The sequence below is a fragment of the Lissotriton helveticus genome, chromosome 10 (genome assembly GCF_964261635.1).
Source record: "Lissotriton helveticus chromosome 10, aLisHel1.1, whole genome shotgun sequence".
NCBI lineage: Eukaryota > Metazoa > Chordata > Amphibia > Caudata > Salamandridae > Lissotriton > Lissotriton helveticus.
This window is the reverse complement of record NC_136071.1, coordinates 190,278,736-190,843,499: the sequence shown is the minus strand read 5'-3', so window position 1 is coordinate 190,843,499 and position 564,764 is coordinate 190,278,736. Positions and strand designations below refer to the sequence as shown.

The 564,764-nt window shown below is 43.3% G+C and overlaps 1 protein-coding gene across 1 annotated transcript; it reads right to left on the bottom strand.

The window, feature by feature from the left end:
- Positions 1 to 258,340: 258,340 nt before the first annotated feature.
- On the bottom strand, positions 258,341 to 562,285 carry PDILT (protein disulfide isomerase like, testis expressed). The gene is made up of 11 exons (XM_078665093.1): positions 562,028 to 562,285; positions 461,593 to 461,799; positions 448,698 to 448,831; positions 436,057 to 436,194; positions 431,550 to 431,660; positions 413,892 to 414,017; positions 404,097 to 404,294; positions 394,368 to 394,488; positions 339,623 to 339,804; positions 305,367 to 305,450; positions 258,341 to 258,509 (listed from the first exon to the last, which is right to left on the bottom strand). The coding sequence occupies exons 1-11, from the start codon at positions 562,224 to 562,226 to the stop codon at positions 258,444 to 258,446; spliced, it is 1,566 nt and encodes a 521-aa protein (XP_078521219.1). The 5' UTR covers positions 562,227 to 562,285; the 3' UTR covers positions 258,341 to 258,443.
- Between the last annotated feature and the right edge of the window lie 2,479 nt (positions 562,286 to 564,764).

Below are 564,764 nucleotides of genomic sequence, written 5' to 3'. Positions count from 1 at the left end.
TGTCAGTGATAAATATTTTTTTAAACATGATTTCAACACATTATCCTTTGTGCGCTATATAGTTTTACTATTGGCATGTCACTGTATCTTTTGTAGTCATTTCAATGGAAAAGCTATGTCTGTAAATGACAGTGTGCTTCCACACTATGCTTTAGTAATATATTCGTGACAGTGTGCTCCAAACTTCACCACCGACAACATACCCATGCCCTTATCATTCTTCTGCCGAACAAACATGACTCATTTTCTATGGTGAACAGTCACAATATCGAAAAAAAATATCGACTGGACAGAATATCGTCTTTTTTTAAATAGAATGGACAGAATATCGAATTGCAAAAATATAGTGGTACAGAATATTGAAATTCAGGTAGGAAATATCGATTTTCATAATATTGAAGTTAGTAATATCGGCATTCACAATATAGTTGTTAAAAATATCGAATTTTTTATGAAGTTTTAAGTGTTATTGTATGTGTTAAAAGTATGTATTATTTTTGTAATGTATGTTTGAAATTTTTTAAAGTAATGAATTTTCTTTTTTTTACATTTTTGCGTAATTTAATTCCGTAGCGGGTTGTGGGTTTATAAGGGAATAGGGTGCGAAGTAATTTAATTATAGTAAATTAAATATTAATTTTTAGGAATTAATAATTCTTTTTAAATTCATTTAGAGTTTTAGTTCTGTAGCGGGTTGTGGGTTTATAGGGGAATAGGGTGGTATGTAATTTAATGGTTATTAAGTAATTATTTATTTTTATTCATTGGTATTGACAATTAATTTATTGTTAATTAATTAATAATTGGTAATGAATTTTTATTAATTGGTAATTATTTTTTATTAATTGATTAATTGATAATTATATTAATTGGATTAATTTATTATTCGAAGCGGGTTGTGGGTTTATAGGGGAATAGGGTGGGAAGTAATTTAATTGTAATTAAGTAATTATTGATATTATTTTTGTGTATTGATAATTAATTTACTGTTAATTATATATTGGTTGGTAATTTGTTTATTACTTATTAATTTCTGGTATTGAAAATTAATTGGATGTTACTTAATTATTAATAGGAAATTAATGTTTAATGAATAATATTTACTGGTATTTATAATTAATTAATTATTACATATTTTGTAATTGGTAATTAATTTTAATTATTTTTTATTGACATTGATAATTGATTAATTTTTATTTAAATATTAAATCATTACTTTCCCTACTGTTGCACTCACTGGAGTGGCTATAGTAATTTTTACCCCTACGCTATCCAACACTTTCCCTATTGTTGCAATCACTGGAGTGGGAATAGTAATTTTTACCCCTACGCTATCCAATGCTTTCCCTACTGTTGCACTTACTGGAGTGGGAATAGTAATTTTTACCCCTATGCTATCCAACGCTTTCCCTACTGTTGCACTCACTGGAGTACGAATAGTATTTTTTACCCCTACATTATCCAACGCTTTCCCTACTTTTGTACTAACTTTAGTGGGAATAGTCATGTTTACCCTCATGCTATCCAACGCTTTCCCTACTGTTTCACTCACTGGAGTGGGAATAGTAATGTTTACCCTCCCGCTTTCAACACTTTCCCTACTGTTGCACTCACTGGAGTGGGAATAGTAATTTTTACCCCTATGCTATCCAACGCTTTCCCTACTGTTGCACTCACTGGAGTACGAATAGTATTTTTTACCCCTACATTATCCAACGCTTTCCCTACTGTTTTACTAACTTTAGTGGGAATAGTCATGTTTACCCTCATGCTATCCAACGCTTTCCCTACTGTTTCACTCACTGGAGTGGGAATAGTAATTTTTACCCTCCCGCTTTCAACACTTTCCCTACTGTTGCACTCACGGGAGTGGGAATAGTAATTTTTACCCTCCCTCTATCCAACGCTTTCTTTACTGTTGCACTCACTGGAGTGGAAATAGTCATTTTTACCCTTCCGCTATCCAACGCTTTCTCCCTACTGTTGCACTCACTGGAGTGGGAATAGTAATTTTTACCCTCCCGCTATCCAACGCTTTCCCTACTGTTACACTCGCTGGAATAGGAATAGTAATTTTTACCCTCCCGCTACCCAACACTTTCCCTACTGTTGCACTCACTGGAGTGGGAATAGTAAATGTTACCCTACCGCTATCCTACTCTAAAAATATTGAATATTTTTTATTAATATTAAGTTAATATATATATGTATTCAAAAATAGAAATGCATTTTTTTTAATTTACTTTAATTATGTATTAATTTTAAGGTTATTTACTAATTTTTAATTAATTATATTTATTATTTTATTAATGTTACATTACTTTTAAGACATTTAAAGAATTCGATATTTGAATAAACTCTATTGTTTACAACAATATTTTTGATTCGATATTTTTGTACTTACCTGTTTGTAGATAGGAATTCAATATTCTGGCATTTTATATTTTTTTCTCAATGTTTTGGCAGGTCGATATTTTGCTTCTCAATATTCTGTCAGTGATCAATTTTCTATACTTTTTCACAATGCTATGATTCAAGTGATGTAACATTCATGGCAGCACCCCCACTCTGAAAACTGTTCCAGCACCATTGCGGTAATTAAGAAATTGAAAGCATGACCTACATTTTTGAACAATTAATCCTGAGCATGCTATTCACGCATTTTTGTTTTTTTGTGAAATGGAGTTCTGTTTTCAGTTATATGAAAATGTGCAGACCATATGCAATGAAGCCACATCCCCCATCCCCGGACCAGGTCATTAAAAGATCTGGAAGGTAATATCACATATTGTGGTTCATGAATGGAGCTTCCGTTCAGAATATGGTCTTTGCATTCTGCTAATTAGTGTGTACAAAGGAACAATTCAACTTTCGCATTTAGAGCATTCCAAGGGAGCAATTGGATGATCTTACAATGAAAAGCCAATCAGCTAAGGAAATTTTCAAATCTGCCTGAGACCATCTCTTCTAAGGATATAAATATACCACAGTAGTAAATTAAGTATTTATAACTTTCAAACAAATTGCCAATGTGAACAAGAGAATGATTTCTAATGCAAAAACTATCTGGTTCAAAGTTAATCAAATTCTTGCAAGGTATTCATGAACTCATTGGCTGTCGATATGATTGGCCTTGAAGGATCGTCCTTATTTCTCCACACCAGAAATTATTGTTACCATGTGTTGGACATGGCCCATTCTGCAGGGTCACCACAGAGTTTTACCTTCATTTCTGACCCTGTATTTGTTGGTTTTCATCACTCTGCTTCCACGGGCAAAATGGTTGTGGTATCACCTTTAAACATGGTAAAATTGTCCTACACCTTATTGGTACATTCAATTGAGTTGTAAGTCCCTAGTAAATGGTACTACATGTGCTCAGGGCCTGTAAATTCTCCTAATGGGCAGCAGCACCCATTGTGCCACCCACTAAAATAGCCCTTTCAAAAGATTTCTCAGGCCTGTCAGTGCAGCCTACAATACAATTTTAAACTGCCTAAACACTTCTTTGTAATATGTATACCCCTTAGGTAAGCCCCAACTACTCACATAGCAGGGTAAATGGTATTTAAAAAGTAGAACATGCAGGTTTAAGACTTAAATGTCCTTGCAGCTAAAAACTCCAAAGTCGTTTTTCACTGCTGTAAGGTTATCTCTCCCATCAGGGTAACACTGGGTTGTCTTATTACACATCAGTATGAGAGCAGATAGAGACATGCTGTTTACACTCAAACTAATTATAATTTAAAATCTACTGTAATGGTAAAGTTGGATTTTAAGTTACAATTTTGAAATTGTTTCAAGAAAAAGGTGGGGTAGGGGGTTACCCAGGGACCATGGTAGACAATAATTAATAACAAAAATGGTCCTTATGGGGGAAATGTAGCCCTTGACTTCCATGGCAATACTGTCTGAAGGAATCCTTCTTACAAGTGTTACATGGTAAAAGCTGAATATTCTTAACACAACATTAAAAATGATTTTCAGGATAAAAAACTTTGCATATGTTTAGAAAGACAACATTGAAACTGAGAAAAGTTGAAGTACCAACACCGTAAAAGTATGATTGGATATGTAGAAATAGCAGGATTAACAAATAATTAATTTTACATGTTTATTAACTGATTATTATGTAAATTTAACACATTTGTTATGAAAAATTAATGATGAAACTTAGCATCTCTATTGCCTTTGTTGTAATGCACCATAACCAAATGAAAAGGGGTGCAAAAGATTCATGCAATGTGGTATATGACTGAAATTTTCACTGTACTATACATTAATAAGGTCTTATATTTCTTAAAATAAAATTTTTATGTGGTTTTTATGAATAGTTTGCACCTAGGTCCTTTTGAACATTTTGGTAGGAGGCCATGATTAGTGTTGAACATTTTTGTATAATAATCACTGACAACATTACAGATATTTCCATATATGACATGTTTGATTGATTTCCTTATGCTTGAACTTAATTATGAATTTATTTTACTAAATAAGAAATCCTAACTTTAAAATGCATTGAAGTATCTTAGGCTGCATTATTTCATAGCCTAGTGTAATGGACTTTTGTTACGTTTCCTCAAAAGTTGCTTTATCTGTTCTGTTTATGCAACATTCTTTAATCAATAAGACACCTTTGTCAGTATTTCCTTGTGTGTGAATTGGTGGTAACTTAACCGCTCAACTCAATTTGTGAAGTTCAACAAAGTAAATAAGTTCTTTGTCAACTAACTTGTGAGGACAGAATGGACAGTCATTTCTCATGAGCATAATGGGACAATATGTTGGAATATGTATTTTGTACCTGGTGAACAGAAGAATATTTGCATGGTGACAACTACTGTCGCAAACAGACAATTTGCAGTATAAAAAGTGACTTTCCAAAGCTGGGGCTGGCTTCTTCTTAGCAGATTGATTTTAATCCTTCTTGATTGCGTGCCTGCTGGACTATCTTTACCTGCCCCTTGCCTTTTTCCCTATGCTGAGGCACTTGCCTGCTAGACAATTAGGAGCTGACTAGTGAGAGACCAGACTTGAACTGTCCTGATTATCGCTCCATTCCCCTTGCCCATGACTTTTCCTTAGTGGACTCTAATTTAATCCCTTTGCCCATGCTAAGAGAACTATTTTGAAACATTCTTCTGCCTTTGTGGGTGGAAGGAAATCCTAACCTGAGCATCCAATTTATAGATTCTTTTATATTGAAAAAGATTTACTTTGTCTAAAAGTGTGTTTTTATACTACGTGCTGTAAGACACATAACTGAATTGCTTAAAATGGTACTTCTATGCATTGATTTTGAATCTTTAATACAATAACCAAATTATCTAAATGCGTCTGAATCTTTTATTGTGTTTTAATGTTCCTTCTTCAAAAACTGTGCTTACTAGATATTGATTTCTAATACATAATAGGGAGAGTCATAGATTATTTTCAGAACATCAGTTTCTTTTGTTCATGTTCTGTGTAGCCACAGCAGAGATTCTGGTGTATATATAAGTCTTGTTAGACTGAACTTCTTTAGAAGGTTGGATCTTCCAATTGCACTACTCTATTTCTATAGCATAGTCCGGAGAATAGTGTACTTGAGCCTAATCTAATTTGTGAGTTAACTACCAATTATTGGTCCTCATTGGGTGGCCAACAGTTCAACACCCTGATTTCTCACCCCTCACTACAATGAAGAAAGGTACATTTAAGGACCAATGCCTTAGTGGGTGAAGTACAGAATCTGAGTGAAGTGACTCAGAGTACAACAACTGAATGGGCACAGTAATTGAAAAACAAAAAGAGTTTTTCTCTGCAGCACAAATAAAGTTTGTTTAGGCATTTAATGTTTTTATTTTAATTTCAAATAAATTATTGTTAATAAAGACATTTCAGTAATATCAAATACCATGCTAAGGTGCTCCTATTTAGTACACAAGAAACAAGAGGGGGTTGTGGTGGTATATAGGGTAGCACTTCAATTCAAGCGATTAATTGTTTTGATCTTATTTATATCCAAATAACAGTGTTGTTGCCACTCAAGGTAACAATATACAAATCACCCCACTACCACGGATGTCACCACACAGAAGATCCAAGAAACATCTGTGCAAACCTTAACAAAACAACTGTACCTTGGCACTCTCCAAATATTTTGTGTCACTATTAAAAATAGTGTAACCAGTTTGCAATTCGACCACAATGGGACAACTCACAGGAAAACAATCCCACAGATACATTTCTACAAAATTCTGTTTAATATCACAATATTATATTCCAAATGTGGAAACCTAATGTTCTAGGTGCAATCCAAAGTCAAAAGTCAAAACATATAACATTTTACAGAAATATAGTTTTTGATAGTTGTCCCACGGAGGTCCAGTTCATACGACTTTCTTGTTGGCAACGATGGAAACAGCTGTCGCGTGTTTTGTTACAAATGTAACTTTTTCAAGGCTTATGCATCCGAAACAGTTGTCCCTAATGATTTGGATTGTCCAAAATCCCGTTATTTATGCACCAGAAAAAGGGAGAGCATTGAATGTTTCTCCCAATTCATATATTTGGAGAATATATCGCAAAATGAATAAATTTGTGTGAGGGTCTTCCCAGTCTTGAAGGTAAGGGCTATGATATGCCCCTATTCCTGGCCGTAATCACCGTATTAAGGCGGTAGAGTTCCCAGTCCTGCAGTGATTGGACAGGGATCTCTACCGCCTTAATACGGCGATTGCTGTAATGGGAAAAAGTATGTTGTTATGATATTTTGCAGTGTTACTGAATAGTGGAAAAACAGAGAAACTGTCCTGAACCTCATGTACCAAAAGGGTAAGGGTCTGTCTGAACATGTTCAAGGGCTTGATAGTGAGTTGAGTTTACAACATGTTAGACTATTGATGTATCGGCTGTTATAAATTAAAAGAATAAATAAGAGAACAAAGCAAGTATGAATAACCCTTAGGATGTATTTTGTAAACTACTAGAAGGGTCAACATTGTGGGAGAAAGGCAACGTTCAGACCTCTCCTAAAAATTAAATATGCCTACGCAGGACGAGAAATGCTCATCTTATATATGAAATCGTGCAGCTATCCTCATGTGGTAACTAACCATTGACACCATTGTGGTCCTCATGCTCCAGTTCGCAAATCTACTGATTAAAAAAGAAAAACTAATAAGAAAGCAGCTCAGACTATCAATTACTATGTATAGAAAGGTAGGTCAAATACAATGTCTCGTTTTGGACCGGAATAGCTTAAAAAATGTGAAGTAAATTGTAATTTCCAAATTGGAAATCCCTGGAAATGTCCACAGTGAGAGGGAAAAGCATTAGGCCTCTCTTGCTTAGTAGAGAAACTAGTAATTCCATCAGTTTATGAGGTTGTGCAAAAACCCCTAGTGACTACAACTAACCATATAAAATTGGCACCACCATGGCGCTCATTCATTGAATAGAAACAGCAAAAGAAATGTAACCAAGTGGTACAATTACTGTATACAACATGCTTAATTAGATTCTGCATCTTCTTTTGAACCGCAACGTGATAAGTCTCCTTCACTGTTGCCCACCCATTAAAGCCCTCAGAAAAAGAATTGCTATGAATCTGGGTGTATAAAACAATTTTGGAGTTATAAAATGAAAAGTGGACACATTATCGTGATTTTAGAAATCGGGTCCCCTCACCCAATTTCAAATGATGCCGTAGGGAGGATCAGAGTCTCATCGATTGCTGTGAGCGTGTGCGTTGTGCACTGTGAGACCTTCGTGAGGATTTGCCTTGTTATTGTGTGCACCGGAATCCACGTGAGTCTCATCGCTGCTGTGTGTGGATGCGTTGTGCATGGGTGACTTTCGTGAGGATTCACTGTGTTATCGTGGGCACCGGAGTAAAGGGAGTCTCAGCGTGCATGTGATCTTCGTACAGCCTGAGACCTGTGTGCGGAGTACCGAGTGATCGTGCACCCGGAGTGAAGGAAGAATCAGCGAGGCTGTGTGCGTGTGCTTTGTGGCAGCCTGAGATCTTCATAAGTGAAGCGGCCCAGACCGACAGTCCCGGAGGAGCTGTGTTGCCGCACCGAGCTGCCGTTGCCATTTCACAAAGCTGCTTGGAGGCCCAGCCACTGGACGAGGAGAGGAAAATGTGTTCATGCCCCCCAGGTAATGTGTGTCGACTCCTGGGACGGGGAGGGATACACACTCGGCCTCTCTCTCGTGTTGGCGGCACGAGCCTCTGCTTCGGCTCGTATCGCGGCCCGTATTGCCAAGGGAGTGGCTGTACAGGGGCCGGAGTGTGAAACTGCACTTTGGACTTACATCGTACTGTGTTGGGGGCAACGGTGAGAGGCTGACTGAAGGTCAGAAGAGGAGGTGGGAAGACCGCCTAAGGCCCGGTGATCGGGCCTGAGTGTACTACGTAGTATTCCATATCTGGGAGCGAAATACCTGACTGACTTATTACACATTGCAACATTTCTGTATCACAAACTACTTGATTGTCGTATGACGCTTTGCCTTGTTCCTGCATAACGAACTACCTGATTAGCGTATTGCACATTGCATTATTCCTGCATTAGGAATTACCCTATTCGTTTATACGCATTGCCCTATTATTGCAGAATGACATATCTGGTGAGTTACGCATTGCATTGTTTTACCTTGCAAAGCGCCTGATTGTTGTGTTACGCTTTGCATTTTTTTCATTGCAGAGTGTCTGATTGCTACGTTACGCATTACAGTATTTTTACATTTTTACATTGCAAAAGTACCTGATTCTAGCATTACGAACTGTATGACATGTGGTTAGGAGTATAGGAGAATGTTTAGAAGTGCTCATTGACATTGCCAGTTCTTACAAGGGCTGGCTGGCCTAACAATCGGCCAGGAGAAATATTACACAACCTCATATGTTGGTTTTATATTGTGTGGTCTTATCATATATGTTTTTACATAAAGTTTATACTCGTTTTATAATACTCGTGTGGAGTCTATTTGTGGTGTCATCATTGAATTATTGTAAGCTTGGTTGGAAATACTTTACACAGGTGCCTTGAAGATTAGCCTGGCTGCTCGTGCCAAGCTACAGAAGGGGTGAGTGGTGCTATCTAAGAAGGTGACCTTCCTTTCCCTGACATTAGAACCCGCTGGACTTGGTCTAAGGTACCTACCTCAGCCAACCAGGGATCCTGGGTCTAACACGCACAAGAAGTAATTATTCTGCCATAATTTCAGCATGTCCTCTCCCGTGTTTTATACATAGATTTTGGTTCCTTTCACCAAATAAAATCCCTATTTGAAACACCACAATTTATCATTTTGATGGACCCGGTAACGTCTGTTACCGGTCCCATTGAAATTCACGAGCAACTTGTTAAGAGGACCTTTATTGGACTAGGGACCAGATTCACAAAAGCGATTTGGAGTTATATTCACATGCCCAAATATCTTGTTGTTCAAGTGTAACTCTACATTGTCTGTTCTTAATGGGATTACTCAGGTGTAATATACACCAGTTTGGTGTCATTTTACATGTGAGAAAATCTGCTCACCACAAAAGGTGTTTTAGGCTGCATGCCTTGGAAAGTTGGTGGATAACCACAAACCTGAAAAAATGTGTGATTGTTTTAAATTGAGACCCACATCTCGGCCACTATGTGGGCAACCATTGCCTTTTCACATTTTTCTATACTACCATTGCTTCATATCCTTTTCCATTTTCATGCATACACCCATTTAATTTCTCCTTCTAATTTCATTTTCCTGTTTCTCTTTCTCTTTTCATTACTATTTATTATAACATGCCCCTTCCTTTTTTGTTTTCACCTTCCCTGTCTCTTTATTCTGTGCTTTCCATTTCAGTTTTCTTTTAATTTCATTTTCCCTTACCCTTTCTTAAAAAAAACATTTTTTTTATTTTTAGGTGTCAACTAAACAAGTTATTGAGCACAATTTTCTGCTGCATTCCCACATTACAATCGAAAAGAACTTTCTCTCATGATTGATATGCATCATAAGTAGCATCAAATTAGAAAACCCATTCTTATATTTTCAGTTACGTTCGGATTGATTTTTAGATAATAAACCGATTAAACCATTAAATATGTAACTCCAGTGGATGATACACTGCACACACAAAAAAAATTCAGTGTATTACTTACATTCATTTTCATTTCTATGTGCTCGTGTGCTGTGAGGTGAATGTATTCAAAAGCCTGAACCGTCAAATCAAGATGGCGCGCGTACTGCTGCCTCCAGGCCCCGGAAATGGCAGGCTATCCTGCGATGCACATGTGAGCACTTCAGGGGGAATGGGCCTGCCCAAGCAGGGCTTAGCTGATACCGGACCCAAAACTTAGAAGTGATCATTTTGAAACTGTTGACTCTGTTCATCAGTTCCCTAAAACCTCAGGGTCTGCGCTGCTGTGTTCACCTGCTCCTTAAAGGATTAAATTACTTCTTATAATCCTTGGAAAAATTCTCTTTTGACACTGCGTTTGCAGCTTTCCCTCCAGGTCCGCTCAGAAGAGCACCATTATTTTCCACTGCCTATCACAGGCCCCAGACACCGAAATCCACTTCAGTCTATGCATCTTTTAGCCAATAGTAGTGCACTGTCCAACATTTTGCTACCTACTTTTTCTTCCAGGGTCTTGAGAATAACCTTAGATGGCAGCTGGGGTTCTGTAATTCTGTTGGCCTTGTGGCCCAATAAATTGTTACAACCAATCGTTCCCAGTATCTGCTACTAACGGGTACCCCCATATCATGGAAAGAAGTCAGTGTTCTCAGTATTGTACCTCTTGCAATTAGACCCATCTTTTGAGTATATTTGTCCTTGCCTTGTAGTCGTCAGGTACCCTCTATGAAGATAGTAACTTTGCTGCAACTTGAACCTTGCTTCCTTGCTTTGCAAGACCCCTCGGGCATATTCCACCACCCCACCCCCGTTCCTCATCTGTCAATTCCTAAGCCAGGTACTGTCCCTATTTCTTCTTTAGTTGTGTTAGTGCACCATGGGGGTCTAATGGTAGTGCCCTATATATTTGTGTGATAGCCTTCCTTCCATTGGCAAGTGTGTATATTAGTTGCAATGCGCTGCTACTGGCAGGGTCTTGCACTGTTACATCTTCACATCTATCCATCAAGATTCCTACTAGATTGCCATGATGAATTAAGCATTACCAAGGCCAATATGTCTCGAATTTGTGAGATCTATTAGTTTTGGTGAAGTGGATTAGAGTGGCATGGCATGGAGTGGCATTGTGTGGAGTGGCATTGTGTGTCATGGATTGGAGTGGCATTGTATGGCATGGAGTGGCATTGTGTGGCATGGAGTGGAGGGGCATTGTGTGGCATGGAGTGGTAGTGAGTGAAATAGAGTGTGTGTTGAGTGGAGTGGAATTGTGAAGTATGGTTTGGATTGACATTGTGTGTAATGGAGTACACTGATATTATGTGGCATGAAGTAGCATTGTGTGGAGTGGAGTGGAGCAGAGTGGCATTATGTGTGGTGGAGTGTAATTGTGTGGCATTGTGTGGCGTGGTGTTCAAGTGTGTGCCATTGTGCAGCATGGAGTGTAATTATGTGGCATTGTGTGATGTGGAGTGGGATCGGGTGGCCTGAAGTGGAATTGTGTGACATTGTGTAGAGTGCAGTGCAATGGAGTGGAAATGTGTGTATTGTGTAGTATGGAGTGGAACTGTGGGCACTGTGTAGAATAGAGTGGAATTGTGTGGCATTTTGTGGAATTGTACACGTGGACTGGAGTGGAATTGTTTGGAGTAGAATGGAATTGTGTAGCGTAGAGTGGAAATGTGTAGCACTGTGTGGAGTGGAGTGGAATTATGTGGCAGAGAGTGGAGAGGCATTGTGTGGCATTGTATGGAGAGGAGTGGAATTGTGAGGAGTGGAGTGGAATTATGTGAAGTGGAGTGGAGTAGAGTGGACCAGCATTGTGTGGAGTGGAGTGAAATTGTATGGCATTGTGAGTAGATCAATGGAGCTAAATTGCGTAGCACTGTATGACTTCGAGTGGAATTGTGTGTAATGTGTGGCATGGAGTGGAGTGTAATTATGGGTCAATGTGTGGCGTGGAGTGGACTCATGTGGCTTTTGGTGGAGTGGAGTGGAATTATGTGGCATAGTGTGAGGAGGAGGTGAATTGTGTGCGTGGAGTGAACTGTGTGGCATTGAGGGTAGTGGGCGAGGAGTGAAATTCTCGTGGCACTGTGTGGCATGGCAAGGAATTGTTTGAAGTGGAGTGGAATGTATGGCATTGTGTTAGGTGGAGTGGAATTGTCTGGCATGGAATGGTGTGTATTGGAGTATAGTAAGTGGCATGGCCTTGTGTGGAGTGGATTGAAACTGCATCGCATTGTGTGAAATGGAATTGAATTGTGTGGCATAAGAGAAAAAGATGGCAGTAGCGGCACTGCCGGGCACACATATCCAACTATATTCCAACAGTAGAATATATCAAATGCAAAGCTCCCATGGATAAAGGCAGTGTTGGCAGATGTGCCTCAGAACCCTGCAAGTCATTCTCCAGTACCTGCAGCTGGACTTCGGATAAACAGCAGATCCAAACCGGTCCAGTCACCTCCATTGTCCTGTGTACCAAGCTATGCCATTAGTAGAGAATTGACTGTCGTGGCAGATGGTGTTCTCCTAAAATATGTGCACCAAATACACATAGTTCCTTGTTAGCGTTGCAAAGGAGGCACAAAACACTATGATAAATAAAGTACATGAATAAGTGCATGTGATTGAACAAACATGTATAGTGCAAAGAAGGTCCTGGTAGTGCTTAATGTTTGCAGATGATTGGCATACACACATATTTTTGTAGCCTGTCACTCTTGCATCATCACACTATGACCCATAGGAAACAAGAGTGGGTGAGAGGTAGAAAAGGTAGAAGAAAGAAGAAAGAGAAAATGAGTGAATCATTGACAAAAGAAGAAAGAAGAGGTGAAGGTCATGGAAGATGGAATCAACACCTGGCAGCAGCCCTGTGGTATGGCAGCCCTGGCATTGGGCACAGCTGGCGTGAGCTCCAGGAAAACCACCTGGACCCAGCATTTCTCCTTCATTTATACCCAAAATGGAGAGTGAATGGGGCAAAATGGATGTGGTGCTATGGCCAGAGCTTCCGACTTCAGAACCAGGGAACAAAGTTTGAGTTTCTGTGTCCGCTCAACATCGTATGATTCTTAGCAAATCACGTAATATATCTCCGGTGTCTAAAAATTGGATGTAAATTTTTGTAATGTAACTGGTGCCCAATTAGTGTTTGGGGGCGGGGCACTGCTTCTGACTGGCAGCAGGGGAGTGGTGCTCACTCCAGTTTACACTGCGCATGTCACTTTGTCCGGCTGTCTTGCGGCAGCCAGCCTGACCTGCGCAGTGTATACCTCTCCAGACAGCTGGGTGGAGAGAAGGCACAGACCTCCTGTGCCTGCTGTAGCATCGAGGTAGCCCTCTCCAAGCCAATGCTGGGGCTGCTCTCATTCTGCTCATAGGCAGCATGAGAGCAGTGACGGGATTTGCAGAAGGGGGTTGCCTGAGGCTCCATGAGGTGCAGTCGAACTGATGGCATCCCAGAACGAAAAAGAAAACAAAGGAGAGAGTGAAACACAGAGGAGAGCGTGGGTAAGTACCATTTTGTTTTGTAATTATCTTTTTGCCCCCCACTGGGTTTGCATCACAGTCCCCTTGACGTCTCTCCAGTGATGCAGTTCACCGCCCGCCGCTGTCAATCTGTGGTTGGTCTGTGCACCAAAGACAGAAAAGGAAGTGATGCAGGGCACCCTCTGGCCTATTAGGAGGTAGCAAAGAAGAGTGACAATGATGCCAACAAATGGAAAGCATCGGGCGGACTGCAAGCCATTTATTGCAAACAATTCCTCCACCTGTGGACAGTGTATGTGCTGTCAGCACAAGACCTAAATATGACCTGACTGTATACCATACAGTTCCATCAATACAGCAAAGGGCTGAAACCTGCCATCGGCATATAGGTTGCCAACCATGCAGACTCTGGAATAATCCCAATTTGACACACAGCCAGTGTCTCTCCATTATATCCATTAAGGGAATGGATGGAGCATATGCTGCTTTAAATCTCCATTTATCTTACAACATTGCATTGCAAGTTTAATGATCCAAGCTAAGCTTGGATGTGCACTTCTTTTGCATTTCCTTTAGGTGCAGCAGTCGCATCATTGCCACATACAGTTTCATCACCTGCCAAACCCAACTTATTTTAAATGACAGAGTGTCTGACAACCATCGCGCAGCACACTACAGCTGAGCTGTTATAGAGTAAAGCTCAAAATTGAGCACCCTAAGACCTCCTTCCGACCACTACATTCACAGGGTCTTCTTAGAGCAACTCTTCACCTATTGATCTTCCATATCAAGATTGTCCGCAGTGAGTCCAATTCCCTGAAAATGTTCCTGGGTAGTAGGAGATGCATATTAGTGAATTAATAAAGGAACCTGGGCTTCCACCACCACCAGGGCACCATTTTTCCATAGTGGAATTCAGATATTCTATTCTAGAAGGGAACACTACCACTCAGGGACCTAATCTCCTTTCCCAGTGTTTCCCTCAATCATGTCTTGTGGTTTGCAATATACATTCATATACCTAGATACCTAAATGTGTGTAGCTTCCATCTGATCCACTGGGCTAATTGGAAAGATGCATGACTCACCCCTATTGACCTGAAGTCATAACCTCTAGTCAGATTTATTAAGTATAAGTATGGTGCCATTGTTAGCATCATTAAGATAAATTAGAATGGCATCCGCGTACAGAGAAATTGTATGCATACAACAGCCCTCATGATTCCAAGGACATAGTTTTCATTCACGACTCTGCTAAAACAGTGGCTTCTTGACTAATGCAAATATTGAAGGCGAGAGGAATCCCTGCTGTATACCTTTTTGGACATTCAAGGCCTCAGAAAATATTCTTTATTGTATTTACCCTGACTGTTGGCTTTGAGTAAAGCAGCTTAATCTATAGTTTTATGTAATCCCCACCCACTACCCTTATTAAGAACTCCCACCTAACTGTGTTAAACTTTTTTTCAAGAATGATCAACATAACCAGTTGGTTATGTGATATATCAAGGACCGCCTGGTAAGGATAAAGTTCCTGGGTCAGGGAAATTAGTTCAATGCGAAGGTATCAACCCAGGCCAAATTACAAGACAAACACTGGCTATTTAAAGACAAAAATTATGCAAAAAAATATATGAACTATAACGCAGGAAAATATACTGTTATAAAAAGTTTTTTTTCAATTATATTGATAAAAATAGATTAAACACATAAATCACATCTGCAATATATTCGTGTAGAATATATTATATTAGAATATATTATATCTAAACTTATTAAATAAGTTTAGATATAATATATTCTACACAAATATAATTCAGATTAAAGACGAAAATTCTATATGTGTCTGAATCAATATTCTTGTTTGTAAACCATGAGTATGAGTAATCCATGTATTGGTTTGTAAACAATAAGTATAAGCATTCTATAAATCCAAACACGATGTGAGGGAATAGGTCAACCATACAAACGCTTTACCTTTAAATAGGGGCGGGGCTTTGAAATTATGACATCACAACACTTCTGTATAAATACCAATGGAGAAGTGGCTTGCAAATCCCTTCGTTTTTCGAACCAGCCAGCAGACACCAGAAGTACTAGAGCAGGAGAATCCTTAGAGGTAAGCGCACTTAGACCGGGGAAACGCTATATAAATAACAAACAGAAAGAGAGAATAACTCTTTTTCTCTTTCCCTAAAACTTTAGAATACTAAGACAATGTCAATTTGTTGTTGTCTTACTCTCATAGATTTCTCAAACCCTACGCTTTGGGAAGGTCTTCACATCTTAACGTCTTCGCATCTTGACGCTTGAAAATTTGTGTCCCCTGCCAGCCATACGCCAAAAGAAAGACTCAGCTAATCTGCTGTAGTCTCACATTTTAAAATCAACAATAGGAAATCATCATTCGTATATTTATAGCGTAATCCCAAAAGGTAAGAAGACCCCCTGCTTTTTCCACGCAAAACTATTTAAAGAAATATCTTCAAACTAAAAGACTGTTAACATGGGTTTTTATGGTCTAGGTGTAAGGGGTAACATCCAGACTTATCATGGCGTCCTGAGCGTTTTCTCCAGTATCAGCATTTTATACGACCTCCCTTCTAATATATCGTCCGTGGCGGTAAGAAATCAGTAATTTACTCTTTAAAACTCGACTTGAAAACGTTTTTCTAGATCTTGATTCCATGTTCCAATATTTCTTCTATTGTAGAACATTGGTTTTAAAGAAAAAAGTGGTTATGTATCTCTGAAACGAAGAATGAGAAGTGAGCAGTGAAATCTTCAGAAAAAGGTTTCGCGTGAATATGCAAATATTATATCGCATTTATGCAAATTAAGAATTCCACTTTAGAGTAGTATATAGCGATATGATGGAATAGCTACAGATACAATTTTGTCTTTGTAGATTTCACATACCGAAACAAAGAGTTTTTTGAGGTGCCTCATTCTTCGTGGTTACTGTTGAAGACTGAATGGCATATAAGAAGCCACTCCAGGTAAAAAATGCTTCCAATCTCATTAGGTGATAAAATAAAAAGTGATAGAACAAAGGATAACTGGTTGTAACAAAAAAAGAATATGGAAACAAATCAGTCAATGAAAGTTAGGATTATGGTACTAATATGTATTAATAAGCGATTGGAAAAAAAAGAACAATCATGAGTAAACAAATAATATCCAACTGTTTTTTCACTATAACCTTTCAGGCCCGATGAATATCGACTGTTTTTTTAACTGATATCACAGAAATTACAGCTATCTAAGTGATTTTGAGTTCATCCTATATATAATGGTGAGTTACTTTTTAAATTTATACTGAACAGAATAAGTATCTACAGGAAACAGATACAAAATACAACAGATACAAAATAGGTCGTTTCTATTAATAATATTTTACAAATTAATGAATGTGGAATCATTTTACAATAGATATTAGGGAATATGTAAACCCGTAAGCAGACTATCCTTAGGAGATACACCAGTTACAAGAACAGAAATATGGTTTTATACCTCTAACAACTTTACCTCTGTCTATTATTTTTCTCTCTCTTTTTTTAAGTACGATGTAAAATCCAAAGATATGACTATTTGCATTTGAACATGATGGAAAGCCCTGATATGATGGAAAGCCTTAAAATGTTACTATCTGCATCTATACGTTATTTACTAACTATACATGTGTTTAACTGCCTTTATCAGATGTATTGAATAATTCTAGATATATGTATAATTTCTTTCTGATGCCAAGATTCACTATAGGAATTGTGTTCTTAGACTCCTGTCAGGACTGCACTTTTGGCTATCTTCAGTGGAAAAATCATTGATCAGACTCTTGTACCTGGCTAAAAAAAGAATACTTGAAATCAAAGAAAAAGTTCATTTTTTATATAAAATATAAGAGAATAATGCACTATAACACAATATACTATATGTTGAGAAAAGCTAAAGATGTTTTGTTCTTTCTAGAAAATTTGGCTGCAAAAAATATTGTCCTGAGGAAGACACCACGACGTGTCGAAACGCGTTGACAGACTACAGCCACACCAATAACATATAGAACTACAATATTGTCCCTCGAGCCTTTTTAAAACAAATGTCTCATTTTTATCATTAACAAAAATCTTTTTATTGTATCAATTTATCATATATATGTGATTTATGTGTTTAATCTATTTTTATCAATATAATTAAAAAAAAACTTTTTATAACAGTATATTTTCCTGTGTTATAGTTCATATATTTTTTTGCATAATTTTTGTCTTTAAATAGCCAGTGTTTGTCTTGTAATTTGGCCTGGGTTGATACCTTCGCATTCAACATAACCAGTTGGGCCAGACTTGACCCTCGTTAATGGCCATCTTGATCGGGGCAGCCCCAGATTCTTACCCCACCCGAATGGTCACATGCAGGCACTTTGTTTGTTCCTTTTGAATGTGGTGTCTCTGAGTCTCATGCCCCTAAGTTCGTCTGGAGCAGAAGCTGATTACTGGACTCAGGAGCACTAGGGTAAGATTTTTAACTTCCTCCCTTTTTCCAGTTTTGATCAGGGTTGTCCCAGCTGCTCCCCCCCCCCTCACTTCCCGGGCCTCTGTCTCAGTTGCACTCCACTGACTTCTCCAAGTCAAATCCTCACTTTTTGGGGGAATGGGCGACAGGACGAGTCTCCCATGTAGCTAAGTTTCAGAACTAGTCTGCTGTACAGATCCAGGTCTCACCCGCACTACACAGCCACTGTCTTTCAGGTCCATGGTGTTTCTCTGCTCATGCCGGTTTCAACCCAGTGCTCACCCCACCCATAGCTCTCTCCTTCCGTGACAGTGCCATGTGTCCATTAGACCCTGAACAGTGAAGAAGTGTGGCTCAATGGTTAGAGCGGCAGACCCTGATGCAGAGGTCTGGCCCGGGACCAGGGTTCAATTCCTGACGCGGCAGGGTCTTGGGCTCAATGTCCGTGGACTCGATAATTCTCGCCTCGGTGCCTACTCTAATCATGGGTCCCACTCTGCAACTCTGGGCAATAGCTTGCTTAATCTCCACAACGGCCCCAATAGCGCTGGGATGCCTGGCTTCACCTTGGGGGTGCCCAGTAGGGAGCATCTCACAGGGAAAGCCAGGAAGGGTTCCACAGCGGTATACAGCGCCAGGATGCCCCGAGATGGGGCGGCAGTGCGCTTTACAAGTATACCTACATTTACATTTCCATTTCCATACACAACACCCAGTCAGCAATGTTGTAGACCCCCCAGGAATTTCAGGGTGTGGCCAATCGTCCCCACGCACCCCCGCAGTCTACACGTCTCCAAGCTTCTGGATCCCAGGTGCTCACCATTCCACACTCACCACCAGGTTCCTTTTTCTCCCCTCAAGAAAGAAACTGGAAGCAGTACCTGGGAACATGGCACTTGGGGAGCCCTAATGAGCACAAAAATCTACAGAACTGATAGCGTGATGTCCCCAACCCTTGCTGTCACATAAATGACGCCACTATAGGTGGCGGGGATGCAGCCCCTATAAATAATACACTATATAAAAAAAAAGATTATTTGTAATTTCTTTTGCATGCGGAGTGTATATATGGTCCTCTGGTGGAAAGGAAATCATGGTATGCCATCATCAACAAACAAGTGTCTCTAGCACAGCATGAATTATCACTCTAATATCAATTTAAAACATATTTCGGGAATGTAAACTTTTTTGCCCAAACATCAACCTTCCAAAACTTTGAAATAAACTCATGCTGCCATTAAGTACCTGCTTGTCTTTTCAACTAAATAAGCACATTTTCAACAAACACCTGTATTCTGTGAAAATAGCATACATTTACCCTCAAAGCATGTTTCCCTACTGTAACTCTACTACACAGAACAACTTATTATTTTCCAGAAAATTGTATTCCTTTATTTCGAAGGTCCACCTTTCTAGTTTCAGCATGCCAACTAATTTTCCTAAATCTTTAGCATGTTATTTTCTGAAAACGAAACAATACAATTTATCCCTCAAATTTCCAGATTTTTGTTTTGGGAAATTACACTCCTTTTATCTTTAAATATCATTTTGGGATTTTTCATGAAAAGTCTAATTTAGTTCCCAAGTGTTAGCTTTACATTATCATCAAGTACACTCATGTGCTATTGGCAACCATGGATAGATACTTTGGCATCTTCCCATGTCCAGCCTACCAAGCTCAGGTTCGGTATCATATGCCCATCCATCCCCGCCATATATTAGGGGCAGTAGCGGCTCCTGGAGGGAGTGCTGCCAGGTGGTGACGCAGGGCAGGGGAGTTGCAGGGTGGGGGGTAGTAAAGTCCGGATTATGGCCGAACGGAGGTAAATATACAAATAAATAAATAAAACGAATTTCATTGCACACGCTGCATCGCCAAATGCGATGCAGTGCGTGCAATGAAATTCATTTTATTTAATTATTTGTATATTTACCTCCGTTCGGCCATAATGCGGACTTTACTACCCCCCACCCTACCCCACCCCCGTCCTGAGTCACCGCCCCGTAGCACTCCCTCCAGGAGCCGCTCCTGATCAGGGGTATCCACTGCCAAGGCCTATGATTGCTGCCACTGGTGTGGCACAGAACCTAAATTCACTTTGGAGACAGGACCACACAGGGCCTGATCTGTACACCAATGTGTTCCTCAGATGTCATGCGCACAAATATGTGTTTAAATGTTTAGGATTCAGCAAAGAAAAGGAAAGTAGAGAAAAATTCTCATCATCTGTTCAAGCAAAATATATGACGTTACAACAAATGCAATTACAACGCATGCTTTTACAACACAGTCTTTACATCGCAACTACCATTACATTGCATGATTTTACAGCCCATGCCATTACAACGCATGATTTTACAGCAACTACCATTACAACGCATACCCTTACAACGCATAACATTACAATGCATAATACTTTTAGGGCAACAGTAGGTTAAGTGTTGGCTAGTGTAGGGGTGGAAATGACTGATCCCACTCCAGTGAGTGCAACAGTAGGGTAAGTGCTGGATAGAGTAGGGAAGTGGTTCCCAAACTGGGGTCCGCGAACCCCCCAGGGGTCTATGACACATTCCCATGGGGTCCGCAGGTAGCAGTTTTAAAAGCACTGCAAGGTTCCTTTTATAATCAGCAGTTTTTGGCCAGCAATAAAAGTGTCAAGATAACACTGGTGATTAACGTACATTCTGGAGAGAGATTGGGGTTTTGTCCAGTGGCAGCCTTGACTCATCTAAGGAAGCGCAGATGGTTAATATGCCTGCTGCAAAGAATGTCTACTATGCATTAAAAAAAAAAGTATTTTGTTTTGTGCATAGCTCAGTGGGTTCCTGCTTTTGCCACAGAGATTATTTTGTTATTGTGTAGTTCACAAGTTACAATCATAATCTAGCACAGTGAGCTATAAACTGCCATCAAAGAGCTGCATGCAAATTGCATGGTACAAGTTAATAAGTAATGCTTTTTCCCAGTCTTTCATTATCCTGATGCTGCTGAAAAGGTTTGTTTGTGTACAAATAAATCCTTATTATTAAATTCAACACTAACCCCTGTGTTATGTTCTGAATCCTGAGTTTGTGCTTCTCCAGACCAAGCACTCTTAAAAAAGGCCTACCAGTATGAATGACGTGTGAATCCTACACCTTTTAGTCCCCTTTGTCTTATGTAACATTTTCTATTCACTGATCTACACATGTATGATTCATTATCTCTGTATGTGTATGATGTAAAGTCCTTTGACACCCTACAGTGGTATGAAAGGTTCTATAAAATAAATTAAATACATGTGACAGTGGAGCTATGGCGAGATTAGAGGCTCTGTTGGAGGACAGTAGTGAGGGAATCATTGAAGATTTTCAACCATTGAAGACTGACCTTCTCATTAAGATTTTCGATTTTTGCAAATAATTTTAATAATAAAATAGTAAAATGTTTAGTAACTCAAGTCTAGTTTTTGTTTGATGTGCACACGTGTGTGTTTATTTATTTTTTATTACAGTTTTAATGTTTGACATTTAAATCTTACAAATTGCTTGGGGGTCCCCGGCTTCCCATAGTGACTCAATGGGGGTCCTCATGATTGAAAAGTTTGGGAAGAAGGGGTACAAATTACTAAGTGATGGATAGTGTAGGGGTAAAAATGACTATTCCCACTCCAGTGAGTGCAACAGTAGGGAAAGTGTTTGATAGTGTAGGGGTAAACATTACTATTCCCATGTACCCCAAAACCCTTGCCCAGCCTAATACTAAAAAATTCTCCATTAATTACCTTATAATGCATTGAAATTGCATGTGCTGTAATGGTATGCATTGTAATGGCATGCGTTGTTGTGACATGTGTTGTAATGACATGCATTGTATTGGCATGCGATGTAAAGGCAGTTGCGTTGTAACAGTTGCGCTGTGAAGGTAGGTCATTGTAATGTCTGCGTTGTAATGGATGTTTCCCGTTCATGCATCCTTTCTACCTAGGCGGCAGCCTTCTAACATATTACTTGCCATTTTACTATTCTACCTTATTGTACTTTAATACACGTTTTTGCTCTTTCTAGTCCCTTCTTACTATGTTTCTCTTGGCGAGGCGTTCTTCACAGGACTAAGATTTTGCCTGCAAAAGGGAAATTAGGTTATTCTTCAGTTATACATCAAACCCCACATCTCGATCAATAAGGTACAGTATATACTTGTATCTTTTTACTTTTTAGGTATCTCATGAAACAAACGGGCCACAGAAGATATCTCCATGATCATTAATTTTGAAAGATCAAATATATGGACCTTTTTGCTGGCTTAGGTAGAATGTCTTATAGCCTGGTACCCAAATACTTTAGGACAATGTCCAAATTGTTCTAAAGAGGAAAGTAACCAAGTGTCAAACTATACTCAAAACATATCCACAAGTCATTTTTGCGGAAATCAAATAAGATCACTATTATTCAGGAAGTCACATTTATTCCCCATCAATTTCCTCGGAAATTTATTTGCCAATCTTTTCCGTAGATGGTTCAATAATTTCCCAATAACCAGCTCACCAGCATTGCCAGCCGTCTCTAAATCCCAAATCAAGAGCATTCTCAGGAGCCTGTGGTATGTGCTGGTATCTAGACACGTGTTCAGGAGTGCATTCACTATTATCCCAGTAAAACATTTTTACCTATGGGTAACTGAGTTGATCAGGGAAATGGGGAATATTGGTCTCCAAGGGTTTATGCAGAGCAACGCTTTGTACAAATAATATAATAAGTGGGTGCAGTCCTGAAATGTAATTGGAAATTAACATGATACAATCAGTTAATTATTTCCTAAGAAAAGTAAAGTAAAATGATAGACCTAACAAGGGTCAATACATTTTCATATAATTCCTTCTATTTCAATGTTCAACTAATTTTATTCATGCAGGGACATAAATGTATGTTAGTGCTAACAATGTAGTGCACAGTGATCTGTAAATTGTTCTATATCTACAGCGTAATTGATCAAAGTGCAATGTGAGAGAGGATTGTAAAAAAGAAGCAGGGTTCTCTCTCAGTCAGTCTTTTCTTGGACAATATATCTCAAATATGCATTTCTGTAAGTCATGTCGAAGTTTCGACTGTGCTAGAGCAACAGTTCATGGATTTCACCAGGACAACAACAAACATCTATCAGTCAGTGACAACTGCAGGAAGTCACTTGTGGAACCTCAGTCCAAGAATATAGACTCAGGTCCTTTTTGAGAGTTTGGTGGACCGGATACTCCATCACAAATGTGGCAGATTATAACCTACCTGTAATATGTGGACGGGATATATGTCACGTTTTGACAAAGTATCTTCTCATCCTCTAAATAATACCCTTAATGCCCAATCCAAAGAAATAAAAGTGCTTTCTTTATTGAACTAAAGATAAGTTCTTACTGGGAAGAGCAAGTAATAAAGCTCTGCTGGTAGAACTATCAATCAAATGACTTCCATGTGAAAATACCACATGAAGGATGAGTAATCATGATGAAGGAAACACATCCTAAATCAAAAAAGAAACAGAACTTGGCAGCAACTGTCACTGTGCCCGTGGAGCGTCATAAGTCACAAAACTCGGTGTTAGTCTATCATTTTACTTTTTGGGTCATATGTGCTAAATAACTGATGGCATCAGGTTATTGTCCCCCTAAATTCCATGGATGCTCCTACCAAGTGACATTATAATGGACATACAAAAAGTTGTACTAAATAAATTCTGGGGTATTATTTTTCTCTTTCTTTTTCTATCACCCCAGCACCAAAAATGGCCATTGGTGTTCTTGAAAACGCTGAGATTCTAGCTCAATCGTGCAAGCTTTCACGCATATTTCTTCAGATAGCTGCACAATGTTTAAAATGTCTGAACAATGACAATATAATACATCAATATTGTGTACTGTAATTACAAAATACTCACAACATTATCTGCAGGTTCTGATCCATTTGCCTCATTTTGCTACACAAGAACGAACTGCAGATGCTCTGCATTCTATCACAAATAGTGTAACCTAAGGGTTAAACCAATTCACTCCAAGTCAGGGGGCTTGCAACACAAGGCTTGCTGAGAGTTCGGTTGGACGTATTTGCTGGGATAGAAGCATCTTGTGCTGCTGAGTCATAAATTCCCTCAGATGCCAGATATGCTCCCAGATGCTTGAGTTCTGCTGAGTGGCCAGTGATGACCACAATAACACTAGCGTTCCAACATAATATGCCAAGGATGGCCGCCATTAGATCGGAGATGTGCATAAAAGATGGCCACCAGGAAGAATCTTCAAAATGATAGGAAGCTGAAAGAGGGCCTGCATATTCATTCCCATACACACATAACCACACTGTGGACATAGACACACATGCTCAGACATGATATTTTTCACCACACATTACATGCACACACACAAACACACACACACACACACTGTGATACACTGTAGGAATTCTGTCTACCTGGTATGTGTTATATTTATTTTCATTTTGGCACCTTTCAGTTTTTGACCTGTGCTATAGATACTGGCCTACTGACAAGAATACAGTCACACATGCTGTTGGGACAAAACATGCCCATGGCTCCTACTGTCTGGAAGGTTGTACCTGTGAAGTATCCAAGATTCTGATATTCTGATATTTTCACCGAGTGTTAAATGTACTAAGACCCAAGAGCACTCAACTTCTTCAAGAGAGTGGTCCTGCCTTTTCTACCATGCTCCATCAGTAGCATGATATCTGGAGAATGCACAAGACTTTTTCTCTGTCACCATTGGGGAGACATGCCTGCTGATATCCCTTTTGTAAAAGGTTCTGTCGGTGTCACTTAACTGGCAACCTTTACTTCCATGTGTATGGGTCAAATATGGAAAGTGTATGTACAGGTTTGAGCATATCAGGTTTGAGTGCTAGTTGTGTGTGCGCTTTTGGTACTGTGCATGGTGGAATTCCTTTTAGGCTCAATGTCTTTTAGGAACAACTTAATTTGGTAGAGTGCTTTGTGTTTACCTAATGACCTCCAGTAGAGTACCCTGTTGATGAGCCTGTCAGATCTCTTTCTTTCATAAAATGCAGCAGTGCCTCTGACATGGTGACCTCACTCTACTCCCTCTTCCTGCCTGATCTGCATTTCTGTGAAATGTGGCCCGGTGTCTGGGATCCATAAACACATCACCTGAGCCGACTGGAACCAGCCAAGGAGAAGCTCCTGTTGTCCAAGGCCTTGGCATGAGCGGGTCATGTAGTGCCTCTGTCACTTCCGATTGGAGGAGACCCAGAGAATTTGGATATTGCAGTAGAGGTGAATGACCAGTTATCTCCAAAACACTGACCACCTTGACCGGTGATGTGTTCCCGAATATCTGTACTTTTGAAGTCCGAGTTGCATGCCAGTGTAACAGAGAGATTTCTGTTTGTCCCTTACTCAGTCTGTACAGCAAGGTTGGTCCATAGTGTTGAATGTGCTTTCGATTCTGATGAAATTATAGATGATGACTCCGTCTGTGTTTGTGCGGCCAGCACATTTTCTGAGGATAGATGGTGTGAGGGGTCAGCTAAGGACGTTGTGTTCGTTGAGGTAATGAGGTGCATTACTGAGGGTTTGGTGCAAGAAAAAACAAGCCCATGATGTGTGTCATAATTACTGGGCTGTGCATGATGAATTGTCAGTTAACAATGGTTTGTTATTCAGGGACACTACGTTCATTCCTCCATGTAACCTCAGATGTGAGATAATGGATCTCGCCCATGAGACTCATCAAGGTATGACCAAATACAAAGAGCATGTGCGAGTGTCGTATTGGTGGCTTGGCATGGACAAACACATGGGGCGTTTGGTGCGTGACTATTCCATGTGTGCCTGGAGTGACAAGTCAAAGCAACCAAGGGTTCAACCCATGGTGGCGAGGAACTTGCCTTCCAGTCTTTGGCAAGACATCACTCTAGACATTGTGGGCCCTATTGATCAAGAAAGGTCCTCTTTCCTTATTGTGGTACTAGACATGTTCTCTAGATGGTGTGAAGACGTCGAAGAAGATGGCTGATTTTCTTGAAGTAAGAGGAATAACTCACAAAAAGTGTGCATTGTACCAGCCAGAATCCAATGGAATGGTTGAATGCTTCAACAGGGTTATTAAGGAGACTGTTTCTTTGGTGACATCAAATGCTATTGATTGGAAGGCAGAAATTTGTAAACTAATTGAAATGTTCAGAGTTACTCCACATTGTACTACAGGTAAGTCCCCATTTGAGCTGTTCCCTGGTAGGCTTCCCAGCACCTTCATTGGACCATCATGGGTGAATGTGTATACATTACAATCTGGTCGGTGTGTGGGTGATCTCGATTGGCGGAACAGAGAATTTGCTCAAGGAAGATTAATTGTGATTCCAGAAAGGATGTGAAGGTAACTAAGATGTGTGGGGGATTTAGTCATGATTAAAAATCCCGGCAAGTGCAGCCATCCGAACAGCTGTGTTGGGATTCTCTCACTCCATCTTTATTGCCAACTACGCCAGTGTGACAAGGAAGGTTCTTCGTGAAAAGGATGAGATGAAGATCCAGGATAAGGTAAAAGCGAGAAGCTTTTTTAGGAGGAAAGAATCCCATCCAACGGCCCAGTCAAGGGACAGCCAGAAACTGCCAGTCCCTTCAAATGACAATATTCCATCGCCTGACCCCAGCTCCGCTATGACATCACGGAGTTCCATGCTCAGGCAAAGTAACCAAGGGTAACAGCTGGAATGCCACACTTTTCTAAGACCATCACCCCTTGTTGCCTCATAGAGGGTTGAGGATTAACTGAGCTCCAGTCCCTGGGATTCAGAGAGGCAGCTATATGAGGTTACCTCAATTGCATGGGGAGTTTAGTAACCTGGCACCAGAACCATTTCTTGTCCCACCCTTTTATAGCATCTTGGCTTGTGGACTCACATAGATTATCCCCAAGCACCAGGGATTATTATTATTATTATTCAGAAATTTGTAATGCGCACAGATACCCCAAAGGGTTTCCCAGTGCCACGTGAGGGTAGGAAGAAAGAGGGAAAACATGGAAAGCTTGATTAAAGCAGCCATGTCTTTCAACCCTTGCGGAAAGCGATGAGAGAGGTCTTGTCTCTCAGGGAAGCATGCAGGGAATTCCATAAAGTCTGCCTAAAATAGGAGAAAGACCGGCCTTTCATACAGGTCAGTCTGATTTTCGAAACCACAAACCGGATCTCTCGAGCGGAACTCAAGGGACAAGAGGGGTGATATAGCTGGACTAAATCCTTCAAGTATTTAAGGACTGAACCTGCTTTGATCTTGAACATATAACACAGTGCTTTGAACTTGATCCAATTCGGCACGACACACAAGATTAAAACTCGCATCATGGAGTATAAAAGCACCATTCGCTGCAGGAAACAATCAACTAAATTTACTAATCACAATTTGTAGAAGAATCACCGACCAGACGATTTGAGCTGGAGCCACAAAAGCTACAAAGAGATTAAAGTAGAAGAGAGCCCATAGCCGAAGAGCACCAAAGGGAATCCAATAGCAAGTAGTGGAAGATATGCAGAGATGAAGTATAATGCATCAGCAGCTAAGAACCACCAGGATAATCCTTGATATAAAGCAACAAGGGCCTCATTTATGAGGCCTTGCGTCAGTTTTGCGCTTCCGATGCGTCACTTTTTGTGACGCATCGGTGGCATAAAACATGCCTCTTGTTGTGCGCTATTTACAAAGTGACGCATCTAAACAGATGCGTCACTTTGTAAACCCCTGCGCTACATTATACCTGCGTCAGGTATAATATATGCAGGGGGGGCGTACCCCCGCAAAAGGCCTCATAGAAGTGACACAGTGAAATCTATGAGATTTCACTGCGGCACTTCTAGGACGCCGTTGAGTCAAAATCTTGCGCCTGCCTCACAGCAGGCGTAAGACTGACGCAGGCCCTTTCACAAGGGGCTTGCCCCATGTGAAAGGACGCATTGCCGGAGTTGCGTAACTTTTGTGACACACTCCAGCAATGCGTCACTTTTGCGCTTACAGATATGTCAGAAATACTGACGTATCTGTAACTCCTTGCGACATGATGCGTCATACATTAAATATGACGCATCAGGTATGTCGCAAAGAGTGCGCACTGAGAAGTGACGCATCGCTGCTTTCACGCAGCGATGCGTCATTTCTCATAAATGAGGCCCCAAGAGTTCTGCTAAAAAATGTAAATGTCTTGTGAGAAGAATTTTCACAGAAGTGAGGCCACTTAAAAATAAAGCATACTGATAAATTCAGTGAGTCAGGCAGGCTGTAGACGACTGTAACTGAAACCAGAAGTAAAAGCTAGTCAAAAAGCGTGCACTGCCATAAAGAACGGGTTAAACTGCCTTAAAATGCACTTCAGCCATGCTTAATAAATGTATTACATCTTGTGGCAGCGCAGGAAAGAGCTGCTCACCACCGCGCACCTCAATTAAGAAAATGTCAACCACGACCGCTGAGTCTGAGGAGACACGACACGGGGGAAAACTATATGAAAGACGGCTTAACAAGAAGCCAAAACAGAAACATGCATTTGCAATGCAATTGATCCGCAATGACGTGAGTTTGAGCTATTGGCATTGATAGAGCAAGGTTTCGCATCGCGACTTGCTCGATTCATGAACCTCGAATGTGTTGTAACCCCATAAAATTTGTACGTTTTACTAATCTCTTTTATTTTTGATATACATGTATCTTAGAGAAGCTTGCCTATGTGTTTTACTAATACGAATAACTCTCGTACTCTAAAATGGCCGCTGCTTGCATTTCTGTTTCTGCGCATGCGTTAGGTATAATCACGTGTCGTGACGCAGTCACCGTTTGGAGGGAAAGGGTGCGCATGCGTAATAGCCATAAAATGGCCGTGCTTGTAATAACGTGGTGAAGCTCGTGCTGTTGCTCATCGTGTCGTTATGTGTTGCACTTATCATTAACAGCATAGTATATTTTTATACTGATAAACCTGAAGTACAAAATCATGACATGTAATACATTCATTTATTCCTATGTGCTAATTTGTTTTTGCTTACTTTTCATGTATCTCGGGAAATGGGGGTCCGAATGGGTCGTGAGCCATCCTGAAGGTCCTTTCCACGCATGCTCGAGATGCGAGGCAAGAAACAACCTTGGGCAGTGGAACTCAGCCACCTGGCAGCCACAGTCAAGATGCTCATGTGAACGCCACCTCTGACCCAGCAAGATGGAGTTTGAATGTTCTTAAACTGTTACAATGAAATTATTCCTATTGTATTCCGCATACTCCCTCATGGGAACCCCAATCTTGCTAGGCGGTACCTTAGAATGTAAATTAGGACTTGCAGAAGTCGGTTCTGATTGGTGTGTTAACCAAATCCTACCTTAGGACCAATCGAAATTGGGGATTCTGACACTTTGCAACATTGGGAGGGTGGTACACTGTCCCAAAACAGTATATCTAGCCTAGGTTCACCTAGGGAATTTGTCCGACTTGTCCGAATAGCAGACCTGTCACTGACCCAACGCACTCAATAGGTGACTTGATACAGAGGTGCTGCGGAGCACTCTGTCCGAAATTTGACCATAGACTCTGAAGGTTTTACTGAACCTTAAGTGTTGGCGGAGCACTTTGCTGGGGAATTCGCTGACCCAATCGGGGTCCTGACTGATAGCTGCAGAGAGGGTGGAGCGCAGGCGTTGCTTCCAAACTGCGGGTGCTGGTCGTATCCTGGTGGTCCTGTCTTGATCCTAATCTGGTTTTCCTGTCCTGTCCTGGGGTGTCCATTCTGCACCTGCTGTCCCATTGAGGCTTATCCGTCCTTGAGGGTTTTCCTGTCCTTAACTGACCCGTGGCCAGGGTTGGTTTTCACACCAGTCTAGGTAAATATCGTACTGAAACCCTTTAAACTGCACCTTTCTATTTTTCCTGTCTTTGCTTCAATAAAGACATACCTTTGCATATGATAATTTTCCATGCTTTTCCGCAACTATTTCATATCACAAAAGTCAATTTGCATTTATTTTTCTTAGCGTGTTCCTATATTACCCTACCTTCTAGAAATCATTTTCTCCATTGCAGTCTCTCTCAAAGCTGAACTTTGATTTATAGCGTGTTTCACTTTTGCTCATTCCATAGCTGTTTAAGATTTCCAGAGTTCTTATTTAGGTTTGTGAAGTATATCCAATAGCTTAAGTCTAATTATGCATAAGTTTGTCCATTTATAAAAGTTTATTCTTGCATTACCATATTTACTCCACTTAGCGTGTTCCCTGTTTTACTATTACCTAGAGAAAACTTAAATGATTGCCCTTACACTGTTCTTTTATAGTTATATGCTTTTCGTTATCCTGATTATTGATTGTCTCCTAACTGTAAGTCTAATGCTTTATGAAAATGAAATTTAGGTAAATCTTTTAAAACTTCCAGTTGTCCGTGGTCATTTTATAGAAAATTAAATTTATATGTTGGGTTTGTATTTCTTCTGCCTTTCCTTTTACAGCTAGCTCCCTGACCCATCGTGGTCATAGGTACCCGTATCGGTGGATGGTAAGTCGGGTACACTAGAAATAGTAGAAAGGAACTCATGATTATTGGTAGTAGATTGTAGGGTCATCTGATCAATGTATATGGTGAATTGAAGTATATGGGCCCGAGACCGAAGTGGTGAAAATATTGGTCGGGTGACCCGCGATCTCTATCAGTAATTTTCTGGTAGCATAGAGGATGGTTAGGGAATAGTTAAAGGTTAAGTAGGATTAGTTAGGCTAACTAAGTTGGATACTGCTAGATAGGAAATCTTATTTGCTGCTACGAGAATAGGTAGTTCAGGTGATCTGATCACTCACTTGAAATGCTTGTTTTGTAAAAAAAAATGAAATGTTTTAAAATCGTTATTCTTGTTATTATACTGTTATATGTACTAATCCATTCGTATGTAAAACGTTGTGTGTATTGTCGGAAATCCCCGGGGAATTGAATAGCGAGTGGTGAATAGAATCCATTCGTTTTGAGGTCACTGGCTTTCAAGGAAAGTTGGTGCAGGTTAGGCAGAACTGGAAGCACTAACTAGGGTTTTTTCTGAATGCATGTTTGAATAAATGTTAGCAACGAGGTTCATTGGCAAAATTCCTATCGTGACGTAACCTAGTGAGGGTCATACCGGAAGAGTAGCAGGTTCATCGGAGCTTGGGTGAAAGCAAAGGGGTTCGCGGGTGAAACTTTAGACTTAGCAAATATCCCAGAAAGTGGATGAGTCTGAGGAAGTAACAGGTTCCTTAATGCTAGAGTGAAGGATAGGCGGAAGAGATCTATCTGTAGCGTGTGAAAAGTAAATGGAAGTAGTTTACTTGCAGTGAAATTCTTTCTGTCTAGACACTTGAGCACAGTGGCGAATGTGTATTCGTTGTGAAATAACCAAGCACTAAGCACTTTAGAAAGAAGGAAAGTTTCCGTTACCTTGTAAAGGAGGGAGTCAGTCGCGAAGCAGCTCTGACGTCACTCGGTGCCGCGCTGGGATTGGTAGACGCAGAGGGCTGGTAGCGGAGCTGGAATTGTAAAGGAGGGGTGAGTGCCGGAGCGTGAGAACTGTCTCGCGAAAAAGGCCGCGCACCCATTGGTCGAGATTATCTAAATTCGTGCATTTCATTGGACGCACGGAAATAAGAGACGCATTTAGATTGGAAGTGATTTTGTAAACAGAGAGTCGCTTGAAGGAAATTATATGTGGCATACGTACAGACCGCATACTAGACCAGATCCTAGGCATTTAGGGTTTGAGAACGATCAGTGGAAAGGTGTAAAAAACGACATTATGTACAGAAATAAGAGAAAATTGTCTCTTGTAAATAAGGTAAAGAATTTTTTCAAAAAGGACAAACCAATTAGGACTCGAGAAGGTGTTGTCATTCCACCACCAAATACTCCCGCATCTTTCATGTTGTTTGACAAAGGGTACCATACCTGCGTATGGTTGGGAAATTGGGTGGAGTACACCAAGGATGACAGAGTATTGGCTTTTCCGTTAGACGGTACATTTAATGGCAGAATTTTATTTAATTTAAGAACCAGAATGAATGACTTACATCCCAGACCTAGATTAGCGCAGTATGAAGCACTAGAATTATGGGAGATTGAAGCTTTTGAAAGAGATAAGCCACGAATGGATAAAGGATTAACAAAATTTTATCCCAAACTGAAACAAGAAACCCGAGATAAAAAGATGAAACAGTGGAGACAGAATATGATTGTTGAGGGATTGTTTCCAATGATGCCAGCAGGTGGTCCTCCCGGGGGGGGAGAAGAGGACAGAAAAATGCAAGCATTGGGTGCCCATTGGAGAGTCGGATGATGAGTTGTTAGATGACATGTGTATGAGAAGTCCGCCTCCTTATAATGAAGGACACCGACCTTCCAGTGCAGGAGATATTTCCCGAAGACTTCCTCCTCAGGAGGAGGCCAGGTCCGCAAGTGTAGGAGGGGGTTACCAAATACCTCCCTATACTGAAAGTCTAGGACCCATAGAGCCCAGAGAGATCTACCAAAAAAGACTCACTAGTGGGGAGACAAGATACTCACGAGAAAGGGGGTCTTGCGCTAGACTTCCCAATGAAGGTGAGGAGAGACCACTAAATTCCGGAATGCTGATTTTAAATCCTCTTTATGAGGAAGAACCAAGATCCCTAGGCACGGGAAGTTTATTTCCAAACCCTAATTATGGTGAAGGACCAAGAGAGACACATCCCACTGCCCCGAATTATGCTCCAATTTTAACTCCTCAGATATTACATGACAATTCAGTCGAAAGAATTTTGGAGGACAGGGAACGAGATGCTCTAGCTAAACAGAGAGCCGAAATAATTCAGAAAATCTCCCAGTTGAATACAAGTCCTGAAGCCTTGACAATCCCAGTAACTATTGGACCAGTGGTTCCGTTGTATGGGGACCGTCAAGGGAGTCCGAAAACTCCAGTCATTACTCCAGTTATAGCACCACCCAGACCAGAACCCTTAATTGTAGATGACCAGACAAGTGAATGCGAGTCCGAGGTCTCGCTACTGGATCTACCTATTAAAACCACAGGAAAGAGAATGCAGAAAAGGCATAACCCTTTCAACACGAGCGAGATTCCGATGGAATCTCCTTCGGGTACCAGGAGTGTCACGTTGGGGACTCCTGAAGAAATCGAAAGATGGAGTCAAGAATTTGATAAACAAACTCCACCAACGAAACCTTTAGATCTCTACAAATTGAGAGTAGAAATAGAAGAATTAATGTCAGGAAACGTAGGATTAGACAGATTAAATACCTACTCTGAAGAAGAGATGCTGTTTATTTGCAAAAGTCTCACCCGAAATACCCGAGTACTTCATGAAAAATTGACGGACACCGCTGCTAGCATGGGAATAGATATCTCAAAATCGAAACCTTTACAGAAGCCGTACAGAGCAGATTTCTCAGACAAAGATTTGGAAAACCTGAATGTGTCCGGGAAAAAGGCACAGGTCAAAGAATTATTATCCGTGTTGCAGAAATGGGGAGATGTGGAAAAGTGGAAAGCTAGATGGGCCATAAAGAAAGATGAGGCCAGATCAAAACAAGTAACTTCTGAATTTGTTGTAAGGGAAGCTGACAAACCAGAACCGTTACTCCCCATGCGTGAAGTGCCAGGTGGAAAATACGTGCATGTTCCTTGGTCCAGACAGGATATTGTGTCCTTTACTAATGATTTCCCAAAATTACGAGAGAAGCCTGTGGATTGGTACAGGCAAGTGGAAAGATTTGTAAAGGTTCAAAAATGCCTGTGGAAAGATTTGGATGGGTTCTTTGACATTGTGGTCCCGGTAGATTTGTGGACCGAGTGTAAAATAGCCATAGCTTGGCCTAGTGAGGAATACCCGAGGGACTCAGCAACAGGAGAACCCTCTATAGAAGTGATGAAAAAATATGAACAAGTAATTCAACACCTGAAACAAAAGGTGCCTGCAAAGGAAACTGATTGGACCAAGATAGATAGAACGACACAAGAAAGGGAAGAGACTGTGCACTCCTTTTATGAAAGGTTGTTGCAGGTATTCAAAACATACAGTGGTATAGATAACATCGAGATGAAGGACATGACCCACTTCATTTACAGGTTTGTAAACGGTTTAAGGCCCGAAATCTGTCAGTGGATAAAAGATAATAAAATGTGTTGGCAGTCCAAGAAAATGGATGAGGTCCTGCGGTATGCAAAGTACTGTGAGGATGAGATGGCAGAAAAGAAAAAGGCTTTGAAGGAGAAGGTGATGTGGGCACAAGTTAAGCTCGCAGAACAGCAAGAAAAGCAACTGAGTAAATTAAACAAAAATACTCAGAACTCAAGCCCTGGGGGTGGGGGTGGAGGAAAGCCCCGAGCAAAAATGAGCAGAGAGGAAGCGAAAAAGAAATTTCCCTGCCACCAGTGCGGAGAAATTGGACATTGGCGAGACGAATGTCCCTATTTGCAGAATGATAATGCCCAAACCCCTGATTTAATTTCACAGACGCAGAATGAAAAGCCAAGAAAGAACCAGCAACAGGTAAAAACAATTCAAGTACCCCGAGCACCAAAGCCTAGTTTTAAGGGAAAATCACCGCAGGGTGATGACGAAGAGATCTGGGGAGGCAATGAAAACAGAAATGCAGCAACTTCGCAGTATTTACTAAGTGATACTTTTTTCTGTGACGACCAGTACTGACGGGGCCTGAGAGGGGAGGACAAGGAGTGCGTACTTGGCGCCTCCTTGCCGGTAGACCAGTCAGGGCCATACATTGAAGGAAAGGTTGACGGCAACGATGTCACTTTTCTGTTGGACACTGGTGCTACCCGTTCTACTGTGAGAACAGCAGACGTCCCAAACCTACCCCTCTCGGGAGAAGCAATCCAAGTAGTGGGAGTATCTAATCAATTGATTAGTACCCCCATTACAGAACCAATGGAGATCTCAATAGGGAACTTTAAAGAAATGCACAGATTTGTCGTTTGCGATACCAGTCCAGTGAACTTACTGGGACGTGATTTGCTGTGCAAAATGAACTGCACTATCTTTTGCACACCAAAGGGCGTCGAAATTCATACACCAGATGAAGATGGTATTTACAAATTAATGTTAGTCAGACCTGACTCGGAAATAAAGCGAATGACTATACAGGACATACCTACAGAACTTCAACAGACAGTGAAACCAGAAGTATGGGACTTTACTGGAAAGGATGTAGGATTAATGAAAAACGTAGACCCCGTACAAATAACGATGAAAGAAAATGCAGTTTACCCCAACACTAAGCCTTACAAAATGAGTGCCGAAGTGAGAGCAGGTGTTGCCATTGAAATACAGAAATTGTTAGAAGCAAATATCATACAGGAAGTGATGAGTAGCCCGTGTAATTCGCCCATTATGGGCATCAAAAAGCCTAGTGGCAAATACAGAGTAGTGCAGGACCTGAGAAAGGTAAATAAAATTGTGGTTCCTTGTTGTCCTATTGTCCCGAACCCAGCAGTAATCCTGTATCAGATTCCCTGGGATGCTGAATGGTTCACCGTGATAGATCTATGTCACGCATTCTTTTCGATCCCATTGCATCCAGACAGCAAATTTATATTCTCATTTGCTTTCAACAGTCACGTGTATGTCTGGAATAGGGTCTCCCAGGGGTACACAGAAAGCCCCTCTATCTTTAATCAGATCTTGAAAAAATGTCTTGAATCTTTAGTCTTACCTGGAAAGTCTGTTTTGGTGCAATACATTGACGACCTATTGGTGGCGTCCAAAAGTCATAGGGATTGCGTGATTGACACCATTGCCCTACTGAATCACCTAAGTGAAAAGGGACACAAATTGGCCCCTGAAAAATTACAGTTCTGTAAAAAGTCAGTGAAATATCTGGGGCACCAGATAGAAAAAGGCATCAGAAAGGTCACCTCCGAGAGAGTCAGAATTATTCAAAAGATGCAGTTACCCCGTACTCAGAAAGAAGTCAGAATGTTCCTTGGAGTTGTAGGTTACTGCAGGCAATGGATTGTGGAATTTGCAGTCCTGGCAAAGCCTTTGATAAATATGACCAAGAAAGGAGCAAAGGACCCAGTGGAATGGGATGATGAGAGCTTAACAGCCTTCACACAGCTGCGAGATTGTCTGTGTACAGCCCCTGCTCTAGGGATGCCTGACTATTCCAAGGAGTTTGGCCTATTCTGTGACACTCGTGATAATTGTGCATTATCAGTCCTGACTCAGGAGCATGGCTTGACCAGAAGGCCTGTGGCATATTTTTCTAGCCACTTTGGATCCAGTGGCTGCTGGATTACCTGGGTGTCTGAAAGCAGTAGCTGCAACTTGCACAAGTTTAGAACAGAGTGAGTCTATTATCATGGGACATCCTGTAACTGTGTATGTTCCACATGCAGTTGTGATTCTTTTGACTCGCACAAAAACTCAGTATCTCACCCCTAGTCGGCTGACTAAATATGAAGGAATTCTCATGGGTGCTGCAAATATAGTCATTACCAGGTGTAATATTTTGAATCCAGCCACTCTGCTCCCTGACTCAATGATAATGGAAGAGAAGGGAGAGAATGAGCATGACTGCATTGACCTGACAGAATTCAGTACTAAACCACGCCCAGACATTAAAGAAACACCTTTGCCTAAACATGATGAGGAATGGTTTGTGGATGGTTCATGCATGAGGCACGAACTTGTAGGCCTAAGTGCTGCTTACGCTGTGGTTACGTTACACAAAATTGAAGAAGCATCCTGTTTATTTGGAGTAAAGTCTGCACAAGTAGCCGAATTGATTGCCCTGATAAGAGCTTGCAAATTGGGAAAAGACAAAAAAATAACAGTGTATACTGATAGTCAGTACTGTTATGGGGTTGTGCATGACTTTGGCCAATTATGGCTACAAAGAGAATTCCTGACTTCATCAGGTACCCCCATTCGAAATGGAAAAGTTGTACAAGACCTTCTAGAGGCAATCCAATTACCAAAAGAATTGGCAGTGGTCAAATGTGTTGCTCATAAAAAGGGCCTTGACCATGTATCTTTGGGAAATGATTTTGCTGATCGAGTGGCAAAACAATGTGCTATGGATCGCATGTCAATAAATATCAGACTGGGAGGGACTGGAAACAGCTGCCAACTTATGGTGTTTGAAGAAGTGCCTACTTGGGATGAAGTGAGAGAATGGCAGCATGTTGTGCCCTGGGAAGAGAAAGAGAAATGGAAGGAACTTGGTTGTCGACCAAGGCGTGAGGATGGTGTCATTGTGGGCCCAGATGGTATGCCTGTGTTACCCAGACACCTGCTTGCCCCTATGGCCAGATTAATACATGAAGGATCACACATTGGTAGGGATGCCATGGTTCTAGTATTTCAACAGACCTGGTACAACAAGAAGTTCAGGAAGGTAGCAGAATCCCTTTGTCAGAGGTGCTTGACATGTCAGCAGTTCAACGCTGGTAAAAGAACAGTAGTTGAACTGGGAAAAATTGGGAAATCAGGGGGTCCCTTCGTGAGAATACAGATTGACTTCATCACCATGCCCCGTTGTGAAGGGAAAAGATATGTCCTTGTCGTTGTTTGCCTATTTTCAAAATGGGTGGAAGCTTACCCCACCCCGCAGAATGATGCCATGACAGTAGCTAAACTACTACTAAAGGAGTTGATACCTAGGTTCGGGGTTCCAGTCACTATTGAATCAGATAGAGGCAAACATTTTCAGAATGAAGTAATTGATCAGCTCTGTAAAGCATTTGGAATCACACAAAAGCTGCACTGTGCATATCGTCCAGAGGCTTCTGGAGTTGTAGAGCAAATAAATGGCACCATAAAAAACAGATTGGCAAAGATGTGTGACTCTACTGGCATAAACTGGGTAAATGCCTTACCTCTTGTTCTGATGGGACTCAGAAGCATTCCAGATCGAAAAACAGGCCTGAGTCCCCATGAGATCTTGATGGGAAGAGTGATGAGACAAGCATGGGTACCAGGATACAAACTGTTAAACATTTCTGATGATTTGGTACTTGAGTACTGCAAGCAACTGGGTGACCAAGTGCGTTCTATCTCTCGCCAGATTGGGGCAGACGCCGTCGCCAACCCGACAACTCCAGTTCACAAATTGGTTCCTGGTGACTGGGTTAAAATAAAGAAACACACTCGTTCGAGTTGCCTTGAACCGAGGTGGGGGCAAAAACGCCAAGTAATCCTGGTAACAACGACAGCGGTGAAGTGTGCAGGCGTTCCCAAGTGGATCCATGCCAGCCATACCCAGAAGGTGACACCAGACGAGGAGCCTGGAGCTGAAGGTTGTCCAGCTGAAGGTCCTGTAGACGTTGGTCCGGAAGTAGCTGATGACGAACAGCCGAGCACCAGTCCAGTTGAAGGTCCTGTAGACGTTGGTCTGGAAGTAGCTGATGACGAGCAACCGAGCACCAGCCAAGACGATTGGATACCCTTAATAGATCTCATTGGAGACCCAATCAGAACAAGAGAGCGAATATATGAAGACAGAGAGTGGAATAGAGAGGTCGAGTCAGGCACAGGCGAAGACCCTCAGATCATTGAGATTCACATCAAATCTGAGGACGAAGAGGAAGGTCAGATAGGGACAGAACAAGTAATTGACACACCTCCATTAACTCCTGAAATCGAAAAGGGACAGATTAGTACTAGTGTAAAGGTTCGAGCAGAAGAAAATCAAGGGATCGAAGTGCTCGAACAGGATCAGATAGAATTAGAAGAACGTGTTCAGGACACAGAAACAGAGACATTTGAAAGCCAAAATCAAAATTCACTTGAACCAGGCCAGCTTAGTAACCAGGCAGAAGAAGTAGATACAAGACCTGGAACTAGTCAGACAGGAAGGGAAGAGACAGAAGAAGTGCCACAAACAAATGAAAACAAAAGAACATTAGAAGAAAGCCAAATTACAGTACCAACCAAGAGACTCAAGAAAAAGAAAAATATCGAACCAAGATATATTAAGAGACTAAGGCTGAGAATAAAAACAGTAGAAGAGAAACTTGCAGACAAAAGGAGAAGTCCACGGATTGCAGAGCAAATTGGAGAAAGCTCCAAGAGAAGAAGTAATCGAATAAAAAGACTGAACGAAAAATACCAGGATCCTGAGGGGACCTACTTAATCTTGGAAAACTTTGAGGATCTTGATATAGCTGACGAAAGTGACGAAGAACAGATTGCTGATTTGTCTACTGAAGAAGACGAGCTCACCTGAAATTGCACAGAGTAAGATACCTGTGTAAAGTTACAAAGAGGGGCTGGAAAACTTCTTCTGAGCCAAGATGTCTGATTCAGGAGTGAATGGAAGGCCTAGTCGCAGTTGTTGCAAAACATGCTGCAAAGTGTGTATATGTAGTATAGCTATAGTGATAATAGTTTGGATAGGATTAACAGTTTTCATTCCTTTTATGGTAAGCAAAAATACTAACATTGACCCTACTCAGACTACTGACACTGAAGAATTGACAACACGAAGTGTAGAAAGACGTGAGAAAGCACTCAGACAGACAAAACGAGACTTAGAAGCATCAGATGAGGAAGGACTACATTACCACGGAGTTAAGAACCAGACTAATTTAAACATTTTCGCAAATTTGTTAGTGCATTACGTAGAAACTATGGAAATAGAAGACTGCTATGTCTGCATGAAGCTACCTACTTCTGTAGCTGAAGGCGTGACTTATCATCACTTACCTTTGACCTATGGCATTTCCTGTAGCATATTAGCAAGCTTATTTTACAAAAGAGGACCGTTACAGTACTACTACTCTAACGCAGACGTAATATTTTCTGACCTTCCTATATGTGGAAATCTAAATCCTGTACATACTAAAAGTGACGTTACACGTTATATGGGAGAATACTTCCTGACTATAGGTACTATAGACTTAAATGAAGCACACAGAGATAACTTGACCTGTTCATTACATGAACAAGAGAAAATATTTTTAAACATGGCAGAGAAAAGAAGGGAGAGTTTCCAAAGAAAGGCTAATGACAAGAGACAGAAAACTCCTAAATGGGATGAGAACATGGAGAGCACCTCAAGTAGTGGGGCGGGTCCTGCCTTGTTGCTGGATTTCGAAAGGAAAGGGAAACTCTGTCTTCACCGCGAAAGAACTAGTTATTATAATAACATTTTCATTGGTTCCAGTCAATGTGAGCACAATTACAAGGTAATTGGAGGTTGGGGATTCAAAAATGGGTCAGAGCCTGTGTTTCCTGGAATTTATTATATATGTGGAAACAAGGCTTATTTCAAATTGCCGGATCACTGGTATGGAAGCTGCTATTTTGGCATTGTCTTCCCGAAAATATACCATGTGAATAAAAAATTCTGGTAGCAATGAAAACACTAATGGCTTAGTGCGTAGTAAAAGAGAAAGCGTAGGTGAAATAATGGGTAGCATTTTTAGTGCACTGATACCTGGAGTGGGAGTGGTTCTGAACACTCACAGAATTTGCAAATTGTCCACTATAGTGGATGTGCTGTCTACTGACACAGCTCATGGATTTCTGTTGGTCAATACCGAAATGGTTGCGATCAGATCAATGGTTTTGCAGAACAGACTTGCTCTTGACACCTTATTAGCAAAAGAGGGCGGAGTCTGCCGGATGTTGAAGGCGCAACATTGTTGCACTTACATTCCGGACAAAAGTGTGCAGCTCAAAAGATATGTAAAAAACATTACTAATTTGGAAAAGGAACTTAAACCACTCGAGGTTGACAGTGCCTGGAAGAGACTGGTTGATGGTCTCTCCAATGTAGGTCATTGGTTTGCTAGCTTAGGTAAAAGCTTATTGTTTAAGGTACTGATGCCAATTGGAGTGATAGGGCTCATCCTATTTCTCATATTCGTCTGTTGCAAATGTCGCAAAAACACAAAGAAGTACCAATTGAATAGAAGAGGTGTGAAACAAGGTGTGGATGAGCTTGAATTGGAAGAATTGAATAATAAGATTTACAAAAAGGTGAAAAATTCTCACCCTACCAAAAACGAGAAAGAGAAACTGAATCGCCTGTTGGAGGAGATTGAGATGTACAAGGTGTGAAAGTTGGCATCTGTTTCCATTATTAGTGATGATAGTAAATATCATCAAAGAGGGGATTGATAGAGCAAGGTTTCGCATCGCGACTTGCTCGATTCATGAACCTCGAATGTGTTGTAACCCCATAAAATTTGTACGTTTTACTAATCTCTTTTATTTTTGATATACATGTATCTTAGAGAAGCTTGCCTATGTGTTTTACTAATACGAATAACTCTCGTACTCAAAAATGGCCGCTGCTTGCATTTCTGTTTCTGCGCATGCGTTAGGTATAATCACGTGTCGTGACGCAGTCACCGTTTGGAGGGAAAGGGTGCGCATGCGTAATAGCCATAAAATGGCCGTGCTTGGTGAAGCTCGTGCTGTTGCTCATCGTGTCGTTATGTGTTGCACTTATCATTAACAGCATAGTATATTTTTATACTGATAAACCTGAAGTACAAAATCATGACATGTAATACATTCATTTATTCCTATGTGCTAATTTGTTTTCGCTTACTTTTCATGTATCGCGGGAAATGGGGGTCCGAATGGGTCGTGAGCCATCTTGAAGGTCCTTTCCACGCATGCTCGAGATGCGAGGCAAGAAACAACCTTGGGCAGTGGAACTCAGCCAGCTGGCAGCCACAGTCAAGATGCTCATGTGAACGCCACCTCTGACCCAGCAAGATGGAGTTTGAATGTTCTTAAACTGTTACAATGAAATTATTCCTATTGTATTCCGCATACTCTCTCATGGGAACACCAATCTTGCTAGGCGGTACCTTAGAATGTAAATTAGGACTTGCAGAAGTCGGTTCTGATTGGTGTGTTAACCAAATCCTACCTTAGGACCAATCGAAATTGGGGATTCTGACACTTTGCAACATTGGGAGGGTGGTACACTGTCCCAAAACAGTATATCTAGCCTAGGTTCACCTAGGGAATTTGTCCGACTTGTCCGAATAGCAGACCTGTCACTGACCCAACAAACTCAATAGGTGACTTGATACAGAGGTGCTGCGGAGCACTCTGTCCAAAATTTGACCATAGACTCTGAAAGTTTTACTGAACCTTAAGTGTTGGCGGAGCACTTTGCTGGGGAATTCGCTGACCCAATCGGGGTCCTGACTGATAGCTGCAGAGAGGGTGGAGCGCAGGCGTTGCTTCCAAACTGCGGGTGCTGGTCGTATCCTGGTGGTCCTGTCTTGATCCTAATCTGGTTTTCCTATGCTGTCCTGGGGTGTCCATTCTGCACCTGCTGTCCCATTGAGGGTTATCCGTCCTTGAGGGTTTTCCTGTCCTTAACTGACCCGTGGCCAGGGTTGGTTTTCACACCAGTCTAGGTAAATATCGTACTGAAACCCTTTAAACTGCACCTTTCTACTTTTCCTGTCTTTGCTTCAATAAAGACATACCTTTGCATATGATAATTTTCCATGCTTTTCCGCAACTATTTCATATCACAAAAGTCAATTTGCATTTATTTTTCTTAGCGTGTTCCTATATTACCCTACCTTCTAGAAATCATTTTCTCCATTGCAGTCTCTCTCAAAGCTGAACTTTGATTTATAGCGTGTTTCACTTTTGCTCATTCCATAGCTGTTTAAGATTTCCAGAGTTCTTATTTAGGTTTGTGAAGTATATCCAATAGCTTAATTCTAATTATGCATAAGTTTGTCCATTTATAAAAGTTTATTCTTGCATTACCATTTTTACTCCACTTAGCGTGTTCCCTGTTTTACTATTACCTAGAGAAAACTTAAATGATTGCCCTTACACTGTTCTTTTATAGTTATATGCTTTTCGTTATCCTGATTATTGATTGTCTCCTAACTGTAAGTCTAATGCTTTATGAAAATGAAATTTAGGTAAATCTTTTAAAACTTCCAGTTGTCCGTGGTCATTTTATAGAAAATTAAATTTATATGTTGGGTTTGTATTTCTTCTGCCTTTCCTTTTACAGCTAGCTCCCTGACCCATCGTGGTCATAGGTACCCGTATCGGTGGATGGTAAGTCGGGTACACTAGAAATAGTAGAAAGGAACTCATGATTATTGGTAGTAGATTGTAGGGTCATCTGATCAATGTATATGGTGAATTGAAGTATATGGGCCCGAGACCGAAGTGGTGAAAATATTGGTCGGGTGACCCGCGATCTCTATCAGTAATTTTCTGGTAGCATAGAGGATGGTTAGGGAATAGTTAAAGGTTAAGTAGGATTAGTTAGGCTAACTAAGTTGGATACTGCTAGATAGGAAATCTTATTTGCTGCTACGAGAATAGGTAGTTCAGGTGATCTGATCACTCACTTGAAATGCTTGTTTTGTAAAAAAAAATGAAATGTTTTAAAATCGTTATTCTTGTTATTATACTGTTATATGTACTAATCCATTCGTATGTAAAACGTTGTGTGTATTGTCGGAAATCCCCGGGGAATTGAATAGCGAGTGGTGAATAGAATCCATTCGTTTTGAGGTCACTGGCTTTCAAGGAAAGTTGGTGCAGGTTAGGCAGAACTGGAAGCACTAACTAGGGTTTTTTCTGAATGCATGTTTGAATAAATGTTAGCAACGAGGTTCATTGGCAAAATTCCTATCGTGACGTAACCTAGTGAGGGTCATACCGGAAGAGTAGCAGGTTCATCGGAGCTTGGGTGAAAGCAAAGGGGTTCGCGGGTGAAACTTTAGACTTAGCAAATATCCCAGAAAGTGGATGAGTCTGAGGAAGTAACAGGTTCCCTAATGCTAGAGTGAAGGATAGGCGGAAGAGATCTATCCGTAGCGTGTGAAAAGTAAATGGAAGTAGTTTACTTGCAGTGAAATTCTTTCTGTCTAGACACTTGAGCACAGTGGCGAATGTGTATTCGTTGTGAAATAACCAAGCACTAAGCACTTTAGAAAGAAGGAAAGTTTCCGTTACCTTGTAAAGGAGGGAGTCAGTCGTGAAGCAGCTCTGACGTCACTCGGTGCCGCGCTGGGATTGGTAGACGCAGAGGGCTGGTAGCGGAGCTGGAATTGTAAAGGAGGGGTGAGTGCCGGAGCGTGAGAACTGTCTCGCGAAAAAGGCCGCGCACCCATTGGTCGAGATTATCTAAATTCGTGCATTTCATTGGACGCACGGAAATAAGAGACGCATTTAGATTGGAAGTGATTTTGTAAACAGAGAGTCGCTTGAAGGAAATTATATGTGGCATACGTACAGACCGCATACTAGACCAGATCCTAGGCATTTAGGGTTTGAGAACGATCAGTGGAAAGGTGTAAAAAACGACATTATGTACAGAAATAAGAGAAAATTGTCTCTTGTAAATAAGGTAAAGAATTTTTTCAAAAAGGACAAACCAATTAGGACTCGAGAAGGTGTTGTCATTCCACCACCAAATACTCCCGCATCTTTCATGTTGTTTGACAAAGGGTACCATACCTGCGTATGGTTGGAAAATTGGGTGGAGTACACCAAGGATGACAGAGTATTGGCTTTTCCGTTAGACGGTACATTTAATGGCAGAATTTTATTTAATTTAAGAACCAGAATGAATGACTTACATCCCAGACCTAGATTAGCGCAGTATGAAGCACTAGAATTATGGGAGATTGAAGCTTTTGAAAGAGATAAGCCACGAATGGATAAAGGATTAACAAAATTTTATCCCAAACTGAAACAAGAAACCCGAGATAAAAAGATGAAACAGTGGAGACAGAATATGATTGTTGAGGGATTGTTTCCAATGATGCCAGCAGGTGGTCCTCCCGGGGGGGGAGAAGAGGACAGAAAAATGCAAGCATTGGGTGCCCATTGGAGAGTCGGATGATGAGTTGTTAGATGACATGTGTATGAGAAGTCCGCCTCCTTATAATGAAGGACACCGACCTTCCAGTGCAGGAGATATTTCCCGAAGACTTCCTCCTCAGGAGGAGGCCAGGTCCGCAAGTGTAGGAGGGGGTTACCAAATACCTCCCTATACTGAAAGTCTAGGACCCATAGAGCCCAGAGAGATCTACCAAAAAAGACTCACTAGTGGGGAGACAAGATACTCACGAGAAAGGGGGTCTTGTGCTAGACTTCCCAATGAAGGTGAGGAGAGACCACTAAATTCCGGAATGCCGATTTTAAATCCTCTTTATGAGGAAGAACCAAGATCCCTAGGCACGGGAAGTTTATTTCCAAACCCTAATTATGGTGAAGGACCAAGAGAGACACATCCCACTGCCCCGAATTATGCTCCAATTTTAACTCCTCAGATATTACATGACAATTCAGTCGAAAGAATTTTGGAGGACAGGGAACGAGATGCTCTAGCTAAACAGAGAGCCGAAATAATTCAGAAAATCTCCCAGTTGAATACAAGTCCTGAAGCCTTGACAATCCCAGTAACTATTGGACCAGTGGTTCCGTTGTATGGGGACCGTCAAGGGAGTCCGAAAACTCCAGTCATTACTCCAGTTATAGCACCACCCAGACCAGAACCCTTAATTGTAGATGACCAGACAAGTGAATGCGAGTCCGAGGTCTCGCTACTGGATCTACCTATTAAAACCACAGGAAAGAGAATGCAGAAAAGGCATAACCCTTTCAACACGAGCGAGATTCCGATGGAATCTCCTTCGGGTACCAGGAGTGTCACGTTGGTGACTCCTGAAGAAATCGAAAGATGGAGTCAAGAATTTGATAAACAAACTCCACCAACGAAACCTTTAGATCTCTACAAATTGAGAGTAGAAATAGAAGAATTAATGTCAGGAAACGTAGGATTAGACAGATTAAATACCTACTCTGAAGAAGAGATGCTGTTTATTTGCAAAAGTCTCACCCGAAATACCCGAGTACTTCATGAAAAATTGACGGACACCGCTGCTAGCATGGGAATAGATATCTCAAAATCGAAACCTTTACAGAAGCCGTACAGAGCAGATTTCTCAGACAAAGATTTGGAAAACCTGAATGTGTCCGGGAAAAAGGCACAGGTCAAAGAATTATTATCCGTGTTGCAGAAATGGGGAGATGTGGAAAAGTGGAAAGCTAGATGGGCCATAAAGAAAGATGAGGCCAGATCAAAACAAGTAACTTCTGAATTTGTTGTAAGGGAAGCTGACAAACCAGAACCGTTACTCCCCATGCGTGAAGTGCCAGGTGGAAAATACGTGCATGTTCCTTGGTCCAGACAGGATATTGTGTCCTTTACTAATGATTTCCCAAAATTACGAGAGAAGCCTGTGGATTGGTACAGGCAAGTGGAAAGATTTGTAAAGGTTCAAAAATGCCTGTGGAAAGATTTGGATGGGTTCTTTGACATTGTGGTCCCGGTAGATTTGTGGACCGAGTGTAAAATAGCCATAGCTTGGCCTAGTGAGGAATACCCGAGGGACTCAGCAACAGGAGAACCCTCTATAGAAGTGATGAAAAAATATGAACAAGTAATTCAACACCTGAAACAAAAGGTGCCTGCAAAGGAAACTGATTGGACCAAGATAGATAGAACGACACAAGAAAGGGAAGAGACTGTGCACTCCTTTTATGAAAGGTTGTTGCAGGTATTCAAAACATACAGTGGTATAGATAACATCGAGATGAAGGACATGACCCACTTCATTTACAGGTTTGTAAACGGTTTAAGGCCCGAAATCTGTCAGTGGATAAAAGATAATAAAATGTGTTGGCAGTCCAAGAAAATGGATGAGGTCCTGCGGTATGCAAAGTACTGTGAGGATGAGATGGCAGAAAAGAAAAAGGCTTTGAAGGAGAAGGTGATGTGGGCACAAGTTAAGCTCGCAGAACAGCAAGAAAAGCAACTGAGTAAATTAAACAAAAATACTCAGAACTCAAGCCCTGGGGGTGGGGGTGGAGGAAAGCCCCGAGCAAAAATGAGCAGAGAGGAAGCGAAAAAGAAATTTCCCTGCCACCAGTGCGGAGAAATTGGACATTGGCGAGACGAATGTCCCTATTTGCAGAATGATAATGCCCAAACCCCTGATTTAATTTCACAGACGCAGAATGAAAAGCCAAGAAAGAACCAGCAACAGGTAAAAACAATTCAAGTACCCCGAGCACCAAAGCCTAGTTTTAAGGGAAAATCACCGCAGGGTGATGACGAAGAGATCTGGGGAGGCAATGAAAACAGAAATGCAGCAACTTCGCAGTATTTACTAAGTGATACTTTTTTCTGTGACGACCAGTACTGACGGGGCCTGAGAGGGGAGGACAAGGAGTGCGTACTTGGCGCCTCCTTGCCGGTAGACCAGTCAGGGCCATACATTGAAGGAAAGGTTGACGGCAACAATGTCACTTTTCTGTTGGACACTGGTGCTACCCGTTCTACTGTGAGAACAGCAGACGTCCCAAACCTACCCCTCTCGGGAGAAGCAATCCAAGTAGTGGGAGTATCTAATCAATTGATTAGTACCCCCATTACAGAACCAATGGAGATCTCAATAGGGAACTTTAAAGAAATGCACAGATTTGTCGTTTGCGATACCAGTCCAGTGAACTTACTGGGACGTGATTTGCTGTGCAAAATGAACTGCACTATCTTTTGCACACCAAAGGGCGTCGAAATTCATACACCAGATGAAGATGGTATTTACAAATTAATGTTAGTCAGACCTGACTCGGAAATAAAGCGAATGACTATACAGGACATACCTACAGAACTTCAACAGACAGTGAAACCAGAAGTATGGGACTTTACTGGAAAGGATGTAGGATTAATGAAAAACGTAGACCCCGTACAAATAACGATGAAAGAAAATGCAGTTTACCCCAACACTAAGCCTTACAAAATGAGTGCCGAAGTGAGAGCAGGTGTTGCCATTGAAATACAGAAATTGTTAGAAGCAAATATCATACAGGAAGTGATGAGTAGCCCGTGTAATTCGCCCATTATGGGCATCAAAAAGCCTAGTGGCAAATACAGAGTAGTGCAGGACCTGAGAAAGGTAAATAAAATTGTGGTTCCTTGTTGTCCTATTGTCCCGAACCCAGCAGTAATCCTGTATCAGATTCCCTGGGATGCTGAATGGTTCACCGTGATAGATCTATGTCACGCATTCTTTTCGATCCCATTGCATCCAGACAGCAAATTTATATTCTCATTTGCTTTCAACAGTCACGTGTATGTCTGGAATAGGGTCTCCCAGGGGTACACAGAAAGCCCCTCTATCTTTAATCAGATCTTGAAAAAATGTCTTGAATCTTTAGTCTTACCTGGAAAGTCTGTTTTGGTGCAATACATTGACGACCTATTGGTGGCGTCCAAAAGTCATAGGGATTGCGTGATTGACACCATTGCCCTACTGAATCACCTAAGTGAAAAGGGACACAAATTGGCCCCTGAAAAATTACAGTTCTGTAAAAAGTCAGTGAAATATCTGGGGCACCAGATAGAAAAAGGCATCAGAAAGGTCACCTCCGAGAGAGTCAGAATTATTCAAAAGATGCAGTTACCCCGTACTCAGAAAGAAGTCAGAATGTTCCTTGGAGTTGTAGGTTACTGCAGGCAATGGATTGTGGGATTTGCAGTCCTGGCAAAGCCTTTGATAAATATGACCAAGAAAGGAGCAAAGGACCCAGTGGAATGGGATGATGAGAGCTTAACAGCCTTCACACAGCTGTGAGATTGTCTGTGTACAGCCCCTGCTCTAGGGATGCCTGACTATTCCAAGGAGTTTGGCCTATTCTGTGACACTCGTGATAATTGTGCATTATCAGTCCTGACTCAGGAGCATGGCTTGACCAGAAGGCCTGTGGCATATTTTTCTAGCCACTTTGGATCCAGTGGCTGCTGGATTACCTGGGTGTCTGAAAGCAGTAGCTGCAACTTGCACAAGTTTATAACAGAGTGAGTCTATTATCATGGGACATCCTGTAACTGTGTATGTTCCACATGCAGTTGTGATTCTTTTGACTCGCACAAAAACTCAGTATCTCACCCCTAGTCGGCTGACTAAATATGAAGGAATTCTCATGGGTGCTGCAAATATAGTCATTACCAGGTGTAATATTTTGAATCCAGCCACTCTGCTCCCTGACTCAATGATAATGGAAGAGAAGGGAGAGAATGAGCATGACTGCATTGACCTAACAGAATTCAGTACTAAACCACGCCCAGACATTAAAGAAACACCTTTGCCTAAACATGATGAGGAATGGTTTGTGGATGGTTCATGCATGAGGCACGAACTTGTAGGCCTAAGTGCTGCTTACGCTGTGGTTACGTTACACAAAATTGAAGAAGCATCCTGTTTATTTGGAGTAAAGTCTGCACAAGTAGCCGAATTGATTGCCCTGATAAGAGCTTGCAAATTGGGAAAAGACAAAAAAATAACAGTGTATACTGATAGTCAGTACTGTTATGGGGTTGTGCATGACTTTGGCCAATTATGGCTACAAAGAGAATTCCTGACTTCATCAGGTACCCCCATTCGAAATGGAAAAGTTGTACAAGACCTTCTAGAGGCAATCCAATTACCAAAAGAATTGGCAGTGGTCAAATGTGTTGCTCATAAAAAGGGCCTTGACCATGTATCTTTGGGAAATGATTTTGCTGATCGAGTGGCAAAACAATGTGCTATGGATCGCATGTCAATAAATATCAGACTGGGAGGGACTGGAAACAGCTGCCAACTTATGGTGTTTGAAGAAGTGCCTACTTGGGATGAAGTGAGAGAATGGCAGCATGTTGTGCCCTGGGAAGAGAAAGAGAAATGGAAGGAACTTGGTTGTCGACCAAGGCGTGAGGATGGTGTCATTGTGGGCCCAGATGGTATGCCTGTGTTACCCAGACACCTGCTTGCCCCTATGGCCAGATTAATACATGAAGGATCACACATTGGTAGGGATGCCATGGTTCTGGTATTTCAACAGACCTGGTACAACAAGAAGTTCAGGAAGGTAGCAGAATCCCTTTGTCAGAGGTGCTTGACATGTCAGCAGTTCAACGCTGGTAAAAGAACAGTAGTTGAACTGGGAAAAATTGGGAAATCAGGGGGTCCCTTCGTGAGAATACAGATTGACTTCATCACCATGCCCCGTTGTGAAGGGAAAAGATATGTCCTTGTCGTTGTTTGCCTATTTTCAAAATGGGTGGAAGCTTACCCTACCCCGCAGAATGATGCCATGACAGTAGCTAAACTACTACTAAAGGAGTTGATACCTAGGTTCGGGGTTCCAGTCACTATTGAATCAGATAGAGGCAAACATTTTCAGAATGAAGTAATTGATCAGCTCTGTAAAGCATTTGGAATCACACAAAAGCTGCACTGTGCATATCGTCCAGAGGCTTCTGGAGTTGTAGAGCAAATAAATGGCACCATAAAAAACAGATTGGCAAAGATGTGTGACTCTACTGGCATAAACTGGGTAAATGCCTTACCTCTTGTTCTGATGGGTCTCAGAAGCATTCCAGATCGAAAAACAGGCCTGAGTCCCCATGAGATCTTGATGGGAAGAGTGATGAGACAAGCATGGGTACCAGGATACAAACTGTTAAACATTTCTGATGATTTGGTACTTGAGTACTGCAAGCAACTGGGTGACCAAGTGCGTTCTATCTCTCGCCAGATTGGGGCAGACGCCGTCGCCAATCCGACAACTCCAGTTCACAAATTGGTTCCTGGTGACTGGGTTAAAATAAAGAAACACACTCGTTCGAGTTGCCTTGAACCGAGGTGGGGGCAAAAACGCCAAGTAATCCTGGTAACAACGACAGCGGTGAAGTGTGCAGGCGTTCCCAAGTGGATCCATGCCAGCCATACCCAGAAGGTGACACCAGACGAGGAGCCTGGAGCTGAAGGTTGTCCAGCTGAAGGTCCTGTAGACGTTGGTCCGGAAGTAGCTGATGACGAACAGCCGAGCACCAGTCCAGTTGAAGGTCCTGTAGACGTTGGTCTGGAAGTAGCTGATGACGAGCAACCGAGCACCAGCCAAGACGATTGGATACCCTTAATAGATCTCATTGGAGACCCAATCAGAACAAGAGAGCGAATATATGAAGACAGAGAGTGGAATAGAGAGGTCGAGTCAGGCACAGGCGAAGACCCTCAGATCATTGAGATTCACATCAAATCTGAGGACGAAGAGGAAGGTCAGATAGGGACAGAACAAGTAATTGACACACCTCCATTAACTCCTGAAATCGAAAAGGGACAGATTAGTACTAGTGTAAAGGTTCGAGCAGAAGAAAATCAAGGGATCGAAGTGCTCGAACAGGATCAGATAGAATTAGAAGAACGTGTTCAGGACACAGAAACAGAGACATTTGAAAGCCAAAATCAAAATTCACTTGAACCAGGCCAGCTTAGTAACCAGGCAGAAGAAGTAGATACAAGACCTGGAACTAGTCAGACAGGAAGGGAAGAGACAGAAGAAGTGCCACAAACAAATGAAAACAAAAGAACATTAGAAGAAAGCCAAATTACAGTACCAACCAAGAGACTCAAGAAAAAGAAAAATATCGAACCAAGATATATTAAGAGACTAAGGCTGAGAATAAAAACAGTAGAAGAGAAACTTGCAGACAAAAGGAGAAGTCCACGGATTGCAGAGCAAATTAGAGAAAGCTCCAAGAGAAGAAGTAATCGAATAAAAAGACTGAACGAAAAATACCAGGATCCTGAGGGGACCTACTTAATCTTGGAAAACTTTGAGGATCTTGATATAGCTGACGAAAGTGACGAAGAACAGATTGCTGATTTGTCTACTGAAGAAGACAAGCTCACCTGAAATTGCACAGAGTAAGATACCTGTGTAAAGTTACAAAGAGGGGTTGGAAAACTTCTTCTGAGCCAAGATGTCTGATTCAGGAGTGAATGGAAGGCCTAGTCGCAGTTGTTGCAAAACATGCTGCAAAGTGTGTATATGTAGTATAGCTATAGTGATAATAGTTTGGATAGGATTAACAGTTTTCATTCCTTTTATGGTAAGCAAAAATACTAACATTGACCCTACTCAGACTACTGACACTGAAGAATTGACAACACGAAGTGTAGAAAGACGTGAGAAAGCACTCAGACAGACAAAACGAGACTTAGAAGCATCAGATGAGGAAGGACTACATTACCACGGAGTTAAGAACCAGACTAATTTAAACGTTTTCGCAAATTTGTTAGTGCATTACGTAGAAACTATGGAAATAGAAGACTGCTATGTCTGCATGAAGCTACCTACTTCTGTAGCTGAAGGCGTGACTTATCATCACTTACCTTTGACCTATGGCATTTCCTGTAGCATATTAGCAAGCTTATTTTACAAAAGAGGACCGTTACAGTACTACTACTCTAACGCAGACGTAATATTTTCGGACCTTCCTATATGTGGAAATCTAAATCCTGTACATACTAAAAGTGACGTTACACGTTATATGGGAGAATACTTCCTGACTATAGGTACTATAGACTTAAATGAAGCACACAGAGATAACTTGACCTGTTCATTACATGAACAAGAGAAAATATTTTTAAACATGGCAGAGAAAAGAAGGGAGAGTTTCCAAAGAAAGGCTAATGACAAGAGACAGAAAACTCCTAAATGGGATGAGAACATGGAGAGCACCTCAAGTAGTGGGGCGGGTCCTGCCTTGTTGCTGGATTTCGAAAGGAAAGGGAAACTCTGTCTTCAGCGCGAAAGAACTAGTTATTATAATAACATTTTCATTGGTTCCAGTCAATGTGAGCACAATTACAAGGTAATTGGAGGTTGGGGATTCAAAAATGGGTCAGAGCCTGTGTTTCCTGGAATTTATTATATATGTGGAAACAAGGCTTATTTCAAATTGCCGGATCACCTGTATGGAAGCTGCTATTTTGGCATTGTCTTCCCGAAAATATACCATGTGAATAAAAAATTCTGGTAGCAATGAAAACACTAATGGCTTAGTGCGTAGTAAAAGAGAAAGCGTAGGTGAAATAATGGGTAGCATTTTTAGTGCACTGATACCTGGAGTGGGAGTGGTTCTGAACACTCACAGAATTTGCAAATTGTCCACTATAGTGGATGTGCTGTCTACTGACACAGCTCATGGATTTCTGTTGGTCAATACCGAAATGGTTGCGATCAGATCAATGGTTTTGCAGAACAGACTTGCTCTTGACACCTTATTAGCAAAAGAGGGCGGAGTCTGCCGGATGTTGAAGGCGCAACATTGTTGCACTTACATTCCGGACAAAAGTGTGCAGCTCAAAAGATATGTAAAAAACATTACTAATTTGGAAAAGGAACTTAAACCACTCGAGGTTGACAGTGCCTGGAAGAGACTGGTTGATGGTCTCTCCAATGTAGGTCATTGGTTTGCTAGCTTAGGTAAAAGCTTATTGTTTAAGGTACTGAAGCCAATTGGAGTGATAGGGCTCATCCTATTTCTCATATTCGTCTGTTGCAAATGTCGCAAAAACACAAAGAAGTACCAATTGAATAGAAGAGGTGTGAAACAAGGTGTGGATGAGCTTGAATTGGAAGAATTGAATAATAAGATTTACAAAAAGGTGAAAAATTCTCACCCTACCAAAAACGAGAAAGAGAAACTGAATCGCCTGTTGGAGGAGATTGAGATGTACAAGGTGTGAAAGTTGGCATCTGTTCCATTATTAGTGATGATAGTAAATATCATCAAAGAGGGGATTGATAGAGCAAGGTTTCGCATCGCGACTTGCTCCATTCATGAACGTCGAATGTGTTGTAACCCCATAAAATTTGTACGTTTTACTAATCTCTTTTATTTTTGATATACATGTATCTTAGAGAAGCTTGCCTATGTGTTTTACTAATACGAATAACTCTCGTACTCAAAAATGGCCGCTGCTTGCATTTCTGTTTCTGCGCATGCGTTAGGTATAATCACGTGTCGTGACGCAGTCACCGTTTGGAGGGAAAGGGTGCGCATGCGTAATAGCCATAAAATGGCCGTGCTTGTAATAACGTGGTGAAGCTCGTGCTGTTGCTCATCGTGTCGTTATGTGTTGCACTTATCATTAACAGCATAGTATATTTTTATACTGATAAACCTGAAGTACAAAATCATGACATGTAATACATTCATTTATTCCTATGTGCTAATTTGTTTTCGCTTACTTTTCATGTATCGCGGGAAATGGGGGTCCGAATGGGTCGTGAGCCATCTTGAAGGTCCTTTCCACGCATGCTCGAGATGCGAGGCAAGAAACAACCTTGGGCAGTGGAACTCAGCCAGCTGGCAGCCACAGTCAAGATGCTCATGTGAACGCCACCTCTGACCCAGCAAGATGGAGTTTGAATGTTCTTAAACTGTTACAATGAAATTATTCCTATTGTATTCCGCATACTCTCTCATGGGAACACCAATCTTGCTAGGCGGTACCTTAGAATGTAAATTAGGACTTGCAGAAGTCGGTTCTGATTGGTGTGTTAACCAAATCCTACCTTAGGACCAATCGAAATTGGGGATTCTGACACTTTGCAACATTGGGAGGGTGGTACACTGTCCCAAAAAAGTATATCTAGCCTAGGTTCACCTAGGGAATTTGTCCGACTTGTCCGAATAGCAGACCTGTCACTGACCCAACGAACTCAATAGGTGACTTGATACAGAGGTGCTGCGGAGCACTCTGTCCAAAATTTGACCATAGACTCTGAAGGTTTTACTGAACCTTAAGTGTTGGCGGAGCACTTTGCTGGGGAATTCGCTGACCCAATCGGGGTCCTGACTGATAGCTGCAGAGAGGGTGGAGCGCAGGCGTTGCTTCCAAACTGCGGGTGCTGGTCGTATCCTGGTGGTCCTGTCTTGATCCTAATCTGGTTTTCCTATGCTGTCCTGGGGTGTCCATTCTGCACCTGCTGTCCCATTGAGGGTTATCCGTCCTTGAGGGTTTTCCTGTCCTTAACTGACCCGTGGCCAGGGTTGGTTTTCACACCAGTCTAGGTAAATATCGTACTGAAACCCTTTAAACTGCACCTTTCTATTTTTCCTGTCTTTGCTTCAATAAAGACATACCTTTGCATATGATAATTTTCCATGCTTTTCCGCAACTATTTCATATCACAAAAGTCAATTTGCATTTATTTTTCTTAGCGTGTTCCTATATTACCCTACCTTCTAGAAATCATTTTCTCCATTGCAGTCTCTCTCAAAGCTGAACTTTGATTTATAGCGTGTTTCACTTTTGCTCATTCCATAGCTGTTTAAGATTTCCAGAGTTCTTATTTAGGTTTGTGAAGTATATCCAATAGCTTAATTCTAATTATGCATAAGTTTGTCCATTTATAAAAGTTTATTCTTGCATTACCATTTTTACTCCACTTAGCGTGTTCCCTGTTTTACTATTACCTAGAGAAAACTTAAATGATTGCCCTTACACTGTTCTTTTATAGTTATATGCTTTTCGTTATCCTGATTATTGATTGTCTCCTAACTGTAAGTCTAATGCTTTATGAAAATGAAATTTAGGTAAATCTTTTAAAACTTCCAGTTGTCCGTGGTCATTTTATAGAAAATTAAATTTATATGTTGGGTTTGTATTTCTTCTGCCTTTCCTTTTACAGCTAGCTCCCTGACCCATCGTGGTCATAGGTACCCGTATCGGTGGATGGTAAGTCAGGTACACTAGAAATAGTAGAAAGGAACTCATGATTATTGGTAGTAGATTGTAGGGTCATCTGATCAATGTATATGGTGAATTGAAGTATATGGGCCCGAGACCGAAGTGGTGAAAATATTGGTCGGGTGACCCGCGATCTCTATCAGCATTGTAATGATAATGCCTTTTATTTTTGTTCTGGTTTTTAAAACATAAATAAAAGGCTTTGTCATTTACAATGCCAATAGCTTAAACTCACGTAAATGCGAGACCTATTGCATTGCAAATGCTTGTTACACTTGTTAAGACTGTCTGGGGATAATAGACTGCACCTCGTTTTAACACCCAAACACAGCAACAAGCAACAGATAGGAGAGAAGTCAACCTTTGTAAGGGGCCTTCCACTACCCGCCAACATGTGTCGCTGCCGTTTTAGTAACTTTTAAACTGTGTGAAATAAAAACTAATTTGTTGTTTGTTAAAATCTGAAGATTATGCCGCAGATGATGAATTATGCGGCAACTGCAGTTCATCCATAATTGTGCGGAAAATGTCACAGCCGCACCATTGCATAACTCCAGTGGCACCGCATGACCTGTGTTTGTGTGCGTGATCTCCCATTTGTGCAGATGTGTAGATGTCTTGCAATCTTCGCCTGTGTGAATCTGTCAGGGGTGTCTGTGTGTTTCTGTCCTCGGTGACTTTGTGTGCACCTGTATGTCTTTGAGTGGCTAGACTCGTCAGCCCGCTTGTGGCTGTCTGCTTGCGTATCTGACTCTGTTGTTTGAGTAGTTGAATATGGCTATCTATGTGGTTGTTTGTGTGCCTGGTTGTGTGTGGGTGCCTCTTTGTAGTGTTTTGTTTGTGTGTGTCGGTATTTCAGTAGTCGAACGTGTGTATCCTATGTGTAAGTTTGTGTGTGTGTGCCTATTTGTGCATTTATGTTTGTGTCTATCTTTGTGCATGGTTGTGTGTCTATGTGTGTGTCTGCCTTTGAGTAGTTGAATGCGTGTCTTGGTATCTGTTTGTGTGTACTTTATGCTTGTGTTTGTGTCTCCTTGCTGTCTGTGTGTACTGTGTGTCTATGTGTGTGCGTGTGTGTGTCTGTCTGTGGCTATCGCAGGCAGCACGTCATTGAAGTGTGGCACGGCCAGGGCAATGCCTGCAGGGCAGAGCCCTGGTATTTCCACCACCCTGGGGGTCCCTCCATGTGTTTACCCAGTGCTGCCGCTTTCACGTGCCCCTCCCACACACAGCCCAGCATTGTGTTGTGTTGTTTGCAGGTGGCTGGCCAATACCTCAACGGTGCCTGGGGAGGGGGCAGCGGGGCAGTTCTCTTCCCACGCTTTCCCAGTGCAGGCAGACTTTGCTCATTGCCCTCCCTACTACGAGACCCCCGCCCCTGCCAGCCTGCGTGGTCGGCCATGGAGCAGGGTACATGCCTCCCTGGGAATGCACAAAAAGGGGGACTGTAAGGCCGGCTCGGGCTCGTGGGGGGCATTTGTTCCATGCTTGGCCTGTGCTGAGCCCCCGAAGGGGAGGGGGTGATTAGCACCCTTGACACCGGCCCGGGATTAATAGCCCACCCTTGTGTGGCTGTCAGGGCCTGAATGGCGAGGGCGGGACCACCTCCCCCCCCCCTGCTGCACGGCCAGGCCCTACACATGCTCACTTATGTCTTTTTAAATGAGATTACATCGAAATGACTTCCAGCCCCCACATGTGCCCCTCAAATTGGTCCCCTCACCTTCTCATCATGGTACATCAGAATTCCAAGCTAAAGTCAGCCCAGGCACACCCTCTCCAAGCAGCAAGTCACACTTCACTGATTGAGCCCGGGAGAGAGAGACGGAGAGACAGAGTCTGTGAGACAGAGCCAGAGAGACAGAGACTAGGACAGCGCCAGAGAGCTAGAGCCTGAGAGATAGAGCCAGAGAAACAGAGCAGGAGAGACTGAGACAGAGTCTAAGATACAGAGCCAGAGAGACAGAGCCTGAGAGACAGAGTCTGAGAGATAGAGCCAAAGAAACAGAGACTGAGACAGAGCCGCAGTGCTAGATCCGGAGAGATAGAGCCGAAGAGATAGAGACTGAGACTATGCTAGAGACCTAGAGACCGAGACTGAGACAGAGTCGGAGAGACAGACAAGGAAGAAGAAATAGGACCCAGAAGGATACAGGGAAAGAGACAGGAGAGAGATACTTTATGTCAGTGGAAGCAAAGGGACAGTACACAGAGAAGAACTCTCAAGTGTCCTTGGACGCTTGTTTATATTTGCATTGCGCTTTCACTTTCACTTTAGGTGAAAGCACAATGCAAAAATAAACACGTGCTGAGTGAAAACAGATGGTTCACTAAAGATAAGAAATTGTGTAGTGACAGCCGCAAAGCAGACGACCCCTCCAGATGGGCCGGACGGAAAGGGGAAAGGGCGGCAACAAAAAAATCTCATTTCCAATGGCAGGCCACCGTTTAGCATAAATGGTGACGCCAGCCAATGAAAATAAGGGGTCTGGCTTCAAGTCCACTTCTCAAATCTCCATGATCACAAGAGGTCTCGCAGAGCGAGCAGCACATTGCACTGCAACGCTACACCAGATTGCTCTGCTCGCTCTGCGAGACCTACAAACCTGCCTTCCACGTGTTTGCGCATGATGAAAATCTCCACTTCATGCCTGGAGATAAAGCAGACTGATGCCCGAGCACGTTCGGGTCTCCGTCAGAGCTCGGAGCTTAACAATGCTGCGGCCATCTTGCAGGCAGCTCGTCCACGTCCCTCAGTATGGTCAAATTTTAATCCTTCCAAGTTCGACAAAATGAGCACTAATGGCAGGGGTAATATAAAATCTGCATTCAAGATGGAGACAATTCATTTTATTTTTCTGTCCCATGCAAACAATAATGTTCTAATCATTTTTCGGTCTGCCTTTTCGTTAAAGCATATTTCACCCCCTGCACTGCCTTAAATACTTCTCTTATGTTCACGAAGACCCTCTAAAATCATGTGCTGCTTTTCACTATGTAGGAGCGCTGAGGATGTTCATGCAAACCATAGTTAACTTCTTGAGCTAAATCAAGGGCAACATAATGTATTTGTTTTCTGCAACATTGCGCTTAAGAAAGCAAAGTACTGTCCAAATAGTTTTTCAGGTGGAGGTTGTATTTATTCTGTCATGTAGTTAATTGCATTTTGTGCAGTTCCCTGTGCATTATAGTAGACGTCTTTGTAGGCCACCAGGAAGAAACGTGTTTTTTAAAACATGGACAGGTGCATTAAACATCACATAAATGTTCAACAAAGGAAAGAAAAACACTTCTGGAGTACTTTAGCAATTTTACAGTCCATGACTCCAAATACAGTTTTAGAGGGCTCTAACCGCATTAACAGTCCTGCGTGATTGTCAGGCACACGCGCAACAGCTCTTAAAGACACGTCATATCCTTCAAGAGGTGCTCTTCAGGAGAGATAAGCTGGCTCCTTGTAAATGTGATTTTTTTTCTATGAGGTGGAGTTAATGATTTTGCAGGAATAGCAACTTCTGTTCTGTGTCATGACCACCTGTTGGGAACAAATCCCAAGATGGTTTTACTGAAGGACTAACCCGCCATCTTCAGAAATATGTGGCACCTACAGAAGATGTGCGCTGACGTTCAACGCAGACTTGGGTGCGGAGTTTCGCTCCGCATCCTGCGCTTGAGAGACCTCCGTCTGCTGCTCGTAGTTACTCTTTGAATAAATATTTATAAATTCGGAAGTTCAGGGTACAATATCACTATGCTCCTTCAGCTGTTTCCACTCTGGTAATCCTACTCCGCCTGCTCACTTAACTCTGCTGAATTTCTAGAGTTTTTGGGTAACTTTGCGGAATTCCACGGAGTGTAACTACGTAAGATCTGCCCAGGCCTAAAATAATCAAAATCCTTTTCAGGGTGAATCAGAAGAGTCACTACATAACCACCTTTAGACACCTCTTTGTTGTTGCCACCATCTCTACTGGACTCCAAAACCTGTCTCGCCTTCAAGTCCAGCTTTTTCTGACTCACTGAATGAGCTAACATTTTCTTCTCCTTCAGGGCCAGGGCTATGACTGCCTCAGCCTTATTTTCCTCCACAGCCATCTTTTTCCCTGCCAGGCCCAGCGAAGGTAATTGCAACTTTAGGGCCCGCTCAGCTTTCTTGTCAGATCCCAGCCTAGTATTCAAATACTAGGAGTCAAGAGGGGCAGAAAGGACTGGATCGCCCTCCACTCAATCCAACAATAGTCAAAAAATGACCCAGTCCTCAAGGCAACACAGAAGTATGTGGGGCTGTAAACAGTTCTAGATCGTCCAAAGAGCACTCTAATTATATCTCTATTTATAGAGATTATAACACTGTTTCAGTCTATTGCCAACGTTAAAAATAAGCCCATCTCTGATAAACAGAAAACCGTCCAACACAGTACAGACATTCACTAGAAGGACAACATTTAGAAAAAAGTGTGAATAGCTAGATGACACCTCACGGGCGCACCACCAATGGGGCCCCTGGTTGGTACTCACCAGGTCGGCCCTGTTCTCATCATCGGTGTCAAATAGCTTAACGAAAACGTGTCCAAAACCCAAAGTAAAGAAAGTAACAGTGAATGGTGCAGTGTACAAACAACATATATGTGACACGGACTAACAACGTTCAACATATAACACACACAAAACTGCGCAACAAGATACTACTCTTACTTTATTTATATCTTCTTGTTGCATTGCAGTTTAACATGTAATATAAAAAGGGTGAGTTATGAATACTACCTATCGCATCATACTCAGCCCACAGCCGACATGTTTCATTGCCTTAGGTATTATATCAGGCAATTTCTTCAGGGCCAACGTATATTTACGATGTCACTGCCAGCGATACTGTGCTTTTAAAATGCTGGAATTCAAAAACAGAGAACACATATACATATATATGTGGGCATCTGCCTGTAGCAATACTGCGTATTTAATCTTAATATCCACATTGCACCCTGTCATAGACAGAAAATTACTCTTTACCTAGATAAATTCTTTACTTTCATACCGTTACCGCTCTGGCTCTGTGCAAAATCATAGACCCCCTTCCGATCGGTAAGTAGGGTCCCGCCTCCCTTCTATGAGCACCTGGACAGAAGACACGGAGGCAAACGCCATACGGGCGAAAATTACAATCAGCATGTCTACTCTCACCGTCTTTTAGTCATCAGGTCCCGCATCTGCATGCTTACTAGTGGAGGTACTGCAAACGGCGTTTCCTCAACACCGGAGCGCCATGAGCAGGGCTTGTAGTGTATTTATCAGAGTTTCCGCGTTGCCTGGCTATGATTGGGCGGTCACACCACGTGAGAAGCAGGTCGATGATTGGACCCTGCAACCACGTGACCGCTAGCAAACTTCCGATGTCGTGTGTGATATATAATTAATCTCCTGTTACATTTAGTGTGTCATACTGACTCTCACCTACACGGGGGAAATGCAAATGCGGGAAAACTTCTTCGTACACATGTGTCACTACAAATGACTCAAAGGTGCGGCGGCCATCTTGGAACAGTATATCTTAATGAAGATATAGCTGGTTTCTCATGAGTGTCACTTCGAAAACCTCAAGAAATGTCAGAAAAATGCGGCGGCCATCTTGGGACATTACTTCTACATAAAAATGTAACTGGTTCCTAGTAAGAAAACCATACTTCAAACAGTTCCTTGCCACCTTATTTAATTACTCCACTAGTAAGCATGCAGATGCGGGACCTGATGACTAAAAGACGGTGAGAGTAGACATGCTGATTGTAATTTTCGCCCGTATGGCGTTTGCCTCCGTGTCTTCTGTCCAGGTGCTCATAGAAGGGAGGCGGGACCCTACTTACCGATCGGAAGGGGGTCTATGATTTTGCACAGAGCCAGAGCGGTAACGGTATGAAAGTAAAGAATTTATCTAGGTAAAGAGTAATTTTCTGTCTATGACAGGGTGCAATGTGGATATTAAGATTAAATACGCAGTATTGCTACAGGCAGATGCCCACATATATATGTATATGTGTTCTCTGTTTTTGAATTCCAGCATTTTAAAAGCACAGTATCGCTGGCAGTGACATCGTAAATATACGTTGGCCCTGAAGAAATTGCCTGATATAATACCTAAGGCAATGAAACATGTCGGCTGTGGGCTGAGTATGATGCGATAGGTAGTATTCATAACTCACCCTTTTTATATTACATGTTAAACTGCAATGCAACAAGAAGATATAAATAAAGTAAGAGTAGTATCTTGTTGCGCAGTTTTGTGTGTGTTATATGTTGAACGTTGTTAGTCCGTGTCACATATATGTTGTTTGTACACTGCACCATTCACTGTTACTTTCTTTACTTTGGGTTTTGGACACGTTTTCGTTAAGCTATTTGACACCGATGATGAGAACAGGGCCGACCTGGTGAGTACCAACCAGGGGCCCCATTGGTGGTGCGCCCGTGAGGTGTCATCTAGCTATTCACACTTTTTTCTAAATGTTGTCCTTCTAGTGAATGTCTGTACTGTGTTGGACGGTTTTCTGTTTATCAGAGATGGGCTTATTTTTAACGTTGGCAATAGACTGAAACAGTGTTATAATCTCTATAAATAGAGATATAATTAGAGTGCTCTTTGGACGATCTAGAACTATTTACAGCCCCACATACTTCTGTGTTGCCTTGAGGACTGGGTCATTTTTTGACTATTGTTGGATTGAGTGGAGGGCGATCCAGTCCTTTCTGCCCCTCTTGACTCCTAGTATTTGAATATATTGAGTACGGCAATTTAGCCGTGAGAGTCTTCATGACTAGCCCCTTTTGTTTGCTCTGATTTTAATTGGTAAACCTGTGCTGTTTTTCACTAACACTGCCTTTCTTCTGCATTGCACCCAGTCTCCGTAATGGAGAAAAATTGCTTGGCATTTACAGATGCACAAATAGCGGCAATCCTATCAGGCCCCTCCTGGTTTAGTGATAATCCCCTGGCTGGGTCGAATAAAGTTAGGGAAGAGTGGGAAAAATTGAGTGCTTTGAAAAAGAAACACATAAGGATTGCTTTACATGGAGCTCTTATGTCAGAGTATTATCAAGCAGGCGCTTCCCCTGCCAGTCTCATAGTTCGAATTGAACCACGTATCTTTTTGGACGATAAGCAATTCCGTTGCGATTGGAGTTTTATCGCCAATAAATGTACAAGAGACTGGTTGATCCTCATAATCAGTACAGCACAACGTCTCAGTGAAGAAGTTTTAAAAGAAATCGCTGAACTAGAGGAAGCCATAAATCGTGACAGTAGCTTTGTTGATGCCAAGGAACAACTAAAAAAGATCAAAATAGATCTAGAGGAATACAAACAATACATGGTAACACAAAAAATCAGAGGTTTACAACGTAACCTCCAACGCTACACGCACGAGTGGGCGTTCCCATATACCAACGACTCCTACTACCAGCCCGCCCAAGAACAACAACCACCAGCTGGTGGCAGTAGAGGTGGTAAGGGGAATAGATTTCAACAGAAAAGAACCCCCACTAACTGGTCCTTCGCAAATACATCTAGCGAAGAGGAACTTGAGCCGGCCCCGAGTACCAGCAGAGTGAGATTTAATCAACCTGCACCAACAAACACAGATCTAAACACCCTACTGAGGAATTTTTTAGAACAGGGCCAAGCTTCCAACAAAGGCCCGGGATTCCAACATCAGCAGGGAAGAGGAAGAGGACGGGGAAATCGACCCCCCCAACAACAACAATGGCAAACCTCCTCACCAATGATGACACGGAGCCGGGGAAAGAAACCGCTATGATGAGCATCGTTGTGAACCTCTCGGACCATAATCTTACTAACGGAGAAGAGGAGGTATTAAATAAAGGGTTAGGCTTTGTGCCTACACCGAACCATGATGCCTTCAAATGTCGGATGGAGTTTCATGAAACAATGCGCCGCATCAAGCTTAAAAAATTCTTTTGTAAACAACCAACAGAAGTAAGCAGGGGCTTCAATTCCAACTTAAGAAAACCCTCCTCTTTCTGCCCGCCTACTGCCACGCTTGGCCCAGAAATCGTAGTGTTTGAAGCCAAAGTATTAGAGGAAATTAAAGGCATAGAGAATAAGAACCAGTCGATGGGCTTCAGAAATATGACGAAAGAAAATTGGGACTCCATTAAATCTTTGCAGAACAACGACAAAATAACCATCAAGAATGCGGACAAGGGCGGTGCCATCGTGATTTTAAATACATCCGACTACGAGGCAGAAGTTCGTAGACTTTTAAACGTCAGAACTAACTACCAACCCCTTGCCAGAGACCCTACACCTGAACTAAGAGAGATGATTAGGAATCTCGTTGCCAATGCAAAGGAAAAGAAATGGATAAGTACAAGGGAGGCGGAGTTCCTCGTTAACACAAACCCGAGGACTCCTGCCTTTTATGTCCTCCCAAAAATACATAAGCCTGCCAGGCCCCCCCCTGGCAGGCCTATTGTGGCTGGTATTCAGTCAATTTTGGAACCCCTGTCCCAATTCGCAGACTACTACCTACGCGAATCGGTAATAACACAACGTTCCTATGTCAAAGACACAGCAGATATTTTAAATGTCCTTGATTCAATGACCTACAATCCTGCTACAGAGTATATTGTGACCATAGACATCGAGTCGCTGTACTCGTGTATCCCCCAGGAAGCAGCCCTAGTAGCAACTGCTAAAGCACTCAGCAAACAAGAGTGGTTTTATGACGCTCCACAGAGTTTTATCCTACAATGTGTAGAGCTAGCCTTGACAAAGAATTTTTTTGGCTACAAAAACGAGCTCTTTCTCCAAGTGACGGGAACATCAATGGGAGCTACAATGGCACCGAGTGTGGCTTGTATTTATGTGGGACAGTTCGAGGAGCATGTCATCGATACCGATCAGAACCCTTTTAAGGAACACCTACGCCTGTGGAGGCGGTATATCGATGACGTGCTCCTCGTCTGGTCGGGAGAGGAAGATTGTCTCCTCCAGTTTCTCAATTGGTTAAATACGCAAGACAGGAGTCTACGTTTCACTTGGAACTACCACCGGACGAATGCAGTGTACCTGGACTTGGACATTGAGGCATCAGATGGAAAATTCGAGACCAGGGTCCATCAAAAACCGACAGACAGAAATTCTCTCCTTACGTACCAATCTTACCACCCCCGGGCCCTCAGGGATAACCTCCCGGTGGGTCAATTTATGAGGTACAGGAGGAACTGTTCAAAAACTGAGGCCTATAGAGAACAAGCCATTGACTTGAGCAGCAGGTTACAAGCCCGGGACTACCCGCGCAAAATAATCCGTCAAGCCAACAAAAGGGCGCTCAATACACCGAGGACAGCACTCCTAGAGTCAAATAAAAAAGAAAAGTCTGAATGTATACCAGTGGTCATGACTTACGATCCACTAGCCACAAAAATCCGACAAGCCATCAGGAAACATTGGTCCCTCCTTAACACACAGGACCATAAGATGCCACCTCCTCGTTTCGCGTTTCGAAGGGCCTCCAATTTAAAGGACAAACTCGTCCATACCAGGATGATAGAGAGGAAACAACCAGAAGCCTCGACTGTTCTTAATGGCCATTACCCCTGTGGCAATTGTTCTGTGTGCCATATCACCAGTAAATGCAATACCATCCAGCTAAAATCCGGAAAAACCTGGACGTTAAATCATTTTAGCAATTGCAATACTACAAATGTAGTCTACAGGTTGAGCTGTGAATGCGGCCTTGAATACATCGGGCTAACGTCGCGCAAAATCAAGCTGCGCATTCAAGAACATCTAAGCACGATACGACAGGGCAAGCTAACGACAAAATTAGTGCAACACTGTCATCGCAACAAACACACCTTCACATGGGTAGTACTGGAAAGAGTGATGGGTGAGGCGCAGTCGATGGAAAAGCGGCTGGCGACTAAAGAAGCGCGCTGGATTTTTCAAGAATCTAGTGAACAACAGGGACTTAATGAGTTACTGGAATGGAATAAACTACGATAATCTAGTTGTTTCTTGGCTCTATAAGTCAAATCCACCGACATATAGAATACACTGTAAATATAGGAACTGCCCAGGTATTAGTTATACAGTGGTTTTATAACAGCATTAAACATCCAGGGTAGCTGACTCTTGCTTGTCTATCTAAACCCTGTGAACATACCTGTCTACCTATACACACTGTGAATATGTCTCCATCTTATAGCCACTGCCATAATACACCATTACCACACTACTAAAATAGGACCTTAATGGGCCTGGGGAATTAAATAAGGTGGCAAGGAACTGTTTGAAGTATGGTTTTCTTACTAGGAACCAGTTACATTTTTATGTAGAAGTAATGTCCCAAGATGGCCGCCGCATTTTTCTGACATTTCTTGAGGTTTTCGAAGTGACACTCATGAGAAACCAGCTATATCTTCATTAAGATATACTGTTCCAAGATGGCCGCCGCACCTTTGAGTCATTTGTAGTGACACATGTGTACGAAGAAGTTTTCCCGCATTTGCATTTCCCCCGTGTAGGTGAGAGTCAGTATGACACACTAAATGTAACAGGAGATTAATTATATATCACACACGACATCGGAAGTTTGCTAGCGGTCACGTGGTTGCAGGGTCCAATCATCGACCTGCTTCTCACGTGGTGTGACCGCCCAATCATAGCCAGGCAACGCGGAAACTCTGATAAATACACTACAAGCCCTGCTCATGGCGCTCCGGTGTTGAGGAAACGCCGTTTGCAGTACCTCCACTAGTAAGCATGCAGATGCGGGACCTGATGACTAAAAGACGGTGAGAGTAGACATGCTGATTGTAATTTTCGCCCGTATGGCGTTTACCTCCGTGTCTTCTGTCCAGGTGCTCATAGAAGGGAGGCGGGACCCTACTTACCGATCGGAAGGGGGTCTATGATTTTGCACAGAGCCAGAGCGGTAACGGTATGAAAGTAAAGAATTTATCTAGGTAAAGAGTAATTTTCTGTCTATGACAGGGTGCAATGTGGATATTAAGATTAAATACGCAGTATTGCTACAGGCAGATGCCCACATATATATGTATATGTGTTCTCTGTTTTTGAATTCCAGCATTTTAAAAGCACAGTATCGCTTGCAGTGACATCGTAAATATACGTTGGCCCTGAAGAAATTGCCTGATATAATACCTAAGGCAATGAAACATGTCGGCTGTGGGCTGAGTATGATGCGATAGGTAGTATTCATAACTCACCCTTTTTATATTACATGTTAAACTGCAATGCAACAAGAAGATATAAATAAAGTAAGAGTAGTATCTTGTTGCGCAGTTTTGTGTGTGTTATATGTTGAACGTTGTTAGTCCGTGTCACATATGTGTTGTTTGTACACTGCACCATTCACTGTTACTTTCTTTACTTTGGGTTTTGGACACGTTTTCGTTAAGCTATTTGACACCGATGATGAGAACAGGGCCGACCTGGTGAGTACCAACCAGGGGCCCCATTGGTGGTGCGCCCGTGAGGTGTCATCTAGCTATTCACACTTTTTTCTAAATGTTGTCCTTCTAGTGAATGTCTGTACTGTGTTGGACGGTTTTCTGTTTATCAGAGATGGGCTTATTTTTAACGTTGGCAATAGACTGAAACAGTGTTATAATCTCTATAAATAGAGATATAATTAGAGTGCTCTTTGGACGATCTAGAACTGTTTACAGCCCCACATACTTCTGTGTTGCCTTGAGGACTGGGTCATTTTTTTACTATTGTTAGATCCCAGCCTAGGACAATGCAGGTGACCTCAACCCTGTTAACAACTCTTCCTCCTCATCTGTCTCTGGGGCTATGGCCGAGCAATTCTCCTCTTCTTTCTCCACCTGATTCCCATTCTTTTCAGCAACATCCTCTTGGTCCTTTGTGGTAGATTGCAGCAGGTGGGTCTCCACCCAGGGCCTCAGGACTATATCAGGACTACTACTTTGTGGACCCCTTCCTGAATGTCAGCCCCCCCTCTTTATATCTCACCCTCAGCTCCACTATCGTGAAGCTCTCAATGCTGCTGAGCCCTACCCCCATCCTTGCACAATAACACAAGTTTAACATTCTGAGAGGAGTGGCATTTAGGAAAAATCAGAAAAATGACAAGTTAAAAACAAAGGAGAAGGTAAAAATCAAAAAACTATTTTTATGTCAGACTATACAAAGGGATTTTTGATTTTACATAATTTGCATAGAAGAACTGCACAGACACAAGTACTAAACCTCACTGCTGAACAGTGGTGTAAAACATTGGAGTATTAGTTGAGGGGGTTGAGAACCCACCTCAAATAATAATCATAATTGTTGTCCGGGTGAATCACAAAAGTCACTAAATAAACCTACGCTCAAGCTCCTGTTAACTATGGCATAGATAAGACAGGCTTTGTGGCATTGTGTAAGGTATTTATGCATTGCTCAAACATTTTAAAAAAGTTAAAACACAACCCAAGAAAAATCAGAAACCAATATAGAAAAATTGAGAATATTTGAATAAATAAAATGAGACAAAAACAACAAACATCCAATTAGTAGAGCCAGAGTTATGAATGTATAAGTTTGCATTTCAAATAACAGTAAAATAAAGGACTGAGTGCCAACTGCAGGCAACTTTCTCACAGGACTGGGACATGGGTAAGATTGAACCCTTTCAGTGCGTCGGATGGCCCCTGGCTCTCTGACGTCACAGAGGGTGTGTGCGGAGGGCAGCCGGGGTCCGTCCAAACCACGCCCACCCTTTATTTCACCCACACTGTGGCGAAATTCACGCAGCGGTAAACAGGTTAAGGCTGACCACAATGGAGTGCAAGGGCCATGTTCAGACCAGCCAGAAAGTGACCATCTCACTTGAAAACCTTTATGGAGGTAGAAAGTCTTCAGCAGGATCAGGAAACCGCCTGGTCTTAGATTCGATTAAAGGCTACTTGGCATTGGGCCTGGTGAAGCTGTCAACAAAGACTGCTAGAGTTGCTTGGATACTTCTTGAACTCGAGTCCAGTGAAGCCATAGATCTGATGTTGCTCGGTGTCGAGTCAGGGGAAGCCATCAATCGGGTGCTGCTGAGTGTTGAATCTGGTGAAGCTTATTGGGGTTTATGCTTAGTGTCGAATCTGGCTAAGATTTCAATTAGGCAGTGAGGAGTATACTCTGACAACAGCCAAGAGTGCAGGGACCTTGGGTCAGTATGTGGGGGGTCAGGACTCACTCTCAAGAGAAGTCAGCAGAGGAGACCAAGTTAGATCCAATAGCGACTGGTCAGCTGGAAAGCAGGAAACACCCCTGGAAGCTTGCTGTAGCCATGTAGCTCAAACAGGCCCTTGGAGTTATTTCTGGTGTCCTAGGTTCATGGCAAGCAGGTCCAGTCTTCCTTCAGGTTCTTTAGACAGTCTTTCTTCTGATTCTTCTCAGGCCCATAAGTATTCTGAGGAGGGTACTGTGGATGCCACATGTATGCCCAGTGCCAACCTGTGGGTGGGGCATCCACTGTCCACACCCTAGTTAATGAGGTAAGAGTTCCATGAGTCAACCCTACCCACTTTTACATCACTTCCTGTGTGTTTTGCTGGAAGCTATCCCACAGTGCCCCTCTGTAACTAAATCCAAGATGGCAAGACCTGTCTTCCCTTAGTCAGAACTCCCTGGGCTCATGCAGAAGTGTGGCTTAGGATTTAGAGTCAAGCTGACTAGAGGGCCAAAGGAAGGGGGCAGGCCTAGTATTTGGTTTGTATGCTTGTGACAGGATATGCCTCTTTGAAGTGTAACTAAGCTTAAGCACAGCCACAGGCCATACTGTCTGGGAAAGCCATCACTTCATCCCACCCAAGCCCTTCGTCCTATGGTCTGGGAGCAATCCACATCTCATCAGAGGGGAGCCACCAGCAGTCAGGTGAGAGTTGAATACTAGCAGAAAGGCCTCCAGAGGTTTAGGCAGGGAATGGTAACTTTTCTAAAAGTACCCTTTCCAACATATTTATTAAAATTCACTATTAAATTGGATTTTGAATAACTATGATGTGAATAATTGAATTGTATTTTAGCTGCTTCCAAACAGAAACTATCATTATAGTGGAGAAGTGTGGCTCACTGGTTAGAGCAGGCAGACCCTGAAGCAGAGGTCAGACCCGGGACCAGGGTTCAATTCCCGACGCGGCAGGGTCTCGAGCTCAAATGTCCACGGACTCGATAATTCTCGCTTCGGTGCCTGACCTAATCATGAGTTCACACTCTGCAACTCTGGGCATTAAGCTTGCTTAATCTCCACAACGGCCCCCCGCGGCGGGATGCCTGGCTTTCACCTTGGGGATGCCCTGTAGGGGCTATCTCACAGGGAAAAGCCAGGACGGGTTCCCAAGGCAAAGCGCTTAGAGACCCCTGGGTTATAAGCGCTATATAAATCCAAACATACATACATACATACATAGTGTGTTATAATTTAATCCAGTGTCACCTATGGGGCAGCTAACCTTGAGACTGTGAAAACTGCATCAGAATTGAATCATGATAAAATTGACCTTACCCTTTTCAGTTTTCTGAATCCTCAAACATCTAGCTAGTATAAAACCAGACCTCCATCAAGCCTTTCATCCTGCCAAAGACCATAGAACTTGTTTTTCTGATGCTTTCAGGCAGCCAGGTTTGACTTCAGTATTACCACTGAATGCATCCTATGGTAGTTCAGTTTATGAAGGTCTATTTTTCCCATATCTAAGAAACAGTCCCTCTAAAATATCAAAGGCAGATGAGCTTTTGCAACCCAAAAGCAGAAATAGCATATGCCCATCTCAAGTGAACTTTACTTCCTCTCTTTTCTGGTCAAAGAAGTGTTAACAATTTCTTTTTATCTGAGCATCACAAGTTGATATTGTAATCTTAAAAAATAAACCAATGACTGTGTTTTTAGAAAAAAACAGGGGCTTATTTACAAGAGGCCTGCACTTCCGGAGTGTCACTTTTTTTGACGCTCCAGTGGAGCAGACCTCTCAATTATATCTAAGAGGCGACGCAAAGCCAACCTGAATGCTTTGCATAGCCTCATAGAATTGGAGTAAGACAAGGCAGTGCATAGTGCCTTACTCTGCATCAAGAAGACATTCCATGGGCTTTGCTGTGGGTGTTCCAATGCAACACCAATGTATTTTGATGCTGCCCCAGATTTACCAAAACCCCGTGAATCTGAGGCAGTGCCAAAACCTTACAGCTCCCCAAAGCAGGCATAACAAGGAGAAATGTTTTAATTTCTCTTCTGCTATTCCTCTTTCCATGCAGCACATATAGAATGAGGAAAACGCCTCTCAGGATTGTGTGTTTTGTGGAGGAAGGTGCCCCTTCCGTACAGAAAAAATCCTGCTAACAACGCAGACACCCTTGTACCATGGTGCAAGGGTGTCTGCGTTGGCACTAGGCACCGAATTGTGTGTTGTGCTGGCTGGAAGGACAGGAATGCACCTTATCTTTCTGGCCGGGCTCCTATAGTTCTGGGGTGACAAAAGTCTAGTGTGAAGTTCTTTGCGAGTGTGGTGAGGCAGCCTCTTTCAAATGTAAGTGGAACAGTGAACAGCTCCACCCCTCCCAGCCTGCTTACCTGTTCCCAATCAAAGGTTATTGCTTATTAAATGTGAAAAGGTAACCCATTGATATCTTTTGGGAGAGGTAGGTCTCGCGTTAGTGAAAAACGAATTAACTTGAAAGTGCATGTCAAACGTTTTAAATACATGTGCTGTTTAGGGTCTACTTTAGGAGTGACATATGTAAAATAGAAAGGGAGGGTTAGGTCTGACAAAGGGGTTATTTTCCAGGTTGAAGTGGCAGTTTAAAACTGCACACAGGCTGCAATGGCAGGATTGAGACATGTTTTAAAGTGCTACTTAAGTGGGTGGTACAATAAGTGCTGCAGGCCCACTTGTAACAATTAACTTGCAGGCCCTGGGTACATGAAGTACCACTTTAATGGTAAATTAGGTGTGAGCCAATTGTACCATGTTTTAAGGAGTGAGTACAAGCACTTTATCACTGGTTAGCAGGGGTACTGTGCACAAAGTCCTTAAGCCAACAAAAACGAATTTCAGGAAAAACAAGAGAGAAGTAGGCAAAATGTCTGGGGGAGGGCCACCCTAAGGCTGACAGGTCTAACTTCCTATATTTATCTTTTTATACAGAGTGTTGTGGAATTCAGTGTGGAATAGAGAACTGTTCAACATTTAAAAACAGACACCGCAACATTTAATTTTGATGAATTTCACCAATATTGTTGTATTTATCTGGGTCAATTATTTGTATCCCTCAATACTCACCTCAAATACATTATTCTTTGTTACACCGTGATTGCATGTATTTGAATGATAATGTTAACTCCTCCTTAGGATTGTTATTAATGGCTGTGTTTACTGCGCAGTTGGCAGTGGTACAGAAAGCCCAATCACTTGCAATGTTCAACTGCTTTTGAATACACTTCATTTATCTCAATGATGTTGATTGCCTTTTGGGCTAAATTCCATTGCAAGTTTTTGCTTTTGTTTATGCGCTGTTCTTCTTGTTTCAGTGCTGATGTCTTTACAGAGTAAACTGATGTTAAACTACTAAAAGTAAATTAGCGACTGACCTGTTTGCTTCCGTGAAGTCAGCCCCTCTGTTACTACAAATTAATTTTAACTTTTAACAGTAACAGGAACACTCTATGAAGAACAACTATACAAATATCATTTATAAATCAGTAATAAAAGCAGCTATGTATATCCTCTCGCTGCTTCAATAGCAGGTGTTAATACTATACTTTATAAAAGCGCTCATTTCACCAACTTTTTAAGGATAAAAGGCTGAGTGGCCATACATGAATTTGCTCTCTGAAATATTATCTTATTCCATCATTTTCTTACATGTGATCAAACTATGGGCCTGAATTTGAGTGTGGCAGGAAAAGGACATTTGCCAACAGTTAATGTGCTTTGTTACACTGCGAGGAGAGTGCAACACAGATCCACATTTACTAAATACCGCCTGCTGCGGCCCTTCCCTTGCACTCCTCACACTTTTAGGAATATTTACCTCCTGTTTTTGACTGGAGGTATTTTAAGGTGGTATTCCCCACTGGTTTTTAATGACCTCTCATACATATAATTGGGTGCTATTTACCACATGCCTTATTTTTTCACGTGTGGTAAACATCCCATGTGTTAAATAGCGCACATGGACTACAGACATGCAGTATTTAGCACATGTGCTAAATAGCAAATGCATAGTTTTCACTGGTGATCAGGTGATTTGTTACGGTAATGCACTATTTACCCCAGCAAGCGGTAATTACCACTACGCCTAACTCCTAATCAGGCCCATAATCATTGTTATTTACGGAACCCCATTAACCACTTCATTGCGGGGCAAATTCCGCCGCGGTGCGAAGGGGGGGCGGGGTTGGGCCCACTGATTAATTCGCCCGCACAGGCGGGAAATTAGTGCTGCGTGGGCAGAGGGGCAATGTTCGGACGGCTCCCGGCCGTCATGAGCACACGCCTACCGTGACTCATGACAGCCGGGAGCCGTCATGAGCACGGAAGGAGTTAAATCGTTATTTACCCCATGTGCACGTTTGGTGATTTTTACCATTAAAGTTGTAAACAAGCCACAGTTTGTCAAACTCCCTAGCAAATGATTATTGCACCACAGTGCCATTACTGAGTAACATATAACATCGAAATGTTACATAAAATATCCTCTTGTTGTCACATCACTTGCAATGCAATGGCAATGTACAGTTCACAATAGAGGGGTCTAATAGCATAACCACTGGTCAGTGCAAAATGGGTTTACAATAACCTTTGCTCCTATACAAAATGATGTCCTGACTAGCCTGTGAGTTCAGTTGCCAATATGAGCCAATTGCTTCAGGGGTATGTTTTAATTTAGTATTTATTTATTTATTTATTTATGTATTTATGTATTTGTTTGTTTGTTTAGCATTCTGTTGAGCTCTTTTTTCCTCTTTTTGACCCCAGAGCCTTACAAGACATGCAAAAAAGGAGCTAGTGTCCAATCAGTGAAAAGAAGTTCCCAGTCCAATATTTTTCAGTCACTGTCCACCAGATGAGGTGTTTACTTAAAATCACACTTAAAAATCTTAGGGGCTAATTTATGAGAAAGTCATGCAGTGCAGCACAGCAAGTCATCTTGCTGCACTGGGTGACAGAGAAAGGGCAATACAGTGCAGTCCTGTCCTTTATCATGTTCTGGCGCCCTTTTGACAGCCTAGCGCCAATGCAGGCACCTTCATTAATAATTACTTGTTAATTAATATTAATTAATTAATTGAAATTAAATATGGACATTGTGTAATTAAGCTTAGGTGTGGGTTTTGGGGTTTATAGGGCTAAAGGGCGGGAAGTAATTTTTGTTTAATTAATTAACAATTAGTTGATCATTACTATTAATTAATTGATATTTAATTCAAGTAATTGTTTATTTTTTTGGTTTGTGGGTTTTACTTTTATAGAGGTAAAGGGTGGGGAGTAAATGAATTTTACTTTATAATTAGTTGTTAGGTACTATTAGTTTTGTAATTGAAAATACGTTTTAATATGTTTTTTAATTAATAATATTTCTTTAATTGGTATTTAAATTAGTAACATATTTTTATATATATATATATATATATATTTTTTAATATTGTTTGGTTGTTAATATTTTGTTGAAGTGCCTGGAGTGGGAATATTAATTGTCACCCCTCCGTAATCCAACACTTTCCCTACTGTTGCACTCATTGGAGTGGGAATAGTACATTTTATCCCGCCACTATCCAACACTTTCCCTACTGTTGCACTCATTGGAGTGGGAATAGTACATTTTATCCCGCCACTATCCAACACTTTCCCTACTGTTGCACTCACTGGAGTGGGAATAGTAACTTTTATCCTTCCGCTATCCAACAGTTTGTCTACTGTTGCACTGACTGGAGTGGGAAATTTAAGTTTATAGACTTTTTAAATAGTTTAATGTATTAATTTATAATAGAATTTTTTTATGCGATTTTATGTTATTGGTATATATATATTTTTGTTTATATATATATATATATATATATATTCACTGAAAAAAACATAGGTTTCACACCAGTTATAGTTAGCTGGAATTTTTACTCGCATAAAACCATTGAAATTCCCACGTTATAGTTAGTTGGACTCACTATAACTTGCGCGTGCAATGCACTGCTGATGACGTCACATATTACATCACTCATGACATGGTCAGTGACATCACTCATGACATCACTGATGACACCATCCAGTGAATGTCTGTCTTTTTAAAAAATAAATATGTGTTATATATTTATATGTAAAAGTTGATGGAAGAATACATGTTTAAATAAGTGTTTACATGGATGTTTTTTTTTTAATTGATTGGTTAACTGGTTTATTAAGTGTATCTTAGTGAATACGTATATTAGAGAGTAATGTTTAAATATTTAAATATATGTATTAGTGTTTCACTTTGTGTATAAGTGGCTGCATGGGTTGGTGAGTAGCTACATTTGTATGTATATGGGTTATTAGATTTTTTATTAGTATCAGTATGAGTGTTTGTATGGTTTGGTGGGGGTATTACTTAGCACATAGATGCATGAATGACTGACTCTCTCTTTGTATGTGTTTTGAAGACAGCATATGTGCAGGACTGTATGGGTGGATGAGTGTGTATATGTGTGTGTTAGTGAGTGAATGACTGTCTCACTAGTGTCTTTATCAGTAACTACATATGTTTTAATCTAGTATATGTGAATATTGATGTATATAAGTGAGTATATGTGAGAGTGAGGGATTGTAAGAGTTCCTGTTTAAATTAGTTTGTGTTTCTATAAGTGATTGTTTAAGAGAGTAAGTATGTGTAAGTTTCCTTAGAAGTAAAGTGGTAGTGTGTGTATAGCTGTATATGCAAATAAATGGATGTTTAATAGTTTATTTCCATGTGTGAGTATGTGTGAGAGTATCTTTTGGATGACTGTCGGTGTGTAACAGGATGTATAGGTGTATCACTACATATGATGAGTGAGTATATGTATGAGTGACTATATAGAACTGTTGGTGAATGAGTGGATGTGTATATAGATGGTGGAATTATTGAATTGGTTGTTGTAACTGGTATGGGTATCTCCATTTTTTTAAAACTTTTAGTTTCTATTTTTGAATATGTGTTTCAAGGGTTACATTACAATGAAAGGAGGTCTGTCACTCTGTCACAAGGATGGTGTCATCAGTGATGTCATGAGTGATGTCACTGACCATGTCATGAGTGATGTAATATGTGACGTCATCAGCAGTGCATTGCACGCGCAAGTTATAGTGAGTCCAACTAACTATAACGTGGGAATTTCAATGGTTTTATGCGAGTAAAAATTCCAGCTAACTATAACTGGTGTGAAACCCATGGTTTTTTCAGTGAATTTAATAGGTTTTTTAAATGCTAATTCCTAACTATAACTGGTGTGAAACCTATGGTTTTTTCAGTGAATTTCATAGGTTTTTTAATAGCAAATCTCTATAGGTATGAAAAGTAATACTTTTTATAACGAATTTTATATTGTGTAAATATGTATTTTTTTTAATTTTTTTTTTATTGTTTGCCCCGGGGCGCTCCCGGGGCGCGTACCGGTGAACGTACGGGTAAGCGCAATGTTATGAAGCGCCCCGGGGCGCGTACCGGGGAGCGTCCCGTTAGCGCTATTGCCGCGTACGAAAACAACATCGTGACGTTTCGCGTAGTCGCGTGATGCGTCATATGATGCACTGCGTAAGCGCACCCGGAAGCACGCGATCGCGTACCATCGCGCAACGTCTCGACTCGCTTACGCGATGCGCCCCGGGGCGCGTAGCGTAAGCGCGTCGGGTCATGTGATCTGAAAATAACACTTTTCATTGGTGCAGATCAGTTTTGGTTTCCAAATGATGAAAGCCTGGATCATGTGACTTGAAAATAACACTTTTCATTGGTCCAGAACACTTTTGTTTTCCAAATGATGAAAGCCCCCTCCTTTTTTCTTTATTCTGACTTTGTCCTTTGACTGAGGAAGACCTGTTTCGAGTTCTATCTCAGAAAATGGCTACAGTAGTATCAGCAGCTGGAGCATCTGGCCCACCACCACCACCACCACCACCATCTAAAAGACCACCACAAGATTACGTTGGTGGTGAAGAGGAAGAGGAGGAGGATGATGAAGAGGAGGCACAGAGAAGGGAGTTCCTGCCTGAAGATAAACAGCCCTACAAACCCAAAGAGCACTTTGTATGGCAGTTCTACAAACTCCCAAGGGGTTTTTAAAAAAGTCAACGCAGCAAAGGTGACTTGTTTAATTTGTGGTGCTCAGCTATCCAGGGGGAACCCTAACAAAAAGTATTCCTTCGGGAATCACACGATGATTCGCCACATGATGCGTGCGCATCCAAACAACTACTCTAATGCAGAGTTAAGGGACATCTGCAGTAAACTACCCCCATCAACGTCTAGACGCTCAACATCAAAACAACCCACTCCATCGGGTTCGGGGGCAAGAGACACATTGGCTACTATTCAACCTAAGTTTGCCGATTACAAAATCTCGTGCAAATTTTGTAACAAGACACTTTACTATGGTGAGCAAAGCATCGAACTTATAATGGTTGCTGGTGATAACCATAAGTGTCCAAAAAAACTAATTTTTCCTGTTTTTTTTATGCTCCAGTTGAGCTATTTACAATTCCCTGTTTTTTGTTTCTCCCCATAAAAAATACAAAAAAAATATAAAAGTGTTCAGAAAAGCTAAAAAAAGTACAAAATGTTCATAAAAACAAAACAATATATATAAAACAACAAAAAGATGAAAAAAAACAGTTCTTTTTAGAACTACCTTTACTTTATAAAAATAAACCTATATTTTAAAAGAATCTGTATCAACCTTTTTTCTGCAGGGTACGCGTACCGGTACGTGCACCGGGGCGCGCACCGGGGAGCGCACCCAAAAAAAAAAGAAAAAAAATTAATGAAGGAGTTAGCTTGAGGGAACAAACACAAACAGAGTAATGTTAAGAGAAAGAGAGCTAGAGGGAGAAACACAGAGGGATTGTTTATTACATATTTAAAAATAGAAAAGGTGTAATAGGGTGAAAGTGAGAAAAGTAAAATCACTAAAGGAGCGAAAGAAGGGAATAGAGAGGAAGAAGACTAAAGTAGAGATAGTGGGAGAATGTGAGTGGGTGTTGAAAGAAAAAGATAGGACAGAAAAAAATTGAGAATGAAGGGTAGTGGCGTAACTGGGATAAATGAAGAACGGTGAGGGAGGGTAAGAAAAGACCAGTTAGTATAACTAAAGAGGGGTGAAAGAGAGTGAAAAATTGAATTAGGATAAGAGATGGGGAGTGACAAAGAGAAAGGACAGAGAGAATAAAGGAAACAGTACCTGGATGGGTTTGAGTGAAATAGCAAAGAAAGATAAGTAATGCAGTGTGTGTGACTTATAGGGAGTCAGTGGGTGTAGGTCGGGGTGTGGGTGTGTAAGGTGTGTCTGTGGGTGTTGCTGTGTGGGGTGTTTTGGTGTGCGTGAAGGTGAGGGTGTGTGAAGTATGTGTGAGCAGTGTATGGGTGTGGGGTGTATATGTGTGCGATGTATGTGTGTGTATGGAATGTGTGTGTGTATGTGAACAGTGTGTGTGGGAGGATTTCTTGTGTGTATGAGGTGTGTGTGTGGTGAGTGTATGGGGTGTATGTTAGAGGTGTGTGTATGTGTTGAGAGGGGGATGAGGTGTGTGTGTAGGAGTAAGGTAAATAATTAAGAAAAACAGAATGAGTGAAGAAGCAAAGGAAGGGAACAGAGAGTAAGTGAAGTAAAGAATAGGGATTGAAAGAAGTTGAATATGAGAGGGGAAATAGGGAAATTTGAGTAAACTTGGAGAATAAGAATAAGTGAGGGAAGCAGAATAAAGACACAGGAGTGAGGTTCGTTGAGAAAATATTAGTGAGCTTAAACCAAAGGGTGATCACAAAATACATGTTTATAGTCATACTTACCATATAATTAATCTAACTTTGTATCTGTGAAAGAGAGAAGAAAAAATAAGTTATAATTAGTGAAATTTGTATTTTAAATTAAAAGATACAAATGAAGAGGTTAAAAATCATAACACTGTATTTAGAAATAAAGTAAGAGTGAAGGACATAGAAAGGGCAATAAAGTAAGGTAGAAAGATAAAAAGAGAAAAAAAGAAATAGAATGAGAGCAAATTACTAAGAGTAAGGCATATAGATTCACTGACACAGATGAAGATAAGAACAGAGAAATGAACTGAAGACAAGAAAGATACTAAAACAATGTGAGTTAGCAAAACTAAATCAGGAAACAGTAGTAAGTAAAAAGATAATAACAGAGACGGAAAAGAGTCTAATAAGGATGCATTTAGAAGATAAACACAAGTGAACATAACACAAGGAAAGTGAGGCACTCAGGACATAGAGGTAGTGAACGAAAAATAGAGAGAAGAGGTCAAAAGAAAGGAGCAAACAAAGATGAGCGAGGGAGAGTGGGTGAGTTATAGTGATAGAGTGTGACAATACTACTCAGTGAGTAAAGAGGAATTACTAAAAGAACAAAGGAGGAAACGACGGAAAAGGGAAGTAAAGCAGAGACACTGAAAGCTGAAAAGTGGTGCAAGGGAGAGAGGGGATGCAGACAGTTGAAATGGAAATGAGGGGTTGTGAAAGAAGTGGAGTAAACGAATGGGTGTGAAACAGAGTGAGAGAAAGGCAGTGTGAGTGAGTAAAGAGAGCTGAAAGAGAGAGGAAAAAGGAAAGTGAGTGTCAGAGAATGGGAATACAATTTAATTTACACAATCCAAAGTATACAATAACTTGTACAACATGTTACATAGTTTATTTTTGCTGTTCTCAGAATATATTGAATTTCACTTAAAACAGTGAGTTCAAATTACTCATCATATGACAGCGGGAAAAAAACACAGTCTAAAAGATTGTGTTTTAAAAAAAAACCTTAGATACTGACAAATGACAAATGTACACTAATCTTCGATTGACTTACTTTTCCTTGAGGCCAAATAGTATATCATGGAGGTCCTTTTCTTGTTGCAAAGTACTTTGCTGTTCAGTAAAAAATCAATTTCATCGACTTTCTAGAAGAAAAGCTCCAAGAACATCTGAAATATTTTTTTTATTTTCATATACTCCTTTGTTTCAGTCATGACTCTTTACTCATTCCTGTACCTTTCCTTTTGGCCAAATAGTGTCAGATGGATGAGTATATTTTCAAATTAATTCAAAGAAACTCTGAAATGAACTTTTTTCCGACGTTCTGAAACAAAGGATCTACAACATTTTCACAATATTTAAGTATTTGTAAAAGCATCTCTGACTCACTCATGTTCATCATTTTGTATAATACTAATATCACTTACTATGAGATCCACTTACAGTACCTATATGACAAGTCAATTTTTTATATTACCTGGATCACTTTTACTCAGAATATATTTTTAAACAGCAAAATAACCTTTATTAACTGCTCCCGTCTTCATAGGCCAATTACCTTTACCTAAATTTTGGTTGTAAAAACACTAGGTATGAATTTTTAAAACCAAAAGGCAAACATTGTTTGAAAGTCAAATGAGTGTCATTACATTGGTTCCAACCTTTACAACTTTTTAAATAGCATGTGTAATGCCCTGATGTTGTAGAAGGACCATCATGAAAAATAATAGCTGCAGTTGCAAAGGTTCTTCCTGATATCGATAACTGTGAAGCCACGAAATTTTTAATAGAAGTTGTCAATTTAGTTCCATCAGGTCTACATCGTTGGAACATTAAAATGACATACTGACCATAATTTTGTAGAAATATTGTGGACAGCATTGTAGACTTACATTGGGGACACACCATATTGTGATCCGCTGCTTTAACTAGATTATTAAAAGGCACTGATTTGCAGTCTGGTAAAGTCAAATATATAAATCTTTCAGTGTCTATTCTAGTAGTACTTGATAAAGTACAGTTGTCGCAGTCATGCTGCCACTGATAAGAAAGGCTAAAAAGATTTTTAATATCTACACCTTCATCTTCCAATACATCAAACATATACATTAAAAATTCCTGACAATCCTGCTGAATATTCTGTGAAAATTGATTTTGACCAGTAGATATGTCTAGAAGATTTCGAATTTCTGAAACACTTTCTATTTTTGCTCTATCACTGGTACATTTCTCAAACACGGAATTCAACAAACAACAGAATCTTTGATCCCGATTTTCAACAATCTGTTCTTGTATATTTTGAAGAAAAAAAACAACATTAACCACTACATTAGCATAGCAGTTGACACCAGAACTGTTTTCAAACTGAAATCCAACAACATCTTCAACAGAATCTTTTTTCTTTCTGCTTACAATTACAGTTTCGTCTACTTTTTGTCTTTTTGCTACTACCTCACTGCAATTACTCTCATTTCTTCTTTTTCGGCCTACCACACGTTTTTCAATCAGAGGATATTGGGGTAAATGTGGAGCATACTCTCTTCTTAACCTATTGTATTCTTTAACACAATGTAGATCTGCACAAATCTTTGTTTCATCACACTCAATCAAGTAAAATCCTGATAAAGTTCTGACTCGTGATAATGCCACATATGCCATACCCTCTTTAAACATAGAACTTCCAATGTTCACCAAAGCGCTATCTACACTTAAACCTTGAGACTTATGAATTGTCACCGCATATGCCAAAGAAATAGGAAAATGTTTTCGCCGAACATATAAGTCTTTCACAAGCAAAAATCTAGCTGAACAACGACAAATTTGTTCTATTTCATCAATGCTATCAAATTTAATTTTAAAAATTTCAATTGCATCTCTATTTTTGTAATTCACAAAGCCAACAACATGACCCATTGCTCCATTTACCAGACCTCTTTCAACATTTAAATTTCTTCTCAAAATGATACGAAAATTTAAACACACATTCAGAGTCTTTTCAAAACCAGCAGTTTTAGATATAGTCTTCTCTAATGAATCCAATTTTGATTTCAAATGTTCAGACAAAATAATTGTTGCTCCCATATGCTCTATTTTATCTGTAGCTTCCAGTTTCACTATCTCTTCATTTTCTAACTGTAACATTTTGTTGTTGAACATGGAACATTCTTTCAGAGTTGGCATCAAACATATGCCAGATTTCTTCTCGTTAATTTTCTTAAAAATATTCTCTGGAAGAATGTTTTCATTTGGGTACAAATTTGAAATTAATCGTCCATGTAAAGCTTCTTTCCCTTGCTGACTTAGTTTTCCCATTCTTACAGCAGTTCTGCATATTTGAAGTTTAACCATATATTAACGTTTCCAATACCTCCTAAGCACTTCCTGGTATCTTCATGCGTGAGCATTTTGAACACAGGTTGTCCTTTCACTGAAGTCAACTGCAGTAGATCTCCAAAAACAATAACGTGTTTTCCTCCAAATAAGACATCATAGTCTGTTCTAAGAATTTCTTGCATTCTCAAATGCACAAAATGCACAAAAGCCAGCATTATATTTGACACCATGCTTACTTCATCAATGATAAGAAGTTTCATTTTCTTCAGGACTCTCGAAACTTCGGAACACGCATCTCCAGATAGCTTGTGATACTCTAATTTGTTATCATGCTCCACTGGCAGCATCAGTAAACGATGTAAAGTAATCCCTTTAATGTTATGTGCAGCCAGCCCAGTTGGAGCGGTAACAACACAAGACAGCGGTGATTCAGTCCTTTTCTGCAGATAAGTTGCAATTGCTTTAATCAGAAAACTTTTTCCAGTTCCCGCTTCTCCACTCACGTACAGTTGGACAGGCTTAAATGATGTACATGAGCACTCTTTCTTCTCATGACTGGATCCATGTTCAATCTGTTCTGTGACTTCGTCATATATCTGTTTCTGCTCAAGGTTTAGTTGTTTCACCAAATCTTCTAAGTTAACTACATTATCTTGAGCTTGTTCCATAGCTCTTTCCACCTCATCCATGGCAGTGGCAGCTTCATTCTGTATAATTGGTCCTCCAAGTGGATCCTGACTCAATGAAGCAGAACTCTGACTATCTTGAGAACTGTCTCTAGCAATCTCTGCAGCAATTGTGGCTTCTTGCTCTATTCTTCGTTCAACATTTGCAGATAATTTGGAAAAACAGGGCATTCTATGGTATCCTTGATTGCATTAAAAGAATCTTCGTAACACAGAAAATCTCCAAGTAGTTCCTCTTCTGTATGCCATGGCTTAAAGAGTTGCAAAAGAGCTAAATAGTAAAATTCCCTTTTCCCTGGATTTTCGCAACTCAATTTTCGATGATTAATCAAATGGCCTTTTTTCTGTCTCACTAGACATCCTTCACACCCAATGATAGCATATATTCCATTGTTGATATCTTCTCTGATGGTTCTCTTATAAATATAGTTTTGCAGAACTTCATACAAACAACTGTTCTCAAGATGACTACTTCTATTTGGATAGTATGTATCCAACATGTTTGTCTTCAAAATATCTGTACTTTCTGGTTCTTTCTCCGCCAAATACTCTATTTCTTGTACAGATTTCAAAACTCGGTTTCGTGTTGCAGCAAGACCTAGACTCACCCAAATGATGGTTCTAGATTTGGAATAGAGACTTGCTGACGACAATCGATCAGAACATTCATATGCTCCAATTTCTCGATGCGACAACATCTTCAGACTGTAACTGTATAATTTCTTGCTTAGACTCTTTTCATGTGAAATGTCCTCCCACATTTCCTTCAGTTCTGTCTTTTCTTTTTTTGTGATGTAAGACGTCACATATCGAGCCACAGCAATAGAGTTGTCAGCAACGAACTGAATATCCATGTTAGCATTCCACATGGACAAAATCACTGGGTTGTAGTCGTTGATGTACTTGGACTCTTCGTTTCTTTTTAAATTGTATGTATTTTTTGGTGATTTCCTCGTCACAGTATGTCGCAGAGAAGACATCAAATTATTTACTCTTCCTTTAGAAATCACTGGTCGTGGAAAGCCGAAACGACATTTTGTGTAGAACTTGTCCTTGTTTCTGAATTTTCAACGACAGTACTTTCCACAACGAAGGGATTGAAAGCGTAAAACTTGTTGCCTTAAACTGTTTTCCTATGTAGTTTTCGGAACAGCACATGTTGAATACTCTTCAATGAAACTCATCACTGTTTCATCCGAATCTGTTCCAAATTTGGGTGCATCTTTAATCCACAACAACATATGTATGTGAGGAGCACCTCTCGCTTGATACTCCTTTCTCCAAAAGAAATCCAAAACCTCTCCAAGGGGAGGATTTTTTTTATTGGTAATAAAAGACATCATAGCTTCAAATCTATGATAGAAATATCTGCATATATTCACTGGATCCAGAGAACACAGCTCTTTGAATTCTATATTTTGTATATTTGCATTTGCCTCTTGTAGAAATTGAATTCCCCATGACGACGGTACCAATACTCATTTGTACCACGCTGACATACCATGAGATTGATTAGATGAGATTCCAAAATATTATCTTGCAGATTCACTTTCTCCATAAAGTCCCTCGCCAAAACATTTTGCAGATGTGCTCCACTTTTCAGTATATGGTTTACTGCATAAGAAAGCCCAAACAAGTCACTTTCATAGAGTAGATGAAACAAATAGGGAATGCATTGACGAAACCTTGGATCTTCAGCATATAATCTTACAGTCCGATATTCAGATGCAGGAATTTGAAGTGGACGATCATCATATCGTCCACCTCGACCTGTTGGAAATAGCTGTGGAAAACAACGAGCTTCCAAACTTTCTTCCCATACACTAATGGGACTTCCTTTTGCTGCTTTCATTTGAAACAATTCAATTGCATTCCCCATTACTTCTTTGGAATGCAAAGGATGAACAGTATAATGTTCATATATTTCTTCACTTCTAGACACATCAACTTTTTCAATTTGGCCGCCTGAACAATCACTGTCTTCATCTGCAGCTGTTTCCTCTGCTGCAACACATACATCTTTGTAATACTCATTGTTTTTGACTAAATACAACGTTGCCTTTTTGACTTTCCTAACATCCACTAAATCTTGCCAGATTTTCTTACTCTTTGTCGGAACCCCATTAACTAGAATAACTAAAGGTTCCTCTTCTACTTTTTCTATACCAATTGTATCAATATTTTTTTTCAAATCAAGAGGCAAATAAACAACTCTTCCCTTTAATCCTCTCTGCAAATCTGTAGGAGGCAATTTCCCTATCTTAGGCTCCATGCGAACAATTGCCTGAAAAGGATGGACACATTGAATCAAAATAGACTCATATGTATTTAAATCCATCAATTCACGGGGAATGTCTACCAACTTCAGATTATTATGAACACCTCTAGCAGGCATTCTGTTTTGATTTCATTTATCATAACAATATTTACAAATACGCTGATCAGAACTCAAATCAAAACAATTCTCCACCCACAAATAAGTTGCAAAATCCTTCCACTCATAATTATTCATCTTTTCACTTTTTACGTATAAATCAACTAATCTAGTTTGATGCTTACAATGACTTCGTCGACAACACACACAAGTAAAATTCGGCCTTTCACTTGATTTCACCTTAAACCTGGTAATTTCCTGCTCAAACTTTTCTGTACTTGAAATCTGTACATTGTCTTCCACATTACCTTGAATTGCTGTGTCAATTTCTACACTATCCTCTTTTTCACCAAAATAACAAATCTCAATTTCTTCACAAATCTTCTTCACATCTAATTCAGTTCCATGCAAAAGAGCACTGTTTAATTGTTTAAGCTTAAGTGCTGGACTTTTTGCATAATACAACATTCTCACTAATTTCCTCATTGTGGTATGATGCACTGCTAACATCCTAAAATGATGAAAAACACTCTGACAGACTTTTCTAGAAAGACAAGCCAGTGAATGCCCTTGCAAACCTGTGTTTTCTCTCACTCTGCAAGGATCTAAGTCTTGCAACAACTTCACTTTCTGCTTTAGACTTTTTTTACTATATGTACGTAAGAAATTACAAAATAAATCAATTGATTCCTGTCGCACACTACAAATACGACTACACTTCCAAGTGTACACTGGACCCTTAGTACGTCTCCCTAAAACTTCATCAGTTAACACCTCTTCTGGTTCTCTAGGCACAAGTTTCTCTTTTTCAATCGGACAACCGTCTTTCACTTCATACGCTCGACCACTGGTGTCAACTGCATGCACTAAATCATTCTCCTGGAAGTAACTCTCCTCATTAAAAAATGGCTCAGAACTTGAACTGTGCATCCATTCTCCAGAAAAAACTTTACAAAAATTAGTCCGATTAATTACTCTTTTCCATCTACTGTTTGATTTGAAAACATCAATTGTCTTGTTAAGTGTCCTAATTCTATTGATTATTAAAATAAATAATTTTTTCTTAACTTCAAAAGCCTGATCAACAATCTTCTCTACACTTTTCTTTTTCTTATAAAAAGCAGCTCTCTGTTTACCTTTCCTAATGTTTTTTAACAAATTTAAAACCACCCTATTGCGAAACATTCGTTTACAAATGTCTCTAAACTGATTCTGCCTTCTATTCCTATACATATTATTCTCTCCTGCTCCAGTTGTAGGATTCTTTGAGGTTCTCTCCTTCCTTTTCAAATTTACTCTCTCATTCTCTTTTTCTACATGCTGTCCAACAATATTTTTTGAAGTACATTTGTTCCGTATAAAAGACTTAGGGCCAGATGTAGGTAGGCATTTACCGGTCGGTAACGGCCGAATTCGGCCGTTACCGACCGGTAAATGCAATTTGAGATGTAGGGCCCTGTATTTTACAGACTCGGTAAATTTACCGATAGGTAAATTTACCGATTATGTAAAATACCGAGTCGGTATTTTTACGGAATAGGGAAAATTGATATGTAGGTGGGACTCTTCTGAGTCCCACAAGCATTAAAAAATCTGTATTTTACCATCAAATACTATTTGATGGTAAAATACCGATTCTGGTGTGCTTGCACATGTGTGCATGCACACCTATGCCATATGACAGGCAGACCTGCCCTTAGGGCAGGTATGCCTGCCACATGGCACCTGAGCCTCTTTTGGGGGTGCCAGAGGGTGTCAAAGTGACACCCCCTGCACCCTTGTGTCAATCGGTATTTACCGATGCGGTAAATACCGACCGGTAAATGCCCAATCATTCCTATGGGCTTCAAAGCCCATAGGAATGCATGGGCATTTACCGGTCGGTATTTACCGCATCGGTAAATACCGATTGTTTCCGAATCGGTAAATGCACATCTGTATTTACCTACATCTCGGTACTTTTATTTTACCACTTCTTAAATACCGAGTCGGTATGATGCGGTATTTAAGAGGTGGTAAAATAAAATTTACCTACATCTGGCCCAAGGGGCCAGATGTAGGTAGGCATTTACCGGTCGGTAACGGCCGAATTCGGCCGTTACCGACCGGTAAATGCAATTTGAGATGTAGGGCCCTGTATTTTACAGGGACTTCCTTTTGCTGCTTTCATTTGAAACAATTCAATTGCATTCCCCATTACTTCTTTGGAATGCAAAGGATGAACAGTATAATGTTCATATATTTCTTCACTTCTAGACACATCAACTTTTTCAATTTGGCCGCCTGAACAATCACTGTCTTCATCTGCAGCTGTTTCCTCTGCTGCAACACATACATCTTTGTAATACTCATTGTTTTTGACTAAATACAACGTTGCCTTTTTGACTTTCCTAACATCCACTAAATCTTGCCAGATTTTCTTACTCTTTGTCGGAACCCCATTAACTAGAATAACTAAAGGTTCCTCTTCTACTTTTTCTATACCAATTGTATCAATATTTTTTTTCAAATCAAGAGGCAAATAAACAACTCTTCCCTTTAATCCTCTCTGCAAATCTGTAGGAGGCAATTTCCCTATCTTAGGCTCCATGCGAACAATTGCCTGAAAAGGATGGACACATTGAATCAAAATAGACTCATATGTATTTAAATCCATCAATTCACGGGGAATGTCTACCAACTTCAGATTATTATGAACACCTCTAGCAGGCATTCTGTTTTGATTTCATTTATCATAACAATATTTACAAATACGCTGATCAGAACTCAAATCAAAACAATTCTCCACCCACAAATAAGTTGCAAAATCCTTCCACTCATAATTATTCATCTTTTCACTTTTTACGTATAAATCAACTAATCTAGTTTGATGCTTACAATGACTTCGTCGACAACACACACAAGTAAAATTCGGCCTTTCACTTGATTTCACCTTAAACCTGGTAATTTCCTGCTCAAACTTTTCTGTACTTGAAATCTGTACATTGTCTTCCACATTACCTTGAATTGCTGTGTCAATTTCTACACTATCCTCTTTTTCACCAAAATAACAAATCTCAATTTCTTCACAAATCTTCTTCACATCTAATTCAGTTCCATGCAAAAGAGCACTGTTTAATTGTTTAAGCTTAAGTGCTGGACTTTTTGCATAATACAACATTCTCACTAATTTCCTCATTGTGGTATGATGCACTGCTAACATCCTAAAATGATGAAAAACACTCTGACAGACTTTTCTAGAAAGACAAGCCAGTGAATGCCCTTGCAAACCTGTGTTTTCTCTCACTCTGCAAGGATCTAAGTCTTGCAACAACTTCACTTTCTGCTTTAGACTTTTTTTACTATATGTACGTAAGAAATTACAAAATAAATCAATTGATTCCTGTCGCACACTACAAATACGACTACACTTCCAAGTGTACACTGGACCCTTAGTACGTCTCCCTAAAACTTCATCAGTTAACACCTCTTCTGGTTCTCTAGGCACAAGTTTCTCTTTTTCAATCGGACAACCGTCTTTCACTTCATACGCTCGACCACTGGTGTCAACTGCATGCACTAAATCATTCTCCTGGAAGTAACTCTCCTCATTAAAAAATGGCTCAGAACTTGAACTGTGCATCCATTCTCCAGAAAAAACTTTACAAAAATTAGTCCGATTAATTACTCTTTTCCATCTACTGTTTGATTTGAAAACATCAGTTGTCTTGTTAAGTGTCCTAATTCTATTGATTATTAAAATAAATAATTTTTTCTTAACTTCAAAAGCCTGATCAACAATCTTCTTTACACTTTTCTTTTTCTTATAAAAAGCAGCTCTCTGTTTACCTTTCCTAATGTTTTTTAACAAATTTAAAACCACCCTATTGCGAAACATTCGTTTACAAATGTCTCTAAACTGATTCTGCCTTCTATTCCTATACATATTATTCTCTCCTGCTCCAGTTGTAGGATTCTTTGAGGTTCTCTCCTTCCTTTTCAAATTTACTCTCTCATTCTCTTTTTCGACATGCTGTCCAACAATATTTTTTGAAGTACATTTGTTCCGTATAAAAGACTTAGGGCCAGATGTAGGTAGGCATTTACCGGTCGGTAACGGCCGAATTCGGCCGTTACTGACCGGTAAATGCAATTTGAGATGTAGGGCCCTGTATTTTACAGACTCGGTAAATTTACCGATAGGTAAATTTACCGATTATGTAAAATACCAAGTCGGTATTTTTACGGAATAGGGAAAATTGATATGTAGGTGGGACTCTTCTGAGTCCCACAAGCATTAAAAAATCGGTATTTTACCATCAAATACTATTTGATGGTAAAATACCGATTCTGGTGTGCTTGCACATGTGTGCATGCACACCTATGCCATATGACAGGCAGACCTGCCCTTAGGGCAGGTATGCCTGCCACATGGCACCTGAGCCTCTTTTGGGGGTGCCAGAGGGTGTCAAAGTGACACCCCCTGCACCCTTGTGTCAATCGGTATTTACCGATGCGGTAAATACCGACCGGTAAATGCCCAATCATTCCTATGGGCTTCAAAGCCCATAGGAATGCATGGGCATTTACCGGTCGGTATTTACCGCATCGGTAAATACCGATTGTTTCCGAATCGGTAAATGCACATCTGTATTTACCTACATCTCGGTACTTTTATTTTACCACTTCTTAAATACCGAGTCGGTATGATGCGGTATTTAAGAGGTGGTAAAATAAAATTTACCTACATCTGGCCCTTAGTTCTCTTACCAGGAGCTTGGTTCCTGTTTTTTGAAGTATTTGTTGTGGAAGAGTGCTGTAATTCCATTGCTGTTTTTTTTTTTGGGCGGTTATGTTGTTTTCTTCTCCTTTCCCTTGAGGGCATTTTTGCTTACTCTTAAAATCTTGATTTCAATCTGTGTTAAAAAAAAATAGCACATTATAGACCACTATTACCAAACAACAAAGCAATGACAAAATGCAAACGATCTATTCAGGGTTACAGATCAGGTGAGGATTCTCCAGGGGTACACAAAAGGTGAGGCCTGTATTGAAGAGTATAGTGGAAGACAGCTCTGTCCACAGGTACAAAGAAGATGAGACCTGTGTCTAAGAGTCCAGTAGGGGATAGACTTCATAAAGTCTAGTCCACTGCACTCTTATACACAGGCTTCACCACCTATGCTTCCCGGGAAAGGCCTCTCTCCCACTACAGTCTTGATCATAAACCTCACCTCCTCTGTCCCTCTGCACATGTCTCACCTCATCTGCACAATCTACTTCCTAATCTCAGGTAACAGAGGTGACATAATTGTGAAAAGGTAAAAAAAATTATGTAATGATGCACACACTATTTATTCTGTATCAAAAATGTAGAATTCATTGATTAGTCCCAAAATCGATTTTTCAATAACATTTTAGAAACACAGTGCAGGTCCTACTATTTAAACTTTCTCAAACATGTAAAACTCATTAATTTGCAGCAAAAATATTTTAGTAGTGTAATGAAAAGCTTATACATATGACCTTTTCATTGTTTTTCAAATGTTATTCAAAAATAAATTATAAGGCCTAAGCAGTAATACTCATGTGATGAAGCCTGTCCAGGGAAGCACAAAACGTGAGGCTTGTGTCCAAGAGTGCAGTGGACAGGACTAAACTGGAGTAGTGTGCAAGAAAAAAATAAGCCTCATTTATAAAGCCCTGCGTCAGTTTTGCGCTACTGATGCGTCACTTTTTGTGATGCATTGGCGGCATAAAACATGTGCCTTGTTGCGCCATATTTAAAAAGTGACGCATGTAGGTAGATGCGTCATTTTTTAAACCTTTTGCGCCACATTATACCTCTGTCAAGTGTAATGTACAGAGAGGGGTCATTTCTCCGCAAAAAGCCTCGTAATGATGACACAGTGAAATCTATGAGATTTCACTGCGTCACTTTTAGGACACTGTTACGTCAAAATCTTGCACCTGCCTCACAGCAGGGATAAGACTGAGGCAAACGCTTTCACATGGGGCTTTCCCCATGTGATACGATTCTCACACCTAAGCAGGAGTGCAGATGAGATGAAGTCTGTCCAGGGGAGCACAAACGTGAGGCTTGTGTCCAAGAGTGCACTGGACAGGACTAAACTGGAGTAGTGTGTGAGAAAAAGATGAGCCTAATTTATAAAGTCATGTGTCAGTTTTGCACTACTGATGCGTCACTTTTTGTGACGCATTGGCGGCATAAAACATGTGCCTTGTTGCACCATATTTAAAAAGTGACGCATGTAGGTAGATGCGTCATTTTTTAAACCTCTGCACCACATTATACCTCTGTCAAGTGTAATGTACACAGAGGGGTCATTTCTCCGCAAAAAGCCTCGTAATAATGACGCAGTGAAATCTATGAGATTTCACTGCGTCACTTTTAGGACACTGTTACATCAAAATCTTGCACCTGCCTCACAGCAGGGATAAGACTGAGTCAAACACTTTCACATGGAGCTTTCCCCATGTGATAGGATTCTGACACCTAAGCAGGAGTGCAGATGAGATGAAGACTGTCCAGGGGAGCACAAAAGGTGAGGTTTGTGTCCAAGAGTGCAGTGGACAGGACTAAACTGGAGTAGTGTGCAAAAAAAAAGAATCTCGTTTATGAGGCCCTGCGTCAGTTTTGCACTGCTGATGCGTCACTTTTTGTGACGCATCGGCGGCATAAAACATGTACCTTTTTGCGCCATATTTAAAAAGTGATGCATGTAGGTAGATGCGTCACTTTTTAAACCTCTGCGCCACATTATACTCAAAAATGTAAAAGCCATTCATTTTCCCCAAAATCGTTTTTGACATCACATTTAGGAAACACAGCACAGGTCCTATGTACAAGCATTCCATGTCATTACTGAAACCTCACTATTTTACAAAATACAATTCCTCTATGCAAACAAACTCAATATGCTTCCTACACTGAGTTAACACAGGTAACATCATTGTAAAGAGTCAAATTAACGCCTGTGTCTAAGAGTGCAGTCGGGGATAGGCTTCATGAAGCCTAGTCCACTGCACTCTTAGACACAAGCCTCACCACCTACGCTCCCCAGGAAAGCCCAAACATGTACCTTTTTGCGCCATATTTAAAAAGTGACGCATGTAGGTAGATGCGTCACTTTTTAAACCTCTGCGCCACATTATACTCAAAAATGTAAAAGCCATTAATTTTCCCCAAAATCGTTTTTGACATCACATTTAGGAAACACAGCACAGGTCCTATGTACAAGCATCTGCCTCACAGCAGGGATAAGACTGAGGCAAACGCTTTCACATGGAGCTTTCCCCATGTGATAGGATTCTGACACCTAAGCAGGAGTGCAGAAGAGATGAAGACTGTCCAGGGGAGCACAAAAGGTGAGGCTTGTGTCCAAGAGTGCAGTGGACAGGACTAAACTGGAGTAGTGTGCAAAAAAAAATAAGAACCTCATTTATGAGGCCCTGCGTCAGTTTTGCACTGCTGATGCGTCACTTTTTGTGACGCATCAGCGGCATAAAACATGTACCTTTTTGCGCCATATTTAAAAAGTGACGCATGTAGGTAGATACGTCATTTTTTAAACCTCTGCGCCACATTATACTCAAAAATGTAAAAGCCATCATTTTCCCCAAAATCGTTTTTGACATCACATTTAGGAAACACAGCACAGGTCCTATGTACAAGCATTCCATGTCATTACTGAAACCTCACTATTTTACAAAATACAATTCCTCTATGCAAACAAACTCAATATGCTTCCTACACTGAGTTAACACAGGTAACATCATTGTAAAGAGTCAAATGTATTTCTTTAAACATGCACACATTCTTTATTCCTTCTAAAAAATGTAAAGCCATTCATTTTTCCCAAAATCGTTTTTGACATCATATTTAAGAAACACAGCACAGGTCCTATGTACAAGCATTCCATGTCACTACTAAAACTTCACAATTTTACAAAATACAATTCCTCTATGCAGTAAAAACTTTTTACCAAGCATTATCAAAAAGCATGACACAAAGCAACATTAAAAAACCACAATTTGCTTCCAAATCTTCTCCATAGAGTATACTAGTCTCTATGTATATTAAATGAATCATAACTCACCTTTACAAATGCTCTAGGAGATTCAGAACAGTGTCAGATACACACACCAATATTTCTTTAGCAAAGCAAAAGGTATGTTCTCCAGGCACTGCAACCATTATTGGCACAGAAAACCTCTGTTTCTACACACATATTGCTCATGGTAATCAATCAAAACTCTTCCCTCTGTATTTTCAAACCAACACCCTTCCCCCCCCTCAGCCCTTTCTACCTGTTACCATAGCAACTCCCTCCTCACTGAGCTCTCAGGTTTAAAAGTTTATTCTACAATGTTGCAAATCACCTCAGCAAGGATGTTTGACCTGCGAATACACCAGCTTATCCGGTGCAATGTTTCTTTAAATGACTTTTTTTTAACCATTCAAATTACTTCTTACACAGAACACAACCATGCACCCTAACTTTCAGTTTTCAACTATCTCAATCTACCAATCATTGCTTGTGATTCAAGAGCACTGAAACTCCACAGGTTTTTTTTGCAAACTTCTACTGTTCCAACTGCCATTTTATTCCTACACTTCATCTGACTGCACCAGAACTTCCTCTACCATGTATTTTGTCTGGATTATTGGACATAGCTATATCCACTGGGCTCAAAGGTATGCAGCTACCAGAAATTTTCGCAACCTTGATTTACCAAATGTGAACATTAAATGGACTGGCCAGAGAGGATTGAGATGTCACCAATTGATACCATTGGTGAAAACCTTTTTGCATTTGCCACACCCTAACCTCATAATTCTGCACTGTGGTGGAAATGACTTAGGCACTTTGACTGGGGTAGGTCTGGAAATGCTTTTAAAGGACACCTTTGAACAATTGATGGCACTTTTTCCTCAAACTGCCTTGGTATTTTCCAATATATGCCAAAGACAGAAATGGAACTGGTCCAACCAATTTTGTCCACAATTTGAGAAAGCACGGAAACATGTGAATAAATCTGTTTCTGCTTACATGAGATACTATGGAATGGGTTCAATATACAACAACAACTTGCGTTACAACATGCAAGATATCTACAGAGAAGATGGTGTGCACTTCTCAGATGAGGGGAATAGAATATTCCTCCTGAATTTAAGACTGTGCATTGGTACCTACTTGTAGGTACCTAAATCAGCCACAGAACCCAAAAGCTCTTTTCAGAGCTTCCCTACCTCTGATCACTCCAAATGATTATCTTTTTCTAACTTTTTTCACTATTTTTCACCAAAGTACGTTCCCCGGTACGCTTCCCGGTTCGCGTACCGGGCGCTCCCCCCGCGAAAATGTAAATTTCTTTATTTTTTTTTTGGTCTATATGGGCCTCCTAACACCCCCTCAGAAAACCTAGGGGGTCAGGGAGTGCCTACCGTGCCCCCTTATACCCATTCCCAACGTTGTTTGTCCTCCATTTTCTGTCTCAAATCTACCGAAACACAAAATGGAGGACTCCCGTAGCGCTGCCGGGGCACGCACCGGGAAGCGCTCCCAAAAAATGTGAAAAGTTAATTTACATAAAAACCACTGGAGACACTTTCACCAAATATAGAATAGCTCATACTACATACCAATCCTTACCATTTTCCCAAATTTGGTGGAATTCCATTGAGCCATTTAGCCTGTAGACCTCTCTAAATATCCTGAGGTAAATTACTTCACAAAAACACATCTGAAGTGTTAGAATTGACAACCAATTAAAATGTTACTTTCATTTTCTACTATTATTTCATGACATTTGATTGGTTATGTACCTGAATATATATAAAGAAAGAGAGGGAAACACAGCCATTTTGACTACTACTTCCTGAAGTACATTTCAAGAGCATTTTCACTGACAACTTACACTGCTTTCTCAAAGGTAAGTTAATATTTTGAAAACTGAAGTATGTTGTGCACTTTAAGTTAATTTGGAAAACTTTTTCTGATAGTTATATACTATCCCTCTGTAATAGTTATAGATTGAGATAGACTTCTCTGTTATAGTTATGGATGGAGTTAGGCTTGTCTTGTATAATTATGAATTTACTTAGGCTTCATCACATACACTTTTTTATATTTCTACTTCCACTCTGATACCATACACTGCCCAAAGATAAATTCACTGTTAAAAAATCCAAACTACCTGTCTGAACTTAAACCCAACAGTGCCCTATCCCTACTGATATATTTATTTTCTATGCAAATTACAGCACGAAAATGGAAGGAGAGCAAAATATTTCCTTTGAAATTGTTCTGGAGAGCAACAATGAAGAAATTATTGTACCCAATGATAACTTGGAATTCATGGATGAATCACGGGACTATGAACTACTTCAATGTGTAGAATCAGTAGATTTGCTGATTCAAAATGAGGACATTTCTGACAGTCAAATATTAGAAGTTCTGTTTAATTTGGAAAAAGAATCTGAAATTTTTTTTATACTTAACAATTCTAAAATTGTTTGAGACATTATTCATTTTTATATGTAATTCTTAAACTAGTACCAAATTGATTATAATGTAACGTCAGACTTATAGTATACTGTGCAACTTTTTTATGTTACATAGTAATTTTGCTCATAGATACTTTCTTTCTCCCACTATATTATCTCCAATGTGTATTTGACATCTCTTTTTCATCTCCTGCCTCCATATTCTTTCTGCTTTCCTGACAGACTATAGTATAGATTCCATATACCACAATAACTTCTGTAACAACATGACTCTGCATTGGTACCTACATGTTGGTACTTAAGTCACCCACACAACACAACAATTCTATTCAGAGCTACCCTACCTCTAAGCACTTTAAATTATCATTTTACTGTTTCACTGAGTTTTCCCCATGTGTGTGGGGGCGGGGGAGGTGTGTGTGGAGGATGGTGGGGTGTGTTTGTGAGGTGTGTGTGTGTATGTGTCTGGGGGGTGAGGTGTATAGGTGTATGTAGGTGTATGGAGTATGTGGGTGTGGGTGGGGGTCAGAGCTACCCTAACTCGAAGAACTTTAAATTATCATTTAACTGTTTCACTGAGTTTTCCCCATGTGTGTGGGGGCGGGGGAGGTGTGTGTGGAGGATGGTGGGGTGTGTCTGTGAGGTGTGTGTGTGTATGTGTCTGGGGGGTGAGGTGTATAGGTGTATGTAGGTGTATGGAGTATGTGGGTGTGGGTGGGGGTGTGGGTGTGTAAGGTGTGTGTGCGGGTGTGGGTGTGTGGGGTGTTTGAGTGTAGGTGGAAATGTGGGTGTGTGAGGTGTGTGTGGGGGGTGTGTGGGTGTGGGGGGTATGTGTGTAAGATATGTGTGTATGTGTGGGATGTGTGGGTGTGTCTGTGAGGTGTGGGTGTGTGTGTATGTGTGGAGGGCGGAGGTGTGTCTGTGGGATGTGTGGGGTGTGTCTGTGAGGTATCTGTGTGTGCGTGTGTGTGTTTGTTACCCGAGGGACCCTTTTATGGCCCCCACATCAAACCTAGGGGGTCAGGGGGGGTCCACCCTGCCCCCTTTTGGTTATTTCCCCCTTTGTTTTTTGCCACCTCTTGTGTCTCGATCCTACCGAGACACAAGATGGCGGCCGCTGCGGACTGTTTCGAATGTTTACAGACACCCGAGAGCCAATCAGCTTTCCGTGCGCAAGTCGCATGGCGCGCCCGGAGCGCTCCCCGGTGCGCGTACCGGGGCGCGCTTATAGATATATACATTTTTTTTAACCTAAATTACTCAAAATCCTCTGGAGCACATATTTTGAGACTTAGCAAAGGCACATCGGGCTACCAGTCCCTACAATTTTGCCAAGTTTGGTGAAAATCCATTCAGCCGTTCGAGCTAAAAGTGCGACCGACCGCCCTATGGAAATTAACATGGGGAAAACACGTTTTCTGACCCCCTTTTATCTCGGCCCCCGCTTGAGGAATCCCCCCCAAACTTTCAGGGAAGGAGCGGAGAGCCGCGAGGCAAAGTTGCTGAAAGATTCAGGCAGATTCCTCAACCGGCGCCAAAGTTATTCCCAATAGAATCTTGCGATTTCCTTATGGAAATCAATCCTAACTATAACTACCTACTGGCGACCGCCAGTAGGTAATATATATATATATATATATATATATATATATATATATATATATATATATATATATATATATATATATATATATATATATATATATATATATATATATATATATATATATATATATATATATATATACACAGCCAAACGAAGCGCCAGGCCGCCCGCACCTGAACCACATTTTTGGAACCGCCACACGGACTAAAGGGATTGCGGTGCTCCCGGGGACTGGACTCAGGTAATTGGCCCTCGGTCAGTCCTGAAAGTTGGCTGACAGCGAGGGAACTTGCAAAACAATATCGTAGCTACTTACATTTCTTTGCTGTTTCAATTAATCTTTAATATGCACCACCCACTGGAGGGTTAAAATTAGATCAGTCGTTTGGCAAACCACAGGTCCCATAATGCAATAAACTAAAAAGGAAGTGATTCCAAAATGGGCGGGACCATCGGAAGATAAAAAGACATTAAAAACCTTACCTGTGGCAAACTAACGGCGTGATTTGGGGCAGGCACACCTTGGAAGAAGTTTCAAGCCGAAACAAAACATGTTGGTAATGATGCTGTGTCCCGTTGCTCTGCACGCAATAAATTGATGAAGGCAAGTTTGTGTTGCGACTCTTTCATCCCTTGAGGGTGAGTGTTGGAATATATATATATATATATATATATATATATATTACCTACTGGCGGTCACCAGTAGATATATATAGTTAGGATTTTTTCCCTATGGGATTTTTGAAAATTCTATGTCTAATAACTTTGGCGTTTGTGGACGGAATTGGCTGAAATTTTCTGGAAAATGGAACATTTTGTTTCTGAGCAGCCCCTGGAAATTTGGGGGGGGTTCGTCAAGGGGGGGCCGAGAAAAAAGGGGGGTCCCAAAACTTGTTTTTAACATTGAGTTTTCCATAGGGCGGTTGGCCTCACTTTTAGCCCGAACGGCTGAATGGATTTCCACGAAACTTGGCAAAATTGTAGGGACTGGTAGCCCGATGTGCCTTTGCTAGGTCTCAATATATGTGCTTCAGTGGATTTTGAGAAATTAATGTTAAAAAAAAGATATATATCTGTAACAGCGGACCGGGCAGCGGTCCGGTTCGCGGACTTTACGCGTACCGGAACTTCGCGTAGCGAAGCTGATTGGCTCTCCGGTGTCTGTCAACTTTCTAAACAGTCCGGAGCGGCCGCTATCTTGTCTCTCGGTAGGATTGAGAGACAAGAGGAGGCCAAAACAAAGGGGGAAATGACCATAAGGGGGCATAGTATATCCTCCCTGACCCCCTAGGTTTAATGTGGAGGCTTTAAAAGGGCCCAGTGGGGCAAAAAAAAAAGTACTTTTTTTTTTGTTTTTTTGCGTGGGTAGCGCCCGGTCCGCAAACCGGGAAGCGTTCTGGGCAGCGTACTATAATGAAAAATGAATGATAGACTTTTCAAATACTGTATGTTAATTGATTGTTGGTTTTGTTGATTATTTTTTAATTTTTTTATTTTGTAAGCAATTATTTATTATTGTGATTGTGTTTCAAAATTTAATAACATTTCTAACATTTAACTAGTTTATGAATTACATATAAAAATGATTAAAGACTCAAACAATTTTTTTATTTTACATACAATTTTATTTTTCAGATTGTTTTTCAAAATTTAATAGAACGTCTAGCATTTGACTGTCCGATATGTCCTCTTGTTGAGTAAACATAAGTTCCCACATTTGACCGTCATCATAATGGAGTAAATGATCGACAGATTCTACACATTGAAGTAATTCATAGTCCCGTGACTCATCCATGAATTCTAAGTCATCAATGGGTTCCATAACTTGTTCATTGTTGCTGTCCAGAACAATTTCGAAGGAAACATTCTGCTCACCTTCCATTTTATTGCTGTAATTTGCATAAAAAATAAATATATCAGTAGTGATAGGACACTGTTGGGTTTAAGTTCAGACAGGTACTTGTGAGTTTATAACAGAGAAGTAATCTATTGGCACTGTATGGTTTCAGGCGTGAAGTAGTACTATTAAAAAGTGCCTGTGAAGAAGCCTAAGTAAATTCATAATTATACCACAGAAACCTAAATCAATCCATAATTATAATAAAGAAGCCTTTCTCAATGTCTAACTCTTACAGAGGGACAGTATATAACTATCTGAAAATAAATAATTTACAGAAAACTGTTGCAAAAGTGGTTTTAGCGGCAGTTTTCCGCCGCAAAAGCGGCTTTAGCGACACATTTCTGCCAATAAAAGCTGCAAAACTTTTATTGCCTATGTTGATGATATGGCTCTATGTTACTTACATTTCTTTGCTGTTTCAATTAATCTTTTTCTATTATTTTTTGTTTTCTGTTTTCTATTTTTTCTCTCTGTTATTCCCCATGTTTTAATCTTATTTTGAACATTCACTCACATTCTCCAAGAAACTCTTCTTTGTTAATGTTATACTCTCTTTTTTTTTCTATCACTTCCTTATCTATTTTGTTTTTCACAATTATACCCTCTTCCGTCTTTTCTTCGGTAAATAGATCTATTAAACAGTATCTCTTCTTTACTCCCTATAGCTGTCTTTCTTTTAACATCACTCTCTGTTTACTTTCCTTATACTTACTCTTTTTTTTTTAACATTTTTTTGGTTAGCTCCCGGTCCGCGTACCGGGAAGCTAACCGGGAAGCGAACCAAAAGAAATAGAGCTTGCCAGAGTGCTAAACATTCTAGCAATTTTTTTTGAAAGGGGAGGTAGTTCTGAAAATAACTTTTTTTTTATATTTTTGTTGTTTTATATTTTTTTTTATTTTTTGAACATTTTTTGTTTTTTTTGTATTTTTTGAACGATTTTATATTTTTTTTGTTTTTTTTGGGGGGGGAAACAACAAAAAACAGGCATTGAAAAGGGCTCAACAGGAGCAAAAAAAAAATTACTGGGGGCGGTTAGGGCAATTATGATGTTCATAAGCCAGGTTGATAGCATTTATACTCATATTACCACATGCTATCAACGCACCACAGTGCATACAAGTATGTTTCATGTGGCCAAAATTCTCTTGTATGTTTGGCACAGTTTCCCGTGCCTCTGCTGGTGTCAATGAAATTGACGATCTTGATCTGGCCACAGGAGTTGATGTTGGATTTTCCTCCAAATCCCGTATTTCCGCCCGGCTGTAATTAAGTGGATGCTTCCTGGTCATGTGCCTATGCATAGTATAGTTCCCATAACTATACTTCTTATCCGTCCCTCTTGATAATTTATCTTTGCAGATGAGGCAGGTGACATACCTCGCATTCACTTTTTTTTGGCCAGGAGGGATTGAATAAAACTGCCAGATGAAACTGGGTTTCTTATGGGAAACCCGGGGCAACTCTTCTAAGAACTGTGGTTCTTCTCCCTCCTCTTCCTCCATTTCTTCCTCTTCCTCCTCTGTGTTGGTCATGACCTGGGGAGGTGGTCCTCTCTTCCCATGAGGAGGTGGAGGTGGTGGTGGGGGTGCACCAGCTGAAGCAACTACTGAAGCCATTTCTGAAGTATTAATAAAGGTCTTCCTCTCACAATGATGAAAGTCAGAGTGAGGAAAGAAGGAGGGGTTTTCATCATTTGGGAAAAACAATAGTTCTCAACCAATGAAAAGTGTTATTTTTAGGTCACCTGACCTAGCCTTACATGATTATGAAACCAAAAGTGAAATGAACCAATGAAAAGTTTTATTAACAAGTCACATGACCTCTCATGCTCATGTTACGCACTGCGGAACGCGCCCCGGTTAGCTTCCGGGTCGCTGCGCTTCGCGCCTCGGTCCACGCCCCGGAGCACTTCCGGGTGCGCTAACGCGGTACGTCACAAGACGCATTACGCGGCAACGCGATACGTCGCGCTTTCGCGCCGCGCCGCGGATCGCTTCCGGGGAGCTGCGTTTCGCGCCTCGGTCCGCGCCCCGGGGCACTTCCGGGTGCGCTAACGCGGTACGTCATAAGACTCATTACGCGGCAACGCGATACGTCGCGCTTTCGCGACGCGTCACGATGTTGATTTCTTACCGGTTCGCGGACCGGGTCGCGGCATCAATTTGAGCTAACGGAAAGCTTTCCGGTTCGCGGACCGGGAGCGAAACAAAAAAAATATAAAAAAAAAAATGATTAATAAACATATAAAATATATTTTTGGATTTAAAGAAGAATACATTTTACAGCTATAGATATTAGCTTTTAAAAAACCAATGAAATTCACTGAAAAAACCATAGGTTATAGACCATATATAGTTAGGAATTAGCATTTACAAAACCTTGAAAATTCACTGAAAAAACCATAGGTTATACACCATATATAGTTAGGAATTAGCATTTAAAAAACCTTATTTTACTCACAAAAAACCATTGAAATTCCATATATAGTTAGTTGTACTAACTATATATCGCGCACCCGCAATCCACTGCTGATCATGTCACATATTACATCATTCATGACATGGTCAGTGACATCACTGATGACATCACTGATGACATCTCAAATGACATCACTGATGACATCACTGATGACATCTCAAATGACATCACTGATGACATCACTGATGACATCTCATTTGACATTACTGATCACATCACTGATGACATCATTCATGTGATAATACGATGAAGCTCTTCAGACTCTAATATAACCTTAGATACACTCAGTGTAAACAGACACTCACAGACTGTCACTCATCCATGGAGTTACTCACACACCTAGTCAGTCATGCAAAGAATCAATCACACCTCCATTTCCTCAACTATACAGTTATACACACCTTACTTATTCAAACATATACTAACACATATTTACTCTCTTATACAATCCCTGATACAAGTTCACAATGATCCATACAGCCACTCACACATTCACTGGCTCTTTTGCACAGTTATTTATATATGTCAACTCTCACATGTACTGTGTTTTACATATGTACTTACTTTGACATGTAGCACTGAGATATCCATTCACTCACCAATACACTCATGCACACAGTCAACCGCCCATACAGCTGTTTCCACATGCACTTTTGAACCCATACATCTAGTGAATCAACTGCCCACACATCTATGCACAGAGTCATACACCTCCCAGCCACCCATACACACTCTCAGTCTCCCATACAAATACTTGAGCAACCAATCAATAACCCATATAGTTAATCATATAGCTAATGATCAACACATGCAGCAGTTTATAGAACAACAGACATAATGATGCACAAATTGAGACAGTTTAGTCACTAACCCATGCACTCAGTGAGACACATTTAATCACTCACTCATACAGTCAGTCATGCACCTACTAAATCCTTCATCCAGACATTTATACATCCACTCATTCTTAAATATGTAAGACATATTTTAACTTTACAGAAAAATACAGTCACTGGATGTTGTCATCAGTGATGTCATCAGTGATGTCATTTGAGATGTCATCAGTGATGTCATCAGTGATGTCATTTGAGATGTCATCAGTGATGTCATCAGTGATGTCACTGACCATGTCATGAATGATGTAATATGTGACATGATCAGCAGTGGATTGCGGGTGCGCGATATATAGTTAGTACAACTAACTATATATGGAATTTCAATGGTTTTGTGTGAGTAAAATAAGGTTTTTTAAATGCTAATTCCTAACTATATATGGTGTATAACCTATGGTTTTTTCAGTGAATATATATATATATATATATATTACCTACTGGCGGTCGCCAGTAGGTATATATAGTTAGGATTTTTTCTCTATGGGATTTTTGAAAATTCTATGTCTAATAACTTTGGCGTTTGTGGACGGAATTGGCTGAAATTTTCAGGAAAATGAAACATTTTGTTTTTGAGCAGCCACTGAAAATTTGGGGGGTTTGTCAAGGGGGGGGCTGAGAAAAAAGGGGGGTCCCAAAACGTGTTTTTCCCATGTTAATTTCCATAGGGCGGTTGGCCTCACTTTTAGCCCGAACGGCTGAATGGATTTGCACGAAACTTGGCAAAATTGTAGGGACTGTTAGCCCGATGTGCCTTTGCTAGGTCTCAAGATATGTGCTCCAGTGGATTTTGAGAAATTAACGTTCAAAAAAAGATATATATCTGTAAGCGCGCTCCGGGCAGCGCCCCGGTTCGCGTACCTGGCGCGTAACGGAACTTCGCGAAGCGAAGCTGATTGGCTCTCCGGTGTCTGTCAACATTCTAAACAGTCCGGAGCGGCCGCCATCTTGTCTCTCGGTAGGATCGAGAGACAAGATGTGGTGAAAAACGAAGGGGAGAATGAAGGAAAGGGGGCAAGGTAGAACCCTCCTGACCCCCTAGGATTGATGAGGGGGATATTAAAGTGCCCCGCGGGGGAAAAAATAAAAAAATAAAAATTTTCGCAGTAGAGGCACGTCCCGGTACGCGAACCGAGCAGCTCACCGGGCAGCTAACCGGGCAGCTAACCGGCAGCGTAGCTGTCAACATTGTAAACAGTCCGGAGCGGTCGCCATCTTGTTTCTCGGTAGGTTCGAGAGACAAGATGTGGTGAAAAACAAAGGGGGAAATGAAGGAAAGGGGGCAAGGTAAACCCCTCCTGACCCCCTAGGATTGATGAGGGGGATATTAAAGTCCCCCGCGGGGCAAAAAAAGAAAATTGCGATTTTTCGCGGTAGAGGCGCTTCCCGGTACGCGAACCGGGCAGCTAACCGGCAGCGTAACGGGAGTCCGCCATCTTGTGTTTTTGGAGCGTCCGGTTCGCGTACCGGGTAGCGTCCCGGTAAGCGTAACAAGAGAAACAGTAAAAAAAAAAATAATGGAATAGATTATCAAGAAAACTTTGAAAAATTGTAGGGACTGTTTGTTTGATGTGCCTTTGCAAGGCCTCAAGATATGTGCACGTGTGGATTTTGGCTAATTAAGGTTAAAAAAGATATATATATCTGTAAGCGTGCTCCGGCGCGCTTACGTTACGGGTTTTGTTTGCGCTGCAGAGCCGATACGTCACGGTTATGCGACGTGTCATGAGGCGTCTCACGTGGCTACGTGATACGTCACGTAATAAAGAATATATTTTACAGATATAGATATTAGCTTTTAAAAAACCAATTAAATTCACTGAAAAAAACCATAGGTTATAGACCATATATAGTTAGGAATTAACATTTACAAAACCTTGAAAATTCACTGAAAAAACCATAGGTTATAGACCATATATAGTTAGGAATTAGCATTTAAAAAACCTTTTTTTACTCACACAAAACCATTGAAATTCCATATATAGTTAGTTAGTTGCACTAACTATATATCGCGCACCCGCAATCCACTGCTGATCATGTCACATATTACATCATTCATGACATGGTCAGTGACATCACTGATGACATCTCAAATGACATCACTGATGACATCACTGATGACATCTCATTTGACATCAATGACCACATTACTGATGATATCATTCATGTGACAATACAATGCATCTCCTCACATTTTAATATAACCTCTGTTACACCCAGTGTTAAATACAGAGTATAATTTTTGAAACCATTGACACACCAATACTAGTTACTACATACGCACTCACTGATTCCTACGTCTACACACACATTCACTCATTCACCCATTCAATCATTCATACATACCATCACTCATCTTTACAACACTATCATATGCACTCATACACCTATACAGACACTCACACTCTGCCACTCATCCATGGAGTTACTCACACACCTAGTCAGTCCTGTAAAGAATCAATCACACTTCCATTTTCTTGTCTATACAGTTAAACATAGAGCACCTTACATTTTCAAACATATACTAACACATACTTACTCTCTTATACAATCATTGATACAAGTACACATTGATCTGCACAGAGTCACACACCTCCCAGCCAGCCACACACACACTCAGTCTCCCATACAAATACTTGGACAATCAATCAATAACCCATATAGTTAATCATATAGCTACTGATCAACACATGCAGCAGTTTACAGAACAACAGACATAATGATGCACAAATTAAGACAGTTTAGTCACTAACCCATGCACTCAGTGAGACACATTTAATCACTCACTCATACATTCAATCATGCACCTACTAAATCCTTCGTCCAGACACGTATACTTCCACTGTCATTTGAGATGTCATCAGTGATGTCATCAGTGATGTCACTGACCATGTCATGAATGATGTAATATGTGACATGATCAGCAGTGGATTGCGGGTGCGCGATATATAGTTAGTGCAACTAACTAACTATATATGGAATTTCAATGGTTTTGTGTGAGTAAAAAAAGGTTTTTTAAATGCTAATTCCTAACTATATATGGTCTATAACCTATGGTTTTTTCAGTGAATATATATATATATACATATATATCTATATATCTATCTATATATATATATAAATATATATTAGCAGAACAACTCAGCAGAACCCCACAGAGTATCCACAGCACAGAGAGTGTCCACAGCACGGCAATTTCCTTCACTGTAACTTTATTTTTCCTCTTTAACACCATGTGCAATACAATTATATATATATATATATATATATATATATTCAGCTCCAACTTCGATCCCCAGGGACGGGTAAAGAACGGGCAGCACTCGCAAGGGTATTTCTTCCTCCAGATGGTTTATTGGTGCATCAAATTAAATCAAACACAGGACGCGTTTCGGCATTGCACGCCTTCTTCTACTGTGTACACAGTGCAAATTCATTCATCGCCATTTTAAACAAAATGCCAGCACATATATTCTTCCTCCTTTGCTTGAGTTGCAGCCACCGCACGCCAAACCAGAGGGCGCGTCGTCGTCTCCGGATCACCCAAGCTCGATCCGGTAATTTATTGCACAAAGACCTTGGTTTTCCCAAGGAAGGACTACGCCATGTAGTGACTCATTTTGCTTTATTAGTCGGTTGCGAAACGCGTTTCGCCTGAACCAGCAGGCTTGCTCACGAATAAAGTTTTCAACAATTTTCACCAAGGGCCATCTCCAACACACTCAAGAAACACAACTGGCTACCGATCAAGGCAAAATGTATACTGCTTGCATAACGTACAAAGCTCTCTAAACGGAAAAACCACTCTATATTATAGGCAAGCTATCAAAGGCTGGTCAAAAGAGACAGCTTAAACACTCTACTCCTGATTCTGCCTAAATTTAAGAAGGAGAAATCTTGCCCCTGATCTTTCTCCGGGAATGCTCCCAGAATGTGGAACATGCTGCCTCAGGATCTACGTGACATTCAATCATTCCATCAATTCAAGAAGAAACGTAACCTCTACTTCTCAATAAATACCTCAACCCTTCCCCCTAAGCCATCTGACTGGCATGCTGCTTCTACCCCACACTCTCCAAATAAATCTGTCCATCACTACCTATTACCTCAGGGAAAAACTGTGCCTCTACCCTCCCCACTTTGGCAAAACCCTCCGTACCTACCTCAAAACTTTATCGTTCACATATCCTACTATCTACTTTGCAAACTTGTATATACTGTGAATGTGTATTTGTATTAAGTCCATGTAGTTGTATCTACTCCATATGTAACTTGTGTAACTTCTACTTTGCCAACTCTGTAAAGCACTCTGATACTTTTAGGTCAAGTTCACACCATGTAAAACTCGAATAGAAAATACAATAATAATTTACTTGGAAAGATTGTGCTGTATTAAGTATTTTTGATGGGCACTAGAATCCGTTGCTAGGCCACCGCTCCAGCCAGGTCAGTTGATCAGCTCAAAAGTTGAAAGTGAAAAATATTAGTTGGATGCATATGTGGAAAAATATCAAGAGCTTTAGGCCATGCTCAGAGGAAGCAGTAACTTCCAGATCATAGCAGCGTGAGAAAATCCTTGGGAAATAATTTACAAATTGAAATGGTAATCTGCAAATGCTGCAGTGGTTGTCTTCTGGTGCTCATCATCGGGATTGGCTCAAAGTATTAATCTACAAAGTATAGTGGAATACATTTGAATGCCACTCGTTTGCATTGGCACAAGCTGGAAGGTGAGGACGGCTTACCAGACAGTGGAAATGTATTGTCTGCGTTCCAGTGGCTGGAGGGCAGCAGATGCAAAAACAGATGTGAGTGTGCGGATGGTGCAAGGATTCCCTTTCCAAATTCAAGGAAGACTCTTCAGCAAATGGCTCCTGATTAGACTTCCCAAAGCACTTCTCTTTTATAGATGCTATGGGTGAGGAGGGGTGGAGCTGCAGGTTGAAGGGGATACTTTAGGTGAGTCCAGTTCTTTTGTCTACCTTGATCACACTTCAGTGCAGAACCCTCACACCTCTGTGCCTCTGTTGTGGGTGCTACAGGCTGGAGACTGCCCTGCCATGAAAGGCATCACTACACAAAGGATGTGTCTGGAGAGCAGCATGCAAAAGACATTTGGAAGGAGGAACACCCCAAACTGGTTCTGAAGCATGAGGCAAATTGTTGCATTTGCAGTTTGGGTCATGTAGAAATTTCTTTTTTAAACTGAATGATTCTCTTTATGCTGACATACAAGAAAACTGACACTATGGAATAATGCTTCAGCTGTGCAGTAAGCCTACCACATTACCCCACACTCCTCCCCTCCCCCAGGTTTGACAGGGCACCTGCCGAAGAGGATGAAACAGGGATTGAATGAAGCAGAGGAAGAGTAAAGGGGGGACTTTGAAGGAAACTGTACTTTCTTTCAGAGACCTGCTGCAATGTGGCTGCATTTCTAATTCATCCAGACCCTTTTAGATTGGTTTCAATTAACGCACACCGGAGACTCGTATTGTGTCGTGGCTGATAGCATTTTCCCATATATCCTTGTCAGGTGCAACTTTAAAAAGGGACAACTGGGTTGGCAAGCTGAACACTGGCAATGCTCACGGAACGAACCTTGCTCTCTCACCAATAGGTACGGAGCTATAACTGTATAGGACACTGGAATTCACATAGTAGGGCAGACAGTAAGCAGCCTGAGCTCTCCGCTATGGCCTGCTTGCCAGTGTGGGCATTGATATCACCAGTCAGTAATCACCCCCAACTTACAGATATCCATTGAGCTTAGTGGGAAATTGAGGTCTGCAGTTCCTATCTCCTCGCTTTGACCACTTGCCTTGCTCTGCAGTGGGAGGCAGGGCTGTTGTGTAGTTTCCACTAATCAATAGTAACTGCGTGTTTGCTGATGACATAAACTTAGGATGGTACCAGAAAGGTGCGGCTGGAACCGATCGGAGGTAGAGGTATGGGGGAGGGGGAGGAGGAGTGAGTTAGGGGAGAGTACATGGGAGGGGAGGGAGTGGGTGAAGCGGCTCTGAACAAATTAAATTAAAAATTAAACACATACCTTTTCACCTCCCTCGCTCAGCCACAGGAAGCACACCCAGGCACCTTAGCAGGGTTGTGATTGGTCTGAGAGCCGTTTTTTGGTGCTCAGACTCCTGGGCATGTCCTCCACGTAGGGTGTTATGCAGCCTGCATAGAGAACATCTGAAGTGCGCAAGACTGTTTTGGGCGGCCCAAGGGACCGTCCAAGCAGTAATTGCGCACTTCAGGAGGGTGCTACCACTCCTCCCCTGTCCCCGCCCCCTCACGCAAAGCTATGGGCGGAAATAGGAGAAAATAAATGATAATAATGCAAGTTATTATCATTTTTTTTCTCTGTCTTTTACTGCAAAAAGGCAGTGGGGCGACGCTCCTACGCCTTAGCAGAGAAGCCACCACTGGTGCCAGACTGATTCCATGCACCCCATAGGATATGTTGTCCATTCGACCAGCTAGCTCGCAGTGCCACCGTTAGCCCCCATAAACCTAAACAGGGAGCAAACAGATCTGGCAACCACTGAACATGACAACTCTGTTCCCTAAAGAACCGTAGTGACAGACTTCAAACTTTACGTCAGTCACTTATGCTTTTTTTTGCTCAGAGAAATATACAAAGAATACACGGAGAGGCGTTTTCAATATTTATTGAACCAGAGTGGTTCTTGTATAGAATGTATGGGCTGCGATGATTAACCCGTTCTGTGCTCGGGTCGGCCAACGGCTGACGGGAGCACTACCTTCTGGGTGCTGCGCACAACCGTTGGCCGACGCAGCTCCGCCCACTCCATGGAACGCCCGCACCGCGGGGAAATGTCCGCTGCGGTAAACGGGTTAATAGACAGAAGCAGATAAAAGTTATAATGAGTGTCAACACAGACAATAAAACAAAGAGTTCCACCATTTTTGTTGAGACATGTTATATGTACATACATATAAAAGATCATAACAATTGAGCATACCCCTATGATGCAAACCCTAATCTACGTGTGTAGGGTGTGAATGTATGGTCTGTCAAGTAAACCCCCGTCTGGATGATCTAACCCCTTTACCTGGTGGGTAAGAGTGTGTGACCCTGTCTTGGTCACGAACTGGACACTCTTCACGAAGATGTCAGTCAGATGCTAGGCGAAAGCTTCAGCATGCAAGGACCCCTCAAGATTTGCAGAAGTGTCTCCTCTGATTATGTTAGGAAACAAAAGGCTATTTATGGAAAATTGCATCTTTGCCTTGAGCCGAGATTGTGATCGGGCAACCATTGTTTGTGTTCTACAGATAGCTGTGTTGCCATATGGATGCAATAATAAACACAATTGTATCACACATATGAGAGGCCTTGCACTAAAGCCAAGGCAGTGTGATAGTATTCTCACGGAGTGTTCTGTGTCAGCAATGTCGATGTCCAAGTGTTACAAATGCAAAATGTGTGTCAAATATTAATGTGGCTGGGGCGTGGCTAGCAGCCGATGATGGTGGCAGCCTAGAAGGAGAGCTCCGTGATTGAAGCGGCTCCCAATTCAATCCGCACATTTATCCGTCGACAAAACTTCCCAGGCGGGAAGGCAGCGAAGCCCAGGACCAGGCGGCGGCAGTTCGGATTAACTAGACCTCAATCCGAGGTCGGGATCCCCAGTTATTGTCAGCGCCCCGAGCGGGCCTGTATGCGGCATCAGGACCGGGAGGCACAGTGAGCGGCGCACTGACAGGAAGTGGCCCGTGTCGGGCAGCGATCCACCGGAAACGCCCGGCCACGGAGAGCGACGGGGTGAACAGTGACCGAGCCTTCCAGTCTCCATCACCGGACTGCGGGGAGCCGATCTACCTGGCGAGAGGTCCATGTGAGGTGAGGGGGACGCCCGGCGAGGACGGTGCCCAGCGCCGAGAGCGACGACGTGGGGACCCGGCGCCGCCATCTTAAGCAGCGGCGGCCAGAGCGCAGAGTCTGGCAGCGAAGGAACCGCGCTACCTCATTGTCTGCACGGCGGCTTCCCCTCGCCGATCGGAGTGCCTGACAAGGCGACACGGACCTGAGGGCACCCCCGCCCAGGAAACAGCGGAGCTTCTGCGCAGGGCACCCGTCCTCATGGCGGAAGGACTTGTCTGGGACTGACCCGGGCCCCCATCGCCATCGGGGGCTACGCGCGGTGCCGGAGGGGGACAGAAGGAATCCTCCAGGGCGGCGACAATCGGTTGCGCGCCCCTCTAACTAATCCGAGACCCGGCCTGCCACCGCACACCGGAGGCCCGCTCGGATCTGCAAACATCCCGGGACGCAGGTACCGGTGCGCCTCGCGGGGGCCATTCTCACCCCACTAAGTACAGCGTGGGCCCAAGGACGACCCTTGGTAACCGTCTGAAGGAGGTGGCCTGGCCCAGGCGACATCAAGATGGCTGGCAAGGGCTCTAAACACGGGGCGACACAATCACGCCTGGAACGCTTTGCATATGACAAACCCGGCTCTCCCTCTCCCTCACAGGACGCCAAAGCACAAGCGAGCAAGACAACCGAAGTGACCGGAGGCAAGAAAGCGACCATTGATGACGTCATGCGGGCCCTCACGCAAGTACAGGCCACGGTGGGGTCGATCTCGGCCGAGATCACACTTATAAGGGCTGACTTCCATAAAATGACAGAGAAGGTGAACAATATGGAGGTCGTGACCAAGTCCCTGGTCGAGGACGTCTCGGAACTCCAGATTAGCATGGAACGCATCTCGAAGGAGAACAGAGACCTACGCGACAAGCTCGATGACCAGGAAGGACGCTCGAGGCGGAACAACATCCGCATTCTTGGTGTGCCAGAATCGGAAGATACGAGGGCGATGGACCTATATGTGGAAAGCCTAATCAAAGACACCCTGAAGCCCAAAGGACTCTCCGCCTTTTTCACAGTGGAAAGGGCGCACCGGGTACCGGGGGGACGCCGCAAGACAGGAGCTAACCCCAGACCGATCATAGCGAGGCTCTTCAATTTCAGGGATCGGGACGCCATCCTACAAGCGGCAAGGAACTCGCCCCCCATTAAGATCCAGAATGCGACGCTGGCATTCTTTCCTGACTATACGGCCGAGGTGGCGCGGAGGAGACGCACCTTTTTTGAGGTCAAAAAAGAACTCAGAGCCAGAGACATCCCATACTCAATGCTTTTCCCGGCCAAGCTTCGGGTCGTAGCGGACAACAAGACTTGGTTTTTTGACTCCCCAGAGGTAGCGCAGGATTGGCTGGAAGGATGGAGAGCGGCGGGCCCTCGTCGCTCCAATAGACAGAACAAACACCGTACAGCTGGCTCCCGACGGGGCTCACAAGCCAACGACGAGGATGCAGAGCTACATTCCCCCTTATCCGACCGGCAGGATGACAATGCAGACGAGGATCAATAAGTCACAGCCATGGTCCGGCTGAACGGAAGATGATACAAGCAGGCAACGCCGCCTTGGACACTGGGCGGAGAGGCCTCCGCAGCTGAAGATGGGGGCCGCTGACCACGGAGTAACCTTCACCCCAGCGAGCAAGTACTATGTTATGGGGTGGGATCAGGCACTCTGCTGAGTTGGGGGGGCGGGCAGTTCTGAGTCCGTTGAGCAGGGGGGCAGGGAGGGGGGGAGTTGGGGGTAGAAAGGGGTTTTTGTTTTTAGTTTCTACACAGGGGCAGGGTAGCTACGATGGGGCACACGAGTATAGGATGGTAATGCCACAATGCAACATACAGGGTCACTGCACAGACCTCCTGGTCATCCACGAGCGCAAATTCACAGACCGCACACCCACATAGGATGGGGGAGGACACTAATGTAGGGCAGACGTCCCCACTTCACCTCATGTCCTGGAATGTCAGGGGCCTAGGCGATAAGATTAAGCGTGGGCTGGTTCTGCAAAATATAAAGAGGCTGCACCCCGCACTGGTCCTACTACAAGAGACACACCTCACCGGCACAGCTACGAAGGCCCTGGACAGGAAAGGGTATAGCATGGTGGTTCACTCGGGCTTTACAAAGGGGTCCCGGGGCTCCGGGATATTAATTCATCGCTCATCCAGGTTCATAGCCCAATCAACTGCAACAGACACACAGGGGCGCTTTGCAGCGGTACATGGCCAGTGGGAAGGGAAACCGCTGAATGTGGTCTCGGTCTACATCCCGCCAGCCCTACACACCATAGCTTTCCCGGAACTAGGGAAATTCTTGTTAGATCTTCCTGAAGGTGACCTTGTCGTGGGGGGAGATTTCAATGTAGTGGCACAAGACTCCCTAGACCGCCACCCGACGCGCACACGAACACCAGGACCCTCCAAATTGCACGACTTTATGGAAGCGCAGGGCTTAGTGGATGTGTGGAGGCGACTACACCCAGATGTCCGGCAGTATACATACCACTCGGCAGTCCACGACAGCCTGTCGCGGATAGACTATTTCCTGACGTTGGGGGGGGGGTCTCCTCACTTTCACTGATTCCCAAATTAGGCCGAGAGGGATCTCTGACCACTCCCCGCTTACACTGACTCTGTCCAGTCAGGGGAGAACCCGCAGAAGGATTTACCCTATTTACCCGGGCTACCTTAGAGAACCGGGCGTAGCCAAGGCCTTGAAGAAAAGCACACGGTCCTACCTGGCAGAGAACGTGGGGTCGGTGGAGTCGCCCACTGTTCTGTGGGAGGCTTACAAGACAGTTCTCCGCGGACAGGCGATTTCGGTGATCGCACAGCACAGGCGCACACAACGTCAGGAGCTATCAGACCTAGAGGAACGACTTGATAAGGCAACACAGGAACACGAAGGGAACCCGACTGGAGACACCCAGCACACACTCAGATTGGCCCAGCAGAGTCATACCGACTTTCTGCGCCGCAAAGTGCGAGACACTATGTCCGCAACGGCGAGCAGGGTGTACGACGTTGGCGATAAGGCAGGGAAGCTCCTGGCGTGGTTGGAAAGGGCGCGGGGAGGCCAGCGGGCGATACTGCAGTTGCGGGACTCTAGGGGTGAGATGCAGACCAGTCCGGCTCACATAGTGGAACTCCTAGCAGACCATTTCCACTTCGTATACTCCCCTGATTATGAGGTCACACGGGAAATGGCAGAAAGCTCCCTTGTGGGAGTACCGACCCGCACTCTCTCCCCAGACCAACGGGATGAGCTTGACTCCGATCTGACGGAGGAAGAACTACAGACAGCCATAACGGCACTACACCCCGGGAAAGCACTGGGCCCCAATGGTGTGCCAATAGAATGGTACAAACTCATGTCCGAGACACTGTCCGCACCATTGCTCGATATGTTTCAGGAGTGTCGGGAACAGGGGCGACTGCCTCCTGATCAGCGCACGGCCACAATAGTCGCAATACCTAAGCCCGGCAAACCCCCTGAGGAGTGCGAATCCTACCGCCCGATCTCCCTCCTTAACGCCGAGAGTAAAATCCTGGCGAAACTGTTGGCCACCAGGCTACTGCCCCATCTGGCGCGCCTTATACACCCGGACCAATCGGGCTTTATGCCACACCGGAGTACGGCGCTGAACTTGCGACGGCTACACGGGGTATTAGCCCGAGCCCCGCAGTTGGAGGAACCGGCTGCGGTACTGTCGCTAGATGCCAAAATGGCATTTGATATGGTGGAGTGGCGCTATCTCTTTGCGGTCCTGGAACATATCGGTATCGGCCCGACGTTCATATCGTGGGTCAGACTACTATACACCGAACCCATGGCAAGAGTAACCGCAAATGGACACATATCGAGGGAGTTTCCGTTGGCAAGGGGCACGAGACAGGGGTGCCCACTCTCGCCACTACTGTTCGCCTTAGTGCTAGAACCCTTGGCCACAATCCTCAGAACCACCCAGCTGCTGAAAGGTATACAATGGGAAGGTGGAGGCGAAGATAGGGTATCCCTATATGCCGACGACATGCTCGTCTACCTCATGGACCTCACGAACAGTATCCCGGTCTTACTGGCACTATGTGAAAGCCACGGTACGGCCTCGGGCTATAAGCTCAATTGGTCCAAATCCGTTCTCTATATGATAAAGGGCGACCTTCCAGCCTTGCCTGAAGATTGCCAACTACTCGTAGAACACATCACCTTTAAATACCTAGGGATACGGATCACGAGGGAGCACTCGACCTTCCTTGACTTGAATCTTAAGCCCCAGCTGGACAAATTGAAGACTGACGTGCGCCTTTGGAAAAGTCTCCCCTTAACACTGCTAGGTAGAGCGGCGCTCTTTAAGATGCTGGCGCTCCCTCGCTTCCTTTATGTTCTGGAGAACACACCGGCAATGGTTCCCGTGTCGTTCTTCCGCCACGTCTCGGCGCAATTGTCCAGTCTTCTGTGGGGAGACAAACCGGCCCGGGTCGCCCAGTTGAAACTAACCAGAGACTGGTATAGTGGGGGAATAGCCCTCCCCAACCTTGAACTATATTACTGGGCAGCTCACCTTAAGGTGATTAACCAATGGCTCCACGCAGCGCAAGACGACCCGGCGTTCAGAGCAGATAGACAACAACTGGGCATGTCCACCCTGCTAGCCCCGCTATATAACAAAGGGATGGTGAGGAAGTTAGAGGGGCCTACCAAACACACTGTAGCCTTATGGCACAAAGCTCAGAGACGGCTGGGATGGGAGGGTGTGATCACCAGACTCACGCCACTATGGGACGCCAAGGCCCTCGGTAACCTGCGCGGCTCCAGGGGGTTCGACCAATGGGACAACATTGGGATCTCAACGGTGGGCGACCTATGGACCAGAGAGGGTGTGCTCTCCTTTGGGACCCTGAGGGAACAATACAGCCTTGCAGAAACCGAAACATACAGATACATACAAATCAGACACGCACTCCTGTCGGTGTTGGAGGTTGGTGTGACGCTTCCGGAGTCGGCTCCGTTAGAGGACCGATTGCTTACAGACTACATGGAGGGCGGGGCAACCTCCCTCACTTACCGTAAACTCATGAATAACCTGCCGGACCCCCTGGGGAAGCTAAAGGAGTACTGGGTGGACGAGCTAGGGGACCTAGATGAAGCGGACTGGAACGCAGCCCTAGCATCACCCAGGGAGGCAGGTATTTCCACTCGATTCAGACTGATCCAGTTCAAAGTGCTACACAGGGTCTACTACACCCGCACGACACTGTATAAAATACATAGAGCAGAACACCCACATTGCCTGAGGAATTGCGGGGAGGAGGGTACGCTGTACCACACTATATGGACATGTCCACATATACAGGACTACTGGCGGCGTGTCACACGCACGATCGGTCAGACCCTCCAGCACCCATTTGCACCGGACCCCAGGGTTTGTCTCCTGAATGTGTGGGGCCCAACGGATCTATCACAGCATGCGAAGAGGTGGGTGATCATAGGTGTAATGCTGGCAAAGCGTGATATCGCGAAAAACTGGGGGGCACAGGAAACACCGACACTGGCGCAATGGTGCAGAAATATGGATGTGATCATGTTGACTGAGCGGGCAGTATACCAGCAGAGACATAATCCACGAAAATGGAACGGGACTTGGTCACCCTGGAACACTTATAGGGGAGACATCTGTGAGCCTCTGCCCGAGGAGGAGGATGGGGACAGCTCAGGGGATGACGAAGATCTGGGTTGATGGATGGGAAGGGGGTATGGAACGTGGAGACATTGAATGATACAGGGGCCTGGGAACCTACAGGTAGAGGAACATACTGAACTGTGTATTTGAACCAAAACCTGATAGTTGCATTTGGACACACCGATGATGATGTACACGATTGATATGAATAGTGGATCATACCCTAATAAGTAGCAGGTTGAAGTTGGGGGGGTAAAATATGAAAAGGTTGCTCTACTGATTATGGCAGCTGAATGTTGATGCTGCACTAAAGGCCTACTGTCCGTTATTGTATACCATGTGACGGCAACGACAAAAATAAAAATATTTAAAAAAAAAAATATTAATGTGGCAAAGAGAAGGCAACTTTAGGAAAAAATGATTTGTGCACATACACTAATTATACTATTTCATACCTGGCCAAACTCGGGCACATGACAGGGCCCTCAGAGGAAACACTTAACTCATAGGAACTGGACAAGTCTGCCGATTATTCTCATCTTCACCTTCCTGTGCAGCTGACAACACTTGAGCAGCCCTGTCTCCATGTGGGAGCCTTGGCCTCAAGAGACCTACGTTTCTGCGGAAAACGTTTGCTGGATGGCCATCAGAACTGATAGCAGCTGTCCATCAAAGTTTTGTACATTGAAAGGAACCTCCTTGACGGTGGTTGTTTACAGAATGGTAAAAAGGTAGCAGTAAGTTTCACTGGAGGATTTAAGACAATGGATATTCTCTCATCCATCTTCAAAGGCTTCCTCTGACTAACAGTCTGTGCATCCATAAGGTTTTTTTTATAAGGGTTTAACATATTTGCACAAGCCATACAACATTACAGTATCATTAGTTTAACAATAACACATTATGCTTTCTGGGAGAGTATATTATAGTTGAAAAGACCCCTTCTTATCGAGAGTTGCGCATGGGGAGTTACATAAATTGTACCCAGTAGATGCTATTGTTGGTAAGATATATGATCCAGGGCTGCCAGAGACCTATATGTATAGGCCATTTGCAATGTCATGTTTCTGTTGTTGAAAGGTCAAGTTGCAGATCCATTGAAATTGATTGTGATGCAATATTTATAAGACAATGTTGAGGATGTGCTGTATGACCTATTATTACCAGTGCCGTACTTATATCTGCAATGTAATGACTGTCATTCTTCTGTGGATGGGAATTTTAGAGGATTGTTATGCTCATGTTGAAAACAGTAGAAGACATTTAAAAAAAAGTTGTGTTCTTCATTTTTTTATTATTACATAATGTGTCAGTTACTAATACAATGAGACACCTAGTCACATATAGTTTGCTCTTACAGATGATTAGTACGGTCACTGTCCTTCAAACGCCTTCACTCTGTGTGAGGGAATTCTGGTGTATGGCAGCCTAAGCAGTGTGTTTTAGAACAAGAAGTATAGTTTGTTGCACAAACTACTGTCAATGCACACAGAAAGTGGACCTCGACTAAACCTTGCTCCAACTTCCCTTATTACCTCTGGCATGAAGGATGTCTTAGGTAGCCTTCCGTAAACAGCAATGCAGTGACAGATTGTCCAAAACCCATAACCATTACTGTCATGAAGGAAAAACAGAGAAAGAAGCAAGCTCATAAGAGCCTTGATACCTGCTCATAAAGCATAATTGGAACAGGAGAAAAAAGTTTCGGCGGCCAAGGACTCCAGAGTTCTATGAGCAACAAAGGCACTCAGATTTTATTATGCGCATCTAATATCTTTATTTTGTATTGTAGGGGGTACTTCATGTCATACATGAATGTGAGACAATAAGTACTGTATAAACTCCTGTTATTTATGTTCTTGTTAGAAGCATGTTCTGATGTCATACATGCCTGTAATAAGAAAGTGACATCTGTACTCACTTGTAATAAGACACAAAGCTTCAAATAATAGTGATCCGATTGGCCGAGACGGAATATTCCACCGTCGGCCGTCTCGCTCCTGCTCTGATAGGTTGATCGCAACATGACGAGAAATGTTGCAACCGTTTCAGGAAATGGGGACATGGTCCCATTTCCTGAAAATTAAAAAATCTATGGACCTTGGGAGGTGTCCCAGATGCTCCCCCCAAGTGTCAAATAAAAAAAAATGTTGGGGGGATCTATGAACCCCGGTAATATTGAGTCAGCGGTGCTCTCCTGCTCCTGTGAGAGTCCCTTGAAAGCTCAGGGGCTGCGCTGGCTCCTGCAAGGAATAGAAAATCATTTTAAAAGAGGGAGGGGGGCTTGTGTGTGTGGTGGGATGGCCACGGATGGGAGTTTGGTCTTGCGCAGGGGCGTAGCTAGAGCTTGTGGCGCCCGGGGCTATCCTTCAGATTGCCGCCCCCCTGGGGGGGTGCTAGGGAAAAAGGACGGCAAGCACCTGAAAGAGGTCCGAGAGACATTTAGTATTGCCGCTAATAGTTACCTCGATCATGCAAGTTACATGCAGACTCAGGCTGTCCATCTCTCTGGCTATACTGCCCCAACCCGCTTGGTTCCTTGCGGGGTCGCCCAAGGTTCCTCCCTGTCCCCTCTTCTTTCCAATCTTTATATCCGTCCCCTTATTCTTTCTCTCCTTGACATGGGGGTCTCCGTATATAACTATGCGGATGACCTCCAGTTCGTTTTTGATCTTTCTTCTCCTCTGCACTCCCTTCCTAAATTCCACTCCACTTTAGTTTTCATCTCGGAGTGGATGAATCGTAACCAACTCAAGCTTAATCTGGACAAGACTGAGTTGGTCCTGACTGGCCCTACCATCTCCCCGTGGTCGGCCACTTTTTGGCCTTCCATCTTCGGCCCCCGCCCATACCGGCTGCCTCCGCAAAGACCTTGGGTATTAAAGTCAGTCGGGACCTCTCCATGCATGCCCAGTTTAGCTCAGTTGTTTCTTCCTGTTTCCTCTCTCTCCGGATTATCCGGAAAGTGTCCCGTTTCTTTTCCTCTGATGCCCTCAAACTTATTATTTTTGCAATGATTCTTTCCCGTCTTGATTACGGGAATAGCCTGTATGTGGGCATCCCGGCCTACGAACTACGTCGACTGCAGGCTATCCAGAATCAGGCCGCCCGTCTCATTTATCACCTTCCCAAGTCCTCTCACATCACTCCTGTTTTGAAATCCCTCCACTGGCTTCCCATCTGCCAGAGATCCCTCTTTAAGATGGGCTGCCTGGCCTTCATGGCTCGTACCTGCACTGCCCCGGCCTTCATCAACTCTCGTATTGTCCCCTACACTCCTAAACGTGCCCTTCGTTCCTCCAATCAATCTCTCCTCACTGTTCCACGGTTCCGTAGATCTAAAACTGGAGGCACTAGATTCTCTGTACTAGCTCCCCGTTTCTGGAACACCCTCACTCTGTCGATCAGATCTATACCAGTCTACTCCCAATTCCGCAAAGCTCTCAAGACTCATTTGTTTCTCATAGCGTGCTCTAGCTGATCTCCTTCGGCAATTCCCACTCTTTAGCTCTTTACCTTAGCGCCAGGAAGCCGCTTGGTCGCAGTGCGCTTTATCAAGAACTTTCTTCATTTCTTCATTTCATGACATGGTCCAAGGCTAGACAGCCCCCATCCGCAAAATAGTGCTTCCTGGGGCAGAACACCCCCCACCTAGCTACGCCGCTGAAGGAAAAGCAGCAGAAGGAAACCCACAACTTACATCAGTTCTACCTACCCTGTTTGTGACATCTCACTTAAAACATCACAGCTTGTGCAGAGTCCTTGTCCCCTGTCCCCTATCTGCTTAGTTTGGCGTGCATGCAAATCCTGCGTTGCAGACCCCTGGTATGTTGCAGCTACTACTGCTGAAACAAGCCCAATGGAGTAACCAATGGGTGAGGCAGACTGGCCTCAAGGGCAAGGACGGCTTTATCGCTAGTGGATCCCTGTGCCCCCCAGCGACTCCCTACACCACAGATTCCCTCACTACCACTTTAACAGTGCCCCTCAAGTCTCCGTAAGCACACTCTGGCTCAGATGCATTTAATTTGATTTGCAGCGCCACTGATACTAGTGTAGGGTGTCAGAGCACTTTACATCACACACATTACACAGAGACAATCAATCGTACATGTGTAAATTACTGTTTGGAAATGTTACATAAGAGAAAGGACTACAAGGTGTAGAAGTCAGATAACATTCATACTAGTAGTCAGTATAGTTTAATAGTGATTGGTCTGGAGAAACACGAACTCAGAATTTAGAATGTAACACCATGGTTGGGGGTTCTCTTTAATAACCAGAATTGATTGCTATCCAAATGAACCCTTTTTGGAATATTAGGATAATCAAAGACTGGGGAAAAACCAAAACGCTCTAATTTAGTTTGCATGCAGCTCTTAGATTACAGTTAATAGCTCACTATTTTATGTTAAGATTTTGATTTATAAGCTGCAAGTAATAAAAGGATCTCACTGACAAAAAGCCCACTGACCAATTTACTTTATGTGCACTTTGTGATCTGCATGGTACATGTTCTTTGCAGCAGGCACATTAAAGTCTCTGCACTACCTTTCCACAAGTCAAAACTTTCACTTGACAAAACTCCATCTCCCTCTAGGAAGAACATTAATCACCAGTTATCATGACATTTTTATGTTTGCTGAAAATTGCTGGAGGCCAGGAAGGAGGCAGGAAGTGCTTTTAGAAACATAATATACTTGCAAAAATGACGCCCCCACCTGAAGTCAGCACCTGGATCGCACTAATCGCACCGCTCTAGAGCCACCCTACTCAAGGGTCCTGTGACTTCAGTGTCAGAGTCACTGTTGCTCTAGGGTGTGATGCGTCATTGGCCTGTCGGCAAGACTGGAGCTGAACTTCAGCAGGAATTGCGGATTTCAAGCCTTCAAGATTAACCCACCCTGGCCACCGCTAGGGTCCACCTGCTGGTTCCAATGACACCAGGGCTTCTAAGGTCTAGTGGGGCCTTCTAAGGTCTAGCATGTAAATGTGCTCCCTTAGGAGAGTGGTCTGGGGGACTGGTCATGAAGGCTGAACCGGGCTCTCCAGTTCCAAATTCGGCAGCTCTGGCCATAGTGACACATTCTCTCCCCCACTGAACACTAAACTGCCCCACTAAGAGAAACTCGCACTGCCTTCAACTACAACCCAAATGTGCCCCTCTATAAACACTTGGACACAGTTCAAATTGTGCACACGAGTAAAATGCTGCCTGAAAAAAAAAAGCAATAGCATCCTGGAAAAAGCAAACACTCATAGGGAATTCAAGTTTAAGTAAAGCATGTGAAATGTAAGCAGAAACATGACTACCTTATTGGTTGCACATTAATTATTCAGAAATTAATGTGTTTTTGCCTTAAAAGGTTACGGACATATCGACAGGGCCTGGAAGGAACCCGTTTCAATGTCCATTGCTTATATCCTTACAAAACGTAAGCAGTATAGTTTAACAAGACCACATCCTTGAACACAGAGCAGGGGTACACAATTTGTTTTCTAATCCACCCATCAAGAATATATTGCACAATACCTCCAGCAATGGTGCACTTCCTCACCCAGGGAAAACAATGTTGAAAGAAAGACAAGAAAACAAAAGTAGCGCTTCACTGGCAAACTCTGTAAAGTGGCGCTAATGTGTTTGGGTGTGAATAACATCAATCTGGCCACTTTGCGACCACTCTTTCTTGCTCTATGTTGTTATTTTTCACATTTTGAACTTTTTATTTTTCTCCATCTCCAGGCTGCACTTTCGAATAGAAACATGTCCGAAAAAGACGACATGTCCAGTAAAAGTGTTTTACTTTTTTGGGTCCATTTCACAGGAAAACAAATAAACAAAAGGAGAGGAAAGAGGGTGCAATAACCTTTTCTTGAAGTAACGGTTTTCAGTAAATGAGGAGGAACAAGATAGAAACAGAGGGAGGAAGAGTAAGAAAGAGGGAGGGGGAGGGCAGCTGACCACGGCAGAGCAAGAGAAATGGACACCGCACTTGTCTTCACTGAGCAAGAAGCAAGAGACATGCCTAATCCTTCTCTGCCCGAACGGCCAGGAACACCTGGCCTTATCTATTGGCTTTTTCTGCCGTCCTGGGATGAGAGTTTAAAACAAAAAAGCAGGGGAACGGAATCCATTAAATTATAGAAGTAGGGGCACACCGTGCCCTGCCAATCCCGCCCACTTCTACCACTGACCTCACCTCACTTTATGGGCACTCATCACGCATGAGGGACCTCGGACCACACATTGCGGGAACATGCTGCTGCTGCTGCCCAGCCCTTCCGTCTTCAAGTTGGCAGCAAACACTGGGGGGGGGGGGGCAAGGTCGAGGTCAGTCAGCAGCAAAGTAATCAGGGCACTGCCACTGCAGGCAGCGGAGGAGAGAAATAATTCCCTGAGCCTCAGGGGTGCTGCGTCACACAAGAGTTCAAAGGGGCAGAGGAAGGGGACCTGTCTCGAAATGCATTGGGTTTTTATGTACATTAATTTATTTGGATTGTCATATTCTGAGGAATCATGCAGCAAGCAATTTTATCTGGGTTCTTCGCATATTGCAATGTTTAAAATGACATAAAAAATCAGAATGTGAAAACTCGTGGACACCACTGTTTGTTCATGTTTAAAAACTTTGGAGTAATATGGATAACATAAAGATTAAAAAGTGGATACAAATGTTTACTATAAAGGAATGCTGTTGAACTTCAAAGGGACAACGGGCTCATCCAATTTGCAGTGCATCCTGGTGGTCCACCGGTCACCAGCTTGGGTGATCTCAATGAATTAATCTCAGAAGAATTAAAAACAAGTTGGCATTTGTGAGATTCAGACTTATAACCGACATGTCACACTATTTGAGGGATAACCACAAAGTTAATTTGAACTTGAGTAAATTCACACAGATTGTAAATTTACTACAGACTGTAGACTTAGCTGTCCCCACCCCCGGAAACAGGGGATGGAGTCTGAAAAAGTGACATACAATGGAAAAGTCATAGTAGTAGTAACTTTTTTTATATTCTGCACACTTGGCACAGAGCTCTGGAATCGGGATTAAGATCTCACTATGTCAGAGGATGGGGACATTTTTTAAAAAGTCTGTTAAAGTGTAACAAAAAAATAGAAAAATATGTTTATGTAAATTCATTTCATATATGTATTTTAAAATAAATGTTAAAAAAGCTTCCACATTATTAACTTGATTTTAAATTAGATATTTAATTAATTTAGAGATAGCAAATTAAGGTAAATTTTTTAAGACATATTAAAAACATTACCAACTAAAGAATAAACGTTATATTTATTTATTATACATAAAACGTTGCTCAAAGGTATGTATAGAAGTAATTTAAAAAATAAATTGATATATACATTCTTTTCTATGGGAGGGTGATGCTGTGCAAGTTGTTGGCCATGTGTGGCATACAGGGAACCACCCTCGAATCGCTCCACTCCTTCCTCACGGACAGGACCCAAAGAATCAGACTGCCACTGTTGGACCTGGTCCTTTTTGGCAGGTTCACCCCGAAACTTTTTGCTTTTTCCTAGCCTGTTGCTGGAACCTGGTGTTGGTGATTTTAGGCCTTTGCGCACTTTTTCACTGTGGTACAGTGTAAAGTGTGTGAGCTCTCTGTGTATGTGTGGTGAGTGACCTGCCCTCCCATAGGAATGAATGGGGAATATGTATGACCATGGTAGTTCCTGATGTGTGGGGAGTGCAGGGTCAAGTTTGGTATGTGCGAACTCGTGAGATTAAATGCTGCGTAATGATGTATGTGGCATGAGTGTGTCTAGTGTGGAAGTGCCACTTCTAGACATGGGTGTGCGTGTGTAGTGAATCTGCGGGCACGTGATTGGCTGGCGCCTGGCTCCAGGAGTGCCTGGGCCTGCTTGTGGATTGACTGTCTGGTTTGAGGGTGACAGGGGCCGGGGAGCCCCCAGGAGGTTGTCTGAGTCAGCCCTTGGTTGAATGACTGCATCTGCAACTAGGGAAGTGGGAGGAGGTAGCACCTGGGAGTGAATAGGGCTGTGCCTGCCTGCCACAATGCTGGCTCCACCTCCCGCTGGGCGGCTGTCGCCTCTGCCCCTCACACTGAAAGGAGTACCCTATAACCAGTTCTAGCTGGTTCTCACACTGCCTGCACCCTTTAGACAAAGGATTTTATAGTATAAAAAGGGGCTATGTCCCCTTACAAAATGTTCTTGTTCTTAACTTGAATCCTGCCAGGGGCGTGCTGCTACTTGGGCTCAGGGGAAGGCTTGCCTCCCTGGGCCCTGCCCAGCCCCTGGATGCCCTAGAGGACTCTTTGGGACCCTGCTGCCTTTCATAGGAGGAGGGGGGACTTTGCTTTGCCCTGGAACTCCCCCTTTTTCTGGCTTTTCCCCTTGGAGTCTCTGGGACCTTTGGCAGCATGGAGAAGCTGCATTTTACTTCAGGGATATTGCCCCCCAACGCTTAATAGCGCTTTAGTCTGTCCAATGGCGCTTGGGAGGCGCTGTAATTGTCCATAGCGCTTAGGAGCGCTTGAAGTTGTCTCTAGCGCTTGAGAGCACTTTACTTTCACTTTCGCGGCTGCCCACGCCGCATTTTGCCCGTATTTTAATTATTAATTTAAATTCGGGTGCTACCCCGCGTATGGCGCCTTAGCGAGTGCCCACCTCGCTTCTATTTTTATTTTTTACTTCGAGGGTGCCCACCCCTCGTTATTGCCTCCGTTAAAGTCACCACCGCAGCCCGGGGGAAAACACCGGAAGGAGATGTCCGGCCCGCCACCTGGTTGTGGGCGGGGCCGGGAGGACGTTGTTTCCGCTTCCCCCTGCCTGGGGGAAGCCATGGTGTGCCGGTCCGGTCTCCCGTGAGGAGAGGGAGACCGGAGATGCTGCGGCCGAGGGAGAAGTAAGGCAGGAGCAAGCAGGTGAAGTCCGCGGGGCTCCCGTGCTATGGTAGAGCCCCACCTGCTGCCAAGCACCGCCGCCCAGAAGAGAGAGGCCGCCCGCGGACCGGAGCCAGAGGAACCCTGCAGATCCCGGTGAGTGACGGGCCAGGGGAAGCGCCGGGGGCCATCTAAGTCAAGAGGGGGCACCGGGACACATTGTCGGTGGCCGCCCCCCCCAGTAGCGCGATCTCGTGCTCATTGTTGTTGAAGAGCCACGAGGCTCTGGGGCATTACTTGGTCTTGAGCCCAGAGAGGCTCCATCTGGGGGCCATTCTCAGTTTGAGTCCCCAGGAGGGGGACTCCGCCGATTTGCCCGCATCTTGTGCCAGGGCCCCGGGGCCCCAACGACCGGCCCATTTTCTTTGTTATTGAGAGCTAGAGAGGCTCAGGGCATTCCTGTTTTCGAGCCCACGGGGCTCCAACGACGCCGCATGTTTCTTCAGAGCCTGCGAGGCTCAAGGGGCATTAGTAGTTCGAGCCCTGAGCGGCTCCATGGCGCCACAGTTGTTTAGAGCCACGAGGGCTCTAGGGGGCATTTAGCAGTTTCAGAGCCCACGAGGCTCCCTGCCCACATTGTTGTTAATTGGAGCCCAGAGAGGCTCAGGGGCGACCAATTGTTTAGAGCCTGCGTGGCTCCCACGTGACCCCATCATTATTGATTCCCAGCTGCCCAGCAATTAGTGGGCAGCTGCACCGTTTAGGACCCTGACTATTGGGACACAGGGCGTCCTAGCCCCAACAAGGCCAGTTGGCCTAGGGACTGCCACAAGTGGTGGCTTATGTGATTTTTGCGCAATGTGATGTAGTGCTAGGAAATGTAATGCATTTAATATGATTACGCACCTTGATCTTACACCTCTGAATGTTTTTAGGCATCATGTGTGTTTGCGCTATTGAGTTGTGTTCTGGCACCTCTGAATGTTTTTATGCATCATGTGTCTTCCTTGTTCTTACACCTCTGAATGTTTTATGCATCATGTGTTTTTCCTTGTTCTTACACTGCTGAATGTATGTTTATGCATCATGTTGTAGTGTAGTTCCTATTATCCCAATAGGCTCTGCGCATTGGAATAATACCTTCAATAGTATAGGCCTAGACCAGACGTTAACTAGGTCTTCTATTGTCGATATTAGACTTAAAGTTTTGGGTTTGCCAGCTAGCTCAGAGTTCACTAGAAACTTTCTCAAATAGGCAAGGAGGAGTTGAACCTCCCTGGATAGACAAGAAGGGATTTAGTTTCTGACAACCATAGAACATGACAACTTTGCTCTTCCCTAATCAAGAGTGTATCTCTAGAGTCGTGTGAAAACAAAAGACAACTTATTTTACTCAGTCAGTACGTGCATTCTTAGTTTCACCAGTTTGTAGAGAAAAGGAAGAGACGGGCGTGTTCAATAAAAGATGTTATTTATTGATCAGTCTCTTTTCTCGTACAAGAGAAATGAATCGATATTATTGCAATACTTATGGTTAAGTAAAGTGCATACAATAAAAGCAGAAGTATAAAATAATACTGTAAAAACATTTATATGGTTTCTAAGCCATATGGTGGTTTAAAATGGATAAAATAGATACATACATATAAACATTTGACTAATCGTACTCAACTGGTGCTTCTAACTACGCCTACCCCAGTGTACCTGACCTAAGCCTAATATGTGGGCGGGGATAGAAAGTAGCAGTTTAAGTTAAGTTTGTTTTGCCAAGTGACTGATTCAAGAATTCTCTGCAAGGGGTTATTCAGTTCTGTACCTTGAATCTAGGATGGTTGAGGGATGGTATCTCTCATCTTTGGTCTCGATATTCCAGGCTGCCTGCAAGGGCTGCTCGGAAGCTCCGGAGCTGGATTTCTCGGCAGGAGAAAGGCAGCGTCTCGTTCTCAGCGCGTCAGGAAGGCGGGGCAGCGCCGGCGGGCTTCGCTCTCTGCTGGGCTTCGGCAAGTCTCGCTGCTCCGATCTCGTCACCACCGCGTGTGTTTGTTTAAGGCAATATCGGTAATATTTATACCTGTAAGGTGCCGAGATTGACGTAAGGATGGACATAGATACGTCAATAAGGATGTCATACGAACTGGTCGTTAGCACATTCTTTTGCTGAAGTTCTCGGTGAAATCAAAACAATGGCCGCAGGGTTTTTCCCAGGTTGTCATAGGTTTGATTTGTTTTGAGAACTCCGTATGCCTTATCAGGGGCTGGAGGAATATTGCTTGTCTAATTAGATGGCAAGCGTTATGACCTAATCAGATAACGCGTTCCTGTGCCGTGGTGTGGCTTAATCAGATAACGGTTTCTGCATCATGGGATGGCTGCTAGTTAACTTGTTAACCAGAACAGGGTCAGGAATAGGGGGATCGATACAGAACCTATAGGAATACATCACACCCACTCCACGCTGACTATGGCCATATTTACGAATCTAGGCATAGTAAAACACACTGTAGAGTATCGTGTATACCTTACCACCCCAAAATACACATAATGCATTTCGAAATTATGTAATATACGGGAGAAAAAAATTAGTCACATGTACTATATGCACTCAAGCTGTAGAATAATGCTAAAGTAATCACGCATATGTATACATTATTACTAATTTGTATATGAGAATTACACATGAAATGGCTCTTAATACAGAAGAAAGGTTCGAGACCACTTCATCACAGTTCAAAAAACATTTACGAACATACCAGCGGGCAGCTAATGTCTATGAAGTTTCTAAAAACAGAAATTAGTTCTTTAAGAATAGTTCTTACTTTAAGCAGAAGATAAGTGTCCCGAAAAATCGTAAAAAAAAATATTTTGGGGCTGCTAAAAAAATTGCTGTCCGTGGACTGGAGGAAATGTTGATCTTGCTTACTTTATTATTAAAGTTGAAGGCCAAATTCAAGGTGTCGGGAACGCCGTGTGCTAGCCTGTTCAAGAGTCATTATTTCTGCTCTGGTGAGAACATCATATCATTGAGACTGCTGAAAAAGCTGTCAACAGCTTCCTGTGAGAGTTCCACTAACTCGGAAAAAGATGTAACCATGCATTCGTGTGCATGATTGTCTCCATGTTTTGATTAGTATTGCTGACAGAAGGTCGTACCTGATCGATGCTGCTTTATTTATTTATTTATTTAGCGTGTTTGTAAAGCGCTAGAATAAACTCCCTGGGGAGTATCTCCGCGCTGTATGACTGCCGAGACCTGCAGGAGATCGAATTACATGACTGCAATCTAATTCTAAACTATACGGTTTATCTAATTCTAAACTATACGGTTTATCTTCATCTTGAACTTCACTACCCCTCAATCGTAGTGGTGAAGTTTCCACGAATGCCGTCATCAGGATTGGCAGCCGTTGAGGGCAGCACAATGCATGAGCCGTTACCGGACCCAACAATGTTTCTGCATCCATTGGCGCATCCGATTGTAGCGTCAGACAGGTGTCCAACACGCATTCTTCTCCGCACAGCATGCACCTTAGTACAGGTAAAACACATCTTTGCCATATCGGCCGAAATGAAAGAAACCAAGTCATGTTCAGGTCTCTAAGCCGGGTTAGTCCCAGGATTTTTGATATCCGGTCCCGGTATCCAATGGCTCGGAATGTTTCTTCCCTTGTCGCAGGTGTTTTGTCTGTGACATGGTTTGCCATAACGAAATATAAGGACTAAGAATAGGATTCCTGCAATTAGTCCCAAAATGAGGGGAAGTCCGCCAAAAATCGAATGGACGAAGTCTGGAAAAATACCCAGTATGGCTTTGAATGGTGTTAATGCCATCGAAAATACTGTCTTAAATACATTTGAGACTCCACTGGTATCAGAAATATTTAAGATTTCATTCAGGATTTCTGCGAAATGTATGGGGGAATTAGATGATAGCAATGAGTGAATCTCTGCAGTCGTCCTTGCGACTAGGAGATCATACGTTTCTTTTGATGACGTGAGCCTGGTCGGCGTCTGAAGAAGCACTGTTTTCATTCTGCTTAAAGTATCAACTCGAATAGAAGTAATTTTCAAGTTAGGCCATGCCCTTGCCTCCCTGTCTGGAAAGGAGCTGGGGAACAATAAGCGTCCACAGCACATGACCTTCGCAATCGTACTTACGAGATAAGGAACCCCGGGCAGTAGACTACAACATCTGCGATCCACAATTAGAACGTAACTCCCGTTATAGAGTCTTTTAAAGAATGGTTCTATCTCTGTTGCAGGTGCGCCTAGCTGGTGACATGAAAGGTTATTTGAGTTCCCTTCACAGGCTCCATGCAAACTAATTCCATTACACAGAAGTGTACCGCTTAGTGACATCGCACAATTATTGCCACTAAGAAACACTTTCTGTCCTTTATTACTGACACATGCATGTGAATAGGGCAAGTTCCATGTTGTCTTAATGTACCCTTTTCCCAATTTTTCGTACATGCCAGCCTGTATATATTTTTGGCAGTATTGAAACCTGAAAGTAGATATCGGAATATTAATTATCCCATGTATTATCCATTCAATGACAGGTCGTTCTGACATTGTCAATGGTAATCTCTCGAGTTTCTCAATGCTCAGGATTGTATAATCAGCACCCTTTTGTGCCATACTGATTTGTTTATCAGTAAGGTTAAAGATATTGAATAGTGACGTTGTGTTGATTAAACGCCAAGGCACATAGCCTGAACGCAGGTTTTGTAACGTCCAGCCAAGCTGTACAATAGAACGCAATTGAGACTGACCGTGTTGTAACAACAGTAAGTCTTGCGATATTATGTCGATTGCTGAAGACACAATACTGTCCAATGAAAAAATTCTGGAGGACAGAGTCATTAACCCATTGTCCACTACAGAAAGCGATTTTTCCAAATTAATACGGTCAATTTCCCGTATACTTTCTGCTGTCTCAATTTGAGTTATCTTCCAGGCCTCGTTGTAAGCTGCATATATAGAGGCTGCTATGAAGCGTTTTTGACGCTGTTTGCGCGGTCCCATAATGAAATCACGCAAGTCAGCACCATCAGTAAGTAAAGTTAGGTGTTGCTTAATTTCTATCAGTGTGGAAGTTTGTAGCCATTGAAGGCAGAGTTTTCCCACACTGTAGGTGGTGATTATCCCTGGGTGTTGTCTTTGGGAATATCTAGGGTCTGGCCTGGTCAATGTGAACCCCTGTGTTTTGTTCAGGAATCTGTCTTGACAGTTATTAGTATCTGTGGGCCAGATTAACCATTGTTTCCAATCAGGATTTGTTCTGTTTTGGTTTAATACATAGTTTACGTCTATCTCTTCATCTGTAGAGTTATTGCTGTTCATAGTTGGCTTTGGAATAGACGGTTTATTTAAGTCTTTGATTTTGGCTAATCCAAGACAGGTAGTTTGTTGAATAGTGTCATTCAAGAATATAATTTGTTCTGGGATCATGCAGGCTCTAAACAATGATTCTATACCCTGAACTTGCCATTCTCTTGTACCCCAAACACTTTTTACTTCCACATTTTTGTCCCAATAATCAAAACCAAATGTATTCATCTGTTCAAAAAATGAGTCCGAATATATCAATTTTGTGTTTGTAAGCATGGTTTTTGTTCCTGTCTTATTTGACAATTTAAAATAAAATGTTTCAGCTTTACTTGTATTGAACCCTGAAAAATATGAATATTTGTCATAAACGGTTCTTGAGCTTCCTTTTGGAGGGGTTGCACAATGTTCCCATTGATTATAATTTAAAACATTTCTAGGTTGTGCAGATTTATGTAGAAAATGGTTACCATAGTGGTTGTAGCAGTACATACTATCATAATTAGACGAACCCTGCAAATAATCATGTTTGGTAAATTTAGCAGACATCACTAGGTCAGACATCATGTCATTAATACTTTCAAAGTCCCAATCATCAGCAAATGAGTTTGGTTTTACAAAGTCACTCAACGAGATCTTGATTTGGTGTGGATATTTGAGGATTTCAACCGGACCATAAATTTCATAGTCAGTATTGTCCCATGCTACACCACCCGGTATAGGATTGGCTGTGAAGTTGACTGAAGAAAGTTCTCTTTTCTCGACGTGTGAAGACGTGTGTGGCTTGAGGATCAAGTTGATTTTCTGGCTTGCTGTGTCCGTTTTTGCATATTTTCCCTCAATGAAGCGTCCCAAACATAGTACCATGATGAGCCAAAGTATGAGGATAAATACACCAAAGGACACCCAAAATTCAATCCATGGAGAAATCAGATATGTTTCTTTCAGTTGTTTCAAAAGTTCCTTAGCTTTGTCTTTAAGGGTTTTTGTTGATGGCTGTGTCTTTGATTCACTGAGGTCTTCAGAGGAATCATTGAAGTTTATGAAGTAGCCGGATGCCGTTCTGTCTATTTTTCCAATTGCTTCAGGATTACTGTTTCTTGCAGCTTCAGCATATTAATTTGTTACTTCATTGTAGGTTGGTGTGTCTCTACTAAATGTTTTTATTTGGGTTTTCAGAGGTGTGAGGTCCATTGCATTGTTGCATAGTCCTTGTTGTTGTTCTGTAGGCGTTTCGAATGTGATTAGCCTTTTAGTTAGCACCTCTGTACTTGTAGCAAACCTTTGTGTTCTACTACTTATCGGGAGTCCACTTGGCCTACTGTTTGTTATCGGCCACATGATTGTGGTTTTACCAGGTCGATGGATACAACTCGGTTCTCCTTTTTACCAGCAAGCGGCGGTAGTACAACTGATCTTGTCCCGTTGATGGACAAGATAGGAACTGCTTTTCTGTAAGAAGGCCCAAATTCCTTCTTTACCGCGATCTTTTCTCTGACTAGATCCCCGACTTTTGGAATCCAGACAGGTCTTGCTGGGACAGGTGGTGGTTCTTCAGTGGTTGTTGGCTGCTGTTTCAACTTTATGTTGCTCAGGTCTTTTCTTGTTTCGTTTAAGTCCTGCAAAATAGCCAAACGGTCTTTGATATCAAAGCCTTTTTCTTTCACCACTGAAGTCTGACTGTCAAGATCTAAGACTAACATCCTAGTTCCAAACAACAATTCGTACGGATTGAATCCCTTCAGAGAATTTCTTGGCAAGTTGTTTAGACTACGTTGGACACTTATTAATGTTTGACCCACCCAGCTCCCGAACCTAATATCCTTTCTGTTATAGACAGCTTTATGCCTTGGTTTTTTCTTTACACCATCCCGTATCCCTCAGGAAGGAAGTGAGAAGAATCCCGCTTCGCTATGCTCATTTGGCCGTGCTTCCCCACAAGCTTGAGGGCTAAAGTGAAAACATTGGTCAAACGTAGCATGCTCCTAGCGTATATGCCATTTAGACTCGCAAATCTTTGTATAACAGTCCCGACGTCAGCCGAGTGCTGGGGTCACATCCATATGAATCTCGTGCATGAATCCACTGCGACCAAGATATATTTATAGTTACCATCCCTTTGTAAGGGACCACAGTGGTCCAGGTAAACACAGGCTAATGGTTTATCCGAGATTAGAAGGGGCGTCTGCGTTGGTCGTCTCACTGTTGATACTTTCATTCTTTGACATATTTCACATTCTAGAACATAGTTCCTGGTTTGTCTTCTCATTTGTGGCCACCAGTATCTCTGTTTTAATAACGAAACTGTGGCTGAGACGCCAGCATGTACAGAAGCAAGTCCTTCGTGTGCCGCTATGATGAGTCCTGACCTTTGTTCCATGTTTGAAATTACTCTATCCCCCACTCCAGGGATTCGAGCAAATGGAACATTATTCGCATCAGTTATGTATGAGTACTTTACTGGAAAGCCTTTCGGGAGTGTTTCTATCGCATCTTTTACTGTAGCGCTGACAGCTTGTAATATATCGCTGTCTATTTTTGTTTTTGACCGGGTGATGGCAGCTACGGAAGCCGTTTGCACAGCTGCCTTTGCGGCCTCATCAGCCAATGAATTCCCTGCAACGTGAACGCCATCACGTTGATGACTCAGTGTATGTATCACGTGAGTCTTTGGTAGTTCTTTCTGTAAAAGAACTACTTGTTCCCAGAGCATTTTATGCTTTATTGTGCCTCCTTTTGCATCCTTAAAACCATTCTGAAGCCAGATCTGTAAGTATTCATTGTAAGACTGAACGCAATAATACGAATCACACACTATGAGTGTGGGGAATTCCCGATCGGTATTTTCAAGCGCCATCTTGAATGCCAGTAGTTCTGCTCGCTGAGCTGTACAATCTCCTAGAGATTGTGTTTTAGTGACCGCTGGTTTGAATTTCCCATCGTGCCAGCGACCTTTTACAATCGCACACGCAGCACTGTAAGCTTGTTTACCCCCTACTGCGGGTTGTGCTGATCCGTCTGTATATATTATACAGCCGTAATGTTCTAGAGGCAGAATTTCGGTCGGCGGTGGACATTCGAATTCATATTGGAGAAACTCTTGTGTTTTTAAGTTAGGATCAAATTCGTATGCCACGTCTGTTGCAGCAAGAGAATTAGCCCATTGTATCCATCTCGGATGGAGCGCTTTAGCATTCGGTATGCTTGCTTTCGTTACAGCCTCTAGGGCTGGTATCGGTGTAACGATTATTATTCGTTTACCTTGTGACAGGGGTCGTTCTTTTGCTATAGCTGTCTGTGTTGCAGTAAGAATTTTTTCCGTTGGGCTAAATTTCATTTCAGCTTTAGTGTACAAGTGTGATTTGAATGCAATTGGTACCTTTTCTCCCTCATTAGAGGTCAGGTATGTGAATCCGCATCTTCCTGGGATGAGTCGAATCACAAGGTTGCGTGTGTTATCACGTGTTTCTAATTTTGTTTTAATTAACATATCTGTTTGTAAGGATCTCAGAATATCTGTGTGTTTTTGAGTCCAATTGGTTTTTTAAAAACTGGTTTTATTAGATCATAAAGGGGTTTGACCCTTTCTGCGTAATTTGCAATGTATGTTCTTCCGAAATTTAGGAAACCTAGAATTGACTGTAGGTTTTTTAGTGTTCTAGGTGCTTGGAGTACGGCACATTTCTCTAGGAAATTGTCAGCCAGGCTTTTGCCTTCACTTGATAACTCATATCCTAAGAACAGGACTGTTAGATGGGCAATTCTAGATTTTTTAAAGTTGAATTTGTAACCCTCTGCTGCGAACCCAAGTATTATGGTGTTCACTCTCTTCAAGTGAGTATCCAAGTCATCATCTGTTAGGTATATGTCGTCGACATAAGATAATGCTTCGTCATCATATGTTTGTAGTAACTCTGTTACCCTCGCTGAGAATAATCCTGGGCTGTTCTTGTACCCCTGGGGTAACCGACAGAATTGTTTTTGAGCGCCATTTATTGAGAACGCAGACAAGTATCTGCTCTCTGGTGCTATATTTTGACAAAAGAATCCATTAGAGATGTCTAATGTTGTTTTATATTTTTTGCGCACTATGTTATTCATTAGTGCAGCACTATGCGAGTTTTGTACTGCAAAAGTTTTGCAACATGAGTTAAGGTGTCTGTAATCCAAAACTAGACGATATGAGTTGTCTGGTTTGGAGACAGGAAACAAAGGGTTGTTCATTTGTGAGGTGCAAGTTTCAATCACCCCCTGGTATTCTAGTTGATCTAGAATTTCTTTTACCTGTTTTTTAGCTTCTTGCTTGATTGGATACTGCCTTTGTGCAGTAGGTTGTGATTTTAACTGGATTTTGTGTGGAGGAGATTCCTCATCCCATCCCACATGATTTTTATATAAAGCAGGAGCTTGAGCTACTGCCCACTTTCTTGCAAGTGTATATTTTTTATGAATTGGAATATGGTTTGAGAAGGCAGGCATAATTATTTCTTCGCCATGTGGGCACTCCCTGACAAACTCTGGTGGCCAATCTTTTTCAGCTAGAAGGATGTCATAGCCCTTGGAGAGATTATCCCAAAAAAGGCCCCTTATTTTTCTAGTCTTATCCCCTTCTATACGTAAAGTTATTTCATATATTTTGTGAGGTTTGCTAACTCTGGTGTCTGCAGTTTCCACTTGAATGTATTCATTCGTGTCCACTGTCTCCAGATGATTCATAAGGACTTTGCGTGCTCACTTCTGCTGCGCTGTCTAGCATTGTCTGAGCCCACTCTCCGTTTTTCAGCTGTGTCCTCAGTATTCTCGGCATTGTTGAATACTTTAATGCTGGCTACCGTCTTCTTGGGAAACTGTAATTTTTTATTTGGATGAGCAGGTTCCTTGTCTTTGGACTTGACGTGCCCTTCCCTGGGTTCCGATTGTCCTCTTCTTTCCGATTTCTGCGAGGAAGTCTGAAAAGATTGAGAGGGACGTGTATCAAAATCTTGATATCTATCCGGTTTCTTTATGTTATCCCTATTTCTAAGGTTGTATCTTTTCACAGAGGGCTCCCTTTGGGGAGACTTGGGTCCTTGGTCCGGAGATCTTTCTCTCCGCCGAGGAGACCTTCCGCTGGACTGGAATCTATTTTCTTTTGGATTGGATTGTTTGTTTCCATCCCAGTTCTTCTTTTGACTGTTTAGATTATTTTTAATAAATATTTTTTCAGGACTTTCAATTAGTTGGGGCTTCACTGGTATTCCACCCAAACTATCTCTACCTAGTTCTTCATAGCATTTTTCTATAATTCTGGCAATTTTAGCTGGTTGGTCTGCTATATCTGTCTCTTTTAACCTCTGGCGGATCGCCACATTCGCTGCTTCTCCTTTTATGTTGGCTAGTAATATTGCCGAGACCTGCTTGAAGTCTTTTAGTAATTTCATACCAAGAGTTAAAGCGGGTTCTGGACCGTATTCGTCTTGAATTTGTTTTAGCACATCTGGTATTACTGACATGGATGGAACTCCATGTGTTTTTGTGTAAATGGAAGCAAAGACTGTACCCCAAGTGTCACAGTCCTCTACGTGTGGTGCGATTCCCATTGGAAGACAGATAGTCAGAATCCTGTGTTTATCCACAGGGGTGGTGTATGGAAACACCGCCTCTATTTGGGTGATTTTTTGTGCTAACCAGAATGGTATTTGTTCCCGTTTAGCTGGTACTTTACCTAGGCAGGACTGTATGTTCTGTGGTGTAATTTTATTTGTGTTCCCCTGATGAGGGGTCAGCTGTGAATTTTTAATTGCTGGTTGGATTGTTGAAGTCCGCATTACATATTGGACTAGTTGTCTATATATTTTAATTAATTGTTTTAGTTGTACTAAAACATCTGCTGCAGACATTCTTTCGATTTCTGGATGTGGTGTGTATCCGGCTAGGACCGGCCACGTTGCTCCTGGTCTACCTAGTGGACCGAGCCTGGTGATGTGATTATTATGTTTTAGGGCGCCATTAAACAAGAGCAGGTGCTCTTGGAATTTAAGTGGTACTTCTACTTCCTCGAAAGGAGTGTACTCATTAGGAGGTTCCTCTATTTTATAATAGTGGAACTCCTTCGTTACAGCATTTGCTGCTGGAAAGTTTATCCATGAATAGAATACCTCTGTCTGCCGATATTCGTGTGCCTCAATTACGAATATGACTGTACCACCCCTTGGTGTCAGTCCATTGTCTATAAGTTTTAACGTTATAGATCTTCTTATGTTGACCGGGATGAGTTTTATATCCGGGTCTGCTTCTTGCATAGTATTATCAGCTTCTATTAGTTCAGCTGCTAATCTAACTCTCTCTCTTTCATCATCACTGTCTACCATTTTACCGACAGGAAGGTTTTTTTGTTTGTTTGCAGATCAGGTTTCTTACGGAAACAAAGATTAGATGCACAATATTTTGGAACAGTGTATCCTTCAACGTTGACTAAACCAAGAAACATACATAGGAGTTTCCTCCTGCGAGGTTTGGCAGATATTACCTTTCACCCACTCCAGACGTCTTTGGAGTATTATGGGAAAAAAGGGTCTGAGTGAAAGAGCACGACTGAGTTACTCTAATGTCTTGCGTTAGTTTTATCGCCTTTCCAAACGTTGGGCGCCATGTAGTGTAGTTCCTATTATCCCAATAGGCTCTGCGCATTGGAATAATACCTTCAATAGTATAGGCCTAGACCAGACGTTAACTAGGTCTTCTATTGTCGATATTAGACTTAAAGTTTTGAGTTTGCCAGCTAGCTCAGAGTTCACTAGAAACTTTCTCGAATAGGCAAGGAGGAGTTGAACCTCCCTGGATAGACAAGAAGGGATTTCGTTTCTGACAACCATAGAACATGACAACTTTGCTCTCCCCTAATCAAGAGTGTATCTCTAGAGTCGTGTGAAAACAAAAGACAACTTATTTTACTCAGTCAGTACGTGCATTCTTAGTTTCACCAGTTTGTAGAGAAAAGGAAGAGACGGGCGTGTTCAATAAAAGATGTTATTTATTGATCAGTCTCTTTTCTCGTACAAGAGAAATGAATCGATATTATTGCAATACTTATGGTTAAGTAAAGTGCATACAATAAAAGCAGAAGTATAAAATAATACTGTAAAAACATTTATATGGTTTCTAAGCCATATGGTGGTTTAAAATGGATAAAATAGATACATACATATAAACATTTGACTAATCGTACTCAACTGGTGCTTCTAACTACGCCTACCCCAGTGTACCTGACCTAAGCCTAATACGTGGGCGGGGATAGAAAGTAGCAGTTTAAGTTAAGTTTGTTTTGCCAAGTGACTGATTCAAGAATTCTCTGCAAGGGGTTATTCAGTTCTGTACCTTGAATCTAGGATGGTTGAGGGATGGTATCTCTCATCTTTGGTCTCGATATTCCAGGCTGCCTGCAAGGGCTGCTCGGAAGCGCCGGAGCTGGATTTCTCGGCAGGAGAAAGGCAGCGTCTCGTTCTCAGCGCGTCAGGAAGGCGGGGCAGCGCCGGCGGGCTTCGCTCTCTGCTGGGCTTCGGCAAGTCTCGCTGCTCCGATCTCGTCACCACCGCGTGTGTTTGCTTAAGGCAATATCGGTAATATTTATACCTGTAAGGTGCCGAGATTGACGTAAGGATGGACATAGATACATCAATAAGGATGTCATACGAACTGGTCGTTAGCACATTCTTTTGCTGAAGTTCTCGGTGAAATCAAAACAATGGCCGCAGGGTTTTTCCCAGGTTGTCATAGGTTTGATTTGTTTTGAGAACTCCGTATGCCTTATCAGGGGCTGGAGGAATATTGCTTGTCTAATTAGATGGCAAGCGTTATGACCTAATCAGATAACGCGTTCCTGTGCCGTGGTGTGGCTTAATCAGATAACGGTTTCTGCATCATGGGATGGCTGCTAGTTAACTTGTTAACCAGAACAGGGTCAGGAATAGGGGGATCGATACAGAACCTATAGGAATACATCACAATGTGTTTTCTTTCCTTACACCTCTGAATGTTTTAGGCATCATGGGTTTTCCTTCCTTACACCTCTGAATGTTGTGATGCATCATGTGTAATGTGTTCTTGCTTATACCCCTAAATGTATTTTATTCTTAGGTGGTTGTGTTTTGCCTAGTATAGTTTATACTAGAGAGGTTATGTGTCCATGCGTGATCTAGGCCTATGGTTATTAGTATTTAGTAGTGTGTACCTACCTTCATCAGTAGTTACTGGTTGTGACCTATAATTGTTCTTTTGTGCTACACTTATTCTAAGTTCTAAAAGTGCTATTTCTAAAAGTGTTGATTCTGACAGTGGCCCATGTGGCCCTGTCCTGTAAATAATCCCTTGTGAATATTGCCTGTGCCAGTTGGCACACTCTACATGTGTGATTTCTATCTGATGTGTTTTGACAATACAGAAGTTATTTTTATATAACCTTGTGTTGAGTTCCTTTTGTGGTGTGCATAGGATGTTGTTGCTGTTGTGTGCTGGCGCAAATGCTTTACACATTGCCTCCGGGATAAGCCTGTCTGCTCGTGCCAAGCTACCAAGGGGGTGAGCAGGGGTTATCTTGGCTTGTGACTCCCTTGCCCTGACTAGAATGGTGGTTTCTGCCTGGCTTTGGCGTCAGTCTTAGCCTACCAGAAATAGCCAGTTCTAACAGCCACCCTTCCTCTCTGAACCCACAGAGATCAACTGCGGAGTACCTTAACGATCGTCACTCAGCCCAACACTCTTCCACATTTACATGGCCCCTCTGGCCGCCATGGGCATACAGAACGGTCTCAACATAGTCTCCTACGCCTATGACACCCATCTCATCCTGTCCCTCACCAAAGGCCCCGTCACCAGCAGACTCAACTTTCAGGAAGGAATGAAGGACGTCGCATCCTGGATGAGCAGCTGTGCCTGAAGCTCAACTCGGAGAAGACAGAAGTCCTCATCCTCGGGCCCTCCCCTACTGCCTGGGACAACACCAGGTGGCCCACCACCCTCAGAAACCCCCCCACCCCCACAGACCAGGCCCAGAACCACGGCATTGTACTCAACTCCACCCTCTCCATGAACTGACAGGTCAACACCATCGCCTCCACCTGCTGTAACACCCTTCGCATCCTTCACAAGACCTTCAAATGGATCCCCCAAAATCAAGAAAGACCATCACCCATGCACTCATGCCAGCCGACCAGACTATGGAAACGCCCTCAACGCTGGAATCACCAAGTCTCTGCTCCGGAAATTACAAACCATACAGAACACCGCAGCCAGACTCGTCCTCGGCGTTCCTCAACAAGAACATATCACCCAACACCTGCTAGACCTCCACTGGCTCCCCGTTGAAAAGAGAGTAACCTTCAAGATACTCACCCATGCCTACAAATGCCTCCACAACAGCAGACCCCAAAACCTCAACAAGAGAATCCCCCTCCATGTATCAAAGCGAAACCTCCGATCCCCAGACCTCACCCTCGCCAAAACCCCACGCATCTGCAGAGTGAGAAATGGTAGAAGAGCCTTCTCCTACATCTACATATTTTGTGAATAGCATTTTGTAGTGCATTCATTTACAATTGTAGTACTACTAGGCACACTACAAACTGCAGTTTGTGAATAGGGTCCTGTTAGAAATTGGGTTTCTGGTTGGCAGAGGTGGGCAACCTGTCCATGCAGGAACCACAATTCTAGTCAACGTAAGTCAGATACACACCCTAAATTAACCTGTGCGCATCCTCTGGTAGCTTGGCACAGAGAAATAAGGTTTAACTCAAGCGGCAATGTGTAAAGTATTTGTGCAACATTTCAAACAGTAAAACAGCGACAATACCACACAAAAAGATACCACAGGTTAGACAAATAGAGCTTAATTTAATGAGCAAAACCAGACCAAATGATAAAAATCCAATAAGTAGAACCGGAGTTATGCATTTTTAAAGAATATCTTGAATTATAGTGCTTAAAAGCATAAAGCACCAACAGGAGCTAACTGGTCACGCTAGACCATGTCAGATCCAAACGTTCAGCCTGACCACGATGGAGTGCTAGTCGGATACAGGAACCACCCTTAGCCTGCTAAAACAGTACCATGGTTTGGGATTGCGTCGAGGTTGAGGACGAGATGCGAGGAGCAAGGGACACGATGCATCGGCATTGATCCTGAGGATTTAGGTGATGCATCTGTTCTAAGCCAGAAATATAGATGATGCGCTGTACCGTCAGTGATGCAATGTACTTCATCCTAGCAGCAGCAGCTATATGCGGGTGTTGATGGAGATGCGCCTGGTCTGAGCGGCAATTGCAAAAAACAACAAGTGATGGACTGAATGTGGATCAATGTCACACACTCCCCCAGTCAAAAGATCTGGGCCCAAATCCATCGTTTTTTTGCACTCCACACCACCCTGGGTCAGATAATGGCTTTATGCAAATCAGCTCTGACCCTGTTGCCCCATGGGAACAGTCCAGTCCGAACTACAACAGCCATATCTTTCCCAGACCGGAATCAAGCATCCGAGGACCGGACCGGTTTCGAGGTAACACCTCTCTTCAGCCCGGCTAGCTTGACTCCAAGTGGTGTGGAGTGCCTGGGACCCACGTCTGGGCATCCCCAGCGCACTTAGGGCGGCAATTGCAAAAAACAACAAGTGATGGACTGAATGTGGATCAATGTCACACACTCCCCCAGTCAAAAGATCTGGGCCCAAATCCATCGTTTTTTTGCACTCCACACCACCCTGGGTCAGATAATGGCTTTATGCAAATCAGCTCTGACCCTGTTGCCCCATGGGAACAGTCCAGTCCGAACTACAACAGCCATATCTTTCCCAGACCGGAATCAAGCATCCGAGGACCGGACCGGTTTCGAGGTAACACCTCTCTTCAGCCCGGCTAGCTTGACTCCAAGTGGTGTGGAGTGCCTGGGACCCACGTCTGGGCATCCCCAGCGCACTTAGGGCGGCAATTGCAAAAAACAACAAGTGATGGACTGAATGTGGATCAATGTCACACACTCCCCCAGTCAAAAGATCTGGGCCCAAATCCATCGTTTTTTTGCACTCCACACCACCCTGGGTCAGATAATGGCTTTATGCAAATCAGCTCTGACCCTGTTGCCCCATGGGAACAGTCCAGTCCGAACTACAACAGCCATATCTTTCCCAGACCGGAATCAAGCATCCGAGGACCGGACCGGTTTCGAGGTAACACCTCTCTTCAGCCCGGCTAGCTTGACTCCAAGTGGTGTGGAGTGCCTGGGACCCACGTCTGGGCATCCCCAGCGCACTTAGGGCGGCAATTGCAAAAAACAACAAGTGATGGACTGAATGTGGATCAATGTCACACACTTCCCCAGTCAAAAGATCTGGGCCCAAATCCATCGTTTTTTTGCACTCCACACCACCCTGGGTCAGATAATGGCTTTATGCAAATCAGCTCTGACCCTGTTGCCCCATGGGAACAGTCCAGTCCGAACTACAACAGCCATATCTTTCCCAGACCGGAATCAAGCATCCGAGGACCGGACCGGTTTCGAGGTAACACCTCTCTTCAGCCCGGCTAGCTTGACTCCAAGTGGTGTGGAGTGCCTGGGACCCACGTCTGGGCATCCCCAGCGCACTTAGGGCGGCAATTGCAAAAAACAACAAGTGATGGACTGAATGTGGATCAATGTCACACACTCCCCCAGTCAAAAGATCTGGGCCCAAATCCATCGTTTTTTTGCACTCCACACCACCCTGGGTCAGATAATGGCTTTATGCAAATCAGCTCTGACCCTGTTGCCCCATGGGAACAGTCCAGTCCGAACTACAACAGCCATATCTTTCCCAGACCGGAATCAAGCATCCGAGGACCGGACCGGTTTCGAGGTAACACCTCTCTTCAGCCCGGCTAGCTTGACTCCAAGTGGTGTGGAGTGCCTGGGACCCACGTCTGGGCATCCCCAGCGCACTTAGGGCGGCAATTGCAAAAAACAACAAGTGATGGACTGAATGTGGATCAATGTCACACACTCCCCCAGTCAAAAGATCTGGGCCCAAATCCATCGTTTTTTTGCACTCCACACCACCCTGGGTCAGATAATGGCTTTATGCAAATCAGCTCTGACCCTGTTGCCCCATGGGAACAGTCCAGTCCGAACTACAACAGCCATATCTTTCCCAGACCGGAATCAAGCATCCGAGGACCGGACCGGTTTCGAGGTAACACCTCTCTTCAGCCCGGCTAGCTTGACTCCAAGTGGTGTGGAGTGCCTGGGACCCACGTCTGGGCATCCCCAGCGCACTTAGGGCGGCAATTGCAAAAAACAACAAGTGATGGACTGAATGTGGATCAATGTCACACACTCCCCCAGTCAAAAGATCTGGGCCCAAATCCATCGTTTTTTTGCACTCCACACCACCCTGGGTCAGATAATGGCTTTATGCAAATCAGCTCTGACCCTGTTGCCCCATGGGAACAGTCCAGTCCGAACTACAACAGCCATATCTTTCCCAGACCGGAATCAAGCATCCGAGGACCGGACCGGTTTCGAGGTAACACCTCTCTTCAGCCCGGCTAGCTTGACTCCAAGTGGTGTGGAGTGCCTGGGACCCACGTCTGGGCATCCCCAGCGCACTTAGGGCGGCAATTGCAAAAAACAACAAGTGATGGACTGAATGTGGATCAATGTCACACACTCCCCCAGTCAAAAGATCTGGGCCCAAATCCATCGTTTTTTTGCACTCCACACCACCCTGGGTCAGATAATGGCTTTATGCAAATCAGCTCTGACCCTGTTGCCCCATGGGAACAGTCCAGTCCGAACTACAACAGCCATATCTTTCCCAGACCGGAATCAAGCATCCGAGGACCGGACCGGTTTCGAGGTAACACCTCTCTTCAGCCCGGCTAGCTTGACTCCAAGTGGTGTGGAGTACCTGGGACCCACGTCTGGGCATCCCCAGCGCACTTAGGGCGGCAATTGCAAAAAACAACAAGTGATGGACTGAATGTGGATCAATGTCACACACTCCCCCAGTCAAAAGATCTGGGCCCAAATCCATCGTTTTTTTGCACTCCACACCACCCTGGGTCAGATAATGGCTTTATGCAAATCAGCTCTGACCCTGTTGCCCCATGGGAACAGTCCAGTCCGAACTACAACAGCCATATCTTTCCCAGACCGGAATCAAGCATCCGAGGACCGGACCGGTTTCGAGGTAACACCTCTCTTCAGCCCGGCTAGCTTGACTCCAAGTGGTGTGGAGTGCCTGGGACCCACGTCTGGGCATCCCCAGCGCACTTAGGGCGGCAATTGCAAAAAACAACAAGTGATGGACTGAATGTGGATCAATGTCACACACTCCCCCAGTCAAAAGATCTGGGCCCAAATCCATCGTTTTTTTGCACTCCACACCACCCTGGGTCAGATAATGGCTTTATGCAAATCAGCTCTGACCCTGTTGCCCCATGGGAACAGTCCAGTCCGAACTACAACAGCCATATCTTTCCCAGACCGGAATCAAGCATCCGAGGACCGGACCGGTTTCGAGGTAACACCTCTCTTCAGCCCGGCTAGCTTGACTCCAAGTGGTGTGGAGTGCCTGGGACCCACGTCTGGGCATCCCCAGCGCACTTAGGGCGGCAATTGCAAAAAACAACAAGTGATGGACTGAATGTGGATCAATGTCACACACTCCCCCAGTCAAAAGATCTGGGCCCAAATCCATCGTTTTTTTGCACTCCACACCACCCTGGGTCAGATAATGGCTTTATGCAAATCAGCTCTGACCCTGTTGCCCCATGGGAACAGTCCAGTCCGAACTACAACAGCCATATCTTTCCCAGACCGGAATCAAGCATCCGAGGACCGGACCGGTTTCGAGGTAACACCTCTCTTCAGCCCGGCTAGCTTGACTCCAAGTGGTGTGGAGTGCCTGGGACCCACGTCTGGGCATCCCCAGCGCACTTAGGGCGGCAATTGCAAAAAACAACAAGTGATGGACTGAATGTGGATCAATGTCACACACTCCCCCAGTCAAAAGATCTGGGCCCAAATCCATCGTTTTTTTGCACTCCACACCACCCTGGGTCAGATAATGGCTTTATGCAAATCAGCTCTGACCCTGTTGCCCCATGGGAACAGTCCAGTCCGAACTACAACAGCCATATCTTTCCCAGACCGGAATCAAGCATCCGAGGACCGGACCGGTTTCGAGGTAACACCTCTCTTCAGCCCGGCTAGCTTGACTCCAAGTGGTGTGGAGTGCCTGGGACCCACGTCTGGGCATCCCCAGCGCACTTAGGGCGGCAATTGCAAAAAACAACAAGTGATGGACTGAATGTGGATCAATGTCACACACTCCCCCAGTCAAAAGATCTGGGCCCAAATCCATCGTTTTTTTGCACTCCACACCACCCTGGGTCAGATAATGGCTTTATGCAAATCAGCTCTGACCCTGTTGCCCCATGGGAACAGTCCAGTCCGAACTACAACAGCCATATCTTTCCCAGACCGGAATCAAGCATCCGAGGACCGGACCGGTTTCGAGGTAACACCTCTCTTCAGCCCGGCTAGCTTGACTCCAAGTGGTGTGGAGTGCCTGGGACCCACGTCTGGGCATCCCCAGCGCACTTAGGGGTCTGAGCAGCACAATGGCATCAATACGTGGATTTGTGCTGCAGCAGCACTTTATACCCACTGCCAAGGGCCCAGCACTGGATTGCCACCACTTGGCAGGGCAATACTCACATATGACAGAGTCCAGGTGCTGTAATAGGCAAGCCCTTGGAGTAACTCCGGGTTCAAGTGGTGCAGGACAAGTCCTTCTCACCCAGACATGGAGGGCAGCAGGCTGCAGGCAGGTCAGCACAGCAGAAAAACAGCCCTTACTGAGCAGCAGTCCAGCAGAATGGCAGTCCTTCAGCAGCACAGCAGTCCTTCTTCCTGGCAGAGTATCCACAGGTCCAGAAGTGTACTCAGTTGGTGGTGTCAGAGGTCCAGTACTTCTACCCATTTGTGCCTTTGAAGTGGGGGAGACTTTAAAGAGGGGCTTTGAAGTCCATATATGACCTTGATTCCTGCCCTGCCTTCAGACTTACTACAGGGATTAACCAGTCTTTTCTGTGGGGACAGGACACAGCCTATTCAAGTGTAAGTGTGAGACTGCGTCCAGCTCCTCCCTCTCATTTGGCTGAGAATGACCCATCAGGATGTGGAAGTTCCATCAGTCTCACCTAAGCTCCCTTTGCGTGTGGTTGTCTAGAGGGAATGCACAAGGCCCAGCTGTCCCCCACCCTAGATGTGTATTGCAGGCAGGCAGCAGGCCCACAGGACTTAGGGCAGAAAAATGCCATCTTTTTAAAAGCGGCATTTTTAAAATTGTAATTATAAATTCGACTTTACCATTAAAGAGGAATTATCATTACAATTACATAGTTACTAAACATGACAGGTCAATCTCCTTCCAATGGGGAATTACACGTACTAGATGTTACAAGGAGTCCCAATGTTAACCTTTAGGAGGGGTAGGCATCACAGTAGTGAAAAGCGAATTTCAGATTTTTACACTACCAGGTATTTGTCCTGCCTTTTACTTACACAGCTCCCTGCCCTATGGGCTACCTAGGGCCTACGTTAGGGTGATCTATATGTAATAAATTGGAAGTTTAAGGCTTGGCAGGGGTTTTTGAATGCCACGACAAAATGCAGTGTAACCTACGCACACACAGGTTCTACAGAGGCAGGCCTGAGATATGTTTTAAACTGCTAGCCTGGCTGAGGAGGGGTGATATCCCGAAACCAGTACAAATAATTTGTTGTGGGTCCCGCACTCTTGGGTAGTTATTTTAAGAGGTTTGTTTGATATGTGTAGTACTGTCGTTGGTGCAATGGATGGTGATCTTGCTGGGCTTCCAAGATCGTGATATAACGTTATTAGACTATGTATCCTGTGAACACAAGATGCATTCCGTCCATGCACTCCTTTTCAAACTTTCATAAATTTTCATGCAAATTTTATCATGTAGAATAAATCATTTATTTTTCTTTTTGTTAGAGATGTGTCATTATATTCATGACTGTTCAACATATTCCATGTCTCACAAACATTTTTTTTCACATTATTGTAGTTGCCCAATGCATTTCAAGCGAAAACGCCCTTCCTCAGGGGACTTCATAAACTCTAGAAACAATGATCATAAGTCACAATCAGTATTCAAAAAAAGAATGGTCCCTAGATAGAAACACGTTCTTATAACAACACAGTACAATAGTGGTGTCCCACACATTATAGTGAAGCTAATGGAGTTTGAAAAAAACATTAATGGTGCTATTTACAGAAAAGTGCTCAAAAAAATACCGAAGACCCAATGACTGGGTACTGACCTTAATACATGGAATTGTTCATTCGGAATGTTTAGCTGTAATGAAGAAAATAAGATCTTGGTGTCAGTATGTGATGTGACACGAATGTCTCGTGTCCGTATTAAAAAATGTGTCCATAGCGTCTTACCGGGGTATTGGGAACATGGAGTTTCCCTCGCTAGTCTCGGCGTGCAGCGCTCTGTACGGGAGCGCTCTATGGTTTATGTGACAGGCATTGGGTGTTACCAAGGTTACCATGCGTCGACAAGTGACGTGCTACGTTCTCTATGGTGGTAGACGGCGCTGTAAGAACAGCGTGTGTTTGCGGGGGTAAACAAAGAAGAAGGACTGTGTAACTAAGGAAACAGCGTGTGTAAACAAAAAAGCGGACTGTGTCGCTATGTGGGAACTCGAGTGCGTGTGAGTGCACGCGTGGGAGTGTGACTATTTACAAATAATATTCATACAAAGAATGGTATTTGCAAGTAAATAACCGTGTTGTATGTACATGGCAGAACGTACGTAAAAAAATCATGTTACCATTGTCCAATGACTGTTTCAGTCTGTAGTTCGAGCTGAAATGCAAAATGTCTCGAAAATTACCCAAGTTATGGATTAGAGATAACAATGAAGATCCAATCTTTCGTTGAGCCCTTTCGGCTGGAGGGTGCATAAGTAGTCTATCCAGAAGGTTTCTCTGCGCAGTAAGTAGCTGTTGTTGTCTCGGCCCGGCAGGGTTGCCACTTTTTCGAGTATGCAGAATTTGAGTTGGCTTACATTGTGTCTTGCCTCATTAAAGTGTACTGCTATGGTAGATTTGTCGTTTTTTAATCGGATGTTGCTTTTATGTTCTACTATTCTGGTCTTTATTTTCCTTTGTGTTTTGCCTACGTATGAGAGTCCACAAGGGCATCTTAATAAGTAGATTACATTTGAGGTGTCGCATGTTCCAGATACTTTCAATTTTATGGACGAACCTTTTGTTGGGTGGTTTAGGATATTTCCTTTTATAATTGCTGAACAGTTACCGCAATTATGGCATGGTTGGGTTCCTTTGTAAATGCCGTGTTCTGTTGTTTTCATTTCCTTTACCAATTCTTTCAAATTCTTGGTTCTTTCGTACGCAAAGGTTGGTTGGTGTCTGAATAGATTGTTGAAGTCATCTTCCAGTGCAAGCATAGACCAGTGTGTTTTGATTGATTTTTTGATCATAGGGCTGTTTGTAGAATATTTTGATACGAACACAGATCTGCTTTCATCAATCTTTTCTTTGGGTTTTAATAGGTGTTCTCTTTGTAATGTTTCAGCTCTCTGGGAGGCAGAATCCAAGATGGCTTGGGGGTATCCTCGTTTTCTGAATTTTTCCAACATGTCTTCTCTATGTTTTTGGTACAATTCCTTCGTAGATGCTATTCTTTTGATCCTTAGTAATTGTGAGAACGGTAAATGATGTTTGAGTGGAGTTTGGTGAAAGCTTTTGAAGTGGAGTAAGTTGTTTCTATCCGTTTTTTTGGTGAATATGGATGTTGTGATGATGCCGTTTTTGTTAGTTAATTGTACATCCAGGAATGATAAGGACTCTTTGTCGATGGTGAAGGTGAATTGGATTCTTTCATCAGTTTGGTTTAATAGGTTCAGTTCTTTGGTCAGGTTTTCTTTGCTCCCTTTCCATAATACAAAGATATCGTCAATATACCTCTTGTAGAGGATTAGATTGTTGGCCCATTTTTCTTTGTTCAGTATGTGGTCTAGTTCGTAGCGGTGCATGAACATGTTGGCATAAGTGGGCGCGGCACAATTGCCCATGGAAGTACCTGACATTTGTATATAAAAGTAGTTCTCCCATTCAAAATAACTGTGGTACAGCGTGAAGTGTAATAACTCCATTAGTAGTATTTTGCATTTCAGCTCGAACTACAGACTGAAACAGTCATTGGACAATGGTAACATGATTTTTTTACGTACGTTCTGCCATGTACATACAACACGGTTATTTACTTGCAAATACCATTCTTTGTATGAATATTATTTGTAAATAGTCACACTCCCACGCGTGCACTCACACGCACTCGAGTTCCCACATAGCGACACAGTCCGCTTTTTTGTTTACACACGCTGTTTCCTTAGTTACACAGTCCTTCTTCTTTGTTTACCCCCGCAAACACACGCTGTTCTTACAGCGCCGTCTACCACCATAGAGAACGTAGCACGTCACTTGTCGACGCATGGTAACCTTGGTAACACCCAATGCCTGTCACATAAACCATAGAGCGCTCCCGTACAGAGCGCTGCACGCCGAGACTAGCGAGGGAAACTCCATGTTCCCAATACCCCGGTAAGACGCTATGGACACATTTTTTAATACGGACACGAGACATTCGTGTCACATCACATACTGACACCAAGATCTTATTTTCTTCATTACAGCTAAACATTCCGAATGAACAATTCCATGTATTAAGGTCAGTACCCAGTCATTGGGTCTTCGGTATTTTTTTGAGCACTTTTCTGTAAATAGCACCATTAATGTTTTTTTCAAACTCCATTAGCTTCACTATAATGTGTGGGACACCACTATTGTACTGTGTTGTTATAAGAACGTGTTTCTATCTAGGGACCATTCTTTTTTTGAATACTGATTGTGACTTATGATCATTGTTTCTAGAGTTTATGAAGTCCCCTGAGGAAGGGCGTTATCGCTTGAAATGCATTGGGCAACTACAATAATGTGAAAAAAATGTTTGTGAGACATGGAATATGTTGAACAGTCATGAATATAATGACACATCTCTAACAAAAAGAAAAATAAATGATTTATTCTACATGATAAAATTTGCATGAAAATTTATGAAAGTTTGAAAAGGAGTGCATGGACGGAATGCATCTTGTGTTCACAGGATACATAGTCTAATAACGTTATATCACGATCTTGGAAGCCCAGCAAGATCACCATCCATTGCACCAACGACAGTACTACACATATCAAACAAACCTCTTAAAATAACTACCCAAGAGTGCGGGACCCACAACAAATTATTTGTACATATAACCCTCTGAGCCAACAGGTTCCCGGCACCACCAGAAATGCAATTTGCAGAAATAGCACATACTACAGAACAAAGGGCAGAAACCCTAGCATTCTCAGAAGATGACACCAGCCGGATTTACTCTCTCATAGAAGAAACAGAAGATATAAGTCCAAGTATCGGCTCTAAAGAAACTAACTTGAAACAACTATTGTACATATCAAAACGTATCGTAAATCAAAAACTCCATGCGAGCACTTTGATAAAATATCACAAGGCACAAAGAATACCTCGAGGCTTGAGAATATCCTTGAAATCTACACTATGCAAGAATAATGCAAGGTTCACAGAACGATGGCATGCCATCCTAAACAAATGTTCCCTGGACTTAATCTTACTGATCATTGAAGAGCTAGCGAAACTAATAGAGGAATTGACAAAAGAAGCTGCACAAACAAAAGACGAACTTAACAAATTAGTAACAAAGGATGAATGGGATCAAATTCTGATAGATACCAATAAAAAATTGGACGATTACACCAAAGAAATAAACGACAGAAAATTAAGAAAATTCAAAAGAGATACAACAGATTACCGATTAGGAGAAGTATACTCATGGGCAGAGATATATGCAAAAAGGCGACAACAGAGACCCAATACTGACAAATCCACTGATGATACATCTTCTGACGATTCGCATCAAAGACGTCCCCCTTGGGACAACAGGAGACCCAAACCAGGGCAACCAAGAGACCCACGTGCTGCTCATTCAAGTCTAACAACGGACAAACAAACAGCTAGTACATCCAGTGTTCAACAAACACCAGCACCTTTTTTAGAGGTAAGCATTGGACAGGAAACAGAACCAGGAGGAGCAAACGTACAAACAGAAGGTGCTCCGGTGGCCAAAAACACACGGAGTCGGACAGCCTTGTCATAAATATTTCTCAGTACCAAATGAATAATCAAGAATTACAGACATTACAAAAAGGATCATCATATGTTCCTACATATCATTCCAACCTACTGGAGACAAAAGTTTGTGTATACAAATTCCTCAGATCATTAAGGCTAAGACACTTTTTCACTAACGTGATAGAACCTACGGTAACCACAACACAAAATCAAGAGAACACCCTAATGGGTTTAAGATCCAAAAGCAAGTTTATAGCTCCAGTGAGCCATAAAGTATTGGACGCGTTTGAAAAAGTCATACTAACGGAAATTGAAGAAATATTCAAAAAACCAAGACCAAAACACTCCAACATGTCGTTAAAGGAAAAACAGATCCTAAGAAAACTAGCAAACAACCAGCAAATTACGATAAGACAAGCCGACAAAGGCGGAGCATTGGTGATAATGGACACAAGTTACTACAAAGAAAATGTACAGAAACATGTTCAAGATTCTAACATGTACACACGCATCATATCAGACCCTACAAAAGAATTCATCAAAATTCTCACTAACATAATACAGAACGCTGTGGACCAAGGCACTATAGGCCTCAAAGAGAAAGAATACCTCACAAAAAATAATCCAGCAACTCCCTATATATATATGATCCCCAAGATCCACAAACATGAAACATTACCACCACTAAGACCCATTGTATCCACAGTTGGATCCATTCATGAGCCAGTTGGAAAATACTTGGATAAACACTTTCAAAATATGGTACAAAATAGCTCAACCTATATTAAGGACACCACACACTTCTTGAATATTTTGGAATCAGAAAAAAACAATTTTACCACAGACATGATTATGGCAAGTATAGACGTAAAATCACTATACACATCCATACCGCATGATTCAGGCTTATCAGCCGTGGAAAGTTTTCTTGTACATGAGAACAAACCAGAAGATCTCAAAATACTACTAATGGAGTTATTACACTTCACGCTGTACCACAGTTATTTTGAATGGGAGAACTACTTTTATATACAAATGTCAGGTACTTCCATGGGCAATTGTGCCGCGCCCACTTATGCCAACATGTTCATGCACCGCTACGAACTAGACCACATACTGAACAAAGAAGAATGGGCCAACAATCTAATCCTCTACAAGAGGTATATTGACGATATCTTTGTATTATGGAAAGGGAGCAAAGAAAACCTGACCAAAGAACTGAACCTATTAAACCAAACTGATGAAAGAATCCAATTCACCTTCACCATCGACAAAGAGTCCTTATCATTCCTGGATGTACAATTAACTAACAAAAACGGCATCATCACAACATCCATATTCACCAAAAAAACGGATAGAAACAACTTACTCCACTTCAAAAGCTTTCACCAAACTCCACTCAAACATCATTTACCGTTCTCACAATTACTAAGGATCAAAAGAATAGCATCTACGAAGGAATTGTACCAAAAACATAGAGAAGACATGTTGGAAAAATTCAGAAAACGAGGATACCCCCAAGCCATCTTGGATTCTGCCTCCCAGAGAGCTGAAACATTACAAAGAGAACACCTATTAAAACCCAAAGAAAAGATTGATGAAAGCAGATCTGTGTTCGTATCAAAATATTCTACAAACAGCCCTATGATCAAAAAATCAATCAAAACACACTGGTCTATGCTTGCACTGGAAGATGACTTCAACAATCTATTCAGACACCAACCAATCTTTGCGTACGAAAGAACCAAGAATTTGAAAGAATTGGTAAAGGAAATGAAAACAACAGAACACGGCATTTACAAAGGAACCCAACCATGCCATAATTGCGGTAACTGTTCAGCAATTATAAAAGGAAATATCCTAAACCACCCAACAAAAGGTTCGTCCATAAAATTGAAAGTATCTGGAACATGCGACACCTCAAATGTAATCTACTTATTAAGATGCCCTTGTGGACTCTCATACGTAGGCAAAACACAAAGGAAAATAAAGACCAGAATAGTAGAACATAAAAGCAACATCCGATTAAAAAACGACAAATCTACCATAGCAGTACACTTTAATGAGGCAAGACACAATGTAAGCCAACTCAAATTCTGCATACTCGAAAAAGTGGCAACCCTGCCGGGCCGAGACAACAACAGCTACTTACTGCGCAGAGAAACCTTCTGGATAGACTACTTATGCACCCTCCAGCCGAAAGGGCTCAACGAAAGATTGGATCTTCATTGTTATCTCTAATCCATAACTTGGGTAATTTTCGAGACATTTTGCATTTCAGCTCGAACTACAGACTGAAACAGTCATTGGACAATGGTAACATGATTTTTTTACGTACGTTCTGCCATGTACATACAACACGGTTATTTACTTGCAAATACCATTCTTTGTATGAATATTATTTGTAAATAGTCACACTCCCACGCGTGCACTCACACGCACTCGAGTTCCCACATAGCGACACAGTCCGCTTTTTTGTTTACACACGCTGTTTCCTTAGTTACACAGTCCTTCTTCTTTGTTTACCCCCGCAAACACACGCTGTTCTTACAGCGCCGTCTACCACCATAGAGAACGTAGCACGTCACTTGTCGACGCATGGTAACCTTGGTAACACCCAATGCCTGTCACATAAACCATAGAGCGCTCCCGTACAGAGCGCTGCACGCCGAGACTAGCGAGGGAAACTCCATGTTCCCAATACCCCGGTAAGACGCTATGGACACATTTTTTAATACGGACACGAGACATTCGTGTCACATCACATACTGACACCAAGATCTTATTTTCTTCATTACAGCTAAACATTCCGAATGAACAATTCCATGTATTAAGGTCAGTACCCAGTCATTGGGTCTTCGGTATTTTTTTGAGCACTTTTCTGTAAATAGCACCATTAATGTTTTTTTCAAACTCCATTAGCTTCACTATAATGTGTGGGACACCACTATTGTACTGTGTTGTTATAAGAACGTGTTTCTATCTAGGGACCATTCTTTTTTTGAATACTGATTGTGACTTATGATCATTGTTTCTAGAGTTTATGAAGTCCCCTGAGGAAGGGCGTTTTCGCTTGAAATGCATTGGGCAACTACAATAATGTGAAAAAAATGTTTGTGAGACATGGAATATGTTGAACAGTCATGAATATAATGACACATCTCTAACAAAAAGAAAAATAAATGATTTATTCTACATGATAAAATTTGCATGAAAATTTATGAAAGTTTGAAAAGGAGTGCATGGACGGAATGCATCTTGTGTTCACAGGATACATAGTCTAATCCCGAAACCAGTCCCAGGATGCTTGGTTCTGGGCCATGGAGGACCTGGCTTGGCAGTTCAGGGTGGACTGTTCCCATGAGGAGCAGGGTCAAGACTTATTTGCATATGACTGGGTCCAAACTGGGGTGGCATGGTGAGCAAAGGAGCGATGGATGTAACCCAGATCTCTTGACTGGGGTTGAATGTCTGATTAATTCAGCATTCCATCCATCATTTTTTCCACATCACCTTTCTAAAAGTTGCATTTTAAAAACTGTAATGATAACTTCGACCTTGCCATTAAATAAAATGTATCATTACAGTTCCATAGGTGCTAAACATGATAGGTCAATCTCCTTCCAATTGGGAATTACACTTATTAGATGTAAGAAGGAATCCCAATGTTAACCTATGGGAGGGGTGGGCCTCACAATAATGAAAAACGACTTTGTAATTTGTACACTACCAGGTATATGTCCTGCCATTTACTTACACAGTACTCTGTCCTATTGGCTACCCAGGTCCTAGTTTTGGGGTGACTTACATGCAATAAAATGGGAGTTTAAGGATTGGCAAGGGGTTTTAGATACCACATCGAAATGGCAGTGTAAACTGCACACAAGGGTTCTGCAGTGGCAGGCCTGAGATATGTTTTAATGGCTAATTAAGTGGGTGTCACAATCAGTGCTGCAGGTCAACTAGTAGCATTCAATTTACAGGCCCTGGGCACATGTAGTGCACTTTACTGGGGACATATAAGTACATAAAATATGCCAATTGTGGATGGGTCAATTAAACCATGTTTAGGGGGAGAGTACATGCACTATAGCACTGGTTTGCAGTGATAAAGTGCCCAGACTCCTAAAACCAACAACAAGGTCAGAAAAAAGGGAGAAGAAAGGCAAAAGGTTTGGGGGTGGCCCTGAGAAAGGGCCATTCCCAACATGTCCTATATCAGTAATAAATACCTACGTCACTGAGCCAGATTTTAATCAGGTTTCATCAATTGCTATGTGGAATGTCTGATAGAAACTGTGATGTAGCTCAATGCAGTTCCAGGAAACAAAAACTGAGCAAAGTCACCAGTGTGCAATGTATAATCTTCCAGTTTGTCTAGAATATTGATTTCGGTTCTCATAAAGCAAAGCCCTATTTTGTTTATGAGAATTAAAAAAAAAAAATACAACAGCTCCACAATGTTACCATGACATGGCAAACGAAAGGTGCTCTCTCTGTGCTGTTGGAAGCACTTTAGGTGAATAATCCCTACTAAACCAACAGGGATTTTAAATAGAGTCTGTGAATTAATGTAGGGCCTGCGAAGGAGAGGCCTACCCACCCAAGTAACTTTAAGGTCCACTCCCTTACCATCTAAATAAGGGTATTATCTTTTCTCGTATACCTTTTTTCTTCATATTGTATCTACTCCATGATAGGCTTTGAATTGCCAGGAAGTGGGAATGGAGGGTAGGACATGAATTCTGTGACTGCTTCTCTGTTGGTAACTAATACAGCCACATCACTCTCGCACATAGCTTGATAAAAACGAAACCAAGAAACGAATAATGATTCAACAGCAGTTATTGGCTGTGAAAGTGGCATCCCAACCATATGCTTTCTAATCCGTTTAAACATCTGAAGATCTCTCATATGATGGACCCAGGCCGGTTCTAGGGCGAGGAGTGGGTGGTGACTTCAGGGGCCACTGAGTTTGCAAGTTTATTTTGGTTTTAAAAGCACCTGCTGATGCATTACTGCACTCCATCAATTTTCATGCAACCATAAAAATGTCAAGATAACTCCAGTGATTAATGTTCTTCCTGGAGAGAGATCGAGTTTTGTTTAGTGGAAATTTTGACTCATCATGAGGTAGCCCAGTGGGTTAATATGCCTGCTGCAAAAAAATTGTACCATTGCAGATCATAAAGTGCATATTATGTAAATAGGTCAGTGTGTTACTGCTTCTGTAAGAGACCTCCATTTGGTACTTGCAGTTTATAAATTAAAATCCTTATATAAAACAATGAATTATTAGCTGTCATTAAAGAACTACATGCAAACTGCAAGGTATGGATTAGAGTATAGATACATGTTGCCTAAAGGGTTAATTTGGGTAAAGGGTTAATATGGGTAGAAATTGATTCTTATTATTAAAGAGAACACCCAACCACGGAGTTACATTTTAAATTCTGAGTTTGTGCTTCTCCAGACAAGCACTTTAAATTATACACCCTACCAGTATGTATTACATGCCACTCCTACACCTTGCAGTCCTCAGGCTTATGTAATGTTTCCTATACACTGATTTACACACGCATGATTGACTGTCTCTGTGTAATGTGTGGGATGCAAAGTGCTCTGACACCCTACACAACTATGAGTGATGCGATATATTACGTATTAAATGCATCTGAAAGAGAGTGGTTATGGAGATTTGAGGGGCACTATTAAAAGGTGGTGTGAGGTAATCCGCAGTGGAGGTGGACTCTGTTGGACCTGATATTACCGGTCCACCTAGGGTAGCCTGGCTCAGGTGGTAAGGCCTATCTCGAAGGCGAACTGTTGCACTTGCGTCACACTCAACCCAGTTGCACAGCGTACTTCCACTCCAAAAATGACACCACACCTTGTTAGAAAAATATGGAAGGCTTTATAAAAATCTTTAAATGTACTTTCTTTTAGTAGTATAAAACTTTAGCTCATCAAACACTTCCACATCTGATTATTTGCATCAATAAGAGCTTGACATTACATCAGTTAAAGAACTTTTTCTTCCAGGAAAAATGAGCTCAGCAATTTTCACTTAGTACTCTAGTTTCCAGGAAGTCACCTTGCAATTTGACAATATACATTAGCATGTCAGGCGCTTCTATACAGTGGAACAGGGTGGCGCCTTATCCCAGTATTGTAACATTCTCACATGTTCCTTTCAATAGGATTGGTACAGGCATTAATATAATAGAAACCAGAATCATTTACCCCCTGTGGAGCAAAAACATGCGTTAATCTCAGCCAGTACTCAGATATTTGTGCAGGTAACCCACAATTCCCTGGCTTCTGTTCAGTGGTATCCAAGGTCAAACAGAAGTTTTAAGCTTATCAAGACTCTCGCTCCTGACGTATGGTTTTTATTAATTTTAAGATCCCCTGGTTCACGTTACCTAACCACCAGGGATCAGGGAGGTAGGTCAACATTCGGCCCGTTAGTAATCTCACCACGATTGTGTCCCGCACCAGCCCCAAATCCCGGCTTACTTGTAGCTTGAAGATTTGTTCATTGTTTTTTACTGTCACAGGTAGTCTCCATTCTCGCCGTCAGACTCCCGGCGAAAATACCTGCTCCCTGGTATACGAGGCAAGCCCACACACCAGATCTGATCGGAAGCGAGGGCGCCCCCGTTGTCCCACCTTGGCGTGTCGGCTGAGGCTTGGGATCCTCTACTGGCAGCAAGGCTTCGCTCCGTCGTTGATCTGCCTCTCCCCAATGAAGCCAAGCCCAACACTGGGCCTGCGCGGGAGGGAGGACACTTCAGCACGACGCCGCCTTCTCTGAGAAGTTCAAGTTCAAGTTCAGGAATTTGTATAGTGCACTACTCACCCAGAGGGTCTCAAGGCGCTTGGGGGAGGGGGTGCATTATTTATCGAATAGCCAGGTTTTAAGTTCCTTCCTGAAGGAGATGTGGTTCTGGGTAAGGCTGAGGTGAGTGGGGAGAGAATGCCAGGTTTCGGCCGCCAAGTAGGAGAAGGATCTTCCTCCCATGGTGGATCTATGGATGCGTGGAACTGCGGCGAGGGCTTGATTGGAGGATCTTAGTTGGCGGGTCGGTGTGTAGAAGGACAGTCGTTTGTTGAGGCATTCGGGTCCTAGGTCGTAGAGGGCTTTGTGTGCGTGGGTGAGGAGACGGAACGTTATTCTCTTGTTGACGGGAAGCCAGTGGAGGTCTTTCAGGTGACCGGTAATGTGAGCTTGGCATGGGATGTCCAATATGAGTCTGGCTGATGCGTTTTGGATGCGTTGGAGTTTTTTCTGTAATTTGGCTGTGGTTCCGGCGTAGAGGGTGTTTCCATAGTCCAGTCGGCTAGTGACCAGTGCGTGGGTGACAGTCTTTCTTGTTTCGGTGGGGATCCAACGAAAGATTTTTTTGAGCATACGAAGTACGTTGAAGCAGGAGGATGAGACGGCGTTGACTTGTGTGGTCATCGAGAGGGAGGAGTCTAGGATGAAGCCTAGGTTACGTGCGTGGTCTGTGGGTATGGGTGCCGTGCCCAGGGCCGATGGCCACCATGAGTCGTCCCAGGCAGAGGGGGATGATCCTAGGATGAGGACTTCCGTTTTGTCCAGAAGAAGGCCAGCCCTCCACTGAGATCGCGCAGGAAGGAGAACACTACGGTGCGGCACCGCCTACTCTGTGAGGTATTTACAACAAGGGGTGGTGATGGACAGAGTCTCGGAATTAAGCAGAGTACTCTCACCCAGTCAAGAGATCAGGGCTAGATCCAACACCGTTTTTTAGCTCATTGCACCATCCCAGTTTCAGAACCTGGCTGTATGCAAATTAGTCTGTCCCTGGCCCAGTGCATCATGGGAACAGGGCAGACCAGACTACAAAAGCCAATTCTTACACTGGGAAGGAAACAAGCTTCCGGGGACCGGTTTCTGCCATTTCAGCCGTCTTCGGCCCGGCTTGCTTGAATCCTGATGGTGCAATGAGCAAGGGACTCACATCTGAGTATACCCTTCCACGCTTAGGGTGGACAAAATTATTTACAACAAGGGGTGGTGATGGACAGAGTCTCTGAATTAAGCAGAGTACTCTCACCCAGTCAAGAGATCAGGGCTAGATCCAACACCGTTTTTTAGCTCATTGCACCATCCCAGTTTCAGAACCTGGCTGTATGCAAATTAGTCTGTCCCTGGCCCAGTGCATCATGGGAACAGGGCAGACCAGACTACAAAAGCCAATTCTTACACTGGGAAGGAAACAAGCTTCCGGGGACCGGTTTCTGGCATTTCAGCCGTCTTCGGCCCGGCTTGCTTGAATCCTGATGGTGCAATGAGCAAGGGACTCACATCTGAGTATACCCTTCCACGCTTAGGGTGGACAAAATTATTTACAACAAGGGGTGGTGATGAACAGAGTCTCTGAATTAAGCAGAGTACTCTCACCCAGTCAAGAGATCAGGGCTAGATCCAACACCGTTTTTTAGCTCATTGCACCATCCCAGTTTCAGAACCTGGCTGTATGCAAATTAGTCTGTCCCTGGCCCAGTGCATCATGGGAACAGGGCAGACCAGACTACAAAAGCCAATTCTTACACTGGGAAGGAAACAAGCTTCCGGGGACCGGTTTCTGGCATTTCAGCCGTCTTCGGCCCGGCTTGCTTGAATCCTGATGGTGCAATGAGCAAGGGACTCACATCTGAGTATACCCTTCCACGCTTAGGGTGGACAAAATTATTTACAACAAGGGGTGGTGATGGACAGAGTCTCTGAATTAAGCAGAGTACTCTCACCCAGTCAAGAGATCAGGGCTAGATCCAACACCGTTTTTTAGCTCATTGCACCATCCCAGTTTCAGAACCTGGCTGTATGCAAATTAGTCTGTCCCTGGCCCAGTGCATCATGGGAACAGGGCAGACCAGACTACAAAAGCCAATTCTTACACTGGGAAGGAAACAAGCTTCCGGGGACCGGTTTCTGGCATTTCAGCCGTCTTCGGCCCGGCTTGCTTGAATCCTGATGGTGCAATGAGCAAGGGACTCACATCTGAGTATACCCTTCCATGCTTAGGGTGGACAAAATTATTTACAACAAGGGGTGGTGATGGACAGAGTCTCTGAATTAAGCAGAGTACTCTCACCCAGTCAAGAGATCAGGGCTAGATCCAACACCGTTTTTTAGCTCATTGCACCATCCCAGTTTCAGAACCTGGCTGTAGGCAAATTAGTCTGTCCCTGGCCCAGTGCATCATGGGAACAGGGCAGACCAGACTACAAAAGCCAATTCTTACACTGGGAAGGAAACAAGCTTCCGGGGACCGGTTTCTGGCATTTCAGCCGTCTTCGGCCCGGCTTGCTTGAATCCTGATGGTGCAATGAGCAAGGGACTCACATCTGAGTATACCCTTCCACGCTTAGGGTGGACAAAATTATTTACAACAAGGGGTGGTGATGGACAGAGTCTCTGAATTAAGCAGAGTACTCTCACCCAGTCAAGAGATCAGGGCTAGATCCAACACCGTTTTTTAGCTCATTGCACCATCCCAGTTTCAGAACCTGGCTGTATGCAAATTAGTCTGTCCCTGGCCCAGTGCCTCATGGGAACAGGGCAGACCAGACTACAAAAGCCAATTCTTACACTGGGAAGGAAACAAGCTTCCGGGGACCGGTTTCTGGCATTTCAGCTGTCTTCGGCCCGGCTTGCTTGAATCCTGATGGTGCAATGAGCAAGGGACTCAGATCTGAGTATACCCTTCCACGCTTAGGGTGGACAAAATTATTTACAACAAGGGGTGGTGATGGACAGAGTCTCTGAATTAAGCAGAGTACTCTCACCCAGTCAAGAGATCAGGGCTAGATCCAACACCGTTTTTTAGCTCATTGCACCATCCCAGTTTCAGAACCTGGCTGTATGCAAATTAGTCTGTCCCTGGCCCAGTGCATCATGGAAACAGGGCAGACCAGACTACAAAAGCCAATTCTTACACTGGGAAGGAAACAAGCTTCCGGGGACCGGTTTCTGGCATTTCAGCCGTCTTCGGCCCGGCTTGCTTGAATCCTGATGGTGCAATGAGCAAGGGACTCACATCTGAGTATACCCTTCCACGCTTAGGGTGGACAAAATTATTTACAACAAGGGGTGGTGATGGACAGAGTCTCTGAATTAAGCAGAGTACTCTCACCCAGTCAAGAGATCAGGGCTAGATCCAACACCGTTTTTTAGCTCATTGCACCATCCCAGTTTCAGAACCTGGCTGTATGCAAATTAGTCTGTCCCTGGCCCAGTGCATCATGGGAACAGGGCAGACCAGACTACAAAAGCCAATTCTTACACTGGGAAGGAAACAAGCTTCCGGGGACCGGTTTCTGGCATTTCAGCCGTCTTCGGCCCGGCTTGCTTGAATCCTGATGGTGCAATGAGCAAGGGACTCACATCTGAGTATACCCTTCCACGCTTAGGGTGGACAAAATTATTTACAACAAGGGGTGGTGATGGACAGAGTCTCTGAATTAAGCAGAGTACTCTCACCCAGTCAAGAGATCAGGGCTAGATCCAACACCGTTTTTTAGCTCATTGCACCATCCCAGTTTCAGAACCTGGCTGTATGCAAATTAGTCTGTCCCTGGCCCAGTGCATCATGGGAACAGGGCAGACCAGACTACAAAAGCCAATTCTTACACTGGGAAGGAAACAAGCTTCCGGGGACCGGTTTCTGGCATTTCAGCCGTCTTCGGCCCGGCTTGCTTGAATCCTGATGGTGCAATGAGCAAGGGACTCACATCTGAGTATACCCTTCCACGCTTAGGGTGGACAAAATTATTTACAACAAGGGGTGGTGATGGACAGAGTCTCTGAATTAAGCAGAGTACTCTCACCCAGTCAAGAGATCAGGGCTAGATCCAACACCGTTTTTTAGCTCATTGCACCATCCCAGTTTCAGAACCTGGCTGTATGCAAATTAGTCTGTCCCTGGCCCAGTGCATCATGGGAACAGGGCAGACCAGACTACAAAAGCCAATTCTTACACTGGGAAGGAAACAAGCTTCCGGGGACCGGTTTCTGGCATTTCAGCCGTCTTCGGCCCGGCTTGCTTGAATCCTGATGGTGCAATGAGCAAGGGACTCACATCTGAGTATACCCTTCCACGCTTAGGGTGGACAAAATTATTTACAACAAGGGGTGGTGATGGACAGAGTCTCTGAATTAAGCAGAGTACTCTCACCCAGTCAAGAGATCAGGGCTAGATCCAACACCGTTTTTTAGCTCATTGCACCATCCCAGTTTCAGAACCTGGCTGTATGCAAATTAGTCTGTCCCTGGCCCAGTGCATCATGGGAACAGGGCAGACCAGACTACAAAAGCCAATTCTTACACTGGGAAGGAAACAAGCTTCCGGGGACCGGTTTCTGGCATTTCAGCCGTCTTCGGCCCGGCTTGCTTGAATCCTGATGGTGCAATGAGCAAGGGACTCACATCTGAGTATACCCTTCCACGCTTAGGGTGGACAAAATTATTTACAACAAGGGGTGGTGATGGACAGAGTCTCTGAATTAAGCAGAGTACTCTCACCCAGTCAAGAGATCAGGGCTAGATCCAACACCGTTTTTTAGCTCATTGCACCATCCCAGTTTCAGAACCTGGCTGTATGCAAATTAGTCTGTCCCTGGCCCAGTGCCTCATGGGAACAGGGCAGACCAGACTACAAAAGCCAATTCTTACACTGGGAAGGAAACAAGCTTCCGGGGACCGGTTTCTGGCATTTCAGCTGTCTTCGGCCCGGCTTGCTTGAATCCTGATGGTGCAATGAGCAAGGGACTCACATCTGAGTATACCCTTCCACGCTTAGGGTGGACAAAATTATTTACAACAAGGGGTGGTGATGGACAGAGTCTCTGAATTAAGCAGAGTACTCTCACCCAGTCAAGAGATCAGGGCTAGATCCAACACCGTTTTTTAGCTCATTGCACCATCCCAGTTTCAGAACCTGGCTGTATGCAAATTAGTCTGTCCCTGGCCCAGTGCATCATGGGAACAGGGCAGACCAGACTACAAAAGCCAATTCTTACACTGGGAAGGAAACAAGCTTCCGGGGACCGGTTTCTGGCATTTCAGCCGTCTTCGGCCCGGCTTGCTTGAATCCTGATGGTGCAATGAGCAAGGGACTCACATCTGAGTATACCCTTCCACGCTTAGGGTGGACAAAATTATTTACAACAAGGGGTGGTGATGGACAGAGTCTCTGAATTAAGCAGAGTACTCTCACCCAGTCAAGAGATCAGGGCTAGATCCAACACCGTTTTTTAGCTCATTGCACCATCCCAGTTTCAGAACCTGGCTGTATGCAAATTAGTCTGTCCCTGGCCCAGTGCATCATGGGAACAGGGCAGACCAGACTACAAAAGCCAATTCTTACACTGGGAAGGAAACAAGCTTCCGGGGACCGGTTTCTGGCATTTCAGCCGTCTTCGGCCCGGCTTGCTTGAATCCTGATGGTGCAATGAGCAAGGGACTCACATCTGAGTATACCCTTCCACGCTTAGGGTGGACAAAATTATTTACAACAAGGGGTGGTGATGGACAGAGTCTCTGAATTAAGCAGAGTACTCTCACCCAGTCAAGAGATCAGGGCTAGATCCAACACCGTTTTTTAGCTCATTGCACCATCCCAGTTTCAGAACCTGGCTGTATGCAAATTAGTCTGTCCCTGGCCCAGTGCATCATGGGAACAGGGCAGACCAGACTACAAAAGCCAATTCTTACACTGGGAAGGAAACAAGCTTCCGGGGACCGGTTTCTGGCATTTCAGCCGTCTTGGGCCCGGCTTGCTTGAATCCTGATGGTGCAATGAGCAAGGGACTCACATCTGAGTATACCCTTCCACGCTTAGGGTGGACAAAATTATTTACAACAAGGGGTGGTGATGGACAGAGTCTCTGAATTAAGCAGAGTACTCTCACCCAGTCAAGAGATCAGGGCTAGATCCAACACCGTTTTTTAGCTCATTGCACCATCCCAGTTTCAGAACCTGGCTGTATGCAAATTAGTCTGTCCCTGGCCCAGTGCATCATGGGAACAGGGCAGACCAGACTACAAAAGCCAATTCTTACACTGGGAAGGAAACAAGCTTTCGGGGACCGGTTTCTGGCATTTCAGCCGTCTTCGGCCCGGCTTGCTTGAATGCTGATGGTGCAATGAGCAAGGGACTCACATCTGAGTATACCCTTCCACGCTTAGGGTGGACAAAATTATTTACAACAAGGGGTGGTGATGGACAGAGTCTCTGAATTAAGCAGAGTACTCTCACCCAGTCAAGAGATCAGGGCTAGATCCAACACCGTTTTTTAGCTCATTGCACCATCCCAGTTTCAGAACCTGGCTGTATGCAAATTAGTCTGTCCCTGGCCCAGTGCATCATGGGAACAGGGCAGACCAGACCAGACTACAAAAGCCAATTCTTACACTGGGAAGGAAACAAGCTTCCGGGGACCGGTTTCTGGCATTTCAGCCGTCTTCGGCCCGGCTTGCTTGAATCCTGATGGTGCAATGAGCAAGGGACTCACATCTGAGTATACCCTTCCACGCTTAGGGTGGACAAAATTATTTACAACAAGGGGTGGTGATGGACAGAGTCTCTGAATTAAGCAGAGTACTCTCACCCAGTCAAGAGATCAGGGCTAGATCCAACACCGTTTTTTAGCTCATTGCACCATCCCAGTTTCAGAACCTGGCTGTATGCAAATTAGTCTGTCCCTGGCCCAGTGCATCATGGGAACAGGGCAGACCAGACTACAAAAGCCAATTCTTACACTGGGAAGGAAACAAGCTTCCGGGGACCGGTTTCTGGCATTTCAGCCGTCTTCGGCCCCGCTTGCTTGAATCCTGATGGTGCAATGAGCAAGGGACTCACATCTGAGTATACCTCTGTGAGGTAGGCCATCCCTTCACTTGACTTGTGCAGGTTGAAGAACACTACCCTCTGCGTCGCCCCCACAGCGAGGTTCTCCTCAGCAAGGCGGTTGCCCGATTACCAATTCCCCCTCACTCTGAGCGGAAGTTGCAGGGCCTCACAGGAGGGTGCCCCAGCCCGATGTCACAGGCGCACACTTACTCTCCACAGCTGGGCCCCTACGAAAGTGTTCCCAGGGATCAGCGACAGGTTGTCCTCCCAGCGCTCCCCAGCACAGGCAATCCTGGGCAAGTAATCGTGGTTTACAACTTTATAGAATCCCTGTCAGTAGAGATTTCGCTGGATAGGGAGGGGGGGGGGGGAATCTCCTCGGTCTCTACGTGACAGATGCAGCCAGGCAGTGTCCCCAGGCCACACTCACCACTACAGTTCAGGGAGGTCGGACTCCCCAATCAGCACCACCTCCAATATTCACTCAGGGATAACTCAGTGATGGATATGACGGCCCCTCTCTCTCCTAATGTGGTGACACCTGAGCCGGTTTCAGAAGAAGGTTATCTAAAGCGGGGCCAGATCTATAGGTAGGAGGGGAAACGACAGCAGCGAGACAGCAACCCTTAAGAGAAGTCAATCCCCCTCAGCGCCCTATCCCCCTAACACAACAGTCTGTCCTCCAGCCAGCCCAACAGTGCCCCCCAAAATGCCCGCCCAGGTTCTGACCTTATATACCCTAGGCCCAGGTCACTAGAATGGGCCAGAAGGTTCTAGATCCCTCCAACACTAACTTATGGGCCAAGCTCTGAGGTAAAACATTAACAGTTTGTCAGGCCACCATTTTGTAGGTGACCTTCTACTCTTCCTCCATTTTAAAGGAGCACCTGCACCTCACTACTTATAGATGATAATGAGGCGCCCAGAGACCTAGGTTTAACACCAGAAAAAAAAAATGTAGTGGACACACAAGAAAAATATAGAAGGCAAAAAAAGGGATAAAAATAAAAACAATTAGGAGGGACCACCCAAAGGGCTGACAGGTCTAACAGACTCCACCTCCACAATGGATGGGGGCGCCAACCAGTTGCGGCCCATAGAGGGAGTTCGTGGGGCTGAGAGGCGGGGGGGGAGGGGCAGGGTGGGGGTAGTAAACACCGGAATATGGATGATTGGAGGTAAGTAAAAAATTAAATACATAAAAAGAATTTCATAGAGCGCTGCATCGCATTTTGCGATGCGGGGCGCACAATGAAATTTGTTTTATTTATTTAATTGTTTACTTACCTCCATTAAGCCATATTCCAGTGTTTACTACCCCCACCCTGCCCCTCCCCGACCCCGCCTTTCCACCCCATGGAACTCCCTCCACGGGCCGCAACTAGCGCCAACAAACATTGTTGCACGGGCGCCACCAGCGTTAAATTCGGATCTGTATGGACCCTAAACAGCGGCGCAGATGCAAACAATCAAAATTAGCAATTAGCAATAACACTGCCTATTGTGTCATAACCTTGTGTGCCCTTGCATCCAGTTTTTGAGTTTCTGATTAAATCTGGTTCTACCAAATGACTGAAAGATTTCTCCCCAGGTTGCAAAAACATTGTGACTTCTGAACTAACCATTCGGTAGAATGGGAGTTGTGCCGTTTTGGAATGGTACCAAAACATTCCAGTCAGAATATCGTCTACTATAAATATTGTGTTATAAATATCGTCTACAACTATAACTATATCGCCCCGTAGGACTTAATGGTACATTTACAGCCATTAACATGATTTTTTTGCAGATGGTATTTAATAATGATATTTATGTCTGATGCAATTTCTTTTAATGATATGTTACCAGACAACCAAATGTGAGGTGTTCACATGAGGTAAAAGCACACTTGATATTGCATGCTGGTGCATCAACATGGTCTGTAGATGCTATCTACCCCCATTAAGAAATAGGGCAGAGCATTGGTTATTTCCCTAACATCCTTCCCCAGTCAAGAGGACCTCTCAGTGAAAGAGGGGGGGGGGGGTGGCAAGAGGGGTCATTCGTGATAGCTGCAATTGCAGCAGTGTGCTGTGAAAATGGAGGATCTCCTACAAGCAGGGGCATGGTTTTAGGGGGGTTGTTTGGGGTGGTACACCCCCACCCCCCCAAAGATTCTAGAGTAAATAGTTGGGCTTTCAGTTGGGCATGATGGATCGTCTGTCGGATTTCATCTGAGATTTTTATATGCCTACACACACACCCATGCACACAAACACACACACAGACTTTCATGTTGATTCGTTTAAAAGATGGCCTCATTTATGAAAAATGACGCATCGCTGCGTGAAAGCAGCGATGCGTCACTTCTCAGTGCGCACTCCTTGCGTCATGATTGAAGCGTCATATTTAAAATATGACGCATCATGTCACAAGGAGTTACAGATATGTCAGTATTTCTGACATATCTGTAGGCGCAAAAGTGACACATTGCTGGAGTGTGTCACAAAAGTGACGCAACTCCAGCAATGTGTACATGCAAGTCCCATGTTGTTAGTGCCTGCGTCAGTCTTACGCCTGCCATGAAGCAGGCGTAAGATTTTGACGCATTAGCGGCCAAGAAATGGCGCCGTGAAATCTTATAGATTTCACTGCGTCACTTCCATGACCCTTTCTTGCGTCAAAACGTCCCCCTTGCATACATTATACCTGGAGCAGGTATAATGAGGCGTAGGGGTTTACAAAGTGACGCACCTACTTAGATGCGTCACTTTGTAAATATGGCACAACAAGACGCATTTTTACACCACTGATGCGTCACAAAAAGTGACGCACCGGCGGCGTAAAAGTGACGCACAGCCTCATAAAGGAGGCCCGTTGTGTTTTAAGGGCCCTAACAATACGCCCTCCTCTCTTATACCACTACCCCTTAAGTCCTCTCATGTCCTGCTTCCCCTGGAATGTGTTTTGTTTAACAAGATATCCCAGCGTGCTAGTTCGAAAATCTGAAGGTCACCACCCTCTCCCCCAATCTTATTGACCAAGCTACGACTCTACCTACAAGTGAACGATTGACTAATTTTTTATATCACAAATATTATCTTTGACGATTAGGTCATTTTCATAATGAACTTCATCAATATTTACCAGAGAAATTATCATTGATTTGAGAAGCAACTCTTTGTGCCAAAATGATGAAGGTATGTAATCTAACATCAACACGGATTGCGATATCATGACCGGGTTGCTATTTTTTAGGCTTCTAGATATATCAACCAGGTCACACTTACAGGTAGATTCATCAAGCATTTTTGCGAGCGCAAACGGTGCGAATTGCAAAATTCGTCCGTTTGCGCCCGCAAAAATGGCATTTGAGATTCATCAATGGTTCATGAACTCGCAATTTGAAAAATCGCAAATAATTGCGATTTCTCAAATTGCGATAGCATTTAAGGAATCTCAATTAGAGATTCCTTAAATGCTATTCATGAACCTTTTAAAAATTGCGAATTCGCTATTTTTTGCCGATATTTACCGCGAAGTCTGACTTCGTGGTAAATAGCGAAAACTTAGAAAAATGCACTTTAGTGCATTTTTCTAAGTTGTATATTACACACACACATGTCCTTTAGACATGTATGTGCGCAACATCAGTCTACATTGACATTTCAGGGGTGCTACAGGGTGTCCTTTGGACACCCCTGGCACCCTTGAAATCGCATCCTTATTTGCGATTAGCAAATTGCTAATCGCAAATAAGGAAGCTGTAGAAATCGCAAATAATATTGCAATTTCTACATGAATCCCGTTTTGCGAGTCCTTAATAGCGATTCCTTAATAATCGCTATTAAGGACTCGCAAATCGGGACATTGATGAATCTGGGGGATAGACACCAAAATACGTATGCCCAATGCCTGTTGTCGTGCTTTTTTTTTTATAAAACTTTTTTTCTAACTTTGCAAGTTTTCGCTGGACAAAATAAAATCTTTAGAAAAATTAAGAGGTTTGTAGGTCTCACGTTTGCATATTCTTTCTCCCACTCAGGATCCACGGATTCGCTCTCTCGGGACGGCTATTATATTTTGCCAAAATCACAAGAATATCAGGTTTTGATAAAAAAAATAGCTCTCTTTCCTTTCAAGTTCAATAATAACGGAATGCGGATGGAGTGGCAGTAGAACAAGAGTTTAAGTGCAGCAGTGCACGCAATTTACGATCTTGTGCTTTCCCACCTCTGTTCACAATGCCAGCCGGAAGAGAGCAGGGTGCCCGTAATGTGTGGGAGTGCCCCGGCGTGTCACGTTACCTTTGTTGGTGCTATTGTTTGTCAAGTGTCCTGCCCCAATATAACTACTCCATGATTTCTCTTCCTTCAGCACACCAACAAGCACACCGTTGTCTGTGAAAGAATTACACGTTCACCATTACACGTTGTATTGTAAAGCACATTGCTTTACAATACAAAGCTCCATTAGTCCTTTTGTTGGCATGCCATGCGCTGTTTTTATTTCATCTGTGTACCCGTATGTGGTGTGGGTGTTTTTATAGATTTAATATGAATGTTACATTGTTACATTGTTACAAAGTTACATTGATACGAGTTTCGTATATCACTTTTCAAAGTATAGTCCACTTTTTCCATGTTTAACTATGGGTTAATATATCCTGGATGTGTGCAAAGGAAAGGAACTCCTTAAGACCACCGAATCCATGGATGTCATTTAACTACACCTGGCACTGCCATTGCGACCCCTGGCCTCAGAGGTGGCGAAATCGGTACCTGCAACACTGGAGCAGCACACCCCAAATGGACGTCGTTCGGAGCTCCATTTTTATTGTTTTCTATCAAATTTGTATTACACAAATAGTGAATAATATTATTTATTATTAGTGTAATAAAAAGTGGAGTATAATTAACTGGAATCTGACAGCTAAGGTAAGATAAAAAATGCATTTAAATGTATGTTGTATGCATGCCTGTAGGTGAGTGTTTTTATCTGAGAGTGTGTAGCATGTTTGTGTGTGACTCAAAGTAAAGGTCAAATGGTGTGTGATGTCACTTCCGCTACCCTTGGCATTTTGGTGAATTGATGCATTTTTTGTGAATTGACGCCCATGACCCCATCCACACGTATTCCCACATTCATAAGCAGTACTTACTTTGTAAAAAAGAAAAAAAAATGAGTTAAACATTTATCTTAGAAGCCTGCTACTGGAGATGCCAAATACCAAAGTTGCCTGTTCTTGATTCCACCTTTCTTTATCGCTATCTTGCAGGTTCTTTTTCTTTCCAGCTTTCTCAAATTAATTGTTTTCCTATATCTCACTATTTTCTCCTGCTCCTTTATCTGCTTTTCAATCTAGCTCTGGGTCAAAGTCTAATAATGAGTAATCAATCCTGGTCCCTGAAAATGACACAAATTAAACAACAATTTTATATACATTCTCGTTCTCTAACTATTGCTCAATGTCCCCATTCCCTTCGTTCTCTAAATAGTAGAATCCTTTTTTTCAACCATCCATCTCACTTTTCACAATTTACCAAATTCTCTCCAGTAGTGCTTGCATTTTCATCACCCACATGCACGGCCCTCCCTATATGTACAGTTTATGGCCTCATTTAAAGTGACAGATGTCCACCCTTATTGAGGACGGGTGATCATAACTGATTTTCTTTCATCGTGTCTGGACAAACAAATTGTTACACTGCACATCAGCACGGAGGACATTTTTCCTGTGCCTTGCGACAACTTTCAATTTATAGATTCTTTGGGAGTTTGCTTTCTATAAACAAAACATTTGTGGAGCGGTAACAGAGAATCTCTAAAAAGGGTGGATGTACCTCTGCCAGAGTGGACTTCTTGAGTTCTGCCCAACTGGTAGACCTTCAGACCGGCCACGGGGGTCTGGATTTCCCCTTAAAAAGCTTCTGCCTGCTTTAATCTGAGCTGATCCATCTTAACTCTCCTCGACCTAGAGGAAGTCTATACATTCCTTGATCATCTACGCCCAGCTTCGTACTAACCTAAGCTACTTTCCACTCTTACACCTGTTCACTTCGTCATCGAAAAGCCTTGGTGTTATATTACATCCCTCTATGTAACTAGAATCATGTTATCAGTACAGACACTGTAGAGTGGTATATGATAAAACATATACACAAACTTCCCCATATATACCTTTCCTCAAAGCTGAGGCCTTAATCATTTCTCTAGTACTTGGAAAATCAATTGGTGAAATAATCTACAATTGGGTTTTCCTCAGTAATCCTTCTTTTATGGGCAGAGTCCAATACACTTCACCTCCAGAAAATTATGCAATCTTCCAGGCACACTTTTGCCTAATTCTGTCACCACGAGACTGGCTAGTTTCCTGCAAGGCTTTTGCAAGTTATTGACTCTAATATTAAAACCTATCTATGGTATATCCCCAAACTACCTCTCCGAAACTGTTAGCCTCTATCATGCACCTGTGACCTAAGATTTACTTACCACAACCTATTGGGATTGTACGAAATTGGATTGTTGATTGACTGGGGTGTGAGCCCTGGTCAAGCAGCAACCACAATCCTTGCCAGGGTGAGTAAGAAGTAATCCCTAAAGTAACCTGTGCTTAACCCTCTGGTAGCATGACACAGAGCAGTCAGCCTTTATTTAGAGGCAATGTGTAAAGTATTTGTGCAACCCTTCAAACGATAATAAAGTGAAAAACACTACACAAAAAAGATCCCACACCATGTTAGAAAAATAGAACTTCTATTAAATAAAACTAGACCAAAATGACAAAGGCCAATCACTAAGAACTCATTTAATTAATAGTTTGTCCCCCAACATTAAATACAAAAAGCCATATCATATATATATTAAGTAACAAATAGTATTGGCATATATGAACAATGTTGTACATTTAATGTTGAGCCACTGAAATAAAACAGAAAGAAAGAGAAGAAGAAAACAATTGAATATATTTTTTTAAAAACGGCTGCAATGAAGGGAGTAGGCGTACTGTCCTCATAAGATGTCCAGAACTCGGCCCACTATTCAGAAAGTACCATCCCATCGTTAGTCTGGTGACAATTTATTTAGAACCAGTTTAGTGGTGAGGCAGAACCTCTATATCTAATGGTGTAAGCTGTGGTGGTTGTGTCAAGATAATTCCTCTATAGTCTGCCCAACGTTGCCATATGCATGTGTGTTTTTGTGGGCAGCCTCAAACTTTGAAGACCGGCTCTTCCAACCCCATGCAGAAATCTAATCCACGTCTCCACCCCCCCAAAAGGGGTGGGGATGGTGCCTTCCAGAAACGGGCTATGTCACGTTTAGCCACGGTCAAACCTAGGAACAAAAGGTGTAGCTTATTTCTGTTACCCCCAATGTCTTCTGTAATGTGCAGTAGTGCTAACCGCGGTGTGCTTGGTATGTCCCATCCCAGCACTTCGGCCAAACATGGATGCACACCCCTCCAGAATTTATCAAGACCCAGGCACGTCCACACTGTTTATATAAAGGTGGACTCTTCCGGGCCGCAGCGGAGACACACTGGGGAGGTAATAAGTCAAGCCTTGTGAAGCCTCCAGCAAGTAAAATATGTTCTGTGTAGGTATTTCTACTGAATTAACCATCGTCATAAGGAGACAGCAGCCCCTCGAGGGGACTCTAGTGCCTCTCTCCATTCATCATTGTCGAGAGGGCCTAGGTCTGTTTGCCAAGCTTCCCTGGGGGGTTCCAGTGTTGATGCTCTGTGGGTGATTAATGTTTGATATATTTTAGATACTTTGTGATCGACTAAGTCTCCCATAAGTAGCTTTCCTTCTAGTGGGCTAAATTCGGGAAGAGGGGTAAAATCCCTGAGATATGGAGTAATCGCATGATGGAACTGCAAATATTTATAAAATTGGGTGCACGGCATGCAGTATTCAGCCTGAAGGCCAGAATAATACTTAAGGGAGAGACCTTGGAGAATGCCTGCTAGTGTGTAGATACCAGTTTGGTCCCAACCTTGGAACCCCTGTAGTTGTTGCAATTGTGGAAGAAGACGATTACACCATAACAGGGCTTCACCTGTAAGACGATTCAGCCAACCCAAACGTCGAAGAGATTAAACGCTATAATTTGAAGAGCAGGGGAGCTGGTACGACCATACAAGAACTAATACAATGATGGGTCACCCAGCAACCACGTGCCACTGCATAGGCTGGTTCATATCTGGGGCGGTGCCACCAGTCATTAAGAACCTGTAAAGGGGGAGCAGCACAGTATGACTGAATGTCGGCGGCCGCAATGCCCCCACAGTAAGTAGAGAGGAAACATGTGCGGAGCGCCATTCTGATTGCTCCTCCTCCCCACAGGAATACATTAAGCATCATGTTAAATTGTCCAAATTATGGGGCCGATTAGGATTGCGGTGAATCCGCATCCTCCAGGCCGGCGGAAGCCACCGCCGGCCCGGAGGATGCGGATTCACCGCTGCGGTGCCTACAAAGACCCCCCGCCAGATTAGGATGGCTGGTGGTCATCGGCGGACGGGAAGACCGTCCGCCGCTTTTCCGCCGCAGTCGCCTTCCGACTGTGACGGAAAAGCTCTAATATAGTGGCGGTGTCTATCAGACACCGCCAGCCATATTAGGATGGGGCAGAAAACATGCTTTTCCACGGTGGCTTTTCCGCCGTGGAAAAGCATGTGGTGTTTGGTGTTTGGGGGCCCGTTGTAGGCCCCCAGGGTGTCAGGGGGTGGGGGGTGCACATGGGGGGTACCTATGGTGTCCCCCATCATTTACATGCACAAAGCGGCAGGCACCGCGCGGTCCCTGCCGCTTTGTGCATGTAAATGTAAAACATGCATTTTTAACCTTGCGGCGGGTGCTCCTTCAAGCAGCACCCGCCGCAAGGTTAGAGATACGGGATGTGACCGCCAGGGTGGCGGTCACATCTTAATTGCACCGGAGGGACCGCCGCTGCCCCAATGGACGGTCCCTCCACCTCGGGGGTGGCAGACGGACGCAGGTCCGTCCACCATCCTAATAGGCCCCTATGTCTGTGGGATAGGATATGGGTGGTTGTGTAGTTGGTATAAAAGCCGAGGAAGGGATATCATTTTAAAAATTCCTGAGAGACCATACAAGGATAAGGGCAACCCTGCCCATGACTTAAGCTCCACCTTGACCTTAGAGAGGATTTTGTCAACCTTGCATGCCCTGGATAACACCTGATTGTTGGTTATGAAAACCCCCAGGTATTTCATACCCATCGCGAGTCTGAGAAAGGTCCGAGGCCCATGTGTAATAGGCTGAGGACCCGCGCAAGGGCCACAGTGTGAACTTATTGATATTCATAAATAGCCCCGATGTCCCGCCAAATAATTTGAAGAATGCGAGGGCCTGATCCCTGGGGGCCGGTAAGGAAGAAGACAACATCATCCGTGTGTAACGCAAGTCTATTGGAGACCTTGGTAGACCATTCAAAGCCCGCAATATGTGCATCTATGCATAGCCATGCCACCAGCGGCTCAATGGCCAGAGCAAACAATAAAGGAGAGAGTGGGCGCACTTGTCTGGTACCTCGACTTATTGGGAATGGGGAGTGGATACTCTGCCGGCTATACTTACAGAGGCGGTCAGCCCATGATAAAACATACGGATGTATGAGATAAATGTTGGGCTAAAATTGAGATTCTCCAAAAGGATAAATAAATACGTCCAACTGACTGAATCGAAGGCACGGTCAATGTCGGCCAAAAGGAGAGCTGCGGGGCGACCAAGATGGTCCACGGCAGCAATCGCGTTATGAACCCTACGAATGTAGCTATGTGTAGCATGACGGGGCATAAATCCAGCCTGATCTGGATGGACCAGGTTGGGGAGATATGGCAAGAGTCTGGTGGCAAGTGCTTTGGCCAAGAGTTTTGCTTCTATGTTTAATAGGGAGATTGGTCGATTAGAAGAATGGAGTTCCGGTGGACGACCCGGTTTCTGGAACACAACAATCTCTGCATGCCTCCTATCGGGGGGTATTAATGTAGTCTGAGCCACTTCTTGTATAGCTGCAAGACAGTGTGGGCCAACAAGGCACTATACGCTTTGCAGAATTTGCAAGGTAAGCAGTTAGGGCCTGGTGCTTGTCACAAGTGTAAATCAGTACTGGCAGAGATCAGCTCCTCTAGGGAGATCTTTAAAGAGCTCCTCAATTTCAGAGGTATCAAGAACCGCACGGGCCATGTATAAAGACCAATAGTCGCTCACAAAGCTGTCAGTGAGAGTCGCTGGGTCTATCACCAACGCATCTACTGAATCTCAGAGTCCCGGAAGGGGGATATGTGCCTGACTAAACAGGAGTTTCACAGATTTGTCGCCCCATTGGTAAATCCTGCTTTGAGTAGCGAGCTAAGCCCCCCGTGCCTCGTCCATCAAAATACTATGATACTGTTGTTGAAAGAGTCGCAACTGCTGGCGCGCTGCCGTCCCATCTCCGCCATGGTTCCTATGTTCCATAGCCATGATTTGTGCTTCTAGATGTGATTGTCTTCGCTGTCTACACTCAGCTGCGCAATAACTAATATCAATTCCTCGCAGCGTGGGTTTCATGGCCTCCCAAAAGATGCATGCTGACGTCATTGACCCTGCTTTATGAGAAATGTAATCTGAGAGCGTGCCCAGAAGTTGAGTACGGTATGCTGGGCTCTGCAAGTTCCATGTCAAAAGTCTCCATCGGAAGGGAGGTCGGCATGGGCCTATAAATAACTGGAATGCCACAGGAGAGTGATCCGGCAAACCCCTAGGTAAAATCGCAGCTGCCGGTACCCTATGAACAAATGAGTCTGGGACAAGTATGTAGTCTAACCTAGAGTATGAGGGGTGGGAGAAGTATGTGTAGCTGGCGTTAGTTGGGTTATGCACCTGCCACCTGTCCACCCACCCCACCATATCTGCTGAGACCCGTAGCTTAGAATCAGGGATTCCAGCAACCACACCCTTCAAGCACCATCTATCAATGACAGGGGACATTATATAATTCCAGTCACCACCCACCACCACAAGCCCCGCCGGCAAAGAACCCCACACCCCCACCACATGGTTCAAAAAACTCTGACCAAGGGGTAGGGGGCATACACACTACCAAACACAATGTGCTCCCCGGCCACCATCCCATGTACGAAAATGTATCAACCATGTATGGTGGTCCACTTCTGTATCAATGAAAACGTGACTCTGCGATGAATCAGAATGGCGACCCCCCGAGAACCTCTAGTGAATCCCGCATGAAAGGCGTGCATGAAACCATATCAGGTGAGACATGGAGCCTTAGTACCGAGCATATGTGTCTCCTGTAACAGAAGGACATCAGCATCAATATGTTTGGCCTGACGTAGGACTGCACTTCTTTTAACCTTATCCAGCATGCCCCTTGTATTCCAGCTCACTAGGTAGAGCTGTCCTGATCAATGTACTATAGGTTCTGCCCCCATTGTGTCATGGGAACGTGAAGCATTGTGCTGAGCAATCCTGGACTATAAAGGTCTTAGGGCTCTTTTGTCACGCAGTACTTAACTAAGAAACAAAGGCAAACAAAAACACACATAACACACTGCCCACTGTAGCCAGCTCAATTTGAAAGGACCCAGGGGCTTCACCCAGACCACACTCGCACCCATGATCCCTGAATGGAGGCCAGGGGAGGGCGCCCTCCCAACCACAAGCCGCACCAGGACCTAGCCCGGCCGCCTCAATGACCGGGAGCACGCTCCCCCCAGTGGGTGCCTCGCCTTGTTGCCTTTATGGGTTCCAAGGGATCCTGTCCTCCGTTGTTGCCGAACGGGTTCACTGCAATGTCGCCCGGTTATTAGTTGGTGTGATCCATCGACCTCTGCATAACACTGAAATTGGGCTGCCTACCTCACCCAGGCCCCGATGGCACCACAACCCTTTTTCCTTTTTCTGTTGCTTTTTTGTGGGGGGGTTCCCCCCCACTTATTAGTGGGGTGCACTGCCACTATGGCCCCAGCACCTGCATGGCTCTTGGACTATGGACAGTCCAACTAGCACTCTGCGGGCCAACGCAAACAGCCTGGGCCGCGCCCTCAGCCAATGATGCTTGCTCAGGCAGCCGTGACGTCCAACGGGCGGCGTCGCTCCACTACTCTAGGCCCCGGCTTTGCCCTATATCACAGGCCATGGACCACATCCCGGCCAACAACCATCAATGAATCTGGCCGCACAACGGGGCACGCCCAGTCACAGCTCCGGTTGAGAGTTCACAGAGGCCACTGAAGGCATCCCAGGTCTTCGCCCGCCCTTGCACACCTTCTCAGCAGCTGATGAGCATCCAGGCCACCGTTCTACGACTGACCATGCCCTCTCGGCTGAGGCAGCATGGAGAGCAGCCTCTGGGTCCGGGAACCAGCTTGTTCGGTTGCCTCAGGGTTCGCTGAGTTGGGATGGTCATCCAGGCGACAATTCAGAAGAGGTCTCAGACAGTATTATGAAAGGATAGTTGATGGGCCGACAGAGCTCTCTAAGAGCACATCTGCCATGATAGATTACTTCGCTCCACCCCCGAGATGTGCAATTTTAAAGATTTTTTTGAAAATAGCGCCAAAAAAATCAAAGCTCCAACTGTGGATGTCTGGACGAAGCATCTGAACCAATCAAACACTCACACCCAGTCAAAAGATATGATTTTAATCCATCACCGTTCTTTAGCCCACTCTGCCACCCCAGTTCAGACATGGCCATATGCAAATCAGTCTGACCCTGTGCCTCATGGGAACAGTCCAGCCCGAACTGCCAAGCCATGCCTTCCCTGGACCGGAAACAAGCTTCCTATGACCGGTTTCTGGCATTTCAGCCGTCTTCAGTCAGGCTTGCTTGCATCCAGTGGCAAAGTGAGCAAGGGACTCAGGTTTGAGCATACCCTGCCAACTTATGGCGAACAAAGCGGTACAAAAGGGGGTGGTGATGGACCGAGCATCTGACCCAATCAAACACTCACACCCAGTCAACAGATCTGGGTTTAATCCATCACCGTTCTTTAGCCCACTCAGCCACCCCAGTTCAGACATGGCCATATGCAAATCAGTCTGACCCTGTGCCTCAGGGGAACAGTCCAGCCCGAACTGCCAAACCATGCCTTCCCTGGCTATCCCCCTCCTGCTAGCACCAGAAGACGCTGCGTCACCTTCCCTCCTTCCGCACCACCCAAGACGGGTATGTTAATGGCCAGCAAGACAACAAATGGACAGATAGGTGTAATACTATAAGAGCTCAAAGTAAGGAGTGGTTCCTGGGCCAGGGAGTGTTTCGGTGTGCAGACCATGCATAGAGCACGAATTGCAACAGGAGGAATACACAAAACCCAACTGTCACCTACAGGCACCAAATGGCTAAAACAATAAAATACCAACTTTCAAAAAGTCACACTAACGTTTTTTGTAACACAGAAGTCCCTTTTATTGATTCTGTGCTTGTATTGTTATTTTTTCTTTCTTAATATACTTTTTTACATTTAAGTATTCCTTCACCTTATACACAACAAAATATCTTCAATATTCTGAATAGATTCGACATTTATACAAAAAAAACGTAAAAACAATACATTACTCACTGTACTTACTTTTGGTTATTAACAACAATACATGTGAAGGCCCACAAGGCTGAATGCTTAATATCCAAATCCTACAGTGGTCCCTATGAGCGAATGACCGGAAAGCAATGAATAAAGACCCAATCAGTGCTGTATTTGTCAAACTTGTCCAGCTGGACAGTGGTTCAATATTTAATTAGTCAACAAATCTTTAGGTAATATGCGAACAAGGATACTGAAAGTGGGACACAAGCCTGCTTCCTAATACAGAAACATAGAGACATAGATTTGGAGAGACGAAAAGGGGAGGCTCAGGCAATGCTCATGGTTTGTTTTCAATACAAATCATCAATAGACAAACAAATCGCAAGGAACAACTCTACATATAATAACATCACAGTGTATGTATGAGAAGTTTTGAGGTGTCGAAGGCATTTCGATCCTAGAGAACAATGCAAGGATCATCTTCAGGACATTAAATAAGCATGCCTGTTGATATGTGCTTAAGGTTAGTACATTGTTCAATCACAATCAAGAAGGTAAAGTTACAAGGGGGAAAAAAGGGGGAAAAGACATGGAAAGCGAGAGTTAGAAGGATGTATGTAAAGTAGACATAACCTCATATTACATGGTATGCTTGTGGAAATGAGGTGAGCTTAATAGAGCAGGTACAATTCTGTAAAGTGACCTAGTATCATCCCACTGGCACAAAAGGAACTAAAATCAGCGCATTAACAGCGCAAATAAGCGATAAGAGGTAGCGACTTGATGGTGTACATAACTAATAGTAAAGTGACCTGGTATCAATCACCTATCCCAGAAAAGAAATGTTGACGCAGTGACAGATTGATTAAGGCGAAAGGATTATGGCGCAGTGACAGGGTTTGTGATAAAAAATAAGGTTTGTGGCGCAGTGACTGTGTGCAATTACAAGTAGAAAACAGGGTTCCAATAATACATACATCCTTGATTGCATGCGGATTAGGAAGCTATCGGTTTCGGAAACTTCAAAACAGGCTAGTGATACGTGGGGCGGGTGAAGAAGGCGTGCGTGAGGAGTGTATAACCTAGCTGACTTTATTTGGGTCACCCTTGTTGTCTAAAAGAGGAATATGCAAATCCTGACATACTGCCTAATAGCAATATTATGCCCTCCCAGTAAATATATATCCAAAATCAGTTTTCACTGTAAATGATAGGCTAGGGTTTCCATGAACAGGACTAGGTGTTTCTAAAAATCTTTATTTTCAATCTTCGCCTAGGAAATACAAGAAGAATTAATCACAATTATGATATTGGGAGCCAATTTAACAGTTGGACACCAAATTTAAAGATCACCACTAGGGCTGATCTCTGTGCCTTTAGAGGACCCACTGTCAATGAGATTCTTCCAAAGGCAGAACACGTTTGGTGGATATCCACTGTCTGTTAGATGACTGTTCATGGCTGTTCACCAAACCTTTTAGTTTTTTAGAAGTACATTTCCAAAGTGGGAGTTTGGTTCTGAAGAAAAACTAACAACCCTATGTCTTGGACGTTTTCTTCCAGTGTGTTAGGGTGTTAGGGTGATTATTATTTTAAAAATATCAGATGTCTGCTCTAAATAGAGTAGGTGATTTGAAGTCTTTACTCCAATGGCCCCTACTCCATCGGGCCATTGAAGTAAGTTTTTTGATGGCGGAGCCAGAGGGGAACCGCCGCCATAAATCTGGTGGTTTGCTGGACTCACAAGAGAGCGGGTGGACTGAGAGTTTGGCAGACAGAGTCCTGTGTGGGACAGAGTCCCTAGTGTCATCACAAACTCTCAATCAGGCCCTGAGTTTAAGTAAAATCGAATTTAGTGGTGAAAGTGTGTTTTTGACAGCTTTAGTGGAAAGGTAACATTTTAAAGAGTACTTTTTGCTGCCTGGTCCAAAATTGGTTTAGACCCAGTTTGTCACTCACTGAAGAATTTCAATACACATTTCTGGCTAAGAAGTAATGACCATGCTCCCAGAAGGATCACTAACATAATAGCAACTCGAATATTATCGAACTACAGTATTATCGAGTCACTAATATCGTATACAAAAATATCGACACTCAAAACTAAAATAACACTAACATCCATAAAAAATATAATTGAAAAAAATGTCAATGACAAAAATATCAAAGAAAAGAACACAAAAATATTGATAACATTTAAATAAGATATATCACAACAAAAACATTGAAGCAAATAATATAGACAACACACATATCAATAAAATACATATAAACTATAACAAAAAATAACATTTAAAATAAACAATTTTCAATAATATAATCAAATAACATATATCAAACATTAAAAGCAAACACTCAAAAAATTACCTAATTAATAAAACTAAATTGCAAACAAATACACTGAAAAATCAAAAACAAATAAATAAACAAACACTACAACATAACAAAAATCTACTATCAAAAATAAACAAATATATATATGACATATATAAAAAATGTATACCATTTATTTACACATATATTTTAACCCCTCCGCTGTGCTGAATGTTCCGCGCTGGTGCGGAACGTTCTATTGCGCGGGCCGGGCCGCGACGTTCAGCGGACGTGCGCAGCACTACCGTGGTAGTGCATGCGACGTCCGCTGAACGTGCGCAGCACTTAATGGGTTAATTATACTATTAACCCCTTGACCGCGGCGAAAATTTCACCGCGGTGTGGGTGATTTATGGCATGGGTGTGGTTCGGACGGCCCCCGACCGTCCTCCGCACACGCCCACCGTGACATCGGATGGCCGGCGGCCGTCCGACGCACGCAACGGGTTAAATAAAATAAAAACAAACATTAAATAAACATAATTAACATTAGACAACTTCCCCCAAAAATGTTTAAAGCTATACCGACCAATACATTTTAACTACACCAAGACAAACCAATAAAAAACTCTAACTAATTAATTAAACACTATAAAAGCAATCAATTATTTAACCTAAATAAAATTTACAGTGAAACACTCAAAAAGCCTCAAACTTTGCGAGACCAGAAACAGTACGAATAAGAACTACACAAACAACTAATCAGAAAAACTCTCATTAAGGGTAAGAACAAAACTTTTTAAATAAATAAATCAAATTAGCTCAAAAGAAAAAAATATATAAACAAATTAATTAAAACTTATATATGTTTTCCTTTATATTTCACAGAATAAACTTCACTAAAACTCCACCTAGAAATTTCAAAACAACGATATACTTCCAAAACAACTACAAAATCAACATTAACGAAAAATATAAAACAAAGTATATACCTTAACCAACAAATAGAGTTAACTGATGAAAACTAAAAAATGTATTAAAAAAGAAATACATGACTAACAACTACTTTAATCTTAATAGCTTCTACAAACTTCAACAAAACAAATACATCAACGAAATAAATATAAATAGTACTTTTTTTACAACTAAATAAAAATAGAGAATAAATAAATGAAATAAACAAACTAAATGTAACGCTTCAATAAAAAATAAAATTTTCCTTTTTAACCAACAGAATAAAAGAAACCAGTGATTAAACCACGAACATCGAAAAAATATCTAACAAAAAAGGAAAATAAGATATATAAGGAAAATAAGATATATAAGTATATTTTGAAATGTAAGAATTATAAAAACATGTTTACTCTTAAATACTTAATAATTGATAAACACATCTATATAAATATATTCACAGATATAAAAAAACGACGGAGCAAAGTTCATCACCTCACAAAAGGGAAAACTACTTCTGTGCTACATGGGCTATATTTACAAGCAAGAGAAAATAACAGGAAATAAAACCCAATGGAAATGTAATAAATACTACTCTAATTCTTGCTATGGGAGAGAAATAACAGTCGAAACAAATGTTATTAATGTCAGTGAACACAACTATCCCCCCAATGTCACAGAAATTGAGGTGAGAGATGCTTTAAAAACCATCAAAGAAGCAAGCACCAGCTCCCAACATACCTTCACCCAAATATTGAAAAACGTAGGGTTCCTGAACATGTAACAGGACAATTATCATCCATACCCACTCTAAAGCGCCTAAAAGCCAAAACTAAAAGATCTACTGCACAAACATCACCACCCCCAAAACTTTTGCAGAAATCAAAATTTTACAAGAATACACAGTGACACACAAATATGAAAAATCCATTCTTTATGACAATAACAGTCAGGAAAAAAGAATTATCATCTTTGCCACCAACACCAACATTCAAAAGTTAAAACAATGTGAAACATGGATGATGGGTGGTACATTTAAAGTTTGCCCCAAGCCTTTTTACCAACTCTATACCATCCATGGCAAATATGAAGAAACTAACATGCCATTCATATGCGTACTACTCTCCAACAAACAAAATACTACCTACATAGAACTCCGTACAATAATAAAACAACAGACCGACAACTACCGATTTCAAAGAGCAAATACCTCATGAAATATTTTCCACCGTTTTAGCTGCCTGGAAAGCTCTTGCCGTTTCTTCTCTTGTTCCTTGTGGCCAAACGGAAGGTGCTGCTGCATCTGAAGAGCTGAGAATACTGAGCGCGTTGGCATTAGTATAAAAGGAAGCCACACCCAAGGAAACGAGGACGCGCTTAACGTGAGAGACGTTTCCTAAGTAGCGGTAAACACAAGACTGCATTAAACGTCTTGAGCAAGCATTGCGTGTGTTTTCCTTTTTCTGTGCTCAGGTTATAAAAAGCGCTGGCCATGTTTTTACTCTAATGCGCTTAATTGGAGGCACATTACACACCTTTAGGAAATACTTTCCCTGTGGCTAAATGCAGATAACAAAACGATAACTTACTAAAGAAGTGCGCGCATAAAGCAAGCGACACATGTGGTATTTACTAAGGCTGCACACAAAACACAAGACTTCAGAGAAATCCCTCAACACAGTTGGAAGTGAAAACAAGGCACCAAACCAAACAAGGCATGTAAATACTTCTGCATTTTGCTCATGAGTATGAATCACACATGAGGTTAACAAGGATTACAATACATGGTATTAAATTCATTTACTGTATGAACATCGCCACCAATACCGGGCTAAAGGTTTGGCACTATGCATCTTGCCACACAATGCCCGTGAGCAGGATGTTGTGCCCCTAGAGCCGCAGCCCAGAACCATGACAGTACCTTGGGTCCCCCCTTTGCAACCATGCACAGTGTAGCAGGCACCAAGGGGTGCCCGCCACAGGGTGCATGATTACCCCCAACCACCCCTTTTGTCACTGCGAACCTGAATACACGTTCGATACACAGGCTCCCATTGAAGTCAATGGGAGCCCCACAAAATTGCATCTTGATGCACTTAAATGCATCGTACTTGTTCAGTTGGACTCCCCTTATAGGAGTCGTACGAAAAGCATTCTAGATATGATTCGGTCCCAAAGCTTTCCGAACAAGATCGGAATCAGGCCCTAAGTAGAGATTATGCCGCAAATAGCAACTTTGATAATCATATAAAAAAACTAATAGCCCTGGCCTATGTACCAACAACAGAAGCAGCTAACCACTATAATATACTTCTTGAAAGTCCTTTCTACCAAGCCAACAAAGCAAAACTAACACCCTTCCTTGACTACTTTGAAGACACCTGGGTAGGAAGACTACATAGGTCAGGGCACCGAAGGCAACCAAAGTACCAAATCCCCTGGTGGAACGTCTACGATAGCACCATAGCTCAAAAACCTTAAACAAATAATTCAGTGGAAGGATGGCATATTGCCTTCCAAGCCACATTAGGAAGATTACAACCAACTTTACACAAACTAATAGAGCCCATCAAAAAAAACAGAGCTATGAAGAACTAAGGCTAGAACAATCCCTCATTAAAATAGGTCCTAAATTTAGTAAGCAAACAAAAACAATGTGCAAATGCCTACAACACACAACTCGACTCTTCCCAAATACCAAAGAACTAGAATACCTAGAGACAATAGCCAAATCTATACTTTAAACAAAAAAAATAGCAAACATGATGCAGCATTTCAAAATGACAAAACATTTACACAACATAATTCTACTCTTTTTTTAAATTGTTAATTATAATGATGTAATTTGAAAACTGAAAACATACATAAAACTATACAACATGATATATTTATTAAAATAAAAAAGAAACAAGCTAACCAAATGTTACCAAAAACATTGCCCATCCATAACAAAAAAAATAACTTACAGTTATGTCGCAGTAGATGGTCCTCAAAAATGATCAAATCCATAGTAAATAAATTGAAACATGAATCCATTCAAAAGGAAAGCCCCCAAAAAATGCAAAAATGCAACTGAAGAAAAAAGGCTGCAGACACAATCCTCTCAATAATAAAACCCATAAAAACCTAAAAATTAGCTTAAAAAAACGCTCCAACAAACAGGAAAAATAAAAGGAAATGTAAAAAAGTAATGTTTCAAAAATCAAAAAACATTTTCCTTTTTTTTTTTTAATGTGTCTTCAGCACCATCCATTAATGAAACGGGAAACCTGTAAAAAAAAAAAAAACACCCACAATAACATATATAAACCCACACCCATTAATTTTAACATTAAATACAACATTACATAATTAAACATCACACAACTAACACTAGATAATGCTCTACTACTCTTCAATACCAAAACAACACCAAACTACACAAAAAGAACATTTAGTACCGTAGCTAGTCTAACTGTATACTATCTCCCCTACCCTAAAACTGCCCTAAAAGTAAATTAAATCAAACTTACCTTAACCGATGAAACACAACTCCCAACTGCGAGGTTCTATCTTCCGAAATGACCTAAAAACTAAACAGATTGACAGAAAAAGGAGGAAATGGGAAAAAATGGCTGTGTAATAAAAAAGAAATAAAAACTATTTTTATATTTTGAACAACAAAATATAGAAAAAAAAATAAACAAAATGAAAAATGTATATTAAATATTATATTTTCACAAAACATAAAATATAATATTTAATATATATTAAAATGAATATTTCTTTGATGTACTCACCTTCAAAATATAAAATAACAAGAAGACTATTGTAAATGTGCAAACAATATAACAAGGTTTAATTAAAAAAAGTTGATACAAAAATATAATTGTGAAACAAATTTGTAAATGATGTAATATATTAAATATTATTATTTTTAAATAATAATAATATTTAATACACTAAATATTTAAAACAAAATGTACAAACTATAACAATGTAAAAACATATATAATGTTATCACAAAAATAAAATTATCTAAAATGTATTAAAAACACGTAAAAACAAATGTACTAAAATGTTTACTTTTCTTTAAAAAACAGATAAAAAAAATCAAAAAGTCTAAAATGAAAGAAATGAAAATATACTTACCTTGCTACTACATGATTATGCTTCATAAAAGTGTACCATTTTTCAATACTGTTTAAAAAAATATGTATGTAAAAACAATTTATAATTTTGCAAATGTACATTAAAAATATATCTTACAATATTGTATGCTTTATAATGTATTCTGAAAAACATCAACATTTGTTATTCATGTTTTTCAATATTTTCAAAAATTGTATAACACAACCAAATAAAAACAATTTAATAGTGAACAACTAAAATAAAAACATATATTTGTGAACAAAATGTAAACAATAAAAACTTACATACATCTCATTACTTTTTTTAATTTACATATAAAGTCTAAGAAAATACTATATAATAAACCATAAAAAATTACTATTCCTAACTCCAACACCAACTAAACTCAGAGAAAGTGCTGGATAATAAACCACCAAAATGTACTAGTCCAACTCTAAAACCAACTGAACTCAGGGAAAGTGCAGGATAATAAACTATAAAAAAAATACTATTTCTAACTACTAAATCAACTAAACTCAGGGCAAGTGCTGAATAATAAACCATACAAACAATTACTACTCCTAACTGCAAAGTCAACTAAACACAGGGAATGTGCTGGGTAATAAACCATAAAATGTACTATTCCAACTCTAAAACCAACTAAACTCAGTGCTGGATAAAAAAACATAACAAATTACTATTCCAACTCCCAGACCAACTAAACTCAGGGAACATGCTGGTTAATAAACTTTAAAAAATTACTATTGCTAACTCCAAAACCAACTAAATGCAGGGAAAGTGTTGGATAACAAACCATAACAAATTACTATTCCAACTCCCAGACCATCTAAACTCAGGGAAAGTGCTGGATAATAAACCATAAAAATGTACTATTCTTAACTCCAAAACCAACTAAACTCAGGGCAAGTGCTGAATAATAAACCATAAAAACAATTACTACTCCTAACTCTAACAACAACTAAACTCAGGGAAAGTGCTGGATAATAAACAGTAAGAAAATTACTATTCCTAACTCCAAAACCATCGAAACTCAAGAAAAGTGCTGAATAATAAACCATAACAAAATTACTATTCCCAACTCCAAACCAACTAAACTCAAAGAAAGTGCTGGATAATAAACTAAAAAAATTACCATTCAAACTCCAAAACAAATAAACTAAGGGAAAGTGCTAAATAATGTAAAACCTTTAAACATATACAAATTTTAAAATTTAAAAACAATGACAAAAACATACATTTATAAAAATAGACACATTTTTTCAAATTTAAAAATGTAACACAAATATTTCCACACAATTGTTAAAAACATTTTTTAAAAACATTTTTTTTTAAAAACAACATATAAATTACAATATTTAAACATATTTAAAAATTGTCAATAACATTTGTATTTTTCTCTTCTTACAAAATTAAATAACTAAAAAATGTAATTCTTTTTTTCCCTTCTTCTTTTTTGAAACATTTAAAATTCTAACTTTTTCAACTTTAAAAAATAAAAAAATACTAATACTTAAAACATTCCTAAAATAAAAACAATAAAAAATATCTACCTAAAAATACACATAATTTTACTAACACATATTTATTGAAATAATGTTTTCAATTTATATTTTCTTAAATAATCGTTATCTAATTTACGTGAAAAGATTTGCACCTCAAAAAAACTTCAACATTTTAAAAAATATATATTTATTTCAAATATTATTTAAATTCTTCAATTATTTATTTTTAAATACAAAATTATTTAAAACCAACATTTTTAAATTACTCCCCACCCTTATCCCCTATAAACCCAACATCCCGCTCCTAGAATTCGACATTACATTTTAAAAATAATTCTTAGACTAATATGTTAAATTACTTCCCACCCTTATCCCCTATAAACCCAAAACCTGCTCCTAAAAATTAGTGAAAATGCAATATAAACAGACATTTTAAAATGGAAAATGAATTTAAACATATAAAATAACTACTACTAAAATATTAAATAATAGTTTATAGATTAACCCCTTGCATGCTGATGACGAGCTCAGCTCGTCATCAGCGTTACTTGCCGTGTGCTGATGATGAGCTGAGCTCGTCATGTAACACGGTCATTTTTAAAATGCCGCATACCGCGGGAAAAGCCGCCACACGCATGCGGTTAAACAAAAACAAAAAAATACAAATAGTCGATATAATTTACAACATTTCTAAAATAAACAAAAATCTATATTTTTAATAAAGAAAAAACGCACCTCGATATTTTACACGGTCTACATTCTTGACTCGATATTCATGCAACTCAATATTTTTACATCAATATTCTTTCTCTTCACCCTTGCAGGGACATTAGGTTGATCTATGGGCCCAGGAAGGTACGGGTGTGGTCAACAACTGATCACTTAACAGGGATTAGCCATGTCGGAGAGGGACAGGGACAGTTGTTAAAACAAAGGATACATTTCACACTTCCTCTTTTGATTTTGAGATGCCAAGTGGGGGTGGCAGGTTCTGCTTCCATTCATTCTAAGGGCCCTCTTAGACCTTCTGGGTCAAACCCAAGTATGTAGTGTATTGTGTATTATTGAGCACTGGACCCTTATGTTCCCTAACAGAGTCTATAGTCTAGTGATGTAAGTGGTTGGGTGTGGTTAATAAAATTCATGATGCAGTATGTTTTAGTTAATGGTTACACTCTAGAGAATAAAGATGTGTAATACCGAGCTCCATGTGAGGTGTGATTCATTTACATGATACCTGGCTGGGGAGGATGCTACAACTAGTGATGAGATAGGGGATATGTAAACCCAGGAACCCAAAGAGTCAAGAGTGCTCTCCCAGAGAGTTTGCAGAGGTCCAGAAAACTGCTTGTGTTTGACACTTGCACCTCAGTTGAAGTGAAGAATCAACGTTGATATATGTGGAGTCAAAGCGCAACTCCAGCCAGTATAAGACCATTGAAGACAGTAAAGGTCCCAAGGAAAGTTTCATTTATCGTTGATCAGAAAATACTATACCAGGATAAGAAGTGCAACGCCATAACTCAACAGAGACCCTTCATTCATCCAATACGATAACGCTAAATTCAGTGACAATAAGGTACAGAAAGTGCAACAAATGGCAACAGCAATAATGCTGCGATCAGAAGTCGATAAAGGCAAAGAAGCACTAAAAGGCAGAGATGAATCAGGTGTTAGTAAACAAAGTCTTAAATACATAAAATACAATTTCACTCACCCGAGTGAAAGTCAGTCATCCGATCTTAGATGCGGGTGCAGAGGCCCAAGTGAATGCACTGGGGTTTTGCTAACGGAGCTCTCAATACCTGAATAGGTGCCCCACTGGAGCACCGAAGACATAACACCAAAGATCTTCAAAGATTGAAAGCACCAACGGCTGAGAGGAAAGAGGGCATGTTATCAACACCTGCAGGGTCAAACCCAAGTCCAGCATGTAACAATGCCTTAGAGGCGGTATGAACAAGATAGGTCTAAAGGACAGCAAATAGTAGTGAAGAGAACTCTACTCTCACCGTCAGTATGTCCCACATTCGGTTATACAGATGCGGTCGTCCAAAAATCACCGGACGTTTTTAATGTTGCCAAAAAGAAGGATATTGGTGGAAAATGACCTGTCTAGATAGAAGCTTTCAATAACTTCATTGATGCACTGGAAGAAGCAGATGACACAAAGATCATCAACTATCTCAAAAACTTAGCAGGTGAAGGAGAGGAAGAAGTGATAAAGAAAATGCCCAGAGTTGAAGAAACCCTTACCGTCAAATTAAAGAAATACCAAACAACAAATTCAATCTGATGCAGAACGTTGACTATGAAAGGTACATCTTTAATCAATAGAGACAAAGAGATGGTGAACCAATGGATGAATTTGTTGAAAGACTTGCAATGCTCATCAACACTGTAAGTTCAACAAATTCAATGGTAAAGAAGCCATTCGTCTTTGAGTCATAGATTGTTGCCTGTCCGATTCCTTCAGATGCCAAATGCTGACAGAAATGCTTAGACTGGAGGTGCACTCATGGTGGCCAGAGCTGAAAAACATGCCGACAAACAAGATGCTGACATGGAGGCTGGAGGAGCCCAAAGTGAATCAGAGTGGACTTTGAAAAGCCAGAACAAACACAAGGTAGAAAGCTGCAAAATGATGTCCATGAGGAAGTAGAAGCTATGTTTTCGATTCAGATTTTCCTTTCCACATAAAGGTAAATGTGCCTCCATTGGGCAGATATGCAAAGGATGCAGCAAAGAGAACCATTTTGTAACAGTTTGTAAAGAAACAGAAAAAAAGACTGTGTCACGTCGTGGAGACAAAACGGCTGCCAGAAAGCTCCAGAAGCATTTGAGTCATGCCCACCTAACTAAAAGCAACATTAGTTGAGGCAAGTGGAAACTGAAAGAGACTGATTGTCATCTAATTTCTCGTCGAAAGGTTCTTCAACATCACTGTTGAACGACAGTGAAGAAGATGTTTGTGCGATGTTGATACTTAACAACACACCTTTAGTCATGTCCATGTGTATTAAGTCAGTTTTACAAATTATACCTTAACTCTCTCAAAACTAAATGAAGTGATACATATCACACTTAAAGAGGGAAAGGCATCCCTTAAGGATAAGACCCCTCACTCACCCGAAGGTGACATGCTTCATCATATGGGGCCTCCTTACCAGAATTGAAAACCTAGTCAACACTGGGAGCTACTACTTCAAGTGTTTAAGGAAGGAGCTCAGAGATTTTTTTTGGAGAAGGATAGTAATCCCATATGTGAGATGATAGGTGTAGGGAGGTTAGCAGCGCTGTGTGGGAAAATAGAGGGTGAATTAAAACTGCCTAGGTAAACTCCACTGTTATTGACTTTATTCTAGTGTGCTACCTGACAGGATTAAAAAATAAACAGCTCAGTGGTATAACAGTATAACCACTGTCACTTATGTGGTCAACATGTTTCAGCCTAATGATCAAAACTCTTTGTATCAGCGGCTTTCTTCAGGACCAGAATGTAATTGTGTAATTGCTGCTGCAAAAAGTGAAAAATTATACATTTGTATACAACACCGGTATTCCTGTTTGTCTTTCTTTATCAGGTTATACCCAGGTTATCTAAGAGAAAAAAGAGTTCAAGAGAGAAGGCAAAATAGAGTCATAAATCACATGGTTATTACACATTGTGCCCTTAGTCCCTATGTTATAAATATCTTATGATTTTCTTTAGTCTTAGTTAGCGTAAGGTTGGTTGTAGGCATAAGTTATAAGTTATATAAAGGAAGATTCCTCAGTGATCTGCAAACAGAATCTCTATAGAAGGTTTGAGCTAGTTGATAAATCTCCCTTCCGGGAAGTAATCTTTCCTATTGCTCCGCTTCTAAGAGTAACACCCTGTTTTTTTGGCGTAGGGTCGCTGCGAATGCTTCACCACAATGCGCTGACTCAACCCCTGATTATTGAAGTAACTAGGAATGTAGTAGAAAGGGTATACATAGACTGACACCTTTTCCGCTAAGAGCAGCCTGGCTGGTAGAGGTGAGGCAGGACTATCCTACAGATGAGGGTAAGTCCTGATTTATGACTAAAGAAAAGCATAAGATATTTATAACATAGTGACTAAGGGCACAATGTGTAATAACCATGTGATTTATGACTCTATTTTGCCTTCTCTCTTGAACTCTCTTTTCTCTTAGATAACCTGGGTATAACCTGATAAAGAAAGACAAACAGGAATACCGGTGTTGTATAGAAATGTATAATTTTTCACTTTTTGCAGCAGCAATTACACAATTACATTCTGGTCCTGAAGAAAGCCGCTGATACAAAGGGTTTTGATCATTAGGCTGAAACATGTTGACCACATAAGTGACAGTGGTTATACTGTTATACCACTGAGCTGTTTCTTTTTTAATCCTGTCAGGTAGCACACTAGAATAAAGTGAATAATAGTGGAGTCTACCTAGGCAGTTTTAATTCACCCTCTATTTTCCCACACAGCGCTGCTAACCTCACTACACCTATCATCTCACATATGGGATTACTATCCTTCTCCAAAAAAACATCTCTGAGCTCCTTCCTTAAACACCTGAAGTAGTAGCTCCCAGTGTTGACTAGGTTTTCAATTCTGGTAAGGAGGCCCCATATGATGAAGCATGTCACCTTCGGGTGAGTGAGGGGTCTTATCCTTAAGGGATGCCTTTCCCTCTTTAAGTGTGATATGTATCACTTCATTTAGTTTTGAGAGAGTTAAGGTATAATTTGTAAAACTGATTTAATACACATGGACATGAATAAAGGTGTGTTATTTGGTATTTAGCTGATATTTAGGGAACACACACCCACTAGTCTTTAAACTTGTTCCCTTTAGACCCCCAATCTACGGTAGTGTTTTACGATGTTGATACTTACCAATAAAAGATGTGTGCATATCGGTCTGATTTCATGCAAGTAAGAATAAAAGTCCAGAAGGAATTGACGAGTGAAATCATGACATTCATTTGGACATTGTCCCAAAATAAAATTGAACATTGATGGCCGCTGCCATATACTGAGCGACTGCCAAATAGTGAACCGCTGCCAAATAGTGAGCCATCAAATAGCGAGCCTCTGACAATTAGTGAGCCGCCAAATACTGAGCTCCTGTCCAATAGTGAGCCACCAAATAGTGAGGTGCCAAATATTGAGCCTCTGCCAAATATTGAGCCACTGCCAAATAGTGAGCCAAACCATAATTGAGCCACCAAATAGTGCAAAATCAAATAGTGAGCCTCTGTAAAATAGTGAGCCTTTGGCAAATAGTGAGCCACTGCCAAATAGTGAGCCACCAAACAGTGAGCTCCCAAATAGTGAACCTCTCTCAAATAGTCAGCCACTGCCAATTACTGATCCGATGCCAAATAAAGAGCCGCTGCAAAATAGTGAGCCACCACCAAAACTGAGCCACCAAATACTGAAACATCAAATCGTGAGCCTTTGTCAAATAGTGAGCTGCTGCCAAATAGTGAGCCGCTGTCAAATAGTAAGCCAAAGCCAAATAGTGAGGCACTGCCAAATAGTGAGCCTCCTTCTATTTGGTGACTTACTTTTTGGCAGATCACTATTTGTCGGCTCACTCTTTGGCAGTGGCTCAGTATTTTTTAGAGGCTCACTATGTGGCAGCTCACTATTTGGTGGAAGCTCACTATTTTGCAGTGGCAAGTATGTGGCAGAGGCCCATTATTTGGCAGTTGCTCACTATTTGACAGCTCACTATTTGGTGGCTCACTATTTGGCAGCAGCTCACTATTTTGGCAGAGGCTTACTATATTGCAGTGACTCAAATAGTGAGCCTCTGCCAAATAGTGAGCCGCCAAATAGTGAGCCCCAGTCAGGTTTTTTCAGGTTTCAAGTCTTTATTTCGATTTGATAAATCATAAAAGACACATTGTGATACATTTATAAAAGCTATAACTTAGAAAAACTTTTTACAGGAAAAAAAACAAGTACAGATGTGTTTGCTGTTAATAAAAATCTCACTACACAACTACTAAGTTCAAGTATAAAAACTAATACATTAGTAGACAAAAACTACATACACATAAAATAGACCAAATAAACCATACAATAATAAACCTTAAATAAATTGATTATAAAGAGATTTAAAAAAAGTATTAAACATCTTAAATAAGAAACCTGATAAGAACATAAAAATTAACAATTACATAGCAGACCATGACAATCAATCAATGGGACACCATTTCATTCATAAAATGCCAAAAGTGCTATCAATGCAATCGTATGTTTATGCCGTAGACTGAGTTTGCCACCTTATGAAGCAGTATTAGAGGGCTCTAACAACTTTGACATATGTTTTGACCTGATAATCCAGGCCCACCCCAGGTATTTGGCTAGGCTCACTACGAAAACCTCAGAAGTGATAGTCCTTAGCGCCCAAATGGCCTCTTCAGATTTTCTAAATGGTAAACGCTGAAACAGTGGTTTTAACCATTTGTTTCGCGGCGCCAAGTAGCTAGGGCAGGCAAAAAGAAAGTGGCCCTCAGATTCCTTCTGCCCCGAGCAGCCCTTACAAAGATCTGAGATACCAGTGGACCATTTATTTACAAAGGTGTTCAATGGCAAAGCACCTACCCTGAACTGGTGGTAGAGTTTCTTGTCCAGCGGTTTATTAATAACATCCCAGTAAAGCTCACGAGACAGGTATAACTTAAAAGTAAGGAACCTGCCCGTGAGGCTGGTAAGGCTGGAGATCGAAACTCGATTTTGGCGAAGAGCCGCCCAATACAATGCTTTAAACTCTTGTTTGGAGGGAAAGATATTAGTGGAGGGAGCTGCCCAGAGTTGTTCTAAACCCATATCTACCAGAATATTTTTTACAGCTTGGAGCCATGGGATTTTCCCAGAACCACCAATTGACCTGACTTCTGCTAGTTCTTTCGCAAATAAAGACAGGTCAGCGGAGGTCCATATTCGCCTCCACAGGGCCACCAATCTGAATCTGGCCATCTCGTTGATAGAAAGGCACCCCAGATCCAAACAGAGGGGAATAGATGGAGACGACTGTGGTAGACCTACCAGGTTCCGTGGGAACTTGCATTGGGTTTTAAAGAGATTTGAGAGGTCCATGTGGCCCCAGAGATCTGCGCCATATAAGATTGCAGTACTAATTTTGGCGTCATAGATCTTGAGGGCTGGGGTAACTCGCTTAGTGATGGATCTCTTTTGCTCCTTTATTAGGCAGCCAGTTAGTCGTGCTAACTTAAGATGTTGTACGCCAACTTGATCTTTCCATCTCAGGCGGCTGTCTAGGGTAACCCCCAGGTAAGTCATGGTCTCAACTTGCTCAAGGTTGACTCCACTCAAGCTCACGGAGCTCCGTACAGGACGGTTTCTCGAGAAAACCATAAACTTTGTTTTTCCCACGTTCACCGCAAGATTGTTAATGGCACAGAACTCCTCAAAGCGGTCCAGCACCCGCTGTAGACCCCAGCGTGTTCTGGAGAGGAGTAGTGTGTCATCGGCGAAGATGAGCAATGGGAATCTTGTCCCGGCCAGCATTGGAGCATCAGTGGGGGTATCCGAAAATAATTTCACCACTTGATCGATGAACAGGAGGAAGAGTGTTGGTGCCAGGACACACCCCTGACGGACACCTCTAGTTACGGGAAATGTTTCCGTCACTTGTCCCTGGCCTCCCCATCTCACCCTCGCATAATTATCCTCATGGAGTTTAATTATGAGGTCAAGTAGTTCTGAAGGTAAACCTAAGTTTCTCATAACTCCCCAAAGTTTGTCCCTTGGCACAAGATCGAAGGCGGACTTCAGATCAATGAATGCTGCGAAGATGGTACCGCCACCGAGCAAGACCACTTTCCAGTAGATCAGGCAGAGTCTGAACACCTGGTCGATGGTACTTATACCCGATCTGAAGCCCGCCTGCATGGGAGATAAAATATCCTCAGATTCCATCCAGCCCTGAACCCGTCCCAAGACCATACGTGCGATGATTTTTTGTATGGAGTCAATGAGACTGATCGGGCGGTAGTTCCCTGGATTGGACCTGTCGCCTTTTTTAAATATCGGAATTATCTCGGCTCCCTTCCATGATTTTGGTATACTAGCTCCTTTGGCTAATGAGTTGGCAATCATTGTTATATAGGGAAGCCACAAGGCGGGATTTGATTTAAACAGATCCGCTGGGATGAGATCCATACCGGGAGCTTTCCCTCGCAGGGTCAAGCCTAGAGCAAGTTCGACCTCTGATTCTGAAAAAATGAGGTTCTCCCCGTATATATGTAACGGGGATGGCTTTCCCAAGATTGGTAGAGGTTTGGGATTTTCAACACTGAATTGGGCAGAATAAAAGGTTACCCACTCTTCTGGAGATACATGATTTGCCGGGGTACACGTGTCAGGATCCTTCCCCCATTTGACTAAATCCCAGAACTTTTTCGGATTGTTCGAAGTTGAGGCATCCAAGAGATCCGACCAGAACCTATCCTCCCACTCCCGTTTTGCTTCCCACTGGATTTTTCTGTAACGTAACCTAACTGCTTTAACTGCGCCCATATCGCAAGATTTGATCGTTTTAATAAGATCTGTATGGGCCTCCCTGCATTTTTTGTTATACCATTTCTGGTAGTGGGAGTTGGCTTTGAAGGGAGCACTCCGACAGGGGAGAGAGAGTAGGGACTTTAAATGGTCGAAGCAACTAATATGGAGATTAATAACAACATCTGCCAATTCCGGGCTACCCCCCAACAAATCAATTTTTAGCATTTCATTACACACATTTTTGACCACAGTATTAACATTGACCCATAAGGTTTCATCCTCCACAACCCTGGACCATTTCAGCCTCCTCCTATCGTTAGTTATGAAGACATCCCCTGTCTGTGAAGTGGTAGGCTCCACCAGACTCTTTATGCCTGGCAGTTTCAGTAGAAGCGACAAGGGGTTATGGTCACTTTCTGGGCGCGTTATTATTTCCATGTCCACTACCAGGGGCCATTGTTCCAGTTTTAACAGGACATAATCAATACGGCTCCGCCTTAGACCATTGTCAAAGGTACAGTTGGCTCCTTTATCCGATCTTGTGCGGCCATTACAAGCCCGGAGACCCCTGTTTAGGCAAAGAGCCATCCAGTTCACTGCTGCCTCGGTCGCTTTAACAGTTTTTTCGACCATCAAATCAGGAATGTCCCAAGCGGCATCCTCGGCCGAGCCCCAGCTGTCCCCTATGTCATACAATGGCTCGATGGTACAATTTAAGTCTCCTGCTAAGAGGGTACCATTCCCACTACCTATTTCAACAAGCTCATGATCTATAACATTCAACAACGGGGGACTACGGCCACCAGGCATACCTCTGGCGTATATGTTGAAAATAATCAGATCCCGGTGGCTGGCCTTGCTCAGCTTAATTATAAGGAGATCCGGGTTCTGAACAGATAGCTCTGTGGGATGAAGTCCCAATGACTGCTTGACCCATATCAATAAGCCACCTGAGGCACGCCCTTTGCCCCCTCTGATCGCAGGTTTAAAGAAATTAACATAGCCCAACCTGAAGACTGGTTCAGGTGCCCAAGTTTCTTGGAGTATGATGATGTCAAATTTATCCACAAACTCTATCCAATCTTCAGAAAGCATACGGGCCTTAATCCCTGCGATGTTCCAGGATAGTATTTTCAAATTTTCTAGGACAGATGCCCCAAGGGGGGGTGGCAGGGCGGAAACTGCAGGAAGTACCTGGATGCACCCTCTAACCTTCCTGTTCTCCATCGACCTAAGATTATCCATATAGTCTCCACTCATCGTGGCCTCTGAATCGTCATTGGATGCTGGTGAGGTAGTCGTCTCCCTTGTGGCTAAACCTCCCATAACTACATCTAGATTATCAATTGAATGTGGGGTCTCCCTATTCCACCTCGTCGGCTCGTAACCAACTACTTCAGCAAGGGGGGTCAAACAAGGTGTTATATGATGTCAATCTATGGCCTCAAGGTCGGAAAGGGGACCAAAGTGGTTGAAGAGAAATGGACGTTGCTGGGCAAGGGGTGTTATTTCCAAGGGGTATCTTCTAGCAGGAAGTTGACCAAAATTTGAATGTGATTGAATGGGAGTTTGCCTATGGGGATAGAAATACGATAGGCCCAGTGTTTGGACGTCCCCCTGTCGAGCAAACCTAGCTTCTCTTCGAATGGTGTCTACCACCCATGGGTCCCTAAACGAGATTAAAATGCAATCTCCCTCCAGATCCTTAGTACCATGGCCCACCCAGTCCACTCTCCTTACAAATAATATTTCAATAGGTGAGGAGGGGGGTAAAGGTCGATTTTTGTTTAACCAAAAGGTCACTTTGTTGCGGAGGTCCCCATACGACTCCTTACTACCAGGTTTTAATGGAGCAACACCTGTTAATACTATTGTGTAGCGTGTTGCCTCCACAGGTAGATCAGCACGTGGGGTGGTAAACCTTCTGAGCCTCTCCACCCTATGGTTGGTGTTACTACGCTGGCCAGCTATATCTCCGTGTGGTAGGAGACGGGGAGGGACAGGATTGGGTTGTACTTGTGGGGGTGGCCTAGTGTTTTGGGGCCTACGGAAATTGTGTTTTTCGGAGACCTTCGACTTAGATGCCTGTGTTAGGGTACTCGCAGATGGCTTAGAAGATGTAGCTTTTGGCACCCCCCCCCCCCTGTGGTCATATTAGTGTCTACCCCTGGTATTTTGTTATGGGCAGGGTTGCCAGTAGAAATGTTATTTGTACTTAAGGTCTTCGGGGCTATTTGTGTTTTGATGACTCCTATAGGACTGGTGCCGGTCAATTTTTGTAACATGGCCTGGTTTGAGTTCACTACAGCCTCCATGCTGTCTATTTTCGAGGTCATTAACCTGGTCCGTTCCAGGACGGGTAGTAGTAGGGTTTTGAACATGGCCTCCATTTTTACTAACAGGATTTCATCGCTGTTAAGGCACATTGGGCAGGGGTTCGAGGAGCCCAAGGTGGTAAGGGAAGGGCACAGCACATTAGGAAATACAGAAGGAGTTTGGGTGTCTAAAAAGTGCCCAGAGCCCTGGCTCCCATTGTCTGTTGTATCTTTTGTTTTTAGGATCTTACGTTCTCTCCCCCCCGAAAGTCTAGAGTCTTGTTTCCTCTTTCTAGAAAAAATTTCTGTACTTGCGGGATTAGTGGCAACAACGGTGTTAGAAACATTAAGGGGTAAATAACCAGATATCTGACTAGGTTCGGGACCCGCACTAGCCTGTGAGTCATCCCCCTGGCTAGCTTGTGAGTCATCTAAGCTGTACGCATCTTCCTCCAATATGGGAACAGTTGGGCTCTCCCCCTCGCTAACTAGATGAACAATAGCATCCGTTAAAATAGATTGTACACAATTAAAAGCAGCATGTGCTACGGGGCTGGTGGTGGTAGCTAGTCCGCCCAACGATGAGCGCTTTCCGCTAATAAGGTCAAGCGAGAGTCTTTTTTCCACCATCAAGATTTCTTTCTCCAATATCCCCGTGGCCCGGGTGATGAAAGCGTCTAGTGGGCCTGATACGACTCCCTTGGTAGTTTGGATTTGGACTGTGCGTTCTTTACCTGACCTTAAGGGCATGGTGAGGTGTATGTTAAATACGAAACCACACTGTCGGTTGATGTTACTTATATCCGTCCCCACTGTACCAAATATCAGGAGATTGTAAGGTAAGGTAGTCCGCCTACCTTAGGTACGTCAAAACGGCCAGGGGGGGTGGGCCCGGGCCGGACTCTGCCGTACTCGAACGGCCTCAAACGGCCTGCTCTTAGCCCGGTCTTTGCCCCGAGCTGCGTCCCGCGCTGCGGGAGTTAGAGATTATGATATAGGAGGGCGTGTTGGGCGGTGGGCGGGCCAGCAGGGAGAGCGGACCGGATGCTGGTTACCGGTCTAGCAGGGGCTCCTGGTAGTTGAAGTCCCCCGCACGCTCGCAGCCCCGCCGAGCCTCACGCCCAAGCCGCCTTGATGATCCTCTGCACTAGCTGTCGGAGCCCCACGCACTCCTGTGCGATGCGGCACACGCGAAGCGGGTGCGGCGAGATGTGGGCAAAATCACGATCAGCAGAACCGCCTAATCCAAGATGCCTCCGTAGGTGCAAGAACTGGTGTCCCGCCGAGGTAAGATACAGGGCGCCTTTACAACCCTCAGGTGGGCGGGGGGCAGGCCAGCAGGGAGAGCGGACCGGATGCTGGTTACCGGTCTAGCAGGGGCTCCTGGTAGTTGAAGTCCCCCGCACGCTCGCAGCCCCGCCGAGTCTCACGCCCAAGCCGCCTTGATGATCCTCTGCACTAGCTGTCGGAGCCCCACGCACTCCTGTGCGATGCGGCACCCGCGAAGCGGGTGCGGCGTGATGTGGGCAAAATCACGATCAGCAGAACCGCCTAATCCAAGATGCCTCCGTAGGTGCAAGAACTGGTGTCCCGCCGAGGTAAGATACAGGGCGCCTTTACAACCCTCAGGTGGGCGGGGGGCGGGCCAGCAGGGAGAGCGGACCGGATGCTGGTTACCGGTCTAGCAGGGGCTCCTGGTAGTTGAAGTCCTCCGCACGCTCGCAGCCCCGCCGAGCCTCACGCCCAAGCCGCCTTGATGATCCTCTGCACTAGCTGTCGGAGCCCCACGCACTCCTGTGCGATGCGGCACCCGCGAAGCAGGTGCGGCGAGATGTGGGCAAAATCACGATCAGCAGAACCGCCCAATCCAAGATGCCTCCGTAGGTGCAAGAACTGGAGCCCCAGTCAAATAGTGAGCCACCAAATAGTGAGATGCCAAATACTGAGCTGCCAAATACTGAGACTCTGCCAAATACTGAGCCAAACCAAAAACGATTCACCAAATAGTGAAACATCAAATAGTGAGCCTCTATCAAATAGTGAGCCTCTGCCAAATAGCGAGCCACTACCAAATAGTGAGCCACCAAATAGTGAGCTCCCAAATAGTGAACCTCTCTCAAATAGTCAGCCGCTGACAAGTTACTGATCCAATGCCAAATAAAGAGCCACTGCCAAATAGTCAGCCACTGCTAAAAAGTGAGTCACCTCCAAAAATCAACCACCAAATAGTGAAATATCTGTCAAATAGTGAGCTACTGCCAAATAGTGAGCTGCTGTCAAATAGTGAGCCGCTGTCAAATAGTAAGCCAATGCCAAATAGTGAGCCACTGCGAAATAGTGAGCCACCTTCAAAAATGAGCCACCAAATAGTGAAACATCAAAAGATGGCCCTCTGCAAGATAGTGAGCCTCTGCCAAAATAGTGAGCCACTGACAAATAGTGAGCCACCAAATAGTGAGCCTCTCCCAAATAGTCAGCCACTGCCAATTCTTGATCCGACGCCAAATAAAGAGCCGCTGCAAAATAGTGAGCCACCACCAAAAATGAGCCACCAAATACTGAAACATCAAATCGTGAGCCTCTGTCAAATAGTGAGCTGCTGCCAAATAGTGAGCCGCTGTCAAATAGTAAGCCAATGCCAAATAGTGAGCTTCCTTCTATTTGGTGACTTACTTTTTGTCAGCTCACTGTTTGTCGGCTCACTATTTGGCAGTGGCTCAGTATTTTTAGAGGCTCACTATTTGGCAGCTCTCTATCTGGTGGAAGCTCACTATTTTGCAGTGGCTAGTATGTGGCAGAGGCCCATTATTTGGCAGTTGCTCACTATTTGACAGCTCACTAATTGGTGGCTCACTATTTGGCAGCAGCTCACTATTTTAGCAGAGGCTCACTATCTTGCAGTGACTCAAATAGTGAGCCTCTGCCAAATCATGAGCTGCCAAATAGTGAGCCTGTGTCAAATAGTGAGCCGCCAAATAGTGAGCCCCAGTCAAATAGTGAGCCACCAAATAGTGAAATGCCAAATACTGAGCTGCCAAATACGGAGCCTCTGCCAAATACTGAGCCAAACCAGAAACGAGTCACCAAATAGTGAAACATCAAATAGTGAGCCTCTATCAAATAGTGAGCCTCTGTCAAATAGTGAGCCACTGCCAAATAGTGAGCCAACAAATAGTGCGCTCCCAAATAGTGAACCTCTCTCAAATAGTCAGCCGCTGACAAGTTACTGATCTAATGCCAAATAAACCTCTCTCAAATAGTCAGCCACTGCTAAAAAGTGAGTCACCTCCAAAAATGAGCCACCAAATACTGAAACATCTGTCAAATAGTGAGCTACTGCCAAATAGTGAGCTGCTGCCAAATAGTGAGCTGCTGCAAAATAGTAAGCCCATGCCAAATAGTGAGCCACTGAGAAATAGTGAGCCACCTCCAAAAATGAGCCACCAAATAGTGAAACATCAAAAGATGGGCCTCTGCCAGATAGTAAGCCTCTGCCAAAATAGTGGGCCACTGCCAAATAGTGAGCCAAAGAATAGTGAGCTGTCAAATAGTGAGCAACGGCCAAATAATGAGCCACGTCCAAAAATGAGCCACCACATAGTGAATCATCAAATAGTGAGCCACTGCCACATACTGAGCCACTGCCAAATAGTGAGCCAACAAATAGTGCGCTCCCAAATAGTGAACCTCTCTCAAATAGTCAGCCGCTGACAAGTTACTGATCTAATGCCAAATAAACCTCCCTCAAATAGTCAGCCACTGCTAAAAAGTGAGTCACCTCCAAAAATGAGCCACCAAATACTGAAACATCTGTCAAATAGTGAGCTACTGCCAAATAGTGAGCTGCTGCCAAATAGTGAGCTGCTGCAAAATAGTACGCCCATGCCAAATAGTGAGCCACTGAGAAATAGTGAGCCACCTCCAAAAATGAGCCACCAAATAGTGAAACATCAAAAGATGGGCCTCTGCCAGATAGTAAGCCTCTGCCAAAATAGTGGGCCACTGCCAAATAGTGAGCCAAAGAATAGTGAGCTGTCAAATAGTGAGCAACGGCCAAATAATGAGCCAAGTCCAAAAATGAGCCACCACATAGTGAATCATCAAATAGTGAGCCACTGCCACATACTGAGCCACTGCCAAATAGTGAGCCACTGCCAAATAGTGAGCTATTAGCAAATAGTGAGCCCCTGCCAAATAGTGAGCCACCAAATAGTGTGCTGCCAAATAGTGAGCTGCCAAATAGTCCAATCATCAAATAGTGAGGCTCTGCCAAATAGTGAGCTGCCAAACAATGATCCCCTTCTACATACTGAGCCTCTGCCAAACAATGATCCCCTGCAAAATAGAGAGCCGCCACCAAATAGTGAGCCTCCAGCTAGTGAGTCACCTCCAAAGAGTGAGCCTCTGTCAAATAGTGAGCCAATGCCAAATGGTGAGTGTCTGCCAAATAGTGAGCAGCTGCCAAATAGCGTCCCGTCGCCAAATACTGAACAGCTGCAAAATAGAGAGCCAATGCCAAATACTGAGCGACTACGAAATTGTCAGCCACTGCCAAATAGTGAGCCGCCTCCAAATATGAGCCACCAAATTGTGAAACATCAAATAGTGAGATTCTGCAAGATAGTGAGCCTCTGCCAAATAGTGAGGCACTGCCAGATAGTGAGCCTCTGCCAAAATAGAGAGCCACTGCCAAATAGTGAGCCACCAAATAGTGAGCTGTCAAATAAAGAGCCAAGTTCAAGAATGAGCCACCACATAGAGAAACATCAAATAGTGAGCCGCTGCCACATACTGAACCACTAAGAAATAGTGAGCCACTGCCAAATAGTGAGCAACTGCCAAACAATGAACCGTAGACAAATAGTGTGCCACTGCCAAAACAGTAAGCTGCAGCCAAAAAGTGAGCTGTCAAATATTGAGCCACTGCCAAATATTGAGCCACTGCCAAATGGTGCTCCTTAGGCCCACAGATTTTTGTCAACATGGGTAGCTTACATTTGTGAGGATTATTTCTCAGCTGTAAATGCCAGGTAAAAAATTGCAACCACAGTGACAGAGTAGCGCGGCTAATTTCACCAGAAGGACTGGAAAATGTATCTTTCCCTAAGGGTATAATGTAAGCATTTTTGTAGCTCTGAGTCATGTAAGATTGAGTAGAACATTGCTAGCATTCAGATAAAAAACCATACCAACAAATAATATGAATGCATTTTCTTTATTTTTTGGAATTTCCAATTTTTATTTTAATGTTACTGTTTTTGCAAGCCACTGCACTTGCTTAAAAGCAGGGTCTGAGATAATTCGAGAGGAAATGATTCCGCTTTAAGGTTCAGGCATCATTTAATTTGCATCTTGTCTCCTTGCAAGGCAAAATAAGTGTGTCAATCTATTTTTGGCTCATCTGGTAAGAAAGGAAGGTAATGGGGATAGGAATTATATAGCTGCTAACCACACACATGGGTAGATATTCAACTTTACTGTTTATACTGCCCTGGTTGTAAGGACAGTTTTTGGAAGATGGGCAGGGGGATGTGGATAGTTGATGGAGGTGGAAACATTTGAAGATGTCTCTGATCTTACATGTGAAATGCTTTTAATGCTAAGCAGAAGGCTTGAAACTCCCAGTTTTTCATGTGGGAGAGCCACTGCAGAGGCATCAGAGAAGGTCTAACAGTCTGTTTAGATCAACTTGGTCTGTACAGAGCTGAGATCTTGCTATTTAAAAGGGTTCTTGATAGCAGGCTAGGGGTAAACACTGTTAACTTTGTATTGAGGCATTGCAACCATGCAGACATAGAAGTGGAAAGACAATGCTACTGATGATGCACAGATGATACAGTAGACATTAAGCTAAAATATTCAGTTAGCGTTTCAATATTAAGTTTGCCTTATAGGTGAAACTTAGGTTATGTACACTGTTGTATGAGGGTACGGGGGAATAGATGTGAGCAGTGAAGTAGACATAGTTTCATAGGATACATTTAAGAAACCTCTCTGGTAGGATAGGAATGTGAGGGTAGTAAGGAACTTTTATATGTGATTTAGCTGAGCTTCAGAACTCACGGCCAGAAAAAGCCCAAATCCGAGACCTTCTAAGGGGAAACATCCTTTACGACGCGGATTTTACTCCGCGTGGCCTTTAGAACGCGTCCGTTACAACGCAAGTCGTAACCACGACTTGTGCTGGAGGGCGCTAGAGGATAAAAAATAGTATATTTACTATTCCAACACCTTCCCTAGTGTCCATGGGGACTGGTGTTAGAATAGTAAATTATAATATTCGAAATCCACGCCCCCAACGCAAGTCGTGGTAACGACTTGCGTTGTAAGGGACGCGTTGTAAAGGAATGCGTTGTGACGGTACGCGTCGTACCGTCATACATCCCCTTTCAAGTTATCCTTGTCTCTTGTATAGTAGCACTGGACAAACTCAGAGCTTACTCTTCGTGCAATGCTGGATTGTGTAAGAACTTACAATTAAAATCAATACAGCCAAGACCATGACATGTTGGTAGCAAGACGAAGCTGTGAAATGGTGAAAATACAGCTATGGAATATTACTAAAATGCAAAGGAGAAAACTAAATTAAATTCGGTATAGCTATGTTCAGTTGACCTTAATGGGATCAGCACATTCTATAAAAGTCTATGAGAACCAAAGCAAGTCCAAGGGCAAAGAATAGAAATGTAGCAAAACATTTTTAAATGTCATTCTATTTCTTTTTTAGTAAGGCCAGAAAGTAAGGGTAGGATGAATTGCACAGATGAGGCTAGCCTGGTATTGAGTGATTGGCCTGATGCAAAAGTGTACATTTACACATTTGTTGTAAAGTATAAAACTCTTTAACAGCGTTTGTCACATTGATTCATCGGGCACATTCTTCAGAAAGCCAGGCGGAATTCACAGGGGGTATTCTTTGTTTTGAAGAAAAGATCATAAGAGGTGAGTGTAACTTCAGCAGACGTCGCATGCTCTGGGGCACTTTCATTGGTTGATCTTTCTGATTATCCTTTTATGACATCTCTTACGTCTCCAGTGATGGGTGGTTCCATGACTTTAGATTGTCATTGCACCAGCTCTATCCTCTACTTACTCCTGACAGATTCTCTTTATATCATGACAAAACCTATACTTAGCCTTCCATCACAACATCCACCAACATCACCCTCTGCATTTTACCAATTATACCCAACCATACAATCCTTACACCCCACTCCACTGCTTGCATTACCTATTCCAGTGATCAAACCTCAAGGGCGAAAAGCCTGCCCTTGAGATTACTGGCCAGTTTCTGGCTGGCCGACAGGCTACTGGAGCTCATCGGAAGCCAGCCGGAATGTCCGGCCAGCGTACTTTCCGATGGCCTAGATCATAATTAGACAGTCAGAAAGTAAACTGCAGAGCCTTTATGGGCCGCATCATAATCGGCCCCAAAATGTATAATTTCTATATTAATAGCATCAAAAAAGGACTGGGGAATCCTAATCATAATATTTGAGTAATAAAAATAAAAATAGTGGGAAAATACTCATGTTACTAAGTGCCACTCTCCCCATCAGAGATATAGAAAGGTTTTGCAATTGTTTTAAAAGATTATGCATTTTTTTACTGTTGTATTAAAATGTATTGCAAATAAGTATTCTGGTCTAGCAGAAACAAATATCCCAGACATCTTACTGCTGAAGTTGGTAAGTAATGAGCCTGCATAGAGAGTGATAGTATTCTGAAGTGCAGTTAAAAAGTAGTCCCTCTGAATTTCAAATGGTTGATTTTGCACCTCCTATTGCTGCATATTCACTTATTTTGGAGAAGGCACAAGAGATGCTGTCCTTGCCTGCTGCTAAATACAGAGCCATATCATCAGAAAGAAGTTTAATGTAAGATGATGCTGAAACTGGGACTTGAACTGGGGCCACCTTGCCTCATAGCACACACCAGAGGTTCAATAAACTAAGAAAGCAAAATAGGGCAAGAGCACGACCCTGGCATGTCCCACAACTGATTAATCGATCCTGCTATGGTTTCATTAATAACTTTAGACACCCTAGCATTGTAATACAGATTTTTTACTACCTGACTAAATTTAGATGGCAAGGCAAATTCATCTAAGACTGCAAAAAGGATATTCCTCTGCACTTGATGGAAAGCCTTTCACGCGTCTCGCATTATTATTATTGCTGATTCCATTTTTACAGAAAAATAATCACTAGCCTGAGTCAAGTAGTGTGTATTTGTTGACAGGGTTCTTGCTTACAAAAAACCTTTTTGATATGAATGGATGATTGAGGGAGCTACTTGTGCAAAGTAGTTCAATAAAATCGTCATAAAGATTGTATAATATGAATCAAGTAGGTTTATGGGCAGGTAGGAATTAACATCTTCTTCAGATCTCCCTTTTTCAACAAAACTAACAACTCCAGCTTGAATAAAAGAGTCATGAACTGTATCTCTTTGAAGAATTTTAAAGAGTGAAACTAGAAGTATCTTAAGGTGGGTAAAAAATAGTTTATAAATCTCCAGTTATTCCATCGAACCCACATACTTTTGCAGTAGGAGGTGTATTTACTACATGTATAACTTCTGAAAGATTAAATGGTGAGGTCAGACTCTCACTCTGTTCTGGAGTCAAAGTACGAATATTTAGCCTTCCCAGCCACCTTCCCGCTGCTCTAGTGTAGCAATATGTGATTCCAAATATAGCTCATTATAGTGGTTTGCAAAAAGTAATCGCAAGTTCTTGCAGTTGAAAAGTGATTCTAGTGGACACTGGCTCCAATACTTTTCTTACGCAATTAGCATTCGCTTAGCATTTTACTGACCAGGCCAGGTATTTTCCTAAATGATCACTCTTCTCACACCTTTTTAGTAAATCAGAGTTGTGATTCAAAATCTCTTTTGATGTAAGGTAATCCTGTAGAATGTATTTGGCTTGAATTAGTAACGTTTTAGACTCTCTTTTTTTTTTTTTTTTTTGTCCTCATTTGCCATTACCCCCGTGCAAGAAACCACGACCACCACTGTGTGCCAATATGTCCAAACCCTCAGATCGAGATTAGAGCTCGGACCCAAACACAGAAATCTTATTGGCGGAAGAAGGAGACCAACACAAAACAGGGCGACCTGCAATACTCCATCAAGGTGTATTACCACCTGTTGGACCTCGATGTAACTGAGGAGGGCCCTTGCTATAGGTCCATGGAGGAGAAAAAAGCCATAATCATAGGACCCGGGGGGGGGGGTAAAAAACGGAAATCCTACCCCCATTGTACCGAAAAAGTCCCAAAAAAACAGCTTTTTCGTGCTACAAGATCTGGCCAAGTCCACCCTAGAAAACTTCATATAGGGACGTCAGCCACTCCGCATATGTTGGAGTATTGCATCCACCCAGAACCTGCAAATCTGCCTCCTTGCCAGGAGAATTGCATAGAAAATAAAGGATCTGGCATGCCCGGAGATGTTTTCATCAGTCCCAAAGATGATCAGGGGAAGAGAAATACTCAGTGTGGTGTTAAGAATAGAGCACAGGGCATCCTTCACTTCCTCCCAGAAATGACTGATGGCGGGGCAATCTTTAAACATATGCACATCCGAAGCTTTGGGCAGGTCACATTTATTGCATTTTTTCCCTAGCTGGAATTTTGCTAGCTTTTGGGGAGAGAGATATGCTCGATGTAACGTAAACAGGTGGTTTCGCCTCAACCATGCTGGTTTTACGATCATGGGGTCGATTCCGATCCGGTAAAATCCCCGTCCGTACGAATCGTATCCGGAGCCGTTTCCGTACGACTCGTACGTACGCCGTACGACCGGACGATTCCGATCCCGATCGGCCGACCGGGACGCGATTTGTACGGTACACGTCGATTCGTACGGAGAAGTGCACGATCACCTACACACCGTACGGCGCGTACCCCCCATGATCGCAGGGGTACGCGCCGTACCCCTGTGATCATGCGGGGTACGTGCCGTACACCCGGCGTACATGGGGGGTACGTGCCGTACACCCAGCGTACATGGGGTACGGCACGTACCCCATGAACGCTGGGTGTACGGCACGTACCCTTATGATCGCAGGGGTACGCCACGTACCCCTGTGATCATGGGGGGTACGCGCCGTACCCGGGGGGGCCGTTCCGTACCTGTTTCGGGGCGAACTCTGACTGTACGACAGTTTCCAGCTCCCGTAGAAAAAGGGTCGTACGGAGCGTACACAACACGGATCGTACTTGCCGGGTCGTAAAAGCAGCCGCGAAACGTATGAACGTCGCGTACAGCGACTTCCGAGGGCGATTCGTACGGGAATTTCATTCGTATGGTCCCTGGTACGATTCGTACGGATAGCTGCATCGGGTGTGGATCGTACTACGTCGTTCGTACGGAGACGGTTACGGGTACGATTCGTACGGAAAAAAATGCTCCGTACGACGATTCGGAGCGCTTTTTACCGGATCGGAATCGACCCCCTTGTGTGCAAGGCTGAATGAATCCAGCCACTTTTGCTCACATTGGGCACCCACCTCCCCTCCCCATAACTCCTCGGGAAGTTTGAAGTCTCCATCTATCTCTTCCAGGATCGCCCAATACCAACAAGAGACCTCCTTGCCTCCCCCTGGCCTTGTCATCAATAGATTTTAGACTCTCTTGTAGGGGAGGCTAAGTGTTTTGCTGTTGCCTGACTAAACTCCTTTTGCAGCTGCAGTTTTTCTTCTTTTTCATCTCTCTCTTGTTAATTTTGAATGCAATCACTTCTGTCCTTTGTCACTCAAACACTAGTTTTTCTTTTTTTAGTAATTCCAAGATTTTGGTCACCAAATTCCAGATTCTCGTTTTCATTAAGTACTCACATGTTCTACTGGCCCATAGAATTTGTCTCGCAGGCTTATGTATCCCACTCATTTTAGGGATGCCCAGTGCTCCTGGTAACCATCAAATATCACAGAGCCCACCTTTTGCTGAGATGGCCAACAGAGGTCATATGTACTGCCTTTATTGAGAATGAATACCATCAGTTAATCTTTATATAAAGGACGGACAGTGGTGGCAGCAATGGCATCTAATTGCAGGATAGTCTTTTTTACCTGTTAACTGCCAGGGAGAGTTAGGACCATGGATGGTGTGTGTGTGTTGGTATGTGCGAGTGTGTGGATGCGTGTGTGTGTATGTGTGAAAGAGAGAGGGAAATGTGCATACAGAAGACTACGTGGAGTGTGCATTTTGCCTTTGGCCACAAGGAAATCCATTTTGATTTCCTCTGCACTACAGTGGAATCTAAGAGGAAGGCTGGAGTTTGCTCTGGATAGCAATGTGAATTTCAGGGTTTCCCAACAGAACTTCTGAACCCATTTGAATGGACAAGACTTGAAGGTGTGGAGGTTAAGAGACAGCAGTTCCTTTGTAGTGTAGGGAAAAGCCTTGCCCCTTAATGCTTGATAATTACATATAACTGTTACCCATACCAGGTTAAGTGGTGGTAAGTGGCTTTCTGCTTTTGCTTTGTTTTGGGTCTCCCTGGCAGGTGTTTACCAACTCCACCCTACCTTCCTATTGACACTGTAAGACAAATTCCCTTTCTTGACAAGTCTGGGAGGAATACACAAAAGCCAGGAATTCACTGAAACTGGACCCAGGTGTGCGGCTTCTGCACTATACAAATGCAGTCTCCAAACTGATTATAGCCAGTGTGATACTGTGGTTTTTACAAACACTACTGTTCATTGATTTGCATCTGGCTCACTCTGTGGTATAGCGAACATCCCTGAATATATTTTATATGAAGTTAATGTGAATATTTCATATATATCTTAAATGTAATGAGACTGTGTAGGCACTCATATATTCATGGTATGTTTTTCAATCAATTCCTTCTTAAATCACTTCAATAGTCCTTTTCATGCTTTTGTATAAAGGTCATATCTTTGCCCATAAATACATCATATGTTTCTCCATGTATTTGGAGCTTCTATTACTGCTTTATCGGGAGCTGATGTACTGGGAAGATCTGTGAATAAAACAAGACAACATATATCGGTAGAAGTCTCTGCACATACTCTATTTTCAGAAATCAATTCAATCAAAACCCAAGCAACATCACTGTGTTTATATTCTGATTATTTGTACAAGTAACTCGTTTCAGTATTTGTGTCTGGCCAATTTGACAATGTGGTGCATATTTACGAAAAAATGGCAGAACACTGCTTTTGCCAAATTTGGCAACACCGCGATCTTACATTTTTAAAATGCGCACCCCTGTGGTTCCCCTAGCACTGGCACTAAAAAAGCTGCTTAGCACCAGCGAAGACACCCTTGCACCATGGTACAAGGGTGCCTGCGTTGCACATGGCAGCCATTTGTGGGCGAGTGCCGTGAAAGAGACAGGAATGCACCGTATCTCATAGATACGGAAAATTCCTGTCCTTTCCTTTTGGCGTAGGGCAGCTCATCAGGAAGGCTTGCGGTGCTGCCCTATGCCAAAAAGTAATACATAAGGTCCAAAGTGCATAGGATAAATGTTCTAAAAGAAAGATGAAGTAGATGTTTCTCAGGCGTGTGTCATGTCATGTTCCTTGGTCATTTGAGCCTCGGTCAGGGATGTTTTTTTCTGGAAACAGTAAATTATAACTTATCTCTAGAGGACTTAAATAGGAAAACTAACAATGGCACTAATGAGTATGTAAGTATTATAACTGTAGTCATGGAGTAAGTCGATTTTCGTTGTTGTATTTCATCTACATAATAAATCAGTTTCCAAAAAGATAGGATTGTCTTTCCTCTAGAAGCACAATTTTTGAGATAATCATGTATTTGCCTCAAAGGGAACAAAAGAAAATGTATCACACAGATTAACCTAATACTTGTACATTAAACCCTTAAAGTAAGATGTGCCATCATGAGGTATGGTCCAATGACAGGTTATCAGGACCAAATTGAGATGGATCATGTTTTCTCCATCACTGTTTCTTTAATCAAAGCTTATAAGATGCAGATCATCCATCCTTCGTCTTTGTGACTGCCTTTCCTTGATCAGTCCATTTATATTCAGGCTATATGCCAGTGTCGTTGGTGGCCTTCCATTTCATTTAGTATTTGTGGGTCTCATAAGAAACGTTTAATTTCTATCTTTTCCTTACATCTCATGGTCTAAGGTTGTTCAGTCTCTTTATTTAATATTGTTCTCTTTTAGACAGCAAGAGATCAAGGTTACCTCCTCGGTATGATTTAAGTACACCCCCGATAATTTGAACTCTTATTTGGCTCTGTTTATATCCTTACTTAATCCACTGTTGCGTCACAGCTGCACTTTCCGTTTTAGTTCTTGTATCACCTTTGAGTTCTCCAGTACTTACTTTGATTTTCCCTGATGTTTTCCCATATAGTCTTTCCCTCATTGGCATTTAATAAAATGTATGCAGTTAGCTGTGTCACGTTAGATATTGTTTAATCTTGATTTTCTCGTTGTAGGGTGATGTTTAACTGAAATGTTTTATAAGTTGGTACAATGCACAAAGTTGAGACAGGGAAACATTGCCATTTTCCTTTAGCAATTGTGATTTGCCTATGTTGTTGTCTCATGCCTGTTTTGATGATCATAGCTAATTATGCCCATTTTATATGAAAATATCAATTTCAGAAGGGAAAGAGATTTCAAGTTGGTGTCAGTTTCAGTAAGTGTCCAATGTTTGTGAATAATCTTTTTGATTTGGGAGATTTTTTTTTAAAGTGTATGTAAACGAGCTTGTGAATGTCAGATTTTTTCTTTCTAAGTTTCAATAACTCTTGTTGCGTCTTCATTTGTATTCTTTCCTTGGTTTTGTCACTGATTTCATATGAATAATCTCTCTTTAGGAGTTTTTGTGTGATTATTTCTTCTTAATGTATGCAGTCCTCTTGGTCTGAAGTGTACCTTTGTACTAATCTTAGCTGGAAGTTCTGATTATGTAGAAGATTGCTTTTGTCCATGGGTTTTGTAAACAGGGTAGTTTTCTACCTGTCTTCATACAGTTGACCGTATGACTTCAAATGAGAATCATGACTACACCTTTTGTGCTGCTGCCCGGCCTTAGTAAACGAAAGGAGAATCCTACTTAGGGAACTATACCTGAGTGAAAAAGCAAGTACGTGCCTTGAGGCCTCGGCAATATGTTTCACACAAAAGAAACCCCCATCCTGGCTTGATGTGGTAGATTTGTACAATCCTTCAGGGATGCTCTCCAGCCCCACATTGGTCCTAGACCTAGCAAACTGAAAAGCTGATTCCGGATTACTTTTTTTTTTTAAAAAGACCCTGAAAAGGTTGCAGATCCAGCCATGGATGCAGTAATTGAGACCAGAGACCTCAAACCATTTAACTCAAATAGAAGTCTGTGCTAAATTGGCATAAAATTGCATTGCACACGCACGAGCACTTTACAAACGAACGAGGACAAGCAACAGTTACCAAGTTATTTGAGGAGAACCGAAATGAAGGAAGATTTGGACAATTGACGAGCTAGACGGGTGTCATTCTCCACCGGAGCCGAAAGCAGAGCAACAGTTAAAAGTTAATCTGAGAACATGACGGCACATAACATTGCACCATAACCTACAAAAATCTGTTTTAATCTCCCATAAAGCTGCAAAGCACAAGCAACTTACGAGAGAACCAGACCCTCAAGGTGAAAGGAAAGGAAACGAGATCAGGGAAATCGAAGAGCCAGATGGGTGACACTGCCACATGGAACCGGTTACAGTGAAATAAGAGAGACAACTGCCCGAGTCATATGACGGCTCCAAACAATTGCACTTTATCAGAACTTTTAACTTTCGCAAACAATGGTTCCTATTTAATTGTTATTTAATTGTAATGCAATGGTTTTAATTAACTTATGCAAATACATTTCAACTTTCAACTTTCATTTGGGTCCTTGGGGCAGCATTTCTGTTCTGTGGGTTTCCCTTTGACCGTGCTTATGCTCCTGGGGATTTTACAGAATCCATGGTGCCTCTGGTGGGTCTTTTTGCTTTCAGGTCCCGTGACTGGATAATTGGCTTTTTCTTCCTCATTTACCTTGAGGCCCTGGTAGCTGTGGAGTTGGTGTGTGGTTGCCTAGGGACTGTTGGGTTCATTGTGACCCTCAACCGGTCCCGTCTCAGGAGTCCCTGTTCATGGGGTTGCTTTTTGTTACAAAGTTGGGATGGGTGTTTCTTCCACCAACTCTTTATCTCAGGTCTCGTCTTGGTTCTCTCCTGGCTAGACAGGCCTAGGGCAGTTGGTCACTATTCAGGGCTCTCCAGTCGTTGCACTGGGAGGAGTTGATGGCAGTTTGACAGGCGCTCCTTTGGTTCACTCCTTTCCTTCAATTCCAGTCTGTCTCTGTTCAGACAGACAACCAGGTTATGTGTTGCTCTGTGAATAGGCAAGGGGGGGATGCATCGGTCTCTGATTCCCCCACCGGGTGATTTTTCTAGTGGGCCGAGAGGTTTCTCCTCTCTCGTGACAGTCTATATTCCGGGAAGAGTGGATGGGCCTGTGGAGTACTTGAGCAAGATGTTCCCCTTGTCCATGCCCAGGTGTCCGTCGCCCCTTCCTTTCCAACAGATTATCTCCTGGTTTGGTCTTCCTTGGCTGGATCTTTTTGCCTTAGTGAAGTCGGTCCTCTGTTTTGTGGCCTGATACCATCAAGATCACCCTGGCCAATAGATGCTTTCTCCATCCCGGGTGCTTCCATTTGTTTTTCCCCCATTTCCTTTGATTTCCAGGGTCCTCAGGACATTTAGAATGGGTCTGGTGGAGGTAATCCCCTATTGTTCCCAGAGCTCTTTGTTTCCCCTTCTTCAGTGCTGGGATGTGTTTTCACATTGGGGGTTCCCATTCACCCGTATCCTCTGGGTGTTCCTCTTCACAGCTCGTCCTCTCCTGTGCCTAGGCCCAGGGATATGGTGCTTGAAGATGTTGTCCTTGTTGGGTGTAGGTTGCTCACTTGTGGTGACGCTGTGCATAGAGTTGTCTTTTTGGTCTTCCTCCTCTCTGACGTCTTGCTATTGTCTTTGGTAGTACTTTTGACTCTTGGCTGAAGCGAAGGGTCTGTCTCTTTTTTCCAGCGCTCCTGTCGGGGCGTTGGTCTTTTTGGTGCATGATTTTGTGTTGGGTCAGGCGGTCTCAACTCTTAGGGCCCTGTGGGTCGTCATTCTGGCCTTCAGCAGCTCTGATTTGTCACACATCTCTCCTTTGGCGGTACCCCTCTTGTAGAGTTTTTTGCTTTGGTGTTCTTTTTTGCTGCTCTCCGGTCCCCTCCCTAGGATTTTCCGGCACTGCTTTTAGCGTGGCCCATATATATTTACAACAAGGGGTGGTGAGGGACAGAGTCTCTGAATTAAGCAGAATACTCTCACCCTGTCAAGAGATCAGGGCTAGATCCAACACCGTTTTTTAGCTCATTGCACCATCCCAGTTTCAGAACCTGGCTGTATGCAAATTAGTCTGTCCCTGGCCCAGTGCATCATGGGAACAGGGCAGACCAAACTACAAAAGCCAATTCTTACATTGGGAAGGAAACAAGCTTCCGGGGACCGGTTTCTGGCATTACAGCCGTCTTCGGCCCGGCTTGCTTGAATCCTGATGGTGCAATGAGCAAGGGACTCATGTCTGAGTATACCCTTCCACGCTTAGGGTGGACAAAAATATTTACAACAAGGGGTGGTGAGGGACAGAGTCTCTGAATTAAGCAGAATACTCTCACCCTGTCAAGAGATCAGGGCTAGATCCAACACCGTGGCCCAGTCATCCATTTGACCCCTTCATTCAGTTGGCCTTTGGTTTCTTTCTGCTACAAATTTCTTTTTTTGTGGCAGATTCTTCTGGTCGCAAGATTGGTGGACTTGGGGCATTGCTGTCTTCTCTATCTTTTTTTCAATTTCTGTCTCGACAAGGTGATCATGAGTCCTGGTCACTTTTTCTGCCCATGGTATTCTCAGATTTTCACTGTCATAAGCATATAACATTCTGTTTTGTTGTTCAGACTTGTCTTCTCCAGGGGATTCTCTGTTCTCTGGCTGTTTTACCCCCTTCACACCTTCCTTGGCCGTGCCAGTGCATTTGGGTGGGTGTATTCATTGTTTGTCTCCTATGATCTCTCTGGGTGGGGCCTGGGACCTTCGTTCTCCACTTTCCCTGGTGAGAGATGTGTGTTTTGTTTTGTTTTATGAGGCTACTCGTTTTCCTCTTCCTTCTTCAGTCTGGCCTACTCAGTATGTTTTCTCGTCCTGGGCAAGGATTACATGGGCGCCCCCTCTTGCCATTTGTGTTTCTGTACCATGGTCCTCTCCGCTGACTTTTGTTTCCTGTTATAGCCTTTGGTGCTCATTTTTTCTTGGTTGTATTTAAGCTGTTTTGTGTATTGCAGATTTCAGTTGTGTTGCATCATCCTTGGTTTCTGTGTAGTTAAAGCACCATGCTCTTGGGTATGGGCTCTTGTGGAAGGAATTGGACAGGAAGACGGACGAGGAGGTAATGCCCGTTTACCTAATGGTAATCTTCATTAATCCAGGTCCCCATGTTCCATTCATGAGCCCATCCTTCCCTCCTGCGGTTTTGTTTATGGTGATTCTTTCTTTCTTATGAATTTCTTTGGTGACGTGCTTCCCCCTTTATGCATGCTGGGTAGACGTCACCATCTTGGGGGAAGTATTTTGACCTCAGCTAGGTGAGAGTTTCTGTAGAGCAGGTGAAATGCTTATGTGTAAGGAATGGAATGGGGAGACCTGGACTCAGGGTAATGAATATTACCTATAAGTAACCAGGCATTCGGCTAGAACCCATAAAAAGATAAAAAAACAAAAAGATCAAACACAGATACATACATCCAGTAAATAATACAAAATCACATGAAGTCAAAATGCATATGATTGAGGAAACAGAAGGCAATTTCATATCACATAAAACCTAATCACTTAGTATCACACAATTCATATAGAAAGCCTTTTTAACAAAACTACTAGGAATAAACACAGGAGGCCAAATGACTCAAGCCAGGAACACAGTATATAAAGGGATCACAGTTCGTGAAAATTCTGGCGGTCCATTTCTCGTCTTGTCCAAAGTGCTTGTCGAATGAAACTAATAACAGCAAAGCAAATGTACTGCGAATTGAGGTGCTGTAAAAATTGCAAACGTAAAGTGTGTGATCTAGGACATGTATAAAAAACACAAAATAACATACAATTGGCACGCAGTGCCTTGCAAGTATATTGCAGGGGCAACAAGGTAAAGTAGCAAACCAGGTGCCCAGCTGAGGGAGAGCTACCGGAAAGTGCAGGGTGCCTAATCTAAAACGGGTCAAATAAAATCTATATTCTGAGTTCTCTATCCACAATATATATGATTCCATCCCTTCTCTAGGTTTTATCTCAGTGGTGGCTGCCACATGCTAAAAGTGGTGTGGTGGGGAGGAGGAGGCAAGCGAAGAGGGGGTACGGGTAGGGGGGGCAGGGGACTTTAATAATAATATAAATGTAAAAATAAAGTTACACTTACCTGCTGCCGGCTGCCTCCCATGTCGCTCCTCGATGCTGGGTCTCCGTGTCCCAGTAGGCACTGGGACTATGTCACAGACTCACTGTCCCTGCAGCGCGGGGATTGGCCTGAGCAGGCAGAAAAGACACTCCCCTCAGGTCAGGGAGTCTGTGGGGTTTCTCTACCTCAGCTGTTGTACAGCTGGGTTAGAGAAACCTAAGTGCACATGTATGTTTTGGTCGGCCTGAGATGGCCGACCAAACACACATTCACACTTGGAGAGTGCACATAGCACTCCTCCTCCCCTTCCCATGCCCCGATCCTTCCTCTCCCTGCACATGCTGGCAGAGCCAGCTGCTTAAAAATAAAACAATAATGAAACATTGTTTTATTTTTGCTGCTGGCTCCGAGCCAGTGGGGTGATGCTCCTCCATCCGTCCGCCATCGTAATGGACCCCTAAATTAGAACTTCCCCCAAAAAATGTTAAAGCTATCCCGACCAATACATTTTAACTACACCAAGACAAACCAATAGAATACTCTAACTAATTAATTAAACACTATAAAAGCAATCAATTAATTAACCTAACTAAAATTTACAGTGAAACAGCTCAAAAGAAAAAAATATATAAACAAATTAATTAAAACTATTATATGTTTTCCTTTATATTTCACAGAATAAACTTCACTAAAACTCCACCTAGAAAATTCAAAACAACGATATACTTCCAAAACAACTACATAATCAACATTAACGAAAAATATAAAGCAAAGTATATACCTTAACCAACAAATAGAGTTAACTGATAAAAACTAAAAAAATTATTAAAAAAGTAAAACATAACTAACAACTATTTTAATCTTTAATTTAATTTAGCTTCTACAAACTTCAACAAAACAACTACATCAACAAAATAAAAATAAATAGTACTTTTTTTTACAACTAAATAAAAATAGAGAATAAATAAATGAAATAAACAAACTAAGGGGCCCATTATGATGTCGGGCGGATTGCCCCCGCTAGGCTGGCGGGGGCAATCTGCCCGACATCCACGCTCGTACTAATATGGTGGCGGTGTCTATCAGACACCGCCAGCCATATTATGTTGGGCACTTTCCAATGCCTTTCCGTGGCGGCAATGCGGGGGCCTGTTGCGGGCCCCCTGGGAGTCCAGGGGGTGGGGGGTGCACATAGGTACCCCCCCCGCATTTCAAAGTGCAGTGCCTGTCATGTTGTGCTTTAAATTGCACAACGTGCATTTTTACCATTGCGGCGGGCGGTGCAGAAAACGCCACACGCCGCAATGGTAAAAATGCGCCACTGTGGCGGGCGCATCCTAATTGTCAAGGCGGGACCGCCGCAACTATGGCGGGCGGTCCTCTTTTGTACTGGGATGGCGGGCGGACTAAGTCCGCCCGCCATCCTAATGAACCCCTAAATGTAACACTTCAATAAAAAATAAAAGTTTCCTTTTTAACAAACAGAAAAAAAGAAACCAGTGATTAAACCACGAACATCGAAAAAATATCTAACAAGAAAAGGAAAATAAGATATATAAGTATATTTTGAAATGTAAGAAATATAAAAACATGTTTACTCTTAAATACTTAATAATTGATAAACACATCTATATAAATATTTTCACAGATATAAACAAAAACGACGGAGCAAAGTTCATCACCTCACAAAAGGGAAAACTACTTCTGTGCTACATGGGCTATACTTACAAGCAAGAGAAAATAACAGGAAATAAAACCCATTGGAAATGTAATAAATACTACTCTAATTCTTACTATGGGAGAACAATAACAGTCGAAACGAATGTTATTAATGTCAGGGAACACAACTATCCCCCCAATGTCATAGAAATTGAGGTGAGAGATGCTTTCAAAACCATCAAAGAAGCAAGCACCAGCTCCCAACATACCTGTACCCAAATATAGAAAAACGTACTAACTAGGGTTCCTGAACATGTAACAGGACAATTATCATCAATCCCTACTCTAAAGCGCCTAAAAGCCAGAACTAAAATATCTACTGCTCAAACATCACCACCCCCCAAACTTTTGCAGAAATCAAAATTTTACAAGAATACACAGTGACACACAAAGATGAAACATTCATTCTTTATGACAATAACAGTCAGGAAAAAAGAATTATCATCTTTGCCACCAACACCAACATTCAAAAGTTAAAACAATGTGAAACATGGATGATGGGTGGTAGATTTAAAGTTTGCCCCAAGTCTTTTTACCAACTCTATACCATCCATGGCAAATATGAAGAAACTAACATCCCCTTCATATACGCACTACTCCCCAACAAACAAAAAACTACCTACATAGAATTCTGTACAATAATAAAACAACAGACCGACAACTACTTCTCACAAAAAATTACAATTGATTTTGAACAAGCAATGATTCAGTCAATTAAAAAATATATCCACACACTGCAATACAAGGTTGCTATTATCACTTCAACTAAAGTATCTGGAGACATCTCTAAAAATCTACTGTAAGGGCCGATTCCGGTCTCGTTCTGGAGTGCTCCAAGTTGGATGTGGAATTGCCTAAACCGATCCGGCGCCCTTGTTCCCGACTAATTGTTCCCTGTTCCGAAGACCAAGAACAATACCTTGAAAGCCTTAGCGCTGGACGAATCAGTTCCGGAAGGCATTGGGAGAGATAGAGCTCTCCGGAACCGAATCGTATAGCTCTATGGAGTAGGTTTTCCAAGCGAGCAAATACGATGAACGATTCAGAGAGCAATTCTTCAAGCCAACTACCTTCCATCGATTCACTAAAAAGGACCATAGCTAGACAAAAAAGATTAACTACAGCTACTCCCCCTACCCCAAAAACCTTTCAGGAAGTCCAAATTCCTCCCGAACTAAAAATAACTCACAGTAACGAACCTTTCATCCTATACGATAATGTATGTCCAGAAAAAAGAATAATAATGATTGCTACAGCAGACAATATGTTGAAACTACAACAGTGCGAAACATGGATGATGGATGGTACATTTTCAGTATGCCCAAAACCTTTCTACCAATTATACACCATCCATGGACACTATCAAAACTGCAATATTCCTTTCATATATACCCTCCTACCCAACAAACAGCAAACAACCTATATGGAGCTACTAAATAAAATAAAAGAACACACAAATAATTACTTCCCCCCAAAAAATTATCATTGACTTTGAAAAAGCAATGATAAACACAATCCTGAAAACATACTCTCACACAGCAATCCAAGGTTGCTACTACCATTTTAACCAATGTATATGGAAACATATAAAAAAAATTAACCTAAGCTCCCAATACTGCAATGACAGCACTTTTGCCTACCAGGTAAAAAAATTATTTGCAAAAGCCTACGTTCCTGTTACAGACGTAGCAGAACATTACAACCTATTAATAGACAGCCCCTACTATAAAAAAAATGAAACTAAACTAAGCCCTCTCTTAGATTACTACGAAGATACATGGGTAAGAAGACTTTACAGATCAGGACACAGAAGGCAACCCAAATTCCAAATTCCGTGGTGGAACGTCTACCTAAGTACACTAAATAAACAGGCTAAAAGTAACAACGCAGTCGAAGGATGGCACAATGCTTTCCTAGCAAGTACAGGCAGAACTACCCCAACACTCCATAAACTACTCCAATCATTACAAAAGGAGCAAAGTTACCAACAACTCCGAATGGAACAATCTGTTACACTAATTGGCCCTAAGCTAAGTAAACAAACAAAAAAAATGTACAACACCTTACAAGAACAAGTTACCCTATACCCAACAAACAGAGGCCTACCATATCTTTTTATGATCGCAAAAACAATTCTTTAAACACATCTAAAAATACCTATATATAACAAATAATATCACATCTATGTGGCCCCCCTAGCTAACATCATGAGGTCCCATGGTTTCATCCCAGTGTCATACGCGGATGACACCCAACTCCTCTTTCCTTTTAAAATCCTCACGGCTGAGGTTAGGAACTCCTTTGCTCAGGGGATGAAGGCAGTGGCTCACTGGATGGCATCTAACTTCCTGCAATGTAATGTTGCTAAGACGGAAGTGATGCTGTTCGGTGAGGCTAAACTTCTGTGGACCCCTGACTGGTGGCCTCAAGATCTTGGCCCAGTCCCCGAGCCCAAGCAGGTGGTGAAAAACCTCGGCGTCCGATTGGACCAGGAGCTCTCCCTAAAACAACATGGCAACCAAGTGGTGGGTTCCTGTTTCCATATCATTGGGATGCCACGGAAAGTATTTCCTTTGCTGCCAGACTCTACTAGAAAAACCTTGGTGCAGGCTCTAGTATTGAGTCGCCTGGATTACTGCAATGGGCCACTACTGTCAGCAAATGAAGCAGTAATTTCCAGGTTTCGGGTGGTACAAAATACCGCTGCTCGCCTTGTTCTAAACCGGCCCCCTCGCACCCCCTCTAAACCCCTTCTGACCATGCTGCACTGGTTATCCATCAAACAGAGGGTGAAGTTCAAAACCTTCTGTATAATACATAAATGTTTACAGGGGAAGGGCCCTGTTTATCTGTCCAATAAATTCTCTCTTTACACACACACGCGCTCTCTGAGATCTAGCGAACAGGCCTTGCTGCGTGTTCCTAGAGCAAAAAAAGCAAGACAAGGAGACAGAGCCCTTTCAGTTGCTGGCCCAACCCTATGGAATAGTCTCCCACTAACTTTGAGACTTTGTAAGGACCACCTCCCGTTTAGGAAACAATTAAAAACTTTCCTATTCCAAAACTGCTAGCATTCACTGCCAGTACTCGTTATTTGCATTATGGCTGCCAAAGGCGCGGAGATACTCCTTCGGGAGTCGATCCCAGCGCGATACGAACACGCAAATAAATAAATAAATACACATACAATATATGCCTAAAATACATGCTAGAAACTGTAACAAAATAGTCAAATATATACGTTATATGATTTTATAGAAATATATCTAAACAGTTTTCTTACAATTTCTAACATATAACCTAAAAAAGTTTAATAATTACATAAACAATCCCACCCAAAAAATTAATAAAGAAAACTTACTCACTTTATTGCTGAAGACAAACCTTTGGAATGAAAGAAATCCTTCCATATGAGTAAACGATCCAAACTATCCAAAGGAACCCATAAAAATAGCAACAAATGCAAAAAATATCTTCTCCAAAATGATCCACTCGAAAACCCATAAAAACCCGAATAAAGTTATCAAAAATTAAAAAAACGCTCCAAGGAAACAAAATAGAAAATAAAAAAAAACACATCCATGATGATTATTCTCCAAATCCGATGCAACGATAAACCATAAAAAAAAACGAAAAATGTAAAAAAGATTAAATAATAATCTACACTCTTCTTTCTGTAAAAAAACGCAATCTTCTCCCAAAAACGAGATCCACGCGAAGCACCTAAAAAAGAGAAAATAAACATACCCACCCACACACAATACACCCAAACATACATTTACAAACATTATTAAACATTACACATATCATTTTATCAACATTTCTAATCCTATTCCTACCTCAACATAGTAAGCCCAAAACGGGAAACCGGAACCAAGACAAAAACCGTAACTACCGCCTAAAACACACACATCCTACAACTACACAACACTAGAAAACCCATACACACTCCACAAACACTCAAAAAAATATATCTAACTAAAATAATATACTTAAAATTAAACTTACCCTTCCACATGCGAAACAGCGTCCAACCGCGAGCTCTTCCACGTTACAAAATGGTCCCTAACAAACAAATAGTCCCATTCATATTAACATTAAATAACATTGTAAATACATTTAACACATGTTTAAACCAATATTATCAAACTATTGGATTTTGTAAATTATCAAAAAATATAACAATGTTCTAAAAATTACTAACAATGTCCTAAATGTTATTTTCACTTACTTATTATGAATGTAGCAAACATTTACTTTAAAAAAATACTTATATTGTTGTATAAATAGGGAACAATTTAATACATGTTACTATAATTCACTGTTTATTTGTACAACTAATAAATAAAAAAACATAACCTATGGAATACAAGAACCTTTGTAAAAATTAATATTATTAATATTTTATATATTAATAATCTTAATTTATTTTTAAAAAATTGTCAATCATATCTCAATGTGAACAATACCTACTTATTTTTGATTATATATATTAATATGTTTTCTTTAAAAAATGTGTAAGTATACAAACACTGTATTAAAAAATATTACATATTTTAGTTCTATATGTATTTAAAAAAATCTTTATGTTTCAAATAAAAATTGTTAAAAACATTAAAAAATGTACACTGAATAAAAAATGTATTTGTTCAAAATAAATGTATTAAAAATGTGTATTTTGAAAAAAAAACACCAATAAAGAACTATGACAATAATATAAATATGTTGTTAAACTATATATCATCCAAATAAAAATGTGTACTTACCAATGAAAAATATTAATACATTTATTTTCCAGATATTATAACACTCTTTTGAACATAATGATATCATTAAAAACTGTTGCAGTCTAATTATTAGAATTTGTCTTATTATCAATTATAATAATCATTTATATATTTTTTGAATTTTTACTATATATTTTATATTTAAATAAGCTTAATATCATTACATATAATCTTAAAAAATACCATACTATCAATCCATAAAATTTACTATTCCCACACCACCAGTATTAACTCAGGGAAGGTGCTGGACACTAAACCCACACAATTTACTATTCCCACTCCACCAAGTATAAAGTCAGGGAAGTTGCTGGACACTAGACCCGTTTAATTTACTATTCCCACTCCACCAAGTATTAACTCAGGGAAGTTGCTGGACACTAAACCAATACAATTTACTACTCCCACTCCACCAAGTATAAAGTCAGAGAAGGTGCAGGACACTAAATCCATTTAATTTAATATTCCCACTCCACCAAGTATTATCTCAGGGAAGGTGCTGGACACTAAACCCATTTAAATAACTATTCCCACTCCACCAAGTATAAAGTCAGGGAATGTGCTGGACGCTAAACCCATTTAATTTACTATTCCCACTCCACCAAGTATTAACTCAGGTAAGGTGCTGGACACTAAACCCATACAATTTACTATTCCCACTCCACCAAGTATTAACTCAAGGAAGGTGCTGGACACTAAACCCATACAATATACTATTCCCACTCCACCAAGTATAAAGTCAAAGAAGGTGCTGGACACTAAACCCATTTAATTTACTATTCCCACTCCACCAAGTATTAACTCAGGGAAGGTGCTGGACACTAAACCCATACAATTTACTATTCCCACTCCACCGAGTATAAAGTCAGAGAAGGTGCTGGACACTAAAATCATTTAAATAACTATTCCCACTCCACCAAGTATAAAGTCAGGGAAGGTGCTGGACACTAAACGCATTTAATTTACTATTCCCACTCCACCAAGTATTAACTCAGGTAAGGTGCTGGACACTAAACCCATACAATTTACTATTCCCACTCCACCAAGTATTAACTCAGGGAAGGTGCTGGACACTAAACCCATACAATTTACTATTCTCACTCCACCAAGTATAAAGTCAGGGAAGGTGCTGGACACTAAACCCATTTAATTAACTATTCCCACTCCACCTAGTATTAACTCAGGGAAGGTGCAGGACACTAAAACCATACTATTTACTATTCCACTCCACCAAGTATAAAGTCAGAGAAGGTGCTGGACAATAAAACCATTTAATTTACTATTCCCACTCCACACACTATTAACTCAGGGAAGTTGCTGGAGACTAAACCCATACAATTCACTATTCCCACTCCACCAAGTATAAAGTCAGGGAAAGTGCTGGACACTAAACTCATTTAACTAACTATTCCCACTCCACCAAGTATTAACTCAGGGAAGTTGCTGGACACTAAACCCATTTAATTAACTATTCCCACTCCACCAAGTATTAACTTAAGGAAGGTGCTGGACACTAAACCCACACAATTTACTATTCGCACTGCACCAAGTATAAAGTCAGAGAAAGTGCTGGACACTAAACCCATACAATTTACTATCATCACTCAAACAAACATAAAAACAGTAAATGTTAAACATACTAAACACAAACTAATAATAATTCCACTCCCAAAAATAAATATTTTTTACATTTTTTTAAATTAAAATTTGTACAAATATTTTTAAATTTAAATATTTAAAAAATATATATATTATTTTAATTTAAAATATGACACAAAGAAAAATAAATGTAAAGTATTTACATTAACTATTATTTAAACTTTGCATAACCAAATACACTTAAACATAATTTATATTTAATTCCAAAACAACATTTTTAATTTTTAATTTTACATTCCAAACATTCAGATACAATTTAAAATTTAAATGTAAATTTTTCAAATTAATACACAACCTATACACCGATAAATATACATAATAAAACAAAAACGACAAACAAATTAAAAAAAATTATGATTTACAAATGACCAAATTTTATTAAATTATCCAAATTATAAAAAATATCACATATAAATGACATTTTTTTTTTAATTTCAAATTACAAATTTCTAATTTGAAAAAAAATATTTACAAATTATTTGCTAAAAAATTATACATCAAAATGTTAACATTCTTACAACAATATTCATCTTAAATCCAACAAACCAATCACGATTTTTAAATAAATTTCAAATAATTTAAATTTTGAAATTATAATGAAACATTTTAAAATATTTTTAATTATTTTAAAATAAACACACCCCATTCCCATAAAAACTCACATCCCATTGTACAAAATTATTATACAATATTTTAAAAAATATTTAAAAATTTTAAACAAATGTATAAATTATTTTAAAAATTTAAATTCAAATTTTAAATCCTTAAAACACTCCTCACCCTATTCCCCTAAAAACATTTTTCGATATTATTAACAGTCTATATTTAATACATCGATATTCTGACACTCTATATTATGTATTTCGATATTCTTACACTCGATATTTTATTTTTCGATATTTTTAATCCTCACAAACAATACGATATTTTAAACATTCGATATTAATACTCAATATTTTTTACTTCTATATTTTAAAAAAAATCGATATAAATTACATCGATATTACTTACCTCGATATTGCTCACTTCTCGATATTTCTGACTCAATATTCTGTCCATTCGATATTAAAAACTCGATATTTAGACTGTGCACCATTTTGACATCAGCTAGGTGAGAGGTTCTGTGGAGCAGGTGAACACCTCATGTGTAAGGAATGGAATGGGAAGACCTGGACTCAGAGTAATTAATATTACCGTTGGGTAACCGGGCATTCGGCTAGAAGCATAAAAATATAAAAAAACAAAAAGATCAAACACAGATACATACATCCAGTAAATAATACAAAATCACATGAAGTCAAAATGCACATGATTCAGGAAACAGAAGGCAATTCCATATCACATAAAACCTAATCACTTAGGGGCCGATTCTGATCCTGGATTTTTATTTTCCATACAAATAGGATTTGTATTTTTTTCCATACAAATTGTAAAAGTCCCTTCCAACCCGTGTAGTACGATTCGTACGGGAAAAATACATACAGATCGTCCCAATCCTTACAATCCGGATCGGGAAAAGCTGTATGACACGGACTTGTAAAAAAGACCATACAATTTGTAAAAAGGCTGTCCAACCCGTCAAGTACGATTCGTACTGGATTGTCAGCATACGATTTGTATGGAAAATGGCCTGTATATGGGGAATGACTCGTACTGGGCAACGAAGCGAACCCCTATACGCCTCCTACCCTGGTATGACTCGTTCTGGGGGTATGACTCATACCGGGGTACGGGTCGTATAGGGGTATGAGGTGTACAGGGGTCCCCCCACATGCGAGGTGTGTGTATGGTGCGTAGCCCAACATCGCGCATGTACCGTGCGTACATACGCGATTTTGGGGTACGGTGCATACATACGCGATTTTGGGGTAGGGTGCGTACATAAGCGATTCTGGGGTACGGTGCGTAAGTACGCGATTTTGGGGTACGGTGCGTACGTATGCAATTTTGGGGTATGGTGCATACGTACGGGATTTTGGGGTACAGTGCGTACGTACGCAATTTTGGGGTACGGTGCGTACGTACGCGGTTTTGGGGTATGGTGCGTACGTACGCAATTTGGGGGTACGATGCGTACGTACGCAATTTTGGGGTACGGTGCGAACGTATGCAATTTTGAGGTACGGTGCTTGTACGGTGCGTACACGACCAGTACCCCTTCATCGCGTATGTACGCACCGTACCCCACTTTCCGTGTCATCCGTACGCCCCGTACATATGCACCGTACCCCTGTATTCATGGGGTGTACGACGTGTACATGAGGGGGTCTGTCTTGTACTACAAGGTTTTTCTGGCACTTTTTGGCAAGTACGAGTTGTATGGGGAAAACGCTCCATACCACGATTTGTACAGCGTTTTTCCAGGATCAGAATCGGCCCCTTAGTATCACACAATTCATATAGAAAGCATTTTAAACAAAATTACTAGGAATAAACACAGGAGACCAAATGACTCAAGCCAGGAACACAGTATATAAAGGGCTCACAGTTCGTGAAAATTCTGGCGGTCCATTTCTCGTCTTATCCAAGGTGCTTGTCGAATGAAACTAATAACAGCAAAGCAAATGCACTGCGAATTGAGGTGCTGTAAAAATTGCAAACGTAAAATGTGTGATCTGATACCAGAAAGGCGCCATAGTGGGTGTAAAAACTGCTGTTTAGGACGTGTATAAAAACCGCAAAATAACATACAATTGGCACGCGGTTGCTTGCAAGTATATTGCAGGGGCAACAAGGTAAAGTAGCAAACCAGGTGCCCAGTTGAGGGTGAGCTACCAGAAAGTGCAGGGTGCCTAATCTAAAACGGGCCAAATAAAATCTATATTCGGGGTTCTCTATCCACAATAAATATGATTCCATCCCTTCTCTAGGTTTTATCTCAGTGGTGGCTGCCACATGCTAAAAGTGGTGTGGTGGGAAGGAGGGGGCACAGGAGGAGCAGAAGAGGGGGTACGGGTAGGGGGGGCAAGGGATTTTAATAATAATATAAATGTAAAAATAAAGTTACATTTACCTGCTGCTGGCTGCCTCCCATGTCGCTCCTCGATGCTGGGTCTCCGTGTCCCAGTAGGCACTGGGACTATGTCACAGACTCACTGTCCCTGCAGCGCGGGGATTGGCCTGAGCAGGCAGAAAAGACGCTCCCCTCAGGTCAGGGAGCCTGTGGGGTTTCTCTACCTCAGCTGTTGTACAGCTGGGTTAGAGAAACCCAAGTGCACATGTATGTTTTGGTCGGCCTGAGATGGCCGACCAAACACACATTCACACTTGGAGAGTGCACATAGCACTCCTCCTCCCCCTTCCCACACCCCGATCCTTCCTCTCCCTGCACATGCTGGCTGAGCCAGCTGCTTCTAAATAAAACAATAATGAAACATTGTTTTATTTTTGCTGCTGGCTCCAAGCCAGTGGGGGGATGCTCCTCCATTGTGTGCGGGGAGCCACCCCTGTTTTATCTCCAGATCCCGACTGTCTGCCTTCATAGATAAACTATTAGAGAATCTAGCTTGGTTTCTGTGTTTGTAAAAAAGAGATTTCACCAGGTTCTTTGAGTTGTTATCAATTTTACTAGGTGAGTGAAACAAATTTGGTAAGCCAAGGTCGGTGAGAGCTCTCTTGCCTAGACCAACCAGGGGATGGAATCCATGTAGTCTAGCCATGTGGTCTAGCCTAATGCAATCTTCAAGAACTGTTCAGTAGAATTTGGTGTACTGGGAATGCCAGATCTTCAGCCATGGGAGATGGGGCACAACCTTAACTATGTCCTCCAAAAAAGTTAACCCAAGTTCTAGATGGTCAATAAAACAGGCAGTCGTCCTGGGTGATGTCATGAGCCTGCACAGCAAATTATATTCTATGGTTTGTAAGCTCTCTGGGGAGGAGTAGCCCAAAACGCCAGCCCTGTACATACTCAAGTTGAAAGCATTTACTTGTTTACACCAAAATGAAATCCTTTCTTAGCTTATGGTCCAGATTCCATTAAAATTAAAACATTGCTACAACTGCCTTGGCAAATTCGCAAGCTCTCTAGCTCAAGACCTTGTCCCATTTCAAATTATCCTCCAGCAAAACCCCAATATAGTTAAAATTCTGCACCTTGGTGATTGGTATTCCACCAATATTATGTTTATACGTGGGAGTTGTTGTGGACCACAGGTCATTATATATGACTTCTGGTGATTTTTTAAAAAGTTTAGGGCCATATATATCAAGCAAATTCGCATTCGCAAAGGCAGAAATTTGCGAATGTGAATTTGCTAAATGGTATGTATAAATCAAAATGTGGTGCAAAATAAGGAATCGCAAAATTTGCGATTCCTTATTTTGCAATTGCATTTAAGGAATCGCAAATTTTGCAATTCCTTAAATGCAATGTATGAAGCAAAAAAAATTGCTAAATGTCCTTAAGGAATCGCAAATTAAGTTGCGAATTCCTTGAAAAATGCACATGCGGGGGGCAGCAGCTTTTCCAGATACTAATATCGACAATGGAGTCAATCCAGCTCTGACCTCCTATCTACAATCAATGTTTTCGTCTTTATCAGTAAACATCAAGAAGGTATTTGAGGCGTCATCTTCCATTCAATCTGAAATTCGGAATTTCTGTGAGTCGTTGAATAGTAAAGTGGACGCTCTGTCATCAAGAACAGAAGGACTGGAAGATACAGTCTCAGGTCTTTCTCTACACCTGGATGAAGCCAAGACCGACATCGCGAAGCTTAGGAAGGAGGATCTGATTCTGTCGGAACGAATTAAGGCACTGGAGAACAATGCTCGTCGCAGCAATCTCCGCATCCTTAATGTTCCAGAGGGCAGCAAGGGGTCTGACATTAAGCTATATATCACTCAGTTAATAAAAGACTCCTTGAGATTAGATCAATCGGTGGAAGAATTGTCAGTTGATATCCAGCTGATCCATAGAGACCCCTTCAGGAGGAATCCTCAAAGAACAAAGCCGGGGAAAATATTAATCAATTTCCATACCTATACTCTCAAAGAGACTATCTTAGGTCTGGCCCTTAAACAGAAGTCTTTGAGCGGGAAGGGTTTTAACTTTCAAGTTCGATCTGACCTCCCGAGGGCTTCGCTAGACAAACAATGGAAGTTTGGTAGAAGGCTTGAAGCTTTCAGGAGCTTAGGGGCAGTCGCCCAGTTGGTTTTCCCGGCAGCCTTAAAAGTCATGCATAATAATACAATGCACAACATCAGGTCGGTACAGGCTACTGACGAACTGCTGTTGTCCTTGGGGAGAGAAAAAGACAAAGATAAAAGTAAGGGGTCATCAAGTTAAACCAAGAAAAAACGGTTGGAGAGTAGTATTCCCTTGGAAGAAGAGCTTGCTTAATCTTAAGAAGGGGTGTAGAAGGTATGAATGAGAAGAAGGAAATAAGGAAAGGGGAAAAAAAAAAATATATATATATATATAAAAAATAATAAAACAAATTAATAAATAAATAAATAATAAATCACCACACATATTTTAGGTTACAATAAGTAATTAAAATGATTTAGCACTTCTAAAGTATATGATTCTGCTTCCTCTTTCTCTGAATCACCCATGATCTTTCTTCTTTATTTCTTCCTCTCGTTAGGTATGATTAAAAGATTAAGCTCATATAGGACGGGAACTCAGTAAGGGGGCTATCTTCTGGACTCTCCAGATAGATAGAGAAGGGGTTTCCCATGGGTGGGGGGAGGGTGCAGGGGTGCACGGGGGGGGTACCAGGGGGTAAATTTTCTTTAAAAAGTCCTCATTTATTGCCCAGTCTTATTTTTTTGGCTTTTGCTTTGGAGAGTCATGCATTTGAAGGCGAACATCAGTGCTAACATTAAAGGTCCTAAAGTTTGGGATATAAGCTATGGGGTGAAGGAGAGGATGTTTTTATGGAAAAGTTAAAAATTCTCTCTTGGAATATAAATGGTCTGCACACTAGTCCAAGAAAGTGGAAAATATGGCAGTATCTGCGTGACTCAGACGCTCAGATTCTTGTAATTCAGGAGACCCATCTTACAGAGAATGAGATCTCCTCTGTCGTTAAAAAGATTAGATGGGTCGACATCTGTGTGTCTACTACACAATCCTTAAACTCCAGAGGGGTTGCGATTATTTTCAAAAAATCGTTAAAAGCAAGGCTAGTCAATAAAGTCGCAGACCCAGGGGGGAGATGGCTTATTGTCTCTGTTGTGATTGCTGGGGCTCCAGCTACTATAGTAGGCTACTATGGGCCTAACCATGACGACCCTTCAGTTTTGAATACCGTATTCTCTCACCTCCTTTCTTATCCGGAGCCAACGATACTGGCCGGAGACTTTAATATAGTCTTAGACCCTAAATTAGAGAAATCCCCAGTTAGTAGATCGATAATCCCATCTAAAACAAGGGCCTTTTTACTTGACAAAATGAAGGAATTCGGTTATGTAGACATTTGGAGATTAAGCTCTGGGCTTCAACAAGGCGTTTCATTCCATAATTATAAATACCATCATAAGTCGAGAATTGACTACATTTTGATCAGTCAACAACTAGTTAAACAGGTACTGAACATTTCTCATCTCCCTTTCCATTTATCGGATCATGCTGCTATATGTTTAGAACTAGGTGGGCTGATGAAAAACCCGCCCAGGATTTGGTCGTTTGACCATTCACTACTTACTGCTCCCGACGATATCACTGTTCTAAAAGCTGAAACACAATTTTTTTTTATAACATCGGGTCCGCTTCCCCAGGCTGTGTATGGGATACATTCAAAGCTTTCTTACGAGGCCTAATAACAAACAAGGCCTCATATAGAAATAAGATCTATAGAGAAACCATCACCCTATTAGAAGCTGATATGGTTAAGGTGCAAAAGAAAATATTGTTACATCCAACAGCTCTACCAGAAACCTTGAAAAGTTGGCAAGATGAGTTATCCACCTTAAAAGGAGAACTGGGTTCAATCTTGAACGCGCGAGTTCTCCAAAGATGGGAGGCCAGTAAGCTCGCGCATTTTCAATATGGAGAGGGGGCGGGGAAGCTTCTGGCCTGCAAAGCCAAAACTGATCGAGTTAGGAACAACATAGCTCAAATTGTTGTAAATCAGGTGACCTATTCAGCTGATTCTGAAATTAGAAGTGCCTTTCGCGACTTTTTTAAGGACATCTATAGCGAGGATAAACACATCGAGGCTAAGCAAGTCAAAGACTGGTTGAACAAGGTACCTCTTCCCTCTCTTTCATCTGAACAGAGGGCCATCTTAGATAGACCTATTACACAGGAAGAGGTTAGCCGTGCTATTTTAAACAGCAAAAGGGGCAAGGCATCTGGCTCTGATGGCCTGCCCTCAGAGGTCTATCGAAGCTTGTTGTCAACAATAGTCTCGCCTTTAACCCATCTCTTCAATCAGATTCTTCAGGCTGGGTTGCCACCCCCTAATTCATGGAATGACGCCTCTATCACTTTGATTTTGAAGCCAGGCAAATCTGCTGCGAGTTGTGGTTCCTATAGACCGATTTCCATCTTAAACACAGATTACAAGTTTTTTACATCTGCTCTAGCAAATAGATTGGGGGCTGTGGCTCCTTCTATTTTACATCAGGATTAGCGGGGCTTTGTGAGGAGTCGTCAACTCTTTGAACTAACTTACGATCTTGTGGGGCCATAGATATGGCGACTGCGGACTCTCTTCCTCTTGCTGTCATCACGTTGGATGCTGCCAAGGCCTTCGACAGGGTCAATTGGACATTCCTGTCGGGGGTCTTGGACAAATTCAACATCGGAGAGGGTTTTCGTAGAGCGATAAGGTTACTTTACCAGAGGCCCACCGCTTCTTTGTTGGTTAACGGTGAATTGTCAGCCCCATTTAACATCACTCGGGGTACCCGACAGGGCTGCCCCCTCTCCCCACTCCTTTTCGACCTATATATTGAACCCTTTGCCCAGCGGCTAAGGGACGAAAGTGACATCAAATCCTTTTCTGGGAGAGGAAAGTGGCCTTGTATGCGGATGACATTCTCATCTTTTCATCAGACCTCAGTACCGCTCTCCCCTCTTTAATCACTCTGGCCTATGATTATGGAGAGATATCTGGATACCAAATCAACGCATCTAAAACCGAGGTGATGCAGTGGAATGGCACTGAGCCAGTGGCAGGGACTCAGCTGAGTCACTCTATGCGATACCTAGGTCTCACCATCGTCAAAGATATTGACAAAATAGCAACGCTGAATTTTTCTATGGTAGCCAGAGATTGCAGAAAGCTTATGAGGTCTTGGTCTGCACTCCCGCTTTCTATTCTAGGGAGAGTCAACCTTGTTAAAATGTCTATTTTGCCCAAAATTTCCTTTTTGTTTAGTACTGTCCCGCTTTATTTTGAGCCTTCAATTATAGCAAAACTACAAAGCGATATTAGTTCTTTTATTTGGAATGATCGTATAGCCCGTATAGCATGGAAAAAAATCAGGCGTAGGAGAAAAAAGGGGGGCCTTGCAGCTCCAGATCTACAACTATATGCGTGGGCTTTTCAATTCTCCCATGCAAGGATGCTGCTTAAAACCCCTACAAACCTGGGAATAGGTATTATGTTTTCTGCACTACTTAGAGGTGAGGGGATCCTAAGTTTTTTTAAAAGGTGAAGCTGAAGATTTTACTGGGATTCATAAAACCATGGGTTAAGCTAAGAGGCGCCATAAAAGTGGGCTATTTTACATCTAGGTCCCCTCTGTGGGATTCCCCGGGATGTCCGGGATGGCTTCTCGACAGTTTGGCAATACCGTTGAGGGAGGCCGGTTTGGAGGTCTGGGGGACCTGTTTACAAATGGCTCTTTCCTCCCTTGGGATACTTTACTAGCTAGAGTTGGGCCGGGTCTCTCCAGATTCAAATACCTATAGATGGCGAGTTGGGCCCACTCGCAGAGGACAGTTAGAGGGAGATACCAGCTGGCAGGGGATAGCAGCTTAGTGGCCATGATGCTGATAAACCACCCGTAAAGAAGGAGATTTCAGTCTGGTATACCTTACTTTTGGAAGAGACAGATGGAGCTTTCAATTTACCCGACACATTGTGAGCTCTTCCTTTATAGATCAGGACCTTGATAAAATCTGGCACTCCTCTTTTAAGATCTTGTGGGACATTGTGAAACCAGCATGTTGCTGAGGAACCATCTTTTTACCCTTCATAGGGCATACTATTCACCACAGTGGTTATCCAAATTTTCCTTAGACTCCCCGGTTCCCTGCCCTAAATGTGGCTTGTCAGCAGCCTCAGACATACACATGTTTTTTAAATGCCCTCTGTTGTCCTCTTACTGGGATTCGATTGGCAAACTGCTGTCTACATCATTGGGCTTAGATATCTCAATTAATGCAATGATTGCAATTTTTGGAATATCCCCAGGAGTTCGAGGCCCTGCCAAAAATCTTCTTTTTTATTGTATGTTATTGGCCAGAAGGGAAATTTGTAGAAAATGGAAAGAACCAACACCCCCTACACTATTAGACTGGCGCATCTCAGTGCTGCAAACATCTAAAGTCGACCTTGTAAGATCTGGCAATCCCGACAAACGTAACTTCTGGCTTCTCTTGAATTGGAATTAGTTGATATTCGACCGTGTTTTTTTATTTTTTATTTACCCCACTGTTTAATGATTAAGCTGCTTGGTTTATTCCCGCCTTTCTTTTTTCGATGTACCCAATGGTTTCCCCCAACGGTAATGGGTATCGAATTGCAGCAACATCACCCTGCTAAGGTTATATTGTGTGCTTCATGGAGAGTTGTGATAATACTGAGTGTCTACATCGTCGTTTGGCTTAAAGGCACTACCAGTATCTCTGAGACAGTATATTCCTCTCTCCTAGCGCTTGATGCGATATACCAAGGGCGATAATAAGGACAAATAAAAAAATTAATTTTTTTTCTTTAAATGCACATTTTTGCATTTTTCAAAGTGCCATGTGACGCACATACATGCCCTTAGGGCATGTGTGTGTGCCACATGTGCACACATGCATATTTCAGGGGTGCAACAGGGTGTCCTTTGGACACCCCTGCACCCTTGAAATTCAAATTGAGAATCGCAAATTGAGAATAACTTCCCATTCAGTCATTCAGTCAGTCAAATTTTGCTTTATTCGAGGTTCACTCATAAAAGCATATACGTTCTCCAATATAATATAGTAAAATAGTAGTTAAAAAACTTGATATACAAGCAAGTAATATAAAAACATAGTGAAATTACATCATAAAATATTGCATTTAAAATTTTAAATACAGATACTCTTTTAGTACATTATTTTACCTGTTCAATAATAGTTTACAAAAATGCCAGAATCAATGATCTAAAAACTTCTGTCTGACATTCCATGCCCATCCTAAATATTTGGCGGTAGCTATTGCTATAGGCAGTAAAGTGCTAGTGCATATAATTCTTAAGGCTACAGTTCTACTAGTAGTACCTAAGGACTTACACAAAGGAGTTAACCAAATGCGTCTTGGTTCTGCATATGCCGAACAAGCAAATAAAAAATGGCCAGTTGTTTCCTTATGTGCTCCACAAGCAGGGCAGTTACTGGTGGACAAGTCACGCCACCTGCCTGTCAGAGATCTAAGGGGTAGGGCACCTACTCTGAGTTGAAAGAGGAGCTTCCTATCCCTTGGTACAGTTACGGCATCCCAATAAAGTTCAAGACTGGGGTTGGGCTTTGCTTCTAAAAACCTCCAGCCATAGTCAAGGAGCTAGTACCACTCCAGTTCAGATAGGCCACCTTCTCCCAATAAATGTCCTTTAGTGATTTTTTGGATGGGAATAGAGCTGTCTCTGGATGTTCCCATAGCGTTTGGAGACCTAGAACTCCCAGTGCTATTCTAAGTTTGTTCATCCAACTAACTTTGTGAAAGACATCAGTTTTGATAATGTCTAAAAATCCTTCCGCATAATGTGAGAGTTCAGGTGTTGTCCAAAGCCTACGCCAATGTAAGATTGGACAGAGCCTAGCTAAATCTACAATAGCCTTCCTGCCAAGATCGTACTTAAGTGGGAGCAGGGGAGTACTTTTGGGAAGACCAGTAATAAGACGGAAAAACTTGTTTTCCGAAGTTTGGAGTGGCTGTAATTTCTCAAATCCCCACAGTTCAGCGCCGTAAAGCGCTGAACTGAGGGCTTTAGCCTCATAGACCTGAAGCACTGGTTTATTGGTTTGGTTAACGATCTTCTATGCTCTGTGGAAAGAGCTCTTACTGTTTGCCTGTGCCTTAATACTGCAGTGTCTATGTGATGAGACCATCTAAGATCCTTTGTCACATGAATCCCCAGGTACTTAAAGGCATTAACCACCTCCAGAGGGCGACCATTCATGGTAAGTTTATTTTTAAAACTACGGTGAGGGTTAAAACAATGAGCTTAGTTTTGGCCACATTAACTTCTAAACCATGCTCCCCACAAAATTGATCAAAAATGGATAGGGCATGCTGCAGACCACTCGGGTCTTTGATAAAATCAGAGTATCATCTGCAAACATTAAAATAGGTGTCTTAATGCCAGCCAGGGAAGGAGCATCCACATTTGCAGAAAGCATGCGGGCTACAACACCATTAATGTACAATGTGAAAAGCGTGGGAGCCATCGCGCACCCTTGGCGGACTCCCCGCTGCACCGGGAAATCTGAGGTGACCATTCCCTGCCCTCCCCACTGTATCTTAGCAAAATTTGCTTCGTGAAGCCTCATCAGCATTGTCAGCAGCTCTACGGGAAGGCCCAGGTTCTTCAGAACCAGCCACAACTGAGACCTAGGGACAAGGTCAAAGGCAGCCCGCAAATCGACAAATGCTGCGTACAGGCTGCCCTTGCCCAGTAGCACAGTCTTCCATTGAAGTAGAGTAAAGCGGAAGACCTGATCCACCGTGCTGGTAAACTTACGGAACCCCGCCTGAAAGGGTGACAAAGCATTGTTCTCCTCGGCCCAATCAAGAAGCCTATTGACAAACATCCTCCCAACCACCTTTTGGATGGTATCAATTAAGCTTATGGGCCTGTAGTTTCCAGGCTGCAATTTGTCTCCTTTCTTAAATACAGGGATTATAACTGCGCCCTGCCATGATATCAGGACAGCTGCACCCTGGGCCACTGCATTGGCAAAGAGAACAATGTCCTTGCTCCAGTGCTCTTTATCATTTATAAAGACGTCCGCCAGTACTCCAACTAAGCCAGGAGCTCTACCACTTGCCACTGTACCGAGAGCCGTTTTTACTTCGTTAATGCTGAAAGAATTTCCTTTATAATAGGCAGGCCTGAAACCAACCATCAGATTATCAGACTGATATTGGGCGTACTGGGGTTTGAAATAATTTACCCAATCCTCCTGTGATACATTATTACTAGGAGGGTCAGATACACCTCCCCTACGCCACTTTACGATATTCCAGAATTGCCTTGAGTCTTTTCTATCAATGGCCTCCTTTAAATCTTGCCAATGGAGCTCGTCCCACGCTTTCTTGGCGTTTACTATACATTTCCTGTATTCGTTTCTGGCAATACGAATGGTCTCTAATTGCCTCCCCTTGATGGCTGAGCCTAGGGCGAAACTAGCGTGCCTACACTCAGCATTATACCACTTAACCGGCTTGGGAGATGCACCATTGTTCCTTTTTACAAGTTTCAGAAAGTGATCCCTAATACCTGAAAAGAGACTATCGTGGATTATGGTTACATCATCCGAGCCTGGATCATCTAGGTTCATTTGTTCAATCGCCATTATGGCTTTATCAGCCTCTGCCCCAATGTCATCCATAACCTCCTGATTAGCCATGACATGCACCCATTTTAGCCTAGGCAAATCATTTGTAGGGACAATTGTAGGAGGGCTTCCCACATCAAGGTTCGGTTCCACATGCTCGGGTGTCCACCGTTTGTGCTCTACACACAGTGGTTTATGGTCGCTTTCAATTCTCCATTTAACCTCCATATCACCAACCAGTTTCCATAATTTCAAGCTACAGAGGACATAATCAATTCTGCTACTATGACGCCCATTGTCAAAGGTATTTGCCCCTGATTTGTCACTCTCAGTCCTCCCATTTAATGCTCTTAGACCCCTTTCGTAGCAGATTGCATTTATACAGATAACATCCTCAGACCAACGGGTAACAGGTTTCAAATCCAGTTTGGGGACACCCCATTGCCTATCCTCCTCGTCCCCAGGAGACTCATCGTAGGTAGCCAGAGGCTCGAAGGTTCGATTTAAGTCACCAGCTATCACAATGTTATTATCTGCAGAGTGAGTTTCTAGGAGGGAATCCAGAGCCGCTAAAACTTCTGACCTCCCACCCCTGTTACCCCTAGCATAAACATTGTAAATATCAAGCCGTCCCAAGGGACCCAGGTCGGCTCTAATGAGTTGGATGTCTTTGCTTCTGGTGGCTACCTCCTTGATATTGAGTGATAAACTCTGCCGGACCCATATGACCAAGCCACCCATAGGTCGCCCCTTAGGGCCCTTTATAGCCGGGACAAAGTAATTCAGATAACCATGGGCAAAATGAGGCTCACACAGCCAAGTCTCCTGGAAGGTGTAGTGTAGTTCCTATTATCCCAATAGGCTCTGCGCATTGGAATAATACCTTCAATAGAATAGGCCTAGACCAGACGTTAACTAGGTCTACTACTGTCGATATTAGACTTAAAGTTTTGGGTTTGCCAGCTAGCTCAGAGTTCACTAGAAACTTTCTCGAATAGGCAAGGAGGAGTTGAACCTCCCTGGATAGACAAGAAGGGATTTAGTTTCTGACAACCATAGAACATGACAACTTTGCTCTCCCCTAATCAAGAGTGTATCTCTAGAGTCGTGTGAAAACAAAAGGCAATTTATTTTACTCAGTCAGTACGTGCATTCTTAGTCTCACCAGATTGTAGAGAAAAGGAAGAGACGGGCGTGTTCAATAAAAGATGGGATTTATTGATCAGTCTCTTTTCTCATACAAGAGAAATGGATCGATATTATTGCAATACTTATGGTTAAGTAAAGTGCATACAATAAAAGCAGAAGTATAAAATAATACTGTAAAAACATTTATATGGTTTCTAAGCCATAAGAAGGTTTAAAATGAATAAAATAGATACATACACATATACATTTGACTAATCGTACTCAACTGGTGTTTCTAACTACGCCTACCCCGTGTACCTGACCTAAGCCTAATACGTGGGCGGGAATAGAAAGTAGCAGTTTAAGTTAAGTTTGTTTTGCCAAGTGACTGACTCAAGAATTCTCTGCGAGGGGTTATTCAGTTCTGTACCTGGAATTTAGGATGAATGAGGGATGGTATCTCTCGTCTATGGTCTCGATATTCCAGGCTGCCTGCGAGGGCTACCCGGAAGCGCCGGAGCTGGATTTCTCGGCAGGAGAATGCAGCGTGTCGTTCTCAGCGCGTCAGGAAGGCGGGGCTGCGCCAGCGGGGTCTGCTCTGGGCTTCGGCAAGTCTGGCTGCTCCGATCTCGTCACCACCGCGTGTGTTTGCATAGGGCAATATCGGTAATATTTATACCTTTAAGGTGCCGAGATTGACGTAAGGATGGACATAGATACGTCAATAAGGATGTCATACGACCTGGTCGTTAGCACATTCTTTTGCTGAAGTTCTCGGTGAAATCAAAACAATGGCCGCAGGGTTTTTCCCAGGTTGTCATAGGTTTGATTTGTTTTGAGAACTCTGTATGCCTTATCAGGGGCTGGAGGAATATCGCTTGTCTAATTAGATGGCAAGCGTTATGACCTAATCAGATAACACGTTCCTGTGCCGTAGTGTGGCTTAATCAGATAACGGTATCTGCATCATGGGGGTTTTCTGCATCATCGGATGGCTGCTAGTTAACTTGTTAACCAGAATAGGGTCAGGAATAGGGGGATCGATACAGAACCTATAGGAATACATCACACCCACTCCACGCTAACTGTGGACATATTTACGAATCTAGGCATAGTAAAACATACTGTAGAGTATCGTGTATACCTTACCACCCCAAAATACATAAATGCATTTCGAAATTATCAAATATACGGAAAAAGGCAGTCACATGTATTATATGCACTCAAGCCGTAGAATAATGCTAAAGTAATCACGCATATCTATACATTATCACTAATTTGTATATGAGAATTTACACATGAAATGGCTCTTAATACAGAAAAAAGGTTCGAGACCATTTCATCACAGAATAAAATAATTATGAACATACCAGCGGGCAGCTAATGTCTATAAAGTATCTAAAAATAGAAATTTTAGTTCTCTAAGAATAGTTCTTACTTTAAGCAGAAGACAAGTGTCCCGAAAAATTGTAAAAATATTCTGGGGCTGCTGAAAAAATTGCTGTCCGTGAACTGGAGGGAAAATTGTTCATGTGACTTTATTATTAAAGTTGAAGGCCAAATTCAGGGTGTTGGGAACGCCGTGTGCTAGCTTGCTCAAAAGTCTCTATTTCTGCTCTGGTGAGAACATCATATCATTTAGACTGTCGAAAAAGCTGTCAACAGCTTCCTGGGAGAGTTCCACTAACTCGGAAAAAGGTGTAACCATGCATTCGTGCGCATGATTGTCTCCATTGACGTTTTGATTAGGATTGCTGACAGAAGGTCGTACCTGATCGATGCTGCTTTCATCTTGAACTTCACTACCCCTTAATCGTAGTGGTGAAGTTTCCACGAATGCCGTCATCAGGATTGGTAGCCGTTGAGGGCAGCACAAAGCATGAGCCTTTATTGGACTCAACAATGTTTCTGCATCCATTGGCGCATCCGATTGTAGCATCAGACAGGTGTCTAACACGCATTCTTCTCCGCATAGCAGGCACCTTAATACAGGTAAAACACATCGATGCCACATTGGTCGAAATGATAGAAACCAAGTCATGTTCAGGTCTCTAAGCCGGGATAGTCCCAGGATTTTTGATATCCGGTCCCGGTATCCAATGGCTCGGATTGTTTCTTCCCTTGTCGCAGGTGTTTTGTCTGTGACACGGTTTGCCATAACGAAAAATTAGGACCAAGAATAGGATTCCTGCAATTAGTCCCAAAATGAGGGGAAGTCCGCCAAAAATCGAATGGACGAAATCTGGAAAAATACCCAGTATGGCTTTGAATGGTGTTAATGCCATCGAAAATACTGTCTTAAATACCTTTGAGACTCCACTGGTATCAGAAATATTTAAGATTTCATTCAGGATTTCTGCGAAATGTATGGGGGAATTAGTTGATAACAATGAGTGAATCTCTGCAGTCGTCCTTGCGACTTGGAGATCATATGTTTCTTTTGATGACGTGAGCCTGGGCGGCGTCGGAAGAAGCACTGTTTTCATTCTGCTTAAAGTATCTATTCGAATAGAAGTAATTTTCAAGTTGGGCCATGCCCTTGCCTCCCTGTCTGGAAAGGAGCTGGGGAACAATGAGTGTCCACAGCACTTGACCTTCGCAGTCGTAGTTACGAGATAAGGAGTCCCGGGCATAAGACTACAACATCTGCGATCTACAATTAGAATGTAACTCCCATTATAGAGTCTTTGAAAGAATGGTTCTATCTCTGTTGCAGGTGCGCCTAGCTGGTGACATGAAAGGTTATTTGAGTTCCCTTCACAGGCTCCATGCAAACTAATTCCATTACACAGAAGTGTACCGCTTAATGACATCGCACAATTATTGCCACTAAGAAACACTTTCTGTCCTTTATTACTGACACATGCATGTGAATAGGGCAAGTTCCATGTTGTTTTAATGTACCCTTTTCCCAATTTTTCGTACATGCCAGCCTGTATATATTTTTGGCAGTATTGAAACCTGAAGGTTGATATTGGAATATTAATTATCCCATGTATTATCCATTCACTGACAGGTCGTTCTGACATTGTCACTGGTAATCTTTCGAGTTTCTCAATGCTCAGGATTGAATAATCAGCACCCTTCTGTGCCATACTGATTTGTTTATCAGTAAGGTTAAAGATATTGAATAGTGACGTTGTGTTGATTAAACGCCAAGGCACATAGCCTGAACGCAGATTTTGTAACGTCCAGCCAAGCTGTACAATAGAACGCAATTGAGACTGACCGTGTTGTAACAACAGTAAGTCTTGCGATATTATGTCGATTGCTGAAGACACAATGCTGTCCGGAGAAAAAATTCTGGAGGACAGAGTCATTAACCCATTGTCCACTACAGAAAGTGATTTTTCCAAATTAATACGGTCAATTTCCCGTATTCTTTCTGCTGTTTCAATTTGAGTCACCTTCCAGGTCTCGTTGTATGCTGCATATACAGAGGCTGCTATGAAACGCTTTTGACGCTGTTTGCGTGGTCCCATAATGAAATCACGCAAGTCAGCACCATCAGTAAGTAAAGTTAGGTGTTGCTTAATTTCTGCCAGTGTGGAAGTTTGTAGCCATTGAAGGCATAATTTGCCCACACTGTAGGTGGTTATTATCCCTGGGTGTTGTCTTTGGGAATATCTAGGGTCTGGCCTGGTCAATTTGAACCCCTGTGTTTTGTTCAGGAATCTGTCTTGACAGTTATTAGTATCTGTGGGCCAGATCAACCACTGTTTCCAATCAGGATGTGTTCTGTTTTGGTTTAATACATAGTTTACGTCTATCTCTTCATCTGTAGAGCTATTGCTGTTCATTGTTGGTTTTGGAATAGACGGTTTATTTAAGTCTTTGATTTTGGCTAGGCCAAGACAGGTAGTTTGTTGAACAGTGTCATTTAAAAATATAATTTGTTCTGGGATCATGCAGGCTCTAAACAAAGATTCTATACCTTGTACTTGCCATTCTTTTGTACCCCAAACACTTTTCAATTCAACATTTTTGTCCCAATAATCAAAACCAAAAGTATTCATTTGTTCAAAAAATGAGTCTGAATATATCAATTTCGTGTTTGTTATCATGGTCTTTGTCCCTGTCTTATTTGACAATTTGAAATAAAATGTTTCAGCATTACTTGTGTTAAAACCTGAAAAGTATGAATATTTGTCATAAACGGTTCTTGAGCTTCCTTTTGGAGGGGTTGCACAATGTTCCCATTGATTATAATTTAAAACATTTCTAGGTTGTGCAGATCTATGTAGAAAATGGTTACCATAGTGGTTGTAACAATACATACTATCATAGTTTGTCGAACCCTGCAAATAATCATGTTTGGTAAATTTAGCAGACATCACTAAGTCAGGCATCATATTATTTATACTTTCGAAGTCCCAATCATCAGCAAATGAGCTTGGTTTTACAAAGTCACTCAATGAGATCTTGATTTGGTGTGGATATTTTAGGATTTCGACCGGACCATAGATTTCATAGTCAGTGTTGTCCCATGCTACCCCACCCGGTATAGGATTGGCTGTGAAGTTGACTGAAGAAAGTTCTCTTTTCTCGACGTGTGAAGATGTGTGTGGTTTGAGGATCAAGTTGATTTTCTGACTTGCTGTGTCCATTTTAGCATATTTTCCCTCAATGAAGCGTCCCAAAGTTAGTGCCATGATGAGCCAAAGTATGAGGATAAATGCACCAAAACCCACCCAACATTCGATCCATGGAGAAATCAGATATGTTTCTTTCAGTTGTTTAAAAAGTTCTTTAGCTTTATCTTTAAAGGTTTTTGTTGATGGCTGTGTTTTTGATTCACTGAAGCCTTCAGAGGAATCATCGAAGTTTATGAAGTAGCCGGATGCAGTTCTGTCAATTGTTCCAATTGCTTCACGATTACTGTTTCTTGCATATTCGTTTGTTACTTCATTGTAGGTTGGTGTGTCTCTGCTAAATGTTTTTATTTGGGTTTTCAGAGGTCTAAGTTCCATTGCATTGTTGCATAGTCCTTGTTGTTCTTCTGTAGGCGTTTCGAATGTGATTAGCCTCTTGTTTGGACCTCTGTGTTGGTAGCAAACCTTGGTGTTCTGCTACTTATCGGGAGTCCACTTGGCCTACTATTTGTTATCGGCCACATGATTGTGGTTTTACCAGGTCGATGGATACAACTCGGTTCTCCTTTTTACCAGCAAGCGGCGGTAGTACTACTGATCTTGTCCCGTTGATAGACAAGACAGGAACTGCTTTTCTGTAAGAAGGCCCAAATTCCTTCTTTACCGCGATCTTTTCTCTGACTAGATCCCCGACTTTTGGAATCCAGACAGGTCTTGCTGGGACAGGTGGTGGTTCTTCAGTGGTTGTTGGCTGCTGTTTCAACTTTATGTTGCTCAGGTCTTTTCTTGTTTTGTTTAAGTCCTGTAAAATAGCCAAACGATCTTTGATATCAAAGCTTTTTTCCTTCACCACTGAAGTCTGACTGTCAAGGTCTAAGACTAACATCCTAGTTCCAAACAATAATTCGTACGGACTGAATCCCTTCAGAGAATTTCTTGGCAGGTTATTTAGACTACGTTGGACACTTATTAGATGTTTGACCCACCCAGCTCCCGAACCTAATACCTTTGCTGTTATAGATTGCTTTATGTCACGGTTTTTTCTTTCAACAATTCTGTTCCCCTCAGGGTGAAATGGACAAGAGTACCGCAATGCAATGCCCATGCTGGTCATGGCCTCCTTATAAGCTCGAGAGCTAAAAGCAGGACCCTGGTCAGAATGCAGCATGCCAATTGCGTATGTGCCGATAAAGACTCGCAAATCTTTTATAACAGTTCTGGCGTCAGCCGATCGCTGGGGCCACATCCATATGAATCTCGTGCATGAATCCACTGCGACCAAGATATATTTATAGTTACCATCCCTTTGTAAGGGACCACAGTGGTCCAGATAAACACAGGCTAATGGTTTATCTGAGATTAGAAGGGGCGTCTGTGCTGGTCGTCTCACCGTTGATACTTTCATTCTTTGACATATTTCACATTCTAAAACATAGTTCCTTGTTTGTCTTCTCATTTGTGGCCACCAGTATCTCTGTTTTAATAACGATACTGTGGCTGAGACGCCAGCATGTATAGAAGCAAGCCCTTCATGTGCCGCTATTATCAGTCCTAACCTATGTTCCATGTTTGGAATTGCCCTATCCCCCACTCCAGGGATTCGAGCAAAAGGAACATTGTTTGCATCAGTTATGTATGAGTATTTTACTGGAAAGCCATTCGGGAGTGTTTCTATCGAATTCTTTTCTGTAGCGCTGACAGCCTGTAATATTTTGCTGTCTATTTTTGTTTTTGACCGTGTGATGGCAGCTACGGAAGCCGTTTGCACAGCTGCCTTCGCGGCCTCATCAGCCAATGAATTCCCTGCAACGTGAACGCCATCACGTTGATGACTCAGTGTATGTATCACGTGAGTCTTTGGTAGTTCTTTTTGTAATAGAACTACTTGTTCCCAAAGCATTTTATGCTTGATTGTGCCTCCTTTTGCATCCTTGAAACCATTCTGAATCCAGATCTGCAAGTATTCATTGTAAGACTGAACGCAATAATACGAATCGCACACTATGAGTGTGGGGAATTCTCGATCGGTATTTTCAAGCGCCATCTTGAATGCCAGTAGTTCAGCTCGCTGAGCTGTACAATCTCCTAGAGATTGTGTTTTAGTGACGGCTGGTTTAAATTTCCCTTCGTGCCAGCGACCTTTAACAATCGCGCACGCAGCACTGTAAGCTTGTTTACCCCCCACTGCGGGTTGTGCTGATCCGTCTGTATATATTATACAGCCGTAATGTTCTAGAGGCAGAATTTCGGTCGGCGGAGGACATTCAAATTCATATTGGAGAAATTCTTGTGTTTTTAAGTTAGGATCAAATTCGTATGCCACGTCTGTTGCAGCAAGAGAATTAGCCCATTGTATCCATCTCGGATGGAGCGCTTTAGCATTTGGAATGCTTGCTTTTGTTACAGCCTCTAGGGCTGGTATCGGTGTCACGATTATTATTCGTTTACCTTGTGCCAGGGCTCGTTCTTTTGCTATAGCTGTCTGTGTTGCAGTTAGAATTTTTTCCGTTGGGCTGAATTTCATTTCAGCTTTAGTGTACAAGTGTGATTTGAATGCAATTGGTACCTTTTCTCCCTCATTAGAGGTCAGGTATGTGAATCCGCATCTTCCTGGGATGACTCGAATCACAAGATTGCGTGTGTTATCACGTGTTTCTAATTTTGTTTTAATTAACATGTCTGTTTGTAAGGATCTCAGAATTTCTGTGTGTATTTGAGTCCAATTGGTTCTTTTAAAATCTGGTTTTATTAGATCATAAAGGGGTTTGACCCTTTCTGCGTAATTTGCAATGTATGTTCTTCCGAAATTTAGGAAGCCTAGAATTGACTGTAGGTTTTTTAGTGTTCTAGGTGCTTGGAGTACGGCACATTTCTCTAGGAAATTGTCAGCCAGGCTTTTGCCTTCACTTGATAATTCATATCCTAAGAACAGGACTGTCAGATGGGCAATTCTGGATTTTTTAAAGTTGAATTTGTAACCCTCTGCTGCGAACCCAAGTATTATGGTGTTCACTCTCTTCAAGTGAGTATCCAAGTCATCATCTGTTAGGTATATGTCGTCGACATAAGATAATGCTTCGTCATCATATGTTTGTAGTAACTCTGTTACTCTCGCTGAGAATACTCCTGGGCTGTTTTTTGTACCCCTGGGCTAACCGACAGAATTGTTTTTGAGTGCCATTTATGGAGAACGCAGACAAATATCTGCTCTCTGGTGCTATGTTTTGACAAAGGAATCCATTAGAGATGTCTAATGTTGTTTTGTATTTTTTGCGCACTATGTTATTCATTAGTGCAGCACTATGCGAGTTTTGCACTGCAAAAGTTTTGCAACATGAGTTAAGGTGTCGGTAATCCAAAACTAGACGATATGAATTGTCTGGTTTGGAGACCGGAAACAAAGGGTTGTTCATTTGTGAGGTGCAAGTTTCAATCACCCCCTGGTATTCTAGCTGATCTAGGATTTCTTTTACCTGTTTTTTAGCTTCTTGCTTAATTGGGTACTGTCTTTGTGCAGTAGGTTGTGATTTTAACTGGATTTTGTGAGGAGGAGAGTCCTCATCCCATCCTACGTGATTTTTATATAAAGCAGGAGCTTGAGCTACTGCCCACTTTCTAGCAAGTGTGTATTTTTTATGAATTGGGATATGATTTGAGAAGGCAGGCATAATTATTTCTTCGCCATGAGGGCAGTCCCTGACAAACTCTGGTGGCCAGTCTTTTTCAGCTAGAAGGATGTCATAGCCCTTGGAGAGATTATCCCAGAATAGTCCCCTTATTTTTCTAGTCTTATCCCCCTCTATACGTAATGTTATTTCATATATTTTATGAGGTTTGCTAACTCTGTTGTCTGCAGTTTCCACTTGAAGATATTCATTCGTGTCCACTGTCTCCAGATGATTCATAAGGACTTTGCGAGCTATGCTCACTTCTGCTGCGCTGTCTAGCATTGTCTGAGCCCATTCTTCGTTTTTCAGTTGTGTCCTCAGTATTCTCGGCATTGTTAACTATTTTAATGCTGGCTACCTTCTTTTTTGGAAATTGTAATTTCTTTTTTAGATGAGCAGGTTCCTTGTCTTTGGACTTGGCGTGCTCTTCTCTTTGTTCTGATCGTCCTCTTCTTTCCGATTTCTGCGAGGAAGTCTGAAAAGATTGAGAGGGACGTGTATCAATGTCTTGATATCTATCAGGCTTCTTTATATTATCCCTATTTCTAAGGTTATATCTTTTCCCAGAGGGGTCACTTTGAGGTGACCTGTGTCTTTGGTTCGGAGATTTTTCTCTCCGCCGAGGAGATCTTCCTCTGGACTGGAATTTCTTTTCTTTAGGATTGGATTGTTTGTTTCCATCCCAGCTCTTTTTTTGTGATGTTGAATTATTATTAAAAAATATTTTTTCAGGACTTTCAATCAGTTGTGGTTTTACTGGTATTCCACCTAAACTATCTCTACCTAGTTCTTCATAGGATTTTTCTATAATTCTGGCAATTTCAGCTGGTTGGTCTGCTATATCTGTCTCTTTTAACCTCTGGCGGATCGCCACGTTTGCTGCTTCTCCCTTTATGTTGGCTAATAATATAGCCGAGACCTGCTTGAAGTCTTTCAGTAATTTCATACCAAGAGTTAAAGCGGGTTCTGGACCGTATTCATCCTGAATTTGTTTTAGCACATCTGGTATTACCGAGATGGATGGAACACCATGTGTTTTTGTGTAAATGGAAGCAAAGACTGTACCCCAAGTGTCACAGTCCTCCACGTGTTGTGCGATTCCCATTGGAAGACAGATAGTCAGAATCCTGTGTTTTTCTAACGGGGTGGTGTCTGGAAACACCGCCTCTATTTGGGTGATTTTTTGTGCTAGCCGGAATGGTATTTGTTCCCGTTTAGCTGGTACTTTACCTAGGCAGGACTGTATGTTCTGTGGTGTAATTTTATGTGTGTTCCCCTGATGAGGGGTCAGCTGTGGAATTTTAATTGCTGGTTGGATTGTCGAAGTCCGCATCACATATTGGACTAATTGTCTATGTACTTTTATTAATTGTTTTAGCTGTGTTAAAAGCTCTGGTGCAGGCATTCTTTCAATGTCAGGATGTGGTGTGTATCCGGCTAGGACCGGCCACGTTGCTCCTGGTCTACCTAAGGGACCGAGCCTGGTGATGTGATTATTATGTTTTAGGGCGCCATTAGATAAGAGCTGGTGCTCTTGAAATTTAAGTGGTACTTCCACCTCCTCGAAAGGAGTGTACTCATTAGGAGGTTCCTCTGTTTTGTAATAGTGGAAGTACTTTGTTACAGCGTTCGCTGCTGGAAAGTTTATCCATGTGTAGAATACCTCTGTCTGCCGATATTCGTGTGCCTCTATTACGAATATGACTGTGCCACCTCTAGGTGTCAGTCCATTTTCTATAAGTTTTAAAGTTATAGATTTTCTTGTGTTGACCGGGATGATTATTATACCCGGGTCTGCTTCTTGCATAGCAGTATCAGCTGCTGCGAGTTCAGTTGCTAATCTAACTGTCTCTCTTTCATCATCACTGTCTACCATTTTACCGACAGGAAGGTTATTTCTTTTGTTTGCAGATCAGGTTTCTTATGGAAACAAGGATTAGATGCACAATATTTTTGGAACAGTGTATCCTTCAACGTTGACTAAACCAAGAACCATACATAGGAGTTCCCTCCTGCGAGGTCTGGCGGATATTACCTTTCACCCACTCCAGACGTCTTTGGAGTATTATGGGAAAAAAGGGGTCTGAGTGAAAAAGCACGACTGAGTTACTCTAAATGTCTTGCGTTAGTTTTATCGCCTTATCCAAACGAGTTGGGCGCCATGTAGTGTAGTTCCTATTATCCCAATAGGCTCTGCGCATTGGAATAATACCTTCAATAGTATAGGCCTAGACCAGACGTTAACTAGGTCTACTACTGTCGATATTAGACTTAAAGTTTTGGGTTTGCCAGCTAGCTCAGAGTTCACTAGAAACTTTCTCGAATAGGCAAGGAGGAGTTGAACCTCCCTGGATAGACAAGAAGGGATTTAGTTTCTGACAACCATAGAACATGACAACTTTGCTCTCCCCTAATCAAGAGTGTATCTCTAGAGTCGTGTGAAAACAAAAGGCAATTTATTTTACTCAGTCAGTACGTGCATTCTTAGTCTCACCAGATTGTAGAGAAAAGGAAGAGACGGGCGTGTTCAATAAAAGATGGGATTTATTGATCAGTCTCTTTTCTCATACAAGAGAAATGGATCGATATTATTGCAATACTTATGGTTAAGTAAAGTGCATACAATAAAAGCAGAAGTATAAAATAATACTGTAAAAACATTTATATGGTTTCTAAGCCATAAGAAGGTTTAAAATGAATAAAATAGATACATACACATATACATTTGACTAATCGTACTCAACTGGTGTTTCTAACTACGCCTACCCCGTGTACCTGACCTAAGCCTAATACGTGGGCGGGAATAGAAAGTAGCAGTTTAAGTTAAGTTTGTTTTGCCAAGTGACTGACTCAAGAATTCTCTGCGAGGGGTTATTCAGTTCTGTACCTGGAATTTAGGATGAATGAGGGATGGTATCTCTCGTCTATGGTCTCGATATTCCAGGCTGCCTGCGAGGGCTACCCGGAAGCGCCGGAGCTGGATTTCTCGGCAGGAGAATGCAGCGTGTCGTTCTCAGCGCGTCAGGAAGGCGGGGCTGCGCCAGCGGGGTCTGCTCTGGGCTTCGGCAAGTCTGGCTGCTCCGATCTCGTCACCACCGCGTGTGTTTGCATAGGGCAATATCGGTAATATTTATACCTTTAAGGTGCCGAGATTGACGTAAGGATGGACATAGATACGTCAATAAGGATGTCATACGACCTGGTCGTTAGCACATTCTTTTGCTGAAGTTCTCGGTGAAATCAAAACAATGGCCGCAGGGTTTTTCCCAGGTTGTCATAGGTTTGATTTGTTTTGAGAACTCTGTATGCCTTATCAGGGGCTGGAGGAATATCGCTTGTCTAATTAGATGGCAAGCGTTATGACCTAATCAGATAACACGTTCCTGTGCCGTAGTGTGGCTTAATCAGATAACGGTATCTGCATCATGGGGGTTTTCTGCATCATCGGATGGCTGCTAGTTAACTTGTTAACCAGAATAGGGTCAGGAATAGGGGGATCGATACAGAACCTATAGGAATACATCACAAAGGTGCACACGTCAAATTTGTTAACAAATGTTAACCAATCAGGAGACTGCTGTCTGGAACGCAACCCGGCAATGTTCCATGAGACTAATTTACCCACACCAACCCTCTTGCTGTCAGTTATTCTTATAGGAGTGGCAATGGCAGGGATACTACATGGCACCAACTCTACCTCACTTGTGGTTTCCAGGTCTAAATAAGTCGAAGGATTCTCCCCACTATATAGGCTTATCTTCCTATTAATATTAGAAGGGTAGTCAACACACATAGTTGCCCTTCCGGCTGTCACTATTACCCCTGTATTTTTCTCCCCGCAGGAGACCGCCAAGTTGCCACTAATACCTTGACTTAGGTTTGGTGTATGTCAATCGTTATTATCCAACCCGGAACCGTTTCGCCTACCCACACTACTCAGTGTGTGGAGAGAACGCTCCAGGGGTGGGGAACATGATTTCCTTAGCTGGATCAGTGAGTGTGCCGGTGCGCTAGTTCTAAACTCCAATGCAAAGAGATTTTCAGCAAGAAGCGCTGATTTCAGGGTTAACTCAATAGAGTCATATTTGGCATGAGGGACGCTTAGCCTTTTTACCTCCAGAATATCTTCCCTAATCACTGAGCGGCAGCCTCTGACGTGGCGCAGCCAGTGGATAGCTTTATTAATTAGGGAGTCTGGGTACTCTCTACTTCCACTTGTCACTTTATCCAGCTTAGGGACATTAGTCATATATATTTTATTTGGGCAATGGGCGATTTTGACGTAGGTATCCCCCCTTTTCCTAGAGGCATTGTCATCTGATCTTTTCGTACTCTCAAGTACCCTGGGTGTAGTATTTCTCCCCCATACCGATGTGCTAGGCTTCTGACTTGATTCCAAGTCAGTGCCCGTTACTCTACATCTTGGTGTTGATGGCCCACCGGTAGGAGCTTTCCCAGTAGTGCGACCATTTTTGCTAATATCAATAGCAGGTACCAAAGGTGGATCTGTGTGCTTATCCCTTACTTGAGTTTGATGTGCCTTATTTACTATACTTGGTTTTGTCGGGAAGAAGTTCCGTGTAGTGGTTATCATGTTGGAAAGAATCTTTGTTCCTCCCTCTGGCACAAGACTAACCAAAGTTGTTAAATTCATGATTAGTGATTTTAGTGATTCAATTTCATCACGTAAAAGGATAACTAGATTGGTTAAAGTATTAACTTCATCAGATGCTATTTTACCCCTGCTGGAATTTGAAATAGGTGTCGCAGTGGAAGATCATGCCCCTTCAGCCCCTTCTACCTGCATCATTTGTCTAATGGGGGACACATCATGAATATCAGACAAAACTGCATATCTGTTACCAGAGGATATCAAAGGAACAGAGGGAGATAAACATTTCTCAGTCAGAACTTTAGGGGGCACGTCATGACCCACGTGACAATGAGCCTCACCCGTTGTAGTTGGCCAGCTATTGCTTTCATTAATGCTTCCATCTTTCACTCTTCTTTTTGCCCGAAACATGGCAGGTATTAATGGGGGATCACTAGCATCATTTACTGGTCTTGATTGAGCTCCACTCTCATATCCTGAGACCTCAACAGTAGTGTGGCCTAGATCGGCCACAAGAATCTCCCTGCAATCTTCCACAAGAATATCAATTCGATCGATGACACAATTTATAGCGGCATGACTAGACCCCTTCTTAGTTTTCTTTCCCTTTCGATGCTTCGGGGGATTACCATCCCCACCCCCACCCCCTACATGGATTTGCGTTTCCCCATACCTCTTATTTGTATAGGCTGTAGTGACAAACAAAATAGAACTAGCAGTGGTTTCTGGGGGCTCAATAAAAATAAAAAATAAAAATAAAATATAACCTTAGTCCAGACTTCCCATTCATTCCTATGGGCCTCCTGGCCCATAGAAATGTATGGGAAAGTATTCCTTAATTGCGATTCGCAATTTGCTAATCGCAATTAAGGAATTTTAAGAAATCGCAAAAAATAATTTGATTTTGTACATACATACCTATTTGCGATTCTCAAATAGCGATTTCTTAAAAATCGCTATTTGAGAATCGCAAATCAGGTTGATGATACATATGGCCCTAAGTTCCCTAATAAATTCATTAAAGGAGTCATGAAGCAAATGGAACCCATCTGCGTTACAAGCAAGTAAGACTGCGTCATCTGCAAAAAGTAAAACAGGGGCGGGCAGCTCATAGCCAAAGGTAAATCTGATTTGAGGGAGATTATGTAAAAAAGAAATAAAAAGGGGTTAAAATGCAACCTTGTCTAACGCCTCTACTAGAATTAAAAGAGGGGATGCATTCACCATTTAAACCAAACTATGCTTTCATTCCCCAGTGCAAGCTCTTCAAAAGGTCAATCAAAGCAGGATCAATACCTGTCTTTGCTATCATATCCCATAATTTGGAACTGTCAAACAGGTGGAACGCGTTGGAGGGGCCCAGAAATGCCATATGAAGGGCACCACCTGACTTGAGCATATGTTCCTGGTAACAGGAGCAAGTTTAGGGTTTGCTCAACTGTACCAACCCCCGGGCAAAAAACATTCTGTACTTCTGTGAACAAAATTATTTTCCTCTGACCATTCTTCTAACCTCTGACAAACTACCCTTCCTAAGATCTTTACAAAAGATTCCAAAAGGGAGATGGGTCGGAAATAAGCTGGCTGGCTTTTTCCCTCTTTTCAAAATATTGGAACAATAGTAGACTCCTTCCAAGAATCTGGGATATCACCTCTTATCGCAGCATGGAAAATGTTTTGATAACACGAGTGCCCAAAATGTAGCTAAAGTGATAAACCTTCTCCTCAGCAGGAATATGACATTCTATTCTGGGCTGTTTCTCGTCTGGGAAGGAAGATCGACATAGAGCTGCCCAAAAATCCCTAGAGTCCCTAAATTCTGAAGCATCATGTAAATCATCCCAAGCCTCCCTCCTTATCTCCTCTTAACTAGGGTGGCCTTATAAATAAGCCTTGCCTGCCCAACATCCTCAAAGTTATGAGGTGACATTTTGGTTACTACTTTTAACTGTTTCAAGGCAGCCATCCAGGAGGTGTTAAACCATTTATATGGAGGGGGGGAATAATTTTGTCAGCCTGCATGGAGAACATGCGCAGCCTCGCATTCCCTGGCTAAGCGCCAATCCACGGCATTCAGACCAATCAGACCGCTGCATTGCAGCGCTGTGATTGGCTATCGGGAGGCTGTGAGCCGGGTGCATCCTGCTTTCTGCCCTGGAAGAGGACCATGATGAGGCGGCAGCCGGCAGCAGCAGCAGACAGGTAAGTGTGTATTTTTATTTTATTTTATTTCATTCCCCCTCACGCCTCCCCCATCGCCTTCAAATACCAGCCGCCACTGCAAAGACCATCAAAGCTTTCCATGACATCACAAAACTTTGCCTCCACATAACTTCAACTTGTTATATGGTAGTTAAATGTTCCCAACATTTAGCATGATTTATATTTTCACATTTAATAGGAATGCCTTTGTTTTATGTGGGCTGTAGATCGAGAAAGCAACTAGGCTGTGATTTGACATGGGGACATTTTAAGCTTACAGCGATAGGGTTGTGATCAATGATACCATAGGAGAGATTAAACAGGGCTATATGCAGTGACAACAGAATAAAATCATGTAGAACCTTTACCTTTGCCTATAAAGGTTAGCGGATAAACATCACTTTCCTTAACAAAATCAGAACTAAAAATACATTTTGTTTCATAATAATCTGATTCAGGACATCCCCGTATGGTGTATATATGAAGTGCGTTAAACTTTCCCCTTGTCAGTCAGTAACCCCAAAGACACAGTCTTCCCTAAGGGGACAACTAGAGATGTTAAGTCATCCATCCAAATAATTCCCCCCTATCTGGGTGTCTCTCCAGATAATCTGTTATAAAATTATACAAGGCATCAATTAGACTAACATGATGATTTGTAAAATAAGGAAAATAAAAATTGATTAACAAGACATCCAAGAAACCTGGAAATAACAATTGTAGAAATTGACAACAGGGGGTACACTGCAGCTCCTCCACTTTTTTTTAAATGTTCTGTTCTGTTTATTCAACAATTTGCCCCGGTACAAATACACATTTTTTATCAATCTTGCATTAAACACAGCTCTTGACATAACAATTGTTAGACCCTGAGCAGCAAGGCACCCAAAGGCTGAGAGCTCATCAACTTTTAAGTTTCTAATTCTTATAGTGATGAGGACCCCCAAACCCTCCTTCGATCTGCCTGATGTGGTGGGCGTAGCTGCTACACAAAAAGATTGAAAACCATTAACATAAAAAGCTTCAAGAGACCAGGGGCATATTATCTACAGATGCCGATAAATGTCGCTAACGTGTTTAGCACAATTTTATTTATCGCCGGCTGGATTTTATCGCCCGGTTAGCGCGTTATTAACAACGCTTATCACCAGGGCGATAAAAAATCCAGTGATAGCAGAGTTTTGGGGGGATATCGCTAGAAATCCAGCGATATAATAACAAAGATAGAGAAATCCTTGTAGATACGCCAGGGTGTACTTAGCCTGACGATCCACCTCCCATTAAGGGGATGGCTAAGTCAGGATTTTAGGAGGTGTTAGAATCCGGCGAAAAGCACGCTTAGCAGTTGCAACCAGTCCTCATTGTCCAACGTCTTGCTGACCCCTGCTATATTCCATTACAAGAAGTGAAGACAATCAGGCCTGACGACACCATCTTGGGTAATAGTTATATTCAGAGAGGGAAGAAAGTGTAGGGGAATGCAAAGGGCACAACCAGTTTGCGACATCTGATATACTAGAAAGTGGTGCATATCGGTTTTCATGAACAAAAGGGATGATAGGCTGAGTGACCAGGTTGAAATCTAGTCTGGGCATTTTGAGGGCCATAGCGGGTAGGGAATACAGTTAGTAAAAGAAGTCCAATAGACGACACCACTACACAATTGCCCCCTGAGGTTTTAGGAGAGTAACCAAGCCAAGCCACTCTCCTAACCATAAGGATTATATTCGCTAAATCCAATCACCCTCCTGAATTTAACTTGCACCAGTGGCCAACTTTATTTTTCAAGCTCTGCCAATCTTCCAGCACACCCCTCCATGCAGGTGGGATGCCTTCCAATATGATAACATACAACGCACACTCAGGTCATAGTTGCAACTAATCCACACACTCCCGGCTTATTACTGTATTACGCTTTAAACTAACAGACTGAGAAATTGTGATAGAACTAGGCTCCTAGGCGGCTTCGCAGACTTTGAATGTAGAGACATCTGAGGAGCAAGCTGAGGCAATAACTTATCAGTGGGAATAAAAGAAGGATTAATATTCACAAGAGAGGGTGAACAATTGGCCATTGGCGTGTGTAGCTTGATCGCACTGAGGCTGAGGACGGAGTTGACGGGCATAATGGCATATGTTTGTGAGAGCTTGAATTCTGTCCCCGTGGGTCCCTCTGGGTCTTGATCTGTGTGGAAACATCCAATCGGAGATCCGTCACAGAGTTTCCAGATGTCAAATACAGGTTTACATACATCATATACCTCTGCCCTAATGACAGATCGAATGGGGTTAACCCTATTTTGCGCTTAAACATCGGGCTTCAAGCATGGCCTTTTGGCATCAGCGGCGACCTTCTGGGTATTTTCATAGCACCTCTTTCTCTTAGATGGCATGGGCTTCTGGACTTTATGTTGGGGGATACTCTTGTTGGTAATAGAAGAATTAACAAAGGTATCATGGATGATGCATTGATTAAGAATTTCGGCAGGTGCTGTAGGTATTGGTGATCGATGATTATGGGTTAAGGCTAATTCACCAACTGGGGAGTACGTTGTAACTTCTGCCTGTGAAGATCCAAGATGCCATGAGGAGTCTTTAGTTTCAGTTTCAATCCGCTTCTAAACTGCATCTATGCAATTCTCCACCAGCTCAAGCTCAGTAGAAATAGCTCCCATGGTGGAGGATAGGTAGGTAGAAATTGGAGTTGTGATGATGTTCCCCTTTAACCTCGGTTTCTTTTGTTTCCCCATAGTTAGATTGAATAAATAGCAAACATATGGCCAACCTTAGCACACAACTGTCTTGGAAGTTTTTGTAATCTATCCTGAGGCCAAGAGAGTGGGTCTAGCCCAGCCTCGTCCGGCGTAGACGGGGGCAGAAGGACCTGGTCTTGCCGCAGACATGCGCACGAGCATGTCACACATGTGTATGTGCAAGTTCAGTGCTCTGTGAGTGCAGGAGCACTTATAATGCCGGAGGGAGTGGGCGTCGACACCTATAGGCGAAAGGAAGGCTGGATCCTGCAGTCCCTCCTATACAGCCCCCAGAGTTAATGTGCCCTGAAAGTCTCCCGCGTTGCAAGAGTGCAGAAGTGCTTATCAGTGCTAGGGCAGCGTGCAGGAGGGAGCAGGGGACGATGCCGACAGCAACAAGGAAGGCTGGATCCTACAGTCCCCACTGTGCATCCCCCAGAGTTAATGCAGCATGAAAGTGGGTAGTCATAAGATCAAAAGGCATGTTATTGTTTGAGACAGCAATCTGGCACCTTTTGGCTATGAGTAGCACCTCTGAGAATGAGACAAGAAATTAGTGGGTGTTGCAGGGGCGGCTTCTCCATAGCACCAAAATGGCGTGACCCCCAACAATTACGTCTCTCTCGCATCTCATTGCTTAAAATATTACAGCTTTTACATGTAATGAAACAATTGCACTGATCATTCGCTGCAATATCACCTTGCACCAGAAACTGGCTCCCTTGGGCTGTATTGTGCATGTCAGATGTAGGCTATTATTACAGCCTGTCCTTACTCAGATGCAATACATATTTGACATGCTGCACTAGTGTCAGGCAGTGCAGCATGTCAGATAATGGTGATTTGGGACCTCTTAGTCATGCACCCTTATACCCAATTAGAAGCCATGATTAGTAAAAAGAAAGCCTTCTGATTCGGCATAAGGGTGTGAGCCTCGTTGGGGAGCCTTGTTTGTTCGATCTAAAAGTTGGGAATCGATGTGCAAAGGAAAGTGCGCTAAGAACTACCACAGGTAGGTTTCCACTTTGTGTGTTTGAGCGAGAGCATGCTTATGTTGTTCATGTGCCAGTCTGCAAGCATGCACCAGTGTGTGTATGTGTGTGAGTGTTTTTACGTGTGATTGTTCAGCATGCGGTACAACAGTAGCAAACAATAGGTGTAGGTGAGCCAACAAATAAACAGGGAGGCCAGATGTGAGCCCTAAATGCACTAATTCAAGTCCTGGATACCGGTTTATAAAAACTATTATTGAGATGTTGTAAATGACCTTTCATCTGATAGCCCCACCACTTTATAGATTCACCAGCCACCACTGGGGTGTTGTTATACAGTTATGAAAACAAGGCATTTCCCTGATGGCTGAAGGGACATTTTAGTTTGGTAAGGCAGTCATGCAGCAATGGAAAGGGAAGTGCCTCCTGTTACCCCTACTGCTTCTTCAATGATGAGGGGTGATGTGGATGGAAATAGACAATCACTTAACTTACTGTAAACCAACCCATATTAAGTGCTTGGAGACCTCTGGGAATAGGAAAGATTTGCACAGCGATGCTCCGTTCTTCCCCTTACCATAGTTAAAGGCTCTGGCGGCACCAAGACATCATTCAATGACATCAGTATGCTCAGCTCACATTAACATCATTGAACTGAGGTAGGACTTAACTTCAGCAGAGTGGATGATTTGTGCGAAGAAGCCGGGTGCTTGCAAATGGTTCCACCTAGAGTGGCTTTCATGACTTAAAAGATACGGGAAACATCCTTTACCACGCGGATTTTACTCCGCGTGGCCTTTACAACGCGTCCGTTACAACGCAAGTCGTAACCACGACTTGCGCTGGAGGGCGCTAGAGGATTAAAAATAGTATATTTACTATTCCAACACCTTCCCTAGTGTCCACGAGGACTGGTGTTAGAATAGTAAATTATACTATTCGAAATCCGCGCCCCCAACGCAAGTCGTGGTAACGACTTGCGTTGTAAGGAACGCGTTGTAAAGGAATGCGTTGTGACGGTACGCGTCGTACCGTCATACATCCAAAAGATACGTTCACGGCATCATAAACTGAATGCTGAGCATCTAACCGCCACTTGCTCAGTATCTAGAAAGATGTGTCTCCTGCACTTAGATACACGTGGCAGACCTCATTGCAAAGTCATACTGAGGAATCTCATGTCTGAACAACAAGAGTCTCAACTTGCATAGACAAATAAATCAAGAACAGAAGAACAAACAAATTTTGCCAACAATAATAGTACCAAACACTGACGTTATTAAGTTACGTTATTTTATTGTAGTTATTTTATACTTCATGTTGTATTTCATGCCATATGCTGAGCACGAGGAGCTCTCCAAAACAAGGCTCTGTTAAAGTTCTTCTTTACGTAAGTCTTCCTTCACTTGACCACCACTGTCTTCTGAGTTCTTAGAGTTCTTGAAAAAGAATGTTAGAGAATATATGTGTAAGTTAGTAATAGTCGCTCAACCTGCAACAATAACACTTGAAAAAACTCAGGGTCATATGTACTACAAATCCATTCGGGAAGAACAGTTGTAAATTGGGCACTGAGGGGCATATTTACAAGCCCCTTGCGCCACTTTTGCGTCACTTTTCCCATGTTAAAAGTGACGCAAAAATGGCACAAGGGGCTTGTAAATCTGCCACTGAGTTCCTATGAATGGATTCTGAATTTGAAAACTGACGTATTTACTATATAAGTTTGTTTGCAAAACCACCATTCAGAGAGGGTCACAATCAGACCTACTTCGTTAATATTAATGAGGTAGGTCGCCAACTGTCACGCACTCTTATTGAAGGCCATCAGAGAGATGCTGCCTGCTACGGTCAGTAGACCATCAAATCTATGAACACCTTTTAATTAATTAAACTATTTGTGATGCAGCCCATTTTCCCTATAACATATGGGGCTGCGTTTAAAAAATAGTTTTCTTTTAAAAAAAAAGTTTGTTTGAGAGTTGGCAGTGGTCCCAAGGACCACTGCCTTCTTGCTGACAAACCTTTTTTTAACATTCACAAAGGGGTAGAATTTCCATGGGTAAATAGCGATTAGCAAAGGACATGAACTCTAGTGTATGTATGTGGTGTTCTCTTGGACCACTTCACAGATAATTCAAGATCAAAGAACATGGGTCGGGATTGTTAGTTTTCACACTTATAGGAAACAAAGAAATACTATTTTTGCTACTGAAACAATTTCCTTTATGTTTTTGTGTCCCATGTCTTACTGAGTAGGCTTGGAATGCATTATACTATGACTGTCACTGCCAGGTCGATGACTGACTGCATAAACAGCCTACAGAAAGAGTTACATCATTCCTATAGCTAAAAGCAGTTCTGCCAGACTGTGGGTATTTTAAAAATGACGATAAGTAACTCTTGGAGTTATCTGGAGCATAGCTGTGTCTGGCTATTATGAAGGTCAGATTATTAGTGACGCCAGACACAGGACACAAACACTGTAGTATTTAAGCTACAAAAGAACAAGAGCACATAACATGTATACCGAGAATTTTAACTGAGCCCAATTTATATCAAAATATCAAACACAATATAGAAATGTTTTGGAACATCTTCACCGAAGATGCTAGGGTTTTTTATGGACATTAACAACTTTTATGTTTCTTCAGACAGTACTGAAAGGAACTGTCATTCTCAACAGGATTGCAGCAGGATTGATTTATTAGATATGATTGAAGATTCAGTCAAGTGGGTAAAACCCTAACAGCATATCTTGTCCAGCTGATTACACGAGAAAAAACTCGGCCATGTGGTGGTTGGCAGAGTTTTCCTGAAACGCTATGCTCCATTTGGGGCATGGAGTAGGAAGAACTCTGCCGGAGGAGCAAAGATTACTACCCACCTTTAGTGCAAACCCTTTCTGTGGTGGATTACCCGGCGACTCCCAAAAACTCCAACATCATTCCAGGCACAAATTGGGGACCATTATCTGTCACAATTTCTTGGGGAATACCTTCCCTCATGAAAATATTGTAAAGAAAATGAATGATATCTTGAGTCTTTACTTCACATACTAGTTTTATCTCTGGCCATTTAATCTACTAAATGGTAAATTTACCATTCACATCCCCATATCCAAAAGGTCCACGTATATCCACACCCACCATCTTCCATGGCTCTTCAGGAAACTTGATCGGTACTATTGCAGATTCTCTTACCACCAAAGATTTGTCACTGGTCACATAACTTACGCACTCTGTTACACATCTTTCTAACTCACGATCCATACTGGGCCACCAAAAGTCCATGCGAACTCTTCGCTTCATGGCTGCCATACCAACATGACCTGAGTGCAATAATTCCATCACTCTTTGTTGGAACGATATTGGGACCACACATCTATTCCCTCTAAAGACGACTCTATCTACAACTGACAATTCTGGCCAGACCAACCTATATTTAATTAATCATCAATTCGTCTTTTTCTAACTCTTTCATCCAACCCTTCCAAATATTGTTCCCGACTCGCAACAATCCTTCATCTTCTTTTATGCCCTCTTCATATGCATCTTCCATTATGATCATCAGACACCTCCTCCACACTCGAAACTGACCAATTGTCCTGAAATACTTCCTGGTCACCATCTATCGAAAGCCTGGGCAAACAATTGGCTGCAATGTTTCTCACACCGGGGACATACTGTGCGTCAAATGGATAATCCTGCAACCTGTAAATCTATTTGTCCAACCATGGCATAGCTCTTCCCATTCCTTTGGTCATCAAAATATCTATGAGTGGCTTGGGATCAGTTCATAATTCAATATTCATCCAACAAAATAACTAGGGGAATGCTGAATTCCCCAACAAGCAAGGGCTTCCTTTTCAATGATCAAATATATACCTTCTGCACCTCTAAACGTTCTGATACAAATGCCACTATTCATTCTTTATTATGATCTAATTGCATCAAAACAGCATCCCCAAACCATACTCACTGACATCAGTCATCACAATTGCCTTATAGCAGGGATCAAACACATTCAAAATGGGAGCAATAGCTATGTATTTCTTTACTTTTACAAATGATTCCTCATACTCTCTTGTCCATTAATACTAGACACCTTTCTTTTATAACTGTCTCATCTCATTGGTACGTTCAGCAAAATGATCTACACATTTCATGTAATATAAGAATAAGCACAACTGTTCCTTACTAGCAGTACTTGGAATATTCTCTATGGCTTCTAACAATTTCATGTTGGCCCTTTTTCTCCTCCTACTACATGTCCCAAAATGCTGCTTCTGGTACTGGGAACATGTAATTTTCAACTCCAATTGTCATACCAGAATCTCTCAGACGGCACTGTACTTGTCACAATAATACATCATGTTCCAACTTGTTTTTCCCACTCATCAAAATGTCATCTTGAAACACAACCATACATTTTATAGCTGCTAACAGTTTCTGCATTACCTGCTGGAATACCGCGGAAGTGGAAGCCAACGCAAAAGGGAATCTCAAATACCTATAAGCATCCCCAAGAGTCACAAAAACCATTAAGTGTCTTGGATCAGGATGAAGCACCATCCGATGATAAGCTTCAGACAGGTCAATGGTGGAAAATGCCTAGCCTTCCACTATTTTAACATTTCATTGATGTTTGGCAACAGGTGCCTGTTCAACCAAATGCAATTATTCAGATACACATGCAATCTTTCCTTCAGATTTTTGAGCCAACACAATTGAACTTAACAAAGCAGAAGCTTCTGTGGGTTCTTTCACACCATCTAGACAAAATCTTTCTAATTAAGACCTCAACACGGCTCTCAAGAAAGGTAACCCCACCTTGTTAATTTTAGGTACCGATCCTTGTTTCAGTATTATACGCTGGGAAAGACTCTTCTATCTGTCCAAACTACCATTGAACAACTCTGGAAACTCCACCCTCCACCTGCCTTCCTCGGATATCTCTATCACCAGAAATTGCTCAGAATGGTTTGGATCCAAAGATATTCCCAATACCTTCTGTCCTCTATACCCTAGTTATTTGCTCTTCCGCACTACATACACTTTTCAATGGTTATCCCAACCCTTGAACCATAAAACTGTTTGTAATATCCTAATATGGGTAACTTCTAACCACAATATCCAACAGGGGTCACATCAGGTGTTTGCAATTCAACTCTCTCCAACATCTTCCATGTCCTCCAGTGAATTATAGTGTAAGGAGAACACAAATCCACCCACATATCCACAATCACCCTTTTAACATAGACACTGGATATGGGATGGTTGTAAGGTTTGACAATATTCAAGATAAAGTAGTCATTTTCATCTGCAACAATGACAATTTCCTAACTATCCTTAATGCAAGAACATCGTTTTCTTCACTAGACTCTTGTTCTACTAGCTGTACAAATTTTTCCACTTCATTATTCTTGTTGTTGTTACCCTCAGTAGCTTTGCACTCTTCAAAAATGCCCCACTTTTTACATCAATAACAGCTTGCCTTACTCGCAGAATAACTTGTCGAAGAACCAAGAGGCTTAAAACTCCTACATCCTTAACAAAGATGTTTACTTCTGACATCATCTTCATAGGAACACTGGGATCTTTGTTTCGATTCTTATTCCATACCACATACACATCTGTACCTGTATTATTACTTTTTTTCCCACACATGCAGATGCAGCACCACTAACCATCTGGTTAAGCACTTTAAGATAGGCTGAGTTCTTTTCAATCCTTTTAGCACTCATTATTGCTTTTTCTGGTGTTGCTTACTTAACACTAAGCAGTAGTTTGTGTGAATTTGTGTGTTGGTAGAATGGGTTATCAATTGATCCCTTACTATTACATCTTGCAGTTCTTTAAACTTGCAAGTCGCTGATTGAATGCACAAACAACTGACATATTGTTCCACACTTTCATCAGGAAGCTGTGCTCCTGAGAAAAATGTATGCCTCTATATGACAACATTCAATGTTTTGGCATAATTTCCTTCCAGAATTATCATAGCACATTCATCATTATCTTCTAGATCTATATCATCTTCCTCCAAAGTATTGGTGGAGAAGTGGGTTTTTGAAAATATTTCTTCCCTCTACTCTGAAGTTGTGTTTTAGTATAGTTAGTTTCCTTATAAAGACATAAACATCCCCGCCAACTGATTCTAAATAGGTTTCAAAGGACTCTCTCCAATCTTCCCACAACATTGCTGGTTCACCAGGATGATGCAGAAACCCTGGAGAGACAGTGATGGATAACATTTTGAAATAGTTAGATGACAAAATAATACATTAAACAAATGAAGTAGTAACTGGTCTGGATCTTAGAGTGTGCGGTTACAGTCTATACTTGGAAGAATAGCCTTTCTTCACTACTAATGTAGTACTGTTTTGTGCTGCCAATTTAAACAGGTTGGTACAATAACCAATGAAGAGAAGTCTTTTCTTTCTTTATTTTCATGCCTCTCGAAATAGTCATATTTCTATGCTCATGAAATTAAAGAAATGTATTAACTTAGTACTTTAGGACGGGAAGTGTAATAACATGAGAGGTGACATGCTAGGGATATTTTCAATGTAAACGTGAAGAAATTAAAGTTGTCACTACGTATGTTTAGTCGAAAACATTAATGTGCAGAATTCGTTGCTGACAAGTATTCACACAATTTATGTGCTTATGTAAAGTATTCATTTAGATGTGCTCATTACATAATGTTCATTTTATATGTGTAATTTCAAGATGTCATTGTGCCATTTCTTATGTTGGCTGATTTCTGTAGGCCTGATTTGTATTTTTCCCCTGGAAGCTCTCACATTAGATTTAATGGTGAATTTCCTGTGCATGTTGGATTTGCTCTGTCTCATGTTTCTGTTTGCAGGTGGAGAATTAATCCTTGTCAGCTAGAATAATGTCTTTGTTTTAGGAGTTAGGCTTAGGAAGAAGAGGATACTTTGAGCGTTGATACTGATAATAGAGAACTGTTATACTTTCTCATCGGAGCAAGCCAGTGAATCAAGGTAATCTCGACAAGACCTGGACGCATCGCTGTCTAGTGAAAAATCACCTACGAGGAGGTGGCTTCCCTGGATGGTGTGATGCTGCAGTGGATCTTGGGATACTACCTGTGAGATTGATGTATTGAAGTAGGTAAAGTGTCCAGGGGACCTCTACATTGCCTTGAGAGAGAGAGCATCGTAGAACAAGCTCTGTAGCTTTATGCTACCTGACCCATCTAACGGGAAGAGACTTCTTAGGAAGACTACTTACGCTGACACCTTAATGGATCTTGCCTTGGGAAATGCTAGGTAGGGATGTCACGCTAGTTGTAGTGTAGAGACAAACTAATGCTTTATACTTGTGAAAATCCAATGAAGGGGAATCTTGATGCCTGTGCTGTCATTTTCTGTATTTTGATACACAAACTGATTATCCTGTACATGCTGCACCACCTTAACTTCACCCATAGGTTTGGCTTCGTATTAGTTCCAATGTATGTCTTCACCCTCATCTTGAGGTAACTGTATGTCCAACTTGCTTGGCTTTGTAATAAACAAACTAAACTTAATTGGGAAATGGGATACCCTAGCACACGTGACAATCAAGGTACAATCTTTTCAGAAATTAGTAAGAATACACAACACAATTGATGGATTATATCAATTCTTTTCTTCTCTTTAATCAGTCTTCCCGAAGTTCGGGTTTCATGTTTTTCCAAGCCAAGCCAACGCGTGTTTCGTCGCTTCTTGCACAATTTAGAACATGCAACTTGTTCACGGCTAGGTTAAAACATATATAACACATTATGAGATTTTCATAAGATCCAAATAGACTTAGAAGCACAATTTGCGAGTAAAGACTAACAAATGTGCGCCCCAGGGAAACATTCCCAGTGTTCACATAATGCATGCAATGCAACATAGTATGATAACATGCTTTAATCTGTCATCATTTAGCAAGTGCTCGTGAGTTCCAGGTTGGTTATGTGTTTTGGCAATATCAATATATATGTATTCCTGCCGATCATATCACCAAAATTATTAATTAGTCACCCAGAAATTAGAACATTTAGTATAGAGTGAGTAAGAACATTCCTTAACTCCCTATTCTTCGTTTAAGCCACCAAAGCAAGTGAAGCAAGTGTACAATAACTAAAAGGACAGAGCCATACACTGACCTGTACGTATAATCATTCACAACTTCTGAAAATACAAAAAATGTAAAATGTATCTCAGTAAGTTCCAGTTCCTCAAGAGAACATTTTACAAACGATCATGAAATCCAAAAAAGGCAAATACCTCTCATATGGCGATAATTCCAGGCCACATTGTCCCGTGGCGTGATCTTAAAATTTCCAAAGTCTCCAATAAGTTCAGGTAATATTAATCAAATGGCCAGTAACCAGGTTTCCAAAATCTAAATATGAAAATCAAATGACCAGTCTTAGTCACAATGGTATCCCAAATCGTGTAATGTCACTAATCGCACAGGTATACATACGTAAGCAATTGCCGTCTTAATTATTATAATGTAAGAAAATAGTGCACATGGCAAGTAAGCACAATCATAATAATGATGTGCTACCTAAATTACCAGTATATATGTTTGTTACGGGCTATCGAGCTATGCAAGAACCAACAGCGGGGGCAGTCTCCGTGATAACGTACCCTTATTAAGTTGAGTCATCAGTTGTCACTGAACTTAACAGTGCGATGCATGGTACTAGTATCTACCGCCCACTAGTTGAACTTCGTGGAGCAAGCAAGCAACAGGTAACGCCCTGCCCTTAAAAAACAACAACAGCCAGTAGCGCCCCATAACCACGTTAGTCAGTCGTCTGTGCCATTAATGCGGAATGCTATCTAACCGGAGTGCGGTTAACCCAAAGCGCATGCTCTATTTCGACTTAGTCAACGAAGTGCAGTGTATCGGCTGGACCTCATCTCCTTACCTTCATTAAATTATGACAGGCGCCTGTTTCGCATCCTCTGTCCTCACGCCGTATGCTCGAGTGCGAGTATCGGCACTCGCGCCATTGTTTGTAAGTAAATGCTTCCCTAGAAAAACACGTGACCATGTGAAGCATGATCACGTGTGCAACCTAATGCGGGTGCCATCTTAGAATGGTGATCGTGGTATACTCATGTTACTGAAACAGTGTATTTGTCAATATTTGTTCCAGTTTGGTCATTTATTTACATTCATTAATTATTGAAAATCCCAAATTGGGGAATTAAAATCGTCATAACTATTAATAAATATTTAGAAAGGCTTAAAAAGTGATATCTCCTTTTAAAGATCGGTGCCAAAAGGGATAATGATACATCCTGACTTTTGTTAATGTTCCTATAATAATAACCAGCTCCGGTAGCAGAAAAGTATAGCACCTTGCTCTAAAATATTTAGCTGTGTGTATGCTTTGTCCAAAAGGGAAAAAACTAAAATACAAAATCTAAACAAATCATCATTGACTATGTAGTGTAAGTGACATAAACAGTCTTTGTCAAATGGTACACAGGCGCCTGTCATCATTTAATGAAGGTAAGGAGATGAGGTCCAGCCGATACGCTGCACTTCGTTGACTAAGCCGAAATAAAGCACGCGTTTTGGGTTAACCACACTCCGGTTAGATAGCATTCCGCTCGGTTAATAAACAGTATGCGGTTCATATTAATAGCACTGACGACTGACTAGCGCGGTTATGGGGCGCTACCTGCTGTTACCTGTTGCTTGCTTGCTTCACGAAGTTCAACTAGTGGGCGGTAGATACTAGTACCATGCATCGCACTGTTGGCGTGGCTTGCACGCCGAGGGTGATGGCGGCGTGAGCCCGGAGCTCCGCGCCTATTCCCCGCAATTATCCTGTCTTCTGCTGCAGGGAGCCCAGCGCTGCGCCTGGAAAGCATCGATCCGGGCACCGGCATTGGTGGGGCGAGAGCGGAGCGGACAGGGGGCCGTTGGGAGGACCGGCCTCCGCCGGACCACGGAGAAGCCAGAGCCGAGCCGGGAGAACACCCAAAATGGCGGCCGCAGTGACGGACTTGTAACGTCCGGCTGCTTGAACCGAGGGCTGACGCCTGGGGGTGAAGCTGAGACCCGCCGAGGGTCGGAACCGGTGGAGAAGTGCCCCCTCCCCCCCGGAGGCCCTGTAGAGGCCTCTCCTAGAAGCTCCGCGGAGCAGCGAAGCGGCTGCTGGTGAACGCCCCGGGGAGGCTGCGTGGAGAGCGCTGTGCGCTGCGGACACCCTGTGCCCAGACTGGCGCGGCTGAGACCCGGCGAGCCGGAGGGATCCTGAACGCTCCCCCCCCTGAACTACGCGGTAAGCCGTAACACCGAGCAGCCCACAGGGGGGGTGAAGTGAGGCGGGGGGAGAGCGGCGAACATTTGGGGACTACCTGGATTGTTAACGGCAGAGGCAAGCACGCCAGGGGGTGACTGTACTTGCCAGCTGGGGGGCCCTGGCTGACTCCCGCCACGAGGGCTAGTGAGCCTCGCCCCCGGATAGCGGCGGGCGGCCGCTGGGAGTGAACCTGATCTCGGCGACATTAGGACATCGGTGCCCTACCACCCACGGCCCGGGGCAACACGCCCGTATCCCCCCGTGTCTGACCCCTACCCAGCGACGCTAACTGCAACCGCTGGTTGCCCGGACAGGGGAGATTGACCTTGCTTTGAGAGAGCTAGCACGACGCTGAAGAGGCAGTGTGAAGGGCGAGCGCTGGACTGAGCCCCGAGAACTCCCGCAGGCCACGATGGGGAAGCCGAGAGGCAAGCAGGAGGAAGCGGCGGTCTCGGGGACGGCGGAAGGAGACATGGGGGAGCCCTCAGACCTGAAGAGGCTACAAGATCGTATCCTGGAGGCCATAACAGCAACGAGGGAAGCGCTGCATAATGATATTGCGCAGGTGGCGTCAGGGCTCGGCCTGCTCCGTGCCGACCACGACAAATTGAAAGACAGGGTAAAAGAGACTGAGGGGGCCCTGAAAGTCCTGGCTCCTGCCCACAAAACTCTTGAGGGCAAACTCACGGAGGCTCTAGACCGGATTCAGGTATTGGAGCGACGGGCAGAGGACGCGGAAAATAGAAGCCGCCGCAGCAACGTGCGAATCGTAGGCCTGCCGGAGAGCGAAGGGGGGACGCACTTGGTGGCCTACTGTGACAATTGGCTAAGAACTGTAGTGGCACCTGAGGGCCTGTCGCCCTTCTTTGCCCTAGAGAGAGCGCATCGGGTCCCATCCGGCCCACCCAAACTTGGCCTACCACCGAGACCCATCGTGGCTAAACTGCTGCACTACAGGGACAGGGACCTGCTCCTGCAAAGAGCCCGGGACGATGGCCCGTTCCAAATCGCGAACAGTAAAGTCACGCTGTTCCCGGATTTCACGTTCGAGACGCAGAAGCAGCGGGCTTCCTTTCTGACGATCAAGAAGGAGCTACGCACAGAGGGCATCCAATACTCCTTGCTATTCCCTGCCAGACTTCGAATTGTGGTGGACGACAAAACGATGTTTTTCAACCTGGCTGCAGACGCTTGGGACTGGTGGGAAACCTACAAAGCGGGCACGGATGGCGCCAAGGTTCGAGAGGAGCGAGAAAAGGAGCGGGAAAGAGCGCCGGAGGGTCCGCGCAAATCGCAAAGATTGCGCAGGCGTCGTCGCGGAGCCGGGAGACCAACCGCTTCGCAAACGGAGGCTGAGCGCAAGGCTGCGCTCCAAGCAGTGATCGAAATTGGAACAGAAGGGGGCTCTCAATTCAAACGAGGCACGGATACAGAGACGCATGTATCTGCCTCGGGCTTGGAGTCGGACCTGTCGGGGGTCCACGGTGCCAAGGACCCGGTGGTGACACCGCAAACAGCGGAAGAAATCCTGAACATCTGACTTGCGACTGATGGGTAGGGGGAGAGGGCCTTGAGGGGGTTCACCCGGTTAACGGGGGAATTAATTCCAGGCATGAGCGCTGGGTGACTGGCTATGTGCTGTTCTCAGTAGTGGGGGGATGGCAGCGGACCTGGGTCATGTAGCCCCCTTTTGGGCGAGGCCTCGCTCCGCACGCCCTTAAGGCACTTGCGGCTACGGCCGTGAACTAAACACTTGGGAGTTCTGAGTTAAGGGAGTTTGGATGGGGTCTGATATCTCGGTATTGGGGCCTGTTCTGGGGGGAGGGGGAACACCACAGTTGGGGTTTGGTGATGGGGGGGATTTGCAGACACAGACCTTGAATTCCTTAGGGGCTGAGCAATTGGGAGGTTCTGCTTGGGGACGGGGAGGGACCATCTTCCACAGGAATGGATATAGGGAGGGGGAGGAGAACCATGACTTATGGGACAATGGCTAACTCGAATGTTTTGAAATGCATGACCTGGAACGTGAGGGGCCTACACACGATGCAACTTAGGCATAAAGTGCACGCCTACCTACAGCGGAGAGGGATCCACATAGCGCTCTTACAGGAGACACACATTACGAAGCAGGAAGGGGTGGCGTTACAGAGGAGATGGCGGGGGCAGGTTTTTCACACCTCTTACTCGGCCTACGCAAGGGGCGCTCTGATCTGGGTGAGGGCGGGGACGCCTTTTCAAATGACTAGACAGCTGATAGATCCAGAGGGGAGATTTGTAGTAGTGGAGGGCAGATTGCGGGGTAAAGCTATCGTTCTATGCAGTGTATATGCCCCGAATATAGACCAATTGACCTTCTATGCAAACCTATCGGGGACGCTGGCGCACTTCCTGGTGGGTCCGATACTCATGGGAGGGGACTTTAACTCTGTGGCGGACGTGCAATTAGATAGGTCCCACCCACCCCTGAGAGACTCCCCGGTACACCGTGTAGCCAAGGGTAGACGGGACTGGCAAGAGAGCTGGGGGTTAACTGATGCATGGAGGGCGCGGCACCCAACAGACCGGGATTACTCGTTCTACTCCGGGATGCATGAACTCCACGTTAGACTGGACGCGATATTGTGCACACGAGAAGTGCTGTCGCAGGTTGCCTGGTCGGAATATCTGACGAGAACGATCTCAGACCACAATCCGCTTTTAATTCACTTAGACTGGATGACGGAAAAGCCTAGGGTGCCAACCTGGAGGCTCCGGCCGGAGACTTTAGAAGACCCGATACTCGGGGCGGCACTGGAGGAGGGGTTGGCACAATACTTTGCCAATAACGAGGGTTCAGCGACCTCTAGGGCAGTGGAATGGGACGCCTTCAAAGTGGTAGTGAGGGGACAGTGCATTACGCAGGTCGTAGGCACGAGACGGGTACTGTTGACCGACCTAGAGAGGGCAGACGCCAAACTGAGGGTAGTGGAGAGAGACCGACCGGGCCGGCCGGAGCTGCAGGGAACGGTTTGCTCGGCCCGGGAAGCGGTGGCGGTTGAAGTAGAGAGGCTACGGGCTTACGATCATCGGGCATACGCGCTGCGATCTCATGTAGAAGGCGACCGATCGGGCACTTTGTTGGCGTGGCTTGCTAACCCCGCGAAACGCTGCTCCCCTATCTTGCAAATTGCAGAGGAGGAGGGAAGTCTGTCCTACACCCAGTCGGCCATAGTGGACGGCTTTCAGAGATACTACGAGAAACTTTATAGTAGCACCCCGGGCGACCGAGGGAAGGAGGCAGAGGCTTTCCTGGACGACCTCACCCTGCCGTGCTTAGAGGACGAGCAGGCGGAGGATTTGGGGAGAGACATCGACTTAGGGGAGATTAGAAGAGCTATTAAGTCCATGGCCCGCAATAAGACGCCAGGAATAGATGGTTTGCCCGTTGAATTTTACGGCAAATTTGTGGACGCCTTAGCGCCGCGGCTGTTAGCTGTGTACAAGGAAGCGGGAACCACGGGTCGACTCCCCCAATCGATGCGGGAAGCGATAGTCATCCCGCTGCTGAAACCTGGCAGAGAAGGCAGCAGTCCAGCCTCCTATAGGCCGCTCTCGATGCTCACAGCTGACTATAAAATCTTAAGCTCTATTCTAGCATCGAGACTCCTGCCGCACATGACCACTCTGATCCACGTGGACCAGAACGGCTTTATCCCTACCCGGAACACGACGTTAAACATTAGAAGGTTTATCCGACTTATGGAAGATCTGCGAGAGAGGAGTGGAACCCCGCTTGCCCTCTCGGTCGATATAGAAAAAGCGTTCGATAGTCTAGAGTGGGATTATTTATATGCAGTCATGGAGCGCTTCGGGCTGGGCGTAGGCTATATCCGTTGGACGAAAGTGCTCTATACAGCGGCAGTGGCGAGAGTGCGAGTTGGGTCCCTGGTGTCCCGACAGTACCCAGTAGAGAGGGGCACCCGGCAGGGGTGCTCCCTATCCCCATTACTGTTCGCATTAGCGATCGAACCGCTGGCGGTGGAAGCCCGCAGGGGGCGATACTTCGCAGGCGTGCTCGCTAGCGACGGGCGACAGTTCATATCGCTGTACGCCGATGATCTCCTGTTGTTCCTTGCTAATGACGCAATAGAGCTCGATGGTGCGGAGGAATTGCTGGGACGTTTTGGTGACCTGTCGGGACTGAGGGTTAATTGGAAGAAAACGTGCCTCTTTCCATTGAAGGAGGACGCGGCCCGCCCAGAACACAGACCGCTACTCCATTGGGAGCCGACTTGTCTCCATTACCTTGGAGTTTACGTTTATCACACAGCGACGGCCTTGTTCGAGGGTAATGTGGAGAGATGCGTCAGAGGCCTGAAGGGCAGCATGGCATTCTGGGCCATGCTTCCCCTGTCCATAGCTGGTAGGATAGCTCTGTTAAAAATGGTGGCCCTCCCGCGGCTGCTGTATTACTTTCGATCGCTCCCGATCTGGATCCCCAGCTCCTTCTTCCGTCGACTTAGATCCCAGCTGACTACCTTCCTGTGGGGGACGGGCAGATGTAGAGTGGCGCTGGCGACACTCACCCGCCCGAAAGATGAGGGAGGCTTGGCGTTCCCTGATTATGAGCTCTATTACCTCGCTGCCCAGTTGCAGATCTTTACGCAAGAGGTAGCTCGTGTTTACCGGGGCCCAGAAGATGGGCGACTGCGGGGCACGCCACGGCACATACTAGCCTACATCGCTCTAGGACAGAAACTCGCCGCCCGGGATTTATCCCTTGAACAGGATACATTTCGGCGCTGCTGGAACCGAGCACAGAAGCGGGCAGGGATTACGCACCCCTACGCCCCGGAGATGCCACTGGGCATGTTGACTGCCCTGCCCCATGGAGGCGATTGGTCCCGCCTGCAGCAGTGGGAGGAGGCGGGAATACAGGTGATAGGGGATCTTTTCGACAACGGGGAGCTCCTCCCGTACCTGGCCCTCCAGGAACGATTTGATCTCCCACGCGGGGGTTATCTCCTTCACGCAGCTGTGATAAGAGCTATGCAGAAACACTGGGGACTGGGATTGGCGGAGCCGGAGACGGCCATGGCGTGCCAATACACCATGATGGCGGCGGGAACGGTGAAAGCGGTGTCTTGTTTATATAACAGAATGCTCCACGAGCACTTGCCCCCCCTCGATGCGCTGAAACTCAAGTGGGAGACTGACCTGGGCAAGCCCATCCCGGACACGACGTGGGCACAACTGGTGCGAAGGGCGCGTAATAGCACAAGGAACGCTCGGTTTCAAATTATTCATTATTATATACTGCACAGGGCATACATGACCCCTGGGAGAATCCTGAGATACTTTGGCGCGACTGATGCGAAATGCCCCCGCTGCGCGGCAGGAGGAGCAGAGCTGGTGCATATGCTCTGGTCGTGCCCGGCCCTATCGGACTATTGGCGGTCCGTGGGTGAGTCCATGAACGAGGTGACGGGCCGGACTGTTGACTATGATGCAGCGGCGTGCCTCCTGCATTGGTTCCCACATACCCCCAAAAACAAGCTTTCAAGCAAATTCATAGATATGGGATTGATGGTAGCCAAGCGTGAGATAACTAGAAACTGGAAGGCAAGGACGGGCCCGACGCATAAGAGGTGGTACAACGAATTTCTGAAGTGGGCGGCCTGCGACAGCACATATAGATATCAGATGGCGCGCAGAACTGCTAATGAAAGGGCGCTAGAACAAGCAACGGCCTGGGAGGTACTGGTTCAAGGCCTCAGGGATAGTGGAATGGTGGATGATGGGGAGGACCTAGACGTGGCCGGGAACAGCACATTACAATAAACTGGAGTTAAGAGGACCGGTAGAAGGGAAAGCCTGAAGTCCAAGGTTAGAGGTACACCTCAAGAGGCTCCTGTGCGGATGGTGGGTTGGGGGGGGGGGAACAGGGGGGGGGTTAGAATCTTTGAACTGGGGGGGAGTTGGGGGGGAGTTCAGGGTTTCCTTAGTTGAGGACGGAAAAGTAGGCACACACACAAATCCGAGACAATACTCCTGTGGAAGAAACACCAGGCATGTGGGCGCGGAACCATTGCTGCCGCCCGGCCCCCGGGATGTGGGCCTGCAGGCTGTGTACACGAGATGTTGACATACCAGACTGTGGCACTGTGATTGATACTGAATGTGCGTAACTATTGGCCTGTGTAAAGTGTGTTTACAATAAAAATTACTTTAAAAAAAAAAAATAAAAAAACATGCATCGCACTGTTAAGTTCAGTGACAACTGATGCCTCGACTTAATAAGGGCACGTTATCACAGAGAGTGCCCGCGCTGTTGTTTCTTGCATAGCTCGATAGCCCGTAACGAACATATATACTGGTAATTTAGGTAGCCCCTCATTATTATGATTGGGCTTACTTGCCATGTGCACTATTTTCTTACATTATAATAATCAGGGGGCTCATTAGGATGGCGGACGGACTTGCATCCGTCCGCCACCCTAGAGGAGGAGGGACCGTCCGCAGGGGCCGCGGCGGTCCCTCCAGTGCAATTAGGATGTGACCGCCAGCTTGGCGGTCACATCCTCAATATTTAACATTGTGGCGGGTGCTGCTTGAAGCAGCACCCGCCGCAAGGTTAAATATGCATGCTTAGCATTTGCATGCACAAAGCGGCAGGCACCACGCGGTGCCTGCCGCTTCGTGCACGCAAATGCAGGGGGGTACCATAGGTACCCCCCATGTGCACCCCCCACCCACACAATCACCCTGGGGGCCCGCTACGGGCCCCCAAAGAAATCACTGTATGCCTTTCCACGGCGGAGAATCCGCCGTGGAAAGGCATCTGTTTTCTGCCATCCTAATATGGCTGGCGGTGTCTGATAGACACCGCCAGCCATGTTAGAGCTTTTCCGCCGCGGTCAGAAGGCGACCGCGGCGGAAAAGCTGCGGACCGATTTTGTGACCCACCGCCATCCTAATTTGGCGGTGGGTCTTTTGTGCCTCCCCGGTGGTTTTCCCACATCCTCCGGGCCGGCGGTGGCTTCCGCCGGCCCGGAGGATGCGGGAAAACCGCCATCCTAATGAGCCCCCAAGACGGCAATTGCTTACGTATGTATACCGGTGCGATTAGTGATATTACACGATTTGGGATACCATTGTGACTAAGACTGAGCATTTGATTTTCATATTTAGATTTTGGAAACCTGGTTACTGGCCATTTGATTAATATTACCTGAATTTATTGGAGACTTTGGAAATTTTAAGCTCACGCCACGGGACCATGTGGCCTGGAATTATCGCCATATGAGAGGTATTTGCCTTTTGGGATTTCATGATCGTTTGTAAAATGTTCTCTGAGGAACTGGAACTTACTGAGATACATTTTACATTTTTTGTATTTTCAGAAGTTGTGAATGATTATACATACAGGTCAGTGTATGGCTCTGTACTTTTAGTTATTGTACACTTGCTTCACTTGCTTTGGTGACAAACGAAGAATAGGGAGTTAAGGAGTGTTCTTACATACTCTATACTAAATTTTCTCATTTCTGGGTGACTAATTAATAATTTGGGTGATACGATAGGCAGGAATACATATATCGATATTGCCAAAACACATAACCAACCTGGAACTCATGAGCACTTGCTAAATGATGACAGATTAATGCATGTTATAATACTATGTTGCATTGCATGCATTATGTGAACACTGGGAATGTTTCCCTGGGGCGCACATTAGTTAGTCTTTACTCACAAATTGTGCTTCTAAGTCTATTTGGAGCTTATGAAAATCTCATAATGTGTTATATATGTTTTAACCTAGCCGTGAACAAGTCGCATGTTCTAAATTGTGCAAGAAGCGACAAAACACGTGTTGGCTTGGCTTGGAAAAGCGTGAAACCCGAACTTCGGGAAGACTGATTTAAGAGAAGAAAAGAATTGATATAATCCATCAATTGTGTTGTGTATTCTTACTAATTTCTGAAAATATTGTACCTTGATTATCACGTGTGCTAGGGTATCCCATTTTCATTGTTCTGTTGGTTTACCACAGAGTTTTAGGGAGGCAGGTGGCTCTCCTCATCCCTGTAGCACCGTCACAATTATTACTATTTGCACAAACTATCTTGAATGAATATCCCTCCAGTGCCTACACACCAATCACTCAGACCACCAACCGTTCTCTAAAAACTAAACTTAATTGGGAGTCTGTGATTCTTCTTAGTCATAGTTCATTGGAACTGCAGTGATTGATTGCCTAAGGATTTTACTCCCCTCCACGCTTTCATGCTGATAAAAAGAGTTCCAGAGCAGATCTATAATATGGAATCTGGCTCCCTCAGTTGGTAGCAGTGTAGGATGGTTGTCACATGAAGCAGTGGGAGAATCTAGAAAACTCTAGAAAAGCCCTAGACCCATAGAGCCCCAAAAAAGAGCTCAATGATTGAGAGCAGAGAACGACGGACATTGGCGGAGACCGACGGAGATTGATGGTGCGGCGAGAACAGTGGTGAACAGATGAGTGAGTACCAAAAGAGATGCGTCATGTGTTAGATTGCGGGAATGTGTTGATTGTATGATGTCTGGGGGAGTTTGTGTGAAAGTCGAGTGAATGTGATTTTGGGCTGGATGTCGTCCAAGGATTGTGATTTGAGTTTCAGGCCCCAAAGTGGCCTAAGATCCTGGGATATATCAAATGGTGTAGAAGATTCCGATTTGCTGCGATTGTCTGACCGCTAGTTTGAGGAGTTGTCGTGAGAGTTCATTGGCAATTCCACCTAAGACAAGGAACTTTGTGTGAATGGGACATGTGAGAATAGTATGGTAAGCCTTCTGTACAGGGGAGCCTATATTGATTCAGGTGGCCAGCGCAGGTCGAGGGTCACTGTGTGTGAATGTTCTTGAATGACTGAATTCTATCGATATCTTAGAAAGGCAGACAATTACGGAGTTGTGATTGTGCGAGTCAATGTGAACGGAGAAATTGTGAAGGAGGGTGATCCGCTGCGAGGAGGAAAAAGTTGACATGACAGTGTGCCGCTCTGCCCTAGGTTGGTTGGTGTAACGCCGCACTGGGATTGGTTAGTAGACATCAGGAAGTTGTAATTGAGAAAATCTTGTCTGTTGAAGGAAAATTTGACTTAATCATACAATGCTTTAGGGTGTTACGTGATCTGTGCAGGGGAGATCGGGAAGTGGTTAACCGAGTGGGTGAGGAAGCACCGCCCGAGGATACTTCAACACACCATGTGGCAAAACATGTATGACTCCATACTGTAGTTTGGCTTCAAATTTGGCACAAAATCACTGAAAAAGAGGGGGATTTGGCTTTTCCACGTTATGGTTCATTTTGATTGGAAGTGTTGTATCAGTTGAGGGGAATGATGTCTGTACTGTGGCCTTCACCTAGACCAACACAGTTTGAGGTATTAGATGCGTGGATGCGAGCAGCACAGGCAAAGAACAGGGAAAGATTCCATGGGAAGATGAAAATGGTAATGAATGCACGTCAGGATGCACAATGGGATGCACAACTTAAAAGATGGAGGGTAGACACCATCGAGGGGGAGAGGTTTTATCCAATGCTGGTGAGAGAGGGAGATAATCAGGATAGAATGGAAGAGAAAATGGAAATGATGGGAGTGATATGACGACAGCCTATTAGACTGATTGCTGGCAGAGCGTCCTCCACCTTACAATCCAAATTGAGAAGAAGGAAGGCAAGAACTGGCAAATGCAGCGAATATGGAAAGAACTGTAACATCACAGATAAGGCCCCTAGTGCGTGGGCAGTGGGAAGGATTTCAGCAGGAATAGAAGGAACAGGGTTACCGGTGTTAGGAGGTGCAGAGTCAAGTGGAGTCAAAGCTGCTTTATGGTTGCCGGAACCCCCCTACGGTACTGGTCACTATCGGACCTGAAGTCTCTATGTACAACCTGAGTTTAGTGGAGAACGCTAGTCAACAACAGTCAGGGTTAGAAGAAAGGGTCAGCTCAGGAGGAAATGTGACTATGAGAGGGACCAATCCGTTTCTGGTGCCTATACAATTTAGTACCCTGTTGCCAGCAACTGCAGATCCTTTGAGAGTACATGTTGGGTCTAGTACTATACGATCTGTGTCATTAGCAAACTCATATTCAGATTTGAGAATGTCGAAAGCTCCAGTCAGGAGAGCCATAGGAAGGATACCAGAAGTAGGCGCAGGTCAGGGAACCTCTGGAAATCAGCATGCCCTACAGACCCCAACATCAGAGAATTGGCAAAGAAATCGGAGCAGTGACAGAGAAGGACAAAGTAGCGCTTTGATTCAGGGCACAATCAAGGCTGCTGTAAAGGCAAAATTGTTAGATGTTATGAGGTTGAAGACTGAGGTGGATGAAATAATCAGTGGGAACTTGCCTTTCAAGAGGATAGAGATTTACAAGCAGGATGAGCTATTGATTGTGGCGAAGGATGTTACTCGTAAGGCGAGACGACCACATGAGAAATTAACAGAATTGGCCCAAAAATATGATGTAGACCTATCCAAAACGATAATGTTACAGGGAAACCATAGGTTGAATTATAGTGATCAGGAACAAGAATAGAAAAGGGTAACAGGCTTGAAAACACTCATTCGAGAGCTGATCATAGGGATACGTGCATGGAGGTTGTTTGACAAACGGGAGGAGAGGTAGTAAAAAAAAGTGTTAGGAAGGTAATGGGAGAAACGCCGCCTCCAGGAGCGGGAATGCCAGGAGTTGAGGCATACCCATTGCGAGAAGTGCCTAGTGGGGGTGTGTGAATGTGCCTTAGAACAGGGGTGATTTAGCAGCATTCACAAATGATTTGCCTCGGCTGAAGGAGCAATCTGCTGAATGGTATAAGCAAGCCGATCACGTTGTAAAGATTTCAAAGGTGTTGTGGATTGATTTGAATATCTTGTTTGACACTGTGGTTCCTAGTGATTTATGGTCCACTTGTAAAATTGCTATTGATTGGCCTTCTGCTGAACCAGACAGAGACCCTATAACTCATGGTCCTTCACCCTTGGCTGTGAAAAGGTTCAAACAAGTAATTACATGGCTACAATCTAAAATAGCGCCACAAGATATTGATTGGGTTAAAATAGATTTGATGACACAGAAACCCAAGGAATCAGTACATGCTTACTATGAACAGCTTTTGCAAGCCTTGAAGCAATACCGCGTGTTAGATACTCTTGACTCTAAAGATATGGGACAGTTTGTTTCCAAATTTGCACTGGGACTGAGACCGGAAATTAGTGTTATGATTCAAGCACATTTGATCTGCTGGCAAAACAAGTCCGTGGATGAAATCCTACGGTATTTCAGATATTGCAGTGATGAGGTGGACTCCAAGCACAGGAGAATAAAGGACAAGTTGAGGTTGGACCAAATGAGGTATGCGAACAGAGTAGATTAGGTGCAGACAAATGGGGGAACCTTAGGTCGGTATGAGAAGTTAGCCTGGTATATGATGTCCACTAGTTCTAGTGGGCACCTTGCACCAGTCTAATCGACCCTTATTGATGGTGGTTGTAAAGTCAACCTTATAGAAAGCTATCCTAGAGGTAACAATGGCGAGCAGTCTTCAGGCTAAGACTTCAGAGAGCGAATTAAGCTAGTTGTTTTACCAATTATAATCTCTTGAGTACCAAATGACAGCACACCACACAAGGTTCATATCAAATATATATGTATTTATTCTAAACACAACCCTTCTGCACTCTTTGTGAGGTCAGAGGTAAAAGTACAATACAAGGAACTTAATTAGTATACGATGAGTTGCACTGTATACATTTTGCCCTAGGTGCCTCACAAACCATATACTAAAACAGTTTAGGATGTAGGAGGTCCACGGGAGACGCGTGCAGTGTCTAAACACTGCCGCGGGTTACCATTGACTTTCTATGGAGAACGAACAAGTTACAATTTTAAAGAAAAAGGGTACAAGGAGGTGAGCTGCGATGGAACCCCTTTAGACTAGGACACTTGGAGAGTCAATACCCACGGGAGCACCGGAGTACTCTTGTTACCTCACCCAGGGAAGCAGGGTGCATAGGTGTCTTTTCGTGTCTGGTTTTGTCGTCGATTCCAATGGAGAGCTGCGAAGAAGTGCTGCAGGCGACCAGAGGAAAAGTGTCCGAGTGGATCCAAGGGTGGATCAGAGATGTGAAGAACCTGAAAGCAGAGGAGACAGAGTCTGGGCCACTAGCCAGTGACCAGGGCGGCGATAGAAAGATGCCACCAGATGTCGGGTGGTTTCAGGTGAAAAGGTGAAGTTTGTCTCTTCAGCCACGAAGACCAGGAGGCATCAACAACAACAAGGAGCTAGATTCGAGCTGTCCTACAAAGGATCTAGTTGACTGCGGTGTCAGTATCCAGATGGGACCTAACAAGCCTTGGCAAACGCAACCCATGCAGGATGTCAAGATTGGCTTCGGTGCAGACCAGCAAGGTCTGTGGAACTTCTCCTTTGCAGGGAAGTTGGAGCAAGCCTGGTGCAACCAGGAAAATAAGTTGAAACAAAGAATTGTCTTCTTGGGGGCTCACTAGCCAACAGACTAGGAACCACAAAGACGCGTTTGTCATGCCTGTCATATGCAAGGGAAAAAATATACGAGCATTCTGTGAGCAGTATCAGTTTCATGTCTGAGACCGTGATTGGCAATGGTTGGCAAATGCTGTTACAGGGGTTGGTGCACATGCGCAGTGTTCACGCATGCGTGGAAAGCTGAATAACAGAATTTAACCCGCCCCATAGAATCAGGAAGTGCTTCGCGTTACCTAAGCTGTTTCCTGTTCTCGTTCCGGATCACGGTGTTGGTGTTGGCGTCCGAGGAGTCAGAGGGTCGGTTTGGTGGTTCGGTGATTCCTGTATACAGGCGGTTAGTGCTTAACCCCGCTTTCTTGCGTTTCGAAACGGCTTGTTTTGGGACGATTATTTTCTTTGGTTTATTGCGCCTCCTTGTTTGTTGTCCAGACTGGTTTGGTCTGCCACAGGGGATTTATATTGTAGATTCGTATGGTTTTACCTGAGAGGTTACAAGATATTATTTGCTTCGTCCGGTGTCCTGATTTGGTGAGTGTTAGATTAGTATAACACTATTCCTTATATTTATATTAGGGAACCTTGCCTCATACTATTTCTCACCTTTAGACGCTTAGTGTGCTGAAACACTCAAGACAGTCATAGGAGGTTTTCCAAGACGATTCCCGCTATTTGGTTCGAGTGGTTCCCCACACTTGGGAAGGTATTCTTAGTTATATGTCGTTTACCAGCATTAACTCTTACATAACATAACAAGGGGGGGAATTGGTTTTCACGTATCTTCCTTTGTCTTCCTATATAGATCCAGGTGTTGAAGTTAGAATCCGTTTTACACAGACCAAAGAAGACGGAGGAGGCTTGTTTCTTTTCCCTTCCTACCCTTGTTTTGTTCCCCTGTGTTCCCCTTTGTTACAACTTGGGATTCAGTGTTTCTGCCTGTGTTCCGAGGGGTGACAAGGGGAATCAGGGTGGTTAGCGGCGAGAATCCAGGACACTTCCGAGACAAAGGTGCGTGCATGACAGCGTTAAGCGGAAATGCACAAAGCGGGCCCACGGGACACTCGTGAAGTGTGGGCCTCTGAGCTTCAGTGCAAAAGGTGCTCGGGTCTGGGACTTCAAGCACCCCAATGCACAACTTCAGGATACCTCGGGAAATTGATGCAGGTAGCAAAATGCAGGATGTCCAGGAGTTCTGATCCCACGTCTCTCGTGTCTGCCACGGGTCTCAGCTTTGCTGTGAGCAAAGGTCGGGGTCAGAGATGTCTGGAGGTCTATGTCCTGTGTCACAGATTCTTCAGGTTCCAGCAGGAGCCTTGTAAAATGCAGACCAGCAAAGTTGCTTTTGGTGCCTGTTTGAACAGGGTGGTCACTCCTTGACCACTAGGGAGATTTCGTCCATCTTCCAGTCGAAATGGAATGTCTAAGGTCAAGGATATATGTTGCAGAGTTTCATCCAGGGTAATCTAAAGTACTAGGGACTGGGGTCTATATTTATAGTAAGTTTAGGGGTTGGACTAACTCTAAGGTCCCTCCTATGAGTGGACCTGGGGTTGGGGAGGTTACACCCCTTCCCCTTTGTCCAGTTTCATGCCAGAGCTGGGGCTGAGTGCCTCAGCAACCGGTTTGAACTGGGAAATGCATGGAGCACCTTGTGTGACCCAGGCAGTGTCTGGAAACCATTCACTGAATGCAGCCCTCCCTGCCCCAATACACAAAAGCCTGTCTGGGGAGGTGCCAGCACCTCCCTGGACAGGAAACCTATTGTCCAGGCCTCCCCTGCTGGAGTTTCGTCCAGCAAGAGGAGGGCAGACTAGTGTCTGTGGCAGCAACATCCATTTTGTGATGCTGAGGCTGTTTAACTTTAACCGGGTAAACCAGTACTTATATGTCTTCTCCCTCTAGAAGGGTGAAATGCTACCCCAGCCGCCAGGACTGGCGGGGGGTAGTATTCCAAAGGGTTTGACACCTTACAAGACATGTTTTGATAAAGCCAAACCAAAGTTAGCATTAACCGCGAGGATTATAATGCACTTAAGAGTATATGGTATGGCTATATCATATAACAGCTATAAGGAGATGGTTCCGAAAGCTGCAGAGGGGCTCAGTTCATGCTAGGTCACCCTCTCACATAAAACCAAGCACTTTGCCTCCAGGATTGTCAAGGCCTGCCATAGGAGTGATTTATATGTGTATATGTGTCTATATAGGTATAGAGATATAGGCATACTATATCTAAGTAAGGGATGATTACACCACCTTACCCAGGCTGTAAGAACAGACCTGTGGTGTCAGTTTGGAAGGCAACCAGGGGTGGCACAATACATGCTGCAGCCCCTGGTAGGCCTAGGGTCCACCTATGCCCTGGGTACCTATGGTACACTATACAGGGGCACACAAGGGTGACCCAGTAACCAATCTGGTATGTACTCTGCCAAAAGCAAACCTGTAGCCGCCTTTGGGTCCGTGAGTCACACTGCTGCCTGTCACACGGCCCTGATCACGCCGGAACCACGCCGGAATCATCCGCTTGAGTCATCCGCCTGCCTCCCGCTGCCTCACTCCTTACTTTCATCACCCGAGTGCGGCCGCCGAGCGGAGAGCGGGCCAGGGGACTCCAACACCCAGCAGCCCATGCGGACCTCGCGCCAGACAACCACACCAGGAGGCGCATAAGAGCAGTGCCAGCCCCTGCTGAGTGGGGAACTCTGCCAAAAGCAAACCTGTAGCCGCCTTTGGGTCCGTGAGTCACACTGCTGCCTGTCACACGGCCCTGCTCACGCCGGAATCACCTGCTTGAGTCATCCGCCTGCCTCCCGCTGCCTCACTCCTTACTTTCATCACCCGAGTGCGGCCGCCGAGCGGAGAGCAGGCCAGGGGACTCCAACACCCAGCAGCCCATGCGGACCTCGCGCCAGACAACCGCGCCAGGAGGCGCATAAGAGCAGCGCCAGCCCCTGCTGAGTGGGGAACTCTGCCAAAAGCAAACCTGTAGCCGCCTTTGGGTCCATGAGTCACACTGCTGCCTGTCACACGGCCCTGCTCACGCCAGAACCACGCCGGAATCACCCGCTTGAGTCATCCGCCTGCCTCCCGCTGCCTCACTCCTTACTTTCATCACCCGAGTGCGGCCGCCGAGCACAGAGCGGGCCAGGGGACTCCAACACCCAGCAGCCCATGCGGACCTCGCGCCAGACAACCGCGCCAGGAGGCGCATAGGAGCAGCGCCAGCCCCGCCTCGCGGGACGCCGGGCGAAGCCCAGGCAAAGGGCGGGCCATCTGTGGCCGTCCGGGGCCGGACGAGGCCGGGCTGGGCCCCCCCTCTAACGAGTGAAACCCAGAAACCATTGGCTCATCTGAAGGTACTGTGTAAACACGATTGGGGCGAGTGCATTGAGTCGCTGGCCATAGAGGGGTAAAGGTTCACCATTCATAGCAAGTTCAGTGGGTCCGTGGAATACAATGGGCAAGAGGAAAGCGATGGAGGGGGGAGGAACTGCAGTAACTACAAAAAAGGGAAAAAAGCAAAAAAATCCCAGCATGCTGCATCCAATTGTGTTTTAACCAGCATTGAATCCATCGTTGAGGACTGTGAAAATATTCTCCATTGATAAAACAGGAACGCATGATCCCATTATAGACGTTTTGACACGGAAAAGGAACAAAGTGATCCCGGCTTTTTTCTCTAAGAAACTAAAGAACATTGTACCTGCTGATGATTTGAATTTTGTTTCCGTTAACTCAATTGTGGCTGATACTATCGAGATTACAGGGGAAGGTACTTCTAGTAGTAATGTCGATCTCTTGGTTGACTTAACAGGAAATGTAGACGGCTCTGTACTGGCGAGCCCATGTGATCTGGGTATTACCTGCTCCAATCGTTTTGCGGCATTGGAAGGGGAATCCAGGGAGCTAAATGAGGTATTAGCAAAAGGATCAAGGGAGGCTGTGGGGGGTATGAATGCTCCAATTGAATGCACCAGTTTAATAGAATATTTATGAAGAAAATGGAAAGTATGGAAGGGGATATAACCTTTATTAAAAACCTATTGATTGCATCATTGAAGAAGGGAGAAAAGAATGTTGAAAATATCCCCCAGTTACCGACAGGGCCCAATGTGTTAAAGGCCCCAAAGGTAAGAACAGCAATAGTGAATACTCCCACAACAGTAGGAGGATTACCACCTAAGATCTCTGCCCAAACACCGATGGCTAGTGCACCAAAAGGACAGGATATGTCTAGCACATATGCTGAGGCAGTAAGTTCACGGGGGCATCTACCAAAGCCGAAGGAATCAAACGTATGTATGTATCTAAAGTAAATGGTATCAATTTAGAGAGAGAGAACAGCTGGGCTGTGGGCCTGATTAGCAAGTTCACAGCCACACTAAAGTCAAAAAACAGCAAAACACCAGGCAAAAAGTGGGGGTAACCATATAGTCAGATATCCACCTTCCTAAAGTCGGAATCAGGGAAACAATCAAGAAGGGGTTCAAAATGTCACGAACAATGTTGGACAGGGAAAAGGGAAGGGTACTGACCCCAAGACAGGTATAGACATTACCACGCTAATGAAAACGACTGCTTGTCATTGCTGTCACAAAATCGGGCATTGGAAGCACGAATGTCGAGCAAATTCAGCAAATCAGTTGCAAGCAGGAGAGCAAGTACAGTTGCCCGATGTAATGAAAACTGTAACAAGAACCATATCTTACAATGGGGATGGTAAGAATCAGTTAGTGCAAGTATCCCAACCTCTGAGAGTCCCGCAGTGTAATTAAGCGTACCACCAAATGCCTTTCATAGAAACTCTAGATGGATTCGATCAGGATCTGTCACAATGACAGTGCCTGAGGGGGAGGATGACTGTACCATTGGTACAGTCTTAGAGGTAGACCAGAGTGGACTGTATGCGGAATCGGATGTAGGTGGTCATCCCATTACATTCTTGATTGATACTGGCGCTACCTGTTCTACTGTGAGATATGCAGTAGTTCCAAACCTACCCCTCTCTGGACAATCGATCCAAGTTGTAGGAGTTGCCAATAGGAGAATGACAAATCCATTGACAGAAGAAATACCTGTGAAAATAGGAACGTTTTAGTATCAACACCAATTTGATTTGTGGTGGGCGATTCGAGTCCAGTCTGTTCGTTAGGACATGATCTCTCATATAAGCTGCACTGTACCATCTATCGCAAACCCAAGGGAGTAGAACTACAGACTAATGATGATGACATTGCATTCAATTTGGCAAACCAGAATCACTGTGTAGACATGTTTCCTGTATTAACCGTGGAGAACATGCCATGGGATTTGAGAAACACCGTCTCTCCCATGGTGTGGGACTGATTCGAGGAGTCGAGCCAGTCAGGATATAAGTCGAGCCAAATGCAGAATTTACGAGAAAGCCCCACTACAACCAGACCCCTGAAATGGTGGCAGGGATTACACCTGTGATTGATTCCATGATTTCACAGGGTATCCTGAAAGAGATAATAGGAAGTCCATGCAATTCACCCATAATGGGGCTACAGAAGCCGAGCGGCAAATATCACATAGTTCAAGATGTGAGAAAAATCTATGTAATTGTGATTCCATGTTGTCCCGTGGTACCAAATGCATCTGTGATCCTGTTTCAGATTCATTGCGAGGCTGAATGGGTTACTGTGATTGGCTTTTGTCAAGCATTTTGCGCCATCCCACTACATGAGGAAGGCCAATTTGTATTTGCTTTCCAGCTGGAGAATTGTGTTTTAACATGGTGTTGCATTCCCCAAGGGTATACTGAAAGGCCATCCATCTTTAATCAGATATTGAAAAAGTATCTTGAGAGCTTGGTTCTGCAGCAGAATTCAGTTCTCAGCAGTATATTGATGACCTCTTGATTGCATAGGAGATGGAAGAGGCTTGCAGGGATGATACCATTGCCCTACTGAACCACGTGGCAGAACATGGACACAAAGTGTCACTGAGTAAGTTTCAGTACTGCTTGACAGAAGTTCAGTATTTGGATCATCACATTGAAAAAGGCAAGAGACAAGTGTCACCAGACCGCATTGAGGTGATCATGAAAACGAATATGCCTACCTACCACACAGAAGGAAGTCAGGATGTTTTTGGGAATGGTTGGCTACTGTCAACAATGGATTCCAAACTTCCCATTGAAGGCGAAGCCCTTACAGGGACTGACACACAAAGATGTGAGCAATCTGGTACCCTGGGACAACAATTGCTTGGTTGCCTTCTTGGTGCTGAGAGAATGCCTTTATCATGCTCCAGCTCTAGAAATGCCTGATTACAACAAAGTGTTTTTGCTATTCTGCTACGAGAGGGAGGGTTGTACTCTATCTGTATTCACCCAGACATATGGGGTTGTCCGTAGTCCAGTGGGCTATAGCTCACATACATTAGATCCTGTAGCGTCGGTGTTGCCCGGATGTCTCAGATCCATTGCTGCAACAGGTATCAGCTTTGAAAGGTGTGAAAGTATTGTGATGGGTCATCCTTTTACTGTTTATGTTCCACACTCAGTTGAGCTCCTGATGACGAGAACCAAAACAAAGCATTTGACGAATAATAGGCTGAACAGATAGGAACAAATCGTGTTAGCCGCTGAGAACATTACCTTGAGGAGGTCTTCTGTGTTAAATCCTGATACCTTGATGCCAATTCCAAATGTTGATGGGGAAGATTGTGAGGACCATGACTGTCTGAATGTGACTGAACCTTGCACCAAACCGAGACCCGACATTGTCGATGAACCTCTGCCTGAGTCTGATCAAGTCCTTTTTGTTCATGGTTCATGCTTTAGGTGACAATGAGGGTTACCTAAGAGCAACCTTTGCTGTTTGTACCATTTCTATAGTTGTGGAAGTTGCTTGTTTACAAGGAGTACACTCTGCACAAGTAGCTGAAATCATTGTTTTGACCCGTGCATGTCTTGCTTCTGTCCGATCAAATCGGAGTCACCATCTATACTGATAGCCGGTACGGTTTCGCTGTAGTTCATGACTTCGGACAGCTATGGTCACAGAGGGGGTTCTTAATGTCATCGGGATCTCCCTTTAGGAATGGGGAGTATGTGAGACAACTGTTGGAAGCCTTGCAGCGACCGAAGGAAGCAGCGGTCGTGAAGTGAGCTGCCCATGAGAAAGGGGAAATTTTTGTGACCATGGGGAACAGATATGCAGACGAAGTTCCCCACTTTTGAGCAACTCACACATGCATTTTTAATGGAGAATATTCAGGCGAGAGCACAGAAATGACTGAGCTCAGCATGATGCTAGCTATCGCACACACTTGGGATGAGGTCACGTGTCTGCAGGGAGAAGAGTCAGATGAAGAACATCCTGGTTGGATCAGAGCAGGTTGTGAAAAAGGGGAGGATGGCATTTGGGTTTCGACATACGAAAGAGTAGTGCTGCCAGATTGTTTACTGAATCCTATGGCTAGATAGATTCATGGAGCATTTCATATTGGAAGAGATTGAAAGGTTCAAATGTTCAGGCAAACTTGGTTTAAAACGAAATTTCGAGTGGTTGCTGATGCAGTGTACCATTGATGTGTCACGTGCCAACAGATGAATGCTGGAAAGAAAACTGTGGTTGCTTTGAGTCACATTGGAAGGTCGGGAGGTCCTTACAACCAAATACAGCTAGATTTCCTAGAGATGCCTAGGTGCAATCGCTTGAGATACATTCTGGTTGTAATGTGCATCTTTTCACGGTGGGTGGAAGCATATCCGACTAGAAGGTGTGATAGCCTCACGGTAGCCAAGTTATTGTTAAGGGATCTTTTACCTCAGTTCAGGTTTCCAACTACATTGGAGCCGGACAAAGGAACTCACTTTCATAGTGAGATCATGAAGCTGTTGTGCACGCCATTGAGTGTCGACCAAAGTCTACATTGTAGCTACAGGCCAGGAGCATCAGGAATGGTGGAGCAGATAAATGGGACACTAGAGATGAGAGTAGCAAAGGTATGCTCTTCGACGTCTTTGAATTGGCCTGATGCATCGCCTTTGATGTTGATGAGTTTGTGCAGCATTCCAGACAGGAGGACTGGGCTATCCCCTTATGACATTCTGATGGGGAGAGCAATGCGCTTGCTTGCAGTGCGATCCACAGCGTTAATTAACATAACCAATGATTTGGTTCTTGACTATTGCAAAGGATTGGCTGATGTGGTTTGTTCTGTGTCTCACCAGGTTGAAGCTGCGACTGCACCGACCTTGAAAGACCTCTGCCATGACCTGGGCCCGGAGGATTGGGTCCTGGTCTAAAAACATGTGAGCAAGAACTGTCTTGATGCACATTGGCGAGGTCCCTATCAGGTGATTTTGGTGATGAACACTGCTGTTAAGTGCGGAGGGCTGCCAAATTGGATACACGCATCCCACACCTGTAGAGTTTAGGGACCCTCAGAAGAAACAGCTACTCTCACTGAAGTGACTCCAGCCATGGTTGCAAGACCACTGAAGAGGGCAAGCCAAGCTGTCGGGGTTCCTGAAGAGGCTGGATAGCAACCAAGTTGAGTTGAGGGGGGGTCATGCTACACAAGGCCCAGGTAAAGACACTGAGGGAGACGGTAACATTGCGAGTGGTATAGAGTCTGACTCAGCTGAAGAGACTGGTGTGGAAAGTGGTTGGGTGCTACGAACGAAAACTGAGGTCGCGAGAGAATCATGGCCTGTGAGACAGAAAAAGCTGAATTTGAGGCTTGCGGCAGAGAAAGACCATGCTCCCATATCTGAATCATCTGAATCCGATCAAAGTGAGACTGAAAAAGCACTGGGGAGCATGAGGAGGTCGAGGAGAACAAGAGTAGCGTGTCAGAGATATGCCTCTCCGGTGTGGACTTACTTTGCTACAAATGCCCGGGAGAGTAAAATCCGAGACAACGGTGCTGATATTTGAGATCAAACTGCTAGTCCTTGAAGTAGAGGCTAATGAAGTTCTGACATTGACTGTACCATATCCACAGAGACTGAGTGGCTTACGGAGCTTGATTTTGGAAGATCTCACGTTTCCAACCTTAGGGAATCAGCCATCCGCTAAGGAGATTGCAGCATTTCTAATTGAACTTTTGCAGCGTCTCATTGAAGAAGTTGGCTCTGATCTCATAAGGGATGTATATTGAACTATGAACTGTAAGTAAAAATCCTTTTGCTCAAAAGAAGATAACCTAGGCCTGAGTGGAAGAAAAATAAAAATAGAGACTTTTCCGCAGAAGAAGAAAGAGGGCTAGGGAAATCTCAAAGCTGTGTAAATATTGTGCCATGAACTGGAAATTGTTTCCACGATTTCAAGAAACTGAATATGAACTTTATTGTGCAACAGTGATAGGCAGAGATAGAGACTTTGCATTGATCCTCTTACAGTCCTAACCCAAACTCAGTTGAAAATGAAGTCTGGAGATTTGAACCGTAGGCACAAATGTATATTAGGTACACTCTTTGTGGAAGTGATTATCGTAATAGCTGTAGTAATCGTTATGTCCATTATAAGTTTGCACGAAGCTGAGATTGAGGGAGTGGGAGTACATGGGATATCCACACATCCCACTTCTAGCACAAAAGAGGGTACACTAGGAGCTGACAATGCTTTGATAGAACAGACTAGTCACTTATTGAATGTAGATTTGTCCAAAGGTGATTATACTTTGAACGCTTATGCGAAGTTATTAGATGAATGTATGATTGTATGTAAATACTACGGATGTGAGAGATTGTTATGTGTGTATGCAATTGCCTGCCTCTGTTGAGGAGGGCATCAGGTATCATTATCTGCCCTTGACGTATGGCATTATTTGTAGCTTGCTGCTTAGTATGTTTTTTGGAAAAGGTCACTAGGAGTACTATTTCTCGAATTATGATTTGGTGCATTCAGAAATTACAGTCTATAAGCATCTGAAGGAATATGACTATTATAAGAAAAAAGAGAGAATGGGAAAGTATTTTGTACCTATTGCCACCCTAGACCCAGTTTATGCACATAGACACAACTTAACATGTACATTAACTGAGATAGAAAAGAAGTTTGTAGATCAAGTAGAAGACAAACATAGTGGACTAACAGTCAAACTTAATAGCAGGGAGGATGTTTTCAAATAGACCATGGTAGAGTTAGCTCACAAGGCTAAGGGAAGTTATCGTCCAATAGCTTTAGATTGGGAACAGCAAGGGAAATTTTGCATTTGACAAGTACATACGAATCATGATACCATCTTGTAGGACAGAGTGCATTCGAGCACACATTTCTGTTTGGTGTTTCTTCAAAGAAGTTCTTACAGGATGCAGTGCAAGTGGTGCTGAATGTGTATTTCGTGTGTGAAAAAAATGCATCTGTCAACTTGCCAAACAATTGGTATGGCACATGTTATGTGTCTGTTGTGTTTCCTAAGGTGTAGCACGTGAAGGATTTGAAGAGTTTGGAAGGGATGTCACTGCACAGAGAGAAACGTGGTACCAGTGCAGGAGAGATTGTAGGAGATGTGTTTGGAGCAATGATACCTAGCTTGGGAGTGGTCTCAAATGATGTCCAGATCAGAAGGTTGTCAAGTATAGTAGATAAGTTGTCAGTCAATACAGCTCAGTCATTGTTACTCGTAGATGGAGAGATGGTCTCCATAAGAGCTAAGATGATGCAAAACCGTCTTGCTTTAGACGTGTTACTGGCAAAAAAGGGCAGAGTCTGTAAAATGCTGAGGGTTCAACAGTGCTTTACTTATATCCCACACCATAGTAAGGATCTGAGGGAGTATATAAGTTACATCACTGAGCTACACCATGAGAATACATGACTTGGCAACTGAGTGAATATGGAATAAAGTTGGAAAAAGGTTTGTAAAGGTTGGAAGGTGGTTTGCAAGCCTTGGGAAAGGAATCATTGGTTATATCCTGAAGCCAATAGTAATAGTTGTGGTTTGTGTCATCTTGTTGATGGGAACAATAAAGGCTTACAAGTGTCATCAGTCGAGACGAGAATTCTCTTAGAGAGCAAGAGAGGAGACTGGAGAGACTGCAGGACAGTGATTATGAGAATCTTAAGAGCTTAGAGAGGTTACAACAGGTGAGACTGGCTACAACATCTGTTTAGGTCAGTTCTCTCTACAGGGAGTTGTAATGTGGGTGTAATGACACTTGCCTCAGAGGGGAGACTTTTGGAGCGCAAATGTTGCTCTTTCATTTGTAGTGCTGCATTATAATCATGGGTAGTCCACACCTACATATAATCCTTTATTGCATTAACTTATGACATTGGGACATGAACTATAATAACATGAGAGGTGACGTGTTAGGGATATTTTCAATGTAAACATGAAGAAATAAACGTTGTCACTACAGGTGTTTAGCCGAAAACATTAAAGTACAGAATTCGTACATGTCTCTGACACGTATTCACACAATTGATGTGCTTATGTAATGTATTAATTTAGATGTGCTCACTAAATAATGTTCATTTTGTATCTGTAATTTCATGAGGTCATTATGCCATTTCTTATGTTGGCCGATTTCTGTAGGCGTGAATTGTATTTTTCCCCTGGAAGGTCTTGCATTAGAATTAATAGTGAATTTCATGTACAGGTTGGATTTGTTCTTTCTTACGTTTCTGTTGCAGGTGGAGAATTCATCCTTGTTAGCCAGAATAATGTCTTTGTTTTAGAAGTTAAGCTTAGGGAGAAGAGGATACATTGAGCGTTGATACTGATAATAGAGAACTGTTGTACTTTCTCATCAGAGCAAACCAGCGAATCAAGGTAATCTCGCCAAGGCCTAAGAGCATTGCTGCCTAGTGAAAAATCACCTACGAGGAGTTGGCATGACTGGATGGGGTGAAGCTGCAATGCATCCTGGGATACTACCTGTAAGAGTGATGTATCGAAGTAGGGACTGTGTCCGGGGGACTTCTGCCTTGCCTTGAGAGAGAGAGCATCTTATAACGAGCTCTGTAGCTTTATGTTACCTGACCCATCTAACGTGAAGAGACTTCTTAGGAAGACTGCACACGCTGACAACTTAATGAATCTTGCCTTGGGAAATGCTACGTCGAGATGTCACTCTAGATGTAGTGTATGGACAGACTAATGCTTTATATCCACGAACTTCCAATAAAGCAGAATCTTGACGTCTGCACTGTCATTTTCTGTATTTTGATACTCGAACTGATGCATGCTGCACCACCTTAACTTCACCCATAGGTTTGCCTTTGTATTAGTTCCAATGTATTTCTTCACCCTCATCCCGAGGTGCCTGTATGTCCAACTGTGCTTGGCTTTGTAATAAACTAACTAAACTTAATTGGGAGTCTGTGATTCTCAGAGCCATAGTTCATTGGAACTGCAATTATTGATTGGCTTATGATAAAAACAGCCGTTGACCTGGGGTTCCAGTGCAGATCTAGAACGTGGAACCTGGCTCCTTCAGTCGTTACTTACCACAATGACGTGAGGTTTCCGATAAATAAACATGAGGATCTTGCAATAGACACTGGAAACATTAATCAGGAAAGTAATAGTGCCATGGCAATGACGACAGTGTAGGATTAATAATGCTACCATACGGTTAGACTCCGTGATAGACTGGTAACTATAGGTGACGTGCTTGAAGAATCCACTGCCTTCATAATGTTTCGTTTTTTGAACAAACTTCTTGACAGAGCGCGTTATGAATTGCTTGCTGCCCCAGCAATTATTTCTCATTGAGATGAACTCCTTGACAGCAGGTATGAATTCTTTCTTCCCCCTCAAGCAATATTCACTTTACAACTGGTCCAGCGAGCATGGAAGAATGCCTTAATCAGAGGTACGGTGAGAAGGAAATGTGTGAATTATGCAACTCAATTAAACAGCTATTTAAAGCATTCAGAGTCCCATTAATGAACATACCATCCACATGTGAAGTTGAATTTGTGTTTAAATCTTTCTTTTTGCGGTCTGTTGTCAACAACCATTACCCTCCTGCGGGGTAACTAGAAAAAGGGGTCTTAAATCCAAAATTGCTGGTCGCCAGTGAAAGGAAATGTCAATGCAACACAGATTGTAGGAGGGTTGATTTACTAGACATGATTGGGAGAGGATGTAGTTTTACGGCTAGAGCGGTCGACGTCGAAGCTGGGGAACCGGGTTCGAGTCTCGACAAACGATGCTCAACATCCTGTGATTCTGGGCAAATCACTTAATCTCCCTGTGCTTAACAAAAAAAATGAATGTGTACTTGTGTAACAAAACTGGTGCTATGTAAAGTGCTCTGATACCCAATATCTTCGGGTCTAGTTCGCACTATATGAAACTCAAAAAAATTATCTTTTTTAAAAGATCAATTGGTAAGACCCCTACAGCACATCCTGTCCGATTGAATACAGTAGAAGAATTTTTATTTAGCTCTTCCCCAGCCATTCCATAATAGAATAGCCACTTTGGGACATCGGGGTCCAACAGGTACCACAAAGTTCACCTTCAAGGCAGTCATGTACAACATCAATGAACTCTATTATGGATGACAGGTCAAAGGAAAACCGGAAGGTTACATCAAAAATGTCACATAATAAAAAAAAATCTGGATTTTACCGAGTTAATCTAATCACGGTATAAGACTAGCGTTCACCAGTTCCAGGTGGAGTCTCTGACCTCTCTCGATCACAACATGACAAACTATACAAGCAGAGGGATTGAAACATAGCCATGTTTATGCACGTAATTTTTCAAGTTTTTACATAATCGATCCTCATATATTACCATGTCTGTCTATTTCTCAGTCAACACAACACTCTAGGCAACCTTTACTAATTTTTCAAGCAATGCAGCACAGCAACCAAAGTTGTTGCACTGTGCTGCATAAACAAAGGAGAGAGCAGAACAGTGTCATTTATACTAAGATATGGCACTATTTTCTTCTCTTCTGGCACACGTTTGGAGGCATTGCACCACATACACACCCTTGTAACATAGGTCAAGGGTATATGCATGTGTGATGTCGAGTATAGGTTTAATGCTGGAAGTGTACCTCTTCAGTACAAAACTATGCTTAAACATAGTTTAAAAGTTTTCAAAGTTTTTATGTGTGCTGCCCAGTATAGCAAACTTGCAAAGTTGGAAACGTTTGGGGAAAAGAAATCTTTTCTCCACTGTTATGGCTACCTCATGAAGACATACGTGTTTGGCACAAAGTGCTATCTACCTTCTAGGTCGAGCATTAGAGACCTCTTGTATATACTTTAGTATATACTTATATGTGTATGTACTTTGTGGGCTCTGGAGATCAGCCCTAGGACTAGTCTTCTTCCGCTTAGGGACTTTTTTTTCTGTTCAACTGCCTCAATGTAACTGACTTAATAGAAAATGACCAGTAGAGGTCAGTAAAATACCTTAAGCATGGCTGAGTTTTACAGCAGGTTTGTAGAAAATGTCTCTAAATGTGCATGTGTCATTAGAGAGTTGTTTAAGAAAGTATCACAGTTTAAGTAGTCTGAGGATTGTCAGAGGGAATGTACTGATATGAAGAAATGCTTTTGTAAGGAACAACACTTAAAGAGTTTTATGCTGGACGTCCTTGTTACCTCATCACTGATGCCAGTGGGAAGGCTTAGGAGCAGTGATCAAACAGGTCCAGGGGTCGGACATGGTCGCCATTGCGTTCTGCTCGGGATCTCTCAAAGCAGCTGAAGAAAATTACTCAACAATTGAGAAAGAGGCTTTGGCTGTATTTTGTTGTGTAAAAACGTTGCAGTTGGCTGGAGGCAGTCCAGAAGGGTGAGATGTTTGAGAAGGTGTTAGAGATTTTACAGGGCACTTTGTCTTGGCCGAAAGGAGAAATGGGTGGTCCTGGCCTTTCGTAGAGTACCTTCATTTCACACAAGGGGTTAGGAGACACAGTAAGTGTGTGTGAATAAGAGCATGTGCAAATGCCACCAGATTGGCACAAGTTGAGGAAACGGCACGAATTTCCCCAAAAACAAAAAAAATGATGTACTAAGCTCCTCTCAGTTACAATACATCAGCAGCAGTGAACAGGAGGCGATCACGAAGTATAATAAAAAGTAAAGTCTTGAAGGAGACACAGCAACAAGTTTTGAAGTTTTCATATCCTCAAAAACAAACAAAAAATACCATTAAGAAATCATGTACAACCTGGCATCCCATCCTCGTCACCATGTGTGAAATTAAGGTAGTCCACAAAAGGCCAGGACACAACTGTATAGATGAAATCCAAGTTTAATCCAAGAGGAAAAGAAACTCCTTCCACTCTGGTCTCCAGCCTGCCTCAGAGTCTCCGAGACTTTGAAAGATAATATTCTACATTGTACCAGGCAGGCAGGAGACAAAGAAAGGATTCAAATAACAACATGTACACCTATATATACAATGGTAAATCAGAACTGATATATCACAACAGCACACTACTACCTACTGTATTTCCTTGTCACTCAAAGTAGCGCAAAGTACAGCAAAGAAGATTATAGCTTTAAACTTGAATGTGAATCTCAATTCAACATTTTACACCAATTTGGTTCACTTTTGTGATGCAAACCCAGCATTAAACTTTAGTTAATCTGGGCTTCTGTGTACAATATCCATCAGTTTCTCCTCTCAGGTATGATTCCTCTCAAGATCCACAACCAACATGCAACCCATGCCAAAACCATCCACCCGCATTAATCCCAGTCAATTCATATAAGCCAATATGAGCAATCTTAGAGGTCAAAATGAGCACCAAATATTTTGCACAGTTTGATCAGGATCAGGTTTGATAGGTGATAACACTTATCACTTGTGTCCAATCTGCGTCCCACCGCTCCTTCCCAATATCCTCCTAGCCTTTATCTGATAATGTTATAATCGGGGACCAAAATGAGCCTGCTTTAATAGGTACTCAGGACTTTCAGGTACCAAGGACAGATGGTGAGACTTATGATTCAGATAATATCACCATAATAGACACTATGTGGAGAAGCGTGGCTCAGTGGTTAGAGGCGGCAGACCCGGAAGCTGAGATCGGCCGTGGACCAGGGTTCGATTCCCCGCCTCGGTGGGTCTCGGGCTCAAAATTCCACGGACTTGACAATTCTTGCTCCGGTGCCTACTCGACTCACGGGGTCACACTCTGCGACTCTGGGCAATAACATGCTTAATCTCCACTACGGCCCCTCGCGGCGGGATGCCTGGCTTTCACCTTGTGGATACCCTGCCGGGGTATCTCACAGGGGAATACCAGGACGGGTTCCCTAAGCAAGCGCCTTGAGACCCCTGGGTGATTCGTGCGCTATATAAATCGAAATACATTTACATTTACATTTATTTCAGTAGCATTTTGAGAAACTTTTCCATTGCATTGCACTGTACTACATTGACACACAATATAATCTTGGAGGAGAGCATTTTCAACCTTAACTCAGTACCCCTGATAGTCATTATTTCTTCTTGTGTATTGCTGTAATAGTTCTGTGATTAACTTTATTTCACCTTTGGATTATGTTTTATATTGACACAGTTCTTCTGTTATACAAAAAAAGGTTTTGTGGTTCCAGCTGAGATGACACAACTGTTGGGTTGGGCACCTTAGATCTTTTTGAACTGCTCACAGCTGTTACATGTGGAAAATTATAAAGCATTAGATGAAGTCACAAAGTGCCTATCAACCACCATAAATTATAAAGAACGATTAAAACGTCTATTTTAACCAAGATATTCTGTAAGGAGGCCCCAAAGCTGTTGTTTTTATGATGCATTATCATTAACACACGGTATCAATGGAGAATGACTCTCTATAAAGATACAATCAAATTACATTTTACATGTATGTCTAGAGAAATTTTATTTTGCACCACTGGAGCACATTTTTGCATCATTGTCTTTGGGAGGCTTTAACATTAAGCAGCAGGAGAGGTTTGGCTTATACTCTACACTATAGCTATATTTAGGAAACACAGGGATTTGTAAAGCCCATATGATTTGAACAAGCCCAACTGATACCACAGGTCTGCCTCTCCATCTCAACAGATTATTCCCAGACCGGAGAACCCACTCATCTTTTTTTGTGACCATAGGGTTCTCAAATTGTTGGGTCTTGACGTGCATTAGCAATGGTTACTCCCCTTGAAATCAGGTCTCCTAACTAATGCCCTCAATTCTGAGTGCCTTTCAACTAGGAGTGGATCATCTCGTTCCTCGCTGGAAGAACCCAGAGAGTCCGCCTCCCCCCGTTCAGATCCGAGGCCACCGAAGTCATCTGCGGAGTACCACAAGGATCATCACTCAGCCCAACCCTTTTCAACGTCTACAGGAGCCCTCTCGCAGCCATTGCACGCAAACACAACCTCAACATCATCTCCTACGCCGACGACACCCAGCTAATCCTCTCCCTCACCAACGACCCCGCCACCGCCAGAACCAGCCTACACGAAGGGATGAAAGACGTCGCCGAATGGATGAAGAACAGCCGCCTGAAACTGCACTCAGACAAGACGGAAATCCTCATCCTGGGATCATCACCCTCCGCCTGGGACGACTCCTGGTGGCCCCCTGCCCTGGGCACCACTCCCAAACCAACGGACCACGCACGCAACCTGGGTTTCATCTTGGACTCCTCCCTCTCGATGACCAGACAAGTCAACGCCGTCTCGTCATCTTGCTTCAACACCCTGCGCATGCTCCGTAAGATCTTCAGATGGATCCCCAACGAAACCAGGAAGACAATCACCCAGGCACTCGTCACCAGCCGACTGGACTACGGAAACACCCTCTACGCCAGAACCACAGCCAAACTTCAGAAAAGACTCCAGCGCATCCAGAACGCCTCCGCACGACTCATCCTGGACATCCCCCGACACAACCACATCTCCGGCCACCTGAGAGACCTGCACTGGCTCCCTGTCAGCAAGAGGATCACGTTCAGGCTCCTCACCCACGCACACAAGGCCCTCCACAACCGGGGCCCCACGTACCTCAACAACCGCCTGACCTTCTACACACCCACCCGCCAGCTACGATCAACTTGCCTCGCCCTCGCCGCCGTACCACGCATCCGCAGAGCCACCGCCGGAGGAAGATCCTTCTCCTACCTGGCAGTCAAGACATGGAACTCCCTCCCGATCCACCTCCGGCTGACCCAGGATCATCTCTCCTTCAGGAAGCTCCTCAAAACCTGGCTCTTCGAGTAGTAGCGGACCCCTCCCCCAAGCGCCTTGAGACCCTTCCGGGTGAGTAGCGCGCTATACAAATGTACATGATTGATGATTGATTGAGCCAGAGTCTGATTCTATTTGGGGGTCCCCAGAGCACAGGGGCTACCAGACCATAACCATAGGGGTATGAATGTTTACCACTACTATCCTAAGGCTTTTGTAAATAGGGCCATGCAAATAGAGAACCAACAACATGCTTGTAACACCTGACTTTCAATGTTAGACGTGGGTGAGCAGTCGAAGACTTACTCAGAGAGATATTGTCGGGTTAGAGAATTCAATAATACCAAGTTCTCATCTTTAATTATGGATTTTCATGTGTGACATGTGCAAAGTTTTGGCAACTCCACATACGTCGTCTTTGCCCAGTACTTGTTTGAGTACAAAATTCCTTGCCCAGAAACATTTTATCGTTGATTTTTCCAGAAACCTAAATCCTGCTGGTATCTCATGTGACATTTTTGTGCAGGGTATTCCTTAAGGAGAAAAGTTAGGTGAAATACCAGTGTAATGTAAATCGCATAAAGCACATGATTTCCTAAAAAATACAACTATTGACCTTGAACCCAGAAACGTCTCCGGAATGGCCAAGATCCACCGTAGAGCAGATAGTGATGACATTGGTTTGGTGAATGCTATAATAACGTCATTAGCATGGAGGCTGATGGTGTACGTGGCCTCTCCGAAGGGGATGCCCATGATATTGAGAGCAGTCTCCGTGCGTTGAGTCAGAGACTCCATGTGAAGGGTAAATAGGAGAGGGAAAAGTGGTCACCCCTGCTGCATTCCCCTCTGAATTGGGTAAGGGCCAGGACAGCTGTTTGTTGACTCACATCGCCCCCTAGGAGCTATAGATACTCTGCACCCAACAGCAAAATTTGTCCCCAAAGCCGAAGTGCTACAAATAGTTAAGGCCAATGCACCCTATCAAATACTTTTTCCACGTTGATGGAAAGAAGCAGCGCCTCCTTCTTAGACTGGCATATCTTGTCAATGTGAGGGAGGATATGTTTAGTATCACCTCCACAATGCCTTTTGGGGATGAACCCAGCCTTCTCGGGGGTCGACCAGGCCAGGCATAAGAGTGTTGAGGCAGTGCGCTAGGATACTCATGAACAGCTTAACGTCAATGTAGAGTTCGGAAATAGGTCTGCACAGTGTTTTGCCTTTGCCAGGTTTGAGAACGATAGTAATGGAGGCCTCAAGCATAGTGTCAGTTATTTTCCCTGTGGTGGCAAAAGTGTTGAAAAGTCTAGTGAGGAGCGGGGCCAGCGTGTGGCAGAATGTTTTATAGAAGTAGGGAGAGAAGCTGTCAGGTCCCGGGGTTCTAAGAAGCTTTAGCTTGGAAATGGCGTGGATCACCTCCTCAATTCAGATTGGTTTCTCCCAGCTGTCAGCTTTGAGATAAGTGTTGTTACCTGGGCCTGTGGATCTTGTCTGGAGGATGGACATGGGCAGTGTATAGAGTTTTATAATACTATGAAAGACCCCTGCTGTGTGCGTGTCCCCCGGATCTCATCCCTACCAGCACACTGTATAACTGTGTATATCTACTTGCATTTTAGACTGATCTAACCCCATCTGTTACTCCCTATATAGAAGTTGTGTATAAGGCACGTCAATGCATACTCTGCCCTGTCGAGGTCCAGTCCCTTGAGTTGGGTCTGTGCTTGATTTATTTCTTGCCAAACTCTGGGAGCCCCTGTGGACTACTGGCTTCTAACTCAAGTACTGTCTTTTACAATTGTTCTAGTTTCTCCTGTCGACAATGGTTCTCCACTAAAGTTGGTTCTGTCGGGTATAGAAATAACTTTAATATGTCATAATCATTTTTGCATGAAGAAAGGAGAACACACCTAATTTGAATTATTCAAAAGGTCATGTATTAACAGCTTAATAATTTTTTCTTTTTTACAATTTTTCTGGCTATAACATAAACTGTCATAAAAAACAAAGATAGTTGAAAACAGACTGTTCACATCCAACGCTGACCCGACTGAGCTTTTTGACTCGTGCAATAATTGGACTAGCGTTGGATGTGAACAGACTGTTTTCAACAATCTTTGTTTTTTGTGACAGCCTTACTATGTTACAACCAGAACAATTGTAAAAAAGAAAACATGGAATAAGGTGTTAATACATTACCTTTTGAATAATTCAAATATGTGTGTTCTCCTATCTTCATGCAAACATGTTTATGACATATTAAAGTAATTTCTATACCCAACAGAACCAACTTTAACATATACTCTAGACGGCCAGGTTCTTAGGGTCACCCCATTATACTTAATGGACGATGGTTATCCGGGGCCGAGGTGGCTATCAGTTCCCTCAACTGCCGCCTTCAGGGCCTCCCTTTGATAAAAGTTTATATCGTGGTGGTGGCTAGGCAGTAGTCTATGCAGGTGTATTTTGTGTGGGCTGTGACAAAGAATGTATAGTCTTTAACAGTAGGATGGGATTGCCTCCAGACGTCTCTCAGGCCACATTCACATAACCAATTCAAACTTCTGGCTTAGAAAGCCCAGTTTGGGCTAAACTGCTGGCTGACAAGGTTTTGGTCATACCCACTTAAATGGTTGCCTCTAGGGATTATATTACCTGTGTCAGAGCCCATTCAATAAATTGTTCCTGCTGGTCATTAGGCGCATATAGGGATGCAATCATCACATGGAGATGGCCAATCTACATCCGATATGCCAGCATCCAGCCTTAAATCTATGCCACTTTACCCACCATCTCCCTCGAAAGGCTTGTGGGAGAAGTAACGCCACCCTTCATTTCTTTGTGTGGCCCGAGGAGGACCTTGATGAAGGAACTGGCGGTACCTCTTTCGGTGCTCATCCCTGGCTAGTTAATGCGTCTCTTGGAGGAGGCAGATGTCTCTGCACTCTGCTCCAGGAAAGATAAAACTGCGGTCCTCTTGATTGGGTTGTTTAAGCCTCTAACATTGAGGCAGGTTGTCTTGACCTTTATAGTGTCAGCACACAGAGAGTGGTGGTGGAGGCCCAGGTTAGAACGTCCGAGCAGGGGGTGCAGTAAGGGCTGGAGAGCGGTGGCTCCAGGGCCCCGGTATGTAAGCACTGTGCAGTGCTTGAGATGTAAGAAGCAAGAATGAATAATAAAGAAACTACCAACATAACAACAAACAAAACAGTTTTGTAAAAAAGTCCATTAACAATGGAGAACAGCAAAATGGGCTTGGTGTAGTTGGGTAGGTGATGATCATCTTACGGAAAGCTGGAAAATGGTAGCGCTTTCCCAGCATCCTGGATCAGTTCGATGAAGGGAGGGCCGAATGCGTATATACAAAGTGGATGGGCCAAGAGTCAGAGACGCTGCAGGTCAAGTAAAGCCACTGCCAGCATCTGAAGTCAGTTTGTCCAGCACAACCAAGCGTTCCTGGGTGTTGTACCTTGGCCCTGGGCTAGAATGTCTCTTCATTTTAGCTGCTCTCTGGCAGTAAGATTTGCGGAGGGAGGGAGCCTCGAGGGGACCCTGATTAGGAGCAAGTGGGGGACTCTCACCAAAGGCCCAAGATGCGTACTGCCTCCATAAGCCACCAACCCTGCCTCCATAAGCATGGGTTGGTGGAGTCGAACTTCCCTGTGAAAACAAGCCTGAAAGGATACCCCCATCCATATGAGAGATCTTTAGAGTGAAAGAAATTCAGTAATCAATTTAATGTCTCTATGTCACTGTAGGGTGAGCGCTGATATGTCCTGTAATAATGACAAGTTATTTCCTCTAAAGTGGAGGGGGTGCAAATCTCTGGCTTTCTTGAGGAGGCCTTCTTTTATTTGGAAGTCTTGGACACATGCCAAGGTATCTGGAGGTCTTTTATTGCTACTCCCGGACCAACCCACCTAGTGGACCCTTTCCAGCTGCAAAGCGGTGTCCTCTGTGCAGCCTACAATGAAATGGAATAATACCTGGACATTGTTTCATATGTCTGTTCCCTCAGCACCCACCACAGTTCCTCGCAAACGAATGTTGTTTCATCAGGACCTATTCTCCAGTTCTTCTGCATGGGCCTGGAATTCAGGCTGTCACTTGTGTAAGCAAAAAAGCTTGGATACCCTGTCTCCAATTGAGCTCAGGTCCTGCCTCACCTCCTCCAGGTCCGTGGACAGGTTGCATGTGAGCTCTTCTAAGTTTGCTTTGAGGGAGTCGAGCAGGACTGTAAGAAAAGCCCACATCACCAGGCCGGGCCTTGGTTCCATCAGAGCTGCCTGTTGGGGTGCGGGCCGTTGCTAGCTCCTTGGGGGCAGTGTGAGTGGATCTGGTTAGCATGTTGTGATCGGAGTGTTCCTTTCTGCCTTTGGTGGCTGCCATTGTGTGATTAGTAAAGGTCAAGCTCGCTGACCCTCGTCCTGTCAAAAAGGCACCCACAGCGCCTGAAGCAAGCTCACAGGCATTTGTGTCTTCCAGCGCTGTGTGTTAAGGGTGATGGTTCAGTAGCACTCTCCAGTAGTCGCTGTAGAGCTATTTGGTAGTACGTGTGCAGAGTGATGGGGGTGACAGACTTCCTTCAGGGTACAGTGGGCAACTTACAGTAAGGGGTTGTATTGTGCACCCTCCCCCCGGAACCCCAGCTCTGACACATTCAAAATAAATGAGATGCTGTGCCTACTGTCTCTCAGGGTCTGAACTGGGGCCTTCCGGCTCTGCTGTTGGTGGGAGATTCCACGGTTCAAAGGAAAAGAGAAGGAGGTAGCTGAGTTCACTGGGAAATGGCAGGGACAGGCCAGCGAACTTCCGAGCACTGTGATTCCTAGCGACATTTACCAATGTAGACGCGAGCAGGACACAGGGCCCCAAAATCAGGCCCCCTGCAGAAGGCTGCTGTGTAGTAAGAAGATGTACGAGAACCGCTCCAGGCCTCGGTCCACGGTGGTTAGCATTTTATGCCCACGGGCCGCCAAGCCCCTTTCGACATTGGGTTTACCCCCACAGAGCTGGCCACCACCTCAGATGCGTGGAGCTTGCTGGGCAGGACACCGGTTCAGGACCATAACTTTGAGGCGGACCGGGAGTCCAAACTGCCCCTGTAGAGACTAGCCACATGGTGAGAGGCCGTATGGGGACTGCTCCAGAACGTCAGTCTGCGGCAGTAGCCAGTTGTGTCCCTGGCTCCACAGGCCTCCTTTACCACTGGTCTTACCCCTGCAGCACCAGCTGTCAAGTCGGAAGTGAGGGAGCCTGCTGGGCTGGAACCCGCACCGATAAACTCCTCGCACCCACTATCGTGCTAGGCCCCGCTTCAGACCAAGATCTTCCAGCTGCACCAGAACTCGCCAAAGGCTCAGGTCTCCCAGGTGGGGCCCTGGTATCCCAGCGACCCTGAGCCCAACATCTGGTGTGTTTCAGGGCAAGTACTCTGCAAAATATAGCTTGTGTTTATCCAGGTGGCTGAGGGACAAAAACACGTCCTATGTAGCCGACATCTTAGCCACACACCCCTTTATTGCACTTTGAAATTACGTTAAAAAGAACAATTTTGGAATCTGTTACAAATCTGCTATGAATGAACATTATGTTTAAGTTAAGTCACATTTTTAGGTCGAGCCTCCCTGACAACGTAAGATGTCTGGTTGCAAAAGACCTATTTTGATTTGCAGTGGGCTTAGAGCACACCCACTGCTTACTTTTGTTTGACTCTATTGTCACTCTCATTAGCTTGCTTTTTATTCATTGCCTTGTGTGAGCTTGCCTTCCTCTTTCACATGTGTTCCTCTCCTGGAGCATAGCCGCTTTATTTGTGTACTATCATTGCTTGCTTTTTGGGAACTACAGTTTTCTTTTTAGTTAAGAACTCCATGAGAGTGCATTTGTTTTATTGTTATCTTCCTTGTGAACTTCTCTCCCCTTCGCTGTGTTCTATGGGGCAGATTTATGTCGGACTCGCGCCACGTTTACGCCACCGTTGCGTCACGCAACAGCGGCGTAAACGTGGCGCATCCCTGTGACCCATTTACAACGTGACGCATCTAGGCAGATGCGTCACGTTGTAAAGCCCTGCGCCACATGTGGGCATTTCGGCGCAGGGTGGGCGTTCCGGGGCAGGTGCGCCTCACAAAAGTGCCTGCGTGAAATCTACAAGATTTCACGCAGGCACTTATAGGCCAATACTGCGTCAAAACACTGCGCCTGCTTGAAGCAGGCATAAGGCTTGACGCAGCATTGGACAGATAGGGCCCCCCAGAGCATTGCTGGAGCTGCGTCGCGCTTGCGACGCAACTACAGCAATGCGCCGCCTTTACGGCACAGATGCGTCACGCATCTGTGCCGTTTTTGCCCCATGGTGTGCCGCATTGTAAATGCGGCGCACCATGGGTGGCGGAGCTGCGGCGCACAATAACTGGCGCATCCCTGGGGATGCGCCAGTTATTGTAAATCTGCCCCTATGTCTCTCTCTCTTGTCCATGTGATTTTCCCCTCTGCATTGTTTTCTTGCTCATGTCTTTCTCCATTGAGCTTAGCTTTTCCCCTCCCACCTCCCTGTAGCTTCCCGCCACCTGGAATTCTACCGCTTTCCTTTGCTCCAACCGTCGACCCTCAAACTCCCTGTTGCCCTCCCTCCCCCCACCCACGGTCTTTTTTGTCTGAGGAGGACCAGTTTGCAAATTTCTTCAGGCATGTCCACCTTAAAAGTGTTTTTCCGCTACTTCTATTTCTTTTTGTTTTATTTACTGATCCATCTTAGTAAAAAAATGGTGCATGTGTCATTCTGTATGTGTGCATTTGTAACAGGAAATGCAGGCACCTGCAAAATACCTGAAACCATGCTTTACAGAATCTTGAGGATGCTGTACACTCAGCATGGGTAAAAGGCGTTGGCAAAGCCAACAGGTCCCAAAAGTGAGACCTATAGGCTTTCCCAATGCTTATTTACAGTTGTATTTAAGCAATAGTCATATGGAGAGTAATTGATTTAACCTGACTCCCTCGATTTTCACACAACTGTTGTGCAGGTTTGCTTCTTAATGATTGTCTATGTTGGCATTTAACCATTTTCACTCTATATCAACCTAGGTAGTAGAGCCTCCTCACATGAAAGAAATCCCTCAAGGGCAGTGGTGTCCTTAAAGGCCCAAACCTGCCCGCGTCTTGGGAACAGAGACCAAGCAGCTGAGACCCAACAAAGACAGGCCCAGGACTTGGCAGCCAACATAATTACAGCTTCATGTTGCTTTCAGAAAGCACTGTGCTCATAGACAGACTGAGAAAACATTTAAATACAAGCTTACCTCTTGATCCACTTTAGGTTTTGTTTGCTGTTCTAAGAATTCTGTAAAAGCCTCCAAAGTCTTTTCACCAGTGTATCTTACAGCCTGTAAAACAATCAGAGGTATTCAAATTCGGGGAACTCCCCAATAACAATTTTATGTGGGACATAACTTGCTTGCAGGCACTCTCGGTTGGCAAAGCAGCAGTGCCAAACCCCAGATTCAAGGCAGTAACCTACCTCTCTTTCCTCATGCCAGGGAAGCTAAGAATGTCAGCTGATACTGCGACACACCTGCATGAAATTTTCACTAATAATAACAATGGAATTGTACCCTTCTAGTCCAGTGTCTGCCACGAATCGCAGCTGCACTTCTCACAAACAGATGGACATACAATAATCCTCTGGCCAGCGGGGGATAGCAGTGCTCTGAATTGGCTCTACTTACCGCAACAAACATCTAACTACTGATCATGCTGACGTCACTGACAAACGGAAGGGAATCCATTTTGTTGACATGTTGGATTTTGTGAAATGCGTCTCAACGGCACCGCTTGTATGGCTTTGTCAGAACATTTCTAGCTCATTGGTGTGCAGAGAAATCAAAAGCTGGAAAATTAAAAGTGTGTAGTCATGCAGGAGGTGAAAGTGTAATCACAAAAATGAACATTGCCCAAACCTTCTCAAAAAGCCAAATGTGTTTATTGGAATCTCGTGTAAAGTCAAACAAGGGTTGTGGAATTTTCTAAGACCACCCCCAGTCTATCACCCCTCTGTTTGAGTTGGCTGAACATAAGCTGGGTCTTGTGGCTCAGTGAAATAATGTATCCATTGCAGGGGCCTGTGTTCGACCTCATGGGCACCGGTTCAAACACTGGTAGGTCCACTTAGGCTTTCATCCATCTGAGGTTGATAAAATGAGTATCATTGAGTTGGGTACCAAAATCATCTGTTATTCAGCGCCAAGAGACACTGTTGGGGGGGGGGGGACGTGCGCTTTACAAATACATGTTATGTTATGAGGTCTAGGTTGAAGATGCCTTAAGGCAAGCCTACTGGTGTTGTGGGACCTGTAGAATGCCTTCCATCATCCCCCTGCTACCATCTTTGTAAATAAGTGTGGCAGGATCTCTGTGGTAAACACATCCCCTTCAAAGCAACAAGGATAGCCTGTCTTCAGGGATGCGTGGGGCGCTGTCCTGCTGACCCATAAAAACCTCTGTATGCATATATTCGTGTCTCAGTTCTAGGAAAATAAAGGAATGAAATGGATGAATTCGTTCTGTAATAAACGAGGAAAGGAGAATCCTCCTAATTCTCATAGTACAAATAAACCCCAAGTGGACAAAAAACATACACCAACATGTATTTGTATTATGCTAAAAAATAGTTGCAAAGACTTTTATTTGTAGCAAAATGATAATATTTGTGATCCGTTTTGTGGGTATCATAAATAAAAAATGTTATTTTAGTATAGTGACTCTGGAGCTCTCAAGATATGTGAATCTGGTAAAAAAAATGGATGGAAGTAAATTAATTTTTATCTATGAAAGTAGGAGATCCGTGGCATAGGGATGGCCTCTTATATTCCAAATAAAAAAGTAAAATCTGTCCCCAGAAGAGAATAACATGAAGCTATTTCCACTGAGCATCTCCCAGTAGCACAGTGTATGGTAAGCCTTTGTTTGCAGTTGGACACATCTACCAACACATGTTGGAGGCAGAAAGCGTCAGCACCTCCCACCTCAATCAATCAATCAATAAACCTCTTCCCTGGCATGGTTTTTGCACTTCTTCTACTGGTTGAGTATACTCCATTGGACATAGCATTCAATTATGACATCCATCCAAACCCTAGGCCTGTTGCAGTGTGCCCACTTGGCTTTTAGCCATTTTCCAGAGAAGCCATATGTTCTGTGGGTGAAAGGACACCAATGTAGACCTAGGCATAGCTGTGTATCAGCTGCCCGCAGTCTAGAATCGACTCAGGGAACTTATACATTCCTGACATTCATGAAGCAACAGTAGCCGTATGTCACTTATGTACGTGTTAGGGACATATCACCTGCGGCAGTGATGGATTCCTAAATTCACCGCCACTTCGAGGTCAGCATTGCTGACAGGGGGTATCCTGATAGTTCCTTGCCTCAGTAAGTGCAGCAGTGATTTTTGTGGATTTTTGTGGATGCAGAAGCACATAGTTGCCTGTTGATGGTGATATTGTGGAACAAGGAACAAAACTGCAACAAGCCCCTTGTCTTTGGTGGGTGTACTTGGCCTAGATTCAGACACATGAATTGTTTGAGTACTTCAAGAGCCCACTCAGTGTTCCCTCTTGAATCTCCTCTTTTAGTTGGTAGCAGTGCTTAATTTAAGTTGGTGGTTGCAGGCAGGGACTGTCCTCATTTTCCCCCCATCAGACTTTGGTTGAGACTGAGAAAGAAAGGAAAACAGTGACAAACAAAGATAGCAGGGATAAAAAGAACCTGAAACGGTGAAGTGACATAAAGGATCGGGGAGGTGCCAGTTGGTGGATTAACCGATCGCTGCGGCGGCTTTTCCCACTGTGCGCGGCGATTTTAAAAACCCCGCGGTTCATGACGAGCTCAGCTCGTCATGAGCGCACGGCAGATTACGCTCATGACGAGCTGAGCTCGTCATCGGCCTAGAAGGGGTTAGAGAGCAATGAGGTGGAATCAACACTATGCAGCATGACCGTTGATAGTGCTGGTTTAGGACTTCTGAGCAAAACTCAGGATCTCAGTACTTATCTTATTCTTTTGCAAATTAAGCACTGCTTGGTGGCATTGCTTTTGTAGAGTGTCAGCAACCAGCTCTTCAAAGGACAGTCAGTTGCATATGAGCAGATTGTGTGACTCACTCCAGGTCAAGGGTTCTGTACTTGTATTAAGTTACTGACTCACATTTAGAGGGTAGGCTAGGTGAACATCACATACTAATTATCCTTTGACTTCTCTGTACCCCTTGTAGTGTTCACGCTGCAATCTGGCCCTCGTTTGAACACACATTTATATTTTCTTAAGCAGGACACCCATTTCACATATTCCTTGGTAATTGTTGGACATGATTATGACATATTGGTCAATAACAGAGAAGGTTTTGGACAGCTAGCTTAAGGTTGCTGGTGTTGTGGGGTCTGGTGATGTTGAGGGGGGTAGTCCATTTTGTGTCAATGATTTTGTTCCATCTGCTGTGGGCGGGATTGGGGGGGCGTGGTGGTGGGTCTTGATGAGCCTCAATGGTGAAGTGGATTATGGTGACGTCCAGGTGAGTTTGGTGTGCTGTTTGAATTTAATACTGTCGCTGGCTGTGAAGATTGGGTCCATGGTATGTCCTGCACAGCATGTGGGGCTGGTGACCAGTTACGTGAGTCCGATGTTGCTCATGGTCTTCAGGAGCTTGGTGGAGTTGTTGTCATTGGGGTCGTTGAGGTGGAAATTGGGGTCACAGAGGAAGATGTAGTGCTTGGAGTGTTTTTCCAGGAGGGCGATGAGTTCAGAGATGGCATCACAGAAGCAGGGGCCGGGGGTCTGTAGGCGAGGGTTACTCTGATGGTAGTGTTTGCATTGATTCGGATTTGGAAGTTGAGGTGTTTTATGATTGATGAGATGTCATCTTCAGTAGAAGTGCATTGGGGGGTCTCCTTGTGGATGATGGTGATGCCTCCTCCATGTTTATTGATGCGGTCTCTGTGTATCATTCTGTAGCTGTGGGGCTTTGCGCTCACGATATTGGGTGCTGAGGATGGTGAGAGGCAGGTCTTGGTGAGAAACATCACATTGGGCTGGAGGTGGTGATCGCATCCCAAATTTTGGTGGCATGCGTGAGGGATTGGGCATTGACCAGCATGTACGGGAGCTGTTCTGAAGGGTTGGAGGTCAGCTGTGTAGGTGTGGCAAGGGTTTCGGTGTTGCAGGTGAACCAGCATAGGTGGCAGGCAAAGGGTGCTTCCATGTGTATCGGGGAGGTAATGCAGCAGTTGTTGTTGCGGCCATTGGGGGCCAGAGCTAGGAGCTCAGAGGTGGTGTAGCAATGGGTGGCAGAAAAGCCAGGGTTCCTGGTGCTGGGCGCGGTCCGGACGCAGTTCAGGCACGGACAGGCGCAGACAGGCTTGGCTTTGGTGCAGCGGCCTCCATAAGTAGTCCTGGGAGGTGGCAGGGCTGGCATGGGCTGGCAGGGAGGCAGGAGGTCAGGAAACCTGTGGGAATCAGGAGCAGTAAGAAAGGGCAGGAGCGAGTGGGCAGAGGCCGAAAACAAAACCTGCATGTATGTGTGCTGGGCCACACACAAAGCAGCAGCAACCAGAAGAAGAAGTAAGCCATCCAAAAAGTCTTTGACTGGATCTCCAACTGCACTGACACAATGATATCCATGAAAACGGCCATCCCCTGCAGACTCTGCAGACACATGAGCTGGTTCTCTCCTGAACGCCACACCTTCAACCATGAGCGTAAGCGAACGGAGATACAATGGCAATCCAGCAGGAAGCCCTCATACCTCACAACCTTAAAGTCTGCCCTCAGCAAATACCACCACCGCCTCAAGGAAACCAAAAGGACACCCTAAACAACCGCACCAAGGCTAGCTCCAATCACACACGAGAGCTCTTCAGCATCATCAGAGAATTTTCCTGCCCATCTTTCATTCAGACCACCATTTGATCTTCCTTAGCCCTTTGCGACTTCCGGGTGTACTACTTCCACAACAAGATATCTGACATCTACAGCAACTTTGACCCGCAGCCAACTGACCTCAGCCACATCCTGACACAAACCGACATCTTAAAAAGCTGCCTCACCAATTGGACACCACTCACCACTACAACCACAACAGCGATCATGACCTCCATCCTTGCCAGAGCACCAACAGACCCCTGCTCCCACCATACCTTCAACCTGAGACAGAAGGATATCAGCAGCGCACTCACCAACATCCTCAACTCATCCATCACCAGAGCCACCTTTTCTAATGCCTGAAAACACGCTGAAGTGAGACCCCTCAAAAAGAAACCCTCTGCCAACCCCAGCAAGCTCAAGAAATACTGCTCCATCTCGCTGCTCCCCTTCCTGGCCAAGGTCCTGGAGAAAGCCATCAATCGCCAGCTCACAGACCACCTAGAAGCAAACAACCTACACAACCCTACCCAGACCAGCTTCTGCTCCAACCACAGCCCTAAGACTGCCTTGATAGCCGCAACTGACAACATCAGATCCATCCTGAACCATGGTGAGACTGCAGTCCTGCCCCTCCTCGACCTTTCAGAGGCCTTTGACACAGTATCCCACCACACCCTCATCACCAAACTCCCCCAAATCGGCATCAGAGGAAATGCCCTCAAGTGGATCACCTGTTCCTCACAGAACGCACACAGAAAATCAGCCTACCACCCTTCATCTCTGAACCCAAGAGCAACATCTGGGGAGTCCACCAAGGATCCGCTCTCAGCCCCACCCTCTTCAATGCCTACATGATTCCATTAGCCGACATCACCCGCACCCACAGACTCAACTCTATCTCATACGCTAACGACACCCAACTCATCCTCTCACTCATGGAAGACACCTCCACCATATATCCAACTTCCAGAATGCCATGACCAATGTTGCCGACTGGCTGAAGCTGAACACTGACAAGACAGAAGTGCTCATCTTTGGAAAGAACACCTCCCTATTGGACAACACATTGTGGCCCACTACACTCGGCCCTCATCCACCCCCCCAATCATGCCCACAAGCTCGGCATCAACCTGGACAGTGATCTCTAAATGAAGCACCAGGTCAGCACAGTAACTTCCTCCTGCTTCAACACCCTCTGCATGCTTCGTAAGATCTTCAGATGGATTCCACCAGCACTAGGAAAACAGTGACTCAAGCCCTCGTCCGCAGCCGACTGGACTATGGCAACGCACTCTATGCTGGAACCACCACCCACCGCGTTAAACGACTACAGACCATATGGAACGCCTCAGCCAGACTCACCTGTAACCTCCCTAAATAGACCAGCATCACCCTCCACCCCAGAAGCCTCCACTGGGTCCCCATCCAGAAGAAATGCAAGTTCAAACCACTGATGCATGCATAAAAGGCCCTCAACAACACTGGACCCTTCTACATTAACTACCTTCTGACCTTCCACCAGCCTACCAGACAACTCCGATCTGCATCACTCGTACAAGCCCCCCACATCTGGCAGAGCCGCATTGGAGGTCGTTCTTTCTCCTACCTTCAAGTCCTGGAACAACCTCCCACTCCACCTCCATACCTCCCTTTTACTCACCGACTTCAGAAATGAACTCAAGTCCTGGCTCTTCAACTAAAGCTCACCACTCCTCAGCGCCTCGATACCCCCTGGGGTGATAAGTCGCACTATATAAATACTGATTGATTGATTGACAGAGAGCTTCGGGATTGTTTGGTGATTAAGGGACACACTAAATGATTCTTCATTAAACGTGGCTTACTGCTGCCTTCATACATGCCCAGGCTAATGACACTACTAAATGGGGAGGCGGTTGCAAAGGATTACAGCAATTGTGTACATGTCTTATTAACTGAACCACGGCAGATAGAGAGGCTTCTGGCGCACCCTGGAAAATGTGTGCAGTAGGTCAGTAGGTTAAACCCACTTATTCCCACCAAATGTTTGTAATTAAATTTAATCAGGCCCTTATGGATAAAGGTCGTTTAGGGGGAGTGGGAGTGGAAGCCTTAAACACCAACTTGGACCTGCTTATTACGGAGTCCTTGGATCAAGTGGCCCCACTGGGCATATCAAGAAGGGGTGGTCGGTTGCAGGGTACGGCACCATGGTATGATGAGGAGGTACGGGCAGCCAAAGTGGTGTGTAAACGTGCAGAGCGACTATGGAGAAAGACCCTTACGGTGCTTGCGAAAACCGAATACAACGCTATTCGGCGAACCTACCATAGATTGATTAGGAAGGCCAAGACGACATACTTTGGCACCAGGATCTTGGAAGCTGAAAATTCCACTAAAGAACTGTTCCTAATCTATAAAACACTATCGGTAGGGAAACCTGTAGCAGTACCGGAAGAACTCTGCACGGTGGAGGGTTGCGACCGAATAGCAGAATATTTTGCCAATAAGGTAGAAACAATCTACACCTCCTTCCCACACCAGATGGTTCCAATCCCGAGGTTTGGGACAACTACCAAGGGATTAGGGAAACAACGGCTGTCCAGCTTCACTACCCCCCCGACGGAGGAGCTCATCCGCATTTGCGGATCAATACGATCTGGCTCACCTAGGGACCCCACTACTCCCAGACGGCTGATGGGAAGTCTGGATGTTCTCGAACCACACATCCGCCTTCTGCTCAACACCTCTTATGAGACGCAGACTGTCCCTGCTGCATGGAAACAAGCGATTGTTCTCCCGCTGCAAAAAAAAGCCAACATTAGCTTTGATAAATTTGAGAATCTACGTCCCATCTCTCTCCTGCCTTATATGGCTAAAGTTGCGGAAAAGATTGTCAATCTCCAGCTGATGAAGTACGTGGATGATGCCTGTCTGCTCCACGACTCTCAGTTTGGCTTCCGCCCCCGTCATTCGACGGAGTCAGCTCTTCTAATGGCGGTGGAAGCCTTGCGTCAGGGTGCGGATGAAGGCCAAACCATGGCTTTAATCCTGCTAGACCTCAGCGCTGCATTTGACACTGTAGCACACTCCATTCTGCTACAGTGTCTGGAGGAAAGGGGTATCTCAGGTGCAGCGCTGGGATGGCTAGGATCCTTTCTATCTGACAGACGCTTTCAGGTCCATCTGGGCGATTGCTACTCTAGAGAGATCGGGTTGGGCCAGGGAGTGCCTCAGGGCTCCTCCCTGAGCCCCACCTTGTTTAATCTCTATGTTGCCCCTTTGGCGGGAATAGTGGAGAAATACGGGCTGCGTGTTGTGTCCTATGCCGACGACACGCAGCTGGCCATCTCCCTCTCACGGACCCCGGATCTTGCGGCGGACAACTTCAGGAACTGCATGAAAGATCTAGCAGCCTGGATGTCCGCCAACTGTTTAAAGCTAAACGGTAGCAAGACCGAGGTACTGATTGTGGGTGGGACTCCGGATGCCTGGTCGTCGGCATGGTGGCCTTCTTGCTTGGGCGAGGCGCCAGCTCCTTGCCAGGAGGCAAGGAACTTAGGGGTCTGGCTGGACTCTGGCCTGACCTTTGATACACATGTGGGCCGTGTGGCTGGGGTATGCTTCGGCGTCCTGAGGACCTTAAAAAAGGTGTTAGATCTTCTCCCCCTTGCGGCCCGCAGAACGTTGGTGCATGCCCTGGTGACTTCCCGCCTCGATTATGGCAACCTATTATATCTGGGTGCCTCCAGCAGGGTCATCGGGCGCCTTCAGGTGTTGCAAAATGCGGCTGCCCGTTTGGTGTTGAGGCTCCCCAGGAGATCCCCCTCCAAACCCGCGCTCCACGCACTTCACTGGCTTCCAGTTGCCAGTCGGGTTGAATTTAAAACACTCTCCACATGCCATCGTATTGTGAATGGCAAGGCTCCTGCGTTGCTCAGGAATTTGGTGACCGTGTATGAACCCACACTTAGCCTTCGATCCTCCTGCACAGGGCTCTTAACGATACCAAGAGTAAGGAAAGCCCGCATGGGGGGTAGATCTTTTAGGCATCTGGCGGCCAAACACTGGAATGCTCTTCCTTTAAGCCTGCGTTTGGAGCCATCAGAATTGATTTTCAGAAAAAAACTCAAGACCATTCTGTTCAGCAGGTAGACGGCCGGGAGGGTGGGTGGAACCTCAGTTTCTCACTTATCACAGCGCGGGGACACGCCGGTGGGCGTACTTCCAAGCGCTCTATAAATGTCCAAAATGAAATGAAATAACATGTTTGAGAGTGCATGGGAAAATGTTCTGTAAGGTGCCAGTGTTAGAATTCGATCCCTGTACATACAAAATTCCTAGGATTACACCTGCGCCTTAGGGTTAGTGGTAGTCAGAAAGTGGTCTCTCGCCTTTTTCTCTGCCTGCCTGTCACTTTTTCTCCTCGTCTCATATAGTTTTGGACAGATCAGGACAGAATATGTAGCTGGCAGGTACCATTAACCAAGACTGAAACCAGGCGTAGAAATGTGCAGTAAAATTGCTCACAGAATAGACACTTGTACTGGGCTGCTAGATCCCCTTTGCCATACAAATTTTAATCCCAGATAACCACACATAGACACAGAGAAGAAGTGAGATACTAACAGGGATGCTGTTCTCTGAAGAGTGACTTAATGCCATAAGACCCTATTAAAATTACTGAGCATGTTTCCCTAGTGATAATAATAGTCATATATTTGACAAACAATATAGCACAGCTCAAACTTTATATTTATCATGCCTGGTAGTTTTGCTGCCTGTACTATATTTTACTACCAGAACCCGTCAAGAGTAATCCTTCACTGCTCTACTTCACAAACCCCTGAGATTAAATACTACAGAGGTACTTCAGCATTATAGTGAGCTTGCCTTAGTATTTGCGTGTGAGCATCCAATGATAGCGGCGGTGTAGATCTCAAAATGGCCTCTCTTTACCAGAGGTGTGCAGGGTTCCACAGAAATGTCCTTGCACTATTTGTGGGTGCAGTAGACCGAGGTTCTTGATGGTGAGGTGTGAGCAGCCAATCTTTCATATGGAGAGGTGGAGCCGAAAGATAGACGTCTCCCTTGCCAGATCACATCATCTGTGGTGCACAATGAAAGTTAACATAATGTGGTAGGTGGGTTTCAAGGGCATTTGTCACTTGCCATGTAACCTTGCAGACAATGTATGATGACAAAAGTCTCTCCAGTATCTGTACAGAGGAAACCTGCGGCGGAATACCTGCATGTCTATCAGAACCTCGCATTATTAAATATGGCATCCTGTGCCATTTGCTTGGGCTTGATGTTGTTCTTGATTTACTTATTTGTTTAAGAGGTTTTATATAGCTCTGGCCAGACCCGAAGGTATCGGAGCGCTTTACAGCAGAAAGGAGAGAAATCATATAAAGGAGATAAGAATAAACATAAGTGTTCATAAGTGTTCAAAAGTTCCACTGTGCGGTGCGTCCGAGGTGCGCCATTGAGGTAGAAAGGTAGTCTTGATGCATGGACAAAGTCTTAGGCTAAGACTTCCTCCGAGCGGCGGTGAACAAGGAGGGGGTTAGGGAGAGGGGATGAGGTAGGGAATGGAGGAGCATTGCCAGGTGACTGCAAAGTGGAGGCTAGTGAGTTACGGATTTCAGTTCGGGAAGGCACGGTTGAGATAGAGGTCTTTTAGGAGTCTTTTGAATTTTGCAAAGGAGGGGGTAGTTCTGATATCAACAGGGATAGAGTTCCAGATTTTGGATGCGTTTCCTGCGAAGGAACGTGCTGCAGTTTTTTGTTTGCATGTTTTCAAGGGGATAAGTAGGAGGGTGTTGGAGCTCTTGAGGATTCTAGACAGGCAGCTTTCTTAAGTTTAGAGGCCAGGTATTCCGGTTTTCCTGTGTGCAGGGCTTTGTGCATGAGGCAGGCAGTTCTGAAGCTAGCATGCATTTCCACTGGAAGTCATTTTAGTTCTTTGAGTGCGGGAGATATGTGATCATATTTTTTTACTCCGGTGACCATTCTTGCAGCAGCATTGAGAGTTATTTTATGGGGCGCTAAGTGGGAGAGAGCTGTATCGGAGAGGACTGCGTTCCCATAGTCCAGTCTAGATAACACCAGTGATTGGGTGACTTGTTTGAGGTCCATGGGTGGGATGTAGGGTTTGATTTTATTGAGAAACTTCAGATTGAGGAAGGCACACTTTGCAGAGTTCTTAATGTGGTTGGTCATGGTTAGTTTTTGGTCAAGGATGATTCCTAGTGATTTCATCGAGTTTGCCAGGGTGAGATTACCGTTGAGAGCATCGCTTGCTTTCAGCCACTCTACGATTTGCAGGTTTTCTTCTTTATTAGAGATGAAGAGGATTTCAGTTTTTTCCTGATTGAGTTTAAGGTGGTTAGTTGATAACCATTGTTGAACTTCTCTGAGAGTATTGTTGAGTCTTAGAATGTCATTAATGGAGGAGGTTTCCAAGTAGATCTGGGGGTCATCGGCATATAGGTGGAAGGGGATGTTGGCTTTTTTCAGAATGGTGGTGATGGGTTCCATGTATATGTTGAACAGTTGAGGGGAGAGTACTGATCCTTGGGGGGCACCTCTGTCGACGGGGAGTAGGTCGGACGTAAAGGATTTAATTTTTATCCTTTGGGTGCGATTGTGAAAGAAGGAGGAGAACTATTGAAGGACCACCTCGTCTGCACCTACTCGGTCTTTGAGAGCCTTGATGAGAAGATTGTGATCCACCGTGTCAAAGGCTGCCGACAGGTCTCGGAGGATGAGTAGGCAGCAATGGTCCGTGTCAAGGGACTCGAGGATGTCATCAACGATGTTAAGGATTGCGGTTTCAGTGCTACAACCTTTTCTGAAGCCCGATTGGTGTTGGTCTAGCAGATTGATATCGTCAATGTGATGGCTCAGTTGATGGAGAATCTATTTTTCGAGGATTTTGGCTAGGAAGGGCAGATTAGAAACAGGTCGGAAGTTCTTCAGGTCGTTGGTGTCTAGGCCTGGGTTCTTCAGAAGTGGTGTGACTTGTCTGACTTTGAGGCAGTCTGGAATGATGCCGGTTTTTAAGGAGCTGTTTATGATTTCACACCAAAGTGGTGCAAGGGAGAGTTTCAGCTTTTTGGCCATTTGGGAGGGTATAAGGTCGAGGATGTGGGATGAGGGCTTGGAGGAGGAAATTAATTTGAGAATCTCAGCTTCAGGGATGGGGTCGAAGGATCTCCAGGTTTTTGTGGGGCGCAAACTAGGGGTAGTTTCGATTGCTGTGGCAAACTTTTTGCCGGCAGGTTAGAGGTTGATGTCAAGTGATAGTTCAATCTTGATGATTTTGTTGTTAAAGAAGCTGGCGAAGTTGTCACATAGTTTATTGGAGTCCTGGAGTTGAGTAGAGGAGGACTTGGACGTTTGTTGCTTGATGATGTTAAAGAGTTATTTTGGCCTGTTTTTCGCATTGTCAAGCGTGGTGCAGAAAAAGTTTTTTTTTTCATTATTGATATGTCTTTTATACTTTCTTCTTGCTTTTTTGAGTACTTCGCGAGGCTAGAGGAGGGATTCTTTCTCCAGAGACGTTCTGTGTCTCTAAGTTGCCTCCTTTCATCATTGACATCCTTGTTGAACCAGGATCTGGAGGGGATGTTCCTGGATTTTTTCAGTTTCAGTGGGGCTAGTTTGTCTAAGATGGAGGACATGGTAGTGTTGTAGTGGGATGTGAGTTCTGTAGTTGAGAGGCCGTCAGGGGAGATGGGCAGTAGGGTGCTTATTTTTTCTTCTAAGTCAACTGTGTTGACCTGTGTTAGATTTTTTGACCATTTAGGGGGGTCTTGGATGAAGGTTGGCACATGATCGGTTGCAAGATGTGGAATAGGATTAAGTGATGGTCAGACCAGTCGATCGGAAGGATGTGGTCTATTGTGATTGTGTCGTGTTGGGCGATGATCGCATCTAGGATTGCCCCTTTGCTATGAGTTTCTTTTAAGCAGTGCTGGATAAGGTTGTTGGAATGTAATAGCTCGTTCAAGTTTTGTATTGGAGCGCTGTTTTTATCATTCCAGTGGAGGTTGAGGTCGCCCAGAATTAGGTTGTTGCTATCTCAGAGAGAGTAGTAAGCGATCAGGTCTGACAGGTGTTCCGTGAACGTGATGGTGTTACCTGGGGGATGGTATAAGAGATGGCAGTGTAGTAGATTGTTGTTACTGGTTTTGATGTTGGTGGTTAGGCATTCGAAGGAATTGTAGTTGAAGGTATCAATTTTGGTCACTGACAGGTTGTTGTTGTGAATGATTGCTAAACCTCCACCGTTTTGGTCTCTTCTATCGTTGTTGATGATAGAGAAACCAGGGGGTACGAGCATATCCATGATTGGAGGGGAGGAGTCATTTAGCCAGGTCTCGGAGATGTAGGCTATATATCTATGTCATGGTTGAGGATGCAGTTAGTATGGGGAGTCTCTTTTTTTGGTTCAGTTGTTAGTGGAGCCGTAGGGATGTTGATGAGAGAGGCTGGGGGTTTAGGGGCTCTTTTGGAAGAGAGTGCTCACTTCTGAATCCAGTAATTACCTGAATCGTGGATTGCAGGATGTGAGTGGAGGGGGTGGTGTATGAGAAGGCCAGCTCGGTTGCTTCATCAGGGGCCATGGCTTCCATAGTTCTATTCGGTCTCCGGCATGGATCAGGAGGGGTAATGAGGTCCGGCTGGGACGCGGGGCCTTGGGAAGCCTATGGTGTGCAAGGTTGGGGAAGATGGGAGTAGAGTGAGTGTTTAAGGAGGTCTTATGGACTGTCGCAAGGTTGCTTAGGATGTCATTCAGGCCTTGTATTAGAATAGCCACTTGGCTTTCAATAAGGGAAAGTCGTCTCTTCTTGAGGGGGGTGGGTTGATTCTGGATAATGTCTTCTCGGCGAGGAGAAGAACTGACAGTGTTGTGCGGTCTTCTGGTAGTAGTTGTATTGTCCATTTGGGTTATGGGATAAGGCGCAGGGTGAAGGGGTCGTGTTGTGGTAGTTATTTTCTTTTACAGGTTGGTATAGGCAGGTGATTGGGAGACTTAGAGTGGGTATTGAGGTTGTCCAGTAATGTTTGAAGGAGGTTATGCACAGGGGGCTGTTCCAGAGGATGGACTAGTGCAGGAGGTGGCGCCTTGTTCTTGGTGGTAGAGGTGTTGGAGGAGGTTTGAGGTGGAGGGTAGGTGTTTGTGATAGCAGGAGCAAGAATGGGGAGGGTGTTCTGTTGGGGGGACTGGTTGTCCGGATAGACGGGGAGCGTTGGGAGGGGAGCTGTGCGTGGGTGTTGTTAGTGCATAGAGAGGGGAAGAGGAGATCAAAAGCCTCAAGGTTGGCATTGTTAGCTTGAATCAGGACTGTGCCGTTGGAGTAAATGTTCACAGAGGTGTTCCCACAACGCGGCAGGTGGTTAGGGGTAGAGAAAGATAGTTTGCAGCTATGGGGAGTATTGGTGGTTTTTGTAATGTGGAGTTGTGCTCTAAGGATGGAGTTCCAATTGCCAGGCCTTTCCGTGTGAAAGATGAGGTCCATTTGTACTTGCCCTTTGGCGGAGCAGTGATATATGTCAGCAAATAGTGATTCAGGGTATTGCCTGATCAGTTTGTGTTTGAGGATTTTTTTCGCTTTGGGTGAGAGGTTGGGTGGGGAGACTGATTGAGAAGGAGTTCGGGTCGTGCCGCTTTATGTAGGGTGAGGAGAGGGGGATGGGAGAGGTTGAAGTGGTAGAAGGCATTTTATCTAAGTAGGCGGTGCGGCTAGTTCCTTTCGGGCTAGGTGTGTTATGGTAACACAGCGGTCGGGGAGGGTAGAGGCGACGGACGGGACAGCTGTCGAGTGATACTCCTTTATACATTTTGTGTCAGTGGAGACATGCACAGTCTTCCACCATATGCATGTGTGGCAACCCTATGCCCTCCTTGCTCTTTGTACTGTGGGGAGAGGAGTTGGCCTAACGGCTAGGGCGGTCAAGCTCGAATCTGGGGAATTGGGTTTGAGTCTCAGCAATGATGCTGAATATCCTGTGATTCTGGGCAAATCACTTAATCTCCCCGTGCATACCAGAAAATGAATTTATTCTCATGTAATGCAACTAGTGCTATGTAAAATGCTCTGATACCCGATTCGGGACAAGTTTGTAAAACTCTGTAAAACAAGATTTTTTAGATGAGGAGCTGCATGAAGTTTAATTGCGTTCCCATTTGTTAAATCATATTCAAAGTTGGTGGTAGCAAGGGTGAGTTTTGTGTTATCCATCTTCTTTAGGGTGGATGGCAATTTCTATATTAATGTGCACAATTTTTAGTACACCCCCGCAGTCTCATTAGATGCCCAATTATTGATATAACCATAGTTCACAGGTTTTCAGCTTGTCCTATGCCTACACACTCACACTGTTTGTCTTTTGTGACTGTTGTTTGGCCATGTAATGCGGAAGCATTTGCTGTGCAAGTGCACACCTTTCTTAGCTTTGCCCCGTGGAACTGTACCATGCCTGTTACTGGAAATAATTTTACAGCCGAACTTGTTTTTAACGTTGTGAACTTTCTGAACATTCCCCACAGATTTTTAAAGAAATACCCTAAGGGCCTCATTTACAGGTGTTTCGTCATAGAGCAGTGCAGCAGCCCTTGCTGCTGCGCTTCCCTACAGCAAAAGAAGAGGGCAGGAATGTGCTGTATCTATTAGATACAGCGCATTCTTGTCCTTTTCCCATGTGCCGGCGCACAATGGGCTGTTGTGCGCCATCGCAGACACTTTTGCACCATGGTGCAAGGGTGCCTGTGTTGCAGGGATGATTATGTTTGTGACAATCACAAGAGGCTTTTTCCTCTTTGTATATGTGCTGCAGAATCACACATAGAGGAAAAACAAGAAAAAATAAATATATTTCTCCTCGTTCTGCCTCCCGCCTCCCTTCGACTCCCCTGAGGAGGCGTAGGTTTTTGGTGCTGCCTCAGACTTACGATTTCTCGTAAATCTGGAACAGTGTCAAAGAGCCATGGATGTTGCTGGGAATGCCACCAGCAACACCCATAGAACGCCCCTTTCACGCAGTTTACTGCATGAAATGGGCACATATTTATAAGGCCATGACAAGTCACGTAACATGGCTTCACATGGCATTATAAATATGCCAGTGGCACACTGCGCCACCAGAATGTAAAAAAACTGACGTTGCTGGGAAATCCCCCCGTAATACCCATGGAAAGCCCCTTTCACTGAGTTTTCTGTGTGAAAGGGGCACATATTTATAAGGCCATGAAAATGGCCTTATAAATATGCCAGTGGCACATGGCGCCACCAGAACGTCAAAAAAGTAAAATTTCAGCGGTGCAAAGGTGCTGGTAGGACCTCATAAATGAGGCCCAAAGTTGCTAGAAGAAAAAGAATGTAGCACATCTCAAATTATGTTGTGCGTGCTTTTGTGGTACAAACACTGTAAAAGGGCTTTTGTATCTTTGGGATACATGGAGCACTGGGTTGGTCTTTTGGGATTACATGTCTGTCGGTATTTTGTGCAGGAAGGCATTTTAACTCATATTCTTACTGTTGTTCCTGCTTGTTTTGCTTTAACTAAAAGCTTTAGTTATCACCATCGTTAGCTTTTGTTGGCTTTCCTTCGTTTTCAACCGTATATTCAGCGTTTGTTTTGATATATTTGGTGGGTTCAAAAGGCATTTTGCATAATTTCTTTTCTAACATACCTTCCGTTTGTGAGACAGTGATTTAGATATTAGTGCAGGTGAGTGTGATTTGTATTTGCTTGATCAGTGTGATCATCTGCAGGTGTGAGGGCGGTCATGCACATCTGACACGAGCCACCAGAACTAGCCCTCCAGTTGTTTCTATGATTTCTGTGTTATTGCCCTCCAAATTGCATATCTGATTCATGTGTTCCTCACCCAGGCCTGCCAATTTTATTCATTTCAGCATTTTCAACAGCATACTCCATTGATTCAGCAATTCATTGGCCCACTTGAGTAATATGCATGAAAATTAGCAAAATAGGATACCAAATACTTTTTTACAAAAGTGTGCAGATCAGTGATATTAAGTTCAAAACTCTTAGCGTTCAACATATTATTTTCCTGCGCATGGTCAACTTATTCAAAAATAATGATTTATTTTTTAATGTTGTAAAGCCCCAAAAATAGCATCTTAGAGCCTCATAGAAAAACGAAAAATAAGGCGTCTTAAATGGCAAAGGTTGAGAGAGGAGTCAGAAAGCCAACAGATTGGCAGGTGAAAAAACTCTCTCATTTATTATCCTGTTGCAGTTCTTGTCAACACCTTGTTCAGAAGAAAGCTTGCCTGAAGAATTCTGTCTTCAGGAGTTTCCCGAACGGAATGGAGATTGTTGGTTTCTGCTCAAGGCCTGAATGCCAAGAGTACCGCCTCCTTGTTAAATGATCGTTGCAAAGTGGAGATTCGTTTGTCTGCTGGTGTGGTTTGTGTGGTCAGGTTTTGAAATTGACTCTGCCCGTTGTTACAGTAAGCCATGTGGAGAAATACATTACACAAGATCAAACTAAGACCACAATGTCCGACTGTGGAAGAAGAAGCTTCCCTTTTACCACAATGTCCGACTGTGAAAGCCATTTTACAAGACATAATTATAGATACCACTCTAAATCGGAAGGTGAGGGTCAGCTGTACAAAGGCTTTTAAGGATTATACATTTGGATTGTCGTTAAAATACCAGGTTTGTGGCCTGATGACGGAGCGAGAGAACATGGCGGCCAGCTAGGAGCCAGTCGCGGGGTTGAGCTCACAGTAACCTCCTCTAAATGCTGATCTCCCGCTGCAACGCTTCAGGTTGGCGGAGGCTAGACGGCGTCTTTGTCCGCTTCTTCGGGGGCATGTCCTTTCGCCGCTGAACGAACCTGCAGCCCTTCTGACCACCCTGAGCCACTCGGAGTTGCAGTTCAGCCCCATCCGGCTGCCTTGGTGCCTCGGTGGTTTCCTCCATAGAGGATTGTGTCGGCGGATGGGAGCCGCAAGTCGTGAGCAGCAGGTCAGCTGCTTTGCGGTTCCCTCGTGCGGTCTCTGAATTGCGTGCCCTCCGTACCTGCCGCCCGGCGCTTTTGTTTTTTCTCCTGCTGTTTTTGTTTTGCTTTTTGCTTGGGAGTGGAGCCTTCGGGAGGACTGAGGTCTGTAGCCTCGAGCCTGGAGACGGGTGATGAAGAGGTGGCGCTGTGGATGTTTTTGGTTGGCTTGGTGGTGCTAATTGAGTTGGTCTGCCAACACGCTTGATTAGTTTGCGTATGGGGGTCTGGGACCCACACCGGAGTAACTTCTGTCGCCGTGACATTTTAGCGAGCTAAAAAAAAAAAAAAACTGACATTGGAAACTGGTATAAATTGATATAGGTCTGAGTACTAGCAGAGTTTGGTCACTGTCACTGCTAACCTCTACAGTTATTGTTTAGCGCCAGAAAAAGGGGGCTAGAATTTGGATGCTGGATGTTGTAGGGTGCTGCCACATATATGCAGTGGAGGGAGACGAGGCTCTTCAGGGGAAAAGATACAAATTAAGATCAAGTACCTTTTTAGGGAAAGAGGCTTTGCAGTGTCAATCTCTAACCCCTAGTCGAGTCCCTAACAAGCCAAAACTTAAGAGTCGGCCTGATAAGGCTAGTAAGGACGGCACACTGACTCCTATTAAGGAGAGGAAGAAGAAAGTTACTCAACCCCCAGCTAGGGTGACCCCGTCTTTAAGGTCTTATTTTAAACTGAACATGCAGGGGAATAAGGAAGTAGAGAGACAGGGTGAGAAGCAGGGAGCAGCCCTGGTTCAGAATACAAAGCCACCAGAATTGGCCATTCTCTCAGCAAATAGAAATGCAGTTCTTTCTGAGGCCAGCCCCTCGGCCAGCCTCTCTGTGGTGGGAGATATCGATCTGAGCAGTACTGATAAGAGGAATGAAATCCCCGACAGAGGTCAGGAGACCACAACATCCGGCTCAGACTCAATTCAGGAGATGCTGACACAGCTGTCCCTAGAGATAAAAGAGCGTTTTTCTACTTCTGAAGTAAATCAGAAAAAGATTCAAGACACATGTTCTAATCTAGAGGAATGCATTGCTGCATTAGCACACTGTACAGAGGAGCTGGAGAATAAGTTGGGAGAACTTACGCTAGATGTAAAAGGGAGCACTCTAGAACTAAGTAGGCTAAAGGAAAGAGAGAGAGACCTCTCAGAAAGACTGGAGAGACTTGAAAATAACTCCAGAAGGAACAACGTTAGAATTCTGGATTTAGCAGAAGGTCTGGAGTTGGATAACATTAAGGCTTTTGTCATTGGGATTTTTACTAAATAATTTCCCCAGGTTGCCTCGACGCCATTCTGGGAGGCGGAGATCCAACGGGTCCACAGGGACCCATTTAAGTTTAATCCAGGACGTTGGAAACCAAGGAAAATCTTGTTGTATATCCAATCGTATTCCCTGAAGGAACAACTACTTGGGGCTGCGTTGAAGTTTAAATCATTTCAGCTACAAGGTTCAACCTGTAGAATAAAATCAGATATTTGTCGCATCACAGAGGACAGAAAGTGGAAGCTGGGTAAGCGGATAGACTCACTGTACGAATTAGTAAGATTCACGACTTTCCTGAAAGTCATGCTTGATAATAAGTTGTACAACTTTAGATCCCCAGAAGAGGTGGACAATGTTTTGTTCCATAAAAAAACACCAGCTAAATGAAAGTGAAGCACTGAGTTCAATGAAGGGAGCTCAGCAGAAAAAAACATTTTCTTTCTTTTTTTTCTTTGAGGTTAGTGGCCTGGACCCAAACTGGCAAAATGGATTTGCCAAGGAACAGTCAGGGAGGGTTCCCTAGGGTGCAGTGGGTGGGTGATAGGTGTCACATGTGTGTGGGTGTGGAGCATTGGGGAGAGAATACAAAATAAATATCCTAAATATGACCTCATATGACTTAAGTTCTATCTGTGGGCTCAGTCTGGGGGAGAGCGAGGATTATGTAAGGGGATAGACCTGGGGTAGAGTCCCTTGAGATTTTAAGCTGGAATGTGAACGGTCTGAGAGTTAGGAGGAGACAGCGATTAGTTTTGCAACATCTTAAAGATAATCCGGCTAAAATTCTTATGCTTCAAGAAACTCACCTGCTACAGTCAGAATGCAGGGCGTTGTTTGGAAATTTAAGATGGGTGGGGAAGGTAATAGCTTCTGAAAAAACAATGTTGTTCAAAGGGAGTAGTTATAATTATTACATCAAATGCAGAGGTAGAGCTTATTAAGTCCCAAATAGACATTAGAGGAAGGTGGGCAACAGCGGAGGTGAGGTGCCATGGTATTAAACATACTTTAGCCAATAATTATGGCCCTAATGAGGATGATATTGACCCTTTGAGTAACCTGTACTCAGGCCTGGTTGATTTTGAAGCCCCCTTGATTTTAGGAGGTGATTTTAAGGTTCTGCTTAATAATAACTTAGATAGAGCTTCCCCCAGAACACAAATTGTGGTACCCCGCGTAAAAGCGTACTTAGTGACGATGCTAAAAAACTTTAACCTCTGTGACATTTGGAGTAAAAATGGGAGAGACAAGAGAATATTCTTTTTATAGTAAAAAGAACCATCACTATTCGAGAACTGATTACATGTTTATTGACCTCTCTGAGTTAGAGTCAGTAAGAGTAATTAGATATCAACTGATCCATATCTCGAATCGTGGTGCTATGATCTTAAATCTGACTCTTCCTTCAGAGCCTATCTTGAGGAGATGGACCTTGAACAGAAGATTTCTTTGCAACCTTCTACTCCTGAGTTATTAAAGAAAGAGACAGCAACCTTTTTTCAACACAATCTAGATTCGGCCCCTTTGCATATAGTGTGGGATGCCTTTAAGGCTTGGCTTAGAGGGACCTTAAAGGGGGCGGTTGACGACTGGGCTAGAGCAGAAAAAAATTAGATCGAAGATCTAAAAAAGCAGCTAGCATCAGTTGAGACAGCCCTACAGAGGGGGCAGATGCCAGCTGCGGAGAAAAAATCCCTCGAAGCTAAGGCAGAGGATCTACAGATGAAATCTAGGTTAAAAACCAAAACAATAATGCTTCAAAAGTGTGAGGCAAGCAAGATGAGCGATTTTGATCAGGGAGAGAACTGTTGCAAAGTACTTGCTATGAAAAGTAGATCTGATAGATCCCGCAACTTCATTAATAGGATCAAGGTAGGACCCAAAGTGGCGGAGGAAAAAAGGGATATTGTGAAAGCATTTGTGGAGTTTTTTCAAGGATTTTATAGGGAGGAGCTATCGGTTGAGGATGAGGTTATAGATCAGTGGTTGTCTGAAAAACAACTACTGAAATTGGATCTAGCGAGCCAAGCAATTTTTACCCGAGATATAGAGGAGGGTGAAATACGTGTAATTTTAAACAAAACAAAGAAAGAGAAAGCAGCAGGCCCAATGCAATCCCAATAAAAGTCTACACGTTAATATTAGATGAAATAATCCAGATTTGGTTGGGGTTGTATAACAAGATCCGCCCTACCAGATTCCTTGAAGTAGGCTGTCATTACGGTAATCCTGAAATCGGGCAAGGACCCATCTCATTGTCAATCTTATCGCCCTATTTCACTACGAAATTGTGATTACAAGGTCTTCGCTGGTGTGTTAAATGCCTGGCTTAGTAAGATAGTGCGGTCAATCATTCACCAAGATCAAAAGGGGTTTTTACCGGGTAGGCAGATGCTGCATCTGGTGTATTCCTTAATAGGCTCGGTTGACCTGGCAACAACATTAGGGGCCCCCCCTCTCTATCATTACAGTTGATGCTGCAAAAGCCTTTGACCAAGTTAATTGACATTATCGTAACAACACTCTAAAGGCTTTTGGGTTTGGAGTCAACTTTAGGGAAGTTCTCAAAAAAATATATAATTCTCCTCGGGCACAGATCTTGGTTAATGGTAATCTTTCTGCCGCGGTCTCGATGCAGCGTGGTACAAGACAGGGGTGACCATTATCACCAATCCTCTTCGATCTGTACATCAAGCCTCTGGCTTAGAGTTTAAGACAAAATGATAACATCTCCCCTTTTAAAATCAATGGGTTTACCAGGAAGATTGCACTGTATGCAGGCAATCTTATTTTATTTTCCTCCAACGTTAATCATCCGACCTTATCTGAGCTAATGGCTGAAGTACACTCTTTTGGGGAAGTGTCAGGTTATCAAGTTAATAGTGACAAAACCGAGATTATGGCTTGGAATACCCCAGCACAGGGGGGTCAGGCTTTCTAAAGAACTAAAGTACTTGGGAGTGATAGTAACCCAGGACATAGGAAAGATCCCCAAAACAAACTTGGATAAAGTCTTGAAGGAGGAGGAGCTTCTACTGAAGAGATGGCAGATTCTACCGTTATCCCGCTATGGGAGAGCTAATTTGATCAAAATGTGTGTGCTTCCCAAATTTGCGTACCTTTTTAATAATATTACCCTGGAATTTGACAAAACTGCTCTTTTGAAAATACAGGGTAAGATCTCCTCATTTATAAGGGCAAGTAAAGGGATTAGGCTATCCTGGAAGACGCTTAGGCGAAAGTTGGTTAAGGGCGGCTAGGGTCTGCTGGACCTTCAGTTGTACTGTTGGGCATATCAATTAAAAAATTGCAGGATGCAACTGTTAACACCAGATAGCTCCCTGATTGGTAGTATGTTTAAAGCCATGCTTTCAGATATGGATAAGGTGGGTTTTATGTACAAATTTGGAGCCCCCAAATACTTTAAAAAGATCATGCTTAAGACTTTATATATGGCAGCTAAGCTATGTACTGAGTGCCGAGCTGGTCTAGGATTGCCGTACTATACCGATTGGGCTCCAGTTTAGGACTCTCCAGGAACTCCGGAATGCCTTATAGACACACTATCTCAGCCATTAAAAGAGGCCGGAGTCCTATATTGGAACGATATAATGGATGGGAACATCTGTCACCCTTGGGAAGTATGGTGGAACCTTACTAGTCAAGCCCTTTCTAGATTCAAATCTCTTCTTGGTGTAGAAGCTTAAGTAGGTTAATTCCCGAGGATACCTCCATAGAAGATGAGCTGCAAGACCCAAAGGTTAAAAAAAAGGAAGTAGGCCGTTGGTACCAGCATCTTCTTGCGGCAGCAGATAAGAAAATGGACCGCCCGTATCTGGTCTGGGAGAAGTGCTTGCCGATGAAGACCTGGAAAAGCTATGGCAAGTATCTTTGGAAAGGGGGGCGCTAGAGGGCGCACACGCGGAATAGCTGCTTAGTTGGGCAGCTCCCGCTCCTTGGATTATAATCCTGCATTTATCCTTACCCTTTGGTGAGCAAAATCCTCACAAAACCCCATATTCGGTGCAGCGAGACGCCCTCTGCAATCGACCTGACTTTCAAGACGCTAGCGCCGACTGAGCTCGAGAAATTGGCACCGAAACATTCGCCGACTCTGCCCCTGGAGCTCCCGAGGCGAGTGAGGCGGCCGCCATTGACCACGAGAGGCCGAGGCTCACCACGAGGCACTGGGCCTTACCTGCGATCTCCGATGCGGGGGGTGAGACAGGCCTAGCGACTGCTCTTCTGATCGTCCGGCGCAGTAAATCCTGCCAAATGCTGCATGCTGCCCTGGCTGGTCTCCCCTGTTCACAGTCTGGCACTCGGCGAGAACCACAGAACCGGCTGTGAGGTGCGTTATTGAGCCCTACGGACCCTGCGCGGTGAGACGGCTCTCGGGCGGAACACTGGTTTCACCGCCCGGTTCCTTGGGGGTGCCGCTGTGGAGATTGGACAATTGATAAGCCCTTGTTACACTCGCACGAGCAGGAAGGTGCGCTACGCTGATTTGAGGCGCCTGATCTTCGCGGTGGGGACGGTGTGCTGGCAAAATACGAGCGGACGGCGCTGACTGTCATGGCTTCCGCTGATCCCTGCTGGGGGTGATACCTGCATTACTCCTGCCGCTACGCTACGGACGCTATGCGATCTGCCACAGCCGCTTACCACTGGCCTACAACTTATCCTGGTATGCAGCGCCATTGCAGCCTGCGCAGTGCCCAGGCCAGGAACTGACAGGCGATCACCACACTATCGACAGCTTGTACATACCCCCTCTTGAGCCTTCACTATCTGGGCGCCCGCCAACGCAGTCGCTGCTCAGCGGTGCGGAATCTGCCTGCAGCGGAGATTGACCCTGAAGCCAAAGAGCGCTGGAGGTGGAGTAGGTGGGGTGACTACCTTGGGGGACCCCGTTTTTTGCTATAACGCCTCGGCTGGTTTGGGGGCGCGCACGGCTGTGGTGGTGAGCCTCGTGGTGGTGGGTGCCGACAGATCAGAGTGGCAACATGGTGCGCCCCGAGAACCGCCAGCCCAAACTTAACTTTGGGAGCGCGAGGAGAGGGGCGAAGACAGCCACCGCAGAGCCAGGACCCAGCGCAGTAAATTCGTCCATCACTGCCTCCCCCACCAAAGACCTTGACCTGCACCACCTATTCCAGGAGATGAGGCAGGGATTTGCCACTGTGGTTGAAAAGGTTGACGGGATGACGTCCAGGATGGATGCCTTTGTGCATAAAGTGGACAAACATGAGGAGCGATTACAGCAACTGAGCAGCGTATCTCAGATAATGACGACATCACCGCATCCCATACTACACAACTTGCCCATATGGACAACCTGCTACGTATAATAGCGGCTAAGAATGAGGACTTGGAAGCCCGTAGCCGACGCAACAACATCCGCGTCACGGGCATTCCGGAATCCACAGATACGGGTAAGATGGAAATACATGTGGAGAAACTCCTCAAAGGATCGGTGGGCGAGGATGCGTTTTCACCTCAATTCATCGTTGAGAGAGCGCACAGGTCATTGGCCCCAGTCCCCAAGCCTGGACTATCACCTAGACCAATTATCGCGAAATTATTGAATTATCGCGATCGCGATGTGGCGTTGAGAGCGGCCCGAACTCAACAACCGTTACAATACAACGGACGGACATTTTCCATTTATCCTGACTTCACTCCCATGGTGCAAGAGGAGCGACGTAAGTTCTTAGCCGTCAAGAAGAAACTGCGGGAGGCCCAGCTAGAATATGCCCTACTCTACCCGGCAAAATTACGAGTGACGCATCAGGGAAAGCATCACTTTTTCACAAACCCTCAAAAGGCTGAAGACTACCTAAAGACAGTTCGCGGGGCGAGGAGGGCTGATCGGAATGCAGAGATGAACCTCGAAAGAGACCCAGCAGCTGCAGACGACGCACGTTGATCGGCTGTGGCACACATGACCGAACTTGCACTATCCTGGAACAGTTAATCCCTGCACTTGCTTCGTGGATGCACAGGGGGTGGCGGACTCACAGCAGATTGGCGCTGGCTGACCTCACCAGTGGCCTCTACCAAGGGCGGTACAGTTCGGGAGGCTAACGGCGGGAGAAGTGGCTGTGCGCCCTTAATGTTGTTTCCCTCGCGGGTGCTCCCCATTCTTGACATTGAGTTGATGAAGTTGAGGGGGGGGAGGGGAAGGGGAGGGGTGGGACTGCAGGCTGCTGGCATGATTGGGATGCTGTAGTGGGAGGGGGGTTGAGTTGGGCCGGGGCGGGGCGGGAAGTTTTGCACATGGTCTGGAAAGGCTGAGTATAGAAAGTCATAGCAACCCTAATAGCCTGCATTGGACGGGTGCTGCTGCGCTCACGATAGCAGGGGCTGATGGATTGATGCTTAGAGACTTATGGCGGACTTATGCACTGATGCATTATTGAACTGTATGTCATGGAATGTTAGAGGGCTCAACAACGCAAAGAAATGTCGAAATGTGATTGCTTATTTAAACAGACATCATGTCCAAGTTGCCATGCTACAAGAGACTCACTTAGCGCCACAAACACATGTCACCTTTGCTGCTAAATGGGCTGGAGTCCGTGTCTTTTACTCTTACTCTACCTATGCGAGAGGAGTAACTATCCTCATTCGACGCACTGTGACGTTCCAAAGGTGCGGAGAACTGACCGACAAGGAGGGGCGCTATGCTCTGTTGTGGGGGCGGATGGGCCGAGACACTTTCACCTTTGTTAACTGTTATGCTCCCAACATTGATGCACCCGAGTTCTTCACCACACTTTGGGGTAAGATTGTGGATGTTGGGTCCCGACATGTCATATGGGGGGGAGACTTTAACTTGGCACTAATACCACACCTAGATAGGGCGGACGGGGTGTCACACTACAAGCCTAGATCTAGGGAGGCACTGGAGGTCGTGATCACTGAAGGAGGGTTGGTTGACACATGGCGATCTCTCCACTCTGCCCGAAGGGAAGGCACGCATTTCACTTCACAGACCGACACATGGGCACGTCTGGATTACTTCCTGACTACCAGGGAGGTTTCGGCGGAGGTTCGGGACGTGACACATCTGCCGAGGACGTATTCGGACCATAGCCCCGTTTTGCTACACACACGCATACCTGGGTGGGATGACCCTCGGCCACAATGGAGGTTACAACCGACAGCCCTGCTTGACAGTGTATTCCGTGTTGAGCTCGGAGAAGAAGTTGCTGCTTTTTTTCCTAGGAACAAGGGCTCTGTTGACTCGGTAGAACACGTCTGGGAGGCCTTCAAGGTCACGATAAGAGGGTACTGCATCTCCAAGAGCTTTGGGGTTCTACGCGACATACAAAACACTATTCACACTTTGGATAGGGAACTTAAGGCTTTGGAGCAGCGGATGGTGGGAGATGATAACCCTGACATACATGCGGAATTCAGAGACAAATTGTCTGCATATGAGGAAGAAGCTAACAGGGAGGCGAAGTTCAGAGGGAAGCACTGGCAGGCCAGGAAATACTGCGAGGGCGACAGGCCGGGCCGGGCACTTGCGGAGCTGACACGCACCCCGCGTGACCGTAACACAATTCTAGAGTTAACGGATTGTCATGGGGACACTGTCAGGAACATGGATGAAATACTTGCTGCATTTACAACGCATTATCACACGCTATACACTACTGCCATCACTGCTAATGTGCCCTATGCTGACTTCCTAGACGACATTGCCCTCTGCTGGCTCAGTGATAGTGATAGGGCCTTCCTGGCTGCCCCCTTCGAATTAGATGAAATTCGCGAGCCGATAATGTCACTAAAGAACTGCAAAGCGCCCGGGCTAGATGGCATTCCCGCCGAGTTTTATAAAGCTTACATCGACATTATGGCCCCTGTCTTACGTGAGGTCTTCGAGGAATCGCTGGCCGACGGTATCCTCCCCGGTTCCATGCGAGAAGTAGTCATCACATCACTGCTAAAGCCCGGTAAAGCTCCCAGTTCTTGCGACTCTTATCGCCCACTTTCCCTTCTAAATTGTGATGTCAAAATACTCGCGAAGGTTTTAGCTACCAGACTGTTCCTCCTGATGACTAGGATAGTCTTGCCCGATCAGTCTGGGTTTGTTATGGGTCGCTCCATAACCTACGTACCCTGTTCTCCCTGCTCCGCATGGTTCACCCTGATATGCCAGTGGCGGCAGTTTTTCTAGATGCCACCAAGGCATTCGTCTCGGTCGAATGGCCGTACCTATTCACTGTCCTGGCACGCATGGGCTTCCCAAAGTTATTCATTTCTTGGGTTGAATTGATATACACACAGCCAACGGCGAAAGTCCTCATAAATGGTCACCTTTCGCAGTCCCTCACCATCTCTAGAGGCACTCGTCAGGGCTGCCCACTATCCCCCCTGTTATTCGCGATTGCGATCAAACCCCTTGCCTGTAGGCTCCGGCAGCTGCACCGCGATGGGACGATACGATGCTTTCAGCGTCAGATTTATGTGTCCTTATATGCTGACGATATGACTCTATACGTCAAGCACCCTGCTTTGAATCTCAATCCCCTCCTTAGAGAATTTGTAGTATTTGGCAGGATGTCTGGAGTATGCATAAACTGGTCCAAGTCGCAATTTTTCCCAGTTACGGACGCGATCTCTGATTTTCCACTCGACTACCCCCTTGAATGGTATCGGTCAGAGCTCCGGTACCTGGGCATACAGATCTCCCGCGACAGAGATGAAACACTGCGCTTCAACTATGGGGTGGCAATCACGAAACCTACGGCCTCAGTGGACCGCTGGATTACCCTGCCACTGTCCATGGCTGGCAGATCGTCCCTTATTAAAATGGTTGTGCTGCCCCGTTTCCTATACCTCTTCCTCAATATCCCTTACTACCCAGGAGCCTTCTTCTTTAAAACCCTGAAGTCGGAGCTGTGCAGGCTGTTCTGGGGGGGGTAGGGGCGCACCGTTGAAATGGTCAACGCTCATACAACCATACGGCAAAGGCGGCTTCGACGTCCCGGACCTTGAGGCCTACTATCTATGCGCACATGCGCATTACGCTTATCACTGGTTTGTTCCTACCCCCTACATGCCTCAACTGGCTGTGGAGGACTGGATAGTGCACCCCCTCCCGCTTGATGGTCTGCTTCATTGTCCGGAATCATTAATAATGACATCTAGTACCTCTGTCTCCTGCACACTAGACGCATGGCACCGCATAACCAAGAAGTTGTCTTGCAGTCTGCCATACTCACCTACACTACCACTGACTTATCACCCTACAGGAGCGAGGTTTCCGGCTGCTATGTGCACGCGCACATGTCACCACTTGGGGCGATCTATTCGCAGATGGTCAGTTCAAGACTGCTGAGTCGTTCTTTGCTGTTCACGCCCGTACTCCGCTAGATGTGTTTTATTACCTACGACTGCGCCAAGGGATGAAGGACATCCTGCCTGAGTTCCCCTGCGAACCTGAAATCCTGCCTCCACTTCATTACCTGCTATCTTCACAAGATGGCGCGCATCTAGTCTCTGGTCTATATCGTCAGCTCAGGGCTAACGTTTCGGTAATGCAAGCCGGAGCCCGATCACAGTGGGAAGTCGATCTGGCTACCTCCCTTACTGACGAACAATGGCAATATTGCTGCGCCCTCACAGCCCGCATATCAGCCAGCAGTAGACTCAAAATAATACACTACAAATTCCTGCAGCGATTGTACTATACCCCGGTAAAAAAGCTTAGGTTCCGACTGGCAGACAGCGACAGGTGTGAGCGATGCCATGCGGAGCATGCGGGCTTCCTTCACCTTGCTTGGGAGTGCCCTCCTGTTCGTCTCTACTGGCAGCAGGTTCACGATGCCCTTGCGACAATGACTAGTGAAAAAATACCTGTAGATCCATTAACTATGCTCCTCGGTCACACGCCAAACGTTCCTAAATCCTATAAGAAATTCATAGATACCGCATTGCTCTTGGCAAAACGACGAGTGGCGTGTCGCTGGGGTCGGGGCAGGGAGCCTAAATTCAAGGACTGGTTAGCGGACTTGACATACTGTCAGGAACAGCACGTCACTTACACTGAACTGTTACCGATATCGTCCCAACCTAAGGACATCTGGGGTCCCTTGGTTAACTATCTGCTTGCGCAGACAAACGATGCGGATACTCCAGAGAGCACTCCTGCGGTTGATACTGCTGGCATTCAGGGATAGGAGGTAACATCTTCCGCTACATGCGCCACCGCTCTCCCTTTGGCCCGGCACATTGACCCTATGCCTTCCTTTATATCACACCTAGCTCTCCACATCATAGTTACATATTGCTAACTGACACTGCCCCTTGGTGGCACCTGTCGGGCCCTCCAGTCTTACGCAGTTCCAATGTGCCACCTACACTACATATTCATTGCGATATATTTGTTAACACCCTGTATTGCTTTGCATTGTGCTCGCCCGCCAGATGATTATGTACTGACAAGAATGCTTCTGCTATACAATGTACCTACATTGCTCGTTGATATGTTGTGGTAAATAAATAAATAATTACCGGTACTATTTTTCTATGCATTAACTGAAAAGGATAGCTCAATAAATAAGAGGCAGAATCCGTGGTATCTGAGTCATACGGGCTTTAATCAGATGGCTCGAGCCAATGGACCATCGGGTTCCATCACCCGCAAAGGTTCAGGAAGGGACAGACACAAGAAAAGGGGGAATGGCAGCTGCAGCATCTCATTAACATCATACAGTATATATAGTAAAACAGTACAATTGCATTGAATACAGTAGGCGTAACAAGTGACAAACGAAAGATAAGAACACATGGGCGTGAAAAGAAGGCGTGCACAGGGCGTGCACGGAAACATGTGATGTAAACGTCACATAAGTGTCATAAATGGGTGGATACATGGAGGGGGCTACCTGGGCAGCTGGAACCTTTAACCTACTGGTGCGCGCAAACGAGTCATGACGAGTAACTGGGGAGAGCTGGGGGCTCTGACTTCTGGCACTAGAAGAGGAGACTAAAGTCTGGGATGTCAGAACGACCTGTACCTATAGCATATCTGATATCTCGTGTTTAGAGTACATGTTGCTTGAATCTAAATGTCATCAGGGCAAAGGCTACTTGTCACTAAGGCTAGTGCATGCATATATTTCTTTGGATATTGCGTGTGCTATGAATCTTCTATGGATACTAATTCAGTAATTCTCTTGCATGGAGACAGAAAGACTAGACTATGGATGAAGATGTTTATGTGGTTCGTTAGCTAGGAATGTGAAGCCGGGGAGCTGAACTGATAACTGTAGGCATAACATGTTCTTGCCAGACAGGCAGGCAGGTCAGGCCGGGCACCGCGCTGCTTGGCAGGATGTAAGTGAAGGGTCAGGGATGCGGGAGGGGCTGCATCGCTCCTCGGAGTGGTTCAGGAGACTTGAGACTTGAATCTGGTGTCCGGGCCCTGTGAGGCCTAGAAACGGGGACAACTCGATGATTTAACGTGCACAATGTAAAGACGTTGGCAACATAGGCCTAGAAGCCTAATTCACGTTGCTTTCAGGAGGACTGGATAACTGGCATACTGACGTTGGACACAACTATAAATGCGTCTTTATTTGGTGTGTGGGGTAAATATGCATATTAATCATGCACATATAACATACGATGGGGAACACGTAGGGACACATGACAGGGCAAAATTCAATTTTCCACAATGTACGATGCTATGCTGAATGGGAGTTCCATATCCATGTGCATGAATGACTTTCTTAGTTGTGTTGTACTATGTTGAAAAACAATAAAAAATAAAAAAAAAGTATCTTTGGAAATTTTATACCCATTAATTAAATCTGCTGCACTCAGGAAAAACCATGTCTTCACACTGCACAAGATATACTGGTCGCCCTTGAAGCTTGCCAAAATAAGGGGAGGTGGAGAGGCTAATGGCACGAGATGTGGAGCCCCGAACGCGGATGATGTTCACATCTTTGCAGCTTGCTCCCGGATTCAAGAGTTCTGGGGCAGTGTGGGTAAGACCTTGTCTGATGTATTGGGCATGGAGGTTGAGGTAAGCCCCTCTCTTATTATTTTCAGTATTGTATTGAAGTCTGATGGTTTGTTGGGGTTCTCGGGGTCCGAGAGTAAATTGGTAATCTACCTCGTCCTTTTGGCAAGAAGGTAGATCTGTCAGCTTTGGCGCCAGGCCCTCCCACCAACTTGGAGAGCCTGGTGGAATCTGGTATGATATTTTAGAGACTTGGATCAAAAGGTCAATCAGAAAAGGGGTAGGGCAGATGTGGGGTTGTTTTGGAACCTGTTAGATGGTACTGTCTGCGTTTAATCTATCTGTGCTATCCTATGATTAGACCTCATGTTTAGCTCCCGATGAGTGGTGTGGCCGGGTTCCACTTAAACACCATCAGCTCAGTCTACACCCCTTAGATAAAATCGACAAGGATGGAATAGGTTGAGAGGTTGTTGTATCTATGGAGGTCATATGATAAATAATTTTAAAAAATCCAACTTTGCAACTGTACAATCCCTTTACATAGATACTAAACTCATTTCGAAAGGTTTTTTAAAATCGACAAATGGGTTTAGGAATGACTATCAAATTGTAATTTAAAAGGCTGTTTCTGTGCATTCGTTTCAAGTGGCAATTCAGTAACCTATATTTTAATGATTGGTAACTCTGATTCCAAATTGGAGAAGTAACCGATCCTCAAATGGCAAAGGGTCGCTTTTTGGCCCCTTCCCCTTTGTGAATGGGCCTTGCAGCTTCAGTGGGAATAAGTGGTTGTCCAGGGGGCTGCTATCTCCTCTCACTGAGGTTTTCTAAAATTGAAAACGTTTATTTTAATGCACCCTGATTCGTTTAAGGAACTTGTTGTGCAATTTGGAAAAAAATCATGTGAATGGTGGTCAGCTGCCCCTTTCTGGCCACCATCCCTGTGGTCTGCAGTCAGTCACAAAGAGCTGAAAATTGAAAATTGAACCAACCTACTGGTACAAAATTTGCAAAACGAAATAGTGTTTGTAAAACAAGTTATTATGCAATTTGTGACCACTTATTGAGACCACTTAAATAATATATGTGGTCTATATTGCTTTGGCACTATGCTTGTGCCAGACATTACCACCAGATTTAGCACTTCATGACAATAAGGGGAACAATAAGCTCAAACTATTTCTGTGTGCATTTAACAGTTATTGCTGACCGGGAATTTCCTATGGCTTTGCCCTAGCTCTGCGAAACTTCCATGCTACTGACTCTTCTCCAATAACCAGGAGCGGCCCGTGCAGGTAACAGCGGTGGAGCGGCTGAGCGGGATGGGGAGGGAGTCGACAGAAAACCACGTACCTTTTGCCTGCTGCATCGTTCTTTCACATCTATCTTAAGACATGACTTCTTACATTACTCAACACAAATTTCGATGCTCAAGGAAAACCCCTGTGCAAAAAGGCCTATCTTTTTTTGGACCGCACATAGACAAATAATATAGTGAGATCCCTTTATATCTCGGTTTGGTCACAGCGAATCTTGATTGGGTTTGATACATAACAATTTGATTTGACTAGAGCTTGACATGTCAGTTTCTGAAGTAGTATGGAAGTAACTGTGGATGCATCGTGGATAAGCTGTTTCCTGATGATTATTTATCACATTAAGGGGGCAATTATGATGCGGACCAGATAGGCTCCGACTGATGGTCGAGGCCTTTCCGGGCCGCATCTCGGTTTACTTTCCGTCTGCCATATTACAACGCTGGCGGTTGGAAACTAAATCAGCCGGTCATCAGGCTGGCTTCTGACGGGCTTGAGGAGCTTGTCGGGCAGTCGGAGGCTGGTTCATAATCCCAAAGGGTGGTCTTTCTGCCCTTGGGATTACGATGCACGTTTCCCACCAGGGTTTCCATACCGGCCTTTCCGACATGGCAATCCTGTCGGAAAACGTGTTTGGGGGCCCCTAACAGGGCCTCCTTGCAGTGGTGCTGACTCCGGTTTGGGGCCGGAGTGGGCACCTATGGTGCCTCCTGTTAATCCCTGCACCCTGTGGTATTCACCTTGAGGTGCCTACTACAGGGTGCAGGGATTAACACCACCTCCCATTTCCCTATGGGAGCATGTACTAGAGCCCTTTTACAGCCATTAAACATGCTCCCATAGGGAGCTGTGGGAATGTGACAGAACAGTGTTCGGTCGCATCGTAATCAGGAGGTCAGGACCGCTGGCCAGAGTTCAGTTGGTCCCAGTTTCAAGATGGTGTTGTTCAGATGCAAGTTTGCCCGACATCGTAATAGGCCCCTAAATGTACTGCAAGATAAATGTCAGCCTACTTCGGGTCTTTGACTTAGCAAACATTTTCACATGATTTCTTCTTACCTTTTTGTTCAGATGGTTAATGAATTTCAATTAACTTTTTGTTATCACTTATGCATGTGCACCCACTCTGCTTGTTAACAAATATGGATTGTCATCTGAAAAGGTAGCCACAGGGCCTATGCTGGGCGCTTGGTTTTCCCCTTTTTATAAGATTTATTAAAAAAAAAAAATGAGGCCACATTTTGGATCTTAAAATTATTATATTTTGTGTGTATTGGTATTTCTGTAGCTCAAACATATCTGGGGACACGTGAACAGAGTAACAGCAAATCAGACTTTGGTGCTGTGTGAGCGATGGGCGGGATAATTCAAGATCATTCACAGTATAAGGGGGTTGGCTGCTTTTACCAGGCCCGGAGCCAGAGGAGTGCTGCTATCAGTTGTGGAAAAGGTGTTGTTTGAAGAGGCAGGTCTGTTAATCCTTTTTGAATGAAAGAGTGGCACTTGCCAAACAGATATGAGTAGGAATGTTTTCTTGATCCTTGGAGGAAAGAGTTTTGTCTCAGAGGCTTCCTTTCTCCATTTAAGCATTAGGTAAAATGAGAGCAATTTCACATCATTGTGTACATTAATACCCCTTGAAACCATCTTAACTTATAATTGCAACTTTTACTGAAAAAATACTGATGAACATTATTAAAAGATCTATTAACCCCTCCCATGCTCATGACGAGCTCATGAGCCACGGTGCTCCGGTGCTCATGACGAGCTCAGCTCGTCATGGCCCGTGGAACGCTCAGGTGCGGGGAGAATTCCCCATCTGTGCTGAACGTTCCACTGGAGCCAATGCACCTGTGACGAGCTGAGCTCGTCATGAGCACTGGAGCGCCGTGTCTCATGATGAGCTGAGCTCGTCATGAGCATGTGGGCGCTGTGCGCGCTCCCCTCCCCCCAATACAGCAGGTAAATAATCCCCGCAGCGAAGGGGTTAAAATAAAATGGTACAAAATTTCGAAATGTCAAAATTACATTGAAAAATATTTACCTGGGTGTCTGATCCTTCTGGAAAGTATCTGAAATATGGATAGCGGTCAAGCACCATGAGCTGGATCTCATTTGCTGTGCAGTCTATCCTGGCAATGGTTATATTTTCATGGTGTTGGTACTTGCTGCCAAGCACGTCCCAGATGGGGAATAACTCTTTGCATTTCTGGGACCAGGGAGCATCTGTAACACAAGCAAACATGCACAATCTCTCTTTCAGGGGGTTTCATTTCATTTAGGAACATTTCAGTAATAAGGTAAAACATGATTGAGCAGACATGAGTTCAGTTTAAAATTAAGTTCGGGCCCATTCTTAGCAATTTAAAGGGACTTTCTGCTAAATTGAAGAGACTTTTTAAGAGCCCATACAGTGCAGATCAGTGGTTCCTAATCTGTGGTCCTCGAACCATGAGAGTCTGCAATACCTATTCGGGGGGTCCGTGATTGCTTAGAAAATTCAATAAATATCAACAGATTAATAAACCATAGATAAAGAAGCACAATGTAAAAATAATATATTTCACATTTTGTCATATAAAACTGGAGGCTACATATTAAGTTGGTATCCTCAGATTGATTTGTGGAAGCAGTGCAAGAACATCGAAAAGAATGTAGTGTGAATCATGGGTGGCCTCAATTGAATTTAGAGATGATCCGTCCTTATCGTTAAAATTACAATTTAAAGGTTTTTATAGTTGCTTATGAATTAAATAAGCTATTTAATAAGTTGTGTATTTTTGGGCGAATGGTTATTTCTCTATTTTTGTGTATTTCTTTGAGGGTCAAATCATCTAAATTGCTTCAGCCATGGTCTCCAGCTTCAATTTGTGATTCAGTGATTGTCCCCTAATTCCAGTAATAATAGGGGAGTCCACAAAAGTCACCTGTTAAGAATGGCTGGTGTAGACATAAGAATACATCTTATTCCTCAGTATTGTAGGTGCAACAATCAGAAATATACATTCCAGTGTATTGCTTTAATGTATGACTTTGGTTAGATTTTGAGATCTATTGTGACATCATTTACCAGAGGGCCCTACTTTAAATCTTTATGTGGTACTAAAACAAAACCCGGATATTGCATGTTATTTACCTAGTCAGAACAACTAGGAGAAAGGTAGCTGAACATCTAAATTTAAGGAGTCCCCAATGCAGTCACGCAAGTGGGGCACATACGAAAACATGGCTGATGTCCTGTATGCCTACCTCATTTAGAGACTGGGGAGTTTGAAATCGGACTCTGAGCTGGCTTTGTTCTCAAAAACATTAAGCGCCTGATAACGGGTCTGGCCGTCCGAGGACCGCTAGGCTCATTGTAGCGCAGCAGTGGTGGTCCAGCCACCACCGCACCGGTGGTCTGACAGCCCCATTACGAGATGGGCGGTCAAACCGCCCTGGGACTGCTGCTGCTGCAAGGTAACCGCCATTCCCTTGAGGTGGCGTGGCAATTAAAGACTGCAATATGCTTGGCGGGAACGCAGTGGTCCTGCCAAGCATATTGCGAGGTTTCTCTCTGCCGGTGGTGACATGGAGGTTCCTCCTCCATGTCAACCCTGACGGAGAGGAAACCTGGGCCTCCTCCACTTGTGCATGCCACAGGGGGGCATAACGTATGCCCCCCTGAGTGCATACGTTATGTCAGGTGGTGCTGCTGCGGACCAGCCTTCCATATTACAAGTTTTAGGACAGCCAGCGGTTTCATGGAGGTCTTTCCTCCAGGAAAAGGCAGTGATGCTGAAACAAAGGGGGTCCTACAGTGCCTTCTCAGCCTGGGGATGCACACAGGGGGGCACAACATGATGAAAGGTATTTCAGTGCCACAAGTACATACAAAATGGGCTCTCAGTCACCCATACACATTCATCACATTCATAAGCACACATGTCCATAGATCCGCAAAGACCACACTCTTACTGACACACACAGCAGTCCTGTTATAATGCCCCTAGTTAAAGTACTTTGTTCAAACCATATTATCTGGTTCTATGGACATTAGACTGTGGCGGTCTCATGGAGGTGCTATGTTAGGCTCATAGCAGAGCCTTTACAGCATACCAGCGCCATGACAGCGTCGAATGTTCATCCGTGCACGGTGTGGAATGAACTAAGCGCACACATGACAATGCACTTTTGGGTGAGAACATCATGTGCCCCCTGCATCCACCCCATGGGCAGATTTGTCCAGGGGCCCTGTTTGGGGCCCGCTCTTTGCCCTTCTGCCAGCTTTCATGGCGCGAGCACAGCCATGAAAAGGCTTGCGGAAGGGCATAATATGGAAGGCGATGCTGGGATCGGCACCGCCTCCAAAACTCTTCATTTCCAACACCGCTAGCACCACATGATCCAAGATCCTGGTGGTGCTGGTTGTGTTGTAGCGGGCTGCTGGTGGTCCGACCACTGTACTCTTACTACGGCGGGCGAACCGTAGTAGTCTGACAGCCACAGCAAGTACAGCGGTCACAGAACCTCTGCACTCGCAATAAAGCCCATAGTCTCCTGGGCCATTGAAACCAAGACCCCAGGAGAATTTATTATATTATTTTAAAGCATTTACCAAGCTGAAGCTTTTGCTATTCAGCTGTGAGTGCAATGCCCTCCAGGGTCTGGTCTGTGGCTGCGTTTTATGTGGCCTGATAAAAAAGACAAAAGGTTCTCTTGTGGTCTTTTTATGAGTGCATTTTTGGGGCTGAAAATTTGTAAGAGAAAATCTCATGCTTGTTACTTTTTTTATTTTGTTTTAAAAAAAATCAATATGTCTCTGACTATATTTGTAAAGAGTTTCACCAACAAAATATAATAAAACTATGTAAAAAGAGAATATCACAGACATGTATTTTAATAAAACTTAATTTAACATGTTTAAGTAACCAATATTAATAAGCATTGCGATGTGTGTATTATTAAATATACATTTGATTACAATTATTGGTGTTTTTGGGAGAAAGATGATAGATCTGCTTTATATATAGTGGGTTGAGTGCCTGGGGGGAGAGGAAGAGTATGGGGAAGGGGGGGGGGGGGCTGTGGCTGTGGCTGTAAATGGCTGGGGGTGACTGCCCACAGGGGGTTGGTTGCAGGGCTCTTCAACCATACGTTTAAACTTTTGTACGTTCGTTCAAAAGGGATTTTTTTAAGCCACATCTTCATCTAACTATAACATCACTTTAACCTTTGTTATTTTGTGTGTATATATGTATATGTAACCAAATGCACACTCGACGTGAAGGAATGCCCAGCTTCTCGTTTTTGCAATGATTTATATGACTGAACGAATCCTTTGAAGTCTGTGTTTTATGTTTGTGAAAAACCTGTTAAATGCAAGTGCATGTAATTGACCCAGTATTTCCATATGATTAAGATCTGAAGAGATCGAAAAGCGTTATGGAGGCTTGCTGTTTCAAACTCTTGAATAAATGAAATAGTCCTACCTGAAACTGGCTGGTGGGCTTGTGTTACTCTTTCAGGAGAAGGAGAGTGTTCCTGTTTTGAAATATATATTTGTAAGTATATTTAGAATGAATTACATTTTTTACAATATTTTCTATGGGTGTTAGTGTGAATCGTCTGCCTCCTTCATTTCCTATCAAAATGTTTTGCCGTACTAGTTGTTGGCCATGTGTGTGCTTGACTTGACATATTCCAAGGCTGGTCTAGAGTACATCAAAACCTATTTTGTCATTATCGGGATTCTAGTAAAATTCGAAGTGTATTTTGTGAATAGCGTTTCTCTTACTCGAGTGTGTGTGTGTTTTCTTTTAGCATGTCCTTCCCTAAATCCCTCCTTAAGTTTCCCCTCACCCCAACGATTTAATAGTTTTTATTTCCCATTTTCCCACTGCTCCCCTGACAGCCACAGCAAAAGTATAGTTTGTCCATTTCCATGCTCCCTTAAACATTAGTTGGTATGTGCCAGTCCTCACCCATTACCATTTGGTTGGCAGGAAGTCCTGCAGAAAGTGGGTTTTCTGAGTGGTGAGATGATTCATCACATAGAAACATTTTGAGGTTAGAAGATGAGATGGCAAATTAACTGTACATTTGGTTATGTCAATATCAGGCATGAAGAGGTTTTCAAAGTTAAAAGAAAAATAGAGCATCTTTTTAATGATATTTCACTGAACATCAATTTTTTGGGGCACACCTGATTTGATGAGGAATGTGAAAACTATAGAAGCCACCAGTGAGCGACAGATACCACCCACTCCATTGGCTGGTCAGGAGACAGCATGTGATGTGCACTAATTTGCACAACTTGGGATCTATATTGATTACGTACAACCCATGTTTTTGTACAGGAAAATGTGGAATTTCAATTAGGATCTCCCCATAGAGAAAATTGTTAGTAGGACAAGGTATATATTCCACAGAGTGTACGGGTTGCATTGGGATTGGCAATCGTTAGTAATCATCAATGCTTTCTCCCCATATATATTTGCAAACTATAGAGTTTCTATGTAAAAGAACCACAAAATTGTCTCCAAAACAGTAAAACCATAGGTTATTTTTAATTTCCAAACAGGGTAGAATGAGAAGGTGGTAGATGTACCTCCTTCTGATTAGGTGGCAAGAAGACTAACGGCAAATAAAGTGCATTATTTTAGAGTGGTCCCTGTAGTGTTGCATGATTAGAGATGACTGGAAACTTTTGGTCCCAGACAGAATCCGTAGAACAGTGAGATTTGTGCTTGGGTGTGGGGATAGAATTCCTGCTGTAGAATTTTCAGTTAATAATTACATGCTGAGGAATAAAGACGTGCAATACCAAGTTCCAATTGAGGCATGATCATTTACATGTACTCGTGATGGATAGGATGTTACACAAGGCAACAAGATAGGGGATTATGTAAACACCGGATCCGAAGAACCAATAGTGCTCTCCCTGAGAATTCGTCGTGTTCTAGCAAACTTCTTGTGCATGTCATGCGTGCCTCAGTGGAAGTGAAAAATCAACAGTTGTCATATGTGGAGTCAAAGAGCAACGCTTGCCGGTGCAAAGCCTGTGAAGAAATTGAAGGCCTTTTGGGAAGTTTGTTTGTCGTTGGCTAGGGCGAGGGCGTTTCCTGCCCCTCGCGCTATAAATTGGGTTGACGAGTTTGCCCGCGTTGTTTACAGGGCTGCCGACTAGCGTCACCTGCTGCAACCGCCATCTTGGGTAGGCTTTTGGACTGTTAGCGGTCTAGTGCGAGGGCGTTTCCTGCCCCTCGCGCTATAAATTGGGTTGACTAGTTTGCCCGCGTTGTTTACACAGGCTGCTCCCTTACACACACTGGGAGTTATGCTGCACACCCCACTGCTCTAGCGAGCTCTCACTTGTTTTTTTAAAAAAAAGACTTGTTTCGCTTTTTATAAAAATTTTCATTTCTTCATTGTAAATGTACCATTTGTAGTGCGCTTGCTGCTCTTACTTGTGGGGACATTGGGGGCATTTTAGAGCCGTTTTAGGGCTCCTGTTTTACCGTCGGGCTGCCGACTAGCGTCACCTGCTGCAACCGCCATCTTGGGTAGGCTTTTGGACTGTTAGCGATCTAGTGCGAGGGCGTTTCCTGCACCTCGCGCTTCATAAATGGCGGTTTTTTGTCGCCCGCGCAGCGGGCGGGTGCAGCGGGTGCGCCGATGGCACGCCGGAGGCGCGCCAGAGGCAAGCCCGTCTGTGCCCGTCTGTGCCCGTCCGGGCCAGGACGGACCCAGGGCCAGAGACCCTGTCTGTGGCGGATGACACTTTCACCACATATACGAAAGAGGAATTACTCCTTCTACAGCCGTCAAACGCGCGAAACTGCCATCACGGAGTCAGATCCGATGTTCTTTTCACGCCATGTGATTATTGTCCTTCCAGGGACCAGGTTGGGTACCTATTAAAGAGCCCCTTAGGTTAGGACTCCTGAATTGTAGGTCCCTGCCTAAACACTCTTTACAAATTCTACACTTGATTCAAGACAACAACCTAGATATCTTGTTTCTGACCGAAACCTGGACATCGGCCTGCTCAGACTTTGACCTTGTCAATGCCCTCCCATCCGGCTTTCTTATTCAGTCCCTCCATAGACCGCTAGGAAAGGGATGTGGCTTAGCCATAATCCACAGGGAGAAGTTGTCTTGTAGAATAGATAAGGGGCCCATTCAAGACGCAGAAAGCTGCTATTTTCGGATTCAGCTGTCGCCGAATCATTCCTTATCGGGACTTCTGGTCTATCGCCCCCCCCGGGGACGATAAAACAGTTTTCCACCTCCATTCTGGACCATGTTCCCGTTTTAGCTGCATCCTCTCCTAATTTTGTTTTATTGGGGGATTTGAACCTTCACTTCGACCTGCAGGAGGAGAAAATAACTTCTGACCTTAGATCTGAACTCATGACAGCCAACCTCAGGTTACATAATCTGGAACCCACACATGTGAAGGGCCATTTGTTGGATTGCGTGTTTTCTAATATCTCGCACCTTCAGACGAGCCCTCCCCTCCCCATGCCCTGGTCTGACCACTTTCTGGTGCCGTTTGAACTGAATTTCACTATGGACCCTTTCTCTCCTCTAGGTCCTAGGGCACCACGCACCTACAAGAGAATTTGGTCTCAATTATCTGCCCAGAATCTCTCCCGTACCCTTGAACAATCAGTTCCCCCATCCGGCGGTGATCCTTTGGTAGCCGATGTCGCATTCCATGATTGGCTCTGCCAAGCATTAGATACTGTTCTACCTCTTAAAGCCACTTCAAACAAAAGGAGTGGCCCTAAGTCCTCTTGGTACACCCCTGAATTGGGATGTATGAGAAAGATATGTAAAAAACTGGAGCGGGAATGGCGGAAGAACTGGGCGGCTAACAACAAAGATAACTATCGTGAAGCGATGAGAGCATATAAGGCGGCCCGCAATTTGACCAAAGCCGCCCATTTTGAGGAAAGAATAAGAATGGCAGGTAACTCTTCTAGAGAAACATATCAGATCCTTAACCCCTTCGGGGCTGATGACGAGCTGGGCTCGTCATGGCGTAGCCTCCTCGCACGCTCATGACGAGCCCAGCTCGTCATGAGCCCCACCCTCGGGGGAAGCGCCAGCGCTCCCTCCGAGTCTGCCTGATTTTTTTTGTTTTTGCGGGGATGGCAGGGGAAGACCTTCCCCTGCCTCCCCCCGCCCTCCCCGCCCACGTCATCAATGACGTCAGCGCGCGAGGCGCGCTGACGTCACCGGAGGCTTCCTTTGTTTACAGACGCGCAGGGAAGCCATTTGCTTCCTGCGCGTCGTTGCACAAAGAGGTTAGTTTTGCGGCTGGGGCGGGGGGGATTGTGATGCAACTTGCATCGAGGGAAAGGAAAGGCTTTTCCTTTCCCTCGGTGGCATTTTAGAGGTTTCCTGCTGCACGATCGTGCGATCGTGCAGCAGGAATGTTAGGGATTTTTTTTTTTTGGGGGTTTTGTGATCAGTTTCTTAGTTCGGGGAGCGGCCCCTTGGGGAAGGGTCGCTCCCCTTGTTGGGGGAACATTATCTATGAAGTCTTTTCTTGGCTGCAATGTTTTGGAAAGGCCGTTTTGTGTACAAAAATGCTGATGGGGGTCATTTATAAAGTAAAATGATAGTGCATTGTAATGAAGGATGCAAGTGCCTCTGTCCTTCATTACTTATACTGATGTGTGTTTCTGAAGTGGCTAAAAAACACACCTGTGCTGCCTAGGCAAAGCTCACTAGTGTTTTTGGCCTGATGAATGTTTTTTTTTGTGTGCTGCTTTTCAAACACATGCTTTGTCTCCAGTGACCATGTGTGTGTTACTATGCCATGTGCGAAGGGGTCCCTTGAGTGAGCTGTCCATCATAGTGGGAAGCTCACAAATGTTTTTGGGCTGTTGATTGTTACCTGAATTTGTGCTGCAACTCTAGCGCCATCTTTGTCTCCATTGACCATGTGTGCGTTACTATGCAACTGCACAAATGTGCGCAGGGGTCCCTTGAGTGAGCTGTCCATCATAGTGGGAAGCTCACAAATGTTTTTGTGTTGATGATTGTTTTCCTGAGTTTGTGCCGCAACTCGAGCGCCATCTCCAGTGTCCATGTGTGCGTTACTATGCAATTGCACAGATGTGCGCAGGGGTCCCTTGTGTGAGCTGTCCATCATAGTGCTTGGTGTATGCACGAAACATGTCGACGATAGGAGTTGATAGGTACATCTGGACACAATACGTTTAGGGCAGCCTATCTTTCCACCCCGTTTATTACCACCTAGAGGCAAGAATAAAGTTTATTGTAAACCTACTGGGCAGGTATTTCACACATCACATAGTCCACTCCTCAAATACACATGCACCACACATAGTCTAATAAAGTGCTCCTACGTAACTTTCGCAAGTCGCAGCACGCCCCAGCCCGTAGAGGACTGGGATGGCCCCAATGATGAAGCATGTCACCGTGGGGCAACCCTGGTGAGTGAGGGGACACCTAAAAGAGGAGCATTTCTCCCCTTTTTTGTACACAATACCATATTTTCACAATCGACCCCAATCGACCCCAGTGTGTGTTGGTTGTTATCTGAATAAACTAGCAAGGCTCTTAGGTATCTGGAAACAGAGACCATTTGTTCATCATAGTGGGAAGTTCACAAATGTTTTTGGGCTGATGATTGCTTTCCTGAGTTTGTGCTGCAACTCGAGCCCCATCTTTGTCTCCAGTGTCCATGTGTGCGTTACTATGCAATTGCACAGATGTGCGCAGGGGTCCCTTGTGTGAGCTGTGAATCATAGTGGGAAGGTCACAAATGTTTTTGGGCTGATGAATGTTTTCCTGAATTTGTGCTGCAACTCGAGCGCTTGCTTTGTCTCCAGTGTCCGTGTGTGTTACTATGCCATCGCACCAATGTGTGCACAGGTCCCTTGAGTGAGCTGTCCATCATAGTGGGTAAATTTAGGAAAGATGGTGCACTCCGCTAGTTGGTGGGCGTTGCCAATAGGGGATCTTCTGTGTGAGTTCACATGCCTCTTATGTGTATAAATGGTCAGAGACTGTTGAGAGCAGCAGATGGGGAGAAAGAAGCTCCTGGTCATAGGAACTGTTTTAGGATTGCGCTTGTGAAAATCAAGGATGCAAGTGCCTCTGTCCAGCATCGCAGTTAACCACAGTAATTCTGTTGTCCCCCTCCCCATGAGAATCCCTGATGATGTCAGCGCGCACAGCACGCGCCAACATCTTCAGGGATTCCCAGGCGGTCGGGAAGCCATTTGCTTCCTGCGCCTGGAGGTGTTAGGTTGGTTTTGAGATATTTGGGGGGGTTTGCAAAGAGGCTTCAGGGGAGAGGTAAGTGATTTTCCTCTCTTCTGATGTCTCTTTGCAGGGCATTTCTGGCTCACGGTCGCGCACAGCATTGCGATTGTGCGGTGGAAATGCCCTCACTAGCACCAGGGATTTTATTTTAGATTGTAGGAAGTGACCCATTGTGCAAGGGTCGCTTTCAGGTGGGTCGGATTTTAAATTTAGATTTTCTGGCCCCCCCCCCCCGGTGGGCAAATCAACCCGTACTTTTGTCCGTTTTGCCCTTTTTGATGGCCCATCTGTGTGGATGTGATTTTGGGGGTACATTTGTGTATTGTTTATTCATTTGTTATGTTGTTTGTGAAATGTAGTATTAAATTATTTTTTTTCTTCTTTGTTTTTGATCCAGGCTTTTGCTGTTTGTATTGGTGTAGGTTGTGGTTCGGTTAATGCTGGTTTTGCAGCTTGTGTAGTTGCATGTGCTTGGTAAGTAAATGTTTTTTGTACTATTTTTCCTAGATAAAGTTATTGCTGTTTGTGTGGCTTTGTGTTTCTTGATTGTTAACTTTTTTTTTTGTATTGCTGCTTGATGTGTACTTTGTCTAATCTATACTTGTTTTTTTTTCTTTCCAGTGGGATTTCCTTTCTTTTTGCTGTGTTTCAGCAGAGTAGGTGCTGGTGAGTCTTCTTATATTTGGTTAGATTTGAATTGTTTTTGAGTGTATTGATTTTTGTGTGAAGACTCTACCTTTTTTACTTCTTCCTTTGCACAGTGTAGGTTGTTGTTCACTTGTGTGTGTAGTCTTCTTGATTTGTAAGGATAATGGCTGCTCGCAGGATTACTGCTAAGCAGGTTGTTAGTTTGCTTTTTGAGTCTTCCTCTGACCATGGTCCAGACACTGACTCCGATTCGGAGCTTGAGTTAGGTGCAGAAGATTCAGGCAGTGAGTTTTCTCTTCGCATGGTATCATCGGATGATGATTCTTCTTCTAGTGCTGATGAAGTGCCTGTGGTAGAGAGGGACATTGATGTGCCGGTAGAGAGGGAAGAGCCATGTGAGCGGCAGCCTAGGTCCTCAAGGTTTCCCTTTTTTTCTCGTCAGGAACAGGCAAGTGTGGGAAAGGCTGCGCCCAAAAGGTTTCACATTGCTGTGGTGCGCCAAAGGTTATCTGGTGCTGCTAGTCTTCCTGTTGTTGAGCAGCATGAGGCATCTGGTGCTGCTAGTCTTTCTGTTGTTGTTGAGCAGCAAGTGGCATCTGGGGATGCGAGTTCTTCTGTTGATGTTGAGATGCAAGAGGCAGCTGGGGATGTGAGTTCTTCTGTTGGTGAAGAGATGCAAAATGTATCTGGGGATGCTAGTATTCCTGTTGGTGTAGTGAGGCAAGAGGCATCTGGGGATGCTAGTGTTCCCGTTGATGTAGTGCAGCAAGAGGCATCTGGCCTGCAGGCTAGGGTGGCTTCTTCTCCTCATGTTAGTGATGACGTCTGGGTTGCCCCTGGCATGGTGCAGCCGGAATTGCCAGACTTCACTGGTGTTCCAGGGTGTAGAGTGGATACTGACAATTTTTTGCCAATTCAATATTTTCAATTGTTTTTTGATGATGAGTTTTTGCAGGAGATTGTGGAGCAAACTAATTTGTATGCAGAGCAGTATTTGAGGGACCACAGTGCCAGCCTTAAGCCCCATTCCAGAGCTACCCATTGGTCTCCCACATATGTTGAAGAGATGAAGAAGTTTTTGGGATTAACTTTTTTGATGGGCTTGCTAAGGAAGCCATCAATGTCTTCTTATTGGTCCACTAGTCCCTTGATGGCAACATCTATATTTCCAGCACTTATGACTCGTGATCGATATATGCTTCTTCTTCGCATGATGCATTTTGTTGATAATGATTTAGCGTTGCCACGCGATCACCCTGGTTGTGACCGTCTTTTTAAGATTCGGCCTGTCCTTGATCACTTTGTTGATCGTTTTCCTGAGATGTTTGCACCTGGAAGAGAAATAGCTGTGGACGAGTCTTTGGTGTTGTTCAAGGGCCGCTTGGTTTTTAGGCAATACATTCCTAGTAAGAGGGCACGCTATGGCATCAAACTGTATATGCTGTGTGACAGTGAGACTGGATATGTTTATAATTTCAGGGTGTACACCGGTAAGGATTCCAGCATTAACACTTCTGCTTGTCCGTCCACTTTTGGAGTGACTGAGAAAATTGTGTGGGAACTAGGTAGACGATTATTTAACAAAGGCCACCATTTATATGTAGATAACTTCTACACTAGTGTGCGTTTGTTCAAGGAGTTGGCCAAAGTGGGCACTGTTGCATGTGGCACGATGCGCAGTAACCGGAAAGGTTTTCCAATAGAACTTGTTTGCAAAAGGCTTGTGCGGGGACAGTCTACTGCATTGCGATGTGGGAAGCTTCTAGCTGTGAAGTTTTCAGACAGGAGAGATGTTTACATGCTGACTACTATCCATGACGAAAGCACTGAAGCTCTGCCAGTTCGGGGTGAGACTGCTGAAGTGCGTAAACCTGTGTGCATTTTAGACTATAATAGGCACATGGGTGGTGTTGACAGAGTAGATCAGAGGTTGGAACCTTATGCTGCTCTTCGAAAGGCTTACGTTTGGTACAAGAAGTTGGCTATCCATCTTTTCCACTTGGCATCCTTTAATGCTTTTGTTGTTTTCCAGAAATCTTGTCCTGAGTCAAAGATGCCTTTTGTTAAGTTTCAGGAGACTATAATAGGCAGCCTTGTACTAGTGGAACAGGCAAGTGTGCCAAGATTTGGAGTGGTGGAGGAAGTGGCTAGACTGAAAGATCGCCACTTTCCAGAATACATTCCTCCCACAACTGCAAAAGACAAACCCACTAAAAGATGTAGAGTCTGTTGGCGAAGAGAAGTGCGGAGGGAGTCTCGTATGCACTGTCCTGACTGTCCTTCAAATCCTGGATTGTGTGTGCCAGCTTGTTTTAAATCGTACCACACACAAAAGAAGTTTTGGGAGTTTCATTGAGCTTGTAAGTGTACTGTCTGGTTTGTTTTCTGTAATATTTTTTTGTTTGCTTTTAGGTTTGCATTAGTGCAAAGCATTTAGGTTTTGAATTTGTGTTAGCAGATTTGTAGGTTTCTACATTTGATTTGTGGTATTTCTTTAAAAAATTCTAATTTCGATGGTGGTGTGTGCAGGATTGTGCTTGGATTGTTGGTGTGCGTGGACAGGCGCTTGGCTGGTGGTGTGCGTGGTCTGGTGCTTGGCTGGAATAGTGCATGGATTGGAGTTGTGCTGGGGGTGTTAGTGGATTTTTGCTTGGCTGGCGGAGTGTATGGTTAGGTGCTTGGCTGGCGGTGTGAGTGGAGTGGTGCTTGGCTGGCGGTGTGTGTGGAGTGGTGCTTGGCTGGCGGCGTGTGTGGAGTGGTGCTTGGATGGTGTTGTGTTTGTGGAGTGGCGCTTGGCTGGTGGTGTGCGTGGAGTGATGCTTGGCTGGTGGTGTGTGTGGAGTGGTAGTTGGCTGTCGGTGTGCGCTGAGTGGTGTTTGGCTGGCAGTGTGCATGGTCTGGTGCTTGGATGGTGGTGTGGGTGGACTGGCGCTCGGCAGGCGGTGTGTGAGTAGTTACTTTCTGTTGGTCACTACACACACTGCTAGTTGAGTGACACTCCACACAGTCCATCATTTTGTGTAGTTGCAGTGTCAGAAATGTGGGCGTGTGAAAGTGATGGGCCCTTGAATGGCGCTGTTTGCTGGTGTGAGTGTTGAAATGTGATGGGTCCGCGGCTGGCGGTGTGAATGTTTTGATGTGTCACGCGTACGAAAGGTGTATGAATGGCCTGTAAAGAGGTTGGTGCCTTGACGTGGCTTTACAGCTCACGAGCTGCGAGTCAGTGGTTCAGTTTATCATACTTTCAATTATACGCAGTGTATTTCATTTATGATGAAATTACTTGCGTATCCAATTGTATGTACTGAATCATCACTCACCCTCGTGCCAAATCCAACCAGTATGTGTGTGTGCTTGCGGATTAGATGGGTGTGCAGTAATAATTGTTTTTTTTCTAATTTCTGCAGTAGGGTGTACCTTGCCCCTTATTGTGATTGTTGTTATGTGTTGCTTTTCCATTCGGATGGTGTCAATGGTCTGGTTTGTATCAGGTATGAAAGGTGCGTGAATGGCCTGTAAAACGGTTGGTGCCTTGTCGTGGCTTTACAGCTCACGAGTTGCGAGTCACTGGTTCAGTTTTTATGCATTTATTTATTGACAGAGCATTTCATTTTTTTGAAATATCTTGTTAATAAAATTTTATGTACTGAACCATCACTCGCCCTCGTGCCAAATCCAACCTGTATGTGTGTGTCTTTGAGGAATAGATAGCCGTGCTTGAATGTTTGACTTTTGAGTAACTCTGTTAAGGTGTGGTATCCTTTTACTTGGGAGAACAAGGGGAGCGCAGGGTGGTAGGACTTTTTTGCCGGCACGGCGATCCCACGCCAAAATGTTTGGAAAAGTGCTATTTTTACCTATTTTTAAGGTTTGCAAGGAGTTCTGGGTAGGAAAACATTGGTGGACCCACACATGCCATACCTCCCTGGACTCTCCCGGGTGTCTAGTTTTCAGAACTGTTTGGGTTTGCTACTTTCCAAAGAATACCACCCACCCCGGGCCAAAAACTCAGGTGCCTCCCCCCCAAAAAATCAAAGTTATATTGCTTCAGGGTATTTTATATTCACCACTGTTAGATTTGGACCTTTTCCTGTTGCAGCCACTATGGCTACCCACGCAAGTGAGGTACCATTTTTATCGGGAGACCTTGGGGAACGCTGGGTGGGAGGTAATTTGTGTGTGCCCAGTGATGCCACGCTTTCCCACACTAAAACGTGTGAAAAAACTGATTTTTTACCATGCAAAAATTGAGGTTTGCAAGGGATTCTGGGTAAAGGAACGTTGGCGGATCCACGCAAGCCATACCTCCTTGGAAGCGCCCGGGTGTCTAATTTTCAGAAATGTGTGGGTTTGGTAGGTTTCCATAGATGGCTGTCTCGCACGGGGCCAGAAACCCAGGTAACCCCTAAGTCCACCAGCTTTTGCAAGAGGGGTTACCTGGGTTTTTGGCCCCGTGCGAGACAGCCATCTAGGGAAACCTACCAATCCCACACATTTCTGAAAAGTAGACAACCGGGGGCTTCCAAGGAGGTATGGCTTGCGTGGATCCTCCAACGTTCCTTTACCCAGAATCCCTTGCAAACCTCATTTTTTGCATGGTAAAAAATCAGTTTTTTCACACGTTTTAGTGTGGGAAAGCGTGGCATCACTGGGCACACACAAATTACCTCCCACCCAGCGTTCCCCAAGGTCTCCCGATAAAAATGGTACCTCACTTGCGTGGGTAGGCATAGCGGCTGCTTTAGGAAAAGGCCCAATTCATACTGTGGAGACAAAAACTTTACCTTTAGCCAAATAATCTTATTTTTTGAGGGGGTCACCTGAGCTTTTGGCCCGGGGCTTGGCAGGCATCTTTGGAAACTACCAAACCCAAACAGTTCTGAGAACTAGACACCCGGGGGAGTCCAGGGTGGTATGGCATGCGTGGGTCCCCCAATGTTTTCCTACCCAGAAACCCCTGCAAACCTGAAATTTTGGTCAAAAAACCCACTTTTCCATACTTTTTTGGGTGGGATCTCGCTGCCGGAACAAATGTCCTACCACCCAGTGTTTCCCTTGTTCTCCCGAGTAAAATGATACCTCACTTGTGTGGGTGGGCCAAAGGCATGTGACTTAGGCTGGGGTGCTTAATTTGTAAAACGTAAATATGAGTAAAAACTACTTTTTTCAAAATTCATTTTTGGCGTATTCTGCTTTGGGGCACCCACACAAGTGAGGTATCCTTTTACTCGGGAGAACAAGGGGAACGCAGGGTGGTATGACTTTTTTGCCGACCCGGCGATCCCACGCCAAAAAGTTTGGAAAAGTGCAATTTTTACCTAATTTTAAGGTTTGCAGAGAGTTCTGGGTAGGAAAACATTGGGGGACCCATGCATGCCATACCTCCCTGGAGTCCCCCGGGTGTCTAGTTTTCAGAACTGTTTGGGTTTGCTACTTTGCAAAGAATACCACCGAGCCCCGGGCCACAAACTCAGATGCCCCCCCCCAAAATCAAGGTAGTTTTGCAATAAGGTAATGTAAATTCACCACCGTACAATTTGAACCGTTTCCTGTTGCAGCCACTATGTTTACCCACGCAAGTGAGGTACCGTTTTTTTCGGGAGACCTGGGGGCACGCTGGGTGGGTGGAAATTTGTTGATCCACGCACATTCCAGAACTTTCCACCACAGAAATGTGAGGAAAATGTGTTTTTTTGGTCAAATTTTTATGTTTGCAAGGGATTCGGGTAACAAAACCTGGGGGTAGGCAGGCGAGTCACCCCATCCTGAATTCCCCTGGGTGTCTAGTTTTCAAAAATGTATAGGTTTGCTAGGTTTCCCTAGGTGCTGGCAGAGCTACGGCGCAAAAACAAAAGGTAGTCTTTTTGTCCGAATCGTGCTAAATTTCACTGGGAAATTGAGGTGCGACCATGCTGCGTTTTGCGCTGTTTCATGTCGCAGCCACTATGCCTACCCATGCAAGTGAGGTACCGTTTTTTTCGGGAGACCTGGGGGCACGCTGGGTGGGTGGAAATTTGTTGATCCACGCAGATTCCAGAACTTTCCACCACAGAAATGTGAGGAAAATGTGTTTTTTTGGTCAAATTTTTATGTTTGCAAGGGATTCTGGGTAACAAAACCTGGGGGTGGGCAGGCGAGTCACCCTATCCTGAATTCCCCTGGGTGTCTAGTTTTCAAAAATGTATAGGTTTGCTAGGTTTCCCTAGGTGCTGGCAGAGCTACGGCGCAAAAACAAAAGGTAGTCTTTTTGTCCGAATCGTGCTAAATTTCACTGGGAAATTGAGGTGCGACCATGCTGCGTTTTGCGCTGTTTCATGTCGCAGCCACTATGCCTACCCACGCAAGTGAGGTACCGTTTTTTTTGGGAGACCTGGGGGCACGCTGGGTGGGTGGAAATTTGTTGATCCACGCAGATTCCAGAACTTTCCACCACAGAAATGTGAGGAAAATGTGTATTTTTTGGTCAAATTTTTATGTTTGCAAGGGATTCTGGGTAACAAAACCTGGGGGTAGGCAGGCGAGTCACCCCATCCTGAATTCCCCTGGGTGTCTAGTTTTCAAAAATGTATAGGTTTGCTAGGTTTCCCTAGGTGCTGGCAGAGCTACGGCGCAAAAACAAAAGGTAGTCTTTTTGTCCGAATCGTGCTAAATTTCACTGGGAAATTGAGGTGCGACCATGCTGCGTTTTGCGCTGTTTCATGTCGCAGCCACTATGCCTACCCACGCAAGTGAGGTACCGTTTTTTTCGGGAGACCTGGGGGCACGCTGGGTGGGTGGAAATTTGTTGATCCACGCAGATTCCAGAACTTTCCACCACAGAAATGTGAGGAAAATGTGTTTTTTTGGTCAAATTTTTATGTTTGCAAGGGATTCTGGGTAACAAAACCTGGGGGTAGGCAGGCGAGTCACCCCATCCTGAATTCCCCTGGGTGTCTAGTTTTCAAAAATGTATAGGTTTGCTAGGTTTCCCTTGGTGCTGGCAGAGCTACGGCGCAAAAACAAAAGGTAGTCTTTTTGTCCGAATCGTGCTAAATTTCACTGGGAAATTGAGGTGCGACCATGCTGCGTTTTGCGCTGTTTCATGTCGCAGCCACTATGCCTACCCAAGCAAGTGAGGTACCGTTTTTTTCGGGAGACCTGGGGGCACGCTGGGTGGGTGGAAATTTGTTGATCCACGCAGATTCCAGAACTTTCCACCACAGAAATGTGAGGAAAATGTGTTTTTTTGGTCAAATTTTTATGTTTGCAAGGGATTCTGGGTAACAAAACCTGGGGGTAGGCAGGCGAGTCACCCCATCCTGAATTCCCCTGGGTGTCTAGTTTTCAAAAATGTATAGGTTTGCTAGGTTTCCCTAGGTGCTGGCAGAGCTACGGCGCAAAAACAAAAGGTAGTCTTTTTGTCCGAATCGTGCTAAATTTCACTGGGAAATTGAGGTGCGACCATGCTGCGTTTTGCGCTGTTTCATGTCGCAGCCACTATGCCTACCCACGCAAGTGAGGTACCGTTTTTTTCGGGAGACCTGGGGGCACGCTGGGTCGGTGGAAATTTGTTGATCCACGCAGATTCCAGAACTTTCCACCACAGAAATGTGAGGAAAATGTGTTTTTTTGGTCAAATTTTTATGTTTGCAAGGGATTCTGGGTAACAAAACCTGGGGGTAGGCAGGCGAGTCACCCCATCCTGAATTCCCCTGGGTGTCTAGTTTTCAAAAATGTATAGGTTTGCTAGGTTTCCCTAGGTGCTGGCAGAGCTACGGTGCACAAACAAAATGTAGTCTTTTTGTCCGAATCGTGCTAAATTTCACTGGGAAATTGAGGTGCGACCATGCTGCGTTTTGCGCTGTTTCATGTCGCAGCCACTATGCCTACCCACGCAAGTGAGGTACCGTTTTTTTCGGGAGACCTGGGGGCACGCTGGGTGGGTGGAAATTTGTTGATCCACGCAGATTCCAGAACTTTCCACCACAGAAATGTGAGGAAAATGTGTTTTTTTGGTCAAATTTTTATGTTTGCAAGGGATTCTGGGTAACAAAACCTGGGGGTGGGCAGGCGAGTCACCCCATCCTGAATTCCCCTGGGTGTCTAGTTTTCAAAAATGTATAGGTTTGCTAGGTTTCCCTAGGTGCTGGCAGAGCTACGGCGCAAAAACAAAAGGTAGTCTTTTTGTCCGAATCGTGCTAAATTTCACTGGGAAATTGAGGTGCGACCATGCTGCGTTTTGCGCTGTTTCATGTCGCAGCCACTATGCCTACCCACGCAAGTGAGGTACCGTTTTTTTCGGGAAACCTGGGGGCACGCTGGGTGGGTGGAAATTTGTTGATCCACGCAGATTCCAGAACTTTCCACCACAGAAATGTGAGGAAAATGTGTTTTTTTGGTCAAATTTTTATGTTTGCAAGGGATTCTGGGTAACAAAACCTGGGGGTAGGCAGGCGAGTCACCCCATCCTGAATTCCCCTGGGTGTCTAGTTTTAAAAAATGTATAGGTTTGCTAGGTTTCCCTAGGTGCTGGCAGAGCTACGGCGCAAAAACAAAAGGTAGTCTTTTTGTCCGAATCGTGCTAAATTTCACTGGGAAATTGAGGTGCGACCATGCTGCGTTTTGCGCTGTTTCATGTCGCAGCCACTATGCCTACCCACGCAAGTGAGGTACCGTTTTTTTCGGGAGACCTGGGGGCACGCTGGGTGGGTGGAAATTTGTTGATCCACGCAGATTCCAGAACTTTCCACCACAGAAATGTGAGGAAAATGTGTTTTTTTGGTCAAATTTTTATGTTTGCAAGGGATTCTGGGTAACAAAACCTGGGGGTAGGCAGGCGAGTCACCCCATCCTGAATTCCCCTGGGTGTCTACTTTTCAAAAATGTATAGGTTTGCTAGGTTTCCCTAGGTGCTGGCAGAGCTACGGCGCACAAACAAAAGGTAGTCTTTTTGTCCGAATCGTGCTAAATTTCACTGGGAAATTGAGGTGCGACCATGCTGCGTTTTGCGCTGTTTCATGTCGCAGCCACTATGCCTACCCACGCAAGTGAGGTACCGTTTTTTTCGGGAGACCTGGGGGCACGCTGGGTGGGTGGAAATTTGTTGATCCACGCAGATTCCAGAACTTTCCACCACAGAAATGTGAGGAAAATGTGTTTTTTTGGTCAAATTTTTATGTTTGCAAGGGATTCTGGGTAACAAAACCTGGGGGTGGGCAGGCGAGTCACCCCATCCTGAATTCCCCTGGGTGTCTAGTTTTCAAAAATGTATAGGTTTGCTAGGTTTCCCTAGGTGCTGGCAGAGCTACGGTGCAAAAACAAAAGGTAGTCTTTTTGTCCGAATCGTGCTAAATTTCACTGGGAAATTGAGGTGCGACCATGCTGCGTTTTGCGCTGTTTCATGTCGCAGCCACTATGCCTACCCACGCAAGTGAGGTACTGTTTTTTTGGGGAGACCTGGGGGCACGCTGGGTGGGTGGAAATTTGTTGATCCACGCAGATTCCAGAACTTTCCACCACAGAAATGTGAGGAAAATGTGTTTTTTTGGTCAAATTTTTATGTTTGCAAGGGATTCTGGGTAACAAAACCTGGGGGTAGGCAGGCGAGTCACCCCATCCTGAATTCCCCTGGGTGTCTAGTTTTCAAAAATGTATAGGTTTGCTAGGTTTCCCTAGGTGCTGGCAGAGCTACGGCGCAAAAACAAAAGGTAGTCTTTTTGTCCGAATCGTGCTAAATTTCACTGGGAAATTGAGGTGCGACCATGCTGCGTTTTGCGCTGTTTCATGTCGCAGCCACTATGCCTACCCACGCAAGTGAGGTACCGTTTTTTTCGGGAGACCTGGGGGCACGCTGGGTGGGTGGAAATTTGTTGATCCACGCAGATTCCAGAACTTTCCACCACAGAAATGTGAGGAAAATGTGTTTTTTTGGTCACATTTTTATGTTTTCAAGGGATTCTGGGTAACAAAACCTGGGGGTAGGCAGGCGAGTCTTCCCATCCTGAATTGCCCTGGGTGTCTAGTTTTCAAAAATGTATAGGTTTGCTAGGTTTCCCTAGGTGCTGGCAGAGCTACGGCGCAAAAACAAAAGGTAGTCTTTTTGTCCGAATCGTGCTAAATTTCACTGGGAAATTGAGGTGCGACCATGCTGCGTTTTGCGCTGTTTCATGTCGCAGCCACTATGCCTACCCACGCAAGTGAGGTACCATTTTTTTCGGGAGACCTGGGGGCATGCTGGGTGGGTGGAAATTTGTTGATCCACGCAGATTCCAGAACTTTCCACCACAGAAATGTGAGGAAAATGTGTTTATTTTGTGAAAAACTTAGCTTTGCAAGGGATTCTGGGTAACAAAACCTGGTGGTAGGCAGTCGAGTCACCCCATCCTGAATTCCCCTGGGTGTCTACTTTCAAAAATGTATAGGTTTTCAAGGTTTCCCTAGGTGCCGGCAGAGCTAGGGTGCAAAAACTACAGGTAGGCACTTTGCCAAAAAAGGGTAAATTTGTAACTGCTAAATTTAGGTGTGACCACGTTGCATTTTCCGCCGTTTCCTGTCGCAGGCACAAGGCCGACCCACACAAGTGAGGTACCGTTTTTATCGGGACACTTGGGGTAATTCAGATTTGTAAATCAACTGTTATTACCAATTGAGCTTTCATGCATTTCTCCCTTTGAATGAAAGACATTGAGTAAAAAAAAAATCTTTATGAAAAATGACCAATAATTCTCATGCTAGTATGAGTATTCCCAACTTTGAAAATGTGCAATTATATACTGTTTCTGAAGTCTATAATTTGTACCCAATTCAGAAATACATAGGTGTCTTTCATACAGATTATTCCATGTATACATTTTCCAAGACAAAGTGCACTATACCCAGTAAATGAAAAAATACCATTGCAAGTTGCTGCTCAGTTTTTGGATCTGGGTTCGTCGGGTTCTTGGTGAAACTACAAGTCCTATATATCCCCGCAACCAGGAAGGTCTAACGGATGTAACGGTATATTGCTTTCCAAGAGCTGTCAAAATTAGAAAAAGTTATAGGTGAAAACGTTGAGACAAAAGGCTGTTTTTTTCAACAAAATTTCAAATATTCCAATATCTAACTGTTAGTTTCTATAACGAAACCTTCATGGATTTAGACAAATGACCCCTTTCTGGATTCAGAATTTTGTCTACTTTTCGAAAATGTAAAGCTTTCCAGGATCCATTATTGCTTTTAAACTCATTTCTACCATTAACTGGAAGGAGGATGAAAGCTCTAAAAATAGCAAAAATAGGCTATGTCCCAGAAAAATGCCAAAACTGAGTGAAAAATTTCGGTTCTCTGACAAAAGTCTGTCATTCCCTGAAAGCTGAGAAAATGGAGATTTCAGCCCCACAAACCTTTTTGTGATACCATTTTCAGGGAAACACCCAGAGGCTTTCATTTGCAGCCCGTTTTTCCCATTTTTCTGAAAAAAACAAAAAAATCACTATATTTTGCTAAATTTCTGGGCCCCCTCCAAGGGAATCCACAAACCCAGGGCGCCTTTAGAATCCACATGATGTTGGAAGAAAAGGACGCAAATTTGGCGTGGATACCTTATGTGGTCAAAAAGTTACAAGGGCCTAAGCGCGCACTACTCCAAAACGCCAAAAAAAGCCTCAGCACAGGAGGGGAAAAGGCCTAGCAGCGAAGGGGTTAAAGAGCTTCTCACTGTCCCCACTCCCCCGGTAACCCAAGAGGTTAACTCTGACAAATGCAATCTACTGGCTCAGTTTTTTGACACCAAAATACAGAACATCTTAACCAGCCTTCCTCCGAGTACCGGGAGAATTGACAAAGCAGTCCTGGAGGCCGCTTCGGATGAGAAGGTGTTTGACAGCTTTTCCCCCATCTCAAGGAGGCCTTCTGTGTGGAGCTCCCGGCTGATCTGGCTAACTACCGCCCTATCTCGCTCCTGCCTGGGCTAAATAAGATCGCCGAGAAGTTTGCCAACCGCCAGCTCTCGCACTTCTTGGAAGCCAACGATCTACTAGGTCGGACGCAGACGGGCTTTCGTCCTGGCCAGGGAACCGACTCGGCCCTGATCTCGATGGTGGAGAAAGGCAGAAGCATCTTGGATTCGGGAGGATCCGCTGCGGTGGTCCTCCTGGATCTAAGCGCTGCATTTGACACGGTTGATCATAATATTCTGATCCACCGTTTGGGGAAGATTGGAGTGAGAGGATCTGCCCTTAAATGGCTCACGTCGTACTTGAGTGACCGGACATATCAGGTTTGCGAAGGCAATTTCAGATCTTTGCCTACCCCCCTTCAGTGTGGAGTACCGCAGGGCTCTTCATTGAGCCCTACGCTCTTTAACGTCTATATGGGCCCACTGGAGGCGGTGGTTTCACCCTTCGGGGTGAAAATCGCAACCTACGCAGACGACACCCAACTGATCGTCTCGCTGTCCCTTTTGGAAAGCCAGGGGGAAAAGTTCGCATCATGTTTAATTAACATCATGTCATGGATGTCGGATTCCCGGATTAAACTAAATGGGACTAAAACGGAGCTGATGCTCCTTGGCAACCTGTGTACGACACTCCCTAAATCCATGTGGCCGGCCAGTCTAGGCGCCCCCCCAGCTCCCAAAGAAGCAATAAAAAGTCTCGGGGTTTGGCTGGAACCTGAGCTGTCAATGAGTACTCAAGCTAAACGAGTGGCAGGGACCTGCTACGGACTGCTCCGGTCGGTGCGGAAGATCCTCCCGCTTCTCCCTGAAAATTCCCGGAAACTAATGGTGCAAGGATTAGTTATATCAAGGCTGGATTATAGCAATGCCCTATTCCTTGCTTCACCAGAATCCACTTTGAATGTGCTCCAAAGAGCTCAGAATGCAGCAGCACGAATGCTCACTGGTACTGCCAAAAGATCCTCAGCCAAGCCTGCACTTAAGGCCTTGCATTGGCTTCCAATCCGAGCTCGCATAAAATTCAAATCCCTCTGCATTGTGTTTAAAGCTTTGCAAGGATCTGGCCCTCCAATTCTTAGGGACTTGGTTCGCCCTTATAAACCAACGCGAGCCCTTCACTCTGATGATGGTAATTTTGTGGTGATACCCAGAGCAAAAAAGGTGAGGTCCGGCGGCCGCCGGTTCTCCATTAACGCAGGCCAATTATGGAATGCTCTACTGCTGGCACTGCGGAAAGAACCTAACCTAGCGAGATTCCGCAAAGCATTGAAGACTCACCTTTTCCCCCTGTAGGCTTTCTCCTCAGTTACATTTGGTGGTGGTCCTGTGTTTTCGTTTTAGCGCTGGGCCGCTCGAGGGCAGCCATGCGCTTTATAAATTCCTTTTCATTTCATTTCATTCATTTCATGTACCAGTAAAGTCGAGACAAGAGATACTGCACCACAGCATAACACAGAGCCATCAGTCATACAGTACTTCCATGCTAAAGGTAGTGAAAACCAGGTACAGAGAAGCGCCAAAGGCAGTGATCGCAGAGTGCAAGGAAGTGCTAAAAGATGGATTGCCTGGATTGAAACGTTGGATGATTTCCTTGCTGTACTGGAAGAAGTAAATGGCAAAAAGATCGTTAAATATCTAAAAAAGTTATCAGGTGAATGAGTAAAGGAAGAGATAAAGAAAATACCACACGGTGCTGAAGTGACGTACTGTCAAATCAAATAATTTTTTTACGCAAAGTTCAATCCAATACCAAATGTCGACTACAAAAGGTACATTTTCAGTTAGGAAAGGCAGAGAACTGAGGAAACGATGGATAAGTTTGTAGAAAGATTCGATTCACTCATCAAGCATTGCAAGTTCAATGATTTCAATGATGAAGAGGCCGTGCATCTCAGAGTAATAGATGGTTGTTTCTCCGATTCCTTCACACAACGAATGCTTAAGGAGACACTCAGCTTGGAGCGAGTACTCTTGGCTGCTAGAGCAGAAGAAAGAGTTGACAGACAAGCAGCTAACATGGAGGCCGGAACGGCTGTAAATGAATGAGCGTTAAGTGTGTAAAAACAAGCTGAAAAACAAGACAAAAGCCCAGAGAGCAATGTCTAAAAAAAAAGTGTTTTCAATGTGGATTTTCCTTTCCACATGACAGTAAATTTCCCTCCATTAGACAGATATGCAAAGGCTGCAGGAAAGAGAACCATTTTTGTAACAGTTTGCAAAGCAAGAGAAAAATCAAGTGCGTCATGTCAAGAAAACAAAATGGAAGAAAGACCAAATGTGTCACAGCGAAAAAAAAAATGGATGCTAGAAAATTCCAGAGAGGTTCCAACCACGCTCACTAGGCCAAGCGACAACCCAGTTGAGTAGAAACTGAATGCCGTTGATTGTCGTCAAATTCCTCATCTAAATGTTTGTCACCATCATTTTCGAGTGACAGTGAGGAAGATAGGTATGTGATATCAATGTTGACCAGCGAACGATGGGCACATGTAGAATTAGCGACTTGAAGGGAAGAATGCCAGTTGCAGCTAGATCGCCGGGCGAAAGTGCAAACTTCATTTGGACACTCACAAAATCACACTGAAGGGCAATGGGTGCTGCATACCCATTTATTATAGACAGTGACACGTCGATAAACATTATGCCAGTCGAAAAGTACAATGAACTGTTTCCAGTGCTCCGCTTAACTCCGTTAAAAACCAAGGTGTATACGTCAGCTGCTTCAACGCCACTGCAAAGTCAAGGTTCATTTATAGCAACTATGAAACATAAAAATATATAAGTACATGCAACAATTCATGCCCTATCAGGCACTTCATCGGGTTTATATTTACTCTGCACTGCTGCTGACATGGGGCTGATTTCTGTAAACTACAACGTCAGTCCCTATCATGAGATAGTAAATCAGTTTCCATTATTACTTCATGGACAAAGAAGTCTTAAGCAGCTTCACATAAAAGAGGACATCCGTCCTGTTGCTCAATGAAATATTCGAATTGCATTTCATTTACAAGAGGTTATTAAGAAAGAAATTGAGACATTTTTGAAACACAACATCATTGAGCGATCTACTGGTCTGACACCATGGGTGTCTTCCATAGTGGTAATGCAGCAGAAGGATAGTGGAGGCGCCATGCGCATCTGCATTGATATGCGCCAATTGAACAAGACACTTGTGAGAGAATACGACATCCAAGTCTGCCATTGCTAGCATGATCACGAAGCTGAATGGAGCCAAAGTCTTTTCCCGCTTCGATTTGAACAAAGGATATCACCAACTCGAACTGGAAGAAAATTGCAGGTACATTACTTCCTTTTTGAGTCACGTAGGATTGTTTAGAAATAAAAGCCTGTGTTTCCATGTGTCCTCAGCTGCAGAACTTTTTCAGGATGTCGTTCATCACATAACATAGCCCATCACAAATTCTTTCAATTACAGTGATGACATACTAGTTTTTGGGGCCACACAGAAAGAATGTGACAAAGCTCTTACACAAGTGTGACATATTAATGCTGAAGCAGGTCCCACCTTAAATGCAGAAAGGTGTGAGTTTCATAAAACAAAAATCTATTTTTTCCGTCAGACCTTTTCTGATGAAGGGATGACTTCAGACCCCAGAAAAGTACATGCCTTGTCATCCACTTCTCACACACAAGATGTAACTATGCTCCAATACTTCCTTCTTATGGCCAGTTACTGTTCAATGTATATATGTGACTTTGCCACAGGGAGAGCCCTGTTAAGAGACTGGACGAGACAAAATGTTCCATTTCGAAGGTCTTGTGACTGTGAACAAAGCTTCAAGAAAATTGAACAATTGTGAATGGTACTAACATTGCGTATTTTGACCTAAACTTGCAGACGGAGTTTGTTGCTGATACGAGCCCAGTTGGTTTGGGTGCCATCCTCGCCCACCACACTGGCCATCCAAATGCACCAAGACACATCGTGGCTTATGTTAGCAGGAGTTTGTCATTGATAGAACATGCCTATTCACAGCCTGAAAAAGAAAGCCTTTCTGTGGTGTGGGCTTGTGAACATTTTCATGAGTTCCTGTATGGGAAGCATTTCATGAATGTCACCAACCACCAAACCTTGCTCACCATTTTCGGCAATCCTAAAGCCAAGATGCCCCCTCGCATTGAGGTGGGTGGTTGCAACTGCAAGAATATGAATACACAATTGTGCATGGTCCAGGAAAATATCCAAATCCTGCTGACTTCTTCTCACATGTATCAATGCCGTGTCATGGCACTACTTCTATAGTGGCTGATGCTTATGTTAACTTCATCATAAAATCCAGTACACTGTTGTATCGGTAGAAAAAAATCTGTGCTGCCATGAGCACTGACATGGATTTGCAAATCATCAAAGACATCATTACCTATCAATCGTGGAGAAAGCATGCGCGACCTCTTCATGATGACCTATAATACCAGAAATTCAAAAAATGAGCAGGAAGAACTTTCAGTCATTCCAGAAGGCATCATCTTATGAGGTGCGGGAATAGTAATACCTGAGAGTCTGAGACAGCAGGTCATTGAACTGGCACATGAGGGGCATCGTGGAATTGTTGCTACTGGACCGAGTGTGGCTCCCTCATCTTGATGAAAGAGTTGAAAACAAATTAAGGGCCTGCCATTTGTGCAACTGCTTGTCATCTAAAACCAACCCACATCCATTAAATATCCATTAAGCAACAAACTGCTGGACCCATTCCCAATCAGGCTTAAGAGCCAACCAGAGCACCAGGACAGCACTAACCGCAGCAACAGATGACATCTGAGCCCTACTTGACAGTGAAGATTCAGCCACCCTCATCCTCCTGGATCTCTCAGCGGATCTCTCTGCAGCTTTCGACACCATCTCCCACCGCACACTCATTAGTCAACTTCACCAGATAGGAATCACGGACAGTGTGCTTAGATGGATGGCATCCTTCCTCATGGGACGCATGTAGAGAGTCTGCCTACCAGCCTTCACCTCACAGCCGAAGCACACAATCTGCAGAGTGCCCCAAGGCTCATCCCTCAGCTCTACCCTCTTCAACATCTACATGACAGCACTCACGGACATCGTCATATCGCACAACATTAACATCATCTCCTACACCAATGACACTCAGCTCATCCTCTCACTCTCTGCAAACCCAACATTGACCAAGACCAACTTCCACAACTGCATGAAGAACGTTGCAAAATAGATGATAAGACAACTGCCTGAAACTCAACACTGACAAAACGAAGGTTCTGACCTTCAACAGACACACCGCCCTTTGTAATAACTCCTGGCGGCCAGTGGAGCTCGGACCTACCCCCCCCCCCTACGAAAGACCATGCCTGCAACCTCAGCATCATACTGGACAGTGAACTCTCCATGAAACGTCAGGTTAATGCCATCACCTCAGCTTTCTTCGCATGCTCCACAAAATCTTCACCTGACTCTCCATCAGCACAAGAAAGACTGTGACGCTGGGCCTTGTCACCAGCCAGCTCGCCTATGGCAGTGCACTCTATGTCGGCACATCCTCAGAACTCATTCAAAGACTTTAGACAATCCTGAATGCAGCAGTCAGACTGATCCTCAACTTACCTAACAGGACACACATCACCAAACACCTAAAAGATCGCCACTGGCTCCCCATCCGGAAGAGATGCCAGTGCAAGCTCCTGACACACGCCTACCAAGCCCTCTACAACTAAGGACCGGACTACATGAACCATTACATGACCTTCCACCAACCAACCCGGAACCTCCGCTCCATACATCTCGCCCTTGCTGAGACACCACACATCCACCGTAGCTGCTCCAGTGGACAATCATTTGCCCACCTCACCACAAAAGCCTTGAACTCCCTCCCCTCTCCACCTCTGCATGTCACCCTTGTTGAACCACTTCATGAAGGGACTCAAGACCTGGCTCTTCAACTGATACCTGCAATGCAGCGCCTGGATACCCCCCGGGGTGATTCGTTACACTATATAAATAATGATTGATTGTTTGATGTCTGATCTCCCAAAGTATCCATAGGAGAAGATTGCAATTGATTTCTTTGGACCCCTTGGCAATGGACATCATATACTAGTCAATGTAGATGAATACTCCTGTTTTCCCCTTGTAGGAGATTTGTCATCAACTACTCATGACAAAGTTATTGAGACATTAGTAAGTATTTTTGCAACATGGGCATTTCCTTCGATTTTGAAATCTGACAATGGCTCAACTTTCAATAGTTGAGAATGTAAAGATGTTCTCACTCATTTGAATATCCAGCATCAGAAAGGCAAACCTCTCCGGCCACAGGTGAACGGTGCTGTGCAGGGGTTCAATAGCACCCTCAAGAAGACTGTTGAGCGTGTTGCTCTTGAAAAACTTGACCTCAAATCAATTATTCAGTCTACAAAAAAATAATAAATCATTTGTAGAGCACCTAGCTACACAAAAGAGCAGTGTGTCCCCGCGCTAACCACTGATAAATTATTCAGAGGACCGATGTTATCAGGCAGGGGGATTACAAAATGGGAAAAATTGATGTTTTTAATTTCCTCCGGAATCCCATTTCAGATGGCTCCATCCTAAGGTGCAGTGGTAGAGCATTCCAGTGTTTGGAGGCTAAGTACCTAAATGAGCGTCCGCCCATTCTGGCCCTGAGAATACGGGGGATTTTAAACAGCATCGCGCCAGAGGATCTTAAATTCCGAGTGGGGCGATGTATGGTCAAGAGGTTCTTTAGATAATCCGGACCTTTGTCCTGGGCAATGCGATGCGCGTAGCAGAGGGCTTTAAATTTAATTCGCTCCTTAATAGGAAGCCAATGGAGCTTGGCCAGGGCGGACTTCCCTGAAGCTCTGCGCGGAAGGCCAAGTACTAAACGTGCGGCAGCATTCTGCACGCACTGAAGTTGGTGAAGTGCTTTTTGACTTAGCCCTATCAGCATGGCGTTTCCATTATCGAGGTGCGGAGTCACTAGGGCGTGGACAATAGTTTTTCTAGCTGCGGCAGGAAGAAGATCTAAGACCTTACGGAGGACCCTAAGTAAACCAAAACATCTCCCCGTGACTTTGTTAACATGGGTCTTGTACGAGAGGTCGGTGTCCAGCATAACGCCGAGATTTCTTACCGACTCTCTCGGAATAGGGGGGTCCCCGAGTTCAATAGGCCACCATAGCCTCGACCATGTTGATGTCGCTCTCCCGACCACCAGTAACTCAGTTTTTTCGCCGTTAAGGCGCAGGCAGTTGTCATTCATCCATACTGCCACAGCTGACATACAGTTCGAGAAGTTGGTGGCATCTTCTGTTAGGAAATAGGGCTAGTCTGTCCTCTATGGCCATACTCCACCATCACATGATCGGCCTAGAAGGGATAAAAGAACCGCCCCTTCCTTCTTTCAGTGCTTGGTATCTTTTAGTTTGGGTTCCAGGTGCTGGGTTGTGGTATCTACGTGGTTAGAGAGATTGGTTCACGGGCTCGTGTTCCTTTTCAATTGGATCCCCTCTGTCTCTTTAGTTCTATTTTTGACTTGCCCTTTCCTCTCCCTGGTTATTCCGTTGTTTCCCCTATATTTAGTGCAGTTTAGGAGAAGTCTGTATCCCACCCCGCCCCCCCTCCCTTCCCTCACTTTCCCTCTGTTCCTTCGTAATCCTGAAGATTGAGCTGTTGTGTTTTTGTTGTTCATTGAGGATAGCTGGGGCTCCAGTTTCCTCGGATATCGGCTCTTCGGAAGGACAGTTAGTAATAATACCGAAAGACGCCAGCTGGCGTGTTAGCTGCGTGGATTCCAAGCAGCGTCCTTTACTTCCGCGTTGTGTGAGGCTGTCCGCCTCTTTGTGTGCTGCTTGGGCGCTTTCAGTCGCGCTGGGAAGACAGAGGAGCTGCAGATCCCGGAAGAGGGATACGTTTGTTTGTTGTGTCCCCCTTCGTGTTTAAAGACTATAAACACTCGCAAGGACATTAGCTGGGGTTTTTTTATGCCGAGTTGAATGGCTTTTTCCCCTTAAGAGTCCCCGTTTTGGCAGAAAACGTCCTCGAGTGCCTTTCCTTTATCTCCTATCCCTACCTGGAACTGGATGCTCCTACATTAGTGGAATACTCATCATCCTTACTGCCAAAGACCTCCCGAGGCTAATCCTGTACATTTCACAAGTAAGGAGGTGTCTTATCATTGTATGGTGGAGTGTGGCTATGGGAATAAGGGGTAATCATTGAAGCTGAACACAGAAGTAATTGTGTGTACATTGTTTTGTAGGTACAGAGGCGTGGAGGTGGTGGCTGAGTCTCATTGTCCAGTCCAGTTCAGGGGTGAAGCCTTTTTGACGTCCCTTTCATTTGATTTCCTGTCCCCTGCCCTGGGCTCGGGTGTCCTCTCATGGTTGTCTACCTCATGGGAGGCATTTGAGTCAGGGTAGTGGATTTGGGCATACCTCGTTCCTGCAGTGTCTGGGCCCGTGGAATCCAACATCTTCACTGCGGTCGGGTGTGAGCTTAAACACCAGCTGTGTGTCGTCAGCGTAGCTAACAATGTCCACCCCAAATGCCTCCACCACGCGAACCAGGGGTTCCATATAGATATTAAACAAGGTGGGGCTCAAACTTGAGCCCTGGGGAACCCCATGGCTTACCTTACGTGGGGAAGATCTGAAGGGTGGACAGTGCAGCTGAAAACTTCTGTCGGCTAGGAAGGATTGCAGCCAGGCCAGCGCTGACCCTGTCACCCCCATCTCCATCAGGCGAGACAGCAGCGTTGAGTGCAGCACGGTGTCAAACTCTGCACTCAGATCTAATAAAACTAATGCAGCTGTCTCGCCTTCATCCACTATCTGCCTAATGAGCTCGGTGGAATACAGAACGGCCGACTCTTTCGAGTAGCCAGCTCTGAATCCCGATTGTGATGAGTGGAGAAGGGCTTCTTCTTCTAGATGTTTCATAAGCTGCCTATTGGCAATCTTTTCCACAATCTTTGCACAGAAGGGGAGAAGGAAGATGGGGCGGAGATTTTGAAGTTGTGAAATGGGGATGTTGGGTTTCTTCTTTAAGGGAATAACCTGAGCAGTTTTCCACGCTTCAGGTACATGACATTCCTGGAAAGATAAGGTGACCATGTGGCTAATATGGTCAAGTAGCATGCTCTCCATAACTCCTTTGCACCGCGCCACTGGGCATGCGTCAGATGGAGATCCGGATTGTATGCTCTTAATGATTCCCAGCAATTCATTTCTTTCAGGCGTTATAAAGCATGTAAGCCGAGATCTTCGTGCATACAGGTCAACGCCCCATTCCACCACAGGTGAAAGCCTTGACACCTCAATGTTTGGGATAGCCATCAGAACCAAGTAGACTGTTGAAAGATCTGTTGACATTGATAAAGTTTGTACTAACGATTCATCTCAGAAACGAAGACTGAGGACCTATATGGATAGGCGCCACAGTGCTAGGAGCACTGTATTCAAAAGAAGAGACCATGTCATTGTCATGCAAAAAAAGAAACATTTCTGATGCTCCTTTTAATATTAATCAATTGAAGATTGTGACTAATAAAGGGCACATGATGACTGCTCACCAACCTGGAAAGTCCATTACGCAAGGTTCGTTGCATATCAAGCACCTGCCTAGACATTCACCAACTCCAGATGTCAGAAGTGAGACTTATCTACCTGTATCAATGTATTTGTCACCAGTGCCAGTCATAAACACGTCTCCTGTGTCTCCGCATCTTCACATAACTAGATCTGGGTGAGTGATTTGAGCACCAAAATTCCTCATTGAAGAATTGTGATGTATATATGTATTATTTGTACTTATTTTTTAAGAAAGGGTGAGATGTAGGTTTGTGTGAGTTAAGGTTCACGGGACCCTTTAGGTCTCGGAGTGAAGTAAATGCTTGGGTGTGGGGATATAATTCATGCTGCAGAATGTTCAGTTAATGGCTACACGCTGTGGAATAAAGACGTGTAATACCAAGCTCCATGTGTAGCGGGATCATTTACATGTACCCAGGCTGGGGAGGACGCTACAGTCCCCCTATTTAATCAGTTTAGTGTCTGCTAGCATTTTCACTCAGGGAGCCATCAGACTCCCCTTCAGTCTCCACCTCTGTGTGCTCTGTCCCCTAGTATAATTGGATGTACCCAACCAGCTATTTAATTGTCAATTAGAGCCACAGTAAGTTGGCTTACAAATTGCAACAGTAGTATCAATACTAAATGTAACATGTTGACTTCATGTACATTTACACCATCCACATGTGTGCCTGAAAGACATGGCTTTGGACCAAACAATACAGTAACACACGTCAAAAAGAAACTATGTTGTAATGTTGGAAAACATACTTTTATAAATTACTGTGAGAAAGTGCCCTCTTTCTGCATGGTTGTCCCCCCTTTTTGCTGAATTGCTGATGTGCTTTTACAGAGTGTGCACTGGGCTCCTGTTAACCAGGTACCCAGGACCTATTTTCTTCCCTAAAACGTAATTGAAGCCTAAACCCAATTGGCATCCCTGGCCACAGGTCAGCCCCTGGTAAATGGTACCACAGGTACCCAGCTCACTGTGACCAGGGAAGACCTCTAAGGGCTGCAGCACTTATCGTGCCACCTTTAGAGGCCCCGTACCTTGACACACACACACTGCATTTGGCATGGCACACATCACTGTGTGCCATGCCTACAATCCACTGCCCTGGCATAGATCAGTCACCCCTCTAGCTGGGTGCACTATACCAGTGGTGAGGGTACAGGTGCATGAGCCTTGCACCCCTACAGTGTCTAAGTCCATTCTTAGACCCTGTAAGTGCAATGCTGCCATTAAGAATATATGGTGCTGGGAGTTTGTCATTACGAACTCCACAGCACCATAATGGTTACACTGAAAACTGGGAAGTTTGGTATCATACTTTTCAGCACATTAAACCAACACAGATGCCAGTGTTAGTGTAAGATTTAATGAAAAATGCACACAGAGGGCATCTTAGAGATGCCCCCTGAAAACGAACCTACCACTGGTGTTCTGGCTGAGTGGTTGCTTTCAGCTGCCACCACCAGACATATTTCTGGACCCCTGGGTCGGGAGCCTACTGCTCTCGGGGGCCTGAAACAATGCACATCCTGGGACGAGGTGCTAAGCCTCCTTCCCCAGGATGTGCCGGGTCCACGAAGGGGGAAGCTTCAAATGTTTGCCGCCTCTGTGACCTTCCCCAGACCCCTTGCTGCTTTCAGCAACTGGTCCCCACTGGTTCTGACCCCCACTTTGGACAGGAGAACAGACAGGAAAAACAAGTGAGGAAGAGAGTTGTGCCCACCTCTGCCAACTCCACCCCTCAGGTGGGGAAGCGAGGTGAAGCACAACACTCAGTCCCAACCATCTTGCAGATGGAGGGACTCAGCCAACCAGGGACAGGCATATGTCTCCCTCCCACAGGATGGTGGTATAATAGGGGGTGTACCCACCCCAGGAAAGGAGACTATTGGTCCCAACCTTTTTATATACCGGTTACCCCCCCTGAACTTAGCCTCCTCATACAAGAACCTGCAACAAGAAAAGAAGAAGGAGGACTGAACAGCCATGCCAAGGCTAACAAGAGGAAGACACCTAGTGACTTGGCCCCAACCCTACCGACCAGTCTCCACCTCAAACCTGCTCCTGCGATCTCCCGGTGTGTCCTGCAGCCAGCAACCTCGAAAACCCAGTAGGACCTGCCTGCCTTCAACCACAAAGACTGTGTCTCCCGTGAACACCGGATTTGTCCAACAACAACCTCTGGCCCCGGCAGGAAACAGCAAATCTGCACCACTCTGCACCCGCCGTCCACGGCCTGAGCTCGAGTGGGCAAACACCATGAGGAGGTCTCCCCAGCGATCCTGACCCAAGCTCCAGCAATCCCTGACCTGCCTCAAGCCTCCAGCCGATGCCTACAGCCTAAATCTGGAAGGTCCCCCCAACCGCGACCAGGAGCTGGTAAGAACATCCGACCCTAAAAGGCACCCCTGCACCCAACGCCCCACGGCCTTGGGTGGCCCAACCAACATTGGCTAACCAACCCCCAACATCCCAACTTACCTCTCCAAGTGGTGGTCGCACCCAGAAGACCTTCGTGCCCGAGCCTTCAGTGCCTTTGCAAACCAGAGGTTGCCCATTGCAAACAGCGGGCGCCCGACATCGAAACTGCAACCTGCACCCGGACGCCCTTGTGCTGCTGAGGGTGCACCTTTGGTGCTACTTTGTTTCCCCATTTGCCCTGAGCTAAAGTCCAGGATCATGGCTCCCTTAACCAAGTGGCCTGCTCACCAGCAGCCACCAATACAGAGACCTCCTATCCCCATTGGGTAACATTGGGCCTCAGCACTCTGCACCCGGCCGCCCATGTGCCACTGAGGGTGTAACAAGAGTGCATCCCTGACCCTGGAGGACCCTTGAATCTACCCCCAGAACCTTAACTCCCACTACCGAGTACTTACCCTAAAACCGATAACACTATTTCCCACCGTAGGATAACATTGACTGTTTTTCTTGGAAAAGTTTTTAAGTGTTGAGTTTGAGGACCTAAAGAAATTCTTTGAAATTGCAAGATTTATCCAAAACCCTTTTACCTACCTGTTTACAGGAAATGACCCAGTGTAATATCCAGCTATACTACACTGTGTAAGAAAAGTAATCCAATAAGTAACTTACCTGGTATTTTACTGAAAAGCCCATTCAAGTCTATGTACTATATTTACAAAGCAGTGAATTTCTCTGAAACAATACTGTAAGTCAAATTTCCAATTGCAATCCAAACTGTGTTACACTGGACTCTGTGCACACTATACCTCATTTTGGTATAGTATAAACATAGCCGGCTTCCTACAATTACCCCGTCTTCACATTTGCTTTGTAGTTCACAAAGCTGAGTGCTTAATGTATAAAAGTAAGACAGGGTAGATTGAGAAGATACTATACCCCAGCATTGAATAGCTTCAAAGTGCTATTTTCCCAGCATAGGTGGCGAGACCTGATCATGATCAAAAGGCATTGCGACAAAATATTGGTCTAAAAATATCGGGAGACAGAAATATCGAAAACAAATATTGTTATCAGGATTATAGTTTTTTTCAGGTAAGTAATGTTGTTGTTAAGAATATCATTGTTGTTAATAACATTTTCAATAAAATATCACTTTTTTAATTATCTTAATGTGTTTTATTTCATATATTATTTTATGTATCATTGTTTGTTTAATTGTTAATAATATTTTAAATACAGTTGTAAATGTAAGTGATTTTTAATTTGTAATTGTATTGCCAATAATCATCTGTAGTGTAATAGCGGGTTGCTGGGTTTGTGTGGGTATAGGGTGGGAAATTAGTTAAGTAATAATTAACAACTAATTATTAATGTATTAATAAATTAATTGAATATTAATTATGTAAATTGTGTAACAATTATATTTTTATTTATATTTTCAGTGTGGGCTGCTGGGGTTGTAGGGGTATACGGTTGGAACCTAAGTAATCATTAATTAAGAATTAGTTATCAATGTATTATTAATTATTTAATTGATTATTAATTATGTAAATTGTGTAATAGTTATATTTTTTCGTTATATATTTCAGGTGTGGGCTGCTGGGTTTGTAGTGATATAGGGTGGGAAGTTAATTAATGATAAATAATTAACAACAAATTATTAATGTGTTGTTAATTATTGAATTGTTTATTAATTATGTAATTTGTGTAATAACGTTATATTGTAGGTGTAGGCTGTTGGGCTTCTAGGGGTATAGGGTGAGAAGTTGAGTAATAATTATTTATTATTAATTATTTAATTGATAAATATGTACATTATGTAATTCTGATTTAATTTTGTTTTATTTTAGTTGTGTTGCTAGGTTTGTAGGTGTATAGTGTGGGATGTTTATCAAGTAATAATCAATTAACAAATAAATATTAATTGTTAGTTCATTAGTAAATCAACTATCAATTATGTAACTAGTGTTATAATTATTTAGTGTGGTTATATTTTAAGTGTGAGCTACTAGGTGTGTAGAGCCAATAAGGCGTCAGGTCTCACGTCCTCTTCCTCTGTGTTATTTTCCCCTCTGCATCCGCACTGCCATGGCCGCGTCTCACGCCTTCCCCACAGTTTGAACACCACTCCCTTAGATTATATCAGTGGCGGTTCCTCCATGGGGGCGTTTGGGCGCCACCCCCCCCTGCTTTCTCGCCGTGCGAGAAGGCAGAAACAAATGGTAGTTATATAACTACCTTTTGTGATTTGTTTCTGCCTTCTCGCACGGCGAGAAAGCAGAACACTTCCTGGTTTAGAGTGAGTGGGTGGTGCGTTACTCGAGGGCAGGGGGAGTGGCTTGGGGGAGTGGCTTGCCCACTGTTGTTAATACTGACTGTTTGGGCAGCCTGAGGCCGCCCAAACAGACAGTATTAACAACAGTGGCAAAGCCACTCCCCCAAGCCACTCCCCCCTGCCCTCGAGTAATGCACCCACTCACTCTCCCTGTTCTCTGTATGCTGCAGCAGCAGCATACAGAGAAAAAAATGACGCAGCCTGGGGCAGCCGGCCGCACCAATGAAAAACGCGGCGGTGGAGTGGAGGGGAGGGAGGCTGCCTGCCGCGCCGCCTTCCTGATGACGTGCTGCAGGACGTTGAAGAAGTTGAAAACAAGGAAGGCGGGAGTCGGGACGAGTCTCCGGACGGTGAGTTTATTTGTTTTTATTTGATATATATTTGTGGCCTGTTTGTTCTAAAATGTATGTCTTTCTGGCACATGGGGTGGGGAGACGGTGAACAGTGGGGTGTGTAATATTCTGGGTTTCCTTGATTTTTAAGCAGCCCTGGCCTTTAATTCGACTCTTAGCCAGACAATTAAAGGTCATTTCTGGAGCTGGACTATGTGTAACATAACAGAGAGCACACCGAGTACAGCGCCTTGAAATCTGATCTGAACCCGCTATGGAACCATGTCTCATGGATATATACCAGCGCAGCGAGTCCTGTTCACCAGGCTGAGATTCAGTACCCCGACTTACCTGCTGCTGGCTCTGTACTGGGCCACTGTACTGGAAGTTATTTGCCAAACCACAGACACTTCTCTGCAGCTTTGTTTACTGGGTCTCCATGCTCGCAGTGACACCCAGAAGACTGCATACATGTTTACGGAATTGGCGCTTGTACTTGCCCGATGACAATTGGCGATGAGCTGGAAATCCACCAACGTCCTGACCTGGGTAAATGGGGGAAGGAATTGGCTAGATGGGAAGACTGTGAGGAGCTTTGGAAGTAGGAGACTAGGCGAGTGCGTAGAGTCCCGATTTTACCATCCTGTGATGCGATACAGGTGGCTTGCCCAAGACTGGATGCTTGGGGCAGTTATTGCCTGAGGTGGTGGACTCTGTGGTGCTCTCACCAAAGCTGTAACGCCGCTGTCCCCCTTCCCCTCCTCCTCCTGCCTATATTCAGGTGGGTAGGTCTCTGCTGAGCGAGTGTTATTTGCTTGCTTGCTGCGAGTCTAGGTGTTGGATGTGGCGTAGGGCCACTGTGGCTTGTCCCAGGGTCATAGCCTCAATTTCACACCCCTGGCCAGGGCAATATCGAGAGCTGCTGCATCAGCTTTATTTTAATGTTCCGGCTTGGTGCTTTGGTGTCCCTTCTTTCATTGTTTTTTCTCCCATTTTGGCACCTAAGGCGGCAACTATTACCCCAACCGCACACACCTGTCTTTCACTTGTATATTTATGTAATACTGTTTACTTGAAAACTGTAATAAAAAGCATACTCTGAATTTGTGTTTCAGAGGGCATGTTTAAGCTCACATGAGTCGGAGACTATAGTACATACTTTATTTTGTCAGAGAAATGCTTATTTGGCATATCCTAAGTTGTATCAAGCCTTCAGTAGAGAACAGGGTTAACAAGACACCTGCCAACTTTATATAATTGAATGAATAGATGAAAAAAGTAATTGTCTCTGAAATGTATGTTGATTTTTTGTACTATATTCATCCAAGTTGACTGGACGGTGCAATGGCAAAAATTTGTGTCAGGAGATCTCTCATTATTGCAAATTATATGGGTACCCGAGTGCAAATATACTGATTGTGTGTGTGTATAGATAATGGCTTTTTCCAGGATGTTGTGTTTGTGTCGTTTTTTTTTTTCGTGCACTGTTTTATTCTTGAAATTGTGATCTGAGTCGCCTCTAGGTGTCTGAATGAGAGCAGGTTGCTGGAGGATGTTTATAAAGACCCAAAACTGAGACCTGGAGTTGAGGCTGAAGGGAGGCAGTGCGAGTTTCTCACACTGTCAGTGTGTCATAAACATTTTAGAATACCTGCTCATCCAATCCTTGGTCTCTCTGTATCTCACACAAACCAATGGTCATATGTGCCAATTGCAACTGTGCCTGCGCAGTGAGGCCTTTTCTACATGCGGTACTGTGCGAGCGATGCAGTACGACAATAATGTTACGCCTCCCCACTTTCAAATGTCACCAGCCGCCACTGGATTATATCCACAACGGGGACAGCAGTCCTTACTATAGGCCTGGTTTGAGGAGGCACTAGCAGACCGGCAACCCCACACAGGGCCTGACACACCAGCTGAATGGCTGAACTTGGACCGGCCCGCCGGAGAACGATGAGTGACCCCAGAAGCCTGCAGCGAGTGCACAAACACGCCGGTCACAAAGAGCTGTGATGCCACACGGCCTTCTACGAGAGCCCCGGGGTGGCGGAGGGCCGCGAAGTGCGGCGGCGTCATTGGGGAAGGCGGCGATAGGTGAACTGACTATCGCCAGAGAACTGGTGACTCGCCTTATTTCCAGATGAAGGAGGCTAGCCTGCGATAGGCGTAAGTACGCAGTTAACAGCACTGCACTGCTAGAAACACAGGGGACAGGACTGGAAGAACGGAAAATGGACCACCCTGCCGACAGCACGGCCTGCCACGGGCGAGAGGTCGGGAACAATAATTGTGTGGTGCACGAACATAATCAAACACACACGGGCAGACACCCAACTACTTCATAATGGTGCGGGAACTTGCGATCACCGGTATACAACGTTTACAACGCAACTTTTACAACGCACTACCATTACAACGAAACTTTTACAACGCAACATCCATTACAACGCATACATTTACAACGCAGTCATTACAACGCATGACACTACAACGCACACCACTACAACGCATACCATTACAACGCAGTCATTACAACGCATACCATTACAACGCAAAACTTACCATCCAACACTTACCCTACTGTTGCACCCCCTGGAGTTAGAATAGTAATTTTAACCCCTACACTATCCAAAACTTTCCCTACTGTTGCTCCCCCTGGAGTTAGAATAGTAATTTTAACCCCTACAGTATCCAACACTTACCTTATATGCAATGTAATGTAATGCGTTGTAATGGTATGCGTTGTAAATGTAGTATGCGTTGTAGTGGAATGCGTTGTAAAGGTATTTTTTAAGAATTCGTTGTAATGGTATGCGTTGTAATGGTGTGCGTTGTAATGGATGTTGCGGTGTAAAAAATGCTTTGTAAAGGTATGCGTTGTAAAAGTGTGCGTTGTAACGTCATACATCCGCGATCACCACATCTAGGAGTAAGGTACCACCCCAGCCACTGAAGACAAAAGAGTTGCCTGCGAAGATCAATCTTGCCCGTGCTCCCAAGAGCATTCAAACTCCTGTAACTGATAAACCAAAGCAGAATACAAACTACCATCAGCGCATGGGTGCCTCGCAGTGCTGACATAGGAAACAGCCGCTTGAGAAGGTGACTTGGTGCACAATACGGTGGCACCCCGGGTGAGCGACAAAGCAGCAGAGAGATGTATTTGGTATCTGAAGTAAGTTCCCACTTTGAAAAGATGTCAGGAGGGAGCCAAGCAGAGGAACATTGTGCGGAGGTGTGGCGACACCATTACCCTGAAGAGAGGCATACATTCACAATGTTCGGGACCAAAGTCTTACACAAAGCGGACTACAGCGTGCACACCTTACCACCCAAATTCAATGCAGCCATAGTTTTAGCAACTACCTCGTCAACCATAGATATGGGGTGACAAAAAGGGGAGGCTTTAGGACAGCGCTTCAAACACCTCCCAAACCATGGAAGACCCGGAGCATACCACTATTTCACTGTCGCTCAGTTGCGTGCCGCCTACTAATGATGTAGGCCCAATGGAAAAACTGGACTTAATCCTACAAGACTACAAGAAGTAAGGGAATCCAGTAAGGCTACTGAGCAACAAGTTGGCGCCCTCAGTATCGGTCTCACATTTCTCAAGGCAGACAAGGTGAAGAATAATGCCCTTGCACTGCAGGAGATGATCCCACAGCATAAACAGCACACAACACAGCTTCAACAATTACAAAAACTAGCCACCAGCCTCCAACAGCGAGTCATAGACGCAGAAGGGAGAGCAAGATGGAACAACTTTCGCATTATAGACCTGCCAGAAAGAAGGGAGGGGCCTGATGCGGCTCAATACATGGAGCAATGGTTTAAAAACAACATCACCTTGGAAGGAATCTCAGACCAATTCTGCGTGGAAAGAGTGCACAGGATACCTACTGGCAGGCCAAAACCAGGATCCCCTCCTCGGCTTCTCATAGTGTCAAGATGTTGAACTACAGAGACCGGGACACATTACTCCAGAAGGCAAGAGACCTTTCACAGATTAGATTCCAGAACTGTCGAATATCTTTGTACCCGAACTATACGCTCCTAGTGCAACAACAAAGATCCTTTTTCATGGCTGTCAAGACATGCAGCTGAACTATGCACTGTTATTCCCGGCATGATTAAAAATAATACATGAGCAAAAACCATGGGGCCCGATTCACAGAACTAACTTAAGACAAAATCCTAAACTTACTACTTTTGGTATTCACAGAAGTTAGGATTTTGTCTTAAGTTTGTCTTAAGACAGACTTAAGACAGACTTAAGACAAAATCCTAACTTAAGTCTGTCTTAAGACAAACTTAAGACAAAATCCTAAATTCTGTGAATACCAAAAGTAGTAAGTTTAGGATTTTGTCTTAAGTTACTTCTGTGAATCGGGCCCCATATTTTTTCAAGAGTCCGGAGGACGTGGAGGAATGGTTAGAAATGATGGAAATGTCTAAATTAACAGGAGCCACCTCCCAAAGCTTAGTTAGGAGTTCAAGACATTTTGGGGATGCAGGCCGCCGCCGCTTCGGAAAGACAAACAGTAGGACGCAGCTGCCAAATCCGACGCCACAACAAGTGAACCAGAGCAAGAAACAGGCACTCGAGATGGCCTTCGCCTTTAGAGACTATTCATACACTTTGGATACAGCCTCCTCCGATGATAACACCAACAGATCGGATTCTGAGGGCAGCATGGCCCTGTTCCCCACTGTGACGCCACAGACGGCTGATGGTTTATTTAAGTAGGAAATAATAGACACAGATGGCTCCGATGCAAGAACCCGAAATAATTCACATATCCTTTTTTTCTTTGTAACTTGAAATGGTATACCTATTTGTTATCTCTTAGCCCCGGGCTCCTTTAGAGCTCAAACGTATTCAGTAGTGTAGGCATGAGAGGCGCTGGCCATGACCCCCCTATTTGCATATTCACTTTCTCAGCCCAAGGTAAAACTTCTTTTTCTATCGATCCTATTGGCAAGGAGGGAGATATATAAGAAGTGGATATACACCTCCCCACCTCTAGGCAAAGACTGGCTTAATTCATTAGACAATATATGGAAGCTGGAGATGGGCCCCAGTGTTACAATTAAAACTCAAGAACTGTGGTCACCGTATTTGTCATGGAAAACCAGAACATGATTCTTCCTTTTTTTTCTCTCTCTATCCCTTACTCTATGATTAAACCATGAAACGGGCTCGGCCTTTAAGCTACTTCTGGCCAATTATCCCTGTAAACCTTGTAAGATGGTAACCGCCCATGCCCTATGGGTAACTTTATGCAAGATCCATCTGCTGGTATATGAGACTATAAAAAAAAAAAATAGATATTCCACAACTGGCCACATATGTGTAGTAAAACACCAAGGAAACGATGAAAAAGGGCGAGGGATGGAAGCCCTTAGATGAAGCCGTTCCAGAGAAACTTAAGGAACCTCAGATGGGGGTGAAACACCTGGACCATTAGGTGCGCATCCTTGAAATCTGAACACACCATCCAGTCCCCCTGTTACAACACATCTGTCAGAAGGTGAATACATTTTATCTTGAAGTGCCTGTACAGGATGAAGGAATTGAGATCACTTAAGTTTATCACTAAATTTTATCATCTGCCCTTCTTTTGAACCAAGGAAACATTGCTGTTAAAGAGATTTCTCAATGGCACATTTACGAGAAGTTCCTGCAACTCTTTGTCAAATTGATTGCTATCTTGACCTCGAAATACTATTGGGCTGGGTCGAGAGGTCTGAGACGGGTAAAGATAAAAAACTAACTCAAAGCCCTGCACAGTCTGCAGCATCCAAGCATACTAGGTCAGACTCTGCCAGTTGTGAAAGGAATCTTGCATAAAGGTGTAACTCTCACCTGGACATTCCTACTGGAATGCTCCAACACCCCTGGAGCTCCCCCTAAAGTGGCCTTGATTATCCCGTCTGTGAGACAGGATAAATGAGACAAATCAGGATTGGTTGCATGTGTTCTACTATCTCTACTGACTCGGAGGGCCATAGTAGCTTTTGTGGCCAGCATCGCACCCTCTTCCATGACCAGCCAATCCGAAAACTCCCTGGTTAAATATTTTTTGAGGGATTAGTGAGCTTTGACTGATGCTAAGAAAGGTAGTCTCAAACCTGCTCAATTACATCAACAACCGGATTGCAAAAGCAAAGACCATCTGCTAGTGTGCTGGGTTCCAAAAATGCTAAAAATCCCAGTTTGGGTACAAGGGTATAATAAGATTTACCTATGCCGCCGGTGAGATAGTGCAGTTGGCATTGCCCACCATATGGTAATAACATATTCTTTTTTTGTCACCATATATACCAAAGAGACAATAGTTTGAATCTTCATTGTGATTGTGCAATAAGACAACGCCTAAAATATTGTCAACATTTCATCCCAATTTCATAAATCCCTGAGTTAATCTGATTGCTGGCACCTGTATTTAGAGACTGGAGATGAAGCCACCTTTTGTACTAAGATGGTAAATCACTATTGATTACAATTTGCCCACTTAGAAGACTCATGCCATTAGCCTCTAGATTAATTTAATTCACTTTTGAGGTTTATCAACATATAGATCAGGTCCTGATAAAATCCATGAGTTTGTGATATTGGAGAGGAATGTCAACAATATTTCAAGGGTTGTGCTACTGAATAATCAAAAGGAAGATCTAAAAATCACATTGGCCATTTCCTGTTGCCTACAGTTTTGGCAATGCTGAATACATCAGTGTATTTGAATGTGCAAACCACATACTCACTATTGTTAAACACCCCAACGTCCTCATTATTGTCTATTTGTTTGGTATATATATATATATAAAATAATATAATATAATTTAACAAAATAAGGCTGTTGTATACATATTTTTTGATGATTTGCTTAATTTGATTGACTAATCCTCAACGGTTGTATGAAAGTGATATACCTGTGACAGGGAATCCCACAGAACCAATGTGCACATTCTTTGCAATATGTACCCTTGTTCCAGTTTAAACCTAGCCGCTTGGGTGCATCAGGCGACCCCCGGCCATCTGACGTCACGGTGGGCGTGTGCAGAGGACGGCCGGGGGCTGTCCGAACCACGCACGCGTAGAATTTTCCCACACAGCGGGGGAATTCTGCCCACATGAAGCGGTTATGTATGAGTCCCATGGTATATGCCTATATTTTAATCGTCATTAATATATGGGTTCAGCTAAAACTCCAATCCAAATACACACAGTCTCAGCTACCAAATCTTCTTCACCCTACAAGTGAACATAGCCACCTGCTATGCATGTCATCATGGGGTTTGAAAGCCTTCCTACTCCTCAAACAAAACATACCTTGGTCAGGGTGTGCCTCCTTTCCTGAGTCTTCTCCTAAAAGAAATGCCTTGGTCAGGATGTGCATCCCATTCTGTTCATCTGATCTAAAGTGCCTTGAATTTTACTGTGATGCATACCACCTGGACTAAATCAACATACATTCAAGCCTCACAAAAAAAACATTATCCAAGCTCCATGTAGCTCCGAGTTCCATTTCAAGCCTGGACTTAGGAAAGTCAGCAGACTCACAATTTAAGAGATGTCCCAAGGGTCTGCATTGCTGTGGCCGATGTTGCCTTTCCTTGGTGTTCCCGGTGCACAGACCCTAAATTCCAATCTACACTAGTATATCTACTTAAACTTACAATTCTCCTGTCATCAATAGCAGAAAAAATTACATAAACTTTTTCCTAAAGTTTGGGTGAGTACTGGGGAAGAATTTGTTGCACTTGGCCTACTGCTTTTATTCACTGGTAAACGTATAGACGAAGCAAATGAGGATTCTGATATACACCCAGTTTAGCAATCCTGGCTACCAATTGGCCTGTCAGACACCTACAGACAACCTTTTTCATTTGCCTTCTATTTAATAGGTGAGTTAGTACCATGGGTTTTCTTAGTGACTGATTTAAGGCATCCCATTCAATCTATAATATTCTATGAAACATTTACATCAAAGGATGATCGACTGAATTACTCGACAGAAATGCACATTGCTTCCTATTTTGTAGCAACAATATTGTGGCATCACACAAAGCACTTTGACGTAGCAGGAATGTGGTTTACCACTTTTTGAAACCTTCATTTTAATTAATACATACATAGAAGTTGTTCACAAGTTTCCCATATTTCCTGATGTCGCTAGTAACTGATTTACCACCCTGATTGGGAATACAAGATCTGAGGTAAATCCATGGAGTTGATGCCTTTCACATGGGGACTCTAGCTGCTGATAGAGCTGAAATCTGGATGAAAGTAAAGGATAAAAAGTGTTATTACTGGGGAATCAGAAAAGCTGAATACCCCAGTGGTTCCCATTTCCAAGGGATCATCAAGGTTCCACTTGTAATCCTTGTTTACTACTCCCAATGGAGGTACTCGTAACCATGGTATCAGTAAAACCAAGGTGGTGGACTTAGGGGCTTATTTACAATGCCACTGCGGCACTTTTACTCCACAGGAGCGTCACTTTTGTGACACTTGAGGCGCAGTGTGCCGGGTCATATTTACAAGGCCACACAAAGTCACTCTGCATGGCTTTTCATGGCCTTGTAAATACGGTGTAAGGCAATGCTTTACGCTGCGTAGAAGGGGCGTCCCACTGGTGTTGCTGTGAGTGTTCCCACGCAACACCTATGCCTTTTAACACCGCCCCAGATTCACAATGTAGTGTAAATCTGGGGCAATGCCAAAACTAACACCTTCCAAAAGGAGGCGTAACGAGGAGAAATGTTTACATTTCTTCAAATGTTTTCGTCCTTCCAAGTGTGCTGCATTCTGTAGTACACATAGAACGAAGAAAACACCTCTTTTTATTGTTTTTATGCAGAAAGGCATCCCTTCCTGCTCAAAAATAATGATGCCAACAACACAGACAGCTTTGCCTCATGACGGAAGAGTGCCTGCACTGGCACACGGCTGCATTTGTGTGCCGGCACTGGCAGAAAGGACAGGAATACGCCGTATCTTGTAGATACCTTTATGGTAGAGCACAGTTTTCAGGTCAGACAGGGCGCCTATTATTCCAAGGCCATTAAATTGGAACAGGGTGTGCCACAGGGCTCGGCCCTGAGTGCCACCCTATTTAATCTTTACGTATCCCCTTTGGGGGAAATAGTGGAGGGCTTTGGAATCAGGGTTGTGTCATACGCCAACGATACCCAACTGGTGATCTCGCTATCGCAGGCACCGGATTCGGCGGCTTCCAATTTCAGGGGATGCATGCAGGAGCTTGCCTTCTGGATGGTAAATAACTGCCTGAAACTTAACGGAAGTAAAACCGAGGTGCTTGTGGTAGAAGGGTGTCCGTCAGTGTGGTCGTCGGCATGGTGGCCGTTAAGCCTGGGTTCCATTCCTATACCGTGCACCCAGGTGAAGAACCTGGGGGTATGGGTGGATTCTAACCTTACATTTGAACCTCACACTAGACGTGTAGTGGGGACGTGTTATGGTGTCCTTAAGGGCCTACGAAAAACTATGGATCCCCTCCCTATAGAGGCCAGGAAGACGCTAGTGCATGCACTTGTCACTTCTCGTTTAGACTATGGCAACACACTATATCTGGGCGCGACTGCTAAATGTTTAAACAGACTACAGGTTCTGCAGAATGCAGTGGCACGGCTGGACCTCATGCAACCCAGGAGGGCTGCCTCCAAAAGTGCCTTAAACACCTTACATTGGCTCTCAGTTAGGAAGAGAGTGATGTTCAAGGCTCTTTGCACGTGCCACCATATCATCCAGGGCACTGGCCCTGTGTACCTGCGGAGTCTCATTACTTCCTATACGCCTGCACGGCCTCTCAGATCAAGTGGGACTGGCCTGCTGTTAGTCCCTAAGGTTAAGAAGGCCAGGATGGGTGTTAGGACCTTTCGGAGTCTGGCGGCCCAGAGCTGGAATAAACTTCCTCTTAAGCTCCGGTTGGAATCATCTGAGATGAAGTTTAGGAAGGATCTTAAAACTTACCTGTTCTCACATTAGTAGGTATGCTCTGACGTCGCTCTAGGTTTGGTGGTTCTGCCTCTCCCACTTATTCTAGCGCAGGGACACGCCGACATGGCGTAACCAGCCGCTTTATAAAATTCTCTACTATTATTATTATTATTATTATTATATGGCTCATTCCTGCCATTTTCTTTTGAGTTAGGGCAGAGCAGCTAGAAGGCTCTACATCAAAATATTGTATATATGCCCCTTATGATACCTGCAATGGGGATCCATAATGAAGCCCACACTATAGTAGGATGCCCTCGAGTGCTCAGTAATGACCCCCATGCATTGAGAAGTCCATGCTTTTAGCCTTTTGAATAAAACTCTATGCCTGTTCATTGCTGCATGTGACACTTTTTTGTGCAATGAACGTTGTGCCCTTATGTTGCCTCCATTAGATTCACATGTGATGTTGATGTATACATGGCAGTGTAACTGGTCCTGTAATTTCGACCCCTTAACCATGTTTACGCTTTCAAAAATAATAAAACAGATTCAAACAAAAGAAAGGAAGCTCAACTATAACAACGTTTAAAAAAAATACAATTTGAGGCATTTTAAAAGCTAGAGGGCCATATGTACGACCCTTTCATTTAAAGCCTCCCAATTTGCGACTCATTGCAAGTCGCAAATTGCAAGGCACTAAATGAAATGTACAACAGTGTATTACACTGTTTTGCGATTCCCAATAGAGTCGCAAATTGTGAGGATCATTAATATTAGTGAGCCTCTCACAATTTGCGAGCCCATTGGGAATGCCAGCCCTCCCAGGGATGGTGGCCTGTTGGGCTCAGCAGACCACCATGTCTGGGACTGCTTTTTAATAAAGCAGCTGTTTTTTTTTAAATGCAGCCCATTTTCCTTAAAGGAAAACAGAAAGCATTTTTTAAAAAATGAAATGTTTTTGTTTCATTTTTTAAGGGCAGGCAAGTGTCCCAGGGCCCACTGCCTGCCCTTAAAAATATTTTTAGGCGGGGCGTGGCTAGCAGCCGATGAAGATGGCCGCAGCTTAGGGAGGCTCTGTGCTCCCCGTACCAACCCTGACGATCCGCTCGCAGATCCGGCAGCTCCGGACACCCCTGACCGGGAGCTGTAGTGGCGGAAACATCGGCGATCGGGTCGAGCTGGTCCCGCTGTGCGAGGAGAGGTCCCTGGGCCAGCTGACCTGTATGAGACTCCGGGGCCTGGTACGGCGAGGAAAGCAGGGGCCTCAGTTTTTGAGACAGCCCGGGGCCCTCCGGCTGGCGAGGGGCTGAATATTGGAGAAGAGGCGAGGAGCGGCTGGCGGTTTGGGCGCGCTGCAGCGCAGACCAAACTGGCCTGCCCAGACCTGTGCAGCATCCTGTTGAGAGCCCAGCGGTGTATTCTGCGGCCTCCGACGTGCCCCACATCGCCGAGCCTAGCCTGCGGACGTCGGCGGGATGAACTGGGCGCTGGACAGCGAATGTTCGCGGCGTCAAGGGGGTGCAGAGAGCGGCGTCGCACCCACTCCTGATTCCATGCTGGGAGCAGCTAAGTCATGCATGGTTATGGTAAATACAAGGGCACTGACTAATATGGATCAGTGCAGCACCTGAGAATCGTTTACTACTGAGGGAGCAGAAAGGCCTGGAGAGACGTGGAAAGCCAGGGCCTCGAGTTTAGCGACGACCCAGGGACCCGTGGCTTGCAGGAGCGGCAGGGAGTGACTGGCGGCCTGGCTCCGTGCTATTGAGGATATTGTTGATTTTGTGAGGACATTGGCCAAGGGGGACCCGGCAGTGCATGTAATTACAGACGGAGCAGTCCTGTGTTCCCACGCTTGCTGAGAGGAGATGGAGGGATCCTTGGAGTGAAGGGGAGCGCTTGCTTGAGGCGCCTCGGTGTCGGGATGAACGGCGCCACATTGTGTGCCTGGCAAGCGTTGAGGGGCAATTGTGATGCACCCCGTTCTACTGTATAGAGTACTAGTGTGTGACTTTGCCTTTCTTTATGGCTGAGGGCTCCACCTGCGCTCCAACCTCCGTTGGATTTGAAGTAGACCGCTGCTGGGAGAAGCAGCTAGTTGCCATAACAGGTGACTCAACACGGGCGCAAGTAACCGGCTACAATGAGTGGCAGGAACGCCAAGGGCTCTAGCCTGCCAAAGCTAGATACGTTTGCCTACACCAAGACACAGACGGCAATACCAGATGCGGACACCACACCATCGAAGGGCGAGATGACCGGCGCGGAACAGGAGGTGACGCTGCGCGACATCATGGCCACATTAAATAAAGTGGACTCCCGCATTGAGACTCTTGCAGTGGATCTCTCCTTAATCTGCGCCGACTTCAGTAAAATGTCGAAGCGAGTGTCTGCAGTTGAATCTGTCACAGAAACTTTAACAACTGATACCTCTGTGAATCACCTCCTGGCAGAAAATAAAATACTACCGGCCAAGCTGGAGGACCAGGAAGGGCGATCAGGGCGGAACAATATATGCCTTATTGGTGTGCCGGAGCGGACAGGGGGACCAGACCTTGACCTGTTCGTGGAGGATCTGATCACAAACCAGCTGCAGCCACGAGGTTTGTCCAATTATTTTTCTGTGGAACGCGTGCATCGAGTTCCTGGTGGCAGAACGAGGCCTGGGGCGCTGCCGCGACCTATTCTAGCCCGTATTTTTACCTTTCGGACAGGGACGCGATATTGCAGGCCGTGCACGCAGCCCCCATTGAAGATCGACAATGCGACTGTAACAATCTTTCTCGACTATACCGCAGCCATCACAAAGCAACGACGAGGCTTCCTGGAGGTCAAAAAGACGCTTCGTGACCAAGGCATCAAATACTCCATGCTCTTTCCAGCCAAATTAAGGCCGAAGGTAAGACATGGTTTTTCGCCTCCCCAGACGAGGCGCAGGAATGGCTGGAGGGTAGGCGGAAGGCTGGTCGATCTGGCAGAAATGGTGGCAAAGGTAGCTGGCGCAGAGACCATGCGTTGAGTGAGGAACGTGAGTGACACGAGGCATGGACTGCTCTTTTGATTATTATGTACTGTGATGCTGCCCCGACGGTGGACATACCAAGGCATAGACAATGATAAGGTACAAGGAATTCCCCAAGGCTACCCTTAAACGCACAAGAAGTAATGGAGTCATTATTAGGCTATATTGTTATTGTATGTTTAAAATGGCCTCAAAGACCTAGTGACTCTTGAACAGTTTCTGTTGCTATACATTACATTTGCCATATCTCTCCATTAGGTAGCCCGTTGGCTTGGGTCCGGGGGGTGGGAAGAGGTTGGTGACACTACTGAGTTATGTGGGGTTGGGGGGCAACGGTTGCTATCTTTTACCCCCGTCCACTCGGAATTGGGAAAGGGATTAAGCACTCTGCTTGGTTGGGGAGGCGGGACGTTTTAAATCCGTCAGGCAGGGAGGGGGGTGGGGGAAAAGGTACTGTTCTCGTGGGTTTGTTTGGGTTTGTTTGCACAGTTTATAAGGGCACACATGGTGAAACGAATGGCTGTTAGCGTAATAGGGCTGTACTGGCAGGCTGACGTATAAACGCTGCAACTTGTTTCTGCTTCCTATGTCTACACAAAGTCAACATGACACTAACAACAGATGGCTCAGCTAGCCCCAGGGACCCCATTGACTGTGCTAACTTGGAATGTGGGGGGGTTGGGGGACAAGATGAAAAGGGGTCTAGTATTGCAATACCTGAAACGATGCACGCCTGCGGTGGCTCTATTACAGGAGATGCACTTGATGGGCTCAGCGTGCAAGGCCATGGATAGGTGGGGTTACAAAATGGTGGCACACTTCGAGTTCTCCTCTGGGTCTAGGGGTGTGGGCATTCTCATCAAGAAGCAATTCCCGCTAACAATACAACAGACAAGAATAGACGACCAGGGCCGCTTTGCGGCTGTTACCTCCCAGTGGGAAGGGAAATTGTTTAATCTAGTCTCAGTCTACATTCCACCATCCCTACACGCAATAGCACACCCTGCACTTAATGCATTTAGGCTTGCTCTACCGGAGGTGGAGATGGTGATCAGGGGCGACTTTAATGACATAATGGACGGAACTATAGATAGACACCCCGCTAAGCCAAGTGCAACGAGCAGTCACCGTATGAGCCGGCTATTGGATGCCCTAGGACTCACAGACGCATTGCGGTATAGGCACCCAAATACACAACAATACACCTTCCACTCAGGGGTTCATAACAGCCTCACATGCATTGATTACTTTTTAGTCTCAGCGGGCAGCCTGGGGGGGGTGGTTGAGTTAGATATTCGCCCTAGGGGTATATCAGATCATTCACCGATACTGTTGTCCTATTCCAGCCATCAGACCATCAGGCGCCGCATTTTCCCCATTTATCCCAGTTATTTGCTCATACCTGAGGTGTTAAAGGGGATTAGAGAAACCATTCAAATTTTTTTTCAAGAAAACGCAGCAGCGGTGGAATCGCCAGGCATCCTATGGGAGGCCTATAAAACGGTTGCGCGTGGGCAGGCTATAGCCTCTATCACGGGGTACAAAAGGGGAAAACGGGCTGAATTGGATGGTATAGAAATGGACCTAGATGCTGCAACGGTTCAGCATGCAGAACATCCAACGCCCCATACTTCACAGAGGGTGCGCCTTAAACAAAGTGAATTTGTGGCATATTAGAGAGAGATGGTCACTGCCCGACTCCAAGCCATGCGTCACAGGGTGTACGAGTTAGGGGATAAAGCTGGCAAATTGTTAGCCTGGCTAGATAAAAAGGAGAAAGCAGATAGAGTGATCGCGCAGTTACGCACGTCCACTGACTCTCTGGTGACTGCTCCAAGTGGCAACGTTGGCCGACCACTTTGAGCATGTATATGCCTCCTGCTCAACATTCACGATTGAGGAAGCACATGGGTATATTAAAGATATTGCGATGCCGAAACTCACACCAGAAGCGGCGCAACTTCTAGAAGTCGACCTCTCCGTTGAAGAATTGCAGGCGACGATTGGCTCTCTAGCGTCCGGTAAAGCAGTGGGACCGAACGGGTTCCCCATTGAATTCTACAAACAAAATGCGCATTTGACGGCCCTCTTCCTCTTGAACATGTTTCAAGACAGTCTTCAGACTGGAGAACTGCCACGTAATCAGCGGTTGGCTACAATCATAACAATCCATAAGCCGGGCAAACCCCCGGAGGATTGCAGCTCCTACCGCCCAATATCTTTAATCAATGCTGAAGCCAAAATACTGGCCAAGCTCCTGGCGCTGCGATTGACCCCCCATCTATCATCCCTAATACATCCTGACCAGTCCGGGTTCATGCCCCAGCGGAGCACAGCACTCAATCTGCGGCGATTACATGCGGTGTTGGCTCGGAGGTCCTCCATTCAGGAACCTGCAGTCATTCTCTCGCTCGACGCGAGTATGGCGTTCGATGTGGTGGAATGGCCGTATTTATTTGCAGCGCTGCGACACTTGGGCTTTGGCCCTAAGTTCTATGCCTGAATTCACCTGCTCTATACTAACCCGCTGGCACACGTAGTGGCCAACGGGCACATATCAAGTGACTTCCCGCTATCCAGAGGGACACGACAGGGATGCCCACTGTCCCCCTTATTATTCGCATTGGCCCTAGAGCCGCTGGCGGCGTGGATCAGATGGGAACCCTAAATCCGTGGGCTCCAGTGGACTGACACCTGGGAAGATCGCATATTGTTATATGCAGATGATGTGCTGCTGTATTTAACCTCCCCTAGAAAATCCATCCTAGAGCTCTTGGATGTCTGCGAAATATTTGGTAGGGTGTCAGGGTACACTATTAATTGGTCCAAGTCCGTACTTTATGTGCTGACCGGCCCGCCACCACTGTTGTCTGTGGATTGTCCATTGCGGGTTACTGACGAAGCCTTCAAATACCTGGGCATTTACGTAACGCCTGACCCTAATGAGTTCTATGCGAAAAATTTAAAGCCCCCGTTAGAACACTTTAAGCGTGATGTAACGGTCTGGCGTAGTCTTCCCATCACGCTGTTGGGCAAGGCAGCGCTCTACAAAATGATGACGCTCCCACGTTTTCTATATATCCTCGAAAATACACCGTTTCTAATCCTACAGGCCTACTTCAAAGCCAGTGCGGCTGAAGTCTCCGGTTTATTATGGGGGAACAAACTGGCACGGATTGCCCAGGAGAAATTGGTGCGCAGCTGTTACGATGGGGGGATAGCGCTTCCGAACGTGTAGCTGTATTACTGGGCGCCGCATCTTAAAATAATTAACTATTGGTTACATGCCCCACATGACGAACCTGCGTACCAAGCGGACAGGAGAGAATTAGAAGAGAAAGGACTTGTGTCGGCCCTATATAGCAAACGTAGGCCCCCCCGGTTTGATTGGCCCAACGGCACACACAATTCACATATGGTACCAAGCGCAGGCCAGATTAAAATGTGTAGGAACTATCACACGAATGACGCCACTGTGGAATTCACAAAGGCTGGGACGGCTCCGGAACAGTAAGGGGTTTCAAAATTGAGACAATATTGGTATTTCCGTAGTAGGTGATCTCTGGAAAAAGGGTGCAGTGGTCGAGTTCACGCATTAGGAAGCTCAGTACGGCATGGCGCAGACAGAGAAGTTTACGTATCTCCAAATCCGGCATGCGATTCAGGCGATCATAGCGACTGACACTTCCTTACCAGAGGTCACCCCATTGGAGGATAGACTCCTGACAGAACACATGGCTGGACTGAACACATGACTGGCAGGGTGACGTCCTTTACATACCGCAAATTAGTCTAGGTTGAGACACACCTGGTCCCGGGATGTGGGCAACGTTGACGAGTCGGAATGGCAAGAGACACTATCATCGCCACGTGAAACAGCCATACCGTCAAGACTCAGGCTGGTCCAACTCAAAGTGTTGCACCGCACGTACCACACTAGAACGACACTCTATGTAATCGGGAAAGCCCAACATCAATACTGTTTACGGAAATGTGGGGAGGAGGGTATATTTTTTCACACTATCTGGGACTGTCCACAAATTGCAGCGTACTGGGCCAAGGTAATGCGCACCATCTCTCAGTCAGTAGAAATCCCGATACTGCCAGAACCCAGATGATGTCTATTGAATGTGTGGGTACCAAATGACCTCACTCACCAATAACAAGACTGGGCGATGTTAGGTATGACTTTCGCTAAACGCAACATTGCTAGGTTGTGGGGGTCGGATGTAACGCCTACGCTCCGACAATGGTGCAAGGATATGGACGAGGCAATGGTGGCCGAAAAGGCGTTTTTATCCATCGTGGATGCCCCTGAAAATGGAAAAAGGTATGGGGAGCCTGGAATAAGTTTAGAGGATATATCTTTGACCCACCAGAACTAGAGGCAGATGATGTATCCCCGTAACAGGATGGTACTGCCGGTGGGGTCGGGGAGTGGGGCCATATGTATTGATCTTTCCAATTGTGGATGTGGAAATGTGTAGCGTTGCCTTGATGTCTTGTTGTGATTGCAGCCATTTATGAATCTCTGATGAATGTAAATTTGCCCTGATTTTCAAATCAATAAAAAAATGTTTTTAAAAACAAAAATATATATATATATTTTTAGAGACAGTCACAAAGTGGATGGGGTCCCATGGCGACCCCTTCCAAATTGCGACTGCATTACCACCCTCTTGAAGAGGGTGGTAATTTGCAAGTGTTTTGCAATTGCGGTCACAAACATTCACACATAGCATTGGGTACGCAATTAGGAAGGGAACGCCCCATCCTAATTGCAACTCGCAATTCTTAAATAGCGACGTGCTATTTAGGAATTGTAAATGGCCAACAGTGATTTTGCATGCACAAACCAGTTCGCAAACCCGTTTGCGCATGCTAAATCACGTCGTACATCTGGCCCAAAAAATCTACAGGAAAAAAACATGACTTTAAGAATCAATATCATCAAACGTGAAAGCAACCATGTTGTTATTTCTATCAGTAGTATTAGTAGTGGGAGACAAATATCAGTAGAAGCAATGATAGAATTAGTCATAGAAAAAGTTGTAGTAATAGTGGTATTTGGTAGGATTGGCATCAATATTAAAAATAATCATATTGCTATTACAATTCTTAATTACCGCAATATAAAGAATATAAATCCAAGCAAGAAAATGCTATTAATAATAATAAGAAGATATGAATAAAGATACAAATCATTAATTACATGGGCAAGCTCTACTATAGAAATTGCGAATTTAGCATTATGTCAAGAATATGCTGCTATACTTACAAAACATTATAAATGCATGGCTTGACTTATTGAAGGCAACATAGTTGAAGTTTTTTCCCACCAGTTCTTTGACAGGTTTCTGATCCCAGCCATCTGGAATCTCTTCAGTAGCCAGCTTTGGCTGATCAGAGAGTAAAACACAGAGAGCAGAAACTCATTATGATCAGGTTGGATTAGACAGTGTAGACACATAAGGCTGAAATAAAATACTGCTTGATTGAGGCATTGGTTTTTGGTGGATCAGATAGACAGATTAATCAGATTGGTTAGGTTCAACAATTATATAAAATATACATCTTGACCCCTTTCATTTCTAACTGACCATTATTTGTCTTGGTGAAGTACTTATCAGTGACTGTTTTTCCTCATCCTCTGAATGTACATATCCATGTGTTGCAACACTATGAAGCTATCTCATGTATACAACCTGTAATGTGTTTCTTGGACCCTGCCTGCTTTTCCAAATTTCTACCTCTCCTTTCTACTTTTTGTTCTTAAAAACCTTAAAGTTTTTTAAAAATGTTTAAAAATCCTGACTTTGTTCTCACAGCAACAAGTAGTCATTTTGTGAAGACCAGCACTGGCTGTTACAATATATTTTATTTATTTGTGACTGTACATGTTCTTAATACCTGTGAGGATCATGTTAAGCAAGTATAGATCCAAGCAATTTTATAATTGTCTGACTTGAATCTGAAACACTATGCAACCGACCAATAGAGCGCATATGTTCCGTTTGGTTTTACACCAGAGCAGCACCAGACTCCATTGATTCAAGAACGTCATGTTTGTAACCATGGCTTCTGACACCTCAGCAAATGAGGCCTGAAAGAAGTCAAGAATTTCAATAGACTCAGCACCCATAATACCCTTGGTTGCCATCGAGCATTTCCAAAACAGAAAGGGGAAGAAGCATGAATCATGGAAGCATGAGCATTGCATTTACCTTCTGGTCTTTATTCCGATTGGCCCGTAATCCTGAGAGGTTGCACCCAAATCAAGATTACAACTTGTGCATAATTACTGCACAGACTTGCCAATTTTCCTTGTACAAATTTCGCAAGGTATAACCAGCGGAAACTTGTGTGAAGATAAACTAAACCAGTGATACTCAAAGTACGGCCCACGGGTCGCATGTGGCCCTCCTGGCCTTTATGTTTGGCCCCTTGCCAGCAGCAGCACTGGATGTGGTTTATTCCACTCAACACTAACATTAAAATATATTATATAAACAGGGGAACATTTATTTCAATGTTGAGTACAGTTAAAGAAAGGAAGTAACTAGGATGTTGTGCATTGCTTAACTTTAGGAACACATTTACTTATAAAGACATCTTGCAGCATACGTGCAAACAAATATGATAAAGTCTGTTCAAAATTCAAAAAGTGTATTTTATTAACATGCAGAACCTTTTCTTTTCAGTAAATCAGAATATATCAGTGCATTTAAAATTATTATTTTAAAGGTGATAGTTTCCAAATGTAACATTTATGCTTCTTTCCTCACCCTGACAATAATGCCAATAGTGAACTAAGAGGCAGGTCAGTCTGTATGTGCACCCTTAGGGTGGCCGGGGTTGCTATTATACGTCAACAACATTATAGTTTATTAAATCAAACACAGGAGAAGTTTTTGTACAGAACACATCATGAAGTTATGTATGTTGAGGTCCTCTTGTATGTGGTGATGAAATAAAAGGAGGGAAAGTGAAATAAAACAATTGCCTAGGATCACACAATTTGATCAAGTGGAAAAGCCGGGATTAATCCCAGGTTTACTGATTCCACATCATGATATTCAATTCAGCCACTAGATGAACATGCTTTGCTTCCCTACAACCATCTTAACAACCCCCTACCAGACCCCTGACCACCACCCTGAGAGCATCAGTGTGGCCCTTGGTCCCACCAGCAACCAAACATTTTTGCCCCTTGGAAAATGAACATTTTTTGCCCCTTGGAAAATGTTTGAGAGTGCCCATGAACTAAACAATAGCCTGAGTTCTTCATCTCAGCACGGGGGAAACATGCAGTATTGGCATTGTATCCCTGTTCTGATCTGCAGTAGTTATCTCCTAGTGTTTGCTTTGTTTGCTCACTTTGCCATTGGATTCAAGTTAGCCTGGCTGATGAGGGCTGTTAGCCTGAAACCGGTCCCAGGATGCTTCTTTCCGGTCCAGGGAAGACATGGCTTGGCAGTTCGGGCTGGACTGTTCCCATGAGGCACAGGGTCAAGACTGATTTGCATATAGTTGTGTCTGAACTGGGGTGGCGAAGTGAGCTAAAGAACGATGATGTATTCAACCCAGATCTGTGACTGGGGGTGAGTGTCTGAAAAGATTCAATGCTCCCTCCATCAGCTCCTTGTGCTTGCTTTGTTCGCCCTAAGTTGGCAGGGTATGCCCAACTGTGGGCCTTTGCTCACTTTGCCACAGGATTCAAGCTAGACTGGCTGATGAGGGCTGTTAGCCTGAAACCGGTCCCAGGATGCTAGGGCACTTAACGATGCCCTAGCAAACATGGCCATGGAACAGATGGTTAAGCAGGGCACCCACAACGTAGGCCACACGCTTGATGGGTTATTTACATCCAGCAGGGGGGTAAAAATACTGGAAACCTTACCGGTTCCGTGGTCGGACCATAAGGCGATCATTTTTACAATTGAGGTCACAGAAGCACTAGCCAGGTCCCCCCCACCACCAAAGATGGTCACATATCGCGACTGGGCCAAGATTAACACGCGGATACTACAAGAACAACTCCAGTCGCTAGTCCCTGATTTAACCCCAGACAGTAATGCGGCCACGGAGCAAATTACCAATTGGATAAACATAGCAGTGAGTGCTGCAGTACCACTGAGAAAGGTTATATATAAAAGGAAATCTCCATCTCAACCATGGTTTTCTGAAGCCCTTAGGGCGCAAAAACGAAAATGCAGGAAAGCGGAGAAAGTGTGGAGGACGAATTACGAACCAGGGCCAAGGGAAGACTATAAAACCCTATTGGCAGTTTATAAAAAACTCATAGAGACAGAAAAAAGTAGCTACTACACGCGTAAAATCAATGAGGCCAAAAACTCCAGTAAGGAGCTTTTCACCACAGTAAAAAACTGACAAAATTAGGCAGCAATGACTCGATAGAGATTAGCTCCGAGTTTTGTAACATGTTGGGCGATTTCTTTGTCTCCAAAGTCTCCGCAGTGTACGACTCCTTTAACCACTTGGATGCTAAGGTACTCTACTTCTTCTCATTGAATTTCCATTGAAATCAATGGAAACTCCATGACGAGTTACCCTTGTCATTAGCACTGAAGGGGTTAAAAAAACAGACATAACCGAAGGCGTTCAGTCTCCTTTAAACAATACCGATGCAACTAGGGAAAGCCAGATAAACTCTGAGATTAAGATAGCTCTCCCCAAGACACAGCAGAACACTCGGTTTTCTTTCCAGCCACCATCAGAAGAGCAGATTCTGCAGGCGGTTATGACCACCAGGTCAGGTTGCCCTTTGGACCCATGCCCTCCAAAAGTGGTGCAGCTTTTTCCCGAATTACTGAGCAAACAGCTGGAAAAACTGTTCAGGTATATTCTTATATCTGGAGTCTACCCGGAAGCCTGGAAATCTACATCAGTATTGCCACTCCTAAAAAACCCAAATCTAGACCCAGAAGATCCTGCCAACTTCAGACCTATTACAAGGATTCCTTTTGTGGCTAAGGTGTTGGAGAAACTACTGAATAAACAACTAGCCCAATTCCTCACTGATGGAAACATCCTAGACCACTCTCAGTTTGGTTTTAGAGAGGGACACGGTACTGAAACGGCACTGCTGACGGCAGTGGAGGAGCTCAGGAGTGTTCTCGATGCCGGGGGGAAGGCCGCCTTGGTCCTTTTGGATCTCTCGGCAGCCTTCGACACGGTCAACCACGAGACACTTCTGACTCGTCTGGCCAGAGTAGAAGTTCAGGGCTCAGCCTGTACGCTTCTGGCCTCATATCTGAGTAATAGATCCTTTACAGTGGAGCTGGGAGAAGCAAGACTGGAACCTTTCAGATCACCATGTGGTGTGCCGCAGGGGTCCTCCCTAAGCCCCACTCTTTTTAATTTGTACGTGGCACCTCTGGCGGCCATCATAAGAGAAAGTGGTTTTGTTGCAGTCTCCTATGCCGACGACACACAAATGGTTGTGTCCATAGCCAGCGATGTCGATGAAACTGCGAAAACATTTAAGACCTGCATGACGCAAATCAAGCAGTGGATGCAGAGCAACTGTTTAAAACTGAATTGGGATAAAAGTGAAGTAATGCTGCTAGGATCGGAGGCCAAGGTATGGACACCAGAATGGTGGCCAGACAGCCTGGGCAACTGTCCTTCCCCGGTTCAGAAGGTAAGAAACCTTGGTATCATTTTGGACAACAAGCTTTCCTTTGATGCTCAGGCCAGCAAACTGACATCTGCAGTATGGTTCATTTTGAAAATGATAAGGAAGCTTCTACCATATATCCCGCTTGACACCAGGAAAACTGTGGTAACAGCACTGGCCTTATCAAGGCTAGACTACGGGAACGCGATTTATGCCGGTGCCCAGGCCCAAATTATAAGGAAACTCCAACGCTTACAAAAACGCAGCAGCCAGACTGGTGTTGGGTGTCCCCAAGTACGAGCCAATAGCCCATAGATTGGATCACCTCCATTGGCTCCCGATATCCAAAAGAGTGGGGTTTAAATCACTCTGCCTGGCCTACAAGGCCCTCCACGGCTCAGGCCCTTTGTTCCTTAGAACACGGCTCAAACCCTACGAACCATCCAGAACCCTCAGATCCGGTCAGTCACAACTGCTCCAGGTTCCCTGGTTTAGACAGACCAGATGGGGAGGAAGGAGTTTCATACTGCAGACGGCCAGGACCTGGAACTTACACCCAGTCACCATCAAAAACAGTACGTCTTTGCTGTCCTTCCGGAAGGAAGTAAAAACCTGGTTGTCTAAGGCAAGATAGATGCGAACAAGCTGGACCATGTGTCTTTGAAATCAGAATCAGCGCCAAGACGCCCACAGGCAATCGCGCGCTTTATAAAATAATAATAAATCATAAATCAAATAAAATGTTTGCGGTCCAGGGAAGACATGATTCGTCAGTTCGAGCTGGACTGTTCCCATGAGGCACAGGGTCAAGACTGATTTGCATATAGCGGTGTCTGAACTGGGGTGGAGAAGTGAGTTAAAGAACGATGATGGATTCAAACCAGATCTGTGACTGGGGGTGAATGTCTGAAAAGTTTCAATGCTCCGTCCATCATCTCCTTGCGCTTGCTTTGTTCGCCCTAAGTTGGCAGGGTATGCCCAGACGTGGGCTTCTTGCTCACTTTACCACTGGATTCAAGCTAGCCTGGCTGATGGGGGATGTTAGCCTGAAACCGGTCCCAGGATGCTTGTTTCTGGTCCAGGGAAGACATGACTTGGCAGTTCAGGCTGGACTGTTCCCATGAGGAACAGGGTCAAGGTTGATTTTTTTATACCTGTGTCTGAACTGGGGTGGCGAAGTGAGCTAGAGAACGATGATGGATTCAACCCAGATCTGTGACTGGGGGTGAGTGTCTGAAAGGTTTCAGCGCTCCGTCCATCATCTCCTTGTGTTTGCTCTATTTCATTAGTACGCCTGATATATGCCTTAATGTACACCAATATTACCTGAATGAATTTTAAAGTTCTTGTATTAGCCTGAAGCGTCCTATAACCTTAACACGTCTGCAAAGTTTTGTGTTTCTCTGAGGCCTAGAAGCAATTTTATATAGTGTTCACATTTCCCTGCTTATCATAGTATGTGTAACCTCGCTTTGGACATTGGCATTAAGAAGCATGAAGTTCTGCTTGCATTGCTTTACATGAGATGATCTGCTCTCCTGCTCATCAACTGGTTTTGTTAAAATAACAAATTTCCTTCATGTACATGTATTAATGTATCCTTTGACTTGTATTGAGAGAAAAGTGTGTAAAAAGGCATTTAGAAGTGAGTAGATTACATGCTCCAACTGGGTTTTAAACAGTGCTATTGAAATGTCAATCATCACTTATTATTTCATTTGCATAGTGGCTATTTTTGCATTAAATGCATGTTAGACTTGCAAGCTTCCCAAAGCGGTGTGTTCTATTTTAATTTCATAAAGTAAACCCAACTGTATCTGGAATTTCTACATGTGGTACTACCACATCACTAAACTAGAGTACATTTAATAAGCCTGTAAGTGCACATTATCTCTATAGACTATGCTGCAAAGCCCAGAAGCGCATACGTTTCCATTGGTGCAGCAGGTGCAGTGGCACCAGGGCCCAGGGGTCTGAGAGGGCAACTGATCCCTGATTATTGTTTTATTTTACAATTCAAACAGCATCATGGGAGACACTGTATCTGTCTTGCACTGAGGCTCATCATACACCGGCTACACTGCTGATAGCCCACCTCAAATGCCAATTGTCATTTAAACCATAGAGTCTCTCGGATGAGGATATGATTACATCCATTACGCTGAACAAAATGTGATGGTGGGGTACACAATGATTAATGTACAATAAGTTGTGTATTGAGTCAATCAGGGCTGAGCAGTGTTGTATTATCGATTTTCTTTTAGTCCACTATGGGCAATATATTGTTTAGGGTACAAGAATTTGAGGCTACAGATCAATACTATTTTTATTCACAATTCAGCCTGTTTAGTCTGCTACAGTCACATACTTACGTATGTGGAATTTGTAAATTGCAAACTTAGTAAAAGGCAGCAGAGCGCTGTACCGGGTCTTAGGCAAAGATACAATCAATAAGTGATAAAGGAACAAATTAAACCAATGAGGAGGTAGAACAAAAGACATTGTACTAGTATGAGACAGCGATTTTTGAAAGAAAACATTTGAGGACCAAGGGTAGAGCTAATGACCCAACACAGAAGGCTGTTCATAGAAATGCTTTCTTATGCAAGTGGTAAGCCATAGGCGAAGAAGTGATGTGCAATGGCTTAACTTTCCAACAATGTGCCCTGGACCGTACAGGCTACCACTTTGGTGTGTGTGTAATTGGTTAGAACTCACAACAATGTGACTGGGGCTTAAATCATCAGGGAAAACTGTATTTCAACACCCCTTGAAAAGTTTTGTCAGTGTATCTACTGCAAGCCCTGATGGGTAATGTAATCCAAGGGCACACTTGTTCGGGTCTAAACCAACACTTTTATCATTAATACAATTGCATTATAAATGTTAATGTTCAACTCAAGATGTTTTTGGTGTGGCAGGCAGGATGAGTTATTTCTTCCATTATTTACTAAGGGCCTCATTAAGAGTGCCACAGATTTGTCCATCGTAACACTGCCCCACCCTCAGAGTTACTGATACCAAATAACCCACAAAGATACCAGTTATCTTGGAGGTACAGAGTTAATAGGGATTGCAAGTTTAAATCCCGAAATGACACTGACAAATGTGGGATTACTGGGATAATCTAGAATACTGTGCAACTCCACTGCTAATTCAACATTCCCAGTAGGAGTTTAGCAGCGGGAGTCCTTGTTGCCGGCCCACAGAAAACTCATAACAAGAATTTAAGATTGAAGATTTCTGTTACTTTTTCAAATGTCTTTAAGTTTGATAGTGAGGTATGATGTTGTTTTTCTTTTATGTTGCTCATAGATAAATCAAGTTTCTAAAAAAAAAAGGTTACGAAATACAAAATTGATTAAGTAGTAGCTTGACGCAATCTAATATGGTAATTTAGAGAGAAATACTCAATAGTCTGTTTGAGCACCAAATTTTGCGAATTCATTACATTACCCATTGGAGAGCTTATTCAAACCAACATGTCAGAAAAGAGAAGACCTTAATTCAAGGGAGGATACCATCTATTCACTGTATATTTTCTTGGTGGTCCCAGGGATGTGGATTTTTTGCATAGTCTTCATTCATAATTTAATGAGTACTGAAGAAACATACCTGGAGAATCAGAGGTGGATCCTCAGTCCCTCAGGAGAGCATATCTAAGGCAGTGGTTCCCAAACATTGTGGAACCACAACCTACATTTTAGAGCAACAAACGTTCACAACCAACCTGCCTTTAATGGACACAGACATACAGTCTTACTGATAAAACTGTATAGTACACAAATATTATTGTGTGGAAATCGTGTTTCTGTGAATATTTACCATTTGTGCATCACCAAGTAAGTGCCTTAATTTGTTTTGATCCGATTAAAATGCCTTTATCCAGCACACTTCAGAATTACAAACTATAAGTGCTTCATTTTTGCTTTCTTAACTGTTGGAAGGATACCGTTCTTTTACAGTTATTTACATTTGTTTATGGATTGCAAAAAATATCTACATTGTCACATAATTCACTTAGCCCTACCATGCCTTATGGGACTACGTAGACTGTCAGGGAAACAGAAAGAACCGCTGAAATTCCTAGACCTAGCACTCAGTTTAGTGATCTGGGTCATAACGATGAGATGGAAGTCCCCCAGATCCCCCGCAGCGGCTGCATGGCAGGCGGATTTAGTGCAGTGGGGTCGGGCAGAGGGGGCGGCCCTTCGTAGAGAGGAGGAGAGAGGACTACGGAAACAACCTATAGCACTAGTGTGGGAAGTCATGCTGATCGAACTAGAAACACTTGACTTAGCCCCAACACAGGTGAATGAGTCCCAATAATGCGCACAAGCCCGCAGGTACTCCTAAATGAAAGGCACTTTCAGCGTAAACAAGTGAATTTCTTTTGTTGAACCCACCCTATAGTTTGAGAGCTACCGGAGACCTCCCAGGAGTAGTAGAAATGCTGGGACCGGATTGACCAGGAGTGAGAGAGGGTGGGCTAGGGAGGGTTTGGGTAGAGGGTTTTATGTGTTCCTGTTTAACTACATAAAATGAAAATTACTACACTAACATTCGAATTGTATTGAAATACTCCTCAAATGATATGTTGGGTCATGACTACAATGCTCTGTTTATCCTTTGACAACTTACATTGTAATGCACATGAGATACTGATATGTTTGTCGCATAATGGGGAGAGATATAAATCAAAAAAGACTGTCCAGATTGCATGACCCTGTTACCATCAATGTCAAATTTGCAGTTGATAATAAAGTGTGTTATAAAAAAAAATTGTCACATAATTCACTTGAAAAACTCCTCTCACTTTGCAGTCCGAGAAAGAAAAGAAAGCACCAATCCCCAAATTAAAAGAATAAAGCAGTATGACTCTGTCTGTGAATCACCAAATGTGACAAATTAAAAATAGAATTTAACCCCTTCGCCGCGGCACGAATTTCGCCGTGGCGCGGGGGTGAGCGCGGCGCTTCCGTGCTCGTGACGGAACCGCGCCGTCATGAGACACGGGTGGCGTGTGCTCAGGATGGCGTGGTTCCGTCATGACCACGCCCACTCATCAATTCGCCAGCACAGGCGCACATCAGTGTCGCGTGGGCGGAGTGGCCGCGGCATGATGGAACCACGCCGTCATGAGCACATGACGGCGTGGTTCCGTCACAAGGAGGTTATGAATGAAAAGGCATCTTTATTTATAACTCTGACTTTCGCACCAAAGTCTGCTTGAGCCCCACCAGTGGGTCACGCCTCACAGTTTGAGAAAATGTAAGAGTTTATTCGTGATTCCATTGTCCAATTGTTGAAGACAGCTGTACATAATCTGCAACGGGTTCCTTTTAATGCAAAGTTAAAGTAACATACCTTGGCCTTTCCTTCCAGGTAGCTCTGACAGAAACTCCTCAGGTTTTCAGAGGTCACGTCATCGGCTGGCATTTGATACTTCGCATCACTCGTCAGGTTTAGAATTCGAACAGCAGGAACATCCACCTCAGTAATGCGAAAATATTCGAAAAGGCGCCCATTTCGAGTTTCGTTTGTATCGACCAAGATGAACATGATCTGCAGATTGGAAAGATAGTCTCTGTGAGAAGATTGGTCTGTTATGGCACGAGGGTATTTCCAATATGGCGCCACTAAAAGAGATGGTGAAACTTCAATATATACACATTTATAATGTAAGGATTTTTATTCCAAAATGTAGGCCGGTAATAAATTGTATATTTATTTGTATTTGTGCGCAGAAATTAAAAAAGTTTACTACAATTAATTTTAATGATTCACATACTTGAGTCCATCCAGCAATGCTGTAATCAGCGCTGGGATTAATAAATTGCTGTGCGGGACATAGAGTAAGAACCTGATCAGTAGCAACTGGAAAGGGAAGGTGTATCAATAAACATGGGTGGAGGTGACAAATAAAAAGTGTTTGCCCGTGCAGCTGGACAGTCCAATTAAGCAAAAAAATATTATGACTTAGCATATCTAAATCTCATACACACACATTTGGCCGTATTGTGTGTGCCATTGGAATATCAGGATCAGGGGCAAACATTTATTGTCCCTGATCCTGGTTTCCTAGTTGTATAGTAAAACTGCATCCCAGGTATTTTTCCCATGCATGTACCACCAAGTAATAATTGGCAAAATTGGCATAGGGGAAGGTGCCTAGACAGAATATTGGAAACAAAAATATTATGGGACAAAATATCATGTCAAGAAACTCGAGGACAAAAATATCATGATGGTAGCTCCTATAGGTAAGCAAAGTTTTACTATATATAACTCCACACAAGTACCTTGACAATATATGTATATCTTCAAGGTATATAGATATGGAATTAAGAATAGGAAATCTCTACTTACCTATTTGCACTTCCCTTCTCAATATGTTTGTCCTTTATACTTTTGACACGATATTGATTCCCCACAATATTTTAGTTTCTGATATTCTGTCAGTGACACTAAGGGAAGAGTGAAAATGTGCATAATTTGGGAGCAGTAACTCTGATCGATCCCTCATTCCGACCTTCAAAGCTTAGAATCGTTTGGTGAAACATGAGGGGAAAACCGCAATCTGCAGTGGAGGATTAAAGTGGCTTACATGAAGGAAAAAAATTAAATTGTGCTAATAACAAGTTTTTTGGAAAACCCAATATCTGAACAATCCCTTTTTTAAATCTTGCGTAACAAATGGTGCTATGGATTTAACATGCTAACTGGATCACGAGGGCTGTACAGGCCTTTTATTCCACCAGGCATTTTTCCATGGGCTTAGTTGGAGGCCGGCTTTGAAAGTCCAGGGCTGGTGCCCTTGTCACTTACTCCTGCCCCCTACGGTTTATTTCAGCACGCACAGGATATTCAAGCGAGAGAGAGGGGGCCGGTAGAGGAAGGTGTCCCTTCCTGCACAAGTGACACCTTCCTGCACAAAAACACTCATCTCTGCAACGCAGGCACCCTTGCACCGTGGTGCAAGTGTATCTGTGTTGGGGCATAGCAGCCCATTGTCCCAGGGCAGGGGGGAGGGACAGGAATGCACCTTATCTGATAAATACAGCGCATTCCTGCCCTTTTCATTTGCAGTAGAGCAACACAGCAAGAAGGCTTGCGGAGCTGACCTACGGGAAAAATGTGTAAATGAGGTCCTATATGTGCATGTAGTTTTTTTAACCCCTCCCATGCTTGTGACGGAACCGTTCCATCACGAGCCTCGGGTGGGCTGTGCTGATGACGGAACGGTTCCGTCACGGCTCGCTCACCGCGCCTGCGCGGCGCGAATTCCGCACCTGTGCTGACGTTCTAATGGGCGGGCGGGTCCGTGACGGAACCGTTCCGTCACAAGCACAGCTCACCTTAGAGCCGTGATGGAGCGGTTCCGTCACGAGCACGTGACCGCCGCGTGGCCCCGCCTCCCCCTTAGCGCTGCGGCAGAATAGCCGCCGCAGCGAAGGGGTTAAAGAAAAATCTTGGCTTGCAGCAGGCAACCCTAGCAGCCTCGACACGAGCAGTCATGCCCAACTACCATAATTGCAGTTTGTTTTCTGGACACATACCTCACACGTTTTCACTCATACCTATGCTAAGCATACCACACATAACCTCTTCTTCGCCTATTCAAAACCTCACTGTGCACTGTGACTGTCCCAGAAGAAATTCATTCCACACTTCTTAAAAAACATCTCTAATCCTACCTCCAACTACCTTCTACAGCAAAACTACTTGAACACTTTACCTACTTCCAGCTCACACATCACCTAAAAAGAAATTCTTTTTTTGATCCCCCCATAAGTGAACTTCTTATCACTGTAGGGAACGGAAATCCTAGTGTCTAGACGGAATGCCCTTAAAACAATTAGCAACAGAGCTGTCATTAGACTATTCACCATCCTGACACTGTTTACTATCTTCAACAACATTTAACCACCGCACACTGCTCTCCCCGACCAAAGGGTGCCAAATTTTGGTGCCTTGATCGCATCTTTTCACCCAGACGGATTACAAGTTGCCCAAACGACATCAAACTAATCACCAACAAACCAAGTAACAATTGGATTCCACCAAGGCTCAACCAGGCCCCTTCCACTATCAAATGCATGCATGACAACAATAATCTCCTGAGTACCCATGCTTGGTCTGAAATGCTACTGCTATATTGACAGGTACCTAAACCATCTACCGAATATGAGCACCCTAACCTTCTCAAGCTTCAAAATGGGGCCATCCCTGTGTGTTGAGTAACCACCTCAAATACAATTAAAATAATACTACGTGAGTGGTGTGTGTGCGCTTGTGTGTGTGTGTGTACCTATCTAGCAACCCATCCAATGCCCACGCCCTTTACCATGAACAGCTAACAGCTTCACCAGCCTAACGCTGTGCAACACTATCAAAAACCTAGGTACTGTTTTGAACTCTAGCTTACTATTAAAACCGAATAGCAACTAACCTGCTTGTGTCAGTCACAATCATTATGTTGCGTTCCTCCAAACCTTCCGTCAACGAAGAGGAACAACCCATTTAGTAAGAATTGCAACAGTCCGATTCTACAAAATATCTCATGATATAGTAATTGTCAGCACCCTATGAAAATCACTCTTGATGTCCACTATATCAGAAATCAACTTCTAGGCTCTGTTGGTTACACACAGATAACATCAAAGTAGGCCCCAGAATTCCATTAAGATGGCGTCATAAAGTATTTGACAGATTTCAAGCTTATAAGAAATGCATTTCTGTGGGTCATTCATTTATATTACTCCAAAGCTACATTAATGCTAAGAATGTCGTTTTGGTCTTTATGGCTGTTTAATGTGTTCTGCCATTCCAACTCCTTACAGGCCTTTGCAGTGGTCATTAATGGATATAAATGTCAAGAGTCATGCAGACGTCCTACAGCCAATGCCACTTCACAGAGCAAAGTTATGTTATTAGCCATTAAAGCCTGGGTCCAGTAATGTTTTTGATATTAGGGGACCTTAAAGCAAAGTCCTAGTGGAGGATGTTCACCCTCATTGGGAACAGAGTCCATTAACACCATGGAACTGAGTTTGAAACTACCAAAAACCAATGAAACTCACTAGAAAAATCTGTAGTTAGGGCTAGATAATGTTGGTGGGAAGTGAATAATGCTTTCAACACAAACCCTAAAAGACAGGAAATACAGTAGTTTGGTTATGCTCAGCATTGCTTATAGCACCAATACCCCATCGCACCAAACCCTTCAATGGCCATCCCACCAAACCCTTCGATGACCATCCCAACAAACCTTTCAATGGCCATCCCACTAGCCCTTCAATGGCCCCCACCTAACCCTTCAATGGCCTTCCCACTAAACCCTTCAATGGCCCCCACCAAACCCTTCAATGGTCATCTCACCAAACCCTTCAATGGTCATCTCACTAAACCCTTCAATGGCCATCCCAACAATTCCTTTAATGGCCATCCCACCAAACCCTTTAAGGGTCATCCCACCAAACCATTCAATGGCCATCCCACCAAACCCTTCAATAGTCATCCCACCAAACCCTTTACTGGCCATCCCAACAAACCCTTCAATGGTCATCCCAACAAACCCTTCAATGGCCATCCCACCAAGCCATTCAATACCCTATCCTAACAAACCGCTCAATGGCCATCCCAACAACCCCTTTAATGGCCATCCCACCAAACCCTTCAATGGCCATCTCAACAAACCCTTCAATGGCCATCTCAACAAACCCTTCAATACCCCATCCCAATAAACCCTTCATTGGCCATCCCAACAAACCCTACAATGGCCATCCCAACAAACCCTTCAATGGACATCCCAACAAACCCTTCAATGGCCATCCCAACAAACCCTACAATGGCCATCCCACCATACCCTTTAATGGCCATCCCACCAAACCCTTCAATGGTCATTCCGCCAAACCCTGGGGCAAAGCCTTTGGGCAAGTGCAGAAGGCTCAGGATGTAGGGCCTGCACCCAGTCCCAAATCACCAGATCAGTTGTGAATGGTCTTCAGTTGAGATCGGTGGGCTCCGGCCAAGGACCTGCACCCATGTCCTGTTCCCATCAGCCATACGTGCAAGGCCTTCAACTGTGTGCAGCAACCTTTGAGCATAGGGCCAGGCAGGTCATGCCCCAGCCCAAGCCTGCCCAGCCTAACTACCCAGGGCTATTTACCATGTGCATCAAACATGAGGTCCGGCATGGGCCATTGCAAGGTCCTGCACCCTAGCCTCATACACCTTAGCTGGGTAGGTCCCAAAGCCATATACAGTGACCTCTGGGTGCAGGGCATACTGCTGGACCCCAGGACCCTCCTACCAACTTCAACTATGTGCTGCAGCCAGATCACATGTCCAGTGTGGTCACTGTGCACATCATTTGGCTATGTGCAATTGCACTGTGGATTTTTATTTCTACATGATTAATGGCAAGAAAATGGCACACAGGCCAAAAATCCATGTCTGGATCGGTGTACCCAACAGCGAAATAGGTGTTTTCACAATTGTTTGAGTAGAGTTTACCCTCTGGCATTTCCAGTTCCTCGTTCATGTTATGGATTTCCCCCTGCTGGCTGTAGAATCACAAGTTGAACCTAGCTACTGCATCTCATCCAAGTTCAGTTAAAGTCTGTCCTGCAGTTTCTCCTCTAGGAGTGATAGAATCTTCCTTATGGAAGTTGACATTGAGTTCGGCACTTTGATATCCTCCCTGTCCGTGTTGCCCCCTTTACGAATCTTTAAAAATCTCTTCAGGCAATGTTGATAGATTATATTTTAGCAGAGTTTTGTGCTGTTTCGTCAAACAGCGACTACGTTATTAAAGATGAAAAAAGGTCAGTGCTTAATTTGAGCCGGTGGTTTCCAGTGCTCAGCACCTACACTTAATCATCAACACTGGCACGTTACATGTGCACCAGTTAAGGACACATTCATTTGCGGGGAGATTAAGTGATTTGTCCAGAATCACAGGATGTGGAGTCAACGCTGAGACTCGAATCAGGCCCCCCAGGTCCGAACTCGACAGCTCTGCACATCACTCCACATCCTCTCGACACTTTCATTGTTAGTAGTTGGTTCTGTTGTAGGCAGCGCTAACAGGAGAAATGGGTTGGTGCAAGCAGCCTCCTGACGAGAGCCTCAGCACTTATTTGTTTTACAAATTAACCACTTTAAAGAATAACACGGAACAGATTTGGGAAATGTGGACTCCAAGGGCCTGAATATGAGTCAGGCGGAGCAGAATTACCTCATGGATTTCTGCTCTACCCCATTCTGAGCGATTAGATTTTTCCACACCCGTTTTTTCCGGGTATGGAAGAACCTGGCTCTATTTTTCTGCCCCCAAAAAACACATAGGACTTTGGATGTAGCCGCAAGGACATCTAAGTCTCCTATGTGTTCTGACGGGGGAGTATTACATTCCCACTAAAAATACTTTCCTCTTTCCTGTGCTAGTACCCCCTCCCCCTCTCTCACCCGGCACCCTGTCCACATGACCCTGCATAAATGTACCATCTGCTCAGTGCACATGGTAAATGTATGTAGTAGAACCACATAGAATGGCAAATTCATATGATCTTATGACCAGAAACCCCCCCCCCCTTAAATGCATGGAATTTTACAAACACCACAGTACTGTGCAGCTTATAATCAGGGCCTAAGGGAGGTGCACAGCATGCATCCATAGACCTCAAGGGAGGTCAAAGGGGTTTATATATCATGATGCCTCAGACTGATGGGGCCATGAACAGTAGTCAGTTGCCTTCTAGCAGTGTCAATTGATGTACAAACTGCAACTATCCTGAATTGTCCATATTTCTTCTCTAAAACCCTCAAGTTTATTAAGTTCCACATCAAAATGCTGATACTTTATATGGTGCGATGACGCGTAGAGTTAAAAAGGCTCACCTCGTTCACGTTAATAGGTAGTGGAGGTGGTGATTAGAGTATATTGTATTATTTTTGTGTTGATGTGCTATTGCATTATTGGTCGATGTAGTTTTCTGATGTTATATTTTGTGTGAGATTCTGCTGTATTGCTGTTTTATGTATTTGTGTTGTTTATGTATGGTAGGTAATTTATTATGCATGATGAATTAAAATCACAGCATGTACATAACACAATAATTAAGTACATTGTTTATGTATGGGTGTGTTGTGTTATAGCACCACTGTTTTGTAATACTATGTTCTGTGTGTTGTTACAGTAGAGATGCATTCTGGTGTTCTGTTGATGTGTCTTGTGTGCTCTATTGTTTTTTGTGTTGTGTTGTTGTGATGTCTTGTGTTGCCATATTCTTGTTTTATTAATCGGTTCGGTTGCTGTGTAGTGGGTGTTCTGTTATTATGCTGAATACCATGTTGTGTTTTCTTGTGCTAGGTGTTGGGCTGTTTTGCTGTGTTGTGTTGTGTTGTGTTGTGGAGTTGTAATGTGTTGTTATTTTGCTGTGTTATGTTACTGTGTTGTAGTAGGATGATGCAGATTTGTTGCAAAGTTACTGGGGGATATGAAAGGTTAATATTGTTTGTGTCTTGATCATTACATTGGCAAACTGGGTTGAAACTGGTTCAAGAACAGCAAATTCAAATGAACAACAAAGCAGATCGGTTCAAATACATGCTACGTTTGGTGTCATTCCTTTCATCTATTTTTGCAGGACTTCATATGAGAAATGCTACTTTAAAATTGCGCTCAATATTACTCCCTCCTGCCAAACTAATCTACACGAATGTTTAAACTTATAGCCTGAGATGAAAGGACAAAGCTTATGCCAGATTTCATATGGATCAGTCAAATAGCGTCCTTGTGATAGCTGGAAAACTAGGATATACATACAACAATCTTTCGAAGTCCACTGACACATTTACGTATTGCGTATATCTAAAAAAAATCTAATTATTAAATGTACACAAAACCTAAAATATGATAAGTTATGAGAAGATTTCAAGCAGGACATAAAATTACTCTGCATTGCTATTGCCACGAAAACATTTACCCCAACCTCCATCAATCTGTTTAGGATGAGTAATAAAAACGCTGAGAAGTGCCACAAGTATTAGAGAAAACAACAAGCATTGACAGAGCCAATAGATTCCGCTTTAGACACACGTCTATTGACTTTACCAATGCTTGATTCATTTGCTGTATCTTAATGTTAGTCTACAATTCAAAGAAAGCATCAAATTAGCAAATAAAACTAACAATTAAGTATAAAAAAATACCATTCCAAGATGGCCACCTGATAATGTGCACACAAGGAGATGCACAGGCGGCCATCTCAGAGTTGTGTGTTATACTTGAATTTTTGCAAAAACATTTCTAAGATATCTGTGCACACATATCTGGATGCAAGGGTGGTCCTCTTTCAATGCTTTTTGTTACACTTCATGGTAACATCTTTCACAGGTGGCCATCTAGGCGTGGAATATTTAAATGGCTTTCAAATACTTTTTTAATAATAAAAGATAGGAAGCACGATTTAATGGCGGCTGCCCACAGCAGTGCCCAAGTGGTATGTGTACCACTGACAACGGCCACAAGTAGCCTGATAGTATTGTGTGAGCAGCTGCAGAACCCTCACAGAGGTACACAAAAATATATAAAAGGAAAAAAAATTAAAAAAAAAATTTAAAACAAAGGATATTGGCCCACCATCCCTTGCACTGAAAGATACTGTGTCTTTGAAGGAAGTGCACATTTTGCACACACAAATGTAGTCACTCACAGAGAGAGAAGCAAAAGGCTGAGGTGGACTTACTCATTGTCCTGTGATATATATTTTGAGCAAAAAGCTAAGGACCAAAAGCTACTCTATATTTGTATATTAAATATGTATTTAAAAAAACTGTAATCTGAGGAGACAGCTAACAGGGGCAGCTCCTCCATTTGAGTGGAGGCACATCACCCCACAAGCCCCAGAGTTGAAAAGAAAAATAGTAATAAAGTTTATTTGTTACCATTTGTTTTTTCAGCAACCTGTCCCGAACTAAGCGTCACGATGGGGCGGGGTCATTGCAGCCGAGTGGGAGCAGGGAGCTGTGTGCTGAAGTTTGAAATGGACATGTCACTTTGGCCGGCCGTCTTGCGATGGCCAGCCAGACATGAACATTGTAAACCTCTCTAACCTAGCTGTCATAGACAGTCTGACCCTGTTCCTCTTGGGAACAGTCCAACCCGAACTGCCAAGCCATGCCTTCCATGGACTGGAATCAAGCTTCTAGGACCGGTTTCTGGCATTTCAGCCGTCTTCAGCCAGGCTTGCTTGAATCCAGTGGCAAAGTGAGCAAGGGACACATGTCTGAGCATACCCTGCCAACTTATGGTGAACAAAGCGGTACAAAAGGGGGTGGTGATGGACGGAGCATCTGAACCAATCAAACACTCGCACCCAGTCAACAGATCTGGGTTTAATCCATCACCGTTCTCATGAGGCACAGGGTCAGACTGATTTGCATATGGCCATGTCTGAACTGGGGTGGCAGAGTGGGCTAAAGAACGGTGATGGATTAAACCCAGATCTGTTGACTGGGTGTTAGTGTTTGATTGGTTCAGATGCTCCGTCCATCACCACCCCCTTTTGTTCCAGTACTTTTGAGAGCACTGAGTGAGGAAGCTCCCCCCAATCCTGGTGTTTCGCTTATGTTTGTTAACAGCATGAGAGTAGTCCCTGGATTGGTTAGTGGAGCTGGCTGGGTCCTGCATTGAAGCCTGCCTAGAGGAGAAGGCCTGAGCTAGGAGGACATCGCGCAGCAAGCCAAGAAGGTAAGTCTATTTTTTTTTTTAAATGGTCACAATCACAGATTCTTTAATATAATCCTCATGAGCTGTCTATCTGCAAGGAAACTTTTATTGAAACTTTGAACATGTTCGGACTTCTCGCTGAACAGATCATTTTGGGGTTCAGAATTTTAACAATAAATAGTCAAAGGATAATTGACATATAATGACTATGAAGAGTGGTCATTTTCATATGGACTGGTGATACTGAAGAACTGACAGGTTAGGCTCTCCAAAAAAACACGCAAATAACCTCTTAATATTCATATAATCTACAGTATATAGAATGGTTTGTGGTAATAGAATTATATTAGATATCCGAATACTATAATATGAGGATTTTACACAGGAATTTATAAAACATGATTAATATAACATTGCTCACTTACCTTTCCTCTAAACTCCACTGCAGCAGATTCATAATTTTCATAGATTTTACTAAAGTTATCAGATGTCTTTGATGTAAACAGCAAAATGTGACTTCCAACAGGAACATCAAAAATGGTCACAGAAGTCTGTAAAACAAAGAATATTACCTGTGTAAGTATATCTAAAGATATATAAAGACACACAGGGGGATATTTACAAGAAAATGGTGCAGCACTACGTCATTTTAAAAATCAAGGTTGTGCCATATTTACAAGTATACAGCACACCCCGTGTTTTCCCTTGTTCTGGCACTCACAAAACTGCCTAGCGCCAACACAGACACCCTTGCACCATAGTGCAATGGTGAATAAATGACGTTACAAGGCATGCTTTTACAACTCAGTCTTTACATCACAACTACCATCACATTTCATGATTTTACAAAGCATGCCATGACGACATATTTTTAAAAACTACCATTACAACGCATTCCATTACAACGCATACCATTACAACGCATACCATTACAATGCATAATACTTTTAGGGCAACAATAGGGTAAGTGTTGGATAGTGTAGGGGTAAAAATTACTATTCCCACTCCAGTGAGTGCAACAGTAGGGTAAGTGTTGGTTAGTGTAGGAGTAAAAATTACTAAGTGTTGGATAGTGTAGGGGTAAAAATTACTATTCACACTCCAGTGATTGCAACAGTAGGGAAAGAGTTGGATAGTGTAGGGGTAAAAATGACTATTCCCATGTACCCCAAAACCCATACCCACCCTAATACTAACATAATCTCCATTACTTACCTTATAATGTGTTGTAACAGCATGCGTTGGAAACATATGAGTTGTAATGACATGAATTGTAGTGACATGCATTCTAATGGCATGCATTGTAATGACATGCAATGTAAAGACAGTTGCATTGTAACAGTTGCGTTGTAGAGGTTGTTGTAATGACTGCGTTGCAATGGTATTTCCCGCAATGATGCCTGTGTTAAAGGGATGATTCCTTGCAATGCAGGCACCCTTGCACCATGGTGCAAGGGTGTCTGTGTTGCAAGGAAGGATTGTTTATGTGCAGGAAGGGACACCTTTAAAGGTGATTTGCTCTTTTAATGTCTGCTGCAGAATGCTGCAGACATAGAAAAAGCAAAAACGAGGAGAAATAAAAGTATTTCTCCTTGTTGCGCCAATCTAATGCCTGTTATTCAGTGGTGTTAGTTTTTGGACAGCCCTACCCCCCTAGCTGGCCACACACTGGATGGGGTTTTCTCTAATGACCCCAGACTAACAACAGGTCCCCCCATTCCCCTTGCATGGTCAGACCATATGGCTGTCCCTCTCGAATTAAAATCTCACCTTTCTTCCATTCCATCTTTTGACCCCAGGAAAAAGGAACTCAAACGGAACTACACAAGGATTAAGAATGACACACTGGCCCCCTTAATGATTAATTCTAGTCTACCACCTTCAGGGGATGTCAGCGCCGCTGCCCTCGATCTCTCGAACTCTATTGCGAGAGCCGTGGACTTCCTGGCACACGCCTTACAGTGTTACTCTGCCAGAAAGAGACCCTCGGCTCCCTGGTTCTCAGAAACACTTATGCTACTAAGGCAGGGATGTAGGAAACAGGAGAGGCTCTGGCGAACTCTTTTCGATCCTAAGGAGAAGGAAAAACATAAACTCCTCCTTAGAGAGTATAAAGCGAACGTAATTGAGGAAAAGAAGGCCTATTTTTCTAACTTAACGGCCTCTCTTAATTCCCCAAGGGAACTGTTTAAGATTGTAGACTCCCTCTGCACCTTGCAAACACCAGATCCTATAGTGGGCTCCCAAGAGCTGTGTGATAAGATCTCTACGTTCTTTCACACAAAAATAGTTGATATTCACTCCACCCTTGAAGCTCTGAAGGGTCAGCTGGAGCCCCCATCCCTTCCGGTCCCGCCCCCCATAGAATGCCGGGTAAATGAACCCCATAGTAGCCTGCTTAATTTCCCCCTTCTCACCTCTCAGCAGCTGGACCTACTTTTGGACAAAATCAAATCCGGATCCCCATTGGACCCCTGTCCCCTTAAGATCCTGAAGGACTGTAGGGAAGTCTTGTTGCCCCACCTTTTAGAGGTGATGAACTGTGCAATCACTGAAGGCGTTTTTCCATCCTCTTGGAAAATGGCTGTGGTTAAGCCCCTGCTGAAACAGTCCACTTTAGATCCTGATATACTAAAAAGAAATCACCCAATATCTCTGTTGCCGGCCCCAGCAAAGACGCTTGAGGTACATCTTAACCAACATCTGACTGCTTTTCTAGATAGCTCCGGTATGTTGGATCCTTCCCAACATTGCTTTCGAAGGTTCCATAGCACCGAGTCTGCGCTTACGGTGGTCGTAAATAACATCCGCTCGAAGGTCGATAGGGGCCAAACTACTCTTCTGGTCCTGCTCGACCTGACAGCAGCTTTCGACACCCTGTCTCCCTCAATTCTGGTAACTCGCCTTAGGGAGATGGGGGTGGAGGGCCCAGCGCTGAGCCTTCTGACCTCCTTTCTTAATCAAAGGGAACAGAAGGTTAAGTTGGGAGAGTACCTGTCCCCCGCCAAACCTGTGCAGTGTGGGGTCCCGCAGGGGTCGGCCTTGAGCCCCACACTTTTTAACATCTATGTGGCCCCACTTGCCAGGCTGGTAAGATCTTTCAGGTTGGAGGTGTTGTCTTATGCTGACGACACCCAAATCATGGTTTCCCTCTCCCACTCGGTGAGTACCTCCGCCCTTAACTTCAGGAACTGCATGGAGGCAGTCTCACAGTGGATGATCTTGAATTCACTGAAGTTAAACGGAGAGAAAACCGAGGTCCTGATCTTCGGAAGAGATCAGGATATTTGGTCAAGCGACTGGTGGCCTCCATCCCTGGGAGTTTGCCCGCTGCCCTCGAAATTCGCCCGGAATCTGGGCGTGCTGATTGACACCTCACTCTCTATGGACCAGCAGGTAAACAGAACCGTTTCCACCTGCTGTGGTGTTATCAGGATCTTGAGAAAAATAACTCACTACCTTTCCCCAGAAGCTCGAAAGCAGATCGTGGTGGCCCTGGTCTCATCGAGACTTGACTACTGCAATACGCTCTATTTAGGCATTAATAAGGGACTGATTCAGCGCCTGCAGATTGTCCAAAATGCGACTGCTAGATTTGTCCTTGATGTCCCCAGTCTCTCCTCTGCCACATTAGTGAGGAAGAGCTTGCACTGGCTTCCGATTCAGGCTAGGATCTCGTTTAAGATCCTGTGCCTTGTCCATGGGGTCTTGTTTGGAGCAAGCTCAGAAGGCATAAGATCGCTGCTGGTCCCTTACGCTCCCAGCAGAATCCTTCGCTCCTCCAACAAGAATCTTCTTTCTGGCCCCGGGTATGTTGAATCAGGTGGGGAGGGAGGGCTTTTTCTTCTCTTGCCCCGAAGTTGTGGAACACCCTCCCGCAAAACTAATAGTACAACCATCTGTTATGCTCTTCCGGAAAGCATTAAAAACATGGTTTTTCTCAGAGGCCTATCTGTAATCTGGCTCATATCACATTTTACATCATTTGTTTAGGCGCCTTGATGCCTTTGGGCTAAGTTGCGCAATATAAGATTGCCTTCATTCATTCCTTCATTCCTTCATTCATTCATTCATTCATTCATTCATTCATTCATTCTTGGTGCCCCCCTCCATGCATCCCAAAGGCCCTGAGGTAATAGGGGGTCCTGTTGGGCCCGCTTTGTTGACTCTCCATCTCCCATGTCTGGGCAGTCTCAACGTAGAGGCACCACCAAGCATATTGTGGCCTCAGACCGCCGCACCAGGGATCGCAGATTCCTGGGGGTGCCGTGGCCCTAATGCAGTCCGACTACCGTAGTTGTAATACGGTGGTCAGATCACTGGTGCAGCAGTCCCCGACTCCCACTGTACCTCCACTGCAAGTTTGGCCGCCAAAATCTTAATTAGGCCCTAAGTTTAGGATGATAAAAAACATAACCTACTATATCTGCCACAGCAATCACTTCCATATTAATCAAAAGATCAAATCTTTCACTTTGAATACAGCATTGCGCTTTATTAACAATCTTCTTTAATACTAATGCTTAGAAAGAAAAAAAAGCAGTCCAACTATGTATGTTGCAGAAAATATGTCACACCCAGAAATACATTTCCCCTCATTTCCTAACATTGCACACATAAGCCCTCTTTTTCTGCCTCCCTAAGCTACAATTGAAAACACTATTATGCTGGTCCAAATCATTTCACTGGGCAATTTATTTTGGCGATCAAGGACCTCAAAGTCCCTTTTTGATGTTTTTGATGGGGCTGCTAAACAAATTCCCCATAACTACTGGCATGCGCACTTGGCCGATGTACTCTTCTTCTAAGGCATTGGCTAGACAGCACATGTGCTGTCTCGAAGAGACATGTTGAGTTCAGTCTGTGGGCTTCAGCTTGCCTGTAGGACTACCATTTGCTTGCTCCAGCGTTGCTCTCATATCCTTTGTCCCCATTTGTCCATGGCATGCATGGGTCATGTCTCTTTTTGTGTTTAGCCCTCCCCGAGAGCAGGGTCCAAGTACTTGTGTCCATCCACTGCTCCCGTTTTATGAGTTGCTTTTTTCTTCGTGTTTGACCACTCCACCCAAGTGCTTCTTTTTTTACAAGCTCCATCTCCTCCCACCTGGGCTACATTTTGACCTGCTACTATTTAAGGAGCTACTTTTTTCTCTGTGTTTGAGCACTCCACACAAGTGCCCATATCAGAACCAAGTCTTTCAAAAATCAATATGCGTTTTGAAAGCTGATGATAATGTGAATTTCTACACACACACACACACACATTGATCCAAATTAACAATTAACTTTTTTGAGTTAAGAAAAAAACCCAGGGATACTTGCCACTCAAATATAAATTTTAACTAGAAATCTATGGAACAAAATAGATTTTAGTCATCGAGCCTGCCTTGAAATTTCTTAAACAACAGCTGGAATTCACTTTGTTCAACAAAAGTAAAATGATCATGACTATTTCAGCAATATCGGTCTGTGTTTTGCAAAAAAACAAACACAATACGTACATGAAGTGACATTATATCCTCCATGTCTTCAATTCGTGGTTTATTTTACAGGATGATGGGTCCCTCGAGCAAAGAATTCTTCAATCTGTGGGGCACGTCCCCCAGGGAGGCTGTGGAGTCTTGGGAAGGGGGTCACGCTCTTCATTTGCAAAAAGAAAACTTACCAGACAGCTAATTCTAGTTGGTAAAATGCCCTCCCTGGAGTTTTATTCAGGAGCTCTCCTGTCCTGAGAAATCTAAGCCAGGCAGACAGCTAAACACGCCTCTCTACCAGTGTGCTGCTGGCCTGAAAGAAATGCAAATGTGCACAACAAGTTAATCCACAAATCCTTTACATTTGCAGATTAACTCGTTGTGCACATTTGCATTTCTTTCAGGCCAGCTGCACACTGGCAGAAAGGTGTGTTCAGCTGTCTGCCTGGTTTATATTTCTCAGGAGAGTGGTGCTGAAGTTTTTTGAGTGGTAGTGCACAGAATTAACAGAGCTGAGAAGTGCTTGCTCATAACTGTCATTGTATTTACATAGCGCTTACTATCCCTGAGAATACATTACATAGGGTCTGGGTATTACTAAAATCTATTGGCTTCATTTACAATGAAATGGTGTAGGGTAGTGCCACAAGTATTTTTGCAGCGTTGCCCTATCTAAAAAAGGCCAGGAATGGACTGTATTTATAAGATACAGTGCATTCCTGTCCTTTCTGCCACCGCGTAATTTGGTGCCTAGCGCCAAGGCAGGCACCCTTGTACCATGGTGCAAGGGTATCTGCATTGTTGGCAGGATTGTTTTTGTGCAGGAAGGCATGCCTTGCTGCGCTAAAACATACCATGGAGGGTTTTTTCTTTCCATGTGTGCTACACATAGAAGGAGGAAACAATTGAGGAGAAATAAAGATATTTGTTCTCATTACGCATTCCCTGGGGCAGTGTACAGTTTTGACGTATCCTCAGGTTTACAGTTCCTTGTAAACCTGGGAATGTGTCAAACCCATGGGAAAACCCGCCACAACGCCCATGGAACGCCCCCCTGATGCAGTGTAAGGCAAAGCTTCGACTTGCTCTGTGTTGCTTTACACCATATCTAGGAGGCAATGAAAAGCCACACAAAGTGGCTTTGCGTGGTCTCGTGGATATGGGTCTGCACTCTGCGCAAACAGAGAATCATAAAAAGTGATGCACCGGCAGTGCAAGGGGCTTGTAAATAACCCCTATATTTTGAAAGCAGCCTATTTTGGAAGCACCATTTTATCGTAAAACATTTTGAAGCATTTTGTAGCGGTCTATCTTATACTGTGTGTAATGCAAGTATAAAATAAAGACACATATTCACAGTGTTTTCTGTCACAGGCTTTGACCTCATAGCACTAAAAATACTCAAGTCACTATTCTCCAGTGCACCAACCACGATTTAATTTTGTGTATCTCTGGTTTCACACAGACCTTTGCAGTGCATTAACGAATAAAGGTTTCATAATGTACTTTGGTGCATTTCCCACTGAGTAACAACTTTTAAAATTGTATTTATTATTCATTGAAGTTGCCCGTTATTTTATATATACCTTCCTGATGGTGAAAGACCTCAAAAACATATGTATGTTTTTATTATGATGAATGATGTTCAGCTGCCTCTAGTTACATGCAGCTGTAAATGCCAAGCTGTCAGCATCCCATGAAATATAGTATTTGATTTGATTTGATTTATGATTTATAAAGTGCGCGATTGCCCATGGGTGTCTTGGCACTGAGTAGACGTAGGAGACCAGCTAGCTTCCAGTTAGGTATTTACAAGCCTGTAGTGAACAGCCAGGTTTTTAGCTCTTTTCTAAATGAGAGTAGCGAAGGGCTGTTTTTGATTGTCGTTGGGAGCATATTCCATGTCCTAGCTGAGTGTAGCAGAAAGCTCCTCCCTCCCCACCGGACCTGTTTAAATCTAGGCATCTGAATCAATTTTTGATGTCTGGATCTCAAGGTCCTAGATGACTCATACCATTTCAAATGATTTATCAGGAATTGATAACCTATTCCATGGAGGGCTTTGTATGTCAGACACAGGGATTTGAATTTTACTCTTTTTCCTATTGGGAGCCAGTGGAGGGCTCTCAGTCTGTGCGCTATTGGTTCATACTTGGGAATGTCCAACACCAGCCTAGCTGCTGCATTTTGTAGACGTTGTAATGTTGCCAGCTGCTTAACCTGGATCCCAGCATATAGCGCGTTTCCGAAATCCAGTCTAGACAGAGCCAGTTGAGTTACCACTGTTTTGCACGACTCCTGGGGAATGAACGGTAAAGGTTTTCTGATCATTTTCAGAATGTACCAGATGGACGAGGCTAATTTATTAGTTTGTGCCTCATATGTCAGTTTAGTGTCCAGGAGTATTCCTAGGTTTCTGACCTTATTAACTGGGGATGGACGCTGGCCCAGGCTATCAGGCCACCATTCCTGGGACCAAGTTTGCATGTCTGTCCCCAGCAGCATGACTTCACTTTTGTCCCCATTCAATTTCAGGCAATTACCCTGCATCCATTGGATAATTTGTTCCATGCATTTCTTAAATCTATCAGCCGTCTCTTTGACATTGTTTGTAATTGACACCACGATGTGTGTGTCATCCGCATAAAAGACTGGGAGGAAACCACAGTCTCTTATTTTTGCCGCCAGGGCTGCCACGTATAGGTTAAATAGAGTGGGACTTAGCGACGACCCCTAGGGTACACCGCATGGAGAACTGAAAGATTTGGATTTTGACGCTCCCCACGCCACCGTGAAAGTCCTGTTGGACAGGTAGGAGGCTTTCAGAATTCGAGCGGACTCGTGCACTCCTGCTTCACTCAGACGGCAGAGGAGGGTGTTGTGGTTTACCGTATCAAAGGCCGCCGAGAGATCCAGTAAGATCAAGGCGGCCTTTCCTCCGGCGTCTAATATACTCCTAAGTTCCTCCGTGGCCATCAGTAGGGCTGTTTCTGTTGCATGCTCTTCTCGGAAACCAAATTGTGAGTGGTCTAGGATATGTGCCTCCCTGAGAAATTGGAACAACTGCCTGTTCAATAGTTTCTCCAAAACCTTGGCAGCAAAAGGTATTCGTGCGATGAGTCTATAATTGCCCGGAACTTGTGGGTCTAGGGTGGGTTTCTTTAATAGCAGCAATACTGACGCTGATTTCCATGCCTCAGGGAAGTGGCCGGTTTTAAATATTTCAGTGAAAAGCAGCCCTAACTGCTCACTCAGTAGTTCTGGGAACAGGTGGATCACCTTAGGTGGACAAGGATCAGATGTGCCCCCGATTTTGTTAGCCTAACTACCTGAAGAATCTGTTCGGTGGAAGGTGGTTGAAAGTGGAATGAGTGGCCACTTATAGGTGGTGAGAAGTGGTCATTGGTAGTGTTGGGTTGCCTGAGAGTAAGATTTACTGTCCTTTTGAAGGACTCATATACCTTAGAAACTTTGTCTACGAAAAACTGGCCCAGGTTATTGCAGAACTCTGAACTTATTTCAGTTAGGGCAGAGTTGTCGATTTTTGTAAATTTTTTGACTATTGAGAAGAGTTCTTTGCTCGAGTTTTTTGCATCCTCTATTTTTTGAGTGAAGTATTTACTTTTTTTCTGCTATTATTAGTTTTTTGTAAATGGCCAGAGAAGTTTTGTAGTTCTCTCGTGGCCCAAACTCGTAGTTCAGCCTCCATTTTTTTCTAGTTTCCTTCAGATTTGTTGTTGCGATTCTAGCGCATTTGTGAACCATGGTTGAGAAGGCATTTTCCTCCTTGATGTATTCTTTTTTTGGGGAACTACTACTTTTATGGCAGCGTCGATCCAACTTGAGATTTGGTTTGTGGCTATGTTAAATGTTTGTCAAGTTCCGGATTGACTTTGTTAACTGGTCCTCTAGAATATGGGGGTTAATTATTGACCAACTAGGGGAAAAGGTGTGCTTGTGGGGCGGTGCGTCTGCTGCTATTGATTTTCCTGCTTTTATAGAAAATATTATTGCCTGATGGTCAGACCATGGCACTGGTAAGATTTCTAAAAATCTAATGTTCTTGTTGGATATGAAAATCCCATCGAGCTTGTGGCCTGCTTCGTGGGTGTTTTGCGTTACGATCTGTTCCATGTCTAGATTAGACAGTGCATCTGTCAGTGTTGATAGACTGGTGTCAGAGCTCTTTTCCAGGTGCAAGTTGACGCCACCCAAGACAGTAAAGTCTGGGTTCTTCACACTAGACTCCAAAAAAGGGCTCAGCAGTTGTATTAGAGATGTTTTTGCCCTAGGCGGTCTGGAAATCAGGAGGCCCATAAACGTATCATTGTTGGTAATGTTTATTTGAAAGTGCAGCACCCCACAATCAGAATTACCGCCCTCATTTAAGCCCTGGGCCGTTAGGGCATTTCGATGGATGATAGCCCCCCCCCCAAGTTTCCCCTTCCTGTCTGCCCTAATTATTGAGTAGCCTTCCGGAATTGCTAGTGCTAGGTCAATATCGGAGGCCTCGTCTGCCCATGTCTCAGTGATGAGAAGAATATCGAGATTTTGGGCTTCTATGAGTTCCGCTGTTTTGGAATTATGCTTAACTAGTGACCGTGTGTTAATTAGCCCCGTCCTGATGGTCTTGGTAAACGATCTGTTAATCTGGAAACCTCGGGTGTTCGGCCTCTCCCTCAGGGAGGGATTCAAGGATAGGTGACATATTGGGCAAGATTTCGTTTCAAGCTGCCATGGTAGTTTGGGGCAGGTTAATTTGGGTCTGAGCGCAAGTAACTCATTTCTTGAGAAGCGGATACTTATTGGACCTGTCTCAAAATGGGTAGGGGTTGCGGCCGTGGGCCCGGTCCAGGCGCGGACGGGCGCAGACGGGCTTGCCTTTGGCACGCCTTCGGCTTTTCCTCTAATGCCATGCAATAAAGTTGCAGCCCATGCATTACAGCTATTATACCAAGGGCCACTGGAATTATGTGATTGTGCATCTGCAGCCATTTTAGCATAATTATAGATGTGCCGCGTTTGCCCCATAATCCATCATCTGCCACATAATCTGCTGATTTTAACAAAAAAAGTTTATTTACTCAAAAGATTCAAAAGTTACTAAAAAGCAGCAACAGATGTTGCTGCTCAGTAGAAGGCCCTTTGTAAAGCTGTACAGGTCAACTTTGTGTTGCTTATTGCTATATTTGGGTGTTAAATGGAAAACAGCACTTACAACACTGTCGGTACAACGCGGTTCCTTTACATCACATTCAGTACAACGACTGCGTTGTTATCACACGTACCGTTACATCGCAAGCCGTTTCAATGACTTTCTGTAGGGGACATGCTGGTGTTGGATTTACAATTCAACACCTTCCCTGCTGTTTCACAAACTGGAGTAGGAATAGTAAATAATACTATTGCTAAGTCCAGCGCACCCCCTCAGCAAGTCGTTGAAACAACTTGCGATGTAATGGTTCGCGTTGAAACAACACGGTCGTTGTAACAACCGCATTGTAATGGAATGCATGAAAAGCGCATTTGTGGTAAAGAGACCTATTCATGTTAAACTGGCACTAATGAGGTGCAACCACAGATTGACCGTTTCTCTGGAGAACATTTATGGTTGTCAATGATAAGGAGTAACAGGTTCTAGAAATTTTTGTCAAGAGGGGGTGCTTCTGCCTAAAACATTTGATGGGGTTCTCGGCATCAGAAAGTTTGAAGACCACTGCTCTAGCATCTGAAAATGGCATATCCCACACAATATCCCATCACATTCTACTTGTGTTATACAGTTCAGGCTGGGTCATAGCGTTTCCTTACTTGACTTTCAGCCATGTTGAACAGCAGCTGAGCTGCTATTCAACATGGCTGAAAGATATTGACAACGCCAGTAGCTCTCACATTGCCGATATCTATTGGCTTTGCCAGTGCTAGTTTAGCAAGGAGTTTGAAAAAGAGAACACTTCTTGCATTTATCTTACTGAATATCTTTGATCCTCTAGACATCAAGAATTCAAAGTTATGTTCCAATTCATTTCAATAAGAATAAGAATACATAATTTCGCTTTACAGTTTATTAAAGAATATACTGTCTACACACGAGAAGTCAGGAACAGTCATAACAGTCACATCTCTACACCCCACACTGCCCGCAGTAAGACAACGTTCTTCACCAGAATGACTTCCACGAGATAACCCACAGCTGGAAGTTATCAGTCAGGACTACAGGGAACCTATGGGGAATGAGATCTAGAAAATAAAACAATGGCTAAGATTCAAACGTGCGGAGAGTTTGACCATACAATAAAATGAGGAAGGCGAAAAAAAGCTCATGCGTTGAGGGGAGTGTCTTGAAAACTAGTGTCCCCTTGGAACACACTCTGGTGTAAACCACAAACTACAAGGCTCTGTAACAGCTCTGAAGGCCAATCAAAATGGTGGACCTTACACTATAAAAACACCATAATCCAAGATTCAGGATAACTTTGTTTCTTGTAGTGATTTGACATGGTGATACACAGAAACACTAATACATAGGAATTGAAACTTTGATTGATTGGAAGGAGCCTGCACGAGGTTCCATGCCATTGTTAAAAAAATTAAAGGTTCACACGGACAGGTAATGTCACAGATCACACATTTTCGTGCATGAAAATAAATTATGCCCTTCAATTTCAAACAGGTGCCTAGAGCAAATTAAACATTTTTTTTACAGCGCCCTACGAATTAGGTGAACCAACCATCATGTCACCAGTTGGCCCATGCACTATCATGTCATAAGTACTGTCCACGGTTTTTGTGGCATGTTATCAATGCTCACGGTGTCTCTATTGTGTCATACAGCTACCAAAGGGAAGCAACCAAGCGTGTTTGCAACCACTTGTATTGTGGCACAAGTGCTGAAGGACAGCAGAAACACTACACCTCCGAGGCACTTATAGAAGACTATCACCCTTTGTCATTGGTCTCTCTGGTCATTGGTAATCCACATCTCCAACACGTTTCTGTTCTTTGTACAGAGCCCCATGTTTGAGATGCACCTGCTGCAATAAAAATGTTCTTGAGCGAATGCTTAGCCACTCCTCGCAGCTAGCCTTGTGCCATTCCTTATTATATCTAAAATATAAAGAACAGAAAACCATATTGAATTCAAATGAGGAAGATAAAAGTTATTTTCTTGGCGCTATATTATTTTGGGTAGGCTCCGGATGCAACTGTTCAAACTGAGCACAAGTTATCGGACAATGACTACAGATTAACAAACACAGATCAATGATCATTCTGTGATTCGACCTCCAACAATCTTTGATGGCGAAACACTAATCGATATTGATTCTCTGACCCGGCATCTAATGACTGTAGGTCTAACCACAGCAATTGACATTGATTATGCGTCTACAAACAGCTGATGCCTTACAAGAAACTGAAGAAAATATCCAAAGAGGCACGTGGCTTACGTACCCATCTGGCGCACTGCTTAGTGCAGGAATATTTCCTCACAATAGGCCACTCCTTACATAGTAATCCAATTTTTGAACTAAAAGTAAACCAATACTTTATGTCAAAACGTTATTCCAAGAAACTGAAGGCATTAAGAAGTCGCAAGCAGTCCATCACTGTAGCTAAACCAAAGTTTCTCCAATAACAACACATTGACTTGTCCACCAACCTGGCTATATCTACTTTTCATTATATCCACTCTACTATCACTCCTCTCACCAAATTCCTGCCTTGTCTTTCACCCTACAAATGCAACAAATATATGTCCTTCTTCACTCAAGGAATCTCATCTATCAAAGACAAATTCCATCCCACCTTGCCCTCAGTCACAACATCTCCTACCCAAACCAAAAACACTATTGAGGTCTTAACCACTATTTCCATGGGAGAACTTATCCCTACCATCAAACATCTTAAAACCTCTATTATACAATCTGTTGCTTCATCATATTGTACTTTTATCAATTCTTCAATATTCACTGTCATGTTAAAGTCCAGCCAAATCAGCCCATCCAGGAAAAAACTGCTTCAATCCCAATTTCCTGGCCGCCTAAAGACTTGTCTTTATTTTCCTTTGTCTTGGTAAAGTAATTGAGAAATGAACATTCTCACTACTCTGAAGCCACATCAGCAAACAGCAGCTCCTGTCAGACCATCAGGTTAGCTTCTCTAACATCTAGACTCCAGAACGTCTTCGAGGATGTGCGCTGCATCTTGTATGGGAGAGATTCTTTTGATATAGTGGATTATGGCTGGCTAATTTCGATCTTGGAACACTTCATGGGCTTTTATAGACATGTGCAAAGCTGGTACTCCTCTTTTCTAACCAAACAATCTCTGTTGGGGAAGACTGTAATCCATTCCTTGGGTAGTGCTGACATTTCTTCTGGCCCCCCCGCTGCTCCTTCTTAGCTCCCACTTTGTTCAATATGTATCTTGAGCCACTTAGCTTGCTGTTCAAGGGATCAGTGACTCCATACACTAGTATGTGGATGTCTCCCAAATGTATCTACTAAGTTTCACCATTGAAGATGCAGGGCATTTTTGCAAGGAATTAACGCAGTGTGGTGCGGCAAGCCATTTGCCTGTGCTGTGTTAATTCCGAAGCACACAGATGCGTCATATCTACAACAATGTGACAGATCCCTTTGCTCTCCCCTGTGCTGGCGCACAATTCGCTGCCATGTGCCAATGCAGGCACCCTTGCACCATAGTGCAAGGGTGCCTGCCTTGAGGGGAATGATTGCTTATGTGCAGGAAGGTGTCCCTTCCTGCAAATAAACAATCTGAAATGGCGTTTTGAAACTTCTATGTGTGCTGCTTAATGCAGCACACTTAGAAGTTGCAAAATGATTGTTTATGTGCAGGTAAGGGACACCTTCCTGCACATAAAAAATCACAAGAGGTGATTTCCTTGTTCTATGTACGCTGCAAAATGCAGCGTGCATAGAAAGATGAAAAATTATTACATTTCTCCTCGTTGTGCCTCCCTATGCCTCCCTTGGGAGGCGTGGCATTCTGATGCATTTCCAGGTTTACTATTTCTCGTAAATTTGGAAATGTGTATGGTTCCATGGGTGTTATGTGTGAACACCCACAGCAACACCCATGGCACGCCCCTTTCACGCAAAGTGTTGGTTGTAAAGAGGTCATATTTACAAGGACACGAAAAGCCACGCAGGTTGGCTTTACGTGTGCTTGTAAACATGGGGCAGCAGGTTGTGCTGCCGGTGCGTCACAAAAAGTGACGCACCGGAGGCTCAAGGGGCTTGCAAATAAGTCCCTCAGTTCTTTCTCTTCACCCCGAAACATAAGAGTACATTCGACCCAAAGCTGCTTGACAAAATTAAACTTACAGACTTGCTCCATTTCCTCCCATCAACAGTGAAATCTATGTGCTTTACAATGGGCTTCTAGCTTAGGGGGAGATGGGAAAGGGATTTTGGTATAGGCTCCCTTTAAAAGCTTGGCGATATTGCTGTGAGCCTACCAGGTCGGTTCCATAAACCAGAGCCTTATACACTTCACTTTTCGTAACAAGTCTATTACACTCCCAAACAACTGCTCCACATTGATAGCGCGTTGTCACCTCAAAATACGCTCACTCTTCTACTGAACCCACAGATTTTGTACACCGAACTTGGTATTGCCCCACTCCCCCCTTAGTCGTCAACCAGATCGAAAGTGCTAGTACTCATGATAAATGCTGTGGTTGACGTCTGAATAAAAAAAAAAATTTGAATCACTAATAAAGCGCACCTAGAGAGGACCCCATATCTTTTCCCAGGCAGATGCCAACAACTATATTGCAGATCATAGATTATACATTTAAAATGGATAGATAAATAATTTGATGAAAAACCCTGGAGTAACAGTGATTAATGCAATGTTCTAGTTGTTTTCAAAGCCACATGTATGTGTGTGTGTGTGTGTGTGTGTGTGTATATATATATATATACATACATGTTTATACAAACATGAGGTGCACAAATAGTGTTAAGAAACAAAACTCTATGCTCAGAAGTACTTATATTCAGAATTACTCAAGCTCGAGGCGACCACTTTTTAGAATCTTTTCCAGCAGCCAACTCTCTGGTCTAAAAATTGAAAATACACCACAAACCTAACACTTGACTCTGAAGAACAACACTCTAGGGGCCAGATTTATCACTTACTCACGCAGCACAGTGCAGCAACGCAAACGCTGCACTGCGTGAAAAGGAGCGAGGAGAAGAGGGCTAACATTTACAGAAATTTGGTGCTCTCCTCCCTTTTCCCCAGCGTCGGCGATGAAATTAGCTGATGTGCGCCACAGAGACACCTTTGCGCCATAGTTCAAGGGTGTCTCCGTGAGTGTAGTATAGATTTTGTACAGGAAGGATAGCCTTCCAATACAAACGACCATGTTTAGTCTAACTTTAACCCTTTTACCTCTTTGTATGGGTGCTGTAAATTACAGCACATGTACAAAGTCGGAAAAGGAAGGAAAAATTAAAGCATTTCTCCTTCGTTGCGCCTACTTCAAAAGGGCACAGTTTTCTGATGCTAAACCCTGTCTACTTTATTTAGTAAATATGGTTCAGCGTCAGAAACCTTGGGTGGTTACATGGGAACGCCCCATGCATCACCCATGGTACGCTAAGTAATGCAAACCAGCGCTATGTGCTGCTTCATGTTACTGTCACTTTATTTCCAGTGGTAAACAAGTTTAGCTCTGGAAAGTAAATCAGAAAAAAGAAAATTGCGCTGATTTTCGTCACGTTTATGATACAAACACAGCATAAAATCTTAGTAAATCTCCCCCTGAAACTCCCTGCTTCACAAGAAAACCCATTGGCATATCTGGGTTGTACTGTCAGGAGAGCCAGGTTATATGGAGAACGTAATAGTAGTTTCCCTTCAGTACTGTGCATAACAGGCAGCTGGCCTATCAACAAAAATATAAATTTAAAATCAAATTGTTCAATCCTGCCGCACACTGCAGGAAGCCACAACTGGAATGGAGCTCTGTAGGACTGTTTGTGTCACAGCAGCCCACCCTGCTGTGAAAGCAGCCCCTTAACTTGCAGCCAACCAGGGGAACGCCAGAGTGACAGGATAACAGGCAATACTTTCAATCAATCATGATTTGTCATGAACAAGAAGAAGAAAGGAAATTGTAATTTTCTCTGCAATATGAGCTGGCTTCTTGTAAGACCGTAAAACCACAACTGTGGCCTAGTTGAGACATAAACAAAATATATACCTTTCTGAGAAGGTTGCTACGCCTACTTGTCAGAAAGCAATACCAGTGAATAGACATGGCACCCACATATCGGGTATGGAAGTAATGGCCTGGCAGGCTAGGAATTTAAAGCTCCCTTTCAATTATAGATATTGGATCCTGTTTGGCAATCCCCTTTCAGTATTCTAGAATTCCCCAGAACTTTAAAAATAGCAAGTCATTCATTGCCAACCATATTGAACGACAAAGTCCATGCCCGCGAAGCATGCTGCTGCCATCAGAGCAGTGCAGCTGGCAGGCCAAGTATTACAAACTAGAAAAACTGGTGCCTGCATGAGATCTGATCATGCTGCCCTGCTAGAAGGCTGCCTGCAGTGGTGCATTCATGTTTGTACCGCCTGCAGGCATGTCAGACTGGCTCTCAAGTTTAGTAAACCCTAAAATGTGAATCATATCAATGAAACCTTCTGTTCCTAGTGAAAAGAACCAAATTTCAGGTAAATCAGTAGATGGCTGGTTCAACCAATTTACTGTGAAGCTCATAATCCCAAACTGATTAGTACAGCAACATTAACCATTTCCTTAGCTTTTTATTTTCTTGACATGAACCTAGCAAGAGAATTGACTGGAACTAGAGTTAGAATAGCAAATATACGCAACTGGGGCTGTATTATGCATTTTCATTGTTTATGCTGGGCGAACCTTCTGGGCGCCCTATTAAAAGGTGCGCCCGGTGCAAACAATGAAAGTGCACCCTATTGGGGTAAATGTGCTGCCCTGAGGGCAGCCGTGAACTCTGCTGCCCCCAGAACAGCGCGTTCATGTTAAAACATGGAGCAGCTGCCTCTCCATGTTTTCACCCCTGCACTTTTACAGGGGATTAGAGATAGACTGCACCTGCCTGCAAGGAGAATCTGGGGGATACATAGGACCCCATTCCCCCCTCCAGACTGTGAGTGCGCCCCTGAGAGCTTCTTTGCCTCTGCGCCCACGTCCGTAATATGGCGCGGCACAGAGGCAAACGAATTCCCTCATTTGCAGAGGGCATGCCCCTATGCAAATAAGGAAACACAGAATGAAGGTAGCGCTGGTGCTTTAAGTGCGGCAGCGCTATTGGTATTACTAAAGGGGGTGCATAAGTGTCCACACCCATTGCACCCCCAGGGCACTTACTGTAATATGGCCCCTGAGTGTAGTGGCAGTTGAGGTATTGATCCATCACTGTTAAGGTATTGACACACGCCACCTTGATCTAATACATAAAAAATTAACCTGATCCCCACTAACCATGCTATGGAAACTACCTTGATATACAATTGGGTATGCAAGAATTCACCTGTAATAAAGCACATTACTTTATATGTCTATTTTATTTGACCACAAACTAGACATACCTCAAGATTATACTCTGTCACCAAATCCATGTTATATGTCCTGATTAAACGAATTAGATCCAATTTGGTTTCAACGTCACGTTCAGATATTTCATAGCGAACGGGTTTTCCCTGGAAACACAAAAACAAACAGATTTTCATTCGCATACTTAGCACCTTCCTAAACAGTTTCACAAATCTGAAGTTGCTTTATAGACCATGTTTGTTGGCTCACGTTACCAGATCATCAAACACGCTCAAGTCAACATGAATCAACTCAAGGCAAAAGAAGCTGTCTCCCTTTTCCACTGTTGGGTTAAAAGTTGCATTGAGACCCTACCCGTGAGTCTTTTCTGGCCACTGGTATGATATCACAAGACCACTAGGAATGTTCTGTAATGCTTTTGTTGCTTATCCCAGTAGAGTCCTAGGCTCTGCAGCATTAGAGATTACCGCATAGCGTATCCCACTTGTATTGCATTGTGACTACTGTGCCGTCAACAGGCTGTGAAGAGACTGACAATCAATGATGTCTGCAAAAAAGAGTCAATGGGCATAGGTATTTCCCCCTGTACATCTGTCAACTGATCTTCTTGATGGAATCCATACCTTCTTCCATAACTGTGATCCCTTTGTTACCCATGAATGTATGGTGGGTGGTGGGAATATGGAAACAATTTGCAATGTCATTGGAGTTCTCTGCAAAATAACATTGCTTGCAACATTGAACTGTGGTTTCCTACACCAGGCTTGGGACCAGCTTTTCTCTCCTTGTGTCTGCCCTTGGAGTTGTAGCCCAGAGACACTATGCATCTGATACCCTGAATGTAGACCAAATGTATTATAAAGCTGCCTTTAGGGCCTCTGAGACATAACATCCCCAACTGATACATTGGCTCTGTGAGTGATCACCTGCCACTTTATGGGCTAATGTTAGGCCTAAACTTATCTCTGCATTTATATACAAATCTGCTAGTCATATTAGCTGGATAATGGCACTCTAAATCCATCACCCATTAATGAATTCTTCTATGAGGCAAATTAATGTCTAAAATATTACATGGATCCACCAGATTACTAAAGTTAAAAGAAACAATACAGGTCAATAGAGGATTAAGGAAACAAAGCTTCTTCTCTGGACAGTTTTGGAGTAGATGGCTTTATGCTAACTGCCCACTTGAAATGGCAGTGAGTGGTCCTTTGAACACGGTATCATTTCACTCAGGAGATTTAACCCAACCCTCGCAACTGACAGAGTGCAGCTGTAGTTTAGTGGGCAAGAGTTTGAAAACCCCTCTATGTAAATATCATGATAGCAGTCACATTATTTGACAGTTGTTTGCACAACTCTGACACTGGCAATGTGCCAAGAAGGCCAGACTTGAGAGGCTACACTCAGGAATCAAACTGTTACTTAGGGGTCTATTATGATGGCGGGCGGACTTTGTCCACCCGCCATCGCCCCAGGAAATGGGACCGCCCGCTATGTGTGCGGCAGTCCTGCATGTGCTATTATGATACGCCCGCCACACTGGCGCCGCATTCCACATTTTTTGCATTGCCGTTGGGCGGTGCTGTCAGCAGCACCCGCCTAAACACAAAAAAATTATTTGTGCAGTTGCGTGCACAACATGGCAGGCACCGTGCTGTGCCTGCCACGTTGTCCATGCAAATGCAGGGGGGTACCATAGGTACCACCCGTGTGCCCCCCACCCCCAACATCCTGGGGGCCCGCAACGACCCCCAACTTAGGAATCCGCATGCCTTTCCGTGGCGGAAAGGCAGCTTCCCGCTGACATTGTAATATGGATGGCGGTGTCTAGCAGACACCACCACCATATACAACCCTTTTCCGCCCGGTCGACTCGTTGACGGGGCGGAAAAGCAGCGGACGGTTTTCCCATTCCAGTTTGAACCCAGCCATGTACAAATTAGTCTTGACACTGTGCCTCATGGGAATAGTCCAGCGCGAACTGCCAAGCCAGGTCCTCCTTGGACTGGAAACAAGCATCCTAGGAATGGTTTCACCCCTCTTCAGCCAGGATAGCTTGATTCCAGTGGCGTGGAGAGCACGGGACTCACGTCTGAGCATAACGGTCCCACTCGGGGTGACACATGCAAAAAGAACTATTGATGGACAGAATTCAGAACAATGTCATACATTCACCCCAGTGCAGAGATCTGGGCCTAAATCTGTTTTTTGCTCACCATGCCATTCCAGTTTGGACCCAGCCATATGCAAATCAGGCTTGACCCTGTGCCTCGTGGGAACAGTCCAGCCCGAACTGACAGGCAAGGTCCTCCCTGGACTAGAAACAAACATCCTAGGACCGGTTTCAGGCTTTCAGCCCTTATCAGCCAGGATAGCGTGACTCCAGTGGCATGGAGAGCACAGAACTCACGTCTGATCTGAGCATACCCGTCCCACTCAGGCTGACAAATGCAAAAAGAAAAATTGATGGACAGAATGTAGAACAATGTCATACATTCACCCCAGTACAGAGATCTGGGCTTACATCCATTGTTTTTGTGCTCACCATACCATTCCAGTTTGGACCCAGCCATTTGCAAATCAGTCTTGACCCTGTGCCCAATGGGAACAGTCCAGCCGAACTGCCTGGCCAGGTCCTCCTTGGACTGGAAACAAGCATCTTAGGACCGGTTTCAGGCTTTCAGCCCTCATCAGCCAGGATAGCTAGACTCCAGTGGAATAGAGAGCACGGGACTCACGTCTGAGCATACCCGTCTCACTTCAAAGGAAGGCCCAGGTATAACTATTAGTCCTCAGAACACTTCTGGACCTGTGGAATCTCCACTAGGAAGAAGGATTACTGTGCAGCTGAAGGAAATGTCAATCTGCTGAACTGCTACTTTGATGGGCTACTGTCCTGCTGTGTTGACCTGCTGTCCTTTTGCCTGGGTAAGACGTACTAGACCTGCATCTGTTGAACACAGGACCTCAAAGTGGCTAGTTGACTGGCTTCCTGACTAGAGCATAAGGGACGGAAGGCTCCAATAACCTTGAACCTGGCACCATGACTTTGTCATCTGTGAGCCCTACCCTACCAAGTGGAGCCACCCCACTCCTTCACCTTTGAAAGTGGGTCTGAAGATACTCTGCAAGCCTATCTGTGGGTCCAGCAGAACTAATGCATCTCCTCTGTTGCGTGGCACAATCCCGAACAGAACCAACATATCAACTCTGCTGCAAGTGTTCTCCGTGCACAAGGACTCGACTCCGCAGCCTGCATCGGAACTGCTGCTGTGCAAAGCTCACTGACACATGCCCTTGAATCACAATGTTCTCGTCGATGTCAGCCTCATGATACATCCTCAACGCCGTACTTCGCATCGGAAGCCCTCATCTACAGGATCCTCAACGATGAAGCAGGACCTCACATCGCAGCTTCTCAGAACCGTTGCATTACCTCGGCTGCACAGTATATCCCTGACGCGGGACCTCGCAAAGCTCCGCAACCAGTATTCAAGGTACTCTTGTTCAGTGGGCCTAACTGGGTCCCTGTAGTTGGCCCGCGCACCATTGCGATCAGCCTGAACTTGTGACTTTGTCCCGGTCCGACGCCACGAGATAACACAGTTGGCACTTTGTGTTTTGGCCCTATTTTTCAGCTAAATATTTAAAATTGCATATCTCCGGTTCTACTGATTGCATTTTTATCATGTTGGGCTTGTTTTATTGAATAAACTGTACTCTATTTTTCAAAAGTATGTGGGATTTGTATTGGATTGTGTTTTCACTTTATTGCTTTATTACTGTTTAAAGCGCTGCATAAATACTTTACACATTGCCTCTAAGTTGCTTCTTCAACCTCAACCATTAACCCAATTTTTCACAATAAGGTTGAGCCAAAAATGAGGGATATTGGGTGTCACACATCTCTTCCCCAAGGACATCATAAGATTGATCACTTGTCCCACCACTGCTTCCTCAAGAGCTTTCTATCTGCTGCCCAGAAACTACAGAAAATAAGTCTGGTGTTGAGGGTGCTTAAAAAAACCTGTTCACTTTGTCTTTCTGTTGTGTCTTCATGGCCCGTGAGGCTACGGGTAGCAAGATGAGTGTTGGGGGAACCAAAGTGGAATGCCAGGATAGCACCTGCTGCTAGAACTGAGTTGACATGGTGGGCAACCTTTGGTAAAAGCTCCCAACGAATTCAGTTGATAGAACAGTGCCTGAAGGTGGAAGGCAAGCCAAAGAAGCACTGGCAACACACAATCAAACCCAGAGCAACAGAGCCTAGTGAAGATCTTTCCTCTAGTTTATTTAGCTCATAGTCACAGGCAAAGCATAGTGGCACTAAAATGATTTTCGTAACAGCGGCAAGGAACATGCAGTGTGCTTGGTTACACAACATGACTGAAAGCATGTGCAAGAATAGAGAGGCATTCTGTAGGTTTGAGAGCATTCACGAAGCAAGAAAAAAAGGTTTCGGAGTGTCTCCAAACAGCGCCATCTGGCGGTAAGACGAAGAAACCCAAACACAATGCTGATAAAAGTTGTACATACCTTATGGAATACAGTGACTGCATTTTTGGTAACGCCGAAGTATGCAGATATGTCCTCACTGCTCACCACTCCAAAAGCAAGCTCAGGAACATCCTTAGCAGCTTCATAGAAAATGTCTGCCATCCCGCCATGAAGTTCCTGCCCAAAAGAGTAGACATGTTCAGTCCAACCAAATTTCTATAATATTTTCAAAACTATCACTTTAAGGATGCATGGCTTAGTTACATATTTGATTCACATTTCAGAGGTTAAAAAATGTGTGCAGTGATTTATTTTTTATTTTTACTACACTTATTGAATTATGTGATTATTGAAAACAATTGGTATGTACAGTTTTCGTGGAATTATTTTCACGTTACACATAAAGGATGGCCTCATCCGTCCATAGTAAGGAACAGAGAAAATTTTTGTATTGTTGTTAAAACACTCACAAATAAGGTGAGCGCACCACTTCCAGTTTCAATTAGGGCCTCAGCATCTTAAACTATGTAGCCCAATAGCATCTACTATTTTACATATTTTCAAGACCAAATTAATTCCAGCCGTGGCACGCGGCACACCCACTTTCGGGGATAAACTGCACGTTGGCCCAGAAACAATACGGAAACCCAGGGGCGGCTGGTGACATTTGAAAGTGGTGTGGCGTAAACTAATTTGCATATTGCAGCGAGCGTAGCGAGCGAGCGCAGCGAGCGAGCCCGAACCACCTTGCATCCATCCATACATCATTCATGCATCCACCCATCCATCCATCCACCCACCCACCCATCCATCCACCAATTCTGCATTCATCCTGCATCCATCATTCATTCATGCATCCACCCATCCATCCAGCATCCATCATTCATTCATGCATTCACCCATCCATCCATCCTGCATCCATCATTCATTCATGCATCCACCCATCCATCCACCCATCCATCCTGCATCCATCTTTCATTCATGCATCCACCCATCCATCCATCCATCCACCCATCCATCCTGCATCCATCCATCCATCCATCATTCATTCATGCATCCATCCACCCATCCATCCACCCATCCACCCATCCATCATCCATCCTGCATCCATTCCTGCATCCATTCATGTGTCCACCCATCCATCCACCCATCCTGCATCCATCATTCATTCATGCACCCATCCATCCATCCACCCTGCATCCATCCATCCACCCATCCATCCACCCATCCATCCATCATTCATTCATGCATCCATCCATCCACCCACCCACCCACCCATCCATCCACCCATCCATCATCCATTCCTGCATCCATTCCTGCATCCATTCATGCATCCACCCATCCATCCATCCATCCTGCATCCATCATTCATTCATGCACCCATCCATCCACCCTGCATCCATCCTGCATCCATTATTCATTCAGCCACCCATCCTGCATCCATCATTCATTCATGCATCCACCCATCCATTCATCCACCCATCATTCATCCTGCATCCATTCATGTGTCCACCCATCCACCCACCCATCCTGCATCCATCATTCATTCATGCACCCATCCATCCACCCTGCATCCATCATTCATTCATGCACCCATCCATCCATCCACCCATCCATCCTGCATCCATCATTCATTCATCCACCATCCATCCACCCATCCAGCATCCATCATTCATTCATTCATGCATCCATCCATCCACCCATCCATCCATCCACCCATCCATCATCCATCCTGCATCCATTCCTGCATCCACCCATCCATCCATCCATCCATCCATCATTCATTCATGCACCCATCCATCCACCCTGCATCCATCCTGCATCCATCATCCATCCATCCACCCATCCTGCATCCATCATTCATTTATGCACCCATCCATCCACCCTGCATCCATCCTGCATCCATCATTCATTCATCATTCATTCATGCATCCACCCATCCATTCACCCATCATTCATCCTGCATCCATTCATGCATCCACCCATCCTGCATCCATCATTCATGTATTTTTATGACCATATAACTTAGCACACAGCTTGTCAGTGTTTAATACCAGTCTCGAACCTTGTACTCCAGCACCAATGATACATGATTAATATTAATTGTTTTTAAAAACATGTATTTATTCAACACCAATTTCACACCTTAGTCGGAACATCATTTTTATTTGTTTTTTTAAATATCTATTTATTTAACACCAAAGTAAGTCATGTATACATTTTTATGGTTCGATAAGAGGCTCGAACCTGGTTTCCCAGCACCAAAGTCGGCCGTGCTATCCGTCAGGGGTTATGTAACCGGGCTATGTAGTGACCAGCCAATCCTGCGCCAGGATTGGCTGGGGGGGCACCATGACTCCTCGCCCAGTCGCCCTGTGTAACCCCGGGGGCTGCGGCCCGCCCCCTGGTCCTCTCTCTAAGGGGGAATTCACAAGAAAACGATCTGCGCATGCGCGGGCATGTTTGTGCCCAAAAATACACTTGCGCAGCCCCGCACTTCCCCCCCCCCCCCCTGCGCACTCCGGGAAGGTCGGGTGTCACCCGGTTTCCCGGCCGGCAGATAGCGCGATTTTTTAAAATAATTGTGTTTAGCTTCTAGTGACGACGTGGTGGGTCCATGGGGCTTAGTGGGGCTTCGCCCCTACGCCCCAATGGACGCACCGCGCCTGCGGAAACCCTGATTACGAGTAAAAGGGCTAAATTTCGAGGAATCAGTCAAAACTGCCAACATTTATGGGGGAGGGAAAGGCTTAAAAAAAGTCAAAACATGTGGAATATGGAGTGTAAAATACAGATTTTGCATGTTTTACCTTGCTTTCTTTTTTAAAACTTGAAATATGAGACATGATGATGACATGAGATGGCAATTACCTCACACTGTGGTAATGGGATTTCCCACATCTGGTAAATACCCCGCCCTATTCTGACAAACTTGTAATGAGGGCTCCAGTGTCCCTCAACGTTTCATATTCAGCCGTTCATATATTCCTGCCCCGTTACTTAACTAGACTCATATTTCTGCTCATAAATGTGGGTCTTATTTTGAATTAGCAATTTATAAGTTATTGTTATTGCCTGCGTTTCTCTGAAGTTGGATCCCTTAAAGCTACACTTGGAAAGAAATAGCAACAATTCCAGCGTGCATGTTCAAACATAATCAATACTCTTCATCGATCTCTTCAGAGAGTAGGAATGGCAAAAGATAAAAAAAAGAGACAACTGAGGCAGCAACATTATTGTCAGTTGGAGACAATAGATACTAAGGCTAAAAGTGGGAACCTCAACGCTTTGCACTTTCACCAGCTTAACTCCACAGCCTTAACTGGTAAATCACTTAGGGCCAGATCTTTGTGACTGGAAAAATGCTTTTCTGATGTGCAAAATGCGATTCGGTGACTTGTGACCGAATCGTAATTTGCATTTGTGGTTGGGTATTTGGAAGGGGTGTGTTTTGGCCGTCCTTCCCAAATAATGAATCAGTATGGTATAGTTCTCAATGCGTGTGCGGGCTATTAGATTCTGAGGGTCAGCAACAGCCCCAGCCATATTTTACTTATTTACACCAGGGTGAAGCCTTAAAATCCATTGTTATAGGGAATTACTTAGATTCCATGATTAGCTTGGATAGTGATCCTCTATTGCAGTGTCCAATATGTCCTGGCTGTGGCGGGGCCAGCTTTATTGAATTCATGCTATATCCGGGAATTTTATCACGCTTGTTTACGATTTTATGGTGGAACCCAATTGTGCAAGCGATCATAAACCATCATCACCTCCCTCAATGTAAAGACCCAGATGAGAGAGGGCGATGAACGCCCAACCCATTCCCACTTGAACTTGGGAGTGTACGGCAAGACTAACCCACCAAAGTTTGAGGCAGATACCATTAGAGGAAATTACCTCTCAATAATGGGGTGTTTGCAGTTGGACTCTTCCCCAGGGGATGTTTTCCAGGAGTTTAGCTTACTGTGTTCTGATATAGCGAAACGGTTGACCAGAAGAATTCAATATAGGGAACCCCAGGAGGCCCGATGGTTTAAATCAGAATGTACCAGAGCTCATAAAGAATTAAGAAAAAGGGCACTCCATATTACCCTGCGCAATAGAGACTTAGTTAAAGCTGCAAGGCACAAATATAAACTTGTGATTAAGAAAAGAAAAGCTGAAGTGAGAAGCTTAGCATGGAAAGATCTGGAGAGGGAAGGAGCTTTAAAAGACCCAAGAAAATTCTGGGAAGTTATCAACCGCTCATTTTTTACTGACGAGGTGAGGCAGATGGACTCACTAATCTTGTCAGGTGCTTGGGTAAATCATTTTACGGGTATTTTTAACCCGATGGGCAACAGGGTAGAAAGGTTTACACTGGATACGCCTGTAAATTTACCCGCAGCCACTCAACTCAGTCTATCTCCAACAGTATCAAGATTGAGTAGGCGTTAGCACAGAGGATATGCTTAAAAGGCGCCTTGACCTTTTGATCTTTTTGCTTTTTAAATTCAATCCTAACCTGTGGGCACCACTGTTGATGAATGTTTTAAGGCAGCTATCATTGGCCCCATGCCTGCGTCCTAGAGGGAGGCACTTGTGGTCCCTGTTTTTAAAAAGGGCAATAGAAGTGACCCAGCATGTTACAGGCCAATTTCACTCATAGATGCCACAGTTAAGGTGTTAGGCCGAGTTCTCCTAGCCCATTTGGAGACCTGGGCACTGTAGGGGTCATGTCTAAAACACAATATGGCTTCAGCAAGGGATTAGGCATGACCGAGCAATGCCTTAATCTGTCCTTAATTATTAATAAATGTGTGAAGGCCAGGAAGGGTTCAATCCACCTGGCCTTCATGGATTTGTCCAGTGCCTTTGATACAGTTAATCGGGACTAATTGTGGGCTATGATGAATGGCATGGACGTAGACGAAGCATTGGTATCCCTCCTTCGCAGGTTACACCTTTACACCTCAGTCGCCATAAGATATGGCACCCAAGGGGAAAAAATTGAGCTGATTGCCACAACAGAGGGTGACCAGTAAGGATGTATTTTAGCCCTCTACTTGTTTTTAATATATACTAATGGTTTGGAGGCCCATTTATTTAGTAGGGAGCATGATTTTCCTAAAATTGGTAGTAAATCTGTTCCCTTACTAGCTTATGCAGACAACACAGTGTTAATGGCAACGACAGCTAATAGCCTTCAGAAATCCCTCAATATTTTTACTGATTTTATGTCCTCACTCAACCTAAAAGTGGATTTTACTAAATCATACATTGTGGTATCTGTCCCAAAGACTACAAGATCTAAAAACTTTGTCGTGAGGGACAAGAGAATAGAAAAAGTAGACAGCTTCATGTACTTGAGGAATTTATATAATAACTAGCTGAACTGGGAACCACTTGTCACAGCAAGAGCCCATCTTCCAAAAAGGGTCGTGGATGGGCCATTTCGTTTTGCACACAGATGGAGCCACAAGCCAGTGAGGGAATTAATTACTCTATATAACGCAAAATGTCTTTCTATTGCATCATTTGGGGCAGGGGTGTGGGGACATCACAAAAGTCACCATCTTCAAATATTGGAAAATAAATTTACCAAAAAGTTATTGATGACCCGGAATAGCGCTTCCAACTGCTTATGTCACAAAGAACTGGGTCTAGAGTTTGTAGAGGATCGCATAGCTAGTGCTCCCTTGATTCTATGGACAAAAATTGGGCTCTCCGAAGAATAAATGTTCTCATGTGAAGTAATTACAGATTCCCAAAACATGGCCAATGTCTTAAAAATACCATGGCTTCGTTTTGTCAGGGACACTTACCATGAGATAGGACTGGGGCATTTTTATGACAATCTAGAAAATATACCACCAAATGCTAAAGCCATTATTAAAGAGACACTCTTTTCTTGGGCCAACTCGTGCTATCTTGAACAAGACAAGATGAACCAACTACAGAGGTCCCCTGTCCTGCTGCAATACTATTTAACTGTTACTACTGATTTGCAGACTAGATTGTATTTAACTAGATTCTGCACAGTGCACTTTTTAGTGGCATTTCCACGTCAAAGATGGTGGGCTGATAAGCTCACACCTTGTCCGTGTGACAACTTTATGAAACAAAGCTGTATGCACTTTATTGATTCTGCACTTTATATAAAACGGGGAGGAAAAATGTTTTTTTTCCATTACTAAGGAAAATCTGCCCTTGCACATATATTGATGGTTTTAACTTTTTGCACTCACTGGCTGCCACTGAGATCTGTACTGCGGTAGCCAACAACATAAAAGTCTCTTTGGCTATCAGAAAACGTTATGAGTAAGTGCTCCCATAAAATTAATGGTTTTAATGTACGTTATTTTAAACTGATTATTATAGAATTTTATGTCTTTTTGGAACATTGATGATCTTTACATTACTATGTGGCTCTAATTCAGTTATTAATGTAAAGAATTTTATCTCTCTGGAATTGTATAAATTATTTTTCTTTTAACTTATTGCTTGCAATTGTTATACACATTGTGATCATTTTATTGTAAACTTTTATGGTTCAGATGAACCTAAATAAAGTTGCTTTTGAGTTGAATCAGTATGGTATGTATTGGTGTTTAGCGACCAAATTCAAGTCGCAAAATAGTAATACTTTACGACCATTTAAAAAGTGTTGGTAACCCATTCGCAAATGGTAAAGGGTCCCCTTTGAGAAAGTTGAAAAAATATCTTTTAAGAGCAGGTAGTGGTCCCTCGGACCATTGCCTGCTCTCAAAAAATGAAACTTAAATGTTTCATTTTTTTTCTTTTTAATCACTTCCCATTTCCCCTTATAGAAAATGAGCAGCATTTAAAAAAAAAAAAAGATTGCTTTATTTAAAAGCAGTCACAGACTTGTTTATTTAGAAGTTTTCTATAGCGCTAACAAGACCCGAAGGTAGCAGAGCGCTTTACAGTAAAAGGCATGACAGGGTGAACAAAAAGACATGTAACAAATAGAGGCAGTCCTCGAAAGACAATATTGGGGGCGGGGAAGTTCGTAACAGTGGGGCTTTTGGTATAAGGATACATAGATGACACATAGTTCAGTGGGAGATCCTAGTTATCTAGGACCTAGGGAGCGGATGAGGAACAAGGATTTGAGTTGGTTCTTGAATTCCGCATAGGACGATAGAGTTCTGATATGCGGGGGGATAGAGTTCCATATTTTGGGGGCATTTCCAGTGAAGGAGCAGTCCGCAGTTTTCTTCTTTCTGGTTTTTGGAAGGATGAGCAGCAGGGAGTTGGAGCTTCTCAAATATCTGCTTTGGCCTGCTTTTTTGAGCTTGATTGCCAGGTATTCTGGTTTACCGGTGTGGAGGGCCTTGTGGGTTAGGCAGGCCGTTCTGAAGGTGCTACGCATTTCCACCGGGAGCCATTCCTGATGGTGGTCTGCTGACTCAGCAGGCCACCATCCCTGTGATGGCAGAAAATCCTAGTGGTTCGCAAATTGCAACCTACCTTATTTGTGACCCATTAAGAATTGCTAATTCAACTCAAAAGAGTTTCATACATTAGGAATAGCGATTTCCTAATTGCAATTTGCAGGAAATCGCAATTAGGAAATCGTTATTTCTATTCATCGTACCTCCGACCCATAATACCTTCTGTAAGAAGTACATTTCTAAAATTCTGCTTTCAGTTTCTCCAAATTGAATTAGAGCAGAAAAAACCCCAGCTAACCATAATACACCTGCAAATTTAAATAAAATAGTTTTTAGATTATTTCCATCCAGCTTCAGAATTACAAAACAGTGTGTTTCATGTGTGTTTTCTTAACTACTTATATATTCTAAAATATTGTTACAGTTGTTTTACAGGTATTTAAAAGTTGTGTGTTAAAAAGATGACATCCTACAGTTTTTTCTTTCAGGCTGCCTGTACCCTGGCAAGATTGTTGCATAGTTCACTTTACAACATCTTCTCAATTTGCAGTCAGGAAAAGAATTGTAAACACCAATCCCCATGTTAAAATAGTAAGCAGCAATTTGTCAGAAGACACAGCATGACATTTCATCTCTGTCTTTGAAGCACAGCAAATGTGAAAAAATAAACCCAAAATTTAAAGGCATCTGTATTGCTCTTTCACCTTCTGAACTACAGCAGGGTTACCCCCACCACAGCACCCCTACTTCCAGCGCCTATCTTTAGTCTGTTTTCCTCATTTGTGTCCTGGTGCAAACGTTTTCATGGACTTGAATATAACCTGTTTGCTGCAATCCCCGTTACACAAGTAGAAAATGGAACAAATTATATTTCGCCCAATTTGCACTAGATGAAAGTTTATGTAATCTCATCTGGCCAGAAGATTTTTCAAATTCACAGATCAAACTGCAAGCCTGAGATTTTGTTTTCTTAAAGACACATTATACCAACATGCACCTTTTAATCGTGCTCTTTTCATCCAGAGGTCTGATGTTTCCAAAATTCCTGCCTGAATGTCTCCCAGGCCAACACATATATCAGCATTTTGGTATGAATCACTGACATAATATCGATTACACAAATATCGAGGTAGCAAAATATCGAGTTAAAAATATCGACTACAAAAATATCGACCTCCTATCTCCAAACAGGTAAGTGAAAAAATATCGAATCAAAAATATCGTTGTAAAAAATATAGATAGTAAAAATATCAAATTTTTTAAGCATCTTAAAAGTAATTGAAAAATAATAAAATATTAAATATAAATAATTTAAACATACTTAAAATACTTAAATAAACTTAAAAATAAAAAATAATTAATTTAAGTTAAAAATAAATAAACATACAATTTTATTTTTAAAAATATACATATATATATAAACATAATATTAATAAAAAATACATAATATTATTACCATAGGTTAGCAAGACATGACAATGTACTATTACTACTTCACAGAGTGCATCAGCAGAGAAAGCATTGGATAGTGTAGGGGTAAAAATAACTATTCCCACTCCATAGAGTGCAACAGTAGGGAAAGCGTTGGATAGCTTAGAGGTAAACATTCCTATTCACACTCCAGAGAGTGCAACACTAGGGAAAGCGTTGGATAGCGTAGTGGTAAAAATTACTATTCCCACTCCAGAGAGTGCAACAGTAGGGAAAGCGTTGGATAGCGTAGTGGTAAAAATTACTATTCCCACTCCAGAGAGTGCAACAGTAGGGAAAGCGTTGGATAGCGGGAAGGTAAAAATTACTATTCCCACTCCAGAGAATGCAACAGTAGGGTAAGCATTGGATAGCGTAGGGGAAAAAATACTATTCCCACTCCAGTAAGTGCAACAGTAGGGAAAGCGTTGGATAGCGGGAAGGTAAAAATTACTATTCCCACTCCAGAGAATGCAACAGTAGGGTAAGTGTTGGATAGCGTAGGGGTAAAAATTACTATTCCCACTCCAAAGACTGCAACAGTAGGGAAAACGTTGGATAGCGGGAGGATAAAAAATACTATTCCCACTCCAGAGAGTGCAACAGTAGGGAAAGCGTTGGATAGCGTAGAGGTAAAAATTACTATTCCCACTCCAGTGAATGCAACAGTAGGGAAAGCATTGGATAGCGTTGGGGTAAAAATTACTATTCCCACTCCAGAGAGTGCAACAGTAGGGAAAGCGCTGGATAGCGTAGGGATAAAAATTACTATTCCCACTCCAGTTAGTGCAACAGTAGGGAAAGCGTTGGATAGCGGGAAGGTAAAAATTACTATTCCCACTCCAGAGAGTGCAACAGTAGGGAAAGCGTTGGATAGCGTAGGGATAAAAATGACTTTTCCCACTCCAGAAAGTGCAACAGTAGAGAAAGCGTTGGATAGCGTAAGAGTAAAAATTACTATTCCCACTCCAGAGAGTGCAACAGTAGGGTAAGCGTTGGATAGCGTAGGTGTAAAAATTACTATTCCCACTCCAGAGAGTGCAACAGTAGGGAAAGCATTGGATAGCGTAGGGGTAAAAATTACTATTCCCACTCGAGTGAGTGCAACAGTAGGAAAAGCGTTGGATAGCGGGAAGGTAATACTTACTATTCCCACTCCAAATAGAGCAACAGTAGGGAAAGTAAATACTTCATATATGAATTCCTGCCTGAATGTCTCCCAGGCCAACACATATATCAGCATTTTGGTATGAATCACTGACATAATATCGATTACACAAATATGGAGGTAGCAAAATATCGAGTTAAAAATATCGACTACAAAAATATCGACCTCCTATCTCCAAACAGGTAAGTGCAAAAATATCGAATTAAAAATATCGGTGTAAAAAATATAGATAGTAAAAATATCAAATTTTTTAAGCATCTTAAAAGTAATTGAAAAATAATAAAATATTAAATATAAATAATTTAAACATACTTAAAATACTTAAATAAACTTACAAATTAAAAATAATTAATTTAAGTTAAAAATAAATGAACATGCAATTTTATTTTTAAAAATATACATATATATATATAAACATAATATTAATAAAAAATACATATTATTTTTACCATAGGTTAGCAAGACATGAAAATTTACTATTACTACTTCACAGAGTGCATCAGCAGAGAAAGCATTGGATAGTGTAGGGGTAAAAATAACTATTCCCACTCCAGACAGTGCAACAGTAGGGAAAGCGTTGGATAGCGTAGAGGTAAAAATTCATATTCACACTCCAGAGAGTGCAACACTAGGGAAAGCGTTGGATAGCGTAGTGGTAAAAATTACTATTCCCACTCCAGAGAGTGCAAGAGTAGGGAAAGCGTTGGATAGCTGGAAGGTAAAAATTACTATTCCCACTCCAGAGAATGCAACAGTAGGGAAAGCGTTGGATAGCGTAGGGATAAACATGACTATTCCCACTCCAGAAAGTGCAACAGTAGAGAAAGCGTTGGATAGCGTAAGGGTAAAAATTATTATTCCCACTCCAGAGAGTGCAACAGTAGGGTAAGCGTTGGATAGCGTAGGTGTAAAAATTACTATTCCCACTCCAGTGAATGCAACAGTAGGGAAAGCATTGGATAGCATAGAGGTAAAAATTACTATTCCCACTCCAGAGAGTGCAACAGTAGGGAAAGCGATGGATAGCGTAGGGATAAAAATTACTATTCCCACTCCAGTTAGTGCAACAGTAGGGAAAGCGTTGGATAGCGGGAAGGTAAAAATTACTATTCCCACTCCAGAGAGTGCAACAGTAGGGAAAGCGTTGGATAGCGTAGGGATAAACATGACTATTCCCACTCCAGAAAGTGCAACAGTAGGGTAAGCATTGGATAGCGTAGGTGTAAAAATTACTATTCCCACTCCAGAGAGTGCAACAGTAGGGAAAGTATTGGATAGCGTAGGGGTAAAAATTACTATTCCCACTCGAGTGAGTGCAACAGTAGGAAAAGCGTTGGATAGCGGGAAGGTAATACTTACTATTTCCACTCCAAATAGAGCAACAGTAGGGAAAGTAAATACTTCATATATGAATAAAAATTAATTCAATATTAATACCAATTACAAATTAATTAAAATAAATTCCAAATTTAAGATATTATAATAATTATTCAATTAAAAATAATAAAATAATTTTAATTACTAAAAAATAATGACCTATTAATACAAATTATTTACCAATAACAATGAATTATTTTAAAAATATTAAAAAATGAACAATTAATTCAAAATATATACAAATTTATATAATAAAAAATTTAATTAATTACAATTAAATGACTTCCCACCCAATTCCCCTATAAACCCACAACCCACTACAAAAATTACATGCATAAAATTAACATAATTAGCAATTAATCAATTAATAAAAATTAATTACCAAATATATATTAATTAATTACCAATTAAAAAATTAAATAACAATTATTTGTAAATAAATAGCAATAAATAATTTAATATATTTAATTAATTATAATTAAATTACTTCCCACCATATTCCCCTATAAACCCACAACCCTCTCCATAAAATAAATAAATAAAATTAACATAATTATCAATTAATCATTTAATAACAATTAATTACCAATTATAATTAATTAATTGCCAATTAAAAATTAATTACCAATTAATTCTAACTAAATACCAATAAATTAAAATATTTAATTAATTATAATTAAATTATTTCCCACCCTATTCCCCTATAAACCCACAACCCGCTCCAGAATTATATTACGCAAAAATTAAATACCATAAACTAATTAATTAAAATAAATTATAAAATGAAAATACACTTTTAATATATATACTAACATAAAAAACACATATTATTAAAACATAAAAATTAACTTACTGACCTACAATTCGAAATTTTTGTTGTCTATATTCTATCCATCTATATTTTTGTTGTCTATATTCTGTCCCATTGATATTTTTGTTATCTATATTCTGTCCATTCTATATTTTTGAGTCGATATTATTGCTATTCTATTCGATATTTTTGTAGTCTATATTCTGTTTTATCTATATTCTGTCTACTCGATATTTTTTAACTCGATATTATGCTACCTCGATATTTTTGTCATCGATATTATGTCTGTATACCTTTTGGTATGTGTAGTCCTAGTTAGCCATATAAATTTAGAACCACAGGGACCAGCAGGCTACGGAAAATCCCAGACCAGAATAGCTATTCACTCATGAACGATGGGAATCTGAGCATTCTGTTAACCAGTAACAAAAGCAAAATCTCCCAAAATATTCACCTTAAAAAAGCCAATGATTGCGACCTCTTCAGATTCGATGAAAGCTACAGCCTGCTCCGTGCTGTTGAGGTGGACAGTGCTGGGTCCAGTTCTTCTGTTTAGCCACGTGACGAAAGCCGATGCACTTCTGACTCCTAAGACATAAAAAAACAGAAAGTCAATAGCTGAGATCAGTATCGTCGAATTTGATTCTTGTGTAATTTGTACAACATCCTGTACCATTTGAAGTGACGGTGGCCCTCTGTAAAATTGTAAAATGCAACTTAACATTAAACAGGCGTTGTGGAAGCCAGTGTGCATGGCTGTAGTGTGTTAAATAATGTAAGCACAAATGTGTACGGCCTTTGTTTGCATGTGTTAGCCCTTGGTTTTTACCAGAGCTTGTTTTTCTGTTATTGCAATAACCCCCGCACTGGCCCACTCCAATTCGTACAAATCCCACATCTACCTTTATGAATAAACTTACATCAGCCATGTGCTTGTTTTTCTGTGGGAATACTTGGCCGCAGTTTTATTACATGCATGGACTCTACGTTACATCATAGGCCTTGTAAAACACATTGGTCAGTCCTAATTCGATATGACAAGTCCATAAACATTTTACAGTGGCATAACTCATTCTGAGTGTCACAAATCATTCTGACGGGATCATAAATCATAATTACATGACAGGTCATAAATTGCAGTGGGCAAGTCATACATCCTCTCTGCCATACATAAATCATTTGGACAGAATCAGGGGCGTAACACAGGCCCCTGCAGCCCCCGCGGTGCGGGGATGCCCTCACCCTCCAGGGGGCCCCGCCAGCACCGCACTTCTGCTGGGGAGCTCTAGATTAAGTCCGGAGGGGGCCCCTTCACGTACCCTGCAGGGGGGCCCCCTCAAGGTGTGTTACGCCACTGGACAGGATCATAAAACCTTGCTGCGTTACAGGTCATAAATCATCAACAGTTGACCTGTTCCACATCATCTCTGCCATATATCAATCAAGTCCTTGTCATTTGCTTGTCATGATTAATTGCTCGTCTAAATATTGCCTCAACCACCACTATGGCCCGATCTATGGCCGTCCACTACCTCCTTTCGGACAACCTAGTCACCCCATCAGAAACTTGGGGCCTGTCTTGAACAATTGTAAACATAATCTGTAAATATGGTATCTTGAGTAATTGGTTATGTCAACTGTAAATATGTTGCTCTTCTTTCCCTTATGTATCTGGCACCCCTCCCCCTTACTACTCAATCTGTTACTGGTGATTCTAAGCCTGTCTGTATATTGCTTTGCTCTCCTGTAAAGCGCTCTGATACCTCAACGGGTCAAGTTTGCGCTCTATAAAACACATAAATAAATACAAATAAATAAATAAATAATTCTGCCAGCTTGTTGTTGAGGCTATCCTCCATGCCGCTTTAGGGGTAATAAAGGTTGTTGATCTATTGTTGGTTCTTTCTCTGATTGTGAGGGGGGAGCTTCTTCACAGACGTTAGGCCCCAACTCACTGCCTTGTTTGTCCATTTTGTGCCCTGCCAACCTGCGGGTCTGGGCTGCGAGTGCCGTTCTCCGCTTACTCCCCAATCGACCTACTTACCCTGCCGTAAGGTATCCCAAGGTATGTGGCCTTCCTCCGGCACACCGCCCTCCAGTGTGACTCCTTTACCAACCAACATACTCTTTTACTGCCACATCGCCTGTGGGGCTCACGTCCCCAGGCGGCTCCCCCCTTTCCTCTTTTGGGGTTTGCTGCTTCTTCCTCCTTTTCGGTGCAGCCCATCTCTGGCTCTCACCAGTGCCACTCAGTGTCCCAGCCATCAAGACTCCCAAGGATCACTGTTACGGTAATACATTTCCTTCTGATGCCTTAGCGGCCGCTTTTATGCTTAACCGTTTGGCTGCTGGGGTCATTCCCCTGCCGTGCTGGGGGGAGGGGAAAAACAAAAGTTGATGGACAGAATGCAGAACAATGTCATACATTCCCCCCAGTACAGAGATCTGGGCCTAGATCCATCGTTTTGGGGGGAGGGGGGCGCGCACAGCGCCCCGGTGCTCATGACGAGCTTTGCTCGTCATGACCACATCAGTTTCATTAGAACGCTCGCACAGCGGGGGAATTTGCTCAGCGTGCGAGCATTCTAACGGAACCGTGGCTCATGACGAGCTGAGCTCGTCATGAGTGTGGGAGGGGTTAATAGAAATACTCTAATGGTGTTGTCTACCCCCCACTTCTGGTAGTTTCCAGACCGTTGGCCTTCTCTTGTAACACTGTACTCATATTTTCAGCCCTGATTAACTTAGCCTTCCGCCATCTGTTCCTGGTGCTCTAATAGTCAGCCGGCTCCCGAATTCATAAATGTACCTCCAGAAGGGACAGTGCAATCCTTTTAACCCCCAAGCTCCAGCTGGGGGAGCAGTGGCGCCCTCCCCCCATAAAGGGGGGGTGGGGGTGCAAAAACATTACCTGTCTTCACCAGGCCCTCATTGGCCCAGTGCTTTGGCGCCAACCTTGGCGCGCTTTCCCTCATTGTTTGCCACTAAAGCGGCTTAGACTGGACATTTCCTGGTACCAGGCTGCGGTTATTGCGCCGGCCCCTTATACTCTCTTTGGGGGCAACCTCTGCCAAAAAAGCAGGCAGATAAGTACTGCGGCCTCTACGTCAAGTCCAGCATTTTTTTGCATTCTGACACCTATAGTTCTTATTATGCAATGGAATAGGCAGGTTGATAAGCCACTGACTTTTTCATTCATTGTTCTTGATCAAAGCTCTGGCAGTGCCATGCTTATGCAGAGGGCGCAGGTGCCCATGTACGCATAGGCAAACAAGCAAAGGTATGCAGGGCTTTAAGTGGGTGCGGTCTCACCGGTGCTGAGCACCAGCACTTTCTAAAAGGGGACCTCGAAACGGGTCTCTATCGGGCTCTGTTTTACGGACTGCAGTGACAGCAGGCACATCGATGTGTGCTGCTCACACTGCTCCCTTCTCACTAGTGGAGAGGTTACCGCATGACGTCATGCCAAGGCATCCAGGTGAGCCTTGTAGTGGAGGGAAATCATTTAAAGAGAGTCATTTTCTCACTGGATTTTCTTCTCTTTTTGAAACTCAGAGGCAGCAACATTATCGTGGTGTCACCAGGGCTTTAAGTGGAAGCTTTTTCAATATTATATACAAGCCATACTTGCTGCTTATTTATCTTATGCAACTAACAACCATTGACAAAGCCAATAGTCCTGACTTATAGATTTTATGTTACTTGTTGTATCATATATCTGAATGCAATGTCAGAAACAGCAAAATACAAGACGGGTGGCACACTATGTTAAGCACAGTTTTTTACCCTATGTGTTTTAAGCCACGACCTTAATTACATAGGCCACGCCCCTCTGAGAGACCCTTCATCCCACTTAAAGCCCCGCAGGTATCTATGCCTGTGTGGTACATATCCACATGCTGTCTATATGCCCTGGCCATTTTGTTAACTGTGCATGCATGACTGCAACTGCTGCCTGTGTGTATGCCCCGGGCACCCATGCTGCCTATAGAGTTGTTTGTCTGTTTATGCAGCATAAAGAACAGATTTGATTGCTTTGGTAACGTTTGTTTTCGTTAATTGTATTAAACATGAAGACGGTCTATATTGAAGAAATTCATTTGATTGTAAGAATAATCCTAAATACAACCCCAGAGACACGCAGGTCCTTTGCTATCTGTAACTGCACTGTCCTTCCCTGGATTCTACACTCCAGAATCCAGAGAGGATCCGTGCATGAGCCATGGAATACATTGAATACAAACAATAATAATAATACAACAAATTGTGTCCATCATTGTGCTGTGTTAACTAGTCCCATGACAAACGTCGGAGTGGCCGTAAGACTGCTGCTGGACATTTGCAGACCTTTTCCCAGCACATTTATTCAGCACATTTATTAATAATGAGTGTCCCATATTAAAGAGATTGGTTTACCATTTTTGCCTGCAGATTCCACCGCAAAAGATTGCAAAATGCTGTAGTAATCCACAGTCCTGTTCAGCTTTGACGACATATTAACAATCGTGTATTTTGTGTAGTTTTCACATCGCCACACTGCTCCACATTCTCCACATGCACAGTGAAGAAGTAATTCATACATTTGTTCATTTTGCATAATGTGGTAGCAACTCACATGTACCCAGTTTTCATTTGTGTGTGCGTGCACGTTCTTGCCTAGTTTCCACAGTTCTTCAGGAAAACACACATTATGAGTTTTCACACACAGAATAGCCTACTTAGCACCAAAAAACAGAAGTTTGCATCAGAGGCGAGCTTAAACAGAAATAAGCACGCACACATTGAGAAAAGGGCAGGCACGCGTATAGTCAGAACACCTGGCGCATAGGGGCACCGTTTGCTACTTATTTCACGAAAACAATTTTAGAAAGGAAATTATCGGAATGGCACACGACTAAAGTGACAGAAATTGTATTTATTTGTTAAACTCATCATACATCTGTTTAAGATATCTTTAATAACTCCTATAGCATGCGGCAGTGTTAAAAACAAGCATTGGAAATGCAATAGGTCTCGCACCATTAGAGTTAGTGCTTTTAGAATTGTTTATGGGTTTTTTTTGTAAATGTTTAGCATTTTTGTTTCCTGTAGCCAATGCTAAAGAATTACAAATAAAAAAAGCCATAAACATTTCTTAAAGCTCTAACTGAAATGGTCTGAGACCTATTGCACTGTGTGAGGGTGAGGGGTTGAGGATGAGTGAGGGTGAGGGTGAGAGTGGGTGAGGGTGAGTGAGGGTGAGGGGTTGAGGGTGAGTGAGGGTGAGGGGTTGAGGGTGAGTGAGAGTGAGGGTGAGTGAGGGTGAGTGAGGGTGAGTGAGGGTGAGGGGTTGAGGGTGAGTGAGAGTGAGGGTGAGTGAGGGTGAGGGGTTGAGGTTGAGGGTGAGGTGTTGAGGGTGAGTGAGGGTGAGGGTGAGTGAGGGTGAGGGTGAGTGAGGTGTTGAGGGTGAGTGAGGGTGAGGGTGAGTTAGGGTGAGGGGTTGAGGGTGAGTGAGAGTAGTTGAGGCTGAGTGAGGGTGAGTGAGAGTGAGGGTGAGTGAGGGGTTGAGGGTGAAGGTTTGAGGGTGAGGGTGAGCACACAAGCTTAGGAGTATGTCTTAGCACAACTTGCCCTCACCAATCACCTTTCACTTCTCAGGGCCTATGGACTTTCAAGGCTACAGATAGCATCTGCCATGTGCCTTAGAGGAACATTTATGTTTTAAAAATGTATTTGACAAATAATTATCGATCCATAGTTCAGCGCCGGCGAGATTATGCATTTTTGATATTTTTTGTTGCTGCACAGGCACTCGTGAGCATCATCTTTACCAGACTATACTATGGGTGGGCCGAGAGTTAGGCAGTCCAGGATCTGGGTGTTGCCATTTTAGAATGGCCCCTTACTTGCCAACTGATGGAGAATTGTTGGGTGGTCTCACTACTACTCGCTGATCTTGTAATTCATGCTCTAATACAAATGAACACTAAATAGCTTTTTATTCACCATCTCAGCAAGAGGCCAACAATTGAATAAGCAGAGTGTGAACCCTTCAGTGAACAGCACCAGTGTAAGTTGTGGATGACTTGAGGATTGTCGCTCATATTTTAACAGATTCGTAACTATTTCACATACATCTTTTTAGTACGAAAGATTCGCTGTTTTTTATTTTCTCATCTCTGATGCATTTTACTTGTTTCTTTTCATTCCTGCATAAACCATAGAGCCAACTCGGCACAAACGTGTTATAATGTGGTCAGAGGGAGGGGCACTAGATGACGAGATGTGGACTACCGCCACATTATGCAAGCTTGCCAGAGCCTCTGTGCCTTGTGGTAAACTACAGCTGTTCTTGAAGTGCTCAGAGCTGCTTCTTCATTCAACGTAAGCCATCGCTTCACTCCAATGAGAGCATCTGAGCATCCTGAAATTGACGTCCTTTGCATAATAAAAGTGTTTACATACCTCAAGCTTCTTTCTCTAGGATTCTTTCTGTAGGATTTCCTTCTGTTTCCTGCTCAATGGTTTCTTCAATGAAATGTTCTTAATTGCTTGTTTCTTTGCTGATTTTTTGGAGAGCAGAACTAGAGCACAGCTTGTAGCTACTCCTTTCAGTCTTTCGTCATATTTCAGTTACTGGTGCGTGTACTGCATCATTGAGGCACACGGCCCTGGTGCTGGGTGTGCAGGGTCGATTTTTACATTGACACAAACATGGGAAATAAGTGGTGCAAATTGAAATTATACTGTTTTCGTGCATGCTATTTAAAAAACAAAAATACGCTATTCCCTCAAAGTTATTACCAGCAAAATAACGAGAGTGTAGTTTGCACAAAGCTCTAAAATAGCACTGGAAACAAAGACAACAAGTGAAAGCAAGTTGCGGTAAAGCGGGTTTGGGCTTTCATTTAATGTTATTCCCGAAATGTGCTCCAGGCAACACGTTAATCTCTTTGTACGTCGTGTTTGTGCTGCATATTTGGAGGCTTGACAATAACATGCTAGTTGGGGCTGAGCAACACCAAAATGGTTAAAGGGACTGTAAGAAGGGACGGTGCAAGGAAAACAAACTGCGAGGGGCGGAAGGAAGGAGACAATGTAAAAAAAATTCAAATGAAAAGAAGCGAGACGGGTCAATTACATGTTCCCTCCAAGCGCAATGCCGCTGCCAGCAGCGGCAGAGCAAGAAAGTCAGCACAAACAAACGGTGCGAAGAGGTGGCTCAACATATAACGATGCCGACTTTGGAGAAGGAGAACAGGGTTCGAGCCTCAGCGTGGGCGGCATCATTAATTATAAATTAAATAAACTGAGATCTCCTGCATATTAAATATAAATAAATAAACAGCGTGCGTGGGGTGAGGGCAGGAAGCTGCCAGCTATTTAAAAAACAAAAATACGCTATTCCCTCAAAGTTATTACCAGCAAAATAACGAGAGTGTAGTTTGCACAAAGCTCTAAAATAGCACTGGAAACAAAGACAACAAGTGAAAGCAAGTTGCGGTAAAGCGGGTTTGGGCTTTCATTTAATGTTATTCCCGAAATGTGCTCCAGGCAACACGTTAATCTCTTTGTACGTCGTGTTTGTGCTGCATATTTGGAGGCTTGACAATAACATGCTAGTTGGGGCTGAGCAACACCAAAATGGTTAAAGGGACTGTAAGAAGGGACGGTGCAAGGAAAACAAACTGCGAGGGGCGGAAGGAAGGAGACAATGTAAAAAAAATTCTAATGAAAAGAAGCGAGACGGGTCAATTACATGTTCCCTCCAAGCGCAATGCCGCTGCCAGCAGCGGCAGAGCAAGAAAGTCAGCACAAACAAACGGTGCGAAGAGGTGGCTCAACATATAACGATGCCGACTTTGGAGGAGGAGAACAGGGTTCGAGCCTCAGCGTGGGCGGCATCATTAATTATAAATTAAATAAACTGAGATCTCCTGCATATTAAATATAAATAAATAAACAGCGTGCGTGGGGTGAGGGCAGGAAGCTGCCAGATATGGAAATACCAGCATCAAAGAAAACAAGACGGAGGGAAGAGAGGGGAGAGGGGAGGGGGGAGGAGAAATGCGACACGGCGGGAAGGGGCAGGCAGGATGACTCAGGGGAGGGGGCGGAGCGGGGCAGAGCGGCATGTGGGTGTGAAGAAGCCGGGCCTTTGAAGTGAAGCTAAGCTTCACTTCAAAGGTGTCGGAGGAATGCGGGCGGCTGTGCACGCGCTTTTAAGCTCAATGCACATGCGCATTGAGCTTAAAAGTCACGGGCACTGCAAGGAATCGCCACGATTCCTTGCAAGTTAGATAAAGAGTAGATGAGCCCCTATAGTCTCGCTTGCTCGATGCGCATGCGCATCGACAGGCGAGACCTAAAAATCAGTGTTCATAATAGTTTCCAATGAGAGTACCGCAACTTGCCACAAGGGGGCTCTCCCGCCTTATAATCATTTATTCCCTACAGGTGCTGCTGACATGAGCCGTGAAAGTCGTTATGAAATACAACCATTATTTATTTCTTTATTATTGTTACACCCTAGGCTCTGTAACACTATGGGCACGATTTGGAGTTTGGCGAGAAGGGTACGACTGGGAATTTCAAAAGGCAGTAAATCTGCAGTCATTAATGGGAGTACGTTCATGGGCGCTCATTTATTATTTTATTTGTGAATTGCCCATAGGTATTAATGTACTTATTGTACTGGCTCCGTGACTCAACTGACAATCTTGAGTCACCCGCAGCATCCCAACCTGGCAGCCTGAGCTTCACTTTTTTTCAAGTTTCTGAATAAGAATGCCTGATTCACTGAACTAATCTGACCTTCTTGAACACTTCCTTCAGATGAACGTCGACCATAAATATTGTCGCCTGAACAGTGGGGCATATTATCAACAACTAGCGATATTTATTGCTAAATAGGCTTAGCGCCATTTTTTTTTATCGCCGCGCATCGCCGGATTTTATCGCAGTGATAACGTGCTATTAGCAACGTTTATCTCCAAAGCGATCAAATATCCGGCGATAGTGGCGAAATGCGTGAATATCGCTGAAAATTCTGCGATATTCAGGCATTATGGTTAATAAGGACTTAACCTGAATATCCACTTCCCATTGGATATACAGGCTCAGAAGTGGTCTGAGCAGGCGTTAGGATTTGGCGATATTCGCGCTTAGCGCGAATATTTTAATCGCTACGCCTGCGTTGATAATAGGCGATAGCGATGTTAGCGACTGCTTTCAGTCGCTAACAGGTTGGGTACGCCCACTTTGCATGTCATTAGCGATAAATATCGCTGACATGCAAAGCGGGTCCCAAACCGCTCGCTATCACCTCAAAGCTGTCGCTAACTGATGTTAGCGACAGCTTGCTAATAGGGCGATGAAATTATCGCCACTTTGCGGCAGAAAACGGCCGCAAAAGCGGCAATATTTCATTTCGCCTGCCTTGGTAATATGCCCCAGCATTTTCTCCTGGTGGGAAATATCTGAAAATACTGGACTAACCCCCCCAAAGGGAGGATGTGAAATGTACTATTTCGTTTTAGGACAGATAAATCGAATATTTACTTGGTTTTCAAAATAATCTTGAACCAGCCAGTGCCCCTGTGATGGTGGCTCTGGGCAAACAATGTTGCATTTAACCTTTTTTGTGATTATTATTAAAAAAAGACACCAAGCTATTTTTCAGCCTCTTTAGGAAATCTCGGAATTTCAGGCAGTGTAGCCCTGCCTCCTGTGTCTTGTAACAAAATGACTGATGAGGAGTCTTGTTTTTATGTCTGCTTCTTTCTGAGAGCCGCTGGGCGGTCGCCTAGCACAATGCACTTTGAATAATGTTTTATCTTCTGGTATGGATATATCTGTATATGGATGCATTTTATAATATTGAAATATATTCTTCATGAGATGTCCTGCTATGCTGCTTGAAATTGCTCTAAAGCTTATATTCATATATTGTACGCTTTTATTGTTGCTGTTTGCACTTTTATGGCTGCTCCGAATAAAGTTTATTCTGATTCAGAATACTTTATCATTTTGTTCAATACAATATAGCATTTCTGAAATGTTTGCTGGGTTTAGGCCAACTTTTATTTGCATCTGGATACATCTGAAGATAGGCAGACGTTCCTGCCTGCTGACAATATTTGGGCAATTTAAATGACAGTGGACGGTGACATGGTTTCACTACCCGGACAGGGACTGTGCAGTCAGGCCCAGCAGGAGATGGAGCACCTTTGATCCCTAGTCTGAGATGAAGAGCCAGATGTTCCATTGGTGGCTCTGGGCATTAATAGCTAAGAGCACACAGAAGCAGCAAGATCGCCAGATGTTTGACCCATCTGTACTCTGAAAAGTGCTAGAAATGTTGATCTGCCCAGTGGTGGCTGAATGAGACCGTGCTGTTTTGGCATGAATTATTGTTTTTATCAGAAAAGCTGGGCCCTGGCACATTTTTCTACAAAGTAAGCTCTGGGGCAGTACAAACTCTTGCAGAGAAACAGGTAAATACAGTAGAGCTGTGCTACTGTTTCCGCTTATTGTAAGTCTCACTGTTGTGGGAACAGTACCCACTCTTTACAATTAGTGGTGTGGTGGCACGCTGGGTGAACACAAAATCCAGTAAAGCCTAGGTCTCTGCTGGGGAAAAATAAAAACATAGCAGAATTCCTACAGTGGGATTACAGAAGGCTTATCAACTAGTGGAAAAAATGCATTGTGCGCCAGAAAAGCAAAACAGGCATTGATAAATCCAGCCTGTCTTGCTTTCCCATTGCATGTTGTTTTCTGCTATTGGCTTTGCCAATACTTGGTAAATTGAGCTAATTGTGGCAAAGTTAGTACCAGTGTCAGGCCACTCAAGAAGTGTGTTTTCAAAACTTAGAAAAGGGCTGTCACATTGCGTGTAGACGTAATGTGGCAGCCATCTTGAAAGTGTAGAAAATGACATTCAGCCATTTTCAAATGTCTACCAAGATAATCACCATGTTGCATCAGACCACGTTAAGTCATGCAATGTGATCATCATGGAAGCGTTAAAAATGTACTTCTAAGATGGCTGCCACATTATGCCCGTTGCATAACGGAACATGATGGCCACGTTGGAAGTACAAAAAAAACCTTCTGTAATGGCCGAAAACAGTATTGACATTGCCAATGCAGGAGTTTTAAAATCATCTGTCACTGACAAAGCCATTTGCGACAAGTCATGGGAAAGAAAGAGGCAGTAGGGAAGTTAGTGGAAGCCCGTGGTATGGAGAAACAGGTGTGGAAGGGAGAGAGAGCACAACACTCTACCACAGCATTGCTCAGCGTTTGAGGGACAGGGAAAAAAGATGAGTTGGTAGCTGGAAGAAAGAAAAAGAAGAGAGAGGAGGAGGTGGTGAGACAGCACTAGTGCATGCTTGATCGTGGGGAGAATTGAAGAGTGAAAGTGAGAGAGACAGAGACAGAGAGAAAGAGTAGGAGATATACTCTCATGAAGCGCGAAAGCAGAAGTGATATTAAAAAAAATACAGACACCGGTAGTGAAAGGATGCACTCAATGAATCAAAAACAAAGGTGACACCTAAATGCTCCAGAGGTTTGACAAATACTAGCCACCAAATAAGGAGGAGAATAATGAAATAGACAATCATGTGAAAACACTGGGCCACCACGAAGAAATATGGAAGCATTGATGACAGTATTGTTGCAGTAGACAGAAAAAAATTTCTGTAGCGAGACGGCACAAAGGCAAGGATGTCACATTTTGGTACATTGTGCAGAATTGGTGACCCTTCAATCTTACATTCCAAACCGTCCCACAATGTTCACATGATGGGGAATGCCACGGCCATGGGCACGTCAAATATATCCCAGGCAGAAACTAATGAATACAAATGTAGGGAGTGAGAAGCATGGTGAGTTGCACAGGTGTACAAAAGTTCCCCAACTGTCATGCATAGCAGGGACCGCTGATGCTGACAATATGGCAATGTCAATTGTTAAGGACATTTTCAAGTTAACTGGAAATAAAGGAGAATTTGATTGGTTCCCACCATAAAAATGTGCATGAATTGCATACATTTTCCCTCGTTGGAACGTTTTAACATATCACCTGAATGTGGCATCCTTATCCTATCTTGAAGTGGCCTTTGCCATTAGGCACAGTCCTGCCCCAGTGAACACGATATATAACATAGGTGATATTTATTTTTAACTGCTTATGTTTCTTTTTAACTCCAAGCTAAGATCAATGTATTTCTTCATTGAAAAATGGGAGACCGGGCAGTAGGAATATATCAGTTTTTTTTTTTGCATTGCCCTATGCTACCCTACCAAAGGAGCCACCAAGAGCCTATTGTGACTTTCTATAAAGATGGAGAAGAACCTGTGATGGGGATGATTCTTACTTTTAGGTCTGTTTCTCATTATTATCATTTCATGGTGTTAGATGTCGGTTCTTTGTATTTACATACAAGGTTTGCTGTTAGTGGGTTACAGGTGCGCTTGGAATTTGGCTTTGGGGACAAACATTTCTATCAGAAACTAATTCTTCAAATCATTCCCAATAACATTCCCTCCTTTGGATATTATTGAGCAGCAGGTTCGCTAGAGTGTTGTTAATTTCTACAAAGCAGCTCTCCATAGGAATGCATGTGCATGAAGTTCCACACTTGTTTTTCTCCTCCAATGATTTCTTGCTGCAGAGCTCTTGAATCAGAGTGCTCCAAGTTGCTCATCTTCATTTTGCCCTTTTTGGTCTCAGATCTTTGTGCTTTGGGTTGCAGGTAATAAGAAGTTCTCGAGAGAGAGGGCCTAGAATGATCTTCGCCACAAGCAAACTAATATTTCAGAATTAAAACATCTTACAAGTCTCAATTGTTGTATACCAAGCAGTGACAAGTGCATGCGAAATTTGCAAAGGTTGGTGGCCACCAACTATGTGAGGTATGTTTTTAAAATGTTGACAATTTCTGAAACTTTAGGCATCAGACAAGGTGTTTTAAAAGAAATGGAAGACGAAAAGCCAGGAAAAAGTAGGCTGTAAGGAAAAAACTTGGAAACTGTACTTTTCGTAAAAAAAGGTCTTTTGTAAAGGATTTCTGCATGAAACAAATTATTTTTGTGGGAAATTTCCACCATTGGCAAACTTCTGCAAAGGTTTCAAACGTTGTAACTTTGCGAAGCCGCAAAGTTTGCCACCTTTAGAAAACTAATTTCTCATACCATCATTTTAATGTGGATCAGTTAATTCAACAATCATTAAAGACTTCTAATCTCTACCAAACTAAGAAACATTTAAAAATAAGTACTGGGAGAAACACAAACGTTTAATGTTGTAAAAAATAAAGCATCCCCGGATAATAACAACTAAAAAAAAAAAAAGGACGCACCTTTACATTCTGTGGGCGTTTTCCTGTCCCCACTGACAAAGAGTTTTAAGGTTGGAAACTCTTTAATTTCAAATTCTTTACCAAGTGCCTTTTCGGCTGTGATGTCTACTTTACCAAACCTGACATCGGGAGATGATTTCTTAAACAGCTCCGCTGCCTTGGAAAATTCTTCACCTACTGTTTGCGATGGCCCCGATAGAGCGATGTCTAAAACACAAGCAGTAGAAACTTTTAAAGTTACATTTTGATTTATTATTCATTAGAAGAATGCAGATTTGCAAACCCCATAGACGACAATGGAATGGCAGAGGGCTAATATTGGATACATAAACCTTCTGCATCAACATTTACATTTTTGTTTTTTTGTTTCTCTATTCAAACTCAAATAGAGTGCATTTATTGACCCTTATACACTTCAGCGATAGGTTATAATGATGTATCATTCTTATGCATCTAGGAGATAACACAAATAGGGAGAACAATTCCATGACTTTAGCAGGTGGTGGCTATTGGCGTCAGTTTTTCAGAACAATCTTTTACCAGTAAGGCCACCACTTTCCATACGGATGTGAAAATCATATGAAACTAAACGGTACAATCCAGGAATTCCAGAAATATCATTTACCACCCTCAGGACACTTCTACTCTATGAAAGTAGTGTGTTCATTGATAGTCTGAGCCTCCTTGACACATGACACCCACAGGGTGTGCCAGGCTGACTATGGATCTCACATTCCAAGGAAGTTTCGGTTATTGACATTTCTCAATTTTTTTATATTTGATAAAACTATAGCGGCTTCAAAAGCTGGGAGTGGCCTGGTTTTCTCTGGATCTCTGAGAACATCAGTGTGTACTGTTTCTTGAGAGACAGCACTCAGGTCCCCATTAAATAAGGTATTTAATGGGACAAAAAAAATGTACCTAATTGATTTCGAAGAAAGCAAGGTACAGATGGGGCAAGCGTCAGACTTAGGCATTAATTAAAAGTTGAGTAGCAATGGAAAATTGTCTGATTTGTGAAATAAGTGCTAAATCATGGCCCAATTCTACTACTGGACCTTCCTCCACCACTCCACCCTATGGTGGATAAAATTCCAATGTTGGATCCTTCTCCGGGTCAAGCTCTCCCTCCACAAATCTGCAGAAAGTTCGTTATCATCCAGTGCAAATCAGGCAGAAAGAGTATTGGTTGAGTTCACTATTAACAAAGCAAGAGAAAAACCATTGTCCCATGGCACTAGTCCTTCACCTTTAGGTGCACCGGCTGAATCCTGACTTTATGCAAAGACTGTGCTTATGGCTTCTGGTGGGTAATCCCCTCACTCGTTAAAAAAAAAACCATCACTTTGACCGACACAGATATTTTGTTGTGACTTAAAGAGGCAAGGGAAGAATAGGACTGATAGAGCTATTTCCTTGAAGTGCAGTCCTTCCATACCTTGGTTTTAAGCAGAGAATGTGGGAGAGTACTTTTCAGATGTTGCTTTCTATTTTTATCTTTGATGTTGAAAATGTGTTTACTAGTAATATGAGGGGTTTTGGTGGGGACTTAGGAAGACTTTGCACGAGCGCTTGCTTGACGCAAAGTAATGGAAAGGATCATATTGACTTACTATAAACTTACAGCCTGCTGCCGAGGGTTATACCATTTGTTAAAGGCCATGAACCCTTTTTGTAGGACCAAGCTGCACTCAAGGGCCAATGGCGAGGGCCTGTAACAACCAGTATAGCCCATCAAAGAATGCATATAAGAATATTGGAACATTCCAGTCCCTGAGGTTAGAATGTTCTAATTTAAACAGGGAGAAATGAACAAGACAAACAATGATTGAAATGTTGGAGCAGAACAGCTATGCCAGCCATTACTGCCACTGATACTCTATATTGCCTTCAAAGGAACTCTCAGAATTCCAATATTTGAATTTCCATTAAAAGCCCATGAGTGCAGTGCTCAACACCCAGAGGAACTTTCAATAAAAAAAAATCATACAGTCCAGCAAGCCACCTTGCTGCGCTGTGTGATAGGAAAAGCAAACACAAGGAGATGATGGATGCAGCGAAGAAACGTTTCAGACACTCACCCCGTCACAGATCTGGGTTGAATCCATCATCATTATTTAGCTCATTTCGCCACCGGAGTTCAGACACAGCTATATGCAAATCAGTCTTGACCCTGTGCCTCATGGGAACAGTCCAGCCCAAACTGCCAAGCCAGGTCTTCCCTGGACCAGAAACAAGAATCCTGGGGCATACCCTGCCAACTTAGGGCAGGAATGCACTGTATCTAACATACGGGGCACTCCTGTCTTTTCCTTGCACTGGCACACAATGTGCTACCTAGGGCAAACACAGGCACCCTTGCGCCATGGTGCAAGGTTGCCTGCATTGTAAGCAGGATTGTTTTTTTGCAGGTAGGTGCACCTTCTTGCACAAAAACTATCCTGAGACGTGTCCTGCATTCTGGGGAAAAACCTCACCTGGGGAGGTGTAGCATTTCGATGCATTCCCAGATCTACCAGTAATGGTAAATCTGGGAATACGCCAAAATACATGGGTGGATGCGAAGGAACACCCATGCTCCACCCACGGAATTAGTTCAAGGGGCAGAGTAATGCAATGCAGCATTTTGAGCTGCATTGCTTTACTCTTGATGTATCAAGCCGCACAAGGTAGCCTTGCGTGGCTTGATAATTCTTATTTAGTTGTTGTGTCACCCTTGCACTCCATTGCATGGTGCAAGAGTGACGCAACTGATTGATAAATATGGCCCCCAGTGCTTAATATGAGATGGTGATTGCAGCGGGGGCCCATCGGCACTCAAGTTTGGGCACTGGCAATTATGTTTCCTCAACAGATTTTGAACCAGAGCATGAGAGAGAAAAACACAAAAGAGGGAAACAAGGTGGGGGGGTGGCAAAATTGAAAAAACTGTAAAAATGGGAATAAGCAAGAAAGGAAAAGAACCTGCAGAAATGAGATAAAGACTAAGAGGCAGTGAATGTTTGGTGGTAGAAGAAAAAGGCGTGAGTTGTAGTAAACACTACACAGCCTTGGAACCACGACCTTTGATAGCGCCAGCCATGGACTTATCGCTGAAATGATTTGAAAAAATAGGCTGCAAACATACTGCAAACTGTATGCATCATCCATTTTAATCCCGAAGAAAAACTGTACGGATTTGGGTGACTTGTTTAATCTCTTTACCTTAAGGTCAATTCTCTGTATTTTTAATATAGTAATATATCGATGAACCTAGCTGGTGCAAAGGAACTTTGTGCGCAAGAAGTAGCCCAAGAACCCCGCTGTGAAAATGACAACTAACATTTGCACAGTACATACTGCAAAATTCCTCTATAACAATCAGAGTCATCTTAACCGCTTCCGTGCGTCGGACGGCCCCCAGCCATCTGATGTCACGGTGAGCATGGGATGTCCGGGCCATCTAAACCGCACACGTGTCATTGTTTTCAGCACCGAGGGGGAATTCCGGCAGCAGTGAAGCGGTTAAGGCAGTGCTTAATTTGACTCAGTGGCTAACGGTAGTGGCCACCAGCATTTTTGGGAACCAGCACTTATTTTTTCTCATTTGCCTTTAATAAGACAAAAAAGAAGGAACAGTACAAGCCCAGAAAGGTGGAAGAAGAGAAAGAAGGGAAAACCTTCACAGAGGGAGAAAGCAGGGACCTACAGGAGTGAGATAAAGGGGCAGAGACTGTCTGGTAGCGGACTAAAGAGAGGTGATGTGGATTTAGGACTATCAGCCCTGGTACTGGCTATGTCCCTCAGAGCAGAGCTTGGGGCACCAGTACTCTGGCTTTTACAAATTAATCGCTGTCTTAAGGTCTTTCAGGCTCCAGGCAAAACGTGTTTGGGGGGTGCCTGAATGGAGCAAATTTGAATCTTAATACCCATTGGCTAATAATTCATGCCTCATGATGCCAATCAATAGAAAATTAAATGTTAAACTTTAACAAGGTCACACTACAACAGTTGCCCGGGACCGGAAAAAATTATTCAAATGACACTGGTTAGAGAGACTGAGTCAAGGCTAGAGGTAGGCACAGGGAGGTTGAGAGCGAAATAGAATAGACAGGATCAAATAGAGAGAAAATTCACTTCCCAGGGTGGCCCCATGGAAAGTGGGGGGCTCTAAGTGAGTGCCCATTTCACCCATGCCTTTAAACATCTCTGCTAACAACAGGGGTAAGTATTACTCAGGTTGCAGTATTTCTTACTTTCTTCTGTAGAACAATGGAAGAGCTTGTAACGCTTCCAAAATTTTACCTACTACACAAAGATCGCTGCATCAATATATATATAGTTCGGAGCCCCGAACGAAATGCGTCAGGACTTCAAAAACAGAATTGCCAAATAAATGCTTGAAGCAAAGGTGTGCAGTATGCGGCTCCTTCCTCTTCCGCATTGGGGAGATATTCTTTTCATGTACAGCGATGGGGTCCAGTCGCAGAGCCTACGCACCACCAGCAAGAGCGCCTCTACTTACCCGACGTCGGACCCACTTTGAATACTCGGCAACGTACAAAGGGTAACACAGGCTGCCACCTGGCACCAGAGTCAGGTATGGATCCACGCGACCCTAAACACGGGTCTGCGACGGGAGGCACACTTCTGGGAATAGTAAGTCCAGTGGAACGATTCAGTAAACTGAAAAACAAACAACCACAAAAAGTCTTTCCTACCTTGAAAGGAGCATTATGGACCACAGGTACCTTCATGCCAGGCGCAGCTTGAATATCGTAACAACAACTAGAGGGCCGGCAGTGACCTACTGAAACGGACAACACCTGTGGCGAATGCTTTGTTCACGAGATTGTGGCTTCCTTTCATAAAGTTCAGAGCCCCGAACGAAACGCGTCAGGACTTCAAAAACAGCATTGCCAAATAAATGCTTGAAGCAAAGGTGTGCAGTGTGCGGCTCCTTCCCCTTCCGCATTGGGGAGATATTCTTTTCATGCACAGCGACGGGGTCCAGTCGCAGAGCCTACGCACCACCAGCAAGAGCGCCTCTACTTACCCGACCTCGGACCCACTTTGAATACTCGGCAACGAACAAGGGGTAACACAGGCTGCCACCAGGCACCAGAGTCAGGTATGGATCCACACGACCCTAAACATGGGTCTGCGACGGGAGGCACACTTCTGGGAATAGTAATTCCAGTGGAACGATTCAGTAAACTGAAAAACAAACAACCACAAAAACTCTTTCCTACCTTGAACGGTGCACTAAGGACCACAGGTACCATCATGCCAGGCGCAGATTGAATATTGTAACAACCACTAGAGGGCCGGCAGTGACCTACTGAAACGGACAACACCTGTGGCGAATGCTTTGTTCACGAGATTGTGGCTTCCTTTGATAAAGTTCGCAGCCCCGAACGAAACGCGTCAGGACTTCAAAAAACAGAATTGCCAAATAAATGCTTGAAGCAAAGGTGTGCAGTGTGCGGCTCCTTCCTCTTCCGCATTGGGGAGATATTCTTTTCATGTACAGCGACGGAGTCTAGTCGCAGAGCCTACGCACCACCAGCAAGAGCGCCTCTACTTACCCAACCTCGGACCCACTTTGAATACTCGGCAACGAACAAAGGGTAACACAGACTGCCACCTGGCACCAGAGTCAGGTATGGAACCACGCGACCCTAAACACGGGTCTGCGACGGGAGGCACACTTCTGGGAATAGTAATACCAGTGGAACGATTCAGTAAACTGAAAAACAAACAACCACAAAAACTCTTTCCTACCTTGAACAGAGCACTAAGGACCACAGGTACCATCTTGCCAGGCGCAGCTTTAATCTCGTAACAACCACTAGAGGGCCGGCAGTGCCCTACTGAAACTGACAACACCTGTGGCGAATGCTTTGTTCACGAGATTGTGGCTTTCTTTGATAAAGTTCGGAGCCCCGAACGAAACGCGTCAGGACTTCAAAAACAGAATTGCCAAATAAATGCTTGAAGCAAAGGTGTGCAGTGTGCGGCTCCTTCCTCTTCGGCATTGGGGAGATATTCTTTTCATGTACAGCGACGGGGTCCAGTCGCAGAGCCTACGCACCACCAGCAAGAGCGCCTCTACTTACCCGACCAAGGACCCACTTTGAATACTCGGCAACGAACAAAGGGTAACACAGGCTGCCACCTGGCACCAGAGTCAGGTATGGATCCACGCGACCCTAAACACGGGTCTGCGACGGGAGGCACACTTCTGGGAATAGTAATTCCAGTGGAACGATTCAGTAAACTGAAAAACAAACAACCACAAAAACTCTTTCCTACCTTGAACGGAGCACTAAGGACCACAGGTACCATCATGCCAGGCGCAGCTTGAATATCGTAACAACCACTAGAGGGCCGGCTGTGACCTACTGAAACGCTGTTTGAATCCCGCCTTGCACATAGCGCTTCACGCTAGAAGCTGCTGCTACTTGTAATTTTTAAAATAGCCCTGTTTTGTCGCTTGCTTTATTTAATTTCTTCGTTTTCCCCTGATTTTAAAATTGTAGTTTAGAATTGTTTAAATTAGGCAGAGCCCCCTACCTGTGTTCTTAGACACGGTTCGCATCCTTGCACTTTAAAACGCCGACGCATTCACTGCCATTTGGGCGGCTCGGTCCCCGCGCTTTGTTTACCTGGGGCGTCATCTGGGGTGGGGCGAACAAACACTCCTCAGCTATTCGCTGGACCCAACCACGTGGACTGGCTAGAGGCTGCACTCTGGAGGTATATTTAAAGCGGGTAGGAGAGAGTCTTACTCCTGTTTGAATCCCGCCTTGCACATAGCGCTTCACGCTAGAAGCTGCTGCTACTTGTAATTCTTAAAATAGCCCTGTTTTGTCGCTTGCTTTGTTTAATTTCTTCGTTTTCCCCTGATTTTAAAATTGTAGTTTAGAATTGTTTAAATTAGGCAGAGCCCCCTACCTGTGTTCTTATACACGGTTCGCATCCTTGCACTTTAAAACGCCGACGCATTCACTGCCATTTGGGCGGCTCGGTCCCCGCGCTTTGTTTACCTGGGGCGTCATCTGGGGTGGGGCGAACAAACACTCCTCAGCTATTCGCTGGACCCAACCACGTGGACTCGCTAGAGCCCTTTATATCTATCTGGGTAGGACGTGCAGCGTGTACGCGCATCGTGGACACCGCAGCCACGCCGGAGTCACGCCAGAGTCCAGCCCGTCTGCGCCCGTCCGCGCTGAGGACGCACTGGACGGCTGGACTCTGGAACCAAACGTACCCATTGTTTCTGCACTTAGCTACTCTCACCAGGATATGCTACGTTTGAAACCGCGAGGATTAGAGTGTTCGCATTCTTGTGAGCCTGATGCGTTTCACTCTCCCTTACAATGCGGTTGTCAACATATGGGTAGGTTCTCAACCCCTGCCTCCAGTCATCTATCGTCTGGCCTCCCTGATGAGATCAGCACTAAGACAGCAGGAGTAGAAGGCATTTTGATTAATGCCCGCTCCCTTGTCAAAAATAAAATTATGTTCAGGGAGATGGTCCTTGACAGACTGCCTGCTTTAGTCTTTATTACAGAAACTTGGGCGAAGGACTCATCTGGCCCTGACCTCATTGAAGCGGTCCCTGAAGGGTACTGCTTGGTCAGATGGGACAGACAGGAACGAATGGGAGGGGGGATAGCGATCCTCCATAGAGATTATATGCAATGTCATACTGTGCCCATACCCGACTTTCCGGATTGTTTCCAAGCTTTCTATTTTACAATAAAGGAAGCACAATGCCCCTTTTTCAATGGGATTTTACTATATCGACCTCCTGGTCCGAGGACTGACTTTATACACAACTTTTTACAGTCCCTGGAACCATACTTTGGTCGAGAAAACTTCTCCATCCTAGGTGATTTTAATTATCATTTAGAACTTTATGACTCATCCGACACCTCTAGTCCCATTGAGGCTCTGGGGTCCTGCGGACTCACGCAGCGAGTCAGCGGAGTTACACATCGTGCAGGTCATACTCTTGATGGTATTTTCTCCAACGACCATCGCCTAACCACCTTGGATCCTGTTCATCTGTCATGGTCTGATCATCTTGCAGTTCCATTCCTCCTAGAACACCATAGGGTGGAGGGAAGTGTAAAAGTGAACCATATAATGGAAACTGGCAGAAATTTCAGGAACATTAGTAGTGACTCCTTCGTGCCCTGGGCTGCAAGTCTGTCTATCACTGGCCTGGATAATGTACAGACTGCGGTTGGTCATTTTGAACAGGTCACTACGGAGGCCCTGAATGAATTGGCTCCAGTACAGACTCGCCGCCGAGCAAGAAAGAGACCATCCGCCCCTTGGTTCTCAGACTCCCTCAGACTCCTCGGCAAAGAAGTGAGGAGGAAGGAGAGGCTTTGGCACTCCAGCTGGGACTTTAAAAATAAGGAAGCCCACAAAGCTCTGGTCAGGAAATACAAAGCCGAGATCACTCAGGCCAAACAAGATCATTTTATGGCCTTAACATCTTCGCTCTCCTCACCGAAGGAGCTCTTTAAAATTGTAGATTCTTTAGCCATTCTACAAACTCCTGATTCCGTTGTCCATCGCAAGATCTATGTGATCGGATCGCCTCCTTTTTTCACACTAAAATTCAGGACATCCACACGGCTCTTGAGGAACAAAGAGCTCGTATCAGTGCACCTTCTGCTCGGGTTGAGATGATTACGATCTCCCCTAGCACCCCTCCATCGAGCACTCTGGACTGTTTTCCCCCGCTGGCTTTGCAAGACCTAGAGACCTTGCTTAATAAGACCAAATCTGGCTCCCCCCTGGACATCTGCCCACTGAAAATCATCAAACAGTGCAGGGTGACCCATCTACCTCCTCTGCTCGAAATTATGAACCTAGCCATGAGAGATGGTATTTTCCCTCTGGAGTGGAAGAGCGCAGTTTCAAACCTCTGTTAAAGAAGGCATCCCTTGACCCAGAGGTCCTAAAAAACTTCCGTCCAATCTCGCTGCTTCCAGCCCCTGCGAAGATGCTTGAGATACATCTCAACAAGCATCTGGCTGCCTTTGTCGAAGGGTCGGGCTGTCTGGATTTCTCCCAGCATGGATTCAGGAGGGAACATAGCACCGAGTCGGCCCTCACCACCGTGCTTGATAAGATCCGCACGACAGTGGATGGGGGCCAGACCACCCTCCTGGTCCTGCTGGACTTAACTGCGGCCTTCGATACCCTCTCTCCCTCAGTACTTACATCTCGGCTGAGGGAGGTGGGGTTGAGGGACGCAGCTCTGGACCTTCTGACTTCCTTCCTTGATGGCAGGGAACAAAGAGTCAAGCTGGGGAAGTTCCTATCTCCATCCCGACCTGTGCGATGTGGGGTCCCTCAGGGGTCGGCTCTTAGTCCGACCCTATTTAACATTTATGTGACCCCTCTAGCCAGACTAATAAGATCTTTCGGGATGGAGGTAGTCTCCTATGCGGATGACACCCAAATCCTCGTCTCTCTCTCCCATTCAGATGTACACACCGCCTCCAAATTTAGATCTTGTATGGAGGCGGTCGGTCAGTGGATGATTATGAATTCACTTAAGCTGAATGGGGAGAAGACTGAGGTGATGGTGTTTGGAGGGAAAGAGAACATCTGGTCTGCCAGCTGGTGGCCTGACTCGTTAGGAGTGTGTCCTTCTCCCACAACATCGGCTAAGAATCTAGGGGTGATGATAGACCCTGCCCTGGATATGGGCAACCAGGTGAGTAGAACCATCTCCACCTGTTGGGGTCTAATTCACACCCTACGAAGGATTAGGAAATACCTCTCCTTGCAGTCCAGAAAGCAAATAGCGGTCGCACTCATTGGCTCACGCCTGGACTACTGCAATGCGCTGTATGCGGGGCTTAATAGGAGCCTCCTGCAGCGCTTGCAGGTAGTGCAGAATGCCACAGCCAGATTTGCCCTGGATGCTCCTAGACGCTCTTCGGCCACATTGGCCAGGAAAGCGTTGCATTGGCTACCGGTGGAACATCGAGTTCGGTTTAAGGTTTTATGCATGACCTATAGAGCCATCGCAAAAGGAACTGACACGGGAGTCGGGTCCATCATCTCCCACTATATCCCAGGAAGGAACTTGCGTTCCTCGGGGAAATTGCTCCTCACAGTCCCCCGGATTCGAAGATCCAAGTGGGGTGGCAGGGCCTTTTCCACCCTGGCCCCCAAATGGTGGAATGATCTTCCGTTGGATCTTAGATCTTTACCTTCCCTTCAGAAATTTCGAAGGGCTTTAAAAACTCGCCTCTTCCTGCAAGCCTATGTGTAAGGATGTATATTTCAATTTTGATGTGTTTTGTTAGGCGCCTTGATACCTGCGGGTTATTGTTTTGCGCATTATAAATTTTTAATCAAATCAAATCAAACGGACAACACCTGTGACGAATGCTTTGTTCACGAGATTGTGGCTTCCTTTGATAAAGTTCGGAGCCCCGAACGAAACGCGTCAGGACTTCAAAAACAGAATTGCCAAATAAATGCTTGAAGCAAAGGTGTGCAGTGTGCGGCTCCTTCCTCTTCCGCATTGGGGAGATATTCTTTTCATGTACAGCGACGGGGTCCAGTCGCAGAGTCTACGCACCACCAGCAAGAGCGCCTCTACTTACCCGACCTCGGACCCACTTGAATACTCGGCAACGAACAAAGGGTAACACAGGCTGCCACCTGGCACCAGAGTCAGGTATGGATCCACGCGACCCTATACACGGGTCTGCGACGGGAGGCACACTTCTGGGAATAGTAATTCCAGTGGAACGATTCAGTAAACTGACAAAAAAACAACCACAAAAACTCTTTCCTACCTTGAACGGAGCACTAAGGACCACAGGTACCATCATGCCAGGTGCAGCTTGAATATCGTAACAACCACTAGAGGGCCGGCAGTGACCTACTGAAACAGACAACACCTGTGGCGAATGCTTTGTTCACGAGATTGTGGCTTTCTTTCATAAAGTTCGGAGCCCCGAACGAAACGCGTCAGGACTTCAAAAACAGAATTGCCAAATAAATGCTTGAAGCAAAGGTGTGGAGTGTGCGGCTCCTTCCTCTTCCGCATTGGGGAGATATTCTTTTCATATAGAATCTGTTTTTCTTTACTGTAATTCAAAATTGACAAACTGTATTACAATTAAGGACAAATGCACACCTTAAATCGACCAAATTATGGCATAAATCTCCCTGTTTTTCTTTCAATTTATTATAATTGTGGAAATGATTGAAAACTACTGGTCCCAGCATGCTTAGTAAATGTGGGAGGGTCCAGGAAACATGGAGGTGTAGCCTAAACATTGTTTTGTCCTTTTAAACTTGTGAGCTGCATTCACTAAACTGACCGTGACCAAGGCAGCGGACGCTGTCGAAACGCGTCGGTTGTTTTTTGTTTGACCCCCCAATGGATTTGTAAAATAAACACGAAGATTTACTGAAACAAGCGATTGAGTGCCGTTTTTGTCTGCGACTCCACCCATCCCCGGGACTGGGGAAACTCGTTGTGAATTGTTAGCGGTTGGCTCAACCGCAGGAGTAACGCGACCAAGGGAAAGTAGCGCCTAGCGAGGAGGAAGGGAGCCAAGCGGTGGATATTGGTTACTCCTCGAGGTGCTCGCCGGCATACTATCTGGGACTATTGTGGCTCACCAAGTAACGGACGATCGACGGAAGAAAGCGGTCATTCACCTACCGCGGAGGGAGACTCTAAGGTAAGAGTGATTGTCTGCTGGAGTACGTTGTTTGAAATGTTACCTGAATGCCTCTGTTGAATGAACTAACAGACAACGAAATGCAATAATATGCCAGCCGGCTGCTTGGGTTTCATATCTTCTGAACTGTGTTTAATTGCCTACGAAATCTGGAAAGTGTAAACAAACCCGATTGACATTAATCAAAGGCCTAAATTGCAAACACGAAGGAACGAAGCCAAAACGGACTCGCTTTTGTAAACCAGAATTTAAAACAGTGCATATCCACTACAGGGGGGTCGCACAAAGGAGAGAAACATTATGGATAAACGAGATGCCAAAAGGAAGGAATTCATTGTGACTATGTTCAACAAACGTGATATGAACAAGCCCATTGAGAGTAACAAGGAACCGGAGGAAAAAAATGACATCAAGGACAAACTCCGTCTCTGGGAGAAATTAAATAAAAAGGAAATAAACAAATCTTGGGAACTAATTTCATTACAAAAGTATTTAGAAGTGGAGAGAGTGCCTCGAGGCTTACGAATTCTAATAATGCCAAGCCAGCAGGATGTCACGAATGAATTGCTTCAGGAGTGGGGTGAACATACAATTAATTCCTCCTTGGGATTGCTAAAGATATTGGTAAAACACATCGAAATAGCTCTCGACAAAATAAAGGAACAATTGAGAATGCTGGAAAAAGAGATTGATGGCTTCAAACTCAACACCGAAATGACTAAATTCAAAGAGGACTTAAACAAACAAATAGAAAAACACGAGGAGGAAGTAAGGATAAGGAAGCAAACCAAATTCGAGAGGGATGCTAATGATTATGCGCAAGGACGCATATTCACGTTCGCCCGCAAATATGACCCCTTCAGGCCACCTAAAAATAACACAGTCAGCTCATCCTCGAGTATGGCATCCATGACATCAGCGGATTTAAGCGAGGATGACACTAACCTGGACCCACAACAAAACGTTTTTTTAGGGGATATGCGCCTGGTCCTATCACAACAGAAATGGGAACAAAATCACGGGGCGCAAAGAAATGTACGTGGTCGAGCAAGAGGAAGGGGGAGAACTTGGCAACCAAGATTCACAAGGCCCACACAAGGCGGGGCACAAGGCGAAACGGTTACAAACGAAAAAATTGGCACAGAGACAAGGTTAATGAAGCAAAAGAAGGGGAAGTAAATGAGGAGCTGCAAATAATTAATCTCTCTGGAAAAGAAATCTCTGAAGCAGAAACATCATTACTAAAGAAAGGAATCAACTATTGCCCAACAGCGCGCATAGACTTGGCGCAAACACGAATTGACCTATATCTCTACATTCGAAAAATTAAGCTTGCAAAATTCTTTGCTGAGAGAAAAGACAAACCTAAAATATCAAAAGATTTACCTAAACCTACGTCCACTCTATTAGCAAAGGAGTCCGATGCTTATTTGACACTGTTGAATTTAAACGCACAAGAGGGCCATGAAATCAATCTGGAAACAGCTATACCACCGTTGGGAGCGGGAACCAGTGGATTAAAGGCGAAACTCCAAGTTCAACCCCCAGTTAACACCTGGAAACAAAATAGACATGTTTCAGGAAGCAGTCATTCATGACCTATACAAAATGAACCTCAAAAACAACACAAGGGATAATTTATCCAAAAGTGAAAGGGACGCTCTCACCTCACTACGTAACAATGAAGCCTTTGAAATCAAACTGCTGACAAGGGCGGAAACATAGTCCTATGGGATCGAAAATTATACACGATGGAAGCTATGGACCAACTGAACAATCCACAGTACTATGAAAAACTGAACAGGAACCCCATTGACAATATAAAGAGAGAACTGGATAGGAAAATAGATCAATGGGAAAAAGATGAACTTTTGGACTCTGATGAGAAAAAATACCTAACAGTGGACTTCCCCAAAATAGCTACTGTGTATTTCTTACCCAAGATCCATAAAAACGCCACCAGACCACCGGGGAGGCCAATTGTGTCGGCCAATGGCTCCTTACTTGAACCTCTATCGAATTTCATTGACTTTTACCTAAATCCTCATGTAAAGCTCTTAAAGTCATACATAAAGGACACTACTGATTTCCTGTGCAACCTAAAACAAATTGAGTGGCAACCAGATTTCATTATGATTACAATGGATGTAATCTCACTATATACTAACATTGATAATGACATGGGTTTAAATGCCTGCAAACATATCCTCAAGGAACGAAATATTCACTACCAACATCACAACTATATGCTATTAGAAATGATCCAGTATCTGTTATGCAACAATGTCTTCATGTTCGGTGATACGCTGTATAAGCAGAAAAATGGGGCCGCCATGGGCTTTTCTTTTAGCCCGAACTATGCCTGTACCGCCATGGGATGGTGGGAGGAAACGACGGCATTGAATGAGAATCTTCAAACATTCACACAGCACATAATGGTCTGGAAAAGATTCATAGACGATCTGTTTATAGTGTGGAATGGCGGCGAGGAAAAATTCCGACAATATTTCCAAATACTAAACAGCAGCACCCCGGGCATAAAATTTACCTATACCATCAGTCAGGTTAAAGCAGTTTTTCTGGATACTGAAGTATATATAAAAAATAACAGGATTGAAACGACCCTTCATCGTAAAAGCACTGCAACAAACGCAACATTAGAGGCTACTAGCTTCCATCAGCAATCGCTCATATCAAGTATTCCCTATGGGGAATTTCTGCGCATAAGAAGGATATGTAGTGAGGAACAGGAGTGGCAAAAACAGAGTAAAAGCGCCACACAACGATTTCACAAAAGACAGTACAATCAACAGTCCACGAAAAAATGCTGGGAAAGAGCTAATCAAACCACAAGAGCGGATTGCTTGTTGTCGAAGGAAGCCCAAACCCCAATGGGGGATGAACCAATCAGATTCATTACAGATTACAGCAGTGAAACCAAACAAGTAAATCAAATCCTCAAAAGAAACTGGAAGCTTTTGCAATTGGACCCAGTGATAGGTAAAAGAATGGGAACCCACCCTACAATAACATACAGGAGGGCCAGAAACCTTCAGGATCAGTTGATTCACAGTCACTTTCAATCAAGTGTGAAAAAGAAGCAATGGCTACAAACCAGGGGCTTCGTAAAATGCTACAACTGCAAATGCTGCGAAATTGCAAAACCAACAACTGAAATAGCCATGCCAAACAACAAAATCTGGAAAATTAAGGAATGCATTACATGTAACAGCAAATACACCATATACATGATTGAGTGCCCGTGCAAACTAAGGTACATAGGCAGTACAATCTGCGAATTAAAAAAGCGCATATTGGAACATGTTCGGGCCACTGTACATAAGGACAGGGCCAATGCAGTGGCCAAGCATATGGAGCTGAGTCACAATGGGGACTGGAAACAACTCCGCTTTTGGGGCATTGAAAGCATGAACCTATCAGCAAGGGGTGGCCACCATGAAAAATCTCTACGACAAAAGGAGTCAAGACACATTTTGAGCTTCAGAACCATGACACCCTTTGGGCTCAATCAGTCGGAGGAACTGTATATACATCTATAAAAAGTCAAGAAAACTGTAATTATGAACTGTAATTATGAACTACTGTACCTTCCTACAGCATCCTATCTACCATACTTTATTTTAACCATTTTTCCCTTTGAGTTTCACCACCTCACTTCTTCTCACCTTTGTTAAAAGCTCACAGAAAATAAGTCACTGCCCCAAAAATGTATGAATGCTACGCCCACTAGAGGGCAATACGAAGGGCAATTAAACCACGCATAATAATTGTGGGCACATCAGTGACCAGCCCACCGGAGGGCGGCAATCTGTTTTTCTTTACTGTAATTCAAAATTGACAAACTGTATTACAATTAAGGACAAATGCACACCTTAAATCGACCAAATTATGGCATAAATCTCCCTGTTTTTCTTTCAATTTATTATAATTGTGGAAATGATTGAAAACCACTGGTCCCAGCATGCTTAGTAAATGTGGGAGGGTCCAGGAAACATGGAGGTGTAGCCTAAACATTGTTTTGTCCTTTTAAACTTGTGAGCTGCATTCACTAAACTGACCGTGACCAAGGCAGCGGACGCTGTCGAAACGCGTCGGTTGTTTTTTGTTTGACCCCCCAATGGATTTGTAAAATAAACACGAAGATTTACTGAAACAAGCGATTGAGTGCCGTTTTTGTCTGCGACTCCACCCATCCCCGGGACTGGGGAAACTCGTTGTGAAATATATATATATATATATATATATATATATATATATCTACACGCCGGTTCCAGGTTTCCCGACTTGTGAGCGCTCAAGGTGGGTGCGTTCCCTACGGCGGAACCTCGCCGTTAAGTATTTCTCACTCTTCCGTGACCACGAAAGTATTGGGCGCACTCGCTCTGATTTTCCACAATTTATTTATTTAATTCTATTTTAGCATGAAAACAACAAACGATCTACGCGTTTCAGTGCTCCCGGCACCTAGATCGTTTGTTGTTTTCATGCTAAAATAGAATTAAATAAATAAATTGTGGAAAATCAGAGCGAGTGCGCCCAATACTTTCGTGGTCACGGAAGAGTGAGAAATATATATATATATATATATATATATATATATATACTAGCAGCCCGTCCTGACGTTGTAACGGGTATGAATTGCTGCCGGCCAGTAGTATATTGTTTTGTAGGATTTCGTTTTGATAGCATTTCTTATCTGTGACAGGCCTGTGAAACGCTCTGATTCACAGTTCACTGCTGATGCACTTAAGAGTGCGCGTTTAGTAGTAGTGTGTGAACTCGAGTTTCCCTACTTTATTTTTCCTTGCAATATTATATAGCGCGAACTCGACAACATGGCATGAGCGCAATTTACATTACAGAAGAACACATTCATTTGTGGTAGGCACGGGGAGACAAAGCGATTTGCCTGGAATCACAGGATGTTGAGCTGATGCCGAGATTCAAACATAGCTCCCCAGCTCTAAAGTTCGCAATTCTGTGGCGGGAGGTGTGTCTAAAAGTGTATGTCGGTGCTGGCCATCAATGAGAGAGACCTGTGCATTTTTCAAATCGGTGGTGAAAAAATATGAGTATGTTGCTGAAGAGGTGGGCCGCCGTGCCACCAATGTACCAATGTACTTAATGTACCTAATAATAGGTAAACACCCATTATTCCGCAACTTTCTTTCCGCATACCATCACTCCGCATACTTTCATTACGAAAGTACCATGACTCCGCAATGTCATTATAACGCATGGCATTACATTTTATATGCTTTACCACGCATACATTTACAACGAAATTCGTTGTAAATGCATGAATGGTAAAAGCATGTTTTTTTTTAATGTTTGGATAAGGTAAGTATGGGTATAGAGGGTATATGTTTTGGGGTACTGAGGTATATGTTTTGGGGTGTTTGGCTATTTTAAGGGTTCAGATATAGTTTTGGGTTATGGGGTACAGGGGTAGTTTTAGGGTTTAGGGATAGGTATGGGTTTTGGGGTACAGGGGTATTTTTAGGGTTCAGGGCTAGGTTTGGGTTTTGGGGTATAGGGGTATTTTTAGGGTTATGGGGTAGGTTTGGGTTTTGGGGTACAGGGGTATTTTGAGGGTTCAGGGCTAGGTTTGGGTTTTGGGGTACAGGGGTATTTATAGGGTTCAGGGCTAGGTTTGGGTTTTGGGGTACAGGGGTATTTTAGGGTTCAGGGGTAGGTTTGGGTTTTGGGGTACAGGGTTATTTTTATGGCTCACGGCTAAGTTTGGGTTTTGGGGTACAGGGGTATTTTTAGGGTTCATGGGTAGGTTTGGGTTTTGGGGTACATGGGTATTTTAGGGTTCAGGGCTAGGTTTGGGTTTTGGGGGTACAGTGGTATTTTTAGGGTTATGGGGTAGGTTTGGGTTTAGAGGTACAGGGGTATTTATAGGGTTAGGGCTAGGTTTGGGTATTGGGGTATAGGGGTATTTTTAGGGTTTAGGGATAGGTTTGGGTTTTGGGGTACAGGGTATATTTATAGGGTTAAGATGGGTTAGTGTTTAAGGGTGTCAGGGTATTTTAAGGAGTAAGGGTGGGTTATGATTATGGGGTGCAGGGGTATTTAAATGGAGCAGGGTGGACACCCAGAGCTGGAATGTACAGAACCTGGGAAGAAAAAACAATGAAATATTGGGGACAACGCTCGCTTTTTTTTCCCGTAATCCCGCGCCCTGCACACGTCCCAGCACACGCCCACAGCACACGATATGAGACATGGCATGAAGGGCGGAACGTACCACACGCCCCCAGCGTTTGTCACGCCCCAAGCACACGCCCACAGCACAACGCAGACACGCCCACAAGGGACTACTTTGCTGGCACGGTTCTTTTACCTTTTAAATGTATATGGTGGGCGTCTGCATAGCCTATGTCCTTCTGCTGCAACTGCCCTTTCCAACGCTGTATTGGGTGTTGTGATTGGTGCTGTGGTTCCTGAGATTACCCGCCTCAAAGGTTTGGGCTCTCTCTTTATTATATTAGTATATATATATATATATATATATATATATATATATATATATATCCAATGAACAGCTTCACTTGTTTCAAAAGAGGTACGGGCCACACCGATCCAGTAACAAAAGTGTTGTTTATTTCGGGCAAAAAACAAGAATGACGCATTTCGAGCTATCCAGCTCTTGGTCACATGACCATAGTCCAATTCAGAAGGTTAAATGCATTTCTTAATGAAATTTTTAAAAAACAGACTCTGAATTGCAATGATATCCAGAGACCAGGTAAGTGAAGATAATTAATTTTCTTAATGTGAAAAAACAATACATCATAATTATACATTTGAAAGTGCAAATGATCCAACTCAATCTTAGGTGAAGTGTAATTAATTGAGAGTGGAAAAGTTTATATACCCAAACACACACATATATATATATGAATGTATGTCATTTATATACAGCCACATATATATGTATACACACATATATAAATATATAAAAAACACATGCACACACACACACACACATATATATATATATATATATATATATATACACATATATATATATATACATATATATATAGAATCCAACACCCCCTCACAATGAAAGGGGTCTGACACAGCAAGGGTTGTTCTCAAGTGGGTTATTTCTTGCCAAATGGGTTGCGCAGTTATTATTTAAGGTGAGTCCACAAGAGCTTCCCTCCGCAGTGAAATACTGCTTCCTCTATCCACATGCATATGAGTGATCACACAGTAGTATTGAATGCTGGGGGGGTGATGCGTTGTATTTTTACACCTACTCCAAAGTTGCTGTCTGACGTGTTGCTTCAGTCTGGGAGGGCATGTCGGTAATCAGTGGCAGCGTACTGGTGAAACATAGAATCCAATACCCCCTCACAATGTAAGGGGTCCGACTCAGCAAGGGTAGTTCTCAAGTGGTTTATTTCTTGCCAAATGGGTTGCGCATAGTCTCTGGAAATGTGAAGCGTCAAGGCAGATGCGTTTCAGCTATTGGCCGCTTTCCTCAGTGCCGGCTTCATTGCGAGTCCTCTCGCATGGTCGTAAGGGCAAACTGTCTCTTTTCGGTGACTTTACTAGGAGCAACACTTCAACCAGCTGCAGTGCGGTATGCCAAAACCGACATGAAGGGCCCATTTAGTAATCGGCATTTCATACACACAGTGGTGTGCCAACAATGTTGGCTCATGGGCAGCACACTCGCAACGACAGCCAGTATCAGTTGGTATTTATATATATATATATATATATATATATATATATATATATATATATATATATATATATATATATACATATATATATATATATATATATATTCACTGAAAAAACCATAGGTTTGAGACCATATATAGTTAGGTGAATATTGTAATCATACAAAACCAATGAAATTCCCATATATAGTTAGTTGCACTAACTATATATTTCGCGCACCCGCAATTCACTGCTGATGATGTCACATATTACATCATTCATGACATGGTCAGTGACATCACTGATGACATCACTGATGACATCTCAAATGACATCACTGATGACATCACTGATGACATCTCAAATGACATCACTGATGGGAATTTCATTGGTTTTGTATGATTAAAATATTCACCTAACTATATATGGTCTCAAACCTTTGGTTTTTTCAGTGAATTTTCAAGGTTTTGTAAATGCTAATTCCTAACTATATATGGTCTATAACCTATGGTTTTTTCAGTGAATTTCCCAAATGATGAAAGCCCCCACCTTTTTTCTCACTCTGACTTTCAACTTTGTGAGAGGAAGACCTATTTTTATTATTAAGAGATGGCTTCAATAGTAGCTGCAGCTGGTGCACCCCCACCACCACCACCACCTCCTAGGAAGGAAGGACCACCTACCCAGTTCCTTCCCAACCCTGAGGAAGAGGAGGAAGAAGAGGAAGAGGACGTACATGAGAGAGTATTCTTGCCTGAACAGCCCCGGAAATCCCACCACAAGGACAGTTTCATTTGGCAATTTTTTAAATTCCCAGAAACCCAAAAAAAAGTCAATGCCCGTTATGTCACATGCCTGATCTGCAAAGAAGTTCTGTCCCGAGACACAGATAAAAAATATAGCTATGGGAACTATACTATGCATCGCCACATGCAAAGGTGGCATCCAATAAATTACAGCGTGGCTGAGGTGCGTGACCTCCGTGAAAACCCACGAACTCCTGTGGCCACCACCTCAACACAGGAAAGTTTTTCGGGACCAGAGGCGAGGGAGACGGTCCCCAATATCCAGAGCAATTTTCATCACATCAAGCTAGTGTGTATTCATTGTGGGGGACTACTTTGCCACGGGGAGATGAGTGTGATTTTAATGAACAGAGCATTTGAAAATCACAAGTGCTCAAAACGCCCCAAAAAGTGATTTATTTATTTTTGCTCCTGTTGAGCCGTTTCTAATGGCCGGGTTGTTCCCCCTCAAAAAAACAAAAAAAAAATCGTTCCAAAAATACAAAAAAAAAAAATGTTCTGAAAAATAATAAAAAATATATAAAACAACAAAAACAATTAAAAAAAAGTTCTTTTCAGAACTACCTCCCGTTTATAAAAAATTGCTAAAATGTTTAGCACTCTTGCAATTTCTTTTTTTTGGATTCGCTTCCTGCTTCGCGCGCCGGTACGCGAACCGGAAACGAACAAAAAAAAATGGAAAAAAAAATAGAGTGAATATAAGGGAAGGAGACAGAGAGAATAATGTTAAAAGAAAGACAGCTAGAGGGAGTAACACAGAGATACTGTATAATAGATAATTATACAAAGAAAAGTTATAAGAGGGAAAAATTGGAGAAAAAAAATAGAAAAGGAAGTGAAGGAAAAAAAGAGTGTAGAAGAATAATAAACAAGAGTTACTTGGAGAATGTGAATGAATCTTCAAATTAAAAAGAAAGAGAATAAAAGATGAGGAGTAAGAGGTAGGAATAGAACCGGACTAAAACAACAACCCTGAGAGAAGGTGTTAAAAAAACAGTGAGTGAAAGTAAATAGGATTAAAACATGTGGAATGACAGAGAGAAAAAACAGAAAGAAGAAAAGAAGAAGCGACAGAAAAAGAATAATTGAAGCAGCAAAAAAATGAAAATAAGATAGTGTGCTTGAACTAAAGAGAGAAAGCATAAAGAACAACTAGTAAAAGAGTGAAGAGACAGTGACAGTTTGTGTTAGAGAGACGGACTGAGTGAAAATGAGTGAGGAACTGTGAGAACAGAGGGACTGACAAAAAGAGTGGAAGGAGTGGAGTAAGTAAGTAATTGAAAAGTAATGAGGGAAAAAACAAAGGAAGGAAACTGAGGGTTAAGGAAATAAAGCAGTGGAAGTAATAGAAGTTGAATGTGATAGAGATGTTTGGGAAAAAGTACTAAATCCTTACTTTATAGTTGTTGTTAACTCCATCACTTATAATTTTTTTTATTTCAATCTGTGAAAGAAAGAAGAAAAATTTGAAAGCACATCAAGTAAGCAAATTATTCACCCAGATTCATGGGGGAGTGACTTAAAATGCCCTAACACACATGAGGGCATATTTTACAAGGCCCTTGCACCGCGCGAAAATAAAATAAAAAAATGTTTGGGGACATATATGGGTCTCCTCATCCACCTTCACAAAACCTAGGGGGTCAGGATATGTCTCCCTTGCCCCCTTTTACACAATCCCAGCATTGTTTAGCATCCATCTTGTGTCCAAATTAGACCTTAACGCAAGATGGCGGACTCCCGTTACGCTACCGGTAAGCTACCAGGTTCGCGTACAGGGTAGCGCTTCCACCGCGAAAAATCGAAAAAAAACTTTTTTAATTTTTTTGCCCCGCGGGGCCCTTCAATAGGCCGCACATCAATCCTAGGGGGTCAGGAGGGGTCTACCTTGCCCCCTTTTATTCATTTCCCCCTTCGTTATTTCCACCTCTTGTCTCTCGATCCTACCGAGAGACAAGATGGCGGCCGCACCGGACTGTTTAGAATGTTGACAGTCACCGGAGAGCCAATCGGCTTCTCCTCGCGAAGTTCCGTTACGCGTCTGGTACGCAAACCGGGGCGCTAACCGGGACGCTGTCACAGATATATATATTTTTTTGAACGTTAATTTCTCAAAATCCACTGGAGCACATATCTTGAGACCTAGCAAAGGCACATCGGGCAAACAGTCTATACAATTTTGCTAAGTTTCATAGAAATCCATTCAGCCGTTTGAGCTAAAAGTGAGTCCAACCGCCCTATGGAAATCTCAATTTTAAAAACACATTTTGGGACCCCCCTTTTTTTCTCGGCCCCCGCTTGACGAAACCCCCCCAAACTTTCAGGGGACGCTCAGAAACAAAATGTGCCATTTTCCTGAAAATTTCAGCCAATTCCGTCCATCAACGCCAAAGTTATTCAACATAGAATTTTCAGAAATCCCTATTCAAAAAAATCCTAACTATATTCACTGAAAAAACCATAGGTTATAGACCATATATAGTTAGGAATTAGCATTTAAAAAACCTTATTTTACTCACACAAAACCATTGAAATTCCATATATAGTTAGTTGCACTAACTATATATCGCGCACCCGTAATCCACTGCTGATGATGTCACATATTACATCATTCATGACATGGTCAGTGACATCACTGATGACATCACTGATGACATCTCAAATGACATCACTGATGACAACATCCAGTGATTATGTGTTTCTGTAAAGTTTAAATATGTTTTACATATTGAAGAATGAGTGGATGTATAAGTGTCTCAATGAAGGTTTTAGTAGGTGCGTGATTGACTGTATGAGTGAGTGATTAAATGCGTCTTACTAAATGCACGGGTTAGTGACTAAACTGTCTGAAAGTGTGCATCAGCATGTCTGTTGTTGTGCAAGCTGCTGCATGTGTTGATCAGTAGCTATATAAGTAGCTATATGGGTTATTGATTGGTTGCACAAGTATTTGTATGGGAGACTGAGTGTGTGTATGACTGGCTGGGAGGTGTGTGACTCTGTGCAGATCAATGTGTACTTGTATCAGTGATTCTATAAGAGAGTAAGTATGTGTTAGTATATGTTTTAAAATGTAAGGTACTCTATGTTTAACTGTGTAGATTAGAAAATGGAACTGTGATTGATTCTTTACAGGACTGACTAGGTGTGTGAGTAACTCCATGGATGAGTGGCAGAGTGTGAGTGTCTGTATAGGTGTATGAGTGCATATGATAGTGTTGTAAAGATGAGTGATTGTATGTATGAATGATTGTATGGGTGAATGAGTGAATGTGTGTGTAGACGTAGGAATCAGTGAGTGGGTATGTAGTAACTAGTATTGGTGTGTCAATGGTTTCAAAAATTATACTCTGTATTTAACACTGGGTGTAACAGAGGTTATATTAAAGTGTGAGGAGATGCATTGTATTGTCACATTAATGATATCATCATTGATGTGACCATTGATGTCAAATGAGATATCATCAGTGATGTCATTTGAGATGTCATCAGTGATGTCATCAGTGATGTCACTGACCATGTCATGAATGATGTAATATGTGACATCATCAGCAGTGGATTACGGGTGCGCGATATATAGTTAGTGCAACTAACTATATATGGAATTTCAATGGTTTTGTGTGAGTAAAATAAGGTTTTTTAAATGCTAATTCCTAACTATATATGGTCTATAACCTATGGTTTTTTCAGTGAATTTTCAAGGTTTTGTAAATGCTAATTCCTAACTATATATGGTCTATAACCTATGGTTTTTTCTGTGAATTTCATTGGTTTTTTAACAGCTAATATCTGTAGCTGTAAAATGTATTCTTCTTTAAATCCAAAAATATATTTTATATGTTTATGAATAATTTTTTTTTTTAAATATTTTTTTTTCTTCGTTCCCGCTTCGCGAATCGGGAAGCTTCCCGTTAGCTGACCTTGATGCCGCGAAATAGACCGCGAGCCGGTAAACGTTTCTTTACCGCAACTGCCGCGTTAGAAAACAACATCGTGACGCCTCCCGTCCGCATGACGTTTCGCGTTGTCGCGTGATACGTCATATGACGTGCTACGTTAGCGAACTCGTACGCTTACCGAGTCGCAAAGCACAGGTTTCTGGAAGCAAACCGGGAGGCCCTGCAAAGCGCGTAACGTAAACACAGCAGGTCATGTGACTTGGTAATAACACTTTTCATTGGTTCATTTCACTTTCGGTTTCCTAATGATGTAAGACTAGGTCATATGATCTAAAATGAACACTTTTCATTGGTTGAGAACTATTTTTTTTCCCAAATGGTGAAAATCCCTCCTTCTTTCCTCACTCTGACTTTCATCATTGTGAGAGAAAGACCCTTTGTTACCAGTGAGCAATGGCTTCTTTACTAGCTTCAGCTGGTGCTTCCCCACCACCTCCACCACATCCAAGGAAGAGTGGACCACCTGCTAAAGTTATAATTCAGCAAGAAGAGGAAGAAGAGGAACAGGACGACCTAGATAATCTCCCTATTATGGCCAGAAGATCTGTTGTACCGGAAGTAACGGGACCAGAGGGCAGGGAGATGGTGCCAAATATACAAACGAGATTTCGTGAAGTAAAACAAGTCTGCGTACATTGCAGTGGAATCATTTGCTACGCAGAAAGTAGCATCACTCTGATCAACAGAGCTATTAACAATCATGCTCATGTTTGTCCGAAACTCCCCAAACAATAAATTCTTTTTTTTGTTTTCTTCCTCCTGTTGAGCCCTTTACAATGAATCGTTTTCGTTGCCCCCTCCGAAAAAAAAACAAAAAAAATATAAAACTGTTCAGAAAAATTCAAAAAAAGTAAAAAAAATGTTCAGAAAAATAATAAAAAAAATATAAAACAACAAAAACAATTTAAAAAAAAGTTCTTTTCAGAACTACCTCCCCGTTATAAAAAAATTGGTACAATATTTGCAACTGTGCCAACCTCTATTTCTCTTAGTTCGCTTCCCAGTTCGCTCCCCGGTACGCGAACCGGAAGCGAACCAAAAAATTTTTTTTATAAAAAAGAACAGTAAGTATAAGGGAAGGAAACAGACAGTTATGTTAAAAGAAAGACAGCTATAGGGGAGTAAACTAGAGATACTATTACCCGTAATCCACTGCTGATGATGTCACATATTACATCATTCATGACATGCTCAGTGACATCATCAGCAGAGGATTGCGGGTAACAGTATCCCTAGTTTATTCCCTATAGCTGTGTTTCTTTTAACATAACTGTCTGTTTCCTTCCCTTATACTTACTGTTCTTTTAAAAAAATTTTTTTTAGATCTGTCAGAAACAGTGAAAGTAATGAAATATAAAAGACTACGTAGAATATGAGCACTGTATGCAACAACTTTGACACTGACAGAAGCCTCACCTTCTCCATGCCTCCTACACAGTTCTACATGTACATCATAAATGCAAACAGAACAGAATTAATTATACATGTTAAATGGTTTATTTTTGCTGTTCTCAGAATGTATCAAATTTCACTAAAACAGTGACTTGAAGGTATTCATCATATAACAGCGGGGAAAAAAAAACACAATCAAAATGATTGTGTTTAAAAAACCCATACATTACAAATCAGAATTCAGAACTCCTTAAAGTTAACTTACTTTCCATGACGGCCAAGGATGTCCTATGAACAGCTTACACTCTGTTGTGCTGTTATTACTTTCAACCCGCCACTTTCTGAAAGAAAACTTCCATCGTTTTCAAAAACATGTTACATACAATAAATGACTTCTCGCTCTCTACCACACGATTCCACAAGGCCAAATCGTGTCAGAGCCATGTATAACTCTTGGATTTCTTGTAAGCCAATCCCGTCTTTTCGCATTTCCGCAACTTTCAGAATTAAAATGTTGAAGATCATTTACACAATCCTGGACTAGTAATATCTTCCCCTTCTTGCTCAATCATGTTCTACATTTCCTATCACACTGATACTGCTTACTATGAAGCAGACTTACACTACCTTTATGACTAGTACAATTATTTAATTCTCTACATCACTTTTAATCACAAAGCAATGTAAAACAGTAGACAGCATTGCAGACTTACATTCCCTCTACTCCATGTTTTGATTCGCTGCTTCAATTAGCTTATAAAAAGAAATAGTTTTTCTGAACTCATTCAAAGTGCAGTTATTTTTCCATGACGTCCAGTCTTATGGTTAGAAGTTATGTCTCTGTACTACACTTATCCTCAAGGCCAAATAGTGTAGGAGCCATAAGAACTTCTTGAAATTCCTCAGAGCACATCCCGAGATTCTTTCCCTAAAATTTTGGTTTTAAAAACACCAGGTAAGAGTTTTTAAGGTCATATGGCAATTTTTTTGTGAAAATTAAAACAGAATCATTGCAGAATGACCAGCCATTTCTACACTTTAAATAAGCTGTATAATGTCCTGATGTTATTGAAGGACCATCATGATATATAATTGCTACAGTTACAAAAGTCCTTCCTGATATTGACAACTGTGAAGCCACAAAATTTTTAATTAAAGTTGTCAATTTTGTTCCATCAGGCCTACATCGTTGGAACATTAAAATGACATACTGGCCATATGTTCGTATAAATAAAGTGGACATCATTTCAGATTTACATTGGCTACACTCCATGTTGTGATCAGCTGCTTTTACTAGCTTATTAAAAGAGACTGATTTACTGTCTGGCAAAGTTAAATATATAAATCTTTCTGAGTCTACACTAGTAGTAGCTGATACCCTACAGTTCTCGCAGTCATGCTGCCATTGATAAGAAAGCCCAAACAGGTGATCTACATCTACACCTTCATCATGCAATACATCAAGCATATACATTAAAAACTCCTGACAATCTTGCTGACTATTTTGAGAGAATTGTGTTTGGCCTGAACATCTGTCTAACAGATTTCGAATTTCAGACACACTTTCTATGTTTGTTCTATCAGTGCTACATTTCTCTAACACAGAATTTAACAAACTGCAAAATCTTTGATCCGAATTGACCACAATCTGTTCTTTTAAAGTTTCTAGAGAAAAGACAACATTAACCACTACATTAGCATAGCAGTTGACACCAGAACTGTTTTCAAATTGAAAACCAACAACATCTTCAACAGAATCCTTTTTGTTTCTGCTTATAATTTCAGGTTCATCAACTTTTCGTCTTTTTGCTACAACCTCCCCAGTATTGGTCACATTTCTTCGTTTCCGGCCTACCACACGTTTCTCAAACAAAGGATACTGAGGCAAATGTGGCGCATACTCTCTTCTCAACCTATTGTATTCCTTAACACAATCTAGATCCGCACAAATGTTTGTGACATCACACTCAATCAAGTACAATCCCGATAAAGTCCTAACTCGTGACAATGCCACATATGCCATACCCTCCTTGAACACAGAACTGCCAATATTCACCAATGCACAGTCTACACTTAAACCTTGCGATTTATGGATTGTCACCGCATATGCCAAGCAAACAGGAAACTGCTTACGACGAACATATAAGTCTTTTACAAGCAAAAATCTAGCAGAACAACGAGCAATTAGCTGTACTTCCTCAATGCCATCAAATTTAATTTTTAAAAATTCAATTCCATCTCTATTTCTGTATTTCACAAAATCAACAACATTACCCATTGATCCATTTACCAGACCTCTTTCAACATGTAAATTCCTTCTTAAAATTATACGGCAGTTCAAGCACACATTCAGAGTCTTTTCAAAACCCGCAGTTTTAGATATACTCTTCTCTAATGAATCCAATTTTGTTTTCAGATTCTCAGACAAAATAATTGTTGATCCCATATGCTCTACTCTGTCAATAGCTTCCAATTTCACAATCTCTTGCTTTTCTAAATGCAACATTTTGTTGTTGAATTTGGCACATTCTGCAAGAGTTGGCATCAAACATATTCCAGATTTTTTCTCAGTAACTTTCTGAAAAATATTCTCAGGCACAACATCTTCGTCTGGATATAAATTTGTCAGTAATCGTGCATGTAAAGCTTCTTTCCCATGCTCGGTCACTTTTCCAATTCTAACATCTTGTAGAATAGTCTTGTAAACTTCATCCTTTGCCTGACGCATATTTTCATGCAGTTCAGCATAATTGAAGTTTAACCATATATTGACGTTGCCAATACTCCCTAAGCACTTCCTGGTATCTTCATGCGTGAGCATTTTGAACACAGGTTGCCCTTTCACTGGTGTCAGCTGCAGAAGATCTCCAAAAACAATGATGTGTTTGCCACCAAATAACACATCATACTCTGTTTTGAGAACTTCTTGCATTCTCAAATGCACAAAGGCAAGCATAACATTGGAAACCATGCTTACTTCGTCAATGATAAGAAGTTTCATTTTCCTCAAGACTCTTGAAACTTCAAAACAAGCATCTCCAGATAGCTTGTGATATTCTAATTTGTTGTCATGCTCCACTGGCAGCATCAGTAAACGATGTAAAGTAATCCCTTTAATGTTATGTGCTGCCAGTCCAGTTGGAGCGGTGACAACACAAGACAGCGATGACTCTGTCCTTTCCTGCAAATAACATGAAATTGCTTTAATAAGGAAACTTTTTCCAGTTCCCGCTTCTCCACTCACGTACAGTCGGACAGGCTTCAACGACGTACATGAGCACTCTTTCTTATCATGACTTAATCCATGATCAATTTGCATGGTAAGTTCGTCATATATTTTCCTCTGCTCAACGTTGAGTTGTCTTTCCAACTCTTCTAAGTTAACCGCATCCTAATGAGCATGTGCCATGGCTCTTTCCACTTCATTCATAGCAGTGGCAGCTTCATTTTCGATAAGAGGTCCTCCTAGTGGATCCTGACTCAATGAAGCAGAACTCTGACTGTCCTGAGAACTGTCTCTGGCAATCTCGGCTGCAATCGTTGCTTCCTGCTCAATTTCCACATTCAACATTTCTACATATTTGAGAAAAGCAGGACATTCTATGGTCTCCTTGGCAGCATTGAAAGAGTCTTCGTAACAGAGGAAATCTCCAAGCAGTTCCTCTTCTGCACGCCAAGGCTTAAAAAGTTGCAAAAGTGCTAAATAGAAAAACTCCTTTTTTTCAGGAGATTCGCCACTCAATTTTCGATGGTTTATCAAGTGGCATTTTCTTTGCTTGACCAGACATCCCTCACTTCCTATTACAGCATACACTCCTTTCTCAGTATCTTCTTTGATGTTCCTCTTGAATATGTAATTTTGCAGAACCTCATACAGACAAACATTCTCGAGGTGACTGCTTCGATTTGGATAATATGTATCCAACATGTTGCTCTTCAAAATGTCGGTACTGTTTGGCTCCTTTTCCGCCAAATACTCAATTTCCCGCACAGGTTTCAGAACTCGATTACGCGTTGCAGCAAGACCAACACTCGCCCAAACGATACTCCTGGACTTGGCATAGAGACTTGCTGAAGACAACCGGTCAGAACATTCGTAAGCTCCGATTTCTCGATGCGACAACATCTTCAGACTGAAACTGTACAACTTCTTGCTGAGGCTCTTTTCATGGGAAATGTCCTCCCACATATCCTTCAATTCTGTCTTCTCTTTTTTGGTGATGTAAGATGTCACATACCTAGCCACAGCCATACAGTTATCAGCCACAAACTGTATATCCATGTTAGCATTCCACATGGACAAAATCACCGGGTTGTAGTCGTTGATGTACTTAGACTCTTCGTTCCTCTTCAAATTGTATGTGTTTTTAGGTGATTTCTTCATCACATTATGTCGCAGCGAAGACATCAAACTGTTCACTCTTCCTTTAGAAATCACCGATCGTGGAAAGCCGAAACGACATTTGGTGTAGAACTTGTCTTTGTTCCGGAATTTACGACGACAGTACTTTCCACATCGATGGCTTTGGAAACGTAGAACTTTTTCTCTTAGGCTTTTTTTCTCCTTTGCGTTTGGAACAGCACACGTAGAATACTGTTCTATGAAACTCATCACTGAGTCGTCTGCATCCGTTCCAAATTTAGGTGCATCCTTGATCCACAGCAACATATGTATATGAGGAGCACCTCTTGCTTGGTACTCCTTCCTCCAGAAGAAATCCAACACCTCTCCAAGAGGTGGATTCTTCTTATTCATGATGAAAGACATCATACCTTCAAATCTATGATTGAAGTACCTACATACATTGACTGGATCCAAAGAGCACAGTTCTCCGGGTGTCTTGAATTCGATGTTTTCTACGTTAGCATTTGCCTCTCGTAGAAATTCAAGTAAGTCTTCCCAGCCATACTCAGCACAGCTCAAAGTGAGGAACCATGTGGGAGTTCCTAAGTTCCTCAGCATACATTTTAAATCACCATGACGACGGTACCAGTACTCATTAGTACCACGCTGACACGCCATGAGATTAATCAGGTGAGAATCCAAAATACTGTCTTGGACATTGACTTTATCCATAAAGTCACTTGCCGAGATGTTTTGCATGTGTATACCACTTTTCAAGATGTGGTTCACTGCATATGACAGTCCAGACAGATCACTTTCAAACAGGAGATGAAACAAATAAGGAATGCATTGTCGAAACCTAGGATCTCCTGCATACAATCGCAAAGTCCGGTATTCAGAAGCAGGAATTTGATGAGGTCGCTCATCATATCTTCCTCCCTGACCTGTTGGAAAAAGCTGTGGGAAACACCGAGCTTCCAAACTTTCCTCCCAAACACTAATGGGACTCCCTTTCGCTTGTTTCATTTGAAACAACTCAATAGCATTCCCCATGACTTCCTTGGAATGCAAAGGATGAACACTATAATGTTCATATATTTCTTCACTAGTACAGGGTTCTACTTTCTCAATTTGACCAGCACACAAATCGCTATCCTCTTCCTCACTTACTTCCTCTTCTGCAACATATACATTTTTATAGTATTTATTATATTTTTTCAAATACAATGTTGCCCTTTTGACTTTCCTAACATCTACTAAATCTTGCCATATTTTCTTATTCTTTGTCGGAACCCCATTAACTAAGATAACCAGAGGTTCCTCTTCCACTTTTTCTACTCCAATTGTGTTAATGTTTTTCTTCAAATCTAGAGGCAAATAAACAACTCTTCCCTTTAATCCTCTCTGTAAATCTGATGGAGGCAATTTCCCTGTCTTTGGCTCCATTCTTACAATAGCCTGAAAGGGATGGATACTTTGAATCAAAATAGATTCATAAGTATTTAAATCCTTCAATTCAGAAGGAATTTCAACCAATTCCAGATTATTATGAACTGCTCTAGCAGGCATCTGGTTTTGATTTAATTTGTTACAACAATAAGTACACACACGTTGATCCAATCCCAAATCAAAACAATTTTCTACCATCAAGTATGTTGTAAAATCCTTCCATTCACTATTATTTTCCCTTTCACTTTTTCCATATAAATCCACTAACTTAGTTTGATTCTTATAATAAGTGCGTCGACAACACACACAAGTGAAATTTGGCCTCTCACTTGATTTCACCTCAAACGTCGCAATTTCCCTCTGGAAATTATCTGTACTGGAAACCTGTACACTATCTTCCACATTACTCTCTTCTTCTTGGTCAATTTCAACATTCTCCTCTTTACTTCCAAAGTAACAAAACTCAATTTCTTCACATATATTTTTCACATCTATTTCAGAACCATGCAAAAGAGCAGCGCATAATTGTTTTAGCATAATTGCTGGACTCTTAGCATAATACAACATTCTAACTAATTTCCTCACTTTATTATGATGCACTGCTAGCATCCTGAAATGATGAAAAACACTCTGGCATACTCTCCTGGAAAGACAAGCCAGTGAATGACCATGCAAACCTATCACTTCTCTCACTCTGCAAGGATCTAATTCTTGCAACAACTTCATTTTCTGCTTCAAACTTTTCTTACTAAATGACCGTATAAAATCACAAAGCAAATTGATGGAATCCTGTCGTACACTGCAAATACTACTACACTTCCAGGTGTACACAGGACCCTTAGGACGTCTCCCTAAAACCTCATTACCTAACACCTCTTCTATCTCTGTTCTCACAAGTTTTTCTTTTTCAACTGGACAACCATCTTTCACTTCATAAGCTCGACCACTGGTGTCAACTGCATGCACCAAATCATTATCCTGGAAATAACTCTCCTCATTAAAAAATGCCTCAGAGCTTGAACTATGCATCCATTCTCCAGAAAAAACTTCACAAAAATTACTACGATTAACTATTCTCTTCCATCTACTATTTCTTTTGAAATCATAAATTACCTTGTTTAGCTTCCTAATTCTATTGATTGTCAAAATAAATAACTTACGTTTAATTTCAAAGGCCTGATCAATAACTTTCTCAACTATTTTTTTTCTCTTATAAAAAACCACTTTCTGCTGACCTTTCTTAATATTTTTTAACAAATTCCCAATTATCCTGTTGCGGAACATTCGTTTACGAATATCCGTAAACTGTTGTTTCCTTCTACTTTCATGCATAGAGTTATCTCTTACTCTAGCAGTAACATTTCTCATTGGCCTTTCCTTACCATTTGAATTCGGTCTCCTTTTCTGGAGTGAAACATTTTCTGTAGTAATATTTTTTTTACTAGACATATTTCTTATGACTGTTTTTCGACTCTTACCCGGTGCTTTCTTGGTGACTTGACAAATCTTTTTGTTAGAGGACTGCTGCAATATTCCATGCTCCTGCTGTCTTTGACGTTTTCCAGCCTTTCTTACTCTTTCTTTGCTAGGCATCCTAAAATCTTGAAATAATGTGCAGTTGAATCTGTGGTAAAATATAATAAAAAATGTTATTAACCACTATTACCCAACAGTAAATTAATAACAGTCATCAAAAACTTAACACACTACTTAAGTATATAATATACTGAAGCCTATCTTCAATTTTTCACTGAACAGGACTCATCTCTTCTTAACCTTGGATAAACCTCACCTACTCTGTGTCCCCTGCACATAATTAAATGTAAAGGGGCAGATTTATATTAACTAGCACATCCCCAGGGATGCACCAGTTAACGTGCACCGCTGCTCTGCCACCCACGGTGTGCCGCATTTACAATCAGATAGGACAAAGCTACATCAAAACCCTGCGCCTGCTTGAAGCAGGCATAGATCTTGACGCAGGTAGGCTGAAAGCTAAAGCAACAACTAAGTGTCGTGTTCAGAACTTACAAAAAAGGAAAAATGGCGTTTAAACCAGTAATGAGACCATGCTAACGTAATACAGAGTAAAAATATCCAGGATCTACATCAGTTTGGGGTTCACGAACCTGGCAGGTACAAGGCACTGAGGCTTTCCACCGTGCATGTCTCATCCCAAAACATATGTTGTTTGTGAATGAAACAATTTCCCAGACCAAATGCTTTGGATTGGCTACTTCTAAAAAATTAAACACCCCTACTATCCCGGAGTTAGAGGAATACGATGGTTGGAGTAATTTTACTCGTTGTCTATTAAAGATTTACAGGCCCTACTCCGTAATTCTTCCTTTAACATTTCCAGTATAAATCCAAAAGGTTGACTGCTTTGGCAACGTGCCTTATCCACGGTTTAATAACGCTGCCTTTTGCTTTATATAAGTTTTCAAATTGTATGAAATATATACCAATAGGTCGTTATTAACCTTTAGGTAGTGGTTTTCTTCATCAAGTCTGGTCGCTTCCATACACATACAGATTTTCAAAGATGATCAAGAACTTTATCTGAATGGAGAGGAATGCACTGAGACGCCAGATCATTCACTAATGTGTAGGCACAGACAGTTACACGGTTCATGCAACAAACACCGACCAAATATGGCTTGCGTGTTGCAAGGCACGCCAGTTCCTGCTATCATCCCCACGTTCAAGTTCTTGGAAAATGGTAGTTATTTGATGCTCAATAATGAAGATTGTTCTGGGTTAATTAAAAGTATTCATTTTATCGTAACAGTAAATGAACGGGTTATTTGCTGCAGAAATGTTCTATTTCCTCCCACACATGAACATAGGGAGTTTTCAATCTGGCCACAAATACCAACCTTGGGAGCACATTTCAACAGCATGGCAAGAATAAGAGCTCTTTTGTCTCAGAGAGAGGTGGCCTTGAGTTCGGCCCGTGAAACTTTCGTGCTTCACATAGCGAACACCCGTACAGAGGTGCAGACCCTTTTAAATACAGATTCGACTTTGCATTTCAGCAAGATTACCCATTCATTTCCATGCAGCAGGAGGCCCATAGGAATGAAGGTGCAATTTGCGATTAGCAATTACCTCATCGCAAATTACGAATTTTTCCGACGGTGCAGGGGTATCTCAAGAACACCCTGCTGCACCCCTGAAAAAAAAATTTGGGGTCATATGGCGCACATAAATTTTGAAAACATTCCTTTACCTCAAAAACGATTTTCAACTCATAATTTGAAAACACTGCACATGGGGAAATGACTTAAAATGTCCTTAAGACACATAAAAGCATTTTTTGATTGCCTTTGCAGCATGTTTCAGTCACCTTTAACATGCCTATGTAACGGAAACATTCAAAATTTAAATTTGCCATGCACAGGTGGGAGCATATTTACAAGCAATTTGCTCCACAGACAAACTTCTTACATTGAAATGGGAAAGACTCTCAATTACCTTATAAAGAAGCAGACACCATTATGTCCTTCTCATCAGTATTAAAACCATTGCTTTTTCTCAAAAACGATTTACAAGTCATAATTTGAAAACACTCCACAGCTCCTATGCACATAAAAGCCCTGTCAGTACTAATACTTCACATTTTCTCCAATTACAATTTCTCAAACAAACAAAATCTATTTGTGAAACACTTGAGACAAAGCAACATTTGAAAAACACAACTTTCTTCATAATTTTCTCCTTAAAGCACACTATTTTCTATCTAAATTAAAGAAATTTTTTCTCACCTTAGCAAGTACTTTGAGTTTCAAAACAGTCTCAGAAACACACCAATTTGTCTTCAGCAGAGCAAAAGGTATGCACTCCAGAGTCTGCAGCTATCAAAAGCACAGAAATGCTGTAATTCCTCACACAGATCTCTCATGTCACCCAATCAAAACTCTTCCCTCACTTTTTTTCAAAGCAAAACCCTTCCCCCCTCTGCCCCCTCTCTGCTTTTTCTGCATAGCAACCACCTCTTGCAAGACCTCTCACACAACAATGTTGCAATTGAACTCTGAACTCTCAGTGCACCTGCATATCCAAAGCATTCTTTCATTTAATGATTTTTTCTTCGCCACTCAAAATACATCTTTCAACGAACTCATCCATGCACACTAACTTTCTGTTTTCAGCAATCAAAATCCACCAATCACTCTTACTGCTTCATTAACACAGAAACTCCTCAGTTTTTTTCATTTTACACTCTCATTTTTTCAACTGCCATTTCATTGCCACACTTCATCTGACTGCAAGAGAACCTTCTCTCGCCATGTTTTCTGTCTGGATTGTTGGACATAGCTACATCTATTGGGCTCAAAGGTACGCTGAAAACAGGAATTTACCTAACCTCAATTTACAAGATGTGGAAATTAAGTGGTTTGGCCACAGAGGATTAAAATGTCACCAATTGATACCATTGGTGAAAACCTTTATGCATTTGCCAAAACCTGACCTGTTAATTGTGCACTGTGGAGGTAATGATTTGGGCACTTTGACTGGGGTAGGTCTGGAAATGCTTTTAAAGGACACCTTTGAGCAATTGATGGCACTTTTTCCTCAGACTGCCTTGGTATATTCAAATATATGCCAAAGACAGAAATGGAGGTGGTCGAACCAATTTTGTCCACAAATTGAGAAATCGAGGAAGCATGTAAACAAATCTGTTTCAGCTTACATGAGAGACCATGGAATGGGCTCCCTGTACAACAATAACTTGCGTTACTACATGCAAGATATCTACAGAGGAGATGGAGTTCACTTCTCAGATGAGGGCAACAGAGTTTTCACTCTGAATTTAAGAATGTGCATTGGTACCTACTTATAAGTACCTAAATGTACCATAAACCCAAAAGCTCTTCTCAGAGCTACCCTACATCTGATCACTCACAATTATTATTGTACTCTAACTTTTTTCACTAATTTTCAAGAAAGTACGCTCCCCAGAACGCTTCCCGGTTCGCGAACCGAGCGCACTCCACGCAAAAAAACTAAAAAAACGGTATATATTTTTTTGCCCTGCGAGAACCTTTCAAAGCCTCCACATCAAACCTAGGGAGTCAGGGACGATCTACTATGCCCCCTTATGGTCATTTGCCCCTTCGCTTTGGCCTCCTCTTGTCTCTCGATCCTACCGAGAGACAAGATGGCGGCCGCTACGGACTGTTTGGAATGTTTACAGACGCCGAAAAACCAATCAGCTTCGCAAACCTCCGTAACGCGAAAAGTACGCGAAGCGGAGCGCTGTTACAGATATATATCTTTTTTTGAACGTTAATTTCTCAAAATCCACTGGAGCACATATATTGAGACCTAGCAAAGGCACATCGGGCTACCAGTCCCTACAATTTTGCCAAGTTTCGTGCAAATCCATTCAGCCGTTCGATTATTATTATTATTTTTTTTTTTGCCCCGCGGGGCCCTTTTAAAACCTCCACATCAAACCTAGGGGGTCAGCGAGGATCTACTATTCCCCCTTATGGTCATTTGCCCCTTCGCTTTCGCCTCCTCTTGTCTCTCGATCCTACCGAGAGACAAGATGGCGGCCGCTACGGACTGTTTGGAATGTTGACAGACGCCGGAGAACCAATCAGCTTCGCTTCACAAAGCTCCGTTGCGCGAAAAGTCCGCGAACCAGACCGCTGCCTGGTCCGCGCTTACAGATATATATCTTTTTTTAAACGTTAATTTCTCAAAATCCACTGGAGCACATATATTGAGACCTACAAAAGGCACATCGGGCTACCAGTCCCTACAATTTTGCCAAGTTTCGTGCAAATCCATTCAGCCGTTCGGGCTAAAAGTGAGGCCAACCGCCCTATGGAAATTAACATGGGAAAAACGCGTTTTGGGACCCCCCTTTTTTCTCGGCCCCCCCTTGACGAACCCCCCCCAAATTTTCAAAGGCTGCTCAGAAACAAAATGTGCCATTTTCCTGAAAATTTCAGCCAATTCCGTCCACAAACGGCAAAGTTATTAGACATAGAATTTTCAAAAAACCCATAGAGAAAAAATCCTAACTATATATACCTACTGGCGACCGCCAGTAGGTAATATACCTACTGGCGACCGCCAGTAGGTAATATATATATATATATATATATATATATATATATATATATATATATATATATATATATATATGTATGTATGTATGTATGTATGTATTACCTACTGGCGGTCGCCAGTAGGTATATATAGTTAGGATTTTTTCCCTATGGGATTTTTGAAAATTCTATGTCTAATAACTTTGGCGTTTGTGGACGGAATTGGCTGAAATTTTCTGGAAAATGGAACATTTTGTTTCTGAGCAGCCACTGGAAATTTGGGGGGAGTTGGTCCAGGGGGGGCCGAGAAAAAAGGGGGGTCCCAAAACGTGTTTTTAACATTGAGTTTTCCATAGGGCGGTTAGCCTCACTTTTAGCCCGAACGGCTGAATGGATTTGCACGAAACTTGGCAAAATTGTAGGGACTGGTAGCCCGATGTGCCTTTTGTAGGTCTCAATATATGTGCTGCAGTGGATTTTGAGAAAATAACGTTCAAAAAAAGATATATATCTGTAAGCGCGGACCAGGCAGCGCCCCGGTACGCGTACTTGACGCGTAACGGAACTTCGCGTAGCGAAGTTGATTGGCTCTCCGGTGTCTGTCAACATTCTAAACAGTCCGGAGCGGCCGCCATCTTGTCTCTCGGTAGGATCGAGAGACAAGAGGAGGTCAAAAGCGAAGGGGCAAATGACCTTAAGGGGGCATAGTAGATACTCCCTGACCCCCTAGGTTTGATGTGGAGGCTTTAAAGGGGCCCCGCTAAGCAAAAAAAAAAAAAAAAATTTTTTGTTTTTTTTCGTGGTTAGCGCCCGGTACGCGAACCGGGAAGCGTACTGGGGAGCGTATCACAATAAAAAATGAATGATAGACTTTTCAAATGCTGTATGTTAATTGATTGTTGGTTTTGTTGATTATTTTTTTTTTTTTTTAAACTTTTTTTATTGTGTTTCATAATTTATTAAACTTTCTAACATTTCATTGTCAGAAATTTCATAATCATGGAATATAGATTGTAGTCTCTGAGGTTGTAAAATGTCCTCATTTGCAAGGAGGTTATCTACTGCTTGCACACATTGCAGTAGTTCTTGGTCCCATGTTTCATCCATAAATTCAATCTCATTTGGATCAATGATTTCTGTGTTGGACTCTGGAAGGACAATTTCAAATGAAATGTTTTGTTCACTTTCCATTTTTCCTGAAATTTGCATAAAAAAAATATATATTAGTAGAGGTAGGGCACTGTTGGGATTAATTTTAGATAGGCAGTTTTTATCAGAGAATTTATCTTTGGGCAGTGTATAGTATCAGAGTGGAAGTAGGAATATAAAAAAGTGTATCTAAATTTATAAGTACTACAGAGGGATAGTATATAACTAACAGAAAAAGTTTGCCATATTAACTTAAAGTGCACAATATACTTCAGTTTTAAAAATAACAACTTACCTTTAAAAAGAAGTTGAAGTTATTAATGAAAATCCAAATGAAATGTACACCAGGAAGTAGTAGTCAAAATGGCTGTGTTTCCTTCTCTTCCTTTATATATATTCGGGTACATAACCAATCAAATGTCAGGTAAAAAAAGTAGAAAATGAAAGTAACATTTTAATTGGTTGTCAATTCCAACACTTCAGATGTGTTTTGTGAAGTAATTTACCTCACGGTATTTAGAGAGGTCTACAGGCTAAATGGCTAAATGGAATTCCAATCAAATTTGTGAAAATGGTAGGGATTGGTATGTAGTATGAGCTAATCTATATTTGGTGAAATTGTCTCAAGTGGCTTTTGTGTGAACTACTTTCCCACCTTTTTTGATGGTGCGCTCCCCAGGAAGCGACCCGGTACGCGAACCGGTGAGCGCCCTGGTACGCGAACCTTAAGCGTAACGGGAGTCCACCATTTTGTGTTTCGGTCGAATTATGATACAAGATGGAGGGCAAATAATGTTCAGAATAGGTAGAAGGGGGCACGGTAGACTTATCTTGACCCCCTAGGTTTTGTGAGGGTGGCTGATGAGGCCCATATGTGCGAAAAAATAACATTTTTTTTAAAAATTTCGCGAGGTTAGCTCCCGGTACGCGTACCGGGTAGCGCCCCAGGGAGTGTACTTTGTTGAAAATTAGTGAAAAAAGTTAGAGTAAAATAATAATTGTGAGTGATTAGATGTAGGGTAGCTCTGAGAAGAGCTTTTGGGTTTATGGTACATTTAGGTACTTATAAGTAGGTACCAATGCACATTTTTAAATTCAGAGTGAAAACTCTGTTGCCCTCATCTGAGAAGTGAACTCCATCTCCTCTGTAGATATCTTGCATGTAGTAACGCAAGTTATTGTTGTACAGGGAGCCCATTCCATGGTCTCTCATGTAAGCTGAAACAGATTTGTTTACATGCTTCCTCGACTTCTCAATTTGTGGACAAAATTGGTTTGACCACCTCCATTTCTGTCTTTGGCATATATTTGAATATACCAAGGCAGTCTGAGGAAAAAGTGCCATTAATTGCTCAAAGGTGTCCTTTAAAAGCATTTCCAGACCTACACCAGTCAAAGTGCCCAAGTCATTACCTCCACAGTGCACAATTAACAGGTCAGGTTTTGGCAAATGCATAAAGGTTTTCACCAATGGTATCAATTGGTGACATTTTAATCCTCTCTGGCCAAACCACTTAATTTCCACATCTTGTAAATTGAGGTTAGGTAAATTCCTGCTTTCAACGTACCTTTGAGCCCAGTGAATATAACTATGACCAACAATCCAGACAGAAAACATGGTGAGAGAAGGTTCTCCTGCAGTCAGATGAAGTGTGGCAATGAAATGGCAGTTGAAAAAATGTGAGTTTGAAATGAAAAAAACTGTGGAGTTTCTGTGTTCATGAAGTAGTAACAGTGATTGGTGGATTTTGATTGATGAAAACAGAAAGTTAGGGTGTAGAGATGTGTTCTTTGAAAGATGTATTTTGAGTGGTCAATAAAAAATCATTAAATGAAAGAAAGCACTGGATATGCAGGTGCACTGAGAGTTCAGAGTTCAATTGCAACATTGTTGTGTGAATTTGCAAACACCAGAGTTTCTCCAAGAGGTGGTTGCTATGGAAAATAGGCAGAAAGGGCAGAGGGGGAAGGGTTTTCATTTGAAAAAAAGTGAGGGAAGAGTTTTGATTGGGTGACATGAGAAATATGTGTGAAGAATTACACCATTTCTGTGCTTTTGATAGCTGCAGACTCTGGAGTGCATACCTTTTGCTCTGCTGAAGACAAATTGGTGTGTTTCTTAGACTGTTTTCAAACTCAAAGTATTTGCTAAGGTGAGAAAATATTTCTTTACTTTAGATAGAGAATAGTGTGCTTTAAGGAGAAAATTATGATTTATGTGGCGCAATTTGCTAGTAAATATGCTCTCACATGTGCATGGAAATTTTTGATTTTGAATGTTTTTGTTATATAGCCATGTTAAAAGTGACGCAACCATGCTGGAAAGCCAATCAAAAAATGCTTTCATGTGTTTTAATGACATTTTAAGTCATTTTCTGATGTGCAGTGTTTAGAAATTATGATTTGAAAATCGTTTTTGTGGAAAAGGAATTGTTTTTAAATTCATGACAAGGATATAATGGTGTATGGTTATTTATAAGGCAATTGACTGTCCTTGATGTTATTTTTCTCATTTTAGTGTAAGACCTTTCTCTGTGGCGCAAATTGCTTGTAAATATGCTCTTACATGTGCATGAAAATTTTAATTATCAATGTTTGTGTTACATAGCCATGATAAAAGTGAACCAACCATGCAGGAAAGCCAATAAAAAAACGCTTTCATGTGTTTCAATGACATTTTAAGTCATTTTCTCATGTGCAGTTTTTTGAAATTATGATCTGAAAATCGTTTTTGGGAAAAAGGAATTGTTTTTAAATTCATGAGAAGGACATAATGGTGTATGGTTCTTTATAAGGCAATTGTCTGTCCCTGATGTTATTTTTCCCATTTTAATGTCAGACCTTTCTTTGTGGCGCAAATTGCTTGTAAATATGCTCCCACCTGTACATTGAAAATTTTGATTTTGAATGTTTATGTTACATAGCCATGTTAAAAGTGACCCTACCATGCAGGAAAGCCAATCAAAATACGCTTTTATGTGTCTTAAGGACAATTTAAGTAATTTTCCCATGTGTAGTGTTTTGAAGTTATGATTTGAAAATCGTTTTTGAGGTAAAGGAATGTTGTTAAAATTTATGTTCGCCATATGCCCCCAAATTTCTTTCTCAGGGTTGCAGCAGGGTGTTCTTGAGACACCCCTGCACTTTTGGAATAAATTCCTAATTTGTGATGAGCAAATTGTTAATCGCAAATTGCACCTTCATTTATATGAGCCTCCTAGCCCATGGAAATGAATGGGTAATTTGCAATTAGCAATTTTCTCATCGCAAATTTGGAATGGTAAAGAATCGCTATTTATTCCTTAAAATTCGCTTTTTTGGAAATGCAAAATAGTTATATGATACATATGGCGGTTGATGTCTAACAAGATAAGAAGCTTATGGATACATTTATGATGACTGGTGCAATGAAGTAGAAATCACTTACTTCATTGGTAGGCCTTTACAATAAATTATCTCCTCTGTATTCTTCATCAAGCATAACTTTAATCTGCAATCCTGAGTAGGCCTCACCTTAAACAAACCTCTGGATAGGCCACATCTTATTGTCATCCTGATTTAATCATTTATAATTCTAGGGACAGATTTATGATAGGTGTATACCTCTTTTGTGCCACTTAGAAAACATTGTCCATGGGGAAATGACTTAAAATGTCATTAAGACACATGAATGTTTTTTTTTAAAACGTTTGCAATTTTTTTGGGTCACTTTCAACATGGCTATGTGTCTGAAACAGTCAAAATCTAAATTTGCAATGCACTGGTGGGAGCATATTTACAAGGAATGTGCTTCATGGGGAAAGGTCTTATAATGTAATATGGGAAAAATGACATTAGAGATACTGAAATGCCTTATAGAGAAGCATACACCATTATGTCCTTGTCATAAATTTGCAAACCATTACTTTTCCCCAAAAACGATTTTCAAATTATATTTAGAAAACAGTGCACATGTGGAAATTACTTAAAATGTCAATAATTCAAAATTTGTGATTCCTTAAATGCAATGTATAAAAAAAAAATATGTAAAAAATGATATTAAGGATTTGGAAACTACCACCAACTTGTAGTTTGTGGTAATTTGCGAATTCTTTTCAAAAAGCATTTTTTTTTAAAAAAAAAAAAGGTCCCATATGATGCCCATACATGCCATTAGGGCATGTAGGTGTGCCATGTGCTCCCAAATTTCTTTTTCAGGGGTGCAGCAGGGTGTTCTTGAGATACCCCTGCACGCTTGAAAAAAATCCTATTTTGTGATGAGCTAATTGCTAATCACAACTTGCAACATTAATTCCTATGAGCCTCCTAGCCTATGGAAATGAATGGGTAATTTGCAATTAGCAATTTGCTCATTGCAAATTAGGAATAGTAAAGAATCGCTATTTATTCCTTAAAATTTGCTATTTATAATATGTAAAATATTTTGATGATACATATGGCAGTTCATCTGTAACAAGATAAGAAGCTTAGGGATAGATTTATGATGAGTGGCGCATCCCCAGGGATGTGACAGTCATCCTGCGCCACTGTTCCGCCACCCATGGTGTGCTGCATTTACAATGCGGCGCAGCATGGGGCAAAAAAGGCACAGATGCGTGACGCATCTGTGCTGTAAAGGTGGCGCATTGCTGGAGTTGTATCGTAAGTGCGATGCAGCTCCAGCAAGGATCAGGGGTGCCCCATCTATACAATGCTGCGTCAAGACCTATGCCAGCTTCAAGCAGGCGCAGGGTTTTGAAGCAGCTTTCTCCTATCTGATTGTAAATGCGGCACACCATGGGTGGTAAAGCAGTGGTGCACATTAACTGGTGCATGCCTGGGGATGTGCCATTTAATATAAATCTGCACTTTAACATTTGAGTATGTGCAGGGGACACAGAGTCGTTGAGGCTTATCCAAGGTTAAGAACAGATGAGTCCTGTTCAGTGAAAAATTAGACATAGGCTTCACCTGCTCAGCATCGCTGGACATGGCTAAATAATAGCTGCAAAATGTTACTCTTGTTAAATAATTTTACTATTATAATCTGTGAGATTTGTCTCTTACTCTGCAACATCTCATTGTTGTTGTCTTTCTTTAAAGATAAAGACAACCTCAACATGAGCGACAATCTGCAATCAGTTGATTTTGACCTCATCATTGAACTTGTAATTGAAACATCAGTGGATGTTGATCCATTGGATGATTTAAATCCTGAGGATGAAGAAGAGCGTGATGAGGATGCAGATTTGTCCGAATTATATGATATAGGATGGGAAGCTGACCTGCTTGAGCCTTTGGAATTATAAACATTTATTTTTAAAATTTATAATCAATAAAAAGTAAAAAGGTAAACCGTTTAATTTAAAAATAAAGACACCTTCAAAAACAGGTTATGTGTAGTGTCTTCAATAAAATATTAAAATATGCTCATAAAATTAGATCAGATTCACATATAAAATAGCATAGGTAACATAAATATAAATCTCATTTCTTTTCTGCTATTTCTGTATTGTAAATTTGCAAGGACTAAAAAATCTTCTATTTAAAATGTCAAGTAGTGTGTTATGTTTTTGATCACTATTACTGATTTACTGTTTGATAATAATGTTTAATAACATTTTTATTATATTTTTCCTCAGATTCAACTATGCCTACAAAAATAAGAGAGATGAAGGCTGCAAAACGTCAAAGACAGCAGGAGAAAAAAAAAATGCAGCAGTCCTCTAACAAAAAGATTTCTCAAGCGATGAAGAAAGCACCGGGTAAGAGCTCTAAATATTTCATAAAAAATATTTCTAATAAAAAAAATATTAGTACAGAAAATGTTTCAATCCATAACAACACAAGTAAATCAAATGGAAAGAAAAGGACAAATGAAAATGTTACTGCTAGAGCAAGAGATAAATCTGTGCATGATAGTAGAAGGAAACAACAGTTTACGGAGATTCGTAAACGAATGTTCCGTAACAGGATAATTGGCAATTTGTTAAAAAATATTAAGAAAGGTCAACAGAAATTAGTTTTTTATAGGAGAAAAAAAAAAGTTGAGAAAGTTATTGATCAGGCTTTTGAAATTAAACGTAAGTTATTTATTTTGATAATCAATAGAATTAGGAAGCTAAACAAGGCAATTTTTGATTTCAAAAGAAATAGTAGATGGAAGAGAATAGTTAATCGTAGTAATTTTTGTGAAGTTTTTTCTGGAGAATGGATACATAGTTCAAGCTGTGAGGCATTTTTTAATGAAGAGAGTTATTTCCAGGATAATGATTTGGTGCATGCAGTTGACATCAGTGGTCGTGCTTATGAAGTGAAAGATGGTTGTCCAGTTGAAAAAGAAAAACTTGTGACAACAGAGGCAGAAGAGTTGTTAGGTAATGAGGTTTTAGGAAGACGTGCTAAGGGTCCTGTGTACACCTGGAAGTGTAGTAGTATTTGCAGTGTGCGACAGGATTCCATCAATTTGCTTTGTGATTTTGTACGGTCATTTAACAAGAAAAGTTTGAAGCAGAAAATGAGGTTGTTGCAAGAATTAGATCCTTGCAGAGTGAGAGAAGTGACAGGTTTGCATGGTCATTCACTGGCTTGTCTTTCCAGGAGAGTATGCCAGAGTGTTTTTCATCATTTCAGGATGCTAGCAGTGCATCATAACAAAGTGAGGAAGTTAGTTAGACTGTTGTATTATGCTAAGAGTCCAGCAATTATGCTGAAACAATTATGCGCTGCTCTTTTGCATGGTTCTGAAATAGATGTGAGGAATATATGTGAAGAAATTGAGTTTTGTTACTTTGGAAGTAAAGAGGAGAATGTTGAAATTGAGCAAGAAATAGAGGGTCATTTGGAAGATACTGTACATGTTTCCAGTACAGATAATTTCCAGAGGGAAATTGCGACGTTTGACATGAAATCAAGTGAGAGGCCTAATTTCACTTGTGTGTGTTGTCGACGCACTTATTATAAGAATCAGACTAAGTTAGTGGATTTATATGCAAAAAGTGAAAGGGAAAATAATAGTGAATGGAAGGATTTTGCAACATACTTGATGGTAGAAAATTGTTTTGATTTGGGATTGGATCAACGTGTGTGTACTTATTGTTGTAACAAATTAAAACAAAACCAGATGCCTGCTAGAGCAGTTCATAATAATCTGGAATTGGTTGAGATTCCTTCTGAATTGAAGGATTTAAATACTTATGAATCTATTTTGATTCAAAGTATCCATCCCTTTCAGGCTATTGTAAGAATGGAGCCAAAGACAGGGAAATTGCCTCCATCAGATTTACAGAGAGGATTAAAGGGAAGAGTTGTTTATTTGCCTCTAGATTTGAAGAAAAACATTAACACAATTGGAGTAGAAAAAGTGGAAGAGGAACCTCTGGTTATCTTAGTTAATGGGGTTCCGACAAAGAATAAGAAAATATGGCAAGATTTAGTAGATGTTAGGAAAGTTAAAAAGGCAACATTGTATTTGAAAAAAAATAATAAATACTATAAGAATGTATATGTTGCAGAAGAGGAAGTAAGTGAGGAAGAGGATAGCGATTTGTGTGCTGGTCAAATTGAGAAAGTAGAACCCTCTACTAGTGAGGAAATATATGAACATTATAGTGTTCATCCTTTGCATTCAAAGGAAGTCATGGGGAATGCTATTGAGTTGTTTCAAATGAAACAAGCCAAAGGGAGTCCCATTAGTGTTTGGGAGGAAAGTTTGGAAGCTCGGTGTTTCCCACAGCTTTTTCCAACAGGTCAGGGAGGAAGATATGATGAGCGACCTCATCAAATTCCTGCTTCTGAATACCGGACTTTGCGATTGTATGCAGGAGATGCTAGGTTTCGACAATGCATTCCTTATTTGTTTCATCTCCTGTTTGAAAGCGATCTGTCTGGACTGTCATATGCAGTGAACCACATCTTGAAAAGTGGTATACACATGCAAAACATCTCGGCAAGTGATTTTATGGATAAAGTGAATGTCCAAGATAGTATTTTGGATTCTCACCTGATTAATCTCATGGCGTGTCAGCGTGGTACTAATGAGTACTGGTACCGTCGTCATGGTGATTTAAAATGTATGCTGAGGAACTTAGGTACTCCCACATGGTTCCTCACTCTGAGCTGTGCCGAGTATGGCTGGGAAGACTTACTTGAATTTCTACGAGAGGCAAATGCTAACGTAGAAAACATCGAATTCAAGACACCCGGAGAACTGTGCTCTTTGGATCCAGTCAATGTATGTAGGTACTTCAATCATAGATTTGAAGCTATGATGTCTTTCATCATGAATAAGAAGAATCCACCTCTTGGAGAGGTGTTGGATTTCTTCTGGAGAAAGGAGTACCAAGCAAGAGGTGCTCCTCATATACATATGTTGCTGTGGATCAAGGATGCACCTAAATTTGGAACGGATCCAGATGACTCAGTGATGAGTTTCATCCAACAGTATTCTACGTGTGCTGTTCCAAACGCAAAGGAGAAGAAAAACCTAAGAGAAAAAGTTCTGCGTTTCCAAAGCCATCGATGTGGAAAGTACTGCCGTCGTAAATTCCGAAACAAGGACAAGTTCTACACTAAATGTCGTTTCGGCTTTCCACGACCGGTGATTTCTAAAGGAAGAGTAAACAGTTTGATGTCTTCGCTGCGACACAATGTCATGAAGAAATCACCTAAAAACACTTACAATTTGAAGAGGAACGAAGAGTCCAAGTACATCAACGACTACAACCCGGTGATTTTGTCCATGTGGAATGCTAACATGGATATACAGTTTGTGGCTGATAACTGTATGGCTGTGGCTCGGTATGTGACGTCTTACATCACCAAAAAAGAGAAGACAGAATTGAAGGATATGTGGGAGGACATTTCCCATGAAAAGAGCCTCAGCAAGAAGTTGTACAGTTTCAGTCTGAAGATGTTGTCGCATCGAGAAATCGGAGCGTACGAATGTTCTGACCGGTTGTCTTCAGCAAGTCTCTATGCCAAGTCCAGGAGTATCGTTTGGGCGAGTCTTGGTCTTGCTGCAACGCGTAATCGAGTTCTCAAACCTGTGCGGGAAATTGAGTATTTGGCGGAAAAGGAGCCAAACAGTACCGACATTTTGAAGACAAACATGTTGGATACATATTATCCAAATCGAAGCAGTCACCTAGAGAATGTTTGTCTGTATGAGGTTCTGCAAAATTACATGTTCAAGAGGAACATCAAAGAAGATACTGAGAAAGGAGTGTATGCTGTAATAGGAAGTGAGGGATGTCTGGTGAAGCAAAGAAAATGCCACTTGATAAACCATCGAAAATTGAGTGGCGAATCTCCTGAAAAAAAGGAGTTTTTCTATTTAGCACTTTTGCAACTTTTCAAGCCTTGGCGTGCAGAAGAGGAACTGCTTGGAGATTTCCTCTGTTATGAAGACTCTTTCAATGCCGCCAAGGAGACCATAGAATGTCCTGCTTTTCCCAAATATGTAGAAATGTTGAATGCGGAAATTGAGCAGGAAGCAACGATTGCAGCCGAGATTGCCAGAGACAGTTCTCAGGACAGTCAGAGTTCTGCTTCATTGAGTCAGGATCCACTAGGAGGACCTCTTATTGAAAATGAAGCTGCCACTGCTATGAATGAGGTGGAAAGAGCCATGGCACATGCTCAAGAGGATGCGGTTAACTTAGAAGAGTTGGAAAGGCAACTCAACGTTGAGCAGAGGAAAATATATGACGAAGTTACCATGCAAATTGATCATGGATTAAGTCATGATAAGAAAGAGTGCTCATGTACGTCGTTGAAGCCTGTCCGACTGTACGTGAGTGGAGAAGCGGGAACTGGAAAAAGTTTCCTCATTAAAGCAATTTCATGCTATTTGCAGGAAAGAACAGAGTCATCGCTGTCTTGTGTTGTCACTGCTCCAACTGGACTGGCAGCACATAATATTAAAGGGATTACTTTACATCGTTTACTGATGCTGCCAGTGGAGCATGACAACAAATTAGAATATCACAAGCTATCTGGAGATGCTTGTTTTGAAGTTTCAAGAATCTTGAGGAAAATGAAACTTCTTATCATTGACGAAGTAAGCATGGTTTCCAATGTCATGCTTGCCTTTGTGCATTTGAGGATGCAAGAAGTTCTCAAAACAGAGTATGATGTGTTATTTGGTGGCAAACACATCATTGTTTTCGGAGATCTTCTGCAGCTGACACCAGTGAAAGGGCAACCTGTGTTCAAAATGCTCACGCATGAAGATACCAGGAAGTGCCTAGGCAGCATTGGCAACGTCAATATATGGTTAAACTTCAATTATGCTGAACTGCATGAAAATATGCGTCAGGCAAAGGATGAAGTTTACAAGACTATTCTACAAGATGTTAGAATTGGAAAAGTGACCGAGCATGGGAAAGAAGCTTTACATGCACGATTACTGTCAAATTTATATCCAGAACAAGATGTTGTGCCTGAGAATATTTTTCAGAAAATTACTGATAAGAAATCTGGAATATGTTTGATGCCAACTCTTGCAGAATGTGCCAAATTTAACAACAAAATGTTGCATTTAGAAAAGCAAGAGATTGTGAAAGTGGAAGCTATTGATAGAGTAGAGCATATGGGATCAACAATTATTTTGTCTGAGAATCTGAAATCAAAATTGGATTCATTAGAGAAGACTATATCTAAAACTGCAGGTTTTGAAAAGACTCTGAATGTGTGCTTGAACTGCCGTATAATTTTAAGAAGGAATTTACATGTTGAAAGAGGTCTGGTAAATGGATCAATGGGTAATGTTGTTGATTTTGTGAAATACAGAAATAGAGATGGAATTGAATTTTTAAAAATTAAATTTGATGGCATTGAGGAAGTACAGCTAATTGCTCGTTGTTCTGCTAGATTTTTGCTTGTAAAAGACTTATATGTTCGCCGTAAGCAGTTCCCTGTTTGCTTGGCATATGCGGTGACAATTCATAAATCGCAAGGTTTAAGTGTAGACACTGCATTGGTGAATATTGGCAGTTCTGTGTTCAAGGAGGGTATGGCATATGTGGCATTGTCACGAGTTAGAACTTTATCGGGATTGTACTTGATTGAGTGTGATGTCAGAAACATTTGTGCAGATCTAGATTGTGTTAAGGAATACAATAGGTTAAGAAGAGAGTATGCGCCACATTTGCCTCAGTTTCCTTTGTTTGAGAAACGTCTGGTAGGCCGGAAACGAAGAAATGAGAACAATACTGGGGAGGTTGTAGCAAAAAGACAAAAAGTGAATGAACCTAAAATTACAAGCAGAAACAAAGAGGATTCTGTTGAAGATGTTGTTGGTTTTGGTTGGGTGCCGCTCGAGACAGTTTCCTTGGGACAAGCCTTTGCCAGCTACAGGAGTAGCTCCTCCACTTCCTTCTCTGCGGAGCCCTGGGCGGACAGGCTGTAACATTCGGAGGTTGGCCGCAGTTGGAGGTGAGACGCACGGCGAGCGGGACTGCGAGGACCAGCATTCTTGCTGAACACCGCCAGCTGGTTCCTCTTCCCGCCCGCGCCGCGCCCCCTCCCAGTGCCACGCCCCCCGCCTGACTGCATTTCACCTCTCGCGGCCCCCGCTCCGCGGGTGCCGCTCGAGACAGTTTCCTTGGGACAAGCCTTTGCCAGCTACAGGAGTAGCTCCTCCACTTCCTTCTCTGCGGAGCCCTGGGCGGACAGGCTGTAACATTCGGAGGTTGGCCGCAGTTGGAGGTGAGACGCACGGCGAGCGGGACTGCGAGGACCAGCATTCCTGCTGAACACCGCCAGCTGGTTCCTCTTCCCGCCCGCGCCGCGCCCCCTCCCAGTGCCACACCCCCCTGCTATATCTAGGAGAATCGCCTCACACGCGCAGCGGGACGCGCGCGGGGCGGTCACCGGGGCGAAGACCGGGCAAAGAGCGGGCCGTTTTAGGCCGTTAGTGGCCGGAAGAGACCGGACCGGGCCACCCCTCTAACGTCCCCGCTATTTTGCTCCTTACTCACCCCATCATGGCAACCAGAGCTTTAAGGAGTAAATCGGTACAACCTGGCACAAGCACTTTGGAAAAAAAATTTCCAAAGGCAAGCTCACAAATTAGCAAGTGTCACTTATCTACGGACTCTCCCAACTTAGAGATGGGTGCTGAAAGTGTGTTCCTGGACCTTGAGGAATCCGCCTCAAATGATGCAAGTACACCCATCACTACGGACGCTACCCACATGTCTCTCCTGGATAGCATTGACCAGACTATTGAGTCTGTACTTCGGCAGCTAAGAACACCGGTCACGCAGAGGGATCGTGATTCCCCACGGCCAGCAGGGACCTCCAACCACTCCGCTGTTCTGGACAATATGGGTTCAAATACGCTGGAAGCGGGTCAAGTGGTGTTGACAACAGTCCCTGTTGATAGTGGGGTGATTCAGCCCTTAAAGAGGAAAAGACCAGCTGAACTAAAGAGGGCAAAAAGGGCAAAATTTGCTGCTTCTGAAACAACCCTCGAAGATAGTACAGATATTTCGGTCTCCCCTGAGCTCACTCTTTCTGAGTCTGGGTCGGATCTTGGGGCCTCGCCAGCTCCTGTGTCATCACCAATGGTGGAGGGCCCGTTTATCTTTGGGGGGCTGTCCTCTAATAGTTCAGATGCAGTAATCAATTCCCTTACAGCCACTATTAAGAACCTGTTAGCTCCCATCTTAGCTAGACTAGAGGCTATAGAGAATCTCCTTCAGTCCCGGGGAAATATTGACATCAGGAGTAGCCCTGGTCTAGCTCCTAACATTTCTGTAACCACCGGGGAACCATCTGGGAACAGTTTACCACCTGCTACATTACCCCAGGCTTCTAGTAGGGCACTGCCTAGCGCAAATGGTGTGTCTATTTCCCAGACGCGCACTTCGCTACCTCCAGTTCCGGGGCCTCCTGTTCCGGCACCCAGGAGATCTAAGCCACCCCCTGTGCCGCGGCTTGTGCCGCAGACAAGGGCGACAGTGGGTCCTACAAATGCCCTGAGTGATGGTTGTGTCCCCCCCCCAGATAGACGCAGGGAGGTCAACTTGCCCCCAGAAGCTGTCCCATATACGGCTATCATGGTGGGAGTTCCTGAGCTAGCTGGTGGTGTTAGGGAGTCCCAGGACTCCCTACGTAATAAGGTCATAAGCTGGCTCAGTATCAACAGACCGCTGCCTCCAAGCTTGAAGGGTGAGGTTTTGATGGTAAGGAGGATCCCGTGGATTGGCCCTACCAAGAAAAACAGGCCAGGGGACTGTATCGTTTTAAGCTTCAGGAGCCCGCACATTGCTAACTACATCTGCAACTGGCTTGTAAGGCCTGATAAGTCCGCAATAGAACTTGTACCCCTTGCTTACTTCTACCCTAGTGCTAGCAACACGGTGGGAGGGACGGAGAAGGGATGGACCAGGGTGGGCTTTGCCGTAGATGGTTCTCGTTACAGACCAAGGCCCTCCTTGCCAATTGCTCAGGCCAACTTCACTCACCACAACAGGTTTTCCTGTCTGGACCAGGTTGATTGACCACAAACTCGCCCAATCCTGTCTGGCCATGGGAATGGGGTGGATGAGGTGCAGAGTCATGTGGGCTTGGCTGTGACCCCTTTGCCGGAACTCCGGCTCCAGGCAGTTGATGAGCGAGGCGCTGACACGATTGATAATTCGTGCCAACTGAGTCCCCCACTTAACACTAGGCTGGCCCACAATTCCCAAATAGGGGCAGCAGAGTGGGCCGATGGCGCTGCCACCGCTGTCGGCGGAACCGGCGCTCTAGACGTCGGTCCACTGAAGGCCACCCTGCAACCTCATGCTGGAGCCAAGGGCAGCCTGCCACTTGACCCAGGACTGAGAATTCTCTCCTGGAATGTGGCAGGACTAGCTAATAAGGAGGGCTCTCCTGAATGGGACTCCCTGGTGGGTGGCTGTGACATTGTTCTCCTTCAGGAGACTTGGGCGAGGGCCGTTCAGATTAGGAGAGGGTTTGAAGTTTTTGAAATCCCTGCCAAATGGGCTGGGAGGGGGAGGCCATCTGGGGGTTTGGCAATCTGGATTGCGAGTCACATTGGCTGTCAGGCGGAGCGGGTACTTACGTGCTCGCAGGACATCCAGTGTGTGCGGCTCACCTGGCCTGGTAAAACTCCGTGGGACATTGTCAATGTCTACTCGCGCCCGGTTGCCTCGTCAAGTGAATCACCTACCCTAAACGATCTGGCTTCCTTCCTGGGTCAACTCCCGGGTGAACACAAGGTGGTACTTGGAGGAGACTTCAATTGCCACTTTGAACCCTTGGAAGGGTTACTCGATGGTGCCCTTACGGCCGAGGACGACCATTGGGGGGTTCCACCCTCTTCTTCCCCTCACCCTAAAGCTTGGTCCCCTCTAGCCTTACAGCTCATGTCCCTTACTTTGAATGCCGCGCTGAGGGCGTGTAATGGCCGTACTCCGTCCGATACCCCCTCGGTGTGTACATTCAACAGGAGGGGCCATGAGTCTAGGTTAGATTATATCATGGTGGATATTTCACTCTGGCCCAAAGTGCGGGACTTTAGGGTTATTAAGAGGACAGACAGTGACCACAATGCTCTCTGCTTAAATATTGTGTGCCCTTCGCCCTTGACTGACTTATCCCCAGCTGGCCAAGGGGCTGATATGGGGGATTTGCTCCTGACTACAAATAGGCGCCGAGTTAAGTGGGGGAAGCTTGTAAATTCGGAGGAGTCAATTAAGAAATTATACGAGCTGGCGCTCCCTAGCCTCATGGAGGTGGAGACCCTTCTGAACGAACCTAGAACTGCTGATTACTGTGAGAAACTGGGAAACATTCACCAGGTTCTAGTGAGGGACTTGGCCGAGGTATTTCATCCGGAGGTCCCAATTCGAAAGAAAAGGACACCTCTTCCCACCTGGTATACCCCAGACTGCAGGGCTGCAAAATCTAACCTTATTGCAGCCATAAAAGAGGGGTCAGATAAGGCCATAGTGCGTGACCTAAGGAACCACCATAAATCTGTGCTGGTGGCTGCAAGGACCGAGTGGGATTGGAAGTATTGGCAGGACCTCTACGATGCCCTCAAATCCAGGGACCCCCGGCAATTCTGGGCCCTTGTAAACAACGGGTCAGGGAAACTTAGTAAAGCGATTGAGCCTAATATAGCCCCTGCGGCATGGGAGTCCCATTTCGGGGCTCTTTACCTAGATGCCAGTCCCTGCTCGGCCGTGGAGATGCAATTGCCTTTGGGTGCTGAGGAGTCCGGAATGGAATTATCCCTGGGGGAAGTGGAGCTTGCCCTAGAACGTCTAGCAGTGGGGAAGGCGCCAGGCCTGGATAGGTTACCCGGGGATCTATTTAGGCACCACCCGGATATCTGGGGTCCATACCTTCTTGTCTTATTCAATGCCATTCTTGGAGGTATGGCGATCCCTGGGTCGTGGTTGGGGGCAGAGATTGTGCCCATCCACAAGAAGGGCTCTACTCTGCTCCCTTCCAACTACAGGCCTATAAGCCTTATAGACGTGCCCCAAAAGATCTTCGCGCGCCTCATTCTGGACCATCTCCTAGACTGGGTCGAGGCCAATGACATCTTAAGCCCCTTACAGGCTGGCTTCAGAAAGAACACGTCGACCATGGATCAAATCTTTCGCCTCCTTCTTTTGTACTGGAAGACGGTTACGTTAGAGGGGGGTCGATTGTACATGGTCTTCGTGGATCTGAGGTCAGCCTTTGACCTCGTCCCGAGGGGGAAGTTATGGGAGGTTCTGCAGAAGCTAGGAGTTCCCCCCCACCTCCTTAGAACCATCATTCGACTCCATGAGAACAACTTTGCGGTGGTAAGGTGTGGGAGGGATGGCAAGCCCTCGGGTAAATTCCCGGTCCGCCGAGGTGTCAGACAGGGCTGTGTTTTGGCTCCGACACTGTTCTGTCTGTACATCAACAGCGTCATTCAACATCTGGACGCTGTTAGGGACAATGATGCCCCGGTTTTGGCAGGAAGGAGGGTTCCGGCAATTATGTTTGCCGATGACACCCTCCTTCTCTCCAAATCCCCCATGGGGATTCAGAGGATCGTGGATGGTTTTGGTCACTTCTGTAAACAACATGGGTTGGAGGTGAACACGGACAAAACTAAGTTCATGATCTTCAACCCTCCGACCAAGACCAGACCCAGCCCAAAACTCGAGGGAACCACTCTGGAAAGGGTTTCTACCTTTACATACCTGGGGGTCTCACTTCAAGAAAATCTGACTTGGGATTCCCAGGTGGCAAGATCTAGGCTGAAACTCTCTCAGCTTTCGGGCGCACTCCTGAGGGTATCTAACAAGTCCACCTTCAAGCCTGTTAGCCCGGCCTTAGAAATGTACAGGACTCAGGCGAAGGCGGCCGCCTTGTATGGCAGTGAACTGTGGGGCCATAAAGCTGGGAGGGTCATGGCAGTGGTGGAAAATTGTTTCCTCAGACGTCTACTTGCTCTCCCGCAGGGCACACCACTCCTCCCCCTAAGACTTGACTTGGGCCTCCCGTCAATCGCAGAGGACTTGCGGGCGAAACCGGTGAAGTATTGGCATCGGTTATGGTCCACTGAGGAGCTGCATTACTATAGGCAGGACCTCATACATGTCTTGAGGCTGGATGTAAATGGTAAGATCCCGTGGCTGGCACTCATCAAATCGGAATGTGTCAGTTTGAACTTGCCAGACCTATGGGATGACCCCGCGCAGGGATGTAGAAGGATCTCGCGCAAATCCCTGGCACAGCTCTACAAGAACAAAACCCTTGCTGATATGGACAGTGCACATGATAGCGGCACCTTGACCGGATGTTTTATTGTATCCAAAAATTCTTATGCTTTTGAACCTTTTATGGATTTTATTTACCCTCTTTTGGCGAGGAAGTTGTTCCTGCAATGGAGGTTCGGTACGCTCCCTACCAAAGTTTTTACCCATAAGTGGTCGCTTGGGGGCGACAAGCTTTGCCCTTGCTGTAAAGTTAAGGAAGAAGATGACTTGCACATAATGTTCTGTTGCCATGCTTACTGGAGCCCGAGGAGGCGCTGGCTAGCCCCTCTATGTCGGAATCTGGGCTTCAGTAACTATTTACAAGCCTACAGGGTGCTGAAAACGAATACCCTGGGCCACATTGTGTTTGCGGTTTCTAAATTCCTAATGGCAGCATGGATAATCAGGAAGAAAATGTCTGGTTAATCCATTTTACCACGCTTCTTTAAATTCTGCAGGTTCAGCTGGCTTTTATTGTATATATTGTCTTTTATCTGTATGTATTTTTATTGCTTCTTTTATGGCCCATGAGGCCGAAATAAAGAATTTTTGGATTGGATTGGATTGGTTTTCAGTTTGAAAACAGTTCTGGTGTCAACTGCTATGCTAATGTAGTAATTAATGTTTTGTTTTCTCTAAAAAATGTAAAAGAAGAGATTGTGGTCAATTCTGATCAAAGATTTTGCAGTTTGTTGAATTCTGTGTTAGAGAAATGTAGCACAGATAGAACAAAAATAGAAAGTGTGTCTGAAATTCGAAACCTGTTAGACAGATGTTCAGGGCAAACACAATTCTCTCAAAATATTCAGCAAGATTGTCAGGAGTTTTTAATGTATATGCTTGATGTATTACATGCTGAAGGTGTAGATGTAGATCAGCTGTTTGGGCTTTCTTATCAATGGCAGCATGACTGCGAGAACTGTATGGTATCAAGTACTACTAGTGTAGACTCAGAAAGATTTATATATTTAACTTTGCCAGACAGTAAATCAGTCTCCTTTAATAAGCTAGTAAAAGCTGCTAATCACAGCATGGAGTGTAGCCAATGTAAATCTGAAATGATGTCCACATTATTTATACGAACATATGGCCAGTACGTCATTTTAATGTTCCAACGATGTAGGCCTGATGGAACAAAATTGACAACTTTAATAAAAAATTTTGTAGCTTCGCAGTTGTCAATATCAGGAAGGACTTTTGTAACTACAGCAATTATATATCATGACGGCCCTTCAATATCATCAGGACATTACACAGCTTATTTAAAGTCTAGAAATGGCTGGTCATTCTGCAATGATTCTGTTTTAATTTTCAAAAAAAAATTGCCGTATGACCTTAAAAACTCTTACCTGGTGTTTTTAAAACCAAAATTTTAGGAAAATAATCTCGGGATATGATCTGTGGAATTTCAAGAAGTTCTAATGGCTCCTACACAATTTGGCCTTGAGGATAAGTGTAGTTCAGAGACATAACTTCTAATCAAAGGATTGGACATCATGGAGATGTATGTGCACTTTAAATGAGTTCAGAAAAACTGTTTCTTTTCATAAGCTAATTGAAGCAGCCAATCAAAACATGGAGTAGAGGGAATGTAAGTCTGCAATGCTGTCTACTGTTTTACATTGCTTTGTGATTAAAAGTGATGTAGAGAATTAAATAATTGTAGTACTCATAGAGGTAGTGTAAGTCTGCTTCATATTAAGCAGTATCAGTGTCATAGGAAATGTAGAACATGACTGACCAAGAAGGGGAAGATATTACTATTCCAGGATTGTGAAAATGATCTTCAACATTTTAATTCTGAAAGTTGCGGAAATGCCAAATGATGGGATTGGCTTACAAGAAATCCAAGAGTTATAAATATCTCTGACTAGATTTGGCCTTGTGGAAAATAGTGGTAGAGAGCAAGAAGTCATTTATTGCATGTAACGTGTTTTTAAAAACGATGGAGGTTTTCTTTCAGAAAGTGGCGGGCTGAAAGTAATAACAGCACAAAAGAGTGTAAGCTGTTCATAGGACATCCTTGGACGTCATGGAAAGTAAGTTAACTTTAAGGAGTTCTGAATTTTATTTTCTGATGTTGTATGGGTTTTTTAAACACAATCATTTTGATTGTGTTTTTTTTTCCCCGCTGTTACATGATGAATACCTTCAAGTCACTGTTTTTAGTGAATTTTGATACATTCTGAGAACAGCAAAAATAAACCATTTAACATGTATAATTAATTCTGTACTGTTTGCATTTATGATGTATATGTAGAACTGTGTAGGAGGCATGGAGAAGGTGAGTTTTCTGTAAGTGTTAAATTTATTGTATGCAGTGCTGCACTTCTACGTATTCTTTCATATGCTGGACTACATCTGCACAATGAGATACCTAAGCAAAGGAAACACAAGTGATGTGATTGTGAAATGAGCAAAATAAATTGCACATATTTCAATTACATCACCTGAGTTTCCTATCATTACGAATCACATTGTGCAGATCAAGTTTAGGTCTGTCCAGGGAAACATAGGAGGTTTCTACTTTGTTGAAGAGTGCAGTGGACATGACTCACTTCATTAGTAGACTTTCACAGATATTATCTCCTCTGTACACTTCAACAAGTGTAAATCTCATCTTGAACTCTGAGTAGGCCTCACCTCAAACAAATCTCTGGATAGGAGACATGTTATTGGCATACTGAAGCGACACTTTTCTGAAACAAGAGCAATGCAAAAGATGCACCATGTTTTAAGATAGGCCTCACTTCATCTGCATCAAGATACTGTTAGTTTAAAATGTATATCTTTAGCATTGTGTAGAGGACCTGGAGAAGCAGAAGCTTCTGTCAGTGTCAAAGTTGTTGAAAAACTATTTGTCCTTCAATATTTTCCCTTGTCGTTTGTAATTTTTAAATACATATTTTAATTTTTTTCAAATGTTGGTTCTCTCTTTCACAGATTGAAAGTATAGAAATAAAATGTGATTAATTTAACGGCAATTACAAGGTAAATAGTTGTACTCTTTTCGTTACATTTCTATCACATTCACCTACTATTAGATCCACTGCTTCACTTCTTTAATCCTCAGTTTCCTGCCTTTGCTACTTTCCTCATTCCTTTCTCTATTACCTATTTACTCAACTCCTTCCACTCTTTTTCTCAGTCCCTCTGTTCTCATAGTTCCTCAGTCTTGTTCACTCACTCCATCTCTATTACTCTTAGTGTCTGTGAATTACTTTCCCAACTTTTTTTTTTTGGGGACCGCTTCCTGGGAAGTTGCCCGGTTCGCAAACCAGCAGCGTTATGGCAGTCCACCATTTTGTGTTTCGTTCGAATCAAGATACAAGATGGAGGGCAAATAATGTTCAGAATAGGTAGAAGGGGGCACGGTAGATGTATCTTGACCCCCTTGGTTTTCTGAGGGTGGCTGAGGAGGACCATAGTTCTTCACTCTTGTTCACTCTCTCTGTTTCTATTAATGTCACTGTTTATGACTGATCAAAAAAATGTTTTTTAAAAAAGAACAGTAACTATAAGGGAAGGAAATAGACAGTTATGTTAAAAGAAAGACAGCTATAGGGAGTAAACTAACGATACTGTTACCTACAATCCACTGCTGTTGATGTTACTGACCATGTCATGAATGATGTAATATGTGACATCATCAACAGTGGATTGTAGGTAACAGTATCCTTAGTTTACTCCCTAGAGCTGTCTTTCTTTTAACATAACTGTGTATTTCCTTCCCTTATAGTTACTGTTCTTTTTTAAAAAATATTTTTTTGGTTAGCTTCCGGTACGCGTACCGGGTAGCGCTCCGGGAGCGAACTAAGAGAAATACAGGTTGGCAGAGTTCCAAATATTCTACCAATTTTTTTATAATGGGGAGTTAGTTCTGAAAAGAACTTTTTTTTTAATGTTTTTGTTGTTTTATATTTTTTTTAGTATTTTTTGAACATTTTTTTACTTTTTTTGTATTTTCTGAACGTTTTTAAAAATTTTTGGGTTTTTTTTGGGGGGGGGGGAAACAAAAACGATCCATTATAAAGGGCTCAACAGGAGCAAAAAAAAAAAAGAATTTATTTTTTGGTGCGTCTTGTGCAAACATTAATATGATTTTGAATTGCTCGCAAAATCAAAGTGATGCTACTTTCTCTGTAGCAGATGAAAGCGCCACATTCCACGCACACTTGTTTTACGTGCCCAAACAACATTTGGATGTTTGCAATCACCTCCCTCGCCTCTGGTCCCGACACCTCTGGAACCACCGATCTTCTTGCCATTTGGAGGGGATTTTGTTGTTGGTCACGTAGCTGGGCAGCACTATAATTATTTGGGTGCCACCTACTCATATGCCGATGCATAGTATGATTGCCATAACTATATTTTTTATCGGTGCCCCTTGACAATCTGTCACCGCATATGCGGCAAAACACGTAACGAGCATTCACTTTCTTTTGCCCCTCAGGAATTCTGTAGAATTGCCAGATATAATTCTCCTGTCGATTGTACCTCCTGGGCTCCTCTGGCAAAAACTCATGCTCTTCCTCCTCTTCCTCCTCTTCCTGTTCTTCCTCTTCTTGCAGAATTACTTCTGCAGGTGGTCCTCTCTTTCTTGGATTTGGTGGAGGTGGTGGGCTAGCACCAGCTGAAGCTACTAATGAAGCCATCACAAAGTCTCAATAAAGGGTCTTTCTCTCACCAAGATGAAAGTCAGAGTGATGAAAGAAGGAGGGGTTTTCATCATTTGGGAAAAACAAAAGTTCTAAACCAATGAAAAGTGTCCATTTTAGATCACATGACCTTGTATTACATCATTAGGAAACCAAAAGTGAAAAGAACCAATGAAAAGTGTTATTATCGAGTCACATGACCTGCTATGTTTACATTACGCGGTCGGCGCCGCGCCGCGGATCGCTTCCGGTTCGCGTACCGCTGCGCTTCCGGGTACGCGAACGTAGCACGTAATATGACGTATTACGCGAGAACGCGAAACGTCATGCTGACGCGAAGCGTCGCGATGTTGTTTTGTAACGCGAGAGGTGCGCTAAAGGAACGTTTACCAGTTCGCGTACCGGGTCGCGCCTCCGGATTGAGCTAACGGGAAACTAACCGGTACGCGTACTGGGAGCGAAACAAAAAAAATACAAAAAAAATTGTATAAAAAACATGTAAAAAATATTTTTCTTTTTAAAGAATAATACATTGTAAAGGTTTTGATATTAGCTATTAAAAAACCAATGAAATTCACTGAAAAAAACATAGGTTATAGACCATATATAGTTAGGAATTAGCATTTACAAAACCTTAAAAATTCACTGAAAAAACCATAGGTTATAGACCATATATAGTTAGGGATTAGCATTTAAAAAACCTTATTTTACTCACACAAAACCATTGAAATTCCATATATAGTTAGTTGTACTAACTATATATCACGCACCCGCAATCCACTGCTGATGATGTCACATATTACATCATTCATGACATGGTCAGTGACATCACTGATGACATCACTGATGACATCTCAAATGACATCACTGATGACATCACTGATGACATCTCAAATGACATCACTGATGACATCACTGATGACATCTCAAATGACATTACTGATGACATCACTGTTGTGATAATACGATGAACCTCTTCAGACTCTAATATAACCTTAGATACACTCAGTGTAAACACAGACTCACAGATTGTCACTCATCCATGAAGTTACACACACACCTAGACAGTCATGCAAACAATCAATCACACCTCCATTTCCTTAACTATACAGTTAAACACACCTTACTTACTTATTCAAACAAATACTAAAACATATTTACTCACTTATACAATCCTGGATACAAGTTCACAATGATCCATACAGCCACTCACACATTCACTGGCTCTTATGCACAGTTATTTATATATGTCAACTCTCACATGTACTGTATTTTACATATGTACTTAATTTGACATGTAGCACTGAGATATCTATTCACTCACCAATACAGTCATGCACACAGTCAACCGCCCATACAGCTGTTTCCAACATGCACTTTTGAACCCATACATCTATGCACAGAGTCATACACTTCCCAGCCACTCACACACACACTCAGTCTCCCATACAAATGCTTGGGCAACCAATCAATAACCTATATAGTTACTCATATAGCTACTGATCAACACATGCAGCAGTTTACAGAACAACAGACATAATGATGCACAAATTAAGACAGTTTAGTCACTAACCCATGCACTCAGTGAGACACATTTAATCACTCACTCATACAGTCAGTCACGCACCTACTAAATCCTTCATCCAGACACTTCTACATCTACTCATTCTTCAATATGTAAAACATATTTAAACTTTACAGAAACACACAGTCACTGGATGATGTCATCAGTGATGTCATCAGTGATGTCATTTGAGATGTCATCAGTGATGTCATCAGTGATGTCACTGACCATGTCATGAATGATGTAATATGTGACATCATCAGCAGTGGATTGCGGGTGCGTGATATATAGTTAGTACAACTAACTATATATGGAATTTCAATGGTTTTGTGTGAGTAAAATAAGGTTTTTTAAATGCTAATCCCTAACTATATATGGTCTATAACCTATGGTTTTTTCAGTGAATATATATATATATATATATGCAAAAAAGAAGGAGAGAACTCTGGGTAGGTCTCAGTTTAGGTGGAAAGCAGCTCCTGTTAGAGCACTCTCAACACCAGCGACACTCTAGATCTGCTCACCTCAAATGTCTGTTTTTCTATCAAAGTTTTTAAGCATAGGATTAGACAGTGCTATCCATGCCGAGATAGAAAATGACAAAGTCTTTCGCCCAGAGTTCTCTCCTTCTTTTTTGCATAATGTATGCGTCACTCTATGCCTGAAAGGGTTTTGTTTTGACTTAATACTGGGTGCTCCCTTATGTCTGGACAAAGCTATACCTCTCTGAAGAGCTCTAATTAGAGCGAAACACGGTGTCAGGGGTTGCTTTTATTCATTTCAGGTTGGCTTGAGTTGGTATTTTACCAATTCAAAGCTGTAATATTGTGCCTGGAGTGATAAATGGCTTTTGTTATTTGACAGCTCGGCAAGGACTGCACTGTACTAGTCCTATGCTTAAAGACTTTGCTGTTTAAATGGCGAAAGACTTTGTCATTTTCTATCTCGGCATGAATAGCACTGTCTAATCCTATGCTTAAAAACTTTGATAGAAAAACAGACATTTGAGGTGAGCAGATCTAGAGTGTCGCTGGTGTTGAGAGTGCTCTAACAGGAGCTGCTTTCCACCTAAACTGAGACCTACCCAGAGTTCTCTCCTTCTTTTTTGCATAATGTATGCGTCACTCTATGCCTGAAAGGGTTTTGTTTTGATATATATATATATATATATATATATATATATATATATATACTTGCAAGGGTCAGTAAAATGGAGGATCTTAACATAAATGTATACATTTTAGCTTTTAAAAATGCAGTAGAATTCCCGAACTGGTCAAGATTACTTAATCTGTAGCCATACAGCTAGAACAGTCAGTTTGCTTCTCACAAATGTTTCAGTTGAGATCTTCTGAGCACAGTGGCTCGTTGGTGGAAAGAGAAATGGGTGCATGGGCCCTGTTCTTGCAATGCAAGTGTGGTACAGCCTTTCCTTTCCAATCCTGCTTGAATAATAAAGTAGCACTGAGACGCCCACTGCTTTTGTATTCAAAAGCTCTCTGCAGCCACCAGTAGGGGCATGTTTAGGTGGTATTCTCACATTAGCTGTCCCCTAGTCTTCCACGACCCTGGGTGATGGAACACATGTCACTCAATGAACTTAAAAGCAGAGGTCGAAGTAGGTGGGAACTACTGGGATTGCTGTCCCTATGCATTTTCATTAGTGACAATTATTTTAAATAAGGAATAAATATAGCAGCAGACTTCAGCAGGTGCAGCTCATTTATTCAATAAAAAGCCTATGCTTAGCCAGGAAAACAGGCTGCAGCACAGTGGATACTGGTCAGACAAAATCTGCTTCAGCTGCAGACATTATTGGGGGAGGGGTGTGGCGGCAGAAGGTTCCAAGTTGGCCTGGTCAAAATGTAAATTAATCCAGCATAATTGGAGTAAATATTAGGAATTTGGCATTGTGCCTGTTATGCGAAAGTCCCACAATTAAGCCATTACAGAACTTTCCACAACACTGTGATATTTGCAGTAATACAAATGTGGCATTCGGGACACAAATTTACCACATATGCACAAGAAAAACAGAATGGGAATTTGTCTGTTGCTCCTAGTACTTTTGTTTTTCCATTTTTTTGCACAAAATTCCTGCTTGCATCAAAAATTGACAAAAGGGCACATTCCATGCGAAAATATAGCACTAAATAATGGATTTGCTTGTCATTTTGCATTATTTTGCAGATATTTTGCATAATGAACGGAATGTAAATTATGCTCATTTTTCACATCCCTTCATTCCAAAATCCTTGGGACCATCGTTGTGCGGAACAATACAGCTTGAAAGCAAGACCTTTTTTCCTGATGTGTGTAAATACTTGATACCTTGACGGGTCATGTTCGCGCTATATAAAACTTTTCAAATAAATAACTATTAGCATTTTGATACGTGCACCTACATTTAAAGGGCAATCTCTGTCATCTCCCTTTCTACTCTGAATCATATTGGATTGACTAAAATTTCAAAACCTGCGACTATTCCTTTCACATGAAAAATCAAGGAAAGCAGCCACAAGAGTGTCCATTACACTAAGGCAGAAGTCCCCATGTGTGACATGTTGTTCCCCTTTGGGATTTACTCTTAACAGAGCTTGACATACTCTTACTTGTAATTTTTATTTAGTAACTTTACAGCTTTAAGTCGGTGAATAGCTAGGCTTTTTCTAGCAATGCCACCCACACTTCTTTCCACCAACCCCTTGTCATCACTCTCTCCGCTACCTTACTGCACTGCCCTATGCCAAAGTGAAAGGGCAGGAATGCACTGTATTTAAGCAATTACTCACGATTAATGAGGCCACTCAAAGCTACGCAGGTTGGTTTTGCAAGGCTTCATGCATGTACCAGTTTACATGGTGCAAAAGTGACGCAGGGCTCTCATAAATAAACCCCATAGTTTATTTTTCACATAGTACGCTGCTTATAAAGGCATGTTGAGGGGAAGGTATGGGAATTGAGTTCATACAAAAATTTGGGTTGGAAATTAATTTTTGTACACAATACCCGTGCTGTGTGTGCATGTGCACAAGGCTACAACGCTGCTAGAGATATATTTGTCTGGATTTGGACTATGCCCCCTTGAGTCCCGACTCTGCCCTTGCCCTGACTGTGAGCACACATTTTGCATATGGCGGAGATGCGTTTGAACAAATTCATTGTCCTCGTACGCAGCACATTATGCATGTGCACACATTCTTTGCGCCATAAATGTCTTGTGCAAATTAACATGGCATTTTTTGAATCGCGCTCTTAGTTTCTGCTCAAAGTGTTTTTGACAAAAAAATGCTATTTTTCATGATCCTGCAAGCCCGTGCCATCTTCACTGCACTGGCTTTGCCAAAATAGATTCCTAATAGCCCAATATCCTGCACCATAAAACCTAGTCCTGTTGTCCACTCCAGCCTGATAAAAAACAATCTCTGTCCTGGCTTCTTTAGATTTGCTTGCAAAATCCAACAGCTAATACTATCAATAAATACCTTTAAAAAATGTGCTTATCTCCTAAGGTTACTTAGTTTACTTTACAGTCAAACTTGGTTAAGAGAAAACATGGGGGAGCTGAATAGAGTTTACCATTATCAAATGGCAAATGTATTTTAGTATTATCACAAAACCTTGCAAACAAAGCAAGACGTGAAAGTACACATGGCTTCCAGCAGTTCATATGAGACCACAAAATCAGCAAGGTAAATGATTAATATATTTTAACAAGGTCATTTGGAGTACCTGCCAGAACTGCCAACTTTGACACTGGGGAACCAGGTTCGAGTCTGACGTTGGCTCAACATCCTGTGATTCTGGGCAAATCACTTAATCTCCCTGTGGCTACCCAAAAAAAAAATTGTCCTTTGGTAATGTAAAAGGTGCTCATGTAAAGTGCTCCAATTCCTTCGGGTCGAGCTCGTGCTATATTAAAAACTGCAAAAAAAAGTCCAGAAATGCACTGAGGATCCCAACAACCAGTGCTTAATTTGAGCTAGTGGTTGCCGGTGGGGCCCTCTTGCACTCATTTTTGGGGACCAGCTCTTATTTCTGCACATCAGATACTGACTGCAAGCAACAGAGTTAAAAACACACAAACGAGAAAGAAGGAGGAAGAGAAAGACGGAAAAACAGGCACAAGAGACAAGGCAAAGATGGACAAGAGTAAAGAGGTACCAGTGTCTAGTAGTGGATTAAAAAGGCCTGACGTGAATACAGCAATAAGCAGCCTTGGTATTTGGCGTGAAGATTTTTAATCATCAGCAATCGTTATGTTACAAATGAAGCATTGCCAAAAAGCAAGCTGGGTGATGCAGCTATGCGATTGAAATCTACATATTCCACAGATGGAGAATAAGCAGCCTTTTATTATCGCCTTTCCATTTCCCTGGGACACATGTGTATTAATTTATAGATGGTATGCCCTGTTACAATATGATTAAAAGACAGTTAGATAATGTCTTTTTTTAACACAAATTCTTCAATGGAATGAAAAATCCCAGAGACACACTTTAAGCCTGGTATCCAACCCTGCTCTGTAGAGACAGGAAAATGACAACTCTATACTTACAGGTAAAGCCCCTTAAAACAACCCTTCATTCTCCTGCCAGGCTAGCCAGAGGTACATTAAAGTTCACACTTCACCTGTCCTGATTTCCCTGGAGTGGCTTCCAATGAAGTGAAGAGCATCTTTGAACTACTCGAATTTCCAGAATTTAAAAAATCCAAAACAATTATAGATAGCAACACTCAAGACTTTGAAATTCAATTCCCCCAGAGATCAGGACAATAACCTCCTACATTCTATATTATATATAATTCAAAAGTAATACTGGAAAATTCTAATGTTTGAACGACACCTCCTCCTATGAAGAAAACAGATTTTACAACTAGGTGAGAGGTCACATCTGTAATAGCACCCCTAAGCTGAGGAGTAACTACATTCCAACACTCTGGTCAACAGGTGATCATTCTTCTGTCACAGGAGCCCTCTTCTCCAGAGTCTTGGACTCCCAAGCTTATCGTTGGCTCCTCTAAAGAAACTCAGCCATGATATTATCCTGTAATTTTTGGTATCCCTTATAAAAGAATCTGTATATGTTTGATCTATCTCTCAGGAGTATTGCTTTCTCCGTTGTTACAAATGTATTATGTCTACTCACTAATTTCTATTTATAGCACGCTGAGATCCTGGGGGCTGGTCAGCGCTATAAAAAAACTTCAAGTAAATAAATAGATAAGTCTTCAAATAAGTCACTTTTGTGCATAATGCAATGTTTTATGGGACCACTTGCACATGAACTGATCCTGATGTCAGGGTCTCCTTCGGAGTAAAAGTCGCTTCCTCCTGGAAACAAAAAATGTTAAGAATAAAAATCCCTTAGACAATCATTCAAAGTAAGTACGATTTTGAGGAAAGCAATACCAGCGAATATTATGACACCTGCCTCTTTTTATGCATTCAAGAAAGAACAGAAAAGGTGGGTTTTTTTAAATGACAAGGATTTAATCCCCTTGGATGGATCTCTACAACTTCTGTTATAAATGTTCTCACACACTCACACCCAATGTCACATAAAGCCCGAGATGGTAATATAGAATCATATAACACATTTTACTAATTGTGTGTGTTTTGTATTACATGATTGATTAATTTACTTTAGTACTGTTTAAAAATATTTTGAGCACTTTAACATCATCAGTTTAGTGTTAATTTTTTTCCTGAGACTGCATTGTCGATCAATGTTTTGAGTATTTTGGGGTTTTGTTGGGAAAATGTTCTAATATCTACAATGTGTCAAAAGTTAGAGTTTAAATGCAAAGCACATTGTAAGGCACTTAAAAACATTCATTTTTAAATGTGCTTTTCTTGTGTAGCACTTTGACACTTTTGAGTAGGTTTAACAAAACATGTATAAAGAAAGAAAATAAAGTGCAATGAGAAACAGTGTAACTTTTAGTTGGCAAGGTTCTGCATTCACAGTGTCTTTTTTCCCACATTGTGAGGATTCACTAGTTGATGTTTGCAACAATGATGGGCTTACAAAGATGAGCTTGACAAGTGTGCTGATTAGCTCTCTTCTTTGAATGTAGCACTAAAAGAGAACTATGAAATGCTGTGTTAACCATCCATTTAACTTTTATATTAGTTTAGGGAAGCTAGATATCCTGCAGAATAATTCAGCACTGTGAGTTGCAGGAAGTAAGCCACAGCTAAGACCTCTTTTCTGTTTTCACTCTATTATTTTGCAAACCACTACCATTATGTTACATTACTATAGATATGTTTTCTTCCTTGTGTAGCACATTGTCTATTCAAGACGTGCACAAGATGGTTCTATTGTACTCTGCCCGCCTATGAATCTTCAATCATATTATAAAACGCTGATACCATGTTTTATCACCTAGTACTTGCTATTGGAGATTTTAACCATTTGATGGTTACTGGCATAACCTACATTTGGGATACTTTTTATTGAACATAATGGGGCGGAATCCGATTCAGGAAAAAACGCTCCGAATAGCGGTTCGGAGCGTTTTTCCCGTACGAATCGTACCCTGCAACGTCCCCCATACGTACGACAAAGTACGATTCGTACCAGGAGCCGTACTCCGTACGAGTCGTACAGAGACCGTACGACTCTAATCTCCGTACGATTCTCCCTCGGAACCCGCTGTACGTGACATCTGTACGGTTCACGGCTGGTTTTTACGACCCAGCAAGTACGATACGTGTCGGGTACGCACCGTACGACCCTTTTTCTATGGGAGCTTAAAACAGCCGTAAAAGCAGAGTTCGCGCCGAAACAGGTACGAACTTGGGGTGTATGCACCGTACCCCATGTACGATGGGAGTCCACACCGTATCCCATGTAAGATGGGTGTACGCACCGTACCCCATGTACGATGGGTGTATGCACCGTACCCCATATACGATGGGTGTAAGCACCGTACCCCATGAACGATGGGTGTACGCCCCATACCCCATGTACGATGGGGACACCCATCGTACATGGGGTACGGTGTGTACACCCATCGTACATGGGGTACGGTGCGTACACCCATTGTACATGAGGTACGGTGCGTACACCCAGCGTACATGGGGTACGGTGCGTACACCCATCGTACATGGGGTACGGTGCGTACACCCATCATACATGGGGTACGGTGTGTACACCCAGCGTACATGGGGTACGGTGCGTACACCCATCATACATGGGGTACGGTGCGTACACCCATCGTATATGGGGTACGGTGCGTACACCCATTGTACATGGGGTACAGTGCGTACAACCATCGTACATGGGGTACGGTGCGTACACCCCATGATCGCAGGGGTACGCAGCATACCCCTGCGATCATGGGGTGTACGGACCGTACGGTGTGTATGTGTTTGTGTGCTTTTCCGTACGACTCGCCCTTACCTGACGTGGACCGTATGAATCGCGTCCTCATAATCCCGGTCCAGATCGTACTCGTCGGGTCGTACGGCATGTGTACGAGTCGTACGGCATGTGTACGAGTCGTACGGTTCACGGTTTCAGCCTTGCAATACGTACGGATTGCGACGATACGGACGGATTCACGGAATACGGATCGTTCTACGCGACTCGGACGGACGGGTACGATTCGTACGGAGAGGGCTCCGGATACAAATCGTACGGACGTTTTTTTCCCCGAATCGGAATCGACCCCTTAATGATAAACGTGTAATATGATATAATTATGATTCTTCGTTATAATGAGGTAAATAATATCTGAGTATTAATAAAGAAAGTGCCTTAAACAACTTAATGATGTAATTATTGTATGGCTAGAGTTGGGGTTAATGCAAGGATTAAGTCTGTGGTAAGAGGTAATATCATGTCCGGTTTAACCCTTAAGTGCTGAGGTTTTTCTCCCTTATTGCTGAGCCCCTTTTTATGTTTTGGTCAGTTCACACTTACGTCTTCATAACTTCTTTCCACTGAAGGTATACAGGCTGATTTTGCATCTTCTTTTTCCCAGATGTAGGGAATTCTAACGATACCCAGGGTTTGTGGATTCCCCCGGAGAGAACTGAAAAAAGTAACATTTTGTAGCCTTTTGGGTAGAGTTGGGCAAACAGTTTTGTTAAAAAAGATGTAGGTTTTTTTCTACAAACACCATCAAAAAATGGTTTGATGTTCTAAGATTACCCTCTCCCCATATTTCAGTAGCAGGCAGAATTGTAAAACAAAAAAGAAATTCCACAGCTTTTGTAATTTTCTTCATGGTAATCAATTTTTTCTATTTGTTGTAGTTCTACCTACTTGCAGTTTGTGGTGGAAACAGGTGTGACGCCCACTCAATTCTGAATTTAGCAAGGGGTTATTTGTGTAGATTGCTCATGATTTGCTGAAGAAACTAACTGTTTCAATAAAGAATAAGAAAATAAGTAGGAAAAAATAGAAATAATTGATGTGTTCATCAGTAATCTTTTGCTTAGAGAGCGGATTAACAAATGCAACATCCAATTGCAACCATCAGACTCTTTTGGTGGCAGGGAAATACAATGTTAGGTGGTTGCGCGAAAACACACAATATCCATGGCCAATAACTGAGCTGCAGCATGTGTACCAACAGTGCATCAATTCATATGGTAAAATCTAATAAATGAAAAATGGGTATGAAGGAGTTTAAGAATAGTGGTTACTTTGGGGATACTTAGACCTTGGTAATTCAGAGGGAATTTTGTAAAATGTGTTCTTTATTCCACGATTGCTTATATTTGAAAGCTAAAGATGGAGAGAAGTTCAATTAATAAAGACAAATCTTCTACTATACTATGTTTCCCGACTCCTCCCAATAAAAACGTTACCTGGCCAGTGTGGCTGTGCCTATTGACAGCAACATGAAAGGCCCCAAAACCCAACACGGAAACATTAATATTTTACCTTTCAAGTTAACTCATTATGGAGACGTGGGCACAGGTTCAGCCGGCACTCAGGGAACCCTACAAAATCCAGACATCTCTGAAAACGAGACACAAATGGGGAGTACAGGGTGGTGTGACTTGTGTGGATCCTACTATTTTCGTACATAGAAACTAATGCAGCATCAAACTTTGGTTAAAAGAATGGATTTTCCTTACATTTATGAATGGGATAGCTACAGAATCTGTGAGGACTCACCAAATTCCTAACACCATCATTACCAGAGACTTCCAGAGTCAAATACTACCCCATTTTTGTATCTGGGCCTATTGACCAAAACAATAACTAGTTAAAACTTGACTGTGTTAAGTCAATGTGGAGCCAATGAGGCCTTCACATGGTTACAGATTTGTGTAAAATGCATTAGGTCTTCCCACACATCAGAGGAAGTGTTTCAACTTGTAGATGTGGGGAAATGCAGGGTGGTAGGACTTTGGCCATTTTCTAGGAGTCCTTCAAGTTTTGTCACACAAATATGAGACAAATAGACTTTTTGACCCATACTTTGTCATTGCCAGGGCATTCTGAGTAAGAAATGGGCCCACGTGAGCCCCACCACCATGGATTCTCATGGGTAGTGGAGATTCAGAAATGCCAAGGGTTGGTAGGGTTCCCTGGTTGCCGGCTCACCCAGAGTCCAAAACAATTCATCCTTTCCCAAAGGCAAGTGAGAGGAAATTTTGATTTTTTGGGGTGTAGTTTTGACATCTGGGCCGACAGAGTGGGGCTAAAGCTACTATTCTGCCCCCCTTAGGGACACAAAAACTGTCTGCTGCAGGAGGGGTGAACTGATGCTAAGAAGATGTTCCAGTCCCCTACCCCATTTATTTTATCCCCTCACATTCTGGGGAAAGAATTTCTTTTATAGCTGTTATTTTTACTTTTGGGGTATGATTAGACCTTGTTGTAATAAGTATCCTAGATATCTACTCTAATGTTCTGCGATTTTATATGTTTGAGTTCATATGTAATCCAGCTTATTTAATCATGAAAAAAATGCTTTTATGTCTTTTAAATGTTGATCCCAAGTCTATGATCATATCATCAAGATAGGCTACATCATAGCTATTGCAAGGAGACAAATTTGTATGGAGTGGAAGTCGGTGTCTCCTCCGAGATTTGCAGCATGCTTGAAATATATAATGGAAGTATGTAAAATGGATCTGGCTGGCACTAGTGCCAACACTGAGAATGTCTGGTCTAAACTGTTAGTCTGGAAAAATAGGTGAGCTGTCCTGTGATTATGCCAGAGGTTGTGTCGGTCCTGTCCTCTTTCAGGCCTAGGGTGCCTAAAATAGGCCTGGAAGAGTAGGATAAGGAAAGCAGCCTACCTCTGGGGATCCCTGTCTGCTATGATACTGTTTCCATGGCGGACTCAAAGAAAAACAACAGTATAAGAGGCAACAGTGGGGCCCACCTAGAGCATATATATTCTGGTGGTATATATGAGGACAAAAAAAAAAAAAAAAAAAAAGATAGGCTACAGAAAAATTACGATGAGACGGTAAGGTACAGGGCAAGAATATCAATGTATTAATATTGACCTACAGTAATATCGAGGTAAAAATATCGTGGCTAAAACATATCGATGTAAAAAATATTGTGGTAAAGAATATCGATTTTTAAGTAATTGATATCGATTGCAAAGAATTTGAAGTGGTAAATATTGTTAACAAAAATATAGTTGTTAAAAATATTGATTCATTTTTAATGTTCAGTATTATAGTATTTTGTATGAATATTGTTAGTATTTTTATTATATGTGTTAACATTTTAGTAGTTAATATTTTTTTTTCAACTTGAATTTTGCGTTTTTAGTTCCATAGCGGGTTGTGGGTTTATAGGGGAATAGGGTGGGAAGTAATTTAATAATATACATTTTAAATATTATTTATAGTATTTAATTATTATTTTTAAATTGAATTTTACGTTTTTAGTTCCGTAGCGGGTTGTGGGTTTATAGGGGAATAGAGTGGGAAGTAATTTAATGATATGAAATGTATTTAATAATTCATATTTATTCATAATTGTATAATTGTGATGTTATAGAGTTATAAATGTGTACATTACTTTATTAATAATTGTTTGATAGTTACTTGTTAATTATGTAATTAATTAATAATTAATTATATTAATTGTTTAATTAATTTTAGGGTGTGTGTTGTTTTTATAGGTGTAAATGATGGGAAGTAATTTATTTTTTATTGATGATTTATTAATTATGTGTTAATACATTTGCATTAATTAATTTGTTAATTTGTATTAAATAATTAGAATGAATTAATTTGTAATTATTAATTGTAATTGTGTAATTCATTTTAGTTTTGTGTTGTGGATATTATAGTGTTAAACAATATGTAATTAATGAATGTTTATTATTATTTTTTAATAATAATATATTTAAATTCCAATATTAATTGTTAATAATGGAAATAAAATTTAATTAAAATGTTGATGTTTATTTTTGTATTGGTGTTGTATCCAGCACTTTTCCTACTGTTGCACTCACTGGAGTGGGAATAGTAATTTTTACCCCTCCGCTATCCAACACTTTCCCTACTGTTGCTCTCACTGGAGTGGGAATAGTCATTTATACCTCTCCGCTATCCAGGACTTTACCTGCTTTTGCACTCACTGGAGTGGGACTATTAATTTTTACCCCTCCGCTATCCAACATTTTTCCTACTGTTGTATTTATTGTGTTGCGAAATGTATTTTTAATATTTGTTTTAATAGTTTAATGTGTTAATTAATTATAGAATGTTTTATTTTATTTTAAATTATTCATATATGTATATATTTTATTTGTATATGATTTAAAATGTTTATAAATTAAATAAAGATAATAGTTAATAAAATGTTTTAAAGTAAATATATGTATTTGTACACATTTTTGTGTGTTTATATTTTATTTAATTAAGTTTATTTGTTATATTTAGTTAAAATGTATATTAAGTCATTTATTGTGTTAAAATATTAATATTATTTAATATATTTTATAAATCTTTTTTAAGTCGATATTTCTTTACATCTATAGTTTTTTACTTCGATATTTTTGTATCAATATTATTGTACTTGCCTGTTAAGTATAGGGAGTCGATATTTTTTTATTCAATATTTTTACCACAATATTTTTGTAACCTATATTTTTTACATCGATATTTAATCATGTAGCTGGGGCTCGATGTAGCCCAAAAGGAAGAACCCAAACTTGCATGATCCCTCAGGTGTGGAAAAGTGGTTTTCTGCTTTATCTTGGTGATTTAGAGTAATCTGCCAATATCGTTTACTATGATCTATAGAAGTTATATAATTAGCATCTCACAGCTGTTCTACAAATTTGACTATACAAATCAGTGGATGTGCATCAAATTTAAAAATCTTATTAACCTTTTTGCAATCTGTGCAGAACTGGATGAGACCATCTGGTTTGGGTAGTAATAAAATCAGGGGGTTCCAATTGCTATCAAAGAGCTCTATTACACCCAGGTCTAACATCCTTTTTATTTACACCCTTATGACCATCGTTCTGGCTTCCGGTATTCTATATGGCCTTTATTTGAGCCTGTACTTGCACCAACTTTGTTGCCGCGACCAGGGGGGAAGCAAGAACCATCACCTCCAGCATCCTAAGCTGTGCGGACGTTGCAAACGCCATCACTACCGCGCGCCAGGAAGCGCTTTACTCCCGGCCAGGGCTCCCGCAGCACATGAGCCCGTACTTGCACCAACTTTGTTGCCACGACCAGGGGGAAAGCGAGCACCACCACCCTCAGCATCCTAAGCAACGTGGATGCCGCAAACGCCATCACTCCGTGCGCCAGGAGGCACTTTAATCCCAGCCAGGGCTCCCGCAGCGCAGGACGCGTGTGGGCATGCCTGTTTGCGCCCGTAAGCGGCAGGAGGAGGCAGGGCTGAGCCACCACTCTTTTCTGCGAGATCTAGATTCCTCTACAAAGGTACTGTTACTTGTTAATTGTGTTTGTCCCCCTGCTTGGTGATCACCAAGAGTTTACTTGAGCCTTTGGTAATAGTAGTATATTCCAATAGACTATCTGGCCATGGGGAAATGGAAACAACCAAGTTCTGCGTTAGCTAAATCACCTTTCAAATCACGGAAATCTATTATGAATTTTATAACTGGAGCAATGAGTGCCATGGAAACGCAAATATACTCTGGTAACCTTAAGCTCTAGCCCTCCATCTAAGCGCTCCAAAACCATAAAACCTACTTTGGGAAAAGACCAGTACGACTTTGGGCGATGGGAAAGTGAAGCCATTAAAGAAGGTAACCGCCTTGAAATTGGGACATACTCAGAGAGAGCTAAATAAGGGTCTCTCTGCTGCACCATTAGATTCCCTGGCGTGTTCTTCATTGGTGGCATGCGTACACAAACTTTTAAATCTTATTAAAACCTCTGTATGCAGCCTTACTGATTGCCTAAAAGCTGTTGAATGTGCTGTATTATCCTGTGCAGAAAGATTGGGTTCGGTAAATATATGTACTACGATTGAGAGGGAACAACCTTTTATACACACTACCAGTATACCTAGCACTAGCCAAGTACAACAAATTGAGAAGAAGTCCCACGGAGTGACCAAGCAACCTCTTAAGCCACATCACGATATGTCAACCCCAGTGACCCAGTTACAAGCTATCCCTGCTACAGATACCAGGAGGGTGCCTAATAAGGGGATTTCATTAATCCCCAAACCTAACATGTATGGGGGGCAGACCTCACAATATTCCCTATTTAGCCAGGGACAGACTAGATTTGCCACCAGATGTTACTCCCTATGTGGTCATTTTGGCTAAAGTTCCACCAACGGAGTCCCCCCCAGCACGAAACATGGGAGTCACTAAGGAATAAATCTCTCAACTGGCTAAATTCTAAAGTGGGGTTGGGGGCACACTTTTTGCAAAGTTTAAGATGGCCAGACGGGTAGGCTGGGTCGGCAGAGATTTCAGAGTGTTTGCGGGTGATTGTATAGTTCTCTCATTCAAATCTCGAAGACTAGTTAATGATATACTGGGCGGGTTTAAGTCTTTGCGTTTAAATGAAGAGCAATGGTCCTCCCGCTTGGTTTCTTCTACAAGCCCCTTACACAATGTTATAGTAAACTGAATGCATTGACACCACTTTGTCCCCCAACACTGGGCACACTGCACCAGTCACCCCAAATTGCTGGGGCAAACTATGCAAATTCCTCTCTATTCTCTATCCCCACTTCTAATAGATTTGGCACCCTCTCTAATTTTGCTGGAGTAGACTGACTAAAGGATAATCCATTAAGGCCATTCCAACCGAGAGACCTGGCACTCCATTTTCCGATATGAACTTGCATTCAGATCCCAGCTCTGAAGATCCAATGTTTTTGTCACCATCTGTGCAAACCAAAGAGCGACCGAGTGACCCTTCGCTCCTAGACCCCACTAGTATCACAGCAATTGCCTGGAATGTAGCAGGGTTGCCTAGCAAGCCTAATTTACCAGAGTGGCTAAACTTTATAAGTAATTTTTCTATTGTCTGCTTACAAGAAACATGGGTTACAGATCCTTGTCATCTAAATGGCTTTTAAACCTATAACTTACCGACTATTCCATCCAGGCACGGTAGAAATAGAGGCAGTCTCTGTATGTATGTATCGAATAAACATTCTTCCCTTTCTGTAAAACTTAGGGCCAGTGGTTCTTTTTATCAAATTATTAGCATCCTTCTTTCAGGATGGCTTAGGGTGTGTTTAGTCAACTTTTATAATAATGCCTGTGGAGCTGAAAAATTGGCCATATTGTCCTCCCTTGAAAATGACGTGGACACCATTCTCCTGCATGGCAACTGGGGAGAAATTAATACTCTGGGTGGGGGATTTTAATATCCAATTATGTAAATTGCCCTCAAAATCCATTAGTGGTTTGATTTCACCAACAAACGGGGATACAACCCACTTTGCACACTCAGAGTATGGTAGGAAGCTCAACAAACTCATCTTTAAATATGATTTAGGCTTTTGTAATAAGCTTAGCAAGATCCCAATTGAGGTACCCTGTACCTTTGATGGTACCATAGGTAAAAGTGGTATAAAAGGAGATTATACCCGCCCATTCAGAATAGAAACAGGGGTTCGCCAGGGGTGCGTGCTCGTTCATGGAAAATGTAGGGCTCTGAGTCAATACAAGCAAGACATTTGTGGGAGAGGGGGGAGCGAAGTGTCGTAACATTCACTTAGGGACCTAAATTTTACTCCAAACTCGAACGTTTCCCTACGTGAGTATTTGATTTGAGAGTGAAGGTACATGGAAAAGTGCAATTGAATGTAGAACATTGCAATTTTTAAGACCTACTTCGGCACTTCACAATTTTGCTAGAAAACTGGGGAACATCCAACTTAAAGTAATGCTATCTATTTATTATGCAAAGTGTAGAACCATTGCAATGTATGGCTAGGACATTTGAGGATATGCAAATGTTGAATCTTTGCAAGGCGGTGGAAAATGCCTTTTTTTTAAACCTTTTAGCACTTCCCTCCAGTTGTTCAAACCATGTATGTCACTCTGAGCTGGGGACTAATTACCTGATAGACCCGGTAAGGACTCCACCTCTCTTGCTATGGCACAAAATATGGACATCGGAACATATGGATTTGAATTGTGCCATACTTAAGGAGAGCTGTGATTCTGAAATGGCCCTAATGATACCCCGGTTAAAGTTTATCAAGAATTCCCTGATAGATATGGGCCATTCAGAATTTTATGAGAATCCAGAATCCTTGCTAAATATCTTGAGGAAAGGAGTATAAACAGATTTTTAGCTAATCGCAATTAGAGAATCGCGAAATGCAATGTATGTAGGATTTGCTAACAATTTTGCGAATCCTACATATTCCTTAGTTGCGAATCGCAAATTGAGATTCCCAAATAAGGAATACCTTCCCATTCATTCCTATGGGCTAGAAGGTCCATAGGAATGAATGGGAAGACATTCTTAATTTGCGATTACCAATTAGAGAATCACAAATTGAGAATGCAATTTCAGGGTTGCAAGGGTGCCAAAAGGACACCCTGTTGCACCCTTGAAATATGCAAGTGTGCACATTTTGCGCACATAAATGCCAAAGGGGCATGTATGTGCGACATATGGCACTATTAAAAAATAGTAAAAAGTACTTTTTTGAAGAAAATCGCAAATTACAACCAACTTGAAGTTGATGGTAATTTGCAATTCCTTAAGGCCAAATAGCAAATTTCTGGTGCTTCTAGATGTGCATTTAAGGAATCGCAATTTGCAATTCCTTAATTGCATTTGCAAAATAGAGAATCACTAATTTTGCAATTCTCTATTTTGCAAAGGCCTTTTGGAATGATACATCCCAAAAGGCTTTTTCCAATTTGCAAACAGGCCGATTCTGAGAATCTGCCCATTTACAAATAGGAAAAAGGTTTGATTCATTTGGCCCAGAGTGTCTAAACCATCTGGCGGATTTGCGATTATGCGTGAATTGGTCAAACCAAAGGGTTTTGACTACCTTTTCCATGCAACCATACCTTTTTAATGTTCTTAATGCTAAATCAACATCGATTTGTTTTAACGCATTTTAGATTAAATATCTTCCATCGCCTGATAAGTTTTCCAAACCCCAATGACTGGCCAAATGATTTACAACGCTGCCCATGTGATAATGTATCAAATCAAGCAACCATGCACATTGCACTTTTCTGTAAATGTTATAAGGATTTGAGAAGTTCTTTTATTGTACCTTTATTAAATTCACTACATTTTAAACAATGCAGGCCGGCCTTTTTATATTTACAATTGCTTCCAAACCTTTACAAGTGTGTGGTACTTGCAAGGTTTCTTAGGGCGACCCAAGTAAGAAGAAAATCGATAATAGCAATGTGCTGATTCATGATTTCTTGGCTGCAATGTGAACTGAATTTTTGTCCCTTTGTTATCAAAAAATTTGATCTGTTTGCATCTGTTTTTTTAAAGAAATTTTAATTGTGTGTACTCTTTTATGATACACTTTGTGTGAATCGAATAAAGATAAATTGATTGACTATTTTCCCACAGTACTTTTTTTTATTGTTGAATTTTCTGTTACGTAAGTCCTTCCAAAATCTATAGAAAGAGCTTTGAAAAAGGTTTTAACAGTTCTTTCAATTATTTCCTTCTAAATCTTTTAGGCAAGAATACATTTCCAACTCTTCTGTATCACTAATGGACATGTCGGATAATTGTACCATCTGGCTGGATAAATTACCTTCCCATTTTTAAAAAGGTTGATATGGAATATTTGAGATTCTGGGGTCGATTCCGATTCGGGGAAAAAAAGCGTCCGTCCGAATCGTATCCGGTGCCTTCTCCGTACGAATTGTACACGTCCTTCCCAATCGCGTAGTACGTCTGAATCGTCGCGAACCGTACGAATTGCAAGGCTGAAACCGTACGACACGGACCCTCACAGTGAACCGTACGATTCGTAAACATGCCGTACAACCTGACGAGTACGATCTGGACCGGGGTATGAGGACGCGATTCGTACGGTCCATGTCAGGAAAGGGCGATTCGTACAGACAATCACATACACACCGTACGGTGCGTACACCCCATGATCGCAGGGGTACAGTGCGTGCCCCTGCGATCATGGGGTGTACGCACTGTACCCCATGATCGCAGGGTGTACTCACCGTACACCCTGCGATCATGGGGTACAGTGCGTACACCCCATGATCGTGGGGTACGGTGCATACACCCCATGATTGCAGGGGTACGCACCGTATCCCTGCAGACATGGGGTGCACGCACCATACCCGGAGGGGGCCGTTCCGTACCTGTTTCGAGGCATACTCTGCTTCTCTGGACGTTTTGGGCTCCCGTAAAAAAAGCGTTGTACGGTGCGTACCCAACACGAATCGTACTTGCTGGGAAAACCTGCTTCGAACCATACGGATGTCGCGTACTGCGGGTTCCAAGGGAAAATCGTGCGGACAATAGAGTCGTACGGTCTTTGTATGATTCGTACGGAGTCCTGCTCCTGGTATGAATCGTACTTCATCGTACGTACGGGGGAGGTTGCAGGGTACGATTCGTACGGGAAAAACGCTCCATACAGCTATTCGGAGCACATTTTCCCGAATCGGAATCGACCCCTCTATCTCCCTTTCTGAGAGTTCTCTCCGATAAGTGACATTAGAAATCTTTTCAAGTACGTTGTAAGACTTTGCCGTTTAGAAAGCATGTTATTCTCTCTAGATGGAAACTGCAGGACCCAATCTCCAGATTGGAATTCTCTAAAGCTGGTACCTTACTCGTATTCCTACTGTTGTCTACAATGAGCTTTCTTGAACTTCTCTTTTACCAATTTCCCATAGTTTACCAATAAGGGACCATAAATGGGTGACATTTTGTGATAGGGGCTTCTTCACCTCTAATAAAGTGTGAAGCTTTCTAGCATATAAAATGCTCAACAGTTGAAAACCGAGTGGTTTGTAATCCCTAGTGTAAGAGGGCTATGAGTAAAATTTTATCTGAATTCCTACCTTTGAGACTGAGTATTTTTTGGTCAGTGCACTCAAGTAGCCCATCAGTCTGCGCTGTTAAGTAGAAGTGGATAACAGTTTGACACCACGTTGCTCACAAATTTGAGCCATTAGTCTTTATACACAAGAGGTTTCTTGATCTGTTAATATTTATTTTGGCAAACTAGTCCGAGGAAATACTTCAATCATAGCTGTTGTGATTTGACTGGTAGTGAGTTGATTTAAGGAGACAACTTCTGGTTATCTTGTAGCATAAGCTACAAGGAATAATATATATGTGTGTGTATTCCTCACCTTAGGTTATTAATGGTCCAACTATATCTGTTTGAATTTGTCAGAAATGTTTGTTACTTATGGCCATGGTAGGTAATGGCGCATCAAGTGGAACCTATGGATTTGTTTTTTTGACAAATGGGACACTGCTTACAATATCATTTAATTTGAGAGAAAACACCAGGCCAAAAGAACTCAAAAATACTACGTTCTAAGTGTGTTATCTCTCAAAGTGCTCCCCCATAAAATACATGCTAAAAAGATATGTTCTCCTAAGGTAGAGGAACCAAATGTTGGAGTGGTTGGTGAAGACTTCCCTTTATATAGAGTATCCCATTCTTTTTTAAAACATATGGTCCCACCTCTTGGGGTTCTGCTTCCTCTGTGGTCTTTCCCCAAGCCTCTTGCAAAAGAAGGTCCTCCTTTTCAACTGTATGAAAATGCCTGTCCCATTCGCAAATGGACTGGTCCACGAAAACAGAGAAAGTAGGAGATCTTTTTTTCTTCTCCTATTTTTGTTCCCTTCTAGACTTTGGAATTTTCCTATTAGTACTAGTAATTTCTGCTAAGGAAAAAAGAGGTTTTAAACAGCCATGTAGCAACCAATATCATACATTACTTAAGCAATACCTCACATATTGTATTGTCAGTACTCAGTATAGGATGTTCTGGAAGAGTTGGAGTCACTCCCAATTTGAAACAGGAATTTATTGTTTCCTGAATAGACTTTCACTAAAGGATAACTTTTCATTCCAGTATAATATGGTGAGAATGTTATGTTATGTTATAAAATACTTATACAGCTCACATACACCAGGAGGTTTCATGGCGCTAGCTCTAGAGTGTGTCTGGACCATTGGGTGAAGTTATTCATGGGCCTGCACAAACAGCCATGTCTTGAGCATTTTCCTGAAACTTAGAAGATTATTACATGACCGAATCTCCAGTGGAAAAGAATTCCACAATTTCGGAGCTAAGGATGCAAACCTGCATCCTCCCTGACATTTTAACTTGAATGCAGGGGTGGTTAGTAGCTGAAGGTGAGCTGAATGCAGGTTGCGGGAGGGAGTATACCTTGATAGCAGGCAATTGATAAATTTAGGGCTCTGGCAGTATAGAGACTTAAAGATTAGGCAACCAGTCTTGAAGGCTGTGCGTTGGGAAATGGGGAGCCAGTGGAGTTTTTCTAGTAGAGGTCTGGCAGATTGCCATCTAGGTTGCTGGTTGATCAGTCTCGCTGCTTGGTTCTGGACCATCTGTTGTCGTTTATTAAGAAAAGTGGCATGCCTAGGTATATTGAGTTGGCATAACGTAAGTGTGAGAGTACCATGGCAATCACGACCTGTATCAGTGCTGCGTGGGTGAGGAAACGTCTGATCTTCCTGATTTTGCATTACTGAAAGAAACAGGTCAAGACCACTGCACCAACTTGGGATCTTAGTGAAAGGTTGTTATTTATGGTGACCCCTAGGCTTTGGACAGAGATAGAGGGAACAGGAGGGAACCCGAGTTCCGCCAGCCAGTAGTGTGGGCCCCAGAAGATCTAGCTACTCCCTGTCAGAACCAGTTCGGTCTTACCTGGATTGAGTTTTAGATGTTTTAAGTCCATCCAGTGCCGGATATGGAGCATGGTGGCCTGGAAATCCTGAATTGAGTTAGGGAAGATGTAAATAGTAAACATTAACATGAAGGTCGTCAGTATAATTGAATGTGGTCACCTTCCTGTCCTTCAATGACTGGATCAAAGGTAAGAGGTAAAAATTGAACAGGTGGGAGGATAATGTTGATCCTTCTGGGACCCCACACGTAGTAGTAATCTTGGGAGCAGTGAATGAGGCTAGGCGTACTGCTTGAGAACGGCACTCGAGAAAAGAGTCGATCCAGCTGAGGGCTGTGCCCTGGATGCCGGCCTCACGGTCCAGCAGGATTTCATGGTCGACCGTGTCAAATGCGGCCGAAAGATCTAAAAGCACCAGGGCCTGAGGGGTACCTCTGTCGGCTTTTTCTTGTAAGGCATCTAGTACTGCACGAATCACTGTCTCCGTAGAGTGGGCGGGACAGAATCTTGCTTGGTAGGGGTCTAGATATTCAGAAAGTTCCATGAAATTGGACAGACACTTTGCCACGTGGGATTCCAGGACCTTGGGCAAGTAGGGGAGTAAGGAGATGGGACAATAGTTAGTTAGGTTTTGGGGGTCGGCTCCCGGTTTCTTTTGGAGGGTGACCACTATGGCCTCTTTAAATGCCTTAGGGACCTTGCCCTGGGAGAGGGACTCATTCAGAAAGGACATTATGGTATGCAGCAAGGCGGAGAGGGTGTCCTTTAAGATATAGGGTGGGCAGCAGTCCCTGGGGGAACCGGACTTGACTCTGGCCAGCAAGTCCAGGAAGGACTAGGTGCTAATGGCAGGGAAGTGATCCAGGGTGAACAAATTCATTATCGTGGCGGGCGGTCTCCATGGGGCTAGATATATGGATGCTAGCTTAAATGTTGGAGATCTTTTCCCTGAAGTAATTGTTCAGAGAGTTGCAGAGTTCTTGGGTAGGTGTAGGGTTAGGAAGCACTCTCTCTGTATTGGATAGTTCATTGACGATAGAGAAAATTTCCTTCGACCTTTTGTAGGAGTTTAAAATTCTGGAGAAGTGGGCAGCTTTGGCTGCAGTGATGGCTTTTTTGTATTCTTTCCATGCCTTTGAGTAGTGGAGTTTCCCTTCGAGGGAGTAGGTTAGCCTCCATTTCCGTTATTTTTGGCAGAGAGACAACTTTTGTTTCTTCAGCTCAGTAGAGAACCATTTCTGTGCATCAGAGCGGCGAGCACGGTTTAGTTTTCTTTGAGCGGAGCATGCATGTCACTGGCCACTAGTAGCCAGGCTGAGATATTTGCTTCCGCGAGATCGATGTCAGGGCTTCCTGAAATTCCTGTTTGTTAAGGGCACTCCATTTCCTAATCACGCTTCCCTCGGCCATGGGGGTATTACTACTGATAGGAATCATTGCTGTGATTTTTATTAGGTGGTGATCCGACCATATACATGGCAAGATCGTGGGCACAGATACAGTGAGGTTTGTGGTCCAGACTTGGACGTGTGTGGCTGAGGATATATGGTGAGTGAAATTAAGGTTGGTTAGTAGGTCAGTCAGTTCGGCAGAGTGAGGCCCACCGAGTACGTCGTACACCAATAATTCAAGTCACCTATTAACAGTATTTTTACATCGTTCGTAGCAAGGTTAGCTATTTGTTCACTCAACGAAAGAGGGAATAAGGGCATGTGCTGCGGGGGCCTGTAGACTAGGATGCAGATGAGTGGGCCAGAGCTGGATTCTACTTTAATGACCATATTATCCACTGCAGGGAGACTTAAAGGGGTAAAGTGGTGAATTTATGGTTCTTGTGGATGATCGCAGCTACTCCACCACCCATTTTTGCTGGAGGTCGATTCACATGTAGAATGCAGTAGTTGTGCGGTAATGCAGCCAGCATATCAGGGGGGGGATCAGGGTTTAAGCATGTTTCTGTAACCAGGAAGATGTCTGGTTTTTCAAACATTAAGAGCAGGAAAATATCCAGCTGGTGCTTGACTAGAGAACGAGTATTAAGATAAATATTTAGTGCTGTATGTTCGATTTGGGCAGAAGTTGGTGCCCGAGGAGTGTGGAGGATGGGTGCACATATTAGCTTTGTATCATGGACTGCTTACAGCGAATGTCGAACAATAGAGTTACTCTTTCCCTGTTTACTTTGACTAAACACAGTCAAAACACTAAAGGCCATGGTTTTTTGAAGGTCTTTGTAATATCAGATTTTGGCTTTTGTGGTAGAGGGTATTTTCTACTTTGGGTAACGGTGTGATCCTATTCCAATGAACCGCCTTCTCTAAAAGTCCCTTGCAATCTTGGATTCTTGAAAATCCACAAGCTATTTCTATGGCAGAGGATAGGGTTAGATCACTCTACTGTCGAACCCACTTTCGGATACTGGGGAGAAGAAAAATTCAGAAGCTGTTCCAAGTAGAAATACTCTTGTGTTTCTTCTTTAGTTGAAACCTCAGGCTTGAGTCATTTATTACCTGGGTCAGCATTTCCCAAACCATGGGACCCGATCCATTGGTAGGTCGTGAGCTGATTTTTGGTGGGCCTGGGAAGTCAGAGCTATAAATAAAGATGCCTTAAATTCTGTGTTTATCTTGTTACATTTGCTGGTGCTTCAAAGACAGAGGTTAATTGTCAGGCTATGTCTTCTGGCAAATTGCTGGTTACTGTTTTAACATGGGGATTGGCATTTACTTTTCTGCAATGTGAAAGGAGATTTTAAAGTGAATAGTGTGACAATCTCTCTAGATTACAGGGAATGTGTAAGGAAAGGTTGTAGGATGTCGTTTTTTTGCAACACACAACAAAATGTAAATACCTATAAATTAACTGTTGGCATTCGGCAGTTAGGAAAGCAAAAATGAAGCACATTCTTTTTTTTATTCTGAAGTGTGCTAGAAACAGAGATTTTAATACTCAAGAAAAAAAACAGGTAAGTAATAGTGAAGGGGAAATACTTTAAAAAAATAACTCTAATATTTTTGCTGTTCTTGCTTTGTTACATCAGATCTTCCCTGATTCTATTCTTTCTTTACCATCATCAGACTTCTTTTTGTCTTTCATTTTCTTTTCTGTTAATATTCTTTCATTAAATATTTTTTTCTTTCTTCTGGCATCTGCTTCCTGTTAACTATGCATTTGGAAAAAATGAAGCACATTCTTTTTTTTAATTCTGAAGTGTGCTAGAAACAGAGATTTTAATACTCAAGAAAACAACACAGGTAAGTAATAGTGAAGGGGAAATACTTTTAAAAAATAACTCTAATATTTTTGCTGTTCTTGCTTTGTTATATCAGATCTTCCCTGATTCTATTCTTTCTTTACCATCATCAGACTTCTTTTTGTCTTTCATTTTCTTTTCTGTTAATATTCTTTCTTTAAATATTTTTTTCTTTCTTCTGGCATCTGCTTCCTGTTAACTATGCATTCTTAAGCATCCCTTTCTCTTAACTTTATTTCATCAGGCATCCTGAAAAAAACAATAGGTTACCATAAGTAAACCAATTACTGAATCTGACTCACTCTTGTACCTGTTGGAGAATGATCTGGTCTCAGGAAGGAAACACGGTATATTCGTTCAATGCTTTTCGTAGCTCAAACTCAGGTTCTTCTCAGGGGAAAAAAATAAAGTGCTATAGAATTAAAAAATTAAGGGCCTTATTCACAAGGAATTAACGCAGCACAGTATCACAAGCCATTTGGCTGCTCCACTTCGTTAATTCTGAGTCTTTGCTCTCCCTTGCGCTGGCGCACAATTACCTGCCATTCACCAACGCAGGCACCCTTGAACCATGGTGCAAGGGTGCCTGCGTTACTGGGTGATTGTTTTTGTGCAAGAAGGGACACCTTCCAGCACAAAAACAATCACAAGAGGTGATTTCCTCTTATTATGTGTGTTGCAGAATGCAACACGCATAGAAAGAAGAAAAAATGGAGCAGAAATAAAAATGTCTTCCCTGAAGAAGTGTAGCATTCTGATGCATTTCCAGATTTATGATTTCTCATAAGTCTGGAAATGGGGCAGAAGCCATGAGTGTTGTGTGGGAACACCCACAGCACCACCCATGGCAGGCCCCTTTCATGCAAAGTGTTGCGTGTAAAGGGGCCATATTTACAAGGACATGAAAAGCCACGTAGCGTGGCTTTACGTGTCCTTGTAAATATGGGGCAGCAGATTGCGCTGCCGGTGCATCGCAAAAAGTGATGCACCGGCGGCCCAAGAGGTTTGTAAGTAAACCCCCAAATATTTAACTTGATCTCTCTTTCCAACTCTGTATCAGTCCACGTATTAGACACACAAATGGTGAGCCACAATACTTCCCTGGATGTGAGGCTCTTCCAACAGGTGAGTGGACACCATCACTCCTCACTCCAGGATCCTCAAGATTGCCAGATACCTCATAGGGGATCCATTATGTGCCTTGTTTGGTCCACCATCGCTCTGCTGGGCCAATGTCTTCCAAAGATAGTCCCAGTGAAGATTCCACTTCTGGGCACTGCCAGGGTCCTCTTGTTTCCAATGGCTAATTTACTCCTTTCTTTTGACTACTTTCCATTGAAGACATCCGTGTTTGTCCCGCAGCACCCATCCAACTCCTCCTTTTCTTGTTTAATATTTGTTTGTCTCTTGTCTGTTTCTATATTGTTTCCTCTGTCTTTGTTCCTCTCTCTTCCTAGTTTATCCTCACCGTCTATGTTTGTGCTGTCTAGTCCTTTCTCTTTCTCTTTCTGCATGTCTATGTCTATCTTTTTTCCCTTCAGATAGCATAGAACATGGCCTCTGATACCCCGTCCTTCTTCCACAGGCAGATTGTGCTTAAGGACCCCCAGTCTGCTGGGAGAGGGGGGTGGATGTTGGGGTCCTATAGGGATTTTTTAAGGATCCCTAGGTCTAGTGAGCTTTCTGTCCCACTGGAGGGACGGATTGTAGTAAGCTCCTAAATCACCCTCTCCAGTAGGGAAGACTGTATTTACATTTGCAGAGGGAGCACTTGCCTATGAATTGAGGCCACTCTCCTACCAGAAAAACCATCTCTAGAGGCTAGTGGCTGGCCTGCGGCTATTCCCATGCAGAGATCCACTATGGAGAGGTACCAACGCTACCTGCAGTCTTGATCGTGGTGGGGCTGCATATTCTCCCTGAGCACAGATTAAATTAAATGTAGATGGTTCCTAATAGCATGACCGCTTTTACTTTCACGCTGTGTGACATCAGCACTCTTTGCGCGCTGATCACCACACAGAGTAAAAAAAAAATAACTGGGGGGGGGGGGCGGCAGAGGGGGACCTTTACCTTCACAGTTTAAATAAAAAAAATGTTTAAAAAGGAAATATTCTGGTGCGAGCAGCTGAAGGTTTTTCTCTGCTTGGTGGGAGAATGAGACAGTCATGGTTTCTGCAACAATGCGGTATGTCGAAGGATGTGAATGTCTCATCAACCGCAGCCCAGCAGTGAAGGGCTGGAATGAGGCTAAAGGTTGTAGTTATGTTCAGGATTATATTTCACCGACCTATTCTCTGTGCATCACAAAGTCAATTAACTTTCCTCAACCCTGCAGTGCTGGTGAAAGCAGTGGTAATGGGAACCCGCTATAACAATTTTTCAAATGTCACACTTCTCATACATCAATTCCCTTTCACAGAAGTCTGAGTTAGAAAATTAGTGCCTGATGTATGAAAAGGTTTGTCCTATTATGTGTCTAAGGTAAAATGTATTAGCACATATGGGCCTTACGGCCACATGCATCATTGGTTTTTGCATTCGCAAACGGTGCGAATCGCAAAATTCGGCCGTTTGCGAATGCAAATCCAATTTTTGAGATGCATTTTTTTTTCTCGCAATTTAAGAAATCGCAATTTTTTGGCGATTTCTTAAATGCAAAGCATCATTTAAAAAAAATTGCGAATTCGCAAATTAGAAGTGGTAAATTACCATGAAGTCAACCTTCATGGTAATTTGCGAAAAGTTTCAAAAATGCACAAAAGTGCATTTTTGAAACTTTCATTTTACACACACACATGCCCTTGGGGCATGTATGTGTGAAAAATGGACTTTATGTTACATTTCAGGGGTCCCTGCACCCTTGAAATTGCATTCTCATTTTGCGATTCCTTAATTGCGAATCGCAAAATGAGAATGCCTTCCCATTGATTCCTATGGGCCTCTAGGCCCATAGGAATCAATGTAAAGGGATTCCTTATTTGCGATTCGCAAAATTGGGAATCGCAAATAAGGAAAAATAAGAAATCGCAAAAATATTTGCGAATTTTTAATGCATAGGTATTTGCAATTTCTAAATTGCGATTCCTTAATTTTCTCAATTTAGGAATCGCAAATACCAACAATGATGCATGTGGGCCTCAGTGTCTTTGCACTCCAAACGCAAAACAATAAAATTCCTTTTTATTTGTTACATTAAAAACCCCGATGATCGTCAAACATTTTACACACTGAATATTCACAAATTCAGTGCGTTGGAACAGCAAGAGAAACTTTGTTCACACGAGAATGCCATCTCCATGGTGCATTGTGCACAACAACATGGCCAAGCATTCTCACATTTGTCAACTCACACAGTGCCACAGTGTGACACACAATATCAGCTCCTATCACAAGGTCACCTGTTGACGAGCCGATTTCACACTATGGCAGGGAAAACGAGCTGAAATCTATTCTGTAAAGTGGTATTCCAGCTCATTTTCAAGAAGCTTGAACTGTTGACATACATTAGGGGGTGTGAGAACATCCCAGGACATCGGCATCAGCATCAACAAGCTTTTTTGGGGGAGGGAAGGGTGTTTAAAGAAGGGGAGGGGGTTCAAAAGTGCCTCCTAGGTACTTCTCAGCACAAGGCCCCACCTCCTTCAAGGCCCCGCCCTCTCCTCACACTGTGAGATTGTTCTTCAGGTTAGCAGGTTTGCATTCAATAGGGTACATTTACATGAGTCTAATGTGGTGCAGACATTTTACTTATACACAGCATTGAGCATTCAATCCTATAATTGCAGTTCAAAAGCATGGAAAGCCAACTCCATTGCCCAGATCACCAGGTCAGAAGGCTGTTTCTTGAGTAAAAGTATGCCCCTCTTCACCTCCATTCATCTCAGCTAGCATCTCACACCGGTCTCCCTCAACCTCTTCCACTCTGTCCTCCCTTGTTTCATATGAACCTCTTCGGCTATCATCCATTCATTGTAATCAGTTCTCCACATTTGTAGGGAAGGGCCTGCTAGTTGCATCCAGTGTATCCTTATGCAACTTTATGCCAGTAGGAGCACGAGTGCCACAAATTTACAACACAAATTTCTGTTTCTTGATTTCGCAGCACATCTGCAGCCTAATTCCATAATATCTCACCCACTGTATGTGACTACAACATATGCAGTAAATAGGCACCGTGGGCAATTTCCACATTTGCTTCTTATCTTAATAGAGGAGTAAGGTAGGTTCTGTAATATCCTATATTGTATCAATCCAGAGGTGTTTTAAGGCGTGGGCAAAGTGGGCTCTGGTCCAAGGCCCCAACCTTTCAGGGGTGCCCCTGATAGAGCCAGCTCTGTTCTGAACAGAGTCTTGCCCGAATGACCTTGAATAATTCCTAAACAGATTGTTTTAAATACTTTTTTACTTTAATTTATTTTTAATGTGGATGATTTGTGAGAGTCTATTACAGACATTTTGCAGACAAATGTTGTTTATGTTTCATTCAACATCCATTAAAAAAATTCCTTTTAGATCAAAACAGGATTTTACATATGAGAAATGAGAGGGTGCCGCAGGAATGTTTGCAGTATTATTAGTGAGCTGCTGCTATGTTACAATATTGAAAACACACATCACTATTCCTGAATACTAATGTAAACACATTTAGAATTTGGACGAGTGTGCCTGTGCACTGTCAGTGCCTTGGCCAAAGACGATATGAAAGAACTGAAATAAGATCATAAATTCAAAGCTGTTCCAAACAGGGGCTCCCAAAATACATTTGGCCCAGGGCCCTCAAAATCTTCAAGATGTCCTTGCATCCATCGTTAGCTGCCATTGCTACTCACTTTCTTTGTGTATCCAAATGTCCTTCACCATTCACTATCATATCCCAGCATCACCCTTGGACCACTCTCGAAAGCACAATGGTCCTGCTCCCTTCATCTCCCTGTGTTACCACTCTCTTTCCATCTATAAATTCTCTCTCTCACCCCCCTTTCTTCTCAATCTGATTGCTTTCTCTCTACCTTCCCCTCCCTCTCTTTTGCTCTTTTGCTTGAAGCCTCCCGGTGCCTGCTGCAATTGACCTTGTGGCGATGGAAAAACAACAGAGGCACAAGGAGACAGAGGCCGGCCGTGAGCTTTCCAAACCTGGCTCCAGCCCACTGGGCATCCACCCTGTGGAATGAAAGGCCTGGCAATGGTGCTAGTGTTTTTTCAGTTATCAACGCCCTGTACAGAACTGAGGCTGGCATGGCCCGATGTGTCAACCCAGCAAGCCAGGTGGTCCTCCCGGGAAGGACTCATAAGTGTTTTGTGTGGTTTTCATCTGTTTAGCATTAATTAAGAATTTCCCAGTCACTATAGCATATTCTTTACTGGTGTGACTGAAGGTCATGATGGTGTTGCTGGAGTATGCCGTATACGTCTCCCAGAGTGCTAACATCCTTCCCTATCTCTCATTCATCCAGCCTCCTGTTTCAACATACAGAAACTCAGGTAGTTCCAGATGGAAAAATAAGCCAAAAGAGGACTTGTTGCATAATCCTTCCAGTTACTGATTTCCAGATCTGAGACATCAAGGAGACCTCTTATGGTACCCGAGTCTGATCCTATGTGGGGACAGAAATAGTTGAGTGAACGTGTGATAGGCGTGGCAGCCCACTAGCACCAACCCCTTCCAGACAGCCATATGTCCCAGCCACTGAGGTACCTGCTGGAGGTGGAGCGCCAGGTAGTAGAGCTCAAAGTCTGATAGCCCAAGTCCATCATTGACATAAGGGACCTTGAGCGTATTCAACTTAATTCTGGTCCCCTGCCAACAGAAAATCACTCTCCATCATCTCCACTGAAATGTTTTTCTAGGTTGCACAGCATCACCTCTTGAAAGGTGTAGAGAAATCCAGGCACCATCTGTATTTTTATCAGCGCTGCGTGGCCCATCAATGAAAGTGGAAGTTCTTTCAGAAGACAATCGATTGAACCACATTGTCAATCACCGTGTTCACATTCAGAGTTGTAGTCTCCTCTCTGGTATGGTTGAACCTGATCCTGCCATACTTCCAGGGTCGGATTGGTAAGGCGGCGGGCACTTGGGCAATGGGCCCGTATCTGAGTAGCAGATGTGGGCTGCTTTTTTGGCCAACTTGGTGGCCTATTTGTGCTTTGTCTATGCTGTGTAGATGCCACCAGCAGCCCAGTGGGGGCCTGAGCAGTCTTAGCAGAGGCAGATGGACCTCTATTGCCTCCCTTTTACCAAGAGGGTATGGGTGTCATTCCCAGGCTCTCTCTGGGCCAACCCATTAATGTGCGCAGATTGAACCAGGGCAGGGGGCCTGAGCAGAAGTGTTCTCACTTGTATTCAGGTGTGGCTCACCAGTGTGAACTAATCTGTACACAGATTCCTGGAAGCATTTGCATTTTTTTTTATCTCAGTGAAGTTACAAAAACATGCCTCTTTTAGACAACTCTCCCCCATATTTTCATAATACTTAAAACACTGAAGCAGTATTTTGCGAAAAGGAGCGATAATATGGGCCACTTTTTAGATCGAGCACTGGGTAGCGCATGCGCTGCTCTGCGGAATGCTGTATTGGAGTATGGAAAATAAGCTCAGCCCACTTTCTGCCCATAGTTGTCATTGGCTTGCGTCATTGTCCTTCACAAATGTAGGCTTCTGATTCGTTAATAGGCTTGTTAGTCTTTCCTTAGTTCTGCCTTGTCTTCATTTGTAACCTCCCATGAGGACTGGCACTTTTACTTCGGTTGTTACAAGGTGCGTCTTTTTTAGTCTGTAAGCACTATTTTCTTTTATGAGTTTCTCCTACTGCAGGCACTACATGCTTTCCTGCCACATTCAGCGCACCATGCGTGCTTTCACTTTCCGAGCTGCCGGGACAATGGCGGCCGCTTCTTTGAATAGGTCTCACATTTACAAGAGTTTGAGCAATTGGCATTGTAAATGACAATGCCTTTTATTTATGTGTTAATTAGCAAAATAGATAAATAAAAATAGCTAAAACGCTTGCAAATGCAAGACCTTTTGCATTGAAAATGCTTGTTTTTAGGGTTCATTCCAATCTAACCCTGCATACTATCATACCCCAGGCTGCCACACCTATCCCAGTTCCGGCAGTGAGTCATTCCGCCGATTAGCCGGCATTTCCACAGGGAGCACGAGGCTTTTCAACCATTTTGTAATCAACCCAGAGAATTTTTCCTGAATTGTTTCAGTAAAGTCAGCATTTGTCTGAGTTTCTGAAAAAATACCAGGGTGTCCTCAATGCAAAGCGATAATACATACCTCATGTCTCCGATCTCAATGACAGAATAAAATAAAAAGAAACAAATAGAGAAAGCAAAAGAGAAAATTAAAGAAAATAAAGTGAAAACAACAAAGAGAGAGAAGGAACGAGAGAAAGAAAAAAATTAAAACTAAAGATATATATATGTAGTGCCAAAGAACGCATGTACCTTCAGAAAATAAACTGACCGAGGCTCACCCTCATGGATGCGGTGTTTTTTCACTGTGAAGGATTTCAAGCTGTGTGCTCTGATGTGAGGCATTTATTTATTGTTTATTTAAAGCTACTTATCAGGCAACAGAACGTTGGTATTTAAGATGAGAGTGGACTGCATGATTCAGCGAGCCTATAAGGTATTACAAATATCACAGTTTAATTGGGAACAATCTCACTCAATAATAACTGGTTCGTTATATTACCATTTCCACCCAAATCTTAAAGTACTGAAATACAGGTATTATGGTTCCTCAACAGTACACATTTGTTTAGGTTGAATGTTATTAAAGGAGGAGGATACCCATTAAGGCTTGAATCAGTGACCTCCAGATTCCATAGGGTTTTAAGGAGTGCATGCAATGGTTTATTGAGCCAAGACTTGAATCAGTTTTGGTTGACTGCTTGAAATAGGTAATAGGTGCTGTCCAGCACAGATTACCTGCTGTTTTCAGGTCTAACTTGACAATCGACAGACATTAAGTGACCAACCCAATTGGTATATTGAGAAAAGTTAGGCCTGATGCCACAGGTCTAATCTGGTCATTATGAAAATGTAGGACAAATACAGTGGGCATAACTTGTTTATTGTGAAAAGTATAAATTAAAGCCATTAGGCCTTTATGGGTGGATTAACATAAGAATGGGACCCCCTCTATATTTACTGCAATGGTCAGGGAAAGAGAGGAAAAGCAAAACACTATCAGAAAATATTCCCCCTTGACCTCTATAATTCTAGCGGTACACCTCCAACACTTTAACTTTTATATTTTAATACATATGGGCAAACATCAACATTTTTTTTAATTTATTGTTTTATTATTTTTTTCACTTTAGTTATATTTCTTAGTACAAAAATTTCTCATTTATCAGTTTGTCATATCAATTTATATATTTCCAAAAACACATTATATAAAACACATAATACTACAATGCAATCAATAAAAACCACCATTCCATGCAGAGAAAACAATATATGAAAGATTGGACATTCTCACAAATACATACACCCCATTCTTGTCATACATACTGCATTCATTCTTTATTCTGCGTCTGAGGGATCGCAGATAGAAGTGCGAATTGATACGCAAGGTCGACGCGTTTCGGCAGTATAGAACCGCCTTCCTCAGGACCTTTCTTGCAGAATACTCATGTATTCAAAACGATATTTTATAAACCCTGCATGGTTGGGTATCTTCCGAAACACGTCGACCTTGCGTATCAATGTCCCTTTTGTAGATGAAATTTTGATAAACAATCTTTCTCACACACATTGGATCCACAATGTACGATGTGATTCTTCCTTTTCTGTCCCTCACCAAATTTTAAGATAAGCTTACCACTTGTTTATGGTGGGGGTATGTATAGACACTTGGCTGATGGGATGTTAATATGAACATAGGTGTCTATATTCTAAACTAAATGTGAGTGAAAACCCTACAATAAAGTGGGGTCTACATTATTGTATTCTCTGTATCTTTTCTCAGCCCTGAGGAAGTCTTTGGTTACTCATATACGACGAAACACGTGTTGCCGAGAAAATATTACAAGACATCGCACATTAAAGATCTCGAGGAGAAAATTCTTTCTATGTGATAATTGTAAAATTACTATTTTATAAAGAACTGTATTTTGGTGTGCTAGGGACCTGTATACTGTTTAACGGATCTGTCGATCCAATTGAGGGCATTTGGATGATTGACCCTTCTCTAAGCACCCATATAACTGATAACTAACAAATACAAACCAAAAATCGGTTAGCGCCATTTCTATCCAGGACTAATCATCCCACTCCACATTATTCAGATACGGTACATATTTCTATGTATTTCTAATTTTAGCACTCTATTCTGGATGGTTACCTTGTATGAAAGCTCATGCGCCATATGTTAGGTCTGAGTTGGCTAAGGTGATAATCCAATCATGAAAGGTAAAGGCCTGATTGGCTCATAAGGGAATGTAAAGTTAGATGCCACAGATCTAATCTGTTTCTAAGCAAAAAATCACATCAAATGCAGTAGACTGGACTTATTTATTATGAAAATCATATATTGGGCCTTGGACGGTGAATTAGTATTAAGATGTATTAATGCCTGTCGGCTGCCATTTTGTTGGACGGAATCACTAAGGTTTCTGCAGACAGCAATGAGTTTGGTAATAGTTATTTCCTTTGACAAACCTGTGGGTAGAGGACTTTTTTGTTACAATCTTAGCTAGACCCTCTTCCTAGACCTCAGACGCGTTTGTCTGCCAGGCCCTTATAATAATAAAAAGCACAAAAACCTCTATATAACTATAGGTACACAAAGGAATTTAAGGTCAACACTCTTCTCTCTGTTCGCGCATCTTTCACATTCCTCTTCCCCATGACAGCACTGTGGAAAGGGCAATGCGCTAGGCCATTTCTACCACTGGCTCTATGGTCCTGTGAGTAATAGCATTTTAGTTGATCACAAGGGAACATTTGCCAGAAAATGAGCACTCTTCAATGTCTGGACGGGTGACAGTGTTCTTTTCCTTTTCGGGTCCCCATTCATTTATTTCCTTCTCCTTTTGTGTTTCTTCAACTCATCTGACAGTCAACCAGGATGCTCACTTGCCACTCATTTCATCTGCACTGTGCTGAATTTCATGAGACCATTATTTCTGAACAGCGCAGCCATCTTGGAATAGTATTGTTCATAGTGTATCATTGTTTTACCATTCCAATATGGCTATCGCGTTTAGAAGCATTATTTTGGACACTTTGGATCAGTCCAACAGTAATACACTGGACATGTTTGCATTAGCAGATAGCCACCCAGTGCAAAGTCTATTGAGAGTCCAGATTAGAATTATATTTTGAATAGTGTAGCTATGTTATATTGCTCCAAGTGGGCCAACAAGTTACTTCTAAACATGACAACTATATTGGAACTCTAAAACAATGATACACAATGCACAATATCATGGCTAGACAGCCATCAGTAGTTATGTTTAATTTTAGTTCTGTATTGCAAGTTTACGCCTGCCACGTTCAGCTGATGACATGGTTTCTTTTTTTCTACTTCTATTCCTATAGTTTGTAATCTATATGATTGTGTGTGCCTGTTTTATTGAGAATGGGTAACTGGGTGAATGCATCAATTGGTGCAGACTCTGGGCACACCGCGCCATCTTCAAGGCTAATCGCACACTTGCACCACAAATAATGACCACCATGGGCTATCCAGGAAATGTATTAGACAATCGTCCTGCTACTAGGAGGAACTAGTATCTACCAGGCACTTCCAGTCCGTGGGTATCAGGGCCACCAAAATATCGGTGTCGCCAAGAGCATGAAGAAGGCGTACCGTCAATGCCCTAATAAGGCTGGGCACAGTACTTTAAAAGAACCATTGGCAAAGCCCCTTTTTTTAAACATGCAATAGCAGTTTTATCGTTTACACTTCAAGAACAGTGTTTGAAGTTTGTGTTGGGAGTAGTGAACTTGAAAGTCCTGAATAGAAAAATATTACATAGTAGCCTTTTTTGACAAAGGGCCTTTATTTTCTGCACATCTGCAAAAAAGCTTATGTGCGTGCACATCTTTACTTTCTAATCAAACAAGCATTGGTAAAGTCAATATTATCGCCTATGCAAAATGTATTGGATTTGTAACTTTCTTTTATCCATGTTGTGTGGCTGCTCTGGGCAAGCAATGATGGGGAAAGGAGTGGAATGGGGCAAGCACTTTTAGTGGGGCAACAACACAGGAGGGGACGAAGCAAGCAAAGCATGAAGGAAGGGGTTGGTGGGAACGAGGGAAGTGGCAGTGGGGAACGGGTCAAGCTACAATGGAGAAGGAGGGAGAGGGATGGGTCAAGAAACAAAGACAGAGCAACCATGCAGGAGGGGCAAGGGGGATGGGGCAAGCAACAATGCAAGAAGGGGGATGTTGGGAGATGGCCTGGAAACGCATGCCTTCTCAGTAAGTGCTGTGCTGTAAGTGGAATACAAAATTAGCCTAGGCGAGAAAGCTTAGCAGTGGAAGGACACTCACAAAGAAAGGAAGCAGTACCTGGGCCATGCTCCAGAGGAGGGTGAAATATATGAAGAAGACGTGAAACCAGCCCACCCGACCAAACAGGAGCTAGCAAATAAGTAAGACGATGAAGCCAACCAATAGTAAGCAATGGTCAGGCTGTAAGCCCCCTTTAAACGAACAAAATGTCTTGCAAGCGACAGCTCCTTTGCTGTCTCCGCTGAGATTTAATAATGACAATAAAGCAAACTAAAAATAAGCAATGGATGTGCTGTGCTTTAAGCCCAATGCAGGTTTCTGGTATGGTCCAAAGGAGATCTTACGCAAACAGAAAGATAAAAGCAACCATTTCAGGGCTTTTTCTGAGTCTCAACTATTTTTTCATTGTTTTACAAAGAGAATCGAAGTTTTATTTTAAAGCAGGTATGGTATAGTATGGTATGGAATGGTATGGTATGGTATGGTATGTATTGGTGTGATATGTATTGGTATGGTATGGTATAGTATGGTATGGTATAGTATGGTATGGTATGGTATGGTCTGTTGTATTGTATGGGAACTGGTGAAAGCAAAAGCAAGTAACGGAATCCAGGTGAAGACAAGCTACTAACATGCAAAATCTTAGCAATGGCTGCAACATATTACTTAAGGTAGATTTTTGTCAATGGTTTAAGCAGCTCTACAAAGAACAGAGAAAAGATTACTGGAAAGTGAGCAAACAACAAGAAAGAGGAGCAGGTGATAGCAAAGGCATGGAATGGAACCAAGATAAATAAGAGCTACAAAGATAAACTCTTAGTGAACGCTGCCATATGTAAGTTATGTTACATATATAAAATGTGGTTCCTATGCCGGCCTAAAAAAGAATGTCCGGAGAAAAGCGGCTTACTGGCAATGTGAAGTTTTTCGAATTCGGGACAGCAAACAATAAGGGCATGGAGTAAGTGAAAGCAAAACCCTGGAACGCTACCAAGATAAGGAAAAAGAGCTGCAAACATATAGACCCCTAATGAATGCTGCAAATAGAGGAAAATGGTAAGCTAGAAGAAAAAACACACACAGTGGAAGAACACTCAGAAAAAAAGTAAGCAGTTCTTGGTCCATGCGCCAAGGAATGGAGAAACATATGAAGAGAAAGTAAAGCCAACACCCAAAGACCAAATGGGAGCGAGGAAATAAGAGTGACAAGGAAGCCAACTGGTGGTAATTAATGGGCAGTCTCCAAACCTTTAAGCTAACAAAATGTCTTGGAAGTGACAGTGCATGCTCTGTCTCAGGCAACACCTAAAAATATGTAAATGAACGTAAAAGTGTGATTAATGGATAGTCTTAACCTGTTGTAAAGACAAACAGAATGTGCATCCTATTCAAATAACCATACAGCAGCAATAAAAGTGTAATTATGTCAGTAAAGTAAATACATCAGAGTGCAGACACTGACACTGAAATACAACCTAAATGTCATGTTGTTTCTGCAATCTAACAAAGGTACTACTTGAGCTCTTCACCAAAACCAGTAGGAACACAAATGGGACAAGGTAATCATCCACAAAATGCCCGGTCCTTGATAAACTGCCCACCCAGACAATGAAAAACTATGAAAAAGTGATGAAAACCAAAGACTGAAGTATTGTGACCCAACGCCCACTCACTCTGTTATACGTCTTAGATGTACTTCTTCGAAGTATTACTAACATGAGGTCCGCAACAAATGTAAAGTTCTGTATAGCAAGACCTAAAAAAGTATACTCTTTTCTTTAGGTCTGGGTTTTCACATCACAAATTTCAAATAGGCTAGCAATATACACAGAGCGGGCTTTAGGAGTGCCACTTTCAGACATTGCCTTTATTCAACGAGCATCTCTCAGCCTTAGGCTTGAGGCTGTCAATCACGTCTTAATGATGAGATATTCATCTCGCACCTAATGCTCTTGGATGTTGTACCGCATCCACCCACCTCCCCTAGAGTGCTTGATTTAAACTACTTCAAAATTATAGTCCTCTCTGTCCTTTGTTGCTGGCACCTTCCCACGTGCCTTGCACGGATGTCCTGTCCTCACGCTGTGTGAGCACATTAAACGCAGACCTATTGGCTTTGCCTATGCTTTTCCAGTTTCTAAGAGCTTTCATTAATGCATTCAACTCTTATCTTTCCGGTTTGTATGGCTAAGCCCTGTTTAGAGTCCAGGGAATGGCGCCACCACGTGCTCACTTGACTCACGCAGTACCATCTGTTCCTTCCTAATGCTTTGGGCCACTCGGGTGCTCGCGCCTCAGCCACGTCACCTTAGCGAGGGACGAGGGGTCAAGCCGCCGAGCCACGTCATGTTTAGGATATGGGCCTGGCCCTCGGTAGGCGAACACGGTGCTGTCCTTAGTTTTTAAAAAACGTCATATGCGACCTTCAATCTCTTTGTTTTCAATGCTTTTTGGTTATCGTAAATTCGACATTAGGTTATCTCACTTTATTATCATTGTAAGCGGACAAAGGATAACCCAGGGCCACTGGAATTATGCCATTTTGCGGCCGAGGCAATTTTAGCATAATTATGGATTTGCCAAATGTGCCACGTAATCCATCAGCTGCTGCCTGCTGATTTGATTAAAAAAAAGGGATCACAAGTTTTTTTAAAACGTGGCAATAAAACACTTCACAGAGGTTGACCACTCAGCTTATTGATACTTATTGCTATATTTAGGTGTTAAACTGGTACTAATGATGTGGAAACTATAGCCAGACAACTTTAACAAGTGTAAAAAAAAAATACTGAAGCAAAACGACCACAAAGTGTGTTGCATTACACCGCATAATTGGACTTTTCTTGCTCCATAATTTAGGCAACCGCATAATTTTGTCAACCCTGCCGTGTAATTTGGTCCTCCGATGCCAAATAATTCCCTAGTGACCCAGACTATACTTAATACACACACACGAACACCCTAATGCACCACATCACACACATATGTATGCTCACTCACATTCTCGCAAACACAGATGTGCAAATATTCATTTTCATACTGACGCACACAAATAGCCACAGTCATGCATGTTTAGCCCCCCAGAAGCATGCTTACACACAGTGGCAACCCCTAAATACCGGTAAGGTTATATTCGCTGCCTATTCTGAACTCTAAATCCACTTGCATAGTCCTGAAAGTTACACACACAGCCATTCATTGGCCAGCTCTCTCTAACCCTCTCTCTCCCAGCCTTTTGATGTCTTCATCATAATGTGTATTTAACTTTAATAGGACATGTTACTCTGCCCCTCGCCCCAGATTCCTGAGCTCACAATAGCAATGCTTGTCATTACCATCAATATTGTGAAATGCAGACAAAGTACATAGAGAATTCTAAATGAAATATTACACAGCTGCTATGTAGTTGCACGTTCACGTTCCTTTAGTTCCTCATTTCCAAATTTTCAGATCAAATAAAGCAAAAATAAAAGGTTTATGTTTTTTCTGTTGACAGACACGGTCAAGAGTAATTTCTACTTTGTGTATAATTTGCATGCCATTTCTTCCTTAGAATTGGCAGCATTCGATCCCCTGTTAATTATCCTTCCAGCCCCTCCCTCACCATTTGAACCCTCACACAAAATCCATCAGTGAGAGAAACTATATCATCCCCAAATCACACAAACATATTAACCTGTTGCTTGACTTTGAAGTAGTAAACTCTCTCAAAAGCAGTTACGTAATGTAGCGCTGTGAAGTGGGCAGAAGGATGCGTGTCAACGCTATAAAGATTATTGTAAATACAATGCTTAATAAATAACGGGGCACATTTGCTAGACGCCCAAAAGAATTACTTACAGAACGTGACCAGCAGGTACTTGTATTCTTTCAAGGCCCTTCCAAAGTTCTCGCTGGTGAGCACCAGGACGTTCTCCTCCTCTTTTATTTTGGGCGCTTTAACTTTCTTAGCCTTTGATGTGTTTGGCCCAATCTCAGCTTCGGCCAGAAAAAGAGAAAACCCCGCAGAAAGGAGGAAGAAAAGCAGCGACGCCCTCATGGTGGTTTGCAGAGAGTTCCCGGGCTGATGCCGCAAACACGAGAAGGAAGGAAAGAACGTGGTTTCTCTCACCGCTAAAATGTCCGCTACCTTATCGACAAACCAACTGCCTTTTTCTCACGTAGCCAGGACTGATAAGGATTCTAGCAAATAGAGTATATGCTGGCGACCCAGTGATACTGCTTAGCAGAGCTGAATAAACTTAACTTTTGCAATTAACAACCTGCCTCTGGTACAATCCTACACATTAATGCATTAATTTTCAATTATTCAGATCTGTCTATATTCTGATGCTTAAAAAACACTCTTGAGAGGTGGAGAGTGGAGCTACAGGGTGGAGTAGAGTGTGATAGTATCATGGCATAGAGTGGAGGGGAGTAAAGTGGCAGGGTGTACGGTGTTGTAGAGTGGGCTGGAGTAGAGTAGAGTAGAGTGGAGTGGCATTGAGTAGAGTAGACTGTTGTAGAGTGGAGTGGCGTAGAATGGAGTAGCTGTCGTAGAGTGGAGTGGGTAGAGTAGAGGGCAGAAGAGTGTTGCAGAGTGGAGTATTGTAGAGTGGCGCAGTGTAGAGTGGAGTGTCATGACGTGTTGTAGAGTGTCAGGTTCTAGAATGAAGTGTCGTAGAGTGGAGTGGAGTGGAGTGGAGTGTCGTACAGTGTTGGGTCCTAGAATGGAGTGTCGTGGAGTGGAGTGAAGTGTCGCAGAGTGTCGGGTCCTAGAATGTAGTGTCGTAGAGTGGTGTGAAGTGTAGTAGAGTGTCGGGTCCTAGAATGGAGTGTCGTAGAGTGGAGTGAAGTGAAGTGTCGTGTGTCGGGTCCTAGAATGGAGTGTAGTAGAGTGGAGTGGAGTGAAGTGTCATAGAGTGTCAGGTCCTAGAATGGAGTGTTGTAGAGTGGAGTGGTGTGAAGTGTAATAGAGTGTCGGGTCCTAGAATGGAGTGTCGTAGAGTGGATTGTCGTAAAGTGGCGTGGCATAGAGTGGCATGGCGCAGAGTAGAGTATCATAGAGTTGAATGGAGTCTCATAGAGTGTAGTGGAGGGTTGTAAAGTGGAGGGTCATTGAGTGTCGTAGAGCGGCATAGAGTGGAGTAGAGTAGAGTAGAGAGGCGCAAAATGCAACTCGTTAGCATTAGAATTTTATTTATTTATTAGCGTTTTCATGTAGCGCGTTCCTTACCAACAGTCTGTCAGAGCACATTACAGAGTCAAATAAGTTTCAGTTTTACAACAGCAGGCACATAGTACTGTACATGACCAACAACACGAAAATATACAAACAACAGTGAGAAGACAAGAAGCTTGGCCACAAGTAGCTTCAAATTCCAATTTGATGGGGGACTTCTAAAAGGTCAAGTAATCTGATTAAGTGGGAGTTAAACACAAGGGCCCAGATTTACTAAGATTTGGCGCAACGCAGAAAGACAACTTCCTGCGCTGTGTCAAATGGAGAGAGCAGAAATGCGCCATAATTACTAATATGCTCCTCTTACCGAGCATGGCAAACAAGGGAGATGGGAAGCCGAAAGCAAGACACAGGAAGAGAAAATAAAGAGCAGGGAAACCAGCAGGGGTCATGGAGGACAGGCATGTTTTTTAGAAGCACAAGAAAGTTAACCCCTTAATTGCTGCCGTCGGCCAACGGTCGTCACGGCCACTACCTCCCCAGTGCTGCGTGCGACCGCTGGACGTCCAGTTCAGCACCGGATAATGGACAGCGCAGCACTGGGGAGGAATTTACAACGCTCCTAAGGAGTTAAGTAAATTCACCAGAATCCCCCCAAAAAAGTAGTGGCTATGCCAATAGGTCTGGCTTTAAAGGAATGTTGTATGGTAATTTGAAGCATTATAAGTAAATGGCACCTAGAATGGATATGTATTTGTGTGCAAGCAAATAACTGCAGAGTAATATTGGTGCAGGTTAAAAGGTTACGTGACAGTTGCACGGTCAAGCCAGACCTAAAAATCCTTGTCCTTAATGATTGGTGCTGCAGCCATAAGAAAACAAAATTAATTATCTAGTTATCTAAGACAGTCTAATAGTATTGCAGTGTCATGCATGTGACTCTGAAAGTTCAAGCTTAGGCAGCTAGATAAATAAACAAAATGATCACAGCTGTGTGGAGGGTAAGCACTTTTTGTTGTGGAAAGCACACAACTTTTGCCCAACAAAACATGTACTACAAGCTCCCAACATGTGGGCGGAGCCAAAGCACTTCTCCTAGTGATTCTTACATAATAGTCTGGCAACAGCTGTGATTTCAAGCCAGATCATAATGAGCCAATGCCAGAATTCAAGCCTTGCTCCCCAGTTCCATGGACAGCAGCTCTAACTGTCAGGCCATATCTCCAGTTGGTCCGTGCAGTTTCAGCAACTTGCCAGAATGGCTCGTAGGCAGTTAACTGTTAATATGAAGGTAGCACAGCTCCTTGCTACCCTCTCGCCTTGAAAGAAGCCAAAAGATTAAACATGGGATGCCACTTCTGCTGCATTCACCAAGAATGGCAAAAGAAAGAAGGAAGAGGGTAAGTAGAAAGCAAG

Excerpts from the sequence above, each read along its gene's own strand:
- PDILT (XM_078665093.1), bottom strand. The coding sequence starts at position 562,226 with ATGAGGGCGTCGCTGCTTTTCTTCCTCCTTTCTGCGGGGTTTTCTCTT. Across the intron at positions 404,295-413,891 it reads CAGTGGAGTTTAGAGGAAAG|ATCATGTTCATCTTGGTCGA; the intron begins GTAAGTGAGCAA and ends TCCAATCTGCAG. Across the intron at positions 258,510-305,366 it reads AACCTAAAGTGGATCAAGAG|AACTCTAAGAACTCAGAAGA; the intron begins GTAAGCTTGTAT and ends TTCTTTTTCAAG.